Consider the following 529,960-nt stretch of genomic DNA (forward strand, 5'->3'; position numbering starts at 1 on the left):
GTGACAAACGATCTATCATGCCTCCTAACTATTCCAGTGCATTGTGACTGAGATTGTCAGATCTGCCCTACAGCACGGCAGATCTGAAGCTGTGATGTACGACCTGCGGGGACGCGCATCGGCGTCGTGATCGTGAGTGGACACTCACGATTTGGGCATATTTTACACAATTGTTGCAATCGGACAAATCGTGTAAAATATCACTAAGTGTGTAGGCACCTTTAGTGTATGTGATGAGTTTTCAAGTCCAGCTGTAGGAAAGGAATGATGCAATGTGATTCTCAATGAAGTAGCATCATATTGAATGCCACCCTGTAGTAAGTTAACTCCTACTGTGTTCTCAGTATGTCCACACATGAAGAAATCAGGTTGAGGGATTTGGTCAACTTAAATCTAATTGGAATGACTAAACCATATTAGTTGGGATACCTAATAACCAGAACTGGGCATTCTGTCTTCCAATGGTTTTGACCTATTATAACGTACTGTGATATGATCGGGGTAGATGGACACCTCCTTACACACAGCAGCCAGGAAACAACACTCCAGTCATGGGTTTTCGTGCAAGCTGCTCGGCACCAGTATTTATTGTGCAACACCAACAATCAAATAAACAAAACATAAATAAACCTTAGCCCGTCTGGGCTCTAACTAGACAGTAGGTTCCCTCTCTAACAGAACACTAACATAAGTTCACGTCCACAGTACCTTCAGGTTTGTAGCAAACAGTGTCTCAGAGCAAGCTGACCTGCAGGCGTGCTTTCCCAGGTGTGAGGCACTCAACCACAACTAAACCTAGCTTATCACAACTATTTCCAGGTGCAAGCCCTAATGAGCCTGCTATCAGGCTGAAAGGCCCAACACCCGGAGTGGCCTCTGGATGGAGCCCCCCCTCTCCTCACATCCACACCCCCAGGACCCATTCCGGCTTTTCACCGAAGCCGACAATTCTAGTCTGTTTTCCAAACAGACTTCTCCTGGGGGTTAAAACACATAGGACAGGAACCTAGGACACACATAGAAGCCATTCCACACTTCTTCAGTGCTTCTATCACATATCTCCCCCTTTGTTTCGACCTGTGGGGTGGAGCAACTGCAGCCCCCAAACAATGGACACATGACAAAGCATCTGCATGAACTTAAAGGTTTGTAATGCCAAGAACCACCTCGTTATTCTCGCATTGCTGTCTTTGTTTTCTGACATCCACTTCAAAGGGGCATGGTCAGTGATCAACCTGAACTTCCTTCTCACCAAGTAATACCTGAGAGTTTCTAATGCCCACTTTATGGCCAATGCTTCTTTCTCGACCGTAGCATAGTTTCTCTCATGTACATTTAATTAAAGTCGGGTGTTCTTCACCCTCTTTGCTTTGGGACAGGATTGCTCCTATGCCTACATCTCATGCATCTGTTTGTACAACAGACTCTCTGTCAAAATCAGCAGTCATCAGAACTGGTTGGGTACATAAAGCTATTTTTAACTCCTGGAAAGCCTTCTCTGCTTCAGGACTCCATTCCACCATGACTTTCTGTTTGCCTTTGGTAAGATCAGTCAGTGGGACTGCAATGGCAAAATTGGGTATAAACCTCCTATAATACCCAGTAATCCCTAAGAAGACTCTCACCTGCTTTTTATTCAGGGTTCGTGGCCAGTTTTGTATTGCCTCAATCTTATTGAGCTGTGGCTTTATCAAACCTCTGCCAATGGTGTATCCAAGATACTTTACTTCTTCCATCCCTAGACAACACTTTTTTGGGTTGGCTGTCAAACCTGCCTTATAGATGGAGTCCAACACTGCTTGTACTCTGGGCAAGTGAGACTGCCAATCAGGACTATGAATGACCACATCATCCAAATAAGCAGCAGCATACTGTCTGTGGGGCCTTAGAATCATATGCTTCATTCTTTGAAAGGTAGCAGGTGCCTCGTGTAGCCCAAAGGGCAACATCTTGTATTGAAACAACCCCTCTGGTGCATAAAAAGCTGTCTTTTCTTTGGTGTTCTCAGTTAATGGCACTTGCCAATACCCTTTGGTTAAGTCAAGAGTGGTTAAATATCTGGCTGTTCCCAGTCTTTCAATTAGTTCATCCACCCTAGGCATTGAGAAGGCATCAACTTTGACACACTGTTCAATTTCCGGAAGTCATTGCAGAATCGCACACTCCTGTCGGGCTTTGGAATAAGCACAATGGGACTTGCCCACTCATTATGCGATACCTCAATTACACCCAACTCTAACATTTGTTTAATTTCTTTCAACACTGTTTCTGTTTGGGCTTCTGGTAACCTATAGGATTTTAGGTTAACCTTAACCCCTGGGTCAGTGACTATGTCATGTTTAATAACCGTGGTTTTCCCTGGTATGGCAGAAAACAGCACCCTATTTCTGATCATAAATTCCTTAACTTCCTGCTGTTGACTTGCTGACAGGGTTTTTGCCACTGTCGCTTTGGGAACAATGGGCCCTGGGCTTACCGGAGGGGCTCGGACGGCTGACAGTTCTGCTCTATCCTTCCAGGGTTTTATAAGATTTACATGGTATATCTGTTCTGGCTTTCTTTTCCCCGGCTGGTAAGCTTTATAATTGACCGGCCCCACTTTTTCTAAGATTTCAAAGGGTCCTTGCCATTTAGCCAAAAGTTTTCTTTCTATTATGGGAACCAAACCAAGACTCTGTCCCCAGGAGCAAAGTTGCGTAACCAAGCATTGCGGTTGTATACCCTCTGTTGTGCCTGTTCCAAGTGCTCTCTTACTATCGGCACCACCGCAGCAATTCTTTCTTGCATTTGGGAAACATGCTCAATAACTGTTTTATACAGACTAGACTGCCCCTCCCATGTCTCTTTGGCAATGTCTAGTAACCCCCTTGGGTGTCTCCCATATAACAAATTGAAAGGTGAAAACCCGGTGGAGGATTGAGGTACCTCTCTTATGGCCAACAACAAATAAGGCAACAAGTAATCCCAATCTCTACCATCCTTGTCGACCACTTAGCATATGTTTTAACGTCTTGTTAAACCTCTCCACCAACCCATCGGTTTGGGGGTGATAGACCGAAGTTCTTAACTGTTCGATTTTGAACAGGTGGCACAACTCTTTCATGACTTTGACATAAATGGGGTACCTTGGTCAGTCAGTATTTCCCTAGGTATTTCCAACCTGCTAAAGACATGGACTAGCTCTTTAGCAATGGTCTTGGTTGACGTATTGCGCAACGGTATCGCTTCCGGGTATCTGGTAGCATAATCCATCATCACCAGAATATATTGATGGCCCCGGGCAGACTTCATTAAGGGTCCAACCAAATTCAGTGTTATTCTTTCAAATGGTACCTCAATAATGGGTAATGGGACTAGTGGGCTTTTAAAATGTGGCCTTGGAGCATGATACTAACATTCAGGGCAGGATGCACAATAGTCAGATACCTCTTTATGGACCCCGGGCCAGAAAAACCTCTGCAAAATTCGCTCAGTGGTTTTCTCTACCCCTATATCACCATGGGCCAGATCTAACACTGTTCTTCTGTATTCTTTGGGAACTATTAATTGTTCCACAATATCTTCCCCTTTCTTAGTCACCTGATACAAAAAATCCCGACATACTGCTATGTGAGGATATGACAAAGGACTATCGGGGTCTATGGCTTTACCATCGATCACTTTGACATTCTCCCTGGCTTTTACCAGAGTAGGGTCATTTAACTGCTCCACGGCAAAGACCTCTCTTCTGACCACTAAATCAGGCAGACAATCAACTGGCTCAATAACACTTCCCACCTCAGTGGGAGGCACATCACTTGGCGAGCCACCATCACGCTCCGCATTCTCTAGTTCACCAATCATACTAGAAAAAGGGAACATCTCTGACTCTGAAGAAACTTCCTCTGCTACTACGCCAGTAGCCTTCTCAAACGAGTCAGGGTAATTTACCTCTGTGCAAAATCGGCTTTCCCACAACTTTCAGAAGTGAGCAAAGTCTCTCCCCAGTATTGCATCATACATTAAGCCATGTACCAAACCCACAGAGACTATCGCGGAACCACATGGTGTCTCGATGTTCACTTCTGCAGTAATATAATACCAAGTATCCCCATGTATGCAGGTCACACCAACAGTTTTCCCCTTATGCTTCAAGGGGTTCACCAGCTCAGCTTTCATAAGTGTCACCAGGCTACCAGAAGCTAACAGAGCCTCTACTTGGTTGCCTTCTTCAGTGAGTACACACATGTGCTTGTCAGTCTCAGCCTGCTGGTCAGCAGTATAGGCTGGCTGTGCAAAGAAAGACCCCCTGCGGTGGACATGAACAGTATCACATTGCATAGGTTCAGAGGTAAGTGAACAATTAGCTGCAATATGGTCGAAGCCACCACAACGGAAACACTTCATCATATTATTATCTAGTCTCTTACGGGGTAGGAACCTTCCTGGCCTGTCTCCAGGTTCCATACCCTCAGTCTTAGGTACATTCCAACACCCAGCACCCTTCTCCCCTGGAACAGGCCTACCAGTGTTGTTGGGAGTTCGCAGACGCGCCATCAGGGCTCGGTGGGGCAGACTCAACAGCTCCTCGGCCACCACATACCTCCCCACTACTTCAACTAACTGGTCTGCTGACTTAGGGTCTGCATGGCTCACCCACTTGCGCAGAGATGCAGGTAGCGATTGCAGATGCCTTTCCATCATGACTCTTTCGACGATCTGTAGTCCTATCAGTGTCTCAGGCTGTAGCCATTTTGTGGTTAGATGGACGAGGTCTTGCATCTGTGAGCGTGGAGGCTTTTCCATTTGGAATTCCCAGCGGTGGACTCGTTGGGCACAAACAAACAAGGTGACCCCCAAGCGAGTTGGGATCTCCCGTTTTAGCTTTTCATAGTCCTTTGCATCAGCTAGGCACAAATCATAGTAGGCCTTTTGTGGTTCTCCAGACAGGAAGGGTGCCACAAGACTTGCCCACTGTTGCTTGGGCCAACTCTCCCTTTTTGCGGTTCTCCCAAATGCCGTGAGATACGCCTCCACATCATCACTTGGGGTCATCTTCTGTAAAATATGACTGGCGCGTATTGAGCAAGTGTGGGTTGGAGGGTCAGTGGATGCATCTCCAGACCGGGCTACCAAGTATTGTACTACCTCTTTTAAGGCCTGGCGGGTTTCCCCTATAGTGACTTGTTGTTGCCTCTGGGCTGTCTCCAAGGCCAAGTTTGTTCATTTCCTGCTGAGCTGCCGTAGCTTGGAGCAAGGCCTTAACAATGTCCTCTATGTTATCTTTAGGTGCAGGTTGGAAGCTGAATCTGGCTTCTCTAAGCATCTGCTGACGCCACCTTCATGGATTTCACAGAACACGAGTTGATATCCAACACAACAAATTGGAGTCTGTCACTTTAAATTTCAAATGTAGAACTTTTCCTCTTGCTGCAATTTCTGGTGTGCATGCCCGCATTCTCCACCAATTGTGATATGATCGGGGTAGGAGGGTCCCTCTCCTGGGGTAGATGGACATCTCCTTACACACAGCAGCCAGGAAACAACACTCAAGTCGTGGGTTGTCATGCAAGCTGGTCGGCACCAGTTTTTATTGTGCAACGCCAACAATCAATTAAACAAAACATAAAATAAACCCTAGCCCATCTGGGCTCTAACTAGACAGTAGGTTCCCTCACTAATAGAACACTAAAATAAGTTCACGTCCACAGTACCTTCAGGTTTATAGCAACCATTTCTCAGAGCAAGCTGACCTGCGGGCCTGCTCTCCCAGGTGTGAGACACTCAGCCACAACTAAACCTAGCTTATCACAGCCATTTCCAGGTGCAAGCCCTAATGAGCCTGTGGATGGAGCCCCCCTCTCCTCACATCCACACCCCCAGGACCCATTCCGGCTTTTCACCAAAGCCGACATTTCTAGTCTGTTTTCCAAACAGACTTCTCCTGGGGGTTAAAACACATAGGACAGGAACCTGGGACACACATAGAAGCCATTCCACACTTCTCCAGTGCTTCTATCATAGTACACAGTGTATTATGAAATAAAAATGAATCTTTTTTTTTTAGATCACTTAGCTGGCACTCTATAGTATGTAAGGCATCTCAATTCAGCCATCATAACCACATCCACCCCTATTATTGGGAGTTTAAGCTCGTCTTTATTATAGTCAACTGTATCTATCACCTTATGACCAGCAATATGCCAGCAAGCCTATGGCAAATACAGTGCAAGTTGAGTCTCCCATATCAAAATATTCAGATTTACGGAATATTACAAAATACAGATTTTTTTGAGCGTGACTGAGATAGCGACACCTTTGATTTCTGATGGTTCAATGTATACAAACTTTGTTTAATGCACAAAATTATTACAAATATTATATAGCATTATCTTCAGGCTGTGTGTATAAGGCGTATATGAAACAGAAATGCATTCTGTGTTTAGACTTGTGTCCCATCCCCGAGATATCTCATGGTATGTACTTATTCCAAAATATGTAAATATATGGAAAACTCAGATATCCAAAATACTTCTGGTCCCAAGCATTTTGGATATGGGAGACTCAACTTGTATAAAAGTATGGCCAGATACAAGTACAAATGTATTTGTGTAATGACCCTCACTGTCCTTTAATACAGTGGCAAGAAACTTGAAAAAAGTTCCAACATATGAAGATCTTTATATTCAGACATGTACAGTATGACATTGTAATTTGTTTGATACAGAACAGGAGGCTCACAGACCTGGCACATGTAAAAACAATTTCCAATAACAATTTGCTTTTGGGCTGGTAAACTGGAAAGTAACCAATGGACTGACGGTGGGAAATCAGTTTGGCAAGATTTGTGCAGTGACCTTGCATGTTACAAATACACAGACATTGCGTGAAGTAGCAACAATAAACATTCAAACATCTCATGTAATTCATTACAAAATCACAATCCTGGATTGTGTGAGCTGTGTGAAGTACATTTGTGATAGCAGTGATAAGATTTCATCCTATACTTGCCAACTCCCCCAGAATGTTCGACAGACTCACAACTTTTTGTTGGGAGTCCCACAGACTTCCGGAAGTAATTTGGCACCTTTCTGCATCCAGCCCACTTAATCGCATAATAGGCTGGAAAGAGGGTCTGGTGATTCTCAATGAATTGCGTCATCATTACTCTGCCCTGTGTGATGCAGCAATTTGCAGCACTGATTCATAGGTGAAGGGGCCAAATATAGCAATCTGGCTCCCTGCCAGTGGCCACCTTCATCAACTTTCTGGGAAATTTCAGTGTGGGGAGTCTAAAAGTATTGGCAAGTATGCCTACCAAGAACAGAGTGTCAAGCTCTGTAGCTAGTGGCCATAAGAGAGGCATTACTTTTCTCTTAGGCCTAAATGTTACAGCCTAGGATTGAGGGCATCAGCGCAATTTTGCAATGTAGTCAGTAGACTTAAAGCAGCAATTAGTTTTAAGGCAAAACCTGATACGTTTTGACTAAAAAATAATTCCTGATTTAAATCTAGTAGCAATATTGTGGAAAAATGGGCTGGTGCTTGATGTGATAAAGAATTAATTACATTTTAAATATGACGTGCATTAGTCTTGCTGGCAACAATTTTTTATTTTTTTTATTTAAAAAAACATTTTTATTGAATGAAGCCTGACAAATGCGGAATAAACTTAGCATATCAAAGTGACATAAAAACATACATATAAACAAGCAAAAGAATCAAGCAGAGGAATGATTCTTTTATCTTCTAGATTGAGGCGGTTAATAACAATAACAGCAAATTACTATTGTTGATAACCTTAAACCTTAGTAGTAGCAAATACTAGTCTAGATGGGTGTGTGTGTGGGGTTTACCCCCCAAAAAACCAAAAACCTAAACAAATAATTTTTGATATATTAATATATTTATTTATATGGTCTCTTTTTGTGTTTGCAAAGTCTGCAGTGTGGTGTGGTATTTTAGCATGTGCCAAACCAAGCATGCATACAGTACAGGCTAAAGCCTTGCAGGTTTGTCCTTGCTGAATGTATCTTCTAAAAGCTAAACAATTGCTCACCATTCCAACACATACAATTAACTTCTTAACATGGAGTGTACTTAGACATTGTATAATTCCATCAAACAATGCACAGACAGGCACTGCAACAAGCACATGTAAATCATGCCTTTTCTATGAAAAAATCTGTATTTTTCAAACTGCACTGTACAAACCCTCTTCTATGTAAAACAACAACCAATATCAGGTATACATAACTCACCATGCCTGCGCACATATATATCTGCTTTAAAGCACGGCCGCAACTAGGGGGGGGACTAAGGGGGCATGTGACCCGGGTGCCGGACTTGAGGGGGTGCCGGTGAGAGGCTGCCGGAAGGTTAGGTTGCTGCTCTTGGGGTTTGGAGCCGCATCCCGGCCTTGAGAGGCACAGAGACACCGTTAGTCTAAAGTGGTGCCGGTCGCAAGCCAATCAGTGCTCACGGACCAGCAACCAATCAGCAGAGGCTGCCAGTTCGTGAGCTCCAATTGGTTCGCGAGCGGCGCCACATTACAATGACGGCAGTACTGACAGTTCCCCAGCATGTGGCAGCCCCGTCCCACGCCACCCCGAGCTCACCCACCGCACGACCCTGGCAGGTAAGAGAAGGCTTAATGTAAAAGAGGCCTCACTGTGGCATAATGTGTACGGAGCCTTACTGTGGCATAATGTATATGGGGCATTACTGTGGCATAATGTATAAGGGGCATTACTGTGGCTTAATGAATAAGAGGCATTACTGTGGCATGATGTGTTGTAAAGGGCATTACTGTGGCATGATGTGTTGTAAAGGGCATTACTGTGGCAGAATGTGTTGTAAGAGGCATTACTGTGTTGCATAATGTGTTGTAAGGGACATTACTGTATCATAATGTGTTATAAGGGACATTACTGTGTGGCATAATGTGTTGTAAGGGATATTACTGTATCATAATGTGTTATAAGGGACATTACTGTGTGGCATAATGTGTTGTAAGGGGTATTACTGTGGTATAATGTGTTATAAGGGACATTACTGTGTTGCATAATGAGTTGTAAGGGGTATTACTGTGGCATAATGTGTTATAAGGGTAATTATTGTGTGGCATAATGTGTTATAAGGGTCATTACTGTGTCACAAAACCACACACCCTTTTCGACCTCTATGTTGTATTTTTTTGGGGGCGCCATATTATGGCCTTGCCCTGGGTGACAAAAATCTTAGTTTCGACCCTGTATAAAGGGTAAATGACTGAGAAAAAAACTTTTTCTTTAGGACCTTCATTTCACTATAAACAAACCTTTTGCAACATTCTTAATTTCAGGAAGGGCTTTCCTGATGTCCTACACTATGTCCTGACATTTGTATATTAAAATGAATAATAATAGAAAGTTTTCACCAACTTTGGAGGTTACAGCAAAAAAATAGGCACATTATACAATTTCTTTCACACATTTTGCAATTGAATAAGCTTTTTGAAACATCCACGGGTTCTTGATCTGTAAAGAGTCACATGCAGAACTCACTCCAAATTGAATTACCCCACTGATTCTTAGGGGCATATTTCTGAACAAAATATTACGGATGCCCTGGATGTATCTATGGGGAGAGTAATGCAGAAGATATTGGAGATAGCTGCTGCTATTCCACATTTTGACTGTAAAAGCAGCCCACGTGTCTCTTCATCTGCAAATTAATAAGCAAATTTACTAAGTGAAGCTAATGCCAGCTACACTCCACAATATTTTCATTACAGATCTCTTCACTTCTATGTTCTAACACAACGCAGGGATGGGCTCCTATAGGAAGCTCCTGTCCCTGCATGTGTTTTTTTGTATAGAATTGGTGTGTCCATAATTTCTTATTGCTGTGATATGCAGTGAAAATAAATTATAATGAATAAATATGCCCCTTAATACCAAGCAGTGTTGCAGGTCACATAGTAATATTAGACATCAATAGAATAGACATATATGCAACTGTAGAAAAGTAAAACATGACATTATTTATTACTCATATATGCTATCATTTAAAATGCAGAAAATAACATCCAATATGCTCCAACTCAGCAGGTGAATCAGGACAGGTTACATGCAGGGCACACTATGGGGATAGTGGACTTTACATCTGCCCAGTATGAAATGATCCTATTGAATGTTAAATAATCATCTTTATTAATATTGACATAAACACAATACAGGAAAGATCAGACAATGAGAACTGCATTAAGCAAAAAAAAGAAAAAGGAAGTAGTGCTGGAAACAGGTTAGTATTAAAAGTAGGAATAAGTATTTTATCAAATGCATTTTCCAGTCTGAGACTGACCCTGAAAAGCAGGAAAACTTAGGAACTATGGGCCTGATGTAGCATGGATCATGATTGCAACCGCATATGTAGATCGGTCGATGGTTGCGTACTGCGCATGCACCGCAGTGCACGTGTGACGCGATCGCACTGTAATTACGGATGCAGACAGATATCCATAGAGAGAGTGACAGGCCGAGAACATTTGGGGGTGGTGATGGGGAAGTGGTTACAGAAATGCAGGTGTGCCTGTCTGTTTGAATGCCGTTGCATGGGGGTGCATATATTAGACACTGCGATTGCATGCGCAGCTTGAGTACTCACTGCGTGCGACAAGACTTGCAATTTCTGAGACAGGTCAGACCTGCTGGTATTGTGCATGACGTTGCGATGTGCTCCGATGTTACCAATGTATACGCAGGACTGCGAGGTATTACGGATGTGAGAAGGCAGTAGTGAGCGTCTCTATGCTGGCTGAGCTGTGGCAGACATTAGCATATTTTCACACCTTCATTGTGTGCTATTACACATCTGCGATCCATGCTGAATCAGGCCCTATGCACTGAGCTAAACACAAATGAACATTTTCATAAAAGTTCCCCTTGAATTATCAAAAAAGCCACAGAAGAGGGAACCTTCACAAGAGGATTAACAATGAACAGTTACTTCTGAATGCCAATGGATTGGAAGATAAAAAGGTTTCCTTCTAGAGATTGATGATCTGAGGATTTTTTTCAACGCTTCAGCCTGAGGGTTGCATGTTAAATAAAACCAAGCGGATTACATGCTCCAAGCTCCTGGCTCCATGGTCTCTTTCTGTCTGATGAAGCTGCTGTCTTTGGTCCTGAAAGTGTTTGAAGTTTGTGAATCTGTAATGAGAAGATTCCAGAGTGACAGTGAGCTCATGGTGTAAGCCCACTAGCCAAACACTAATTAAACAGGATGTATTTAATGTGCTTTTTCTATCCTACTGCAGCAGGTGAAGGATGAAGTACTGAGGTTCTGATTATGAAGTCTTATTTATTCTCCTATTTTACAGCAGAGGCATAGGAATACATTCTGCTTTAACACAGTTTTTACTGTATTTCTATTTGCGGCAGATTTTTCCATCTTCTCACCTTCTCCTTAATGACTGACGAGTTGAAATGAAATGTGCACCAGCGCTTATAGACAAATATTGGAGATTTGTACAACACTGGTATGATAATGAAGGGTCAAGACACATTCAAAATACATATAACAATTTAATAATAAAATATTAAATGTAATATAATGGATGCCAAAATTGTAAAAAATGACATATGGTATTGTTGCCCTGATATAAATAAATAAATAAACCTCTTTGGATACATTCAATAATAGTTTGAGTGGGCATAGTGTATACAGTCTTAGAAGAATAGATTTGTCTCTATGGAACCACAAGTCCCAGAAGTTGTATAATCAGACCAGCTGAATGGGATGCTTGTTTTTATTTATCAGATGCTCCTGCTGTTAGGGATTATTTGCGGGATTTACTAATGTGAAAATTGCGATAATGCAGTTTTTGAGTATTTTACTGCATATCTCAGATGTACTAAGCACGGAACGAGATATATGTATGTATCCAATGAGAGGCAGGATGTACCGCATTGCGGATGTGATGCTTAGTACATCCCGCCCTATATCTCCTTTGCAGCTCAGCACGGCGGCGTCTCTTTCCCGAACAGACGTTTGGTGATAGTGGTGCCATATATAGCTGGATTTATCTGGCTGCACATCTGCTATTATCCAGCAACTCTGGATTCATAGTTAGCCAATAGCAAGCACAGTGGGGCTACAGGTGCCCAGGTTCCTCCATCTACACCCCCTGTAAAGCACATATACTGAATAAAATATGCACTTTTTGTGTGGGTTGTAGACTTTTTAAAGAGCAGTTTATTACTGTTTAATATGCTACTGTAACATATAAAACATAAGTGATGATGATGTCACTACTCACCATTAATAAACTTCTTTTATTTTACATATATTCCCTTTATATAATTGTATATTATAATGTGAATAATGTATTCACCACTGTAATATATTTGCAGTTTGTAGTTCCATGTATCAGTCTTCGGATTTACAAAACTGCAAGGTAAATCTAATAATAATAATAATAATAATAATAATAATAATAATACAAGGTTCTGACCGCAGTCTCTTTGTGCTTTGTTGTCTATAAGAGAGGAAAAATAAATTCAAGTGGAAAAAAGTTACATTCCTTAAAATGATTAGACCCCTTCACCTAGAGGTTTATTTATTATTAAATATTTGCAGCATATTCCCTAAAAAAAACCACCCATTTTCAGGGTGCACCAACAAACATTTCGTATCCAGCAGATGTATTATGGAGCACTTGCAGCAGATATCTACGATTTAGCAAGCACCGGAATATTTGTAAATATTTTTGGCCCAGTCATTCACACACATTTACTGCCCACATAATTAATATTTATTGCCCCTTAACTAAATGGGAGACAATGTATTATACAGATACTTGTTTTTAGTTATTTACATTTGCTATAATAAACTGTATATACAATAGAAAACAATCTAATTGTATTTAGTAGGTTTAACTTCAATATATCTATGAGTAATGAGGGCGGAATGAGGCTAATAAAATCTAACATTAGTAGAATTGGAAGATTGGAAGATGTACTGCAACAAAATGCTGTAACGGCACACAATTCACAGACATAACCAGCACAACAATAGGTTTTGGCCACTGTAGATGAAAATTAAAATATTTGGTAACAGAACATCATCATATTTGCTCACAAGTGCTATTTTTAAAGCTCATGTGATGCGACCCTGAAATGTTTGATAATTCAACAACCATAGTGCTTTTCATACATTTTCCGATTTGGACCGGGATGCACTATGGTAATAAATGCTGTCAAACCTTCGAAAATGCAGTTTTTGGAGGTTTGATCACAATTCCTGTATACACTATGCTTGGTTCCGACTGGAGTTGTTTAACCCTCCCTAGATCCTCCGCGGTTCACTCATGTGCTGGCTGACAGCGTCATAAACTCACAGTCATAAAGTTTGCAGTCCCCACACTGCAAAGGACAGTTCTTTTCGGGAGAGCTGTCCTTTGCTTAAATCATCATGCATATGCCACTAATAAATACTGCTATACATGCGGTCATTGGTGGGATTCATCACATCCAAAATGTGATGCTTGATGCAACCCGCCCTTTATAATACACTCACTGTACCTTTATCTATACTGAGATTCTACTTTATACATTAAGCTGCATAAATCCTTATACATTTTAAGGAGTAGCCCCAGAGTTGACCCCTATACCATACTGAACACTAGCTCTGAAGTAATGTGTACACTTTCAACAAATGCAAATAATTCCTTCTATCCTCAGATACTCACTGGAACTGATATTGCGGTCAGTGGAGTCCATATCAGCTCGTGTGGGGGATGTTTTTGATAAGGGCAGACTTATTAGTCGCAATTATATCTTGGACGATGTCACGACCAGAGTTGTTGTAACTGGTGGTTCGCGGTCTCTGTCTGTGCGGGTGCTTTGGTGCAGTCCTACCGGTGGGGGTGCTGGTGTGTGGAGGTTGGTGTGAGGTGTGCGTGGTTGTTCCAAGGGTACAGCCCATCTGGTGACAGGTGAGACTGTCAGCGCTGCCGTGCTGGGGACTGCTGGGCACCGCCGTCTTGGTTTTGGGCATGTGACCTGAATGGGCCAATCAGGTTGGAGCTTCTGCATTTGACTCTCAGTAGCCTATCATGCACTTTCCCATGGTACTTAAGAGTGTTTAGCACTACCTCTAGCTGCCAGTGCAACGTGTACACAGCACAAAGCTGTGTGAGAGTTCTCTGTGCTCCTTAGCTCAGTGTGATTATTGCAGTCCCAGCAGTGCTCCGTTTCCTGCCCTGTCTCCACCTCAGGCTGTTCCCGGATACCCGCATCTACCCTGCTATATCCCGTTACTAACCCCACAGTTTGTGATCCCTCCAGCTCTCCGGACTCAGAGCCCACTCCAGTACTTCAGACCTCTGTTCCTCAGTCACACCTCCATTGGACTTTGTTTTCTTTGCCTGACACCTGTTTCCAGCTTCATTAATTGGACTTTGTTTTCTCTGCCTAACATCTGTTTCCAGCTTCATTAATTGCACTTTGTTTACCTGCCAGTCATTTCTTATTCAGCCACACATCACTTGGACTTGATAATTTTCTGCCAGTTTATATATTTATCACCATTTCATGAATCATAATGCTCCTATTAAATCTGCTGCATTTCAGTACTGCAAACCTGTTCCAGTTTTCTCTCCTGCATCCACCCGGGTTCAAAAAATCCAAACCTGACAGACATTAGTTTAGGCTTTGGCTATCCTTGATACATATTTACTTGATAACAATCTAAATTAAATCTTTGAAAGAATAACACAAATGAATAATGACTTTCCATTGTCCTCGTTTAATTATTATTAATTAATGCGTGGAGTGTTTGTTTCTCTACCATACAGATAACTTGTTGATCAATATATGGCCAAAGAAATGTACATTATAGTGAGAGATACCCAGAACTTTTACAGTATTAAATTTATATAACACACAAGACAGAGACATGAAGTAAGGGAAGAAGAGAAGCTGAACAAGAGCAAGATGGAAGACTGAAAATATACAGTAGTAGTATAGATTGAACACTTGTGAGAAGGGCCCTCACACCTCTAGTGAAGCAAGTCAAAGAATAAAAATCTAGCACCAAGCTTCTATATAGGGGCTGGCCAGGGTGCTGAAACAGCAAGAGAGCATTTTAAACTGAGGCTTGGAATGAAGCAAGTCACCCAAAAACTGTTGTGCTGTGTGAGTGACCAAATGCAGCTGCTGCAGCAGGGTCAAGGGCTGCACTCTGAGACAGTGAGAGCCAATCAGAGATTGTAGCAATGTGGCCTAGAGAAGGGAGTCAGGGACTGAGCAGGGTCACATCTGAGGTAGATAGAGAATGAGAGATAGCCTTCAACAAACCCATGAAGATGCCCTGGTGCAGACACTGTAGCGAGGAAGGAGCCAGGGGAGGCATAGCTATGATTTTCCATTTGATGGTGTAAACATTGGGCCACCACCATCAAATGGTAAAAACACTACCATCAGAACAAAAAACATTGATGGTTAGTAATCATCGGATTCCGATGTTCATCCCTACATTGAACCTGCAGGAAGACTCCAGCCACTACTCCTCCATGAAGTGCTCCCTCTCCAGTGTGATGTTCCAGCTCAGCTATATGCCCTCGGTGAACAGAGGCACCTCCCATGGAAGTCAGCGCTGTTCTCGGACAGGGGCACCATGGCGAGGAAGCTTAACAGGAAGCCCAGGAAATACAGTGTACATTGGGCCTGATTCAGACCCGCTCGCGAGTGCTGAGCTCTCGCAAGCGGGTTGTCAAAGCTGGTTTAGTGGCTGAGACAGAATCAGTGTAAAATTAGCTTGGAGCGACGCCATCTTGCGAATGGCAACCAGACTCCATCTTAAAAATAAGAATCTGCAAGACGCCATTTTGTGACTGATCTCCCAGCGCCATTTTAAGGTACAACTCACGAGCTAAGTTCAGATGGCAATGTTTTTGGTACTGGGGACAACCTTGCATAGAAAAAATACCAAAACAACTAGAAATACAGCTTCCTGAGAAAAGTAATTAGAAAAGACAATACACCAGGAACTGTGGGTGTTTTTGCATGTAAATGGAGAGACCCCACATCTGGACAGGTGTAGCTGTGGCAATTGTAATATGGCCCAGACACTTGAATTTGACTGAATGAACAATGGTAAGAAATCTGCATGAAAAGAACTGTTTAAACTAGGGGTGTGCACCGGCCACTTTTCGTGTTTTGTGTTTTGGTTTTGGATCTGGATCTTTCTTCGTGTTTTGGATCTGGATTGGTTTTGCCAAAACCACCCTTGCGTGTTTTGGGTTCTGGGTTTTGTGTTTTGGATCTGTATTTTTTTGAAAAAAAGCATAAAAACAGCTAAAATCACAGAATTTGTAGGTTTTTCTGCTCCTATGCTATTATTAACCTCAATAACCTTAATTTCCACTCATTTCCAGTCTATTCTGAATACCTCACACCTCACAATAGTGTTTTTATGTCCAAAAGGTTGCACCGAGGTAGCTGGATGACTATGCTAAGCGACACAAGTGGGCGGCACAAACACGTGACCCATCTAGGCGTGAAACTGCAGTGGCAGACAGGATGGCAGTTTGAAAAACTAGGCCCCAAACTGTACATAATGCAAAGAAAAAAAAGAGGTGCAAGATGGAATTGTCCTTGGGCCCTCCCACCCACCCTTATGTTGTATAAACAGGACATGCACACTTTAACAAACCAATCATTTCAGCGCCAGGGTCTGCCACACAACTGTGGCTGAAATGATTGGTTCGTTTGGGCCCCCACAAAACAAGCTGGCAATTTATCTGTCCCTGCACAAACTGGCTCTACGGAGGCAAGATGTCATCCTCATCCTCCTCATCCACCGATTCCTCACCCTCTTCAGTGTGTACATCCTCATCCTCACAGAGTATTAATTCGTCCCTGCTGGAAACACAGGTCCCTCTGTACGTTCTGGAGGCTGGTCTCCCTGGAAGAGTTGATAATTCATTTTATGAACATCATCTTCTCCACATTTTGTGGAAGCAACCTCCTACGCCTTTCGCTGACAAGGTTCCCGGCTGCACTAAACACTCTTTCGGAGTACACACTGGAGGGGGGGCAACTCAGGTAAAATAGAGCCAGTTTGTACAGGGACCTCCAAATTGCTTCTTTTTCCTGCCAGTACAGGTACGGACTGTCTGACATGCCTACTTGGATGCTGTCACCGATGTAATCCTTTAACAGACAGACGCACGCTTGTCGCTGCTGCTTTGAGGATTCAAGTGCGGCTACAGCCCACACAATTCACAAAGACAGAAAAAAAAAAGAATATTTTTATTGTTTGTGGAGCACACTTTGAGGGTTACACCACCCTTTAACAGACAGACGCACGCTTGTCGCTGCTGCTTTGAGGATGCAAGTGCGGCTACAGCCCACACAATTCACAAAGACAGAAAAAAGAAGAAGAATATTTTAATTGTTTGTGTAGAACACTTTGAGGTGTCACCACCCTTTAACAGACAGACGCACGCTTGTCGCTGCTGCTTTAAGGATGCAGGTGCGGCTACAGCCCACACATTTCACAAAGACCAAAAAAAAAAGAACAATATTTTAATTGTTTGTGTAGAACACTTTGAGGTGTCACCACCCTTTAACAGACAGACGCACGCTTGTCGCTGCTGCTTTAAGGATGCAGGTGCGGCTACAGCCCACACAATTCACATAGACAGAAAAAAAAAGTACAATATTTTAATTGTTTGTGTAGCACACTTTGAGGGTGTCACCACCCTTTAACAGACAGACGCACGCTTGTCGCTGCTGCTTTGAGGATGCAAGTGTGGCTACATCGCACACAAGTCACAAACACATTAAAAAAATAGTTTTTTATTTTTTGGAACACTTTGAGAGTTACACCACCCTTTAACAGACAGACGCACGCTTGTCGCTGCTGCTTTAAGGATGCAGGTGCGGCTACAGCCCACACATTTCACAAAGACCGAAAAAAAAAGAACAATATTTTAATTGTTTGTGTAGAACACTTTGAGGGTGTCACCACCCTTTAACAGACAGACGCACGCTTGTCGCTGCTGCTTTAAGGATGCAGGTGCGGCTACAGCCCACACAATTCACATAGACAGAAAAAAGAAGAATATTTTTATTGTTTGTGTAGCACACTTTGAGGGTGTCACCACCCTTTAACAGACAGACGCACGCTTGTCGCTGCTGCTTTAAGGATGCAGGTGCGGCTACATCGCACACAAGTCACAAACACATTAAAAAAATAGTTTTTTATTTTTTGGAGCACTTTGAGAGTTACACCACCCTTTAACAGACAGACGCACGCTTGTCGCTGCTGCTTTAAGGATGCAGGTGCGGCTACAGCCCACACATTTCACAAAGACCAAAAAAAAAAGAACAATATTTTAATTGTTTGTGTAGCACACTTTGAGGGTGTCACCACCCTTTAACAGACAGACGCACGCTTGTCGCTGCTGCTTTAAGGATGCAGGTGCGGCTACAGCCCACACATTTCACAAAGACCAAAAAAAAAAGAACAATATTTTAATTGTTTGTGTAGCACACTTTGAGGGTGTCACCACTCTTTAACAGACAGAGGCACGCTTGTCGCTGCTGCTTTAAGGATGCAGGTGCGGCTACAGCCCACACAATTCACAAAGACAGAAAAAAAAAGAACAATATTTTAATTGTTTGTGTAGCACACTTTGAGGGTGTCACCACCCTTTAACAGACAGACGCACGCTTGTCGCTGCTGCTTTAAGGATGCAGGTGCGGCTACAGCCCACACATTTCACAAAGACCAAAAAAAAAAGAACAATATTTTAATTGTTTGTGTAGCACACTTTGAGGGTGTCACCACCCTTTAACAGACAGACGCACGCTTGTCGCTGCTGCTTTAAGGATGCAGGTGCGGCTACAGCCCACACAATTCACAAAGACAGAAAAAAAAAGAACAATATTTTAATTGTTTGTGTAGCACACTTTGAGGGTGTCACCACCCTTTAACAGACAGACGCACGCTTGTCGCTGCTGCTTTAAGGATGCAGGTGCGGCTACAGCCCACACAATTCACAAAGACAGAAAAAAAAAGAACAATATTTTAATTGTTTGTGTAGCACACTTTGAGGGTGTCACCACCCTTTAACAGACAGACGCACGCTTGTCGCTGCTGCTTTGAGGATGCAGGTGGAATCTAGACGGGATTTGGAACCGAGGACACACTACCTCCATCAATTGTCTAAATCCCACTGCACTAATGTCGGATACCGGACGCACGTCTAACACCAACATAGCAGTCAAGGCCTCAGTTATACGTTTTGCTTCAGGATGACTGCTGTCGTACTTCATCCTCATCGCTAGGGACTGTTGGAGGGTCAATTGTTTAGTAAAAGTAGTGATGTTCCTACTTCCTCTCTGGGATGATGAACAACTCCCAGCAGCAGCAACAGCACTAGGAGGAAGTGGTTCTTGATCTTTCCCTATTTTATTTTTATCGGAGAAAGTTTGGTCCTCCATTTATGTTATATTGATATATATACGTGCGGCTAAAGCGCACACAAACACAGAAAATATTATTTTATTTTTGCTGGAGAGTAGTGCACTTTGTGGGTTACACCACCCTTTAAGAAATGAGCCAGCCGGCTCTTTACTTATGGGACACAGGCGCACGCTTGGCGCTGCTCCTTTGTTGATGCACGTGCAGCCACAGTGCACACAATTCACAAACACAGAAAATAATTTTTTTTTTGGTTTGGACTGGAGTGTACTTTCGGGGGTACAGCACCCTTAACGGTCAAGCCAGCCGGCCCTTTACTTATGACACAGGCGCACGCTTGGCACTACTTTGTTGATGCACGTGCGGCTACTGCGCACACAATTCACAAACACAGAAAATAATTTTTTTTTTGGTTTGGACTGGAGTGTACTTTCGGGGGTTACAGCACCCTTAACAGTCAAGCCAGCCGGCCCTTTACTTATGACACAGGCGCACGCTTGGCACTACTTTGTTGATGCACGTGCGGCTACTGCGCACACAATTCACAAACACAGAAAATAATTATTTTTTTGGTTTGGACTGGAGTGTACTTTCGGGGGTTACAGCACCCTTAACGGTCAAGCCAGCCGGCCCTTTACTTATGACACAGGCGCACGCTTGGCACTACTTTGTTGATGCACGTGCGGCTACTGCACACACAATTCACAAACACAGAAAATAATTTTTTTTTTGGTTTGGACTGGAGTGTACTTTCGGGGGTTACAGCACCCTTAACGGTCAAGCCAGCCGGCCCTTTACTTATGACACAGGCGCACGCTTGGCACTACTTTGTTGATGCACGTGCGGCTACTGCGCACACAATTCACAAACACAGAAAATAATTTTTTTTTGGTTTGGACTGGAGTGTACTTTCGGGGGTTACAGCACCCTTAACGGTCAAGCCAGCCGGCCCTTTACTTATGACACAGGCGCACGCTTGGCACTACTTTGTTGATGCACGTGCGGCTACTGCGCACACAATTCACAAACACAGAAAATAATTTTTTTTTTGGTTTGGACTGGAGTGTACTTTCGGGGGTTACAGCACCCTTAACGGTCAAGCCAGCCGGCCCTTTACTTATGACACAGGCGCACGCTTGGCACTACTTTGTTGATGCACGTGCGGCTACTGCGCACACAATTCACAAACACAGAAAATAATTTTTTTTTTGGTTTGGACTGGAGTGTACTTTCGGGGGTTACAGCACCCTTAACGGTCAAGCCAGCCGGCCCTTTACTTATGACACAGGCGCACGCTTGGCACTACTTTGTTGATGCACGTGCGGCTACTGCGCACACAATTCACAAACACAGAAAATTATTTTTTTTTTGGTTTGGACTGGAGTGTACTTTCGGGGGTTACAGCACCCTTAACGGTCAAGCCAGCCGGCCCTTTACTTATGACACAGGCGCACGCTTGGCACTACTTTGTTGATGCACGTGCGGCTACTGCGCACACAATTCACAAACACAGAAAATAATTTTTTTTTTGGTTTGGACTGGAGTGTACTTTCGGGGGTTACAGCACCCTTAACGGTCAAGCCAGCCGGCCCTTTACTTATGACACAGGCGCACGCTTGGCACTACTTTGTTGATGCACGTGCGGCTACTGCGCACACAATTCACAAACACAGAAAATAATTTTTTTTTTGGTTTGGACTGGAGTGTACTTTCGGGGGTTACAGCACCCTTAACGGTCAAGCCAGCCGGCCCTTTACTTATGACACAGGCGCACGCTTGGCACTACTTTGTTGATGCACGTGCGGCTACTGCGCACACAATTCACAAACACAGAAAATATATTATTTTTTTAGCACTTGGGGGGAGCACCCCTGATGGACAGAGCACCCCCTGGACAACACTGCAGCACTCCTTTAGGACTGGGACACTGCACAGGACTTTGGAGTGGACACAGCCCCTATGGAGAACTGACTGCACAACACAGTCCAGCCAGCCCCTATGGACTTTGAAGTAGTGGACACAGCCCCTATTAACAACAGCAGCACAGCACAACACAGCCAGCCCCTATGGACTTTGAAGTAGTGGACAACAGCAGCACTACACTACACTACACTACACAGCCCTAACTCCCACCCTCCCTCTTCACTGTCCACAGCCGAGTGAGAAAATGGCGCCGACGTGGGTACCTTATATAGGATCCAAAACCCGCGAGACTTGGAAGGCGGGATGATGACGTTTTGCCTCGATTTCAGATCCGAGTCAGGCGGGAAAAGTCGAGCCTGATTCGGATCGGACTCGGATCGGGGGGGCTCGGGGGGGTTCGGATTTCAGAAATCCGAACCCGCTCACCCCTAGTTTAAACTCACTGTCAGACAATATGGCCCAGCATTCGGCTGGGGGTCTCCACCCTGTTTGAGAGTGAATCTCATTACTAATAACACATTGCATTGCAGTTTAAAAATGTTAGTAAGGAATGATATATATATATATATGTATATATATATATATATATATATATATATATATATATAAAATCCATCATAAATAGACTCCCATGCATAAACACCGCACATTAAGCACAGTTGCGCTGTTAACATAACGCACATTAGCAAATGCATAAGATCCTGTATGAAAACGCTGTTTATTAGCTTAGTGCGCACGCATCTGCCCCAAGTTAACTAGCGTCTTTTCTCAAACCCCGAATACTTACACACTGCACATTCACATAAAAGGTTCCATAGCTTCAAAGTATAAGAGTCAAGTTTTATCCATTTATTACTAATGCTGTGAAATAAAGGCTATTTGGTATCTAAGGTTTAATACGTGATAAGTAAGCCGTGTTTGGTATTGTACTGATCTGCACTTTCTCAACATCTTCCTGGTATCATCGGTGTGAAGATCGCAACATGCATTCCCAACTTATGGAGCGAAGAAAGTTAAAGCACCAAAATGTACTTTGTAAAACCTACAGCCTAGATTTGCATGCTGGTCTGTGTCCATTTGAATCAACTTGTTATATGCCTTGTAACAGAAGCACCGTGATGGGGAACCAATGGGATCACAACAAACCTCTCTATTGTGTAGCCTATTTCTGTGGGGGTATAAATATGTGTGTTCTGACCCCAGTCTTCATGATGATGCTGTTGATGGAGGTTTCTTGCTGATGCCGGAATCTGGTCACTGAGCGCGTGCGTATGTATAACTGTATCTTGGGTCTGTATAATTTCTTTGCGCTAAATTGTACTTAGATCACAACGTGTAACTATCTGTACTTTGCTTGAATAATACTTTGTGCTTTGGAAACATGTTCAAGGTCTGAAGTCTTTATTTTACTGTATTACTGCGTACACAAATAGCGTCAATTTTAGAAGGTATAGACAGGTTTTTAGAAGGTATAGGCAGGAGCGTATAGAGGTTTAAATTCAGTATCCTTAGGGTCGATGTTGGCCCAGTGCGCATGCGCACGACGGAGGCGGCTCCGTCATTCGCATGCGCGAGACCCGGATAGCGACGGGCAAGCCGTCGCTCCGGGTCTCGCTACAAAAGGGGCGTGCTGTCGATGTTGAGTGACATCACGCCCCCTTTGGCCGTCACAAGTGATGGGCATCACAAGTGATGTCAGTGGGTGGACTTCTTGCTCTGTAAGAGCAAGAAGTCCACTGGGACTTGTGGCAACGAGACCCTACCACAAGGGTCTCGTCGCAAGTCCAATGGTCACGATTGTCTTGACCGTCGTAACCATCATCCTGCCCTTCTGCTCCACAGGAGGTTTCTATCCTCCCTGAGCTCCCCTTAGGACATCTGCATTACGGTTTGACAGATGTACCGCTCCAGTCAAACTCCCCACCTGCCACTGTCCTCGCTCTAAAAATACAATAGGCGGGCACTGATTCAGAGCGAGCGCTCTGAAAGAGCGTCCGGCTCTGAATCAGGCCCATTGTGCAAAGGGGACATTGCTCATTGCCATGTTCAGGAGGAAATATGCACAGGTGACCCAGTTCCGGGGATATGCTGCTGATAATTACAGTAGTAATAACAGTTGTTGTCAGGGCCCTCATACCTCTCTGTTTGTTAACACCCTGACTGATTAGGGAATCATATCAATTATTACCCACAATGCACTTTTTAAAAACCAGATTGAAAGTTAATGATTCCATATTGTCAATGAAGGACTATAATCATTTTTTTTTTATCAGGCTCATCATGAGGTGTCTTTTGTCTATACAGAGTGACCTAGCCAAACATTCTGTACTGAATCTGAGATAGGTATAAATATGCAAACCCAATTACTTTACTACGTAAAGCCAAACAAGTTTATAGTCTGGGACAAGGAAGGACTGGCCTGAGATAAAGAAAAAGAAATGTTCATTAAGATATCCTGGCTATGCTTCAATCTCATTCCTCAGTTACAATGAACAAACAAAAAATACTCTTTCATAAAATACATTTTCAAACAATAATTAAAAAATTATACATCTACAAATATATAGCGGTAAAAATCTTTTAATACAATAACTGATGCCAAGCACTGACTATGTTTTAGACAAGCACAGTAGGTTTATATTATGTCACATAATATGTAGATAGCAAGCCGAGGTAGGAACCCTGGGCCTGATTCATAGGATGCTAAAAGCATCGGTACTGCGTCTTTGGATGCAGCAACAATGCTAAAATATGCTAATGCTGCAAGAGGCGCCTCCTGACAGCATCGCAGATCCGAGCGCTGCGTCTGAAGAAACAGCATCAGATCACCAATGTGTCCATCAGCCACCTTGGTAAACCAAAGCTTACTCATCCTGGCCGTGGAACTTTAGACTTATTTAAAAGGGAAGAATACATTTATTGTGTATTGTATGTAAATTCAGATAGTAAAGTGAAAAAAAACCATATATGTAGGTAACAACGTACAGACTTTTAAAACATATGCAATAAAATAATGGACAAATAGATCCCCCTGGCTCATAACATATGTGGCTGATGGTGGGAGCAAACAAAGTTAGATCAGCCAAATGTCCGGAATTTTGGGCCAGTTTGGTATCACACCGCACAGCTTAGCCTTGCTGAGGGTTCAAAGAGAGGGAATGTTCAATCCAAGTCCAAGTTCATTCAGCATGGCGTCCACACAATGCGTTTTGGATTGGAAAATATCTTTATTCAAGTTTGATCTAAAATACTGTGTGTGATTATATTGAAATTATTTTACATCATTCATGAGCAGAGCGCCAATATCTATTCACTTACTTTACTATTTCTGTGTATAGTTACACAGTTAGCAATATCTCAGATAATATCTCAGTTACATAGTTAGCAATATCTCAGATAATAGGAATATTTATTTGTTACAATTTTATCTCTCTCCCAGCTTTGATACATAGGCCCCCAAGAACATGCAAACTCACATATTTTTAGACTAAAAAATCTCTCACGATTTAAACTCTCATCCAGATGTTTTTCCATTTTGAAGATAAAACTCGACCAATGTGAGAGTTTACTGCTAAATTCTCACATTTTCTAAACTATCACCCTATTACATTTGGCTCCAGGTCTTGATTTACCCCACTTAAAAGAACTATGGGCCTGATTCAGCAGCAACTGCGCACAATCGTCCGATTGTTGCATCCTGCGCATGCAAATGCATCGCAGTGCATGTATGCATCGCCGAGTGATTGACAGGAAGCACCATTTGGGGGTGTTACCGGGGGGGGTGTGGCCGGCGAAACGCAGGCGTGTCAGTGTGTTTGAACTAGGGGTGAGCGGGTTCGGATTTCTGAAATCCGAACCCCCCCGAGCCCCCCCGATCCGAGGCCGATCCGAGTCAGGCTCGACTTTTCCCGCCTGACTCGGATCTGAAATCGAGGCAAAACGTCATCATCCCGCCTTCCGAGTCTCGCGGGTTTTGTATCCCATATAAGGTACCCGCGTCGGCGCCATTTTCTCACTCGGCTGTGGACAGTGAAGAGGGAGGGTGGGAGTTAGGGCTGGCTGGGCTGTGTAGTGTAGTGTAGTGCAGAGTAGTGTTGTGCTGTGCTGTGCTGCGCTGTGCTGCTGTTGTCCACTACTTCAAAGTCCATAGGGGCTGGCTGTGTTGTTCTGTGCTGCTGTTGTTAATAGGGGCTGTGTCCACTACTTCAAAGTCCATAGGGGCTGGCTGGACTGTGTTGTGCAGTCAGTTCTCCATAGGGGCTGTGTCCACTCCAAAGTCCTGTGCAGTGTCCCAGTCCTAAAGGGGTGCTGTAGTGTTGTCCAGGGGGTGCTCTGTCCATCAGGGGTGCTCCCCCCAAGTGCTAAAAAAATAATATTTTTTGTGTGTTTGTGAATTGTGTGCGCAGTAGCCGCACGTGCATCAACAAAGTAGTGCCAAGTGTGCGCCTGTGTCATAAGTAAAGGGCCAGCTGGCTTGACCGTTAAAGGGTGCTGTAACCCCCAAAGTACACTCCAGTCCAAACCAAAAAAAAAAATGTTTTCTGTGTTTGTGAATTGTGTGCGCAGTAGCCGCACGTGCATCAACAAAGTAGTGCCAAGCGTGCGCCTGTGTCATAAGTAAAGGGCCGGCTGGCTTGACCGTTAAAGGGTGCTGTAACCCCCAAAGTACACTCCAAACCAAAAAAAAAATATTTTCTGTGTTTGTGAATTGTGTGCGCAGTAGCCGCACGTGCATCAACAAAGTAGTGCCAAGCGTGCGCCTGTGTCATAAGTAAAGGGCCGACTGGCTTGACCGTTAAAGGGTGCTGTAACCCCCAAAGTACACTCCAGTCCAAACCAAAAAAAAAATTATTTTCTGTGTTTGTGAATTGTGTGCGCAGTAGCCGCACGTGCATCAACAAAGTAGTGCCAAGCGTGCGCCTGTGTCATAAGTAAAGGGCCGGCTGGCTTGACCGTTAAAGGGTGCTGTAACCCCCAAAGTACACTCCAAACAAAAAAATATATATTTTCTGTGTTTGTGACTTGTGTGCACTGTGGCTGCACGTGCATCAACAAAGGAGCAGCGCCAAGCGTGCGCCTGTGTCCCATAAGTAAAGAGCTGGCTGGCTCATTTCTTAAAGGGTGGTGTAACCCACAAAGTGCACTACTCTCCAGCAAAAATAAAAAAATATTTTCTGTGTTTGTGTGCGCTTTAGCCGCACGTATATATCAATATAACATAAATGGAGGACCAAACTTTCTCCGATAAAAATAAAATAGGGAAAGATCAAGAACCACTTCCTCCTAGTGCTATTGCTGCTGCTGGGAGTTGTTCATCATCCCAGAGAGGAAGTAGGAACATCACTACTTTTACTAAACAATTGACCCTCCAACAGTCCCTAGCGATGAGGGTGAAGTACGACAGCAGTCATCCTGAAGCAAACGTATAACTGAGGCCTTGACTGCTATGTTGGTGTTAGACGTGCGTCCGGTATCCGCCATTAGTGCAGTGGGATTTAGACAATTGATGGAGGTAGTGTGTCCCCAGTTCCAAATCCCGTCTAGATTCCACCTGCATCCTCAAAGCAGCAGCAACAAGCGTGCGTCTGTCTGTTAAAGGGTGGTGACACCCTCAAAGTGTGCTACACAAACAATAAAAATATTGTTCTTTTTTTTTCGGTCTTTGTGAAATGTGTGGGCTGTAGCCGCACCTGCATCCTTAAAGCAGCAGCGACAAGCGTGCGTCTGTCTGTTAAAGGGTGGTGACACCCTCAAAGTGTGCTACACAAACAATTAAAATATTGTTCTTTTTTTTTCGGTCTTTGTGAATTGTGTGGGCTGTAGCCGCACTTGCATCCTCAAAGCAGCAGCGACAAGCGTGCGTCTGTCTGTTAAAGGGTGGTGTAACTCTCAAAGTGTTCCAAAAAATAAAAAACTATTTCTTTAATGTGTTTGTGACTTGTGTGCGATGTAGCCGCACTTGCATCCTCAAAGCAGCAGCGACAAGCGTGCCTCTGTCTCTTAAAGGGTGGTGACACCCTCAAAGTGTGCTACACAAACAATAAAAATATTCTTCTTCTTTTTTCTGTCTTTGTGAATTGTGTGGGCTGTAGCCGCACCTGCATCCTTAAAGCAGCAGCAACAAGCGTGCGTCTGTCTGTTAAAGGGTGGTGACACCCTCAAAGTGTGCTACACAAACAATAAAAATATTCTTCTTCTTTTTTCTGTCTTTGTGAATTGTGTGGGCTGTAGCCGCACTTGCATCCTCAAAGCAGCAGCGACAAGCGTGCGTCTGTCTGTTAAAGGGTGGTGTAACCCTCAAAGTGTGCTACACAAACAATAAAAATATTCTTTTTTTTTTTTCTGTCTTTGTGAATTGTGTGGGCTGTAGCCGCACTTGCATCCTCAAAGCAGCAGCGACAAGCGTGCGTCTGTCTGTTAAAGGATTACATCGGTGACAGCATCCAAGTAGGCATGTCAGACAGTCCGTACCTGTACTGGCAGGAAAAAGAAGCAATTTGGAGGTCCCTGTACAAACTGGCTCTATTTTACCTGAGTTGCCCCCCCTCCAGTGTGTACTCCGAAAGAGTGTTTAGTGCAGCCGGGAACCTTGTCAGCGAAAGGCGTAGGAGGTTGCTTCCACAAAATGTGGAGAAGATGATGTTCATAAAATGAATTATCAACTCTTCCAGGGAGACCAGCCTCCAGAAAGTACAGAGGGACCTGTGGTGGTGGATTCCAGTGGGGACGAGTACACAACACTGAAGAGGGTGAGGAATCGGTGGATGAGGAGGATGAGGATGACATCTTGCCTCCGTAGAGCCAGTTTGTGCAGGGACAGATTAATTGCCAGCTTGTTTTGTGGGGGCCCAAACGAACCAATAATTTCAGCCACAGTTGTGTGGCAGACCCTGGCGCTGAAATGATTGGTTTGTTAAAGTGTGCATGTCCTGTTTATACAACATAAGGGTGGGAGGGCCCAAGGACAATTCCATCTTGCACCTCTTTTTTTTCTTTGCATTATGTACAGTTTGGGGCCTAGTTTTTCAAACTGCCATCCTGTCTGCCACTGCAGTTTCACGCCTAGATGGGTCACGTGTTTGTGCCGCCCACTCGTGTCGCTTAGCATAGTCATCCAGCTACCTCGGTGCAACCTTTTGGACATAAAAACACTATTGTGAGGTGTGAGGTGTTCAGAATAGACTGGAAATGAGTGTAAATTAAGGTTATTGAGGTTAATAATAGCATAGGAGCAGAAAAACCTACAAATTCTGTGATTTTAGCTGTTTTTATGCTTTTTTTCAAAAAAATACAGATCCAAAACACAAAACCCAGAACCCAAAACACGGAAGGGTGGTTTTGGCAAAACCAATCCAGATCCAAAACACGAAGAAAGATCCAGATCCAAAACCAAAACACAAAACACGAAAAGTGGCCGGTGCACACCCCTAGTTTGAACGCCATTACAGGGGCAAGCATAAATTAGCCACTGCAATGCCATATGCAGCTTGGGCTTTCACTGCGTGCGATGACATTTGCTATTGCTGAGTAAGGTCAGAGCTTGTGCAAGAGTGCGTGAGGCTGCGATTGTACTCAATGTTACCGTAAGTTTTGCTAAGTATTACGGATGTGTGTAAGGTAAGGTGGATGTCTTTATGTTAGGCTGCGTATGGCATAGCGGTCGCAGACATTAGCGTATCTTCGCTGTGAGACTGCGTGCGCAATCGCTATTGCGATCGCAGTCGCCATCCGTACTCAATCAGGCCCTATACACCTTGTGGGAAAACTCACAACACTATCACAACATATTGTAGCAGTAGACTATCTGTTCTGCACGCCTATAATGGCAGGCTGGCATCCAGACTTGTACACTATTTGACAGGTTAATATCTCAAACGGTTTGAAGTAGATTCCACCAAATGGCCCAAAATATGAATTTGTAATGTAATCTAGACATATTGGGCCAAATGTAATAGGTAGTCTGTTTTAATAACAGTACAAACTCGCACTTTCTCGCACTTTTAGAAAGTGCGAGTTTGTACTGAAACTCGCAAATTCAATAGCCTGCGAACTTTTCAGCTCGAGGCTACTGCATTTGCGAGTTTAGGTGAATTGTATCAGTGATGTAACCACAAGATTAACCTCAATTAATCTTGCGGCTACGATGTAGCGGTTCCCACAATAGATGTCTATGGGGATTTCTCACCATAGACGTCTATGGAACACACAGGCTGGCCGCATTCAGCTAATTAGGGAGCTGCTCCGACGGAGATGCTCCCTGATTGGCTGGCGGCCCCTTCACTGACGGGGCACATGTGTGCCCCGGTCATTTACGCGGAGCAAAGGTATGTGTACACACATACCTTTGCTCAGTCCGTATGGTTCATTTTTTTTAGTTTTTTTATTTTAACCCCTGGATTGCCTGCTTGGACAAGTGGACGTGATCTACGCATAGGAGAGGTGAGTATGGATTTTTTTTTCAGGTACACCCCTATGGATTACTTCGGATACTAGGTGAATATGTGTGAGTGTGAGTGTGCATGAATGTTTTATTAAAATTATACTTTCACGATGTATGTTTGTTTATTTACGTATTTCTTTAGTTGTGGAACTACAAGTGCCAGCGGGCCCGTAATGCCCCGCATGCTGGTATTTGTGGTTCTCCAAATACCAGCATGCAGGGGAGGCTTGCTGGTACTTGTGGTTCTACAAATAAAGACAATATTGAAAACTTAATTTTACACTTTACACTATCAACCCGGCACCCACCGCCCTAGGGTGCCGGGGATAGCCCCGGGCTATCAGTCTAGGCCTGGGGTGCCCTGGAGAGGGGTACCCCTTTATTGGGGGGGTACCCAACTCCCAAGGGATCCCCGGCCTGGACTGACTAGCGGTCAGGGGTAATGCTTTGACCGGGGAAACCGGTGAAAGGTTTTCCCTGGCTGTGGCATTATCCCCCCGCTAGACAGAGTTCGGTGCTGGTTCTGGAATTTTCAGGGGACCCCTACTCGTTTTGTCCCCTGATTTTCCAGAACCAGGACCAGCTCAACAAAGCACTGTGCTGGTTCTTATTATACAGGGGCCCCCTACGCATTTTGGCCCCTGTATTTTTAGAACCAGAACAGGCTTTATAAAGCCCGGGGCTGGTTATGCTTTTGGGGAGGGGGTGCACGTTTTTTTTTATTTAAAAACATTTAACATAAGTACACACAGAAACATGTACATATCTCATGGATATGTGCATGTTTCTGTGTTAATCTGACCTGCTCAGGATGTACTCGCTAGTCTGAAGCAGGTCTATTATTTGGGGACTTTTGGTAAACTTTTTTTTGCGAGTCTGAAACAGACACTCTATTATATTGGACGAGTTGATTGTTTTCAATGTGAAAACATCTGGATGCGAGTTTGAGAATGGAGAGTTTTAGTAACTCTGAAAAATGCGAGTTTTAGTGAACAGACAGCCTATTACATTGGAGAGTTGTGAAAAATTGCGAGTTTAGCACCAAACTCGCAATTTACCAAAACAGACTACCTATTACATTTGGCCCATTGTATGTACTATTATCAAAAGTAACTTGTACTGTACAATGTGTGACTTGTAGGTTGTTTGCAATTATTATAAATGTTGCAAAATAAAATGAATTAAAAAATAATCTATTCAAGTCAAACTTGTTTTTCAGGTACATTTGGTGGGATAAGTAGACACACCTCCACCCTCATATGTGGAAGAGCCACAGGGGACGGAGATTTATTTAACATGTGCGTGAGAGAAAAATACATCTCTGGGATGTATAGAGAAATGGGACTCTCCCTGCAGCTATTTATAAAAATTAAAAGCAAGTTATGTTCAAGATGAGACTACACCGCTTGCTTTGATTTAAGAGTAGTATTTATTCTAAAAATTGCTGGTTACTCACAGACCTCATGGATAGTGACAATCACATCTAATGATAAGGGTCTGATTCCTGTTAGGGCCTAATCTGTGTGGAGGTTGTATGTTCTCCTCGTGGTTATGAGAGTTTCCTCCAGGTGCTCTGGTTTGCTCCCACAGTCCAAAATAGAAACATACTGGTAGGTTAATTGGGTTCTGACAAAATGGACCCATAGGTTCTGTGTGTTCTCTGTGTGATCATAAACTGAGAATGTAATCTTCACTGGGACAGATGTGAATGATTGCATATTCTCTGTACATCACTGCATTAAACTGTATGATTGGAGCATGCTTGCCGACATTCCGGCTGTACCCTCCGGGAGGGGGCAGCCCGAATGCATAGCGGCAGGGGCATGGCCTGTTATAAGGGGCATGGTCATAGGCGGCGTGGTCGAGGATATTACCCAGCAATAGGGGTACACAATGCTGATTCAGTGTGAATCGTGTAATCACTCCTCCCCCTCCTGCTACAGGGGTATGAGTGTGGGGGGGGCAAGGGGTGCGCGGGTAGGTGTCTGCCGGTAGACTTGTCTGCTTTTTCGGGTGAGTAGGCAAGTATGGATTGGAGCCAACTATTAAAAATTACTAGTGTTGTTCTCTCGACCGCTATCCCCATATGATATAAAAGTGCCATGCATAGACACAGTGGCAGAACCAACAGGTTGTGGGCTCGGGTGCTAGCAAGTAGTGACCCCCCTCCCTTAATCGCTGCCAAGTTCACTCTTCGTAAGTGTCTTTGTTGCCACCATCCAAATGTGAATGAACAAAGCTGCTGTGGCAAATATTTTACCATACAGATGTACAAAGCCTTGGAGAGAGATAAGGTGGAGATAAAGTACTGTGTTTGAAAATGACAGGAGTGATTGGTTGGTACTTTATCTCTCCACTTTATCACTCTCCAAGCTTTGATAAATCACCCCCTTAATATCTCACTCGGGGCTCTATTTACTACAATCCGCATTGGTAATGCAGATTGTAGTGTGATATTACCGAGTGAATTCGCATTGCAAATTCAGGCAATATCACAGGGATTTACTACAAATCCCTTGCAGGGACAGAGCTTGCGATAAAGCTCTGTCCCTGCTAATCCCCTTCGGAGCCTTATCACGGTATTTTCGCAAAAAATACCGTGATTAAGTGCCCGTGCATGCGCCGACCGTTCGCCGCAGCTACCCCCCCTCCGGCACTAAGCCCCACCCCCGGCACTAAGCCCCGCCCCCATGATCGTGGACCCCCCGCGATGGTGATCGACAGCTCGCACTGTTTTGTAGGTGGGGTGGGGACGTGGCTGGCCAAACGGAGACGTTTCCGAAGGAACACCTGCCGTTTGGGGGTGGCCCCACTGACATCACGAGTGATGTCAGTGGTGAGCTTCCGGCTCTAAAAGAGATGAAAGCTCACTGGGGCTTGCGGCTAATGAGACCCTACCACAAGGGTCTCGTCGCAAGCCCCGATGGTCGCGATGGTCTTGACCATCGTGACCATCAACTTGGCCGCTCACTAAAGCTGTGGGTGGTCACTCACAGCTTAGCGAACGGCCAGGAGGCCGGCTCTTTACAGGGAACTGGCCGCCCTCATTCAGAGCGAGCGCTCGCATTTTGCAAGTGGCTCTGAATGAGGTCCAGAGTTTGTTCAGGCTTTTACTGCTCACTGACTGGCTTATGGCATAGCTCATTGAGCTGCGCTGTGAAGAGTCTAACAGCAATTGAGGATCACGCTGGTAATCCTCCCTTGATCCCGCTCTGGCTGCAGAGACAGGCCTTTTGGGTCTCATGGACCACGGTTTGTGACAGCACAATTATTGGGGGACCACATCCCCAGAAATCTGGCTACTATGATTGTCCTTATATGAACAAATTATAGCTTAAATCAGGGCCGGACTGCCCATCTGGTTGTTCTGGCAAATGTCAGAGGGGCCGCTGGCCAGATGTCCCGGTGCCTCCTTTGGCACTGATTCAGTGACCTGCATGCAGCTGCAGCAGCCTTGAGAAACGGTGAAAATATCATTTTTAATCAGGCACCGGTCGCGAGCCAATGGGAACTCGCGGATTAGCAACCGGCGCCAGATTAAAAATGATGGCGGCTCAAGACCAATTCAACAAGGGAGGTGAGAGACTGCAAGAGGGACACCGGGTGGGGGTTGCATAATGTGTAAGGGGCAATACTGTGGGGCAAAATGTGTAATAAGGGAGATTACTGTGGAGCATAATGTGTTATAAGAGGCATTACTGTGTGGCATAATGTGTAAGGGGCAAAACTGTGTGGCATAATGTGTAAGGGGCAAAACTGTGTGGCATAATGTGTAAGGGGCATAACTGTGGGGCATAATGTGTTATAAAGGGCATTACTGTGGGAGCATAATGTGTAAGAGGCATTACTGTGTGTAGCATTATTTGTAGGGGGCAAAGCTGTGGGGCATAATGTGTTATAAGGGGCATAATGTTTAAGGGGCACTATTACTGCATGGCATAATGTGTTATAAGGGGGACTACTACTGTGTGGCATAATGTTTATAAGGAGTACAGCTGTGTAGCATAACGTGAATAGGCAGTGTGGCATAATGTGAATTGGCTCTGTGCTGTAATGTGAATAAGGAGCACTACTGTGTGACGTAATGTGAATAAGGGACACTACTGTGCGGTGTAATGTGACTAAGGGGCACAACTGTGCGGTGTAATGTGACTATGGGGCACTACTATGTGACATCATCTGAACTGAAGGTACTATTGTGTGGCCCCTTCCCAGCGAGACCACACCTGTTTTTTTTTTGCGCGCACTATCTCTTCTGCATTTGTTGATGGTTGCACCAATGCTCTGTATGCACATAGGGCACCAAAATGTGTAGTTATGGCTCTGCTTTGGTGTGCACAGATGTGTCATCCTCTGTGTTCAGATGCTGACGCAAGGTGGGCCTGTGTCCTTTAAATGCCAGGGCCTATTTTTAGTCCCAGACTGGCCCTGGCTTAAGCACATCATATTATGTGATGACCACTATACCATACTGATCAAATGCAACAAAATTCTACTCCGCAGCAAATAATACAATTCCTACCCCTTACCTAACCTGGGCTAGATTAGTGTTACAGGTGTGTTAACTTTTATTTCTTCATTCAGCACAGGTAACTGCAATTGGAAAATATGTAGGAAATGTGTAGCAAGTAACAATGGCCCTCATTCAGAGCCGCTCGCAATTAACGCTCGCTCGTTTATAAAAAGGGGGTGGCTATTCAAATGAACCGTTCGCTCTTTGCGGTCTGTTGCCGCCTCCATGTCTGAACGAGCGAGCAAAACATACGCTCGTTTATTTGATAAAAACGCCCCCTGGCCGCTCGCATCATACGTCATGTCCGCTATTTATTAGATTAATCGAGTACATCGAACAGCGTATGAACTGCTCGCTATTCTTGTGGTTGGTTTTTTCAACCACAATATTGCGAGCAGTTCTGACTATAAAATAACCCAGTGACGTGGTGAATGACGCTGCTGTATTAATTATGCACACCCATAAAACGCCCGCTTTGACCTTTAAGCACGCCTGCGTTCTGATCTCCACTCCCCCTTTTCAAGCACCTTCCCCTGTTACCACCCACATACGCCTCATTCTGTCACTCAAATTAGCAGGCACTCGCTATATAGCGAACAAACGATTTTCGGCCGCACTGACTGGTTCGCGCATGCGTACTAAAAACCGTACGCATGCGCGGATGTGCAAATATCGCTCGGAACAAGCGTACTGCCGCTTACGAGCAGCTCTGAATGAGGGCCAATGACTTACATGGCTGAGATTAAAACGCAAAGTAATCAAAATGAACTGAGCTATTGTTTTCATTGAATAAAGATTGTCACACATGCTGCAGTTCATCTGTGCAGCATAACTGCAGAATGTCTGCATCTCTAGCTACTCACGCATGGTGTCTGGTTTTAAAGTGACTTCATTGAATGTGTCACTCAGACACAGAAAACTAATGCACTGTAGGCTGAAGCCACTTTCAGCTCCTAGCACGCACCATAGTTACTGCTATAGTGTAACCCATTGTGTTCTAAGTGATATGGGAACCTCACTGCTGTGTGACTTGATGCATGAAGGTATACAGGGCCTGAATCAGCAAGGAACACAGTTGCTAATACGCACGCAATTGGTCGATTAATTTGCACTGTGGAAAGGCAGGCAGGCCTCCCGGAAGCCGCCGACCCCTCCGACCCCCCCCTTCCTCGCGATAACTTGAGAAACCCCCGCAGCGGAAAGGGGGGGACGGTGACGCGATTCAGCATTTTCGCCCCGCCCTCTGCTTCACAATGCCTGTAATATCAGCATTGTGTAGAGGGGACAGTGCCAAATTGATGCAATTGGTGACCCCGACCCTGCTCCGCCCACAAATGACAGTAAGCTGTCCGGCCATGCCCCCTTGCGCCAGCCACGCCCCCCTGCCATGCCGATCTGGCTGCTCCCTCCCGAAAGGGGCAACCATGGAGTAAGGGGAAGTGGGTGTCCTTATGTCAGGCTGCGTACGCAATGTGAATGCACACATTTAAGTAGCACCACTGATATTAGCAACTGCGTTGTGTGCGTATAAGCAGAATTGCGTTCCGTAGTGAATCAGGCCCACAGAAAAGAGTCATGCAAGAAGAGTGAAATCAGGTAAACATTATTAGAGCTATATATTTGCAAATAAATCAAAATAAATAAGAAATGATACACAGATGTACATTTATTCCATAATTTTCCCTAACATTTCTAAGAGGCAAGTAAGCATTATTCTTGCTTTCAGTGAAGGATGCTTCTAATGACAGCATCCACTATAAATCCTGCCACCCACTTCCTCTTGTATATTGCACTCCTTGTACCTGGAGGGCCTAATGGTATACTCTACAGATGATTAATACCTGAGATGACAAACTGCTGTCACTGAAGGATTAAATTAGCCTATTTTTCATGAAACATTCCTTGGCATTATATACTTGGATTTTTATCATTGTTACAAGCTTTCCTAGTTCTTTTTAAAAGTATAGTTGTAGTTATATTGCTCTTCTAATCTTTGCATATTGTTATGTTTGACTACATTGTGATGGGATGTTGACATAAAAGTACTCAGGTGTGCTGTAAAAAGTGGCTCTACTAGAGAGGTTTAGGTGTGAATATTTTTGCAGAAGTTCAGAAGTTTCATGCTACATACTTCCCGAGCCTGTAAATCCTCATAATGACAATGCTTTTGTTACAGAGACAGCTGATGATCGGAGACTTGGATGGGATGATTGACAAGTCGCAGCACATCATTTACTGGCCTCCATGGCAACCGCCAGAAACAGTTTCTTGGCCTGAAAGCATGAAACTCCTGGCTATGGTTTCAGTAGACACGCAGTCTAGTAACTAGCTTGAGCGAACCAAGTCAATGCACCACTAGTACTAATGTTACTAATGTTACATACAATGTATAGATTTAGCCAGACTTACAGATACATATATAAACCCGAGTATTCATGTGGGCACAGGGGTTAAAGTGCCCAGGAATGGGGCGGAATTGCATTCCATCACTTCTATTTGGAGAAGGAACCAGTTCCACCTCCTTCGACCCACCTCAGCCCTGTGCCACAGGGAGGCTCCATTTGCTGGGCACCTGCTGAGATTTTGTTAGCAGTGGGAGCTCGGCTTCACTATAGGGGGCATAACTTCTGGGGGCACTACTACTGGGGGCACTACTAGAGGGGGCACTACTAGAGGGGGCATTATTATTGGTGGCACTACTACAGGGGACATTACTTCTACAGGAGGTATTACTACAGGGGGCACCACTCCTGGGTGCACTGAATAAGGGACACCACTACTGGGGGCACTGCATAAGGGGCACTTCCACTACTAAGGGCACTGCATAAGGGGTACCACTACTGGGGACACTGCATAAGGGGCACCACTACAACGGGCATTGCATAAGGGGCACTACTGCTGTGGGCATTATGTATAATGGGGACTACTACTGTGGGTATTATGTGTGTTAGGGGCACTACTACTGTGGGCACTGTGTACAGTATAAAGGGCACAAATGTGGGCATTGTGTAAAAAGGGCACTGCTGTGTGTCATACATGAATAAGGGACACTACTATGTGGTGTAATATGAATCAGGGGTGAATCAAGACTGTGCTACTGTGAGTTGTAATTTTAGTTGGGAAAACTATTGTGTGACCACGCCTCTTTCTTTCTTTCTTTTGAGACCACATCCCTTCTTCCGGCTCCCACTGTTCCTTATATTAAAAAAGTGCAGGGGGGGGGTAGGAGTGTTGCACCACTTCAATAGAACCACTTTAAGCACTGTGTGGGCATTATACAAAGGTGCAGCAGTATACAGTGCTGGAAATTTGGTGTGTTTTGATCAGGGATGTGCATGAAAAGGTGGACGGGGAGGCAGTGCCATACACATTTTACTCCAGAGTTTTGACTTTGAAAATTATTAGAATAATACAAAGAAGATATTTATAATATTTTCTTTACATTTTTCTTATAATTTATATATTCAAAACTCTGGAGTATACCTAAGTATGACAGGAAAGGCTCTGCCTCACATGACCACACATCACTGGCCTATAGCCATGTATCATATATTTATGTGTAAGGTTCCACACAGTTCTGTGACACCAGGCAGCAGGTATAACAATTTATACTGAAAACAAATCATACTTAAAAAGATAAATAGTACATATGAAGGTGATGTAGAACGGCAGACATGAGTAAAAGGGGAGAGGGGTTCCTGCTTGTGAGCACTTACAGTTTGGAGAGGGAATTTCATTGTTCTATTTGAAAGCACCAAATTGTGTGTTGTATCAATAACTTGCAGATAATTAATTTTAGTAAGAAAACAAAAAGACATTGAACTAATGTTTTCGGAAAGTCAAAATAGGGCAGATATCTAATATTGGTCACAGTCCCTCTATTTCCAACAGTATTCTGGTGCTTGGTAATGGCAGCTAATGACATCTTCAGATAGAGTTAGCATGCCTTATGATACAAAGAAGGTAGCAATCCTTGCTTTGGAATCGGTATTAAATACAGATGGATGGGATGCCGGCTGTCAGTACACTGACAGCGGCATCCCGATGGTTAAAATCCTGACAGGGGAACATTAAGTAATGTTCCCCTGTCCTATTTAACCCCTAACCCCCTTTCCTGCTCCCTTATACTAACCCTATGTGCCTAACCATAACCCCCCGGTGGTGCCCGAACCTATCACCCCCTGCCCGTAGCCTAATTTACTAAAGGTAAATACGCAAACTGCATAGTATGTAAAACAAACAAATATGATTAAATATACAGTATTGTGGCATCTGATGTGGCTGTGTAAATGCCACTGGTGATCACCTTAATAAGTAAAGAAACTATATTTTCACAGAGTAAAATAAAATGGCATGAGGCTAGAGCATTAGTCAGTGGCATGACTACAATTGATGCAGATGGGAAGGGGGACCTTCTGACGTACACCCTGCATCCAGAACAGACACTTAGCAGGATATTAGAATGCTGTCGGTGCTATCTCCAGTGGTGTCTTCAGAAGTATGACCAGAGCTGTGGAGTGCCTGGCCAGGCCCGGGTAATTACAAGGGGGTATGGCCTAATGCAAATTACACACCAGCCTCCTTATTTGCTATCATGTCTCTGGCATATGCGCTACAACCTCTAAAGACGTGTGCTGACATGGGTAAGAAGGTGTACGCAAAACTCTGTACATGTAATTTGGATATTTATTAATAAATATAATACAGAATTATTGATGTAACATATATTGGAGTTTAAACATTAAACAAATTAAAAACATTTTTTAAAGATGCTACTATAAAAATTAGGGGTGAGCGGGTTCGGATTTCTGAAATCCGAACCCCCCCGAGCCCCCCCGATCCGAGTCCGATCCGAGTCAGGCTCGACTTTTCCCGCCTGACTCGGATTCTGAAATCGAGGCAAAACGTCATCTTCCCGCCTTCCGAGTCTCGCGGGTTTTGGATCCTATATAAGGTACCCACGTCGGCGCCATTTTCTCACTCGGCTGTGGACAGTGAAGAGGGAGGGTGGGAGTTAGGGCTGTGTAGTGTAGTGTAGTGTAGTGCTGCTGTTGTCCACTACTTCAAAGTCCATAGGGGCTGGCTGTGTTGTGCTGTGCTGCTGTTGTTAATAGGGGCTGTGTCCACTACTTCAAAGTCCATAGGGGCTGGCTGGACTGTGTTGTGCAGTCAGTTCTCCATAGGGGCTGTGTCCACTCCAAAGTCCTGTGCAGTGTCCCAGTCCTAAAGAGGTGCTGTAGTGTTGTCCAGGGGGTGCTCTGTCCATCAGGGGTGCTCCCCCCAAGTGCTAAAAATATAATATATTTTCTGTGTTTGTGAATTGTGTGCGCAGTAGCCGCACGTGCATCAACAAAGTAGTGCCAAGCGTGCGCCTGTGTCATAAGTAAAGGGCCGGCTGGCTTGACCGTTAAAGGGTGCTGTAACCCCCGAAAGTACACTCCAGTCCAAACCCAAAAAAAATTATTTTCTGTGTTTGTGAATTGTGTGCGCAGTAGCCGCACGTGCATCAACAAAGTAGTGCCAAGCGTGCGCCTGTGTCATAAGTAAAGGGCCGGCTGGCTTGACCGTTAAGGGTGCTGTAACCCCCGAAAGTACACTCCAGTCCAAACCAAAAAAAAAATTATTTTCTGTGTTTGTGAATTGTGTGCGCAGTAGCCGCACGTGCATCAACAAAGTAGTGCCAAGCGTGCGCCTGTGTCATAAGTAAAGGGCCGGCTGGCTTGACCGTTAAGGGTGCTGTAACCCCCGAAAGTACACTCCAGTCCAAACCAAAAAAAAAATTATTTTCTGTGTTTGTGAATTGTGTGCGCAGTAGCCGCACGTGCATCAACACAGTAGTGCCAAGCGTGCGCCTGTGTCATAAGTAAAGGGCCGGCTGGCTTGACCGTTAAGGGTGCTGTAACCCCCGAAAGTACACTCCAGTCCAAACCAAAAAAAAAATTATTTTCTGTGTTTGTGAATTGTGTGCGCAGTAGCCGCACGTGCATCAACAAAGTAGTGCCATGCGTGCGCCTGTGTCATAAGTAAAGGGCCGGCTGGCTTGACCGTTAAAGGGTGCTGTAACCCCCGAAAGTACACTCCAGTCCAAACCAAAAAAAAATTATTTTCTGTGTTTGTGAATTGTGTGCGCAGTAGCCGCACGTGCATCAACAAAGTAGTGCCAAGCGTGCGCCTGTGTCATAAGTAAAGGGCCGGCTGGCTTGACCGTTAAGGGTGCTGTAACCCCCGAAAGTACACTCCAGTCCAAACCAAAAAAAAAAATATTTTCTGTGTTTGTGAATTGTGTGCGCAGTAGCCGCACGTGCATCAACAAAGTAGTGCCAAGCGTGCGCCTGTGTCATAAGTAAAGGGCCGGCTGGCTTGACCGTTAAGGGTGCTGTAACCCCCGAAAGTACACTCCAGTCCAAACCAAAAAAAAATTATTTTCTGTGTTTGTGAATTGTGTGCGCAGTAGCCGCACGTGCATCAACAAAGTAGTGCCAAGCGTGCGCCTGTGTCATAAGTAAAGGGCCGGCTGGCTTGACCGTTAAGGGTGCTGTAACCCCCGAAAGTACACTCCAGTCCAAACCAAAAAAAAAATAATTTTCTGTGTTTGTGAATTGTGTGCGCAGTAGCCGCACGTGCATCAACAAAGTAGTGCCAAGCGTGCGCCTGTGTCATAAGTAAAGGGCCGGCTGGCTTGACCGTTAAGGGTGCTGTAACCCCCGAAAGTACACTCCAGTCCAAACCAAAAAAAAAATTATTTTCTGTGTTTGTGAATTGTGTGCGCAGTAGCCGCACGTGCATCAACAAAGTAGTGCCAAGCGTGCGCCTGTGTCATAAGTAAAGGGCCGGCTGGCTTGACCGTTAAAGGGTGCTGTAACCCCCGAAAGTACACTCCAGTCCAAACCAAAAAAAAATTATTTTCTGTGTTTGTGAATTGTGTGCGCAGTAGCCGCACGTGCATCAACAAAGTAGTGCCAAGCGTGCGCCTGTGTCATAAGTAAAGGGCCGGCTGGCTTGACCGTTAAGGGTGCTGTAACCCCCGAAAGTACACTCCAGTCCAAACCAAAAAAAAAATTATTTTCTGTGTTTGTGAATTGTGTGCGCAGTAGCCGCACGTGCATCAACAAAGTAGTGCCAAGCGTGCGCCTGTGTCATAAGTAAAGGGCCGGCTGGCTTGACCGTTAAAGGGTGCTGTAACCCCCAAAGTACACTCCAGTCCAAACCAAAAAAAAAATTATTTTCTGTGTTTGTGAATTGTGTGCGCAGTAGCCGCACGTGCATCAACAAAGTAGTGCCAAGCGTGCGCCTGTGTCATAAGTAAAGGGCCGGCTGGCTTGACCGTTAAAAGGTGCTGTAACCCCCGAAAGTACACTCCAGTCCAAACCAAAAAAAAATTATTTTCTGTGTTTGTGAATTGTGTGCGCAGTAGCCGCACGTGCATCAACAAAGTAGTGCCAAGCGTGCGCCTGTGTCATAAGTAAAGGGCCGGCTGGCTTGACCGTTAAGGGTGCTGTAACCCCCGAAAGTACACTCCAGTCCAAACCAAAAAAAAAATTATTTTCTGTGTTTGTGAATTGTGTGCGCAGTAGCCGCACGTGCATCAACAAAGTAGTGCCAAGCGTGCGCCTGTGTCATAAGTAAAGGGCCGGCTGGCTTGACCGTTAAAGGGTGCTGTAACCCCCGAAAGTACACTCCAGTCCAAACCAAAAAAAAATTATTTTCTGTGTTTGTGAATTGTGTGCGCAGTAGCCGCACGTGCATCAACAAAGTAGTGCCAAGCGTGCGCCTGTGTCATAAGTAAAGGGCCGGCTGGCTTGACCGTTAAAGGGTGCTGTAACCCACAAAGTACACTCCAGTCCAAACCCAAAAAAAAATTATTTTCTGTGTTTAGCCGCACGTATATATCAAATCGATATAACATAAATGGAGGACCAAACTTTCTCCGATAAAAATAAAATAGAGAAAGATCAAGAACCACTTCCTCCTAGTGCTGAAGCTGCTGCCACTAGTCATGACATAGACGATAACATGCCATCAACGTCGTCTGCCAAGGCCGATGCCCAATGTCATAGTAGAGGGCACATACAATCCCAAATGGCAAAGTTCAGGAAAATGACCTTGAAAAAGACATTTAAATCAGCTGAAGAGAAACGTAAACTTGCCAATATGCCATTTACGACACGGAGTGGCAAGGAACGGCTAAGGTCGATCCCTAGTATGTTCATGACTAGTGGTTCAGCTTCACATGACGATGGAAGCCCTCCTCCCACTAAAAAAATCAAAAGAGTTAAGCTGGCAAAAGCACAGCGAAGAACTGTGCTTTCTAAGAAGATATCACAAATCCCCAAGGAGAGTCCAAGTGTGGTGGTGGTTGCGATGCCTGACCTTCCCAGCACTGGACGGGAAGAGGTGGCTCTTTCCACCATTTGCACGCCCCCTGCAAGTGCTGAAAGGAGCACCCACAGTCCACTTGCTGATATGCAAATTGAAGATGTCACTGTTGAAGTACAACAGGATGAGGATACTGGTGTAGCTGGCGCTGAGGAGGAAGTTGGCGAGGAGGATTCTGATGGTGATGTGGTTTGCTTAAATCAGGCTCCGGGGGAGACAGTTGTTGTCCGTGGGATGAAAAAGCCCATCACGGTCATGCCTGGGCAGAAGACCAAACATTCCACCTCTTTGGTCTGGCAATATTTCTATCCAAATCCGGACAACAACTGTCTTGCCATATGTACCATATGTAAAGGTGAAATAAGTAGGGGTAGGGACGTCAACCACCTAGGAACATCCTCCCTTATACGGCACCTGCAGCGCGTTCATAAAAAGTTACTGTCAAGTTCAGAAACTTTGGCTAAGACCGTAAGCAGTCCAGGGACACCTAAATCCCGTTGTCCTGTTGTATCCAAGCGCCTGCAAACCACACCGTCAACTCCCTCCTCGTCAATTTCCTCCTTAGTTAGGATCGGAAGTAGTCCTGCAGGCCATGTCACTGGCATGACTGACTCTCCTATCCGGGATTCCTCCGGAGGATCCTGCATTGCTACGCCTACTGCTGCCGCTGCTGCTGTTGCTGCTGCTGGGAGTCGTTCATCATCCCAGAGAGGAAGTAGGAACACCACTACTTTTACTAAACAATTGACCCTCCAACAGTCCTTAGCGAGGAGGATGAAGTACGACAGCAGTCATCCTGAAGCAAAACGTATAACTGAGGCCTTGACTGCTATGTTGGTGTTAGACGTGCGTCCGGTATCCGCCATTAGTGCAGTGGGATTTAGACAATTGATGGAGGTAGTGTGTCCCCGGTTCCAAATCCCGTCTAGATTCCACTTCACTAGGCAGGCGATACCGAGACTGTACAGAAACGTCAGAAAAAGTGTCCTCAGTGTCCTGAAAAATGCCGTTGTACACAATGTCCACTTAACCACGGACATGTGGACAAGTGGAACAGGGCAGACTAAGGACTATATGACTGTGACAGCCCACTGGGTAGATGTATCACCTTACGCAGCAACAGCAGCAGCGTCACCAGTAGCAGCATCTCAGAAATGCCAGCTCGTTACAAGGCAGGCTACGCTGTGTATCACCGGTTTCAGTAAGAGGCACACCGCCGACAACCTCTTAGAGAAACTGAGGGAAATCATCGCCCAGTGGCTTACCCCACTTAGACTCTCCTGGGGATTTGTGATATCTGACAACGCCACCAATATTGTGCGGGCATTACATCTGGGCAAATTCCAGCACGTCCCATGTTTTGCTCACACAATAAACTTGGTGGTGCAGAATTTTCTGAAAAGCGACAGGGGCGTGCAGGAGACGCTTTGGGTGGCCCGAAAAATTTCTGGCCACTTTCGCCATTCAGCGACTGCGTGCCGAAGACTGGAGCGCCAGCAAACACTCTTGAACCTGCCCCGCCATCACCTGAAGCAAGAGGTTGTGACGCGGTGGAACTCAACCCTCTATATGCTTCAGAGGATGGAGGAGCAGCAAAAGGCCATACAAGCCTATACATCCACCTATGACATAGGCAAAGGAGGGGGTATGCACCTGACTTAAGCGCAGTGGAGAATGATTTCCGTGTTGTGCAAGGTTCTCCAGCCCTTCGAACTTGCCACACGTGAAGTCAGTTCAGACACTGCCAGCTTGAGTCAGGTCATTCCCCTCATCAGGCTTTTGCAGAAGCAGCTGGAGAAAGTGAAGGAGGAGCTAAGACGGAGCGATTCCGCTCGGCATGTGGGACTTGTGGATGAAGCCCTTTATTCGCTTTGCCAGGATTCCAGGGTGGTCAATCTGTTGAAATCAGACCACTACGTTTTGGCCACCGTGCTCGATCCTAGGTTTAAAGCCTATGTGGTGTCTCTCTTTCCGGCCGACACAAGCCTGCAGAGGTGCAAAGACCTGCTGGTGAACACACTGTCAGCTGAAGCGGAACGTGACACGTCAACGGCTCCTTCTTCATTTTCTCCTGCAACTGGGGCTGCCAGGAAAAAACTTAGGTATCCTAAGCAACCCGCTGGCGGTGATGCAGGGCAGGCAGGACCAAGTTTGGACATCTGGTCCGGACTGAAGGACCTGGCAACAATTTCTGACATGTCTACTGTCACTGCATATGATACTGTCACCATTGACAGAATGGTGGAGGATTACATCGGTGACAGCATCCAAGTAGGCATGGCAGACAGTCCATACCTGTACTGGCAGGAAAAAGAGGCAATTTGGAGGCCCCTGTACAAACTGGCTCTATTTTACCTGAGTTGCCCCCCCTCCAGTGTGTACTCCGAAAGAGTGTTTAGTGCAGCCGGGAACCTTGTCAGCGAAAGGCGTAGGAGGTTGCTTCCACAGAATGTGGAGAAGATGATGTTCATCAAAATGAATTATCAGCTCTTCCAGGGAGACCAGCCTCCAGAAGGTACAGAGGGACCTGTGGTGGTGGATTCAAGTGGGGACGAGTTAATACTTTGTGAGGATGAGGATGTACACACTGAAGAGGGTGAGGAATCGGTGGATGAGGAGGATGAGGATGACATCTTGCCTCCATAGAGCCAGTTTGTGCAGGGACACATTAATTGCCAGCTTGTTTTGTGGGGGCCCAAACGAACCAATCATTTCAGCCACAGTTGTGTGGCAGACCCTGGCGCTGAAATGATTGGTTTGTTAAAGTGTGCATGTCCTGTTTATACAACATAAGGGTGGGTGGGAGGGCCCAAGGACAATTCCATCTTGCACCTCTTTTTTTTCTTTGCATTATGTACAGTTTGGGGCCTAGTTTTTCAAACTGCCATCCTGTCTGCCACTGCAGTTTCACGCCTAGATGGGTCACGTGTTTGTGCCGCCCACTCGTGTCGCTTAGCATAGTCATCCAGCTACCTCGGTGCAACGTTTTGGACATAAAAACACTATTGTGAGGTGTGAGGTGTTCAGAATAGACTGGAAATGAGTGTAAATTAAGGTTATTGAGGTTAATAATAGCATAGGAGCAGAAAAACCTACAAATTCTGTGATTTTAGCTGTTTTTATGCTTTTTTTCAAAAAAATACAGATCCAAAACACAAAACCCAGAACCCAAAACACGGAAGGGTGGTTTTGGCAAAACCAATCCAGATCCAAAACACGAAGAAAGATCCAGATCCAAAACCAAAACACAAAACACGAAAAGTGGCCGGTGCACACCCCTAATAAAAATATAGTCTTGTGTTCTTGACGTTTAATTATGATGTACTGTCCTATAAACAGCATTTACAGAAAAAACTTTGGTTTTCATTCTTTTTTGCTTCCTCTATCTTCTATTGATGTAGAAAGGTAGAAAGGGAGGAATGTAATAAGGTGCAAAGTTGCATCAGTACTTACCGAATGCCGTTTCAGCCGCCACATTTCCCATAGAAATGCATTGGCTGAATGTTCACTGGCTAAGAGAGATGAGCCCCCGCCTCTCAGCCAATGAGTTACCCCATAGTCTTTAATGGTGGGAATCGCAAGGTTACTAATGTGTATTCCCACCATTAAAGTCTATGCGGGAACCGCTCAATTGTTCCTTTTCCCCATACTCACACATGAACGTCCAGCCAATGCATTACTATGGGAAATGCAGCAGACCAAAAGCAAGGGAAGGGTGAAGATGTTTTTTATTTTACAGGTACCGATCGTAAATTCTACTTGACATAGGGACAGAACGGTGCTACAGACAAGGTGAGTATGTAATGTGAGTGCAGGTGAGTGTGAGTGAATGAGTGAGTGTATGTATGTGTAAAAAAAAATATACAATATATGGTGTCTTGTCATTTTTAAAACTTTTTACCAGTGGGCCCTTAATGTAGCCCATTACCAGGTGCCATCCGTGTCCCCCCTGGTCGCAGCTTGCATCCCTGAGGGTTGGACTTGCCCATCTGTGTCTAGGCCTGGCAGTCTCTCCGGCGGATTCCGTGGTTGCTATGCATGGATTCTGCCATCTTGGATTTAATTCACATGACTGCATTCACCAACTGGGTTCCCACTGTGACGCTCACATGACCTGCCTGGCCAACAGGTGCAAGAAGAGCCCTACTTAAACGCTGTCTGGTGATATGCTCATTGCAAGAACAACACTTCCCACTTAGAGTTCAGTACCCTGATTCCTGGCTTTGGTTGCTTCAGCTCTCCAGCCTTTTTGTATTACCAAGTGCATTACGTATCTGATTCAGGGCCTGATTCATTACCGTTTAGAATCGGCCAATTGCTGCGCACGCATATGCATCGCAGTGCGAGTGCGCGAACCGGTCACTGAGATGGGGACTGTGATCGCAGTGACTACGCAGACCTATCGCAGAGTGATTGACAGGAAGTACCATTTGAGAGGGTGGTCGGGGAAACGCAGGCCAGTGTGTTTGAACGCCGTTGCAGGGGCATGCATAAATTATCCACTATGATGCCTTACACAGCTTTAGTACACATAGCATACAATGAAGTTAGCAATCTCTGAGTATGGTGAGAGAATGTGCAAGTGCGCATGAGGCTGCGATGGTAGTCGATGTTACCGACGGTTTTGCAGTCTTGCTAGGATTACGGATGTGTGTAAGGTAAAGTGGGCATCCTTATGTTGTGCTGCAGCGGCATAGCAATCGCAGTGGATTAGCATACTATCGCAGTTGAACTGCGTGTGTAATCGCTATTGCAATCACAGTTGCGATCCGTAATGAATCAGCCCCTCAGTCCCTAGCTAATTGTATTACCAAGTGCTTTCTGCATCCGACTCTGGGCCTGATTCAGAGCCGGACGCTCTGACCAGAGCGCTCGCTCTGAATCAGGGCTCTCCTACCTAAACTTGGAGCGGCCTCCTGGCCGCTCGCATAGCTGTGGGTGACCACCCACAGCATATGTGAGCGGCCAAAAAGATGGTCGCGATGGTCAAGACCATCGGGCTTGCGACGAGACCCTGCGGTAGGGTCTCGGTGTCCGCAAGCCCTGGAGTGATTTTGGCTCTATCAGAGCCAAAAACACTTTTTGCAACGCCGTATGCTGCCGAGGGGGGGGGGGGGGGGCGCAGTGGGCCCCCTCAGCCCGGCTCATAATCAGTGGGGGCGCGATCAGCTTGTGCCTCTGAAAGTGTACTAGAGATGCCGGGCTGTTAATTTCACCACACAGAAATTAGTTTAAAACACATGCAAAGTTACGGATGAAGCACAACCGAACTTGGCATGAGAAAAAAAGGCGCCCGCTGCATCGTAACATCCATATACAGATTCAGACTCAGTCGTACACAGACATTTAAAAGTTGCATATCAAATTAATTAGTGCTGTCTTGCAAAGCGGTTTTGTGGCATCCGATTGTCTAACTTATTTAGACCAGTGCTCGAAGTGTGCCGGTATGCAACGGTATGACATACCGGCACTTCAAGCAATAAACTTTTTTTTTCCTAGGTGGAAGGACAGAGGGCAGAGCGGTCCAAGCTACATGCTCGGCCCGCTACTGTCAGTGATTTACGCTGCCCACAAGCTGTCAGTCACTGTCTGGAGCACAGCCCCTAAAGCCAGCCACATTGAGTGTTTATGCGGCTGGCTCAGTGCGCCGCTGCTCGCCTTCCCCCGCCGATGGTGCAATCTCCAGCATGATTGTACCTCCAAACCTCCGCGTGTCAGTTGCCTGTCCTGAAGGTCTCTGCAGCATCCATTACATGCTGCATAGACATTGTTCCTCTGCTGCCGCCATCCATCCCCCGCCTGTGCCACTGCCGTTTAAATGTGTGTACCCAGAGCCGTATCCTGCCCCCGCCGGAAGGTCTCTATCATCCCAGCATTGTGCCTCCAAAACCCCGCCTGCATGAGCCGTGTGCCTGTCCGCCGCACACCCCCTGTCGGGCAAGGCTGCCATCGGGGGGTTCCGCAGCACATCACTAATCCCACCTCTGAACTGTTTGTAGCACCTGGAGTAGCGTTCTCCAACCCCTCACTCATAGCAGGGGGGCTTCTTCATTTAAGAGTAAGGCAATCCCAGCTGACTGTCAGCTCCTCTGATTCTCCGCCCCCAACTCTGCTCCACCCAGATATTCCTCCTCCCAGCTGCTAGTTCTGCTTCAGTTCATTCATTGTACCTCCATTGCTGCTCTGCCATACTGCTGCTGTGCTGCCAGAGTAATGGCATGCATGCACAATTTCCCAAGGGTGCCTCTACCTCTGTGCTTTTCTCCCCAAACCTCTACAATTGTGCCACTACCTAGCTCCCCACTGACTCTCACTCCAAAAGTCTGCTTCTGACCCCCCCTTCTAAAGTTGTGCCTCTGACCCTCCCCTCCAAAGTTGTGCTCTGACCCTCCCCTCCAAAGTTGTGCCTCTGACCCTCCTCTCCAATGGTGTGCCTCTGGCTTCCACTACCCAAAGGTGCCTCTACCCCCCTTCCCCAAGTGTGCCTCCAGCCACTCCCTCCCCATGTGTACCTACCTCTAACCCTCCTTACCTTCCCATCTCTGAACATGTCCAAACACTGCTCCCCCCTCCCAGATCTGTTGGGCCGGTGATGTCCGCACTGTAGATCCATGTCTTCAGACACAACCAATGGGTCTGAGAAGGCAGGAGTGGGTGTCTTTTTACATAAGACACCATCTGCAGCATTAGCAGATTTCCTGCGTCTGAAGTCACAGGAACGATCGACACTGTGTCTGAATTAGCCAGTGTGTGTTGGGAGCTTCATAGCATTTGCTTGATCTGGGAGCCAGGGCTCCATTCTGCATCCACCAGGTCAGAGTTTCGGGGAGATGTGGGGGAAGCCCTGGTGACGGGTACTGTCTCGAAGGTCTTTGCAGCATCCATTACACGTGCAGAGAAATTGTGCCTCAGCCACCGCCCATCCCCCGCAGGGTACAGTGAAAGGGATCACAGCCCGACAGTCCCTCATACTGGCCTCTGTGATGAGGGTGACTGTACAGCTGACTAAGGGAGCCCTTGAGCTTGTTTCTAGTGCTGGCGCCTCTTAATTACTGGGGCCCTCCCTAGTACAACAGTTGGTGCCACTGGCTCCTGCACTTCTCCCTGCTTCCTTCCTCACTCCTCTGGATAGAACCCTCTCCGCTTCACCTAGTTGGAGTCAGACAGCCTCCTCCTCAGCTGTTAAAGCAGCAACCGGTGAGTAATACCAACTTCCAGTTATTTTTCTCTAGTGTGTACTCTTCCACAACTTGTCTACTCCACCTCCCCAGTGCGCCACACTACCCCAGTACGCCTCACTACCCCTTTGCACCTCACCACCCCTGTGTACCTCACAACATTTTCCTATCGGTGCCAATGTGTTTGTGTGTTTTTTTTCATACAATGCGTATATGTGTGTTTTTTTCCTGTGGCCTACGTTTATCAGTGCTATTTGGGGCTATTCAACTTAACGTCATGTTGAAGGGGTTCCCAGAGCTACTCAATTGACCCAGCTGCTAGTCCAATTAAAGAATGTATGCTTGCACCATCCTGAGAATGTGAGCAGAAGTCCAACTAAAGTACCGGCCGTGATGCCAACAGCATTGCAACTGGGACTTTTTTATGTGGAAAATGCTGGTTAGTGTGCCTAAACACCTGGCTTAAGGCGAGCTAACCAGCATTGTCCGGGGCGCGGGGGAAACAATTGAATAACTCCAGGAACTCCCTGTGCTATTCATGTTTAATTGTGTGTGTGTTTTTTTTCATGCAAAGCCTATGTGCAGCCACACCCCTCATTACATGTAGCTATGCCCCTTGTGATGCACAGCCATGCCCATTTTTTGCGTGCACCTTCAGTGCGCACTCAGTGTCCATACCCCCACTTCAAATTTCCCACTTCGACCACTCTTTTAGACTAAGACGCACATTTGAGAAAAAAAGACACTTGGCGCAAGACAAGTCACACAGGACCTGGCGACCGAGAAGGGCTGCCGCAATAGTGTATGAGGTTGCATCTGGTACTTTCTATGAATAGAAGCATATGCTCTTTCATCTTGAATCTGAAGCAGCATTGTGTGAGTGACAGGCTTGCTTCAGCTGTTTGCAATTCATGGCGAGAAATTGATCAAACACATTAATTATCAATAATGTTGCTCTGCAATGCAAATACTATATGAGCAGGAATAGTGACTTCTACCTTAATGCTCAATATATGGTGGTTTAAATTTTAGGTTTACTTTTTCTTTAAGACCATCGCATACAGGCTAAAGCTGGGTACACACTAAACGATGTGTGTACCTAGCGACGGATGACCTCCCCCCTCCGATGGGCCGACATATCGGGCGGCAGTACACATTAGACGATCTGGTGCCCGACCGCCCGATATGTCGGCTCCTGCTGCATCCCACTCCATGGGGTCGTCGGTCACATCGTCAGATTGAACTACATGTAGGGCCGACCTGATGATGCGGCTGACGACCCCAAGGGAGCGTGCACAGTGGGTACACACTGCACAATTTGAACGATTTGTTGTTCCGATCCGTCGGAAATTGTCAAATCGTCCAAAATATCGCTGTGTACCTAGCTTTAGACACACAGGGCTTGATTCTGACTCTGTAATAAAAAAGCAATTCCAGACACCCACTGTGAGTGGAACACAAATGTGAACATTATTCGTACCCATCTACCATCCCTCTCCTACATTTGCTAGAGCAGCAGTTATCATTATCATCGGCTCTTATACCTACCCCAAGGCTCAGCCAGGGGCGTATCTATAATGGGCGCATTAATGGTCCAGGGGGGGCCCCGCACCGCACACCATGCACCCATAATATACTTACCTCTTCGGAGTCCCACGTCGACGCGGGAGTCCGGCGCTGTAAAAACATCTGAAAAATGGATGCGGCGACCATTTTCACGCTGTTTGCGCTTGCGCAGTACAGGCAAAATGGTCACCGTGGCCATTTTCCCGGTGGCCTACGCATGCGCTATAGACTCTGGGCACACTCTAGTGCCCAAAGTGAATAACTCTGGCGCTGGCCGCGCACAGCTCAGAGCGCTGCCGCCTGCCGAACGGAGAGGAGGGTGCCCGTGACGGAGACTGCACACGGGCCCCCTCCTCACTAGAAATGCCCATGGGCTCAGCATAGTAAGTAACTTTGGCTACTCAAACAAAAAGATCCATTCAGGAGCAGCTGAGATACTTATAACTAAATCGTGCCTATGTTTGCAAACATATGTATATAGTAGGGGTGTGCACCGGCCACTTTTCGTGTTTTGTGTTTTGGTTTTGGATCTGGATCTTTCTTCGTGTTTTGGATCTGGATTGGTTTTGCCAAAACCACCCTTCCGTGTTTTGGGTTCTGGGTTTTGTGTTTTGGATCTGTATTTTTTTTTAAAAAAGCATAAAAACAGCTAAAATCACAGAATTTGTAGGTTTTTCTGCTCCTATGCTATTATTAACCTCAATAACCTTAATTTCCACTCATTTCCAGTCTATTCTGAACACCTCACACCTCACAATAGTGTTTTTATGTCCAAAACGTTGCACCGAGGTAGCTGGATGACTATGCTAAGCGACACGAGTGGGCGGCACAAACACGTGACCCATCTAGGCGTGAAACTGCAGTGGCAGACAGGATGGCAGTTTGAAAAACTAGGCCCCAAACTGTACATAATGCAAAGAAAAAAAAGAGGTGCAAGATGGAATTGTCCTTGGGCCCTCCCACCCACCCTTATGTTGTATAAACAGGACATGCACACTTTAACAAACCAATCATTTCAGCGCCAGGGTCTGCCACACAACTGTGGCTGAAATGATTGGTTCGTTTGGGCCCCCACAAAACAAGCTGGCAATTAATGTGTCCCTGCACAAACTGGCTCTATGGAGGCAAGATGTCATCCTCATCCTCCTCATCCACCGATTCCTCACCCTCTTCAGTGTGTACATCCTCATCCTCACAAAGTATTAACTCGTCCCCACTTGAATCCACCACCACAGGTCCCTCTGTACCTTCTGGAGGCTGGTCTCCCTGGAAGAGCTGATAATTCATTTTGATGAACATCATCTTCTCCACATTCTGTGGAAGCAACCTCCTACGCCTTTCGCTGACAAGGTTCCCGGCTGCACTAAACACTCTTTCGGAGTACACACTGGAGGGGGGGCAACTCAGGTAAAATAGAGCCAGTTTGTACAGGGGCCTCCAAATTGCCTCTTTTTCCTGCCAGTACAGGTATGGACTGTCTGCCATGCCTACTTGGATGCTGTCACCGATGTAATCCTCCACCATTCTGTCAATGGTGACAGTATCATATGCAGTGACAGTAGACATGTCAGAAATTGTTGCCAGGTCCTTCAGTCCGGACCAGATGTCCAAACTTGGTCCTGCCTGCCCTGCATCACCGCCAGCGGGTTGCTTAGGATACCTAAGTTTTTTCCTGGCAGCCCCAGTTGCAGGAGAAAATGAAGAAGGAGCCGTTGACGTGTCACGTTCCGCTTCAGCTGACAGTGTGTTCACCAGCAGGTCTTTGCACCTCTGCAGGCTTGTGTCGGCCGGAAAGAGAGACACCACATAGGCTTTAAACCTAGGATCGAGCACGGTGGCCAAAACGTAGTGGTCTGATTTCAACAGATTGACCACCCTGGAATCCTGGCAAAGCGAATGAAGGGCTTCATCCACAAGTCCCACATGCCAAGCGGAATCGCTCCGTCTTAGCTCCTCCTTCACTTTCTCCAGCTGCTTCTGCAAAAGCCTGATGAGGGGAATGACCTGACTCAAGCTGGCAGTGTCTGAACTGACTTCACGTGTGGCAAGTTCGAAGGGCTGGAGAACCTTGCACAACACGGAAATCATTCTCCACTGCGCTTGAGTCAGGTGCATACCCCCTCCTTTGCCTATGTCATAGGTGGATGTATAGGCTTGTATGGCCTTTTGCTGCTACTCCATCCTCTGAAGCATATAGAGGGTTGAGTTCCACCGCGTCACAACCTCTTGCTTCAGGTGATGGCAGGGCAGGTTCAAGAGTGTTTGCTGGCGCTCCAGTCTTCGGCACGCAGTCGCTGAATGGCGAAAGTGGCCAGAAATTTTTCGGGCCACCCAAAGCGTCTCCTGCACGCCCCTGTCGCTTTTCAGAAAATTCTGCACCACCAAGTTTATTGTGTGAGCAAAACATGGGACGTGCTGGAATTTGCCCAGATGTAATGCCCGCACAATATTGGTGGCGTTGTCAGATATCACAAATCCCCAGGAGAGTCTAAGTGGGGTAAGCCACTGGGCGATGATTTCCCTCAGTTTCTCTAAGAGGTTGTCGGCGGTGTGCCTCTTACTGAAACCGGTGATACACAGCGTAGCCTGCCTTGTAACGAGCTGGCATTTCTGAGATGCTGCTACTGGTGACGCTGCTGCTGTTGCTGCGTAAGGTGATACATCTACCCAGTGGGCTGTCACAGTCATATAGTCCTTAGTCTGCCCTGTTCCACTTGTCCACATGTCCGTGGTTAAGTGGACATTGTGTACAACGGCATTTTTCAGGACACTGAGGACACTTTTTCTGACGTTTCTGTACAGTCTCGGTATCGCCTGCCTAGTGAAGTGGAATCTAGACGGGATTTGGAACCGGGGACACACTACCTCCATCAATTGTCTAAATCCCACTGCACTAATGGCGGATACCGGACGCACGTCTAACACCAACATAGCAGTCAAGGCCTCAGTTATACGTTTTGCTTCAGGATGACTGCTGTCGTACTTCATCCTCCTCGCTAAGGACTGTTGGAGGGTCAATTGTTTAGTAAAAGTAGTGGTGTTCCTACTTCCTCTCTGGGATGATGAACGACTCCCAGCAGCAGCAACAGCAGCAGCGGCAGCAGTAGGCGTAGCAATGCAGGACCCTCCAGAGGAATCCCGGATAGGAGAGTCAGTCATGCCAGTGACATGGCCTGCAGGACTACTTCCGATCCTGACTAAGGAGGAAATTGACGAGGAGGGAGTTGACGGCGTGGTTTGCAGGCGCTTGGATACAACAGGACAACGGGATTTAGGTGTCCCTGGACTGCTTACGGTCTTAGCCAAAGTTTCTGAACTTGACAGTAACTTTTTATGAACGCGCTGCAGGTGCCGTATAAGGGAGGATGTTCCTAGGTGGTTGACGTCCCTACCCCTACTTATTTCACCTTTACATATGGTACATATGGCAAGACAGTTGTTGTCCGGATTTGGATAGAAATATTGCCAGACCAAAGAGGTGGAATGTTTGGTCTTCTGCCCAGGCATGACCGTGATGGGCTTTTTCATCCCACGGACAACAACTGTCTCCCCCGGAGCCTGATTTAAACAAACCACATCACCATCAGAATCCTCCTCGCCAACTTCCTCCTCAGCGCCAGCTACACCAGTATCCTCATCCTGTTGTACTTCAACAGTGACATCTTCAATTTGCATATCAGCAAGTGGACTGTGGGTGCTCCTTTCAGCACTTGCAGGGGGCGTGCAAATGGTGGAAAGAGCCACCTCTTCCCGTCCAGTGCTGGGAAGGTCAGGCATCGCAACCACCACCACACTTGGACTCTCCTTGGGGATTTGTGATATCTTCTTAGAAAGCACAGTTCTTCGCTGTGCTTTTGCCAGCTTAACTCTTTTGATTTTTTTAGTGGGAGGAGGGCTTCCATCGTCATGTGAAGCTGAACCACTAGTCATGAACATACTAGGGATCGACCTTAGCCGTTCCTTGCCACTCCGTGTCGTAAATGGCATATTGGCAAGTTTACGTTTCTCTTCAGCTGATTTAAATGTCTTTTTCAAGGTCATTTTCCTGAACTTTGCCATTTGGGATTGTATGTGCCCTCTACTATGACATTGGGCATCGGCCTTGGCAGACGACGTTGATGGCATGTTATCGTCTATGTCATGACTAGTGGCAGCAGCTTCAGCACTAGGAGGAAGTGGTTCTTGATCTTTCTCTATTTTATTTTTATCGGAGAAAGTTTGGTCCTCCATTTATGTTATATCGATTTGATATATACGTGCGGCTAAACACAGAAAATAATTTTTTTTTTGGTTTGGACTGGAGTGTACTTTGTGGGTTACAGCACCCTTTAACGGTCAAGCCAGCCGGCCCTTTACTTATGACACAGGCGCACGCTTGGCACTACTTTGTTGATGCACGTGCGGCTACTGCGCACACAATTCACAAACACAGAAAATAATTTTTTTTTGGTTTGGACTGGAGTGTACTTTCGGGGGTTACAGCACCCTTTAACGGTCAAGCCAGCCAGCCCTTTACTTATGACACAGGCGCACGCTTGGCACTACTTTGTTGATGCACGTGCGGCTACTGCGCACACAATTCACAAACACAGAAAATAATTTTTTTTTTGGTTTGGACTGGAGTGTACTTTCGGGGGTTACAGCACCCTTAACGGTCAAGCCAGCCGGCCCTTTACTTATGACACAGGCGCACGCTTGGCACTACTTTGTTGATGCACGTGCGGCTACTGCGCACACAATTCACAAACACAGAAAATAATTTTTTTTTTGGTTTGGACTGGAGTGTACTTTCGGGGGTTACAGCACCCTTAACGGTCAAGCCAGCCGGCCCTTTACTTATGACACAGGCGCACGCTTGGCACTACTTTGTTGATGCACGTGCGGCTACTGCGCATACAATTCACAAACACAGAAAATAATTTTTTTTTTGGTTTGGACTGGAGTGTACTTTTGGGGGTTACAGCACCCTTAACGGTCAAGCCAGCCGGCCCTTTACTTATGACACAGGCGCACGCTTGGCACTACTTTGTTGATGCACGTGCGGCTACTGCGCACACAATTCACAAACACAGAAAATAATTTTTTTTTTGGTTTGGACTGGAGTGTACTTTCGGGGGTTACAGCACCCTTAACGGTCAAGCCAGCCGGCCCTTTACTTATGACACAGGCGCACGCTTGGCACTACTTTGTTGATGCACGTGCGGCTACTGCGCACACAATTCACAAACACAGAAAATAATTTTTTTTTTGGTTTGGACTGGAGTGTACTTTCGGGGGTTACAGCACCCTTAACGGTCAAGCCAGCCGGCCCTTTACTTATGACACAGGCGCACGCTTGGCACTACTTTGTTGATGCACGTGCGGCTACTGCGCACACAATTCACAAACACAGAAAATAATTTTTTTTTTGGTTTGGACTGGAGTGTACTTTCGGGGGTTACAGCACCCTTAACGGTCAAGCCAGCCGGCCCTTTACTTATGACACAGGCGCACGCTTGGCACTACTTTGTTGATGCACGTGCGGCTACTGCGCACACAATTCACAAACACAGAAAATATATTATTTTTTTAGCACTTGGGGGGAGCACCCCTGATGGACAGAGCACCCCCTGGACAACACTGCAGCACTCCTTTAGGACTGGGACACTGCACAGGACTTTGGAGTGGACACAGCCCCTATGGAGAACTGACTGCACAACACAGTCCAGCCAGCCCCTATGGACTTTGAAGTAGTGGACACAGCCCCTATTAACAACAGCAGCACAGCACAACACAGCCAGCCCCTATGGACTTTGAAGTAGTGGACAACAGCAGCACTACACTACACTACACTACACAGCCCTAACTCCCACCCTCCCTCTTCACTGTCCACAGCCGAGTGAGAAAATGGCGCCGACGTGGGTACCTTATATAGGATCCAAAACCCGCGAGACTCGGAAGGCGGGATGATGACGTTTTGCCTCGATTTCAGATCCGAGTCAGGCGGGAAAAGTCGAGCCTGATTCGGATCGGACTCGGATCGGGGGGGCTCGGGGGGGTTCGGATTTCAGAAATCCGAACCCGCTCACCCCTAGTATATAGGGGTGTAGTAAATATTACCGCCGGCCGCACAGCGGAAGGCCGGCAGAGGTGAAGATCCCTATCGCTAATTAGGTAAGTATAACTAACCTTATTTTCCCCCCTAACCCTAACCCTCCCTTCGGGGTGCCTAACCCCAACCTCCTGTCACGACAAGGGTTTCTCGGCATGGTGGTCGGCGGGTGTTACCTGTGCGGATGTTATGGCGGGGGGCGTCTGGTGGTGGTGCTGGTACCTGGCGGGGAGCATTGGCTGTGCTCAGTCCTGTGTGGGCATCTTGTCACTCTGTGCTGGGTAGGCCTGGCGGTGTTTCCATTCCACTCCGGCATGGGTGCCGCCATCTTGCTTTCGGCCATATGACCTAGTTCCCCAATCCTGGCGTGTCACATGCTCACTCTCTGACCACTCACGGCTGGGCGCTGGGTATAAAAGGGAGTTCAGAGCTCCCTTGCATTGCCAGTGCAACGTGTTTCTCAGCGCAAGCTGAGAGAGAGTTCCTGAGCTTGTCCGTCTGCCTGTTGGATCTCTGCCCAAGCCTGCTTCACCTAACCTGCTTCTTACCCTGCTGGACTTCCACTGCCTTCTACCACTGCCTCCTCCTTTGCTTGAGTACCTGTGTCAGCTGTTACCCTGCACCTTGCCTCCACTTGCACCTTCCTCTGGACATTATTTCTTCAGCCACAATTCATCTCAGCCTCTCAAGACCTGGATTACTGGACTGCCTTCTGTTTCACTACCTGGACTTTTTCCCATTGCCTCACTACAGTTCCCAAGTGCACTTTAGTGCTATACCCATTGTGACCATCGCCATGGGTTACGGCGATTCATCAAAAGCCCGTGTCATGACTTTACTTAGTTTGGGTGCTCTGGATAAAGTGTGTGTATTATTATAATTCCCCTACAGGATATATTTCAGAAATGGCTGTACAGTATGTCAATATTGGATTGCATTAGCAAAACAGAGCAAATGGCCACGTGATAAATAGCATTTGAAGACAAGCTTCATGGACATAACGCCTGCTCTCAATCCAGGTGGCCCTGCTCGAATACAGCAAGAGGGTCATTTGTAGCACCATACATTAGCAGGCTTCCTACAATAAAATACCTTCAAAGCCAAGAGTGTTCGCTGAGGTTTGGGTCCTGTAGTTGTGCTAATTTGCATCTACACAGGCCCTGGGAGAGCAAAGATCAGTATTTTGGAGCCTGAAAAGGGTGGGGGCTCCTGGGGCATGAGCCCCAGTCATGGAACTATAATGCTCAGCAGTACAGACTGCTACGTGTTCACTTCTAGGGATAGCTGAGAGCGAAGAAGTGCTCCCCATGTCGGTCTATGGTGGTCTCCCTCCACCCAGGTTCTCTAAGACTTCAGCGTAAGATACCTTAGGATTCTGACTTTCTAACCTTTACTTATCTGTAATCAATCTGTGCATTTATTATTATTACTATATGTATGGCTTGTTATTTATTTTTCTTGTACTTTAACCCTGGAGATATTTCTCAATAAATACTAAAACTGTGGGTTGATTCAGAGCCGAACGCTCTGACCAGAGTGCTCGCTCTGAATCAGTGCCCTCCTTCCTGAAAATGGAGTGGCCTCCTGGCTTGCGATGAGACCCTGCGGTAGGGTCTCGTTGCCGCAAGCCCAGGAGTGATTTTGGCTCTATCAGAGCCAAAATCACTCCCACTGACATCATTACTGATGTCAGTGGGGCCGGCTTCAGACGGTAGGCGTTCCCATGGGAACGCCTCTGTCTGGCAGCCACGCCCCCAGCACGCCCACCAAAGGGGGCGTGCTGTCACTCACCATCGACAGCACGCCCCCTTTGGTGCGAGACCCCGAGCGACGTATTCCTCGTCGCTCGCCGGGTCTCGCGCATGCGCACGACGGAGCTCCCTCCGTCGTGCGCATGCGCATTCACACAACATCGACCCGCTTGCAAGCGTCCTTTGCTCGCGAGCGGGTCTGAATGACCCCCTTTATCAGCGTTATCTCTGTGCTCTAATGAATTCACGTGCCTGTAGAGGCCGATGCTATATTTGTGTAATCACTGTGAGTTTAAGTGAGATTTATGTGTCTGGCGAACATAAGAGCTCTATTTTAATACTCTTCATGGTGGCAGCTTAAGTAAAACCCACGTCACAACCACCCAGCTACGTCAGGTTGGCGTATCGGAGCGCAAGCTGGGCACGGTGTCGTGACAAACTGGTGGCAAGTGGTGGGATTTGATATTTTTGTTTTTATCATAAGAGCTTAAGTGAATTAGCGTTGTGTGCTTCTCAGAAAGTCAGTACCCTAATTCGCCAGAGAGTACGCTCAGGGTTAAAATTTTAAAAGACATACTGTGCACAGTTGATCTCTGTTTCCTCCCTCTCTCTTGTTTTTCTTTTTCTATCTTTTTCTTTGGCAAAAAGTTTGAGGTCCAGAATGACCATGGAGTACCAGCAGTTAAAAGGGATGAACTGGCGGTCCTGTGAATGCAGAGGAACATTGCCTGGACTGGCCAGAGCAGAGATCGACTGGTCCAAGTACTCAAGGAGGCTGATCAGAACCTTGCTGCTGAAAGGAGCCAGCCAATGGACAACCCTGCTACAGAAGCTCAGTCTGTCCTAGACCTTACCACAGATGCCCAGCGGGTATCGGAGACCTCTGCTGGGTCAAGTGAGTCTGTCCTAGAGAGTTTCCTTCAAACTGCTATAAGGCATATGAAGGACGTGGACCAGGCGACAGCCATGCAGTTGGTGTAGCAGTACCAAGTGACGGCAGACAGGGAAGCTGCAGCTGCAGAGCACCAGGTCGAACGCGTGTTCCAGCTGAAGCTGGCCAGACTCCGTAGCCAGAACACCACCTGTGACCCGGGTAGGAAAAAGCCCCGGCACGACCAATTCCCTGTGTTGGAGAAGACGGTGACCTCTATACATTCCTGAGGGGATTTGAAAGGACTTGCCGACATTTTGCACTGGAACCCAGTGAATGGGCCAGCTATTTAACACCGGGACTGAGAGGGAAAGCGCTGGAGGCATTTGCTGACCTTCCTCCAGAGCTGGATGGCGATTACCACGCCATTAAGGAGGCGCTGCTAAAGCGATTCAACCTCACCCCAGAAACTTATCATCAGAAATTCAGAGACTCAAAGCGCAGTCCCTCCGACACACATATATGGGACTGTTAGCGCACTTGTCAACCACGATGCATCAGTGTATTGACGTATTGAAAGTGACAGACTTTGATAATCTGAAAGATCTCATCCTGCAGGAGCCGTTCCTCACACTGTGCCCCGCGGAGGTGAAAGAATGGGTCATGGACCGGGACCCTAAGTCATCGCAAGAAGCTGCCTACCTGGCTGATAAGTACATCGCGACCAGGGCTCCAGCAGCAAAGAAGTCATTTGGGATGTCTGGGCAGTCGGCCTCGAAGGAAAGGAGTCCTGGAGGGCTCCCCATATTTGCCCATTCAACAAAACCAGCTGTGGCTGCACCGTTTGGGGGGTGGTGGGCAAACCTGTTTTGGGCGATGCCCGCAGGTGTTTTACTTGCAACCGGATGGGGCACATCAGTGCCAATTGTCCCTCCAAGAAGCAATCAACATCCCTTCCTGTGGGAAGCCCAGCAGGGAAGTCTGTGCCAACTGTCCTGTATGCTGGGGGACTCCAGGAGCGACCACGGGACAATCTGCAACCAGTACAAGTCTGTGACAAGGTAACCATTGGCATGCATGATTCCGGGGCTGATGTGACTCTGCTACACCCAGATTTGGTGCGCCCCAAGAACATTTTACCGGGGAGAACAATGGTGGTACAGGGGGTGGGCAGACTACACTCTGCGGTACCCCTAGCCAGGGTTTATTTAGACTGAGGGCAGGTCGTGGAATCCGTGATGTTGGGGTACTTGCGGACCTGCCTGCCACGGTCTTGTTGGGAACAGATTTGGGGAAGATGTCTGCTACATATGTGACTGAACAAAATGTGGCCCCTGATGTAAACTTGCCTGTCAATAATTTTTCTCCCCAGCTAACACCAATACCGATATGTACTAAAGTGTTAATATGTTCTGAGGATACTGATGATACTGCAGGGAATAACGCTTTTTAACTTCACAGGACAGAGACTGAAATGTGTGATTCTGCATGCTCTAGCATAGAACCGAGTACTGTACAGTTAGCTAATAATTTTACGATTGTTGCCGCAGTGACTATGCGCAGAGCTGCACAAAGGGAAGAGTGTTTGTTAGCCCCTGCAGATGCAGAGTCAACAGCACTGAAAGGGTGTGTTTCTTTAACCCCCGCAGGGGTGGAGGACAGTTCACTGGATGGCAATCCCCCTTCCCCCCCTCCCTTCTCTACTGTGAGAGCAGAGGAGGGGGGGGGCATCCTCACAGTCCACTGCCCTACACTGACCAGACTCTGTTTAAAGTATGTCTAAACACAGACCCAACACTGGAGTCAATAAGGGTTCAGGCTAATCAGATGTGTACAGAAGGGGACTCAAATCGGATATTTGGGGAAAATGGGTTTTTGTATAGGGAGTACAATGTCAGCACTGAGCATTTCAATGTAATTATTGAAAAGCAATTGATTGTGCCAGAGTCGTACAGGGACGGGTTATTGAAGGTGGCTCACGAAATTCCCCTGGCAGGACATTTGGGTGTGTCCAGAACCAAGACCCAGCTAAGACACAATTTTTATTGGCCTGGCATGATGACAGACATAGCTAACTACTGTCGTTCATGTCATGCATGCCAGGTGGTAGGAAAGTCGGGTGATGTAAAAAGGGCACCCTTAATACCCTTGCCAGTTGTCTCAGAACCCTTTGAGCAGGTTGCTGTAGACATTGTGGCGCCCCTAGCTATTCCCAGTAGCTCTGGGAAGGAATATATTTTTACGGTGGTAGATTATGCCACACGGTATCCAGAAGCAGTGGCTCTGTCATCCATCCGGGCAGATAAGGTTGGTGATGCCCTTATTGCCATATTTTCCAGGGCGGGGTTCCCAAAAGAGATGTTAACGGACCAAGGTACCCAGTTCATGTCAAACCTTATGCAGAGCCTCTGTAAAAAGATGTATGTGGATCACCTCATTATGATGCCATACCACCCGCAAACGAACGGACTGGTGGAGAGACTAAATGGTACCCTAAAACAAATGTTGCGGACCTTTGTGGAGTCCCAGGGAAGAGACTGGGAGAGGTTCCTGCCGCACCTCCTCTTTGCATACCGCGAGGTGCCGCAGGAATTCACCGGATTTTCATCCTTTGAACTCATATATGGTCGCCATGTGCGTGGCCCTTTAGATCTGATCAGGGAAGAATGGGAGGGCAAGATGGTCACTTCTGAGCAGTCAGTGGTACACTATGTGGTACAGTTCAGGGAGAAGCTGCAATCCCTGCTGGGGATGGTGCAGGATAACCTGAAAGCTGCGCAGGCGAAACAGAAGAGGTGGTACGATCGGCATGCGAGACAGCACATACTTGAGGTAGGGCAGAAGGTTCTGGTCCTAAACCCGCTGCGGAAGAACAAGTTGCAGGCTGCCTGGCAAGGCCCCTACTCCATAATACAGCGCATCAATGATGTAGATTGTGTAGTAGCGCAGGAGGCAGGCCGTAAAGGACAGAAAATATACCACATTAACATGCTGAAGGCGTTTCATGACAGGGAAGCATGTGTTGCAGTTATGTGTAGCTTGCAGTTGCTGCCCAGGAAGGAGGGTCTCTGACAGACACTTGCCAAGGTGAGACGCTGTCTGCAGAACAGCTAGGTCAGCTAGCTGACACACTACACCCGTATCAGGCACATTTTACAGGGAAGCCTGGCAAGACACACCTAGTGACGCAACATGTTAACACTGGCACCCAAACCCCATTGCGACAGGCAGCCTACCGCACCTCCCCAGAAGTGTTAGCGTCAATGAAAAGGGAGATTGATGAAATGCTGCAGCTAGGGGTGATTCAGAGGTCTAATAGTTCGTGGGCGGCCCCTGTGGTCCTGGTTCCCAAGAAATGTGGAGGCACCCAATTTTGTGTTGATTACAGGATTACAGGAGGCTGAATGAGGCCACAGTGTTCGATGCATACCCCATGCCTAGGATAGATGACTTGCTGGATCAGCTGGCCCAGGCGCGCTACATCACTATCATTGATCTTAGCCGAGGGTACTGGCAGATTCCATTGTCTCCCAAAGCCCTTGAGAGGTCTGCATTTATCACCCCATTGGCTGTTCGAGTTCCTTGTAATGCCCTTTGGGATGAAAAATGCCCCTGCGTCCTTCCAGCGTCAATGACCTGCTGGCAGGCCAGGAGGGCCATGCAGTAGCGTACCTAGATGACATTGCTGTGTTCAGCCAGACCTGGGAGGAACACCTGGGACACCTTGATAGTGTGTTGCGCATGATCACTGAAGCAGGTCTGACTATCAATCCAGAGAAATGCCAGCTTGGCATGAGTGAGGTGCAGTACCTGGGACACTATGTAGGGGGAGGTATTCTGTGCCCAGAATCGAGCAAAGTGGAAGCTATCACAGCATGGCCTACCCCTCGGGACAAGAAGCAGGTCAGGTCATTCTTGGGGACTGCGGAGTAATACCGTAAATTCGTACCCAATTATGGTGCCCTTGACAAGCCCCTAACCGACCTGACCCAAAAGAAGCGTTCGAATCTGGTTGCATGGACGGCAGACTGTGAGCAGGCCTTCCGAGCCCTGAAGTCTGCCCTGGCTCAGTCTCCTGTGCTGCAGGCCCCGGATTTTAAGCGCAGGTTTATTGTGCAGACTGATGCCTCTAACTACGGCCTGGGAGCTGTCCTCAGTCAAGTAGATGGGCAGGGAAACGAGCACCCAGACCTCTACCTAAGTAGGAAACTGTTCCCCTGTGAGGTGGCATATGCCACGATTGAAAAAGAATGCTTAGCTATTGTGTGGGCATTGCAAAAGCTGCAGCCGTACCTCTATGGGAGGGACTTCACGGTAATCACTGACCATAACCCACTCAGCTGGTTGAATACAGTTTCCGGGAGTAGCGGCAAATTGCTGCGATGGAGTCTCACTCTGCAGCAATACACCTTTACCATCCAACACAAAAAAGGGGCAGAGCACGGGAATGCAGATGGACTCTCCCGGCAAGGCGACAAGGTCGACGCCGTGGCACAGGGAGGTAGGTGATGGATGATCGCCATCTCCTTGCACCATTTTTAGGAGGGAGGTGTGACAATCGCCATGGGTTACGGCGCTACATCAAAAACCCGTGTCATGACTTTACATAGTTTGGGTGCTCTGGATAAAGTGTGTGTATTATTATAATTCCCCTACAGGATATATTTCAGAAATGGCTGTACAGTATGTCAAAATTGGATTGCATTAGCTAAACAGAGCAAATGGCCACGTGATAACTAGCCTTTGAAGACAAGCTTCATGGACATAACGTCTGCTCTCACTCCAGGTGGCCCTGCTCGAATACAGCAAGAGGGTCGTTTGTAGCACCTTACATTAGCAGGCTTCCTACAATAAAATACCTTCAAAGCCAAGAGTGTTAGCTGAGGTTTGGGTCCTGTAGTTGTGCTAATTTGCATCTACACAGGCCCTGGGAGAACAAAGATCAGTATTTTGGAGCCTGAAAAGGGTGGGGGCTCCTGGGGCATGAGCCCCAGTCATGGAACTATAATGCTCAGCAGTACAGACTGCTACGTGTTCACTTCTAGGGATAGCTGAGAGCGAAGAAGTGCTCCCCATGTCGGTCTATGGTGGTCTCCCTCCACCCAGGTTCTCTAAGACTTCAGCGTAAGATACCTTAGGATTCTGACTTTCTAACCTTTACTTATCTGTAATCAATCTGTGCATTTATTATTATTACTATATGTATGTCTTGTTTATTTACCTATTTTTCTTGTACTTTAACCCTGGAGATATTTCTCAATAAATACTAAAACTTTATCAGCGTTATCTCTGTGCTCTAATGAATTCACGTGCCTGTAGAGGCCGATGCTATATTTGTGTAATCACTGTGAGTTTAAGTGAGATTTATGTGTCTGGTGAACATAAGAGCACTATTTTAATACTCTTCGTGGTGGCAGCTTAAGTAAAATGCACATCACAACCACCCAGCTACGTCAGGTTGGCATATCGGAGCGCAAGCTGGGCACGGTGTCGTGACACCTGGACTTTCTGTTTTACCACATTCATGTCTGTTAAACCACTCATTAAAAACCCCATGTTTATTTTTAAATCTGCTTCAGTGTCTGCTCCTATTACCACCCCGGGCCCACAACAAAACCAGAACCTCACAATTTGCACTGGCCCAATGGACTCGGCCACTGGTCAGGAGTCTGGAGCAGATTTATTCCAGTGCATCGCAGGCCGTTTGGAAAACCTGGAAGCTATGCAGCACCAAATGGTCCAGTTCCTGCAAGAAATGACTAAACGACAGGATAACATGACATGCAAACCTCTTTGCCCTCTCCTACCAACTTTGTGTCATCATTCAGGAGGATTTTCGATGAGCCTGGGTGTACCGTATCGGCTTCATCCAGTATTATGACACTGAAACAAGGAACCCGTCCTGTCAGCCAGTATGCTGTACAGTTTCAGTTTTTATCATCAGAGCTCAAGTGGAATGCGGAAGCCCTCACCTCAGCTTTTTGGCATGGGCTTTCTGATCGACTGAAAGATGATCTGGTCACCCATGAACTACCCACTAATCTGGACGATATGATTTCTCTCTGTAACAAGATCGATGTACACTTTAGAGAATGTCCAGCTGAAAAGCATAGAACTGATCAGCAAAGGTCATTTACCCCTCCCTCTACTACCCGTCCATCACCTCCTTCTACAGATGAAGAGCCTATGCAGGTGAATCATACCCATTTCTCCAAAGAGGAATGCCAGAAGAGAATATTTAAAAACCTCTGCCTATACTGTGGAAACGCGGGTCACCTGGTGGCCTCCTGTTCCCGTAAATCGGGAAACGCCCGTTCCTAACTGACCCTGGGTACATCTAGTTAGGAGTAATGAGTCCATCCCCAACCTGTAAAGATTTCATATTAAACCTAGCCTTAGATTTGAAGTTGAAACATGTCATTGTTCCTGCATTATTAGATTCTGGAGCAGCTGGAAATTTCATGACTTCCAGTTTAGTTGACAAACTACAGATTCCTTGTACTCTCCTCGACCACTCAATTTCCTTGACCGCTGTAGATGGACGGCCTCTGACTAATGGAATCATCACCAAGGAAACCCAGAAAGTATTGGTCCGCATAGGAGCACTGCATTCCGAGTCTCTGAGATTCATAGTGATTCCTGAAGCCTCCCAAGACGTCATTTTAGGGCTACCCTGGTTACGCCAGCACAATCCCAGGATAGATTGGTGCTCAATGCAAGTCCTTTCATGGGGAGCTGTCAGAAATCCTGTCTTCCTTGTGTAAGGAAAACAGTCTCATTAAAATCATCAGCAATTCCCAAGGCGTATCAAATGTTTACCGATGTTTTTTCTGAACAACAGGCAAATATCTTACCTCCTCACAGAGAATGGGATTGCCCAATCGATTTATTGCCGGACAAGATGCCTCCTCGTGGTCGCACCTATCCTCTGTCCTTGCCCGAGACCAAAACTATGTCTGAATACATCCAGGAGAATTTGGAGAAGGGGTTCATTCGTCCTTCCACCTCTCCTGCCGGAGCAGGGTTCTTTTTTGTTGCTAAGAAGGATGCTGGCCTGAGACCATGTATAGACTATCGGGGTCTTAATGATATAATGGTCAAGAATCGATATCCACTTCCCTTAATCACAGAGTTGCTCGACATAGTCAAAGGATCCATTATATTCTCAAAATTAGATTTGCGAGGGGCCTATAATCTCATTTGTATCCGTGCAGGCGATGAATGGAAAACTGCTTTTAATACCAGGGATGGTCATTTTGAATACCTTGTGATGCCCTTCGGATTATGTAATGCCCCTGCTGTCTTTCAAGGCTTTGTAAATGAAATTTTTCGAGATCTACTATATGTTTCAGTAGTTGTCTATTTGGACGATATATTGATTTTCTCGTCTTCTCCTGAGGATCATTATAAACACGTGAAGGAAGTGTTAGCGTGACTAAGGGAAAATCACCTTTACTGCAAACTGGAAAAATGTGTTTTTAATGTACCCAGTGTGCCATTCCTTGGCTATGTCATCTCAGGCTCCAGTTTAGAAATGGACCCCAAGAAGGTTCAGGCAATCCTGGATTGGTCCCGAAATCAGACCTTGAAAGCCATTCAGAGATTGCTCGGATTTGCCAATTACTACAGACATTTTATCAAAGGATTTTCCTCTTTGTTGGCTCCCATCACGGCCCTGACTCGTAAAGGTGCTAATCCTGCTCTATGGTCACATGAAGCAGAGACAGCCTTCCAGCTTTTAAAGCAGGCATTTATTACAGCTCCTGTTTTAAGATAACCAGACCTGGATAGACCATTCTTGTTGGAGGTTGGCGCATCATCAGAGGCAGCGGGGGCCGTCCTATCCCAGCGCTACGAAGACAACCAAGTCCACTCCTGTGGATTCTTTTCCAAGAAATTTTCTCCTGCAGAGAAGAACTATGCCATAGGAGAACAAGAGCTCTTGGCAGTAAAATTGGCACTGAAGGAATGGAGATACCTGCTAGAAGGGGCTAAGTTTCCCTTTACTGTCTTTACTGACCATAGAAACCTCCACTTCCTCAAGAATATCCAGTGCATAAGTCCTCGTCTGGCCCGGTGGGCAATATTCTTTGTTCGCTTCCAGTTTACTCTGACCTTCCATTCTGGAGCTCTTAATCAAAAAGCAGATGCTTTATCAAGATCCCTCTCCTGTAATAATAATTCTGAAATTCTACGTAGCACTCCTGTGCTGGAGTCAAGGGTGTTTGCCACCATACAATTGCAACCACCTACTGGGAAAACCTTTGTGGCCCCGGAGTTAAGGAAGCAGCTTCTCACCTGGGCACACTCCTCCACACTGCTCACGCTTCACAGACCAACTCTGGAGCTCTTGAAGAGAACCTATTGGTGGCCATCGATGAAAGCTGATGTATTGGAGTTCATCTCATCATGTACCTCATGTGCCCAGCACAAATCCTCACACCAAGCCCCAGCTGGTGAGTTGTTACTTCTGCCTATTCCATTGCACCTGTGGATGCATCTCTCTATGGACTTTATGACTGATTGCCAAGTTCCCAGGGATATACTACCATCTGGGTCGTGGTAGACTGATTTTCGAAAATGGTCCATTATGTCCCCCTAAAGAAACTTCCTTCTGCTTCGGATTTGGCTCATCTATTCATCCAAAAACAGAAATAGTCTCTGATCGTGGAGCTCAGTTCGTGGCAAGGTTCTGGAGAGCTTTGTGTTCCATTCTACAAGTTAAATTGAATTTCTCCACAGCTTACCACCTGCAAAGTAATGGATCTACAGAAATGGTTAATCAAGATCTTGAGACCTTCCTAAGGATCTTCATGTCATCCTCTCAAGACAATTGGTCGGAATTATTGCCCTGGGCTGAATTTGCAGACAATGCCTCATATCATTCCTCCACAAACCAAACCCCATTCCAGATTGTATACGGTCTCCATCCCCGAGTCCCTGAGTTCCAAAGCCTACCTGTTTTTTATATTCCAGCCGTGGATGATACTGTATGGAGGTTTGCGTCAAATTGGGCTCAGGTACATGCTGATTTAGAGAAGGCGTCCTCTCGTTACAAATTTCAGGCAGACAAGAAATGGAGAAAGGTGCCCTGTATGCAAGTTGGAGATTAGGTGTGGTTGTCTACCCAGAACCTATGGCTCAGAGTACACTCAATGAAATTTGCTCCACGTTTCATCAGACCCTTCTCTATTATTGAAATAATCAATCCTGTGGCGTATCGCCTTCAGCTGCCTTCATATTTGAAAGTCCCAAATTCTTTCCATATTTCCCTACTCAAACCCCTGATCCTGAACAAGTTCCGTAAGATTCTCCCTGTTCCTCCTCGTGTCCAGACTGAAAGAGGCGTGGAATTTGAGGTCTCCCAGGTCCTGGATTCCCGTGTCCGTAGGGGTCATTTGCAATACCTCCTGGATTGGAGGGGTTAAGGCCCTGAAGAGCGCTGCTGGACAGATGCCCGAGACATCCATGCTCCTGCACTCGTCAGGAAGTTCCATACTGTTCATCCTAAAAAGCCTGGTGAGTGTCCTGAGGCCACCCATGAAGGTGGGGGTACTGTTACGACCAGGGTTTTTCGGCATGGTGGTCAGCGGGTGTTACCTGTGCGGATGTTATGGCGGGGGGCGTCTGGTGGTGGTGCTGGTACCTGGCGGGGAGCATTGGCTGTGCTCAGTCCTGTGTGGGCATCTTGTCACTCTGTGCTGGGTAGGCCTGGCGGTGTTTCCATTCCACTCCGGCATGGGTGCCGCCATCTTGCTTTCGGCCATATGACCTAGTTCCCCAATCCTGGCGTGTCACATGCTCACTCTCTGACCACTCACGGCTGGGCGCTGGGTATAAAAGGGAGTTCAGAGCTCCCTTGCATTGCCAGTGCAACGTGTTTCTCAGCGCAAGCTGAAAGAGAGAGTTCCTGAGCTTGTCCGTCTGCCTGTTGGATCTCTGCCTAAACCTGCTTTGCCTAACCTGCTCCTTACCCTGCTGGACTTCCACTGCCTTCTCCCACTGCCTCATCCTTTGCCTTCCCCATTGCCTAAGTATCTGTGTCAGCTGTTACCCTGCACCTTGCCTCCACTTGCACCTTCCTCTGGACATTATGTCTTCAGCCACAATTCATTTTAGCCTCACAAGACCTGGATTACTGGACTGCCTTCTGTTTCACTACCTGGACTTTTTCCCATTGCCTCACTACAGTTCCCAAGTGCACTTTAGTGCTATAACCGGACTTTCTGTTTTACCACATTCTTGTCTGTTAAGCCACTCATTAAAAACCCCACGTTTATTTTTAAATCTGCTTTAGTGTCTGCTCCTATTACCACCATGGGCCCACAACAAAACCAGAACCTCACACCTCCCCCCCAAGTGCCTAACCCTAACCCCCTTCTAAGTGCCTAAACCTAACCCCCCCCTTCCCCACAGCCTAACCCTCAGTCTCCCGGGGGGGGGGTGCCTAACCCTAACCCCCCCCTTTCCCTAGCCTAAACCTTACCCTCCCAGGGGGGGTGCCTAACCCTAAGTCCCCCCAGGGGCCCTAAAACATAACCCTCCCCCCCCCCGCAGCTGTCTGCGCCCGGCTTACCTTCGTTCGGTATGCCGGGCGTCAGGCTGTCGGCGTAGCTCTAATGACAGGCGTCGGGATTTCGACGCCTGTCATTAGTACCTTGCCGGGATTTGACAGTCGGGAAGCCGACGGTCGGTATTTAGACTGTCGGCTTCCTGACTACATCCCGTATATAGTAAGCAATGAGTGAGCGGTTTGCTAAAAAAACAACAACAACAAAAATGCTAGATGTGGCTGCATTGGGAGGTATGTGCAACTCAACATCAAGCCCTGTTCCTTTAGCTGCAGGTATTGAAAACTTCTTACAGAAATAAAAATGTGGTATTTTGCAATAGGTTGCAGCAAAGGGGCTTCTTTATCATCGAGGCCGTATGGTCCCCAATGATTAAGATATGGTCTCGCTGCGAGTATCCAACTCGCAGCGGGTGAAACTTGACACCAGAGCAATTCAACATTGCTCCAGTGCGAAAAGCAGCTGCCCCCTCGGTTAGTATCACAGCTACAGAAGTAGCTGCGTTACTTACCACCTCCCTGTCGGCCTGGCTACGCATCCCGCTCGGATCCCTTTTCGCATCCCCGGAACTCTTTCCCATAGGAAGTAGCGGGCTATGAGAGCAAGTGCCGTCTGAAGATGGGGCTTGTTCTCGGAAGCAATCTCCGAAAACTACTGGACCCCTGATGTGAATGGCCGGGTACCCTAAATATGCAGAAACTAGCGTTTCTGCATGGTTACCTGGCAATTTATCATTTGATATACAGACCCCAAAATCTGTCTACTAAATCACATTGGAGATATTTATGAAAACTTGTTCAAAGAAAAGGTGGTGTAGCCATAGCAGTAATAGCAGTAATAAATACACCTATGCACCAACTAGGAGATCTGGAAAACATGCACTGTTAGGGGTACACTGCTATAGACCATCTATAGGTATAATTATTAATACTGGATAATAATACACTATCCAGTGCATAACGAGACCAATATGTACATACAGTCAGGTGCATAAATATTGGGACATTGACAGAGTTTTCATATTTTGGCCTCTATTCACCACCACAATGGCTTTGAAATGAAACAAAGAAGATGTGCTTTAACTGCAGACTTTCAGATTTAATTTGAGGGTAATTACATCCAAATCAGGTGAACGGTGTAGGAATTACAACGGTTTCTATATGTGCCTCCCACTTTTTAAGGGGCCAAAAGTAATGGGACTATCAACTCAAAAGCTATTTCATGGACAGGTGTGGGCTATTCCCTCGTTATTTCATTATCAATTAAGCAGGTAAAAGGTCTGGAGTTGATTCTAGGTGTGACATTTGCATTTGGAATCAGTTGCTGTCAACTCTCAATATGAGATCCAAAGAGCTGTCACTATCAGTGAAGCAAGCCATCATTAGGCTAAAAAATCAAAACAAACCCATCAGAGAGATAGCAAAAATATTAGATGTGGCCAAATCAACTGTTTGGAACATTCTTAAAATGAAAGAATGCACCAGAGAGCTCAGCAATACCAAAAGACCCGGAAGACATGGAAAACAACTGTGGTGGATGACAGAAGAATTATTTCCCTGGTGAAGAAAAACCCCTTCACAACAGTTGGCCAAATCAAGAACACTCTCCAGGAGGTAGGTGTATATGTGTCAAAGTCAACAATCAAGAGAAGACTTCACAAGAGTGAATATAGAAGGTTCACCACAAGATGTAAACCATTGGTGAGCCACAAAAACAGGAAGACCAGATTAGAGTTTGCCAAACAACATCTAAAAAAGCCACTACAGTTCTGGAACAACATGCTATGGACAGATGAGACAAAGATCAACTTGTACCAGAGTGATGGAAAGAGAAGAGTATGGAGAAGGAAAGGAACTGCTCATGATCCAAAACATACCACCTCATCAGTGAAGCATGGTGGTGGTAGTGTCATGGCGTGGGCATGTATGGCTGCCAATGGAACTGGTTCCCTTGTATTTATTGATGATGTGACTGTTGACAAAAGCAGCAGAATGAATTCTGAAGTGTTTTGGGCAATATTATATGCTCATATTCAGTCAAATGCATCAGAACTCATTGGACGGCGCTTCACAGTGCAGATGGACTATGACCCGAAGCATACTGCAAAAGCAACCAAAGAGTTTTTTAAGGCTAAAAAGTGGTATGTTATGCAATGGCCAAGTCAATCCCCTGACCTGAATCCGATTGAGCATGCATTTCACTTGATGAAGACAAAACTGAAGGGAAAATGCCCCAAGAACAAGCAGGAACTGAAGACATTTGCAGTAGAGGCCTGGCAGAGCATCACCAGGGATGAAACCCAGCGTCTGGTGATGTCTATGCGTTCCAGACTTCAGGCTGTAATTGCCTGCAAAGAATTTGCAACAAAGTATTAAAAAGTGAAAGTTAGATTTAGGATTGTTTAGTTTGTCCCATTACTTTTGGCCCCTTAAAAAGTGGGAGGCACATATAGAAACAGTTGTAATTCCTACACCGTTCACCTGATTTGGATGTAATTACCCTCAAATTAAATCTGAAAGTCTGCAGTTAAAGCACATCTTGTTTATTTCATTTCAAAGACATTGTGGTGGTGAATAGAGGACAAAATATGAAAATTCTGTCAATGTCCCAATATTTATGCACCTGACTGTATATGTCCAGGGCAGTGCTATGTTATTCTGCTGCTCCCACAGAATCCTGTACTTGCTCCCATACTCTAAAATGGATGGCCCTACTGCCGCATTTAATATGGCTCTTAATGGCTTATTGTGATAGCTGGTCCTGTATGCTGGAATTATGACACACAATATACTTTGTATGACGCAAAGACGGATAAGTGCTAATTTTGCCCTCTTCATGGACTGGCCACACTAACTCTAGAATCAAGCATATGGAAACCCCCCTGAAAGAAATCTTGCGTTTGCCACGGCAGGGTGCCACGTGAGAAAGGTTTTTATTTTTTATTGTATAAGCTACTGGTATAGGAAGAAAAAAGCTTTTACTGTATAGATTTTTCAGGACAAGTTAAACTTTGTGTTTGTGACTCACTTTAACTGTTTCAGGATCTTAACTCTTTAGTGTTATGGCAACAGTCAGACAGAAGACAACTGATAAATAGTTTACAAAAGCTGTGTTGTGTCCAGCATGGTATTGTTATCACACCTTTGCACAGGAGCGCTCTGATCTCCAATCTGTGTGCTGAAAGAGTGTGATTTCCCAGCTGTTTATCTAGCGTCCCTCTTCGCATGCAAGGAGCTGTGAATGACAGAAAGCTGCTTTACAGGGTGTAGTTTCCCTAAACCTTGCTCCACCCTCTTTTCTGGTTGCAGATTTTGTGATATCCACACACTCGCACGCTATGCCTGTCACACACACAAACACACATGCAGATGAACACAGACCTGCAAAGTGTTGGAGGTCACACGCGTGCTACATAGAAGTACTAGCAGCACGCTAAGGGTGTGAAGTGAGAAAATAATCTGGTTCACAGTTTTAACTCTTATGTATGTCAATTATTCATAAATACACATGGGGACTAATTGTAGAATATGTGTCTCTAAAGTTGTTATAGAATTATAAGTTCCATCATATCCTATCAATATGCCATGAGTGTCTATGTCTGCTCTAGAACATAATAGTAGATCTAGGGCAGTGTTGGCTAACCTTGACACTCCAGCTGTTATGGAACTACATAACCCAGCATGCACTGCTACAGTTTTGCTATTAGGGCATGCTAAAACTGTGGCAGGGCATGCTGGGATATATAGTTCCACAACAGCTGGAGTGTCAAGGTTAGCCAACACTGATCTAGGGGGAGGGTATTATTGCTGAAAATGCTCCGCAGATGACCAATGGCACCCGGAAAAATACGTTGGGCTGATCAGCCATAACATGAAACCACTGACAGGTGAAGTGAATAACATTGATTATCTGGTTACAATAGAACCTATCAAGGGGTTGGAATATATTAGGCAGCAAGTGAACAGTCAAATCTTGAAGTTGACGTGTTGGAAGTAGGAAAAATGGGCAAGGGTAAGGATCTGAGCGACTTTGACAAGGTCCAAATTGTGATGGCTAGGTCAGTGGTTCTCAAACTCGGTCCTCAGGACCCCACACAGGTCACATTTTCCAGGTCACCCAGCAGGTGCACAGGTGTATTCATTACTCACATTTTAAAAGATCAACAAGTGGAGCTAATTATTTCACTTGGGATTCTGTGAGGAGACCTGGGAAACATGCACTGTTTGGGGTCCTGAGGACCGAGTTTGAGAACCTGTGGGCTAGGTGATTGGGTCAGAGCATCTCTAAAACTGCAGGTCTGTGGGGCATTCCCAGCATGCAGTGGTGATTACCTATAAAAGTGATCCAAGGAAGGACAACAGGTGAACCGGGCAACGGGGTCATGGCCCCAAAAGGCTCAATGATGTGCGTGAGGAGCGAAGGATAGCTGGTCTGGTCCAATCCCACTATTGTAGGCATAGCACAAATTGCTGAAAAGATGGCTATTATATAAAGGTGTCAGATCAAACCATGCATCGCAGCTTGCTGCGTTTGGGGCTACATAGCCTTAGACTAGTCAGACTTCTCATGCTGACCCCTGTCCACAGCTGAAAGAGCCTACAATGTACATATGAGCATCAGAACTGGAGCATGGAACAATGGAAGAAAATGGCCTGGTCTGATGAATCAAGTTTTCTTTTACATCATTTTGACGGCCGGGTGCGTGTACGTCATTTACCTGGGGAAGAGATAGCACCAGGATGCACTATTGGAAGGATGGTTGAATTGAAGGGGGTTTGCCATGGTAACTGAGAAGGTACTATATACAGCTGCGTACCTCTCAACATGACCCTCTCCAGGAGGGACACAATGCTCTAGTCCTGGACTTCCCTGGTAAGTTATGATTGGTGGAGGCTCCAGAGGTGGGGATGCTGCACAGTCCAAAATTCAAATAGGGGAGTCACACCAACCAGTGAGTCCTAGCCAGTGATGTTTGGCAGTGTTTGAAATGACAGTTGGTGTGGCTCCTCTGTTTGAATTTTGAACTGCACTGCAGCCCCACCTCTTACCAGGGAAGTCGAGGACCAGAGCATTGTGTCCCTCCTGGAGAGGGTCATGTTGGGAGGTATGCAGCTGTGAGGCAAGCAGGGGGACAGTTGATCTGAGGTAATTAACTGGACAGGGAGAGACCTGCTGGCTGCCCTACATATGATGGGGGGAAAGGGAGAGCAGTGCTGAGGTAATGGCCTGAGTGAGGGGACAGGCTCCATCACTAGTGACACCCGCAGATGTCACATAGACAGGGACAAAGCACTATAGAGAGATAGCCCAATAGCACCATTACAGTGACAAAAGTTTTGCCAGAAAATAGAGAAATATCACCATAGACAATGACTTTTTCATATACTGTATAAGCACCAGTAAACCTTCACTTCGTAGGAGGTCAAATAACAGCTACTCTAAAATTCAGACTGTTTGGCAGAAATCCAGATAAGATTTATTTATAATGTATTGGCTGAAGTAATCACCACACAATAAACCCAGCCTGCATTAACTATACCTACTAAGTTCTGACAGTAAAGGCCCCCATACACGGTGCGATTCAAAGTTGGTAAGATGTGTTGTACGATTGCCCTTGAAATTCTTCCCTTGAAATTCTTCAAACGATATGGTCAAATGGTGTATGATTGATCGTTACGATCATAGGATAAGATGCAGAGAAGTGTATCACATTGTACTCAAAAGATCGTAGATCTTTCTGCAAAACCATCTGATATGCGATCCAACCAGACGACGGCGGGGACGCGCATAGGGGTCGCAGAACACACAAAAAACACCTATTTTCATACGATTGGTCTGTCCAACCCATCGAAACTGTCCATATCGGGTAAAAAAATCACACCGTGTATGGGCACCTTGAGTTAGCCACTTAAGTCTGCTGTGTAATCTGTATACAACTTCAAAACTATGAATATACTGTATGTATCATCTACATCTGAGGAGCAGTCACTAGCCTTGGAAGCATCTATTTGTAAAAGAGATATAAAATATTAACAATATTAAGTTTCATATACAGTATATGCATGTGAGGATTCGGGGTTCTCTCAATCACCCAGACACCGAGCAGATGAAACCAAAGTGATGGTTTATTTTTCCACAGCACACAGAAATAGATAATATGTCAGGACAAGCAGTAAATCCAGTGAACGGGCAATAAACAGGTAGCAGTCCAGACAGAGGCAGTCCCAGTAGAGTATAATGATCCAGAACAATTCCACAAAATAGCTAGAGACCCTCAGTCCCCACAGTAGAAACTATCACTGATCACACAGCAGTGAATAGCGTATGTCCACTCAATCGCTTCCAGGACCCCACACGTAGAAACTATCAGAGATCACACAGCAGTGATAGTCCCTGGGTCCAAACAATTGATTCCAGGATCCCATACAGTAGAAGCTAATCACAGAACACACAGCAATGAATAGCGTATAGGTCCTTGCAGAATTTCCAAAGTATAAATCCACAGAACTGGTGATGCGTTCCACTAGTACCATGGCAGAGCGAGGCCTCTTAGCCAAAGTCAGCGACTAACATGTGGAGTTGCCTTCAGTGACCTGTTTTAAAATCTTCCAATTTCCCACGATATTGTGACCTCCCAGGGGGGGTTGCATCGTTTCCTGATTGGTGCGAGTCCCTTATGCTGTCACTTTCTCCTACCTCCTCTGGGTATTACTTCCCTGACGAACACCTGCTGGGATGGTTCCGTTCAGTCTACCAGGTTCACGTGAAGCACAAAACAGGCAAATGGAAGGAGGAGTAAATCCTGAGCGTCCCCTGGGGAGGTGGGAATTAACTTAGAGGGTCTTTTGTTTTGGGAGGTGTCACCTTGCTCTAACACAGACATATGGACCAGGCTAACATCAAGGCTTATCCAGTATTAAACATTTCAATAACTTACATTATTACAGTACATAATAGACATGCTAATGAAAATGTGTGTCCTGAGAATGATCACACATACACTAGGAGACGGGAAGTTGAACACAAAAGGACTAAAAAGTAAATTGATCTCTGCAAGGACTGAGATGCTGCCAGTACATTTGTAACACACATCTCATGTCCTCACATTCCTCTCCCACTTTTTAGGCCTTGTTCCCTGGGAGGATCCAGAACCACTACTGACTGGGCGAGGTGGGGTGCAGGGTAAAGCATCTTGTGGGTGAGTGTGCCACCAGTGTCCCACAGAGTAATGTAACATAAGACCCAGGATGTAAGAAGCAGCCTAGTTAGACAATCCGCAAGTACAAAATTACAATATAACATGTCCCCTTTTTCCACCAGAGGATTTAGCAATTCCCCCAAGTCAGACGTTCGGTGTTCCCCCTTCACATTATCACACCCCTTTCCCCAAATCATACTAATCGGGCATCCTAACACCCTCACTTCTGGAACACAGGGGCAGTGGGTACCTTCCCCCTCACCACCTTGTACAAGTAACGGTTGCCCAGGGGCAGGCAAATATTGGGTCTCTTTACATGGCACTTCTGTGGCAGTGTCCATTCCTTCCTCCCCCAAACACCAACTGGGGGGCTGACAACTTTCAGTGCAACATGTGGGCTCCTCACGGCTAGGCCCCAGGATGAACCTTGTATATGGAACAATGCAGTTAGTGGCTGCAGGGGAGCCACCAGGACAGGCTGGTCCTGTCCCAGCCCTCCCCCCTCAAAAGCCAGAGTCTCACCTGGAACTTCTTCTGGACTGTCCTCCTCCTTGGTAACTCCCTCTTCTAGCCCGGTCGGCTGGATAACTGGTTGGGTACCACACCAGGTTTTAACCGCTGAACACTCCAAAATTATCTCCACAAATGCCTCGTGTTCTGTGAGATGCAGGGGGCCGGGTGGTGCAGTGCCTTCTCCCTGGGGTGGGAGAAGGGGTTGCAAGCGCTGTCTCCTGACATCCACCTGGTCTGTATTTGCTGGAATCTTACTAAGGGCAGGCAAATCCCCTGGCACATAGTTACAGTCCACACCACTGTCCGAGTTATTACAGGGTGATAACAAATCCTCTTCTGATTTATGATCTGATGTTAGGTTAACAGTCTTTGCTACCCATGTTCCATTTAAATCACAGGGTACGTACCAACATTTTGCCTGCAATTCCTCAGTTTCCAAATAGGGGATTGGGTACAATCCTTCATATCCTTCAGGGGGAGTTAGGATAGCAGGACATACACAGGGCATTTTCTCCTCAGCCTCCCCCGATGAAATAAAAGAGTCTGCCATTGCCAGTTCATCATGATGGACCTCTCCCAGCTGAGTATGCTGAACCGCCTGGACCACGATGCCATCTGCGACTGGTATGCTTGTGGTTGGGAAGTGAGATGATACTCCCCCAACCTTGGTGATCTCCTCTCGGACACCGTCCTCATAGATCCCCTGGCAGCTGGTTAATAGGTCTCCATCTTCCACCTCAGCAAAAGGGAAGGTGTAGTGTGACTCCTCCTGGGGTGCCTGTATTATGGGCACTGCTTCCTTCACTTGGGCGCTAGCCTCTCCCAGTATAGTACACTGGGCAGCTGTGTCCTTTGGGAGTGGGAGAAGCTGTTGCAGGCGGTGCCTTTCTGCATTCACCCTGCAACACTGGTCCCGCCAGCCTGGGGTATCCAGGAGACCACGATCTGAGGCCACTTCTTCTGCCACAACAAAGCACGACTCCAGACACTCCAGCTGTTCCCCCACACTCATCCGTGGGCCGAGATGGAGGATAAATGTCCGATAATCAGTGAACGCTTTGGTGGGGTCCCTCTCGTCCTGGAGTATACACTGAAGGATTTCCCTGCGCGTGCCGAATTGGCCAGGGATGCCCTGCAGCTGGCATTCTGCTACCAACTCCTCCATGCTCATTTCGTCCAGAGGGCTTAGGGGCCCCCCTGACAATGACCCCGCTCCACTGGTAACAGGTAATTTTGGGGCAACCCCCTCGGTTGTCTGGCCGGGTTGCAGTAGTTCTATTTCGGATCTTTCCTCTGGGTCTGTCCAGGAGGACCACTTATCCTGCACCTGCCCTTCTGTCTTTGTACAGTGGCTTCCTTGTATCATTTGGGCCATTGTAGCCTTCACTTCCTCTGCGAATTCTTCAAACTCTGGTTCATCCAGCATCTTCCATGTGACTGCTTCACTTCTGCAGTGCATGAAAGTATCTCCCAGATAACACAATTTGTCTGTTAAGCTGGATACTCTCCACCCGCTAATCATCCTCCGAGCATCATTCCAGTATGCCCATATGTACTGCATCCTTATAATAAATAATATATCCGGCTTCCTAGCCTGCTGACATACCGACGTACCTCCATCCACGAGCTTCACTGCCCTGGGAGACTTGAGGCACTGACTTTCTTTCCTTAGCACCATTTTACCTTTTACAGGACTGACGACCACTCAGTTGGCCTGATCCTCTCTTCTCTATTGTGAGTGACTTCACGCTTTCACTGCTCCTTGATTGATGTCTGAATGATCCCACTGTCGCTGCCGCCAAATGTGAGGATACGGGGTTCTCTCAATCACCCAGACACCGAGCAGATGAAACCAACGTGATGGTTTATTTTTCCACAGCACACAGAAATAGATAATATGTCAGGACAAGCAGTAAATCCAGTGAACGGGCAATAAACAGGTAGCAGTCCAGACAGAGGCAGTCCCAGTAGAGTATAATGATCCAGAACAATTCCACAAAATAGCTAGAGACCCTCAGTCCCCACAGTAGAAACTATCACTGATCACACAGCAGTGAATAGCGTATGTCCACTCAATCGCTTCCAGGACCCCACACGTAGAAACTATCAGAGATCACACAGCAGTGATAGTCCCTGGGTCCAAACAATTGATTCCAGGATCCCATACAGTAGAAGCTAATCACAGAACACACAGCAATGAATAGCGTATAGGTCCTTGCAGAATTTCCAAAGTATAAATCCACAGAACTGGTGATGCGTTCCACTAGTACCATGGCAGAGCGAGGCCTCTTAGCCAAAGTCAGCGACTAACATGTGGAGTTGCCTTCAGTGACCTGTTTTAAAATCTTCCAATTTCCCACGATATTGTGACCTCCCAGGGGGGGTTGCACCGTTTCCTGATTGGTGCGAGTCCCTTATGCTGTCACTTTCTCCTACCTCCTTTGGGTATTACTTCCCTGACGAACACCTGCTGGGATGGTTCCGTTCAGTCTACCAGGTTCACGTGAAGCACAAAACAGGCAAATGGAAGGAGGAGTAAATCCTGAGCATCCCCTGGGGAGGTGGGAATTAACTTAGTGGGTTTTTTGTTTTGGGAGGTGTCACCTTGCTCTAACACAGACATATGGACCAGGCTAACATCAAGGCTTATCCAGTACTAAACATTTCAATAACTTACATTATTACAGTACATAATAGACATGCTAATGAAAATGTGTGTCCTGAGAATGATCACACATACACTAGGAGACGGGAAGTTGAACACAAAAGGACTAAAAAGTAAATTGATCTCTGCAAGGACTGAGATGCTGCCAGTACATTTGTAACACACATCTCATGTCCTCACATTGCATATATAATTACAAAGAAGCAGTATACTAAGGGCAGCTATTTAAAACTGTAGAAGACAGCAGTGTACCATTGGCATCATAGAATTGGATCATCCTTTAATGTAATATCTGCAGTGGACGTCAGGACCCAGTGATAGTATGTACACCGCCTTATACATATCCCATAACAATTGTTGTAATGTTTATATGACTGTTGTCTGTTACAAGTTATGCTCACAGAGGAAAAGTGAAGGATACTGTTCTCGGGTAATACGTTTGAGATGGGCCTTAGTGTATTAACACTGGTGGAGATCACCAGCAAAGGGGGAGTGAAAGTTAGATGTTGCGTGTTGAATACTAAGGGCCATATTCAATTAGGTGCGAAAAGTCGCGTTTAGCAAAAAGAGTTCGTGGGTGCAAACTTTTCGCACATTAGTGCGTATGGTGTTATTAAATTCCCAATGTGTTTGCATGAGCAAAAACTCCATAGACATAAACCAGCGAAAAGTTTTACCCATCTCAGAGCAGGTGATAAAATGTGCTAAATCCCTATTTTTGTCAAACAATGTGGGGACTTGGTTTAGAACTAGGGGTGAGCGGGTTCGGATTTCTGAAATCCGAACCCCCCCGAGCCCCCCCGATCCGAGTCCGATCCGAATCAGGCTCGACTTTTCCCGCCTGACTCGGATCTGAAATCGAGGCAAAACGTCATCATCCCGCCTTCCGAGTCTCGCGGGTTTTGGATCCTATATAAGGTACCCGCGTCGGCGCCATTTTCTCACTCGGCTGTGGACAGTGAAGAGGGAGGGTGGGAGTTAGGGCTGTGTAGTGTAGTGTAGTGTAGTGCTGCTGTTGTCCACTACTTCAAAGTCCATAGGGGCTGGCTGTGTTGTGCTGTGCTGCTGTTGTTAATAGGGGCTGTGTCCACTACTTCAAAGTCCATAGGGGCTGGCTGGACTGTGTTGTGCAGTCAGTTCTCCATAGGGGCTGTGTCCACTCCAAAGTCCTGTGCAGTGTCCCAGTCCTAAAGGGGTGCTGTAGTGTTGTCCAGGGGGTGCTCTGTCCATCAGGGGTGCTCCCCCCAAGTGCTAAAAAAATAATATATTTTCTGTGTTTGTGAATTGTGTGTGCAGTAGCCGCACGTGCATCAACAAAGTAGTGCCAAGCGTGCGCCTGTGTCATAAGTAAAGGGCCGGCTGGCTTGACCGTTAAGGGTGCTGTAACCCCCGAAAGTACACTCCAGTCCAAACCAAAAAAAAAATTATTTTCTGTGTTTGTGAATTGTGTGCGCAGTAGCCGCACGTGCATCAACAAAGTAGTGCCAAGCGTGCGCCTGTGTCATAAGTAAAGGGCCGGCTGGCTTGACCGTTAAGGGTGCTGTAACCCCCGAAAGTACACTCCAGTCCAAACCAAAAAAAAAATTATTTTCTGTGTTTGTGAATTGTGTGCGCAGTAGCCGCACGTGCATCAACAAAGTAGTGCCAAGCGTGCGCCTGTGTCATAAGTAAAGGGCCGGCTGGCTTGACCGTTAAGGGTGCTGTAACCCCCGAAAGTACACTCCAGTCCAAACCAATAAAAAAATTATTTTCTGTGTTTGTGAATTGTGTGCGCAGTAGCCGCACGTGCATCAACAAAGTAGTGCCAAGCGTGCGCCTGTGTCATAAGTAAAGGGCCGGCTGGCTTGACCGTTAAAGGGTGCTGTAACCCCCAAAGTACACTCCAGTCCAAACCAAAAAAAAAATTATTTTCTGTGTTTGTGAATTGTGTGCACAGTAGCCGCACGTGCATCAACAAAGTAGTGCCAAGCGTGCGCCTGTGTCATAAGTAAAGGGCCGGCTGGCTTGACCGTTAAGGGTGCTGTAACCCCCGAAAGTACACTCCAGTCCAAACCCAAAAAAAAATTATTTTCTGTGTTTGTGAATTGTGTGCGCAGTAGCCGCACGTGCATCAACAAAGTAGTGCCAAGCGTGCGCCTGTGTCATAAGTAAAGGGCCGGCTGGCTTGACCGTTAAGGGTGCTGTAACCCCCGAAAGTACACTCCAGTTCAAACCAAAAAAAAAATTATTTTCTGTGTTTGTGAATTGTGTGCGCAGTAGCCGCACGTGCATCAACAAAGTAGTGCCAAGCGTGCGCCTGTGTCATAAGTAAAGGGCCGGCTGGCTTGACCGTTAAGGGTGCTGTAACCCCCGAAAGTACACTCCAGTCCAAACCAAAAAAAAAATTATTTTCTGTGTTTGTGAATTGTGTGCGCAGTAGCCGCACGTGCATCAACAAAGTAGTGCCAAGCGTGCGCCTGTGTCATAAGTAAAGGGCCGGCTGGCTTGACCGTTAAAGGGTGCTGTAACCCCCAAAGTACACTCCAGTCCAGACCAAAAAAAAAATTATTTTCTGTGTTTGTGAATTGTGTGCGCAGTAGCCGCACGTGCATCAACAAAGTAGTGCCAAGCGTGTGCCTGTGTCATAAGTAAAGGGCCGGCTGGCTTGACCGTTAAAGGGTGCTGTAACCCCCAAAGTACACTCCAGTCCAAACCAAAAAAAAAATTATTTTCTGTGTTTGTGAATTGTGTGCGCAGTAGCCGCACGTGCATCAACAAAGTAGTGCCAAGTGTGCGCCTGTGTCATAAGTAAAGGGCCGGCTGGCTTGACCGTTAAAGGGTGCTGTAACCCCCAAAGTACACTCCAGTCCAAACCAAAAAAAAAATTATTTTCTGTGTTTGTGAATTGTGTGCGCAGTAGCCGCACGTGCATCAACAAAGTAGTGCCAAGCGTGCGCCTGTGTCATAAGTAAAGGGCCGGCTGGCTTGACCGTTAAGGGTGCTGTAACCCCCGAAAGTACACTCCAAACCAAAAAAATATATATTTTCTGTGTTTGTGACTTGTGTGCACTGTGGCTGCACGTGCATCAACAAAGGAGCAGCGCCAAGCGTGCGCCTGTGTCCCATAAGTAAAGAGCCGGCTGGCTCATTTCTTAAAGGGTGGTGTAACCCACAAAGTGCACTACTCTCCAGCAAAAATAAAAAAATATTTTCTGTGTTTGTGTGCGCTTTAGCCGCACGTATATATATCAATATAACATAAATGGAGGACCAAACTTTCTCCGATAAAAATAAAATAGGGAAAGATCAAGAACCACTTCCTCCTAGTGCTGTTGCTGCTGCTGGGAGTTGTTCATCATCCCAGAGAGGAAGTAGGAACATCACTACTTTTACTAAACAATTGACCCTCCAACAGTCCCTAGCGATGAGGATGAAGTACGACAGCAGTCATCCTGAAGCAAAACGTATAACTGAGGCCTTGACTGCTATGTTGGTGTTAGACGTGCGTCCGGTATCCGACATTAGTGCAGTGGGATTTAGACAATTGATGGAGGTAGTGTGTCCTCGGTTCCAAATCCCGTCTAGATTCCACCTGCATCCTCAAAGCAGCAGCGACAAGCGTGCGTCTGTCTGTTAAAGGGTGGTGACACCCTCAAAGTGTGCTACACAAACAATTAAAATATTGTTCTTTTTTTTTCTGTCTTTGTGACTTGTGTGCGATGTAGCCGCACTTGCATCCTCAAAGCAGCAGCGACAAGCGTGCGTCTGTCTGTTAAAGGGTGGTGACACCCTCAAAGTGTGCTACACAAACAATAAAAATATTCTTCTTTTTTCTGTCTTTGTGAATTGTGTGGGCTGTAGCCGCACCTGCATCCTTAAAGCAGCAGCGACAAGCGTGCGTCTGTCTGTTAAAGGGTGGTGACACCCTCAAAGTGTGCTACACAAACAATTAAAATATTGTTCTTTTTTTTTCGGTCTTTGTGAAATGTGTGGGCTGTAGCCGCACCTGCATCCTTAAAGCAGCAGCGACAAGCGTGCGTCTGTCTGTTAAAGGGTGGTGACACCCTCAAAGTGTGCTACACAAACAATAAAAATATTCTTCTTCTTTTTTCTGTCTTTGTGAATTGTGTGGGCTGTAGCCGCACTTGCATCCTCAAAGCAGCAGCGACAAGCGTGCGTCTGTCTGTTAAAGGGTGGTGTAACCCTCAAAGTGTGCTCCACAAACAATAAAAATATTCTTTTTTTTTTTCTGTCTTTGTGAATTGTGTGGGCTGTAGCCGCACTTGAATCCTCAAAGCAGCAGCGACAAGCGTGCGTCTGTCTGTTAAAGGATTACATCGGTGACAGCATCCAAGTAGGCATGTCAGACAGTCCGTACCTGTACTGGCAGGAAAAAAAAGCAATTTGGAGGTTCCTGTACAAACTGGCTCTATTTTACCTGAGTTGCCCCCCCTCCAGTGTGTACTCCGAAAGAGTGTTTAGTGCAGCCGGGAACCTTGTCAGCGAAAGGCGTAGGAGGTTGCTTCCACAAAATGTGGAGAAGATGATGTTCATAAAATGAATTATCAACTCTTCCAGGGAGACCAGCCTCCAGAACGTACAGAGGGACCTGTGGTTCCAGCAGGGACGAATTAATACTCTGTGAGGATGAGGATGTACACACTGAAGAGGGTGAGGAATCGGTGGATGAGGAGGATGAGGATGACATCTTGCCTCCGTAGAGCCAGTTTGTGCAGGGACAGATAAATTGCCAGCTTGTTTTGTGGGGGCCCAAACGAACCAATCATTTCAGCCACAGTTGTGTGGCAGACCCTGGCGCTGAAATGATTGGTTTGTTAAAGTGTGCATGTCCTGTTTATACAACATAAGGGTGGGTGGGAGGGCCCAAGGACAATTCCATCTTGCACTTCTTTTTTTTCTTTGCATTATGTACAGTTTGGGGCCTAGTTTTTCAATGCCATCCTGTCTGCCACTGCAGTTTCACACCTAGATGGGTCACGTGTTTGTGCCGCCCACTCGTGTCGCTTAGCATAGTCATCCAGCTACCTCGGTGCAACCTTTTGGACATAAAAACACTATTGTGAGGTGTGAGGTATTCAGAATAGACTGGAAATGAGTGGAAATTAAGGTTATTGAGGTTAATAATAGCATAGGAGCAGAAAAACCTACAAATTCTGTGATTTTAGCTGTTTTTATGCTTTTTTAAAAAAAAATACAGATCCAAAACACAAAACCCAGAACCCAAAACACGGAAGGGTGGTTTTGGCAAAACCAATCCAGATCCAAAACACGAAGAAAGATCCAGATCCAAAACCAAAACACAAAACACGAAAAGTGGCCGGTGCACACCCCTATTTAGAACCCTTTGGACACCACCCCTAAGGACTAATTAGGCAAAAATAATTTTTACATCTGCTTAATTCCCCCTAATAATGACGTCATTTTTGAGGTGAAATTTAAAGTGTTGTAAAATGGGTATAAAGTACTGGGTCAGGTATTTTGGGGTACTGTATGGATGGAAGAGTTGTTCTTAGGATTGGAGGTGGCTGCAGTAGGTGTATTTTTAAAAAAATGTGAAACTGCACTTTCTAAAAAAATATACTAGCACCCATTTTAATGTACCCCCAAGTTAACTACAGCAATTATTTTCTCCAAAATATATTGCTTTTTATCATTTTTCAACACTTATCCAAATATGCATATAACAGTCATTTGACACAATTTAAGAACCCAAAATACTTTTATTAGGGCTATTAATACACTTCTATATTGATTTCCAGTGTCATTTAGGCTTTTTATGGGGTACAGACTGATTTCCCAAAATGTGCTGTACTTTTCGCTAGTTTCGCCATGCGTTTTCGCGTGTTTTGTAATTGGATAGGGAAAAAAACGGGAGCACACATTGCGAAAATAAGCAAAAAGATTGCAAAAAACACTGGCGAATAGGGCGAAAACTTCTCCGGCAATAATTTTCGTTTTATTGCGGCTAATTGAATACCGCCCTTAATTGGGACATCATTCACATTTTTAAGTTAATGGGATAATGGGTTTAAATAAGGTAAAAGTAATATCCGGAGGTTATAGATTTACTAGCATAGTATATTTAACACAGGGTTTTAGTTGTGATCCAGAAGATATCCAGATATAGACCTTCTTGGTTATTAAGGTATTAAGTTGTTAATCGAGTAAGTAGTTTGTGGATTAAATACTGAATTTTGCAACAAATGTCATAATGTCATATGTAAAAACTTACAGATTATACCGTTGTCGTAAAGCAAAGTTATGTTGTTAAGTTTAAAGCACTCGAAAGCTAGCATAAGCGTGAGAGGAGATAAGCACACTGTTTTTTTATTGTAGCAGTACTGGTTAGAACTGGCTTTTGGTTGCAATCACGTTATTGGTATTTGTATTGGTTCAATCAAAGTTGACAGCCTATCCGGGACCTGAGTAGGCGGATTCTTTTTAAGGCTATTAAGGCAGTGGGAGGAGTTAGCTTCCTCTTTTCCAGTTGTGATCCCACCCACCCACCCAGCATTTTTCAATCGGCTTGGGCCGATGTTATTCGTTGGAATGTTATTTCTCTGTTTTGCTTCCAACAGGTGAGGCGCATTTGGTGGAAAGCAGTGCTCCTCGGCGGCTCAATTTAGTGCAGCTGAACTTGGCTAGCATCCCCCCTTTGAGAGAGGCGAGTCGGTCGCTGCCTTAGGGGAGGACCAGGTCTCCAACTTATGGAGGGATCAGCACTGTGCTAGATTAAGGGGAGATGATACTACCTGATATAGCTTGCACTTGGGGGTGAAATCTCCACCCCCATCTTAGTAATACATTCCGCTTATGGGCTGTAGCCGAGTTAGCACTGCTTTTTCGCCACCATGCTCGAATCAATTACAGATCAATTACAATCCAATTAAATAAATTTGGCTGCAACCTCTTTTTTGCAAATCTATTCAGTTGTCAGTGTCGTTATTTTAGATCGGTTAAGTTTAAGTTAAGTATGGTGAAAATAATCAAACTATGGGTGACTTACCAGTAAACTGATCTTGAGAAAGAGTTTCAGAAAACTAAAAGAAAACCTTTTGTGTAAGATGTGTTGGTTATTCTAATGATTGTGTATTGTATTCTTGAATATTAATGCATGCTTAATATATCACTAATGGTAGCAAAGTATTAATTAAGGCTTCCCCAAGCAAGCCTTAGTTATTCCTCAAGAGAATTGTAGCTTGGGTAGAGGCACTAACTATTGTGTGATAAATGGTGCTCCAGCCAATCAGCTCCCAACTGTCACTTTTCAAACAGATGACAGGATTGGCTGGAGCACTATTATCATCAATTTTAAAACTCATAGCTTATGATAAAACTTGTTGATAAATGGACCCCACAGTGTCTGTGGCTGTCAATTCATTGCTAAGGTCTCACATATTAGACACCAAAAAGCCTAATAAAAGGTTGGTGTCTATCTCATCCTCAATTTCTTCATCTGATGAAATAATACCAAATAAAACATATTCTGTCAGTAGTGATAACTGTTTCTCTACTTCAGATTCTGAGGCAAATTCTGATGTAAAACAGTCTTTATTTTATTCAAGAGAGATTTCCACTCAGAAATTGAAGGCAAATGTGAATCCAGAAAGGATATGAAAAATATTTCCTCACAGAGATGCCATGTATGGTATTGCCCATAGCAGGCAAACAACTAGTGCCCATAGCAGACACACTGGCCTTGCCAATAGCTATGAAACCTAAGGAACCACTGCCTCATCCAAATGGGGTGAGTATAATGACTTCCAAATGGTCAGGGTGGATTTAGCTGGGAAAATTCCCCATCTAAACTATATTCCTTATTTAGTTCGATTATAATGCTGATGTACATACAATTGTTTGATTAGCATTTAGCTCCACTTTCGTTAAAGGAAATGAGTGGGTTCAATAATAAACTGCAGTCATTGCTGATTCCATCTTGCATGGGCTTTCGTCCTGGACACCCATTCTTTCTTGCTAGTGGCTCCCTAAGTGAAGTGGCTTAGGGTTCAGAGATGTGTCTTAAAAATTATTGAAAATCACACTGTAGGACCTTGCAAAGGTCAACAGGAAGCTCATAGCCTCATCCATGTTCTCCTGTGCAATCTCAAGGACTATTAAGATCACAAATTTTAAAGTGTTAGGTCTCTTCTGACAGAGCCAGTGCATGAGGAGATATCAAATTAGGTAACATTAACTTAGCCTCATCCAAGACCTCCACAACTTTGCAGGTGTCCCTAAATTAATTTAGTGCATGTGGATGGCAACATTACTAATTTGATAACTGACATGGACTTAGCTTCACCCAAATAGCCTTAATGTGTCCTTTAGCCCTCACACCAGAACAATACTCTGTATGCATCCCTTCTCAATTTAGCCTTTCAATTATTGGTTTATGAATATGAATTGGGTTTAGCCTCACCTACAATACAATTTTATGGATCAGCATCATCTTTCATTGATCAGCAAGATCTTTGATTTTCTCTAAATTAACAGAGAATAAATGATACCTGTGTCTACTTCTAGGTATTATACTTTTTAGACATCTTCTTACTAGATACTCTAGAACTTGGGGCATAGACCCATTCTTGGCCTTTGTCTCTGCTTTTGAGTTCTGATATCTTTCTTACTTCTAGAAAGCATGCAGAATAGTTAGTGCTAGCCTTTACTGCTAATCTGGCACTTACTGTTCCCATGAAAGGAAACATCTCTCAGCTATTTATAACTTTTAGGAAACTACTCTGGTCGGCCGGTGCCTCCAATATTAGAGGTTGGATATATATGCGGCCAGGAAGAATTCAGGAATCAATATTAGTCAATTTACGGGGCTCACCTTACTGCAAACTTTATTTGTTCTAGAGAATAAGATTGCCACCTAGCAACAGCTCTAACCCTATATCCAGGGACTGGCTGGCAACTTTCAATCTGGGGGGCAAACACAAGCAAGTGGCCCTGGCGCATTGCAATTCAAAAAATGGGGGTGACAAAAACCCTGTAGGTGTGGTTTATCTAATGTGGGTGTGGCTTAAATAGGCAATATTATACTGTTCTGTCAAAAATAATACCTACGATTCTCATCTGACAAAGCAGAGACTATTGTGGTGACCACTACTAAAAACAGAGCATTCCTTGAACTGTATACAATACAGAAAGGATTCTAGTTACTGATATATAGCACAGCGAGCAACGAAAACACCCAAATAAAATACAGGCACCATTCTAGTGATCAACATACAGAGGAGAGGATTGGAATTTAGAGTGTCCCTGTAAAATATTCTGAAAGCACCTGTGTAAACCTCCACACTAAGGGGCCTATTCATCAACATTAAAATAACGTTTTTAAGGACATTTTCCTTAAATAACGTTATTTTGGTATTCATGAACAGACTTAGCACAGGAGATATCACAGATATCTCCTTGCTAAGTTCCCCTGCGTTCATTTCCACACTCCCCATACATTAGTATGGGGATGTGAAAATTGTGGTATTCATCAAATTCCGAAAATTATGAATTTTCGGAATTTGATGCAGTTACTATTCGCCACTGTGAGGTGGCGAATAGCAGAATCGACTTACCTGTATCCGTGTGTGCAGGTCCCCCGACGAGTCCCTCCGGCGCTCTGCTCCGTCCTCAGGCTCCGGAGGCTGGTCAGACATGTGTGCTCCCCAGCAGAGCACAAGAAAGTTTTGAAAAAAAAAATATATATTTTTTTCTTTCTAATCTGTCATGTGGTCTGCTGGGAAACCACATGACAGACCAGCAGGACGGAGCCGGAGGCTGCTGCGCGGACAGGTAAGTCGGGGGGGGAGGTGAGCGGAGGGGGGAGGGGGGTGGGGGGGTACACAAACTTAACGCATCTGTAGGCAGTGCTGCGCATGCGCTGGTTTTACAGATGTAACAGCACATGCGCAGCACTGTTTCCAGATGCGATAAGGTAGTGTAGGCAGGGAAAAGTATCTATTTCCCGAAAAGCTGTCATCGCAAAAATGACAGCTTTTCGGAATAGATACTTATGGAGAGGTGGAATGATGAATTCCACCTATAATTAGGTAGAACATGCGAGTTCTAAACCTAATTATCTGTAGAGAATTTTTAGGTTTAATGAATAGGCTCCTATGGCATATATGTATCAAAAAATATTTGCTGGATATCCTTTTCGGGGGGCTACCTTCAAATATTAAGTACCATCTAGATGTATGTACGGGGGACAGCATCACAGATATGTGTGGAGATCCCCCTTTTCTAATGCACAACTAGCTCCCATTGGTTTCTATGGGGGCTGATAAAATGCTGACGTTACCAAACTCCAGAAGGCAAAGCATTCCAGAGATTGACCACAGTAGCTAATGCCACATTCAGATATCGTAATCCATTGTAGCCTATGGGCTACACTTTGAAAAACTTACCTGGAGAGAGATCCATAGGATCCCTCACTGACAATGGCCGCATGCGCAGTCTGATGTAGCACCACCGGGTCCCAAATCTAGAAGTGAAGTGATCGCATTAGCAATCACTTTAGTTTTACATTTCACAGGGATGAGCTCCTTTCGGAACCCCCGTCCTCACGCGGGTATATTAGTACATCCTGGCGGAACTTAATTTCTTATTGCCGCGAATAGCAATAAGAAATTATAGTTATCAGATCTTATCTGGTACATTGCATCTGCTGACATTGCAGGGTTCTCCTTGCACCCCATAGAGGTGTGAGAGAAAACTTGCCATGTTGGTACTACCATAACTAGCTGATGTGCCCAGCTGGGCACAGCATACTGCACAGAATTTAATTCCCCCTCTGACTTTTGCTGGAGAGTAAGCAAAATATAGATCCAGCAAAAAAGTCTTCATTTAATTAATGGTCTATGGCACAAAAGGTCAATATATTACTCACTATACAAATGACTGAAAATTGCTTTGAAGTCAAAATGTGACAAAGGCCACTGAGCCTGATTCAGAGTTGTACGCAGTGTACACAGCAACTGTATATTTGGACACAGCTGCTGTGTGTACATATGCTAATACTGCAGGTGGTGTCTTGTGTAAATAGGCGCCTCCTGCAAGCTTCTGTGATCCGCTGCGGTGTCTGAGGATGCAGCAGAGGATCATCTGCAAAAACATCTGCCATCTGAGTAAATCGCAAGTTATGCAGGATGGCCGGTGTTTTCACTCAGTCAGGGCCAGGAAATCTGAGTCGGAAGATGCAGACCCTGTCCTTGGCAAACCTACAAAATGGGGATGACATAACCATTTTGTAAATCGTTCACTGTTGCCGTCCCTGTCCTATCCCCAAACGACTGCTGCGGCTTGGGGGCACTGCGATCGATCTGCACAATAGTACCTGCACAGTACTGATCATGCGCATGCACAGATCTCTCACCATCGATGTTGCACGGAAACCATTGGGTTTGAGTACAACACTGAATCAGGCCCACAATCAGATGCATTCAAGATTCCTTTCAAGTTATCACTAGTACCACCATCAACCTTTATCATTGCCACCACTCTTAGTTACCCATGTCCACCCTCAACTCTAAACTCTGATAATCATGGACAGTGGACCTCATTCAGACCAGGTCGCAAGCACTGAGCGCTCGCAACCGGGTCGATGTTTAGGCCCTGCATATGCGCAGCGCCGCACTGCGCGTGCGCAAGCCCCGGAGTGAGAGAGAATTTCTCTCGCTCCGGAGCTCACTACAAAAGGGGCGGCTGTCGATGTTGATCGACAGCTCTCCCCGTTTTGTAGGCGTGGCGGGGGGGTGGTTTCACAAACGGAGGCGTTCCTTAAGGAACGCCTGCAGTTTTGTGGGCGGCCACACTGACATCAGCAGTGATGTCAGTGGGGAGCTTCCTGCTCGATCAGAGCAGGGAGCTCCCTGGGGCTTGCGGTTGCTGAGACCCAACCTTAGGGTCTCATCACAAGCCCCGATGGTCGCGATGGTCTTGACCATCGCGACCATCAACCTGGTCGGTTGCTAAAGCTGTGGGTGTTAACCCACAGCTTATCTAGTGACCAGGAGGCCGCACTTGAAAAGTCACATAAGGGGGTTGATACATCCAGCCAATTTTAATATACATATAGGCTGAAAATGCTCGTTCCTTTATTGAGGAATGCTATATGAATTAAATATGGTAATACATATTAGTACTATAGTTAATATATTTATCCCTATAAACAAAAAGATTCTGGGTAATCAAATAAAAAAATTTTTGGCTAGGAGGGTTTTTTAACCCAGGCTGTTTGGTGAGCCAGACAGGAGCGCTGCCATTGAGCTACAGCGCAACTGATTATAATGGAGCGGGATGCTTTATTAATATCTATTAATATCTTTGTTGTATTCTTTTACATCAGATTATGTGACCCATGGAATTTTTTCATCCAAATATACTCTGGCTGTGTAGATATTGCCATACAGTCACATAATGAGGTTGATACATCCTGCCTATTCTATTATACATATAGGCTGGTAATGTTTTTTCTATCACTCAGAAAAACTGTATGAATTAAATATGGTAATATATATTAGCACTATATTTAATATATTTATCCCTATTAATAATAAACATTTTCCGGGGAATTCAAGAAATTGTTGGCTGGGTAGGATTCAAACTTGGGCCCATGGGCACCGAGAGGGGGGGGAGCGGGTACAGTTTACCCGGGCCCGGGCTTGCTAGAGGGTCCGGCGCTGCCCCCCCCCCCACAGCAGCTCAGCACACAGCTTGTGCTGGGCTGCTGTGTGAGACTGCTCGCAGCTGCTGCAGCAGCCGGAGCAGTCTCCTATGGCTGTGGGGGGGAGCGATCACACTGATCGCTCTCCCCCCCCCCTGCTTAGCGCCGGGCAAAAGTGATAATTTTGTAATTTTTTTTAAGGGGGGGCGTGGCCGCGCCTCCCATGATTAGGCCATGCCCCCTCCATTGCCCGGGCCCGGCTCTCAACGGCCCTGCCTGGGCTGTGTGGTGTGCCAGATGGGAGCGCTACCACTGAGCTATAGCTCAATACATACTAAGACTACTCAGTTGGGTATATTTGTAATTTAGCTTTGAACACTCCTGGACAATGCTAACACAATTTTATATAGATGTTATTATTTTAAGGTATTTTGTAAGTGTGTATTTTAAAACGTATATGGTTTTGTTGTTTGATTTTATTTTTGATTACTGCAATATTTAGGGATATCACACACAGGTGATAAATGTGAAATTCATTAAACATAATTGGACCTTTCTGGAGTTGGGTGATTATTTCCTCTGACGAAACCTCCGTATTATCTATCCTGTGGAGAGCTGCTCTGAGTTACACTACTATCCTCCGGAGAGCTGCCCTGCCTGAGTTATATCACCTGTATGGGGAACAGGGACCAAGTGCGGCAGTCAGCTGTGGGAGATAGCCGACAGCCAGGAACGCTGCATCATTTACGTGTTCTGTTCCTCTGCCTGATTGAGGCTCCGACGACCTTTGTATTCAAGGTACTCACTTTTAAACATCACAACCAAAAGTCTCCCTATAAGACTGTCAATAGAGAATAGCTTCTAAACGAGAAGTGTGCACACTATACAAGACTTTATTCAATCACGTGACAGCAGGGGAATACTATCTTGGCTTAATATCCAATTTGGAAGCCATCCTGAATACAGTACATTATTGCCTCAATATATGTACATGGTGATCCTTTCCTAACCAACAATCAGGATCTTTGGTATAGGAGCTCTATTGTTCTTTAACAATTTTTTCTATTGTGACTGACCTTATTTATAGGAGGTTCAAAGTCCATTACTCGTGAGCAGTGGCGTAACTGGGGTATTTGGAGCCATAGGCAAATGTAAAAATGGAGCCCTCCCCCCCTCTACTATGTGCTGCGAAAAATGGCCATGGTCACTTAAAAATGGGGCGTGTCAATATGACACGCCCCTTTATCATCACTCTGAACATTCCTTTTCATATGCACCTTAACCCCAGTAGTTCCCCTTATACAGTACCCCCAGTATGCAATGCCCCCAGTAGTGGTCTCCCTTATACAGCCCCTCATTAGTTCCCCTTATTCAGTGCCCCCAGTAGTGGTCCCTCTTATGCAGGCCCCCAGCAGTGATCCCCCCTATCCAGTGCCCCCTCTAGTGGTCAAACGTATTTAGTGCCCCCAGTGGTGGTCCCCTAGTAGTAAGCCCCTTATATAGTGCCCCCAGTAGTAGTTCCCCCCCCCAGTAGTAGTACTCAGTATAGGTTCCCCCTACTGATGCAGTGCCCCCAGTAGTAGCCCTCCCCAGTAATGGTGCCCCCAGTAGTAGTAGCTCCCCCCAGTAATGGTGTCCCCACTAGTAGTAGCTCCCCCCAGTAATGGTATCCCCAGTTGTAGTAGCCCCCCCAGTAATGGTGCCCCCAGTAGTAGTAGCTCCCCCCCAGTAATGGTGCCCCCAGTAGTAGTAGCTCCCCCCCAGTAATGGTGTCTCCAGTAGTAGTAGCTCCCCCCAGTAATGGTGTCCCCAGTAGTAGTAGCTCCCCTCAGTAATGGTGTCCCCAGTAGTAGTAGCTCCACTGCAGTAATGGTGTTCCCAGTAGTAGTAGCTCCCGCCCCGTAGTGCAGACACACAAGTTACAAAAAAAATAAAAAATACACTTACCTGAATCCACGATCCAGCTCCGGTCACTGCTACCGCCACATGTCAGTCCTCCCAGGCTGGCGTGCTCAGCATTATGGGAGAGACATCATGACATCTCTCCCATTACCCACTGCATGAGCCGGAAGGTGAAGCTCATGAGTGAGCTCCAGCCCGGCTCTTGCAGTGGGCTCTGCAGCAGTCAATGAGAGTCTGTCTGACTCTCATTGGCTGCTGATTCACACACACATCGCTGCCGCTCGGCAGTGATGTGTGTGCAGTAGCAGCCAATAAGAGTCATCTGACTCTCATTGGCTGCTGGTTAACACACACATTGCTGCCGCGCTGGTGGCGATGTGTGTGTCAGCACAGCCTGAGCCCGCCTCCCACCCTCTTCATGGTGCTATTGGGTAAGCGCTCAGGGGGAGGGAAGGTGCTCGGCTGTGCAGCACAGGACCGGCGCTGGGAAGCCTAGCGCTGGTCCTGTGTAAATGTGTAGCGCTGACCGCACACACTGCGGTCGGCGCTACACTGCCTAACTAGGGCGGGCCAGACCGTGGCCGGCGGCACCCCCCCCGCGCATGCCGCCGGTCCTACGGCGCCCAGGGCACATGCCCTGCTCGACCCCGCTTAGTTACGCCACTGATCATGAGAAGATATCCAGTTCCTCACCACATGGATTAAGCCATTTTTATGTATGGACACCTACTGCAGAAGGAGAAGAGTCCAACACTAAAGAGATCTAAAATATCCATTTGTGGTTAATAGGTTCTGTATGGATAGATACCATCGATAGCCTGTCTTGTTCTTATCTATTATATATTTTATAATTTATTGTATTGTATTATATTGTGAATTTTTTCAACAAGTGTGATAGCTTATGGAATAAATCTATATTTTTATTTAGTGCTCTTTGTATATCAGTTGATTTTTATACCGCGTTAAAAAAAAAAAACCATTTATATTGATCTATTAACTTGATTTCAATTCTTGAGTAATGACTACACCTGTGCACCTGCTAGGTGACCTGCAAAACGTGAACTGTGTGGGGTCCTGAGGACCGAGTTTGAGAACCACTGGTCTATTTAATAAATAAGACCCACATTCATGAGTTCAGTAAGATCCACCAAGCACTTTGTGGGGGTTTCAAGCTGCCTAGAGCCTTCAGCGTTCACATCACGCGATCCACCGGATAAGTGGTTGAAGGTGAGGAGGTTCAGGGATAATTGGCTTATGTGCAGGATGAGCAAGGGGAGGATCATATCTGATGAATGGATAGGCAGGTTGTAATGCAGAACAGCGTATTTGGGAGACTATTACAGAGAAAAATTGCAGGAGAGATAGGTTTACACAAGGAGCAAAACCAGAAGTGGATTTTATGTAAACTTTTGCAATACAACAAAACTACAAAGAAACCACACATTTACCAAAGGATGAAACCTTAAAAAGACTGGATGATGAAATACGACAGCTTCAACTGACCCATAACCTAGTAGGTGAGGCAGTGTGTGAAAACTCAGGCCTTGGTATCAAATAGTAAATCTGATGAGGCATCCTTTAAAACAGACTTGAGTGCAACTCTGCATCAGCCCAACAGTACTATCATTTAATCTAAACATCAACCACTACACACCAAATAGACCCAACTGCCTCACAAATTCCATCAAGATCCATTGGAAGAAACATTGCCCCAATGCCAACTATAAATGTATCTCTTCATCTTACAAAACTAGTATTTTATTTGCCAAGCAAACTTATTTCACATCACTAATATTCACCCAGTGTTTTAATCCCCAACAACACTTTGCCATCTGTCTCTTTTTTTCCACATAAATGAATGCTACCTCATCATTAATAGCTTATCCTCTTCTGTCCTCCAATAGTCACCTCCTCCCCTCATTCTCCCAAGCCCACTGCTTAGTGTCACCCTGCCACTCTCGTGCTGGAAACTTGAGGATCCCATACAGTACTACCTGATGCATGGGTGCAGAGTCTATAATGTAACTGGTTTTTACCAGGGATCTAAGAACTCTCCTGTCTAGTTTCAAAGAAAACTCTCTACTTCCATCTGGTCATCACCAGAGGGAGCCCAGTTCCGAAGTAGCAGAGGCTGGAGCAGTGAAGCCCAATGGGAAAAACCCCATTGGACCCACTAATCTGGCAGAGGGACTTGGAGCCTGAAGACAGTGCCCCTCATCGAGAGGATGCCTTGACCTGTGGCATCAGTGTGCCTTCACTTTCTCCAGGACCAGATCAAAGGTGTGACACACCATTGACACCGCCATCTGCTTTAAATTTCTCATGTTCAGTCTCCTCCTACATCTATTGCCTCCATCTAAAAAGTGTTGCGGCGGCATCCTGAACCGCCAAAATCCTGAACGCCCATGTCTGGGTAAGTATACTTATGTCCCCGGGAAAGGGGCGTTAGGTTTAGGCACCCCGGGGGGACTTTAGGGTTAGGCACCCCCCTGTGGAGGTTAGGTACCACTAAGGGAGGTGCTTACCTTCACTCCTCTTGATCTCCTATCAGGCTTCCGTGGTCGGGATTTGAATCAGCGGCTAAAGAGACGCCGGTATTTCGATACTATTCCTAGCTACGGGTGTGTTTTTTCTTACTGTTGAGTCAGTCACACCAATTAGCCCCTTTCAGTGTGCCATAGCCCACGTGACTCTGCTTCACCGGCGTCTTTTTCGCTCAAAATGTACGTCTTATCCACATAAACATTATTAGGAGTGACAAAATGACATTGCTAACTTATACTGATCAAATTGACGAGTGACATTTGTACATCTATGTGTGACCGAGTCTGAATCTGTGTAAAAAGGGCTCTAATATAAACAGCCACGGCTTTTCCTCATGCCAAGTTCCGTTGTGCTTCAGTTGTGACTTTGTACGTGTGTAAAACCAAGCATAGCACTGTGTGTGTTTCTTCGCTGCATCTGTACCGCAAATAGATGCAACATTTTAAGAAACATTTAGTGAGCTACTCCTCTCACAACATCTCAGTAACGCCAAGTGTCTTGCACAATGTGGTGTACAGACAACATCTGTATGTCCCCAATATTTTTTATTCCAGTAGAACTTGCTACGTCTCAGGCAGGCAGAAAGTCACTGGCATTATCTTCTTCATTCCAGCTGCCAGTTGCTAGACAACCTGAAACCTGCTGTCCATCTTCTAGGTGTTATGGCTCACCCAGAATCCGCATGAACTTTTAGAATATACACATTGGTCTTCACCTATAACAACTGCCATTCCTTTAGAGATTTATGCTCTCACTGGTGCTAGGATTTCACCAGGACTTAAACTCAGGATAGTAGGAGCTTATGTGGAGTACCAGGTGGCTACAGAGAGTGAGGCTGGAGTGATAACAGGAGGGAGGATACCAGAAGCAGGATAAAGTCCAGGAGGGGCGTGCAATGGAGTGTAAGGACCTGGTGCTGCAGGAACTGAATAGGACAATAATGGTAAAAGAGGATACAGTGATAGACTCAATGTGGAATGTACCCAGGGATGCAGCGAACCAGCAGACATGAATATACACGAGCACAGCAGGGTTGGTCAGCTTACTTGCAGGATAAAGACACTATTATCCATCAGGGAGGCTAAGCCCTCCCTGCCTTTTACCAGGAACAGGAGCCAATCAGATTGTCTCAACTGGAACAAACCTCCCTGAGTAAGCAATACTACGTGATTAGCTGCACGTAGTGAAGCAACCCAGGAAGGCGTCCCAGCTGCTTAGTAACAGCTGGTACCATCAGCCATTGCAGCGGCTGCAGAGACCCGGTGGCCAGAAGTTTGAGCCATTGCGCTGCGACTCATAACACAGGGTGGTCACATTCCTACAATTTCTTTGCTCGGGGGCTCACTCGAGAGCCATCTGTTTTGCCAAATTTCAGCTCTGGGTGCATGGAGGACCGGGGTCCATAAGACAAGGATATGGTGCAGGGATACAATACTGCCATTTAGTTTAGTTTCAGACAACTTGGGGCCTGATGCTGTCCGCTCGCAAGTGGGTCGATGTTATGCATTGAGCATGCGCACGACGGAGGGAGCTCCGTCGTGCGCATGCGCCAGACGCGACGAGCGAAGGAAAGTCCTTCGCTCGTTGTGTCCGATCAAAGGGGGCGTGCTGTCAATGTTGATTGACAGCACGCCCCCTTTGGTGGGCGTGCCGGGGGCGTGCCTCCCTGACGGCCCACTGTTTTAATCCCCAACAACACTTTGCCATCTGTCTCTTTTTTTCCACATAAATGAATGCTACCTCATCATTAATAGCTTATCCTCTTCTGTCCTCCAATAGTCACTAGTGATGTCAGTGGGAGTGATTTTGGCTCTGATAGAGCCAAAATCACTCCGGAGCTTGCGGTTGAAAACCTCAACCGCAGGCTCCGGCTCGCAATTTCGATGGTCGCGATGGTCTCGACCATCGCGGCCATCACAAAGCACGCTCGTATAGCCTGTGGGTGGTGACCCACAGCTATACGAGCGTCCAGGAGGACGCTCCATGAAAATGGAGCCCGGCCCTCATTCAGAGCGTGCGCTCTGCTCAGAGCGTACGGCTCTGAATGAGGGCCTTGCTTAGCTAATCAGAATTATTTACACATTGACCACATCCAGGAGAATAATATGAGCAGAGGTGCTTGGGTGAGTACTCACAATTGTCTATGGTATGGTCCGTACACACGGGACGAAAAGACAATGATCAGATATGTCTGATCGTCCTGCATGTGCTGGATGTTCGATATCGAACATCCAGCAACATGCACCAACCCCCAAACGACGTAACGACCCGTGATCAACGATCGCAGGTCCCTATAGTAAACAGGCTAACCTGGTCGATATCAAACAGGTTGGCCTGCATGCACAGGCGATGGTCGATATCGATATCTGTGCCCGCGCTTCAACCATCATTTGGTCATTGGAGGGGTTAAAAAAGGATAATATAAACGATCAAACGATAAATTATATCGTCCTTTCTAACTGTACTGGTGTGTATGCACCAGTAAAGTTAGAAAGGACGCAAGCCCATTTAAAGAGTGTATCGGCCAAAGATGCACACTTGTCTGGACTATGTAGAGTCACTTGCAATTCAATCACATATACACTTACCTTACGACAGAAGATGCAGAAGAGGGGTGTGACAGGCAGGGGCAGCCGGCCTCCTACCCTTCTCTGTGCTGACAGAAAGATAGTGGTACTGTTGGGCAAGTACGGCCACCCTTGAACCAATGGGCCAGTGTGCACCACACACCCTACACATTTGCCACTGGAGATGAGACATTTTTCCCACATATGGCAAGTTCACACAAAGGAAGGCTATGCAGATTTGGATGTAAGCAGGGGTTAAAGTGAGCCGGAACGTGGAAGAACTGTGTTCCGTCACTTCTATTTGGAGATGGAGCCAGTTCCGCCTCCTCCAACCCACCTTAGACTGGCGCCACAGGGAGGCTCCATTTGCTGGGTGCCCGCTGAGATTTTGTTACCAGCAGGCGCATTACACAGGGTGCACTACCAGTACTGGGGGCATTACACAGGTGGCATTACTACTGGGGGCATTATACAGGGAGCACTACTACTGGGGGGCATTACTACAGGGGGCATTACTAGTGGGGGAATTACACAGGAGGCATTACTACTACTGGGGGGCATTACTACTACTGGGGGGCATTACTACAGAGAGCATTACTAGTGGGGGAATTACTCAGGAGGCATTACTACTACTGGGGGGCATTACTACAGGGGGCATTACTAGTGGGGGAATTACACAGGAGGCATTACTACTACTGGGGGCATTACTATTGGGGGCATTACTACAAGGGGCACCACTACTGTGGGCTCTGCATAAAAGGCACCACTACTGGAGGAACTGAATAAGGGGCACTGCATAAGGGGCACCACTACTGGGGGGCAATGCATAAGGGACACCACTATTGGGGGCACAGAATAAGGGGCACTATCACTGTGGGCACTGCATAAGGGGCACTACTACTGAGGCCACTGCAAAAGGGGCACTAACACTACTGGGGGCACTGCATAATGGGCACCACTACTGGGGGCACTGCATCAGGGGCACCACTACAATGGGCATTGCATTTGCATAAGGGGCACTACTGCTGTGGGCATTGTGTGTAAGGGGCACTACTACTGTGGGCATTGTGTAAAAAGGGCACTGCTGTGTGTTATACATGAATAAGGGACACTACTATGAGGTGTAATGTGAATTGGGTGAATCAAGATTGTGCTACTTTGTGGTGTAATTTGAATTGGGAATACTATGGTGTGACTACGCCCATTTTGTGTGACCACGCCCTCTTGAGATCACGCCCCATTTTTGCCGCACACCTATGGCGTCCACTGTAATTTATTTAGCAGGCGGAGGGTGAGTTCCTCTACTTCTCTAGGACCACTTTAAGCACTGGATGTAAGCAATAATACGACATTTTGTAGGTGGAAATTTTGCATCTAATATCGGGTAGGTGCAATTACTCATTAATAATTATGGCTTGTAGAAAACCAGTAGTATATACTACACACTCAGATGCAGGAGCTTCTCAGCATGTGTACAGGCAGTGGCGTCCCTCCCGCTGTGTCACCCGGTGTGGAGATGGATGCTGTGCACACAGCGAAGCCGCACGCCACCGAAAAGGGGGTGTGGCCTCATGCACAAGGGTGTGGCCTTGCAGGAAGGGGGTGTGGCCTCACCTCCAAACCCTTATTATACAGTGCAGCACTCGGCTCCTGTCACTGAGGGGGAGTCTGCACCTTGGTGTCACCCCTCGGCAGGTGACACCCTGGTGCGGTCCGCACCCCCCTTGTGCCGCCACTGTGTACAGATCTACATATTGTTTATTACCAGTTATTTATATAGCGCATACATATTCCACAGCGCTTTACAGAGTATATTTCACCATTCATATCAGTCTCAATCTGTTACTTTTACAGTTGACTATTATAATTAGAAAATTTTAGTCTATCACCATCATTATTAACCCCTACCTGTAATTGCTTGTTCTACTTCTTGGAGAGGCATATGTCCTACAATTATTTTGAATAATAATACCTGTATATTTACCCACTGTTTATTTATTCCTTTAGCCATCATTTAGTATGTGAAGGTTTACCACGTTCACTCCCCTCACAACCACAACTATGCACGCTAACCTCCTGAAATTCCCTAATCAACTTGTCTATCTGCAAGGACACTCAGTAGTTCATTAACTTATTAACTAAACAAGTGTTCTGTCCTAGTCCTGCACACACGCACAGAGCTAAAAGGGGATGCCTCTAGCAACTGGTGAACTACAGGAGGGTAAAATATTTATTAGGGAAAATATTTAATCTTGCTATTGCATGTACTGCAAAAACAGGAGTAACAGATTATGTATGTTTCTGTGCATATATTCAGGACACAATGAGCCTCACCTGCATATGTGCCAATATGCAGAGACAAAGGGGGTGATTTAGAGTTGCATGGCGCATTTGCATGGCATTACACATGCGCTTTGAGAGATAGAGCAGAGGCGTTCACTTCTATTTGAGATGCCTCTCCATTTTGGGTTACACATATGTAATAAGTAAAAAACAAATAAAAAGTCTTTGAAACATAAATAAGATAAATGATATTGAAGTGCCACGTTTCCTTCCCATCACAAAATTTATTGATAGCATTATGCGGGAAACCTTTCAAAGACAGAAATTTCTGCAAAAACTCGGTATATCCAGAAAATATGAAAGGATGATCACAGCAGATACTGGCGATATCTGATCGTAAAACAGCCCCCATAGCAAATTACGAAGTACGAGCACAAGCATGGTCTGATAACTGCTCATGCACGGTAAGAATGCCAGATTCGAACCTATAGAAGCCTGTGTCCATGCATGTGTTTTTTTGTATTTATACTCTGCCCATATAACTAATTTCGTATTGCAGCAAATGTATAATTATGGAGGCTAAATTGTGATCATTAAAAATTTTGCCCTATGAGCACCTATGCATACAGGGGCTGATGTACAGCCATGGCCAAACGTTTTGAGAAATTCACAAGTATTGGTTATCACAAAGTCTGCAGCTTCAGTTTTTATGATGGCAATTTGCATATACTCCAGAATGTCATGAAGAGTGATCAGATGAATTGCAATTAATTATAAATTCCCTATTTGCCATGACAATGAACTTAGGAGCTCATTCAGACCTGCTCGCAAGTTGCGGCCGCTCGCTGGCAAAAAGGGGCCGAATATTTAAATGAAGTCATCACTTTGCGTCGCGTAAGGACGCCCACTATGTTTTAGCGAGCTATGGCAAAGTGCGCTCGCAAGTGTACAAAGATGCACCCTTGCCACTCGCAACACACTTCATCTCCGGGAAATGTAGGATTAATCAGGACCATCGAGAGCCATCGGAGCTGCGAGCAGCCCTTGAGGTTGCCTTTACCTGCCGCAAGTACAGCGATCGGTGCGGCCTGAAATACATGCAGGTGACGTGAACAATGACGCTACTTTGCTAATAATGCACGCCCTTTAAACGACATTTTGGCGGCCTGACATGCCTGTGTCCGCAACACCACTTCCCCGTTTACAAGCACCTTCCCCAGTTACCACCCACAAACAGCACTATCTGTCACTCAAAGTAGCGACCTGATAGTGGCTTACGAGCAACCAAAAACAGATCGCAAAGGCTGGCTTGCACACGCACACTGCGAATTATACGCATGCGCAGACGAGCGAAAATCGCTCAGAGCGAGCGCAACTTAGCGACCGTGTCTGAATCAGGTCCTTAATCCCCAAAACAACATTTAAACTGCATTGCAGCCCTGCCACAAAAGGACCAGCTGACATCATGTTAGTGATTCTCTCATTAACACAGGTGAGAGTATTGACAAGGACAAGGCTGGAGATCACTGTCATGCTGATTGAGTTAGAATAACAGACTGGAGGCTTTAAAAGGAGGGTGGAGCCTGAAATCATTGTTCTTCTTCCTCTGTTAACCATGGTTACCTGCAAGGAAACACGTGCAGTCATAATTGCTTTGCACAAAAAGGGCTTCACAGGCAAGGATATTGCTGCTAGTAAGATTGCACCTAAATCAACCATTTATCGGATCATCAAGAACTTCAAGGAGAGAGGTTCAATAGTTGTGAAGAAGGCTTCAGGGCGCCCAAGAATGTCCAGCAAGCACCAGGACCGTCTCCTAAAGTTGATTCAGCTGCAGGATCGGGGCAACCACCAGTGCAGAGCTTGCTCAGGAATGGCAGCAGGCAGGTGTGAGTGCATCTTCACGCACAGTGAGGCGAAGACTTTTGGAGGATGGCCTGGTGTGAAGAAGGGCAGCAAAGAAGCCACTTCTCTCCAGGAAAAACATCAGGGACAGACTGATATTCTGCAAAAGGTACAGGGATTGGACTGCTGAGAACTGGGGTAAAGTTATTTTCTCTGATGAATCCCCTTTCAGATTATTTGAGGCATCTGGAAAAACGTTTTCCGGAGAAAGAAAGGTGAGAGCTACCATCAGTCCTGTGTCATGCCAACAGTAAAGCATCCGGAGACCATTCATGTGTGGGGTTGCTTCTCAGCCAAGGGTGTGGGGTCGCTCACAATTTTGCCTAAGAACGCAGTCATGAATAAAGAATGGCACCAAAACATCCTCCAAGAGCAACTTCTCCCTACCATCCAAGAACACTTTGGTGATGAACAATGCCTTTTCCAGCATGATGGAGCACCTTGCCCTAAGGCAAAAGTGATAACTAAGTGGCTCGGGGAACAAAACATCAAAATTTTGGATCCATGGCCAGGAAACTCCCCAGACCTTAATCCCATTGAGAACTTGTGGTCAATCCTCAAGAGGCGGGTGGACAAACAAAAACCCACAAATTTTGACAAACGCCAAGCATTTATTAGGCAAGAATGGGTGGCCATCAGCTAGTATGTGGCCCAGAAGTTGATTGACAGCATGTCAGGGCGATTTGCAGAGGTCATGAAAAAGAAGGGTCAGAACTGCAAATATTGACTCTTTGCATAAACTTAATGTAATTGTCAATAAAAGCCTTTGACAATTATGAAGTGCTTGTAATTTTACTTCAGTATACCATAGTAACATCTGACAAAAAGGTCTAAAAACACTGAAGCAGAAAACTTTGTGAAAACCAATTCTTGTGTCATTCTAAAAACTTTTGGCCAGTCAAGATGAATATTCTCCCTAAATGGCTCTACCTTTTCCAAACCCTCGCGTTAGCAGTTCCCCTTACTTTCCTTCGCAATATTCAGAAATGTATCAACCGGTTTATTTGGAATGGCAAACCCCCTCGGTTATCTTCGACTATTCTAAAAAAGCCTATTTCCAAGGGGGGTAGAGGACTCCCTACCTAGCCTCACATTTTTCTCAAATTGTTTCCTCCTACTCCCCCCATGGAGTGACCTCCTGGCTTGACATTGTATCCAATTATATCAACTCACCAGACCTATCCTCCCTGTGGGGCCTACAGAAGAAAATTCGCTCCTCCCTCCAACCTTCCACCAACAATTAAATTCCTTTTATGGATATGGGCTTTATACTGATTTAAATTTGCTATCACCACCCCTATATCTCCTCTTACACCCATATGGCATAACCCTAATTTTCCCCCAGGTTTGCATGTGGCCCACATGAAGTCGTGGATACAGGCATCCTTTAAATTTCCTGCTGATTTTAGTTCAGGCTTTGGCTTTCCCTCTCCGACCTACAATTATAATGTCCAGCCCAACCCCTAAATCCCTTTGAATATTTCCAAATACAGCACTTTTAGGTTCCCTACCACAGGCCCTGCTTCTTCGTGACCTCACCCCCTTTGAACGGCTCTGTAAACATTGCCCCATGTCTAAGGGAATGATCTCTCAAATTTACAATATCCTCGTCGATACTGTTCTCCCCACTAACAATCCCCATGAATCCTCCTGGGAAGTAGACCTTGGCCCCCCACCTGATGACAACATGAGACTAGCGATTGCTAAAACCTCTATCTCTACTTGCCTTAAAGAAACTTCTTATAAATTATACTACTTCTGGTATTATACCCCAGTATGGCTCTCCCATATGTATCCCTCTGCTTCACCCCTCTGTTGGAGAAATTGTGGCCTTCGGGGTACCCTAGCCCATATCTGGTGGACCTGCCCAGTCCTCGAACCCCTTTGGACCTCGGTCCATACTCTTCTGAATAATATATTTGAGAACCCGATTACGAAGGATCCATGGACCTTCCTTTTAAGTTTCCTACCTCCTGATTTTAATAAACGCTCTGTTAAATTGTTATCTCATATCTTAGTTGCTGCCAGCAGTTTGATTGCTTGCAACTGGAAGAACCCTCTTTCATCATCCCTCTCTGCCCTAAAGTTGCAAATCAGGCATATAGTGGAGATGGAAAATATCACCTACTATCTTCATGATAGAGGTCATATGTTCTCTCAAGTGTGGGCTCCATGGCTCTTATATGATGGCACTGCTCCACCTTTGATCTGCACACTTGCTACCCATGTACTGTATGATTCATGCACATTGGATGGCTCTGCTCCCTCTGCTCTGACCTCTAAGTGGCAAACTCCTCTAACTAGCTGAATACTTTTCTTGTTCTTCGAGCGGCACCTTCTTCTTCTAATGCTTTCTGTCCAATATCTGGAATTCTTTACAATACCCTATTTCTCTTGGTAGTCCTGTTTCCCAACTCTACCTCCCCCCCCAATGCTTCCCCCCCCCCTCCCCTTCTACCAACCCCCTTATATGTTTTGGTTTATTGCCGGGCGATGGTTTCTTCCTCTGCCGATGTTTGCAGTCAATTAACAGAGTAACAGGTGTTACTCATTGCATTGTTTAATAGCAAAGTGGTTGCGTAAATTAGCATGTTTTTTTTGTTTTGTTTTACCGATTTTTGTTTGTTAATTGGATATTAAATAAGATACCAAACACAAAGAAATTGAAATTCCCAAACAATATTTCCTATATTTTTAAATTTCACAAATACATGTTTTTTCTTTTTGTGGTTTTTAAAGTGATAGTGCTTTTTTGGTTGTGGAACTGCACATCCCAGCATGCCATTCAAGAGTAAATACATTTCTTTTTTTGCACTACTGTTGCAGGCCAGGGCCGGATTTGTTCTACCATACTATTTTTATCAAAATATTTTATGTTTGAAGAAGGTACAAAAAACATTCTATCAATGTAGATGAATTTTGGTTTTTATTTACATTTTTTTAATTTTTCAAAATACCAAAACCATAATATTTAGCATTTTTGTTTTTTAAAAATGCATCATTGTATAAATTTTTGGTAAACATCAAATAAAAACAAACAATTTAATTCATTAAATATACATGAATTTCTGGATGAATTTGGTTTTGGATTACCAACAGAAAATGAAGATGTGGACACACTTGCAGATGTGGGTGAGGAAAGTGTGCCTGTGTCGCCACCAGATGATCCTCCTCCACCTCCAACAAACACATCACCTCAAAACGTGGCAGGTCCATCACATGGAACGATACAAAATCAAGATATTCCTTGTGGGCCTTCTAGGGGCACTAACCAGATTACATTTTAGGACATACATTTTGAAAGTTCTGGGTGAAATAAATTAAAGATTATCAATCGGATTTCTTCTTCTTTGCAGCCGACTCTGGTAAGCTAAATTTACGGATCCGGGTGGACCGTCGTTGACCCTGCTGGGTGCTCGGTCCAGCCACACAGGGCACTGGTCCACCTCACCTTCTATTGGGCCAGTCAGATGTTCTTTGATCTCCCTGACATCTTGGCTTATGGACCTTAGATAGAAGGTTTGCTCCAACATGCTGGCCTGGACAGCCTCCATGGCTGCTGCTTGCCTTAACACTGCTACCCTAAGCCCATCCAGGACTTCGGTAAGGGTGGCAGTGGAGGATGGGGGAGGCACAATTGATGAAGGTTGTCCTGTCACCCCATCCATCTGAAGGCTTTCAGCCATGTTACTTCATATAAAATGGATGATAAACAAAAAATTTATATAAAGTAAATGAAAAAAAAACAGATACCGAGCCAGGTATATGCAAATAATTACCAGACTCAGCATGTGGGTCATCTTGTGGAGGCTCCTGATGGTCTACTTTTGCCTCCACCACTATCCTCCTATCTAAGGCCCCCAAATGTAGATGTTGGCTTTTGGTCAAAGCCAAGATGTCAGGGAGGGGACCCCCTGGGCCATTAAAGTGTTGGATCCGCAATTTCAGCTTCGTCTTGAGTCGATTGCAAAGGTCACTCCACCTTTTGATCAACTGGGCATCAATTAGTTTTATGCAAAAGCATTTTGGTATGAGTGATATAGATATATAGACCATTTTGCAAACATTTTTTAGTTTTACTACTTATTTGTTTGGTGAACTATAGAAAATGAAATTATATTTTCAACAGTAACCCAAAATACAAAATGTAAGGAAAATACTTACTTATTACGAAGAAAATAGGACTCAAAATGAGTGGAGTGCTTCCGATTGATGAACTTTGTAAATTTCATGCAGATTTTTGTCATTTCACGAAAAGGAATCTTATGTCCAAAAGTGAATCTGGTTAGTGCCACCTGGATGATTGTATCTGAAACCCAACAAGGTTTAACTTGACCTTGTATCGTTCCATATGATGGGCCAGCCACATTTGTAGGTGCTGGAGGAGGATTATCTGGTGTGGGATCAGGCACACTATTCTCAGCTTCATCTGGAAGTGTATCCACTACTTAAATTTCTGAAGCAACTCCAAAACCAAATTCGTCCAGAAATTCATGTATATCAATCATACAGTCCTCATTGGCCTCCTCAGAATCCATGATTGCAATTTTTTAAAAAGCTGGCGTTGCTATTTATAGCAATCTGCATACGCTCCTGCTACTGTGCGTCACTCCCACGCAGTGCACTACGCAATGCCAAAGCAACCGTCACACCCTTTAAAAGCGCATCTCACAATTCCGAACACTTTCACAAGGCGATGCGTAGTGTTGGGAGTGCCCTACTGGCTGCACAGGCATATCCTAGCTGTGGAATGAGGTGAGTCACTTCATGTATGATAGGTGTTGTGTTGTTATAAATGTATTAAATCAACAAATGTCCTGTGTTTATCCACCATTTTTGAATGGCCAACCAATCAGACTGCACCCTAGTTGATATAAAGTTTGAACACTGTAATATTTGTCATTGCCATCATGAGATCCTCCAGCTTTTGCAGGCGGGAGCTGTGCATACTGACGGAGATCATGGACCGACACCTGGGGCCCGTATTCCCGTATGTGCCTAACCGCATCAAGATGCGGACATATGCAGAGGTGCGAAGTAGGCTGCACCACCTTGGATTCCACCAGATGGTGGTCCAGCTGGAACAGAGGTGGTCCGATCTCCGGAGGTGGACCCCGGCAACCGCCAAAGTAAGTAATGAGTTGTATATGCATTGCGTGGTGTAAGCTTTGTGTTGTGTATGCCTTTCTGCGTGTGTGTGTGTGTTTAGAGTATATTTTCTGGTTTTGATGGCCTGTTTGTTAGCTTAATTTTAAGGTCTGCAGACTTTTTTTTTTTTTGGGAAAATGGCTGCCAGCAAGTTATAAGCCCTAATTTCAATACTGTGTTTGAAAAATAAGCACAACTATTGTAGTCATTAGGTGTGTGTGTGAGTTTGTGTGTGTGAGTGGGTTTATTTGAAAATCAACATGGTTTCTGACATATGTGTTTAAATGTGGAAGATGGCTATCAATTTGAGTGTCAGGCTACATTTTATGCAGTGTCTCTGTATTATTGTCACATGGGTGACACAAGTGTCTTTATGTAATCCATTTTTTATTAGTGTTTTTTTTTTTAAACTTGTTCATGCCTTTGCTCTGCTAAACCAGGGAGATCTGGATATGATGTTTTTTGTACATTGCAATTTTTTTAACATTATACAAAATATATTTTTTAATTCATAGGATTACGTCAAAGAAGACATATGGCTAGACAAGCCGAAGCCCCACCAACCCCTGAAGATGCCTCCCCACCCACTCCTCCCCACCCATCCCTGAACCTGCCTCCCCCACCCACTCCTCCCCACCCATCCCAGAAGATGCCTCCCCCACCCACTCCTACTCGCCTATTGATACCTAATTAAAACCTCTTTGCAATTCTGCCTATAACCTCTATGGAATCCTGCCTATAACCTCTAAACCATAGATGATGCCAATTAGTGTTATGAACAGCCGCACACAGCAATAAATATTTTGAGACCTTAACTGTGGTTCCGAAGCACAAAAGTTATTATTTAGCATAAAAAAAGGTACTTTACGCTCTATGATCTAGACAATTGAGTGCAAAGGTTACAATCAATATGGTACAGTCGATATACATATGCCAGCGCACCGGTCCCAGTTACAGCCATCAATCCAGAAGCCTGCGGTCATCCTTGAAGAAGACGAATGGCTCCTAACTGGGGTCGGGACGAGGCTATATACCTTACAGATCAGGATAACAACAATGTAGACAGACAAACATAATTCCATTGGTTCTTGCTCGTGGGTGATTTTCTTATTGGGCAGTTCTAGGGGTATGTCCAATCTTCTCCAGATTGCATTGTCTTTCTTTAATTGATTTAAACTAACCACAGGCTCAGCATTCAGAGTTTTATATTTCAACCAATAATTCACTATGGTCCATAACTCCCGAACGCATGATCCGATTCCCTTGCCGATATAACCGGAGATCTGCAAATAAACAGCGGATCAGAATTGCGCCAAACATGGTCTGCTTATCATGTACTAAACCATAGATATCATATAACATGCCCTTCACAACATTGCTTATATAAATAAAACCTTGAATATTAAAATAAAATACTGCGGAACCTTTTAATGTAATTGTGTGTATGTTTATGATTATATGTAAGTATGCATTGTGTGTCTGAGCACAAAAAGGTGCGCTGTGTGTATGTTTGTATCTGGAATAGCAACTATATATATATATATATATATATATATATATATATATTAGGGGTGAGCGGGTTCGGATTTCTGAAATCCGAACCCCCCGATCCGAGGCCGATCCGAGTCAGGCTCGACTTTTCCCGCCTGACTCGGATCTGAAATCGAGGCAAAACGTCATCATCCCGCCTTCCGGATCTCACGGGTTTTGGATCCTATATAAGGTACCCGCGTTGGCGCCATTTTCTCACTCGGCTGTGGACAGTGAAGAGGGAGGGTGGGAGTTAGGGCTGGCTGGGCTGTGTAGTGTAGTGTAGTGCAGAGTAGTGTTGTGCTGCGCTGTGCTGCTGTTGTCCATAGGGGCTGTGTCCACTACTTTAAAGTCCATAGGGGCTGGCTGGACTGTGTTGTGCAGTCAGTTGTCCATAGGGGCTGTGTCCACTCCAAAGTCCTGTGCAGTGTGCCAGTCCTAAAGGGGTGCTGTAGTGTTGTCCAGGGGGTGCTCTGTCCGTCAGGGGTGCTCCCCCCAAGTGCTAAAAAAATTTTTTTTTTTCTGTGTTTGTGAATTGTGTGCGCAGTAGCCACACGTGCATCAACAAAGTAGTGCCAAGCGTGCGCCTGTGTCATAAGTAAAGGGCCGGCTGGCTTGACCGTTAAAGGGTGCTGTAACCCCCAAAGTACACTCCAAACCAAATAAAAAAGTATTTTCTGTGTTTGTGAATTGTGTGCGCAGTAGCCACACGTGCATCAATAAAGGAGCAGCGCCAACCGTGCGCCTGTGTCCCATAAGTAAAGAGCCGGCTGGCTCATTTCTTAAAGGGTGGTGTAACCCACAAAGTGAACTACTCTCCAGCAAAAATAAAAAAATATTTTCTGTGTTTGTGTGCGCCTTAGCCGCACGTATATATCAAATTGATATAACATAAATGGAGGACCAAACTTTCTCCGATAAAAATAAAATAGAGAAAGATCAAGAACCACTTCCTCCTAGTGCTGAAGCTGCTGCCACTAGTCATGACATAGACGATAACATGCCATCAACGTCGTCTGCCAAGGCCGATGCCCAATGTCATAGTATAGGGCACATACAATCCCAAATGGCAAAGTTCAGGAAAATGACCTTGAAAAAAACATTTAAATCATCTGAAGAGAAACGTAAACTTGCCAATATGCCATTTACGACACGGAGTGGCAAGGAATGGCTAAGGTCTTTCCCTATGTTCATGACTAGTGGTTCAGCTTCACATGACGATGGAAGCCCTCCTCCCCCTAAAAAAATCAAAAGAGTTAAGCTGGCAAAAGCACAGCGAAGAACTGTGCGTTCTAAGAAGATATCACAAATCCCCAAGGAGAGTCCAACTGTGGTGGTGGTTGCGATGCCTGACCTTCCCAACACTGGACGGGAAGAGGTGGCTCTTTTCACCATTTGCACGCCCCCTGCAAGTGCTGAAAGGAGCACCCACAGTCCACTTGCTGATATGCAAATTGAAGATGTCACTGTTGAAGTACAACAGAATGAGGATACTGGTGTAGCTGGCGCTGAGGAGGAAGTTGGCGAGGAGGATTCTGATGGTGATGTGGTTTGTTTAAATCAGGCTCCGGGGGAGACAGTTGTTGTCCGTGGGATGAAAAAGCCCATCACGGTCATGCCTGGGCAGAAGACCAAACATTCCACCTCTTTGGTCTGGCAATATTTCTATCCAAAACCGGACAACAACTGTCTTGCCATATGTATCCAAGCGCCTGCAAACCACACCGTCAACTCCCTCCTCGTCAATTTCCTCCTTAGTCAGGATCGGAAGTAGTCATGCAGGCCATGTCACTGGCATGACTGAAACTCCTATCCGGGATTCCTCCGGAGGATCCTGCATTGCTACGCCTCCTGCTGCCGCTGCTGCTATTGCTGCTGCTGGGAGTCGTTCATCATCCCAGAGAGGAAGTAGGAACACCACTACTTTTACTAAACAATTGACCCTCCAACAGTCCTTAGCGAGGAGGATGAAGTACGACAGCAGTCATCCTGAAGCAAAACGTATAACTGAGGCCTTGACTGCTATGTTGGTGTTATACGTGCGTCCGGTATCCGCCATTAGTGCAGTGGGATTTAGACAATTGATGGAGGTAGTGTGTCCCCGGTTCCAAATCCCGTCTAGATTCCACTTCACTAGGCAGGCGATACCGAGACTGTACAGAAACCGTCAGAAAAAGTGTCCTCAGTGTCCTGAAAAATGCGGTTGTACCCAATGTCCACTTAACCATGGACATGTGGACAAGTGGAACAGGGCAGACTAAGAACTATATGACTGTGACAGCCCACTGGGTAGATGTATCACCTTACGCAGCAACAGCAGCAGCGTCACCAGTAGCAGCATCTCAGAAATGCCAGCTCGTTCCAAGGCAGGCTACGCTGTGTATCACCGGTTTCAGTAAGAGGCACACCGCCGACAACCTCTTAGAGAAACTGAGGGAAATCATCGCCCAGTGGCTTACCCCACTTAGACTCTCCTGGGAATTTGTGATATCTGACAACGCCACCAATATTGTGCGGGCATTACATCTGGGCAAATTCCAGCACGTCCCATGTTTAGCTCACACAATAAACTTGGTGGTGCAGAATTTTCTGAAAAGCGACAGGGGCGTGCAGGATACGCTTTGGGTGGCCCGAAAAATTTCTGGCCACTTTCGCCATTCAGCGACTGCGTGCCGAAGACTGGAGCGCCAGCAAACACTCTTGAACCTGCCCCGCCATCACCTGAAGCAAGAGGTTGTGACGCGGTGGAACTCAACCCTCTATATGCTTCAGAGGATGGAGGAGCAGCAAAAGGCCATACAAGCCTATACATCCACCTATGACATAGGCACCTGACTCAAGCGCAGTGGAGAATGATTTCCGTGTTGTGCAAGGTTCTCCAGCCCTTCGAACTTGCCACACGTGAAGTCAGTTCAGACACTGCCAGCTTGAGTCAGGTCATTCCCCTCATCAGGCTTTTGCAGAAGCAGCTGGAGAAAGTGAAGGAGGAGCTAAGACGGAGCGATTCCGCTCGGCATGTGGGACTTGTGGATGAAGCCCTTCATTTGCTTTGCCAGGATTCCAGGGTGGTCAATCTGTTGAAATCAGACCACTACATTTTGGCCACCGTGCTCGATCCTAGGTTTAAAGCCTATGTGGTGTCTCTCTTTCCGGCCGACACAAGCCTGCAGAGGTGCAAAGACCTGCTGGTGAACACACTGTCAGCTGAAGCGGAACGTGACACGTCAACAGCTCCTTCTTCATTTTCTCCCGCAACTGGGGATGCCAGGAAAAACTTAGCTATCCTAAGCAACCCGCTGGCGGTGATGCAGGGCAGGCAGGACCAAGTTTGGACATCTGGTCTGGACTGAAGGACCTGGCAACAATTTCTGCTATGTCTACTGTCACTGCATATGATACTGTCACCATTGACAGAATGGTGGAGGATTACATCGGTGACAGCATCCAAGTAGGCATGTCAGACAGTCCATACCTGTACTGGCAGGAAAAAGAGGCAATTTGGAGGCCCCTGTACAAACTGGCTCTATTTTACCTGAGTTGCCCCCCCTCCAGTGTGTACTCCGAAAGAGTGTTTAGTGCAGCCGCGAACCTTGTCAGCGAAAGGCGTAGGAGGTTGTTTCCACAAAATGTGGAGAAGATGATGTTCATCAAAATGAATTATAAACTCTTCCAGGGAGACCAGCCTCCAGAACGTACAGAGGGACCTGTGGTGGTGGATTCCAGTGGGGACGAGTTAATACTCTGTGAGGATGAGGATGTACACAACACTGAAGAGGGTGAGGAATCGGTGGATGAGGAGGATGAGGATGACATCTTGCCTCCGTAGAGCCAGTTTGTGCAGGGACAGATTAATTGCCAGCTTGTTTTGTGGGGGCCCAAACGAACCAATCATTTCAGCCACAGTCGTGTGGCAGACTCTGGTGCTGAAATGATTGCTTTGTTAAAGTGTGCATGTCCTGTTTATACAACATAAGGGTGGGTGGGAGGGCCCAAGGACAATTCCATCTTGCACCTCTTTTTTTTCTTTGCATTATGTACAGTTTGGGGCCTAGTTTTTCAAACTGCCATCCTGTCTGCCACTGCAGTGTCACTCCTAGATGGGTCACGTGTTTGTGCCGCCCACTCGTGTCGCTTAGCATAGTCATCCAGCTACCTCGGCGCAACCTTTTGGACATAAAAACACTATTGTGAGGTGTGAGGTGTTCAGAATAGACTGGAAATTAGTGGAAATTAAGGTTATTGAGGTTAATAATAGCATAGGAGCAGAAAAACCAACACATTCTGTGATTTTAGCTGTTTTTATGCTTTTTTAAAAAAAAATACAGATCCAAAACACAAAACCCAGAACACAAAACATGGAAGGGTGGTTTTGGCAAAACCAATCCAGATCCAAAACACGAAGAAAGATCCAGATCCAAAACCAAAACACGAAAAGGGGCCGGTGCACACCCCTAATATATATATGCATGCATTGTGGGTACACATGCGATTGTCTATGTGCATGCATGTATTTATCATGAATTTAATATATATATATATATATATATATAGAGAGAGAGAGAGAGAGATACATATATATCTCTCTCTGCATTACTTGGTTTTGATATTACTGGGCTACAACAATGACAGGCAATGTGTTTACACATGTGATCAAACGAGGCTTGATGGGATCACACAGGTAAGGCTAATTTGTTTAAGCATCAGACTCAAAGACAATGGCTTACCCAGAATACAATTCCTTTCTCCTTAACCACATCACATTAGATACAAGTCCTACAATGGCTAACGATAGCTTAAATCCCTAACAATTGTTTTCAAATTCATTCTGTCTGAGTATATCAGTGTCTGTATTTTACTTAAATTTTCATAGGCATACTGTTCTGTGTGCAGAGCAAACGCTCACCATATCTTTTTGTCTTCTCTAATCACTTGTCACAGACAAATCCACAAAACCTGTCTCGTCATCACTGGATATTCAATGTAAGGTTTTTTTTCAGTTGTAGCTAAAATGGCGTTTTGCGACCAGTCGCAAAATGGCGTCCTGCAGATCTTGATTTTAAACAGATTCTGTCTCAGCCAATCATGCAGCTTCGACACGCCCACCCCAGAAGATGCCTCCCCCACCCACTCCTACTCGCCCACCCCTGAACCTGCCTCCCCCATCCACTCCTCCCCACCCACCGCAGAAGATGCCTCCCCCACCCACTCATACTCACCCACCCCAGTAGATGCCTCCCCCACCCACTCCTCAGGAAGTTCTATTTGGGCTGCTGCAACCCAAGAAGTGCTGGACCAAGGACCTGAAGGTACATACCCGTGTTTTCCCGATAATAAGACCTACCCTGAAAATAAGCCCTACCCTTACTTGTGAAGCCCGGTCTAAAATAAGCCCTACCCCGAAAATAAGACCTACCTTTTTTTCTTTTTGAGCTGGGAACGCTGCAGAGACCAGCGTTCCCAGTCATGCAGTGTGCGGGTGACGTCATGACGTCACCCGCGCGCTGAGGATCCTATGCGGCCGCGCCTGCTGGATAATATTAGATCCAGTCAGCGCGCAAGTGAAAGGGACATCCTGGACGGCGGTGACTCAGGTAAGTACCGTACTTGCACTGCAATAAGGGGGCCTGCATAAAGGACACTGCTACAGGGGGGGGCTGCATAAGGGGCACTGCTACACAAGGGAGGCTGCATAAGGGGCACTGCTACAGGGGGGGGCTGCATAAGGGGCACTGCTACACAAGGGAGGCTGCATAAGGGGCACTGCTACAGGGGGGGCCTGCATAAGGGGCACTGCTACAGGGGGGGGGCCTGCATAAGGGGCACTGCTACAGGGGGGCCTGCATAAGGGGCTGTCAATGTTAGTTAAAATAAGACCTACCCCGAAAATAAGCCCTATGGTGTTTTTTGGAGCCAAAAAAAAAATAAGACAGTATCTTATTATCGGGGAAACACGGTATGTCACAGATGCCATTATGAAATGTATATGTAATGTAGAAACCAGAAAAGAATGCAATGTGTAAGGAGCATTAACCTCAGTAGCCAATGTGAAACACTGTGCAGTACTATCTGGTGAAGGGATACACACCAATTATTCAGGGCTATGGTGGGTGGTTTTTATGCTAAACTCTTTCGCTTTAATAACAAATACTTATTCATTAATTTTTACTTTCCTTTACATTTCAGTTGAACAAGAGGAGCCACTGCGGGAGCTACCAAGGAGGGAGGTGGCCATAATATGTGGATGTGTCCTCCAAATTTATGAGGCCATTCGCAGGATACAGAATGCATTATAAAAATTATGTTGTTCCAAAAATAAAAATATAAATTGTTTGCCAAAAAAAGTGTGGTGTTTTTATGAAAAGGTCAAATATTCAAAAAGTAAGATCTTAATAAAGATTAACTATCGAAATCAATGTTTAGGTAGATATGTAAATTTTTAATGTGTACACATATATTTTCAAAAATATATATATATATTTTTTAATTTTATTTATTTTAAAAAACAAAAGATATGTATAGATATATATAGGTATAGATATATGTATATACATATATGTATATTTCCACATTTATATATATTTGTCTGGATATCTCTCTCTATATATATATATATATATTGAGAGCGACAATATATAATTTGCCTAACAAAGTTGGGGGAAGTCCAATTTGCTAACTCCAGCCTATATAAATTAGAAGAGAACAAAAAAAAAAAAAACAGGTGCGAATTTACGCTGATTGCAATCGCATCAGAAGCAGTTAAAGGGTCCATCGAAAGCGCAGATGAGAAAACATGACACTTCCAAGTAATCACGATGGCCGCGTAGGGTGACGGCTGCGTCCGTCAGACTACTACGACTGTAGTCGTCGCAGGTTCTGTTACGTGGTCCGGTAGGTGTGCTTTCATTGTGGTGGGTGTTTACCTGCTTGTGCTGTGCATTGTGAGCGACCGCTCGCTTTGCATTACCTCGCTCGCCGCAGATGCGAGCAATCGCGCCCTAGCGAGCGGGTCTGAATCAGGTCCTAAGTCATGATACATGATACAAAATGTGATTCAAAATGTGTTCTTCATTCAGGAATAGGTTATTTTCTGATTACTGTCATCTTGGAGGGGGCATAGAGGGTGCCAATTTCCTGCACCTACTCGCTTCCAGCAAGAAACTCAAATCTGTCATCTCCTCTCAGCAGAAGGGACAATGTGTGGGATCCCCCCTCAGAAATGGACACAATTACCCTATCCTGTTTTGTGCTGCTAATCCTTCTCAAAAACAGGGCACAGTATTAACTGTAGTAAGGGTATTTCATACAACCCTCATATAGAATAATGCATAAAAGCGATGCAAGCACCATTTCCTATACAAAATTAATAATATCATGGACAGTGGCGTAACTAGGGTTTTTGGAGCCCAGGGCAATATGGAAAATGCCGCTGACAAAATAATTAAAATTGACTCTGAAGGGGCACATCCACTAAACGATCTACTCCCTGTCCAATCTCTAAACGATTTTCCCTTGATTTTTTCCCTTGAAATTTTATCTTTCAGTCTGAACGATTTGCAAACTATCTTTAATAGATCAAGTGAAATTGACCTGCATGTTCAGTCGACTGACGAGACGATCAAACGACCAGCGGGAGCGCGCATTGTTGATCGTTAACGACCAAACACTGCACGATTTATAAATGATTTTTAAACAATTGAACGATAACGACATCGTTATCGTTCAATCGCCTGCTAAAATCGTGTAGTGGATGCCCCCCTAAAAGTTTAGCATAACGTAAAAAAAAAAACATCACCCAAGAAGCAAAGACACATAGGTATAACCTTTAACTGTTTTGAAAATTACTAAACAATGAAATCTTTATGACAAAGTAGTTTTAGGGAGGGTCCACTTCTAGAACAGATGATGACCGCTATGTGCGAGGGTCCGGAAGTAGTAAGAAACACCTTTATTCACAAAGCCTTTGCAACAAAGGTACAACTTTCCTGACAGGAAAAAGCACAACTTGTGCATCTGTGTGGAGTCTATCCTCAGGATATAAGAAGATGTTCGTGTTCTCAGACAGATCAAACCTCACTGCACGCAAACCTCCGGGGAGAAGAGCTTCAGGCCAAGTCAAGGCGAGTTGTGCCTGTCCCCTCTTTGTACCATTTCTCTTCCTCTAACTGTGCATGTAATTGAACTGTAAATCACTAAAGCACCCTGAGGCTTACACAATTTATATTACTGGCTGTTATCTGCACGCACAGCTCAGTGTCCCAGGTAAAACCACCTCTAAAGGCAAAAAGGATTAATATTACTTACACAGCTGCCCAAGTTAGAGGGAGGAGTGAGGATTTGGAGCTTAAAGAACACTCAACATTTGTTCACATTTATGAAAGAACGTGTATCTGTGTACATGTGTGTCTAAAGTAATATACTTATCAGTGTCAGCAGACTCAACAAACTACTTTGTAGTGTATCAGCTTGACAGGTGCTTGGAGGGAGAAAACTTTTACATATGTATATAAATATGGCGAGAGTTGCCAAACAGGCACATTAAATCAGCATTACTGGAGCTAAGAATTACTGCTTTCCAAAGGCAGCACCAGAAACACTACCACTAAAACCTATGATATTACAGTAAAAAGGCAGGGGTGCTGTACAATCACTATCAAATGTGGCTTCTGCCAGGTAACAGTTTCTCCATACCAATAAGTTGCTTATTTATTTATTTTTTAAATACAGTCAACATCCTTCTTCATCTGTCAGACACCTCCTACCTCCATCATATGTAACAGTACTTTGCCACCCACTTACTTGAAAAAGATAATGTAGAAAATTAGACAGTTTTTACATGCAACAATGAATGTCTGCCCAATCTACCATCCTCATATCCACTATCTGCCTAAGATTGGGTACACACCAGGCCAACTTGTTCGCCAAACTACGGATCCGCAGACCAAGCTGCCGACAGCCAATATACACTTACTATACACTTAATAAAAACTTATAAAATAATCTGCAGCTCGATATGTCTGGGCTTACATCCACTAGCGGCTCCAGGGGTGGGGCTGCAGCGCAGTCAAAAGTTCAAATAGGAGAGTCATACCAACTGCTACCCCAAACGCTGCCAAAACATACATGCCAACCCTCCTGGAATTTGCGGGAGGCTCATGATTTTTGGGGCAACCCCCTGAACCCCTGGAAAGGTAGGCACTTCTCCTGCAATTCTGCCCACTTCCTAGTGTAATGGGCAGAATGGGGAGAATTTCTGCGGCAATCGTGGGTCCCAGTGTAGGGAGCGTTGCCTAATGATGCGATGCTTCATGAATCGCGTCATTTAGCCCCGTCCCTATTTAAATTTACGCCAATCGCGTAAAAGTATTGCAAAGGGAGTGGGGCTTAATGGCGCAATCCTTCAGGCCCCATCCCATAACAATACACCTGCCTCTCCTCCCCGGGCTTCTCCCGGGGAGGAGGAAAAAAAGGTAGGCAAGTATGTGCCAAACATTGCCGGTCGGGACTCACTGACAGTTGGTGTGGCTCCCTTATTTGAATTTTGGACTTGCTGCAACCCCAGCTCTGGAGCCTCCACTGCTTACATCACAACTGGATGGGCATTTAAATCCTGCTGTTTGCACATGTGAGGCGGCCATACCCTCCGCCGGCTAATTATGCAGTGTGTAGCACACAGGCTACAGCGGCTAATGGCATCTTTGGATGGCATTAGCTGCGGGGGGGCCAATATCGGGAATGCATTGCATTCCGGATATAGGTAAATCTGGCAGCACCCTATCCCCCATAGAAACCTATTGGGGCTGCGGCTGCCAGCGGGAATGGAAGGATCGCAGCAGGTATCGGAGACCCGCTGCGGTCCCTCCTTTATACATATGTGTCCACATACATCTATCCTCCGTGCACTACAAGTCGCGCCACACAACGCGGGAGCTCCGTGTGACTTGGTAGAACTGAGCGTCTTTTCATACAACTTTTTACCTTCAAAAGCATCTTATTTGCACAGTGATGCAAAAAGATAGTACAAGCAGCTTCTGCTGATTAAAATGATATGCAGCATGCCTATGTTCTGTGTGTGACTGCGGGTGTATCTGCATGCGTAATGCTAAGTTACAGTGTTACAGCCGCTGACATTGTAACTTGGATTTCACATGCAGATACACTCGCAGTCACACACAGAACATAGAACATATCATTTTAATCATAATCAGCAGAAGCTGCTTGTACTATCTATTCGCATCACTGTGCAAATAAGACACATTTGAAGGTAAAAAGCCGCCCAAACGACGCTCGGCGCTACCAAATTACGCCACGGCATGACGCAACTAGAAGGGCTGTTTATCGCGCAAGGAGGGTAGATGTATGAGGACCCATCTGTATATCCAGGGCATTGAAACTATTTGCGGTTAACTCCCAAAAACAGGTCTTTTCGGGGACATAGCTGGAATTCTAGAATGATAAACGGGCCCACTAGTGTTTCTAACAGCAAACAATACTTACAATACCTGTCTCCTGCCTGTGCTCTTCTTCATGGCTCTTTTTCTCTTCGACAGCAGGGCACAGCCCCCTCATGTAATAAGTCAGCAACTGCCTTCTGGAGGTATGAGCATATCAGAGCATGGGGATTGGTCAAGGAGAGGCTTGGGCGGCATAGGCAAATGCTCCCTAGCCTACATCATGACCACAATAGAAATAGTAATATAGAATTTTACTAGTTCTTCTCAGAACCACAAATGAAATAATTAGCACCACCTGTGGATCTTTTGTGTCAGCCAGTAATAAATATTCATGTGCACCAACTAGGAGATCTGGAAAACATGCACTGTTAGGGGCGCACTGCTATAGACCATCAATAGGGTCATTTATTAATACCATATATGACGAGACCACTATGTACATATATGTCCAGGGCAGTGCTAGGTTCTTCTGCTGTTCCCCCAGACTCCTGGACTTGCTCCAATGCCTGGAATGGTGCCCACATGTGAAATAAAAGCAAACAGTCAGCTCAGACAGGATGGCCCTACTGCCGCATATAATGGCTTACTGTGATTGCTGGTCCTGTATATGTTGGAATTATGACACACAATACACTTTGTATGACGCATATTAAAGCTAGTTAAGTGATAATTATGACCTCCTCATGGACTGGCCACACTCACTCTAAAATCAAGCATTTGGAAACCCTCCTCAAGAAATCCTGCGTTTGCCACTGGGCGGGATCACAGATAGGAGTCAGTGAGCAGTGCTGCTGGGGCTGTGTGTGCCCGTGATTGATCCCTGGAATGTGAGACAGTGTGTAAATGGCCCCAGTTAGTATGAGGCCCGTGGTCAGTGTGACAGTGTGAGTGTGGCTCCTGATCAGTGTGAGTGGCCCCTGATCATTGTAAGTGTGTGAGTGGCCCCTGGTCAAGGTGACAGTGTGTGAGTGGAACCTGGTCAGTATTACAGCGTGTGAACGGCCTTAGGAGTGTTAGACAGTGTGCGAGTGTCCCTGTGCCGGTAGAGCTAGGATCACACTGTGAGCTCCGGAAAACATGACCCCCCCCCGTCCCGAGGCTGTGCACATCTCCCTGCCGGTGGACCTGGTGCTGGGGGCCACCACCTGCAGCCTGGTCTGTTTGCTGACGAACCCGCTGGAGGTGGTGAGGACGTGACTGCAACTGCAAGGGGAGCTCTGGATTCTGCTCCTTGTCTCTGGTAGCTGCAGGCTGTGCTGGCCATGGGGTAAGTGCGGGGGCTGCAGAAGGGTCTGGAGGCTGGGCTGATGTACCAGGAGGTTGGTGGTGAACAGTGTCCATACCTCCCAACATGACCCTCTCCAGGAGGGACACAATGCTCTGGTCCTGGACTTCCCTGGTAAGAGGTGGGGCTGCAGCGCAGTTCAAAAGTCAAATAGGGGAGCCACACCTACTGTCATTTCACAAACTGCCAAACAGCACTGGCTGGGACTCACTGGCAGTTGGTGTGACTCCCCTATTTGAATTTTGGACTGTGCTGCATCCCCACCTCTGGAGCCGCCACCAATCATAAATTACCAGGGAAGTCCAGGACCAGAGCATTGTGTCCCTCCTGGAGAAAGTCATGTTGGGAGGTATGAGTGTCTGCCAGGAGAGAGGGCAAGTAGGGGATAAGAAAGGAAGGGGTTCGCTAGGCTGAGCTGATCCATAAGTGACTGGCTGGTCCCGGCTCCGATCAGCGCTGACTGGGTCACGTACAGTATATAAAAAATGAAATAATAATTATTTCAGCGGCCCACAAATAGTCTGGTCACGATGAGGTCTGCGGTCAGTCCGCCTCTGTCCTGATCAGAGATGCAGCTAAATATATTGACATATTCATAAAATGTAATGATGTATTATTTTCATTGTGCAATTTAGAAAATTAGAGATAACATTTGATTTGTTTCCAAAGGTAACATCACTTGCTTGTACCATTTTTTTACTAATGTCACTTAGGGGTCTATTCAGTGGAGTAACTACCGTGGGTGCAGGGGGTGCGGCTGCTATGGGGCCCGGCCCAACCCGGGGCCCGGCCTTCCCCCTGCACCTACGGTGCCAGGCCGCTGTCCGCTGCCCTTCCCTCCGCACCCTCCTCACTCCCCTCTACTGCACTTACCTGCTCCGGGAGCTGCATGGAGGAGCACCGCTGATCGGCGCTCCACCTCCATTGGCGTAACTACGGAGGGTGCAAGGGGTGCGGTCGCACCCCTGCACCCTCCATTTGCCGGGCGCCCGCTGAGTGTGTTACCAGCGGGCGCCCGGCTCCTATCCTCCTGGCGGTAGCCGGAGGACGGAGCTCCCTCCGTCTTCCGGGTCCCGCAGTGCACTATGGGAGTGACGTAATGACGTCACTCCCATAGTGCCGAGGAGCGGACGCCGGGGATGGACGGCAGCAGCACTGGAGCGGGGATAAGGTAAGTGTTTGTTTTTTTTTTTTTTGTGTGTGTGCGCGCGCGGTGGGGGCCATCACTACTGGGGGCAACTACAGGGGCCTACTACCGGGGGCAACTACAGGGGCCTACTACTGGGGGCAACTACAGGGGCCTACTACTGGGGGCAACTACAGGGGCCTACTACTGGGGGCAACTACAAGGGCCTACTACTGGGGGTAACTACAGGGGCCTCACTACTGGGGGTAACTACAGGGGCCTACTAATGGGGGCAACTACAGGGGCTCACTACTGGGGGCAACTACAGGGGCTCACTACTGGGGGCAACTACAGTGTCCTCACTACTGGGGGCAACTACAGTGTCCTCACTACTGGGGGCAACTACAGTGTCCTCACTACTGGGGGCAGCTACAGTGTCCTCACTACTGGGGGTAACTACAGGGGCCTCACTACTGGGGGCAGCTACAGGGGCCTCACTACTGGGGGCAACTACAGGGGCCTCACTACTGGGGGCAACTACAGGGGCCTCACTACTGGGGGTAACTACAGGGGCCTCACTACTGGGGGCAACTACAAGGTTGCTCACTACTGGGGGCAACTACAAGGTTGCTCACTACTGGGGGCAACTACAGGGGCCTCACTACTGGGGGCAACTACAGGGGGCTCACTACTGGGGGCAACTACAAGGGGCCTCACTACTGGGGGAAACTACGGGGGGCTCACTACTGGATGTACTGCATAGGGGGACCATTACTGGGGAGCACTACATTAAATAAAAGGAATTGCATAAGGGGGCGGCGGCAGCTGGGGCTGGCATAGGTGCTGGGGGTGGTACATTTTAGTTTGGGGGGGCACCAACATTTATCTTGCCTCCGGGCACCTGGGATGAAGTTACGCCACTGGCGGGGGGGCCTCAGACCGGGGGGGGCAAGAGCGGGACGAGATTGGGGGCCGCGGGCTGAGAGGGGGGCCCATAAAATTTTTTGCTATGGGGCCCCTGTAGGTATAGTTACGCCCCTGGGTCTATTTATCAAGCATTGAAAAGTGTGGAGAAGGGGACCAGTGGAGAAGTTGCCCAAAGCAACCAATCAGCTTTCAAGTAGCATTTATCAAGTACAGTCTATAAAATAATAGGTAGGAGCTGATTGGTTGCTATGGGCAACTTAACCACTGGTCCAATTCTCCATGCTTTACTCTGCTTGATAAATAGACCCCTGAATGTCTACCAGGGGCGCCGAGAGGGGGGGCGAGCGGGTACAGATTACCGGGGCCCGGGCTTCCTGAGGGGCCCGGCGGGGGCCCGGGTCCGGCGCCGCTCCCCCTCCCTCACAGCTGCCCAGCACACAGCGTGTGCTGAGTTGCAGTGGAGACTGCTCGTGGCTGCTGAGCAGAAGCCACAGCAGTCTCCTATGCCTGTGGGGGGGAGCGATCACACTGATCGCGCCACCCCTGGCTTTAAGCAAGGCTGAGGGGGCCCAGAGCGCCACCCTCCCCAGCGCTGCAAATATATATTTTTGTTCACGAAGGGGGCATGGCCACGCCTCCCGCGATTAGGCCACGCCCCGTATTACCCGGGCCCGCCGCGGCTCTCAGCGGGCCTGATGTCTACCACTGAATTATTTGTCACCTATAGATATTGCTTATTTAACCAAATGAACTGTACAAGCTGAATACTATGGGATTCACAATGCAAAAATCAATTAAACTTCTTAAAGGGTTTGTATAAGTTAAGAATGTGAAAACTATTAAAAGTATATAACTTCATTCATAAAGCTATTTGTAGGGCATACATTTTTACCATGAATATCAAGTGTGTTTAAGCACGTTTCAGAACAGATTTAAAATGTGCATCACATGCTATTGAGCAATACTGCCATCTTCTGTATTACAGCCTTCATCACATGCAGTGTTAAAGTGACAGGTCAAGTCTTAATAAATGGATAAAGATTCTAACTTAACATTTGCTACACCAATACAGAATCTCAATAGATTAATTACTATATGTAGCCATATTAACGTATGGCTAGGTGATTGTTTAATGAATTAAAATACACACTCATTCATTAATAAGCAACTCCTGAAGTGTACAATTTGAAGCATTATATCTGGGGTTAATATATATGTAATACATGGTATGCTGAGGTAGTATTTGATGTGAAGGGTAAGATTAGCTGGATATATATAGGGGATAATAGGTATAGGGTTTAATGAGAAAGTATGTAATGTATGTGTTATACTGTATGCATTGTAAATAGGGGTGAGCGGGTTCGGATTTCTGAAATACGAACCCCCCCGAGCCCCCCCGATCCGAGGCCGATCCGAGTCAGGCTCGACTTTTCCCGCCTGAATCGTATCTGAAATCGAGGCAAAACGTCATCATCCCGCCTTCCGGGTCTCGCGGGTTTTGGATCCTTCATAAGGTACCCCCGTCGGCGCCATTTTCTCACTCGGCTGTGGACAGTGAAGAGGGAGGGTGGGAGTTAGGGCTGGCTGGGCTGTGTAGTGTAGTGCAGTGTAGTGTTGTGCTGTGCTGTGCTGTGCTGCGCTGTGCTGCTGTTGTCCATAGGGGCTGTGTCCACTCCACCAAAGTCCATAGGGGCTGGCTGGACTGTGTTGTGCAGTCAGTTGTCCATAGGGGCTGTGTCCACTCCAAAGTCCTGTGCAGTGTCCCAGTCCTAAAGGGGTGCTGTAGTGTTGTCCAGGGGGTGCTCTGTCCATTAGGGGTGCTCGCCCCAAGTGCAAAAAAAAAATATATTTTTTCTGTGTTTGTGAATTGTGTGCACAGTAGCCGCACGTGCATCAACAAAGTAGTGCCAAGCGTGCGCCTGTGTCATAAGTAAAGGGCCGGCTGGCTTGACCGTTAAAGGGTGCTGTAACCCCCAAAGTGCACTCCAAACAAAATAAAAAAATATTTTCTGTGTTTGTGAATTGTGTGCACTGTGGCTGCACGTGCATCAACAAAGGAGCAGCGCCAAGAGTGCGCCTGTGTCACATTAGTAAAGGGCTGGCTGGCTTGTCCGTTAAAGGGTGCTGTAACCCCCAAAGTACACTCCAAACAAAATAAAAAAATATTTTCTGTGTTTGAGAATTGTGTGCAATGTGGCTGCACGTGCATCAACAAAGGAGCAGCGCCAAGCGTGCGCCTGTGTCCCATTAGTAAAGGGCCAGCTGGCTTGTCCGTTAAAGGGTGCTGTAACCCCCAAAGTACACTCCAAACAAAATAAAAAAATATTTTCTGTGTTTGTGAATTGTGTGCACTGTGGCTGCACGTCCATCAACAATGGAGCAGCGCCAAGCGTGCGCCTGTGTCCCATTAGTAAAGGGCCAGCTGGCTTGTCCGTTAAAGGGTGCTGTAACCCCCAAAGTACACTCCAAACAAAATAAAAAAATATTTTCTGTGTTTGTGAATTGTGTGCACTGTGGCTGCACGTGCATCAACAAAGGAGCAGCGCCAAGAGTGCGCCTGTGTCCCATTAGTAAAGGGCCGGCTGGCTTGTCCGTTAAAGGGTGCTGTAACCCCCAAAGTACACTCCAAACAAAATAAAAAAATATTTTCTGTGTTTGTGAATTGTGTGCACTGTGGCTGCACGTGCATCAACAAAGGAGCAGCGCCAAGCGTGCGCCTGTGTCCCATAAGTAAAGGGCCGGCTGGCTTGTCCGTTAAAGGGTGCTGTAACCCCCAAAGTACACTCCAAACAAAATAAAAAAATATTTTCTGTGTTTGTGAATTGTGTGCACTGTGGCTGCACGTCCATCAACAATGGAGCAGCGCCAAGCGTGCGCCTGTGTCCCATTAGTAAAGGGCCGGCTGGCTTGTCCGTTAAAGGGTGCTGTAACCCCCAAAGTACACTCCAAACAAAATAAAAAAATATTTTCTGTGTTTGTGAATTGTGTGCACTGTGGCTGCACGTGCATCAACAAAGGAGCAGCGCCAAGCGTGCGCCTGTGTCCCATTAGTAAAGGGCCGGCTGGCTTGTCTGTTAAAGGGTGCTGTAACCCCCAAAGTACACTCCAAACAAAATAAAAAAATATTTTCTGTGTTTGTGAATTGTGTGCACTGTGGCTGCACGTGCATCAACAAAGGAGCAGCGCCAAGCGTGCGCCTGTGTCCCATAAGTAAAGAGCCGGCTGGCTCATTTCTTAAAGGGTGGTGTAACCCACAAAGTGCACTACTCTCCAGCAAAAATAAAAAAATATTTTCTGTGTTTGTGTACGCCTTAGCCGCGCGTATATATCAAATCAATATAACATAAATGGAGGACCAAACTTTCTCCGATAAAAATAAAATAGGGAAAGATCAAGAACCACTTCCTCCTAGTGTTGAAACTGCTGCCACTAGTCATGACATAGACGATAACATGCCGTCAACGTCGTCTGCCAAGGCCGATGCCCAATGTCATAGTAGAGGGCACATACAATCCCAAATGACAAAGTTCAGGAAAATGACCTTAAAAAAAAAACATTTAAATCATCTGAAGAGAAACGTAAACTTGCCAATATGCCATTTATGACACGGAGTGGCAAGGAACGGCTAAGGTCTTTCCCTATGTTCATGACTAGTGGTTCAGCTTCACATGACGATGGAAGCCCTCCTCCCGCTAAAAAAAATCAAACGAGTTAAGCTGGCAAAAGCACAGCGAAGAACTGTGCGTTCTAAGAAGATATCACAAATCCCCAAGGAGAGTCCAAGTGTGGTGGCGGTTGCGATGCCTGACCTTCCCAGCACTGGACAGGAAGAGGTGGCTCTTTCCACCATGTGCACGCCCACTGCAAGTGCTGAAAGGAGCAACCACAGTCCACTTGCTGACATGCAAATTGAAGATGTCACTGTTGAAGTACAACAGGATGAGGATACTGGTGTAGCTGGCGCTGAGGAGGAAGTTGGCGAGGAGGATTCTGATGGTGATGTGGTTTGTTTAAATCAGGCTCCGGGGGAGACAGTTGTTGTCCGTGGGATGAAAAAGCCCATCATGGTCATGCCTGGGCAGAAGACCAAACATTCCACCTCTTTGGTCTGGCAATATTTCTATCCAAATCCGGACAACAACTGTCTTGCCATATGTACCATATGTAAAGGTGAAATAAGTAGGGGTAGGGACGTTAACCACCTAGGAACATCCTCCCTTATACGGCACCTGCAGAGCGTTCATAAAAAGTTACTGTCAAGTTCAGAAACTTTGGCTAAGACAGTAAGCAGTCCAGGGACACCTAAATCCCGTTGTCCTGTTGTATCCAAGCGCCTGCAAACCACACCGTCAACTCCCTCCTCGTCAATTTCCTCCTTAGTCAGGAACGGAAGTAGTCCTGCAGGCCATGTCTCTGGCATGACTGACTCTCCTATCCGGGATTCCTCCATAGGATCCTGCATTGCTACGCCTACTGCTGCCGCTGCTGCTGTTGCTGCTGCTGGGAGTCGTTCATCATCCCAGAGAGGAAGTAGGAACACCCCTACTTTTACTAAACAATTGACCCTCCAACAGTCCTTAGCGAGGAGGATGACAGCAGTCATCCTGAGGCAATACGTATAACGGAGGCCTTGACTGCTATGTTGGTGTTAGACGTGCGTCCGGTATCCGCCATTAGTGCAGTGGGATTTAGACAATTGATGGAGGTAGTGTGTCCCCGGTTCCAAATCCCGTCTAGATTCCACTTCACTAGGCAGGCGATACCGAGACTGTACAGAAACATCAGAAAAAGTGTCCTCAGTGTCTTGAAAAATGCGGTTGTACCCAATGTCCACTTAACCACAGACATGTGGACAAGTGGAACAGGGCAGCGGTATCCCCTTATGCAGTGCCCTTTATATGGTGCCCCCAGTAGTAGTCCCCCCCTATGCAGTGCCCTTTTATATAGTGCCCCCAGCAGTAGTCCCCCCCATGCAGTTTTCCCAGTATTGGTCCCCTTATGCAGGCACCCTGTAGTGATCCCCCCTATCTAGTGCCCCCTGTAGTGGTCCCCGCAGTGCCCCTAGCAGTAAGCCCCTTATATAGTGCCCCCAGCAGTAGTCCCCCCACCTCCCATGCAGTGCCCCCAGTAGTGGTCCCCCTGATGCAGGCTCCCAGTAGTGACCCCCCTATCCAGTGGTCCCTGTAGTGGCCCTTCCTATTATTGCCCCCAGTAGTGGTCCCCCGAGTGCAGGGCCTCTAGTAATAGGCCCCTTTTAGAATGCCCCCAGTGGTAGTTCCCCCCCCCCAAGTAGTAGTCCCCAGTAGAGTAGCCCCCCCAGTATAGGTCCTCCCAATGGCGCCCCCAGTAGTAGCCACATCTCCCCCAGTAGAGGTCCCCCCAGTAGTAGCCACCCCCCTCCCCCGTTGTGCAGATAAGTTAAAAAAAATAATATATATATATAAAAATATACTTACCTGATTCCACGCTGCTCCTGCTCCTTTCCGCGATGCCGCTCCCGACCGCCAGTCCGCCCGGGCTGGCGCGCTCAGCATTATGGGACAGACGTCATGACGTCAGTCCCATTACCCACTGCAGGAGCCGGACGGAAGTCCGGCTCTTGCAGTGGGTGCTGCAGCAGTCAATGAGAGTCTATCTGACTCTCATTGGCTGCTGTTTAACACACGCATCGCCGCCAGCGCTGGCGGCGATGCGTGTGTTATGCACAGCCTGAGCCCGCCTCCTAGCGCTATTGGGCAAGCGCTCAGGGGGAGGGAATGGGCTCAGGCGTGCAGCACAGGACCGGCGCTGGAAGCCTAGCGCCGGTCCTGTGCAAATGTGTAGCGCTGATCGCACTCATTGCGGTTGGCGCTACACCGGCTAACTAGGGCGGGCGGCACGAAGGGCACGAACCCCGCTCGCCCTGCCCTAGTTACGCCACTGCGCAGGACTCACTGTGCTTCGGCGGGTTGCGGACAGCTTGACAGCGGAAGCGCATCAGTGGTGTGGGAGGTGCCCATTCTGGAAGATCCGGATCCTAGTCGTAGGCTGGCTGCCCTATGGGAAGGGAGAATAGGTGGAGATTTGCCTGACAGGCAGCTACAGAGGCAGGGGGCGTGGCCTTCATTTGGCTCCCCTGTGCACCGGCTAAACTGGTTAGCTGAGTCGCAGCTACAGGCAACTATAGCTCTAGCCCACCGATCTGCAGAGATGCAGCGCAGGATGATGTGAGTGAGTAGCTAAAGTAAAATACACTGCCCTGCAAGCAGCACTAATTAACAGCAGTACTCTACCAATTGCTCTGTAGTCAGAAATAAATATATATAGTATAGGAGCTGACAACCATACTGGGGACACTGGGCCTGATTCAGACCCGCTCGCGAGAGCTGAGCTAGGAGTTAGGTAAGTGTTTTTTTTTTCACTACTAGGGGCACTACAAGGGGGTGGCTACTACTGGGGGCACTGCATAGGGGGGAACCTCCGCTGGGGGCACAACAAGCGGGGGAACTACTACAAGGGGGGACTACTACCATGGCACTACAAGGTGGTGGCTACTACTGGGAGCACTGCATAGGGGGGGAACCTCCACTGGGGGCACAATGGGGGGACTACTACTAGGGGCACTACAAGGGGGGGATTACCACTGGGGGCACTACAAGGGGGAGGGCTACCACTGGGGGCACTGCATAGGGGGACCACTACTGGGGGCACTATATAAAGGGCAATACTGGGGGTACTGCATAGGGGGTAACTACAACTGGGGCCACTGTTTAAAGAGCACTGCATAAGGGGTACCACTATTGGGGGCACTGCATGGGGGGGACCACTACTGGGGGCACTATATAACGGGCACCACTACTGGGGGCACTGCATAGTGGGGAGTACTACTGGGGGCACTATATAAGGGGCTTACTACTGGGGGCACTGCACAGGGGGACCACTGCTGGTGGCACTGTAAAAGGGGCACTGCATAGGGGGGTGCCAAAAATATATACTCGCTTACCAAAAAATGTGGGCTAGGGCCGGCCCTGGCGCTGCCACCCGCCCACCCGCAAGTGTGTGCCAAGTGTGCTTCTGCGACCCAGTACAATTTTTAGCACTATGGGCAAACCCAACTTCATTCGCTGGAGCCGCGCACCGCGTTGCTGCCTGACAGCTGGGAGACTGGTAGAAGGAGCTGCCCAGCCACTGTCACTGTATTAGTCAGAGTATGCAGTCTGGGCAGAATCCTTATCTGCAGTGTCTTCCTGCAATTGGTCACAGTAGCGGATTTGGCAGGGGGAGGGGTGGGCACCACAGGACGGGGGAACATTGTTTTGGGACTTTTTGCAACTACTTGCAGCAGCGCTGCACACATTCTGCATGGATGTGCCTCCCATTGTGCTCTCCTCCAATCCTTTCCAAAGCATGTGGCTCCGCCTCCTCCACAAGCCTGTGATGTCCAAGCATTCTACTGCTCCTCCTTCCTCATGCAGGGATTGAAGGAAAAGGTGAGAATCTTCCTGTCCCTATTTTTATTCATTATTCTCCCCTTTCTGTTTCTGTCTGTCAGCCTCTCTGCCCTTTTCTCACCTATGCCAGTCTTCAGCCTCTCTTCCCTTCTTCTTTGTGCCAGTCCTTCTGCCTATCCTGTCAGCGCCAGCCTCTCTTCCCTTCCTCTGTGCCACCCTCTCTGTCCATATTCAGTCTACCTCCTTAGCTTCTTTTTGCGCCAACCTACCTGCCCATCCTCTGTGCCAGCAGTTCTGCCCATCCTCTGTCACACCAGCCTCTCTTCTCTTTCTCTGCACCACCTTCCTGCCCATCGTCTGTCTGTGCCACCTTCCTGCCCATCGTCTGTCGGTCAGCCTACCTTCCCATCCCCTGGCTGTGCCAGCCTCTCGCCCATCCTCTGCCTGTGCCAGCCTCTCTGCCCATCCTCTGCCTATGCCAACCTCTCTGCCCATCATCTGCCTGTCAGCCTCTCTGCCCATCCTCTACCTGTGTCAGCCTCTCTGCCCATCCTCTATCTGTGTCAGCCTCTCTGCCCATCATCTGCCTGCGCCAACCTCTCTGCCCATCATTTGCCTGTGTCAGCCTCTCTGTCCATCCTCTGCCTGCAACATCCCCTCTTCCCTTCTTCTTTGCTGGCCTTTATGCCCATCTGCTGTTTGTACCAGCCTCTTAACCTTTAATTTTTCCTCCCTGCTGTTGTGTGTTTGCCCCTTTTTTCTCCCCCTTTGTACATCTGTCATTCTGTCTCCATTTACTCATCTTATTATATTTGCCCTCCCCGCCAGCTTCTGCATTTGCACAATCACGTATTTTTACCCTTGTGCCCCTAACACTGTTCCTCTTACCCAACTCTTCTTTCACTTCTCCCCTCTTAAGTGTTGACACATCAGTCTGGAGACATCATGATGGCCAATCAGAAATGAAACGGATGGAGTGAGACACAACTGTGTGCAGGGCTGTAGCTAGGGTAGTGCGGCCGGTGCCATCGCACAGGGCACCACAGGGCAGGGGGCGCTGTTTGGGCCTGTCAAATTTCTGTTTATTTTCATTCTCACGTATAACTTCCTCTTATTTCATCCCCAGCATCTCCTGGACTCTCTTATCTCTTCCCTGGCTCTTCCCCATGATGTAATTCCCCTTTTTTGGGTGCATCATGTCCCTTTGAAAAATGAGGGGGGCGCCAATGCTCTTTTTGGCACAGGGCACCAAAAAGTCTAGTTACGGCTCTGACTGTGTGCCACACCATATAACTGAACATGAGGGTGGCAGGTAAGTACAAACCTGCCTTTAATATTTTTTTTTTCAAGCAACTGAATACTAAATTTTTTACACAAATGAGTCTGTTCATCAAACGTGAAACCTCATTTGCACAAACGTTAATGAGATTTTAGACACTGACTGTAAAATATAACATTTTTATTGCACACAGACATATGAGATTTGAACATTGGCTGACCTGATACCTAATTCAGCAATGTTTTCAGACCTGGGGGCATTATGTGCTATGAAGGAGGGAGAAAATACATATTTGGGATATTATTTTTAATTTGTCAAATTTGGAGTACGATTTTTAATGTAGAAGAGGAGACAGAATTTGGGTACATTTTATTTAATGGAAGTGATTTCGATCTGGGGTATTATTTTCAATGAGGTAGGTGTGTGTGTGTGTATATATATATAATATATATATATCTACATTGTGTCAGGCGGCACTCGGAGTCTTCAAAGTCAGTGAAAACAAATGTGCTTTATTTCAACGCTTCGAGGAGTGAATCCCCGTCCTCAGGATACACATGGGTGTAAGCAAACAAAGTGACATCTTAAATAGACTTACCTCCCTCAGTCCCCGCAATCGTCGCAGCCACCACCCCCAGGACTCCACATCCTCCACTTCCGGGAACGGCATCTCCGCAACCACCGGAAGTGATGTCACGGGGACCCAGCAGGGGTGAGCATGGGAACGCTATAAACAAATAAACAAGACAACGTGTTAAGGTGCATACACACTAGACGATATGCTCCCTGAGCGATATCGTCTAGTGTGTCCCCGGCAGGCTGTGCTCAATGTCGTTCATGACATTGAGCACAGCCGCTGAACGATATCATTAGCGATATCGTTCAGCACCGGGCTCTCTCACCCATTCCCTGACATGCAGCAACCTGACGAGGTCGTCAGGTTGGCCTGCATGTCAGCCCGATGAACGAGGATGACGAACGACCCGCGGGAACGCGCGTCGTCGTCATCGTTCATCTTTTTTGTGTTAAACATGGACGATAAAGTGGACGACTGAACGATAACGATATCGTTATCGTTCAGTCGTCCACTTTAATCGCCCAGTGTGTACGCACCATTACTCGATGTGTCACTCATCAAACGATCTCTGCCCAACAAATACAAATACAGGCAAATACACAAACCCACTGATATAACAATACATGAATAACACTATTCGTGCTCAAAATCCAGGGAATATGAACAAAGAATTATTCCACCAATACATTAATGACCTATGGGTTCCCCATCATAGCAAAGGTGACAGTGCCCTCTAGTGACCAATCTTTATAAAACATTTAAAAACATGAATATTTTAAGACACGCTGATAAAAATATCTGCATGAAAGTGAAAGAAATGTAAAAAAATTTAAAAAGTGTGGAGATTAACTCCACTCTAAAATCTCACCACTATAATAGACATACATAAGAGAAAACCTCTAGAAACAGCAAAATCCTGAACAGCTGTCAGTAAAAAGTAATAGACTTACTGATGCTCAATATTATCCGTATATGGGCCTGAACAAAGAGGTCTGAGCTGACCGACCTATTTTATCCTTTATAAAACCCCACCAATATGATGGGCTATACTTCTATACATGAATATAGAGCCTATGTTAGTCATACTATTTTAATAATTAATAGACTCCAAATCATAAAAGTGAGGCAATCAAGGATCTATGTTACAAAGATTTGATAATCCCAAACTGTCATTCAACTCTTTTAGGCACAGTGTATCCAGCCGGTGGATCCACCTCGATTCCAACTGTAATAATTTTTTGGACCTGTTACCTCCTCTCAATGACAGAGACACATGATCTACCATTATTTACCTTAAAGTGGCCATCCCATGATTAAGAAGGGCAAAATGTCTGGTCACCGATTGTTCACTATTCCCTGATACCAGTGCTGCCCGTATGGCACTATGTTAGGCCATCCGTTCCTTAAACTGACGCTCAGTTTTCCCAACATAGAAGAGACCACACGGGCACGTAAGCATATAGATAACAAACTTAGAAGTACATGTTAGGGGCAACCTAATGCTGATTTTTTTTACCAGAGTATGGATGTCTGATCTCTGCACCTTGAATAAGATAATTGCACGTCGTACAACCCAAACATCTGAAATTGCCATTTTTCCTAGTCAAAAAGTGTTATTGAATAGGGTTCTTAAAAGGCACTATATCGATCTTTACCGCCCTATCTCTGATACTCCTGCCTCTGGTGTAACTAGGCATAATTTTAGTATCCCGCAAAAGTGATAACTCTGCATCAGTCGATACTAGTGGCCACAGTTGTTTTGCCCTTTGATTGGTGAATTTACTCATAGTATTAAATTGATTAACCCATGGAATTCTTTTGTTCTTAACTTTTTGGGGAACCTTTTTCAGTAAATCTTCCCTATTTTGAGCAAGGGCTTTGTCTCTGGCTGACCTCAATTCTTTCAGAGGGTAATCTCTTACTAAAAAATTTTTAAGCATATCTTCCATCTGTTGTTCAGTTTCCTTGGGGTCGCTGGTGATCTGGCAAACCCTCAAGAATTGGGAATACGGGAGCCCTTTTCTCGTGGAGCAGGGATAGAAACTGTCATAGCGAAGCAAATTGTTTCTATCAGTGGGTTTGGAGAACAGGGAAGTTTTTACCTTGGAACCTTGAGTTTTAATACAAATGTCCAAAAAATGGATGCTGCTTTTATTTTATCCATCATAAGGGTGAGCTTAATGGGACTCAAAGATCTGTTTTGGTTTTCAACAATGCTCTCCAACTCTTGTTTAGTCCTACCCCAAAAAATTAACAAATCATCTATATATCTGTAGTATAGACTAATTTTACTGGATATTACTACTTTTTCAAAGAACACTGCCCTTTCAACATCCCACATAAAGGCATTCGCAAATGATGGAGCTACAGATGAGCCCATAGCGCAGCCCGTGACCTGGCAATTTTTTTTTCCATTGTACAGGAAAAAGTTGTGAGATAACGTAAACACCAATAGGGACATAAAAAAAATCTACATCTGGCACCTCATATACTGGGCTGCTTGAAATCAACTGTCTAACAGCCTGGAGTCCCGCCCCATGGGGTATATACGTGTACAGGCTGGTAACATCCAGGGTTGCCAACCATACTTCAGATTTACAGAAATCACTATCCAACAATTTCCTAATAGCATATTAGAATCCTTAAGGTGCGTAAACGTGTTCTGTATGCAAGGTTGCAACCATGTGTCAAAATATTGAGCTATAGGCTCACACAGAGACCTCCTGGCAGAGATGATGGGTCTCCCAGGGGGCCTCTGTGCATCCTTATGTATCTTTGGAATAACATAAACGATAGGAACCATTGGATGAGCAGTCACCAACCGGTTGTGCACTAATTCTGAAATAATACCATCAGATACCGCTTGCCGTAACAAAGAATCTAATTCAGATTTATAAACACCAGTAGGATCACTACCCAGAGGGCAATACATATCGGCATCACTTAATAATCGGTCACATTCATTCTGATAGTCAATCAAGTCCATGACCACTATCGCCCCGCCTTTAGCCGCGCAGCAGATAATAATGTCCTGCCTTTTAGAAAGAGATTGCAGGGCCGTCCTTTCCTCGTAACTTAAGTTGTTAACCATAGAAGGCTTCTGCTCATGTAAAGATGCTTCCAGCATCCGATGGAAAGTTTTATATATATGTGTGTGGAGATTGAGTACGATTTTTAATAAAGTAGGTTGGAGTCAGCAAAATCTGGGGTCTAATTTAAAAAAGGGGGGGCAGATGTGGCATCTGATTTTTAATTAGCAAGAAGAGATAGGGCTTTGCTTTGTCAGATAGGACTGGTAGGTTATGTATTTGTTTAACATTGACATAAGACATGTCAATGTTATTTAAACCACACCCACATTAGATACACCACTCCTCCGAGAAATGTATTATGCCCATTAGCGTATGTAGAGACGCCCACTAGCGCACGTCATCTCCAGGAAGTGTATTAAAACATTGGTGCATCGAGGACCATCGGAAGAGCTTTCAGCGCTTGTGGTTGCCTTACCTTACCGCAAGCACTGCAAGAATTTCAGTGTAAAAAAAAGGCTGGTGACATGTACTATGACGCTGTCTGTTAATTATGCACGCCTTAGAAACGGCGTTGCAACACACAGGCACGTCTGCATTCGCACCTCCACTCCCCCGTTATTAGTGTCCTGCCCCTGTTACCACCCACAAACGGCCTCTCCTGTCACTCATTACACTGGGCTGTCTTTGCTTGGCGAGTGAGCGGATTCCAATCGCACTGAGTAGTTCACGCACGTGCAGAACAAAGTGTGCATATGCGCGGTCACTAAACATCGGCCACATACGAGTGAGCGGCCGCTTGCAAACGGCTCTGAATGAGCTCCTGAGACTAGTAAAGGAAAGCAGCATCTAGTAACAGAAAACACATACACTTTTACAGTATTATCACTCACAACATCTCAGTCAGGGATTCTGTCGAAGAGATAAAGGGATGCTTTTTCCCACTGAATCATATTAATAAAACAGGGAAATGTAAAAATTATTACATGTTGGTGCCCTGTCTGTCAGCATATATCTCTACTCATTAACTATCCTCGTTATTTAAGAGTTGAAAATTAAGCTGGGTACACACTGGCCGATATATATCGGCCATTCAATTGATCAGCCAATATATTTTGTGTGCATCGGGCATTGTGTACAGACGATATGCCTGTGAACAATGGGGGTCATTCAGACTAGGGGTGAGCGGGTTCGGATTTCTGAAATCCGAACCCCCCCGAGCCCCCCCGATCCGAGGCAGATCCGAGTCAGGCTCGACTTTTTCCCGCCTGACTCGGATCAGAAATCAAGGCAAAACGTCATCATCCCGCCTTCCGAGTCTCGCGGGTTTTGGATCCTATATAAGGTACCTGCGTCGGCGCCATTTTCTCACTCGGCTGTGGACAGTGAAGAGGGAGGGTGGGAGTTAGGGCTGGCTGGGCTGTGTAGTGTAGTGTAGTGCAGAGTAGTGTTGTGCTGTGCTGCGCTGTGCTGCTGTTGTCCACTACTTCAAAGTCCATAGGGGCTGGCTGTGTTGTGCTGCTGTTGTTAATAGGGGCTGTGTCCACTACTTCAAAGTCCATAGGGGCTGGCTGGACTGTGTTGTGCAGTCAGTTCTCCATAGGGGCTGTGTCCACTCCAAAGTCCTGTGCAGTGTCCCAGTCCTAAAGGGGTGCTGTAGTGTTGTCCAGGGGGTGCTCTGTCCATCAGGGGTGCTCCCCCCAAGTGCTAAAAAAATAATATTTTTTGTGTGTTTGTGAATTGTGTGCACAGTAGCCGCACGTGCATCAACAAAGTAGTGCCAAGCGTGCGCCTGTGTCATAAGTAAAGGGCCGGCTGGCTTGACCGTTAAAGGGTGCTGTAACCCCCAAAGTACACTCCAGTCCAAACCAAAAAAAAAATTATTTTCTGTGTTTGTGAATTGTGTGCGCAGTAGCCGCACGTGCATCAACAAAGTAGTGCCAAGCGTGCGCCTGTGTCATAAGTAAAGGGCCGGCTGGCTTGACCATTAAAGGGTGCTGTAACCCCCAAAGTACACTCCAGTCCAAACAAAAAAAAAAATTATTTTCTGTGTTTGTGAATTGTGTGCGCAGTAGCCGCACGTGCATCAACAAAGTAGTGCCAAGCGTGCGCCTGTGTCATAAGTAAAGGGCCGGCTGGCTTGACCGTTAAAGGGTGCTGTAACCCCCAAAGTACACTCCAGTCCAAACCAAAAAAAAAATTATTTTCTGTGTTTGTGAATTGTGTGCGCAGTAGCCGCACATGCATCAACAAAGTAGTGCCAAGCGTGCGCCTGTGTCATAAGTAAAGGGACGGCTGGCTTGACCATTAAAGGGTGCTGTAACCCCCAAAGTACACTCCAGTCCAAACCAAAAAAAAAATTATTTTCTGTGTTTGTGAATTGTGTGCGCAGTAGCCGCACGTGCATCAACAAAGTAGTGCCAAGCGTGCGCCTGTGTCATAAGTAAAGGGCCGGCTGGCTTGACCGTTAAAGGGTGCTGTAACCCCCAAAATACACTCCAGTCCAAACCAAAAAAAAAATGATTTTCTGTGTTTGTGAACTGTGTGCGCAGTAGCCGCACGTGCATCAACAAAGTAGTGCCAAGCGTGCGCCTGTGTCATAAGTAAAGGGCCGGCTGGCTTGACCGTTAAAGGGTGCTGTAACCCCCAAAGTACACTCCAGTCCAAACCAAAAAAAAAATTATTTTCTGTGTTTGTGAATTGTGTGCGCAGTAGCCGCACATGCATCAACAAAGTAGTGCCAAGCGTGCGCCTGTGTCATAAGTAAAGGGACGGCTGGCTTGACCATTAAAGGGTGCTGTAACCCCCAAAGTACACTCCAGTCCAAACCAAAAAAAAAATTATTTTCTGTGTTTGTGAATTGTGTGCGCAGTAGCCGCACGTGCATCAACAAAGTAGTGCCAAGCGTGCGCCTGTGTCATAAGTAAAGGGCCGGCTGGCTTGACCGTTAAAGGGTGCTGTAACCCCCAAAATACACTCCAGTCCAAACCAAAAAAAAAATGATTTTCTGTGTTTGTGAACTGTGTGCGCAGTAGCCGCACGTGCATCAACAAAGTAGTGCCAAGCGTGCGCCTGTGTCATAAGTAAAGGGCCGGCTGGCTTGACCGTTAAAGGGTGCTGTAACCCCCAATGTACACTCCAGTCCAAACCAAAAAAAAAAAGTATTTTCTGTGTTTGTGACTTGTGTGCACTGTGGCTGCACGTGCATCAACAAAGGAGCAGCGCCAAGCGTGCGCCTGTGTCCCATAAGTAAAGAGCCGGCTGGCTCATTTCTTAAAGGGTGGTGTAACCCACAAAGAGCACTACTCTCCAGCAAAAATAAAAAAATATTTTCTGTGTTTGTGTGCGCTTTAGCCGCACGTATATATCAATATAACATACATGGAGGACCAAACTTTCTCCAATAACAATAAAATAGGGAAAGATCAAGAACCACTTCCTCCTAGTGCTGATGCTGCTGCTGGGAGTTGTTCATCATCCCAGAGAGGAAGTAGGAACATCACTACTTTTACTAAACAATTGACCCTCCAACAGTCCCTAGCGATGAGGATGAAGTACGACAGCAGTCATCCTGAAGCAAAACGTATAACTGAGGCCTTGACTGCTATGTTGGTGTTAGACGTGCGTCCGGTATCCGCCATTAGTGCAGTGGGATTTAGACAATTGATGGAGGTAGTGTGTCCCCGGTTCCAAATCCCGTCTAGATTCCACCTGCATCCTCAAAGCAGCAGCGACAAGCGTGCGTCTGTCTGTTAAAGGATGGTGTAACCCTCAAAGTGCGCTCCACAAACAATAAAAATATTCTTCTTCTTTATTCTGTCTTTGTGAAATGTGTGGGCTGTAGCTGCACCTGCATCCTTAAAGCAGCAGCGACAAGCGTGCGTCTGTCTGTTAAAGGGTGGTGACACCCTCAAAGTGTGCTACACAAACAATAAAAATATTGTTCTTTTTTTTTCTGTCTTTGTGAAATGTGTGGGCTGTAGCCGCACCTGCATCCTTAAAGCAGCAGCGACAAGCGTGCGTCTGTCTGTTAAAGGGTGGTGTAACTCTCAAAGTGCTCCAAAAAATAAAAAACAATTTTTTTAATGTGTTTGTGACTTGTGTGCGATGTAGCCGCACTTGCATCCTCAAAGCAGCAGCGACAAGCGTGCGTCTGTCTGTTAAAGGGTGGTGACACCCTCAAAGTGTGCTACACAAACAATAAAAATATTCTTCTTTTTTTTTCTGTCTTTGTGAATTGTGTGGGCTGTAGCTGCACTTGCATCCTTAAAGCAGCAGCGACAAGCGTGCGTCTGTCTGTTAAAGGGTGGTGACACCCTCAAAGTGTGCTACACAAACAATAAAAATATTCTTCTTTTTTCTGTCTTTGTGAATTGTGTGGGCTGTAGCCGCACTTGCATCCTCAAAGCAGCAGCGACAAGCGTGCGTCTGTCTGTTAAAGGATTACATCGGTGACAGCATCCAAGTAGGCATGTCAGACAGTCCGTACCTGTACTGGCAGGAAAAAGAAGCAATTTGGAGGTCCCTGTACAAACTGGCTCTATTTTACCTGAGTTGCCCCCCCTCCAGTGTGTACTCCGAAAGAGTGTTTAGTGCAGCCGGGGACCTTGTCAGCGAAAGGCGTAGGAGGTTGCTTCCACAAAATGTGGAGAAGATGATGTTCATAAAATGAATTATCAACTCTTCCAAGGAGACCAGCCTCCAGAAAGTACAGAGGGACCTGTGGTTGGGGATTCCAGCGGGGACGAATTAATACTCTGTGAGGATGAGGATGTACACAACACTGAAGAGGGTGAGGAATCGGTGGATGAGGAGGATGAGGACGACATCTTGCCTCCGTAGAGCCAGTTTGTGCAGGGACAGATTAATTGCCAGCTTGTTTTGTGGGGGCCCAAACGAACCAATCATTTCAGCCACAGTCGTGTGGCAGACCCTGGCACTGAAATGTTTGGTTTGTTAAAGTGTGCATGTCCTTGTTATACAACATAAGGGTGGGTGGGAGGGCCCAAGGACAATTCCATCTTGCACCTCTTTTTTTTCTTTGCATTATGTATAGTTTGGGGCCTAGTTTTTCAAACTGCCATCCTGTCTGCCACTGCAGTGTCACTCCTAGATGGACCACGTGTTTGTGCCGCCCACTCGTGTCGCTTAGCATAGTCATCCAGCTACCTCGGTGCAACCTTTTGGACATAAAAACACTATTGTGAGGTGTGAGGTGTTCAGAATAGACTGGAAATGAGTGGAAATTAAGGTTATTGAGGTTAATAATAGCATAGGAGCAGAAAAACCCACAAATTCAGTGATTTTAGCTGTTTTTATGCTTTTTTTCAAAAAAATACAGATCCAAAACACAAAACCCAGAACCCAAAACACGGAAGGGTGGTTTTGGCAAAACCAATCCAGATCCAAAACACGAAGAAAGATCCAGATTGGGGGCGTGCCTGCCAGACGGAGGCGTTCCCATGGGAATGCCTACCGTCTGAAGCCGGCCCCACTGACATCACTAGTGATGTCAGTGGGAGTGATTTTGGCTCTGATAGAGCCAAAATCACTCCTGGCCTTGCGGCTGGGAAACCCGACCGCAGGGTTTCCCTCGCAAGTCCGATGGTCGCGATGGTCAAGACCATTGCGACCATCTTTTTGCACGCTCGTATATGCTGTGGGTGGTGACCCACAGCTATACGAGCGTCCAGGAGGACGCTCCATATTAATGGAGGAGGGCCCTGATTCAGAGCGAGCGCTCTTGTCAGAGCCTCCGGCTCTGAATCAGGGCCAATGTCATTCACAAACATATTGCGTCGGCTGTGCAGCACAGCCGATGGCAGATACACAGCACAATCTATAAATTGTGCTGTGTGTACGAGTGGTCAGCCGACCACCTATACACTCTCTGCAGAGGCGTCCAGTGACTGACAGCTCAACTGGCCAGGCACAATGAAATACCTTCCCAGTTGTGATGTCAGTCACTACACATTGTGCCGATGATAGGTAAGTGTGTATGCACTTACCAATCGTCAGATAGGGTGGCTGATTGGCCGGAGGGCCATTCCGTCGTCTTATGGTGCAAACACACTGGGCAATCAGGAAAGACTGTATGATTACGACATCCCTGATCACCTGTAGTGTCTGCACTGAACAAACAGTCGTTCAGTGCAGGCACAGTCCATCATTCCTGAACATGTCAATCTGTCGTTATCGGCAGATTGGCCTGCATGTTCAGGCGATGGACAATGTCAAAAACGACCAGCGGGAGCGCGCATCGCTGGTCGTTCCAACATAAAAGTGCACGATTTGTGCACGATTACTGAGCGATTGCACGATTACGATGTCGTAATCGTGCAATTGCTCAGTCATATCGCCCAGTGTGTATGCACCATTATACTCGCTATCACTGAGTGCACGGATTTCATCTTGAATCGGTAAAATGCTATGTGAAAATTCAACGACTTCAGATTCCGACTTGGGCGGACAGAGCTGTCCGGCTTCGGAACCACAAAAAGATTTGAATAGAATCCCTCCTTGCAGTGGTGATGTGGAACCGGCACCAGAACTTCTGAATCCAGGAGCTTGGCGATAACCTGCTGAAAATATTAAATGGATGAAACGCAAATCTATCTGGTAACCCTGGGAGACCAGGTTTTGAACCCAGGCATCGGAGCAGGTCTGAAACCATACATCCTTGAAAAGAGAAAGACGAGCCCTAACCGTGGGGGCCCGCAGGTGGGCAGGCAGTGTCGAAGCCGGATAGTTAGTTGAGACCTAAATTGTAAAATTAATATCTGAAGACGCCATGTTTGCGTTGCGTTGCCATCTGGCGTAGTCGGTATAATATCATTATGCACGGTGCTATTTTAGCGTTGTGTACATCTGCCGTGTTACTGCACACTGTTAAAAATATATATAATAAATGCGCACGGATACAAATATATAAATATATTTTTAAAGACTTCATATATTCAGTGATGACAGATGAGTCTTGTGGACATGTTTGTTTCAAATAATTAAGAATACACAAAGATACTGTGAGTGTTTGCTCCGCATACAGATACAGTGTGACTGTGACAATTGAAGTATAACACAAACACTTATATGCTCAGGAGTGTTCTGAATGTGGATTTGGAAACAATGGCCCTCATTCAGAGCCGTACGCTCTGAGCAGAGCGCACGCTCTGCATGAGGGCCGGGCTCCATTTTCATGGAGCGTCCTCCTGGACGCTCGTATAGCTGTGGGTCACCACCCACAGGCTATACGAGCGTGCATTTTGATGGCCGCGATGGTCGTGACCATCGCGACCATCGAAATTGCGAGCCGGAGCCTGCGGTTGAGGTTTTCAACCGCAAGCTCCGGAGTGATTTTGGCTCTATCAGAGCCAAAATCACTCCCACTGACATCACTAGTGATGTCAGTGGGCCGGCTTCTGACGGGAGGCGTTCCCGTGGGAACGCCCCCGTCAGGGAGGCACGCCCCCGGCACGCCCACCAAAGGGGGCGTGCTGTCAATCAACATTGACAGCACGCCCCCTTTGATCGGACACAACGAGCGAAGGAAAGTCCTTCGCTCGTCGTGTCTGGCGCATGCGCACAACGGAGCTCCCTCCGTCGTGCGCATGCTCAGTGCAGACCATCGACCCACTTGCGAGCGGACAGCCGCTCGCGAGTGGGTCTGAATCAGGCCCAATGGTCAGACGTTTAGCTATCGTTAACATTTGTAGACCTTGTGTCCAATGCTGATGTGGTTAAGTAGAATTAGCAGTTGTATTCTGTATAAACATAGGAAAGCCATTTGTTAAAATTATCAGACTGTTTGCTAAAGCTTGCTCCATCTATGAACAGGACAAACTCCATTGTCTGTCATTTTTTAGCTCAGACAGAAGTAATATTGATAGTAGCCAGTGACTGTTTGAAGCTGTATATATATATATATATATATATATATATATATATATATATAATATATATATGTATATATACACTTAAACAATCGCATGTGTGTCCACAATGCGTGCACACATATGTACAGTTGCTATTGTAAATAGAAACACATACAGCGCACCTTTTTACACTGCATGTAGACACACAACGCATACTTACATAGAACCATAAATATACACGCACTCATATGGTTTATATTTAAGTTATTAATTATGATGTAAAATGTATGTATTTGATATTAATGGTATACAACATGATAGACATGGCATGTTTGGTACTAAACTGACACACTGTTTATTTCCAGATATCTGAATCTATCAGCAAGGGAGTCGCATCTTGCGTTCGATGGTTATGGAATATAGGAAATTATTGGTTAGAATGTATACACTGTAATGTAGTGTCTCGATCTAGTTTAAATCAATTAAAGAAAGACAATGTAATCTGGAGAATTGGGACATACCCCTAGTGAACTGTCCTATGAACTACAGCATACTACAAAGACCAAGAACAAGAACCAATGGAATTATGTTTGTCTGTCTACAATGTTGTTATCATGATCTGTTAGGGTATATAGCCTGTGTCCCAGTCCCAGTTAGTAGCCATTTTCATGGATGACCACAGACCTCAGAATTGATAACTGTAACTGGGACCGGTGCGCTTGCGTATGAATCGACTGTACCTTATGTAATCCTTTGCGCTCATTGTTTAGATCAAAGCGCGTAATACTCTTTTATTGTAATAATAACTTTTTGTGCTTTGGAACCACACTCAAAGTCTGGAAAGCAATTATTTCTTGTGATGCAATGCTAATTAGTGATATTTGGGTATAAAGGTTATTAGGTATTCATAGTTGGGGGCTCATAGAGTGAGGTCACGCTACCACAATTCACACGGTAATACACATTTATCGGTCTCTCACCAAAGGGTGGAAACGCCATACGCAGGAAAGAACGCACTGCCTTCGAAAACCTGCTACCACTTGATTCTGAGAGACCGCTATCCGTTATTGTGTGAGTTAAAGGAGCACTGACTAGGACCTAGGGACAAGGAAGGAAGAGTTGTTTTCTTTCATTGTTAAAATTTTGTGTTAGATGGTAATTCGCACAATAGCATACGCATATTTCCTGTATTGCTGCCACATGTTCAAACGGTCATTGTATGCATAGCGTGATTGCTTGTTAAAACCTCTGAATTATACTGCTATATTAAGGGAAAAGGTTTTATTTGTTTTCTGCGCAGAAAAGGTGTATGTAATTGAAACGTGTGATTGTAAAGCGGATGCTACTGTCTGGTTAAGCCTAAGTGTAAAGTGGAGGCTACTGTCTGTTAAGCCTAATTGAAACTCGGTAGGTGCCTGACAGGGCCGTACAAACTACTGGACCAGTGTACAAAGCAGGTACATTGTGGTTATCGAGAAACTAAGGGGTTTCTTGGTCCGGCACCCATTAATCGCAAAGTCCATTGATCAGTTAGGTTCTTTGGGCAATGCGATCGAACCACATAGTTATATAAACTGTGATTGTGAAGTGGGTTGTTATGGAAGTGAAACTGCTGGCAAGGTTAGGAGTTATTGGTACTCCTAGATGCTACCAGCTGGGAGTAAACTCAAAGTAGGAAGTGAGTGGTGAAGCTTGGAGTTAAATTCATCACAAGTAAAATAATTCACTAGGCGGTTATTTAACTCCTCGTTTATGCACACGGACCATATTGCCTAGCGGGAAAGTGGTGCACAGCGGGAAGAAGCAAGCAGCTGAAGCTTGGTTTGAATTTGCCACAGGTAGAATAATTTACAATAGGTGGTTATTCTGCTCCTCGTTGTGCAAGCCGACTGTAACGCCCGGCGGGCCGACTGTGCATAACGGGAATGTAGCTCTCTGAAAATCATTCTCCAATCAAAACTCTCTAGAAATTGCTGAGCGTTTTCTCAGATGGGTGCGAGGCAATCTCTAGTAATGGTTGATGATGTGCTGCTGATAGAAGGGCCACTTGGGTCGGCCAGGTATGTTATGTTTAAAAAGTATGGTACGTACGCTACAGCGTACTGTGACATATAGGTCAAGATGACCAAGAAATGTAGAACACCATTTCCTAAGATTGGTAGCTTTGATTTGGAGGTTCTGAATAATGTTAGAGAGAGTATATGTTTAGTGAAATCTCTTAAGAAAAGGATAAAGTTTAATGATTGCTTGAAGTTGTGGCAGCATGAGGGGAACATGTGGCTTAGCGGTGTGCACGTGGCACAAACTAGCATGACGCAAGGGAGCACACACACAACACTAAACAGCATTGTGTGTATGCCGCAAAGTAGCGCGCATGCACAGCAAAGTAGCATTGCGGAAGGTATTGTTAGTAGCGCACGCGCACCACCACCGCCCTGTGCGGATGGTGGTGAAGGTACAGTCGATCTCAAAAATCATAAAAATTTAACAAGTAACTTGTACCCTCTACTAAGCAACTATAAAGAACATGTTTTTGATGCAGATGATGAACCTGTTGTAATGTCAGCTCTTTCCCATGTTGCCCAAATGTTAAATGCACGATCACAACAAGCACAGGTAGCTGCCTTGCTAGTAGCAGAAATGGAGGTAGACCCACCAGTGCAGGAAGTATTAACACCCGCTGTAACAGTAGCGGAGGTTGTTAATACCATACGTAGTAGTAGGCTGAACCCTCAACCAGGTAATCAGGCCAAAGGTAGCAGTGTGACAGGCATCCATCCCGTCCGGACAATAACTGTTCCCAATGGGAATCCGGATGCACATGGTGTAGTGGTCACAAGGAATGTAGCGATGCATTGTCCATGGACAAGAGTAGAACTACATTCCATAATGACAGATTTCCCTGACCCTAGGAAAAAAAACTAGCAAAGTGCCAGAGATTTGTAAAAGATTTAGGTAATGCTCATGAGCCAACCAACAAAGATTGGTGAGTGGTATTACGGGCCTGTCTTCCACACAATACCAACGTGAAAAAGTTTATCACGCGCTGTGTATTGGATGGAGATAGTCCCATAACTGATGAAGGTAATCAGGACAACATAGCCTGCATTGTCACCCAGTTGGCCGCATATTTCCCAGTAGTAGTTAACTGGAGTAAGATTTTTACAATTAAGCAGAAAGAGAGTGAGTCTGCAGCAGATTATTTCACCAGAGCGCTGCAGACTATTACACAATACACAGGTATAGAGGATATAAAAGACAACACACACCACAGGGAAATGACAATCATGGTGCTTATGGATGGTCTTAAAGACACTCTAAAGGCCAGGGTTCAGACCTCACTTCCTGGTTGAAGGGGAGTTACGGTAGACACACTCAGGGAATCTGCAATTGAACATGATATAAACATCCTGAGGAAGAGAGAAATGCAGAGCGAGAAACTAATGGCTGTTAGTATTCAAGCATGGAAGAAATGCAAATACCACCGCAGCACTCTTATCACACACAGCCACAATACGCTCACCCCATACAACCTCCAAACCCTTATCCCCATACACAACCACAATCTTTCCACACTCCCCAACCCTCACAACAACAACCTTTCAATACACGTCAACCATGAAGGTGTTATAGATGTAACAAGGAGGGGCACATAAGTAGGTTTTGTAAAGCTAGACAGTGGGAACCACCAAACCAGGGAACACCGAGATACCCACAGAAGGGACACTCACCACAGTCAGGACAATTCCACCCATCACCTGCTCACATCGTAGCAGTGAATGCTTTGCTGGAAGAAAATAGTCAACTCTAGGGGTCAGGTCACACCTGTAGTCTACAGCCAGTCAGATTAACTTGGGATACTAGGGAAGAACCTGTAATGATAGTTGATGTAGCTGGTGCCAAACATTCTTTTCTTGTAGACACGGGCGACCAGATCAGTTTTAAATTCTTCATCCTGCCTTCACATACAGGGGGGGTACAATACACATGGACACGATTTCCCCAGGGTTTCACAGACAGCCCCAGTATCTTCTCCCAGGCCTTACATGACTGTTTACAATCTTTTCAACCTGTCAATGGATCTGTTCTAATACAATATGTGGACGATTTGTTGTTGTGCTCTGATTCGTTTATGTCATGGAATATGTGTGCTCTATATAAATAATTGGTAATAATAATAATGTTTAAATGATACTAAACTTTTATTGCTTCATCTCTCGCAAACAGGGCACAAGGTTGCAAAGGACAAATTACAGCCATGCCAGATCAGGGTTAAATACTTGGGACACTGCCTAACCAAGGGGCTATGTCATCTGATCCATGACCGAATAGCGATTCAAATGCCTAAAGCAGTGGCCTTCATTAAGTGTAAAGCCCATACATGCGAGGATGATCTGGTGTCACTGGGAAATAATAGAGCAGATGAAGCTGCCAAATGGGCAGCAGGGTTGAAAATGAATATACCAATTGATCAGATGATGATGCTTTCATACTATTGATATGCAGAAGTTACTTGAGATGCGAAATTTGTGTTCCATTCAGGAAAAGGCAGTCTGGAGATCCAAGGGTTGTGGACAGGAGTCCTCTTGACTCTGGAGAGATGGACAAGGTAAGCAGGTGGCACTCAAGGCATACTACTCAAGCTTGGCTGAGGCAGCGCATGGTCTGACTCACCTGGGAAAGCAAGGTATGTGCAAATTGGTCAGGGCGTATTGGTGTGCACTGGGTTTCTCTTCCCAAGCTGAAAAGAGGGCAATGTCCTGTTTGACATGCTTGAGGAAGAACGTTGGAAAAACAATACCAACCGAGCCATCCCACATCCCTCCAACAGACGGACCTTTTCAGGTAATACAAATTGATTTAATCCAATTACCTCCCTGCAGGAATCACAAGTATGTATTAGTTTGTACAGATGTATTTTCTAATTGGGTAGAGGCATATCCAGCTGCCACTAATACTGCTGTGTTCACTGCAAAAAAAGATTGTACAGGAGTTTGTATGCAGATACGGTATCCCTAGAATGATTGAAAGTGATAGGGGTACTCATTTTACAGGTGATATCTTCCAGATTATGTGTAAATTGATGGGTATTAATAGTAAACTTCACACCCCCTACCGACAACCAGGCCAGTGCCAAGGTGGAGAGGGTAAATGGTACTATTAAGAATAAATTGACTAAGATCATGGCAGAAACTGGACTGGGATGGCCAGAAGCCTTCCTGCTAGTCCTTCATAGCATCAGGACAACTCCTAGACCCCCTCTCAATCTGTCCCCCTTTGAAGTACTGTTTGGTAGACAACCTCATTTGATTATAAGTCTGCTGGAAGATTTGAAGAGTAACAAAGAAGTAATTGTAAAGTATCTTATAACAATGAGTAAACAGTTGAAGCAGCAGCAACAGAAATTTAAATTGTTGTCACCTGATATGCCTGAAACAAACTGTCATGATGTTGAACCTGGAGAATTTGTTATGATCAGAAATTTCTTATGTTCAGGTTGTCTGACAGATTGGTGGGAAGGCCCGTATCAAGTGCTGATGAGTACAACTTCCTTGAAAGTAGCAGAGAGAGATACCTGGGTCCATTCCACTCACTGCAAAAAGGTCAACAAACCGGTGGAGATACGAGGCGGAGTCGAGACAGATAATGTAGACCTGTCAATTGCGAGCTTGTTCCAGGAGAGTTAAAAGTTGCAGTGAGACACCTGAGCTAAAAAGAAATTTGTAGATCACTGTTCCAGCAATGGAGTGGTGTGTTGGGGTTATGTCTGTGTCTTCTTCCAGAGTTTTTATCATCCTAGTTTGTTTTGGGATTTCTGGTTTCTGTGATGGAGGACAGATGACAGAGAGAGAAGCTGATTGTGATATCGATGGGTGGAGTGGAGTCGGAAAAAGGAGTGCTAAACCAATCGGGGGAGTATCTGACCAAACTCAGTACAGTAATTGATAAGAGATCTGTTATTTTGGAAACTCGGAGACAGTGTGAAGGTTTATCGTCTGAGGAATATTGTATTTGTGAGTTTTGTGGGTGCCTAACCAACGAGAAATGCATCCAATGGTGCCAACCTAAGTATAACCAGTATTGGGGTGGGTATCCTTTAGAGGATTATCATACCATGGTGGGCAAAGTTTTAAACCAAACTGACTTTTGGGTGTGCTCTCACATGCCTCAGGGACAGCATAATGTAGGGTTAGTGCCATTCCCATTGAATGTCTCTGAGGTTTTAGAATTGCAAAGAGGGGATGCACTGGATGTAAAATTTCTTCTGTCCAAACCACCCCATTTTAAGCTCCACCAGTACCAAGTAGTAGGATCACTTTTATGTTTGAACATCACCAACTCCAACAAACCAGGAATTTGGGAGGTGACTGGGAATAACCAGACGATGACCTCCTTACTAAGAGCTGATAATGAACCTATCAATTTTTAACTTTTACACTCCATTAGACTAGGTGGGAGACACTTCCAGTATAGATATACACTTAGTTCCACCAAGGTAATGGTTGGCATAGTACCAGAAGGGTACTGTGCCAGGGTTATACAACCTGAAATGTGTGTTAGTCAGATGGCAGAACCTGATATAGGATCATTTGCTAGGGAAATGTGTTTGATGATTATGATGTATTCTATCCCTTACGTTCTCCTCAATGATGTGTATTTCATATGTGGTAGGAAAAGCGTATAAGTGGCTCTCTCTGAGTTCAGAAGGTTTATGTTACCTGGGAATGGTACTCCCAGAAGTTATGACCCTTACACATGGTGAAATGCTTGGTATTCATAAAAACACACCATCACCATATCTTCACACACAGTATGAACACAGAGACAAAAGAAATATGATACCTGGTGATGTACATACAGCCACACAGTTGATTAGCGAAACAACTGGCTTTCAAGTTTTAGTAGCATTGGATCCCACCAGGATCGCTCGGGGTACTTTAAATTTTAGATAGATCCAAGATCTAAATTAATAGATAATATCACCAAGATGTATGATGACATATTCAGATACACAGGTAAAGAGTTACAGGATTACAAGAAAGCACTGGTGCAACATAGACTAGTGTTAAATTATTTAACAGCTGTCACTGGAGGGTACTGTGTGACCTTAGCCACCCAATTTGGTGTAAAGTATTGCACGTACATCACAAATAATACTGGGGACCCCAAGGAGGTGATAGACTGGAAGATGGATGAAATTCTGCAGCTGAAATGGAAATTTCAGAAGAACCATAATGCTTCAGTGGCTGAAGTAGAGGAAAAGGTAGAAGAGTGGTTCTCGTGGTTGAACCCTGTAAAATGGTTCTCTGGTCTCAGAGAGTGGGTCCAGGAAATGGTTGCTAGTATAGGTAAACCTGATCCTCATATTGGTTGTCATCTTAGTAATTGGCTTATATGTCAGATGTGTTCCTGCTGTGTTGAAGTGTGGAAAATATAATGCTAGAGTAAACCGAGAGAATGAAATTATGATGGTGCTTAGTAGTAATAACATGAATACTAAGGTAAATGAAGAACTGCATTACAATCCTGAACTAGAATGTTCCATCAGATGATGTATAGATTTAGCCATGCAAAAAATGTATTATTAAATGTTTTTTTTTAAACATCCTAAATAATGTAAGTCCCTATCCGCGGTGTGCGTATAAGGGTAGTTTTATGTCCCTCCCAGAGACACATTATTCATGGTTTAATGACCACCTTGTGCCATCCCATAACATAACTTTAAATAATGGCCCTCATTCAGAGCCGCTCGTTAGCGGCAGTACGCTCGTTCCGAGCGATGTTTGCACATCTGCGCATGCGTACGGTTTTTAGTACGCATGCGCGAACCAGTCAGTGCGGCCAAAAATCGTTTGTACGCTATATAGCGAGTGCCTGCTATTTTGAGTGACAGAATGAGGCGTATGTGGGTGGTAACAGGGGAAGGTGCTTGAAAATGGGGAGTGGAGATCCGAACACAGGCGTGCTTAAAGGTCAAAACGGGCGTATTATGGGTGTGCATAATTAATACAGCAGCGTCATTGACCACGTCACTGGGTTATTTTATAGCCAGAACTGCTCGCAAATTTGTGGTAGCAAACACCAGCCACAAGAATAGCGAGCAGTTCATACGCTGGTCGATGTACTCGATTAATCTAATAAATAGCGGACATGGCGTATGGTGCGAGCGGCCAGGGGGCGTTTTTAACAAATAAACGAGCGTATGTTTTGCTCGCTCGTTCAGACTTAGAGGTGTGAACAGACTGCAATTTGCGAACGGATCATTTGAATAGCCACCCCTTGTTTTTGAACGAACGACCGCAAATAGCGAGCGGCTCTGAATGAGGGCCAATATTTCTTAGTGTATAACTGAATAAACTTTAAGACCAGAGTGTGATAGCGTATTGTTTGCTATCAAAGGGTAGACGGTCCAAGCCGGATGGTTGGCTGAGACCTATATTGTAAAATTAATATCTTAAGACGCCACATTTGCGTTGTCTGCACTACGCCATCTGGCGTAGTCGGTATAATATCATTGTGCATGGCGCTATTTTAGCGTTGTGTACTGCCGTGTTACTGCACACTGTTAGAAATATATATAATAAATGCGCACGGATACAAATATATAAATATATTTTTAAAGACTTCATATATTCAGTGATGACAGATGAGTCTTGTGGACATGTTTGTGACAAATAATTAAGAATACACAAAGATACTGTGAGTGTTTGCTCCGCATACAGATACAGTGTGTCTGTAACAATTGAAGTATAACACAGACACTGATATGCTCAGAAGGAGTGTTCTGAATGTGGATTTGGAAACAATGGTCAGACATTTAGTTATCGTTTTGTAGGCCTTGTGTCCAATGCTGATGTGGTTAAGTAGAACTAACAGTTGTATTCTGGATAAACATAGGAAAGCCTTTTGTTAAAATTATCAGACTGTTTGCCAAAGCTTGCTCCATCTATGAACAGGACAAACTTCATTGTCTGTCATTTTTTAGCTCATACAGAAGTAATATTGATAGTAGCCAGTGATTGTTTGAAGCTGTATATATTGTGATAGGATCACTGGTAAAGTGGTCTGTGGCAGGTACATTTGTCCCAGATTCCTGTCTTATGTGTTCTAAACCCCCAGGAGAAAGTCTGCAGTGTAGCAGGCTTGAGTCTCGGCTTTTTGAAAAGCCGGTTTGGGACCTGGGGGTTGTGGGTGAGAGGAGAGGGAGGGCTCCACCCACGGCCACTCCAGGTTTTGGTTCTCGCAGCCTGGTAACAGGCTTGTTAGGGTTTCCACCTGAGAGTGGCCAATATAAGCATAGTGTGTTTAGGGCTGAGTGTCTCACCTGGGAGAGCAGACAGGGAGTTTGCTCAGAGACACTTGAAAACCTATCCGTGAGTGTTGTGCCGTGCCTTTGTTGCTGGTGAGGGCATTAGGCCCTGCCAGGTTCTGGTAGTGAGGGAACCACTTGTGAAGTTAGAGCCCCGACAGGGCTAGGATTTATGTTTATGTTTTCTTTATGTTGTTACTGATGTTGTACAATAAAGACTGGCGCCGACCAGCTTGTACTCGAATCCAGACTGGCGTACTGTTTCCCCGCTGCTGTGTGTGTAAGGAAGGAGACTTCTACCTAGGAGAGGGACCCCTAATCTGACTGTGTCACAATATATATATATATATATATATATATATTAGGGGTGAGCGGGTTCGGATTTAGGAAATCCGAACACCCCCGAGCCCACCCGATCCGAGTCAGGCTCGACTTTTCCCGCCTGACTCGGATCTGAAATCGAGGCAAAACGTCATCATCCCACCTTCCGAGTCTCGCGGGTTTTGGATCCTATATAAGGTACCCGCGTCGGCGCCATTTTCTCACTCGGCTGTGGACAGTGAAGAGGGAGGGTGGGAGTTAGGGCTGGCTGGGCTGTGTAGTGTAGTGTAGTGCTGCTGTTGTCCACTACTTCAAAGTCCTTAGGGGCTGGCTGTGTTGTGCTGCTGTTGTTAATAGGGGCTGTGTCCACTACTTCAAAGTCCATAGGGGCTGGCTGGACTGTGTTGTGCAGTCAGTTCTCCATAGGGGCTGTGTCCACTCCAAAGTCCTGTGCAGTGTCCCAGTCCTAAAGGGGTGCTGTAGTGTTGTCCAGGGGGTGCTCTGTCCATCAGGGGTGCTCCCCCCAAGTGCTAAAAAAATAATATATTTTCTGTGTTTGTGAATTGTGTGCGCAGTAGCCGCACGTGCATCAACAAAGTAGTGCCAAGCGTGCACCTGTGTCATAAGTAAAGGGCCGGCTGGCTTGACCGTTAAAGGGTGCTGTAACCCCCAAAGTACACTCCAGTCCAAACCAAAAAAAAAATTATTTTCTGTGTTTGTGAATTGTGTGCGCAGTAGCCGCACGTGCATCAACAAAGTAGTGCCAAGCGTGCGCCTGTGTCATAAGTAAAGGGCCGGCTGGCTTGACCGTTAAAGGGTGCTGTAACCCCCAAAGTACACTCCAGTCCAAACCAAAAAAAAAATTATTTTCTGTGTTTGTGAATTGTGTGCGCAGTAGCCGCACGTGCATCAACAAAGTAGTGCCAAGTGTGCGCCTGTGTCATAAGTAAAGGGCCGGCTGGCTTGACCGTTAAAGGGTGCTGTAACCCCCAAAGTACATTCCAGTCCAAACCAAAAAAAAAATAATTTTCTGTGTTTGTGAATTGTGTGCGCAGTAGCCGCACGTGCATCAACAAAGTAGTGCCAAGCGTGCGCCTGTGTCATAAGTAAAGGGCCGGCTGGCTTGACCGTTAAAGGGTGCTGTAACCCCCAAAGTACACTCCAGTCCAAACCAAAAAAAAAATTATTTTCTGTGTTTGTGAATTGTGTGCGCAGTAGCCGCACGTGCATCAACAAAGTAGTGCCAAGCGTGCGCCTGTGTCATAAGTAAAGGGCCGGCTGGCTTGACCGTTAAAGGGTGCTGTAACCCCCAAAGTACACTCCAGTCCAAACCAAAAAAATATATATTTTCTGTGTTTGTGAATTGTGTGCGCAGTAGCCGCACATGCATCAACAAACTAGTGCCAAGCGTGCGCCTGTGTCATAAGTAAAGGGCCGGCTGGCTTGACCGTTAAAGGGTGCTGTAACCCCCAAAGTACACTCCAGTCCAAACCCAAAAAATAATTATTTTCTGTGTTTGTGACTTGTGTGCACTGTGGCTGCACGTGCATCAACAAAGGAGCAGCGCCAAGCGTGCGCCTGTGTCCCATAAGTAAAGAGCCGGCTGGCTCATTTCTTAAAGGGTGGTGTAACCCACAAAGTGCACTACTCTCCAGCAAAAATAAAAAAATATTTTCTGTGTTTGTGTGCGCTTTAGCCGCACGTATATATCAATATAACATAAATGGAGGACCAAACTTTCTCCGATAAATATAAAATAGGGAAAGATCAAGAACCACTTCCTCCTAGTGCTGTTGCTGCTGCTGGGAGTTGTTCATCATCCCAGAGAGGAAGTAGGAACATCACTACTTTTACTAAACAATTGACCCTCCAACAGTCCCTAGCGATGAGGATGAAGTACGACAGCAGTCATCCTGAAGCAAAACGTATAACTGAGGCCTTGACTGCTATGTTGGTGTTAGACGTGCGTCCGGTATCCGCCATTAGTGCAGTGGGATTTAGACAATTGATGGAGGTAATGTGTCCCCGGTTCCAAATCCCGTCTAGATTCCACCAGCATCCTCAAAGCAGCAGCGACAAGCGTGCGTCTGTCTGTTAAAGGGTGGTGACACCCTCAAAGTGTGCTACACAAACAATAAAAATATTCTTCTTCTTTTTTCTGTCTTTGTGAATTGTGTGGGCTGTAGCCGCACTTGCATCCTCAAAGCAGCAGCAACAAGCGTGCGTCTGTCTGTTAAAGGATTACATCGGTGACAGCATCCAAGTAGGCATGTCAGACAGTCCGTACATGTACTGGCAGGAAAAAGAAGCAATTTGGAGGTCCCTGTACAAACTGGCTCTATTTTACCTGAGTTGCCCCCTCTCCAGTGTGTACTCCGAAAGAGTGTTTAGTGCAGCCGGGAACCTTGTCAGCGAAAGGCGTAGGAGGTTGCTTCCATAAAATGTGGAGAAGATGATGTTCATAAAATGAATTATCAACTCTTCCAGGGAGACCAGCCTCCAGAACGTACAGAGGGACCTGTGGTTGTGGATTCCAGCGGGGACGAATTAATACTCTGTGAGGATGAGGATGTACACAACACTGAAGAGGGTGAGGAATCGGTGGATGAGGAGGATGAGGATGACATCTTGCCTCCGTAGAGCCAGTTTGTGCAGGGACAGATTAATTGCCAGCTTGTTTTGTGGGGGCCCAAACGAACCAATCATTTCAGCCACAGTCGTGTGGCAGACCCTGGCGCTGAAATGTTTGGTTTGTTAAAGTGTGCATGTCCTGTTTATACAACATAAGGGTGGGTGGGAGGGCCCAAGGACAATTCCATCTTGCACTTCTTTTTTCTTTGCATTATGTATAGTTTGGGGCCTAGTTTTTCAAACTGCCATCCTGTCTGCCACTGCAGTGTCACTCCTAGATGGACCACGTGTTTGTGCCGCCCACTCGTATCTCTTAGCATAGTCATCCAGCTACCTCGGTGCAACCTTTTGGACATAAAAACACTATTGTGAGGTGTGAGGTGTTCAGAATAGACTGGAAATGAGTGGAAATTAAGGTTATTGAGGTTAATAATAGCATAGGAGCAGTAAAACCCACAAATTCTGTGAATTTAGCTGTTTTTATGCTTTTTTTCAAAAAAATACAGATCCAAAACACAAAACCCAGAACCCAAAACACGGAAGGGTGGTTTTGGCAAAACCAATCCAGATCCAAAACACGAAGAAAGATCCAGATCCAAAACACGAAAAGTGGCCGGTGCACACCCCTAATATATATATATATTAACGATACTGGATCAGAACCTCTATACACTCCTTCCTATACCTTCTAATATCCTGCCTATACCTTCTAATATCCTGCCTATACCTTCTAAGGATGACGCTAATTTGCGTACGCAGTCATACAGTAAATAAAGACTTAAGACCTGGAATCTGTGGTTCCAAAGCACAAGTATTATTCAAGTAAAAGTACAGTCACTTACAAGCTATTGATCCAGACACAATTCGACACAAAGGAATTATACAGACCCAAGTACAGTATACATACGCAGCGCTTCCGGACCAGATGTTAGGCATCAGCAAGAAACCCCTCGTCTATCAGCATTAAGCACAAAGACTAAGAACCCAGCGTTTGAGCACACATATTTATACCCCCAGGGATAGACAAAACAATAGAGATGTTTGTTGCTGATGCCATTGGTTCCCAAGGGGGATACATCTGTTACAGAGCGTTTAACAGGCTGATTCAAATAGACCCAACCTAGCCTCCAACAACTGGGGGTCTCTGGATTCCCGCCACATGCAACATCCTAACAGTTGTTCATATCATATACATTTTGTTGCTTGAATTCTCTATGGTCCATAAGTTGAGAATGCATGATGCGATCTCCACACCGATAATACCGGAATTCTGTTGAAAGAGTATGCATCAGTACAAAACCAAACACGGCTTACTTAGCATGTATAAAACCTTAGTTACCAAATAATCTTTATTTCACAGCATTTATACTAAGTGAACAAACTTAAATCCTATACCTTAAAGCTTATGGAACCTTGTATGTGAATATGTTATGTGTGAGTATACGGGGTTTGATATAAAGACGCTAGTTAACTGGGGACAGATGCGTGCGCATTTAGCTACTAAACAGCGTTTTCATATAGGATCTTATGCATTCGCTAATATGCGACTAGTTAACATCGCAATTGAGCATATTACTGTGTATATGAGAAATGATGAAAGATGCAATCGCATGGTGCTAATAGTAATATCGCCATATGTACTTAATTGTGAGTTTATCCAAAATGGCGCTTGGGTGGCCATTCGCAAAATGGCATCTTGCGATTTCATTTCCAAGATGGCGTCTTGCGGCCAGTCGCAAGATGGCATTGCCGCGATTAAATTTAAACTGATCTTGTCTCAGCCAATTATCCAGCTTCGACAATATATATATATATATATATATATATATACACACTTAAACGATCGCATGTGTATCCAAAATGCGTGCACACATATATACAGTTGCTATTGTAACTAGAAACACATACAGCGCACCTTTTTACTCTGCATGTAGACACACAACGCATACTTACATATAACCATAAATATACACGCACTCATAAAAGGTTCCTGCACATTATGGTTTATATTAAAGTTATTAATTATGATGCAAAATTTATATATTTGATATTAATGGTATACAACATGATAGACATGGCATGTTTGTTACTAAACTGACACTGTTTATTTCCAGAATCTATCAGCAAGGGAGTCTCATCTTGCGTTCGATGGTTATGGAATATAGGAAATTATTGGTTAGAATGTATACACTGTAATGTAGTGTCTCTATTTAGTTTAAAACAATTAAAGAAAGACAATGTAATCTGGAGAATTGGGACATACTCCTAGTGAACTGTCCTATGAACTACAGTGTACTACAAAGGCCAAGAGCAACAACCAATGGAATTATGTTTATCTGTCTACATTGTTGCTATCATGATCTGTTAGGGTACATAGCCTGTGTCCCGGTCCCAGTTAGTAGCCATTCTCATGGATGACCACAGACCTCAGGATTGATGACTGTAACTGGCACCAGTGTGCTTGCGTATGTATCGACTGTACCTTATGTATTTAATAATCCTTTGCGCTCATTGTTTAGATCAAAGCGCATAATACTCTTATTGTAATAATAAATTTTTGTGCTTTGGAACCACACTCAAAGTCTGGAAAGCAATTATTTCTTGTGCAACTTGCAACGCTAATTAGCGATATTTGGGTATAAAGGTTATTAGGTATTCATAACAGCCCGTCATGCCACTGGTTTGTCAGCAGGCTTAGGGTACTGGCGGCGAGAGGGAGCGGCAGTACTCCCTCTGCCTTTTGCTTCTCTAGAAGTGGAGGAGGAGCCTCTTGAGCAACCTTGAAATCTAGTGGGGACATGAAAGGAATGAAAGGAAGATCCTGAAAAAGACCTCCATGGCATAGGAGCTGAAAACGAGGAAGAAAGCAGAAAAGTGGACTTGCCGCCCGTGGTCTGAGAGATTTATCCGGCCAATTCAGGACCAAAGAGAATATCGCCGAAGAATGGTAACGCCTCCATCGCTGAACAAAATTAATATATATATATATTTTTTTTTTGCAGACACTGCTTGGGCTGGCTGTAGGGGGAGCTGCAGCTCGCAAGCCCCTCCCAGTCAGTTCCCATAGGCAGGGGCACCTGTGATCAGATGACAGCGCCTGCCGCCGGGATACTGACCGCAACTGTCAAGCGCTGTGGAGTCCCGGCCGTAGCCGCAAGTCGTAGGTGCCACCCGGGCCGATATAATATTTCTTGTAAAAACAATGCTGCTATGTCTATGTGGGGAAGACAAGACGGGAAGGGAGGGGGGGCAGGTATCTTTTGGATGGGCTGCAGCGGGCTGGGCGATTAATATTTATTAAATTATGCTACATGTGACTGCTGTATGTATATGCGGCGGGAGGGGGGGCTGCGTGGTACTATGCGGGTGGCGGATGCAGAGCAGGGGATAATATGGGTTGAATTATGCTATTAGACTGCTCTATGTATTTGCGGTGGGGGGGTGAAGGGGGGAGGATAATATTTATTACATTATGCCAAAACGGTGTCTGCTGAGTGTTTTTCCTCTGGCGTGGTGGTGGGAGGATAATATTTATTATGCAAACATAAAATATGTCAAAATGACATATCAAAGGGGGCGCTTGCAAATTAACAAGCTATAAACTAGCACTTGGCTAATTAAAATAAAACTTTTAAACCTGCACTGTATCTACACCCCCCAAGTGAATAGGAGCCAAGTTACTGGAGGAAGCAGCATTCCTGCTATCACCGCTGCCCGGAGACTACCAACTGCAGTTAGAGTGAGTCAATTAAGGAGCGTGACACTTTACCCGCTATCAGGCAACCACAGCTTACACAAGGTAAAGACCGGACCAGCAATACTCCAGTCAATTACTGGGAGGAAGCTGGGGATCTACACCGGGATATCTAAATTCCTTTACTGTTGATGATATTGCTAATATCAAAATATTGATATTTAACGGGACTTCAATCCTCTAGACAATTATAAGCTCCTTTACATATCCACTTGCACATGGGTGATTACCTCTAAGATTTTCATATATAATTGACATTTTCATTAATCCTAAACATTTGTCGATATTTATCTTATTCACAGTGGAATTAATGTCATTTAAACCTTTTTAATGCTCTTTTTAATTAGCCAAGTGCTAGTTTAGTTTAGTGCTAGTTTATTGGTTTTATGGTTATTAATAAACAACCTTTGAATTTATATGTGCTCTTGATTTGATTTTGATTTGCAAGCGCCCCCTTTGATATGTCATTTTGACATATATTATGTTTGTTTAGCTGTTCCAATTGTAACTTCAGATACAATACTGGGAGGTTGCTTTATTTAATATAGTCTGTATCATTCTTGATTGCTCCTAGTATAATTTGTTACAACTGTTAATATTTATTATGCCAGGTGGGGGGCAGGGGTGGTGTTGGGAGGATAATATTATATTAAAACACTTGAAGTACACAATAAAGTGTATGTTACAGGCTTATTTTGGTTAAACGTTTTGACATTGGGTCTGTAACCAATTATTTGGAAACCCCCCTTTCAAAATTCTGTTTGCCACGGGAACCTACCACCTGAACCAAACTTTCCATAGATCTGTAAAGGCTTGAGCCCAGGCCAGCTCAGCTATCATCCTAAAACCGGGGTCAGGGAACTTTTTTACCTTTTACCCCAAAACATATTTAGATACGACGACGTTACCCCCTTGAATTGAAGGGAAGGAAATCATATAATGCCCCTGTAGTAGTGCCCCCATAGTTATACCCCTGTAGTAGTGCCCCCATAGTTATGCCCTTGTAGTAGTGCCCCCATATAGTGCCCCTGTAGTAGAGCCCCCATATAATGCCCCTGTAGCAGTGCCCCCATATAGTGCCCCTGTAGTAGAGCCCCCATATAATGCCCCTGTAGCAGTGCCCCCATATAATACCCCTGTAGCAGTGCTCCCATATAATGCCCCTTTAGTAGTGCCCCCATATAGTGCCCCTGTAGTGCTGCTTGTACAAAGAAAAAAAAACACTTACCTTAATCCCCGCTCCTGCATCCGCTGCCATTGTCAGCCCGGCTGCTCCTCGGAACTATGGGAGAGACGTCATGACGTCTCTCCCATAGTGCGCATGGGGAGAGCCAGAAGCTGGAGTTCAGAATAAAACTCCAGCCTCCAGCTAACGCGGCGCTGCATGGAAGGAGCGGGGCGCCCACTGGTAATAACATCTCAGCGGGCGTCTGGCTTAGTCTCCCTGCAGCGCCGGGCTGGAGGTCACTGGCGCCACACCGGACACCAGTGACATCCATTCCTGGGGGTAATGGACTGACAGTTGGGCATGCAATGATTAATATGCATGCCCGGCTGTCCGTCCATTACCCCCAGGAATTTCATTTTTACCCCACTTGGGGTAATTTACCCCTGTTCCCCGACCAGTGTCCTAGAAGCTTCCCTCTTCCTGCGTGACTCTGCTAATTCCACAGAAAGATCTGACATGCCACCAGTCAGAGCCGAGATCCACGGAGCAGAGGGATCCTGGACTGGGGTATCCCCCACAGGAGCAGGTTCCGAGTCACAAGAATTATATAGCAGAGCCCCCTCCGAGTGAGCCTGAGTGAATTTAGGAGATGCACTTCTTACAGCCATAAAGCTTCTGTGAAGCCTTAAGCTGGCCACACATCTAAAGATTATCTGTCCAACCAGCCAACTAGTAAATTGGTTGAAATGAAAATCTGGTAAGGAATACAATCAGCAACTTGCTCCCACACGCTGAAAGATAGACCAAAACTGTTGTATAAACAAATAGTTTAAATCAAACATTTAACAAACTTCCCTGACGACCATTTTCATCTGTTTTCTGGCATTTAGGAGTAAATTTCTGATCATCATTTACTCCCATTCCTTACCAGATTTTCATTCCAACCAATCAACAAGTTGGCTGGTTGGATGTAAGTTGTTCTAGTGTGTGGCCAGCTTTAGAGTCTGCTCCATTGTCTCTCATACCGAACCCACACAGAGGAGACAAAGCAAAAAACAGCAAGGCTACCACTCACCCCAGGCACACAGTGACAGTGGGAGAGACAATGAATAGAGAGAGACAAAGCAGAGGGAGGAGTGTCACACAATACCCCTCAATAGGGCACCCTAAAACAACCAGCCCCTTGTAAGCTCCACTGGGGCAGGGACTGAAGTGAATGGACAAATACTCTCTGTAAAGCGTTGCGGAATATGTGTGTACTACAGTATATAAATAACTTGTAACAAATAATAAATAAATAACTCACTGGCGCAGGAGGGACAGTATGCAGTAGACTGCTGCTAGCTGAATCTGTGCTGGTGATGCCGTTGTTGCTCTGTCAGAAATGCAGGACAAGGTGTCTGCAAGCAGCACTGAGCTCCTGCTGCCTGAGCACCTGTGCTGTATGGTGCCTCTGCTGAGCAAGAAATATGTTGGGAAGTTGGAAGAAACGCGCTCTCAGCAGTCGCCTCCCAGACTGGGGAAGAAGCTCCGTCCCAGACTGGCACCCAGCCAGCACTATGAATCCGCCCCATGCCTTGTATACATAGGCTGTGCCCCCCACTGTCAGCATACGTCCTGACTCGCCGCTTACTAGCCTTTCCCATGCTAGTGGGGAAGGCTGGACCACTTACCACTGGCTTGCCGCCGGAGTGCGGCGGTCAGTGAGAAGCCGAACCCAGTGGCAAGCAGCTGCAGCGGGTCCCCTCTGAACACATCTCTTTTGTGCTGTGGTCAGGTACCTGGACGCAACTACAAGAAGTGGCGGCGGGTCCCCTCCGGCTGTCAATACTCAAAGGAAAAAAATAGTTAAAAAATATAGTACTGAGAGATGCCCAGGGAACCGGCTCCCTTGAGGTACTTTCCTAAAAACTGGGGATGGTAGGGGCATAGATAGGGAGGAGCCAGTGAAACATGTTAAATTCTTAAGTGTCGGCTCCACTCAATTCAACACCCATCTATATCCCACAGTCTTGATTCCAGTGTCCCCCGTAGATGAAGGAGAAAAAATATTAGTAAAGCTGGTACAGCTTTATTTATTGTAAGAAAGCAGATGGAATAATTAACTGTCGTCAAGCCACAGGTTGCCCAAGTAGTATTGAAACAACCTATGGTTCTCTAGCTGTTGTGGAATTACAAATCCCAGCAAACACTTGGAGTTCCACAAGTTATAAACTGTTCTATACTATGCTGCCTGGTTTCCCCCTATAATTTGGGGGAGATCCAGTTAGCTACAGATTATGTCACACTGGGCCTGATTCAGAGATGTGCAATAATACAATCACAGCTGCGATTTCGCTCAGAATGCAGCTGCAAAAATATAACGATTCCAAAGAGCACCCAAGCATAAGGACGCCCACTTCTGACTTCTCACATGCGTACACCGTCGCTTACCTGCGTAAATATCTGTCACATCGACGTATATCCAGCAGCCATCTTGCCCTTGCAGAAGGTCTCACTTGCCGCAGATTTGGCAACTCTACTGCCACGCAGAGCCGTGTAGGAGATTGCAAGGGCTAATTTATGCACACTCATGTAACAGTGTTCAGACGGTCAGACACGCCTGTGTTTTTATGACCATTCCCCATTACCACCTATAAACGCTGACAGCCTGTCACTCACTTTGCGATGGATTCCTCTGTGCATCCGTAATCACAGTGCGATTGCTGTGCACATGCAGTGCGGCTTATACCCTTGCGCAATGTACATACAATCACTCGATCTGCGTATGTAATCGCCATTGCGTTCATGTCTGAATCAGGCCAACTTGTCAGTTCTCCTGAGTAAAGTGCCAAAAGCTATTCAAATAGAGACCCGCAAACGGCCCAGAGGCAACTGTTAGCATTCATTTCTGCTTAAAGGTCTCCACAAATGTATGTATGCCAATGCACAAACGTAGTCATTATATTACACATATGCTATCTTACAAAGGGCCTTATTCAGAATTTTACATAAGCAAAAGTTGCTGCTTATTTTGGGGGGGGGGGGGGGGAGGGATGTAACGCTTGTTTTTTTTAGTGTGCATCTTTTCAAAATGAGTGTCTTTTTTCACTCAAAGTTGGACTCGCAATTCCCTATGACAAGGGGCCGGGACCATGGTAGGAGAGGGTGCGATGCAACTTAAAACAGAAAGGGATTAGTGTTTACTGCACCCTAGAAAGCTGAAGAGATGGGACTGCATCTGCTGGAGGAACCTGGCTTGCGGTTACTGAAACTCTGGTGCAAGTTGGAAAATGATGATGATGGCCACAGGCTGTGTCTGATTGGAGGAAAGCATCTATAACACACACATTAATGCAAACACAGTCAAACTGCTGCAACTGTTTTTTTTTTTTTTTATAAAAGTAAATTACACTGCACTAAACACTTGTTTACAAAAATAAAAGTATGTTTCATACTCTGGAAGGGAGAAGGCTGTCCATATGTTTATAAATGTAATTACAAAAAAAAGTAGTGTACATTTATTGTAAATTGCAATTATTTTAGTATCTTTGTACTCACAATGGAGCCACACCTCCTGTCATATTCCTGACGCATCTAATCCTGTTACATGCACGGGAGGGAGCTGCACTTGTTACCTTGCTCATGAACCCAACTCAGTGTAGGTTACAAAAATGCTTCTCTTTTCCCCAGGTGTATTTTGCGATTAGATTAGCATCCAACTCTCAATAAGACCCAAAGTTTCCATATGCTAACTCACAGCATACCACAATAGTCCACACCATCCTCATATATAGCAGTTTTATTCTACATAGTCCTCATATATATTGCTGACCTATACCACATAATTCTATAGCATGCTGTCCTTATATATATCACCTAGTCCTATGCCACATTTTCCTCATATATTCCACATAGTCCTGTATCACGTTTGTGTGTATATATATATATATATATATATATATATATATATATATACATACATACATACATACACACACACAAACAGGTTGAGTCTCCCATATCCGAATATTCCAAAATACAGAATATTTCTAACATGACTGAGAAAGTTAAACCTTTGCTTTCTGATGGTTCAATGTACACAAACTTTGTTTACAGCACAAAATTATTAATATACAGTATAAAATTACATTCCGGCTGTGAGTATAAGGTGTATATGGAACATAAATGAATTTCATGTATGTACTAGGGGTGTGCACCGGCCACTTTTCGTGTTTTGTGTTTTGGTTTTGGATCTGGATCTTTCTTCGTGTTTTGGATCTGGATTGGTTTTGCCAAAACCACCCTTCCATGTTTTGGGTTCTGGGTTTTGGATCTGTATTTTTTTGAAAAAAAGCATAAAAACAGCTAAAATCACAGAATTTGTAGGTTTTTCTGCTCCTATGCTATTATTAACCTCAATAACCTTAATTTCCACTCATTTCCAGTCTATTCTGAACACCTCACAATAGTGTTTTTATGTCCAAAAGGTTGCACCGAGGTAGCTGGATGACTATGCTAAGCGACACGAGTGGGCGGCACAAACACGTGACCCATCTAGGCGTGAAACTGCAGTGGCAGACAGGATGGCAGTTTGCATTATGTACAGTTTGAGGCCTAGTTTTTCAAAGAAAAAAAAGAGGTGCAAGATGGAATTGTCCTTGGGCCCTCCCACCCACCCTTATGTTGTATAAACAGGACATGCACACTTTAACAAACCAATCATTTCAGCGCCAGGGTCTGCCACACAACTGTGGCTGAAATGATTGGTTCGTTTGGGCCCCCACAAAACAAGCTGGCAATTAATCTGTCCCTGCACAAACTGGCTCTACGGAGGCAAGATGTCATCCTCATCCTCCTCATCCACCGATTCCTCACCCTCTTCAGTGTGTACATCCTCATCCTCACAGAGTATTAATTCGTCCCCGCTGGAACCACAGGTCCCTCTGTACGTTCTAGAGGCTGGTCTCCCTGGAAGAGTTGATAATTCATTTTATGAACATCATCTTCTCCACATTTTGTGGAAGCAACCTCCTACGCCTTTCGCTGACAAGGTTCCCGGCTGCACTAAACACTCTTTCGGAGTACACACTGGAGGGGGGGCAACTCAGGTAAAATAGAGCCAGTTTGTACAGGGACCTCCAAATTGCTTCTTTTTCCTGCCAGTACAGGTACGGACTGGCTGACATGCCTACTTGGATGCTGTCACCGATGTAATCCTTTAACAGACAGACGCACGCTTGTCACTGCTGCTTTGAGGATGCAAGTGCGGCTACAGCCCACACAATTCACAAAGACAGAAAAAAAAAGAAGAATATTTTTATTGTTTGTGGAGCGCACTTTGAGGGTTACACCACCCTTTAACAGACAGACGCACGCTTGTCGCTGCTGCTTTGAGGATGCAAGTGCGGCTACAGCCCACACAATTCACAAAGACAGAAAAAAGAAGAAGAATATTTTTATTGTTTGTGTAGCACACTTTGAGGGTGTCACAACCCTTTAACAGACAGACGCACGCTTGTCGCTGCTGCTTTGAGGATGCAAGTGCAGCTACAGCCCACACAATTCACAAAGACAGAAAAAAGAAGAATATTTTTACTGTTTGTGTAGTACACTTTGAGGGTGTCACCACCCTTTAACAGACAGACGCACGCTTGTCGCTGCTGCTTTGAGGATGCAAGTGCGGCTACAGCCCACACAATTCACAAAGACAGAAAAAAGAAGAATATTTTTATTGTTTGTGTAGCACACTTTGAGGGTGTCACCACCCTTTAACAGACAGACGCACGCTTGTCGCTGCTGCTTTGAGGATGCAAGTGCGGCTACATCGCACACAAGTCACAAACACATTAAAAAAATAGTTTTTTATTTTTTGGAGCACTTTGAGGGTGTCATCACCCTTTAACAGACAGACGCACGCTTGTCGCTGCTGCTTTAAGGATGCAGGTGCGGCTACAGCCCACACATTTCACAAAGACCGAAAAAAAAGAACAATATTTTTATTGTTTGTGTAGCAAACTTTGAGGGTGTCACCACCCTTTAACAGACAGACGCACGCTTGTCGCTGCTGCTTTAAGGATGCAGGTGCGGCTACAGCCCACACATTTCACAAAGACCGAAAAAAAAGAACATTTTTATTGTTTGTGTAGCAAACTTTGAGGGTGTCACCACCCTTTAACAGACAGATGCACGCTTGTCGCTGCTGCTTTAAGGATGCAGGTGCGGCTACAGCCCACACATTTCACAAAGACCGGAAAAAAAAGAACAATATTTTTATTGTTTGTGTAGCACACTTTGAGGGTGTCACCACCCTTTAACAGACAGATGCACGCTTGTCGCTGCTGCTTTGAGGATGCAGGTGGAATCTAGACGGGATTTGGAACCGGGGACACACTACCTCTATCAATTGTCTAAATCCCACTGCACTAATGGCGGATACCGGACGCACGTCTAACACCAACATAGCAGTCAAGGCCTCAGTTATACATTTTGCTTCAGGATGACTGCTGTCGTACTTCATCCTCATCGCTAGGGACTGTTGGAGGGTCAATTGTTTAGTAAAAGTAGTGATGTTCCTACTTCCTCTCTGGGATGATGAACAACTCCCAGCAGCAGCAATAGCACTAGGAGGAAGTGGTTCTTGATCTTTCCCTATTTTATTTTTATCGGAGAAAGTTTGGTCCTCCATTTATGTTATATTGATATATACGTGCGGCTAAAGCGCACACAAACACAGAAAATATTTTTTTATTTTTGCTGGAGAGTAGTGCACTTTGTGGGTTACACCACCCTTTAAGAAATGAGCCAGCCGGCTCTTTACTTATGGGACACAGGCGCATGCTTGGCACTACTTTGTTGATGCACGTGCGGCTACTGCGCACACAATTCACAAACACAGAAAATATTTTTTTTTTGGTTTGGAGTGTACTTTGGGGGTTACAGCACCCTTTAACGGTCAAGCCAGCCGGCCCTTTACTTATGACACAGGCGCACGCTTGGCGCTTTGTTGATGCACGTGCGGCTACTGCGCACACAATTCACAAACACAGAAAATAATATTTTTTTTGGTTTGGACTGGAGTGTACTTTGGGGGTTACAGCACCCTTTAACAGTCAAGCCAGCCGGCCCTTTACTTATGACACAGGCGCACGCTTGGCACTACTTTGTTGATGCACGTGCGACTACTGCGCACACAATTCACAAACACAGAAAATAATATTTTTTTTGGTTTGGAGTGTAGTGTACTTTGGGGGTTACAGCACCCTTTAACGGTCAAGCCAGCTGGCCCTTTACTTATGACACAGGCGCACGCTTGGCACTACTTTGTTGATGCACGTGCGGCTACTGCGCACACAATTCACAAACACACAAAAAATATTATTTTTTTAGCACTTGGGGGGAGCACCCCTGATGGACAGAGCACCCCCTGGACAACACTACAGCACCCCTTTAGGACTGGGACACTGCACAGGACTTTGGAGTGGACACAGCCCCTATGGAGAACTGATTGCACAACACAGTCCAGCCAGCCCCTATGGACTTTGAAGTAGTGGACACAGCCCCTATTAACAACAGCAGCACAGCACAACACAGCCCCTATGGACTTTGAAGTAGTGGACAACAGCAGCACAGCGCAGCACAGCACAGCACAACACTACTCTGCACTACACTACACTACACAGCCCAGCCAGCCCTAACTCCCACCCTCCCTCTTCACTGTCCACAGCCGAGTGAGAAAATGGCGCCGCCACGGGTACCTTATATAGGATCCAAAACCCGCGAGACTCGGAAGGCGGGATGATGACGTTTTGCCTCGATTTCAGAACCGAGTCAGGAGGGAAAAGTCGAGCCTGACTCGGATCGGCCTCGGATCGGGAGGGCTCGGGGGGGCTCACCCCTAGTATGTACACAAACTCTTTTTGATGCACAAAATTATTAAAAATATTGTATAAAACTACCTGCAGGCTGTGTATATATGGTGTATATAAAACACAAATGCATTCTGTGTATAGATTTGGGTCCCATTCCCAAGATATTGCATTATGGTATGCAAGTATTCCAAAATACGGAATATTCCAATATCCAAAATACCCCTGGTCCCAAGCATTTTGGATATGGGAGACTCAACCTGTATATATATATATATATATATATATATATATATATAGTTTTTATTTATTTTATTTTGATATATATATATATATATATATACACACATACATACTATGAATACCTAATGATCTTTATACCCAAATGTCGCTATTTCGCATTGTAAGTCGCACAACAAATAATTGCTTTCCAGACTTTGATTGTGGTTCCAAAGCACAAAAAGATATTATTCACATAAAAGCATATAGTTACACGTCTTGATCTATAGTACAATTAGTGCAAAGGTTATACAATCACAAGGTACAGTCGATACATATGCAGGCACTCTGGATCCAGATTTTCCAGCATCAAAGGTGAAGCCTCCGTCAAAAGAAAGAATAAGCTAACTGACTACTGGAAATAGAGCGTCTGTATATATACCCTTACAAAGAGTGGCAATACAATGGAAACGAGTTGGCATAATCCCATTGGTTCTTCTTCTTGGTTCTTCTGTTACGAAGTAGTTCATAGGTCAATTTGTACGGTAATGGTTCAGCCCTCCAACGGCTCTTTGTGTGTGTTTTCCCGCCGAAGAACAAGTCTAAACTGGCTAGTAAACAATACATTACAGAGTACATTTCAATACCTAACTCTCTATAATTCATAATTTGCAGACGCATGTTGCAATCTCCTTGCTGATGGAACTGGAGATCAGCAAATAAACAGTGGTTTAGAATAGCACCAAACACGGTCTGCTTATCATGTACTAAACCCTCGATATCAAATACCTGCATTTCACAACATAATTGATAACAAGTAAAACCTCTAATATTAACCTTACTGCTAGGGAACCTTTCTGTGTAAGTATGCAATATGTCGGTGTGGGGATATTAAGAAAAGACGCTAGTATGCGTTGTGCGTCTACGTGTTTGTGGAGTACACCATGGTACGTGCTTTGCTGGGTTGTTCATTTTACATGTAGTAATAAATGTACGTATTTGTATAATGAGGACTTTTAACCTAGGTCAGTGGCAGACGCACAACGCTAATAATCATAACAGCGCTGTACATGGACACTATGTGGGATTCGCAAAATGGCGTTGTGCTACCATTCATAAAATGGCGTTGTGCCGATATTAATTTCTACAATTTAGGTCTCAGCCAATCATCCGGCTTCGACAATACATACATACATGCATACATACATACATAAGAAGCAAGTCTGGCACTCGATCAGTTCTCAGAATAGCTACTGGTGAGACTCAGAGACTGTGAGAGACTTTCATGCAGATTAGCTGCTTCTGTAGAGAGGGTTCAAGAAGTGAGCTAGTGCCCTAAACAAGGGCTAGGTTTGTCTATTATTTTCTGTTTCCTGATTTCACATGCTGGAAGTAAAGCATCATTTATGTTTGTTTAACTGGAATGCTACGTGTGGACTCTAATTCTGCACCTAAAACACTGCACCACTGACCCCAGTCTACCAAGCTAATTAACCCCAAGTATCACAATATATATATATAAATATATACAGTGACTCATAGGAAGTATGTGTGTGGGGGACTATCCCATTGTGTCCCATTGACACTGGAGTGAGGGTGGGGCTCTGTCACTGAGATCTATTACACTAGAGGTGTGGTGGGTGATAATGCTAGTATTCCTTTTCCACTGGGGGGGCTATATCTGATGGGAGTGGGGGTTATTTTACAATGGGGGCTTATGGACACCCCATAGGTATGTTATTTTTATTAAATATATTTTTAAAATACATTCCAAACGTTTTAAATAAAAAAAATTAAAATTTCTAACCTTTTTAATTTTGGAAAACAATAAGTCAGTTAAGTGGTTAAGCACACGTACAGAGAGCCTGCTTCATTGTGATCGCATCTGCTATTACGCACGCAGCCCCGCTGTGAAAATATGCTAATTAATGCTATGGCAATGCCATCACACTGCCAGCATAGAGATGCCCACTACCGCTATCTCACATCCGTAATACCTTGCAGTCCTGCATCTACATCGGTAACATTGAGTAACATCCGTCCCTCACGCAGAATTACAGCAGGTCTGACCTTTCTCAAATTGCTAACCTTGTTGTATGCAGTGAGTACTCAAGCTGCATATGCCATCACAGTGAATAATATCTGCACGCCCATGCAACAGTGTTCAGCCAGGCACGCCTGCATTTCGCCGCCCCCCACCACCGTCACCACCCCCAAACACTCACTGCCTATCAATCACTTTGCGATGACTCTCCGTGGTCTGCGTGATCACAGTGATGCACACGCACTGGGATGCATACACATGTGCAGTACACAACAATCGGTCATCTGCATACGCTTTAGCAGTTGCGATCCATGCTGCTCAGGCCCAGAGTTTGCTAATGCATATGGATTAATCCGTACTTCAACTGCCCCCTCCATCAGTGAAATGGCCATATCTGGGAGGTGACTTTGCAAACGCACTGATCTGTTCTGTTTAGTAGTAGTGTCATCATGGTAGTTGCATGGATTTTCTGCATACTCAGAGAGTCCTGTGCATCATGCAGAGTTTTCAAAAATTCCATAGGGTCTGGTTTACTGTATTTAAGACTTGCACACCAGAAAAAAAACATTTTGGTGTAGAAACACTTCACCCATTTGAAGTTATGTAATGTCTTGGGCGTCACACAGAGAATCACCCTACAGGGCATTCTATAAAACAAAAAATGCTAAAGGATTGGAGGGGAGGGGGGGAACGTTAATAAGGTCTTCCAGACACGACCACAGGAAAGTATAAAAAATATTACATATGCTTTTAAATAGGTATTATTTACCAAATTAGTTTAAAACATTTATAATTTCTAAGATTTAAGTGGCTTAAAGGAGAGTCTAGTATCTCTGGTATTTCAAACATTTCTAAAATAGTATCAACACTATAACAATCAAGCAACACAAAAAGACAGTTTTTATTGAATAAAAGAAATAAGTTGCAACATAAGAGAAAAGGGGGAAAGGAAGGAACAGAAAAAAGGGGGAAAGAATGGGAGAGAACAGTACCTACTGTGACAAAAACACTGGAAAGGTTGTCATGGGGAGATATATATGCCCCAGGTTTTTAGCTTTTGTCTGATAAACAGAAGAAGATTAGTAGCCTTGTTTGCCAGACCACCTTTGAGAGACTGATAAAGAGTGTGTGAGTTTATGTAGTGAGTCTTTCACTGCCTGGGGAATGGGTCATAGGCCTGTTGGAAGACATTGTGATTACTGAATATAAGTGCTGTGCTAAACACTTCTGTTTTGTGAGAGGGACATTGGTTCCCTCCACTGAGAGAGGGAATCATTTTGTTTAGTCAGAGCAGGACAGAACAGTATTTACTTTTATGGGAGGAATTCAATTAGCCGTGGGGTTTAATGGTGGAACACCCACAGAAAATATGACAGATATCACCTCTAGGGAACTAAGCCAGCAGAATTTCAAGTGGGCAGGCCAAATAACATGTAATTTGGCCGGGGTGTAGTATAACTTCTGAAGTTATTTACTAAATGATTATAACACTTAGATAACTGATGGGCTGTTATGTGAAGGGATTCCCACTGCTGGGGAGTGAAAATGGTTTCAAGATCATCTCCCATAAAGTTTGAGGTTTGGTCTCATTAATAGCACTATCTCCAAAACCAAATGTGCCCCCTAGAGTAACCTTGGTATATCTTAGAAAGAAATTCAGGAGCAGTAGCAAACTATCAATCGTTCTGCAAAAATATCGGTATTGTGTCCGTCTCTGAATTAGGGCCTAAGGCCACACACCCACTGGCATGAAAATACATGATTTTACTAGCATTTGCATTGCAGAGCTACTTTTCCAACACTCTACTCCATTAATAACAACAACATGTTAACATGAATGCATTTGACCTGTGGTATAACTGGTGTTTAACACAATGCCACTGGGTAATGATGCCACAGAGGGAGGCAGTTCATTTACAGGCGTACTGACGCTGGAAGCCCTACTCTGTACTAAAGATAGGTGTCTAAATACCGACGCCTATCTTTAGCCAGACGCCAAAATCCTGATGCCGGCATCCTTAACGAAGGTAAGTGTGAACTGTTAGTTGCAGGTGGGGGGGGTTGTTTTAAGATCCCCAGGGGGACTTAGGGTTAGGAACCCATCGGGGAGGGTTAGGCGCCACTGGGAGGTTAGGGTTAGGCACCACAAAGGGAGGGTTAGGTGGGGGGGTGAGGGGAGGGTTAGGGTATTTATCAGCCCAGTCTGGATCCTGACAGTTCGGGCTTCTCCTTTTTGGAGCGGCCTCCTGGACGCTCGCATAGCTGTGGGTGACCTGCCGTTTGTGGGCGACCCTACTGACATCACTCGTGATGTCAGTAGGTGGACTTCCTGCTCTATTAGAGCAGGAAGTACAGTGGGGCTTGCGACAACGAGACCCTACCACAAAGGTCTCGTCGCAAGCCCGATGGTCACGATGGTCTTGACCGTCGCGACCATCACCTGGCCGCTCGCATAAGCTGTGGGTGGTAACCCACAGCTATGCGAGCGGCCAGTAGGCCACAACAAAAAAAACAAGCGGCGGCCCTGATTCAGAGCGAGCGGCTCTGAATCAGGCCCTGAGTTCACATATTAAAACCAGCTGTATATAAAAATGTAATCACTTATATTTTTCATATTTTATTTTAGTGACTTCTGGCTGAGCTGTAATTTCATGACAGAAGATAAGAGGCCATATCTATCTGAGATACATGTTTAAAATGAAACAAATAAGTGAATGGATGGAAGGATGACAAAAGGTAACTTACTTAGGGCCTGATTGTGCAGCTTGCGAAAATATGCTAATACTTGCCAAAGCACAGCCAGCATAAAGATGTCCACTGCTGCTTTCTCATTTCCGTTCAACCTCGCTCGTCTGCATAAACATCGGTACCATCGACGCACATCACCCAGTCATGCAGCATTTACAACAGGTCTGACCAGCCACAGAAACTGGAAGTCTCATCGCATGCAGAGAGCACTCATGCTGCGTATGCAATCGCAGTGGCTAATGTATACACGCCCATGAAATGGTGTTCAAATGGACAGGCACATCTGTGTTTTTCTGACCACCCCCAAACACTGCCCCCCCCCGTCATCACCCCCAAAGCCTGTCACTAACTTTGCGATGAATCTCTTTGTGTGTCCGTAATCGCAAATCGATCGCTGCGCTTGCGCTGTGTGGCTTGTATGCATGCGCAATGGCAAACAAGCGCTCAAATGCGTCCATAATCGCTATTGCATACGCTGCTGAATCAGTAGCAGTAATAAGTAGCACAGAATGTTACAACTTGATTTTTATAAAAAAATAGCCATCTCTCAACACAATGAAGAAAGTAGTCTTTTGCTTTCTTGAACACAAAGTAATTCTGTGAGCAACCAGGAACAATGACATAGCCTTTACCGTCGCAAGAGAGAATAAAGTACCCTATATTGAAACGCTCCTCCACGGATTAAATGTCAGCCAGTATATTCGCCCTCATGACACCCCAATGTGGGGGAGCTGTGAAGCACAAACTGTTAGCCCTCAGATAGGGTATCTTTCCTCATTTTCTCCTCCTAGCACTATCTCTAGTACGCATCTATTCTTCTCCATTCTTCTCTCTGGTGACTCTGATCCTGTTTTTGTTCACCCAATTAGTGGGTACAGGCTCATTGGGCCTGAATCAGCAGAGGACGCATTTGCTTTAACAGCAAACATGGTAGCAGCTGCGATAATACTAATATGGTAATGCAGCAGGATCTGAGTTGCGTTATACAACGGAACATCGGATCATCTGTGTGCCGCAGCAGATACACAAAAGAGGCCAGGAAATCTCTGCCAGCCAACGGAGATCCTGGTCTTGTCACTCAACTCCTAACGGCGGCAATGCACCTCCGTTTTGGGAAGCAGAGGCCATCGCCACTTCCTCCCTGCCCAGAAATGGCAGCAGACTGTCAATCACTGACAGTCTGCTGCTGAACTCCGTGCAACATCGCAGACCTGTACTGCACATGCGCAGTACGGATCCGGCACATAAGCAGATTCCAGAGTCCCGACCGTCTGGATTCTGCATAACTCGACAATCAACCCCACCCCACAAGCTTGTTGCCTTGGTGTCATCCTTGACACTGAACTGTCCTTTGTTCCCCACATTCAATCTGCTTCAAAATCCTGTTACATGCATCTAAAAAACATAGCCAAAATTCGACCATATCTTGCACAAGATACTGCAAAAGCTCTAATCCATGCACTCATTATGTCCCGCATAGACTATTGCAATAGTCTCCTTACTGGTCTTCCCAAAAACAGACTCTTGCCACTACAATCCATTATGAATGCAGCTGTGAGGCTGATCTTTCTTGCGAAACGTTCATTGTCTGCTGATCTACTCTGTCAGTCCCTCCATTGGCTACCGGTCTTCTACTGTATTCAATATAAAATACTTACACTTACACATAACACTGCTAACCAAACCACACCAACAAACTTCACTCATCTCAAAATATCTCCCAACCCGACCTCTCCACTCAGCGCAAGATCTGCGTCTCTCATCCCCATGCATTACTTGCTCCCATTCACGGTTACAGAACTTTTTCGGGCTGTACCCATCCTGTAGAATGCCCTCCCTCGCACAATAAGACTTTCTCACCTCTTCAGACAAGCTTATCAGACTCCAGAATCTCCCACATAACCTTCATAGCTTTCATATCTAATTACATCATCTACATGAGGTGCGAGGTAAAATCAAACAGCGGGGACTCGCGCGCGGGGTCTCAGGGACACCTGCGCATGGAATCCCCGCTAAATGAATCCCGTCCAGCGCGCCAATTAGCCACGGCTATGTCGCCAGATACATGAAGCAGGCAGCATAAGCTGTTCAAATGCATTCCGTATGAATAGCCGGCTGCCGCATGACCGGCGGTTCAATTCTCGGCTGCAGCAGCCCAACAAAACAGCAGGACCCGGCAGCGGGACCCTGACAGCGCTGGAAATCCCGATCGTCCCTAAGGTAAGTACTTACTAACCTAACCCCCTAACCATCCTTAGGGGTGCCTAACCCTAACCTCCCCCCCAAGTGCCTAACCCTAATCCCTCCTCTAAGTGCCTAACCCTAACACCCCCCTTCCCCGCTGCCTAAACCTAAGTCCCCCGGGGGGTGCCTAACCCTAAGTCCCCCCGGGGGTGCCTAACCCTCCCGGGGGGTGCCTAGCCCTTAATCCCCCCCGGGTGCCCTAAACCTAACCCTCCCCCCTACGGCTGTCCGCTCGCGGCGCCCGACATCCCTTTGATCGGGATTTCCCAGGCGCCTGTCTCCCAGCGCCGGGAAAAAGACAGGCGTCTAGACTTTAGACGCAGGTCATTTATCCCTAGGCGGGATAGTGGATTCGGGAAGCCAGCAGTCGGGATTGCGGCTGCCGGCTTCCTAAACTTATCCCGTTCAAATGTATCTTTAGTGAGAAGAGATTACTGGTTTGTTTTAAATTAAATATAAACCAAGTATACTATTAGCAGGCCCACAAGGTATGAGAACAGCCTTCTGGGACTACTCCTGTTAGTTCCCAAGTGGTGACAAATATAGGAAACATTGATGTTGAGCCAATAGTAGAAAAGCCGATAGTGAATGATATGAGTTGCTCCTAGAGAGGTATGTAGTGATGGCACAGATTGATCTAAGCTCATCATTCTTGAAGTGTAGATTTGATACACTTAAAGAATGATGAGCTTAGATCATATTGGGGTAGATGTACTAAGCCTTGGAGTAATAAAGTGGAGGGAGATAAAGTACCAGCCAATAAGCTCCTAACTGCCATTTTTCAAACACAGGGCCTGATTCAGCAAGGATCGCAGGTGCTAATATGCACGCAATCGGCTGATTATTTCGCACTGCGCATGCGTACACATCGCAGTGCGCGAACCAGACGCTGCAAACGGGACCCATCGCAGAGTGATTGACAGGATGTTTGTGGGTGGTGACAAGGGGGGTGGTAAGGCGAACGCAAGCATGCCAGTGCGTTTCAACAGCGTTGCAGGGGTGTGCATAAATTAGCCACTGCGATACCAGACGCGGCCTGAGGCCTCATAGCGTGTGCTGAAGTTAGCAGTTCCTGAGTGAGGTCTAACCTGCCTTAACTGTGCATATGGGTCCGATGTTACTCGATGTTACCGATTATTTCAATATGTTGCCAAAGTATATGGGGAAGGGGAAGTGAGCGCCCTTATGTTAGGCCGCGATCGCAATGCGAATGCAAACGTTTACATATCACCGCTGATATTAGCAACTGCGGTGCGTGCGTTCTAGCAGAATAGCAATCCTTGCTGAATCAGACTCGCAGTTAGGAGTTGAGAAATAAATAAAAAAAGGTTCTTTTGTCAAACAGTAAATGTTCAAAAATGTTCTACACCTCAGGTGTCAGAAATGGATGAGGGAGTGATATTAGTCCCAACCCAGGACAGCTGTAGATCTTGAGACCCGCCGCACATGTTTCTATGACGCCGGTCACGTGATCTAACACGCTTACCTCTCTGTGGTACAACCCCACATAGTCCCTCAGCGACGTCATCACGTCTAGCCGCGCGCACTTCCACAGCGCCAACCGCACGGCAAAGCACTCACACTTCACCTCCTAAAACTACAAGTACCATGGGACTTCTTCATGGAGTCAGAAACATCACATCGCTGAGGGACTATGTGGGGTTGTACCACAGAGAGGTAAGCGTGTTAGATCACGTGACCGGCGTCATAGAAACATGCGCGGCGGGTCTTTATGATGTCATCTATCATGTCATGTGGTTCTACCCGCCATATATATGTAAGCTTACATGTAAGCACTATTTGGTCTCATCACGGTGTTGGTGCATCTATATGGATATTTTGGATACTTTCTCAAGATCTACAGCTGTCCTGGGTTGGGACTAATATCACTCCCTCATCCATTTCTGACACCTGAGGTGTAGAACATTTTTGAACATTTACTGTTTGACAAAAGAACATTTTTTTCTTTATTTCTCTGTGTTTTTACATATGGACTCATTGAGATACGTTTGGAATCTGTGGAAAAGGTTCATTATCCAGAACATCTCATTAGCGCGGATTTGTAAGGTCACTTTTTATGTTATATGTTTGTATTTGTAAGTTGGTGACTTATATATTAAACTTTTCTGCTGCTGCATGAGGCAGCGCCCAATGTTGTGAAACTCTTTTTCTATATTCACTTGTGGATTCAGCATTTCTACTATAGGCTTAACATCGTTTACTATATTTGACACCACTTATGAACTTTGTATCACATTCAGCCAAATTGGATACTGTTTTCACTTTCATCTAATTGCTTCAGAGACCTGTAGAGTATAACAGCCGTTATATTATTGACATATGAATAGTGGTTTATTATAATTTTATGAGCACACACAATTAACTTTGTATCTATTTACACATTGAAGTTATTTCAATGTTCTCTTAATATGTGTTGTGTCCCACTCCTGGGAGTTATTTTTATAGGAATCCCGATGCCGGCATCCCGACAGGTTTAGAATGTCGACAGCTAGTGTTAAGTACCATAACCCTACCCCTCCCCCCCACCGCAGCCAATCCCTAACCCTCCCCCTAGTGCCTAACCCTTCCCAACACTTACCGTCGGAATGTCAGCGGTTGGGATGCAAGCGCCGGCATTCTGAGCGCCAGCATCCCAATCACTGGGAACATAGCTACATCCCATTTATATACTGTTATAGCAAATGCATTTTAATTCATAAATTCAGTCTCTTTTTCTGAATCCTAGTGATTTATTTGAACGATAACAATATCTTTGAACGATAGATATATCATTGAAATCGTCCAGTGTGTATGCACTTACCGACGAAAGATGTGCGCTTCCGTGGGTCGTTAACGATATCCCCAATCGTCTGTACATGCTGTCCAGTTTGGGGATATTGTTAGCGATGCCATGCTGCCGAATGCAGCATGGCCCCGCTCCCCCACACTCGCCGTCATTCCCGGCATCGGCAGTGTGTATGCACTTGCTGAAGCTGGCACCCCGAACTATTATTTGGGCTCCTTTTACTAGTAGCCTATGCATCTGGTTTACTTCCCCCACACCTGACACATGTTTAGACACCATTTGCAGCTATTTTATATGCAACAAATGCATTTGCTATTAGGCATGAATTAATCTACAAAAATCTCTCTAATACAAGAGAAACAACTCCATATCTCATGTACGCAAATAATAAAAATGGTTTTAATGGCCACAAAAGCATAATCTGCCTGAGTGATGATGAGCACCCCAATCAATCAGTGCCATTGTAGCATACGCATCCAGCCAATCACAAGTATTTTGCTAGTGCTGGGGACCATCATCATCCACCCCAAAAAGATATTTGTTCTGATTTGAGGATAACTGGGAGATATGTCACATTGTGTAATGCCCGATCAATGAAGTGCTAACCAGGTGATTCTGTCCCAAACTTTGGTGGGAATGGGGTTGAGTCCAGGGGAATTTACTAAGATTCGAGTTTGTTTTTTTTAAAACTCTATGTGCATTGCTGAAACTCGAGTGATTTTCCCGTTTTTAAACTCTCAAATTTACTAAGAAGTGAGATTAGCTGAAAGTGATTTGGCCGATGGTGAAGCAGATCGAGATTTCTCCCCCCGAGTTGCAAGTTTTGAAGGAGATTACTCACCTGAGATTGCAGTGTCTTCTCTCTGCCTAACGCTCCTGAATAAGCAGTTTGCACATAGTAAGATATGTGAAGGCTGCTTGTGTATTGTACCTGTAAAAAACGGGTTAAATGTTTTTTTTTTAAAAAGACGTAGGGCCCTCCCCCTTCCCCCCCCCCCCCGCAAAGCATAACCAGCCCCGGACTACTCAGCCAGTCCTGGTTCCGAAAATTAAGGTGAACAAAATGAGTAGGGTTCCCCCGTAATTTAGGAACCAGCACTTGGCTGCAGGGCGCTGATTGGCTAGCGGCCTGTGTGAAATACAGATGATAGTGATCTGTCATTTCATGAGGTGCAAGCATATGTCACAACACCTGTCTGCCTTGGATCGGGACACTCGGTTTATTTTGCCAAGTACGTGGATGCTATGGAGAGCAGCGCAAGGACAGAAGTGAGTATGGGATCTTTTTTATAGGTACACCCATGGATTCTACGGGAGAAGTGGACATGGACATCTGGCAGCAGGTAAGTATGTGGAGTGTGCTATAAGAGATAGCACACCCCACATACTAATTAGTTAAACAATGTCTAGATAGACACCAGATGTTAGACAGGGAAAAAAGTTAGACACAAACAAAAGTCAGACACATTAAAGTTCGACAGGTACAAAAGGTCGACAGGGTCAAAAGTTCGACACGAAAATGGTCGACACAAAAATGGTCGACAATTACTTTTTTTTTTTTTTTTTAGCCCTAATCTTAACCTTAACCCTCCCCTTGGTGCCTAACCCTCCCTCCTGGTGCCTAACCATCTGGGTGAGTGCCTATCCCTAACCGTGGGAGTAAGTGCCTAACCCAAAACCTCCAGTAAGTGCCTAACCCTAATCCTAAAAAAAAATAAAAAATGTGTCGACCATTTTTGTGTCGATCTTTTTAATGTCGAACTTTTGACCCTGTCGATCATTTGTACCTGTCGAACTTTTTACATGTCTAACTTTAGTGTGTCTGACTTTTGTCCTTGTCTAACTATTAACTGTCTAACATCTGGTGTCTATCTAGACATTATCTAACTAAGGCCCTCATTCAGAGCCGTACGCTCTGAGCAGAGCGCACGCTCTGAATGAGGGCCGTCCTCCATAACTATGGAGCATCCTCCTGGACGCTCGTGTAGCTGTGGGTCACCACCCACAGCCTATACGAGCGTGCAGTTTGATGGCCGCGATGGTCTTGACCATCGCGACCATCGAAACTGCGAGCCGGAGCCTGCGGTTGAGGTTTTCAACCGCAAGGCCCGGAGTGACTTTGGCTCTATCAGAGCCAAAATCACTCCCACTGACATCACTAGTGATGTCAGTGGGCCGGCTTCTGACGGTAGGCGTTCCCTTAGGAACGCCCCCGTCAGGGAGGCACGCCCACCAAAGGGGGCGTGCTGTCAATCAACATCGACAGCACGCCCCCTTTGATCAGACAAAACGAGCGAAGGAAAGTCCTTCGCTCGTCGCGTCTTGCGCATGCGCACGACGGAGCACCCTCCGTCGTGCGCATGCTCAGTGCAGAACATCGACCCACTTGCGAGTGGATAGCCGCTCGTGAGTGGGTCTGAATCAGGCCCTAAATACTGTCTGTCTATAGTCTGGTACCCAGTATGTGAGTGAGGTAGGTGAATGTAATAAAGTTGTACTTTAGATCAGGGATGGGGAACCTCCTGCTCGGGGGCCGTATAAGGCCGCCGAATCATTTGGTCTGGCCCTCTGAGCTTTATTCTACTAGCCTCATCTGGCTAGCAATGTATCTAGAATGACACCCTGCAGCCAGAATATATGCAGCAGTACCGCCTGTAGCTCCCTTATGATGCTTCAGCTGATCAGACCGCTGCCCTTACAGCTCCGTGGAGCATCCTCAGGATGCTCCTGGCATTGCTGTAATCACCAGAAATTGTGGCCCCGCCCCATGTGACATCACTCGGAGGGGCGTGGCCTGCACCGGGCCCGTAAATTTTGTTCTATATATCAAAATGGCCCTTGGCAGAAAAAATGTTCCCCACCCCTGCTTTAGATGGTGTGTGCGTACTGTGTTTTTTTAACTATTTATTTTACAGTGGAGGTACGGGTGCCGGCCGTCTGCTGGCACTTGTAGTTCCTTAAGTGCCCAATGGCAGGCATGCTGGCACCTGTAGTTCTACTGTAAAATACAATAGTTTTGAACTATTTGCCCCATTATTACTGCCGTACCCACCGCTCCAGGGGTGTGGAGAAGAGCCCAGGGCTTCAGCCTAAGCCTGGGGTTTCAGGAGAGGGGGTCCCCACCTCCCCTGAGATCCTCGGCTTGGGCTGATCGGCTTGGGGTGTTAATGCTATGGCCCTGGAGACCCGGTGATAGGGTCTCCTGGCTGTGGCATTACACCCCGGTCGGTTTGGGTCCTGTGCTAGTTTTAAATATAGGGGGACCCCTATGCATTTTTTTTACCCCCTATATTTAAAACCAGCACTGGCCCTGCAGCCAGCTGCTGGTTCCTAAATTACGGGGGAACCCTACTCGTTTTCTTCCCCGTAATTTTAGGAACTAGCTGAGCAGTCCGGGGCTGGTTATGCTTTTGGGGAAGGGTGGACTCTGCGTCATTTAAAAAAATAAATAGCTATGCTATACATGCAGAAACATACACAGATCACACTGATCTGTGTATGTTTTTGCCAAACTCGCAACTCAGGAGGTGGAGTGTTTGAAACTTCAATGTATCAGCACATTTGCTCCAATCTCACCCAAGATTGTAATCTCGATTCTTGTTAAATTCCCAAGCTGCGTCTTTTTCATGAAATGTACTTCTGAATTTGCCCGCTGGAGAGTTGTTTTGAGTTTGCGATCTCACTCGAGTTTTACGAGTTAGAAGAGAGAAATCTCTCCCAAACGCACCCGAGTTTGTCTTTAGTAAATTTGCCAGATGAAAAACATGCCTAAACTCACCTGAGATTGTCATCTTGACCAAACTCGAATCTTAGTAAATTTACCCTCACGTGTGAAAACATTGTATTGCAGCCCGTTACTAACATGAAGACGGTGTTATAGTCGGAAACATACAGTGGTTCAGTTCCCATTCTACAGACAAGTTTCACTTTAGTTTGTACTTATATTCTTAGGCCCCTGTTTAAAAAGAATATTAATCATAATCCCCATTTATTTTAACAAAAACACCCGTGTTTATTTTACATGCAGGGAAACACGTATTCCAGACGATATGATAGAACGAAACAAGACATGCCAATCACAAATCACACCTACATCATACATACATGCGTATAATAACGCCGATGGTTGTTGTCATATCCTGTAGAAAGCGTCGCCAGAGAATCACGTCTGTTATCCAGCCAGCCGCACCGACCCCGTCTTCTGCCAGCCACAAGATGGCGGCGGGGGAGGCGGAGGAGTGGTCACGCCCTGTGCCCGGGCTCTGGTCGCGCAGGCGCGCTGCTGCAGTCGAACCTGGCTGTTTCCTCTGTCAGGGCCGCGTCTGAGGGAGACGAGTGAGGGGAGGCCGCCCCTGATTCTCCGAGCCCGCACCGAGTTTCTGTCCAAGCCGTTCCTGGGAGCCAGAGCCTGGCGCTGGCACGTTCCCTGCATCCCATCTGCTGACAGCCCCCGATCCCCAGCCTCCATTAACCCCTGCCTGTCCACATCCTGATTTTTTGTGTAGTGCATCATTATTTCCCCGTTACCCCCCATCTTTACCGGTGTGCCTCAACCTGCTGCACATTCCCGAATCCCGACCCTTTACTTATTGTCCTGCTCCTATCTGCCTGCATGCTGCAGGGGTTCCTGGTGTCAGCAGCCCACCCTGCTCTCTCTCACCCCATCTCTGCTGCCTGTCTCCACCTCTCACTCATCTCTGTTTGTCCCACCACCCCATTCCTCCCCAGCGCCTCATCCTATCTCCATGGAAGACCCTGGACATCTCCACCTCCAGGTGAGATTGTGTTTGTGTCCTCCTATCAAGTACCGTCTTGTATGAGACCAAGTGTATACATGCAGCAATAATATATATATATATATATATATATATATATATATATATATATATATATATATATATACACACACACACACACACACTGCTTATGTGGTACACCTTCTCTCACTGTCACACACAGATTGGTTTGCTGCATCTTGTGCAAAATCTCATTAATTTAACAGGGCTTTAGTTTATTGTAATGAATCAGAATAAGGCCTGTTTATTAAACCTTCTAGTCCCATGAGTTACTCAATGCGATGATATGTACATGTTCCCTAAAACACAAAGACCCTTGGCTTATTTTAATAGAAACAACGGTCTGAGTCTTCAGAATCCATATATATATTGGTAAATGAGTCAGTCTTGGTCGCTTACTGTTGTGTATGCTAATAAAAAAGGATGATCCAGGTTTATTCACTTTTTTGATTTATATCTTCGATTTGGCAGTGCCACATCAAAACATAATTTAAGAGCGTGAATCTGTCAAAGGATATTATTCCGTACTTGATAGCTCTGACACAGACCTTGATGTTTTTTTGTTTATATTCATTAATTGTTATCTAAGTCGCTTATTTGTCAAAGATTCTGAGTGGGCGAGAGTACAAATCTTAGAACGTGAGACAGATTTAGGGCAGATAAGGGGACACTACCTATATCAGCTGTACATCACAGTGCAAATAATGCTGCCCCTTATCTTTGTGCTAAATGCAAAAGTAGGAGGTGTTTTCTCTGCAAGCAAAAATATATTGTATTTGCTGTCCTTGCATTGTGGCATGGTATTGTCCAGGTACAAATTTGCTCTTAATTCCCAAGTTTATCCTAAATGATTACCGTTGATGATTATTTTCTTATCAACACAGTTTATAGGGTGTTTCTAAGGTTTACTTTCCTGAAAATAGATTTGCAGTTTCCATATTAAGCCACCTTTTTATGTTTTTTTTTTAATTTAGCAATTATTTAAAATGTAATACTTTTTATATATAAATCACATTCATATGTTTATAAATAATTCAAGTTCTTACCTGGACCATCAATATATATAGATAAGGGTAGGATTTTTTTTTAATTTGCTCTGGTAAGGACATTAGATTTCCTGTCAATTAATGTGGGTACACACCAGGCAGATCTCTCTGCTGACCCACCGTCATGCCGACAGCGGCCAACCGGGTAAGCTATACACACCGATCAGTTCCTCGATGTGTCGGCACTGACATCACAACTGGGCGAGCATTTGAATTTGCCCGCCTAGCTGAGATTTTAATCACTGGCGGTCCCTGCAGCATGTGTACGGGCGGTCGGCTGACCACCTGTACACACAGCAAGGCACGCTAATATATCTGCAGACATATCGACCATCTGCTGAGCTGCAGAGCAGATGCGATATGTCTTATTTTGTTAAGACATATCGGGCGTACACAACCACCTACCCGCTCTCTTTATATCGGCTTTTCTGTGAACGATGTTGTGCACAGACATATTGCATCTGCTCTGCAGTACAGCAGATGGCCGATATATCTTGCGGCAGGGACTGCCGGTGACTGACAGCTCAACTGGGTGGGCACATTTAAATACCCGCCCAGTTGTGATGTCAAGGTACACACATCGAGTGACCGATCGGTAAGTCTTTATAGCTTACCTGATCGGCTGCTGTGTCGGTGGTTCTGCCCCCTTGGCAGATGCGTTGGCACAGTGTGTTCTCCGCTTTAGTCTACTGAGGTCTCATTCATGGATGGTTACAGAGCTGTACATATGTTGTGGATGTTACTGTCGGTACTTATGGTACTGCATTGATCCTAAATACAGCAAGCTACACTTGTTTGATTTGAAGTTTGAGGGCACAGCCAAGAGTCCTGACAGTGCTGTCATCATAGTGTTGAAAAGATCACTATTTTGAGGGCTGCTACCTCTGCTTTCATCTCCTGAAATAAGGCGAACAAAGGATCATCCTTCAGGCATCTATAAGCATCTGCGAGTATGTACATTAAAATTGCTGAGACCAAGGTGAGTCTATAGTACTGTATATAGACTTGTCAATTGCACATAGTGGAGACTTCCAATTTATGGGCTGATCTAATTATGGGGACTGTAACCTGACAATTCACTAGAAATAAGTACTTCATGAATATTAGGCAGCGCCTCAATGATGTCACTGGTTCTAAGCAAAGGGTTCATACACACTGATTAGTTTACATGTTCCAGGTATGTTGTGGCAATATTTTACAATGATGAATATAGGAGAATTTCTGTAAATAATTGTATTTATAGAAATTCTCCTATATTCATCATTGTAAAATATTGCATTACTCTTGGAGTCTAACCTACCTCCATTGTACTACATAAAGTAATGAAATACAGTATACCACCTGTGTAAAATGACTGGTTTAGCATCAACTGTTATAAGGTGCGTACACACGGGACAATTTTCTCCCCGAACGAAATCGTCCCGTGTGTCCTTGGCAGGGGTGTGCTCAGTGTTGTTAACGACCCCGAGCACAAACACTGAACAAAACCAAGAACGATTTAGTTTAGTGCCGGGCTCCCTCCCTCATCGCCGAACATCGATGAATGATAACTACCAACTACAAACGGGAGCGCGCATTGGTAGTTATCGTTCATCGTTTTGGGGCTGAAACTGGACGATTCTTTTGGACAACTGAACGATAACGACATCGTTATCGTTCAGTCGTCCAAAAAAATCGACCCGTGTGTACGCACCTAATAGAGTATTAGTCTTTGAAGCTCATAGTTGGTCACATGCAAACCCTGCAATGTGAGCTAAACCTACAGGTTGTTGTGGTTGCCTGCCATCTTGGCAATATTATTATTAGCTTATTCCCAGTGTGACCGTGCCTACACAATAACTGAGTAGGTCAGGAATTTAACATTGCAAATTTACAGTGTTAGGAGTCTACTTATTGAAGGAGTGCTGTGCAAGTGATGTGTCTATACATGAATGTAGCTTATGTCTATGAGAGGGGATCATGTTACTGTGTCAGTGTCCATACCAAAGACACACCCTGGGATGTACTGTAACACCATGTGCATACCACTGGCAGTTGTGCTATTTCTCTCATCAAATTTTACCTATTTGAGAAAATGATTGTTAGGTTTTTGGTGCCATGTACACCCATTTTGTTGCAATATGCCTTGTAGAAATTCTAGCTCTGTAGCATACAGCAGTGGCACATATTTACTTACACAGCAACTTCTGTAGCCCTGCATTTCTTTTCTGTCTCTACATGACTACAATATAATGTTATAGCAGGAGAAATGGGGAAGGTCTGTTGTCAGTGTGTGCACTCCCAGGGCATGTGTATTGCACTAACTTGCTGGTAGTTTTTGAAATTCCAGCTGTCCGGCCTGGTGGTGGCTAGAAGGATGGACTGTCATCATTGTTGAGTTATTTTTGCTTCAGACTTACTTTTGGTAGATCTATTAATATTCAGACCAAATATGGTATGCATAATTATACAGGGATTATTTTCCTTTAGTCTCACTATTTTTGTTTTTTGCTTTACTGCATAGTGTCTTGTGCCCTTACCATGGTATGGTTTCACTGCATTATGCCTAGGATAAAGAGCACAGTGCACTGAATACAATGCTCTCTTATGTGTGAGCAGACTTTCTGTATGATGTTCCCACACACACAGCATTGGCCAGTGAATTTGGTCAGTCTGATCTAACTGATAGAGTGGATTGCTACAAACCATCTATTGTACATAGCCAAACTGAGAAAAGTGTACCCTTAGGTGATAGAACAGTCAAAGATTTGCTCTTGCTATCTCACTAAAATAGAAACAAAAGCTTTGACCGTTTATATTAACATGTACAATGTCTAAAGTATTTTTCTTTCTCTTCCTGTTAGCCGTAATCTCCATGTTATTCTCACTAGAACATGATAAATTGCTGGCCGTCATACTTCCTTGCATTAAAATAATGTGGTTTACTATCATTATCGCCAGTTCACAGAATGTAAACCCATTTTATCAAGATGGAACATGGCCATTAGCGTTTAGAAGCACGTTTGATTTTAGTTGCTTTTCATCTTAATTTTTTTTAATACTACACTCATCTGAGTTAGGGGTATACATTGTTACCATGCTCTCTTGAGGTCAGCAAGAATTTACATTGCACATGAGCTTAGCTAGAGATGGATAAAAACTTCATGTTAAAAAGTACTGAGTGGTGATGAAAATGCATATTTGCCTCATAGAAAATGTTTACCGAATGCACTTGCAAGTACATTGTATTTGACTTTGGGGTAATTCAATTGAGTGCAATGTAGAATAGCACCGAGAATGAGTGCCTGGAACTATTAATTTGTCTGCTCTGTAAACCCGCTGCTAGAGGATTTTTTGCTCACACCCTCCTGAGGTGCGAAATCCGAAATAAATGAATGCTGCAATGCTAGTTGCATGCTTACCGTGTGCACTAACAGCATCGCGCCTGCACTTAGGTTGGAAAATGCAGTTTACTTCGGCTGAACCCCTGACATTAGGGACCTGATTCAGACCCGGTCGCTAAGGTGCTCTCGCTCGCTGTGAACGATTATCGCCCATCTGCGTATGCGTATAATTCGCAGTGCGCGTGCGCAAGCCAGTCTTTGCGATCTGATTTTGGTTGCTCATAAGCCACTATCAGGTCGCTGCTTTGAGTGACATTGTGCCGTTTGTGGGTGGTAACAGGGGAAGGTGCTTGTAAATGGGGGAGTGGTGGTGCGAACGCAGGCATGTCAGGCCGCCAAAACGCCGTTCTAAGGGTGTGCATAATTAGCAAAGTAGCGTCATTGTATACGTCACCTGCATGTATTTCAGCCCACATTGATCGCTGTGCTTGTGGCGGGGAAAGTCAACCTCAAGTGTTGCGAGCTGCTTCGATGACTCTCGATGTTACCGATTAATTCTTCAATGCCCAGAGATGACGTGTGTTGCGAGTGGAAAGGGGACGTCTTTATACACTAGCGAGCGCACATTGTCGTTGCTCTCTAAGACATAGAGGGCGTCCTTACGCGACACAGTACGAGCACTTCATTTAAATATCCGGCCCCTTTTTGCCAGCGAGCAGCCGCATCTTGCGAGTGGGTCTGAATGAGATCCTAGGTGTGGTAAACTGCATCCCCCGCCTTAAATGCCGGGGTGGACAGTTCAATAGCTTTGGGCATTCATTCACTGCGCTATTCAACATCACATTTAATTGAATTCCCACCTTTTAGCAGGGCACTGCGCCTTGCCTGAGTTAAAGGGGCAAAATGCGCCTTTCCCTTTTAGCAGGCCCCGCTAAAGCTTCCTGCTCTGTGCCGTCCCCACACGCAGGCCATGGTGTCCCGTGGGTGGGAAAAACTGCGGTTTCTGTGAGCCGCCGGGTGTATAGATGGCATGCGCACAGCATTTATTCACAGTGAGGGTAGAGCTTGGGGGAAGCCCAGCACCTCCGTAAGTGCTGGGCACGCTCCTAAGAGTGACTAATTGGAGATGTCACGAGGACACGCGCTCTCCCTTGGTAGGCCATGCCTTTTTTAGGGTACACGAACACGCAGTAAATTCCAGCACAGACCTCAGTGGCCCTGCCCTGCTGCCAGTCTAGCAGGATCACTAGATATATCTGTACGTCTGGCTGTGTATGAGTGACCCGCTGACCGCCCGTACACTGGCTGCCGACACTGACATTGCAACTGGGCATGCATATTTAAATGCCAAACATATTGAGCGGCCAATTGGTAAGTGTGTGTAGCTTACTAGTGTTCACTTTAGGTCTTGCACCGGACCTAGAAAGGGCACTGAAGCACGTGCCCCGAAGGCATGCGCAACTGAAAGGGGTGTGTCCACGAGAAAAGGGGCATGTCCTTAAGACGCGTCCCCTTTCCATCACTCTTGGAGGCTTGCCGGGCTGCCCCCAGAAAGCTCTACCCCATTTCTGTGAATAGATGCATCAAATCACCAGTGGTGATCGCTGCACTGCTATTTTTCCCACCCCGTGGGTGGGGACAGCACTCAGAATGTTTTAGCGGGGCGCTGCCAGAAGGAAGGGTGAATTCTGCCTTTTTGAAATCTGGCAGGGCGCGGCGCCCCACTAAAACATCCTAGCGGGAACGTTAGCTTGCCTAACCGGACAGTCTGCCACTGGCTCGGGTAAGTGTGTACCCAGCTATTAGTATTAAACCAACTACTTCAAATCTAGTTCTTAAAACACACGTTATTGAAAAAAAAAATACTTATTTTGAAATCTACAGAATATAGATAGATTTTTATGTCCAAAATGTTTACTTTAATAGATGCCAAGATGCGTGGTAATTGAAAGTCAAGCAAAAACATTCTTCCATATTTAGGTCAATTTGTCTGGTTTGCGCACTATTCTTTTTAATGTAATTTAACATTTGAATATATCAAATTACAATCCATTTCACAGCCCACATATATGCAACAAAACAAGGCTATCTCTGTATATAATAAAATATATAATATGGATTTTTTTTTTTTTTCAATGATTCTAAAACATAAATCTGAGATTGTTTCTTTAATGAGGGAAGAGCATGAGACAGAATATTTTACTTAACTGTACTTTGGATGACAGGAACATTATTGAAGGTGGATTGTTCATGGAGATGCGAATAATGGTATTATTTATTAAATGACTGTAAACCATAGTAGCTGCCACATTTTCAAATGTGAATGCTTTCTGCCTGACAGAGGGCCTGATTCAGACCCGGTCGCAAGCGCCGAGCAGTCGCAACCGGGTCGATGGTGGCCCACAGCGCACGACGGAGGCAGCTCCGTCGTGCGCATGCGCGAGACCCGGCTATCGACGGGCAATCCGTTGCTCCGGGTCTCGCACCAAAGGGGGCGAGCTGTCGATGTTGAGTGACAGCTCACTCTGAATCAGGCCCAGAGTACCAAATAAGTCTGCTCAAACACCTTGTGAAGTTAATGACACAATGTTCTACTCCTTCTGCACATTTTACTTGTTCCACACGTTAGTTTTACCGGGAAATAAATGAATAAGCAATTGTAAAGGACAGAAGAGTTTGTAAGAGGAAGTAAAAATAAATTGCCTTATTTTGTGAACTTGGCAGAATCTGAACTACAAACAGGAACAAGCTAATGAGATTTGCAGGCTATATATTACACATTTCCACCATCTTGTGTATTTATTTATAACATCTTTTGCCAGGAAAAAATACATTGTTACCTCTTGCTTTCAAATATGTCCTAGTATATATAGCACATAGAGGGGAAGTCAATTAGGTGCGAATTTGGTCCTACGAGGCAAATTCACATTGCGAACTAAATTTGCATTTCAATTCTAAACTCTCATTTCTTTTCTAAATTTTCCTCTTTTTGATCACACCCCCCTGAGCAGGTGAAAAGATAGAGAAAATCCTTACTCTAAGGTAAAAATGTCTGGACTCGCTTCAGAAACCCCCTAATGACTAGGTATTTGGTATTTTTCAGTTAGCTTAATTATCCCAAAATAAGTTGTTGTTTTTTTTTTTTAGCTAAATAATGCACCCCAAATTTTATGAAAAGTATTTATTTCAAGGAAAAACAATTGTTTAATAATTATTTATTTTTTATTCATTTTTAAAGTCGTTTCAAATTACCCCAAAAGCATCTTTTATTTTTATATATTTTTTTGCATTTTCCGTTTAATGTCGTAATTAAACGAAGTTCTACAGCTTTTTACATTTTTTTTATTTATATTTTTAAATGCACAAATCAGCATTTTGACACCTCCTACTTAGTCTTCTATATAATTCTGCTAATGAAGATTTCACTTTTTTGGGGGTCCAGGAAGGTCTTCCCGCTTTTTCATACTATTTTCCTTGTTCGCTTTTTAACAAAATTCGCACACTCCCACTGTGAGTAGTGCGAGTTTGCATTTCTAATTGAGTTGTGCGTATCCCAGATGTGCGCATGAAGGCAAAGTGTGCAAGTTATTTATTTTTGCAAACTCGCAACTAATACCCCTTTCACATCGCTAATGGCAGGTCTCACCCGGGATTTGTGCATGTGTTGATCCCGGGTGCGACCCGCCTAAGACCCCTTTCAGACTGGTGGCCCGACCCGGCATTTGTGCCTGTTCGATAACGTCAACGCCGTCGCTGCTGAGCCAGTGCTTCGAGATGAGATCATCTCCAAGCGACCAGGTCTCCCTATACAGTGAACGGGACCCGGATCGCCTCGACCCGGGTTACCCGTTCACACCGCACTGTGAGCCAGGTTGAACTCATGTTACACCCTGCTTGCTACCCGAGTTGAAATGCCGGGTTGCTCGACCTGGGTTATTTCAACTGGCCCCTTTTCACACTGCACAGCAACCGGGGTTATTTTATGGCAGTGTCAAAGGGGTATAATTGAATTCCCCCCCATAGAGAAACAAATGTTAAAATCACCCTAGTATTTGCTGGCTATTTTTCAGGGCAGTGGTGGTGTATGATGCTATATTTTGGTCTTAACTGTGATCTTTGCTGCTAGGTGATTGCAATTTTCATTTGCATTGAACCCCCCTGGCTAGCTAAGAATGACACCCAGCTTTATAAAAAAAAATTCGGGGGAGAACACTAATTAAAGAATTGATGCTTTGAAGAATTTCAAGTGTCACACTAAATAGACAAATGTAGTTCGATGCTTGATATATACGGGCTGGGTACGTGATACAGACGGTCAGAATACAGACAGTGGCATCCTGACAGTCAGAATCACAGCAGATTTATTTAAGTATTGTAACCCTAACCCTCCCGTCCCGCACCCTAACGCTAAACCTACCCTTAGTGCCTAACCCTAAGTCTCCTCCTGACTCTAATACTTACCTCCTTACCAATCTGTCGTGATTCTTAAGGTGCATATCCACTACACGATATAAATGAATGATAACGACATCGTTATCGTTCATCGTCCACAATATCTTGCAGTGTGTATGCCGTCAATGACCAGCGTTCATCGCCAGAACCTGCTGTCCAACCTGATGATATTGTCAGGTTGTACAGGTTCGGGGATGAGGGAGGTTGCCCACACTGAACGATATATCGTTCAGTGTGGGCTCAATATCCACTGCACAATATAATGAATGATAATGATGTCGTAATCGTTCCTTAATTGTGTAGTGGATATGCACCTTAACAGTCAGAATGCTGCTGTCGATATTGAGACCGTCGGCAACTTGACTGTCAGGATGCCGACTACATCCCATACATACAACTAAATAATGACAAGAACTGTATGTTTACAAGCACTTTGCATTGTGAAAATACAATGAATACATGTATTATTACAGAAAGAGAAAAGATATGTCCAGTGAATAGACAATAGAAGATCTTGATCCAAGGCATGAGAATAATAAACATGAGCTGAAAAGCCGCAAAGTACAATAAAATTCATTTAATGAATGTCTGTTTTTCATATTTGATAGAGAAAGGGAAGACTAGCAGATGTGACCTGGTTGTTCCCAGCTCTAATACGATCAGGGTTGAAAAATAAGTTTAAAAAAAAACCCAACAAAAAAATGTTTTTTTTTGGTTTAAACCAGTTTCTTTTGCATTAATGTTGCAAATGGAAAAAAAATGAATCCTGCTTGTTATATTAATACTGTGAAACATTGCTATGTATTACAAACCTCGATCCATCACATTTTAATGCTTGCTAATTTTGACAATCCAAAGTTATTAGGGTTTGATACGATTTATTTGACAGCTTTCCATAAAACCAATTTTAGACTAAACATAATCAGAACATGCAAAAGCACTTTTCAGAGAAACACACACAAACACAAAAAAGGAGTTAAGTAAATGTCACTGGCATTAAGCATTTCGAATAAAAACACTAGTTTAGAGACCTTTTCAGTTCCCAGTCTGTTTCGAATGAACTAAACCGAAAGAAGAAAAAGTTCTTTCTACACTAGCTGAAGATGCTTGAGCAGTCAGAAGTTGTTTAATAGTGGGAAATACATTAGGGTTAACTTTTTTCAATTGTGCTTTTTTTTGCTTGTCCACCATTCATAAGATGACACTTGTGACACCACAGAGACTAAGGGGTATATTTACTAAAGTGAGTTTTTAGAAGTGGAGATGTTGCCCACAGCAACCAATCAGATTCTACTTTAACATTAAACTAGTACCTTCTAGAAGATAATAGCTAGAATCTGGTTGCTATGGGCAACATATCCACTTTAAAAAAAAAAATAAAAAAATCTTACTTTAGTAAATATACCCCTAAAGGTGTGTAAACATGCAGCGATATTTTGGACGACTTAACGATATCGTTCAGTTTCAGCCCCAAAACGATGAACGATAATTACTAATACGCGCTACCGTTTATAGTTGGTAGTTATCGTTCCTCGCCCAAACCTCTTGTCCAACCTGACGTCAGGTTGAACATGTTCGGGGATGAGGGACGGAGCCCAGCACTGAACTAAAGCGTTCTTGATTTCATTCAGTGTTTGTGCTCAGTGTCGTTAAAATCACTGAGCACACCCCTGCCGGGGACACACGGGACAATGTCGCTCATGGAGCGAATCGTCCCGTGTGTATGCGCCAAGTTTTTCTTTCTACCACTCATCTCAATAGGACTGAAGGTTTTGAAATGAAATACAAAGGTAACCATGGAGATTAAACTATGAGGTATTGCCTATTTTTTGTGTTGGTGTTTACGCTTTAAGATTGAGAATGTTAGCTGTGGTTTTTTTTCTTCCAGCCCTATGGGATTGATTGGGGAGAAGTCTTAGCATATATATCTGCAGATCGAGTGATCTGCAGATATATCTGTAATGATGGTCGTTCATATACATTGTACAACTATCATCTTCCAGGCAGCCGTGGTCCTGCTGGCCAGGTGGTGGGTCCGCCCCCCTTCCCGCGGCTGCCGCTGCATGTGTATGGGCGATCGTACACACTTACCGATGGACAGATATATCTGCAGACATCTGTCCATCGGCTGTGCAGCACAGCCGACGCGATATGTCGGTGAACGACGTCGTTCAGACATATCGCTAGTATACACTGCTGATGGGCACCAGATATATTGGCCGATCAGTTTATTGCCCAATATATCTGTCAGTGTGTACCCAGCTTTAACATGATGCACGGCAGATTTAGCACCTCTCTTATCTGGTTCACCCTCCCTATATCTTTATGGTGTGTGATTTACTGCATTGGTTTAGCTTACTCATATAAAGACCACAAGCAACAAGAATGTGGAATAATACCAGAAACGGCGTTGTGCCTGTAGTCACAGCATAATAAAAAATCCAGTGTGGTTTTTTTTTTGGGAGAAAAAAAAACCCCCATTTGGTTTAAACTGAGGTGGTTTGAGCCAACCCTGAATATGATGAATAAATAATAAAAGATGGTATCTCTATCCATAGCATATTCATATCCTGGCAGTTCACTTCATTCATACCCTGTTGCTAGCCAGTGCATGCATTAGAGTTTATTGCAAACCTGCTTATGTACAGGAGTGAGGTATTTGCCATTGAGGCTGGAAAATAAGTAAGTACTGTAGTTGGAGCAGTGAGTGCAGGCATGAAGTCAGTATGACCACAGGGAGTATAGGCATGTAGTGAATGACTTGGGGAACTTAAAGGGCATATACATTTTTGTCTGTCTTTACCCACCACATGAAAGAATCGGGGGGAAAAAGGTTCCTCCTAAAAAGAAAAAAAAGAAAAATCCAAAAGTGGACTTGTCCATTAATGGCAGGAGTAGCAGACTCTTATTGGAGCTAGTAGGTCAGACCGCTAAGCAGAGGCGGAAGTTGTTATGTGGAGGAATGAGAGTGAGGCAGCTGTGTAAGGACCTGCTATGAGTATAATGGCAGTGCTCATAGAGCGCACACGGAAACACAAACTGAGTGATTGAGGGAACTTGGGGAACATGATAGGAGACTTGTGACACAAGGGGGGTGATCATGTCTGTCCATTAATGTATTGTATGTTTTTGGGGTGGCTGTACATGTAATGTGTGTTACAATGTGCTGTGCATGTGAGTTTTTGGAAAGGTATATTTTTAACAGAAGTGTGACCATGGGAAAAAGCTGTCTATAATGTCATTTGTATAAAATGTTACGTTAGTAATATGATGGAATGGCCACATCATTTGGGTAATTTATTTTTGTACAAATGTAGCTACCGAACTTCCCCCTCTGCACCTTCAAAGTCAACTTTAAACTATGCAAAACTTTGGTGAAAGTCTCCTTGTGCACCAACCACCTGGGGATCTATTATGTTTATTCAACATTAAAATATCTGCAGTCCCTCAATGCTGTCATTATGTTATAATGACGGTGCTGTTTATACTGTCCGCTACAAGAAACATGTTACATTTGGTCATACTGAATATGAAAGAAGACCACAGTGTGTTGTGTACCATAGCAGCCAATTAGAAATGAAATCTTTTGTAATACGGGTTTAGAAAATGAACTTTTCATAATTTGCTGTAGGATACAGCACATTTGTAAACAGTTGTTGTTAAATAAGTAAACTAGTGGTGGAAAAAAAAAATATAAGTGTACCAGTTGTACAGGACTTTTTAGGACAATATTACCACATGCTTTTGTGGAAGGTTCTAGAGCTGTTTGATATATATATATTTTTTTATCCCTTGTTCGCATAACGTTTGTATAGCTTATTGAATTCTTTAATTAAAAAACAAAAAGGTAATACTAATTATCGCAGTTGTAAGACACGCAATAAGATGCACTGGCTTTATACCTGTAGTCCAGTGTCCAGAAAGCATCCAAACAAGGCATTTAAAAGATTGCAGAGCCTTGCATGTGTAATGTGAGCATATGTGGGCGGCATCCATAGCTTGCATTCTTCCAGATTCTTCATTACTCATTTATTTTAGTATGGAGATATATACTGAATTTTTTTTTTATTATGTATGAATCTCAATTCCTAAAAATCACAGATCTGTTGGAAATTCAAATCCCTCCATCTGTTTTATAGTTAGAATTGTTATATATTATAGAGTACTTTTTTTCCTTAATAAATCCACTATATTTCCTCCTTCTAAAACCTAAAAGGACAAATGTTCTTCTGCTCTCTCCTCCACTTTCAGTATTCTGTGACCTTGGATTGTGTAAATGACATGCAACATATTTATTTTCTTACTGTGTAAATGAAAGCTGTATCCATTACATTTCCTACTTGATGGGCACTTCCATTAGGAGCCTGCTCAGGGACTGAAGGGTGTAAAGCAACTATTATTGGTGTAACATTTTTGAATACACGCAATATGCCGTAGAAATGTTGCACAAACAGAAAAATACACTGCGTTAATGTGCTCCTTGCTTTGCCCAACAACAATGCTTCTTCCACAGCTTGTCTGTCTCATCCACCTTTTGCACCTTCTCTGGTGTGACTTACTGAGTACTTGTAGTGCTGCCCAGTGGTGCTGAGTATTATGTGACGCCAGGTTTTATTTGCTCATCATGTGACTACACTAAATGTAGGCACACATTTGACCATCGGCTGCTCTCTCCCCTACCCCGGACAAAATCTTCCCCACCACAAATACTGCAAAAGATCACATTTGTCATGGACAGGGGAATCCTCATGGAGACACATTGCTGGCCAATGGGCCTGATTCAGACCCGGTCGCAAGCGCTGAGCGCTCGCAACCGGGTCGATGGTGGACCAGAGCACATTCGCACGACGGAGCCGGCTACTTCGTGCGCATGCTCGAGACCCAGATAGTGACGGGCACTCCGTCGCTCCGAGTCTCTCGATGTTGAGTGACAGCTCGCCCCCTCTGGTGGGCGGGCCGGGGGGGTGGCTGCCCAAACAGAGGCATTCCCATGAGAACGCCTGTCGTTTGGGGGCGGCCCCACTGACATCACAGCTTCCGACTCTGTTAGAGCCGAAAGCTCTCTGGTGCTTGCGGCTGCGAGACCCTACCACAAGGGTCTCGTCGCAAGCCCAATGGTCACAATGGTCTTGACCATCGCGACCATCATCATGGCCGCTCGCTGCAGCTATGCGAGCTGCCAGGAACTCCGTTCTAAAAAAAAAAAAAAAAAAAGCCCGGCCCTGATTCAGAGCGAGCGCTCTGTCAGAGCGACCGGGTCTGAATCAGGGCCAATGTGTGGTCATTTATCCAAAATTAGCACTGTGTTTAAAAGTTGCATAAAGAGTAGTCTCCTTTCCCCTGTAGACAAACATGCTGCTTTTTGTGAGTACAGGTGTGCTTTACTTTTTTGCAAAACGTTTACAATGCTACAAAATCCGCACAGTGAAGCAAGTGGAGGGCTGTATAGATGACTTATTAATCAAGGTGAATAATCAATCTTCAGTCAATGGGGAATTTACAATGTTTGCGTCGGAGGCTTTAGCTACTAGGCACCCGACAGAGCAATTGAATAGTTGCTCCACTCGGGCGTGATAGCTGCAGATGCCGGCATTTCTGCTTGCACTCTCCTGATGACTCTTTGGGTGCGACTTGTGCAATAAGACATCGGCGCCCAAAAACCGTTGTATATCTCACCCTGATCTCTTTAGACGGGGGATGAGGTGTGATAAAACAATTGAATCGCCCCCAATAAAGTAGACACTTGACTATCTAGTTTGTTTTATATGCATTATTATTTAGACTATGCCTACATCAAAATAATACCAATGTTTCAAATGACAGTCAAAGTTGTATGAGATAGACATGTTGTACAATATAATTACTGTAGCTGTTAGACAGCACTCAGTTATTTCTTCTGATTTTCTTGTGCTAGTGTTGATGCACTCTTTTGATGTCCTTTGTCTAGTCCACAATGTCACTGTGCCATGAATCAGTTTGGTTTGCATATGTGATGTCATTTAGAGAAGGACCATGATGTAGCATGAGTTATGGTGCGTACACACGTAGCGATTTAAAAGGATAACAATACTGGATCAGAACCTCTATACACACCTTCCTATTCCTTCTAATATCCTACCTGTACCTTCTAATATCCTGCCTATACCTTCTAAGGATGACGATAATTTGCGTACGCAGCCATACAGTAAATTAAGACTTAAGACTTGGAATCTGCGGTTCCAACGCACAAGTATTATTCAAGTAAAAGTACAGTCAGTTACACGCAATTGATCCAGACACAATTTAGGCGCAAAGGAATTATACAGACCCAAGTACAGTATACATACGCAGCGCTTCCGGTACCAGGTGTTAGGCATCAGCAAGAAACCCCTCGTCTATCAGCATTCAGCACGAAGACTACAAACCCAGTGTTGGAGCACACATATTTATACCCCCCAGGAATAGACGTTTGCAATAGAGACGTTTGTTGCTGATGCTATTGGTTCCCACGGGGGATCCATCTGTTACGGAGCATTTAACAGGCTGGTTCAAATAGACTCACCCAGCCTCTAACAACTGGGGGTCTCTGCCCTCCCGCCCCCTGCAACATCATAACAGTTAATACATTTTGTTGCTTGAAGTCTCTGCGGTCCATAACTCGAGAATGCATGATGCGATCTCCCCACCGATATCACCGGAATACTGTGGACAGAGTACGCATCAGTACAAAACCAAACACTGCTTTCTTAGCATGTATAAAACCTTAGTTATCAAATATCCTTATTTCACAGCATTTATACTAACTGAACCAACTTAAATCTTATACCTTAAAGCTAATGGAACCTTATAAGTGAATATGTAATGTGTGAGTGTACGGGGTTTGATATGAAGACGCTAGTTATCTGGGGACAGATGCGTGCGCATTTAGCTACTAAACGGTGTTTTCATTCGGGGTCTTGTGCATTCGCAAATATGCGACTAGTTAACAGCGCTATTATGCATATTATTGTGTATATGAGAAATGATGGAAGATACAATCGCATGGTGCTAATAGTATTATCGCCACATGTACTAAAGTGAGTTTATCCAAAATGGCGCTTACGTGGCCATTCGCAAAATGGCGTCTTGCGATCTCATTTCCAAGATGACGTCTTGCGGCCAGTCGCAAGATGGCGTCGCTGCGATTCAATTTTAAACTGAACTTGTCTCAGCCAATTACTCAGCTTCGACAAGGACGATTTGAAAGATATCAATATCGTGATCTTTCAAATCGTTCTTTTAATTGGTCCCTACAAACTTACCTTCGACCAGTGATGCGGGGCCACGTATGGACGATAGCGATATCGGCCATGCATGCCAGTCAACTTGCTCGATTTTGAGTATGTTACTATAGGGACCTGCGATCGATCGCGGATTACTATAGTCGGCGGTAAGTTGGTGCAGTGCTGGATGATCGATATTGATCATCCAGCATACCAGGGAAGGTGCATAGCGATCTGCCAGCGATATCGTATCGGTGGCAGATCGCTACTTGTATACGCACCATTAATGAATAGAAATTGATGGCTTTTATTTTATTTGTCATTCAATATGTGCACACGATTCAAAATAAGCTACTTGTGACTGCACTGAAACAGGTTGTCTGCTCATCCTCCTCCTGCATCTTACCTGACGTGTCCAAGGACCCCAATATGCTGGTGAGGAATCGGGCATCAGGTGCACGCATTTTAATGTCTCATTCTTGTGTAAACCTTGTTAGTCTTAATCCGCTGTCCTGCTCTACCATCGTTTGTGATATAGTACATTCACAAATACACACTCCTACCGACAATTATCTTGTATTTTGAACATCAGTGTAAAGTTGTACGGTCAAAAGAGCCTGTAATCTTTAGGAATCACCAACAGAACACCTGTGTACCTTTTTATGTTAATTGTCGTGGCTGTATATTTGGGAATTACACAACTTGTGTAGTGTATTGCATTGTGGTCAGATCAGTAGTGTAGCCTACTGAGAACAGAGCAAGGCCCTGATTCAGACCCGCTCGCTGCCGGAGGCAGCTCGCAGGTCTGATGGGCGTTTTATTTGGGGTCCGGCCTCCTGGCCACTCGCTAAGCTGTGTGTGACCACCCACAGCTTTTGCGAGCGGCCAGGTGATGGTCGCGATTATGGCGACCATCGGGCTTGCAACAAGACCCTTGTGGTAGGGTCTCATCTGCCGCAAGCCCCAGTGAGCTTCCTGCTCAAATAGAGCAGGAAACTCACTACTGACATCATGAGTGATGTCGGTATGGCCACCCACAAACAGCAGGCGTTCCTTCAGGAACGCCTCCATTTGTCCAGCCACCCCCCCCCCTCCCCGCCTACAAAATGTCGCGAGCTGTCGATCAACATCGACAGCTGCCCCGTTTGTAGCAAGCCCCGGAGCGAGCGAATTGCTTCGGGGCTCACACACATGCCATACGTGCGCACTGCCCGGCCATCGACCCGCTTGCGAGCGGGTGTTAATCAGGCCCCAAATCCCAAGCCTGCTTTGTCCAGGGTTCATATGCTACTGACATTGCACTTCTAATAATAATAAGCAACAGATCACTACTTCATAATTTCATCCCAATAGAAACACTAGTAATTGCATAACTCTAGACTAGAGGTATACAATTACTATTGTTTTTTTGGGATGAAATTGTGAAGTAGTGATCTGTTGCTTATTATTATTAGTGCAATGTCAGTGTCACTGTATGTCACGAGGCTCAATCATATCATCTTCTAAATTTTTATCTGTCTGGTCCATGTGTGCTCCATAAAATACTAGTCCTCAAAGCAGCAATATCTTGATCACTGTGAGGACCTGCTACGTTTGTACTCAAGGTACTAAACACTAGTTCTACCAAAACCTTTCATTTTCTTTCTGCTCGCGATCAGCCGATGTGTACGATTTATGTACGATTTCCCATGAAACTCTCCCCGGCAACTCTGCACACGATATGCACACAATTTGGTGTCCAATCTTCATACGATCTCTCCTGCATCCAGACTTTCACAGTGTATTGTATCCTAGATTGTCAGATCTGCCCTACAGCACGGCAGATCTGACGATGCGATGTGCGACCAGCGGGGACGCGCATTGCATCTTGATCGTGAGTGGGGACTCACGATTTCTGCATATTTTACACGATCTGTCGTTCCAATGCTTCGGAATCAGCCAGATCGGGTAAAATCGCTATGTGTGTGGGCACCTTCAGCCTGTTCAATGACACTGGTAATGCCAAAGAGTCTGGTTATGTCCACATTACTCTGCCCTTGTCTTATCTGACACTCAGATACATGGTTTCTATGTACAAACAGAACACTTACATGTCTAACCATGCAGTTTTGTAAGCTGTAGCCATCTTCTCCAATGTTTATAATTCTAATGGTGCATACACACGGTCAGATTTTCTGTCAGATCTGAACGATAACTAATTTAAAAAATCTCCCTTCTGTTACAGGCGTTGTTAATAGTCGTCTTCCTCAAAAGTCATCCATCCAGATGTATCCGTTTATATAGAAATAAATGATATGAGGAGGAAAAATGTGTAGTATCTTCTAATAAATCATAAATTATTAATGATATATTGAAATTGGTGCCCAAACGTTATTTGTATGAGTATATCCTTAGAGTGTAATAACTTGTTTCAGTACATAAACCAACACATAGATTACTAGCGTATTAATATGTACCCTATAAAAGTTTCTGTTCATACAAGTTCACTAGAAGGCGTACCTCCCTTCTATGGGTGAGGTGTAATATAACGTACTTATAGGTTTTGTATTTAACCAGATGTCAAAGAACACGCACATAACTTACACGTGTACGATGTTATAAGAAACCTATAAGGGTATCTTTAATCTCCATAACTCTCATACTTCAATAATATTCCATATGGATGCGTACCCATACTCACGATTAGTGGTGCATGAAAGTTCTTATCAAGGTATCTTTTTAATTCTCCATACAGAGTCTCCAAACAAATCTCAAGTAAAATATGTGGATTTTTTATTCAAAAGTAAACACAGCAAAAAAATTGAAGCTATTTAAAAATCGTCAATATAGTCTTTTAAACAAAGGGGTACCAATTCCCCTGAAAAAATTATTTTCTTTTTCCAGCACAGTGCAATAGGATAGGTGCTTACAAAGATGTTTCTGAGATATGTGCAAAAAAAGTTTGTGATAGCGCAGGTGCCGGCTCCAGTACAATCACAGCGATGGTATAAAAAATATATACAGGAACAAAAAGCACATACCTCTTACTCAGTGTCACTGCAAATAAGAAGGGAGATAGTCCGCACAAGTAATGTAATGTTAAATTGTTTGGTTATAATAGAATAGAATTAGAAAATACCAACATAATAGTCTATCACATCAAATAAATTCTGGATGACATTGGGTTGGTGGTGCACCCCAAATTTGTGCAAAACACATATGACAAAGTTTGGGTGGAGAACGAAAACTTAGAAAAAAGACAAATATGTCTGACTGGGCGCACTCTTAAAACAGTATATATAAAGAGAAATAGAAAAATAGGAATTAATTAAAACTTAACTTTTAATGAAAATCAATTACGAAGGCAAAATCTCTTCACCGTATTAGATCACACTTATTTATGGGCCTACGTATAGATACAATGATCAATATATGTAGATGTTGAGTCAAGGTGATACATACACAATAATTGTTGTGTTTCCTGCGAGGAAAGTCTAGGCACAGAAAGCATGGGGTGATATACAATATATGAGATATGTCTATTATAATTAGTCCATGCTAAAAGGCATAATGCAGGAAAGGATGGCGAAAATAAATGTTTAAGTGAAAGGATCTCTAAAGTCCTGTTTTGTGATTGAAGTCCACAATGGACACAGGAACACCACACATAACACACATCAAATATGACTGACAAAAAATAATAAATAATGAATCAATTCTATACGAATGATATGTACAGTGTCAGTCAATATGATCGCTACTGACACTAGTTATCGTTGATTGGTGAAGTCTGCAATGGACACGGAGACACCATACACAAAAAGCATCAAACATAAAATGAATCAATGCAGTGCGTTTGATATATATGAAGTCAAACGGTAGGATCGCCACCGATACCACTCACTGTTAAATTCTCCCAATATTAATAGTTATTATTAACACAGATAATTGTAAAACTATTAATTAACAAGGTACAAGACCAGGCTAGACCTCAAAACAAAGGGGTCTAAAACATGGGTGTATAGGAATAATGTTGGGAGTCACATGAGTGGAGAGAAACAGTAAAGTCTGAGGTGAGAGAAACGCTCTAAGTCTCTTCTGCTGTTCCCAGTCAATCAAACTGGAAATGAGAGAGTGACAATGGCGTACCCTCAGATGAAACAACAGAAAGGCACTTCTGCTTTCTGAGGTGTAGCTGTGTCTGAGCCCTGATACCGCTGGGCATTGCAGGGGGAGTCACTTGCTAAGAACTCAGATGAGAGAGCGCATCTGAGCGATAGTGAAAATACCTGTGTCAGAGGTGATTTGGCTGAAGTGTGGTGTGTGTGAGATCCAGGAGCTGAATGCTGTCACCGCAGGACGCGCGTTTCGCCGGGAGGGCTTGATCACCTGGTCATGTCGTGTCACTGCACCTATCCTTAGTGCCTCCAGGACCAACGCGTTTCGGGATCAAAATTCCCTTTATCAAGGTTTGGAGGTGCTGCTCCAGGTGTCCCTTTATATAGTGATCGTCTGTAGTAAAATTATTAATAATTTACTACAGACGAGGCGAGGTTCAGGAAGAGGTTCAGTTTCCGGATGAAGCGGAACCTATATCACAGGGCGTAGATGCATTAATCACTTCAGTACGCCAGGCTTTACACACAGAGGACTCAGAGGTGTCTTCTAAACCGACTATTTTTGGTAAGAGATTTAGACAGGCTGTCACTTTCCCAGCTTCGGAGGAATTGGATGATATCCTAACCTCAGCGTGGAAACACCCTGATAAGAGGTTTCAAATCTCTAAGAAAATGTTATCCTATTATCCATTTCCACCAGATAGTAGAAAATTATGTGAAACTCCCCCAGCTGTAGATCCCTCAGTATCCCGTCTTTCTAAAAAGACTGTGCTTCCCGTTCCGGGAGCTGTTTCTTTAAAGGAGTCCTCCGACAGAAAGCTGGAAAACACGCTAAAATCCATTTATACAGTGGGAGGAGTGTCACAGCGTCCAGCACTGGTTAGCTGTTGGGTTAATAAAGCTGTCGAAGCCTGGGCTACTCAGCTTGCAGAAGGTCTCAGGTCAGGATTGCAGACTGAAGATCTCATTCAGCTGGCTGAGCAGATCGCAGAATCGGCCGCTTTCCTTGGGGAAGCTTCTAAGGACATGTGTGGCCTTTCGGCTAGATCTTCGGCTTTAGCTATATCAGCCAGAAGAGCCCTTTGGCTGCGTCAATGGCACGCAGATGCAGAGTCCAAGAGAGCTGTAGAAGCTCTTCCTTTTACCAGAGAATTTCTTTTCGGGGTGGAGTTGGATAAGTGGATCTCACAGGCTACCGGGGGGAAATCCACTTACCTACCATCTGCGGCTCCCCCTCCTAGGCAACCTTCTGCAGGTCCTTCCTTTCGTCCCCCCGGCAGGTTTAGTGGATGCTCCAGGGTAGCTCCGACTTTCTCCCGAGGGTCCAGAGGCCGTGGTAGAACTGCGACATCAGCTTCATCCGGGTCCCAGCAGGACAAGACAACAGCAAAGCCCTCCGCATGACTCGCTCATTTCTCAGTTGGGAGATCTGAGGGTGAGAGCTCATCTTTTACACTTCAGGGAAGTGTGGATCAAGTCTTGCCAGGACGCCTGGGTCAGGGACATCATTACACACGGTCTGAAGTTGGACTTCAGAATAGATCCACCTTCTCGTTTTTTCAGAACCGGTTTACCACTGGCATCAGAAAAGAGGGAGGTTACTCTAGAAGCAATACAGAAGCTGCTGTTGTCCCAGGTGGTAGTGGAAGTTCCGACCCATCAGAGAGGTCAGGGTTTTTATTCCAGCTTGTTTGTGGTGCCCAAGCCGGACGGCTCTATGAGTCTCAATCTCAGGGATCTTAAACCCTTATCTTCGAACCTTCAGGTTCAAGATGGAGTCTCTTCACTCTGTTATAGCAGGACTCGAGAAAGACCAGTTTCTTGTGTCCCTAGACATAAAGGATGCCTACCTCCACTTCCCTATTTGGCCTCCTCATCAAGCATTTCTTCGATTTGCGGTCCTAGACTCGCATTGGCAATTTTAGGCCCTACCTTTCGGTCTTTCATCGGCACCAAGGGTGTTCACAAAGGTCATGGCTGTCATGATGGCTCTACTGCGATATCAGGGGGTAGTCATTGTTCCATATTTAGACGACCTACTGATCAAGGCTCCGTCAGTAGTTCGATTGTTAATAGACATTCAGTTAACCCAGAACCTTCTTTTGCAACACGGGTGGATCTTAAATTTCAAAAAATCCTCCTTGACTCCGACACAACGTCTGCTGTTCCTGGGCATGATATTGGACACGGCGGAACAGAAGGTTTTTCTGCCTCAGGACAAGGTCTCCTCCATTCAAAGCATGGTGCGTCTGATTTTGCGGCATCGCAGAGTATCAGTACATCTCTGTATCCGCCTGCTGGGAAAGATGGTGGCGACCTTCGAGGCGATTCAATATGCACGATTTCATGCCCGCCCCTTTCAGTTGGACCTTCTTTCTCAGTGGTCAGGATCCCACCTATTTCTCCACCAGCGAGTCCTCTTGTCTCCCCAGACGAGAACATCTCTAATTTGGTGGTTGAATCCCTCGCACTTGCTGGCAGGACCACGGTTCGCAGTATGGGATTGGATTCTCCTCACCACAGACGCAAGCCTAAGAGGGTGGGGAGCAGTGACCCGGGGAAGACATTTTCAGGGGCACTGGACTCAAAGGGAGGCAGGTCTACCCATAAATATTCTAGAGTTGAGAGCAATATTTTATGCTCTCCACCTGGCGCTGCCTCTGTTGCAGGGTCAGGCAGTCCGAGTACAGTCGGACAATGCCACAGCGGTTGCCTATATCAACAGACAGGGCGGCACCAAGAGCAAAGCCGCCATGAAGGAAGTAGGCAGAATCCTGCGTTGGGCAGAAAAATTCGCAGTGGCAATCTCTGCCATCTTCATTCCAGGTGTGGAAAACTGGGAGGCCGATTATCTCAGTCGGCAAGATATTCATCCAGGGGAATGGTCGCTCAATCCTCAGGTATTTCACCAACTAACTCTCTGGTGGGGTCGGCCACAGGCCGATCTCGTGGTATCGAGGTTGAACCACAAATTACCAATTTACTGTTCCCGGACCAGGGACCCACAGGCAGCAGCAGCGGATGCCCTGACAACACAGTGGAGGTTCCACTACGTATACTTATTCCCTCCTTTCCCGCTAATTCCTCACTTACTTCAGAGAATCAAACGCGAGAATGTCAGAGTGCTGTTCATAGCACCGGATTGGCCCAGAAGAGCGTGGTACTCGCAGATAAGGAATCTGTTGGTGGACGAGCCGTGGCCGCTTCCTCTTCAAGACCACCTCCTGCTTCAGGGGCCGTTTATTTATCAAGACTTAAGGCGGCTTCGTTTGACGGCATGGCTACTGAAAGGGCCGTTCTTAGACAGAAGGGAATCCCGTCACGTGTAATTCCTACCATGATTAGGGCTCGTAAGGAGGTTACGTCTCAGCATTACTATCGCATATGGAAAGCTTATATCACTTGGTGTGAAAGACGCAATTCACCTCCATCAGTTTTTAAGGTATCACGTCTACTTCTGTTCCTTCAGGCTGGCTTAACGGCAGGCCTTCATCTGGGTTCCTTTAAAGGTACAAATATCCGCGTTATTCATTTTCTTCCAGAGGAAATTGGCCTTATTACCGGATGTCCAGACTTTTCTACAGGGAGTAGTCAGGCTTCAGCCTCCTTTTGTGTCTCCTACAGCACCATGGGACTTAGATTTGGTATTGGCTTTTCTCCAGTCTGAAACTTTTGAGCCGCTTCAGAGGGTGGAGTTGAAGTACTTAACTTGGAAGGTGGTTCTCCTTCTGGCACTCGCCTCAGCGAGGCGGGTCTCTGAACAGGGGGCCTTATCATGCCGTCCTCCTTATCTCATTTTCCATGAAGATAGGGCTGAATTACGCACACACAAATCCTTTCTTCCAAAAGTATTCTCTGCTTTTCATATAAATCAACCAGTTGTGGTCCCTGTGTTTAAGGATGACTCTCCAGCTTCTAGATCCTTAGATGTGGTCAGAGCGCTCCGGATTTATGTCGACAGGACTGCTTCGCTCCGTAAATCGGATGTTTTGTTTGTTTGTTTTGATTTGGCCCGACCAGGTTGGCCGGCTTCAAAACAGACTATTTCCAGATGGATTCGTCTGACTATTAAGCAGGCTTATGTGGGGGCTTCCAGGCAACCACCGGTTTCTATTACAGCGCATTCTACGCACTCGATAGGTCCTTCATGGGCGGCTGCTCGTGGGGTTTCTTTAAACCAGCTTTGTCGAGCAGCCACTTGGTCCGGCAAGCACACGTTTCTTAGATTCTACCGTTTTGATACTTTTGCGGCCTCTGCTTCTGAGTTTGGCCGTGCAATTTTGCAGGGTTCTCAGCGCTTTCCCACCCGGGATGTGAGCTCTGGGACATTGTACTGAGGCTCCAGTGTCCCCCAGTGGATGAAGGAGAAAATAGGATTTTGGTACTTACCGATAAATCCCTTTCTCCGATTCCACAGGGGACACTGGACGCCCACCCTGCGCTGCTCTACCTGCATTTGTTACTTTTTCCACATTCAGACGGTTGTTTGTTACTGTTGTCTGATTGGAATGTTAGTTTGTTTTTTTCTTAACCTTCTTTATATATGAATGTTGTGGCTTCTCTGTTTCCTTCTCCTTACTTTCCAGCTCCTCTCGGGCACAGTTGTTTAGACTGACCTGGGGGGGGGGGGTATAGAGGGGGAGGAGCTAGCTACCATTCAAGTTTTTTTTATTAAAGGTGCCAGCTCCCGGCTAACCCACTTCTATACCCCATTGTACTGAGGCTCCAGTGTCCCCTGTGGAATCGGAGAAAGGGATTTATCGGTAAGTACCAAAATCCTATTTTAGGGGTGCAGGTTTAAAAAAATAGCCTGCAGCCCTGGGAGTGTCCTCTAAAAGTAATCTGTGTCAAAAAAAATAAAAATAAAAAATTCTCAGGACACCCAAAAAAATGTACTTTCATTTTGGGGGCAAAAAATAATATATTGGGGAACAAAGTTTTAAACTAGCGAAATTGATTCAGTGGGGGTTCCAAGTATGCGGCAGGTTTTTTCTAGAATGCTGGTGGTAGCGGCAGGTGGATTTTTGAAGAATTTAAAAAAAAAATTACTTTAGGGACTTAAAAATATGTTTGCACCCATTTCCGTGAACCCAAAATTTGATGGGCATAGTTATTTTTACCAAAAATAAAGATAAATGCTAGTCTCCACTACTTCTTCACAGGCGCATTTATGCACCTGCCGCGGCTATTTAAAAACCTGACTTACCTTCAGCAGGCCAAATCGGGGGTACCCATAGTGATCCCCCCCCCATGTCAGACCATCTTTAGAGGGGTGCCAGAATAATTTCCCGAAAATTCACAGGACTTTTCCATACTTACCTTTCTGCCGGGTCCCGTTTTTGCCGGATCCTAATTGAATACGGGGATACACGGGCACGCGCCCGATACTTTATCCCTGCAAAAAACGCCGATGAGGGCTTAAAGTCCGACCTCTGACTTTTCGCCCCATATTGAATATATCCCTAAGCATCTTGCTAAACTAATTCATCTTTTCATTCAGCGGAGTCTATGCATCTGCTCTTGTATAATAATGGCTCTCACTGAGCCTTTTGGCGGCCACACAAAAACTATAGGCGGTGGTTTGCTCTGACGAGTGAATGCTTAGCATCTTGCACTGGTTGTAGTTAACTGGTCGACAGTCAAACTGTCGACAGCAGAATGTTGCCGGCAGATTGCTGACATGATAAAAAATACTTTAAATAACCTTACTACTGCGTTGGCATTTTGTGCACAACATTTTGACTATCTGCAACATAACTGTCGACCACATTTACCAATCGCTTGTACACCTATGGATTGTAAGCTTGCGAGCAGAGCCTTCCTACCTATATATCTGTCTGTTATTACCCAGTTTTGTTCTATTAATGCTTACAATTGTAAAGCGCAACGGAATATGCTGCGCTATATAAGAAACTGTTAATAAATAATAAAAAAATAAAATGTGTTATAGCGGCACGTTAAGTGCCACTTTATCGCTTCCTGCTTCGCCTCTTTACCGAGGCGAAGCAGGGAGCACTAACGATGAGATGTATGAACATCTCATCGGCCGGAGCGGGGGAGTGTTAACTCCGCCTTCCGGCGATCACCGCTAGAAACCACAACGCATCAGCCCTGATAACGCTTCGGAGCTTCATACATCTCCCCCCATTGTCTTTTGGTGGTTTTAGTTGTGTTTATGGCTAGAATGCAGTTAGAACTGATATTCTAATTGGGATCCTTGATAACACATTCTCAGGGACATGCTGCAATGTAGGTCCGTTCAGTGCTACATTTTGTAATAAGTATTTTTATGGTAACCGTAATAACTACAGTATATATGGAGCTAAAATATGGAGGCCAAGTGCATGTATTTATTAGTGTATTTCAGTCCTAATTAAACTGTAAAACCATCAAAATAGTGACCCTTTGTAGGATTTATCATTAACTGTATGGAAGCATTAAAGTGCTGATAGCAATGGCATCCAACTTCATTGTATTTTTTTTTTTTTTTTTATAGGTTTTTATTCATTGAACATGGGAAGGTGATAGAGCTATAAAATATTTGCTTACATATATATCCCAATGAACTCTGCTTGTTTGGGTTTACAATCAGAAATCTGTGGACAGATTGTTCTGTATTGATGAGAAAGTTTGATGGAGCCACTGCACACATAGGGTCTCATTCAGACCCGGTCGCAAGCGCTGAGCTCTCGCAACCGGGACGATGTTAAGGCCCTGCGCACGCACAGCGGCCGCACTGCGCGTGCGCATGCCCCGGAGCGAGAGAGAAATTCTCTCGCTCCGGAGCTCACTACAAAAGGGGCGGCTGTTGATGTTGATCGACAGCTCGCCCCGTTTTGTTGGGCGTGGGGTGGCTACACAGACGGAGGCGTTCCTGACGGAACGCCTGCCGTTTCGTGGGCGGCCGCACTGACATCAGCAGTGATGTCAGTGGGGAGCTTCCTGCTCGATCAGAGCAGGAAGCTTCCTGGGACTTGTGGTTGCCGAGACCAACCTTAGGGTCTCGTCGCAAGCCCCGATGGTCGAGATGGTTTTGACCTTCGCGACCATCACCCTGGTCGGTCGCTGAAGCTGTGGGTGGTAACCTACAACTTGGCTAGCGACCAGGAGGCCGCACTAAAAAAAACAAGTGGCCGCCCTCATTCAGAACGAGCGCTCGCTTCTTCCGACCGCATCTGAATGAGGGCCATAGTGAGGTCAGTGCTGCTGGCCAGGCTGATGCATCACCTGTTGTGTGCACTGTCTTCTGTCTCAGATGTGTGCTTATAACTCCATCACAGGGTGACAAATGAAACGGAGAAGTTTGTAGTTTTATTATGTCTAGGTGATTGTAAAAACCTTTTTAGGTGATGATCAATATAAAATTACTATTAACAGTGAGGCCTTATTTGGCCTCATGAGTCTCAGAACCCCCATTGTATCTTCAGACGCTGCATTATTTTTAGAACTTAATTTTTAACTTAGGCAAATTACCTCTGCAACAGTAGAAGCAGTTCCTCTTTTTGTAAAAATTGCATTTAGGGGTTCTTATCACCCAGCACTACTTCCTCATCTGCCTAAACTCCTTCTGCTTGGTAGTGAGAAGTGCCAGAGTATACATCCTGTGGCAGCTGTCCATTATCCCTCTTGTGAGGGGTGTAGTCTTTCTGATATTCAGGTGCGTCAGAACCAGCTTTTGAACCTAGCCCGCAACCATTAGAAAATACATGAACGTGCACCTTCCTTTTTTGTTATGTCACATGATGCAAATAACATGAGATCACTCATGAAATGGAATGGGTCAGGCAATATTTCAGGCATCCTGTTTGTCAGTACTTAGTAACATGTCCTTTGGCACCACTTTAAATTGTTGCCTTTGAGAAAACTTAGGCTGGGGTACACACTACACCTGGGGTGTCAAATATTCGGGGCTCCAGCTGCAGTGGAACTACACGTCCCAGCCTTCATTGCCACAATTTTGCTATTAGAGCATGCTACAACTGTGGCAGGGCATGCTGGGATATGTAGTACCACAGCAGCTGGAGGGCCGTATGTTTGACACCCCTGCACTACACGATATGTGAACCCTACAACGCCACAATGCATTGTGCTGTGCATACACACGCCACGATACATTGCACTGTCTGTACACACTGCACGATGCAGCGGACAATGGTGCGGTGTCGTTCCATGCTGCACATAGCAGCATGGCGTCATTCATCTCATCGCCTCGTCTGCTGCGATCGGGCATAGTCACTTTGCTATCCACACGATATATATCGTTCCGATCAGCGTCAGAATGAGATATCGTGTGAGGGATCACATTGTGTATATCCAGCTTTAGAGTTTTTCTTTTGGTTTAAAAATATTTCCCCACACTTCCTTGCAGACGTATGATAATGTCTCCCTATATGTGCTGTATGTTCAGATCTCCCCACAGATTTTCAGGAAAAATATTAAAAACCGGACACTGCGCAGGCCAATCCAAAACTTTTAATATTTAATTCCTGTGAGCAGTATATTTTGGATCTTCATCTTGTTGAAATATCCAACTTCATTTCAGCTTCAATTTCTTATGGTGTACACACGGGACGATTAAAATGTACGATATGAACGATAACGATATCGATCATAGAGTTATCAATCATATCGTGCATTTTTTGGTCCCTTCCAACCCACCAACGACCTGCAATGCGCGGGCACGTATGGATGATGGATGATAACGATATAGTCCATTGCCCATGCATGCAGGCCAACCTTGTTGATATCGATCAGGTTACTATAGGGACCCGCGATTCGTTGGCCATCATTGATGGTATGCTGTATGATCGATATCGATCATCCAGCACTCCGGGAAGGTGCAGGATGATCAGTCAGCGATATCATTATCGCTAACTGTTCGTATCTTGTGTACGCACCATATATTGACCGTGCAACATTACCTTCTAGGATTTGTTCATACTTGGCTCAAGCAAACCTTCCTTCTCATGTGTGTAATATTCCCAGAGCCGCTGGCTGCAGCACAAACCTAAAATTTAACAGTTTGCCACCGCCCCATGCTTCACGGATGGCAATTTCTTCTTTCTTCAAATGCTTCACTATTTTTCTCCAAATATCTTTCTTTGGACGGAATTCGTTTGTTGTCTCGCGCCTGATCTCCAGTCTAAAGTGACAGGAGATCACAGGGCGAGGTTCAATTGATTAGAATATTGCGCCCAATGAGGTCAGGTTTAGTCGCATAAAACAGCTACACCCAACCAAAGTGCTGGGCGCGATCGCGAAATGTGCCGTTTGGGCGCCCAAACGGGTCACTTATCCCACATTTCAGCTTGCACCCCCCGGGGGGGTGTGAGCTGAAATGCCGACGCCGTCAGCTGATTGTGCCCAACAGGAGCAACAATTGAATAGCTCCGTCGGGCGCATAGGTGGCTGGAAACAATTGAATTCCGCCCTTTGTTCCCAAAATTGTGTTTGCATACTACACAGGTTCTCAAACTTTGTCCTCAGGACCCCAAACAGTTAATGTTTTCCAGGTCTCCTCACAGAATCACAAGTTAAATAATTAGTTCCGTCTGTGGATTTTTTGAAATGTCTCTGAGTAATGAATACACCTGTGAACTGTGTGGGGGTCCTGAGGACCGAGTTTGACAACCACTGGCATACTAAATAGGTTTCCCTCTGACAACTCTTTTGTGCTCATGAGTATTGTAATCATTGCTGCATTGTGGACCACTACACTGGTGTCATCTAAACGTCTTTGCATGTGCTTTGCATATTGGAATACAAGTAATTGCATCATAGGTTTGACATATCATTCAAGATCTTCCTTTCTGCTGATGTCTGACTGGAAACTCCAAGCTGGAAGAGTGTGTTTAATAGTGTGCTTGTATGCATGTACAGTGCATCCGTAAAGTATTCACAACGCTTCACTTTTTCCACATTTTGTTATTTTACAGCCTTATTCCAAAATGGAATAAATCCATTTTTGTCGTCAAAATTCTACACACAATACCCCATAATGACGTGTAAAATTTTTTTTTTTTTTTAATTTTTTCTAATTTAATAAAAAAAAAAAAACAATTAGAAATCACATGTATATAAGTATTCACGGCCTTTGCCATGAAGCTCAAAATTGAGCTCAGGTGTGCATCCTGTTTCCACTGATCATCCTTGAGATGTTCCTACAGCTTATTTGGAGTCCACCTGTGGTAATTTCAGTTGTTTGGACATGACTTTGAAAGCCATACACCTCTCTATATAAGGTCCCACACTTGACAGTGCATGTCAGAGCACAAATCAAGCATGAAGTCCAAGGAATTGTCTGTAGACCTTCGAGACAGGATTGTCTTGAGGCACAAATCTGTGGAAGGGTACAGAAAAATATCTGTTGCTTTGAAGATCCCAATGAGCACAGTGGCCTCCATCATCCGTAAATGGAAGAAGTTCGGAACCACCAGGACTCTTCCTAGAGTTGGCCGGCCATCTAAACTGAGAAATCTGGAGAGAAGGGCCCTAGTCAGGGCGGTGACCAAGAACCCGATGGGCACTCTGTCAGAGCTAAAGCATTCCTCTGTGGAGAGAGGAGAATCTTCGAGACGGACAATCATGTCTGCAGCAATCCACCGATCAGGCCTGTATATTAGAGTGGCCAGACGGAAGCCACTCCTTAGTAAAAAGCACATGGCAGCCTTCTTGGAGTTTGCCAAAATGCACCTGAAGGACTCTCTGGTCTGATGAGACAAAGATTGAACTCTTTGGCTTGAATGCCAGGCGTTATGTTTGGAGCAAACCAGGCACCGCTCATCACCAGGCCAATACCATCCCTACAGCGAAGCATGGTGGTGGCAGCATCATGCTGTGGGGATGTTTTTCAGCGGCAGGAACTGGGAGACTAGTCAGGATAGAGGGAAAGATGAATGCAGCAATGTACAGAGACATCCTGGATGAAAACCTGCTCCAGCGCGCTCTTGACTTCAGACTTGGGCGACGGTTGTGTGCTTAGGGTCGTTGTCCTGCTGAAAGATGAACCAAGATATCAAAGGAGTGGCTTTAGGACAACTCTGTGAATGTCCTTGAGTGGCCCAGCCAGAGCCCAGACTTGAATCCAATTGAACATCTCTGGGCAGTGCACTGACTCTTCCCATCCAACCAGATGGAGCTTGAGAGTTGCTGCAAATAGGAATGGGCGAAACTGCCCAAAGATAGGTGTGCCAAGCTTGTGGCATCATATTCAAAAAGACTTGGGGCTGTAATTGCTGCCAAAGGTGCATCAACAAAGTATTGAGCAAAGGCTGTGAATGCTTATGTACATGTTATTTCTTAGTTTTTTTTTTTTTATTAAATTTGCAAAAATCTAAAGAAAAACTTTTTACACGTTGTCATTATGGGGTATTGTGTGTAGAATTTTGAGGACAAAAATGAATTTATAAAATTTTGGAAAAAGTGAAGTGTTGTGAATACTTTCCGGATGCACTGTATATAAGTTGAGTCATCATCTTATGCTGCATATCCACTAAACAATATAAATGAATGATAATGACATCGTTATCGTTCGCAATATCGTGCAGTAGCTATGCCGTCAATGACCAGTGATGCGCGCTCCCACTGGTCGTTTATGCCGTCGCTCATCGCCCAAACTTGCTGTCCAACCTGATACGTCAGGTTGTGTAAGTTCGGGGATGAGGGAGGGTGCTGCCACTGAACGATATATATTATTCAGTGTGGGATCAATATCCACTGCATAATATAATGAACGATAACAATGTCGTTATCGTTCAATCGTTCCTTAGTAATGTAGTGGATATACGACTTTAGAAGTGCCCTTAATTAAGATTAGGCACAGCACCCTGAGGGATAGAAGGGCCTGAGCATTTATTCAACCCTGGCTTTGTCAGTACCTGACTCCTTTTCACTGTATATATCTGGAGGGGTGCTTAAACTTTGGCAACTTGCCACATTTACTGTTCTATTTAGTCAAACTGTTACAGCAAATAAATAGTAATGTGTCATGTTTGTTCCATGCAAAGGGTGTGTATTTTATTGTCACTTAAATTCAGTAAAATATGTAACTGAACAACTTTTGCACACCACTTCTATATATACTGTATGAGTCTGTGGTGTCTGCTCAATAGTAGTAGTGTAAGCAGCTGATTAGTTGGAGCACCACTGCAGCCTATTAGGGGTATTCAATATGGGTGCGATAACATCTACGAGGGGTATTCAATATGAAAGGTTAACTTCCCTGGCGAAGTTAACGTTTCATATCGGAGTTTTTTTCTGCATAAAGGTATGGTGCGCGCTCCCGCTTATCCCCGTATTCAAAATAAAATTAACGAAAACCGGAAACTCCGAAGTTGGATTTGCGTAAAGTTACAAATTTTTCCTTAAAATAATTGTAAGACCCCCCTAAAGTTGTAAAAACATGGGGGAACACTATGGGTACCCCCGTTTTAGCCTTTAATTGAACGTCGGGGATTTAAATAGCCGCAGCAGGTGTTTTTTTTACGACATTGAAGAAGTGATGCAGAAGAGCACTTAGGTAATTTTTTTCGTTTTTTTAAGTGGTCCCATCAAATTTGGGGTACATGAAAATGGGTACTAGCATATTTTGGTGTCCCTAAAGTAATTTTTTTTAAATTCGGCATTTGTGCACCTGCCGCTATAATTCTATTCTAGAAAACACCTGCCGCATACATGCAGAATAGCCCTGAACCTATTTCCTATTGTTTAACAAGTTTTTCCCTTTTTTTTTTTTTTTGCACCCCAATTTTTAAATTAATTTTTTGGGGTGTCCCTATTTTTTTTTTTTTTTACTTTTTTTGACAGTTCTTTTTTAAATGTCAATCTCAGGGGTGCAGGCTATTTTTTTTTAAGCCTGCACCCCTAAACCCCAATTCTGCACTTTTTTTGACACCTATTCAATGGTGAAAACTTATCCCCGTTTTTTTATCAGACTTTTCAAAACTGCGATAAGTCTTTGAAATTGAATACGGTGTAAGACTAAAACAAGTGATATTAACGCAAAAACGATAAAAAGTGCGATATTAACGCAAAAAACGATGTTATCGCACCCATATTGAATACCCCTATATATGTATGTATGTATGCATTGTGTGTATCTCCCAATTTTGCAATATCGGTCAGTCCTTCAATTGTAACAAGATGCCCAGTCCCTGCTGAGGAAATGCATCTCCACAACATGCTGCCATGCTGCCCCATACTTACCTGTTGGCATGGTGTTTGCTGGGGAAAGTAGCAGGAATTAGGAGGGAGAGAAGAACTTCTGTCAGGTGTTTTTTTACACTAATAAAAAATGACACTAATAATAACTTGTGCGAGTGCCACCTGTTTGTACTTCTCTATAGGCTGAGACTAAAGGCCCCCATACATCAGAGAATGATTGCAGCGATCGTGCCATTTGCAATCGATTGTGTATAAAAATCTTTCCCTTTTTCAATCGATTGCACGATTGCTGCAATCAATCTCTGATGTATGGGGGCCTTTATGTAGTACAAAACTAGTATCTGCAATAAATTACAATTGGCAATATGTATTAGCTGGTCATACATTACATATATAATAAAGGTTTCCACAATCTGAGAAATGTATCTAATGGATCATTACATATATTTTATGATGCCAATCTCTGCTTCCAGCTATCACAATGTTTTTCCAGAGTCTCCAGGTCACAAACACATGTGAAATGATTACTTTCTCTTTCATCCACTAGGGGACACTGGAGGTGCTTACGCTGGGGTATAGAGGCGTGGATAGCTGGAGCCAGCACTTTAAATAATTTAGATGTGTGAAGCTCCTCCCCCTCTATGCCCCATCAGCCCTCAGTTTAGAAAATGTGCCTCATGGAGCTGGTCACATTATGCTGTGCTCCAGCAAGACACTTATTTTATTTTATTTATTTATGCATCTTTTACACTCCTATAGGTACCCTTCGCCACCTATCTAAAAGGTGGGGTCCGGGTACCTGGCGCCCTGGTGTTTTAGCAACACCAGGAAGGAGTGCGCAGGGCTCATTACAAGAGCTCCTGACAGCTCCTTATCGCCACAGCAAGTCTTCACACAGAAGAAGAGAAGACTGTGCTGCATGCCGAGAGAGAGAGACCTCTGGGGACACACAGTGAGTAACAAGCTGCGCATTCCCCTGGCTCCTGCCCACGTGGCTCCCGTCCTGCTGTGTCAGGGAAGCTGTGTGTACTCAGTGCACGCGGCTCCCTGCTTCTCCCAGCTGACCAGCGCTAGCACAGGCTGCGCTGTGTGGTTTATCATAGTGCTGTAGAAACAGTGCTACACCCGGCTCCCTGCTTCTCCCCGCTGACCAGCGCTAGCACATGCTGCGCTGTCAGCGCTACACCCGGCTCCCTGCATCTCCCCGCTGACCAGCGCTAGCACATGCTGCGCTGTCAGCGCTACATCTCCCCGCTGACCAGCGCTAGCACATGCTGCGCTGTCTTGTTTCTCATAGCGCTGTTAAAACAGCGCTACACCCGGCTCCCTGCTTCTCCCCTCTCCCCGCTGATACACGCGGAGGGGGAGGTAATGGCCACATAGCTGCCATAATCGGAGCCCTTAGGGCATGTAGAAGGGGGGGCGGAGCCTAAGCAGCGCGGGCTCTATTCCCTCTCTCTCTCCACCAACGCGGCAAGCAGCTGTAGATAACAGCGTGGCTGCCGTTTTTGTCTATTTAACTGTTACGTGCCTGCATCTCTCCCTTGCACAGGAAGAGTGCTGCAGACATACAGAAGGCTGGATTCTCTGGCTCCCCTTTCCTGGCTACAGAGTTAAGCACAGAAGGCTCTGGTACAGAGGCTGTGCATAATACACTGGGGGTGCAGGGAATCTGATCCGTGGGAAGGGAGTGGGGTGTATCTCCTCCTCTGTGTCCCAAGCCAGCCTTCTGTTTTTCATTACTTCTGTTTGTACTCTGTCCCTCTGTGTGTGGTGACTGTGTGTATCCATGTCAAACAGAACAAAGGCATCTCAAAAGGGTGTTTTCTGTTTAAGGTGTAACATGCTGGGTCCACGTTATGTGATGCTTGTATAGCAATTGATCCACCTATGGCTAATACTGCCTCACCTGCGCCTACATGGGCCGCTGACATGGTAGGAGTAATGACGGATTTAACGTCTGTGTTAGCTGAGGCACAGAAGTCTCAGCTTCCCTGGGTTGCTGGGCTAACCAAGTCTCTAGACACCCTGGTACAGGTAATGGGTACAGCTGTGTCCGCACCCTCCACTACCTTACAAGGGGAATTGGAGGAAGCGTTACAGGACGAGACCCCTCTAGAGTTAGAGTCCACCTCTCCCGGGGGGGAATCTCTATTTTTGGCAGTCAGAAAAATCCTTAACATACCGGAGGATGGAATTCCTGCATCCCAGGAGTGTGAATTATTTTGTGAAAGCTTCAACAGCAGCTATCAGTGGCCTGGAAACAACTGGATAAACGGTTCCAATTTCCACGCCGATTTCAGTCTAGCTACCCTTTTTCATCATCCATGAGGGAAAAGTGGAAAACACCCTCTCCAGTAGATGCGTCTGTCTTCCGTCTCTCTAAGCTCCCAGTACCGGGAGCTACAGTACTAAAGGATCCTTCGGATCGTAAATTGGAGACAACGCTAAGATCTATTTATACCGCAGCGGGTGCCTAACTTAGGCCCACCCTTGTTACTGCTTGGGGAACACAGCCGTGAGTCTGCAGTTTACCTGGGAGAAGCGTCAAATGATATCAGTCAGCTTAGTGCTCGCATATATGCTTCTGGTATTTCGGGCCGCAGAGCCCTCTGGTTACGCGCCAGGCATGCGGACGCAGAATCCAAGCGGGCGGTGGAGAGTTTACCATTCAATGGCGAAATGCTGTTTGGCCTGGAATTAGACAAATGAATATTCCAGGCCACGGGGGGGTAAGTCTTCCTTTCTCCCATTAACTGCACTGGCTCCCAGAAGAGCTTACGCTGGACCTTCGTTTCGTTCCTTTCGTGCGCCAAATTCCTTTCATGGTAGAGCCAGTGGTGCTCCCTCACATGCAAGGTAGAGGTCGCCCACACACGGTTGCACGTAGAAAGGAGCCTAGACCAACTGAGAAATAGGTGGCATGACGGTGTTCACTCCCACCTGGGACCACCTACAGTGGGAGCCCGCCTGCAAGGATTTCAACAGGTTTGGAACCAGACCTCTCCAGAACCGTGGATCCGCAGACTAATTTCCCTGGGGTGCCTTTTAGACTTCGAGGTCCCCCCTCCACCTCGGTTCTTTACTACAAGTCTGCCAATACCTGCAGACAAGGCCATGGTTCTACAGGAGGCTATCCGGGCTCTAGTAATATCATCTGTGCTAGTTCCGGTTCCAGAACATCAACGAGGTATGGGGTTTTGCTCAAATCTATTTGTAGTACCCAAACAGGATGGATCGGTGAGGCCCTTCAACCTCACATCATTGAACCGGTATCTGACGATGTATCAGTTCAAAATGGAGTCTCGGCTGTCCGTTATTGCGAGCTTGGAACCAGGAGAGTTCCTATTATCCATGGATATCAAGGATGCCTATCTCCATGTTCCCGTCTGGGAACCACACCAAGCCTTTTCTGCGTTTCGCCATATTGAAAGATCATTATCAGTTTCGGGCATTGCCGTTCGGGTTATCCTCAGCTCCCCGTATCTTCACTAAACTCATGTCAGTCATGATTACTCGCCTTCGGTCATAGGGAGTGAACCTAGTCCCTTATTTGGACGACCTGCTTCTGAAGGCGCAATCGGTATCTCTTCTAACAAGTCATGCCTTGCTGACATATCAGACTCTAATCCAACACGGTTGGATAATCAACTTCAAGAAATCAAATCTCAATCACTCCCAGAAGCTCCTGGTTCTGGGCATGATCTTAGATACGGCATCACAGAGGATCTTTCTTCCAATAGACACAGCCCGGGATATCCGGTTGTTAGTTTGGCTGGTACTCAGACCAAAGAAGGTCTATACTTTGTCTGCGTCTCCTGGGGAAGATGGTAGCTGCTTTCAAGGCACTACAGTTCGGGCTGTTCCACTCAAGGGTGTTTCAGCTGGACCTACTATCATCTCATCTGCTTCTACATCGACTGATCCGTCTGAGCCCAGTTACCAGAGTGGTCCTTCTCTGGACACGTTCCAACAATCTTTTAGCGGGCCGAATTTTCGGAGTGTGGGGCTGGATCATCGTAACAACGGATGCCAGCCTTCGAGGATGGGGGAGCAGTAGTCCTCGATTATCATTTTCAGGGTCGATGGTCCCCTCTAGAACAAAAGTGGCCAATAAATGTGTTGGAACTCAGAGCGATTACATTGCTCTGATAAAAGTAACAGAGTTTCTAAGGACTCGTCTGGTAAGAGTTCAGTCCGTCAACGCGATGGTCGTCGCATACATCAACAACTGGGAAGCGGATTACCTAAGCCGCCAGGATATCCATCCCGGGGAATGGAGCTTCATCCAGACGTATTCAAAGCGCTGATACGTCGATGGGGATGTCCTCAGCTGGACCTCATGGCATCACGATTGAATCGTCAGCTCCAGGTATACGTGTCCAGAACTTGAGATCCGCAGGCAGAGGCAGTAGATGCTCTGACAGTTCCGTGGATCTACGACTTCGTTTACCTTTTTCCTCCAATTCCACTTCTTCCTCGACTGCTAAGAAGGATAAAACACGAGTCAGTCTGTCATTCTCGTGGCTCCAAACTGGCGCCAAGGAGGGACTCGGAGTCGCATGGCCATGCGAGAAGTAACTTAAATCCTCCGGTGGGCCGAGTGCCAGTCAGTAATCCTGTCGGCGGTATTCATCCCTGGTGTGGATCTCGGAGAAGTTGGTTCTCTGACCTTCGGTCCCTATTGGCAGACGATTCAGGGCCCTTTCCTCTGCGCCCGGATCTGCTACAGAAGGGTCTTTTCATACATTCCAACCTAGCGCAACTGCGTTTAACGGGGTGGCTCTTGAACCCGATATCCTAAGACGCAGAGGAATCCCAGACTCTGTTATTCCCACCATGCTACGCGCCAGTAAACCATTTTCGGCTGCGCATTATCATCGCACCTGGCGTTCTTATGTCTCATGGTGTACCAGTCGGGATCTTCCCTCTAGGACTTTTCGCTTGTCCCGGTTTCTGTTTTCTTCAGACTGGTCTGGATTCTGGCCTTCGTCTTGGAACTTTAAAGGTGCAGGTTTCTGCCCTTTCCATTTTCTTTCAACGGAGATTGGCTCTCATTCCTGAGGTGCAGACGTTTCTTCAGGGGGTCTTGCGTGTGCAACCTCCTTTTGTACCTCCGATAGCGCCCTGTGACTTGAATTTGGTGTTTCTGTTTCTTCAGTCGCCCATATTTGAACCTTTGGAAGAGGTTCATATTAGGTACTTGTCTTGGAAGACGGTCCTCCTCCTGGCTCTAGCATTGGCTCGTATAGTTTCAGAATTCAGTGCTCTGTCCTATAAGCCACCTTACCTTGTGTGCTTCCCTCCGTAGTCTGAGTCGTTTTTTTGTACTCTATTATGCGGTTCGGAGGGGTTGGCCAGCGTCTAAGCAGACTTTGGCACGTTGGATCCGGTTGACTATTCAGCAGGCTTATGTTAGTGCTGACCGCCGGCCTCCTTCATCCATTTCTGCTCATTCCACACGTTCTGTGGCTGCGTCAGGACGGCCAGTAGGGGAGCCTCCACGTCACAATTGTACCGTGCGGCCACTTGGTTTTCAGTTCACTCGTTTGTCAAGTTTTACAAATTTGATACGCTATTTCGGCATCCCATTTTGGCCGCCTAGTTCTGCAGGTGCCGCAGAGCGCTCCCGCCCGTGGGGAAAACTTTGGGACCTCCACAGCATAAGCACCTCCAGTGTCCCCTAGTGGATGAAAGAGAAAATGGGATTTTGGTACCTACCGGTAAATCCTTTTCTCTGATTCCACAGGGGACACTGGACGCCCACCTCAGCGCTCTTCGCCTGCCTGTTCGGTTTGTTCCGTATGTTGTGTGTTTTGATTATTGTGTGTTCTTCTCTCCCTTTCACTCCGCTTGTTCTCCATCTCCTCTCGGTCTTCATTTTCTAAACTGAGGGCTGATGAGGCATAGAGGGGGAGGAGCTTCACACATCTAAATTATTTAAAGTGCCAGCTCCAGCTATCCACGCCTCTATACCCCAGCGTAAGCACCTCCAGTGTCCCCTGTGGAATCAGAGAAAAGGATTTACCGGTAGGTACCAAAATCCCATTTTTACAGTATGAAATTGAATAATGTTAGTCAAAAGCATTCAGGACAATAGAGTTCATACTAAGCAGCATGATGCAGCCTAGTCTTGCATGAATGTGATTTTGTGTAGATTTCCTATATCACTACAACTAAAAGACATGTTTGTGATCCCCTCTCACTGACAGCGCACAGCGTACTCTGGAATGAACAGAGCTCTAGAACACAGGATGCTGAGCAGACAGTGTCATAGGACAGATAGACAACTGCTTTTCCCTCACTGAGCTGTGACAATGACATGCTGTGTTCTGTAGTCTCAACCAGAAAGCTGGCGGACTAAGTGCATGTATTGTGACTAATAATTCATGCATGACACTGCCCAACTCATCTCTTTCAAGCATCAATTTGAGTGCTGCATGAATTTTGCTAATCTTCAATATATATCCATTTGTTCATTATTTTCTTAGCCTCAGGTTTATTTTGTACTATGCGGTGTAACATAGTTTTTGCTGGGACAACTTCATTCTCAAGCTTTGCATGTATACACAGTAAGTCTGCATATGTCTTAGTGGTCTAGAGCACAGGTTCTCAAACTCTGTTCTCAGGACCCCAAACAGTGCATGTTTTTCAGGTCTCCTCACAGAATCACAAGTGTAATAATTAGCTCCACCTGTGGATCTTTTAAAATGTCAGTAATGTACACCTGTGCACCTGCTGGGTGACCTGGAAAAAGTGAACTGTGTGGGGTCCTAAGGACTGAGTTTGAGAACCACTGGTCTAGAGACAGGGAGGCTTTATGGTTTGTGCTTGAAAAAATCTGTTAATGTGTATGACTGTTATGTTGTTTTGCTACAGCCATGGGTCTGAACTAGTGAACACTGGTGTTTCTCTTTCATCCACTAGGGGACACTGGAGGTGCTTACGCTGGGGTATAGAGGCGTGGATAGCTGGAGCTGGCACTTTAAAATTTAGAAGTGTGAAGCTCATCCCCCTCTATGCCCCACCAGCCTCAGTTTAGAAAATGTGCCGTCGGAGCTGGTCACAATCTGTTGTGCTCCAGCAGGTCACATAATTATTTATTTCTTTTAATCTAAACACTATTATTTATTTTTTGTTTATTATTTTAAAACATCTTTTACATTATTTTTCAAGTACCCTTCGCCACCTCTCTAAAGGTGGGGTCCGGGTTACTGGCACCCTGTTAACCTCCTGGGTTACAGGAAGGAGTGTGCAGGGTGCTCAACTCAGGCCCACACTTGTTACCGCTTGGGTTAACAAGGCTGTGGTTTCCTGGGCCGATCAATTGCTCTGGAATTACCTGAGTCCAATCCTGTAATCAGAGTTACGTCTACTAGCAGAACACATCCGTGAACCTGCAGTTTACAGTGGAGAAGCTTCAAAGGATATCAGTCAGATTAGTGCTCGCGTATCTGCTTTGGCGATTTCGGCCCATAGAGCCCTCTGGCTACGCGCTTGGCAAGCGGACGCAGAATCCAAGCATGCGGTGGAAAGTCTACCATTCACTGGCGACATGCTGTTCGGGCCGGAATTAGACAAATGGATATCCCAAGCCACAGGGGGTAAGTCTTCCTACCTCCCGTCAGCTGCACCGGCTCCCTGAAGAATTTACACGGGACCTTCGTTTAATTCCGTTCGGGCGCCACATTCCTTTCGTGGTAGGACCAGAGTTGTGCCCACGCAACCAAGAGGTGGCAGAGGTAGAGGTCGTCCACACACGGGTTGCTCGTAGACCAGAGCCTAAACCAGCTGAGAAACAAGTGGCATGACGGTCTTCCGTCCCACCTGGGACCATCTGCAGTGGGAGGCCGCCTGCAAAGATTTCAACAAGTTTGGAACCAGACTTCTACAGAACCATGGATCCGAAGACTAATTACCCTGGGGTACCGAATAGATTTCGAGACCTCCCCTCCACCTCGGTTCTTCACTACAAGTCTGCCAATACAGGCCGAAAGAGCCAAGGTTCTACAGGAGGCTATCCAGTCTCTAGTAGTATCTTCTGTGATAGTTCCAGTTCCGGAACTTCAACGAGGTATGGGATTTTACTCAAACCTGTTTGTAGTACCCAAGCCGGATGGCTCGGTCAGGCCCATCTTAAACCTGAAGTCTTTGAACCGGTATCTGAAGATGTATCGTTTCAAGATGGAGTCTCTAAAGTCAGTAATAGGGAGCTTGGAACCAGGGGAGTTCCTATTATCCCTGGATATCAAGGACGCATATCTCCATGTTCCCATTTGGGAACCACATCAGGCTTTTCTGCGTTTCCCCATTTTGAAGGATCATTATCAATTTTGGGCATTGCCGTTGGGGTTATCCTCTGCTCCCCGCATCTTCACCAAACTCATGTCAGTCATGATCGCTCTCCTTCGGTCATCAGGAGTGAACATAATACCTTATTTGGACGATCTGTTACTCAAGGCTCCATCGGTGCCTCTTCTATCAGATCATGCCTTTCTAATCCAACATGGTTGGATAATCAACTTCAAGAAGTCAAATCTCAATCCGTCCCAGAAACTTTTATTTCTGGGCATGATATTGCATACGAAATCTCAGAGGACTTTTCTTCCAACAGACAAGGCCAAGGATATCCGAGTGTTAGTTCAGCTGGTCCTCAAAACAAAGACTGTCAATGCTTCTTTGCGTCTCTTGGGGAAAATGGTAGCTGCTTTCGAGGCACTACAGTTCGGCCGGTTCCACTCCAGGGTGTTCCAGCTGGACCTGTTAGAACAGGGGTCAGGGTCTCATCTGTTCCTACATCGACAGATCCGTCTGAACCCGGTTACCTGGCCTCGGAGAAGTTGGTTCTCGGACCTTCGGTCCCTATTATCAGACGATCCGTGGCCCCTTCCTCTGCGCCCGGATCTTCTACTGCAGGGCCCTTTCATACACCCCAACTTAGCGCAGCTACGTTTAACGGGGTGGCTCTTGAAACCGATATCCTAAGATGTAGAGGTATCCCAGACGCGGTTATTCCCACCATGCTACGCGCCAGGAAGCCCGTTTCGGCTGCGCATTATCGCATCTGGCGTGCTTATTTCTCATGGTGTTCTAGTCGGGATCTTCCGTCTAGGACCTTTTGCTTATCCCGGTTTCTGCTTTTCCTTCAGACGGGTCTGGATTCTGGCCTTCGTCTGGGAACCTTAAAGGTGAAGGTTTCTGCCCTTTCCATCTTCTTTCAAAGGAAATTGGACCTCATTCCTGAGGTGCAGACGTTTCTTCAAGGGGTCTTGCACATGCAACCTCCTTTTGTACATCAAATTGATATATGGGATCTTAATCTAGTTCTTCTGTTCCTTCAGTCGCCCATGTTTGAACCTTTGGAGGAGGTTGGATCTTAAGTACCTATCTTGGAAGACGGTAATCCTCCTGGCTCTCGCTTCGGCTCGTAGGGTTTCGGAATTGGGGGCTCTTTCCTATAAACCTCCTTACCTAGTGTTTCATGCGGATAGAGCGGAACTCCGGACGATAGCCGCCTTCCTTCCTAAGGTCGTGTCGGCTTTCCATATCAATCAGCCTATTGTGGTACCATCGTTGGTGGAGGACTCTGGTTCTTCTACCTTGGATGTGGTTAGGGCTCTCCGCATCTATGTTGACAGTACTGATTCCCTTCGTAAGTCGGAGTCGCTTTTTGTCCTCTATGATGCGGTTCGGAGGGGTTGGCCAGCGTCTAAGCAGACTTTAGCACGTTGGATCCGGCTGACTATTCATCAAGCTTATGTTAGTGCTAACAGTCAGCCTCCTTCGTCAATTTCGGCTCATTCCACACGTTCTGTGGGTGCGTCCTGGGCGGCCGGTAGATGAGCATCTACGTCACAATTGTGTCGTGCGGCCACTTGATCTTCAGTTCACACGTTTGTCAAGTTTTACAAATTTAATACGTTTGCCTCTTCGGCGTCCCGTTTTGGCTGCCTTGTTCCGCAGGCGCCACAGAGCACTCCCGCCCGTGGGGATTACTTTGGGACGTCCCCAGCGTAAGCACCTCCAGTGTCCCCTAGTGGATGAAAGAGAAAATGGGATTTTGGTACCTACCGGTAAATCCTTTTCTCTGATTCCACAGGGGACACTGGACGCCCACCTCAGCGCTCTTCGCCTGCCTGTTCGGTTTGTTCCGTATGTTGTATGTTTTGATTATTGTGCGTTCTTCTCTCCCTTTTACTCCGCTTGTTCTCCATCTCCTCTCGGTCTTCATTTTCTAAACTGAGGGCTGATGGGGCATAGAGGGGGAGGAGCTTCACACTTCTAGATTATTTTAAAGTGCCAGCTCCAGTTATCCACGCCTCTATACCCCCAGCGTAAGCACCTGCAGTGTCTCCTGTGGAATCAGAGAAAAGGATTTACCGGTAGGTACCAAAATCCCATTTTTTTTTTTTGCTTTTTCGCAGGGACATCGGTTGCGTTAAAATGCTGTTCTCAGCTGTCCAAAAAGACTGTCTTGCACTGCGCAAGCCCCATACCCTACACAGCATATAAATATATATATATTTATGTACTGTATAGATAATAAATAAAAAAAATAAAAATAAAAAATAAAAAAATATATATATTTTTATATTATATTTTCATTATTTTGGAAGCCATGTATTACTTGCTGTGGTCAAAGCTATAGTTTCCACATAATTTAAGTAGAATTTTGCTTGCTGAATAGACACTATAATCTCTCTCACTAGACCCTATTCAGGTGCAAACAAACAAGTTTTGCAATACAACACTGTATCAGTGCTTTGATTAAAAAGAGGCACCAATACCTGACTTATGTGGCGTAGTGTTTAGTTTTATCACTCTGGATAACAAAACTGCTATTGGAATGGTGTGACTCTCCTAGAATGTCTCGAAGTCTTGGAAATTTTCAGGAGTCCTCCCAGACTGCCGGAAGAGTAGGCCACATACCCAGATCTCACTTCCCTTTTTCTGCGAATTGGGTGAGGCAGTAATGCAATCTACAAATCACTGTCACAACCCCACCCTCTCTGCACAATGATACATTACCAAAGCCCCTGCCGATTGCACAGTAGCAAGCATGCCCATTATTGCGTTCACCTTCCCTGCACTTTTCTTTTTTGTCTTTCACAGCGACGCGGCATGTGTGACCTATGATGTCATGTTGCCGTTGCATCTCCATAGGTCAGGACATAGGTCATGGCCCGGGCCTCTTCTGCGCAATCCATAAGACCACAGCGCTGCGCGGGCCTGAAATTTTAAGATAGACTGGCGGTGGCAGATACACACTGGCTGGCACATCTCTGACCTGAGAACTTACTGTGCTGCGGCACAGCGGTTGAAAAACGCTGCTCTATACAATAGCTGAACTACCATGCTGGTGGTGATTAAACAAGCGAAACACATAGGGGGAATTCAATTAGCCCTGATAATTTTTCAGGGGTGAAAAACTGGACTTTTCCCCATTTTGTTTTTTAAGCTTCGGGCAGTTCAGTTAGAGCCTGTTTTTTTGCGCCCGAAAAATTATTTGTTTTAGGGCAAATACACACAGAATCCGTGATAAGTTTACGGACTTGTGTTTTCACTGGTGGCTTCCCGAGACAGGCTAATTATCAGGGAGGTTTTTCCAGAGCCTGCTGAGGCCCCGAAAAATTTTTTTTAGTATGCCTTGAGGACTGTGGTTGGAAACCCTTGGTCTAAATTATCAAACAAAAAAGGCATATTTCCTGGGGAAAATATTATAGATATTCTTTAAAGGTGAAGTCATCCTTGAAAACGGCTGATTCCACTAGTCGTATAAATGAAAATGGCGAACATATACTTTATCTTGGTTTTGGAAGCTTTGAGAATGTTCTCAACAGGATGCGGTCAATATCCCGGCACATGGAACTCTGACGCTTAGAATACTGGCGCCGGCATCCTGACCACCGGTATCCCAAAGGTATGTGGGGGGGGTTATGCACTAGACATGGAGGGTTAGGCACTACAGGGGGGTGGAGCTTAGAATCAGGGTGCCGGTGGGGGAGGGGTAGGAGAATGGATAGGATACCTACCGACAGGTGTCTGTATCCTAACCCTATCGGGATGCGGGCCTTGGGATTTTGACCACCGATATCCTGAGTGCCGGGATCCTGTACCCATCCCCTCTAACCCTAGTCAATAGATTAAGTGCACAACAAATTAATAATTTTTTCTTCTTTGTCTTTGGTCTTTATCTCTCATTTTTGCTTGTATACCCTGTTTTGAAGTGGGCAGAGATAGAACCAGCAGCCAGTCAGATTACTGGAGTGTTATTTTGGAGGCAGTGACCTATCCACTTGTGTTGTGGTGTATATACACATGGAGCTGCATCAGTCACTGTCATGTGAGGAGGGGAATGGAGGAAAGTTGGAAGTTAGTGGGAGGAGCAGGATCCCCAATAATATAGATTTGTGATGCGAGGCGTCTGACACACCAACTTTCCCGTATCTGTTTGCCAAACACATAAAACAAAGGCCCTCATTCAGAGCCGGACGCTCTGAGCAGAGCGCTCGCTCTGAATGAGGGCCGTCCTCCATAAAAATGGAGCGTCCTCCTGGACGCTCGTATAGCTGTGGGTCACCACCAACAGCACATACGAGCGTGCAGGATGAAGGTCGCGATGGTCTTGACCATCGCCTTTGCGACCAGAAGCCTGTAGTCGGGGTTTTCGACCACAAGCCCTGGAGTGATTTTGGCTCTATCAGAGCCCAAATCACTCCCACTGACATCACTAGTGATGTCAGTGGGGCCGGCTTCTGACGGTAGGCGTTCCCTTGGGAACGCCTCCGTCTGGCTGGCACGCCCACCAAAGGGGGCGTGCTGTCAATCAACATCGACAGCACGCCCCCTTTGATCAGACACAACGAGCGAAGGAAAGTCCTTCGCTCGTCGCATCTGGCGCATGCGCACGACGGAGCTCCCTCCGTCGTGCGCATGCGCAGTGCACACCATCGACCCACTTGCGAGCGGACAGCCGCTTGCGAGTGGGTCTGAATGAGGCCCAAAGTTCATACATTTGATCCAGCTTGCTGTTTACAGTCTTCACTTTACTCTTGCATCTCCAGTGTTGGTGGGTAGGGCTAGACCAACCTGTACACAATCTGATCATAAGAACACTCACTGTAGCACAGCTCAAATGATCAGCTTATCTTATTTGCAGTCTTTTAGCCCTTGCTATGCACAATTTGCAGTTGGTAATCAGTAGGGAGGAGAGTAAATACTACATTTATCATTACTTTTTATCAAAGCTGCAGTGTGAAATCAAGATAAGACTAACAATGCATTTTTCTTCTACATATATGTTCCTTGTATTTTTAGAAAGTGAAAGTGTTGTATTTGGTAATTACCATATGGAAACTAGTGGTTCTGTCCGAACTCGTGCGTCCAGTTACTTTAGGGCCTGATTCAGAGATGGACAGAATTGCACAGCTGCACGCAAGCGGCTGTGCAATTCCGTCCATTTAAAATGCACATGCAGAAGGAGGTGTCAGACACCACCTTGCTGCATCTGCGTGGTCGCAGCCTGGGGTCACCATCGGAACAACCTTTGGTCACGATTGTTGTCCCTTTGGCCAGGCTGTGGTAGCTGAAGCTTACTGCAGCCTGACCGGGTCCTGGCAGCTTGCGAGGCCAGGAAGTCTGCATGCACACACGCCCCCGTTCTCAGGAATGCTGCCAGGGAATGCCCCGCTCCGCCTCCCAAACGGCACAGCCTGTCAATCAGGTTGCAGCTGGCAGACACTGGCGAGCGAATTCGCAGACGTAGGGCTGCACATGTGCAGTACATCTCCTGCGCATGCACAGTCCTCCCACCATCGGATATGTACATCGCTGATAAGGCCCTTAGAGCAGAGGAACATGTAGAGGAGGGTCTTGTATTTTGTGCACATATTTCTGTGTCTTTGCTCCTTTGTATAAAATGGGTAAGGCTTGGGAGCAAACTCATGGGAATGCAGTTAGACCAGGCTAGTTCACACCTCATTTCCTCTGAGCATCTAAACTTTCTTAGAGCCTCAGAACTGTACTGAAACATTTCCCTGGTGGCCTTTTCATACTTTTACATGGTTTCAAGAATTTGTGTGTAACCTGTCTTTTTTGCATAGAAGGGACATACTAATTCATATGAATGTATTGAGCATGCATTATTATATTTCTGTATCAGAATGGCAATAGTTTTGTAGCTACAGTTCCAAGTGAATAAAGAAAGTACAGTCATTTTCTGGTACTTGCCTTAGCAAATTGTGAGACAGGAAGCGAACTGGGTTAAGGGGAAGCATTGTTTGTTTCCCTCTTGTTCAGTGTTACTGGTCTCCTACCCAGCCATGAATGACACCACCATGGAGAGAGTATTTTACAGCTATCAATCACAGCTAAACAGTTCAAAATCCATTACAGATGTGTCCTCCTACACTATTTTTTGTGCCACGTGGCGTAAGACTCAAGGTGCACTAACTCTCCACCGCCAGCAATGATTCCTGTGCTTGAGTACTCTTCTTGAATTTTGCATCTTAATTCGCTTATAGTATGTTAAGTAGCTAATACTATAATAAGTATTTAGGATTAATATTTTTGTCTCAGGGATTGGTATAAAGTAGCAGATTAACGGGCGTATTCAATTAGGTGGGAAAAGTCGCATTTGTCGATGTGAACTTTGTGCGCATATGTGCGTATCGCGCTGTCCAATTGCCGGAGTGTTTGCATGTGCGAAAAACTCCATAGGCAGAAACCGGCGAAATGTTTTCAGCATCTGAGCAGGTGATAAACCCCCCCCCCCCCCCCTATTGACTAAGCAAAAAATAATTAGCTTAATTCCCCCTAATGTCATTTTGGGGTGAAAATGTAAAAAGTGTTGGAAAATGAGTATAAAGTACTGGGTCTGTTATTTTGGGGTGCTGTATGGTTGGGACAGGTGTTCTCAGGATTCTTGGCAGGTGTATTTTTTTTTTTTTAAAACTGCACTTTATAGACACAAAAATATACTAGCACCCATTTTAATGTACCCCCAAATTAACTACAGCAATTATTTTTTCCAAAAGAAATTGCTTTATATAATTTTTTCACACTTATGCAAATATACATATAACAGCCATTTGACTCAATTTAAGAACCCAAAATACTTTTAGTGGGGTTATAAATACACTTCTATATTGATTTCCAGTGTCAGGCTTTTTATGGGGTACAGACTAATTTCCCCAAAATGTGCTGTACTTTTCGCTAGTTTCGCCATGCATAATTATCGCACAATGCGTTTTTGTGTGTTTTGCAATTGGATAGGGTGAAAATCGGGAGCGCGCATTGAGAAAGTACGCAAAAAAATTGCATCAAAACTGAATGAGATCAGACACCAAATGCGGCTTTAAAGCATAGTTTTATCCAAACCTTACCTTTTTGTATCAGGTGGATGCAGAGTGTTAACATTTTTACTTACCTGCTGTGCTTAGTTTGCTGGATGCGCCAGCATTGTCAATGGATTAAACAATACCACCCATACTCCACTTTATACTTCTCACTCACCCTGTTTAAAACAAGCTGAGGACCATTAACTTCCTATTAATTTTAAAATAAGCCCAGCGGGCAATGTCCTTTCCGTAATGCTACGTTTATAGGAAAAGACATAGAGCTGTATGAAGCTGTGAAGAAGTTGCCAATAGCAACCAATTCGATTTGTGGTTGCATTTATCAAGTGCGGCTTGAGAGTTGTAGACTCGTCGGTGACCATGTGTATACTATGATGAGTGTGTTACAGGTATATAAAAATTCAGTTTTTATTCTATTTGTACTATTTTGTGGAGTTGTTTATTTCTTGCTGGCTAGTCTTTCCTTAAATTCATACTGTGTTTTTAAAACAAATGGAGCATAGAGTCCATTAATTCTCGGACATCACCATTATTTATCTATGAATTACCCCAAAGACACCATGGCAAGACTTAGAAGCTGCAGTTTTAGCTTGGTCATTGCTCCTTTACATAAAGAATGCAGAATGAAAGCTGTACTCACCTGTACTGTACTTTTTACATTACACCAGTGGTTCCCATACTGTGCACCGTGGCACCCTAGGGTGCCTTGGAACACTTGCAGGGATGCCTGAAGTTAGTGGTCTAGCACCAAATCAAATTATATATGGTTAATGTCATGTAAATTTGGACAAACAGAAGCGCAAACCTGTCCACCACCACATAACAACATAAAGATGACAGGTAAGCACAATTTTCTTCACTTTATTAAATTTTTTCAGACTTTCTCAATAACAAACTTTTGGCTTAGGGGTGCCCTGAAAACAGTGCTGATACTCTAGGGTGCCATGATTTAAAAAAGTTTGGGAACCACTGCATTACACAATAAGGACACTAGATTATTTTACGACAGACTTTTTTTTAGACATTAACTTATTAGTATAATGTCGTATAATTTTATAACAAAATCGAATACTGTTAGAAATATATTCAGTATTGGAACAGGAATATATACATAGAGTCCCCAAATTATTCCGACCATCAAGCTTTAATTCTTCTAGGCATGGATTCTACGAACTGTCGGTATGTTTTGTGGGCAATATTAGCTCAAATGCAATTTAATGACCTCTTCATAACGTTGCCGCCACCAGCTTGTAGAATCATGACAATGCAAGAATGTTCCATGCTTTTGTGTGGTCGTCTCCATATCCTCAACTTCCATCTGAATGGTGTGATTGAAAATGTCAGAGGCTGTCAGATCGCGTGGTGTACCCATTATTTAATGGGTGGCACAGTTCATTAGACTCTGCATAGCCACGGGAACAGTCAGGATACTTGGGGCTGGAAAGCCGTAGGACTTGTTTCCTACTTAAGGCCACCTCTCCGCCCCAAGCCCTACTTTGCAAGTCCTTTCTGCTTACATCTTTCTGAGGTTTCAGCAGAAATCTGTGTAGAGAGGTAACCTGCAATTCGCTTTCTCTGCCACAGGAACACACCACAGCCAGTTTAATCAGAAAACAATGAAGCTGGCAGGATGTCTTTGGACCGTGGGAGGAAACCAGAATACCTGGAAGTAAACCAACATTGGGATAACATACAAATGCCGCTTACATTTCCCTGTGGGTTGTGCAGACTGAGTAGCACAGTCATGCTGGGAATGTACTTTCATGGGTCTCCCCAGTCAGCTGCTATTGAAACCAGATTATTCTGGATCTAATGCCGTGTTGACCAGATATGTTTGTCAGGATAACAAAAATATTTAACCCCAGCAAGCAGATCTATGGATTGCATGCGTATACACTATTAGACCCACTTGGGGGCAAGAGCTCAAAGCATCAACTAATTAGCCATAATGCAGCTTGCTACTTAAATGGCATAAAAAATCTGTAATAGTATCAGCTGCATCTCAATCAATAATATCTAAGAAAATATATTACTTAGATATATATTATCCACAGTTTTGATAAGCATCTAAATCCCACAGTGATTTTCAAGAGTTCTGCAGTAATTCATGTTTTTTCCAAAAAGTTCTCAGAAAGAGGGTAAGCGTGCTTCATGCACACGGCTGACCTTCCTCTGTTGCTGTCTTAGCGCACAAAGCTTTTGATTGTTATGGCTGCCTACTTATAATGGGTATTTTATGCCATTAGTGGGTGAATGATTCAGTAATCCGATTGGAAACGTGGATATTTGTAATATTTAAATGAAAATTATTATACTTACTTCCTCTTTCCCTGTGTCTTTTCTGTTCTATATGCATAAGTAGAGAACAGAAAAGATTCCCTGCACTATATAGGGTAGGGACCTACCTTGTCACATGACCCATCGATGCATCATCTGATGCTGTATGCTGAGGACAGACTGTCAAACTTGGGTTCACCAATATGCTGCCTTCGGGAGCAGAACTGGTTATGGATCTTATTTGTTCAAATAGTGTGCCTAAACGGGAGACACGAGCTTTACGCACACGCGTGCACTGCGTCATACAGGAAGCTGTAGTTCCTCTACAGTCTCTTCTAGAAGTAGAATGAGACAAACGGCAGAAAGACACCCATTTGAGCGAAGCCAGTAAGATAGGTGTGTTCTCAATGAGCATTGAATCTGGAAAGTTAATTTAGTGACAAGTGTATTTATTGCATGTCATCAAGCTAAAATAAAATAAATTCATCTACAGCTATCGTTCCAAATATCATTCATTTTTCTTACAGAAGGGACTTGGTAAATTGCTTGCCGTCTCCGCACTTAAGGTACAAGTGTCAGCATTAAGAAATTTCTTGAGGACTATAATGGTTTCAGAAGAATTGATCATTCCTTTTTTCCAAGCAGTGAAGAGAATTCTCTACCAGGTCTTTTTTCGCCCATTGATATCTTCTCTTTCTTGTGTTTTTTTTCTTTTCTGCATATACCTAATTTAGATAGGAGCTAACCCATTATATAGGTTGCCATGGATTATTTAGAAGACTAGGAATTCTCATGTAACATAATTTGCTGTTATGTGCTGAAGAAGCTTGTGTTGACCTATTTACTATTTCTAAGTAAACCTGACTTCTGGCAAGGCAAATCTACTTTAGTCAGGTATGTTTTTGGTGTTTTCTTGCCAGATATTGACTAGCCATTTTAGTAAAATCAGTTTTGATGCAGTAAGTGGAGATGGAAGCACTAGGTGCCGGTATCTCAGTGCATGTGTGTTAGATAATTACTTGTCTGATCATGCTTGAGTGTATTTACATGTTGGAATATGTTGTCCGTGCAATGCAGGGCAACATTCTTTTATTTTACTACATATTATTTAAAAATAAATGTACTGCTTTGTGTTTCGATAATTTTATTACAGCGGCCAAAATATGTTTGATTTTGCTGATACTGTACATTACATTATAATAATTCTGCAGATCATTGGGTATTGTCGCTGTGGTTTTTTAATTAAATGCAGCATAGGAAGATTCTTAACTGTTTTTTAATAAGATGCTGGCCTTGTATCTACAGTATTTAGATTAAACTGTGCTTACAGTAAATAGTACGGTTTCCTTTTGGAAATACATATGTCTTGCTGAAAGCTCTGAGACTTAGGAGCTGTTTATGAATTCTTCCTAATGATGTATAGTTACTATGCGCTTCTGTCTTTTTAATAGATTCCTGCTAAAAATAATTTAGTGTATACAAGGTCTGCTCATGCAACTCTTATGGTATGTGCACACTGTACGATCAGTCAGTGATAACGATATCGCTGACTGATCGTCCTGCACCTTCCCGGTGTGCTGCATGATCGTTATCTTTCATCCAGCAAACCGCCAACCCACCAACAACAGGCCAACAACCAACGATCGCTGGTCCCTATGTAACCTAGTCGATATCGACCAGGTTGGCCTGCATGCATGGGCGATGGTCGGTTATCGACCATACGTGCCTGCGCATCACTGGTCGTTGGGCACCAAAAAAATAATGATCTGAACGATAACTATATGGTCGATATCGTGCATTTTTAACGAGTGTACGCACCATAAGAATTGTGAACAAACTGCTGTATAGTGTCTTTGCAGAAAAACTGCATAGAGTAGTTCAAATAAAACTGTAGTGTAGGATCCCATAGGGTGGGTTCACACTTTCTTATTATTATGCTTTATTTATATGGCACCACAAGTGGTCCGCAGCACCTTACACAGTACATAAATAAGTGAGCTAGAAACCAGTGACTTACAGTACAATACAATATAGGACAAGGACATGGTTTGTACACATTGTTGCATTCGCTATCATAACACTCAAAATAAGCAGTAGGGAGTCGGTATTCAAGTATTAGATGCTCTTGCGGGGTGTAAGGGGTAGAAGAAAGTATAGAAGACCCTGCTCGTGAGAGCTTACATTCTAAAGGGGAGGGGCAGACAAGCAAATGTGACTCAGATGGGGTAAACTGGGAGGAAAGAGCCTGAAGTATTGTAGTGGGTTAGGATGAGAGCTGATGATGGAGAGGTGGGTATTGAGAGCCCTTTTGAAGATTTTTGGCGAGTCTGAGAGGGAGAGAGTTCCAAAGGTAGGGACTTAAACACTTGCACAATATCTGCCCGATTTGGCAGATTTGGGCAAATCAGAACAACAAATTGGGCATATTGTGCATTGTTTATGTCCGACTGCGCACTCCCGCGGGTCGCATGCTATATTGTGTGATTGGCCATGCTGCCCGGCTAGTCACAGGATATTGCATGCAAGGCTGTACAGTGACCCTGATGCAGCTTGGATTGCACGGCTGCGTTCACACGCACCCGCTAGCTGCGAAAATATGCTAACGAATGCAATCGCAGCACTATACTAAGACTCCCATCACTGTATAAAGCCGCCCACTTCCCATCCACAAGTCAGTGCAAACATTGAGTAACATCAGAAGCATTCACACAGATGTGGTTGACCTGACCCTACCTCACAAACTGCTAAACTTCCTGTCGCCATCTAGACCACTGCCAGCATATGCAATCGCAGGGGCTTAATTATGCACGCCCCTGTAACAGCGTTCAAACGCACAGACACCACTGCGTTCCTTCGACCACCCTCAAACGGTCAATTCATGTCAATCACTATGCGATTGGACTGCGTGCTAGCTGTGATCGCTTCCCGATCACAGCGGCCGGTTCACACACGCGCACTGCAATGCATACGCAGAGCACAAACATTGACTGGCTGCGTGCGAACGCAGCCGTGCAATCCAAGCTGAATCGGGCCCTGCGATCGGTCCTTTGTTCATTAAATCTTTAAAGTGTGTAGCGGGACGAAGGGAAATCGCCCTCTACATCGGCACGATTGCCGGTCGTACAAGTGTGTAGCCGGCCTTAGTTTACATGTACTACTTGCTAAAGATGACCTATGCCTATTATTGTACTTATGCAGAGAACCATAAAGTGGTGTTTGCACATACACACTGTAATTGCACTGTGCAGTAGGCATGCTGAATGGCTGTTTCTCTGAGCAGATCAGCCAATACTGAGCCATCGCTCGGGCGCTGAAACCAAACTGGATCACAATTTAGGTGTGTTTATATTTCTGGGTGGAGAAATGACACTGCACTGTAATGAGACTCATCTTTCAACCACTTCTTCCGACATCCAAAATTAATTACAATCATTATGTTAAATGATCATTTACCAACCGACACATGGTAGAGAAATTGCCTAATTCACCTACTGATAATACTGATGCATGTTTTACTATACTAAGAGTAAATGAGATCTCTGGGGTTTCTATATAGTCCTGAGTCTAATTTGTCATTCTAATTATTATAACATTAAAAAAACAAACAAAAAAAATACAGTAGTAGATAGCTGGCAACAATGCATGTTTTGTCATTGGAAAACATATTAATGCCACAAATAGCTTCTGTAAACTGTTAATACATTTTGAGTTTTGTGTTCATTACCCAATTACTTCTGATAAATGCTGTTCCCCGACATACCTGAAAAAACAGGGCTATATAAATCGGTGATGGGCACTAGGCCTTCACTTGCAGCCCCCAGCTCCTTCCTGCTTTGTTGTTATGTTTGTGTGTTATAGCTTGTAATGCTTGTTTACAAGCCCCACTGATATGCTATTAGATGTCTTTCATTGATTAAATGTTTTGGTGTAACTCACTACTGAACTTACTAGTAATGTGCGGCCCTTTTGTAGGTGAAAGGGACGCACAATGTGTATTGGGTTGCCTATCACTGTTTTAAATGCTGTTGCAAGTCTATTGTTTATTCAAACTTAAACATTTCTGAAATCACATATATATATATATATATATATATATACAATTACAAACATCAAAGTGAACTACCATCCAATTCTGATGATTGGACCTTACAAATTTCTCCATATTTCAGTGTCATACAAGGGCCCAGATGTATCAACAAGTGATTCTTATCACTCATTACTAATCTTAAATGATGCTCCAGTCAATCAGCTCCTGTCATTTTAAATTGATAAATCTGGGCCAAGGTTTCTTATATTCCCTCCATCAGTGTCTCCGTTTATTATTTTATAAAAGAACATACAAGGAGATGGAGATGTGAAAACATGAAGATAAAAGGAAAAGCAGGGAGCAGGCTTAGAAGGCTTATGACCTTTTCCCACTGTAGCTCTGGACAGAAATATACTCCAACCATGGAACCCTGATGTTTCAGAAATCTTAGCATTTGTCCAGGCAGTAACAATTTGACAAATTCTAGCCAAGACTCAGTCATGTTGCAAAACATAAGTGAACAACCAAGACCGTTAGATATATGTTATCTTTAATGCATCCTCACAAACCAGTTACAGAAAGGGCCTGTGGGAAAATTCTGACACTGTTTGCATCCCTGTATCCTGATTCCAAAGTTTGTTGGGAATTTGGCTCAGTTTGGACTCAAAGTGGATCCCTGTACAGAATGTCTGCTCAATACCTGGCATCACTTAGCACTCCTGCTAAATCTTGGTGACTAATTTGGCATTAACGGTCACTATCCTTTGTGAAAAAGCAGGATCAAACTATGAACAACAGTCATTGGTGGCTCCCAAGCCAGTGGTGAAATAAGAGAACACAAAGGCACAGCCAATGATATCACAGCGCATTCTTGTGTAACATTTTCAGATGTGTACTACTACTTTTTATATTTGATTTTTTTGCTAAATACTTGTACAATTACACATAAGACATGACAGTATTGTTTGTAACTCAGTGATATGCTATATTTTTGAACTGGTCACTTCCATGTCACAATAGCACATTTTTCCGTACTTATACTTTAATGCTAAAGGTCCCCATACACTGTGTGATATGCACCTTGCGATGCGACGGCCGATGCGATGGCCAACATATCGGGCGGTCCCCACACACTGATTGATCGGGTGGCCAACCACCCGATATGCTGGCATCCCCTTCCCCCACCCTCGTAGCGCTGCATGGGATCGTACATCGCTTCCCCAGATAACTGAGCATGCAGAAAGATCTGGAGGAGCGATGTACGATCCCACGGGAGCGCCCACTGGCTGATGATATACCCACACACGGAACGATATAGCAGCGATATCGTTCCAATCCGTCGGATCGGCTGCTATATTGCACAGTGTAGCCTTAAGTCAACCATAAAATGTCCTGTTGTTGTTGCTATTATCCTTTATTTATATGGCATCACAAGGATTCCACAGCAACTAATAAAATACATAAACAGTTCAGCAGAACAAGAGAACAGTGACTTACAATACAAGACAATGCAGGACAAATACATGGCATGTAAACATTGCTGCATCAGTGGGCATAACAACACTCAAATAAGTAGCAGGATGGCTGAAGTTAAGGGTAAGGTGCCGTTGTAAGGAGTAGATAGTAAAGTAAGGGAAGGAAAAGCACGTTGGGAAGATTGACCTTCTCGTGAAAGCTTACATTCTAAAGGGGAGTGAAGATTCTTGAAAGCCTGTTTGAAATTGTGTAGAGAGCTGGGGAGTCTGGCAGGGAGAGGTATAATATTTCAGAGGTAGGGAGCAGCTCGGGCAAAGTCTTGGAGGCATTCATGGGAGGAAGTAATCAGTTGGCAGGAGAGGCAACATTCATTTGCAGAGCGAAGAGGGTGGGCATTAGTATTAGTGTGAAGGGAGATGAGGTCAGAGATGTAAACAGGAGAGGAATGGGTGAGGGCTTTGTGAGTGTGAGAACCTATAATTGGGTTCTGAAGGGGAAGGAGTGGCAGTGTAGGGCTTGTAGGAGAGGGGAAGCAGATGTAGCACATTTGGAGAGAGAGCTGAGCCGGGCAGCAGCATTGAGGACAGATTGGAATAGAGAGAGATGGGAATCAGGGAGGCCACATTAGAGGAGGTTACAGTAATCCAATCTGGAGATGACCAGTGAGTGGATGAGGGCCTAAGTAGCACCCAGGGGAGGGAGGGTCTGATCCTGGAAATATATTTGAGATGGGAATGGCAGGACTGCGAAAGGTACTGAATATGTAGTTTGAAGGAGAGGAAGAAGTCAAGGATAACTCCAAGACTGCGCACTTGGGGGCTAGTGGAGATAGTTGTACTGTCAATAGATAATGAAATTGTGGGATGTGAGGTAATGTAGAGGGTGGGAAGACTATCGGCTCAGTCTTATAGGGGTATTCAATATGAAACGTAAACTTCGCCGTCTATGCGTGTCGAAGTTTTCGCCGCACATCAGAGCTTTTGCCGGTGAAAAAGTATCGCGCGCACCCCCGATTATACCCGTATTCAATATGAAATCGTCGAAAAACGGTACCCGGCGAATGTGAAATCAGCTAAAACTTTGCTGATTTTTGGGGAAATTACCCTAACATCCCCAAAAAGATGCTCTGACATGGGGGATCACTCTGGATACCCCCGATTAGCCCTTTCTGAAGGTTTTGGGGTCTTTAAACGGGGTCAATAGGTGCTATTTTGGGGATTTGGGAAGGTCGTGAAGAATAGTATTTAGAAGGTTTTTTTGCTGAAAATAAGTAGTCCCAGCAAATTTTGGTTACTTGAAAATGGGGGTGAGCATATTTAAAAGTTGCTAAAGTGAAGATTTAAAAAAACTTGAAAAATCCACCTGCCGCAAACACCTGCAATGAAAAAAACACCTGGGGCATACTTGGGGACCCCCCTTAGATTGTAGTTCTCTAGTTTTTAACTTTGTACCCCCAAATTTTTTTTCTCGCCCCCAAAATGTAAGTGCTTTTTTTGGGGTGTTCTGAGGTATTTTTTTTTTTACATTTTTTTTACACATTTTACCTTTGGGGGACTGTCTGAAGGTTGCAGGGTGGTTTCCGAAATGTTGCACCCCAAAACCCCAATTCTGCACTTTTTTCAGCCACCCATTCCTTGGTGATACTTTTTTGCAGGGTCGAATGCAATATATTTTTCACACCGGCGAAAAGTTTTCAAATTGAATACGGTGTAAAAGTAAAAGCGGTAAAAATGACGTCGTCCAAGAGAAAACATCGCTGAAACTGCGTTTTCGCTCCATATTGAATACCCCTATTAGACATGTCAAGTTTAAGAAAGCACTGGGACATCCAGGAAGAGATAGCAGAAAGACAGTTGGGAGATACAAGTGAGGAGAGAGGTCAGGGGAGGAAAGGTAAATCTGAGTATCATCAGCATGGAAATGATATTGGAGGCCAAGAGGCAGATTTATTAATAATGATCACATTTGCAATGCTATCTGGGCACAGTATTTGCGCCCATGATCGCATTGCAGGATGCGATCATAGCACCCAAATGTACTAAAGGGCACCCACAGGGACAGGGGCTCCGAAAGGAGCCCATCCCTGCAATGTCCTGGGAGTGAAGTGACCGTGTTAGCTTTCTCTTCACTCCTGTGCTGGGATTCCTGCGCATGTAGGTCTACAGACCACACATGCACGGTGGCCATTGCAGGTGGAGGGTTCCTATGGAACCCTCTACAAGCTAGTTATGCGATTTGTAGTCCATATGCTACAGCAGCATACACCATCTTCAGATGGCGTAAGCTGCAGGGACCAAGTTCCTGAATACTTAGCATTCTGGAGATTTGTAAATATCTCAGATATCTGCTGCGGTCCCACCATTATACATCTGGGGTATACGTAAATATTTTGCAGGTTTTTTGTTATTAGCAGGAGAGAGAAAATAGGGGAGAGAAGTGAGTCGAGCAGGGAGGATAAGAAAACTGTATCGATAGCCTCAATGTTACATTTAGAGTAGGAAAATGTGAGAGGGAAAGGTTAAAAGAGATAAGGTGATGGTCATAGAGAGGGAATGGGGAATTGGTGACATCAGAGATATCATAACTGTGAGTGAATACCAGATCAAGTGAGTGCCCACTCACAAGGGAGGGTGAGTTGGTCCATTGGGAGAGACCAAACGATGTTAGGGTAAGGAGTTTAGAGCCAGAAGATTCTGTGAGGATATCGATATGGCTATTGAAGTCACCTAAATAATGGAGGGAAGATCAAATGTAGAGAATGTAACGGATGGTTCAGAGGGAATGAGTTGATAGGAGTACCCAGAAGATAGAGGGGACCCCAACCATGGTGACCACCGGACCAGGGGATGTGAGAAAATGTGAGGTGGAGGGAGAAGGAGAGAGCAGCGGGAGAAGTGGTGCCAGAGGGGGAATCCAGGTTTCAGTAATGGCTAGGTGATTTAAGTTGGAGATGAAAAGGTCATGGGTGGGGACCAGTTTTTTACTGACAGATGGGCATTCCAGAGGGCACAAGAGAGACGGACAGACAATTTAGGAGATATACGAATGAGACTATGAGGTAGCTCTAGCGTGGGAGGTATGGCATACAGAGGAGAGTATGGCCTACAGATGAGAGAGAGGGGGGAGGATAGAGGTGGGAGCATCGGGCAGAATAAAGTATTAGATAGACACTGAGTGATGGGGGGTGTTGAACACATGGCCGTGGTGTGGATGAGGTAAATAGGGGAGGAAAACTGGAAGAAGGAATAGAGACTGTGCAGTAGATTTGCAGAAATGCAGGTGAAGGTACAGTGTTGGTAAATAGAGGATGTGAGGAGAAGTGGGGACGATGACACAATTATGCTTCAGACAGGTCCTAAAGCCAAGCTGTCAACAACCTTCTAAGGCTTTTTCATGACCACCTGTGATTTTTTTTTTTTCTAAAATGTTTCACGGAGCTATTCATTTGTCTCTCCGATCAGGCAGAGTGCTACGTGTTGCAGCATTTTGAGGTGGCGAGCAGAAATTCACAAAAAAATCATCTGTTTGGGTGCGCTACATTGTACTTTAGACTGGTTTAGCCACTTTACGTGCATTTGGGCGTGACAAGCGTGGCAGTAGCGCTTGATCAGAGCAAAAATTGAATAGCTCCATTGGGTGCCCAAAAAACAATTGAATTCCCCCCTACATTTCTGAATCAGATTCTTCATCTCCCGATTCGTTTTCTCTTTCTGTATTTGTATTCTTCAATGACAAACAAAATAGGTAATTACTTATCTGCTTGTGGTTAGACAGATAGGAGTCTAACCACAAGCAGATAAGTAATTATATCGTGTTGTGCTTGTATCGTGAGTCAGTAATTCATGGGAAGGACATCAAGCATTTTTGAAGTAACCCCCCCCCCCATAAACCCTTCTGATATTATTAGTTTGTATAGCGGTCATGTTATATTTCAAGTATTGATTTCTCAGTGTTGTGATTGCGTTCCTACCATCAAAAGTCTTTGGAAGCCGAACCTCATCACAACATGTTCATTTAGCTTGGGAGGTTACTGTGAACTCAGGAGCCATGAAACTGCTTCTGCTTAGACAGCTGTAGGAATTTAAAGAATGGGGAACATCCGCCCCTACCAACTGACCCTTTCAGCATTTTGTAGCGCATGCTTGAGAATGCAAAAGTTGTATTGATAACAAATAATTAACATGTGTTTTTGTTTTGTGGCTATTGTGGATTCCATTTTTCATTGAATTTTCAGTGCAGAAGATTCTCTGTGTCTCTCTCTCTCTCTGTCTCCTCCTCCCCCCCCTCCCACTGAACAGGCAGAGTTATCAATATTGTGCAAGTTGGCCTGCATGTACGGACGATCTTAGTTCTCGTTCATTCGTGAAACGCATCGTTGGTCGTTAACATAAAAATTAACGATAAATCGTTGTACGCTATCGTTATCGTTCATAGATATCGTACCGTGTGTACGCACCATTACTCTGCTCCTCAACTCTATGGGGGGAATTCAAGAGTATTGCTCGCCGGCAGCTACTAGATGGCACCCAACGAAGCAATTTGATCGCTGGTCCATTCGGCCACGCACAGCCGCCGGCGCTAACATTTCTACTCGCAGCTCCCCGAGCTGGCAGGCAGAAATTACCGAAAAGTGACCCATTTCAGCTCCGTTCAGGCATGCATGGACAGGTCTATTAGGTGGACAGCACTATGCAAGGAGGCAGCACTATGCAAGGGACAGCACCATACAGGGGAAAGCCCTATACAAGGAGGCAACACTATACAGAGGACAGGTCTATTAGGTGTAATAAGGCAGTAGTGTGCGTTGTCGCACGTTTTATTAATGTAGTAGTTTAATAGCTGCCTGGAGATAGCCGCACTGAATAGATCACTGTTTTTATTTTTATTAAATAAATGGTTTAAGCTATAGATAACAAATACTTAAAAAAAAAAAAAAAAGTTATAGGCTACTGCCCTTATTTTAAAGAATAAAGGTGCATACATACACAACGATTTTTTAAACAATTTAACTATAACGACGTCGTTTATCGTTCAAAAAATTGTTCCGTGTAAAACGATAAATGATTGATTATCGTTCATGCGCGTTCACGTTTGCCGATTGTAGTTCAGTCAGACTGGCCAACTGAACGATTTTCAATAGAAGTTGCAACATTTTTCCTTCAACACACAGAAAATCGTTTATTATGTAAAGTAAAACCAACTACTTTGTAAAACGATTTCCATTCACTTTTCCAAGGGAAAAACTCAACGAAAATCGTTCATTACTCACATCGTTGTGTGTATGCACCTTTATATGTTCTTTTTGGTGATTGTAGCACTATTAGAGAGCCAGAACACGATTTGGAGAAAATTGTGCACACTACAAAATGCCTAGTTTTAAAAATATTATTTCTACTTCAGGGTCCATAGGGTATCCACAGGATACCTTGGGGTATAGGTGTGACGTCAGTCGCAGGGCACCAAAGAGTTAAGCTTTCAGCCTCCCAGGATGCACTAGGTCCCCCTCCTATACCCCGCCCCCGGGCCAAGGCACCTCAGTTTAGTTTGGTGCCCGGCCGGAGTCGGGTGCACCTGTTGGAGTGGGGGCTAGAAGAGCCCCTGAAGCTTATTCTTCATGCAGCTGTGGCTGCACATCTGGATGTACAGCATGGACAGTCAGTCCTGACGTCCATGCTGTCTTCCCTACACCCCGCCGGTACCAGAACGCCGGTACTGATCCGGGGATGCTGGTGGGCGTCTGGGGTCACAGCTAGCGGTGACCCCAGATGCTCCGGACCATGGCCGGATTCAAGGGGGACAGAGGTAAGCAGCGGGGTCCCGCGGTGGGTCCCCGCTGATCACATGGTCCTAAGTCCCCAGGCAGGGGGCTCCCTGGGGACTGGCTGCAGCGTGGAGCCAGGCGACCAACCTGCGCTTCCACTACCCCCTGGGACAGCGGACCGCAGCAGAGCGGTAGCGCTGCGGCGTCCCAGGGGTTAAATGCATGCCAGGGGAGCGCGCCTTCCCTGTCTCACAGCCGGCGCCTCCCCCGCTGCACACAGCCCTCTCTGCATGCTGCCGACTGGTCCTGTGGCAGCGCTCCTCCCCAGGCCAGCCTCCTCTCTGCTCCTCGGCGGCCATCTTCTCCAGAACGCATGGTGAACGCTGCTGGAAGCGCTGGACGGAAGCATCGTGGTCTGGGTCCCCCCGCATACCTCTCCTCCGCTGTGGTCAGGTCTGTGTATGCAGCGCTGTGTCCTACCAGGCCCTGTGTCTGTGTAGTTGAGTGATCAGCGCTGTTAGTGCAGGAATTGTTATTTTTCTGCATTGTATGTGACTGTGCTAGCGCTGCTGCCTGTAATCTTTTCTTCTCTAAACTGTCAGCTTTATTACTGTCCCTGTTCTTTCTGCTAAAGCCCTTGCGGTGCGGTGCTGCAGGGTGGTCTCTCGCCTATTTAATACTTAATTGGTGAGAGAGGTCACATACGTGGTGCCATCATGTCTGAAAGTGATTTTCCCCTCCGGCTACAGTGTACCACGTGCAAAGTACCGTTAGCGGAGGGGGAGGGTAGCGCGGAGGGCCTTTGCCGGCAGTGTTTGTCCATGGCGCGGCCTATTACGGTTACAGCACCGGTACAGGAGCCGCCCTGGGCTTGTTTCGCTCAGGCGTTAACAGCTTTAGTGGGCCAGTTAGCTCCGCAGCCCGCGTTTACTCCGATGGGTTTGTCCCAGCAGTCTGTGGTGTCGTCACCCATGCAGGGGTTCCCACGACAATTGGTGGTACCCCACAGTCTCCCTATTTCCCCGCTCCCGGGTTCTCAGGAGCCAGCGTGGGTTAACTCCCTGACGAGTTCTGTACAGCACTTGTCGGATGTGTTGCAAGGGGAGTCTGTGATGCGGTCTCATAAAAGGCCGGTGGCGTCTCTGTCCGCTCCTTATGAGGATGACGAAGGGACGTCTGATGATGGGGAGATTCTAGATCCTTACGATCAGGAACCTCTCCATACTAAGGACGCTGATGCTAAGTCCAAAGTATATATTCCTGGACTTATTCGGGCGGTCCGCACAGCCTTGGTGATTGAGGACGAAGTTCCCCCAGCGGCTAAATCTAAGTATGCCTTTTTCAAAGATGTGAAGGGCGATGCCACAGTCTTTCCTCTTTCGGGTCAGTTGGTGGACCATTTAGAGGAGGCGTGGAAACAACCTGGCAAAAGATACCAGCCGCAGAGACGCCTGGCGGTGGCTTATCCGTTCGCGGATAATTATTTTGCGAAGTGGGAATCCCCTCCACAGGTGGATTCTCACGTGACCCGTCTTGTCCGTAGTGCCACATTGCCGATGCCATCCATGTCCTCCCTTAAGGATGCTACGGACCGCAAGGTAGAAATCTGCCTGAAGTCCGCTTATTCCCTTGCTGGGGGGGCAGCACGGCCGGCTATGGCCATTTGCTGGGTTGCCAGAGCGATGGAGCGCTGGGCGGATTCATTAGAGGCTTCTTTTGAATCCGACTGTCCGGCCGATCAGGCGGAGTTGATTGGCAATCTCCGTGATTCGGCCACCTACATCAACGAGGCGGCTCTAGACATTAGTACTCTGGTGTCTAGAATTTCTTCAGCAGCGGTAGCTGCTCGTCGCACCTTGTGGCTGCGATCCTGGAAGGCGGACGCAGATTCCAAGAAAGGTCTGGAAGCGTTGCCGTTTACCGGAGAAGTTCTCTTCGGTCCGGATCTGGATAAGATTGTGGCCACGCTGGCGGCAGCCAAATCTGCCTGTCTCCCGTCGGCCGCTGCTCCTTCTGGTTCGGGACCATCGTCCTTTCGGTCATCTAGGGCCCAGGGCAGGCCCAAACCACAGTCGTTTCCTCGACAGGCTGGCCCTAAGAAATCGGTCAAGCCCCGGAAGCAGGCATGGAGTACCAGACGTCCGGCCCCCAAGCCAGATGGCAAGCCTGCGGCCTGACGGTCCGGGCCTCCCTTTGGGGGATCCCAGGGTGGGAGGCCGCCTGCTACAGTTCGCCCAGTGTTGGTCGACCACTACGACAGACACTTGGGTTCTGGAGGTGGTTTCCCACGGATACGCCCTCTCCTTCCGGCACAGACCCCCGGCTCGCTTCTTCACCACGGGTCTCCCATCAGACCGGAACAAGGCTACGGAGCTGCGGAAGGTATTGCACACTATGCTCCAGGCTGGAGTTATAGTGGCGGTTCCATTCTCCCAGAGGGGCCAGGGTTTCTATTCAAATCTATTTTTGGTACAGAAACCCAATGGGTCATATCGTCCGATTCTCAACCTCAAAGCACTCAACAAGTCTTTGCGGGTCCCGAAGTTTCGGATGGAGACCCTACGGTCCATCATTCTGGCGCTGGAACCTGGGGACTACTTGGTGTCATTGGACATACAGGACGCTTACCTGCATGTCCCTATTCTTTGGCGCCATCAACAGTTCCTCAGGTTTGCAATCAGCAGCGACCACTTCCAGTTTCGGGCGTTACCTTTTGGCCTGGCAACAGCACCACGTGTTTTCACCAAGGTGATGGCGGTCATGGCGGCTTCTCTGCGGCTGCAGGGAGTCCGCATGTTGCCGTATTTGGACGACCTGTTATTGGTGGCAGGATCTCCAGAGCTCCTGTTACGCCACTTGGACCTGACCATTGCACTGCTGCAACGGCACGGCTGGCTAATCAACTGGCAGAAGTCCACTCTAATCCCGTCTCGGAGGATTCTGCATCTTGGAGCCTTATTGGACTCGGGACAGCAAAGGATCTTCGTGACGGAGGACAAGATCTCTGCTTTACAGTCAAGGGTGCGCAGTTGTCTGCACAGCCGCCGGGTGTCCTTACACTCGGCGATGAGGTTACTGGGCTCCATGGTGTCGGTGTTCGACATGGTGGAATACGCCCAGTTTCACTCCAGACCTCTGCAGCACCTGATCCTGTCCAAGTGGAACGGGCTGACTCAGTCTCTGAAGTCCCAGACGATTGTGCTCACCCAGGAGGTTCGCCTGTCCCTTACGTGGTGGTTACAGACGACCCACCTCAACAAGGGACGTCCGTTCTGGGTTCCAAATTGGGTCCTGTTGACAACGGACGCCAGTCTTCGGGGCTGGGGAGCAGTTTCGGGTCCACACTTGTTCCAGGGCAGGTGGACGCCGACAGAAGCGGAGCTTCCAATAAATATCTTGGAACTCCGTGCGGTCTTCAATGCTCTCCAGCAGGCACAGCGGTTTCTCCAGGGTCGCCCGGTGCAGGTCCAGTCGGACAACGCTACCACCGTGGCCTACATAAACAGGCAAGGAGGAACTCGCAGTCGGGCGGCTCTCGTAGAGGTCTCTCGGATCCTGGTTTGGGCGGAGCGCAATCTTCCGGCCATATCAGCGGTCTTCATCCCGGGAGTGCTCAATTGGGAGGCGGACTTTCTAAGTCGCCAGGACGTTCATCCGGGGGAATGGTCCCTGCACCCGGACGTTTTTCAACTACTGGTGGACAGGTGGGGTCTTCCAGAAATCGACCTCATGGCGTCCCGGCACAACAACAAGTTGCCGGTGTATGGGTCTCGCACAAGAGACGAAGGGGCGTCTCTGGTGGATGCTCTGTCCGTCCGGTGGACGTTCCGGTTCGCATACCTGTTCCCTCCGGTCTCCCTTCTTCCACGGGTAATCCGGAAATTCAAACAGGAAGGAGGGACGCTCCTGTTGATAGCTCCCGCGTGGCCCAGACGGCACTGGTTCTCAGACCTTCAGGGTCTGTCCGTGGACATTCCTCTGCGGTTGCCGCTACGACCGGACCTTCTGTCTCAGGGTCCTTGCCTTCACCCGGACCTGACTCGGCTGTCTTTGACGGCGTGGCTGTTGAGACGGCCATGCTGAGGTCCCGGGGGTTTTCCAGCTCTGTGGTGCGTACCATGTTACGAGCTCGGAAACCGTCTTCCGCGAGGATATACCATCGCGTGTGGCATACGTTCTTCCAGTGGTGTCGACCGAGAGGTTATGCACCGCGGGAGTTTCGTCTGTCTCGGATTCTCGCCTTCCTGCAAGCGGGACTAGATCATGGGCTTCGCCTTGCTTCTTTGAAGGTACAGGTTTCGGCCCTATCTGTCTGGTTTCACCGTAGGATTGCTACAATCCCGGATGTGCGCACCTTTATGCAGGGTGTTCTCCGCATTCAGCCGCCCTTTGTTCCACCTGTGGCGCCTTGGGATTTGGCTGTGGTCCTGAGGGCTCTCCAAGGACCGCCGTTTGAACCACTGGGCTCAGTGGATCTTAAATGGCTAACAGCTAAGACTGTTTTCCTTCTGGCCATTGCTTCGGCCAGACGTGTTTCTGAGTTAGGGGCTCTTTCTTGTAGACCCCCTTTCTTGGTTTTTTATGGGAACAGGGCAGTGCTCCGCACTCGGCCCGAGTTTCTTCCCAAAGTTATTTCCCAGTTTCATATTAACGAGGAAATAGTTGTTCCGGCCTTTAACTCACCGGGTCTTTCCGTGGGTGAGGCCTCTTTGGATGTTGTGCGGGCCTTAAGGACTTATGTTGACCGCACTTCTTCGTTTAGGAAGTCGGACGCTTTGTTTGTCCTCTTTGGCTTCCGTAAAAAGGGTTGGCCTGCTTCAAAGCAAACTTTGGCAGCCTGGATCCGTATGGCTATTTCTGAAGCCTTCTCTGAAGGCTCATTCCACTAGGTCTGTGGGTCCTTCGTGGGCAGCTCGACGTGGTGCCTCGGCAGTTCAGATCTGCAAGGCTGCTACGTGGTCTTCTGTCCATACCTTCGTGAGGTATTACAGGTTTGACACCTTCGCCTCTCAGGATGCTTCCTTCGGGCGGCGGATTCTCCTTTCTGCACAGGAGCGTCCCCACCCTTAAAGGATACTGCTTTGGGACATCCCCAAGGTATCCTGTGGATACCCTATGGACCCTGAAGTAGAAAATATGAGATATGGTAAGAACTTACCCTTGTTATCTCTATTTCTACGAAGTCCATAGGGTTCCACAGGACTCCCGCCCTGTCGCACCTGTGCTGCAGATGGGCTTTGCTCTGGTCACCGGTTTTCCGTCTCCCTCTGGTGAGAATGTGATTCTTGTATGTGTCCAGATCTTTGTTCTCTCTCTTCCTTCTCCTCCTCCGGCCTATGGCTTGGTAACTAACTGAGGTGCCTTGGCCCGGGGGCGGGGTATAGGAGGGGGACCTAGTGCATCCTGGGAGGCTGAAAGCTTAACTCTTTGGTGCCCTGCGACTGACGTCACACCTATACCCCAAGGTATCCTGTGGAACCCTATGGACTTCGTAGAAATAGAGATAACAAGGGTAAGTTCTTACCATATCTCATATTTTCTGTATTCTATGGCTGAAGTATTCTAATATAGCATATTGGTTTTTAACCTGGTACTCTGTACACGTAAAGTGTCAATTAAATGTGGAAATAATTGGTATGACTACAATAGTGCTAGAAAGAGCTGGTGGTGATTAATGGTTTTATTGTATTCTCAATAACCTGTCCCACCACATCCCAAACTATGTAGGGGGTTTTCCAACTTGAAATGGTCACAGTCTAGTACACTAATATGTATATGTGTGTGTGTGTATATATGTATAGATATAGATATATATATATATTTATATAGCAAAGGATAAAAGGTCTTTTCACATTTCACTGTAGTCTGTCCTATTTTCTTGTTTCCCCGCCCTCCATCTCACGTTTCCCGCTATATCCATCTGTGCCTCATGTTTCTTTTATTATAAATTTCTCTACCATTCTACTTGATTCTTTTATTAAGTATATATTTATATGGCTCTTATTTTCTCTCATTATCTCTCTCTCTCTCTTATATTCCAGCTTCTGCAGAATTCACATATTTACCTAAAATAGCAGCAAACAGCTGGGACTCTTAAATATTCCTCTTTGTCCCTTTAAATGTTTGACGAGCCTGCATAATTATCTCGTCTCCCTTTTGCAGCTGAGCTTGTGTTGCGTGTTTGTCCTCCACATAAAGTATTCACTGGGGACACTCCCTACTCTGTATCAGCCTCTTTTATTAATAACATCAAGACAGATTATGTTCCAAATCCATTCCTCTTTGTGGAGCATCGGCTACAGTATATTTTTTCTGGGTTGACCAAGTGCTTTTTAGTAGTTGAAGTCAACATTCGACATAAGTAAATATAATATTTATGCTGACATTTAAATTTAAACGCACATTGAAATAACTTTACCACCTCTCCTCTTAATCTATGTCTAAGAAAAGATTGAGAATATAACAACATATTGCTCTTTGCATATCATATAGCACTGCGCTAGACTTGATAGGAAATTGCAGCAGCCAGTTATATTATGTGCTACTTATTTATTATTTAAATTATTTTAATGGTTTGAAGATGAGAAAATCTCCCAAAGGATCACACAACTATTTATGCATTTTCACCTTAATTCTTCTTTTCAGTGTTTTTAGGGCTGCTTATGGCCCTCTTCTTCATAGTTTGCAAAGATCAGCCTGTGCTATAAATTTTTTATTAAATGTGCCCCCAACACACATTTAAACTGTTCTACATCACATGCATTGGCACATCTTGCATTATTAAACAGTAGACTTAGATGCTGTGATGTTTTCTTGTGGTTTTATGTAAATCATAATTGAACATGTTGTTGTAAATTACTAATGCAGCTAATAAAAATATACATTTACCCTATATTGAAGTCTACATAGTGATAATATGGGATTATCGCACACAGCCTGCAAGTTTGTCCAATACATTTTTGATCATACATTGATAACCTGAGCTCCTTTTATCTCGGTCCCTGTGAAAAATGAACTAAGCAATATTTTGTAAATGCTGTTACATGTAGTTTTATCTAGAACCCACAGTACCAGGGTGTATATATTTTTATTTTGAAAGCAACTAAAATGTTATCTGAAGGAACACATTTTAGGCCACATCATTGTAGTGGTCACAACAAGAATTCCATGCCATATATTTAGGTTTTGTTATTTAAGATTGTGGCGAGCATTTATACGGTGTCTTTGACTAGGTGTGAGCAGTGACATAACCAGGTTTTGAAGTAAAGTGGAGCAAAGTTGGATGGTGTGGCTACATAAAGGGTCATTTGGACACCATCACAGTAAGTGTGGCCACCCCCCTCCAGAGCAATAAAAAATGTACCAAACTTAATGGATGCACCTCCCGCAGCTACGTGCAGTAGATTATATCCCAAGTACCATGCAGATCAGGACGAACAGCTGTACTCCTTTGCAGAAACTAGGCATCTACTCAACGCGATACTCCTAACTTGTTTACCTGCCGTCCTTAGGTTAGGTTATTTGGTGGTGGACACAGCTGCACTTCCATTTGTCCTGTTGCTTCTGATTGGCAGCCACCAGAATTGATTTGCCTGTTATATTGAGTAGATGTGGAGACAGACAGGTGCACATAAGGGTTGGAGATGGAGATACTAATACAAAGTTTGTGACTGGCACAGAGAGGGAGAACAGACAGGAGATGGAGGGAGGAATGATCAGTGGTGGGCTGGAGAGGGGGACCCACTACCCTACTTACATTGAAGTTTTGCAGTGATCCCGACACTCTTGTGGAGGAAGCCAACAAGAATGGAAGGAAGGTTGAGGAGGGGGCGAGCATACTAAGCAGTGCATCCTGTATAAATGGCCGCACAATACCTTATGTGCTACGGACAGTGGTTGGCCAAGCCTTCAAAGATAGAGGTCCAAATAACGTCATTTTTGCGATGCCTGGAATTTGTAAACACTGTTAGGGGGAGCAGTCTCGGCTCCTGATTTCTCCTTGACTGTGCCACTGGGTGTAAGCACCTTTGTGTACAATTTCCATTTTGTGCACTTCCCGTGTGTCCTCAATGCTGAAGTGGGAGAAAATAGAGAAACCTTTAGTATTCAGATAATCTGATTGGTAACGGCAGTATTTCAGAAGAATGCTGAGCTTTTTGGAAGGAAGTGACCATGGCCCTGATTCAGTTCCGAACGGTATTGCATAGCCGCAAGGAAACAAAGCTGGCAGTCTCGCTAAGCTTCAGATTACTTAGGCTGGCAGCCCCCCTTCAAAGAGCTTGGGGTATCAGGGAGCGAGATCGCAGGACCCATTCTGCACAAGCGCCGAACGGATCCTGCACATGCACAGTTTTCCGATAATCGGAAAACTGCGTCAAACCCTACAGTAGTGTCTGTATTTGAATCATGCCCCTTGTCCACTCATTTCCCTATTGCTGAAGACTGATTGTGACAAAACTAGTGTTGTCATGTGTGGAGGGGAATGGAGGATAATGGATGGATAGCTAGAATAAGATTTGATAGATGGAGTAAGGTCACCAAGCAGTACAGAGTAGTGTTGTGGGACTATTTTGGGTAATGTGCTCAAATATAACATGAAAAATGCTATGTGGTGGAAATATAAGTGCCCTCACTGAGGTGAGTTAATGTTCCTGTGTTCTGTAAAGGGACAGTATACTGAAACCTTACCACTAAATGAAGATAGTCCTTTAGTAATACATTTTCATGTTTGTAAGGAATTTATGCAAATATAAATTCAGGCGCACAATTAATAATCAGTCATTTTTAACACTCTATGATCACTTGTAAAAAAAAAAGCAGCTGCCAATTAAAGCACTGTTTTGCTTAAACCACTTTAAAAAATATATATTTCTCAGTGCGCTTAATTATAATACTTATTTTAAGACTTAATAATATCACATAGTAACTATTTGTAAGGGAAATGCAAGAAACATTTATATTTCTATTAATAAAGTTCTGAAAAGTGCAAAAAACTTTCAAATGTATGGTCTTGTCTTTTATTGTATGTTTATTAACGTTTCATGGTGCTTTGATGTTTTCTCCAAGAGGGGTGTGGTACATCATCATTCTGCACATCATATTGCACTGAGGAAGGGTCCACTGTTCTGCCCTGAAGCATTTGCTCTCTTCTATGATGTTTACCTAATTAGCTAGTTGCATTAAAAAGCACAAATGAGCTACTGTTTAAGAAAAATTCAATTTGTTGGCGTGTAGGCTTGTTCTTTATTCTATTTGATTATTTGATGCTTAACCACTTAACTGGCTAATATTTTTCCAAAAACTGCTAAAATTGTCGTTTTTTTTGATCGGTACAGGTTCACCATAATCTAAGTCTTCATGGAACAATCAATACAAATATAAAAAAAAATTTCCCCAAAAAGAATCGGTGGCTTTCCATCGATGGTCACCAACGATGCCACCATTGATGGTTCAAAAAACCATCTATGGTGAACCATCGATAGTTTTCACCACTCTATGGCCACCGCTGGTGGGTGTACGGTGGATCACAGACCAATTAAAAGTGTGTTGCGGGTCACCAGGGTGGGGCTAAGCTCTGTGTCAGTAAAAGAGAGAAAAAATACCATCGAGTTCCACTTTGCCATCGATGGAAGAGAAATATTGTGTCTCTGCCATCGATGGCAAGCCATCGGTAGTAAATCATCGTTTGTTATGAATTGATGGTCATCCCTACCGAAGCATGTGCTGATCACTGCATCAGCCAGCCCGGCTGCACCCCACATCGCTGCTCCCAATCACAGTGATGCACACTATGCATAACCCAGGCGGCTGCAGAGAAGAACAACCGGCAGGTATATACAAGAGCAGTGCGGTTCCTTCAATCCAATACCTCGGCAGCTGCCAAGAAGAGCAGCCACCAGGCACAGTGACATGGGCAGAGTGGCTCCTTCAATCCAATTTCCCGGCGGCTGCAGAGAAGACCAGCCGCCGGGCACAGTGACAGCAGTGCGTCTCCTTCAGTTCATTACACCGGCGGCTGCAGAGAAAAGCAGCCGACGGTTATGTACAGGAGCAGTGACGCTCCTTCAATCCAATAGGCTCATCATCGTACACAGGAGCAGAGTGGCTCCTTCCAATATAATACCCCAGCGGCTGCTCCTCTCAGCCACCGGGTGGGGGGTGTCGCTGGGCCGGTTATCACTGTGATCATTGATCGGCACATCCTGGGATAGGAGGCGTGGGTAAAGAGGGGGCCGGAAGGTGCCTCCTGAAACTGGCGGATGATGTAAGATTTTCTTCCAGCACCGCCCACAGGGCGTTTCTGACTGGTTGCATCTGATGCTACCATATCGGAAAGCCCACCCTGGCTTGGTCGCATCTGATGCGACCAAGCCATGGGTGGGCTTGGTGCAAATCCTTTATTCCAGCCCATTTGCAGTTACTGGTACAAAACAGAAACATCTTCGCTAGAAAAGGATTTAATATCCCAGCTAACTAAACAGCAAGGTCCTTGATCCAGAGTTGAACATACACTCCACAAAGAAGTGTATCATGTGTTTTTTTTTTTTCTCCCTTATGTCTGAAGAGACACAACTGTGTAGTAGCGGATTATAAGGGCCTGTCAGTGGAACTGCAGCCTATGCAAACCTGGATGTAAGCATAAATACTCCTGCTTGGAGGTGTATTTATTTCACCCTATATAGTGTACTGATGATGACTAATAGCAAATCAAGCATACTCATAGAGACAGGCGCACCACATGATGTGTACAACTGCATACAGACTGATGATATATGGACTTATTTCTCTGGACACAGGGCCTGATTCAGCAAGGATTACAGTTGCTAATACGTACACAGCCGGCCGATCGCAGTGCGCGTGCACGAACGAACTATTACGATCACAGAGGCCATGCAGACCCCTCACAGAGTGATTGACAGGAAGCACTGTTTGTGGGTGATGACGAGGGGTGGTCGGGGAAACACAGGCATACCAGTGCATTCGCTCGCTGTTGCAGGGGCATGCATAAATTATCCACTGTAATGCCATACGGAGTGTGAGGTCTCATAGCGTGCGTAGAAGTTAGAGATTTCTGTGTAAGGTCAGGGCTTGTGCAAGTGTGCATGAGACTGCGATGGTACTGTACCGATAGTTTTGCTATTCTGCTAAACCTTACAGATGTGTGTCAGGTAAAGTGGGTGTCCTCATGTTATGCTGAGTTTGCATTGCATTCAGCATGCTCTCGCAGTTGAACTGTGTGCGTAGGCAATATTGCGATCCGTAGTGAGTTAGGCCCACAGTGCGGGAATGCGTATGCCTCATTTATGTCCAAGTCTGCATCAGGTCCCAAGTGTATTGACAAGCTAAAGATGCAAGGAAAAACCTGTACCTGAGCGCATATATATATATATATATATATATATATATATATATATATATATTTGTACCTCCATGACACGTAAGAAGGTTTTCGTGTGTACGATGTGCTCTCTATCCAGAGTACATTTATACCTAGCCACTACTTTGCATTTAAATGTTTTAAAAATACCCATTTTTCTGTTCTATAAATACATTTATTTTGTGTTGTGTTTAACAGGCTGAAGTACTAGGCTACTTAAATTTGACTGGGGTACTTCTTGGGGGTATACACATAGGGGCTGATACAGTGTTGTATGCAAGTCCATTTGGTGGAAGGGTTTTGCTATTTTTAACACTGCTCCACAGCTGATCGCACACATCTAAAGGCCCCCATACATCAGCAATTGATTGCAGCAATCGTGCAGTTTGCAATCGATTGTGTATAAAAATCTTAACCTTTTTCAATCGATTGTGGCAACTCTGAAATTGATAGGGAAAGATTTTTATACACAATCGATTGCAGATTGCACAATTGCTGCAATCAGTTGCAGCTGTATGGGGGCTTCAAGAGTAATTAGAGATCTTGTGCAACTCTGAGATTATTATCATCCTTTATATGGCACCACAAGGGTTCCGCAGCCCCTTACAAAGTACATAAACGAATGAGCAAACAAGAAAACAGCTAAATACAGTACAATACAATGCAGAACAAGGACATGGTTTATAAACATTGCTGCATTAGCGATTATAACACTCGGCAGGGCCTCAGCAAACAAGTGTTAGGTGCCCTAGTGGGGAGTTTGGAGTAGCTCATCGTATGAGTGAGGGAAGGAGAAACACAAGAGGGCTCTGCTTGTGAGAGCTTGCATTCTAAAGGGGGGGAGCTGCAGAATGGGTCTTACTGGGTGGTCATGGGGCGTTGCCACTTAAGGTGCATTTGCCTAATTGCGGGCTATGCTGAGCTTCGCCTACTCAGAGGTCTCTATGATTTCAGATTGATCTCTTGCACAGATAATAATACTGTAGCTATTTGAATAGACTCTCATCGGCTGCTATAACAAACATACAGCCGCCGCTGGCTCGCGGTCTGCACTACAGGGCCCGGGGGTTGCTGGAAATCTGGTCGCCAGGCAACCAAATCTGGTCGCTATGGCAACCTGGCCCCCGGGTTTTGTCGAGCCCTGTACTAAAGGATTTGGGACTCTAAATATATTATAAGTCATAGAAGCCAAATGGATTCTGTCATTTTTTTCTTCTTTTTTTTTTATAAGTAAACAAAAGTACCCAATATGGGTTGCAGCACCATGTTTTCACAGCTAACTGTACATTAGCTTTTACAGATTCCCCCGCAGTGTGTTTGTGTAGAACCTGTCATCCTAAAGTAAATGGTTATCCCTATCTTTGGGAGAATCTAAAATTGTTCATATATTTCTATTATAATTTTCTAGTATAAGTAAACCAAAAACATGAGTAAATATGTTTTATATAGGAAGTAACACAGATTGGTTAGTGTGGTGATGTGGGAGCTGTCTTCTCAAATGTTAATGACAAGTCGTAGATCTACCTGATTACTGGTATTTTATACCGGTGAGCCTGTTTATATTTAGGCGTACAATACTACTAAATCAAACGGCCATGTTGCTGGGTGCCTACAAACTTTCCACTGTGCATCACAAACCCACTTCCTGTTCTGTGGCTGTAATTTATAGCTCAGTAGTCTAAAAAAACTTTTGTTGATAGTAGAATATACATGAGCAACCCTCTCACCCTGTGCTGTTTTCTCTCTTATTCACTCAGTGTCGACTTATTATGAAACAGTTGAATATTTATAAACTCAAAAGAGCTTTCCAAATTCCAGAAGCATTTTGTATACTGCTGGATATTTAGTATCTCCTATATAATGAACACGTTTGAGGTAATTGTGTTTCTTCGTCACAACTTCATGGCAGCCATTACCCTGGGATTATATCCCATTTCCCCAGTATAGGCAGGACCACATAGTGTATATATCCTTGCTCCTCCTTGTCTTTTTTTCCTGTCTCCTAGTCAGGCAGAGTAGGGAAGTTTTATTTTTTTTTCTGTTCTTAAAGGCTTACCTCATTCTAAAGTCCCAGCGTATGCGCCTCTGTGGACGGGATGGAGCCCTGGGAGGAGGCAAGTGCGCAGCTAGATTTGCCTGACGTCAACAGGTGGTTGAGCTGGCGGTCTGGCAATTCTGCAATTTGCAATCGATTGTATATAAAAATCGGCAATGTATGGGCTTCACAGATCGCAGGTTGCAACCAAAAGTGATTGGAATTGTTAAATCAGATTGTCCAACATGTTGGATTTCACAGATGGATTGGGGCTGTAGATTGCTAGTGTATGGAGATGATCAGCAGATTTGCAGACCGTTACTAGTAAAATGATGGGTCTTTCAAGGTTGGCAGATCTGTGTTTGCTGCAATTGATTTGCAAACCACTGAAAAAGATCTGTAATTGTATGGGCGCAGATCGCTAGATTGGGAAATCCTAACATCTGGCAACAAATCTTCAAATTGTTCAAAGGTTACACTGCATCCTGCACTCCTGAGAAAGTATCACAAACCACTCGTATATTAGAATGATGCTTTTTCTTGCATTATTTCTTCCTAGCTTCCACAGCTGAAGGCACACTGTAAAATTGACAATCGTATTTCATTACTAAATATCCTCACAACAGCTCCTTCACCGTGACTCTGGTCAGATGCTGCATAGCTGACCAGGATCACAGTGCAGTAGATGGGAGACTAGCTGACCGGAGCCCCAGAGGGCAACAGCGGAGCACCGATCACCGAGGTAAGGGTAAGTGAGTGGGTGGTGGGGTTGGTGAGTCGGAGTTGCATGCACGGACACCTTCTTGCTGTATTTTTTGCAAAAAATACAGTGAGAAGACTGTGGATGGGATTCGCAGGGACAGCACTTTATCGCAAGCTCTGTCCCTGCAGGGGATTTTTGATAAATCCCTGTGATATTTCCTAAATTTGCAATGCGATTTTAGGTGAAAATATCACACTACATCCGCATTTTAAATGCTGATTGTAGTAAATAGGACCCTTACTGTCTAAGGAGGAATTTATGGAATTACAACGAACTAGGGTCCTGATTCAGACTTGGGAATAGAGTGATATCTCTCTCAACTGATCATCTTGGTGAAACCATGCTGTACTGCAGTTGGGGCAGATTTAAAATGTGCGGAGAGATTTAGATTTGGGAGGAGTGTTTCCAAACTGACATCTAAATTGTAGAGTAATAATAAAGCTGTGTAGTATTTGTGCGCTACATACAAAAGCAGCCAGTATTTACCCCACATGTAAAAATATGTATGTATTTTGCATTGCAATATGGTTTGTTCAGGTTCACAGTTGAGAGAGCGATATCTCACTCTGTTCCCATAGGTCACAGACTAGCCTGGATTATGATTATGGGGCTATGGGCCTGATTCAGCAAGGAACGCATAGGAGAGAATGCATGCACTTGGATGATGTTTTTTGCTCTGCGTATTCATATGCATCACAGTGCACGATCCGGACAGTGCGATAGAGGATGCGTATGCAGGGAGTCCGCAGCCCCACGGCACAAGTGATTGACAGGAAGTGCCGTTTGTGGGTGATGACGGGGGAGTGGTTGGGCAAACGTTTCAGGGGCATGCATAATTAAACCCTTGCGGCGACGGACGTCTAGTTGCACACAGGAAACGGCACAAATCCTGTGTGAGGTCAGGTAAACCACTATTATGCTAATGTTTTCAATGTTTCTGCTGTCTTACCAGGTATTAGAGGACGCATGTTAAGGGAAGTGGGTGGTATTATGTAGTGCTAGGCGTCTGCTTATTTTTTCGTGCGTATGCATTCATTAGCATATTCTCGCAGCGGACGGGTGCGTGTGTCTGCATCCATGAATTCCTTGCTGAATCAGGCCGCATGTCACCAGAGATTGTACCTGAAGATGATTTGGATAATTCTTCTAGTACAGAGTCGGGAGAGATCTTAGAGGATGCTAGAATGTTGCAGAGTTTCCTTATAATTCATAGATTTATAGATCTGTTTCAACATGCTATCCACAATCTCCAAATTAAACAGTCTAGTGATCAAGATTTGCTGTTTGAAAATAGGTCCAAAAGGTTTAGAGTTTTTCCAGTGCATAAGGTGATGAAGGAAATCATGTGTAAGGAATGGCAGAACTTGGATAAGCGACTGGGTAATTTGAAAAGAATTGGTCTTATGTATCCGATCAATGATGAGCAGTTTCTCAGATGGTGTAATGTTCCTAGAATAGATGCTGCAGTAGCGGAAATAACATAGAGAACAACTATCCTTTAGAAGATGGTGCTGTACTAAAAGATGCTATGGATAAGAAAATAGAAAGTTCTCTAAAATAAAAAAGTTGCATATTTCTTTGTGTCTTTTAAATCTGGTGTTTCTGTGGCTTCAGTTTCACAGGCCTTGAGGCAGTGGGATTCCTTTAGGCAGTCAGATTTGGAGGAGAAAATCTTGAGGCAATATTTACAGAGGAGCCTAGGAATAATCCAGAAGGCTATAGAGTATTTGTGTGAAGCGTCTCTTGATGTACTGGAATTTTCAACCAAAACCATGGCTGCAGGTGTTATGGCAAGTAGAGCATTATGGTTGCGATTGTGGACAGCGGATACGCATTCAAAGAATGGACTGGTTTTGTTGCCATATGATGGTTCTCTGTTGTTTGGTAATAAGCTGGAAGCAATAATTCAGAGATTGACCGGTGGTAAATCTGTAAAGTTACCTCAAGATTAATGAAGCAGGTACCCTGGGCCATCTTCTCAACAACAGTTTAGAGAAGCTAAAAGTTATTGGCCAGGACGTCAATATGGTGGAAGGTATTCCACGGGGATAACCCGACAGTCCTTTTGCCAGTCCTATAGGAGAGGCAATCAGAAGTTATGACTACTGCAAGCCAGCCCCTCACATCTGTGTTGGTAGGGGGCAGACTTCTAAGATTTGCTGGACGATGGAAACATTTTGTTCAAGACAAATGGGTACTGGATGTAGTATCACAGGGATAACAGGATTTAAACAGATTCCAAGAATAAACAAATTTGTGGAATAGGAAGTTCCGGCTATGGCTTTGGAAGTCACAGCTTTAGGAAAAAAAATAAAAAAATAATCTCAGGAGCAGTAGAGGTTGTCCCATCCATACAGGTGAGAAAGGGGTTTTACTCCCACCTATTTCTGGTAGAAAAGTACACAGGGGGGGTTCAGAACGATTCTGGATCTCTGAGAATTAAACAAGTTCTTGAATGTTAAAGAAGTTTCATATAGAAACATTGAAAACTATTTTGGCAGGAATAAAAAGAGTAGATTTCCTGGTCTCGATAGATCTGAAGGATGCGTATTATCACGTTCCAGTCAACAAGAAATACAGAAGGTATCTGAGATTCTGTGTCAAAGGAAGACCTTTCCAATTTACATGTCTGCTGTTTGGCCTGCTAACTTTTCCAAGGACATTTACGAATGTTCTTGTACCTCTTATAGCCCATCTGAGAAAACGAGGAATAGCAATCTGGCCATATTTGGACGATCTACTACTTTCAGGGAAATCGGAAGAAATGGTGAAACAAGCTTTGGACGAAACAATAGAAAAGTTGGTTAAAACCAGCACAAAACATACAATTCTCGGGCGTGCAAATATATACTCATCAATACACGTTACACTTTCAGAAGAAAGAAGCAGGAAAATCCGCGAGTTGGCAGCATTGGAGAGAGGATGTGATAAAATTTTTCTACGTTTGGCGCTTTCGGCTTCTTGATCTAATAGTTATAGTCCCATGGACAAGGTGGAGAATGAGGAAATTACAATGGAATGTTCTGAAACACAGCAGGAAGGGGCTCCCTTTGTACTGCTGAATAAAATTGGAACAAGCAACAAAGGAGTCTCTATCCTGGTGGACGAGCACAAATTGATCGACCAGGAAACATCACTGCCAGAGCCTCAATTTCTAGTGCTAACCATGGACGCAAGCTTAACAGGCTGGGGTGCGCCTTTGCTGCAACAAGGATATTGGACCCCTCAGGAAAGGATAGCCTCTTCAAACCAACAAGAGATGAAAGCAGTTTGGAAGGCAATTGGGTGCTTTCAGAATCAGCTAGAAGGAAAGCATCCAAGAATATTCTTAGACAACATAGCAGTGGTGGCCTATTTGAATTGCCAAGACTGCACAAGAAGTCGTACTCTAATGGTGGAGGTGTCAAAGATCATGGAGTGGGCGGAACAACACATAAAATCCTTATCGACTCTGCATGTGCCAGGGAAAAATGACATCCTAGGAGATTTCCTAAGCAGAAACCAGGTCCTTCCAGGGGAATGGGAGCTGGGTGCGCAAATCTTTCAAGCCATAACAAAAACATTTGGTAACTCAGAAATAAACTTGATGGCTACACATCAGAACATGAAGATACTGTGTTTTTTTCCTCAGGTACCATCTACCACAAACAAGTGATGTAGACACGTTCTCTCTAATTTGGAGGTTCAAGCTGGGGTATGTTTTTCAATGATTGCTCACGCATTAAAAATGATGAGAGAGGAAAGAGTGAGTGATAATCTTCCTTATTGGCCAAACAGGGCTTGGTTCTTGACAGTAGCGAGAATGGCAGTCAAGGAGCCATGGACCTTACCAATCAACCCAGAATTATTGCGCCAAGGTCCATTGTTCCATCCGGATCCGCAAAGTCTGCATTTGACGGCATGGAAATGGAAGGAAAACGACTGAAAGGATTATCCAATCAAGTCGTTCAGCTTCTTATGCAAGCTAGGAAAAAGGTGTCTTCTCAGATATATTATAAAGTTTGGAAGACTTTTATTTCATAGGCAGATCCTAAATCTGATATTATGACGGCCACTACACAATAGGTTCTGCCATTCTTGCATGACTGTTTTGTAAAAGGTCTGGCTGTATCTACTATAAATGTGCAAATAGCAGCCTTAGATGTCTTACTAGGTAGAAGGTGGTCCGAAGAAGATCTGGTAAAGAAATTCTGCCAAGCTATGAAGAGAATACGGCCACATGTAAGATCAGTAGTAGCCCCATGGAATCTGAACTTTATTCTAAATGCATTGATGTTACCTCCATTTGAACCATTGCAGGAGATTCTTGTGAAATTATTGAATTGGAAGGTTGTATTTCTAACTGCTATCACCTCAGCTAGGAGAGTAAGTGAATTGCAGGTGTTATGGCTGAAGAGCCTTCTCTAAATATATTGCCAGACAAAGTTGTTCTAAGAACGAATCCAACTTTTCTACCGAAGGTAGTGTAAACCTTTCATTTAAATCAAGAAATAATTTTGCTGGCTTTCTCTCCTCAACCTAAAGATGAGTGTAGAAAAGTTGTATAAACTGGACTTTGTTAGAGCAATAACTCTCTATTTAGACAGCGTGAAGGAGCTCCAGAAAACAAAGCACATGTTTGTTCTGCTATTGGGTGCAAGAAAGTGTTGTGCTCCATCAAAACAGACTATCGCAAGGTGGATTAGAGAGGTGAACGCGTTTGTGTATAAGAAAGACTGTCGTAAAACTCCAGAAAATCTTAAAGCACACTAGACCAGGGCGGTATCAACTTCATGGGCCAAGAAGGAGCAGGCGTTAGTGAAAGACATTTGTGCGGCAGTCACTTGGTCATCGATACATAAAATTTCAAGCCATTATACGTTGGATATAGCGGACACCCACTTTGGAAGTAATGTCCTCCAAGGGCAGTCTTATGAATAAATTCAATATTTAAGCATGGATATGCTAGTTGGCTAATTATTTGCCCTCCTTATATTTTGCTTTGGTAGATCCCAGCATAGTGGCTGCTATGAAGTTGCGATGAAGAAAACAGCAAATTATATTTACCGATAATTTAATTTCTTGAAGAATACATCATGGCAGCCTATAGTTACCCTCCCTTATGGTGTTTTTTCCCATGACCAGATATAGGAGACACTCAAAATACAAGGAGGAAAGGGAGGAGCAAGGATATATACACTAGCTGGGCGGTCCTTGGCAAAACAACTTCCTGTCTATCCTTGGGAATGGGATATAATCCCAGAGTAATGGCTGCCATGAAGTAGTCTCAAAGAAATGGAAATATCGAAGTATAATTAGCTGTTTTTACCATATTAACAATCCTCAAATTATAATTTCTTCCCCTATATACAGGAATATTGGTCCATTGGGGCCAAGTTTTTCAAAAAGGATGGTAAGAAGATCACTCTATGGGCTAGAAATCCATATTACACTTTCATATTCCTAGTCGTCTTTGGTTTTGTTTTATTCTTTCTTGTTACAGTATATCTTCATGGTAATGACTACAATAATCATGTTTGTATCTGCATATTTAAATTTATTTTTCGGTAACATCTTTTTTTGCGTGTGCGCACACTATTTACGCAGTGGCAACCCCATGCCACAATTTTTTTTTTATTTTTTTTTTGGTTGTCTAGAGGGTAGAGTACTCTGTAGGGAATTTGGCATCTCTTTACAGGTCTTGGATTGGGCAGTCATTTGGTACAAAAGTAATATGTAGCCTGATATAAATGCAAAAAAGTTACTTAAGCTGGGTACAACTGAGACGATGTTACAATTTGGCAGGTGATGACAAAATCTAAGCACTATAAAGTTTAAAGCCCAGAGAATAAAAATGGATAATAAAAACTTTTTTCAATGAACAGAATTTCAGTTTGACCTACAGTATATTAATAATGAGGGTTGTTTACAGAAACAAATACATGAAGCCTGCTATTGTTCCTTGGAATTATAGACATTGGCAACTATGGAACATAGGAGTATATTTACTAAAGATCGATTTAAAATCAATGAAAATCGATCAACATCAATGTTTTGTTTCTGGGGCTAAATCACATATTTACTGACCTTTTTTTTTTTTTTTTTTAAGTATTAGTAATTGTGTGGTTTAGCCCCAGAAACACAGCACTGATGTTGATCGATATTCATTTATTTTAAATCGACCTTTAGTAAATGTACCCCATAGTGTGAAGGAAGTTTAGTTTTTTAGCATTGTACTAGTCTTGAGATCCATTAAATATACTGGGGTCATTTGGTCACTTGTCTATATGGCCAAATTGCACAGAACTGACCGTTTTAGAGCAGTGGTTCCCAAACTGGGTGCATCAGGGCACTTGCAGGGGTGCCTTGGGTTGGTGGTCCAGTACCAAATAAAATGATTTTTAGTCAGTGTGATAGGCAAAACCAGGGCTAATGGCTTCCAATCAAAAAATGTGTGGACAAAAAGAAGCGCAGCCCTGTCAACCACCACATAACTGAACCTAAGGGTGACAAATAAGCACAATTTACTTCATTTCATTTTTCGATGAATTTCTGAATAAGAAACTTTGGACTCAAGGGTGCCGTAGATATAATGCTGATACTCTAGGGTGCTGTGATTTGAAAAAGTTTGGGAACCACTGGTTTAGAGTGACCATATTATGAAGGTTAGTGATGTCTAAATGCAACTACTACAATTCACTGACTACTGCATACAACTTTTGCAAGTCAGTGACCACTTCCTGTATTTTCAGCTAAACCTTATAGGGCCATATTAACAATGGGTTGGATGAGACTACTGCACCAGGCCTCCACATAAAATAGGCCCATCATCATGACAGCCACCTAGCTGGCCACATGGTTGGCCATAAATCATAATTATTAAAATTTATATTTGTATTTTTCTTACAAAAATGATGCAATTTTACTACTTTTATGTGTTTAGGGAGACATTATCCCTGATGGTGTAGAGGTGTACGAGATAACATGGCACTGGTCACACCCAAATGGGACAGGTCACAACTCCTCCACTTCTCACAATGCTCCCTTGATCGTTTTCAGCCATAGGCCCATGTGGCCCTTTATCCGGCCCTGTTGATAAATATCTGGGTTTATATAAGGCAGAGACCATGTTTTATTGTTTCTATTGTGGATCACTCCACAGTCCATATTTTCAGGTTCTTCTTATTTGAGCTTGGCTGCGTCAGGTAAATTAATGATCTTACAGTGAATGCACAGAAGAGATAACAAAGTAATGAGGTGTTTGTGTAGTTTTAAGATGCAAGCAGATGATGGGACGTACTATAGTAAGTTATATTTTTCTGTAGTATTGTGTTTGTATAATTAATCCCTACTTTTTTACACACATTTTCATATGTCATTTAAATCAGATTTTCCATAAATTATATTTAAAGAACTTTGTTATGTTATCTCTCTTGTAGATCTGATGGTACCCTGCAGATTAGCATCTCTCTGAGACTGTTTCCCAGAACTCACTCCCAAAATGTCTGTGGTGCAGGTGAGTATGCAGAATATAATCTCATATACAAATGTTTGCGCTGTTATTCACACTGCCAGATAACTTTTCTATTGGTATGTACTACCATGTGATCTATGACAGTGTCTCCAAAGGGTATGCTGTGTTAGTCCTATATTTTCTTTTGTCTTAATGCTTTACCCTGCGTTTTTTATTATTATTCAAGGTATACCATATTCCATTCTGCGCATTATAGTAGCCTATAAGCAACTAAGCACTTTCATAGAAGTACTAAAATTAAAGGGTACTTGTGTTTTTTTTGTGTGTTTGTCATTTCAACTCTCATTTTTGGCCTTTGTATCTCCTGTTCTTCCCTTTATTTGGCCTGCTTTGGTCTTCATTGGAGCTATTAAATGTCTACTAGGTATAATTCCCTTGTTCATTTTACCTTCTAAGGTGACCATTTTTCATTGTGGTTTTGTCTTGACTAAATTCTTTCTAAAAGCTTCTAGTAGGTACAGTAGGGTAGAAGAAATTATGCAGCTTACATGAGCAAGTCAGGCACGTTTAGGAGTCTGCAGGACCTATAATGGAACTTGAACCTTTTTGCCACAAAATACTCTCAATGTTTTTAGTCTCCAGTAGATGTTCTTTAGTGACATTGGCTACCAGATATAGGAAACACTCAAAAGACAAGGACACATCGACATATTGGGCACATCGTTCAGTGTGTACCTGCTATGTCGCTGACGATGCAGGTCCGACTGGCGAGATCATCAGCAGGATTCATCCTGCCGAATGCAGCATGGCCCCAGTTGTCACTCTGCCGCTGCTGGCATCGGCAAGTGTGCATGCACTTGCCGATGCCAGCACCACCGCCGGATGATGACGCTCACGATATCACGCTGGGTACACATCATTTGGTGTGTACTCAGCTTGGTTTTTATGGTACCATTCACCCTGGAAATGTTACCATGTTTTTGTGCTTTTGAATGATTGTCGCTATGTTTAGAAAGCTGTGTTTTATGATCGTTTGTATCCACAAATCTGCCAAGGTGAAAGCTGTGGGTGTAAAAAGATGTGCCCCTAGGGTTCTGTGTAAAAGTGTTGGGAGGTTAGTATGACACATACTGAATATTAAACTCTTGTTTTCTTTCTTGTCTTAATCTCTGCTATGTCATAGACCCCCTGGCCAGCTGGTACGGAATGTGTCGCTAACTACGACTTCCAGGTCAGAGCAGACCAAGACCTTCCATTTAGTAAAGGAGAAGTCCTGACCATTGTGGCCGTTACGAAGGTAAGTGACCGTAGTGGAGCAATCATTTTTTTTGCCATCTAATGTTTATTCAAAAAGAATGGATACAAAATATACTGAGAAGTAAAAATGTAAATTTCATTTGAGATAGGGTTCCTTATTAATAAGCACACTTTCTAATGCGCTATGTAGAACTCACTTCCTCATCTTTCTTGCTATAAACTGCATGCCCTAACTTTAACAGTTCTTAAGGCCTTAAATGTAAGGTGAAACATAAAGTTTGTTAATTTGAAAAATATAAAATTTGGTTTGGGGTCTACAATTATATCACTGGGGGTATACACTAACCAAAAATGTACAAAGGCCATGGCTGCAGTTCAACTATTAGCATCATAATGACCATGTAGATCATGGTCATACAGTCCCTTGTGGGCTTGTTACCGTTAAGTAAAAATTAAGGGTGGGGTCAAAGCTGACATGTGCATTGCACAGGTTATGGTGGTGATGTTATATAATAGTGACCATTTCTCATGCAGGATCCTAACTGGTACAAAGCAAAGAATAATGCTGGACAAGTTGGGTTCATACCAGCCAACTATGTGCAGAAGAGAGAAGGGGTAAAATCTGGGACCAAGCTCAGCCTGATGCCGTAAGTACATTGCAAATGCTGGGGTATTTGCTGGTGATTTGCTGTTATAGTACCATACACATGCATGGATAGAAGTATTTCCCACTTGAACCCTTCTAGAATAAGGAAGTTGAGTAATGAGAATGGAGACTGCGCTCCTAGTCCTGCAAACCCCTTTAGTTACAGGCACACGTCCCTGAAGCATGAACATGCTGTGCAATTATTGTGTTTCAGCATCTGTCTTATGGATTCTTCCTGAACATTTTACAATCCTGTTTTTTGTTTTAGTCTCAACCTACTCTTCTGTATTCATCCCCCCCCCCCCCCCTTCTCTTGTCATCATTGTGGTAGGGTTTTCCCAATTCTTTATCTTTTATATCTGTAATTTCTCCTGTTCTTTGCCCTTCATTTACATACATATTTCAGTAATATTTGCCCAAGTTACTTCCTTGTGCAGAACCCTGTTTATTAGCTACACCCAACTCTATTAGCTGCAGTAAGCACAGCGACCGCCTGTGCCTAGAACATAGCTGCAGGGTGGCAGGTGACAGTGTGCTCTATTTTTGTTACGGCAACTGGGAAATCAGTGAGGCTACAGAGAGCCTACACTGCTCACATAGTCTATTGCAAACTACCTTCACATACAATTTCTATGACATTGTGCTGGATTCCTGCCCCATGTACGCAGCATTTCCACAGCAGACACTGCAGAGAACATATTGTCTTGTATGATAGTTGAGCTGATGGTTCTGCGAGATGTTTGTCATTTCTGAGCCAAGTAGCTTGCTAACTAGAAGTAAAATGCAAGTAGCTTTTTTTTTTTTTTTGTAAACATAGAATTTATTGAAAGGTCAATGTAATAAAAATAATGACTTAGAGACACAACTGAACAATTAAAAATAGAACAAAGTTCATAGTGAACAAAATACGGATTACAGTACAGTAACCAATTTTTACGGATAGAATGGGGGAATAAAAGGGTAAAAAAAAAAAAGCTCAAAGAAAAAACGGTGTGGCAGACCGTAGAGAAAGGACAAAGAGAGAAAAAAAACAGACGTAAAGGAGCAGGAGGTGGAAACTGTTCAAAAGGATAAACAAGTTATTAACCCAACTCAAATGGGGAGGGAGCTCTTTGTGAAACAAGTCAGGGACCCCAGATCTTGTCAAAGGATTTGGAGGAATTAATAAGGATACTAGTCATATATTCCATACGAAGGGTTTACCAGATCCTAGAAATTGAGTTAATCGAGGGGAAAGCAAACTTTTTCCAATCAGCAGCTATCTGACAAGTAGTCGCCAAAACTATGTGGCGTAACAGTTTGTATTGGTGTTAGTAGCAGTCAGGAGATTTAAAGGAAGAAGGAAATACTTGGGCTTGCACTGGATGGGAATCTGTAGGATGTGGGATATAAGATATTTACAACTTCTCGCCAGAGATTAACATTTTTTGGATACAACCACCAGATGTGGAGAAAAGTACCTGTAGAGGAACATCCCATCCAACAACGGTCCAGTGTATCTGGAAACATTTTATTGAGGCGGGATGGGACATAATACCCATCTGTACAACAGTTTATAATTATTTTATTTCAACACAAATCGAGCTGGAGGTAGCATTCTCCCTGATCTGTGACCAGTCATCCTCGTCTAGAGCGCCACCCAAGTCTGTCTCCCAAGCAAGTTCGTGGGGCTCACGCAACGGGGGTGATTCCCCAGACAATAATGAATATAAACCGGAAATTAAACAGTCTAGGACCGTCTAATGCAAAGATGTTCAAAATTTGTAAGGGGTCTAGAAGATAGTCACTGTTTAACCTCAGAGTGGAAATGTCGAAGCTGAAGGAACTGATAAAAATTCCTAGAGGGTATGGCCAGCTGAGATTGGAGGTCTGAGAAAGGAGGATAGTCATCATCGTGAACAATATCATTTAAATATCTGACGCCACCCTCCTTCCAATAATTTAATCAATTTCTGGGCATTCCTGAAGAAAAGTCAGGATTATGAAAGATTGGAATAATTGGGTAAGGGCATGGGGTAAGCCAAAATTTTCGATTGGTCCTGTCCCAGACAGTCAGGGAGTGAGCTATAACTGGATGAGAGGAAATCATTCTAGGGCGTTTTGGCCTGGGGAGCCAAAGGAGGAACAAGACAGTAGACAGCCCCAAACTTTTTGCGCACCGGGATTGCACCATAAAATACATTGAGCAAGTTGCGCTGCCATATAATATTTTTGAAAGTTTGGAATGCCAAGTTCCCCTTTGCGTGAAGGGCGTTGCAGAGTCTTTAGACGAACACGAGGGCACCTACCTGCCCAAATAATACAGGAGGTGTGTTACTGTAAAAATGTAAATGCATATGAAGGAACAAAATTTGGTAGGGTTTGAAATGGGTAAAGGAGCCGAGGGAGAACGTCAATTTTAACTGCGTTCACGCTACCTATCCAAGAGATAAAATGATGGACCAGGAGTCTAAGCCAGATTTAACTTTAGAGAGAATGCAGGGATAAGTAGCCTGAAAAAGTTGACAAAAACACCAAGGTATTTTATTTTCTGCACACAAAAGGGAGAAGAATCTTCCTGCACTAGATAGTATTATTTTATAGTGTTAGTAAGTAGGAGATTTTTACCCAATGTATATCAAGTTAAGAGTAATTAACACACTAAATGTGGTGGTGCTATCAACTGATTAAATACATATATTCCCAAAAAAAGGAGAGGAAAAGAAAACCGTTACATTGCCGCACTCTATCTCCAAAAAATTTATGATGCATAAAATCTTAATTTATTAGATATACTTTAAAAATTATACTTTCAACAACAATAAAGTTTCATGTATAAATAGTACTTTATCAAAAAGAACACATAATTGCAAGCAAGCAAAATATAAGATAAAAATAGAAAGATAGCGTTTGTAGAAATGAAATAAAGTAATTAAACTGCTGAGCACTGCTGTCACATATTTATATCCTTAAATATATTTATCTAAGTGTCAATATTCACATATGAATAAATGGATACGATCCTGTGATATCAAATAGAGGTTCCACCATCATAGTAGGTATATGTACTTATCAGGTCACTAATGTAGAGATATAAATGTCACAGAAATATAGTAGAATGAATGCTTCCTATAAATATAAAGATTGAGTAGTAATTAATTTAAGTACAATTAGAATAGATGTATAAAATTCTCCATATGCTTAGAAAAAAATCCTTGATCTTAGTCATGTACTGGCTTCACAAAGAGTGAAATTTCTTATAATACTGACTCATATAGAAATGATCCTTTTTATAGTCGATACATAATACATTCAAATTGTTCTAATTATATCATTTAGTGTCAGTGTGTTTATCCATATTAAATAATGTAACAATTTTCTTCTTAGTATCGGATTAGAGGAATCCTGTTTTGGTGATGTTAATTATAGATCATGTATTTACTAATTCAGACAAACATATGCAGACGCATGTATTCAGTAGCACATGAACACAGTCATTCCGATTTCATTAGACTGTGTCCTGGCTTATACCAGACCTCTGTATAGTATATGATAGCTTATTTATATAGTCGCACTCATCTATGCAGACGCGTGTGCTCAGTAGCATATGAACACAGTCATACCGATTTGCTTAGACTGTGTCCTAGCTTATACCAAACTTCTGTATAGTATACAATAGCTTATTTCACTCATTCGACAAAAAAGTATTCCTTGTTAACCTTCAAATTGATGAAAGGCAAAGTAAAATCACGAAGAGATTATATCTGTTATTTATTGCTTTCTAGTACTCCGACAATAACGTGTGCGTTCTGATTATAGCACAGTATTTGTCATCTGTACCAAACAATTGTAAGTTTAACAAGGTTAGTTTGTGGAGTGCGCACACACCGCTATTATGCACTGCTAATTTATAGCATTGCCCTACTCATAAATAGAGGCTGGCAGGTTTAATGAGATCAGTGTACACAAGGCAAGTACAATCAGTTAATTTGTATTATGACATTCCTCGTATGAACAAGAATGCTCATAAGTTAACACAGTTGTTCGGAAAGACATACATATTCTCTCATATGTGACACACACTGATAACTTTAATACGATCAGCGAGCAGGGTAAGTTGATTGATATCAAAGCACTCCTAGAGAGGGCACGTTGATTTAACCCCAATAGCCGATAGGTAAATATAGTTACATTTACTACCCACAGTGATTTAAGAGCACATACATTCAGCCACTCTTTATGTTTTAAAATAAAAGGAGGAAGTCTAACATCATAAGACTACTATTCTATTCATAAAACCATTTAGGATAACATGAAAGGACAGCAGTGCATCATTTTATTTTCTGCGTGTGTATGTCTCTTCCAAAGAAGACTTAACTAAGTTGGGGATATAAAAGTCTAGAACCTCTGTTTTAGAAGTATTAATCTTATATCCAAAGTACTGAGAATATAAGTCCATTTTAGCAAAAGGGGACTGGAGTGGATTAGTCAGTGAAATGAGGACATCATCCGCATACAATGCGATTTTATGTTCGGAAGAGCCAACTTTTATGCCAGTAATGTTATTACTACGAATCCTCACTGCCAGGGGTTCCAAGAGCAAGACAAATATTAAGGGGGAAAGGGGACAGCCTTGCCTTGTGCCATTGGCAATAACGAACGGTGAAGAAGTGATTTGGTTAACCGTGGCCGATTGTGTGTGATATAACACCATTACACCGTCTAGAAACTTACCAGAAAAGCCCGTAGCTCGAAGCGCTTCAAATGCAAAAGACCAGGAAATACAGTCAAAAGCTTTTTCTGCATCAGGGTCCAGAATGAGCAAGAGAAGTTTCTGTACTTGTATGGATTGGACCAAGTCTATAACTCTTCTAGTGTTGTCTGGAGCATGCCTACCTGGAATAAATCCCAGTTGATCTGGGTGAACCAAGTGAGGATTGGGCAAAATTTTGGCATACATTTTTTGATCAACATTTAACAATGATATTGGTCTATAATTAGCGCATTGGGTGGCGTCTTTATCAGGCTTCGGGATCACCACAATATTAGCCAAAGTCCAGTCTGGGGCAAAAGAGGGCACCCTGCAATATTGTATTAAAATGGTGAGCTGGGATTCTGACAGTTGGGGTAGGGAGTGCCCAACAAATATGAATATAAACCCTCTGACTCCATAGGGTGAGATGGAAGGGACTGGGAAAGATTAATTATGGAACTATAGAATTCTTTAAATTCATCTGCCATTAATTTGGGGTCATACGTGATAGAACCTGATTTCTGAGAATACAAAATGCCTAGGGCCCATTTTCGCCTAAGTTTGTTCGCAGACATAGAATACATTTATCAGTTTTATCATAAAAGCGTTGGTGGAGCTTTTTAAGGGAGACTGCAGCCCTGCGAGAGAGAAAAGTATTCAATTGATGAAGTTCTCAATCTGAGAGAGAAGGGAGGAAGATGGGGTTAATTTATGCATAGTAAGTAGAGATGATAATTGTGATTCCAGAGAGTATTTCTTGCGCCGATTTCTTGGCAGCGGAAGTGACACTAATGCGGAAGCCCTTAATGGTAGCCTTATGGGCCTCCCATATGATACTAGCAGAGATGTCAGGAGAGGCATTATCAGCAAAATAATGAAGAAAAGTGGACTGAATGTTAGAAAAAGTGGGGATGTAATAAGAGGGAATCCTCTAATCGCCATTTACGCTTCCCACACGTGGTACAAATCCAAAAGGACATACACACCTGCACGGTCTGTCCAGGACAACGGGGTAATGCCTGCATCAGTGACAAAATGCAAGTAACTTTATATGCACTGTTTCCAAATAACATTGTGGAATATATGTGAGATGTATGTGAGTGTTAGGGAAGCTTATTCAGATGTATGAGAGAATGATTTCACTGTGGGTAGAACCTTACTGATGGGACTTTTAAAGTTCCTGATCTCACTAAAAACAGAATAGCTCTCCTTATTACCTCATATGATAATTATTATGATTACTCCTCAGTAATAGATCCTGGCTGTGACCAAACCCAACATATTTGGGTTTTTTGTAGATTTTTTTGTAATGGTTTGTTAAAACTGAAAAATGATTGCTCTGACTGATTGCTCTGACATAATATGCATATCTGTGCAGATATAGAATGTAGACAATTAAAGGATAGTGGGATTTTTTAAAAAAATTCCAAATTAAGATAACTAAATGATAACTGACAGTATGCCAAATGTACACAATAGGAAATATACAAAATCAAAGATTCAACTGCCCAGCATAGGTAATCATATTGTGTGCTGAAGTAAATAACTTATATTGCCACATCATAGCAGGAAATACTTTTCTGCTGCTTGCCATAGTTGCCAACACTGTTTAAATGAGGAAAAACAATTATTTATTAAATGTTATTTATTTGGCACTTACATATTATGCAGCATTGTACTGAGAATATGTAATCATTCAGACTATTACCTGCCTTACTAGAGCTTACAATCTATAGGCCTAATTCAGAGATGTACACAAACTCGATGGTTTACCTACTTCTCCGATGGTTGTTGATCTGCACATGCGCAGGTTCAGTACTGCGCATGTGCAGATCTGTGTCTGAAACGACGGTCACCGTGCCCCCTACACTGCAGCATGATTTACATGCTGCAACTGTGTGGGCAGCGACAGCCAGTGCTCAGAAAACGGGGCCGTGCCGGCCCTGTTTTCTGGGCATGCTGAAGTCAGTGGCTGCATTCTTGGATGCAGCTTCACTGACCTCAGTATTGTGAATTCCCCGTCATCCTGAGTAACCTGAGAGTTACTCAGATGTCCGATGATCACGCAGATGATCCGATGCTACATTTTCGTATGCTGTAGGTGATCAGAGAAGCCAGCAGGAGGTGTGTTTTTACACAAAATTCCTCCTGTGGCATTAGCATATTGTAGCACAGCCACTGCATACAAAGTTGTAGCTACTGCGTCCATCTCTAAATCAGGCCCTATATTCCCTACCATCTGCCCACACAGTACTGGGCGCTCAAACTTTCTAAACTTGTAAATCATTCTTTTTTTTTCTGTCTTTCTTTCTTTCTGTCTCTAGTATAAAATCTGATCTCATTGTGAAAGATTGTTGTACAAGCACATTTGGTGTTACAGTTGATAATTCTTGCTCCAAATATATCTGTGATTTTTGTGTGTTTAGGCTTGAATCTCTTTTCTTCGTCTGTACTCAGAGGAGCTACATGCATTTTTATTTTCAAAATATGTACATTGATATAACCAATTAGTGTGGGCTTATTATGCTACATGGAACAGTGATTATCTGTATAATTATCAAGAAAATGTGTGTGTCTGTCCTTTATGCGTGGCTAGAGTTTTGGACCTAGCTCCACCAAATTTGGCATGGTGGTGTAATTTAACCAGGATTAGGTTTTTGGCTATGTTTGAACTTCGTCAGTGCCATAGAGATCTACATGGGGCCCACCCATTAGGCCGTGGAGTCTCTGATTTGAATTTTGGTTTACGCAAGTTCGCTCAGGATGTCCTCCAGTGCCTAAAACTGCACTGATCTGCAGGCACAGGCTGATATGTACCAGTGGGGGGCAGGCAGAGCTCCAAGGGAAGAGCAGTGAGTCGGAGGATCAACTGTCACACTGCACCTGTACTGACAGTTACTAATTTCCTACAAGCACTTTTTCAAATGCCATGCTCTCCAATGTTAGTCAGCAATGTAAAAAATAAAGGCTGCAGATGTACTTTAAGGTCCATTTTCAACCCGGGCTACGCGAGGTATCCCAGCTAGTTTTAAATATGTGGCAATAAAATGATGCAATATTTTAGAGTTTAATGAATCCCTTGCCAGCAGTGTGTACTACTAATATTGTTATACAGTATTCAGTTTGGGTGTTTTTTATTTATACGTCTCTTTTCATCCTCTTGTAGATGGTTTCATGGCAAGATTACAAGAGAACAGGCTGAGAGACTCCTATACCCTCCAGAGACAGGCCTATTTCTTGTTCGGGAGAGCACAAACTACCCAGGGGATTACACACTGTGTGTGAGCTGTGAGAGTAAAGTGGAGCATTACCGCATTATTTATAAATCTGGGAAGCTGACCATCGATGAAGAGGCATACTTCGATAACCTCATGCAGCTGGTGGAAGTAAGGGGCATTATGTCTGGCGAAGCATAAGCAGTAGCCACTTTTTATTCAATATGAATGCTATAACTCATTGTATAGTTATTTAGGAAGAAATTTACAAATTACCATAATAGGATACATGTGATAGGCTGTACTTGATTACATTACTAGTGATTATCCTGACTAATATAATATAATAGAGAAACTGAGAGTTTAAAGGTATTGAAAATGAATGTTGAGTAGCTGTATAATGAATCTCGGAAGGCAGGCCTATGTGACTGCTGGTTTGGGGAAATGTTGAAGCTTAGTCTTATTTAATTTATACTAGACATAAGTTGTTTTTTTTTTATGCTGTGCGTTATATCTTTTTAGCCTAGTATAATGCTCATTCAGTTAATCTCCCTCTTGGTAACTTATGCTTCTAGTTTTAGAGGGGAATTTTAATGTATGTATTGCTCATTAACCCACACACCCCCAATGGTCGATAATGTAATAGGTTAGTGCACAGGTTCTCAAACTCAGTCCTCAGGACCCCAAACAGTGCATGTTTTCCAAGTCTCCTCACAGAAATCACAGGTGGAATAATTAGCTGCTCCTGTGGATCTTTAAAAATGTGTCAGTGAGTAATGAGTACATCTGTGCACCTGCTGGGTGACCTGGAAAACATGACCTGTGTGGGCTCCTGAGGACCGAGTTTGAGAACCCCTGGGTTAGTGAACGGAGTGTGAATATTGTAGGAGAATGTTAGTTACTGTATGCAATCATTCACCATATGCCCATATAGAAGACATTTAATACATTTTTGATACTTTTAAGTATCTGTAGAGGGCCTAGAACACATCCTATACTGGATAAAACGGAAGACAGAAGGTATAGATTGCAAATTGCACGAATCAATGACTGTGGATAGAACAGTTATTGGTCAGGCACAAATGGGCCAAATCACTTCGAGTTGGCTGAAAATTGCTTAAAAGGGGTTAAAAACCTGAGACTGCGATTGTTTGCTATTCAATTAGAAATCCGCAGTTAGGCTGCCCTAATCAGGACTTTAGACGGGTTTAGCCGTTTTTACATGGCTAAACCCGGTCTAATAGGGCGCGAAGATGGCGATAATTAATGGGTGCCCAGAACAAATTGAATCGCCCCCATTGAATCAACAGTAAATTAAGTAGAGACATCCTCATTTAGTCTAAATTGGAGCGGATCAGATAATGACAGTTTGTGGATAAATTGTGCACCTTCTCCATCTGTAGCGAACTCATGCCATGGCCACCACTTCAGTTGAGAGGAGACCTGAAATGAATAAGGCACAAAACCAGTCTCCATCTCTAAGTGGGCTTAACTTAAGCAATGGAGGGGGGTGAGACTGCTTCCAGTTCTGGGCAAGGGCTGCCTGCTCTGCTTGGCATATATAACCCATCTCTGGGACGCTGGGATAGAGGCAGGGTACAAATGGAGAAGAGCCATGTCAGGAGAGAGGGAACACACAAGTCCTAACACTTCATGAATCGAAGAAAATACCTCCTCCCAAAAATGTTTTAGTACAGAGCATGTCCAAAAAATATGGTAAATATGACCAGCCTCACAATTTCACCAACAGAAGTTTGATTGCATCGGCCAAATGTAGACGGTCAGGGGTAAGATGCAGTTTATACAACAGCTTAATATGCATTTCTGAATGATTCAGACATTTGGACATGATAGGATGTACTGTAAACCAATTCCCACTGAGCATTAGGGATAGAGTGACCCAAAATCATGTTCCCAGTGAATCTGAGATGGCGATTTAACAAACTGCATCTACTGAAGGTGGAATTTATACCAGTAGGAAAGGTCACCCCGACCCCTACTTGAAGTAAGACAGGACATCATTTTTAAAAGAAGCAAAAATCAGCCATGTGTGACATCATTTACCTGCCTCCAATGCTTTGCTTATTGCCGCTAGCAGGCTTCTACACTGTCCTGCTATCTTATTTGACACTTTTTGGGGAGAATTCCGAATGATTTTCTCCTTCATGTCCTTCACATACGTCGCACACTGCAGAAGTAACGCTTGACATTCCTTGAATTGCAATGGAATCTGGAGTGCGCTTTATGACCATATCCCACATAATGCGCGTAATGTTTACCCACAAAATAATTGAATCCCGAAAAGTTTTGGTAAATGTTGCTACTTACTATTACAAAAAATCTACACTAAGATTTTAGCGCATTGTTTCACACTATGGTTCTCGAAGGAAGGTAAACAAGCACCCATAATGTTATGTTAATCAGTTAATACTGTCTGAAGACAATATGGGGTAATGTCTCTCTCACAATAATGTGAGGCTCAGTATCCCTGTAGAAATGCACAACCTACTCCTTTTTGCTATAGTTCTGCAAACTGCTCATATAACCATGTAATTAGATGAGTAAACCCTCACCCAGCTTCCTGTGCCAGGAACTTAGGCTGAGATGACAGCACACAGCTAGTTTCTCTGTGCACGGAGACACCTGTATATGATCAGAATGAGCTAGTGCAATCCAATAGGAGAATAAGACTAGTAAAACAGTATGGAAAGTTGAAAAGTGTGAGAGAGCTCCAGCTCATAGTCCAAAAGAAAACAAGGGATGATATGCAAGAAGCAATAGGCCTGCTATGTGTATACTCCATAAATAATTGTTATACACTATGCATTCATCTTTCATGTTACCTCCTTCCAGTTACATAAGTAAAACCAGATGCAGTGACTATTGCTGTTATGCAGGCCGGCAACAGAAATCTTGGGGCCCGGTACGCCGATTTATCTGGGGGCCCCACCTTCTCACCACCACGCCCGATCCTACACATCCCTCCCCCTGCATGTGTGATATGTGAAGCGAGAGAATGTTAAATGAAAGATATGCCAGCCTTTAAATAAAGTACAAATACACTATGACTTACCACACTGTCTCTCTGTCACTGATGATGCAGGCTATAGGTCTTGTCTGACGTTTCTTGCATGGGAGGGATGGTGTCTGCAGCCAGCCATCCTCAGTACTCAAATTCAGCCTCTCATTACTATCCTTAGCCCAGAAGCCCCCATCACCTTCCTCAATCCTAAGCATCCATCATTTTCCCCTGCCCCAGCCCTGTTTCCTCTACATCTACGGAAGGGGATCTAGCTGTTACCGATTCCAATACGAGAACTGTGTTTTACACCACTAATTACTTTACCTTACACTGAAGAAGATCATTGTATTTGCCTTCCAGCCTTCTCCCTGTTCCTTTGCTAAAACCATTAGTTATATTTTCTCAGTTTATATCTGGATAGTAAAGTCACCCATTAGACAGACCACTTTTTTCTTTGCTGCTTTTCCAATTTGTGATAATTGAACTTCAGTACAGTAGTCTCTATGGATTATAACAAACCCCAATAATTGCTGTAGTGGTTTATATGACATCTACCCATAAGGGCTATACATTGTCATAAGTTTCATAGATTTCTTCCTACGACAGGTCTCAGTTTTTACATACACATAACCCCCCTCCCCTTTTACTGTCATCATTCTATTTCCTTTCACATTTGCTGTCTTGTCAAGGCTTATAAGCCAATTATCATATGTACACCCATTCTACCATACAGTAGTTCAATCTTCCAACATATAGTACTTCGTTTTGGCTGTTTGAAATGCTTCCTTGTATTTGTAATTTTTTAATGCCACTTTTCCCTCTACCTCCCCTATACACCGCAGCGGCGCAGCTTGCCTGACGTGTGGCGATGTGACCTATGACGTCACGTCGCCGCGTTATTTAAAGGTCAGGCTTGGGCTGCAGCTGAGCCACCTGGAAGAGCCCAGCGCTGCCCTGGCCAGACTCGGAGCTGGGGCTAAGTGGCGGCTATGGGTCCCGGCGGCCACGGCCCGCTGGCTGTAACAGTCCGCAGTCCCATTTTGTGCCTGTCCAGTCCTCCAGGCCCCTCTGGACCTCGGAGCCTTGTACGGGTGTCCCCTTAGTCCCCCCCTGTTGCTGGGCCTGGGTAGAGGTATACTGATGATCATACAATTCTGCTTTCACTGCTGTATAGCCTTTCTGGGGAATGGCACAACCTTTAAATAAAAATAAATCCACTTCCTCTGTTCTATGGAACTGCTAATGAAGATAAGGGCTTAAAGGGACATAATCATGAAAAATAATTTGTTTGCTTTAATGTAATATCCCTGTGGTCTCATGGAGCTATGCTACCGGATACTTGCTTTATAATTTGATTAGTAAGACTATAAAGCACCTCATGTTTAGTGTAGTGACCATATAAATTGCCACTCTTTTGCAGTACAGTACAATGTGTCTAATCATTACAACTCTGAGAGAAGCAACCATAATAAATAAAAATGGCAGCAACTTAAACATAAATAAAAATGAAACATTGTACAAAATTTTTAATTATATGCTTAGATTATGTTTAAGCAGAATTGTAAATTGTACACTTATTCTGAGTGTCCCCTTTATTAGTGGCAGTGGTGTACTATCTTGTATGTTATTCTGCCCCTAGTGGATAGATTGCAGAATTACTGTACACATTGAATTGTGCTTCCCCTCTTCCAGCACTATACTAATGATGCTGATGGTCTCTGCACCAATCTGATGAAACCCAAACTGATGGAAGGAACAGTGGCTGCTCAGGATGAATTCTCTCGGAGTAAGTGTTTTGTCCCCTCATTTTCTTTGTGTCATTCTTTTACTTCTTCAGGGTCCATAGGGCGGGCACCAGCAGAGCTTGGCTAGCGGCGATGCTTAGACCCGGGACTGCAGCCGGAAGCACGGGGACGCAGGTAAGATGGTTCCCCGCTCGCAGGGAACCATGTGGCAGTGCGTACCTCCGGCAGTTGGAGACCTTCCGGAGGTTGCTGTAGTGGGGCGACTGCTGTGTTCGCTCCCCCACTAGACCACTGGGGCAAGTCAGTCTGGCATCGCAGGCGGTGGCCATGTTATAAGGCCAGCGCACCCGTGGGGGTTAGTACAGCATAGGGGATACAGCTGAGGTTTTCCCGCGTCTGGGTTGCTCCTCCTACCCTCCTCTGTATACGAGGCGCCCAGTGACCACTATTGTTGTGCTGATGCTGCTGGTCTCAGGAGGTTTTGGGTCTAGTCTCCCTGTATACCTCGCCCCAGAGGCCAGGTTATACAGCTCTCAAAATCCTACCAAGCCTTGTGTTTTGAGTAGTTGATTCAGGGCCCATTGTAAGTATATTGTATATGCATTGTATGTGATTTTGGTAGCTCTGCTGTGTTGTTACTGCCTTTATTTTCTGTACTGTCAGGTATAACTTTCACTGCTATTTCTCCTCAACCCTTTTTTACAGGGGTGTGGTGTATATTTATTTTCAAATTGTACTTCACATTTGTTGCTTGTGAAGGCAGTCACATTTGCACTTATTTATAATGACTAAAAATAAGGGTAAACAGGAAGCTGAGGCTCCGGTGTTGGTTTCATGTAAAAGCTGTTTGGCTGGCTTGTCCCCTCAGGACCTTATAACAAATAGCACACAAACTATCCTGTATAAAGAACCACCTCACCAGTCCAGTCTACTAGCCCCTGTACAGAAGCCATCTCGGGTGTTCTCCTTGTCTCAGGTTATGACGCAGCTAGCGGACCATTTGGCTGCTCCCACGCTGCCTCCCATAATGGTATACCCACAGCAGTTCCAGTCTGCTATGTTTGCCCCCCCCCCATACATCCTTCCTGGATGGATATTTACGCCCACTCAAGTCAGGGTACGGCTCAGTCAGCTGCTGCTTTTCAACAAATGTTGCAGGCGGACAAGACCGGTAGCCATTAAAGCGCCTACACGGGCGATATCATTTGGTTCGTTTGCCCAGCATGTAGATTCATACTCTTCATCGGAGGAGCCGGATGATGCGCAAGGTTCTTCTCCAGGGTCTATCTCAGGAGAGGAGGACCATCCTTCTACAGTGGATGTTCCCTTCTTTGGTGGGGGCGGTCAAATCAATCCTAAATATAGAGGATGATGAGCCAGCTCCTAGACCTAAGGCTCCAGTGTATAAACACCAGAGGGTGGTAAAAGCTGAGTTTCCTAAGTCTGAGCAGCTCACTGAACTTATGGGAGAAGCATGGAATACTTCGGATAAACTGTTCCATGTTACAAAAAGGTTAGCATCTTTGTATCCTTTCCCAGCTACTGAATGTACTAAGTGGGAAGTCCCTCCTACTGTGGATGCTCATGTGACACATTTAGTCAGGAGTGCTATGTTGCCTATACCATCAGCCTCTTCCCTCAAAGATCCTACAGATATATGTCTTAAATCAGTGTTTTCATTGTCTGGACCTGTTACTCGGCTGTCTATGGCTGCGGCCTGTGTAGCGAAGACTGTTGAAGAATGGTCAGGGTACCAAATGCTACCAGAGAACAGCTGACCTATATCTCCCACATACGGGAAGCAACCTCCTATTTGGGAGAAGCTGCAATAGATACTGGACTCCTGGCTTCTAAAGCATCGGCAGCTTCGGTTGTTGCTCGTAGAGCCCTTTGGTTAAGGTCCTGGAAAGCAGATGTGGGATTCAAGATGGCTCTGGAATCCTTACCTTTTTATGGAAGCATACATTTTGGTGCAGACTTGGATAAGATAGTGGCTACTATGGCAGCCTCAAAATCTGCTGGTCTGCCGTCAACAGCTACATCAAAGTCTAGGCAGTCCTCTTTTCGGTCCTTTCTACCTCAGGGAAGAGCAAAAGGACAGCCTTCCTCCAGACCGTATAATTCTCGCAGGACCACCAAGCAGCAAACTAAGAGGTTCTGGCCGGTCAAACCTCCAGCTTCCAAGGCGAACAACAAACCCTCCGCCTGATGGGGCTGGCCTCCTCCTGGGGGATCTCAGGGTGCGAGGCCGACCTCTCCAATCTGCGGACTACTGGCATCAAACAACAACAGACGCCTGGATCCGAGAAGTGGTCTCTCAGGGGTATGCCCTTAACTTCTGGAGGTATTCTCCCCAGAAGTTTTGTTGTACAACTACCCCATCCAATTCTATCAAGGCCTTGGCCCTCCAGGAGGTTTATTTACTCCCTGCTGCGGGCAGGGATGATAATCCCGGTTCCTGTGGCTCAACAAGGAAAGGGTTATTATTCCAATCTGTTTTTTGTTCAGAAAACTAATGGGGCTCATCGCCCTATTATTAATCTGAAAACCCTCAACAAGTTTATCTATGTACCCTAGTTCCGTATGGAGACTCTTCAGTCAATTATTTTGGCGATGGAACCTGGGGATTTTATGGCTTCCCTGTACATTCAGGATGCGTATTTCCACTTTCCTATTACGCCATCCCACCAACATTTTCTACGGTTTGCTGTCCTGCAAAAACAGTACCAATTTCAGGCACTGCCCTTTGGTCTATCAACAGCTCCTAGGGTTTTCACCAAAATAATTGCGGTTATGACGGCCTACCTCCGGTGTCAGGGAGTCAGACTACTGCCATACTTGGACGACCTCCTGATATTGACACAGTCTCCAGCTGTTTTACAACGCCATCTCCAACTGACCATTACATGCCTACAGATGCACAGCTGGATCATCAATTGGAAGAAATCCTCCCTTTCTCCAATACAGCGGATGATACATCTGGGGGCACTTCCAGATTTTCCGGCACAAAGGGTGTTTCGCCCAGGGGACAAGATTTTGTCCCTATTATTGCGAGTGCGCAAGTTGCTCCGCAAGCGAAGGTTATCCTTTCTATCAGTAATGCAGGTCCTGGGGTCAATGGTATCCACCTTCGACATGGTGGAATATGCTCTGTTCCACTCAAGGCCTCTGCAACAGTTGATTCTCTCCCAGTGAAATGGGCAGTATCATCTAATACGGTCCCAGAGGATCCTTCTCACTCCGGAGGTTCGGCGCTCTCTCTCGCGGTGGCTACAAAAGGCTCATCTGGACAAGGGTCGCCCATTCTTAATTCCAAATTGGCTGCTCCTCAACACGGATGCCAGTGGAAGATGAACAAATCAGGAAAGTCACCTGCCCATAAACATCCTGGAGCTTCCTGCAGTATACAAATTGCTCATCCTGGCACAGGACATTCTCCAAGGCAGGCCGGTCCACATCCAGTCCGACAACGCACCACAGTAGCCTATCTCAATCATCAGAGAGGCACGTGAAGTCAGGCAGCCATGAGGGAAGTGGCAAACATTCTGATCTGGGCAGAACGTCATCTTCCAGGCTATATTCATCCCGGTACTCCTCAACTGGGAAGCGGACTTCCTAAGTCATCGGGACATACACGCCGGAGAGTGGGCTCTCCACCCAGGGGTTTTTCAACTCCTGGAGAACAAATGGGGCCTACCAGACATGGACTTCATGGCCTCACGTCACAACCACAAGGTCCCCAGGTACGGGTCAGATCCCTAAGCCACCTTTGTGGACTTGCTGGCAGTGAGGTGGGACTTCAAGCTGGTGTACCTCTTTCCTCCGATTTCCCTCCAAGGGTCCTCAGGAAATTCAAGCAGGAAGGCGGCACAGTAATACTAGTAGCTCCTGCTTTGCCCAGGCACTATTGGTTCACCGTCATATGGAATCTATCCATAGACACTCAGTTTCTTCTTCCTCTATGGCCGTGTCTGTTAGCGCAGGGTCCTGCCTACATCTGGACTTACCTCATCTGTCTTTGATGGCGTGGCTCTTGAGTCTTCTATTTTAAGAGCCAAAGGTTTCTCCAGCTCTGTGAGCCAGACCAGGCTTAGGGCATGAAAGCCTTCCTCTGCCAGCATCTATTACAGAGTTTTGCCCTCCTTTGGTCAATGGTGTTCCCACAGAAAGTATGAGCCTAAGGTTTTTAGGGTTGCCTGGGTACTTGCTTTTCTCCAGGCTGGGTTAGACCTTGGTCTTCGTCTGGCAAACCTGAGAGCACAGGTTTCTGCGCTGTCAGTTTGGTTCCTGCAAAGGATCGCTTCTCTGCCGGATGTTTAGAAGTTTTTCTTCAGGGTGTTCTCCGAGTTTAACCACCTTTTGTCCCACTGGTGGCACCGTGTGATTTGTCTTTGGTTCTCAAGGGGCTACAGGCTCCCCCATTTGAACCTCTGAACTCAGTAGATTTGAAGTGGTTGACAGCCAAGACACTTTTTCTCCTAGCTATCCTCTCTGCCCGCAGAATCTCTGATTTGGCAGCGTTCTCTTTTCGCTCCCCCTTTTTTGATTTTTCACCAGGACAGAGCTGTCCTCTGTACACGGGCGGGTTACATTCCTAAGGTAGTGTCTCATTTTCATGTGAATGAAGATTGTGGTTCCAGCTTTCCTGTCTTCAGACCTTTCTGTAGGTGAAGCCTCCCTGGAATGTGGTTCATGCTTTCTGTATCTATGTGGATCATAGAAACTCTTTTAGAAAATCAGACGCTCTTTTTGTGTTGTTTTGTTTTCACATGAGGCTGGCCAGCTAACTAACAAACTCTGGCTCGATGGCTGCGCATGACTATCTCTCAGCTCGCACGCAGGCTGATCTCCCTGTTCCAAACAGGGTGACAACACATTCTACGCGGTCTGTGGGACCATCCTGAGCATTTAGTCATGGTGCCTCTGCTGAACAATTGTGTAAGGCGGCCACGTGGTCTTCTGTCCACACCTTTCTTAGGTTCTACGCCTTTGACACTTTTGCCTCTCAGGATGCTTCTTTTGGGCGGCGGATTCTCCTTTCTGCTCAGGAGCGTCCCCACCATTAGGGGAACTGCTTTAGGACATCCCCTTGGTATCCCTGTGGACTCCCTATGGACCCTGAAGAAGAAAATAAGTTATGGTAGACTTACCTTTGTTAATTATTTTTCTTGGAAGTCCATAGGGTCCACAGGGCACCCACCCTGACGCACCTGGCTGCATTGGGTAATTTTTCTTTCAGTCACGGATTCCCTCATCTTTTGTGAGTGTTTCTGGTGTACATTGTACTTCCTTCTATTTCCTTGGGCTTGTTTACAAAACTGCCTGTGGCCAGGGGCGGGGTATATGTGCAGGAGGACCTGAGGCATCCTGGGAGCTGAAAGCTTAACTGTTTCGGTGCCTGGATCACTCCAACCACATTTCTCCATGGTATCCCAGTGGACACTATGGACTTTGAAGAAAAAGAGTTAACAAAGGTAAGTCTACCATAACTTATTTTTCTGATTTACCTCAGTATATAAGAAGCATACAACAGCTGTAGGAAGCTACTGACTAGTACACCTTCCATAGGAAGCAGTCTGCTCTGTATAATAATATATATATATATATATATATATATTATAATATGATCCGGCACTCCACATTAATACAATAACACCTGCCCTGGTGCCATCCTAGATGTTCCCGTGGGAACAACCAAATATGTACACAGAAATTGAGGTGGCACTCACGGGTCTTGTAAGTGTAGATTCAGTCTCTGACGACTTTCTGTCTTGTTCGGCGTTTCAGTCGGAGTAACTTGATAAAAGTCATTACGACTGAAACGTTGAAACAAGACAGACAAAGTCGTCAGACTGATTGTTCACTTACAAGACCCGTGAGTGCCGCCTCAATTTCTGTGATAGATAGATAGATAGATAGATAGATAGATAGATATATGTATTTAATAAAAAATGTTTTATAGTCTTTATGCTGTTTATAACTTTTTTTGCGCTTTATAGGATTTCACAAATTCATGTCCTTTTATTCTCCATAGTTCTGTCAGTGCCTGCTCATTGCCTTGTACATGTCGTCTGTTTTTAGTGTTTGTTTTTTTCCACTAAATTTCCTTTCTTGTCTTTTCATTCTAGCATGCTATCCTGTAGTATTCAGTTTCTAAAATGTTTCCTGCTCAGTGCACCTCTTTTGTCAGGTGATTCTCGTTTTAATAGCTGTATTATATATGTCTTAAGCTGAGTACACACGATGCGATTGTGTACCTAGCCAACGGGACGACTCGATGAAACGATATATCGCACTGTCCGTACACACTGCACAATTTGGTGTACGACAGCGCAATGTGTCATTCCGTGCTTCATTTAGCAGCATGGCATTGTTCAGCAGCACAGCACAGGCACGCGTGATTGGGTGTCCACACTATGCAATCTGCACGATATATCTTTCCGATCCGCGGTGTAACAATATATCGTAAGACTGATTATATAGTGTGTACCCACCTTTACTTTAACCATCTCTTGATCAATTTTGCATTCACACTCTGATTTATTTCCAGGTGGCTGGGCTCTGAAGATGAGGGACCTGAGACTTTTGCAGATTATAGGAAAAGGAGAATTTGGAGGTACTCAAAAGGGAAATGTTGACTTTGAATTTTATTAAAAAATGAGTTATGTGGAGAATCCTGATTTTGGGCGAGCTACCTTTGGTCTGTGAAGTAAAAACAGGAATTCCCGCCTAACTGTACTGTTATCTCCAATTCTGATCGGTTCTCTCCTAAATGCAGAATGTTATGTTATTAGTTGGCGGACTTTAAGTCATGGGGCTGGATACAAGGAGTACTTCAGTCTATTAAGTACAACTCAAAAATCATAACATGTATTTAATATAGTGACAGTCTTTTAGGAGTTTCAGATGTTTGTGGAAAGTTGGGTTAATGCTAAACTTTTTATTTTACATTTATGGTTCACAGGAGAGAACTTACATATTGACGTTTAGCAGACTTTTAATTAACAACAACATTTTGCAAATCTTTTTCTGTCTTCATGTGTAAATAGTTAATGTTAAGCTCCAAATGAATCTGTCATTCCCTGTTATATTCACTACTCTGCTTTACACTGCTCTGGGTAGCAGTTACATTACAGCAATACCTATACAGCAAAGCTTCTTTGTCAAGCTTGTTCCTGAAAGCACATGTATATCAGTGGCTCCAAGCACACACACAGATTGGCTGAAGCATCTCTGCAGTAACCATTGCATACAGATTTATATGGTGTGACCAGGGGCGTTTTAAGACGAGAAGGGGCCCGTGTACAGTCTCCATGCAGGCCGACTCCTCTCCAGCAAAGCGGTAGATTCTGGCTTTGTGCCAGGGTCTATTGCGCATGCACAAGTCTCCGAGAACGTGGCGCCCACGTCTTATTCCCGGGGGCATCTCTACTGCACATGCACAAAGCAACAGGAAAATGACCGCCGCACCATTTTCCTGGGGCTTAAAGTCTGCAAAACTGGCCTATACGGGACTCCAGAGAGAGAAGTGTAATAATTATATGGGTGTGTGGTGTGTGCCCTCCTGGACCCATGAGCCTCTGTGCACCGCACACCCTGCACCCATTATAGATGCTCCAATGGGTGTGACAACACTTTAATAATAATTCACTAATGCATATTAACAAAAGAACAATATGTTACCTTCATCAATAATATGTAGTGCCAATTCTACTCAGGAATAACAAATCTAACCTACAGTAGGTCTAAGTTGTAGATAAATGGTTTTACCAGAACTGCTAAATCTAAAAATATCTGTATAAATACAACATTTAGATTGAACTGTAGTATGTCATATTATTGCAGACCTAAGGGGAGATTTATCAAAGCTTGGAGAGAGAGAGAAAGTGGAGAGAGGTAAAGTACTAACCAATTAGTTCCTAAATGTCATTTTAGCCTGTAAAGTGACAGAAGCTGATTGATTGGTACTGTATCTCTTTCCACTTTATCTCTCTCCAAGCTTTAATAAATATCCCCCATAGTCGTCCTCTTAATATGAAATAGTGGACATGATTATAATGCAGTACTGTATATTTTAGTTACCTGCAAGTAAATTGTTGAAACATAGAGCATACATAATACAAATAGTGTAAAAATGAAATCTGTAATGAAGAGCAAGCAAGTGTGTGCACATGTTCATATATACAGGAGTAAAACCCATGCATAGCATTACATCTAGAAGAAAAGAAGCAGTGCTGTGCATTGGTCCATGCCCTAAGGAAGTATACAGGGAAAGAGTAGTGGTACTGTGCAGATATCTACACAATAACAGGTATAAATATTAAATACACATGTTAACTGAGGAGCATAAAATACTTATACAATTCTGACCTTGTTGTACCTACTTTTATTTGTTATTTAACCCTTTATAAGACTCCGCACACCGATCTATTTGACCCATTAACACCCTGAAATACCAGTTATCCGCTTATTCCTTGGTGCACCATATAAAAGCAGATCAGTTATCAGCCACATTTATATATTAGGGACATTTTTTTCTTCTTTAATTTAATCAATTTCACGCAGCTGCCTTAATAGTCTTTTGCGATCAATTTTTTTTTTTAATATTTGTCACAGTTTATCAGAAAACAAATGGATCTCTTGAGTCATTGTTGGAAAGTTAAAGGGTTAAATATGCCAGTACTTGTGTAGATTTTGTAATCTAAATTTAAATGTTATGCAAATCTTTTAAATTATTATTGTGGAACTATTTATAGGCTTTGGAAACCTAACATGCATGGTGATAATGAAGCAAATACAATACTTAGATACAGAGAGAATGAGAGGTGAAAAAATGAAATGAATGATCCAAAGGTTTGGATTAATTCTGTAGACTCTTGTATATCCTGCGACTATGGAAGTGCTTGCTTTTAGCCTATAATTCCCCTATGAGCATCCATATTTCATCACTAATTTTGTTTTTGATTTGTGTTACTCATAATTTCATTAATGTTCTATGTTCTTACAGATGTCATGTTGGGTGAATATAGGGGATCTAAGGTAGCTGTGAAGTGTATTAAGAATGATGCTACGGCACAAGCCTTTGTTGCAGAAGCCTTAGTGATGACGTGAGTATAGAGGTCTTTTTTTTTTATGGGGGAAAGTTTTTGTAGATGAAACATCCATAACATATACATTTCACGTTCTTGTAATACAAAGATATATCAGGACATGTACCTGTCACCTCCTAATAGTGATGTCCAGGCACACACAGCTCAGCTTCCTAATTATAAGATACCAGGACACATCCTTACACCTTCTCCTAATACATAACACGTAACCCTTCCACCTAATAGATATTGGGTAAAAGTACCACTCTACAGAGCATTTACTACTCAAATCATCTTAATACTAAGACATTAAGACTCTAACTCCTGACCCTTTTCAAGCACACGGCATAATACATCATTATCACTACTTCCTAATACACACACACTGAAGCATGTGCCAATTTCATAATGACATGGCATTTGTATGGCTGAGTTGGTCTTCTATAGTGAACTGTCTGATTTTTAAGGCTAGGTGCTATGTTTGGCTCAAACCTAGCACTGCAGATTGTCCCAAGATGTATAAAAGCTTGGATGGAGAGATATAAAGTACCAACCAATCAGCTCCTAACTGTCATTTTTAAAACACAGCCTGTAGAATGACAGTTATGTGCTGATGGGTTAATTTCTTATTCCTCCATAGGGGGACACAGGCTTTACGCTGGGTATAGGTTGGTGGATTGGAGTGTGGGCACCACATGGTTAAACTTGTTGAGCACAGCACAGACTTCCCCTTCCCCTATACCCCGCCTCCAGCCACAGGCACCTCAGTTTAGTGTTGGTCCCTGCAGAGGGCACACTATAGAAGCTGTGCTGCAGCTTCACTGGATAACTTGTTTGCTTTATTTTTACTACTTTTATTCTTTAAATAGAGTAAGCAGCGCCAAGCTTCCTATAGGACGCCTGCGGTGCTGCTCCATCACCACAATGCTGCAGCGCTGGCGAATGGGTCAGTGCCCTCGGCAGCTGCTCTGGATACAGCATTCGCAGTCGGCACAGAGGGGGACAAGTTAAGGCAACTGCCGGCCGGTATGGGAGACACCGACGGTGTTGGGGGGGGGGGGGGGGGCGCCGGCCCCTGGTCTTCTCCGCATCCCCACTAGGCCACCAGGGCACTTTTAAGCAGCGGGGCACCGTCGTAGCTGGCGGCCATTGCCCTGGGGGTCCATGTCAGAAAGGGGAGGTAGGCTCTCCCCGTTGGCTCCTCCCCCACCCCTCTGCGCTTTCCCTCATTAGAGGCACTCTGTCCCAGGGTCACTCCTCTTCCTCTATCCCCTCCTCAAAGATGCCGGGCAGCCATTTGAGTGTCTGCTGGTGCAGCTTGTCTGTGGAGAATGCAGGCTCCTGTCTCCCCGTGTTCCTCGCCCCTATGGTCCGGTTATACATTTTGGCTCCTTTCCCCCCTCTTGGGGTGGTTTGTTGAGCATTTATTGCCTTACATTTTGCCTTATTATTGCATTGAATGTGTCTGTGTGTTTGACTATTTATTGTACTTTGCTATAGTCTCAGTCTCTGCATAGCCCCACTTATATATCTATTTGTGGTGCATTTCCTTTCATTGCTTTACCCTGTGTGGCACGTCACAGCCTCTAGCTCTGGTGTGTGGAGTCCTCCTGGATTGCTATATTATGTCTTCCAGGGGTAAAGTTCCCAAGGAGGTGGGTGCTTCGGTACTGGGTAATTGCAGGGCTTGTACTGCTGTGTTCTCTTCACAGGTTCCAGATCACGATGCTCTGTGCTTGCTGTTTTACAACCCCACAGCAGGTGGGTCCTTCAGCTTCACCTGCTACCCAAGAACCTGCTTTGATTGACTCGCTATCCCAGGTAATGTTAAAGGTAGTGGATAGGCTTTCAGCCCCTGGGCCCACTTCCTCGGCCGCTGTCCCTTCAAGTGTGGCTCCCAATGTGCTGTCATCCCCTTTGCTGCCTTCTGCTGTTAGATTCTCATTGGATGCAGTCTTTTGCACAGTCTGTTCAGGGTTTAGCGCAAGTGTCAGAATCTTTCAAACAGATGCTGGACAGGATGTCCTTCTAAGCGTAGACCCTCTAAAAGGGACCGCTCTACACCCCTGCCTGATATTGAGTCTGACCCTGAAGTTTCTTCAGATCATGAAGAACATGTATCTGTAGCTTCCGAAGATGCCCAGTCTCAGGTAGATGTAGTTTCTTTGATAAAAGCCAGTTTTGCTTATAAAGGATGTGGATCCGGCTCTTATGTCCAATGCTCCAGTATTCAAAGTCAGGAGAAGGCAGTTGCAGAATATCCTTCTTTTGCACAGCTTGAGGACCTTTTGGCGGAGGCCTGGTCCCACCCTAATAGGTGCTTCCTTGTTTCTAAGCATATAACTTCCTTTTTTTCTTTTGCCTGCTGCAGATCAAGCCAAATAGGAGTCTCCTCCACCGGTTAATGCGCACGTTGCCCGCCTGGTAAAAAATTTAACCTTTCCTCTTCCTAGCACTGCATCCCTTAAGGATCCGATGGATAGGAAGCTACAGACTTTCCTGAAGTCTATTTCTTCTAATGCAGGTGCGGGAGCTCGCCTGGCCCTCGCATCAAACTGGGCTGCTAAGGCATTGGTCGCTGGGCTGACAACCTGGAAGATGGCCTTACCTCAGGTACCCACAGGAATGAGCTTTTGTCTCTGGTGGAGCATATCTGCGAGGGGGCTTCTTATCTTGGGGAAGCGGCTATAGACACTGGTATTCTAACAAGGTCTTGGCTTCTTCAGTCTCTGCTAGAAGAGCCCTCTGGCTTCGTTCCTGGCGGGCGGATTCCGGCTCTCCCCTTCTCGGGGGATGTTCTCTTGGATCGGAACTGGATAGAATAGTGTCTGCTTTGATGGCATCTAATACGGCCGGTCTTCCTTCCTGAGCAGCTCCTACAGTAGGTCGCGTTCTTCTCATTTTCGCTCCTTTTGTCCGCAGGGTAAGGCCAAGGGCTTGTTGTTCTCTAGGTCTCAGTTCCTCTACTAGGGCCTCTAAGCCAGCAGGAAAGCAAGCCTGGTCTACCAGACGCCCGGCTGCTAAGCCAGCCGACAAGCCTGCAGCATGACGGGGCGGGCCTCCACCTGGGGGTCACCAGCGTGGGAGGCCGGCTTCTTCTTTTTTCCGAAATCTGGAAGGCAACCACAGAGGATGCCTAGGTAAGAGGGGTGGTCTCCCAGGGGTACGCGTTGACCTTTCGGGAGCATCCTCATAGCCAGTTTTTTTCCACAGGTCTTACTTTGGATCGGGAAAAAGCAGAAGCTTTAAGAGAGTCCATTCGCTCTCTTCTGGCCTCCAGGGTCATTGTTCCAGTTTGCATGTCTCAGCGGGGCACAGGCTTCTATACCAATCTGTTTATGGTCCGGAAGTCGAATGGGTCTTTTCGATCGATTCTCAACCTGAACCTCAACGGGTAGATGAGAATTCCCAAGTTCCGAATGGAATCGCTTCGCTCCATTATTCTAGCCATGGAGCCTGGGGACTTCATGGCCACCTTAGACATCCAGGATGCCTATTTGCATGTTCCCATTAGTCTCAGTCACCAGCGGTTCCTCAGATTTGCGGTCCAGGAGGGTCATTTCCAGTTTCGTGCTTTGACTTCTGGGATTTTCACAGCTGCTCGGATCTTCACAAAGATCATGGCAGTCATGTTGGCTCATCTTCGGAGCAAGGGAATCTGAATTTTTCCCTATCTGGACGACTTGCTTCTCCTGGCCCAGTCCCCGGAAATACTCAGGGAGCAGGTCCGGGTCACAGTGGATCTTCTCCAGGCTCACGGATTTGTCAATTAGAAGAGATCCTTTCTGACTCCCTCTCAGAAAATGGTGCATTTGGGGGCCTTACTGGACTCCAGGCTCAGCGAGTTTCCTCCAGGCAGACAAGGTTCAGGACTTACAGTCCAAGATTTGCTTGTTTCTGCATCACTGCCGGGTGTCCATTCACCCTTGCATGCAGATTCTGGGCTCTCTGGTCTCCACCTTCGACATGGTGGAGTATGCCCAGTTTCATTCCCGACCTCTCCAGTTGGAGACTCTAGCCCAGTGGGACAAATCCCATCTACGTCTCAGGTCTCAGACAATTGCTCTCTCTCAGGAGGTACGCCACTCCCTCTAGTAGCTCCAGGAGTCCCATCTGACCAGGGGTCGTCCCTTTTGGGTTCAGGACTGGATCCTCCTTACCACCGACGCAAGTCTTCGGGGGTGGGGGGCGGTGTCCAGTCAGCAGATTTTCCGGGGACAGTGGTCAGCTTGTGAGATCTGATTGCCGATCAACATTCTGGAACTCGGAGTGGTTTATAGGGCCCTGTATCGGGCTCTATCTCTGCTTCAGGGTCGCTCTGTCCAGGAACAGTCCGACATCGCGACGGCTGTCGCCAACATAAATCATCAGGGCGGTACTCAGTCGTACAGCCATGAGTGAAGTCAACCACATTCTTCTTTGGGCAGAGAGGCTTTATCTGTCCCTGTCTGCGGTTTACATTTCTGGAGTACAAAATTGGGAAGCGGACTTAATAAGCCGCCAGGACGTTCATTCGGACGAAGGCGCCCTACATCCAGACGTCTTTAAACTCTTGGTTGTTCGCTGGGGATTGCCGGACATCGACATGGTGTCTAAACACAATCACCAGGTCCCGAGGTACTGCTCTAATACCAGAGATCCAGGGGCCTTTCTGGTAGATGCTCTGGCGGTTTAGTGGACCTTTTTTCTCCTGTACAGCTTTCCCCCAATCTCTCGAATTTCGCTGGTCCTCCACAAGTTGAAGTTGGAGGGCGGCACAGTGATCATAGTGGCTTCTGATTGGCCATGGAGGGCGTGGTACACGGATCTACAGGACCTTTCCAACGACATTCCACTGTGCCTTCCACTGCTAACATCTTCTGTCTCGGGGCCCGTGCTTTCATGCAGATCTGGCCCGTCTCGCTTTGACAGGGTAGCTCTGGAAACATCTGTCTTAAGAGCTAAGGGGTTCTCCAGGTCAGTCATTGACACTATGCTCAATGCCCTTAAGCCGTCTTCAGCTAGGATTTACAATCGAGTTTGGAGGACTTACTTTGACTGGTGTTCGGCTAGGAATGTTAACCCCAGGTCATTCCAACTCTCTCGAGTCCTCTCAGACGGGGCTGGATTTGAGCCTCCGTCTTGCTTGACTAAAGGTGCATGTTTCAGCTCTTTCTGTCCTCTTTCAGAGACAGATTGCACTGTTGCCTGATGTTCAGACTTATTTCCGGGTGTCGTCCACGTACAACCTCCATTTGTACCATCGGTGGCTCCTTGGAATATTTCCCTGGTTCTTAGGGCCCTTCAGTCTTCGCCTTTAGATCCCTTGCATACTGTAGACCTTTGTTGGCTTACCTGGAAGACTGTCTTCCGCTTTGCCATAGCCTCTGACGGACTGGTGTCGGACTTGAGCGCATTATCTTGTTGCTCTCCATTTCTAATCTTTCACCAGGACAGGGCTTTCCTTTGAACATGAGTAGGTTACCGTCCTAATGTTGTTTCTAGGTTCCACATCCATCAAGAGATTGTGGTTCTGGATTCCTCACCGGAGGAGGCATCTTTTGGATGATGTGAGAGTTGTCCAGATTTACGTGGACAGGACAAAGTACTTGCATAGGACAGATTTTCTTTGTCCTGTATGATTTTCACAAACGGGGCTGGCTGGCTTCTAAGCAGTTGCTGGCCAGATGGATCCGTTTGACTATCCGCCAGGCTACTGCGGTGGATATTCCAGCACCAGCCGTGGTGAGGGCTCATTCAACCCGGTCGGTGGGAACTTCGAGGGCAGTGCTTCTGCGGAGTAGCTGTGTAAAGCGGTCTTGTGGTCCTCTGCCAATACGTTTCTAAAGTTATATTCTTTTGACATCTTCGCCTCCCCTGATGCGACTTTTGGGCGAAGAGTTCTCAGCGCAGCCCAGGAGTGTCCCCTCCCTTAGGGGAATAGCTTTGGGACATCCCAGCGTAAAGCCTGTGTCCCCTATGGAGGAAGAAGAAAAGGATATTTATGTGCTTATCTGTTAAATCTTTTTCTTCAATTCCATAGGCGACACAGGGTGCCCACCCTGACGCACCTGACCTGCCGAGGCTTTGCTTTGCTTCCGGTTCTCCTGTTCATATTTCTTGTGAGTATGGACCTGAGTGTGTGCCGGTCTTCCTTCTCCTCCTTCTCGCCCCTGGCTTTAGGCTTGTTAACTAAACTGAGGTGCCTGTGGCTGGGGGCGGGATACAGTGGGCGGGGCAGTCTGGGCTCTGCTCAACAAGTTTAACTGTGTGGTGCCCAGACTCTAACCCCCTAACCTATACCCAGCGTAAAGCCTGTGTCCCCTATGGAGTCGAAGAAAAGGATTTAACAGGTAAGCACATAAATCTCCTTATTTTATCGCTGTACACTTTATCGCTCTCCAAGCTTTTATACATCTACCCTAATGTCCCTACAGTGAACTATGGTAGTGGTCTTCACATTGTTTACATTTTAATTGCACCACCTTAATTAATCTGTGCATATCTGTTGGTTCTGTTAGCCTTACGTGCTAAAGTTAAAACATACATACATTTTGTATTTTCAGGCAATTGCGACACAATAATCTGGTTCAGTTACTGGGAGTGATTGTTGAAGATAAGAGCAGCCTCTTTATCGTCACAGAGTTCATGGCAAAGGTGACTATAACTCACCCTGCTCTAATCATGATCACTTGAGATGAAATGGAACATACCATCAATTATTATTCTTCTCCTATTATGTCAGCATGTATTCAAGCACTCCATTCAATAGTATAATATACCTGTCTTAATTTTAAAAGAAAATCTTTGTATACTACAAGATCATAACAGTAATCTGATTCATAAACATTTTATCATTCTCGCTTCCCAGGGCAGCTTAGTGGACTACCTAAGGTCTAGAGGAAGATCAGTGCTGGGAGGTGAATGTTTATTAAAGTTCTCCGTGTAAGTATCCCAAACAGAATTAATTACTATTCGCTTGTAAAGTTGATATGAATAGGAATTATATTGTTCAGTCTAAAGCTGGGTACACACTGACAGATACACTGGCCGATCAATTAATCGGCCAATGTATCTGCTTCCCGTTGGGCAGTGTGTACCCGCGATATGTCTGTGAACATACGGGCGGTCGGCAGACCGCACGTACACACACACAGCAGCAGCCGCGAGTAGGTGAGGTGGGACACCCCCCTGGTCGGCAGGACCTGCGGGCAGGTACAGATGATGGTGGCTCAGTGTGTACGAACAACCATCATCTGCAGATGCTTGGATTTGCAAAGCCACAGGTGAGAGTCTCATTACATCTCCTGGCGGCAGCGGCATTTGCATATTTCCGCATAACAGCTGCGTACAGAGAAGCAACTGCAATGCCATTAGTGTACTTCTCTGAATCAGGCCCATAATTGGTTATCAGGCTATCGTATTCATTGTAGACCATCTTCTCTTTCCCAGAGATGTTTCACAAGGTATGGAGTATTTAGAAGCCAATAATTTTGTGCACAGAGATTTAGCAGCGCGCAATGTGTTAGTCTCCGAGGAGAACATTGCCAAGGTCAGTGACTTTGGACTCACCAAGGAAGCCTCTGCAACACAAGACACCAGCAAACTTCCTGTCAAGTGGACAGCACCAGAGGCATTGCGGGAGAAGGCAAGTGTGAAAAGTTCATTATTGTGTTTGAGCATTGATATGTCACACAGACATGCATGGAATGTGTATCTTGCTATAGTTGCTACGGGTATCTCTGTTAATGAAGAGGTAGATGCCAGGAGTTGTATGTTGACAGACTGGGATAATGTTGAAATATAGTTTGCTATGAGGGGGTATCACAAAGTTTCAATTATCCCCATGAACAGAATGAGAGAGAAAGTTAAATGTTGTATGTGTCTTCTCCTCGTAGCCACGCTGCAGAGCCAAAGATTTATGCCAGCGAATCTTGACCTTCTGCAATTCATCATTATAGAAGTCCTGCGATTGCCTTGAGAACCATTGTTCCACTTCCAGAATGACATTATTTGTGTTGTCAAATCGCCTACCCCGAAGTGGCTTCTTCATCTTGCTGATCATACCATGGTGTTTTTCTTTCATGACATCTCGCAGTTTCTGCTGAAGGGTGCAGTAATAAGTGCTGGTGATGGTCTGACCCTTCGGAAAGTCATTGGTTAGGATTATGCCACAACAGTCCCAAAAATCTGACAGCATGAACTTCCATGCAGATTTCTGCACCTTGGCTATTTTGGGAGGGGGTGAGAAGGAGTGTTTGCACTCCTTGCTCATTTCTTTGGTCTCTGAATCGTACAGGTAGACACAGCATTCATCCAATATCATGAGACGTGCAAAGAAATTGTCTTCATCCTGCTCCAACAGAGACAACATCCCAGTTGTGAGGTATAAAACAGTGTCATATGATGGATTATCCTCACCATAAACAGTCACCATTTCATCATGTATTTGGCAGGCGCCATTACCCTTCAAATGGGGAACGTAATAACACTGCGGACTTCAATTTTGTCCATCATGCAGGTTACTGAGTTCTACCAGCTCTAAAAACTAAACAAGTTGACATAAGTAGCTGTAATTTACAGCATCATGCACATAATGATCAATGATTATGTTGATTAAATTACATCCACATATCTCAAAACCTCATGGTGATAATGAAAGCTTTGATACCCCCTCATATGTTTTAGGCATGATGTTCCAGATTACAAGATTATTTTTTATTTATTTTTTTTAAATAACTGACTGGACCAGAATTTGTATATAGAAGACATAATAATTCTGTAGTGTTGTGCTATAGAGGAAAGTTGGCCCTTCAAGTTATGCATTACACTGAAAAATTTAATTTAACAAAATGGAATGCAAAGATAACTTTGTTTAAATGAAAAACTTTAATATACCAAAAAATATATAAATAATAAAATGTTCTATTATAATACACTACAAGTTGCCCATGCAGACCATCCACACTCCAGTGGTATTAATAAACCATAATTATATATATATATATATATATATATATTTATTTATTTATTATCAAACAATAGAACTAGAAATTATTTGAGTCTCCTGTGCTCCCGGACTGAAGCCTAGTTCACACTCTGGAGCACCACACCATCAAAAATACAGAAATAGAAATAGGAGTGATTCCAAAGGCGCTGTCCTTTTGTGGGGATCCCGTCTAGATGTAGCTCGAATTACACCAACCCCATAAAGAAAGAGACTATTAGTGACACATAGTCTGTAGTATATCATGAATAGGTGGAAACAATCCTGTCTGCTCACCTAAACACAGAGGGATACGTTCCTTGAAAGGTATCTTTTAATATCAATATGGATGGCTGCCCTATTAGGACCACGCTCACCTGAATAGAAATATAGGCGTTCCTCAAAAGGTATCTTTGGACTTCAGTACAGGAAATTCACCATACGAATAGATATTCTCCATGTATTTTATTCCAAAAGACAAGTTTTAAAAGGATTTACAAGTAATCCAAAAAACAGCAGATAGGTATTACTCCAAACAACAGTACACTATATGGAGGTATGTTCTCAGTCACAAATATTGCATCTCACCCGGAATAAGTAGCAAAAAACGACTGGTTCAAAAGTATAAAAAGCAATCTCCAGATCTTGCAGTGTCCCCCCTTTCTAGCACCAACGCGTTTCAGACCTCTTGAGTCCTTCCTCAGGATTTAAGGGGTACACTCCATGAATTGATATTTATACCCTATCCATACCAAAAGGGTGGGATTAGGTATAAAGCACATAGTAAAATGTGGAAAAGCATGCATCTTATAAAACATAGCTCTTAGTAATAAGAAGCTATAAGCAGACTATTTATAAATAATCATCAATACCTGCCGGTGTTACACTCATAAGTAGTCACCTTATAAAAAAATAAAAAAACAACACACAATACATAATAATATTTACACATCCGTGTTCCAGTCCAGATTTAATAAATACCACACATAGTGGTTAGGATTCCTCCCATCGTAATTAGCGCTGCATACTAAGTGGCTCGCGGCAATCTCCCATCACATGTGCCGCTGGAACGCACATCGTACATCATGTGACATCCGTTTCCGGCTCTGATGCGGTGCCAGTATTTGTTGGACCTCTAGTGATCCTCGGCGGCCATTTTGGGTAAGTTCATTTCATTAATTCATGATCGGCATCTAGCGGTTTGGTAGCGGCCATTTTGGGTATGTCTGTTACCATATGTTATAACCGCTCAGTCCCAAGTGGTGATGAGTGCATAAAAAGATAAAATAATCAATCAGTAAGTGGAATCCATAAATAAAATACAAAATAAATTAAAATGGACAATAAATATGATAAAAATCGTAATAAATGAATAAAAATCATAGAAACCACTTGGTTTCAAAATCGGCATTGAGGCCTCTAGGTACCAATGTTTTAAGTGTATATATCATTTGCATCTCAACTTTAGCCAACCTAATGTCCCTATCATTCATCCTCCAGTTGGGTTTAATTAATTTAATACCACAAAAAGAGACTAACTCAGTTAATTTACATGCATGTTTATTTTTAAAATGAAGGGAGACATTATGTGTTTCTAATCCCTTTTTGATATTCCTCACATGCTCCGCAAGTCTCTCCGTTATTGTTCTAGTGGTTTTACCCACATATTGACTCCCGCAAGAGCATTCTAAAAGATATATTATTATTAGATGCATGCTTTTCCACATTTTACTATGTGCTTTATACCTAATCCCACCCTTTTGGTATGGATAGGGTATAAATATCAATTCATGGAGTGTACCCCTTACATCCTGAGGAAGGACCCAAGAGGTCTGAAACGCGTTGGTGCTAGAAAGGGGGGACACTGCAAGATCTGGAGATTGCTTTTTATACTTTTGAACCAGTCGTTTTTTGCTACTTATTCCGGGTGAGATGCAATATTTGTGACTGAGAACATACCTCCATATAGTGTACTGTTGTTTGGAGTAATACCTATCTGCTGTTTTTTGGATTACTTGTAAATCCTTTTAAAACTTGTCTTTTGGAATAAAATACATGGAGAATATCTATTCGTATGGTGAATTTCCTGTACTGAAGTCCAAAGATACCTTTTGAGGAACGCCTATATTTCTATTCAGGTGAGCGTGGTCCTAATAGGGCAGCCATCCATCCATATTGATATTAAAAGATACCTTTCAAGGAACGTATCCCTCTGTGTTTAGGTGAGCAGACAGGATTGTTTCCACCTATTCATGATATACTACAGACTATGTGTCACTAATAGTCTTTCTTTATGGGGTTGGTGTAATTCGAGCTACATCTAGACGGGATCCCCACAAAAGGACAGCGCCTTTGGAATCACTCCTATTTCTATTTCTATATATATATATAATATGCAGAGCCACTGGAATACTTTCTGTGCCATGGTAAATTTAATATGGTAGAGCATTTGTTCCTATGGCAGATGTACAATCCAGATTATGATTATATTAGAACATTATGGGCACTTGCAATTCCAATGTTGGCCTGTAACACTAGCTTCAAACAGTATACGCAATAGTTGCTCTAAGCTTGTTGGGGCTGTCTCCTTGTCCTTATTAAATCTGGGTTTGGTTGCAGCTGATGATAAAACTGGTGATATTTCAAAACAGAAGTCCAGTAGCTACTAATACACTTCCAACTTCTCAATATTTGAAGAAAAGTACTCCTACCACAATATAATTACAGGGCACCATGTACCGTTTCAAAATAAGATGTCATAACTGACTCGCAATGCTGTACAATGCAATACTGTACACATTCATGTCTTATGCCGAATATCCACTACAAGATTAAATTAATGACATTGTAATCATTCATTATATTGTGCAGTGGACATTGAGCCCACACTGAACGATATATCTTTCAGTGCCGGCACCCTCTCTCATCCCTGAACCTGCACAACCTGACTATATCGTCAGGTTGGACAGCAGGTTGGGGCGATAAGCGACAGCGTCAACGACCAGTGGGAGCGCGCATCGCTGGTCGTTGACGGCATATCCACTGCACGGTATTGCAGACGATTTAACAATGTTGTTATCGTTCAATCGTTCATTTTATCATGTAGGATACGCGGCTTTAGATGACCATCCAAAAGCTTACTCACATTACTGCACTGAAAGCGTAAGGCTAAGTCTTTTCCCTACTTAACTTGCCACTTAAACTTCTAGCATATTATCAGTTAAAGTGAACCGGTCAACTACATGCTGGGGCACCCATTATGTGTATTGAACCAATTTGCAGTGTTATTTCACTAGGAGCTACTGACCTTTTATTAATTTTACCATTACCTAGTCACTTCATAGACTGCATTCACATGATTTTTAGTTCAGCCCATAAAACGATGTACATGTGATCCACTTTATTGTGCATAGCAGAAGGAATCGGCCCTGAATTTATTTGCACATCCATCTTAAGACGTTTTTTGCATGGTTTTAAGAAGCTCTGATCAAAAGTGTCTAAATGTTTGAAAATGTATTTAATTGTACAAATTTAAAAATGGCAGAATAATAGCACAACAGTTTGATTTAGCTCGCAGTGCATTTACCATTAACAATACTTATGAGAGCGCATGCTGCAAGAAGAAATCACTGGAAAGAGAAAAAAGAGACGGTTGTGTTGTGTTAGTAATACATTCTTACAGACCAGCTTGTTATCTGCAAAGAACGACTGGAATAAAGTTGAATACCTGTAGTTCAGTTTTCAGAACATTCCTGCAGAAATAGAATGAAGCTGTTATTTTTCTAGCAAATTTCTCAGTGGTTGCTATGGGCAACAGCAGCAGTAGAACAGGTTTCATATCTGGTTGGGATGGTTGTAGTCAGACAGATACAAAAACTGTTATCCACTCTTTTCCACGTGTTGATGGTCCTTAATTCATGATATATGAATGAGTCTAGAGTTCTCAGCTGACAATTCATATTTGTCCATTTTAGATCTCTCTCATACCCTGCCACATATTCCACCCCTGTCTTTACCTTCCCTCTTTTCCCCTATTTGTTATTGCCTTGGTTTCTTTATACCGCAATATGTTTAGATTCTGTTGTGCAAAACGTTGATTGGACATCTAATGCCCTTTACTTATCTTTCTTTATTTACTCTGGATGTTCTCATGATATGTTGATATTGAGAATGTACTGTATGTTGTCTATACATTCCTGTGTATTGCATCTCTTTTTCAATAAAAACAATTAACACGAAAAAAGAACAAGTTTCATAAATGCCCCCAATCTATTTTGAAGTGTTAGTTTTCTGCTTTTCCGTTAATTTCTATGTAAATACAGCTAAGAACCTTGATGATTAAAGCATTAATTGCTCTAATAACATTTATTTTCCAGCTTTTTTCAACAAAGTCTGACGTGTGGAGTTTCGGAATTCTGCTATGGGAAATATACTCTTTTGGACGAGTGCCTTATCCACGCATTGTAAGTATATTGGTTACAGGAAGAGCTATTTAGCCAATATGTAAATTGATGAGGGTTTGGTATAAAAGATCTACAGTGTCTAGATAGACACTCAATAGGTCGACACCAGATGGTCGACTGGGACAAATAGTTGACATATTTGTTTGGTCTTCTTTTTTTTTTTTTGTAACTTAAGTTTAATCCTAACCCTCTCCCTGGTGCCTAACCCTAACCGTCCCCACCAGCAGCCTAACCCTAAACATGGTGAAAAAACATGTTGATTATTTGTGAAATGGACGGGTTCACCTTTTGACATATTGCCTTTCAAGCTATTAAGTCCCTATCTAGTAACGCTCTATCTTTTTATCCGGATACTAATTGATGATTACCATACCCAGGATTTTGGCTTCTGTCTATAATTACCATTGATGCAGATATGGGAAATGTAAATATGTATAGGAGATACATAGTGAACATAAGGGGATAGGTAACCATAGGTGGTGCTAAGCACTAAATTCAAACATGGATTTATATGTTGTGCTCTGTACACAGATTCAGTCATACACCGATATACAAGTGTCAGTACAGTCGTGAATATTTTTGTGACAGCGTAGGAGGATACATAGCTTATAGCAGTCATTCATATAATTTAACTGTGCACATGCTGATTGATTGTTACTGTATGTAAGTTTACTTGTATAAAATGTGTTGTTTCATTTTGATGTGAAATAAATACTGAAGTGAGACCACCATGAAAGTACTAAATGTGTAAGTATGTACTGCCTTGTGTCATTTTGGTCTTTGCTGACTGAGATGTATTTAAACAAGTATCAAGCTCAGAAGGAAGGAACAGTGTGAGAGAATATGAATATTTTAATCTTAAATGCCCCTGTAAATCAAGAGGGAACAAATGTCCATGATTTTGGTTGTGGTACAATATGAAACTGGTAAAAAGGTTCTTGTCTGCTATCATACATTTGTAACTGCTAACAGGTTAGGTCCTTTGGTAATGAGTTATGTGTAAAGCAATTGGTATTTTATGCTATTGTGTTAACTGTGAGCCACTGTCCTCCTGCATTCCAACTTAATATGGGATGTAGTCTGGAAGCCGTCGGTCTAAATGCCGACCGCCGGTTTCCATACTCTCTAATCCCGGCGTGGTACTAATGACAGGCGTTGAAAATTCGACGCCTGTCTTTAACCATACGCCGGAAGACCGACGCCCGGCATACAGAACGAAGGTAAGCCAGGCACGGAGGGGTGCGGGGGGAGGGGAGATAGTTAGGTTTAGGGCTCCCAGGGGGGACTTGGGGTTAGACACCCCCCCGGGAGGGTTAGGTTTAAGCTAGGGGAAGGGGGGGAGTTAGGGTTAGGCACCCCCCGGGGGACTTGGGTTTAGGCAGCCCCTGGGGGACTTAGGTTTAGGAAGGGGGGGTTAGGTTTAGGCACTTGGGGGGGAGGTTAGGGTTAGGCACCCCTATGGGAGGGTTAGGGGGTAGAATTAGGTTAGCGATACTTACCTTAGGGACGATCTGAATCTTCACCCTTGCCGGGCTGTCGGGATTTTAACAGTCGGCTATGCGGCCGGCGGTAATGCCTACTACACCCCTTAATATACCGCTCTTAATGTATGCCTTCCACACATATTTTGGATATCAAAAAAGGGGATTCCTGTCAGTTCATTAACAACGATTGTAACTTTATTTTAATGACTATTACTGCTCAATAGTGTATGTAGAAGTTACCTATTAATAAGGCTTATTGTAGTAATTTGTTTTCTAGGCCCTAAAAGATGTTGTACCTCGTGTGGAGAGAGGATACAAGATGGATTCACCGGATGGTTGCTCACCTGTAGTGTATGAGGTGATGAAGCAGTGTTGGAATCTGGACCCCAACCAGCGACCATCCTTTAGGAAACTACGGGAACAGCTAGAGCATATCAAAGCCAATGAGTTGTTCCAGTGAAGCAGGGACACAGTAAGGAGGCCGTCTGTCTTAACAGAGCCAGAGACAGTGACTCAACCATATCAGATGTGTGGGTATGGACACAAACAGGACTTTTGTGTATACAATAAATACATATTTGGGCTCTCCAAACTCCCCTGCCTTGCACTACCTACCAACCTTGTGCCCAGAAACAGATGACAGAGCCCTGTTGGTCTGTAGAAGGATGCTGAAGGTTCTCTTAAATGGTTTTGTTTTCACATCTCATGAACACTCCTGCACCTTGTGAGCCATGAGTGGAAATCATGAGGCACTTGGGCAAACTTCAGAGGCTTGGTGACCTGGAAGAGAGGATTACATTGCCAACCTCCAGGAGAAATGGAGACCAAATCATAAATCATTCTAAAGCTCTTTTTGTTTTTATTGAGAGGTTACACGGACAAATGATCTGAGAGCAGGGAAATCATTGCTCTATACAATCAGCAATGGGTACTTTTGAAATAATTTGAATCAATAATGCAAATAATGATGCATGTTTCCAACCAGGGACTTCTCTTCTGATTCTTCTCTGCCTTATTTAATAGGTAAATCTAAACAGAATAAACTGACACCCTGAGCTAAAAAGAGACCTTTGCTGGAAAGAAACTACAGGAGGTGTCACCGTTCATGATAGCTTCTCTCTGTCTCCTGTATTCACAAATCTTGCAGCAGTGTGTCCTAACCTACATGTAATCTCTCCCAAATTTGGAATGTACCAACCCCGTTTAAATATTCTGTATTGTAATTCTTTGGGACATCACCTCTACCTACCAACTGTGATAAACCTGTACAACATGTATTGGGTGCTGACATTTCGCTAGGAAGAGTAAACCATTTTATTCTTAACATTTCAGATGAGGCTGGTGTTAGCACTTGCTCACCAAGTCACCTGCAACAGTTTTAGGGTTCAGGGAACCTATTCACTGCCGAGACAGGTAACAACACATTTCTCTGCACCTTCCAGATAGAAAATGGCCTGTGCTATTTTCCTCTGCCCTCAGACAGCTGAGTCTTTCCCTAGTCTTTCTATTGATCCATCCTCTAATGATGGTGGGATCATTGTCAAAGCAGGAATTTTGCAGCAAAATTATTGGCAGGCTCCAATAATTTGTTTGGGGGTCACAGTCCAGCATCACTTTATAGAAAGTGAATCGAGTTACAATCATATTGTCACTTTAAACACGTGAATAGTCTTTTAAGAAAAAAAAAAAACTTGTTTCATTTCCTAATTCATCATGCAATCCCATTACTCCAAACTTGCTTTGAAATGTTTTGTTTAGGCACCGCATACTGTACACAAGTATTTAAAATCCATTATCCATTTTTTTAACCTATATGATTGTAATGGGAGAATTGGCTGTGCCTATCTGAACTCAGATGTAATATTCAGCTAATGTAACATTGCAGTATTTCACAATTAAACATTAAACAAATCATGAAGAACTACAGAGCAGCTAGGCTGCCACTGCAGCTTTCCATGGAGCCATACCAACGCCTGTGTAGGGTTTGCAATAACCATTGCCCATGGTTGTTATCTAGCTCCTCCATGTCCAGTCAGTTTTGTGACCTATATGGTCATTAGAATTTTTAGGCTTGCTCAGGGAAGATGTATAAAATCCAAAAGCTGCAGTTGGTTATTGGAGGTAATGGCAGCACAGCAGACTTCTTTCAGAACCTGATATCGCCCCCTCCCCATGTTCTCGTGTTTGTTATTTTGTTTGGAAAACTTGTCTGTTTGACTCATGGCAACCGTTTTGCTAACTATGAGCCTTTGATATGGCATCTTAATTATTTGAAGGTTTTGACCCAATCAGAACATTAATTCCTCCTATTTAATTGTAATGTAACTCCAGGTTTAAATGAACAAATACACGATTAAAGTAGACTTGTTCACACCCATTATGAATAACAGCAGGATGGTATTTTCAGTACCCTAGGCTACCTCTCTGGGTAACCCAAACTACAAAGAACACATCCCATGCTTGTACCAATGTGTCCCTTAACCAATGCTTTATTTTGTAATTTTGATATATTTGATGTGCTCTTGATTTTCACGTCCAGAAAATGGTGGTATATTCTAATAATTCTTAGAGATTGGCAGGCAAGGGGATTTTGTGGAAGCAATAGGAGCATCATTTTGGAAAGGGGGGGGGTCCTCTTAACTTGACAGCTGTCAATATCAGTCTGGTTTGTGTGCTTGTGTTTTGTTTATAATTTGCCATTTTTGTGGGGGAAGTATAGGAGGACCCATTTTGTTTAAAAAAATGTTTTATTTACCTTGTTTTTGTTACAAATCACAAAGATTATCTGTCTGCCGTTACAGTTAGAGGAGGTGTTTTACTGAAGTACGAATCTTATTTTTATTGTATACGAAAACAAAAATGGTATCAGGGAGGATGGTTGGAATAAATATACAATCATGCTGGAAAGGAGGGCTGTCTCGGATTTAATCTTGTGGAAATTGTGTGCATGCCGTCTTGTCTTAATTTCCAAAGGCCTTTCCTTTCTTCATTCCTGTCCAGTGCTTTAAACACTTGTATATGCTGCATTTGGTGGGATTAAAATGTAATAAACCATTCCATATGGGAGTAATTCATTGTCTGTTTACTTGATCACATAGTATGTTGGGTGTGCCCATTTTGGAGTATCTTAATTAATATAAATTATATTTGTGCAGCCGTTCACTTGTTGTAGAAACACAAAGATTAAGGCCCGTATTCAATTTGGAGTGAAAGCAAGAATCGGCGAAAAATTTTCGCCGATGACGTAATTTCACCAGGCGGAAAAGTATCGCCGTATTCAATTTGAAAGACTTTCCCCCTATGCGGAAAGTCAATGCAATGTAATGAGCGAAAAAGTTTCGCCTATGAATAGCAGGCGGAAAAAAGTGCGGAATTGGGGTTTTGGGGTGCAACGTTGCGGGAACCCCCGTGCAGCCTTCAGACAGTCCCCCAAAGGTAAACTGCGTCAAAAAAAAAAAAAACCACTTAACACCCCCAAAAAATCACTTTCATTTTGGGGGCGAAAAAGAAAAATTGGGGGGGTGCGACAAAGTTAAAAACTAGCGAACTAGACTCTAGGTGGGTCCCCAAGTATGCCCCATATGTTTTTTTTTTTTTCATTGCAGGTGCTTGCGGCAGGTGGATTTTTCACGATTTTTTAAACTTAACTTTAGCAACTTTAAAATATGCTGGCCCCCATTTTCAAGTACCCCAAATTTGCTGGGATGTTATTTTCTGCAAAAAAACCTCCTGAATACTATTCTTCATCGGGGGTAACCATAGCTAACCCCATGTCAGAGCATCTTTTGGGAGGTGTCAGGCTGATTTCCCCAAATCTGACAGGACTTTCCGCTTGTTTCAGTTTCGCCCTCTCCCGTTTTCGCGTACTTTCAAATTGAATACAGGGATACGCGGGCACGCGCGCGATACTTTTCCACATGCATAACTGGTGAAGTAGGCGGAAAGTCCGGGAGTCGAAAAAGTATTGCGGGTGCGAATCAAATTGAATATGGCTCTAAGACTGATAACCTGACAATTAGGGCTTTCTCTTGCTTGCTTTAACATTGTAAAAATGTATCAATAACATAACCAAGCTTGTGCTTTCATCACTAGTAGAAAATAATTAAAAAAACACAACGTTCATAACTACCCAAGCACATCTTAAGTGTGTAATGCAGCAGACGATAAGGCCCTGGTGGTGTAGTGAGGACGCGGACCAACCCGGGCCCTGACTGCAGCGGCTTCTTGTGCGATTCTGACACTGGAAGCAAGGACCACTACACGTGATTCCCCATAAGCGAGGATCCGCCTTACCTGACATCTCTGTGCGTCCGGTTGCAGTCTGGGTCACAGCACTGCTGCCAGCAAGCTCAGCCGCGACCCGCCGGAATCACCAGCCCAGTTACTGGTGTTGCAGCCCAGCGAAGTTTGAATTAAGACGCATGTACTGCGCCTCCATCTGACGCGCAGTACTGCCAACCCAAAAGCATAAGAATAAAATAAAAGTTTAGGACTGCCTGAGAGGGCCCCTGTTACAAAGGTGTGTCTTGCCGCACCAAATTAGCAACTAAACTGAAGGCCTATGGCTAGGGGCGGGGTATATATGGAGGAGGACATGAGGCATCCTGGGAGCTGAAGCTTTAAATGTTTGGTGCCTGGATCTCTCCAACCATAGGATCCTGAAGAAGAATTGGATTCCCAAATATTATATTGAGAATTTTATGGAATAAATCTTTCTTTGTGCTGCATTGAAAGGCAATGGTTTTCAACACCCATCATACTCATCTTGGCTCTTTCAGCCACTGTGCTACAGTATAACACTTTATGCATATACTGTTCTTGTTAAATACACTCGGTGAATATGACGTATATGTGAATTTTACTTGTTGCTCTTATGTAAACCTAGAATTCAAAGGCAAGTTTTCTTTGTCCCTTCATACTGATCAGTAAGGTTTATTGGTTAGCATAAGCACTTCAGACCCCTTCATCAGGCATGTTACTACACATAACTGTCCAGATACAAGTTATTTCAAGGTTTTGTTTTTTTTAACAGAGAATAAGTATTTTATACTGCAGAACCCAAGCCCGGTGGATGAAATACTAATGCCGTCAGAGGAGATCCCTACCGATCTCCCCTCCCCCCTAACCCTAAACTCCCCCCCGCCCCCTAGTGCCTAAGCCTAACCTCTCCCCAGGGGTGCCTAATCCTAACCTCCCCCTAGAAGTGCCTGACGCTGACCTCTCCTTCCCCTAGCCTAACCCTTCTGGGGAGTGCCTAACCTCCCCCCAGAGGTGCCTGACGCTGACCTTTCCTTCCCCTAGCCTAACCCTTCTGGGGAGTGCCTAACCTCCCCCCTAGAAGTGCCTGACACTAACCCCCCCTTCCCCTAGCCTAACCCTTTCGGGGGCTGCCTAACCATAAGTTCCCCCCAGGAGTCCCTAAACCTCGTGAATGAGAACATTCGTTGATAAGTGAGGCCCATTGTTAGATCCGGAATGGTTAATCAAGGAAAGAAAATAAAATAAATTATAGACAAATATACTGGAAGTGGGAAGTATAGAAATTATTTCAACAGTTTTAACCACAGTTGATTGGAAAACATGTCAGAATATTCTTAGACAACAGGACAGTGGTGGCAATTCTAAATAATCAAGGGAGTACTAGAAGCAAAGAAGTCATGAAGGAAGTGACAGAAATGTTAACTTGGGCAGAAAAAAGACAGTAGTAGTAGATTATCTTTGCAGAAGGCAAGTCTAAGGGAAATGTATCTAAATCAGTAAGTCTTCCAGCTACTGATAATAAGATTGGCCTTACGCAAGTGGACATTGGTGCAACAGGTCAAAATTCCAAGATTTTTCTCTCCCCACAGAAGCACTGGGCTTTCTGCAGCTTATTTCCTCCTCTCTCACGTGTTGACTAAAAATCAAGAAAGACGAAGGAGAACTGATACTACATTATTTTTGCTAAGATGTCCGTGGTTTCCAGTTGCCTAGGAGATTCCCCAAGAAGAACCACGTCTGGCACCTCTTTGTATAGATTTATTGCTCCGTGGTCTGGTCTTTACCCAAATATAGAGCAACTATATGTGTTGGCATGAAAACTGACCTGGAACTGATCAGAGACCAAGGTGTATCAGATCCCATAACTAGTGCTCTCATGCAAGCAAGGAAAAAAAACTTGCTGGTTTATTGCAGTGTTTGGAAGAAGTTTATGAATTAATCCAACTGAAGCTATAATTCCACACAGCCTTCATTATCTGCAGGGTGAATGCCATATGGGTCTTGCTTTATTCACAGTAACTTAGCCAAATCTCTCCAGCGCCTAAATCTCACCTGTGACCCAAAAAATCCTGCTGCAGTTCTATAAAGGAGAAAATTACTAACAATATAGAAAACTGCGCTGGATATAAAATCAGCCACAAATTGAAGCAGTCTGTGTAGTTTATTACTTACAGCATTAATAACGTACTAAAAAAAGATACAATAACTTTAATCAATCATCATGTATCCAAAAAAATCACTGAAAAAGATACATAAAATAGACAAACTTCATACCTTATATATTTTTTCACTGTAAATAGTCAATGCGTCCACCTAGGAGGCATAACAAAGTAGAATAAATCTGGGCAAATGCCTCACATGAGAGGAAATAGTTTTCCAGAGTGTCAATTCAAACTTGAGTATCCATGTACAATGTCATAGTTTTACCTTCCTTTTGTTTGCACTGCAGGTTATCATGAGCCACCTTAATAGAGTCACATCAGAGCTGTGAGCCAGAGTGGTAATCCAGTGTTTTTATTACAACCTGTGATGGCTATCAGTTTTTTGTCCGCTTTGATTCTCGGTCTCCTTGCGGCTTACTGCTGCCACTGGGTCCCGCTGGCTCTAGTGATAAGGTGGCTGCGGAGGGCTGTTTGTAAGGTACCGCTGTGGTCCTCAATTAGCTGCGGTGTAACAGGAGCCGACAATTAGTTTAGTAAGGCTGCGTCCTTGGTGTTTACAAGTCACTCTCGCTAATGGTGGTAATAAGCTTCCTCCACTCAGTCGGACAAATGATGAGAGAGAGAGATTATTAAACAATCAGCTCCTGTCATTTTTCAAACACAGCCTATAAAATGTAAGTTAGAAGCTGATTGGTGATTTACAGTATGTCTCACAATTTACCTTTCATCAAGCTTTGATACATAGGCCCCAAAATCATAAATTTTTAGGGCAGCAACGCGTTTCGTCCAAATCTTTGGACTGTTTCAAGCTTATCCACACTCAAGATCAGGTATTAGTGTTGAGTGTTTTCCCGGGGTTTCAAAATAAAGGAATATTTTTTTCCAAGCAGTTAAAAGTAAAAATTCTCCTGTTAAGTATTTAAGGCAGTCTTAATAAAAAAAAGAGTTCTGATCAGGTGCTGTTTATGTTCAAAATAAGAGGAAAATATGTCTCTTACTGTCCCAATATATGTATGACCAGATATTGTTCTTGTATTTTATTACCTTGTTGTAGATTTTCAGTTTATGGTTACTTTCTTCCTCCTTTTTTCCTTTCAGGGATCATAGCCTTACTTTCCCTGAATAGGATTCCTCATAAAGAAAGGGAGAAAGGAATATATAGTGTGACTCCGGTTGATGTATAAAATAAAACAATGCTTTTATTGAACTCACATGACATCAGTTGGTTTAAAACATATAACATCGCCAGGCTGACGTAATATAAAGGGATTCCAATGGACACTGGTGCCAGAAGGTAAAGATGTTAAGTGGCGAACAGATGGGGGTCCCGGACACCAACCCACTGATGCAACCGTCCTTCAATCCACAGGTCCACGTCCCACAGCACTCTCACCCTCAACGCGTTTCGGACTTAGTTGTCCTTCCTCAGAAGCGTGGTGAGAGGAATGACTTGCCCCAAGTCAATACCCACATCAATCCCCAAAACTCCTCCCACTTCCTGACGTAAATTCCCTCTCTTTAGATGACCACCATTCTTATAAAATGTCCATATGACAAAAATCATCTCCGAATCCAGAAGTAGTCACTGTTTGGTGTCATCACTATAAACATCCAGGATACGTGGTCTCCATGTGTTCCTCCGACCGGAAGTTTGTCACGGCTTCCCATTACTCACCGCCGTGTCATCACGTGTTTGTGGCCCAGATCTCCATGCGTCCCTCCGACCGGAAGTCATCACCACTTCTCATTGCTTCTGGCCGTGACATTGCCACGTTCTTCCGGTGACGCCGGCCACATGGAAGTACAGTTTTGGAGTCTCTGTCAGTCTGGAATGGATGTGTTTATCCAAAATCCAGAAGTGGATTACTCCGTATTGTCAAGTCCCAATAAATACAAAGTGCAGAGCATGAAAAATATAAAAGATATTAACTTAGAAACATGAAAGGTATTAAAATCACAAAAATAATTCATATGGGGGTATAGAATAAACCTAATAATATAGCTCATAAAAATATAAATATATGAAAGTATCAAAGTAAATATTATAAAAATCATTTTAATTCGAATTCTCCATTTAACCCAAAGGGAACTAGAGTTTTTAGTTTGTGGATCCATATCATCTCAGACCTGGCCAATCTCACGTCCAAGTCTTTTGATCTCCAAGATGGATTAATTTGTTGGATCCCACAGAAAGATTTAATATAACAAGGATTGGATTCATGGTGTGATTTGAAGTGCGCGGAAACCGTATGTTTCCCAAAACCTTTTTTAATATTGTAGATATGTTCTGCTAATCTAATTTTTAGGTTCTGGCTAGTTTTGCCTACATATGTTAGACCACATACGCATTCCAGAATATAAATGAAATTTTTCGAGTTACAAGTAATTAACTCTTTTATATTATAATTAACGTCCTTAATCTTAAACTCCTTTAGTTTTATTGGACCTTTTACTGTTCTACACATCTTACACATACCACATCTATGATAGCCTATACTTCTACTACTTGTTCGTTTGTTCATATCTAATGAACTTATTAGTTTGTCTTTTAATGATGGGGCTTTCTTATATATAAAAACAGGTTTGTTCGGTATCTTGTTTCCTATAACAGGGTCCTGTTTTAATATTCTCCAGTTTTTCCTAAATACTGCTTCAATTTCTCTGTTGTGAATTGAAGCTACTTGGGAAGGCCCATTAAAATTTGTTATTGTCCGTTTTTTTCTCAATCTTTTTTGCTAAAAGATGAGTACGATTGATTTTATAAATTTTATCATGAGCTTCCTTCAGACAGCACTCAGTATAGCCTTTCTCTCGAAAGCATTCTGTCGTTTGATTTATCTGTACCTCATACTTCCGATTCTGTGCAGTTACGTTTAGTTCGTAGAAACTGACTGAATGGAATTCCCTCCAGCCAGTTCTCATGATGTCGGCTATCTCATACTATATAGCTATTAGTGTCTGTATTTTTTCTGTGAGTTTTAGTATGTAATAATCCATTTTTCACATAAATATTCAAATCTAAAAACTAGGGGTGAGCGGGTTCGGATTTCTGAAATCTGAGCCCCCCGATCCGAGTCCGATCCGAGTCAGGCTCGACTTTTCCCACCTGACTCGGATCTGAAATCGAGGCAAAACGTCATCATCCCGCCTTCCGGGTCTCGCGGGTTTTGGATCCTATATAAGGTACCCGCGTCGGCGCCATTTTCTCACTCGGCTGTGGACAGTGAAGAGGGAGGGTGGGAGTTAGGGCTGGCTGGGCTGTGTAGTGTTGTGCTGTGCTGCTGTTGTCCATAGGGGCTGTGTCCACTCCTTCAAAGTCCATAGGGGCTGGCTGGACTGTGTTGTGCAGTCAGTTGTCCATAGGGGCTGTGTCCACTCCAAAGTCCTGTGCAGTGTCCCAGTCCTAAAGGGGTGCTGTAGTGTTGTCCAGGGGGTGCTCCCCCCAAGTGGCAAAAAAAAATAAAAATATTTTTTCTGTGTTTGTGAATTGTGTGCACTGTGGCTGCACGTGCATCAACAAAGGAGCAGCGCCAAGCATAAGTAAAGGGCCGGCTGGCTTGTCCGTTAAAGGGTGCTGTAACCCCCAAAGTACACTCCAAACAAAATAAAAAAATATTTTCTGTGTTTGTGAATTGTGTGCACTGTGGCTGCACATGCATCAACAAAGCAGCGCCAAGCGTGCGCCTGTGTCCCATAAGTAAAGGGCCGGCTGGCTCATTTCTTAAAGCGTGGTGTAACCCACAAAGTGCACTAGTCTCCAACAAAAATAAAAAATTATTTTCTGTGTTTGTGTGCGCCTTAGCCGCACGTATATATCAATATAACTTAAATGGAGGACCAAACTTTCTCCGATAAAAATAAAATATGGAAAGATCAAGAACCACTTCCTCCTAGTGCTGAAGCTGCTGCCACTAGTCATGACATAGACGATAACATGCCATCAACGTCGTCTGCCAAGGCCGATGCCCAATGTCATAGTAGAGGGCACATACAATCCAAAATGACAAAGTTCAGGAAAATGACCTTGAAAAAAACATTCAAATCATTTGAAGAGAGACATAAACTTGCCAATATGCCATTTACGACACGGAGTGGCAAGGAATGGCTAAGGTCTTTCCCTATGTTCATGACTAGTGGTTCAGCTTCACATGACGATGGAAGCCCTCCTCCCATTAAAAAAATCAAACAAGTTAAGCTGGCAAAAGCACAGCGAAGAACTGTGCATTCTAAGGATATATCACAAATCCCCAAGGAGAGTCCAAGTGTGGTGGCGGTTGCTATGCCTGACCTTCCCAGCACTGGACGGGAAGAGGTGGCTTTTTCCATCATTTGCACACCCCCTGCAAGTGCTGAAAGGAGCACCCACAGTCCACTTGCTGATATGCAAATTGAAGATGTCACTGTTGAAGTACAACAGGGTGAGGATACTGGTGTAGCTGGCGCTGAGGAGGAAGTTGGCGAGGAGGATTCTGATGGTGATGTGGTTTGTTTAAATCAGGCTCCGGGGGAGACAGTTGTTGTCCGTGGGATGAAAAAGCCCATCACGGTCATGCCTGGGCAGAAGACCAAACATTCCACCTCTTTGGTCTGGCAATATTTCTATGCAAATCCGGACAACAACTGTCTTGCCATATGTACCATATGTAAAGGTGAAATAAGTAGGGGTAGGGACGTTAACCACCTAGGAACATCCTCCCTTATACGGCACCTGCAGCGCGTTCATAAAAAGTTACTGTCAAGTTCAGAAACTTTGGCTAAGACCGTAAGCAGTCCAGGGACACCTAAATCCCGTTGTCCTGTTGTATCCAAGCGCCTGCAAACCACACCGTCAACTCCCTCCTCGTCAATTTCCTCCTTAGTCAGGATCGGAAGTAGTCCTGCAGGCCATGTCTCTGGCATGACTGACTCTCCTATCCGGGATTCCTCCGGAGGATCCTGCATTGCTACGCCTACTGCTGCCGCTGTTGCTGCTGCTGGGAGTCGTTCATCATCCCAGAGAGGAAGTAGGAACACCACTACTTTTACTAAACAATTGACCCTCCAACAGTCCTTAGCGAGGAGGATGAAGTACGACAGCAGTCATCCTGAAGCAAAACGTATAACTGAGGCCTTGACTGCTATGTTGGTGTTAGACGTGCGTCCGGTATCTGCCATTAGTGCAGTGGGATTTAGACAATTGATGGAGGTAGTGTGTCCCCGGTTCCAAATCCCATCTAGATTCCACTTCACTAGGCAGGCGATACCGAGACTGTACAGAAACGTCAGAAAAAGCGTCCTCAGTGTCCTGAAAAATGCGGTTGTACCCAATGTCCACTTAACCACAGACATGTGGACAAGTGGAACAGGGCAGACTAAGGACTATATGACTGTGACAGCCCACTGGGTAGATGTATCACTTTACGCAGCAACAACAGCAGCGTCACCAGTAGCAGCATCTCAGAAACGCCAGCTCGTTCCAATGCAGGCTACGCTGTGTATCACCGGTTTCAGTAAGAGGCACACCGCTGACAACTTCTTAGAGAAAGTGAGGGAAATCATCGCCCAGTGGCTTACCCCACTTAGACTCTCCTGGGGATTTGTGATATCTGACAACGCCACCAATATAGTGCGGGCATTACATCTGGGCAAATTCCAGCACGTCCCATGTTTTGCTCACACAATAAACTTGGTGGTGCAGAATTTTCTGAAAAGCGACAGGGGCGTGCAGGAGACGCTTTGGGTGGCCCGAAAAATTTCTGGCCACTTTCGCCATTCAGCGACTGCGTGCCGAAGACTGGAGCGCCAGCAAACACTCTTGAACCTGCCCCGCCATCACCTGAAGCAAGAGGCTGTGACGCGGTGGAACTCAACCCTCTATATGCTTCAGAGGATGGAGGAGCAGCAAAAGGCCATTCAAGCCTATACATCCACCTATGACATAGGCAAAGGAGGGGGTATGCACCTGACTCAAGCGCAGTGGAGAATGATTTCTGTGTTGTGCAAGGTTCTTCAACCCTTCGAACTTGCCACACGTGAAGTCAGTTCAGACACTGCCAGCTTGAGTCAGGTCATTCCCCTCATCAGGCTTTTGCAGAAGCAGCTGGAGAAAGTGAAGGAGGAGCTAAGACGGAGCGATTCCGCTCGGCATGTGGGACTTGTGGATGAAGCCCTTCATTCGCTTTGCCAGGATTCCAGGGTGGTCAATCTGTTGAAATCAGACCACTAAATTTTGGCCACCGTGCTCGATCCTAGGTTTAAAGCCTATGTGGTGTGTCTCTTTCCGGCCGACACAAGCCTGCAGAGGTGCAAAGACCTGCTGGTGAAAACACTGTCAGCTGAAGCGGAACGTGACACGTCAACAGCTCCTTCTTCATTTTCTCCCGCAACTGGGGCTGCCAGGAAAAAACTTAGGTATCCGAAGCAACCCGCTGGCGGTGATGCAGGGCAGGCAGGACCAAGTTTGGACATCTGGTCCGGACTGAAGGACCTGGCAACAATTTCTGATATGTCTACTGTCAGTGCATATGATACTGTCACCATTGACAGAATGGTGGAGGATTACATCGGTGACAGCATCCAAGTAGGCATGTCAGACAGTCCGTACCTGTACTGGCAGGAAAAAGAGGCAATTTGGAGGCCCCTGTACAAACTGGCTCTATTTTACCTGAGTTGCCCCCCCTCCAGTGTGTACTCCGAAAGAGTGTTTAGTGCAGCCGGGAACCTTGTCAGCGAAAGGCGTAGGAGGCTGCTTCCACAAAATGTGGAGAAGATGATGTTCATAAAAATGAATTACCAACTCTTCCAGGGAGACCAGCCTCCAGAATGTACAGAGGGACCTGTGGTGGTGGATTCCAGCGGGGACGAGTTAATAGTCTGTGAGGATGAGGATGTAGACAACACTGAAGAGGGTGAGGACGACATCTTGCCTCCGTAGAGCCAGTTTGTGCAGGGACAGATTAATTGCCAGTTTGTTTTATGGGGGCCCAAACGAACCAATCATTTCAGCCACAGTCGTGTGGCAGACCCTGGCACTGAAATGATTGCTTTGTTAAAGTGTGCATGTCCTGTTTATACAACATAAGGGTGGGTGGGAGGGCCCAAGGACAATTCCATCTTGCACCTCTTTTTTTTCTTTGCATTATGTACTGTTTGGGGCCTAGTTTTTCAAACTGCCATCCTGTCTGCCACTGCAGTGCCACTCCTAGATGGACCACTTGTTTGTGCCGCCCACTCGTATCTCTTAGCATAGTCATCCAGCTACCTCGATGCAACCTTTTGGACATAAAAACACTATTGTGAGGTGTGAGGTGTTCAGAATAGACTGGAAATGAGTGGAAATTAAGGTTATTGAGGTTAATAATAGCATAGGAGCAGAAAAGCTCACAAATTCTGTGATTTTAGCTGTTTTTATGCTTTTTTTAAAAAAATACATATCCAAAACACAAAACCCAGAACCCAAAACAGAAGGGTGGTTTTGGCAAAACCTATCCAGATCCAAAACACGAAGAAAGATCCAGATCCAAAACACGAAAAGTGGCCGGTGCACACCCCTACTAAAAACACAATTTCCACTTGACTCATGGAGAAGGTGAGTTTAATATTAAAATCATTTTGATTCAATGACTGACAAAATAAAATGAACTCTTTAGTTCCCTTCCAGAAAAATAAAATAGATAAAACGTTGCCAGGACACTAGGTTTGCCCCCAGCTGATTGGTCCGCCAAATTCCTTGGTCCTCCCAAAAGGCCATAAAAAGATTGGCATAGCTGGGGGCAAACCTAATGCCCATGGCAGTCCCAACCTGCTGAATATAGTAAAAATCTGTTGAAGTAAAAATAATTGTTCATTAGATTAAAACTGGTACTTTCTAAAATTAAAATTGTTTCCATCGATGATAGATCCGATTGATCCAAAAAATAGGACACAGCTTGTAAACCTTTCTTTCTCTATTATTGTATATAAGGTTGAGACGTCTGCACTAATCATCCAGTAGTGATCTTCCCATTCCATATCTTTTAATTTATTTTACACATCACATGTATCTCTGAGGTATGCTTTTGTCTTTTTTTACCAATGGCTGTAAAAACGAATCTATCACAGCAGAGAGATTGGAAATGATGCGGTTTGTACCCGAGATAATCGGCCATCCTGGTGGATGACGAGGGTTTTTATGTATTTTTGGCAGAGTATAAATGGTTGGAACTGAGGAATATTTCAAATTAATAAATTCATGTTCAGAGTTCATTATTATACCATTTTCGAATGCTGTATTGGTAAGTAGCAACAAGTCCTTTGTTATTCTCTGTGTTGGATCACTTTTAAGTTTCTTATAAGTATTTCCTTTTTCTAATTGTCCATTGTGTTTTTAGATTTGAATATTTATGTGAAAAATGGGTTATTACATACTAAAACTCACAGAAAAAAGAGAGACACTAATAGCTATATAGTAAGAGATAGCCAACATCATGAGAACTGGCTGGAGGGAATTCCATTCAGTCAGTTTCTACGAACTGCACAGAACCAGAAGTATATGAGGTACAGATAAATCAAACGACAGAACGCTTTTGAGAGAGAGTCTATACTGAGTGCTGTCTGAAGGAAGCTCATGATAAAATTGATAAAATCAATTGTACTGATCTTTTAGCAAAAAAGAAAGGAAATAAATACAAGAACAATGTCTGGTCATATATATATTGGGACAGTAAGAGACATCTTTTCCTCTTATTTTGAACATAAATAGCGCCTGATCAGAACTCTCTTTTTATTAAGACTATTTTAAAGGATTTATAAGGATTCTTTTGAGTTTCATCGGCTGCAGTATTTGCTCTTTTTGGTAACCTGTTGAATTTATTCTTATAAAGGCACTTAAATTTAAGTTCTTCTTAGATGACATTACAAGGAGTTTCCTAGTGGCAATTATCTCTGACAGAAGAGTTGGAGAGTTACAGGCAATACAGACATTCCTCACTAAGGGGTCTATTTACTAAGCAGTGTTAGGAGACAGAGTGAAAAGTGATAAGGTGCCAGCCAATCGGCTCCCAAACTGTTAATTTTCAAACAGCCTGTGAGATGGCAGTTAGGAGCTGATTGGCTGGCACCTTATCACTTTTCACTCTGTCTCCTAACACTGCTTAGTAAATAGATCCCTTAACAACCTACTCGTTTAACAACTGTTCGGACTTACGACCAGCACTCTGACCAGCTGGAACCCATAGTACAGTGACTAAAATGTTATTCTGAATGTTTTTTTTTTTTTTTTATAACTTTAATTGTACTGTACAGTATGTAAGAGTTATGCAAAGTAAAACAGTTGCAGTGTCAAGTTTAAGTTTCTATAGACCTTTTCTTTATTCGGAATAAATAAAAATGATTACCTGTATTAAGTATATATGGCTCCTCGTTTAGTGACCAATTCGTTTAACGACCTAGTCGTAGGAACGAAACTCAGTCTTTAAGTGAGGAATGTCTGTATTTAAGCACCTTTTAAACTGCCATTTTTTTCCATTAAAACAGCACAGAAATTATAATTTTTTAAAATTAAGTTTAAAAAGTATTTTTAAAAATATATTTTTCAATATTTTTTTTTTTAAAAGATACCTAGGGAATGTTTTGCATCCCCCTAGTGGTAATTGGTCCCTGTGGCAGATCCCCCAATCTCACCATCAAGGATAGTGGGTGTCCCCTCCTCTCACTTTTATTTTAGGTGCATGCACTCCAACGTGCTATTTGCATGGAATTCTAAGGCGCGACTCCTGCCATGATGTTGGTGGTCACAGCTGCATCACTTTTGGGGGGTGTGGGAGTCAAAGTAGATCTGTTCTGCACATGTGATGCGACTTTGCTAGATGAAGCAATTCTGGCTGCGACCACAAGTAGTTAAAGCGGTCCTGAGAGCTAATCCTGCTTTCCTACCACAAGTTTTGCCAATATTCCATATAAACCTAGAGATTGCTACCCTACTTTTATTATCAAGCATTGAATGAAAAAGAATAAAAAGGCACGCTGGATCTTGTAAACTATCTCTACGTATTTATCCATGAAAAAAGGACTTGGAATACAAAAGAGCAGTTTGTGATTCCATTTGGAGCAAGGAAGGCATGTTCCTTTCAAACTGTCACACAGGCATACAAAATAAAGTGCCAGAATATTAAGGCTGGGTACACACGTGAAGATTTTCTGTCCAACCATCTAACTAGTTGATTGGTAGGAATGAAAATCTGGTAACGTATGGGAGTAAGTGATGATCAGCAATTTGCTCCCAAATGCCAGAAAACAAATGAAAATGGTCGTCAGACAAGTTTGTTAAATGTTTGATCTAAACAATTTGTTCAAACAACAGCTTTTGTCTATTTTCCGGTGTTTTGGAGCAAATTGCTGATTGTCATTTCATCGCTTATCAGATGGTTGGACTGAAAATCTTTATGTGTATGCAGCTTAAGAGTTCATCCTACTTGAGTTATGACAACTTTTTGAGCAAAGAGGGCTCATGCCTCCATGACAGATTTGCAAGACAAAGGACTGACTATTATCAGTGAGTTTCATGTATTATTCCCTGTTGATTGTCAATTAGTTTCAGAAAAACTGAGTTACCTGTCTAGTAATGTGTAGCAACATGATGAGACATGGACTTTTGAAGATCTTTTACTGTATAGATAGTGTACACCATGGTCCACAGTTCCCTAATATTCACCAGTGGTGGAATTCTGCCATTGATTGCATGTTGAACTGCATTTCACATGGTCCGCCAGCCATAATCTGGCGCCATCAGACCTGTTAGGTGGTGCATTGTCGTTCTGAAAGAGCTTGCTCCCATCTGAGTGAATGCATGATATGAACGTATATAAATGATCTGCAAGGATGGTTATATAGCGCATGCCAGTTAGTTATATCTGCAGATGTATCAGGAGTCCTTATGGGAGAGAGCTGAAAACACCCCACACCAACAGAGCTTCATCTATCTTGAATGTCCCTTGTTGACCTGCTGGGTCCATAGCCTCATGGGTTTTTATCCACACACATAATTATCTGCCCAAAGCTTTTGGAACTTCGCTCCATCGGGGGCAAGCTACACACTTTCAGTCATCTTGCGTCCTGTGGCAGTGGTCAGGTGCTCAGGTGATGCACAGCGCCTTTTGTCATGGGATCAGCAATGGGACTCAAGTGGGCTGTCTGCTCATGTACCACGTAGAAAAAGGGAACTTTGCACTGTTCGAAACGCTGGCTTTACTTGTGACCTTAGCATTACATTTTGTGGTGATCTGCGGCAATGTCGCATGCTAGTCAGGTGTTATAATCAGGCCAGGCGACGGGGGGATAAAGGGGATACATCGGGCCCTAAGGGTCAGAGGGGCCTCAAGGATCAGGGACAGAAAAAAACAGGGCCGCAGCACCTATTAATACTTTTTAATCTGCTGTGTTGCTGTAGACCGGAATCTTTTTTCCCAGTTGAAGTTATTTATTCTGCCATATGCAAAACAAAGCGCAAATTCCATCATTTCTATAATAAAATGAATACTGCATATACATTAGAAAATGTTAAGGCTTCTATACATTTAATCAAATTATTTCAATATTGGTCTATGGATTTCTTGTTGCTATGTTGTGCAGTGATTTAATAGAGAACAAACAATTTACCTGAACTATACTTTGTGTTTATTTATTTGAACTATGTTCTTATTAATTTGTGATCAATATAGTCAATTTTCTAATGTGCTGAGCAAACTTTGCATTGTAGACTCTTTATTTTGCAGATACACTTTCTGAAAGACTGTTATAGAGTCAGCTTGCGAACATGTGGGAATGTGTGGGAACATTCAGCTGTTGCACTTCAGCTTATTGATCGATTTGGTAATTCACCAATCAGCAGGTGCCGTGTCTACTCCAAGTTGTACACTCCCCCTCGTGCCCCACTGTCTCTAGTGTAGTAGTTCTCTCTTAATTATCCACTGATCATCCTCACTGACATGCAGATGTCTTTCCCGAGCTGGGTACTGCTCCTATCACTCCTTATTCCCTGTGTTCTTGCTCAGGATCTTCCGGCTCACCGTAGGTTCGAGTACAAGTACAGCTTTAAGGGGCCACATGTCACCCTTCGTGATGGAATGTTACCCTTCTGGGAAATATATGGAGGTATTGCTATTTTAGAGTGTTTACAATTCAGAAGTGTTCTTATTTGCATGGGCTGTTAATTAATATTTGAAAATATAATTATAATCTTTATAGTGTATACAAATGAATTATATATGGATATCAACCAGGAGGGGCCAAGTGCTATATTGGCCTGGTCATCCCTAGATGTGGGACAGCCCTAGGATGACAATGGGTTCCAAAAACAGCATGCGGTTTGTGTTTAAATACATGTGACATAAGAGTTTTGTAACTGCTGCACATCACCGATGTTTAGACTTTGGCCATCCAAAGTGCAGGATAGCGTATCTTGGGGTCTGATGAAACACAATTATGATAATTCGAATACTTAAATAATTAAAATCTATCTAAGAATAAATCAATCTAGTTGAATAAAAACATTAGGGACCTGATTTTAAGTCTGACACTATGCCGATAAGATATTCACACAAATAGCTGATGTTTTTAAACTGTGCAAGCATCTAAGTTGCTAAAAAGTCGCACATCGTATGTATCCCACTGTGTGTATGCACAAAGGTGCAGTAGTGATTAATACTCACAGTCTCGCAAGGGTATTAAGAGTTAGTGGGAGGTGGCTATTCAGACGCACATAGATGTACTGTCCTAGGGGCATGGTATGGGAGTATACCAGAAGTGATTGCAAACTCAGGGGGAGATGTATAAAGCGGCATCCATGCACGTTATGTGCACTGATACTGCTTCTTCCCCATGTATGATAGGGGGGCTGGGCGGTAAATGACAGGGGCGCTACAAGATAGCAGCGCCGATAGCCTAGGCTATGTATGAACGGTCAGTTCTGCCCGCTGCAGCTGTCGCTATCGACAACTGCAGCCTGGCGATGCCCTATCCCCACAGCAGGGACAGCGCTATCCCTGCTGCCGGGGGCTGCCGGCTCCAGGGCTGTACATGGGATCTCGCGATACTTGCAAGATCCCATACATGCTCAGTGGAGCCGGCCGGGACTGAGACACAACACATCAGGACTAGGCTGATGCGCTGTGTACTCAGGCAAGGATCGCTGGAAGGGGGGTTATCACTTCCCCGTTCCGGCCAATGAGATGTTTATACATCTCATTGTTAGTGCTTCCTACTTCGCCTCGGTAAAGAGGCAAAGCAGGAAGAGTTATAGCGGCACGTTAAGTGCCGCTATAATACATCTCCCCCTCAGACTCTAAATCACTTGTATCGGAGGCCATAGGTTTACGTTTCTATGGTGCATCCGATGGTAGCGTCTAAAGATTGCACCAAGTGGGAATGTTGCATGTAAAGACCATTAAAGTGGACGTCCCATCCCTTGCACAGTCAGACGCACGCTTGTACATCAAGGAAAGGGCTGATACTAGCATTAGCATAAAGGCGCAGATGTGACAATGGCAAAGGATGCTAAAGAGGTTGCAGCAGTGTGCAATGTAGAATCTGTTCCTAAAGCACATTTAATTGTAGCAAAAATTTTTACAATTTTTAAAAAAATGTCATATATGTAATTTTTTAATTTCAGCAAATTATGGGCTTGATATAACAAGCAACTCTGCACCTTGGTAAAACCATGCTGCACTGCAGGTGGGGCAGATTTAAAATGAGCAGAAAGACATGTGGGAGGTGTGTATCCAAACTGAAATCTAAATTGCAGTGCAAAAATAAATTGTGCAGTATTTGTGGGCGACATGCAAAAGCAGCCAGTATTTACCAGGAGCATATTAAGATGAGGGGGCCCCTTCCTCTTTCTCTGGCGGCTGTGGTGCACTGACAGGTTCAGTAGACTCCGGGCACAAGTCTGTGCCTGGAGTCTAGTGCGCATATGGGCCCTGATTCAGAGTTGGACGCTCTGACAGAGCGCTCGCTCTGAATCAGGGCGTCTTTTTTTTTTTTATATGGAGCGGCCTCCTGGCCACTCACATTGCTGTGGGTTGCCACCCACAGCTAATGCGAGCGGCCAGGATGATGGTTGCGACGAGACCCTTGTGGTATGATCTTGTGGTCGCAAGCCCCAGAGAGCTTTCGGCTCAGACAGAGCCGAAAGCTCTCTCACTGACATCACTTGTGATGTCAGTGGGGACGCCCCCAAACGGTAGGTGTTCCCATGGGAACGCCTCCGTCGGGGCAGCCACCCCCCCGACCCACCCACCAAAGGGGGTGTGCTGTCACTCAACATCGACAGCATGCCCCCTTTGGCGCGTGACCCAGAGCGACGGATTGCCCGTCGCTATCCGGGTCTCGTGCATGCGCACGACGGAGCCGGCTCCATCGTGCGGATGCGGTCTGGGCCACCATCGACCCGGTTAAGAGCGCTCAGCGCTTGCGACCGGGTCTGAATCAGGCCCATGGTGCGGCCATTTTCCAGGCGTTTTGTGTAGCGCCTCTCCAGCCGAATGGGACTTCGGAGAGGTAAGTATTAGAAAGTATGGGTGCATGATGTACGGTGTGGGCCCACAGTGGCCTGTGTGCGCCGCACACCCTGCACCCATTATAGATACGACCAGGGCCGTTTCTAGATATGGTGGAGCTAAGGGCAAAAGTTCACAGTTGCGCACCGCCCAAACCCCCGTGGAAAATAAAAAAATTTATAGACCCCACTCTGCATGCTTCTAAAAAGGGGCATGGCCGATCAGGGAGGTGGCGTGTCCTGGTGGAACACCCCCAATTCATCACACATTGGGGCATGCCCCGCACTTCCGGAGGTGCTGGGCTTCCCCCAAGCTCTCCCCTCATAATGAATAATTGCCATACGCAGTAATGTGCCTTACACAGTAATGCCCTTTATAACACATTATGCCACACACAGTAATGCCTTGTATAACACATTATGCCACATAAAGTAATGCCCTGTATAATACTTTATGCCACACGCAGTATTGCCCTGTATAATACATTGTCAGACACAGCAATGCCCTGTATAATACATTATGCCACACACAGTAATACCCTTTAGAACACATTATGCCACACACAGTAATGCCCTGTATAATACATTGTGCCACACACAGTAATGTCCTTTATAATACATTATCCCCAATTCAAATTACACCACACAGTAGTCCCTTATTCACATTATGACACACAGTAGTACCCCTTTTACACAATGCCCATAGTAGTGCCTCGTATACAATGCTCACAGCAGTGGGGCCCCTTAAACAATGCCCCAGGTAGTAATGCCCCCATTAGTGCCTCCAGTGGTAATGCCCCCCTATAGTAGTTCCCCAAAGTAGTAATGCCCCTATAGTAGTGCCCCCAGTGGTAATGCCCCCTATAGTAGTGCCCACAGTAGTAATGCACCCAATGGAAATGCCCCCTATAGTAGTGCCCCCATTGCTTCTGCCCCCTATAGTGCCCACAGTAGTAATGCCCCCATTAATAATACCCCCTATAGTAGTGCCCCCTATAGTAGTGCCTACAGTAGTAATGCCCCCATTGGTAATGCTCCCAGTGGTAATGCCCCCTATAGTAGTGCCCCAAGTGGTAATGCCCCCTATAGTAGTTCCCCCAGTAGTAATGCCCCCTATAGCAGCACCCCCAATAGTACTGCTTCTGAAAAAAAAATACACTTAAATATACAAACCCAATACATACCTTTAGCCCCACTCCTGCGTCCGCTGCCTTCCGGTCCGACCGCTCCTCGGATCTATGGGAGAGATATCATGATGTCTCTCCCATAGTGCTCTATGCGGGAGCCGGAGCTCAGGAGTGTGCTCCAGCTTTCGGCTGCTGTTTTGGGGAAAGAGCCGGGTGCCCGCTGGTAATAAATCTCAGCAGACACTCGACAAATGGAGCCTGCCTGCGGCGCCTGGTGGGCGGGGGGTACGGGGACCGTCCCAGCTTTTTTTTTCTGGGGACTCAGCGGCGCTCTCTACCGGCTAGTGCTCCAGGCGACAGCCCTGTTAGCCCGTCCCTAGAACCGTCCCTGGATACGCCCCTGGTATTTACCCCACATGCAAATATTTTTTTATGTATTTGCACCCCTTGCATTGCAACATGGTTTGTTCAAGTTACTTGCTATATCTTACTCTATTCCAGGGCTATTTTTCTGTGAGTGGAGCTATAGGAAAACAATTCTATATATACACACATTTATAGTATTTAGAAAAGATGGCACTCAAAAACTCAAAAGGGCCTATAAAATATAACTTATCTTATGGAAATTACATTTTGGCCCAGGACATTATGTCATAGTTAATAAGAGGTTCAGGAACTGAGGGCCTGATTCAGACCCGATCGCAAACGCTGAGCGCTCGCAACCTGGTCGACGGTGGCCCAGAGCGCATGCGCACGACGGAGCCGGCTCCGTCGTGCGCATGCGCGAGATCCGGATAGCGACGGGCAATCCATCTCTCTGGGTCTCGTACCAAAGGGGGTGTGCTGTCAATGTTGAGTGACAGCACGCCCCCTTTGGTGGGTGGGCCGGGGGAGTGGCTGCCCAAACGGAGGTGTTTCCATGTGAACGCCTCCATTTGGGGGCGGCCCCACTGACATCACGAGTGATGTCAGTGGGAGAGATTTTGCCTCGGTTAGAGCCGAAATCTCTCTGGGGCTTGCGGCAACGAGACCCTACCACAAGGGTCTCGGCGCAAGCCCGATGGTCTTGACCATCGCGAACATCTTCCTGGCCGCTCGCTATAGCTGTGGGTGGTCACCCACAGCTATGCGAGCAGCCAGGAGGCCGTTCTAAAAAAAAAAAAAAAAGACCGGCCCTGATTCAGAGCGAGCGCCCTGTCAGAGCATCTGGCTCTGAATCAGGGCCTGAGTTCCTGCTTGTTTCTGCTGACAAATAACACTACTCTAGTCCCAAATCTGTATCAGGCCCTATGTTGTAATTATCATACTGTACTGTTTTATGACCCTTTATTCTGTCACCCTACTTTGGAAGTTTTCATCTTTTCTAGGGTGCCCTTGCTACACATACAGTGTACTGCTTCAGAAAGCTGGACAATTTGCTACACTGTTCCAAGTTTGTGTTTAATCACTTGGCTTGACAGCTCATTAGCAATTTTCCATACTATTGCACATACCTGTATATGACATTAAGAACCTGTATCATTTTAATGTAATCTGCCCTATCCCAGATGTAAAATATCGAAATAATACTGGAATACTTTATATAAATGAAGGATATTTACTAATTATAAATAAACATATAAGCTATACACATACCAAATCCTGCTTAGCCTTTTGCTAGTGTCAAAGTGTTAATATTACCAGGTTGACTGCCCAAACATAAGTTAAAAAAAGAAAAGACTGAAGTCACAGGTGCTTGGTAGGACACAATTCGTAAAAACTGTTTCACACTGCTGTTAAGATGGTTGCTGACCAAAAGAGAAATTTCATACAAATAGAAATTTTATCAGCACTGCGACACAGTGCATAATAATCTAATTTTCAAAAGATGTATATGGAGAGATGAAAATTCAAATAAAAAATGTTTACATTTATTTAAATAGTAAAATAATCAGTGCCCATAAATATATAGGACATCAGCAGTACAAATATCTCATGTATAAATAAAAAAGCAACATAAGCATTATAAAATGGATAATAATTCAAACAATGAATGGACAAGTCTGTCTGATATTTAAAGATAGTGTATCTAAGCATATGATCAGACATTAAAGCAATGGTCAACTCTGTGTTTTTCAATTGTTGCAATAAATCATGTTGAAACACTTTCTATTTTAGAGGCATATATCAAAACTTGATGTGAGATGTATATCACCAACCAATCAGCTTCTAACTTAAGGTGCCTATCCACTAGCAGACATGAAACCACTGCACAATTACGACATTGTTATCGTGCAGTCGTTTTCATGTCTGCTCATAGCCTGCCCTGAACGAGCAGTTGTTCAGTACAGGCTCATCCATCATCTGCAAACATGATGGTCATCAGGTTGACCAGCATGTTTGCACGATGATAGATGTCTAAATGACCAGCAGGCATGCCATCGCTGATCGTTTTAGACATATTTGCAAACAATTTATGAACAATATCGTTATCGTTCAATCTTTCATTTAGATCATCTATTGGATAGGGGCCTTTACATTCTGCAGGCTTTGTTTAAGAAATGATAGTTTGGAGCTGATTGGTAATATATATTTCACAATTTTATCTCACATCAAGCTCTGATACATATGCCCCTAAATCTCAAATTACAACAATTAGATGGAATAAACTGACCCGTAGCACAATGATACTGAAGTTACCAAACCCTACAATCTCATAAATCCTTGTTTAATGTCTCTTTTGTATAAGTATAGAGTCCGGTCCACAAACAAAAATCCACAGGTAAGCTGGAAAAGGAAAGAAAGTTCCCAATCAATTTCTTTATTAATGATATCTGTTGAGGTGGTGCCTGAAAGCCGTGTCTGGCTGTTAGTTAGCAAATCTCAATGCCCAACTGTGCAGGTGACCAGCAGCTTGTCGAATTCCGCAGCAGGTTCACCACCGAGCTGGCAACCTCCCCACAGTCCCACCGGCGGCCACTACTCACAGAAGCAAAGTACGGGACTCACCAAATCTGCACAGCGACTGGTCCCTAGCTAAAGAGACATTTAAACAAGGATTTATGAGATTGTGGGGTTTGGAAACTATCCTAAAACAAATCAGAATCATTGTGCTACAAGTCAGTTTAATCCATCTAATTGTGGTGATTTGAGACTATAATAGAAACAGTGTTTCAACATGATTTATTGCAACAATTGAAAAACACAGAGTTGACAACTGTTTTAATGTCTGATCATATGCTGAGATGCACTATCTATAAATATCAGACGGACTTGTCCAGTCATTGTTAGAATTATTATCCATTTTATAATGCTTATGTCGCTTTTGTATTTATACATGGGATATTTTTACTGCTGATGTCCTATATATTTATGGGCACTGAATATTTTACTATTTAAATAAATATAAACATTTTTTATTTAAATTTTCATCTCTCCATATACTGTACATCTTTTGAAAATTAGATTATTATGCACAGAATCCAAACATAAGTTAAACTACTGTTTGTATTGTGTGCTTATATTTGCTAGTGTATGTTGCGTGGTGTGATGCAGTTGGGTCTTGAGTACACAGTTGGGGCCTAATGATGAAAAGAGCCTGTCCCCGCCTCCAAATCAGTCAGCTGCATCTCCTCTGCGGGCTTCTCCCCGAGAAGAAAATGCAAAAGTAAGCGGTTACAGACCCTCCAACGTGACCCGTTCCATTAGGTACAAAATACTCTGCTCCTGGACTTCCCACCTACTTGATGATTGCAGCCACCTGTTCTGAAACACCCTTCTCATCAATTACCTAGTTCACCACAGGTGACTGCAATCATTAATTAGTTGGGAAGTCCAGGAGCAGAGTGTTTTTGTACCTTATGGAACGGGTGATGTTAGAGGGTAGGCAGCTATGGTCTATCATAAACAGTCTGTTGACATGTCATTTGAGGGGAGGAAACCAGAGTGGGGGCAGGGCATTTAGGAGCCTTTCTGCTCACTTCATTGTGTGTTGTGTGATCGTTGTTGCCATGGTGGTCCGTGACATTGTGGACAGTCTGGGGACCCAGGTCAAGGCCAAGGGTTAATTGTGACTTGCCATAGGTGTTTGCTGAGTTAGGTTTCACAAACCAGTTAAATAGATTTGGATGATGAGGACAATTCAAATTCTTTATAAAGAATTGATACCTGATGTAGTGTTAAACCTTTAATAGAAAAATGAACCCCTCCTCTGACTACTGTTTGTGTCTTACATTTCTTATAAGCAAAACTTTCCTTCCAATCTGTGTTTTTTTTCCTTGATCTATATTCTGAAAGAAGCCTGTGTGTGTTGTGTCCTGTCTGCTACTGATGGTAAAAGCACATTACCCTTCCCTAAAAAAAAGTTTCCTCTACTTTGCTGTTGTGGTTCTTTCTCCGCCCTGAATAACACTAGTTATTTTTGGATACACAGAACATGTGGATTGTATATTTTGGTCATATGATTTATAAACGCTGACCTGTATAAACACACTGTATATTGCTGCAGATTGGGCAGAGACTCTCCTCCCTTTTTATGATAAATTTAGATTAATGATGAGCCCTAATTGGATTACTTGATGGTACCGAATCTAGTTCACATCTATTAAATATAGTTATTGTAAGTAATCTGTGACTACTATTTCTAATAAAGATGGCTTTGATACATCAATTGATAAGAATTGTTTTTAAGCTATATAGCTGGATCTTTAATGTATTTAGTGTATTATATATTGTGGCAAATGTTGAGTTTTGTCATTTTAATAATATAATGTAATATAAACAGCAATAGGAGATGACGGACAATATGTACTGCTTGCCTCTTGGCCACCAGACACATCTATATGGCATGTAGTCACCATCCCAGCGGTCGGGATGCCGTCACTCAGAATACCGGCGCAGGAATTCCGACAGCAGTCGGAAACCCGGCTCCAGCATCCAGACCACCGGCATCCTGACTATAAGTATTAAGGTTATGGGGAGGGTTCGGGTTAGGCTGCTGGGTGGGTGGGGGAGGTGTAGGATCAGGCTGCAGGAGGGCAGAGTTTTGGGTTAGGGTGCGAGAAAGGTGAGTTAGGGGCTAGGGTTAGGCTACTTACGTTCAGACGTTGGGATTTTGACTGTCGGGATGCCCGCTGTCTGTATTATAAATGCCGACATCCCGACCGCCAGACTCCAGAAAGCAGTCAGAATCCTCTCTCCAGAATCCCAGCTCCAGAATCCCGACTCCCGGCATCCTGACGGTAAGTATTAGGGGTAGTGTGACTGTCTGGCCAGATCAGAAACATTCAGATTGTGCCATCGTGGGTGATTGCCCCTCTATGGGCCATTTCAGCAATTTCCTTAAAATGAGGGTCCTGTAACAAACTATGAGCCTGATTTAACTGCAACAGCGTATGCAGATCAGTCAGTGGTGCGTACTGAGCATGCTTATGCGTTGCAGTGCGCCTGCGTCGGTTAGCATTGTGATCACTCAATCAGTGGGTGGGAGCGAAGGTGATCTGTATTTGGTTACAACATTGATCAATAGCCATCAGTGATACATTGTGTCTGAGCTTTAACAACTGCATTTTTTCAGCCATAGTTTTTGCACTGTATACAGTCCAAAGTATATCCCATGTGTGATGATATATTTGTTTTAACTGCAGTTCATTAATTTATATGTTTAATAAATTTATATGTTATATTAATATTTGATAGCTTTGTGATTTATGTATTGACACCAGCGCAGACACCTTCTTTCTATTTTGTGCATATATTAGCCACTGGGACGGTATATGCAGCTTGAGTACTCACTGCCAACAACGAGGTTAGCAATTTCTGAGTAAGGTCAGACCTGCTGTAATCCTACGTGAGGGGCCGATGTTACCGATGTATACGCAGGACTGCAATGTATTACGGATGTGAGATAGCGGTAGTGGGCGACTCTATGCTGGCTGTACGACGGCTTTGCGATTGCATTCATTAGCATATTTTCACAGAAAACCTGCATGCATAATCGCAGCCGCGATCACAATAGCGATCCGGAGTGAATCAGGCCCTATATTCACTACTTAATGCTATTGAATGACACATTGCATAAAAATCCTCTCTTTTTGCTATTTACCCTTTTTAATTTCCCACATCTGTGTTCAAAGCAGAGTATATGTTTGATTAAGTACATGATAATTGTGTTGTTATAGGTGCAATTCCTACTCCAGATGGGATCCGACTGGTTCCATCCTTGAAAAATCATAATGGAGCATTATGGTCCAATTACAATGCTTCTTTTTCTCACTGGGAGGTGGAGCTGTCCATTAGAATTGCAGGACATGCCCGCCAGGGGGCTGAAGGACTGGTAAGATGCAGATTTTTATTGTTTAATATGTATTAGTTGTATGTTAAGAGTTTGGGCCATATTGATTTTTAGTATTTTTTTTTTTCTTCAGAAGAATAAAACTGGTTGAAAAACACAAGGATACCAATCATGTGGGCAATATTGTTGAAAAATATTATTTTTTAGGAAGCGTTGTAGAAGCTTGGAAGAAATCTGCAGTAGATGTAACTGAAGATACAGTACCACAAGTAGATGAAATAGATGAGTTATTAGCAATCATCAGCCTTCTAATAACCGGCTTATTTCAATCATTACAATTTTTTTATTTTATTTTAAACGTTCCTCTGTAATTAGTGGCTAACAAGTTAAATGTGTTCCTCAATAGTTTTTCTTTGGCTCTATACTCACAAATGTTTTCAAAAGGCTCTTTGATTTGTTGTAGAGGGGGTGAACAATGTTATCTCAACCCTTACTGAATTTTAGACCTGTGATTAATCAGCCATTGCTCATTGCAATCTGCCCAGTGTGGAATGTCTGTCCCACATCATTCGTCATGGTCTTTAATCAATGTATGGGACAGCCTGTAGGCAGCAATGCTTCAACAGACTTTTAGTTTTGATTTCCTGCTTAAAATCACACTTTTACAAAACTTACAATGAGACCATATAACATAGGGCCAGTGTCAGGGGAGGCAAACTGGGCAATTGCCCAGGGCTCTGAGTCAAAGGGGCACCCAATCTGCTTCCTCCTGCAGGGTTCCTGAACAACTAAAAGAAGTTTTATCACTGTAAAGCTGCTCAGGTTCTTGGTCTACAGAGGACTATGAATGGCTGAGAGAGGTCAAATCATTTAGGGAATAGGCAGCAAGCTGTTGCTGTGAGTGGTACTTGGTGACAGGAAATAACTGTCCATATTATACTTGACAGCAGATATGGCTCTGAATTTCTCTTGTCCTAAACTTAACATTCACTGTGTGACTGAATTGACCTGAGCTCAATTAATTGGCACAATATCACTTCATTAACTGAACCCCAGGTTGATGTCTCTATGAATAGATATCACAAATATTAAGGTATATTTCATAAATGGTGCTGTGCGTGTTAAAGATGTGGGCATGGTTTCAAACAAAATGGGTGCAGAATGGGAAAAACATTTTACACATATTGCAGATTACTGGCAAATGGCAGGATGTTGTGAAATGTAAAAATATTGCCTGAAAATATACGGCCTATTACCATACATTTCTCAGAAATCATTGTTATTGAGGTCTCATTTCAAAATCTTATAACAGTAAGCTGCTATCGGTGCTACCTTTATTTCAGGTATCACTCCTTTACATTTGTAATCTTTTTTTCAGTGGTTTGTGTCAGTATATAAATGCACGTAGGCTATAATGCGCCTAGATGACTCAAGAGGCTTCTCATTGTAGGTATTAGAAAATACTCTATAACCGCTACCTTTGTCAATATAAAACCTGCCCATTTTTCTACATCTCCATATTATGAATTTAATTAGAATATTTTGTTCTGCAAAATGAAGTCTTCATTTCATCCATGTGCAGAATCTCACACATTACCGCGGCCACATTGCATTGTATATGGAAAACCCCGATCCACCCATGTCCCACTGTATATGTCCTACTGTATATGTATTCATCTCAAGAGCAACACCATCTTGTCTCCCTTAATTTGGGTATGGATGCAGAAACAAGTGGAACTGTTAAACCAAAAATTAGGCTATAGGGGTTCATGCAGAGTTGTGCGTATGCCTATATGTTTACACAAATTTGTACTGCACAGAAAAGTGTGTGCCTACTTTCAAATTCAGATTTGATTTTTGTGCCTCCTAATGCTTGGTAAGCAGTCATTTGGGAGAGACAGTGCATCCGAATGCAGACTAAGTACAGTAATGGCTTTTTTGGGTAATTGCAAATTGAGGCAGGCGTGCAGAGACACATATATACGCCTGTCACTACCCATATCACTTGCGGGTGTCTAAAGCCTGGTTCAAATTCAGGATGATGATGATAGTTGCTAGCACTAACTAGTGCTTTTGATTGGCTGATTGTATACTCACCTATGAAGCTGATAGGTGTTTTCTTTATTGATTGACTGTTCCCCAGTGTTATATACACAATCTGTTGCCAGGGATTTAAGAGTTGATTTTGATTAATTTGTGCTCCTGATCATGAATATGCCATGCTTATTTTTCAATTGGCTCTAGTTTTTGAGATATGCATATGTCTTTAATATTTATAAAAATTAAATTCAACAATGTCAAAAATAGTTAAGATATTTTTTTTCTTATTCTTATTAAATTTGATATGTAAAATGTTATAAAAAGACACAGGATAATTACATACATAAGTGTTAGGAAGCTATGAGAACCATTTTTTTGTAGGATTTTCTTTTGTATTCTTGTTGCGGGCCGTCCCTCTGCAGACTCCAACAGTAATTCTTCCATTACCTGAATATCTTGGTGGAACCGTTCACCCTGTTCTTCGCTTAAATCTCCAAGGGGTCTATTTACAAAGCCTTGGATGGAGATAAAGTCGACAGAGATAAGATACCATGAAAAACAAACAAATAGATCCTGCACCGGAATACGGTAAACAATTCACAGACCAACAATTAACATACAATCAATCAATAATAGAATAATCCACTATGTTGGTGGTGCTCCCTGGGAAAAGTATAAATCATACTCTAATACACAGAAAACCTCTAGACTGAGGCTAAACAAGAAATTCCCTCCTTGGGGCACACTTATAAGACATAAATTATGAAATGGTAATATTATTAAAACTTAACCTTTAATATAGTTTTGTAAATAAAATATATAGGGTATATTAGAGACTTAAATTGTTGACCATATGTATCAGTCTCCCCTAATTTAATATGATATAAAATAGTATGCTCAGTCAGGCGAAAAAATATATAGAGGTATATTAGAGACTTAAATTATTAATCATATATGTCAGTCTCCCCTAATTTAATGTGATATTAAATAATATGCTCAATCAGGCGAAAAAATATATTCTTATAAACAGCACACTATAGATAGAAATATCTGGGGATTCAATCCTCCCTTACTGAGTGCTATGGCAGCACACTTCTGCAATAATTAGTATTGGTGGACATGGGCTACATAAAATTTAGAAAAATGATTTACCATATTAAATTGAGGTTAAGCCCATAATATCCACCTAGGTATATTAATTTAAATATTACACTTAGCCCGTTAGACTGCAGTATATATGAATAACCGCGTGCAGTCTTAGTACCCAGGGTATCTCAATAATTAATATATATATAGGGCATATATATAGGGCCAAGTGCAATTAATTATTTGACTATTGAGAATTAATTATTGAGATACCCTGGGTACTATTTTATTTACAAAACTATATTAAAGGTAAAATTTTAATAATATTACCATTTCATAACTTATGTCTTATAAGTGTACCCCAAGGAGGGAATTTCTTGTTTAGCCTCAGTCTAGAGGTTTTCTGTGTATTAGAGATAAGATACCAGCCAATCAGCTCCTAACTGACATGTCACAGGCTGTGTTTGAAAAATGACAGTTAGGAGCTGATTGGCTGAAACCTTATCTCCGTTCACTTTGTCTCTCAAAGACTTAGTAAATAGACCCCCTAGATTGGACGGGAAGTGATCTAAATGGCTGTACAAAAAATGTGCTCTAATACTCATGTTGGCACCTACTTTCTCAAAACATTTTAGCATGTTGTGGACTAATTCATGATAGTTGTCTGACTTGTAATTGCCTGAAAAATTTTGAATGATAGATACATAACTCAGCCATGCTTCAGATTCGGTTTCAGTCATAGATGTGGTAAAATTTGGATCCTTCACCAGTTTCCGTATCTGTGGGCCGTTAAAAAATCCTGCCTTTAATTTTTCAATACTAAGAGATGGAAATGTTCTACAACTATATGTGAAACAATCGCCTGACTTGTCCAATGCTTTTACAAATTGTTTCATTAAAACCAGTTTGATATGGAGAGGTGGCAGTATGATTTTTTTTCTTGTCAAATAAGGGCTTATGAATGATGTTGGCTTCTCCTACAGTTATAACTTCTCTTGGAGGCCAAACTGTTTGCTGCCAGTGCTTTTGTTTTGCACGACTATCCCATAAGCATGTGTGGCAAGGATACTACATATATCCACTTTGCTGCCCAAGAAAAAAGTTTACCATGTTTAAACAGACACAAACAGACCACTGATGCTGAGAATAAACAATTTTTTTAAGCCTAACTTGATATTTTCATACCGTTCTTTAAGTTTTGATGAATGACCGATAGGAATTGACGCAAATGTATTCCCATTGTGCAGTAATACGCATTTTAAACTCCTTTTAGAACTATCCAAAAAGAGCCGCCAGTCTTCTGCTCGAGAAGTTCCAGAATATTGTTGCAATACACAAGATTGTTATCTTGGCAAAAGAACGGAAGTATGGCTTGCTCTCTATTTCAATACGACGTTATAGTAACATCCGGTTCAAGACAGTGCTTTTCTTGAAGTCTGGATGCTAAAAGATCAGTTCCTTTTTTTGATAAATTCAAGTCACAAATTAAATTGTTTAGTTATTTTTGAGAAAATTTGTTTGGAGTAGAGGAACTTTCTTCAAACTCCCTTTCATCTGTGTTGTCACTTGCACTGGATGAAATTAACATTTCCACATCATCACATTCAACTTCGCACAAAGAACTGAATGATGGTACAGGTAAATCTTCACTATGTGGTATCGGTTGTTTTGCATAATTCACACTTGGGTATTCCCATTTGCGTTTCTTAAATTGATTCATACCCATCACATTTACAGTACAAAAATAGCAGTCACTCAAGTGATCTTTTGGCTCACACCACATCATAGGTATGCCGAAATGAAGTCCTTTTCGATCACCTTTAGTCCAATTGCGGAGTGATTCCACGCAGGTTTTACAAACTTTGTGAGGCACCCAAATCTTGTCTTGCTGGCTGATGTGCCAAAATAAGCATGATACGCTTGTTTTACGAATACAGATATATATATTTTTTCTTTTGCAACACTATATTTGCCACAAATATAACAAAAAGCATCAGGGTTGTTAGTACACCGTCTCCGAGAAGAACTCCTTTTTACAGTGAAAACATTTTGTTTCACACATTCAGTGCTAACTCCCAACAAAACCCAAGGACGTACTGACAAAACAAGCCCAAACTGCGGGAAATTGGTTGTAATGGGACAGAGAGAGGGCCGAACAAAGCAACAGGAGGTGTGCTAACTGCGTCACTCGATCCTCTCCGTTGCTCCTCTCTGTATGCTGGGAGGAGGCGTGGCTGTGGTCTGAAGATATCCCAGCAGGGATTATGTGTTATGTGTCTCAAATGTGACCACCAGCTACGTTATCACAAATAAAACAAATTCTTGTTATTGTTGAAAGAGGGTAGTTGTTAAAAAAAAAAAACTAAGTTGATTATTTTAAGTAAAGCAGGCCTAGACTAGTAAGGTACTTCAAATGGAGAAAATAATTGAATTTTATAATTTTTCATTAATTTGAAAACTGGAGCCAGATCAGCTAAAGCGAAGATCTAATGTGAAAATAGGACCTGCGAGTACTCTCAAACCAATCTTAAATCCTCCCCAGTGTAATTTATTATCATGTGTTCGTATTTTAGAATTTTTCTCTACTTTCCTTCAACACAAACAGGAAGATTATATCTGCTGCATTATAGAAAATTTAAAAAAAAAAAAAAAAAAGATTATTTGACTCAAACCTAGACGAGAGCTAGATCCTTCTGCTGCTCTCCTAGACTTGGTCGGTCCAACGGGCTGGCCCTATGGCCACATCTAGCAGCCTACAGTGATCCTTCATATGTCCTTCAAAGTCTACACTGCACTGTTTGAGGCGGACTATAGCATGTTAAGTGCTAATTATACCCTCTTAATGGGCTGCCCACACACTCTTGAAAACCAAGCATTTGGAAACCTCCTCTGGAAATCCTGCATTTGTGTATAATGGGTGTAAGTATGCCTGATGTAAACAGGATTTTGGTGCCGACCTGAATGCATCTTGAGATGCGCCCAGCACAGCATATGGGCGCACCATCATGCCTAAATGAAGGAAGAAACAGCTTTTTTATTGCAACCCTACTTATTTACGGTATAAGCACAAATGTTACAGATGTAGGATTAATTTCCCTGATACAGTATGATTTGAATTGTGGTGTATGTTTCAGGCCCTGTGGTACACAAGGGAACCAGGAGGCTTGGGCACAGTGTATGGCTCAGCAGATCGCTGGGACGGAGTGGCGATCATTTTTGATACCTTTGATCATGATAATCAGGTAAAACCATTTCTTTCACATCTTCAGTCATGATTTTAAGGTATGTTAATGACATACAGATATATCCACATACAGTATTGCCGCAGTCGGCCAAAGAGCCCATCTCAGGTGCCAGGTCCGTTTCGACTCGACTTGGATGGAGCGACTGTTTCGCTCGAATGTGCGTCTAAGTTGCAATGTGATGTGACAAAGCCACTTTATGAGTCTGCACAGATTCAATTGATATGCAACACTTGTATATCTGTGTCGCAACTAGGAGGGGGGCTAAGGGGGCACGTGACCCGGTTGCCGGACTTGAGGGGGTGCCAGGGAGAGGCTGCCGGGAAGCTAGGTTGCTGCTCTTGTGGATTTGGAGCCGCATCCCAGCCTTGATAGGCACAGAGACACTGTCAGTCTAATGTGGTGCCGGTCGCAAGCCAATCAGTGCTTGCGGACCGGTAGCCAATCAGCAGAGGCTGTCGGTCCATGAGCTCCAATTGGTCCGAGAGCTGCGTCACATTACAATGACAGCAGTACTGACGGTTCCCTAGCGCGTGGCAGCCCGTCCTGCACCACCCCAAGCTCACCCACCGCACGGTCCTGGCAGGTAAGAGAAGGGAGATGGGCCTTACTGTGGCTTAATGTAAAAGAGGCCTTACTGTGGCATAATGTAACAGAGGCTTTACTGTGGCATAATGTGTATGGGGCCTTACTGTGGCATAATGTAAAAGGGGTCTTACTGTGGCATAATGTATATGGGACATTACTGTGGCATAAATGTATAAGGGGCATTAATGTGGCATAATGTATAAGGGGCATAACTGTGGCTTAATGAATAAGGAGCATTATTGTGGCTTAATGTATAAGGGTCATTAATGTGTGGCATAATGTGTTATAAAGGGCATTACTGTGTCACAAAACCAAAAACCCTCTTCATCCTCTATGTTGTTTTTTTTTTTGGGGGGGGGCGCCAAATTATGGCCTTGCCCCGGTGACAAAAATCCTAGTTTCGGCCCTGATCTATATATCCATAAATCACAACATTCAGGCGGTGGGGAGGAGGACACTCTGCGCACACTCGAAAAGGGGTCAAGGCCACACTGTATGGGGGGCATGGCTTTGTGGTACGTGAGCCGTGCAGCATGCTTCCCTTTTTCATCATGCTGGGAACATGCCCAGTGCTGGCCCTGTAACTGGTCCAGATATCATGAATGACTATGGGCTTTATTTATTAACAAAATTTTTACTAATATAAAGTGAAAAAGGCTGTTTTCACACCCATTTCAAATTATTTTAGTTTAACATAAATTTACTAAAGGGCAATTGGAGTAGAATTCATAAAATTCTACTCCAAACAATAATTATCACACAGTTTTAGTAATCAGATCACATTTCCCATAATTGTAATGAGAGATGTGATCTGGCCAAAATTACTAAAAATATATTGTGAAAAAATACTGTGGGAAGCCCTGTGATAATAACGCCAACCTGGAGACTGCGTTATCCATGGTTCCCCGACTCCTGCTCTGCTCTAAAGGCTATTTTACAATTACCGGTTTTCACCGGACAGAAAAAAACCTCCATAGCCGGACATTTTTTTTTCCGGCAATCACTGCATTTCAAATGCAGCGGATTTAAGCCGTTTTTAATGCTGTGGTTTGTTTACTAAAGTAGAAGGCATGCACAGCATCAGATGGAGTTGTGGGCGGATACAAGGTAAAAAAAAATCCGGGGTGCTTTACTGACTTGCAATGACGGCACAGACACGGCACGGCAGCCGCCCTTGTCAGTGAATATTCCCGGCTGTATCACGGCTACCGTGCTGTGTCTGTGCAGTGTGAAAGGACCCATCTGTTTTCATGCATTATTAAAAATGCTACTTGGCAAAAAAGTGCTTGGTGTGAATGAAATAGCCCTAACAGGCAGAGCAGAGCCAGGAGCCGGGCCCCAGTGACCTGCTGTGTGGTCTAAATAAACCACAAGCTGAAAAAACAAACATGTATGTTGAGCCGGTCGGCGCATGCATGGTCACCTTCGCACTGTATTTTTTCCAGAAACTACAGTGATAAGGCTGTGGATGTGATTCGCAGGGACAAAGCTTTATCACAAGCTCTGTCCCTGATAAATCCCTGTGATATTACCTAAATTCGCAATGTGAATTAAGGAGAAAATATCGCACTACAATCTGCATTTCAAATGCGGATTGTAGTAAATAGAGCCCTATATCCTCTATTAGTAACATGGCCCCTTATTTGTCAATACTCATCTACCCAACTGGCTAGTAAGCGTCTATGGCCAAGTTGGAAAGTGATCCTGCCATTTGGTGCTTGGGCCAGAATTAAAGTTACAGCTTCTGTTTGCCTACTAGGTTCATTTGTTAATTAGTTCTGCTTCAAAACACAGCTATTATTGCTATCTTTCCTGCTGTTATGGGTCTGTTGAAAGTACAGTAATTCAGTGTCCTGTAGTAAACAAATAAGAATATTTTAATATTTTCCTTCCTCCAGGGCAACAATCCAGCTATAGTCATTGTAGGAAACAATGGCAAACTTGAATATGACCACTTACGGTATGTACAGTACAGCTCTTATGCACTGGTTATTTTTTGTGTTTATTTTCTGCTCTTGGTAAATAGATATAGTTAGATGTCTAAAAATACTCTGCTCCAAACTTAGTCTATGCTTTTTATTATTGACGGCATGATTGAGAAGTATTTTATGATCAGCTTATATATACAGTCTCTGGCATTCAAATTTGGAATATAAATGAAACTAAATGGGAAATGAGTGGGGAAAAACACAATTACCGCAGCTAGCTGTAGTCAGTGCTGCGCATACACTGCTTTTACGGATGTAACGGCACATGCGCAGCACTGACTACAGCTGTAGTAAGTTAGAGTAGAGAGTTTCTATGACAGCTTTTCAGAATAGATAGTTATGGAGAGGAGGAATAATGAATTCCTTCGGTAATTAGGTAGAACTCCATGCGAGTTCTAAAGCTAATTACCTCCATCAAATTTTTAGTAATGATGAATAGGCCCCTTAATTACTAGTGTCTCTCTGTACAAACTGAGTACTGTAAGTCTCATCTAAAGATGCTCATTAAAAAGTCATGTAGTTGGAGATACAGATGACACAAATATGTGCTTATATATTGGATATTGTTACCCTCATCAGTGGATCTTTCTTAAGGTGATTATGGTGCTATTTTATGCTGGAGGTTTATCATTAGTAACCCACTTTATGAGACTGGGTAATAATTACCGCATCCATGCTCCGTCTTGTCCCAAAGGCTGTTAGTGCTGTACGAGCCTCTGGTGACCTGATGAGATGTCCTGATCTCAGGCTCTGGTGTTCAGCGTATTGCTGAGCGGCATATAGTAGTCAAATAAGGAGATGGTGTATCATATGCTCCGGAATCCAGTTTATCTCCGGAACGCCCAGTGCTGTATGTAGTGGCCAGAAATGGTCGGCCACGGCTGACTGAGCTATAAAGGCAACGCTGATGCTGTCAATTCTCGGCCCCTGAATTTGAGGCCAGTTATGGTGCTGTCAAAACCCAATAAGTTGGTGAGTGATTACTCACGATGCAGCGTGTGCTACCAGGTCCAGTTGCTTAGCACCGTTAAAACATCCAATCTCTCGGCAAAAGCTGGATCCAGTCAGTTGATGTTTAATCCACTGAGGAGAATCGGGGCTGGATTAAGGTTTGTGGGGGACCTGGGGCAACTAAATTGTGGAGGCCCCCACCAAGCCGACACGGAGCCTACCCCCCTTCCCCCTCCACACGAAGCCTACCCCTACCCCTCCTGATTACTTACCTTCTGGCTCTGTGTTGTGAATGCAGCAGAACAGTCTGCGCTGATGCTTAGAGCGAAGAGCGGCTCCTGAAGTCCGACATCAGTGATCGGTGTCACGGACATGTGTCGCGTGATGCTGATGAGGGGACTCTGGACCCGCTCTGTGTTCTATGCAGCAGCACTGACTGTGCTGTTGCATTCAGAACACAGAACAGCAGCAGCTCAGCCCCCATCTGGGAACAGATGCCACTGGGCAGGATTTTCTGAGGAGGTTTTCCACGTGTGTGTGTGTGTGTGTGTGTGTGTGTGTGTGTGTGTGTGTGTGTGTGTGTGTGTGTGTGTGTGTGTGTGTGTGTGTGTGTGTGTGTGTGTGTGTTACACGTGTCTGTTACACGTGTCTGTTAAACATGCACCCAGACATATATATGCAGCAAACGTATATATAACATACACACACAACATGCACATATACATATATACACATTAACACATACATAGACATATATACACACACTGACACATACAGTATTCACATACTGTTTATACAATAACACATACATACACATATATACACATACACACAAACGCATACATACACCTATAAAAACAGTACACTAACACTTACATTTTATGCAACTGCTGTTCCCTTCATTAGGCTCCGCCCCCTCGCACCGTAATGTCGCAAATTGCGGGTCATATGGGGCGGGACTTGCCATATTGGCCCCGCCCCCACTTCAGCCACGATAGCAGGGGAAATTGCTCCGTCAGTGTGCTCCAATGGTGGGAGGCCCCGGGACAACCGCCCCTGTCGCCCCCCCCTTAATCCGGCCCTGAGGGGAATGTTAAATAAATATCCTGAAGTAGTCCAAAAAAGTTCAACGCATTTCTCTGCTGTTAAGTACCTTGGTCAGGAACAATTTTACATAAGTGACTAAGGGACTGACGTAAGTGCAATGCTGAAAGCAGATTCCTGCATGATCACACGCAGCCCTTTCTATGCCTCTGCCTGATTGACAGGCAGAGACATTTAAGGGGTGGTGCAGGGGCAGGGACTGCTGTAGTCAGGGCTGCCATCAGAAATTATGGGGCCCGGGACTACCAAAATAGGCAGGGCCCCCCCCCTCCCCACAACCCCAGACACTTAACTAAGTTACCACACTCTTCTTATTATTAAGTTCTAGCTGCTCCCCAGTCCTCACATGCTGCGGCTCCTCGGGGAGATGCAGTGGCTGGCAGGAGAGATAGGTGACTGGTAGATATAGTGTGAGATGGAGAGGTAGTGGGTGACAGGAGAGGGAGAGGGTGAAGGGGATAGGCAGTTGGTGATGCCAGGGAGAAAATGACAGAGAGAGGCAGTGGGTGATGCCAGGGACAAGGTGACAGGGAAAGGCAGTGGGTGACGCCAGGGATAGTGTCAGGGAGAGGTAGTGGGTGACGCTGGGGATAGGGTGACAGTCAGTGGGTGACAGGGAGAGGCAATGGGTGACGCAAGGTAGAGGGAGAAAAGGAAAGGCAGTGGGTGATGCCAGGTAAAGGGTGAAAGGCAGTGGGTGACAGGTAGAGAATAATGGGGAGAGGCAGTGGGTGAGATATAGGGGGGCACTGGGCTGGATGGAAAGAGGGCAGTGAGATGGTGGTGGGAGGGGGGAACACTAGGCTGGAGAAGGTGGCGGGACACTGACTAGACTGGCTGGGGTTCTTGCTGAGGGGGAGTTAGATGGAGGCAGTGGGCTGGTTGGGCAGGGAAGGGGGTAGACACTGGGATGGGGGAGTCAGTGAGATGGTGGGGGACACTGGGCTGAATGGGGGTGCACTGGACAGGATGAGAAGGGGGATCACTGTGACTGGACTGTTTGCATAGTACCTGAGACAAATAGAATTGCGCATGGTACATGTGCTGGGGTTTTGGAATTGCAGAGAGAGAACAGAGCAATGATCTGCACAACAAAACGTGTAATCTGTAGAATTGCTTTTCCACATCTTTTGTTTTGCAGAGCTATGTACTATGTGCAATTCTAATATATCTGGCACAGGCACAGCATGTGCATATGAAATAAAAAATACACCTGACCTTACCTGTATGGTGGTTTCTCTATGATGGGGAACCTCTGAAGAAATTGATCCTCCCTGGGCAGATGGTGTCTTCAGTCGGTATTCACTATTCATGTAGGAAATCCCATTGTCCGGAAAATGCCTGTTTGTGTAGGAATATAACTAATGTCATTATCATACAACAAAGGTTCAACCAGATTCGTCACCTGTGTCTCCTCCGGCCTGCTGCCCATGTGTCACTCCAGCTCCATGTCCTATCTATCCCCTTGTCTTTCCAGCTACATACCCCATGTTATCTCCAGCATCCTGCTCCCTGTGTCACCTCCAGATCCCTGCAACATTCCAGGTTCCTGTCCCGTCTCCCCTCCAGATCCCTATGTCATTCAAGCCTCTCTGCCCTGTCATCTCCAGATCCCTGCGCCATTCCAGCTTTCTGCCCACTTTCCTCCCCGTCTTTCAAGCCACCTACCCCCTTGTCTTTCAAGCCTCCTGTCCCCTTTCCACCCCCATTTTTCCAGCCTTCTGCCCCCTTTCCACCCCCATTTTTCCAGCCTTCTGCCCCCTTTCCATCCTTCTGCCCCCTTTCCACCCCCGGTTTTCCAGCCTTCTGTCCCCTTTCCAGCCTTCTGTCCCCTTTCCAGCCTTCTGCCCCCTTTCCACCCCCGTTTGTCCAGCCTGCTGCCCCCTTTCCAGCCTTCTGCCCCCTTTCCACCCCCATTTTCCCAGCCTTTTGCCCCTTTTCCACCCCCGTTTTTCCAGCCTTCTGCCCCCTTTCCACGCCCATTTTTCCAGCCTGCGGCCCCCTGTCCACCCCCGTTATTCCATCCTTCTGCCCCCTTTCCACCCCCTTTTTCCCAGCCTTCTGCCCCCATTCCAGCCTTCTGCCCCCTTTCCACCCAGTTTTCCAGCCTTCTGCCCCCTTTCCAGCCTTCTGTCCCCTTTCCAGTCTTCTGCCCCCTTTCCACGCCCGTTTTTCCAGCCTCCGGCCCCCTGTCCACCACCTTTTTTCCAGCCTTCTGCCCCCTTTCCACCCCCTGTTTTCCAGCCTTCTGCCCCCTTTCCAGCCTTCTGTTCCCTTTCCAGCCTTCAGCCTCCTTTCCACCCCCGTTTGTCCAGCCTTCTGTCCCCTTTCCAGCCTTCTGTTGTTCCCTTTCCAGCCTTCTGCCCACTTTCCACCTCCGTTTTTCCAGCCTCCGGCCCCCTGTCCACCACCGTTTTTCCATCCTTCTGCCCCCTTTCCACCCACTTTTTTCCAGCCTTCTGTCCCCTTTTCAGCCTTCTGCCCCTTTTCCACCCCCCTGTTTTTCAGCCTTCTGCCCCCTTTCCAGCCTTCTGTCAACTTTCCAGCCTTCTTCCCCCTTTCCACCCCCGTTTTTCTAGCCTCCTGCCCCCTTTCCACCCCCTTGTCTTCCCAGCCTATGTCCCTTTTCTTATCCTTTACATGATCCTCCATTAGCTGGTCCGGGTCTCAGTCCCACGTGGCCAGCGGCTCCTCTCTTCAGCAGGGAGCGCAACTTGACGTCACAAGGTCAGCATCGCGCTCCCAGCAGTCCTTCAGGTAGGAGGAACTGTGTCACAGCAGGAACTGCCGCTGCGCTGCCGAGCAAGACCATATAACTCGGTGGCGCAGCGGCAGTTCCTCTCTGACACAGTTAATAATAGTGATGGATGTATGGAGTGGGAGAGCTGCCGGCAGTACTAGGAGTGCCGCGGGCAGGGTCCCCAAAGTGTCCGTCTGCTGCCATGGCTTGTGCAGCAGCAGGGCTTAGCAGCAGGCGGGCCCCCAGAGTGTCTGGCCGTGGCTGTTAGGGTGCAGAGCAGGAGTACTTTCCTGGGCTTGGGCTGCAGTGGACGGGCGGGTCCCCCGAGTGTCCGGGCCCGGGACTCCAGTCCCGGCAGTCCCCCCCTGATGGCGGCCCTGGCCGTAGTTCCTGGAAACAAGGCTTGTCCCGACCCATTTTCCGGGAGTGGCAAGGTCCACGGATGCAGTTTCCTGGCCTCACAGGCCAGCCAGCCTGAGAAAGCTGAGGCTTACTCATCTGGCCGGTGGCTCGGCGCCATCCACCATCGCAGCCAACCTGTGACCTCAGTCGCTTTGTGGTTATGGAGCTGGCTACTAGTTCCATAGCTGGAACAATAGCATTACCTATTTAATTGTGCTTATACTATAAAAATGTCCTGTATTCCTTCTTTATGTGACCTGCTGCTTTATATTTTACTTCCATCATTTTTTTTTAGTGATGGTTCAAGTCAAGCCCTAGGTACTTGTGTGGAACATTTCCGGAACACAATGCGACCATTCAGGGCAAAGATTTCATTTTATAAAAGAACTCTACGGGTAAGTGGCACAAGCAAGTGAAACTGGCAGCGATTTGCAGCTATAGACTGTTATATGTTTAGTAAAAGCTGATGTACATCAGAAAACACCTTGGTTTTAAATTGATGCACCTAAATGGTCTATACTATCCTATTATATATTAAATATTTATTGATTTTTACCTTTTATCTATTTGAGCGCTGTTATCTTGTTGTTTGATTTTTTTTCTATTTGAGGACTGACTATCCTCCTCTTTACATCTGCTTTTTATTACTAAACGGATTAATATACTCCTGGTAGCGCTCTATTATTATTACTGTGTTTTATTTTGGGCAAATTTAAATGCCCATCGAGTTGTAATGTCAGCCCAGACACATCGAGTGGCCGATTGGTAAGTGTGTATAGTTCACCAATCAGCCTCTCTGACTGTGGATTGGTCTGCTGACCGATTTGTCATCAAAAGTGTGTACCTGGCATAACAGTGCTCTCTCTCCATCCCTTTATCTCATTAGTCATCTTGCTCTACAAAACGAAATCTCGTATCTGCACTGTTCCCGAAAGATGTGGCACATCAACGTGCCAACAGCTCATATTAGTTATGTCCAGCGGCATCTCCAGAGGTGAGGCTGCAGTGCAGTCCAAAATTTCAATAGGAGAGCTACACCAACTGCCAGTGAGTCTTATCCAACAATGATTGGCAGTGTTTGGGGTGGCAGTTGGTGTGGCTCCCCTATTTTAATTTTGGACTGCGCTACAGCCACACCTCTGGAGCCGACACTTGTTGTGTCTATCGATATCTAAATGTTTGTTTACACAGTACAGAGGTGCACACACAGTATGTTACATACAAACAGCTGAGGTAATCATATCATTAAATTAAGTGTATCACTTGGCATCACACAGATTTTATACACAAGCTATAAAATCATAGTTTGGCTATAAAATCTGCGTGATACCTGGCAGAGCCGTAACTAGACTTTTTGGCGCCCTGTGCCAGAGACAGGAAATGGCGCCTCCACCACCCCCCCATTTTTTAAATTGGACAATAAGATAGTGTGCCTGAAAAAGGGCCATGGTCTCATGGGAAAGGGCCAGGGAAGAGATAGGGGAGGCCCAGAGATGCTGGGGATAAATGATGAGGAAGCTACAAGTGACAATGATAATAAACAGGTGAATTGACACGCACAAAGAGCGCCCCCTGCCCTGTGCCATGACACAGGTCGCACCACCCTAGTTAGGGCCCTGACACCTGGTGGCAAAGGTATCTGAGTCAGTGTAGGGACTGTCCAGAAGGGAAGACTTTGATGTAGTTGGCCGGCTTGAAAATTATTGCAATGTTTTAGAACAAACATTCCCTGAATTTAAATGAAATACAGTTATACAGTTAGAAGTAGAACTAGCATGGAGATTGGAGTGCAGAACATGTATGATTTTTTTTTATTTAAATGGTGTGGTCACATACCTCTGATACAACGGATAGTTGAGTGCTGGTGGGGTTTGGTACATGGTGTGGTTGAGTACAGTACACGGTGGGGTTTGGCGATGGTCTTGCACCTGGACCTACGTTCTCTATCTATATTGTACACGTTATTATTTGTAATGTTTACTCCTTGATACTTTTTTGTTGTAACAGGATTGCACTACACTATGTCTGTGGCTTTTATCCTTTTCATTCAGAGTTTAATATGAATTAAAGAAGATTAACCTCATTTGGAGTTCCTGTTATGTTGGCGATCAATAAATTTTGGTTCAGAAAAGCTCATTATTATTTGTCACAGGGTCAACTCACATATATTTTCAAGATCTATTCATAGTATTGTATTCAATTGTGTTGTACTATGAGGAGCCTTTGTATCTTTTTGTATTTCAGATATGTTTATGATATCAATGTGATCTATACAAGGGCCAACTGCTTCAAATTAAAGAAGACTCACTAGGCACTTAAAGCATCACAAACAATACATTGTTATCACTATAGGTTGAACTGATTTTTGTGAAATATATATTGTGCTCACTGCATACATGCTTACTCTCCCGATTTGTCCGGGAGCCTCCCTAAATTGGGTGCCGCCCCCGGAAAAGTAGGCAAGCCTCCCGGCCCCTCCAGTCCCCCCCACAATGCAGCCACAAACACCTGTAGTGGGGGGGGCTGATGACGCAATTTGTGCTTAGTCATGTCATCATGACCCCGCCCCCTGCTTCACAATGCCGGAAATCTTGGCATTGTGTAGCGAGGACAGGGCCAAAATGACGCGATCGCATTGGCCACGTCCCCAGCTCCGCCCGTAAATGTCATGTAGTATCCTAGCCACGCCCCTCTATTCCGGTCCTGCCCCACTGCTAAGCCAGCCTTGCTGCTCCCTTCCGGAGGGGGCAGCCAGGATGTCGGCAAGTATGGCTCACTGTTAGTTACAAAAGGAAACTTATCCCCCGCTCCCCTAAACACCGGAATGCATGGGGCAGCACAGACTGTGTAATGGTTAGCGTTACTGCCTCACAGCCCTAAGGTCATGGGTTCGATTCCCACTACGGCCCTAACTGTGCGGAGTTTGTATATTCTCCCTGTGCTTGCGTGGGTTTCCTCCGGGTACTCTGGTTTCCCCCCACACTCCAAAAATATACTGGTAGGTTAATTGGCTCCCCACAAAAAATTGACCATAGTGTGTATGTGCGTGTGCATGTCATAGGGAATATAGATTGTAAGCTCCACTGGGGCAGGGACAGATATGAATGGTAAGATATTCTCTGTAAAAGCTCTGCGGAATATGTGTGCGCTATATAAATAACTGGTAATAAATAAATAGGCAATTTTGGCAGCGGCACTACATGAAACTGACACAAGAGCTGCTTATAGAAAAAGACATTTGAAGGTAACAGCATTTTCTGCAGGATTACAATTGATAACACATACAATTCACCTTACATCTGTAGTGTTCATTCTAGCACCCTGCACCTGTCACAACCCCTGCAGTTACTCTTTCCTTGGGTGTCACTCTCTGCTAAGGTGCTTCTAGCATACTCTGGTCTGTATCTCAGCAGTACCAGAGCAGAGTGCAACACCCCAGGCAGGAAAGAGTAACTGCACGGCTTGTGACAGGTACAGGGTGCTAGAATAAGCACTATATCTGCTAATACCCGGACCATATGAAAGATTGTCTGTTCGCACTAGTTGCAGTTGCGCTGCTGCTGCCTTCTAGCTATGTCACAAAGGACAGGCATGTCACAATGACACCATAATGTGTAAACAATATAGTTTATGTTAGGAACATCCAACTACCTAATAATATCAAAATAAATAGTAATAACAATTGCGCAATGAACCAGTAATCTGCAGCAATTAGAACCATACAAGAGTGAACATCAATACTCCTACATTCATAAAAATTTAAAATAAAATGGATACAATTGCGCTGATGACTGGAAAGATGTAAACAATTTTATTAAATTCACAATATAACATGAAATAAAGTGTCACAGTGCATCATTTCATGTAAATAAATATAAAGTGCAAAAAGTTGGAGATTAATCCAATATTCCTAATATTATATCATGAGGGAATGATGTCATGAAAAATATGATGAAATCATCCAATTGTCATATATTACAGGATGAAGAAAAAGACATACCATATGGGAATGATGGTGTGTGAGAAAATGGGTGTTGAAGGCATCCAATTAGGCCATTCATCAACACACCATCAAACTTAGCCCAACAATGAGTCCTTTTAAAGTCCAGGTACCACAGCAAGGCATGAAGCATTTTTCATGACATCTTTCCCTCATGATATAATATTAGGAATATTGGATTAATCTCCAACTTTTTGCACTTTATATTTATTTACATGAAATGATGCACTGTGACACTTTATTTCATGTTATATTGTGAATTTAATAAAATTGTTTACATCTTTCCAGTCATCAGCGCAATTGTATCCATTTTATTTTTAATTTTTACCTAATAATATCTCCAAGCTTAGATAATGGACAATACTACTTATAACATGTTTCAATTATTAACAGGTACAAATAAACTTGGCCTCTCTATGGGCCCGGAAGTGATTCGCCCCCCAGTACCCAGGCCCGCACAATGTCTTGGTGACCCTTGACGTAACTACTAATGTACACTGTTGGCATAAATATGCACCTTGTGTTGGGGAGTAGCGCGGAGAGTGCACTATTAAAGACACATTGCCATTGCCATTCTTGAAAGGACTTTAATTTTTGCGCTTCAGGACAGGTCTCATCCTATATTTTGAATAGAAGCTTGTTTTACAGCCCAGTGTTGCAGCATTTTGTCTGCAAAGTGTTTTTCCAGGTGCTCACCCAGGACAGTGCATTGAAATGTCTTTTGTTAAATGTTGCTGGGTAAGCACATACACACAACACAAGACAGTACTGATGTTCCCTCACTCACTGGACAATAGAAAAGTTTTTTTTTTTTTTTTTAAATGTGGTTCTATCTTATTTGTTGGAGCCTTGATGAGACATTCTCACTTTTGCACAGTTATTGTCTCTGGAATATATCAGCCTCTCCGGATACACAGGTGAGCATCTAGGTTGTGGAGGGCAGACTGGCACTTAGAGGGGCAGATTAATGTAAGCATGAAAGATGCTAGGACATGTTTGTTGGCTTCCCTGCATTAACTGCCTATGGAGGTGTGGACAGAATCTGCCTACTGTAACTGGCAGATAAATGTACAACACAAGCTGCCAACAGCAGCTCCCATTATATTAAATCTGCCCCGAATGTGTGATTTGGATGCATCACTGAAAAACCAAAGCTGCAGTAAACATATAGCAGCAAATTACTAATCAATTTCTGAGCAAATTTTGCAACAACATCCAATGTTAAATAATAAAGTAGCCAAACTGAAGGCACAACCTCCAATTTTTCTAATTGGGCTACATTGAAAGTGGCTACAATAATTGCCTGGCTAGAACTAAAAAAACCGTAATACTATTACTTGGTTTGCTATATATTTATCTGTGCATAGTCATTTATTTTTATGTGCATTTGTGTTTGAAAGTCAGCTAAGTGATGCATTATTATTTATTTATTTATTACCAGTTATTTATATAGCGCACACATATTCCGCAGCGCTTTACAGAGAATATTTGGCCATTCACATCAGTCCCTGCCCCAGTGGAGTTTACAATCTATATTCCCTATCACATGCACACACACATACACACTAGGGTTAATTTGTGTTGGGAGCCAATTAACCTACCAGTATATTTTTGGAGTGTGGGAGGAAACCGGAGTACCCGGAGGAAACCCACGCAAGCACAGGGAGAATATACAAACTCCGCACAGGTAGGGCCGAACCCACGACCTCAGTGCTCTGAGGCAGTAACGCTAACCATTACACCGTCTGTGCTGCTGATGTAAACCAAACACATGAAAATATGCATATTTTGTGTCTTCATAAATATTAAGTGTCCCTCTAAAGAGTCTAAAGTAAAGCCACTTGAATATTGGGATGGATGCAAGTCCTGTTAGTCTGCTATCGTCCCTCAAGCTTCTCTCTGCCCTGGCCTTTATGTAGTTTCTCCCTCCAACCTTCCAGCCAAGCTTTTAAATAGGACTGTTTGTCCTCTATATATTTATTCAAAACCCATGGTTGTCTGCCACCAAATAATCATTAGCTATGAAGAATCCGGTATCAGTCTTCTATTGTTTACCTTTGATTTATATTAACCACTTAACTGATGTGCTCAGTTTTGATACGAAAGCAGCCAGCTATACTTCAGCTGTCAAGGTGCAACCGCACCATCCGGCTGTATTTTTGAAGAGAAAATTTGTTCTACACATGTGCAGAATGGATCTCTTCTGACTACCTGGACTTTCCTGCGGACCAGGCAATTTCTGACCGGTTTTGATGGTAAAAATTGTCAGTTAAGTGGAACGTTGTGGACCCGTGTGCAGTCATAAGTGTTTATAAGTTTCTATTTCATTTGTAGTGCAAAGACTTATTGGGAAGCAAACTATACAGCACCGGTCTGTGCAGCAGCCTAAAAGAACACAACTGTTATCTGGATTCATATCATACTGCTTGGCTCAATTACTATTCATCATGTAATTATTCTTGGCTATAAATCATAGATTATCAGCAACACTTGGCTAGGGGTAAATACTGTACATTGAGTGACCTTTCCCTGCCACCTAGTGGTAATTTAGTAAAATAGTTAAATTGCATCTTATTTGTAACGTTATAAATTCTGTACTGTACTTAGGGGCAAATTTTTTACAAATTGCTATCTGCACTAAATATTAAGGTTCCTTATCGCCACATATTGGAGCAATATGGATTCTTTTTTTCAACTTAAATGTATCAATTTAAACTGCTGGGACTCAGGCAACAGTAAGAACCAATCCCGGCGATCAGTAAGATTCAATGAGCTCGCATATGTGAACAAATGACTTCCACCTATGGACCCCCTTGCAGCTACTGAGCATGAGCGGCTTTCCAGCTACTGCGTGAGTTGGTGGCCAGAAAGCAGGAGATATCCCTGACAACGCCTGCTCTCTGTATTGTTACATTTACAGGATACTTAATTCTGCCCTTAAACATTCTGAAGCAGCAGTCTCCAAAAATATTTTTGGGAGAATTGATTAATAAATAGGCTCCTTAAGCTTGAATAAAATGTTATTTATCCCTTTAAATTTGATAATTATTTTTAATGTTATATTTACATAATAGTTACATCAGTACTAGAATAAATAATAGTTAATATCTTGTTAAATATTTGCTTCAAGACAAACAGGTAATTTTCTAATGTATATTCACATGGCAACTTTATCTAGAGAGAATGGATGAAACTACTCACTCCCTGTACTCCAATCTAATTTCCCAGTCTCCCAGTTGAATTTATTAGAGACTAGTCATGATGTAGATTTTGGCGTCAATCCGAAATGACCCAATCCATTTATTTTATAGTATTTCTTCATGTTATAATAGCATTCAGCAAAGGAACATATTTCTTCTGGCAGAGTAGACAACCCTCCTGGGTCCTGCCCAACTTCTCCAGTGAAGTATGTGGGGGTTGTAATGACACAACTCACTGTACATTGCATCATCATGGCCCCGTCCACTCATCTTAATGCCATCATTCGCAGCATTGGGCATGGAGACGGCAGCAATGATGTAATTCACGGCGCCACGTCCCTGCTCCTCCTTCATGGACATAACCCCCTCAGAGTACAAATTGAAAAAGTAGGTACAATACGTATGCATATAGGTAGGTTTTGCTTGTCCTATAGAGCACGGCTGTATAGCTTAATGGTCTCCATTTTCTGCAGTTTGTAAGCGATTTGGGAACATAATGATATCAGTCTAATTACTGTACAATACAAACATCTTAATGATAGTCTGTGGCATGGAGAAAACGTACGCTGAAGTATATACAGTCCCTTAGGGGGAAACATCTATTTAGAAGTTGTTTCATTGCCAAACCAGAAAAAATATAAATTGCGTAGGTTTCTTATATTCAAATGTAGCTCGTTCACACGAGAGTTTATATTTGCTCTATTTTTTTTCTACAAAAGAGGCAAAATATTATTATATTATATTTGTTTTAATTCATTGACACAAGAATAAGATGCAATACTGACAAACCAAAGGGGACCAAAATCTGTGTCCTGCTGGAGGAGGTGTCTTGTCTAGTAAATGTCTCTCTTCCCTTCTCAGGTCTCAGTGTCCACCGGGTTCTCACCTAGTGCCAGTACCAATGCCTACACACTCTGTGCAGAGGTTCCCAACATGGTTATCCCGACCACTGGATACTTTGGAATCTCTGCAGCCACATCCGCTTTGGCAGGTAATTTCCCAAAATTTCTATATATTATCAATCTAATGAGTGTGTTTGAATCAGGACCTATAAGTAAAACAGTTTCTCAGTTACAAGACAAACATAAAAAATATTGATTTAATTATGAATCAGAAAGCAAAAGGCACAATCAGGCTCCAAGTCTGGCTTTAGCTTTCTACTTGGTCTGTCAAATGACATGAAGAAAATATATATATATATATATATATATATATATATATATATATATATATATTGTGACACAGTCAGGTTAGGGAGTCCCTCTCCTGGGTAGAGGACTCCTTCCTTACACACACAGCAGCTGGGAAACAGTACGCCAGACTGGATTCGAGTACAAGCTGGTCGGCGCCAGTCTTTATTGTGCAATCTCAGAAATAACATAAAGGAAACAAAACATAACTCCTAGCCCTGTCGGGGCACTAACTTCACAGGTGGTTCCTGCACTACCAGAACCTGGCAGGGCCTAATGCCCTCACCAGCAACAAAGGTACAGCACAACACTCACAGATAGGTTTTTCCAGTGTCTCTGAGCAAACTCCCTGTCTGCTCTCCCAGGTGAGACACTCAGCCCTAAACACACTAGGCTTATATTGGCCACTCTCAGGTGGAAACCCTAACAAGCCTGTTACCAGGCTGCGAGAACCAAAACCTGGAGTGGCCGTGGGTGGAGCCCTCCCTCTCCTCTCACCCACAACCCCCAGGTCCCAAACCGGCTTTTCAAAAAGCCGAGACTCAAGCCTGCTACACTACAGACTTTCTCCTGGGGGTTTAGAACACATAAGACATGAATCTGGGACAAATGTACCTGCCACAGACCACTTTACCAGTGATCCTATCACATATCCCCCCCCTTTGTTTCGACCTGTGGGCCGGAACAACTGAAGCCCCCAAACAATGAACGCGTGACAACGCGTCTGCATTGGCCAGCTGGCTTCCTGGCCTGTGTTCCACTGCAAATTTAAAAGTTTGTAACGCCAAGAACCATCTCGTAATTCTCGCATTACTGTCCTTATTTTCGGACATCCACTTCAAAGGGGCATGGTCAGTGATCAATTTGAACTTTCTTCCAACCAAGTAGTACCTGAGAGCCTCTAATGCCCACTTTATGGCCAACGCCTCCTTCTCCACTGTGGCATAGTTTCTCTCATGTACATTCAACTTTCTACTTAGATAGAAAATAGGGTGTTCCTCACCCTCCTTGTTCTGGGACAGGACCGCTCCTATACCTACTTCTGATGCATCGGTTTGTACTATGAATTCCCTTTCAAAATTAGGAGTCATCAGGACTGGTTGGGAACACAACGCTACTTTCAACTCCTGAAAAGCTTTCTCTGCCTCAGGACTCCATTCTACCATGACTTTTTGTTTGCCTTTGGTCAGGTCAGTCGTTGGGACTGCCACGGTGGCAAAGTTGGGTATAAACCTCCTGTAGTACCCCGTAATTCCCAAGAAGACTCTCACCTGCTTCTTATTCAGAGGCCGTGGCCAGTTTTGTATGGCATCAACCTTATTGAGCTGAGGCTTTATCAGGCCTCTGCCAATGGTGTATCCCAGATATTTTACTTCCTCCATGCCTAGACAACACTTTTTTGGGTTGGCTGTCAAACCTACCTTATAGATGGAGTCCAACACTGCTTGTACTCTGGGTAAGTGAGACTGCCAATCAGGACTATGAATGACCACGTCATCCAGATAAGCAGCCGCATACCGTCTATGGGGCCTTAGAATCCTGTCCATCATTCTTTGGAAGGTAGCAGGTGCCCCATGTAGCCCGAAGGGCAACATCTTGTAATGAAACAAGCCCTCTGGCGCTGAAAAAGCTGTCTTTTGTTTGGCGCTCTCGGTTAACGGTACTTGCCAATACCCTTTGGTTAGGTCAAGAGTGGTTAAATTCCTTGCCATCCCTAGTCTCTCAATCAGTTCATCCACTCTTGGCATCGGGTAGGCATCGAATTTTGAAACACTGTTCAACTTTCGGAAGTCATTGCAGAAACGCACACTCCCGTCGGGCTTTGGAATCAACACAATGGGACTTGACCATTCACTATGTGATTCTTCAATAACCCCTAACTCTAGCATATTTTTAATTTCTTTCGACACCGATTCTCTTTGTGCTTCTGGTAACCTATAGGGCTTTAGATTAACTTTGACCCCTGGGTCAGTGATTATGTCATGTTTAATGACCGAGGTTTTCCCAGGTACGTCAGAGAACAGCACCCTATTTCTGATCAGAAACTCCTTGACCTCTTGTTGTTGAATTGCCGACAGGGTTTTTGCCACTTTCACTTCGGGAACTAAGGGCCCTGGATTTACTGGAGGGGCTCGGACGGCCGACAGTACCGTTCTATCTTTCCAGGGCTTTAACAGATTTATATGGTATATCTGTTCCGGCTTTCTTTTCCCCGGCTGGTAAACTTTGTAATTGACCTGTCCCACTCTTTCTAAGATTTCAGAGGGCCCTTGCCATTTAGCCAAAAGTTTATTTTCCACAGTGGGAACCAACACTAACACTCTGTCCCCAGGAGCAAAGCTGCGTAACCGGGCATTGCGGTTGTATACTCTCTGCTGTGGAGCCTGTTCCAGGTGCTCTCTCACTATTGGCACTACCGCAGCAATTCTCTCCTGCATTTGAGAAACATACTCAATCACCGTTTTGTAAGGACTAGACTGCCCCTCCCATGTCTCTTTGGCAATGTCTAGTAACCCCCTTGGGTGTCTCCCATACAACAAGTCGAAGGGTGAAAACCCGGTGGAGGACTGGGGAACTTCTCTTATGGCCAACAATAAATACGGCAATAAGTAATCCCAATCCCTACCATCCTTGTCGACCACTTTCCTAAGCATGTGTTTTAACGTCTTGTTAAACCTTTCAACCAGCCCATCGGTTTGGGGGTGATAAACCGAAGTTCTTAACTGTTCAATTTTGAACAGGCGGCATAACTCTTTCATGACTTTTGACATAAACGGTGTACCCTGGTCAGTTAGTATCTCCTTGGGTATACCCAGCCTGCTAAAGACATGAACTAGCTCTCTAGCAATGGTCTTGGTTGACGTATTGCGCAACGGGATCGCTTCCGGGTACCTGGTAGCGTAATCAATGATGACCAGAATATACTGGTGTCCCCTGGCCGACTTCATTAAGGGTCCAACCAAATCCATCACTATTCTTTCAAACGGCACCTCTATAATAGGCAATGGAACTAGTGGACCCTTAAAATGTGGCCTGGGAGCATGATACTGACACTCAGGGCAGGATGCGCAAAAGTCAGACACCTCTTTATGAAGCCCGGGCCAGAAAAACCTCTGCATTATTCGCTCAGTGGTTTTCTCTACCCCTAGATGGCCTGCCATTATATGACCATGGGCCAGATCCAACACTGTTCTTCTGTAGGCTTTGGGAACTATTAGTTGTTCCACAATATCTTCCCCCTTCTTAGTCACCTGATATAACAAATCCTGACACATTGCCATGTGGGGATAGGACAAAGGACTATCAGGGTCTACGGGTCATTCAACTGCTCCACGGCAAAGACCTCTCCTCTGACCTCTAAATCAGGCAGACGATCACCTGGCCCAACAACACTTCCCACCTCAATGGGAGGCACATCAGTTGGCGGGCCACCGTCACGCTCCGCATTCTCTAGTTCGCCAATCATAGTAGAAAAAGGGAATAACTCTGACTCAGAAGAAACTCCCTCCTCCACTACATCGACAACCTTCTCAAATGGATCGGGGTTGTTCACTTCTCTAACAAAACGGTTTTCCCACAACTTCCAGAAGTGAGCAAAGTCTCTCCCTAATATTGCATCATACATCAGACCATGCACCAAACTCACAGAAACTATAGCAGAGCCACTTGGTGTCTCGATGTTCACCTCGGAAGTAACATAATATCGAGTATCCCCATGTATGCAGGTCACACCAACAGTTTTCCCCTTACGCCTCAAGGGGTTCACCAGCTCAGCTTTTATAAGTGTCACCAAGCTACCAGAGTCTAACAGTGCCTCTACTCGGTTGCCATCTACAGTGAGTACACACATGTGCTTATCAGTCTCAGCCTGCCGGTCAGCCGTACAGGCTGTCTGTGCAAAGAAAGACCCCCCTGCGGTAGACATGAGCAGTATCACATTGCATAGGTTCAGTTGTAAGTGCACAATTAGCGGCAATATGGGCGAAGCTACCACATCGGAAACATTGAGTCATATTAATGTCTAGTCGTTTACGGGGCAAGAACCTTCCTGGCCTGGCAGGCCTGTCTCCAGGTTCTACACCCTCAGTCTTAGGTACATTCCACCGCCCAGCACCCTTCTCCCCTGGAACAGTCTTACCAGTGTCTGTGGGAGTTCACCGGTGCGCCATCGGGGCTCGGTGGGGCATACTCATCAGCTCCTCAGCCGCCACGTACCTCTCCACCAGCTCGACCAACTGGTCCGCGGACTTAGGGACTGCATGGCTCACCCACTTGCGCAGAGTCGCAGGTAACGATCGCAGGTACCGCTCCATCACGACCCTTTCCACGATCTGTGGTCCCATCAGCGTCTCAGGCTGTAGCCATTTTGAGGACAGATGGACGAGGTCATGCATCTGTGAACGTGGAGGCTTGTCCATATGGAACTCCCAGTGGTGGACCCGTTGGGCACGAACAAAGGAGGTGACTCCCAAGCGAGTTAGGATCTCCTGTTTTAGTTTTTTATAGTCCTTGGCATCAGCCAGGCATAATTCGAAATGTGCTTTTTGTGGCTCCCCAGACAAAAAAGGTGCCACCAGACTTGTCCACTGCTCCTTGGGCCAACTCTCCCTTTCGGCCGTTCATTCAAATGCGGCGAGATAGGCCTCCACATTATCGCCCGAAGTCATCTTTTGGAGGAAGTGACTGGCTCGTACGGAGTGAGTGGTGGTGGGAGGACCAGTATTAACATCTCTGGGCCGGGCGACCAGGTGCTGTACCACCTCTTTTATGGCCTGGCTGTTTTCCGCTAAGGCCTGGCGGTTTTCCGCCAAGGCCTGGCGGGTTTCCTCGATGGCGACCTGTTGTTGCCTGGCGGATTCCTGCTGAAGTTTGTTAGTCTCCTGCTGAGCCCTGGTAGCTTCCTGCTGAGCTGCTGTAGCTTGGAGCAAGGCCTTAATAATTTCCTCCATTTTGTCCTGGGGTGTAGATCGGAAGCTGAACCTTGCCTCTCTGAGCATTGGATGATGCCTCCTCTATGGGACTCCAAGGACACAGTGTTATTTCCACACTCACAAATTGGGTGTCTGTCCCTTTAATTTTTAAATGGAAAGTTTTCCTCTCGCTGCAACTTCAGTGTGTGTGGATGCCCGCATTCTTCACCATATTGTGACACAGTCAGGTTAAAGGGTCCCTCTCCTGGGTAGAGGACTCCTTCCTTACACATACAGCAGCTGGGAAACAGTACGCCAGACTGGATTCGAGTACAAGTTGGTCGGCGCCAGTCTTTATTGTGCAATCTCAGAAATAACATAAAGGAAACAAAACATAACTCCTAGCCCTGTCAGGGCACTAACTTCACAGGTGGTTCCCGCACTACCAGAACCTGGCAGGGCCTAATGCCCTCACCAGCAACAAAGGTACAGCACAACACTCACAGATAGGTTTTTCCAGTGTCTCTGAGCAAACTCCCTGTCTGCTCTCCCAGGTGAGACACTCAGCCCTAAACACACTAGGCTTATATTGGCCACTCTCAGGTGGAAACCCTAACAAGCCTGTTACCAGGCTGTGAGAACCAAAACCTGGAGTGGCCGTGGGTGGAGCCCTCCCTCTCCTCTCACCCACAACCCCCAGGTCCCAAACCGGCTTTTCAAAAAGCAGAGACTCAAGCCTGCTACACTACAGACTTTCTCCTGGGGGTTTAGAACACATAAGACATGAATCTGGGACAAATGTACCTGCCACAGACCACTTTACCAGTGATCCTATCACAATATATATATATATATATATATATATATATAGAACAAGGGTACTGTTAATAGCGCTACACCAAGAATTATCTGTGTTTAAGTCCTTTAAAATGAATTCTTCCAAAAATACACTCCCCGTGTGACAGGTGGCTGCCAATTTTCTCCTGAGAGACTGTTGTTGTATCGTCTCAAATAGTAGTTGAGTATTTAAAAAAGGAGGTGAGAAAAGGCGCTCTCTGGTGTAGTATTTTAGAAATATTTGAATTTTCAAGATAAGTATTTCAAGTACCTTCATCAATTAAAAAACAGGCACATCAGGGGTCTTAGTGTGGAACCTCCTCACACCTCCTCTCGCCCTGCCTGGATGCAGCAGCGGCAGCTCGAGAGGAGGTGTGAGGAGGTTCCACCATTGAATGTACGGGGAGGAGCGGAACCAAAGTGATTGTTTCAGAATTCTGAGGGCACACTTGATAAAGTTATCTGTCGATTCTGGGATTCTTTTTGAGAACGAGCACACGCTGGCTCCACACTAAGACCCCTGATGTGCCTGTTTTTTAATTGATGAAGGTACTTGAAATACTTAACTTGAAAATTCTAATATTTCTAAAATACTACACCAGAGAGCGCCTTTTCTCACCTCCTTTTATATATATATATATATATATATATATAAAATCCACCAACTTAGTCCGGCACTCCTTACAACCAATGTTATTTAGTGAAACGCTGCGGTGCACTCTTTAGGATAACCACTCATCCAAATAAGGAAAGCAAAATAAAGAGGGATACATACAGCCCCTCGTCCTGTATGTATCCCTGAGGACGAGGGGCTGTCTCTCGAAACGTTGGATTAAAGGTTTCATTTTTCGCAATTGAACAGTCTGCAGAGTGCCACTTTATTTTGCTTTTCTATATATATATATATATATATATATATATATTGACGATATTAAAATTGAACCTCTATACACCCCTGCCTATACCTTCTAAAATCCTTCCTATAAAACTCTAAGAATAATGCTAATTTGTGTACGCAATCATACAGTAAATAGAGACTCCAGACTTAGAACATGTGGTTCCAAAGCACAAAGTATTATTCAAGTAAAAGTACAGTCAGTTACACGCTATTGATCCAGACACAATTAGACGCAAAGGAAATATACAGACCCAAGCACAGTATACATACGCAGAGCTTCCGGACCCGGTGATAGGTCTCAGCAAGAGACCCCTCGTCATTCAACATTCAGCAAGAAGACACGAACCCAGCGTTTGAGCACACATTTTTATACCCCCCAGAATAGAATGGACAATAGAGGAGTTTGTTGCTGATGTCATTGGTTCCAGGGGAGAAGCATCTGTTACAGAGCTTTTAACAGGCTGGTTGAAATAGACTCTCCCTGCCTCTAACAGCTGAGGGTCTTCCCTTCTCACCCCCACTGCTGCATCCTAACAGTTGTTTCTAAAATATACATTTTGTTGCTTGTAGTCTCTGCGGTCCATAAGTTGCGAATGCATGATGCGATCTCCACACCGATAGTACCGGAATTCTGTTGAAAGAGTACGCATCAGTACGAACCCAAACACTGCTTTCTTATCATGTACAGAACCTAAGTTATCAAATATCTTTATTTCACAGCATTTAAACTAACTGAACCAACTTAAATCATATACTTTAAAACTTACTAAACCTTATGTGTGAATATGTAATGTATGAGTATTCGGGGTTTGATATAAGGATGCTAGCTAACTTGGGGCAGATGCGTGCGCATAAAGCTAATTATACAGCGGTTTCATACAAAGTCCTATGCATTCGCTAATATGCGACTAGTTAACAGCGCAATTGAGCGTATTAATGTGTGTATGAGAAATGATGAAAGATGCAATCGCATGTTGCTAATAGTAATATCGCCACATGTACTAAAGGGTAAGTTTATCTAAAATGGCGCTTAGGCGGCCATTCGCAAAATGGCATCTTGCGATCTCATTTCCAAAATGGAGTCTTGCGGCCAGTCACAAGATGGCATCGCTGCGATTTAATTTTAAACTGATCTGGTCTCAGCCAATTATCCAGCTTCGACAGTCCACCCTTTGATAGCAAACAACCTGCTATCACAATCTGTTGTTGGAACTTAGGCTTACATTTACATATTATTTTGTGTTATTATGGGATGGCACAAGGTGGTTCTTACTCCATCAATAATGTGTCTCTGAGTGGGGACATAAAACTACTATTATACGCACACCGCGGATCTTGGAAGATCATGTGAAAGGTGTGGGGATGCACCAGTCTTATAAAAGCAGTCTTGAAGGGGAATTGAGACTTGACATTACCTGAGGTGTTTTAAAAATAGCATTTCAATAATATTTTCTATGCATGTCTAAATATAATACATTAAATGATGGTACTTCCTAGCTCAGGGTTGTAATGCAGTTCTGTATTTACCTTGGTATTCATACTGGCTACCATCATCATTACATTCTTTCATTTCACTCTATTTTTACATTTTCCACACTTCAACACAATAGGAACACATCGGATGCATATGCCAATTATTATGATGACAATTAGTATAAGGATCAAGAATTTGCCTATGCTGGCGATCACTTCCTGGGCCCATTCTCCTAGACCTGAGAACCATTTCACTGGGTTCAGCCATGACACCCATCCTTCTATCTTTTCCCCTACTTCAGCCACTGAAGCGTTATGGTTCTTACGAAATTCCCACTTTAGCTGCAGAATCTCATCCATCTTCCAGTCTATCACCTCCTTAGGGTCGCTGGTATCATTGGTGAAATAAGTGCAACATTTTACTCGAAATTGGGTGGCTAACGCAATACCCTCCAGTAACAGCAGTTAAATAATTCAACACTAGCCTGTGTTGCACCAGTTCTTTCTTGTATGCTTGCAATTCTCTCCCTGTGTACCTGAATGTGTCATCGTACATCTCGGTGATATTATCTATCAATTTAGCAAGTTCCTGAATGTATCTAAAATTTAATGTACCCCAAGCAATTCTGGTGGGATCCAGTGCCACTAAAACTTGAAAGCCAGTTGTCTCACTAATTAACTGAGCGGCTTTATGCATATCACCAGGTATCATATTTCTCTTGCCTCTGTGTTCATATTGCGTGTGAAGATATGGTGATGGTGTGTTTTTATGTATACCAAGCATTTCAACATGTGTGAAGGTCATAACTTCTGGGACTACTCTTCCCAGGTAACACAAACCTTCGGAACTCGGGGAGAGCCACTTATACGCCTTTCTTCCACATATAAAATATACATTATCGGGAAGAACATAAGGAATGCTATGCATCATTATCATTAAACACATTTCCCTTGCAAACAATCCTATCTCAGGCTCTTCCATCTGATATATGCAAGTTTCTGGTTGTATTATTTTAGCACAATAACCATCTGGTACCTTACCAATAATTTCTTTGGTGGAACTCAATGTATACCGGTACCTAAAATGTTTCCCACTTGATGTAATTGAGCGTAACAGATCATGGTTTATGGACTCATTATCAGCTCTTTGTGAGAAGGTCATCGTCTGATTATTCCCCGTCACTTCCCAACCTCCGGGTTTATTGGGGTTGGTTATGTTTAAACACAAAGTGATCTATCTACTTGAAATTAATAGAGTTTGAAATGAGGTGGTTTGGATGAGAGAAATTTTCCATCCAAGGTTTTCCCTTTTTGCAATTCTAAAATTTCCGTGGTATTCAGCGGAAATGGCACCAACCCTATGTTATGCTGTCCCTGTGGCCCATGTGAACACACCCAGCAATCAGTTTGATTTAACACTTTGCCTACCATGCTATGATAATCCTCTAGAGGATACCCACCCCAGTACGAATTATATTTAGGTTGGCACCATTGGAAACAGTTCTCATCAACTAGGGACCCACAAAGCTCACAAATACAGGAATCTTCAGACGATAAACCTCCACACCTTCCCCGAGTATCTGGAATGACAGCTCTCTTAACAATAACAGTACTAAGATTGGTCAGACACTCCCCTGATTGGCATTGCACTCCTCCTGTCTCCACTCCATCAGCACTGCCATCAGCTCCCGTTTCCTCAATCGGTCCCCCATCACGGACACTTGATATCCCCGAACTGACCAGGATGGTGAACCCTCTAAAAGAGAATATGAAAATGAACACAGCAAGCCCGTCCATTTTAACAACAAGCCCTGCAAAATTTCTCTCAGTTCAAGTATCTCACTACAACCTTTTCAATCCTCCCGGAACAAGCTCGCGAGCGACAGGTCCACACTATCAGCCTTGTCTCCGACTTGTTTCTCCACCGGTTGCTTGACCTTTTTGCAGTGAGTGGAATGGACCCAGGTATCTCTCTCGGCCACCTTCAAAGATGTAGTACTCGTCAGCAACACCTGGTATGGACCTTCCCACCGATCAGTCAAACAACCTGAACGCAAGAAATTTCTGATCATAACATATTCTCCTGGTTCAACATCATAACAGTTAGTTTCAGGCATATCATTAGACAACAATTTCAGTTTCTGCTGCTGTTGCTTTAACTGCTTACTCATTGATATAAGATACTTTACAGTTATCTCGTTGTTACCCTTCAAGTATTCCTGAGGGCTTATAATCAAATGAGGTTGTCTACCGAACAGTATTTCAAATGGGGACAGATTTAGAGGGGGTCTAGGAGTGGTCCTTATTCTATGTAAGACCAAAGGTAACGCTTCTGGCCATCCTAGTCCAGTCTCTGCCATAATTTTACTTAATTTATTTTTAGTAGTCCCGTTCATCCTCTCTACCTTGGCACTGGCTTGCGGTCAGTAGGGGGTATGAATTCGGCTATTAATACCCATCAGCTTACACATATTTTGGAACACATCACCTGTGAAATGAGTACCCTTGTCACTCTCGATGATTTTAGGGATACCGTACCTGCATACAAATTCCTGGACTATTTTCTTGTCAGTAAACGCAGCAGTATTAGTGGCCGCAGGGTAGGCCTCAACCCAGTTAGAAAATACATCGGTGCACACTAATACATACTTAAGGTTCCTGCAGGGTGGTAATTGGATGAAATCAGTTTGTATCACCTGGAAAGGTCCATCAGTCGGTGGAATGTGGGACGGTTTGGTAGAGATCGCTTTCCCTATGTTCTTCCTTAAGCAGGTCAGACAGGACATTGCTATCTTTTCTGCTTGTGAAGAAAATCCTGGTGCACACCAGTATGCCCTCACCAACTTGCACATACCTTGTTTTCCTAGATGAGTCAGACCGTGTGCTGCCTCAGCCAGGCTGGGGTAATATGCCTTGGGGGCAACTGGTTTACCTTGTCCGTCCCTCCAGAGCCCGGAGGACTCTTGCCCACATCCCTTGGACTTCCACATGGATTTTTCCTGAATTGAACACAAATTTTGCATCTCAATTAATTTCAGCATGTCAATTGTTTGGAAAGACATAAGTTTTTCAGTTGGGGAAAACATTTTCAACCCTGCTGCCCATTTTGCAGCTTCATCTGCCCTGTTGTTGCCCAGTGACACCGGGTCATCCTCCCATGTATGGGCTTTACACTTAATTACTGCCACTGTTTTGGGCAGTTGGATTGCTTCTAAAAGGTGTTTTATGTGTCGGGAGTGTGCAACTGGTGTGCCTGCTGCTGTCATAAAATTTCTCAGACGCCATAGAGCCCCAAAATCATGCACCACCCCAACCGCATACCTTGAGTCAGTGTAAATGTTAGCAGATTTGCCTGCTGCCAGTTCACATGCTCTAGTTAGTGCTACTAACTCTGACACCTGGGCTGAGTGAGGAGGACCAAGAGGTTTAGCTTCTATGATGTCTGTGTCATCTACAACAGCATAACTTGTACATAATTCACCTGTGTCTGTTTGTCTATGACAACTCCCATCCGTATAAAAAGTCACATCCACATTCTCTAAAGGTGTGTCATGTATGTCAGGTCTAGCAGTAAAGGTCTGATTCAGATATGCCATACAATCGTGCTTATCATTATGTCCGCTGAACTCACCTCCCGCCAGCAACTCGTCTCCCTCCACCCTTTGTACATCATGTTGTACATATGGTAGATACGTTGCTGGATTCAGCGTGCTGCAACGTTTAACAGTGATATTTGCGGGTGCAATTAGGGCTAATTCCCATTTGGTAAACCTAGCTGAAGAGACATGTCTGGTTTGAGCTGAGTTCAACAGAGCAGATACAGCATGGGGAGTGTAGACAATCATATCATGGCACAATACTATGTCCTCACTTTTACTCACCAATAAAGCGGTAGCTGTTACACTTCTCAAACAAGTGGGGAGTGATCTTGCTACCGTGTCCAATTGGGCACTGTAGTATGCTACGGGCCTACTGGCATCACCATGTTTTTGTGTAAGGACACCTGCAGCACAACCATCGGCTTCCGTACAATACAAATCAAAAGGTTTTTCATAATCGGGTATTCCCAATGCAGGAGCTTTTGTCAGGCTATCCTTAAGATTAAGGAAAGCCTGCTCTGATTCCTCTGTGTGTATGACATGATCAGGCTTTGAGGAAGAGACTAGTTCCTGTAAAGGCAAGGCCAGAATAGAAAAACCTGGGATCCACATTCGGCAATATCCACACATTCCCAAGAAGGTACGAATTTGCTGTTGATTCTGCAGCAGTGTCATGTTCTGTATGGCCTGGATTCTATCATTTGTGTGATGTCTTAACCCCTGGGTTAGGCAGTGTCCCAAATATTTTACTCTGGATTGGCACGGTTGTAGCTTGTCCTTAGCCACCTGGTGTCCTGTATGCGAGAGATGAAGTAACAAAAGTTTAGTATAATTCAAACATGACATGAACAAGTCAGAACTGTCACGACCCTGTCTAGTTGTCACCTTTTTGCCTTGGGACTTACCCCTGTCAGCTCCCGCATGGATCTGTGTGTGTAATTTGCCTGGAGGATTTGCTCTGATTATTGCACCTGGCCTCTCCTCTGTCTGTGAGCACTGCTAGCCCTGACTGGAATCACAGGTGTGGTTCTGATTCTCAGAGCTGCAGAGATGAATACTCCCTCTGCATGTTGTGCCTTCCACCACTCAGAATGCTACTACCAGACCACCTGTCCGTATCCACCAATTGCTGCCAGACCCATGGTATATATATCCTCTCCTGATAGCATTCTGGGCCTGAACATCTCGTCTTCCCGTGGTGTATGGTTCATGCATTCAAGTCTGTCCCTGTAACCTGCTACAGCAATCCCTGGCGCTATCCAGAAAACCTGTTTGAGCTGTACCTGGCAATCCAGTAAATCTGCTGGCAGCAACCCCCGGTGCTTCCAGAAAACCTGTTACAGCCAAGCCTGGCAATCCAGTAAGCCTGCTGACAGCAACCTCTGGTGCATCCCGAAAACCTGCTACAGTAATACCTGGCATCCAGACGTCCTGTTACAGCAATACCTGGCCTGTGCTCTGCTGCTAGTCCTACTCCTGGTTGGTCCCTGGCACTCTGTAAACCTGCATCGTGTTACCCTGCCTTGCTTCCTGCTGTGGATCAACTCCTGCCCCTGTTACCTACCTATTCCCTCCCTGAGCCTGCAAATTCCCAAACCTACCCATTCCTTCCTGAAACCTGTTATTTCCAATTATCCTGTCCAGCCTGCAAATTCCCAAACCTACCCAATCCTTCCTGAAACCTGTTATTTCCAATTATCCTGTCCAGCCTGCACCTGAGTTCTAGCCTTTGTCATAGTAATTCCAGATTACCCTGTTTAGCCCTCGTCTCAGCATTACCTGACTTCCCTTCAGCCATTGTCACATTCCAGTTCTGAGTCAAGTTCCAAGCTCATCAGTTCAGTCCACGGTGTTCCAGTCCAGAGTCAAGTTCCAAGCTCATCAGTTCAGTCCACGTTGCTCCAGTCCAGAGTCAAGTTCCAAGCTCATCAGTTCAGTCCACGTTGTTCCAGTCCAGAGTCAAGTTCTTAGTTCATCAGTTCAATTCAACAAGTCTTCCTGCCGGTCCCAGTCCAGTCCCTCCAGTTCCTGTCATTTATCATCAAAGGCAGTTTTCACTGCTACCCAAGTCTTGTAAATAGAGCTATTTACATTATCTGTGATTCCAGTCATGCCGGCCTCCGTTGAAACCCGATCACCACCTGAGACAGGTAACTCGCAGACACCAATCATGACAAGAACATAGCAATAAATCATCCACATATTGAATTAGAACAGATCCATTGGCAGGTTGAGAAGATTGTAAACAGTCCTGCAATGCCTGGGAGAAGATACTGGGGCTGTCTATGAAACCTTGGGGTATTCGTGTCCATGTATATTGCACACCTCTGTATGTGAATGCGAATAGGTACTGACAGTCAGGGTGGAGAGGCACAGAGAAGAAAGCAGAACAGAGGTCAATGACAGTGAAATGGGTTGCATTTGGTGGGATCTGCATCAGGATGACAGCTGGATTTGGCACTACAGGGAATTGGCTCTCTACTACCTTATTAACACCTCTAAGGTCTTGCACCAGCCTATAACCCCTCCCACCACTCTTCTTTACTGGAAAGATGGGACTGTTGGCTACACTAGCTGTACGAACTAAAATTCCCTGTTGCAATAATCGCTCAATTATTGGAAATACCCCTAATTGTACCTCCTGTTTTAGTGGGTACTGGGGAATTTTTGGAGCTTGCCTACCGCTTTTTAAGTTTACCATTACAGGGCTTACATTTGCCATTAATACAGTGTCCTGTCCATCCTTAGTCCAAAGGTAATTTGGAATTTGGGACAACATTTCATCTACTTGTGATGGATTTTCTTTTAAAACTGTAGAGTGATACATTATCCTTTGAGGAGTGTCTAACATATCCCACACCTCGTATACCATTCTCTCTGGGATATCTAAATATACACCATCAGGGGTGCAATATATAACACATCCCATTTTACATAACAAGTCTCTTCCCAGTAGGTTAGTAGGAGTCGCAGCAGCCAGAAGGAAAGAATGTCTGGTATGCAACAGCTCAATAGTAACCTCTGTGGACTTTGTTAAAGGATAACGTTCCACTTTACCTGTTACACCCATTGTTGGTACTGTCTCGTTGGTCACCTGTAAATTAATGGGAGATTTCATCACTGACCTGGTCGCCCCTGTGTCTACAAGAAAAGGATATTCAGTACCAGCTACATCAACCATCATGACCGGTTCTTCCCTAGTACTTCCTGTTAACCTGACTATCTGTAGACTACAGGTATGACCTGACCCCTAGCGTTGGCTACCATTCTCCAATAAAGCATTTACGGCCACAATTGTAGCTGGTGCCTGTTGAACATTTGCTGGTCATTGTGCATATCGCTTATGGGGATATCCAGATCTCCCCTGATTTGGGATTCCTGCTCTTTTTACTGTACAATTTCTACTTAAGTGTCCTGTTTGTTTACAATTGAAACATGTCCGTGATTCAGGTGACAACATGTGTTGTGGTGAAGTTTGAGCAGAGGGTAAAGGTGGTGGATATGGGTAAGGATAGGGAGGGTAAGGGTATTGAGGGGGATATGAGTATGGGACCTGTGGTTGTATTGGGTTAGTGGAGTAGAGCTGTGTTTGTTGTTGTGTGAGGTTAGTGAGGGCAGTTGTAAGTGTGTGTGCAGGTGCGAGTGTTTCTGTCGACTGTGATGTTACCGTCATTCCTTCCAGAGCTTGTATACTGACAGCCATTAGTTTTTCGCTCTGGATCTCCCTCTTTTTTGAGATGTTTTTGTCATGTTCTATGGCAGACTCTATGAGGTTATCTATTGTAAGTCCCCTCCAGCCAGGCTGTGAGGTCTGAACCCGAGTCTTTAAATTCTCTTTCAGACCGTCCATTAGTACCGTGACTATCATTCCCCTGTGGTGAGTGCTATCTTTAATATCTTCTATCCCAGTGTACTGGGTGATAGCCTGCAGAGCCCTGTCGCAATAGTCTTCTGCAGTTTCACTCTCCTTTTGTTTGATAGTGAAAATTTTGTTCCAGTTAACTACTACTGGAAAATATATACCCAATTGAGTCACAATGCGGGAAATGTCACCTTTGTTTACTTGGTATGTTAAGGGAACGTCACCATCCAATACACAATCCGTGATAAATTTTGTCACGTCGGTATTGCGTGGCAGACAGGCCCTTAACACCACACGCCAATCTTTATTAGTTGGCTCATGAGAACTACCCAAATTCCTCAAAAATCTTTGACATTTGGCTAGTTCCCTTTTGGGATCGGGGAAATCATTTATGATGGAATTTAGTTCCGCTCTTGTCCAAGGACAATGCATTACTACTTCCCTCGTGGGCACTACACCGTTCGCATCTGCATTTCCGTTCGGAACAGTTATCGTCTGAATGGGATGCAGACCGGTAGCGTTGCAACCTCTGACCTGGTTACCTGACTGGGGGTTTAATCTGCTGCTGCTACGTATGGTATTAACAACTTCCTCTATGGGTGCAGAGTGAGTTAACACTTCCATTGCTGTTACCGATGGAGATGGAGGCACCACTCGTGATTGTGGTGATGCAGCATCCATCATCTGCGCAGCATGGGAAATGGCAGACATTACAATAGGCTCATCATCTACATCATAAACATTTTATTTATGGTTACCTAAGAGTGGGTACAAATCACTTGCTAAATTTTTATGGGTATTTTTGGTAACTGTACTTGCACCTCCATCCACATAAGGTGGGGGAGGTGAGCGTGAACTGCTGGCAATACTCTCCACAACACTACCTTGCTGCACATGCGCTCCAATTTGTGGCTCGCCCGTATTGCAATTTAGCGTCGCGGATGTATTTTCTTCCAATGCGCTCGCAACGCTAGTTTGCGTCGCTTGCACATTTTTAAGCCACGCATCCCCCTCATGCTGCCACAATTTTTAACAATCAAAATATTTGACATTTTTCTCCCAGGAGCGCATCAGACTGATGTGATCCCGGACGTTATCTAATACATCCTTTTCAAAACTACCAATTCTGGGAAACGGTCTAACACTCTTCATCGTCATTTTAAACCATACATCACAATACTTTATTGCATAAGTACCGTACTTAGTATGCGTAATACGACGGGCCAATCCGATCGGCGCATCCATTAGCAGCACATCATTGTCTAACATTTCCACTGTTTGCATGGCTCCCATTCTGAGACAAAATCCTATGCTTTTCAATACAGATTTAAACTGGTGAAAGACCATCAAGATACTTTCACTTACCTGTGGACGATTTAAATCGGCGGCGCCCACACACCTGGATAAGATTTGAAAAAGGCAACTTCCACACCCGGATAAGATTTAGTAAGGCAACTTCCACACCTATAGGAGTTTATATGTCGGCCGCTCCTACGCACCTCTCTACAACAAAGACAACATGTACACCTGCTACTGTGTATAGAACGGTAAAGCTACTTACCGAGCGGCTAGACTAACCCTTGCACCTAGCCCTTAAGGATCACACGATATCCTTAACTTTATCCAACAAATATTCACTGTTACACACTTTTTTCCTGCACAGAAAAATGCACGTTAACCCAGATATTGATAACAATTGAAAAAGGTAAACCTCGACGGCTTTGTTTAAACACGTGGCAGCAGAACCGGAAGTGCATATACGCTATTGTGTGACCAGCCGCATACACAATAATAGGTCCAGCAGGGGTGACGTGCAAGGTCACTGAACCGCACGGGAAGGAGCCCCCTAAAAGGGTCCACCTACCTCCCCAGTCTCATCACCACTCATCACTGAACCCCACCCACCTGCCCGGGATCTTAACAGAGCAGCATTGTGACTACTCAATAAAAGATTTTGCCCAAAATTACTGTGTCTCGCTGGCCTCATTTTGATCCTATTCCATTCCCCTTTTCACATTACTCCAAACTACACTCCATACCCAATCACACCCTCCTCACTCCCAAAACATCACCACCACCAGAAGAAACATTCTAATTAACACCACTCACAAACACACACAAGTCATCACCATTACTAGCAGGAAGAGCGCACCTTACCCCCCCTACCCCATACACTATAATGCGACTACCACACAACCGTATAATGACTTTTAACTGCGTACGCAAAAAAATGCATTTTAGCCGCGTACTCAATACTGCGGCACCCCTCTAAACGTTAGGTTCTATCAACATAGGAAAACAAACTTTTTCCTTTCTTGTCCCTAGATTCTAGTCAGCTTCCTTGGCTCACATGAAAACAGATAGCGATCTTTCAGCACAAAGCGGTTACAGGAAAACCCTGTATGTGGCCACTCCACTCTTTGCTGAGATATCGCTAGACGTATGTGCCGTGTGAGTAGGTAAGTGACTTCACTCGATGAGCCCCCATCTGACGATATTAAAATTAAACCTTTATATACCCCTGCCTATACATTCTAAAATCCTTCCTATAAACCTCTAAGAATAACGCTAATTTGTGTACGCAATCATACAGTAAATAGAGACTCCAGACTTAGAACATGTGGTTCCAAAGCACAAAGTATTATTCAAGTAAAAGTACAGTCAGTTACACGCTATTGATCCAGACACAATTAGATGCAAAGGAAATATACAGACTCAAGCACAGTATACATACGCAGAGCTTCCGGACCTGGTGATAGGTATCAGCAAGAGACCCCTTGTCATTCAACATTCAGCAAGAAGACAAGAACCCAGTGTTTGAGCACACATTTTATACCCCCCCAGAATAGAACGGACAATAGAGGAGTTTGTTGCTGATGTCATTGGTTCCCAGGGGAGAAGCATCTGTTACAGAGCTTTTAACAGGCTGGTTCAAATAGACTCTCCCTGCCTCTAACAGCTGGGGGTCTTCCCTTCCGACCCCCATTGCTGCATCCTAACAGTTGTTTCTAAAATATACATTTTGTTGCTTGTAGTCTCTGCGGTCCATAAGTTGCGAATGCATGATGCGGTCTCCACACCGATAGTACCGGAATTCTGTTGAAAGAGTACGCATCAGTACGAACCCAAACACTGCTTTCTTATCATGTACAGAACCTAAGTTATCAAATATCTTTATTTCACAGCATTTAAACTAACTGAACCAACTTAAATCATATACTTTAAAACTTACTAAACCTTATGTGTGAATATGTAATGTATGAGTATTCGGGGTTTGATATAAGGACGCTAGCTAACTTGGGGCAGATGCGTGCGCATAAAGCTAATTATACAGCGGTTTTATACAAAGTCCTATGCATTCGCTAATATGCGACTAGTTAACAGCGCAATTGAGCGTATTAATGTGTGTATGAGAAATGATGAAAGATGCAATCGCATGCTGCTAATAGTAATATCGCCACATGTACTAAAGGGTAAGTTTATCTAAAATGGCGCTTAGGCGGCCATTCGCAAAATGGCGTCTTGCGATCTCATTTCCAAAATGGAGTCTTGTGGTCAGTCGCAAGATGGCGTCGCTGTGATTTAATTTTAAACTGATCTGGTCTCAGCCAATTATCCAGCTTCGACAGTATATATATATATATATATATATATATATATGTACATACACACACTGTAAATAATATGGCATTTCAGCCACAATATATAAAGTTTAAAGTCTGACCGATTATATCAGTCCTCCCTTCCCACATAACAAATGGCACATCCCGTAGTTCTTTTCTAAAGTGAGGCTGAAATAGAACAAAAAAGTTAAGTATCACCTTCAAGAATGTCCGTCCTGAACCTTAACATGGCCAAGAAGGAACATATTGTTTTTCCCCTTTGCAGATTCCCTCCAACCATAGATGTATTTATAATGGGTGCAGGGTGTGCGCTGCACCTAGGTCCGGGGGGGGGGGGCTGCACCGTACACCCTGCACCCATAGTATACTTTCCTTGTGCCGGCAAGTGAAAGCAAAGACACTGACACTGAGCCAGAGCCTTTCCTCTCTTGTGCACATGCACCATCTTCCCTACCATGTATCTTTCCCATTAAAGGTATTCAGTATGCGGCCCTCCAGCAGCTATGGAACTGCACACTCAGTATTCCCTTTCACAGTTTTGCTCTTAGGGCATGCTAAACCTGTGGCAAGGCATGCTGAAGTGTGTAGTTCCCCTGATGTATGGTCTAAGGCATGACCCCCCTCCCTCTTGTTCTTCCTTAACACACTCCATGTGACCAATGCTCCACTCTCTTGTCTCCTCCTTTCAGCGACTTTGCTCACCCATATACATAGGGGACAGGATAAGTGGCAGATTTTACCTAGGGGCCGCAGCCCCCCCCCCTTCCCGCCCCCATTAAGATCCCTCACCTCAGTGAGCCAGTTGCAGTCTGGCTACACCGTGACTGCCAGTTGCTTCCCATTGGAAGCACTACCTGCCAGTCACACACAGCACAGGCAGCCCCAGTGGGAGGTGTTTTCTCCCACTGGGACTGCCAGCTTGGGCTGCGATTAGCAGAGAGCAGCTTCCAGTGGAAGCTGCTGCTCTGCCTTTCGGGCAGCCCTACACGTCTTCTAGGGGCTGCAGCCGATGCAGTCCTAAGTAGCAGGTGTTATGCACAGCACCACCGCCGCTTGTGCGCATGTGCTGGTCCCGGCCGGCCAGACCAGCAGTAGGGGGGGCATGCTGTCACTCACCATTGACAGCACGTCCCCTTTGTAGCGAGACCCATAGCGACGGCTTGCCCATCGCTATCCGGGTCTCGCGCATGCGCACGATGGAGCAGCCTCCGTCATGCGCATTTGCACTGGGCCAACATCGACCCGCTTGCGAGCGCTCGCGAGCGGGTCTGAATTAGGCCCACAGTGTTCAGATTCCCTAGGACACTGCCTTCCCTATGTGTCTATTTATCACCTGGATGCTCCAGGTCCCGCCATTATAAAACATATTTCAAGTATCACTGAACTGCACAGCAATTACCCCGGGTTGTACTAGTACTCTAGGTTGAGAACTACTGTTTTAAATGATCTAGTGGCATCTATATATCCGATGCCAGTAAAAAAATACTAAAAAAAAACAACCCTATTTTTATAAGAAAAAATGTTGCTGTTCTAGAATTTTTATCTCCCCTTGGTTCTCATGGAAATTTTATACACTTGTGCGGTAACCTTGATCTGTGGCTAGATGGCACCATTTCTCCTGAAACTAATACATATATTAGACTGGATAGTGTTCCTTTGGATTAGTTTCGCCAACCATTGTAAATTTTATTTATATTTTTTACTACTGACATTTGCACTTATGTATTATTATCTTTTTTTTCCCCAAAAACATATCTAAAATGGAAAATAATAGAATGTAATCAAGAATTGTAAAAATGCAGATTACAGGCTCTACACAACCACTGTTGCTTTGGTCCTATGTGTATTAGGGCAGGGTTAGGAGAGAGACAGATTTGTACTCCCCTTATTTTTTTAACTTACTGGTAGATTTCTACCTAATTTTTAAGGACTACCAATAAATTCCCAGACAATTATTAACCCTTTATAGAATTTTAATAGCAAAATATAAACCTCAATAAAGTTTATTAAAGTTTTAAAGAATTTACAATATTGTCTATAAAAAAATATTAATAATACTTCGCAAAAACTTGACGATGATGTATGGTAAACATATTGTTGCGGCCGGGGCTGCTGGCTCAATTATTTTTTAGTTAACCAGGCATAAAGATCTCACGGAACCATCCTGGGGCAAATAGATAATTTAATTCTTATCCATTCAGTCCTACAAACGTGTGATTTATTTTATTTCTTTCTTTTCACTTATTTAAAAGTGGCCAGGCAAATACATGGGTCCACATGAAAAGGTTCAGTTTTCTTGTGGTTACAAAGACTGAAGATTTATTGTAAAGATATTGATGTGGTCAGAATACAGAAATTTGGTCCTTTAGTTTTGTTTTTATACTGATTCGAGGATAAAGAAGTTTAGACAGCAAATGTAAAGCTTTCCCTGCAACCATCTAACTTGGACCAGTAGTATATAGGTCTTAGAACAAAGATTTGCAATATTCATTAGTGCCATTTTGTATATTTTTGTTGTTTGTGTTGTCTGGTTTAGAGACTAGTGTAATCCACATTTATATTATATTCTTCTATTTTACAGATGACCATGATGTCCTCTCTTTCATGGTGTACAGTCTAAGCACAACTTGGGAAGAGGTAACCTTGTTTATGCTCTTATCAACAGTTACACTTATTCTGTATATCCCCCAAACCCCTCTACCTGGACATTCATGGACTATTAATAATCCCTGATGCCACCAAACATTGGGCTGCAGACACTTCCATGATAGATCAGTACGTGTACAGTAGTGGGTACTTTCTTATTAACTAGTAACCAGGCATAGTTATACCATGTCACCTTGAATGTGCTCATTGTATTTAGAATAGACAGCTTGCAATATCTTCATAACTTATTTGACAAGTACAGAAAACTCATTACAATAATATAGTTGTTACTTTTTTAACTTAAAGACTGACCAGCCTCAAACACTGCGGCTCCCCTGACACGCAGATTGCACTCATGCTGTGAAGGAAATCACAATGGCTAATTTATGCATGCCCATGAAACAGAGTTTACCCGATCACAACACACCTGCAATTTGCCTAGCCACCTCCCATTACATTCCCCATACACTGACTACCTATCACTCACTTTGCAAGTGAATCCACTGTGCCGGAGTGACTGCAATACGATTGTTGCAGCATTCGCGCAATGGCAAACACATTCGCTCAGTCTGTGTAAATATTGGATTTGCATAAATCTCAGCATCAGGCACAGTGAAACTTAGCACTGCCGAGTCTGTCTGTAGTAGTTATAGTGTAACTTTAGCGATCTAATAGCTTCCTCAAAGACTGGTTTCTTGAGCATAGGAATAATAAAGGAACACTTTATTTACAAAAGAAAGTATAATGCTTAGTTGCATTTTCAAACTAAAAACGTGCACAGAATTACATGTGGCTTATTCTAGGCCGGGGAGGGGGCACGGTAAGAAAATGCAAGTACAGGCTTCAACTCTGCATTGATCACCCTGGTCTGACCCAGAACAATTCCATAGCTTTAATCACATATTCCACCACCCCATAGATGACGTCATGACCAAGAGTCTGATGACTGGCTGGCTTGTTAATTAACCCAGGAACATGTTAGTTCCACTCAAGTAACTTTTAACCAAAGTACAAATAACTGGACATAGGGCCTGATTCAGAGCTGAACGCTCTGACCAGAGCGCTCGCTCTGAATCAGGGCCCTCCTACCTGTTTTAGGAGCCTCCTCCTGGACGCCCGCATAGCTGTGGGTGACCACCCACAGCTTATGCGAGCGTCCATGATGATGGTCGCGATGGTCTTGACCATCGCGACCATCGGGCTTGCGACGGAGAACCTGCGGTAGGGTCTCGCTGCCGCAAGCCCTGGAGTGATTTTGGCTCTATCACTCCCAAAATCACTCCCACTGACATCACTAGTGATGTCAGTGGGGCCGGCTTCAGACGGTGGCGTTCCCATGGGAACGCCTCCGTCTGGCAGGCACGCCCCCGGCATGCCCACCAAAGGGGGCGTGCTGTCAATCAACATCGACAGCACGCCCCCTTTGGTGCAAGACCTGGAGCGACAGCTCGGCTGTCGCAGTCCGGGTCTCGCGCATGCGCACGACGGAGCTCCCTCCGTCGTGCGCATGCGCAGTGGGGCAACATCGACCCGTTTGCGAGCGTCCTTAGCTCGCGAACGGGTCTGAATGACCCCCATAGTTTCCCCTGAGTTATAGCTACAGCGAAAACATAGTATGTTTCCAAAAATCTCTATTATTTAAGCTGTAATATGAGTGCAAACATGATGTGTGATTGGTAAGATACCTAATTTCTCCCAAACCATACATCCTAGTGACTCCCAACTCACATCAGAGCAATGTGTTGAGGGCCTGATTCTGAGATTTATGCGAATGCAATCACAACTACAATCTCTTACAGATTGTAGTTGCTAAAATATGCTAGCCTATCCTTCCATAGCTTAGCCAAGCATAGGGATGCCCACTGCTACCTTCTCATAGCTGTCCGATGATGTACATGATTGTAAACATCGGTAACGTCGATGCAGATTGGGCAGTCACACAGCATGTAAATTATGTCTGACCTGCCTCAAACACTGCGTCTCTACTGACACACATAGGGCTCTCATGCTGTGAAGGAAATCGCAATGGCTAATTTATGCACGCCCATGAGACGGAGTTTAAACGGTCCCAACACACCTGCATTTGCCTAGCAACCTCCTGTAACCTTCCCCATACACTGACTAACTGTCACTCACTTTGCAAGTGAATGCTCTGTGCAGGCGTGACTGCAATACAATTGTTGCAGCATTCGCGCAATAGCAAAAAATCGCTCATTCTGAGTAAATATCGGCATTGTTTAAATCTTGGAATCAGGCCCATACTTCAGATTTTGGGAACTCCTAGTTATTATTGAAATATAAATTTTATGTCAAAACAGATAAAATATTGTTTTTGCATTTGTACCTGTTTGAAGACTGAATACACCTTTTGGTTAGATGGCTCTTTTTTTTACCCCCTGCTGTGTTCCGAAAGAGCATCCTGATGTCATCTATATATACGAGTACAAACTTAGTCAACATTGCCTTTTGTCTATCTCCTGTCAGGTAATTGCCTTTTCCTGCTCACAGGATATCATAAGGGAGTTTAACAAAAACTACACAAGGCCACCTCAGGCTTCCTCAGTGTAATTAAAAATCCTAAATTAACAGTATATCAAAAGAACATAGCAAAGGGCATTCAGATTACCAGCCCTCAATGACCTAACATTTACAAAAAAAAAACAGTTCCTATATACAGTTATCAGTTGAGCATAGTTGAATTATTATGAATTAAATATTGGAAGATTTCCTTCTCTCTACAAAACCATGACTGTCACAGGTCATAATTATGGTAGTTAATATATATATAGGGATGTAGTCAGCATCCCGGAGTGCGGGATGCCGACGGTATAAATACCGGCGCCGGAATCCCGTCAGCATTGGGATCCCGGTGCCAGAATCCTGACCACCGTCATCCCGAAGGTAAGTATTGGGGGATAGGGGGAGGGTTAGGTTTAGGCACCAAGGAGGGGGAGGTTAGGGTTAGGCACTCAGGGGGGCGGTTAGGGTAAGGCACTAAGGGGGGAGGGTTAGGTTTAGGCACCGAGGAGGGGGAGGTTAGGGTTAGGCACTAAGGGGGACGGTTAGGGTAAGGCACTAAGGGGGAAGGGTTAGGGTTAGGCACTGGGGAGGAGGAGGTTAGGGTTAGGCACTAAGGGGGGAGGTTAGGATAAGGCACTAAGGGGGGAGGGTTAGGCACTGGGGAAGGGGAGATTGGGTAAGGCACTAACGGGGAAGGGCTAGGGTTAGGCACTGGGGAGGAGGAGGTTAGGGTTAGGCACTAAGGGGGGAGGGTTAGGCACTGGGGAGGGGGAGGTTAGGGTTAGGCATTAAGGAGGGAGGTTACGGTAAGGCACTAAGGGGGAAGGGTTAGGGTTAGGCACCGGGGAGGAGGAGGTTAGGGTTAGGCACTAAGGAGGGAGGTTACGGTAAGGCACTAAGGGGGAAGGGTTAGGGTTAGGCACCGGGGAGGAGGAGGTTAGGGTTAGGCACTAAGGGGGCGGTTAGGGTAAGGCACTAAGGGGGGAGGGTTAGGCACTGGGGAGGAGGAGGTTAGGCACTAAGGGGGAGGTTAGGGTAAGGCACTAAGGGGGCGGGTAGGGTAAGGCACTAAGGGGGGAGGGTTAGGCACCAGGGAGGAGGAGGTTAGGGTAAGGCACTAAGGGGGGAGGGTTAGGCAACATGGAGGGGGAGGTTAGGGTTAGACACTGAGGGGGGAGGTAAGGGTAAGGCACTAAGGAGGGAGGGTTAGGGTAAGGTATCTATCTATCTAGAGTCCACAAGCTTGTCACTTCTATCCTCAGGAGACCAGTCTGCTCTTCAACGTTTCTGTTTTAACACCCGACGATAGTGTTAAAACTGAAACAGACCGGTCTCTTGACCTTTATTTCATATACACTATGGGAGTATATGAAATAAAGCAGCTAAACCTGTCTAATGTCCTGGTGAGGGCGCCCAAACCACCACTTGGGCGTCCAAATGACAGACATTTCGCACATAGCTGATCACCACCTCAGGAGGCTGTGAGTAGAAATGTCATCGCTGGTGGCTTTCATGCCTGAATGGAGCAACATTTGAATTACCTACTTTTCTCTGCCTCTTATTTATTTTGTAGGTTACTTATTTATATTACATTATGTTATCATATTATACTGAATACTGATGTCTATCTCTGTGGTTTGAACATGTGGAACAAACTACTCTTGTCATAGTTTAGCTGGTTATTGTCAAATCAAAAAATGTGGAAATATTGATCATCCTGATATTTCAATTCAGGGGCGTATCTATAATGGATGCAGGTTGTGCGGTGCACACGGGCCCATGGGTCCAGGGGGACCCACACCGCACACCCTGCATCCATATAGTTTTATACTTACCCATCCGTAGTCACCAGAGTGCTGCTCTGCAGCACCGGGCCGGCGCTGCAGAACAGCAAAAATCACTGGGAAAATGTCGGCGGCCATTTTCTTTGTGATTCGCGTATGCGCGATACTGCTGTCCCCGGGAAAATGGCGCGGGTGCCATTTTCTCAGAGACCCGCACATGCGCAGTAGATTCTGGCACTAAGCCAGAATCTACTGCACCACCGTGACTCTGTGGCACCGCACAAGAAAACGTGCCTGTTTCAATTGTAATGTTTTGCGTATTTGGTCTATGTACTGTACCATCAATGTAATTTTGATCTTAGTCTCCAGGAGCACAGGTCCCAACTGATGAAAAGGAAATGTTTGAGAAAGAGTATGAAGAGTTTCAAAGAGAACTGGAAAAGAACATGGAGGATTTCCAGAAGAATAATCTCGCACAAGGTTCAATCCATTCTCCTGCTATCCCATGTTAATGCTTTACACGTGTTCTGTCTGCTTGCTTTTCACATAGGAAAGGGCGTAGAAGTTTTATATGTAGTGTCACAGATACAGTATAGCTCACTTGTGTATATATACCAGTGGCGTCACATAGAGCATCAAAAGCTGCACTACCACCTAGGGCAAGGTTTAACTCCCATGCCGCTACCCTGGCCATGGTTCTTCCAGTACTGAATGGGAAGTTGATTGGTTTGGACAAGAGGAAAAAGTACAAAACACAATCAAGAAATGTTTGGTTTTGGAGAATGCACAAAGGGAAAACACACAAGTCAGACTCTGCAAGCGGGATTATGTACAAGTCTGCATCAGTTCCTACTGTATGTGTGTTGGTCACTTGGGCTGTATGGGATGCTGTGCAATATATAACAAATTGTAGAGGGAAATACATGCTTCCAGTCTTACATGTATGGGAGATAAACTGTAGTCAACTCTAACAGGAAACAAAAAAGTTGAGTGCTGCAGCATCAGCAGATGTACGCGATACACTATAATTATATACAAACTGAACATCTTATTACCTGAGAAAGACATGACCACCTATATACTGGGTGACATAGACCGAGCCACTGACATTTTTCTATAATTGAATAGAATGTGATCAAGTACCTATATTTTCTTTAATACTTTTTATTTCCATTACATCCATTTGTTTTACAAAGATCTCTGTTTTATGTCCCTCATTCCTGGTCAGATGAAGATGAGTTTGAGTCAGACAATCAGAGAGAGCTGGAAATGGTACTGTTTGGACAGACCAGATTACTGGAGGAGATGAGAGTGTTGAAACATAGACTAACTATGACCGTTGAGGAACAGAAAAGGCAGCAAGACATTTTAAGTCGCTCTGGAGTCAACGAGACCACAACTGTGAACAAGGAACATGTGAGTGTTCAGAGTTTGGTAGTTTTGTTTTAGAACTTTTCTGTATAGTACATAAATAAATGTTGGCTTATTAGAAATACATAATGTGTATAGCTTATGAAGTATACAGAAGGCTGGAAAGGAAAACTCTTTGCTACTATTTCCGGCTTGTAAGCTTCCCCCCCTCCCTTACATTCACTTCATTCATTTATTACTTAGACTGCTGTGGTCTTAAACCGCTTATGATTTCAAGGATTAAAAGCTTAGTTTTTTTTCTGTTGTTTCCTGTTTTTATTTCTCAGCGCTGATAAAAATGTTTTTGTAGTGCAACAATTCCCAAGCACCTGTCACAGAAGTTTAAAATAAATAATTATTACTCCTGATCAAATTCATACAAAAACAGGAATAACTGTGGAAATTAGGGACAGCTGATAATAACTATGCAAATCTGGTTTGTACTAATAGCTGGTTTTTCAACAGAGACATTCACATTTTTGCAGTTTTAGTCGTAGAAATGCCTTGGCATGAAGTACACGATGTCCATTCAAGATGTTCACATGGACTAATAGTCTGTTCAATAAATTGTCCTTTGTTGTTTCCATTTGCTTGTTATGTACAGTTATTCAGTTGGAAAAATAGTGAATACATTAACCTTCAGTCTGTGAAAACAGTGTACTTGTTAGATTACTCATGATGTTCATTTATGTGATTGTTAAATTAACACAGACTACCACAATTCCCAGACTGGAGAGATATGGGGGCATATTTAGTTGTCTGACGTATTAGGGCCCCATTAGTTGTGTGCAGCTTGTTTAGAAAAACTCAGCAGAGGCCTGGAGAGAGTGGAATGGATTTACCTGGTCACCTTCTCTCCTGGCCCTGTAGTAGTCCCTCCCCCCAAAGTGATAATAGTGTTGCCACTGATTCCAAGCAAGTTTAAGCAGAACCTGACTCTGTTTTGTTTTATTTTCTTATTGTATTTGTATTACATAATAGTGGTTGAATATATATAAAAAATATTCTTGTTCTACAGCTAATTATACAGTTGGCTTGTAGAGCTCACTATTTAATAGAGTTGCGTGTTTGCTTTCTCGGCACAGACAAACACAAAAGAATAGGCGCTCTGGAGAGATCTGGGAAAGGACAATGTAATAAGCAGCTCACCACTAAGGGGATAGGCAGGCCCCAAAAGACTGAAAAATGGTTTTGTGGGAGCACTAATTGGTATGTATATTGAAATGAACCAAATGATGTGAAAATGTAAATAAATAGGGGTCACACTTAATGATGCGATAACATGAGAATAAACATATAAAATAAAAACAAATATATCTAGAAACCAGCATAAAAGAGGTTACCATACATCAATGCAGGTGTTATATAAATAAAAAAATAACATATAAAACTTTACAAAATCAGCATAAGATAAATGTAAACAGTCGTGGGTGAATTGCAATCTGCAAAACAAATGTCCAAAAAGTATGGATAAGTGATACACCTGTTGGTGGGTAATGTATTGGATATCTCAAATAGATCTGCTCTCAGATGTTCTGAGATGTTCAGCAGATGATAGTCTTATGTGGAAATGTCTCTTAAAAAAACAGGGAAATGGAAAAACTGTAGAGATAGTATCAATAATTCCAATAGTGAGTAGACAAAATAAATAATTCTGCCAGCACAGTGATATGAAATCTAGAGTCTTACCCACTATTTGAACTGTGCGCCGCACAGCACCCGCACTGCACAGTCCAAATAGTGGGTAAGACTCTGGATTTCATATCACTGTGTTGGCAGAATTAATACCCACGACTGTTTACATTTATCTCATGCTGATTTTGTAAAGTTTTATATGTTATGTTTTTATTTATATAACACCTGCATTGATGTATGGTAACCTCTTTTATGCTGGTTTCTAGATATATTTGTTTTTATTTTATATGTTTATTCTCATGTTATCGCATCATTAAATGTGACCCCTATTTATTTACATTTTCACATAATTTGGTTCATTTCAATATACATACCAATTAGCGTTCCCACAAAACCATTTCTTGGCACAGAATCCGCTTATCTCCTCCAAGTTATTCTGTCACTCTAACAATATAATAGCTTGGTGGAGTGACCGCAAAGGATTAGAATGGCATTGCTGTGGGTATATGATGCAATGGGATATGTAGCCAGGTCTAGAAATCTGCAAAAATGTAATGAGAGCAGGAAAGAGGTATCAGCCTATAGACTGTATAGACAGATCATACTTGTATGATATGTAAAAATTAAATAATGAACCCACTGGTTACAATGGGTTTGGTATGGGTTCCCAGCGGTTGGGATGCCGCCGGTCAGAATACTGACAGCGGCATCCCGACAGACAGAATCCCGACACCCGTAGTTAAGTATACTACTACTAACCATAACCCCTACCCCCCCTCCCCGATGCCTAAACCTAACCCCCCCAGTGCCTGAACCCAACCTCCCCGCACCCTACACCAAACCCTCCCCACTTAGTGCCTAACCCTAACCCTTCCACTAGTGCCTAACACTAAACGTAACCCTCCCCTAACCCCACGATACTTACCTTCGGGATGCAAGCGGTCAGGATAACGGAGTCGGGATCCCGACGCTGTTGAGATTCCGGCGCCAGTATTTAGACCATCGGCATCCCACACACCGGGATGTTGACTACATCCCGGTTACAAAGATAACGCTGGCAGCATACAGTATACACCTCCCTGTGTTAGGCATAATTAAGCATAGACAATTGCTGAGCTTTATGTCCTTTTAATTTTAAAGTATTATATGTATGTGTTTCAGCACAGAAGACATTTGTTGCCTATTACTTGGGCTTGCAGCCCAAGCCAGGACTGGTGGAGTATAGAACAACCCCAACTGTTTCTTAAGCTTTGCATCAAGGGCCACTTAAGTCAAAAATTATAAAAATATTCTTCTTCCCTCATTGCAGAACACTGAGGCGCCATCATACGGTAAATGACAAAAGAATTTGGAGAAAATGTATTTTGAATATTTATTAGAATGCTGATTTATGGTGGCACATAGGAAATATCATACCACCTAGGTATCCAGGTTTCTCCCTCTAACAATAGGGGCATTTATGTTGATCATATCTTTTATCATGTGCTGTATAATTCTTATACTGATTTACAGGCGCACAGTACCCTAGAAACTGTGATGAACGGGATGCCAGATCTTCTCGCCAAGACGAAGGACCTCAAGTGAGTACAGTGATATATTTTCTGAATGACAGCAGTTTCAGTGGAGAACTTTATATAACCCTATGGATCCTGAATGCTGATGGTATGAGTTTAGCACAGCAAGTGGCTTCACTGATAGTTCCTGGCAACACTGAAAAATAGGAAAAAGGTGGGTGGGATGGGAGCGATTAGGGGGCTGAGAATCATTTGTTGCTCCCGTATGCTGAAAAACAGCAAAAAAAACCCTGGACTTTCCAACTAGTTGGGAAAATTCCCAACTTATTGTTCTAGTGTCGTGGGGGAGTTTCCAACTTTCCCCCCAACTGAATAATAACTAGGTGGATGCTGGGCGGCAGGGTCCACCTACATTTGTCACAGTCACCTCTTATGACAGCCTCTCTGAAAGCCCCTCATGCCTTAGCAGCTGCGCCATGCTAGGACCTGTAGTTTACCTCCTGCCCAACCTGGACATCTTCCAATGTGAAAAGCGCTCTCTGGGAGGGGAGCTAGGATGAAGCCTGCCTGGGGGATCGGCTGAACGGAATCCTGCTGCAGCTCCTCTCCTGTCTTTAAGGCTGATCTTCAGTGTGTGTTTTAAAATCACTGCCAATCCCTATGCAATTATGCATTTATTCCCATACATGCTTAAACTCTTTTTATCATAACGTATATATGGGCCAATAATCGTAGTGTATTTCTTATTTTCCCATTGCCAACTATATATATAATTAGGCAATTAATATTTCTCCTCACATTTATGTTCTTCTATAGCCCAAATAGTTCTATTCATTAGTTTCATTATTCCTTACATTTTTCTGATTTAGAAACCATTGCAAAAATAGTTCTCTTAGTAGTCTGGTTTCCTTCTTAAAAGTAACAGGAAAAAGCTGTATTAAGCTGAGTACACAATGGAGTGATGTCGTTTCCGATTTGGCTGATGTTGAACGACAAATCGTGCGTATTGTGCACGCTCCCATGGTTACATGCGACGCCATCAGTTTTGATGTACTGCACATTAAGCCTGACGATATTGCATGCAGTATCATGAATGTTAATGAAGGATGGAACGAGTGATCATTCCGTCGTTCAGTACATTGTTCAGAAGTGTACCGTGGCTACGATATGTCCAGGTACACATCATCCCAGTGTGTAACTAGTATTACACTCCGAGTGCTTTCAGTGAAAGTAAGAACTTCATATAAATCGGAAAACAGGGGCATGTCGCCCGTGTTTTCCAGTAGTGACGAGGCCAGGGTCTGCAGCGGTAGATGCAGATTACTGGCCTTGCAAGCTGCCAGAAGCCAGCCAAGCTGAGTAAGTCTTAGCTTATGCAGCCTGGCCAGAGGACCAACCTTCGCGACCGTAATCCGTGGTAGCGTCTATAGACACTGCACTCGGATCGCAGACGGAGCAAAGGGATTTCTATTTCATACAGACACCTCCTGCTGCATTTGTATTTGAGTTGGATAGTGTTGCACAGCCATGTCCTTGCGGCTGTGCAATACCGTCCATCTCTGAACCAGGCCCTATGACCACAATGGATAGTAGCGATTTGAGCACTTTATCACATCTCATAGACACAGCTGTTCTGCTAAAAGAGAACCGATCATTATGTTTCAGATGACGGGCTTAATATTGCATAAATACAGAAGATTGGCCCCACTGGGCATCTCACTGCAGAGCTTTCTGTTAACCAGTGCCGGCATCTGTGTCCCACTATCACGTATCCTGATCTATAAACAAATCTCAGCCCCCCCCACATGTACATGATTAATAATGAATTGATAGGCTGAAAATTGGTCCTGGCCACAAACAAACTGTACAGTGTGTCAGCAAATGGTATAATTTGTTTTAAACTCTGTCCTCAAGTCACCCTTTTTAACAAATAAATATTTATTTATTTAAAACATGCAGAAGTAGGCAGACACTGTCCACCTACTTCTGTGACATCAGAGAAGTTGGCTGGTCTGATGAAAAAGTTGGTTAAAGCTGGGTACACACGTAAAGATTTTCTGTCCAACCATCCAACTAGTTGGTTGGAATGAAAATCTGGTAATGTATGGGAGTAACTGATGATCAGCAATTTGCTCCCAAACGCCGGAAAAGGGACAAAAACTAAAACAAATTGTTTAGATCAAACATTTAACAAACTTGTCTGACGACCATTTTCATCTGTTTTCTAGCATTTAGGAGCAAATTGCTGATCATCAGTTACTCCCATACTTTACCAGATTTTCATTCCATCCAATCAGCTAGTTGGATGGTTGGACAGAAAATCTTTACGTGTGTATGCAGCTTTAAGTGTGTGGGGCAGTATTGTAGTTGGACAGACAAATTAAACAGAGTTGGTAATTTGGATGGTTGAAGGTAAATTGGACTGATTTATGGCCAGCATAACTCTGAGCAGACCTACCATTGATGCTGTGGGGGTAAATATATAACACCTGTTTGCAGTGATCCATGTGGAAACTAAGGTGGAGTTTGCCCTATGACCTACCCAGGGTGCATCTGGGTTGCTTTCTATGGAAGAATGAGAAGTTCACATTAAACTGATATCAGTCTGACCACTAGGTGGAGCTTACACAGAATACATGCCTATAACAATGATGCTGAAGGCTGAAGGTATGTACAGTGTAGGCTGTGCCCTGGAGATGCTGCCTAATGAGACTTTGATGCATCACCAGATCCGCCTCTTAGGAGAAGTGTCTTTTGTGGGCACCAGAGGCCTGGTATAAAGATATGTGGTGCTGGTGATGATGACCCCTGCATCACGATCTAGCTGCATCTGATAGGCTACTTGCAAATTGACTCCATCAGCTGGGTAGATCATTCATTTGCACTGCAGCTATATTATATCAAGTTGCATCCCTCTGTTGAATTTCTTTCCTTTATTCTTCAGGGTCCATAGGGTCCACAGAATCTACCTTGGGGTATGTAGTGGAAATGATCCATTGCACCAAACAACTTCTAGATTTGCAGCTCCCAGCATGCATCAGTACTCCTCCTCCCTATATACCCCTGCTCCCAGCCACAGGCATTCAGTTTTTTTGTTTGGTGCGCGGAAAGTATCCAGATGCACCTGTTATACAGCGGTACTGCCTAGGCAGTCAGGCTTTTTTCTTTTATGATTTACTTCGTTTCTGAACTACCGAGTTTAGCAGTACCAGGTGCCTTTAAACACGCAGGTACTGCGACTCCTACTACCTCCGCCGGGGCCGAAAACACCAGTACCATTATGTGTCCTGAGGTTCTCGGCGGGCCTCAGCGTGGCTGAGGTCCGGACTGCAGGTCTGGCACGGAGATGACAGGTAAGTGCACGGCAGTCCTAGCATCCGGTGTAGGAGATGCATCGGGTGCAGCTACGGGTGAAGGCCTCCTGTGACGTGTCCTCATTAAGGCAGCCGGGTCCTTATCGTCTGTTGCTGAGGACGGGTAGTAGACGCACTAGAGTGCACTTGTAAGCGTCTACTACTATGAGGCCAGCGTACCCATGCCGTCAAAATCGCAGCTTATGGGAGATAAGGCGCTCCCTGGCTGCTCCTCCCCCAACCCAGATGCAACTTCCGGTACGAGTTCAGCGTCTGGTTTGCTATATTTGACCATCTCATCGTGAGACACTCGCAGATCGCATTTGTGTGTGTACTGCTGTAGCTGTTGGTCTCAGAGGTTAGTCGGTCTCCCCGTATACCTCTCCTTTGGGTCTGGTATATAGCACTCTATATCCTACCATTAACCCTCAGTCGCTGGCTAGTTGATTCAGAGTACCATTTGCAATAGCAATTGTGCGTATTTATGAATTGTATGTGACTTTAATGCTAGCTGCTGTATTGTACTGCCTTTTTGTTTCCAAACTGTCAGTTCTATCTATCACTGTTTCTCCTCATCCCTCTGAAAGGTGTGGGGGGTTTCATTGATAGGGGGTCACATTGCATTTATACTGTACACCTTATACATTTGTCATGTCTAAAGGTGTAGTTGAGAAGGATGATATGCCAGTACTTAAATCATGTGTGTCTTGTTTGGCAGGCCTATCTGAGCAGGATGTTAACCTGGATGGATTGTGTAGCTTCTGTTGTAAACAGCTACCTGTTCAAGCCAGTACATCCTGAGCTCCAGCGCTAGAACCACCCGGGTGGCATCAGGTTATGTCGGACTTAGTGGACAAAGTCGCAGAAGTGCGGGCTTTGGCTGCGGTATTTCCCCATGCTATGGGGTATTCACAGCAGTTGCATCCTTCTATGTATATGCCCCCCATGAATTCCTGTTGGGTTAATTCTACTGCTCACTCTAGTCAGAGTATGCCGTTGTCCATAGCGCCTCAGCAGCCAGATAGACAAGTGGCGGCAAAGCAGGGGCATAAGAGAGATTCCTATCAGTTGCCTTACGATGACCCGGATGACTCTTCAGACTCTGATACTCAGAGTTCTGGGTCTTACTCAGTAGAAGACCATCAGTCTCTGGTGGATGTCTCCTCTCTGGTGAGAGCTGTTAGATCTGTCCTCAGTATAGAGGAAGAAGAGGCCCCGCCGACAGCCAAGGCGGTCTTTAGGCGCTACGTTACCTATTCCTGCAGCATCCTCTTTAAAAGAGATTACAGTTAAGAAACTTGACACTTTGAAATCAAACTTTTCATTATCTGGAGCTATTACCAGACCAGTTATGGCTGTAGCCTGGGTAGCGAAAGCTATGGAAGAATGGACGACATCTGTGGAAAGTACTATGCCTAAGGCTACCAGAGAACAGCAGTCTTTTCTCTATCAGATGCGAGAAGCAGCTGTGTATATGGGGGAAGCGGTCATTGACACAGGTATTTTAGCTTCTAGGGTCTTGGCGACTTCAGTTGCAGCTCGAAGATCCCTTGGGCTAAAAACCTGGAAGGCGGATGCACGATCCAAGAAGACTCTTGAATCTTTGCCTTTTGTGGGGAAGGTACTGTTTGGACCAGAGCTGGATGACATAATGACTTCTCTGGCAACACTGAAGTCAACTGAATTGACTAATAAATTTAGGCAGTCGGCATCTCGGTCCTTTCGCCCACAGAGTAGGGTGAGGGGTCAGTCTTCCTCTAGACCGAGTCATGCCCGCAAGACACATCAGCCCAAGAAATCTTGGTCAGGCAAACGTCCTGCCTCCAAGCCAGATAGTAAGTCTGATGGGGCGGGCCTCCCCCTGTGGGGTCTCAGATTTGGAGGCCAACTTTTACAGATCTCCCAGGCCTGGTATCTGACAACTACTGATGCCTGGGCTCGAGAGCTGGTCTCTCAGGGTTATGTTATCACATTCCTGAGGCATCCCCCTCAAAGGTTTGTGGATACAAACCTCCCTTTAGACCCGGTCAGGGCTTCGGCCTACCGGGAGTCTATTGGGGCCCTCCTGAAGTCAGGAGTTATAGTCCCCGTTCCTGTGATGCAACAGGGAAAGGGTTATTATTCTAATTTGTTTTTGATTCATAAACCAAATTGGTCACATCGCCCTATCCTGAATCTGAAGTCTCTCAACAGGTTCATCCATGTGCCAAAATTCTGTATGGAAACCCTATGGTCAATTATGCTGGCGATGGAGCCTGGGGATTTTCATGGTCTCTCTGGACATACAGAATGCATATCTGCATGTTCCAATTGTACAATCCCACCAAAGATTTCTAAGATTGGTGGTAGATCAGCAACATTACCGATTTCAGGCTCTACCATTTGGGCTGGCCACAGCTCCTTGGGTAGTTACCAAGATAATGGCAGTCATGACAGCTCATCTCAGATGACAAGGAATCAGGATACTGCCATATCTGGACTATCTCAGGAGATAGAAACATAGAATTTGACGGCAGATAAGAACCACTTGGCCCATCTAGTCTGCCCCATTTTGAAACATATTGTTACCTCAACCCTTATTGATCCTTACTTCTTCTGAAGGATATCCTTATGTCTATCCCATGCATGTTTAAATTGCTCTACTGTCTTAGCCTCTACCACCTCTGATGGGAGGCTATTCCACTTGTCCACTACCCTTTCTGTGAAGTAATTTTTCCTCAAATTTCCCCTGAACCTACCACCCCCCAGTTTCAGAACATATCCTCTTGTTCTAATACTTCTTTCTTTGAAGAATGTCTCCTTCCTTTACCTTGTTAAAACCCTTTATATATTTGAACGTTTCTATCATATTCCCCCTTTCCCTTCTCTGCTCCAAACTATAGACTTTCCTGGTACGTTTGGTGGTGTAGACCTTGCACCATATTAGTTGCCCTTCTTTGTACAGTCTCTAATGTATTAATATCATTCTGGAGATATGGCCTCCAGAACTGAACACAGTATACGAGATGAGGACGTACCAATGACCTATACAGTGCTATTATCACTTCTTTCTTTCTGCTACTGATTCCTCTCCCTATGCAACCAAGCATCTGACTTGCCTTCCTCATTGCTTTGTTACAATGTTTGCTTGTCTTTAAGTCACCTGAAATAGTGACTCCTAGATCCCTTTCCTCTTCAGTAGTTTCCAGTATAGTGCCATTAATACTATATTTAGCCTCTGGATTTTTGAGACCCAAGTGCATGATCTTGCATTTTTTGGCATTAAACTGTAGTTGCCACGTTCTTGACCATTCCTCTAGTCTATCTAGATCATCAATTATTTGTTTTACCCCTCCTGGTCTGGCTACCCTGTTGCATACCTTTGTGTCATCTGCAAAAAGGCATAGTTTCCCTTCAATACCATTTGCAATGTCACAAATAAAGATATTAAAAAGCACTGGTCCAAGTACAGATCCCTGAGATACTCCACTGGTAACATTTCCCTCTTGAGACTGCACTCCGTTTACTACAACTCTCTATTTCCTATCCTGTAGCCATGATCTTATCCATTCAACTATCTTTCTATCCAATCCCATGCTTTTCAGTTTACTTAACAGTCTGCGATGTGGAACAGTGTCAAAAACCTTACTAAAGTCTAGATAAGCTATATCTATGGCCCCCCCTTTATCTATTTCCTTAGTCACCCAGTCAATAAAGTCAATAAGATTTGTTTGACATGATCTCCCCCCAGTAAATCCATGCTGTTTGGGATCCTGCAAATTGCTGGATTTGAGATAATCCACGACTCTTTCTTTTAAGAGTGTTTCCATCAATTTCCCTCCTACTGATATAAGGCTCACTGGTCGGTAGTTGCTTGCCTCTTATTTTCTTCCACTTTTGTGCAGTGGGACAACGTTTGCTTTTTTCCAGTCCTCAGGAATTACTCCAGTAGCTAGTGACTGGTTGAATAATTCTGTTAATGGTGTTACCAGCACCCCTTTAAGCTCTTTTAGTATCCTTGGATGTATCCCATCTGGCCCCAATGATTTATCCACTTTCAGTTTTGAGAGTTCTGTTAGGATCTTCTCCTCTGTAAATGTACTTGTTCCTACCTAATTTTTCTGATTACACCTGCAACTTAACTGTGGCCCTTTTCCCTCTCTCTCAGTAGTGAATACTGAACAAAAATAATTATTAAGATGATCAGCTATTACATTGTCTCCCTCAACAAGACTACCTCTTTCTGTCTTTAGTCTTTTTATTCCACCTTTTGTTTATCTCCTTTCGCTTATATACGTAAAAAAAAAGTTTTGCCCCCTTTACCCACTGACTGTGCCATCTTGTCCTCAGCTTTTGCCTTTGCACATCTGATTACTTTGTTAGCCTCCTTCTGCTTTACAAGATACTCCTCTTTGTCTTCATTATTTTGCTTCTGCTTGTATTTCCTAAAGGCCATCTTTTTTGCTTTCACAATTCTTGCTACCTCTTTCCCAAACCACACTGGCTTCCTTTTCCTTGTGGTTTTCCTAACCCTTTTGATACAAAGGTCTGTTACCTTTTAATATTGCACTTTTTACATTTTCCCACCACTCCTGCACTCCTTTCAGGTTCCTCCACTCTGCCAAAGATTTTCTTACACATCTTCCCATCCCTGCAAAATCAGCCTTCCTAAAATCTAACACCTTTGTTTTTGTATGGGGTGAGTCAGTATCTGTCTTTATACTGAACCATACTTATTGCTGATCACTGGATCCCAGGTATTCACCCACTTTTACATAGATATCCTGTCTCCATTTGTAAGTATTAAGTCTAATATTGCGTCTTTCCGAGTGGGCTCCCTCACCAATTGCTGGACGGAGGATCCCTGCAATGAATTCAGGATGTGCATACTTCTAGTGGAACTTGCCACAGACACCTCCCAGTTTATATCTGGTAGATTGAAATCTCCCATGATTATAACCTATCCTTTTAATGCCATTTTAGTGATGCCCAAGGTAGATTTTGTGGACCCTATGGACCCTGAAGAAGAAAATCTAAGTTATGGTATAACATACCTTAGATATCTCTCTTTCTTCAAGGTCCATAGGGTCCACAGAGCACCCTCCCTGACATACATGGCCTCAGTTGGGATCTGTTCTTTTGTTTTTTTCATATCACTGATTCCCTCTTCGTATGTTGAATGTTTCTTGTGTACGATGTACTTCCTTCTCCACTTTCCGTCTCTTGCCGTTAGGCTTGTTTACAAACTGAATGCCTGTGGCTGGGGGTGGGGTATATAGGGAGAAAGACCGATACGTGCTGGGAGCTGCACTGCAAAGCTCAAAGCTGTTTGGTGCAATGGATCGTTTCCACTACATACCCCAAGGTAGATCCTGTGGACCCTATGGAACTTGAAGAAAAAGAGTTATCTAAGGTATGTTATACCATAACTCTGATTTTTCCATTTGGACTACTGCAGGAAAGAAGGATCCAAATGGATTTATAAAGTGGTTATCATTGAGGGGTGTTTTGTATTTAATTTTATATGGAAAATGCAACTTTCTCATTTACTAATAATACTGTCACTATTCTTAAATATATGACACCATTATATTATGTTGTGTACGAATAGGCTAATGCGATTGTTTTTTATATTGGATGTATCTTGAGATGCATGTAACTCACCATACAAACATAAGCCCACATTAATTGTGGCAGACTTTTCACACGTATGTACTTGGGAACAAAATTTATTAAACCTATCTGAGGCACAATGTGTGCTATATTTAGTGTAGAATATATAATTTCTTCTTTGGGGTCCATAGGGATCCACAGGGATACCATAGGGTATATTATGGTTGGGAGACCAGGCACCAAAACGTTAAAGCTTCTGCTCCCAGAATGCCCCGGGTCCTTCCCCATATATACCCCGCCCCTAGCCATAGGACTACAGTTGTTTGTTTGGTGCTGTAGGATCAAGATACACCTTTGTAACAGGGGGACAGCTCAGAGCAGTCCTAAGCTTTTATTTTATGTTTTCTGAGTTGGCAGCACCAAGCATCTGAATTAAGACACACGTACTGCGACTCCATCTACCTTCGCCGGGCCGCAACATCCGTAATGGTGCTGGGGATTTCGGAGAGTCGCGGCTGAGCTTAGTTAGCAGCAATGCTGCGACCTGGACTGCACTGGATCCTTGGAGATGTCAGGTAAGGCGGTTCATCGCTTACGAGGAATCGCGCATGGCAGTCGTTGCTTTTGGTGTCAGATACGCACCAGAAGCCACTGCTGTCAGGGCCCGGGATTGTCCTCGCTACACCAGCCGGGGCCTTATTCTCTGACGCCAGGGATCGGCAGCAGACGCTATCTGCTACCATGAGGCCTGCGTACCTGGCTGGTTAACGCAGCTTAGGGGAGGTAGGCGCTCCCCCCGGCAGCTCCTCTCCCGACTCAGACGTAGTCCCTACGAAGGGTTTTCGCACTTCTGGGTTGCTCCACCTACCCTCCACGTGTATATGGCACGGTCTAAGCTCAGTGTGCCCTATAGCTGTTGGTCTCAGGAGGGTCTGGGTGAGTCTCCCTGTATACCTCTCCCTTGGTTAAGGTATACGGTGCTCTATGTCCTACCATTCCTTTGTATTGCTGTAGTTGATTTAGAGCCGATTTGTAATTATATTACATATGCATTGTATGTGACTGTTTGCTAGCTGCTGTATTAACACTGTCTTTAATTTCTGTCTGTCAATTATAACTATCACTGTTTCTCTCCATCATTTTGGGGTGGGGGTCTCTTTCTGAGTACTTCACATTCATTAAGATATTTGTGAAGGTGGTCACATTGCATTGTTACCTTTATACGTATATATGCTAAGCATAAAGGGAAACGGGTTCAGGCAAGTTTTGTTTATGAATGTCAGTTATAACTAGGGGTGAGCGGGTTCGGATTTCTGAAATCCGAACCCCCCCGAGCCCCCTCGATCCGAGGCAGATCCGAGTCAGGCTCGACTTTTCCCGCCTGACTCGGATCTGAAATCGAGGCAAAACGTCATCATCCCGCCTTCCGAGTCTCGCGTGTTTTGGATCCTATATAAGGTACCCGCGTCAGCGCCATTTTCTCACTCGGCTGTGGACAGTGAAGAGGGAGGGTGGGAGTTAGGGCTGGCTGGGCTGTGTAGTGTAGTGTAGTGTAGTGCAGAGTAGTGTTGTGCTGTGCTGTTCTGCTGTTGTCCACTACTTCAAAGTCCATAGGGGCTGGCTGTGTTGTGCTGTGCTGCTGTTGTTAATAGGGGCTGTGTCCACTACTTCAAAGTCCATAGGGGCTGGCTGGACTGTGTTGTGCAGTCAGTTCTCCATAGGGGCTGTGTCCACTCCAAAGTCCTGTGCAGTGTCCCAGTCCTAAAGGGGTGCTGTAGTGTTGTCCAGGGGGTGCTCTGTCCATCAGGGGTGCTCCCCCCAAGTGCTAAAAAAATAATATTTTTTCTGTGTTTGTGAATTGTGTGCGCAGTAGCCGCACGTGCATCAACAAAGTAGTGCCAAGCGTGCGCCTGTGTCATAAGTAAAGGGCCGGCTGGCTTGACCGTTAAAGGGTGCTGTAACCCCCAAAGTACACTCCAGTCCAAACCAAAAAAAAATTATTTTCTGTGTTTGTGAATTGTGTGCGCAGTAGCCGCACGTGCATCAACAAAGTAGTGCCAAGCGTGCGCCTGTGTCATAAGTAAAGGGCCGGCTGGCTTGACCGTTAAAGGGTGCTGTAACCCCCAAAGTACACTCCAGTCCAAACCCAAAAAAATAATATTTTCTGTGTTTGTGACTTGTGTGCACTGTGGCTGCACGTGCATCAACAAAGGAGCAGCGCCAAGCGTGCGCCTGTGTCCCATAAGTAAAGAGCCGGCTGGCTCATTTCTTAAAGGGTGGTGTAACCCACAAAGTGCACTACTCTCCAGCAAAAATAAAAAAATATTTTCTGCGTTTGTGTGCGCTTTAGCCGCACGTATATATCAATATAACATAAATGGAGGACCAAACTTTCTCCGATAAAAATAAAATAGGGAAAGATCAAGAACCACTTCCTCCTAGTGCTTTTGCTGCTGCTGGGAGTTGTTCATCATCCCAAAGAGGAAGTAGGAACATCACTACTTTTACTAAACAATTGACCCTCCAACAGTCCCTAGCGATGAGGATGAAGTACGACAGCAGTCATCCTGAAGCAAAACGTATAACTGAGGCCTTGACTGCTATGTTGGTGTTAGACGTGCGTCTGGTATCCGCCATTAGTGCAGTGGGATTTAGACAATTGATGGAGGTAGTGTGTCCCCGGTTCCAAATCCCGTCTAGATTCCACCTGCATCCTCAAAGCAGCAGCGACAAGCGTGCGTCTGTCTGTTAAAGGATGGTGTAACCCTCAAAGTGCGCTCCACAAACAATAAAAATATTCTTCTTCTTTTTTCTGTCTTTGTGAATTGTGTGGGCTGTAGCCGCACTTGCATCCTCAAAGCAGCAGCGACAAGCGTGCGTCTGTCTGTTAAAGGGTGGTGTAACCCTCAAAGTGCGCTCCACAAACAATAAAAATATTCTTCTTTTTTTTTCTGTCTTTGTGAAATGTGTGGGCTGTAGCCGCACCTGCATCCTTAAAGCAGCAGCGACAAGGGTGCGTCTGTCTGTTAAAGGGTGGTGACACCCTCAAAGTGTGCTACACAAACAATAAAAATATTGTTCTTTTTTTTTCTGTCTTTGTGAAATGTGTGGGCTGTAGCCGCACCTGCATCCTTAAAGCAGCAGCGACAAGCGTGCGTCTGTCTGTTAAAGGGTGGTGACACCCTCAATGTGTGCTACACAAACAATAAAAATATTGTTCTTTTTTTTCAGTCTTTGTGAATTGTGTGGGCTGTAGCCGCACTTGCATCCTCAAAGCAGCAGCGACAAGTGTGCGTCTGTCTGTTAAAGGGTGGTGTAACTCTCAAAGTGCGCTCCACAAACAATAAAAATATTCTTCTTCTTTTTTCTGTCTTTGTGAATTGTGTGGGCTGTAGCCGCACTTGCATCCTCAAAGCAGCAGCGACAAGCGTGCGTCTGTCTGTTAAAGGGTGGTGTAACCCTCAAAGTGCGCTCCACAAACAATAAAAATATTCTTCTTCTTTTTTCTGTCTTTGTGAATTGTGTGGGCTGTAGCCGCACTTGCATCCTCAAAGCAGCAGCGACAAGCGTGCGTCTGTCTGTTAAAGGGTGGTGTAACCCTCAAAGTGCGCTCCACAAACAATAAAAATATTCTTCTTTTTTTTTCTGTCTTTGTGAATTGTGTGGGCTGTAGCCGCACTTGCATCCTCAAAGCAGCAGCGACAAGCATGCGTCTGTCTGTTAAAGGGTGGTGTAACCCTCAAAGTGCTCCAAAAATAAAAAACTATTTTTTTAATGTGTTTGTGACTTGTGTGCGATGTAGCCGCACGTGCATCAACATAGTAGCAGCGCCAAGCGTGCACCTGTGTCATAAGTCAAGGGCTGGTTTGGACATCTGGTCCGGACTGAAGGACGTGCTAACAATTTCTGACAAGTCTACTGTCACTGCATATGATACTGTCCTCAAAGCAGCAGCGACAAGCGTGCGTCTGTCTGTTAAAGGGTGGTGTAACTCTCAAAGTGCTCCAAAAAATAAAAAACTCTTTTTTTAATGTGTTTGTGACTTGTGTGCGATGTAGCCGCACTTGCATCCTCAAAGCAGCAGCGACAAGCGTGTGTCTGTCTGTTAAAGGGTGGTGACACCCTCAAAGTGTGCTACACAAACAATAAAAATATTGTTCTTTTTTTTTCTGTCTTTGTGAATTGTGTGGGCTGTAGCTGCACTTGCATTCTCAAAGCAGCAGCGACAAGCGTGTGTCTGTCTGTTAAAGGGTGGTGACACCCTCAAAGTGTGCTACACAAACAATAAAAATATTCTTCTTCTTTTTTCTGTCTTTGTGAATTGTGTGGGCTGTAGCCGCACTTGCATCCTCAAAGCAGCAGCGACAAGCGTGCGTCTGTCTGTTAAAGGATTACATCGGTGACAGCATCCAAGTAGGCATGTCAGACAGTCCGTACCTGTACTGGCAGGAAAAAGAAGCAATTTGGAGGTCCCTGTACAAACTGGCTCTATTTTACCTGAGTTGCCCCCCCTCCAGTGTGTACTCCGAAAGAGTGTTTAGTGCAGCCGGGAACCTTGTCAGCGAAAGGCGTAGGAGGTTGCTTCCACAAAATGTGGAGAAGATGATGTTCATAAAATGAATTATCAACTCTTCCAGGGAGACCAGCCTCCAGAACGTACAGAGGGACCTGTGGTTGTGGATTCCAGCAGGGACGAATTAATACTCTGTGAGGATGAGGATGTACACAACACTGAAGAGGGTGAGGAATTGGTGGATGAGGAGGATGAGGACGACATCTTGCCTCCGTAGAGCCAGTTTGTGCAGGGACAGATTAATTGCCAGCTTGTTTTGTGGGGGCCCAAACGAACCAATCATTTCAGCCACAGTCGTGTGGCAGACCCTGGCGCTGAAATGTTTGGTTTGTTAAAGTGTGCATGTCCTGTTTATACAACATAAGGGTGGGTGGGAGGGCCCAAGGACAATTCCATCTTGCACCTCTTTTTTTTCTTTGCATTATGTATAGTTTGGGGCCTAGTTTTTCAAACTGCCATCCTGTCTGCCACTGCAGTGCCACTCCTAGATGGACCACGTGTTTGTGCCGCCCACTCGTATCTCTTAGCATAGTCATCCAGCTACCTCGGGCAACCTTTTGGACATAAAAACACTATTGTGAGGTGTGAGGTGTGAGGTGTTCAGAATAGACTGGAAATGAGTGGAAATTAAGGTTATTGAGGTTAATAATAGCAGAGGAGCAGAAAAACCCACAAATTCTGTGATTTTAGCTGTTTTTATGCTTTTTTTCAAAAAAATACAGATCCAAGACACAAAACCCAGAACCCAAAACACGGAAGGGTGGTTTTGGCAAAACCAATCCAGATCCAAAACACGAAGAAAGATCCAGATCCAAAACCAAAACACAAAACACGAAAAGTGGCCGGTGCACACCCCTAGTTATAACTATCACTGCTATTGCTCCATTTGACCCTCAACAACTGTAGGGGTCAAATTGTACTTCACATTTACTTGTGAAGACAGAGCTTCCCATCCCCCTCTTCTAATTAATTGGAGATGCTCAGCTGCAATTGATCATGGAAATATTTGCTTAGAGGAGATTTGGTCTCGCTCTCTGAGTATACCTTTCTCCTAGGACCAAGGTATATAGCACTGGAATCCTACCAACTTTTTTGCTTGTATAAGCTGATTCAGTGCCGATTTGTAAGTATATTTGTATGCATTGCACTTATATCCTACCAATGTGATTGCAATTTAGTGCCCATTTGCAAATATATTTATATGCATGTATATCCTACCAAACTTATGTGTTTAGGTAGTTGATTTTAATGCCCTTTTGCAAATATATTCTATGCATTTCATGTGACTTATGCTAACTCTGCTGTAAAAAAAAAAAAAAAAGTTTTTGTTTTCTTTTGTTTTTTTCCTAAACTCCAACTACCTGGTGTACAGGGATTAGAGAGTACTTCACATTTATTTTTATCAGTGAAAAGGGTCACATTGCATTGTGTTAACTCTACACTGGTTGTAGGTTACTTGCAAGTATTTCCCATGTCTCAGGACAATAGTAAACAGGAGACTGTTGTCCCTGTGCTGGTTTAATGTAAATCCTGTGCAGTTGGCCTCTCAGGATTTAATACAGGATGGACTGTGTGTTGATTGTTATACACCACAACAGTCCACCTCGCCAGCACCTGTTAAGGGGTCACCTTGAATGACCTCCTGGTCTCAGGTTATGATGGTAGTTAGTGGACCGCTTATCAGCCCCCACATTGCCTCCCACTTTGGATTACCCACAATAATTACAGCCTATGTTTCCTCTTCCCATACACCTTCCTGGATGGAGGGTTATGTCCACTCAGTCCAGAATCTGGCTTTGAGCATCTATCTACAGATGTTACAGGCGAATAAGGCATCAGCCGTATAAGCATATAGATGGATTGCACATCCTCTCAGTCCACCCTGCTTTCAGATTCTGATATATCATCTGAGGAGGCAGAGGATACACAGGTGTCTCCCTCTGGGAGAGGAGGAGCGTCATTCATCAGTGGATGTTTCTCTCTAGCAGGGGCAGTTAATTCAATCCTCATTATAGAAGATGAAGTACCATCTCCTAAAGCCTAATAAACCTGGTGTTCAGACACCAGAAGGTGATTTTATCTGGATTTCTCAATCTGAACAGCTCACTTAGCTTATGGGGGAAGCATGGAACCTTCCAGGTAAACTGTTCCAGATTCCAAAAAGACTAGTGTCTTTTTACCCTCTCGCACAGGGAGAGTGCATTTGGTGGGAAATCCCCCTACTAGGGATTTTTACGTGATACCTTCCTAAAGGGTTAATCCCCAGGAGGTTATTTGCACAACTCCCCCATCAGATCCTATCAAGGCTATTCATGCCCTGCTAAATTCAGGGTTGATAATCCTGCATTCCTTTAGCTAAAAAGGAAGGAGTTATTAATCAGATTTGTATTTTATTCAGAAGCTGAATGGGTTCATCGCTCTATTCTGAATCTGAAATCCCTACAGGTTCATCCATGTGCCCAAGTTCTGAATGGAGACCCTACGGTCAATTATGCTGGCAATGGAACCTGGGGATTTCATGGTTCCCTGGACATACAGGATGCATATCTGCATGTGCCTATTGCACTATTCCACCAAGGGTTTCTGAGTTTTGCTGTTCGTCAGCAACATTACCATTGCCTTTTGGTCTGTCCACAGCTCCTCAGGTGTTTACCAAGAAAATGGTGGGCATGACTGCTCATCTCAGAAGAAGTCAGGATACTGCCATACTTGGACGACCTCCTGATATTGGCAGTCTATGGAGGTTTACAACATCATCTCCAGCTGACCACTGCCTGTCTACAGGAGTAGGGCTGGATAATCAATTGGAAAAAGTCTTCCCTTTCTCCAACACAGCAGATGGTACATCTGGGGGTGCTACTGGATTCCCTGGCACAAAGGATCTTTCTACCAGTGGACAAGTTTTCGGCTCTACAATTGCAGGTGCACAAACTGCTCTGCAATCAGAGGGTATCCATTCACTCAGCAATGCGGGTACTGGGGTCCGTGGTATCCACCTTCAACATGGTGGAATATGCCCATTTCCATTCCAGGCCTCTACAAAAATTGATTCTGTCCAGGTGGAATGGACAGCCTCATCCTATAAGGTCTCAGAGGATCCTTCTCACTCCAGAAGTTCGTCACTCCCTCCTGTGGTAGCTGAGAAAGGATCATCTAAACAAAGGGTGCTCATTTTGGATTCCAAATTGGGTGCTTCTCACCACGGACGCCAGCCTTCGTGGATGTGTGGCGGTGAAAGGTCACACCTTCCAGGGAAGTTGGACAAATCAAGAAAGTCATCTTCCAATAAACATTCTGGAACTGCGAGCAGTATACAGAGCACTGATCATGGCAGAGGACCTGCTCCAGGGCAGGCCGGTCCAAATCCAGTCCGTCAATGCGACTACAGTGGCCTACCTCAATCATCAGGGAGGCACAAGAAGTTATGCAGCCACGAAAGAAGTGACAAAGGTTCTGATTTGGGCAGAATGTCATCTTCTGGCCATCTCGGCAATATTCATACCAGGAGTGCTAAATTGGGAAGCAGAACATACATGCCGGAGAGTAGTCTCTCCATCCGGGAGTGTTTCAGCTCCTGGTAAACAAATGGGGTCTACCGGAGATAGATCTCATGGCATCATGCCACAACCACAAGGTCCCCAAGTACGGGTCCAGGTCCAGAGAAACATCAGCAGCATTCATGGATGCACTGGCAGTAAGATGGGACTTCAAGCTGGCGTATCTATTTGCTCCAATTTCTCTACTCCCAAGAGTTCTCAGAAAATTCAAGCAGGAAGGTGGAACAGTAATACTAGTGGCTCCGGCTTAGCCCAGACGTCATTGATTCACCGACATACAGAATCTGTCCATAGACAGTCCTTATCCTCTTCCTCTATGGCAGGATCTGCTAATGCAGGGTTCTTGCCAACATCCGGGCTTACCTCGTCTGGCTCTTGAATCTTCCATCCTAAGAGTAATAGGTTTTTCTAGTTCTGTAATTCAAACGATGCTTAAGGCACGGGAGCCTGCCTCTGCCCGCATCTATTACAGAGTTTGGTATTCCTTTGGTCAATGGTGTTCCCATAGCAAATTTGATCCTAAGATATTCAGGATTTCCAGGGTACTGGCTTTTCAGGCGGGATTAGACAAAGGTCTACGCTGGGGCGTCTCAGGAGAGGAGGGGGCCCGTGTGCACTCCCCATACAGGGCCCCCTTCTCTCTGTCTGGTGGCCAGCAGCCGACTGACGTGGCTAGCCAGCCACCGGAACCTTAGTAGACTCCAGGCACTAGAGTGTGCGCGTAGTCTACTGCGCATGCGCAAAACACCAGAAACTGGCTACGGCGGCCATTTTCCTGGGTTTTGTGCATACACAGTAGACTACGGGCACACTCTAGTGCCCGGAGTCTACTGCGCATGCGCAGAACAATATGAGTGCACACACTGCACCCATATTATTTAAAACTTACCTGTCCGTAGTCCCACGGCGGGTGTCTGGGCTGCACAGAACACCGGGAAAATGGCTGCAACGGCCATTTTCCAGTTTTCTGTGCAGCCCAGACACCCGCCGTAGTCCCACGGCGGGTAAGTTTTAAATAATATGGGTGCAGTGTGTGCGGTGCGGGGCCCCCTTGGACCCGGGGGCCTGTGAGCCCCGCACACACTGCACCCATTATAGGTACGCCACTGGGTCTGCGCCTGGCTACTTTGAGATTGCAGGTTTCTGCACTGTCAGTCTGGTTTCAGAAGAAGATTGCCTCATTACCAGATGTTAGGATTTTTTTCCAAGGACTTTTGCAAATTCAGCCTAATTTTTGTTCCACCGGTAGCTCCGTGGGATTTGTCTTTGGTTCTTAAGGGACTACAAACTTCCCCATTTGAACCTTTGGACTCTGTGGATTTGAAGTGGGTAACAGCAGAGACACTTTTTCTTCTTGCTATTTCTTCTGCTCCAGAGTCTCTGATTTGGCAGCGCTCTCTTGTCGCTCCCCATTTTAGATTTTTCACCAGGATAAAGCTGTTCTTCGTACAAGGGAGGGTTACCTTCCTAAGGTAGTGTCCCGTTTTCATGTGAATGAAGAAATTGTTGTTCCAGCTTTTCAGGCTCCAGACCTTTCTGTAGGTGAATCCTCCCTGGATGTAGTTCGTGCTCTCTATCTGTGTGGAGCGTACAAACCCTGGGCCTGATTCAGACCCGGACGCTATTTGTGGACCGTCGTTCCAAAAAAGGGGCTGGCTATTTAAATTGAGCGCTCACTCTTTGCGGTTTGTTGACGCCTCTATGTCTGAGCGAGCGAATGAAAAATGCGCTCGCTATTTTGTAAAGACGCCCCTTTGCCGTTCGCATCACACGTCATCTCCGGTATTAGATTAATCGGGAACATCGAAAGGCATCTGAACTGCTCGCAGTGCTTGTGGTAGGTTTTTCTTACCGCAATCACTGCGAGCAGTTCAGGCTAAAAGACAACCAAGTGACGTGATCGATGACGCTCCTTTACTAATTATGCACTCCCATTAAACGCCCTTTTCACCATTTGGCACGCCTGCGTTCGGATCTCCACTCCCCCGTTTTCAAGCACCTTCCCCTGTTACCACCCACAAACGGTACATTCTGTCAATCAAATTAGCAGCCCCTCGCTGTTTTGCGAGCGCACAATTTCTGACCGCAATGACTGGTTTGCGCGTGCGCATTACGACCCATACGCATGCGCAGTTGTGCGAACATCGCTCAGAGCGAACGAGCGGCCGTTTACGAGCGGCTCTGAATCAGTCCCCCTGTTAGAAAATCAGATGCTCTTTTTGTATTGAAAGTCGAGAGAAACCAGCACTAAATGATGTTGTTGTTAATTGGACAGTTAAATCAAAGCTCAGAAACGGATGTAAAGATCACTTAGAACACATTTAATACATTACATATATAAAATCCTGTAAAAATATATAAAGCAATAATGGTCTGTAAAATCACAGTCAATATGGTGCTACCCATAGAATGTTGGTGTAAGAATTCCGCTGCTAGAGGGACTCATAAATCTATGGTATGCATTAGATAGACACTATCTGTGTGAACCAAAGAGTACTTCCATAGGGATTGGCACAGCAAATATTTACCAAGTGGGATGTTCATATGTCACAGTCAGGGCTGCCATCAGAAATTGTGGGGCCTGGTACTGACAAAATAGGCAGGGCCCCCCGGGGTATAGGGCAGACTTGGGTGGAGCTGTGGAGCTACTTCGGCGGTGGAGCATCAATTGGTGCATAAACCAGAGATGCTAGACATGGTGGGGGGGGGGGTAAAGGGCAGGGAAGGATGGACATTACTGGGGAACACAGGGCAGGGAAGGATGGACATTACTGGGGAACACAGGGCAGGGAAGGATGGACATTACTGGGGAACACAGGGCAGGGAAGGCTGGACAAGTGGGGGCACTGGGCTGGCAAGAGTGAACTGGAGCAGGGAAGACAGGCTAGCTGGCTGGACTAGGAGAGGGTAGGGGCACAGGGAAGGCTGGCTGGATTGAGGGAGGGGAGGGAAGGTAGGCTGGCTAAACTAGAGGGCTGGCTGGACTGGGGTGCAGTGGGCAGGGAAGGAAGGCTGGCTGGACTAGGGAGGACTTAGGGACGGCTGGCTAGACAGGGGGAGGGGCAGAGAAAGTAGGCAGGCTGGCTGGAATGGGGGTTGGGCAGGGAAGGCAGGCTGGCTGGACTGGGGATGGGGGAGCTGACAGGGAAGGCTGGCTGGCTGGAATGGGGGGTGCAAGGAAGTCTGGCTAGACTGGGGGGACAGTGCAGAGAAGGCAGGATGGCTGGCTGGAATAGGGGGCAGTGCAGGGAAGGCAGAATGGCTGGCTGGACTAGGGGGGCAATGCAGGTAAGGCTGGCTGGACTCGCGGGGGGCACAAGGCAGGAACAACCTACCTGTTCTTTTCATGGCACTTCCTGTCCTGAGAGAGATGGACGAAGAATGCACTGGGTGGCAGACAGGCAGAGAGACCATCAGTGTACCACTGCAGCATGTGAGCTATGGAGCTGGCCGTGAGCCAATCATAGCTCGGAGAACGGCAGCCAATCAGAGCAGCCGCTTCTTATTGCCTTCCGTTCCGCGAGCTGTAATTGGAGCTGGCCGCGAGCCAATCACAGCTCGCGGAACAGCAGCCAATCAGGAGAGGCTGCTCTGATTGCTTGCCTGAGCTATGATTGGCTCACGGCTAGCTCCAGTGTTTACGTGACACTCTGCCACAGCGCTGATGACTTTCCTTGCCGCTGCCACCCGGGCCCCCTCTCTCTCCGGACCCAGGACTGGAGGCCCGGCAGTCCCTCCCTGATGGTGGCCCTGGTCACAGTCCTGTTAGTGAGGATCACAGATGGATTGACTGGATATGTAGTCCACTTGTAGCTGTATCCTGAGTGGAGTCGGTGTATAGGTCCCAAACAGCAATATCATGTGTCCAAAAAGCCCATTAAACGTAATGTAGGTGAGAGTCACCCCAAATCTGTGCAGCGGTATCCGGGAAGGCTTAACGCGTTTTGCTGGTTAATAAGTGTCCAGCAGCTGTGTGAACCAAAGTAGTCTTTGGTCCACACAGCTAGTGTCTATCTAATGCAGTGTTGGCTAACCTTGACACTCCAGCTGTTATGTAACTACATAATCCAGCATGCACTGCTACAGTTTTGCTATTAGGGCATGCTAAAACTGTGGCAGGGCATGCTGGGATATATAGTTCCACAACAGCTGGAGTGTCAAGGTTAGCCAACACTGATCTAATGCAAACCATGGATTTATGAGTCCCCCTAGCAGCGAAATTCTTATACCAACATTCTATGGGTAGCACCATATTGACTGATTTTATAGACCATTATTGCTTTGTATATTTTTACAAGATTTTATATGATATGTATTAAATGTGTTCTAAGTGATTTTTACATCCGTTTCTGAGCTGTCCAATTAATAACAACATAATTTAGCGCTGGTTTCTAACCACTTTCATATTATATATTTTTGGGGGCTGACAAACCCCTAACCGGCTGCATAATTGACTGCGCATTGGATTTCTCTTGTTTAGCTACTTTTGTATTATATGGTTTTCACAAACGAGGATGCCCAGCTAATAAGCAGACTATGGCGAGGTGGCTACGGATGACTATTTCTATGGCTGATCTTCCTGTCCCTGACAGCACATTCTACCCTGTCTGTAGGACCATTGTGGGCATTTAATCATGGTGCCTATGCTGAACAATTGTGCAAGGCAGCCATGTGGTCTTCTGTCCACACTTTTCTTAGGTTTTGTCCCTTTGATACTTTTGCCTCTCAGGATGCTTCCTTTGGGCAACGATTTCTCCTTTCTGCTCAGGAGTGTCTCCTACCCTAGGGGAACTGCTTTAGGACATCCCCATGGTATCCCTGTTGATCCCTATGGACCCCGAAGAAGAAAATTAGAGTTATGGTACAATAACCTAGATAACTCCTTTTCTTCGAGGTCCATAGGGTCCTCAGGGCACCCACCCTGACGCACCTGGCTTCATTGGCTTATATTCTTTCGGTCACAGATTCCCTCCTCTTATGTAAGAGTGTTTCTGGTGTACGATTGTTCTTCCTTCTCCTCCCTTGAGGTTTGTTAACTAAACTGAAGTCCTATGGCTGGGAGCAGAAGCTTTAACTGTTTGGTGCCTGGTCTTCCAATCATAAAGAAAAGGAGTTATCTAGGTAAGTCTACCATAACCCTAATTATTTTGAGGAAAGCTACAGCAGATCATCCCAGTCAAAATCCTACACTTGAAGAGACACAGTGCATCCGGAAAGTATTCACAACGCTTCACTTTTTCCACATTTTGTTATGTTACAGCCTAATTCCAAAATGGAATAAATTAAATTCTACACACAATAACCCATAATGACAACGTGTAAATTTTTTTTTAGATTTTTGCAAATTTAATTTACAAAAAAAACCTAAGAAATCACATGTACATAAGTATTCACAACCTTTGCTCAATACTTTGCTGATGCACCTTTGGCAGCAATTACAGCCTCAAGTCTTTTTGAATATGATGCCACAAGCTTGGCACACCTATCTTTGGGCAGTTTCGCCAATTCCTCTTTGCAGCACCTCTCAAGCTCCATCAGGTTGGATGGGAAGTGTTGGTGCACACCCATTTTCAGATCTCTACAGAGATGTTCAATTGGATTCAAGTCTGGGCTCTGGCAGGGCCACTCAAGGACATTCACAGAGTTGTTCTGAAGCCACTCATTGATATCTTGGTTGTGTGCTTAGGGTCATTGTCCTGCTAAAAGATGAACCGTCGCTCCAGTCTGAGGTCAAGACCGCTCTGGAGCAGGTTTTTATCCAGGATGTCTCTGTACATTGCTGCATTCATCTTTCCCTCTAACCTGACTAGTCTCCCAGTTCCTGCCGCTGAAAAACATCCCCACAGCATAATGCTGCCACCACCATGCTTCACTGTAGGGATGGTATTGGCCTGGGGATGAGCGGTGCCTGATTTCCTCCAACCATAACGCCTGGCATTCACACCAAAGAGTTCAATTATTTGTCTGTCATGGTCTGAGAGTCCTTCAGGTGCATTTTGGCAAACTCCAGGCGGGCTGCCATATGCTTTTTGCTAAGGAGTGGCTTCCATCTGGCCACTCTACCATACAGGCCTGATTGGTGGATTGCTGCAGAGATGGTTGTCCTTCTGGAAGGTTCTCATCTCTCCACAGAGGAATGCTGTAGCTCTGACAGAGTAACCATTGGGTACTTGGTTTCCTCCCTTGCTAGGGCCCTTCTCCCCCGATCGCTCAATTTAGACGGCCGGCCAAGTCTAGTCCTGGTGGTTCCGAACTTCTTCCATTTACGGATGATGGAGGCCACTGTGCTCATTGGGACCTTCAAAGCAGCAGATATTTTTCTGTACCCTTCCCCAGATTTGTGCCTCGAGACAATCCTGTCTCGGAGGTTTACAGACAATTCATGGGACGTCATGCTTGGTTTGTGCTCTGACATGCACTGTCAAGTATGGGACCTTATATATTATAGACAGGTGTATGCCTTTCAAAATTATGTCCAATCAACTGAATTTACCACAGGTGGACTCCAATTAAGCTATAGGAACATCTCAAGGATGATCAGTGGAAACAGGATGCACCTGAGCTCAATTTTGAGCTTCATGGCAAAGGCTGTGAATACTTATGTTCATGTGATTTCCTAGTGTTTTTTTTTTTTATTACATTTGCAAAAATCTAAAAAAAACTTTTTACATGTTGTCATTAAGGGGTTTTGTGTGTAGAATTTTGAGGACAAAAATGAATTTATTCCATTTTGGAATAAAGCTGTAACATAACAAAATGTGGAAAAAGTGAAGTGTATACAACCATTGGTTGGAGTGGTTAATAGAGGAGAAACAATGATAAATACAAAAAAATAAGCAGATGTAGAAATATGAAAAATATAAAATTACGGCATTGTTCAATTTCCATTATACCTTGGGCTTTGAACTGAAGCCTGTGCCCTTGTTGTAAGTGCTGTCCAACTGCATCTGTACTGTGTGCTGGATGCAATTCTGTTCAATAATGGAATTTATTATGGTAATGTCCCCTGGTAAATTATGTTGGGGGTAATATGTTATGGTCCATTTAAAACAAACAAACAGACACACACACACGCACAATCACAAACACACTTTCTCCATGTATCTGGGCACTATTTGACCTAAATGCCTCAGTGCCACTTAGCTGTGTGCAGTCAGATCTATAACTTATTTTCTAGTGCTCTTTCTTGCTAATGAGTCTACATGTCAGGGCTTGGGGGAGCATCAAAGTTTAATTTGCCAATGACATTCAGTGTTGACCTTGTAGAACATTAGAATAAATGCTTTATTGCGCATTTTCCCTTTCATTGCTACAAGCAACCCTACTTATCCACAGTTTGTTAATATGGATTTTCCCCTAAGCACACCACTGAGACCTATCATAGCACATTCCCTTGTTGTGCTGCCACTACTCCCTCCACCTGTAACCCACAGGCAGATTTTATAAATAAAACTAAAGAACCCATTTACTAACTATATTTATTTTATAGATAAATATAGACACTATCTGTTTGTCATACATACTGTATATATACCGTACATACCAGATGCAACAATATTCAAGTGTTTCTGTTATAATGTATGAACAATTTCTGATCCAATATCGCATCAACAACAACAAACTTTATATTGCCTACATATTATAAAGGCACCCCTTGCTCCTACAGTATTCACTATAATTGGGAAGGGCATTCTTTATGTAGCATTCCTTAACATTCCATCAAGGGCACCGTATTAGTTTAGAGGGCTATAGGCATGAGTAGTGCTTGCTGCCCTTCCCTCACCATATGGGACAAGGGCCCTCATTCAGAGCCGTACGCTCTGAGCAGAGCGCACGCTCTGAATGAGGGCCGGGCTCCATTTTCATGGAGCGTCCTCCCGGACGCTCGTATAGCTGTGGGTCACCACCCACAGGCTATACGAGCGTGCTTTGTGATGGCCGAAATTGCGAGCCGGAGCCTGCGGTTGAGGTTTTCAACCGCAAGCTCCGGAGTGATTTTGGCTCTATCAGAGCCAAAATCACTCCCACTGACATCACTAGTGATGTCAGTGGGCCGGCTTCTGACGGGAGGCGTTCCCGTGGGAACGCCCCCGTCAGGGAGGCACGCCCCCGGCACGCCCACCAAAGGGGGCGTGCTGTCAATCAACATTGACAGCACGCCCCCTTTGATCGGACACAACGAGTGAAGGACTTTCCTTCACTCGTCGCGTCTGACGCATGCGCACGACGGAGCTCCCTCCGTCGTGCGCATGCTCAGTGCATAACATCGACCCACTTGCGAGCGGACAGCCGCTCGCGAGTGGGTCTGAATCAGGCCCAAGGTTAGAATTGTAATGGGAACATATGCTCCCTCACCATTCTGCCTCTTCACTTGTACCCCAATCTCCACCCCACACAAACCTACCTGCTGCAGTGTCCAATAGAGGAAGACTGTGGCTTTCACAGCAGCTCCAACCTATGCTGCTCCAACATACAGAGCATCAGTGACTTCCAGTAATGATGTTGGGGTGATTCAGAGTTGTACGCAAGATCTGCGTATGATCTGTATTGCACATGTGCAGATCTCCTTCTGCAAGATTGCTCTCTCGCAGTACCAAGACGCCGCAGCCTAATTGACAGGTTGTGGCTCTTTGGGGGCGGCGTCAGGTAGTGTACCAGAAAATGGAGTATATTGGACTCATTTTCTGGGCGTGCTGAAGCCAGTGGCTGCATCCTTGTGAATACAGCTTCTCTGGCTTCAGCTGTACCGCCTATCCTGAGTAACCTGAGGGTTGCTCAGAGAACCGATGGTCACTCATATGATCCGATGCTGCGTCTTAGGACACAGCAGCGAATCACAGAAGACAGCAAGTTGCATCTTTTTATACGACACCTCCTGTGACATTAGAGTAATATTGATGCAGTGACGATGCGATTAGCGTACAACCCTGAATCAGGCACCTTACCAGTGATCTGCACAGACTACCCACAGCATGGAGCCACTATCATAAGATTCTGCTGTGTAGTGCAATGCAGCACTCTGACTCCTCCTACATACACAATTTGGGAAAACAGCATATGGTGGAATATACCAGACTGCCCCAAAAATTGGCACTATACCATCAAAATAGAAGACCATTGGCTGTGCTGCTTATTTTTATTTGTTCCTGCAGTTATGACCACCTCCTGCCGCCAGTGACTTAGGGTCTAGAGCAGCGGTTCCCAAACTTTTGCAAATCACGGCGCCCTAGAGAATCCGCATTTTTTCCACAGCACCCCTGGGGCCAAAGTTTTCTTATTGCGAAATTTAGCAAAATTAAATGAAGTAAATTGTGCTTATATGTCACCCTTAGGTTCAGTTATATGGTGGCCAACAGGGCTGCGCTGGCAGTCATTAGCACTGGTTTTGCCCATCACACTGACTAAAAATAATTTTATTTGGTACTGGAGCATCAACCTGTGGCACCCTAGGTTCCATGCACCCAGTTTGGGAACCACTGGTCTAGAGATAAAGTACCAACTTTATCTTCATCCACTGTATCTTTCTCCAATTTGTCGAAGTTGAATAATTGAGTGAGACAAGTTCAGTTTAAAATTTAATCGCAGCGACGCCATCTTGCGAATGGCCGCAAGACTCCATTTTGGAAATGAGATCGCAAGACACCATTTTGTGTGGTCAGCATTAATTCAAGTTATAACCCAGGAGCTAAGAACAGATGGCAATGTTTTTGTTAACCTACCAAGGGCAACGGGAAAAAACAGCTTTCTAAGTAGAAGTAAATAAGAAGAGACAATGGGTATTTTTACATACAAATTGGGAATCCCTGGATGCAGATAAAGTATAGTTGTGGCAATTGTAATATAATATCTACACAATTGGATTTGCCTGAATCCTAGACAGGATGTCTCCAAATCCCATAGTTTGAGGTGATAATACATTTGCATTTCACACAAGAGTCTGTGAGAATAAAAGAGGTTTTGTTTTCCTTTGAACACAGCAGGTGGGGGCCTGCTGACAGAGGGCATGTAGAATTACAACCCTCAGCCATCCACACTGCTGGATGTTCACTTCGTGTATGAGAGTTTATGCACTTAAATCTCACCCATTAATAACTAGCGTCCTTATACCAAACCCCGAATACCCACACACTACATATTCGCACATAAGGTTCCATAAGCATCAAAATGTATGATTCAAGAAGGTTCAGTTAGTTTAAATGCTAAGAAATAAAGATATTTGTTAACTAAGGAATTATACAAGATAAACATGTCATTCTTGGAGTTGTTCTGATGCATACTCTTTCCACAGTTTTCCGGTGCTATCGGTGAGGAGATCGCATTATGCATTCTAGAGTTATGGACCGCAGAACCTACAAGCAACCAAAATGTATATTTTAGATTCAACTGTTAGGATGCTAAAGGAGGCGTTACCAGAAAGACTCCGGCTGTTAGAGGCAGGGAAAGTCTATTTGAAACAAACCTGTTAAATGTGTCGTTACATATGCTTCTCCTCTGGGAACCAATGAGATCAGCAGGAAGTTCTCCCTTTGTCCTGTTTCAGTCTGGGGGGGAATAAATACACGTGTCCAAACACTGGTTTGCCAGTTCATGCTGAATTTTGGGTGAACTGAGGATATCTAATCAGAAGTCTATCTCTGGGTCCGGAGGCGCACCGTATGTATAACCGTACTTGGTCTATATTATTTCCTTTTTACGCCTAAATTATGTATTTATAGATTGCGTGTAACTGACTGTACTTTTACCTGAATAATACTTGTGCGTTGGAAACACAGATTCCACTCCTGTCTTTATTTGCGGTTAAACTGCGTACGCAATTAGCGTTCTGTTTAGAGGTTTTAGGCAGGGTTTTGTCTTAGAGGTTCTAGGCAGGTGAATCTTAGAGGTTTATAGGAAGGAATGTATTAAAAGGTTTATTTACAAATTCAGCAGTGGGGGCTCATCGGTTTATCACACTATCTGATACACGATAACACTCCGTCAGTCCTCTCTCAGCAAAAGGGTGGAGGCGCCTTTTGAAAGATGCATTAGTCTTTCATTACCACAGTATGGCTGAGAGCGTACTGCCGGTTATTGTGTAGAGGAAGCGCTGATCAGAATCCAGGGACAAGAGAGAAAAAAAAAAAAGTTTTTTTTTTCTTTTCTCTGTTGATAGAACCTTACATTTAGAGGGGTGCCGCAGTATTGAGTATGCGGCTGAGATGCATTTTTGCGTACGCAGTTAAAAAGTCATTATATGCATGTGTGGTAGTCGCATAATTGTGTATGCGGCCGGTCGCACAATAAGCGTATACGCACTTCCGGTTCTGCTGCCACGTGTTTGAACAAAGCCATTAAGGTTTACATTTTTTTTCTATCTACCAATATCTGGGTTAAACGTTTATTTTCTGCGCAGAGAAAAAGTGTGTAACAGTGAGTATGTGTTGGACAGTTAAGGGTATCATATGATCCTTAAGGGCTAGGTGCAAGGGTTAGCCTAGCCGCTCGGTAAGCAGCTTACCGTTCAGTACACAGAGCAGGTGTATGGTTTGTTATTTTTGTTAGGGACCGGCTCTCAGTGTGACTGCAGTGTTCAATAAAATTTGAGCATTGTAGTTGAGCCGCACTAGGTGTGATTGTGAGCTGAGAGATAATAGGTGAGCGTGGCGCATCTAGAAATTTCGTCCGTAGGTGAGCGTGGCGCATCTAGAAATTTCGTCCGTAGGTGAGCGTGGCGCATCTAGAAATTTCGTCCGTAGGTGAGCATGGCGCATCTAGAAATTTCGTCCATAGGTAAGTGAAAGTATCTTGATTGTCTTTCACCAGTTTACATTTTTATTGAAAAGCGTAGGAGTTGTCTCAGAATGGGAGCCACGCAAACAGTAGAAATGTTAGGCAATGATGTGCTGCTAATGGAGGTGGATCAGCCCGTCATATTATGCATACTATATATGGTTTAATATGATGAGAAAGAGTGTTAGACCGTTTCCCAGAACTGGTAGTTTTGATAAAAATGTGTTAGATAATGTCCAGGATCACATCAGTATGGTGCGATCCCGAGAGAAAAAGATTAAGTATTTTGAATGTTTAAAAAATATGGCAGCATGAAGGGGATGCTTGGCTTAAAAATGTGCAAACGACGCAAACTAGCGTTGCGAACGCATTGCCAGAAAATACATCCACGATGCTGAGATGCAATGCGGGCGAGCCGCAAATTGGCGCGCACGTGCGGCAAAGTAGCGTCGTGGAGAGTTTTGCCAGCAGTTCACGCTCACCTCCCCCACCTTATGTGGATGGAGGTGCAAGTACGGTTACCAAAAATACCAATACAAATGTAACAAGCAACTTGTACCCTCTCTTAAGCAACCATAAAGAAAGTGTTTATGATATGGATGATGAGCCTATTGTAATATCTGCCATTTCCCATGCTGTGCAAATGATAGATGCTGCATCACCACAATCACGGGTGGTGCCGCCATCTCCATCGGTAACAGCAAGGGAAGTGTTAACACACACTGCACCCATAGAGGAAGTTGTTAATACCATACGTAGCAGCAGCAGATTAAACCCCCAGCCAGGTAACCAGGTCAGAGATGGCAACGATGCCGGTCTGCATCCCATTCGGATAATAACTGTTCCAAATGGAAATGCGGATGCAAACGGTGTAGTGCCCACTAGGGAAGTAGTAATGCATTGTCCATGGACAAGAGCAGAACTAAATTCCATCATAAATGATTTCCCCAATCCCAAAAAGGAACTAGCCAAATGTCAAAGATTTTTGAGAAATTTGGGTAGTTCTCATGAGCCCACTATTAAAGATTGGCGTGTAGTGTTAAGGGCCTGCCTGCCACACAATACCGACGTGACAAAATTTATCACGGACTGTGTATTGGATGGAGACGTTCCCTTAACAGACCAAGTAAACCAAGGTAACATTTCCCGCATTGTGACTCAATTGGGTGTATATTTTCCAGTAGTAGTTAACTGGAACAAAATCTTCACAATTAAGCAAAAGGAGAATGAAACTGCAGAAGACTATTGCGACCGGGCTCTGCAGGCTATCACCCAGTACACTGGGATAGAAGATATTAAAGATAGCACTCACCACAGGGGAATGATAGTCACGGTACTCATGGACGGTCTGAAAGACGATTTAAATATTCGGGTTCAGACCTCACAACCTGGCTGGAGGGGACTTACAATAGATAACCTCATAGAGTCTGCCATAGAACATGATAAAAACATCTCCAAAAAGAGAGAGACCCAGAGCGAAAAACTAATGGCTGTCAGTATACAAGCTCTGAAAGGAATGACAATAACATCACAGCCAACCGACACACCTGCACCCACACACACACCTGCACCTGAACAATTACACGTCCTCACCAATCCCACACCACAGCAAACACATCTTTACCCCACATATCATACACAACCACAGGTCCCATACTCATATCCCCCGCAATATTCTTACCCTCCCTATCCTTACCCATACCCACCACCTTTCCCTCTTGCTCAAACCCCACAACAATCTTTTCATCCACCCTGTTCAAAATTATGTTTTAACTGTCACCAAGTGGGACACATAAGTAAGTACTGCAAAGCGAAGAACACCACACAGGAACACGAGTTTCCCATGAGTTCATAGGTAACCCCAGTATCTTCTCCCAGGCCTTATATGACTGTTTATAATTTTTTCAACCTATCAATGGATCTGTTCTAATGTAAAATGTGGATGATTTATTGTTGTATTTTGGGTCATGTTTAAATGATATTAAACTGTTGTGCTTTATCTCCCACTCATAGGACACAAGGTTGCTAAGGATAAACGGCAGCCATGCCAGGCTGAGGTCGACTACTCGGAAAACTATCCAACCCAGCGGCACAGGCATTATTTAGAGCAGTAGCTATTAATAACAAGATTTAATTGCAAGAACCTGTATGCAGATACTATATCCCTAGAATTCTTAAAAGTGATAGGGGGACTTATTTTACAGGTGACGTTTTCAAGAACATGCGTAAGATGATGGGTAACAACACTAAGATTATCCCAGACTGTCTTTTCCTTTATTTGCCCCCCTTTGAGATACTGTCCAAACAGGCAGCCTCATGTGAAAAATTGATAATGAGGTTACTGTGCAGGGTCTCACGAAGATGAATGAGAATAACCAAAATTGGAAGTGTTATTAACTAACATGTCTAATGCAACCTGTCATGATGTCAAATCTGGAAGAATTTGTTATTATCCAATTTTTTTTTAGCTCAGGTTGTTTGATCGGTGGAAAGGTCCGTATCTTACGATACAACATCCTCAAAGGGTGGCCAGGGAAGATACGTGGGTCCATTGCGCTCACTATAGGGAGGTTAACCAACCGGTGGAGATACAAGGCAGAGACAAGGCCGATAACGTGGACCTGTCGATTGCGAGCTTGTGCCGGAAGGATTAAAAAGGTGACGGTGAGATATCTGAGCTAAAGAAATGTGTAGATCAGTGCTTCAAGCAATGGAGTGGTCTGCTGTGGTCATCCTAGTTCTTTTTTTTTTTCCAGAGTTTTATTTTTTTGTCATGATGATCTGTTTGGGGATGCTCGGTGTCTGTGATGGGGGACCGATAAAGGAGATGTGAGCTGATGGCGGAGCTGATGGAGTGGAGTCAGGAGGAGGAGTGCTATACCAAATCAGGGGAGTGCCGGTCCAATTTCAGTACAGTAAATTGTTGTGAAAATGTGAATAACAATAATAAGGAAGAACTGTAATTCAAGCCTGAGTTTGAGTGGTCGTGTATGGATATAACGTTTATGTTGTTTTAAGTCATCTTAGGTAATGCAGTCCCAACCCCTTCCAAGGCTCTCCTTATAGGATAGGTGCATCCCCACATCTTTCCCATGATCCCTTAAGGATCCGCGGTGTGCGTATAAGGGCAGTTTTATGTCCCTCCCGGAGACGCATTATCTGAATGGTTCAAATGACCATACTGTGTCATACCATAATAACATTGAACGGTATATTCTCATGCATGGCTAAACAGATTCAAATAGCAGATTGTGATAGCATGTTGTTTGCTATCAAAGGTTGGACTGTCGAAGTTGAATAATTGAGTGAGACAAGTTCAGTTTAAAATTTAATCGCAGCGACGCCATCTTGCGAATGGCCGCAAGACTCCATTTTGGAAATGAGATCGCAAGACACCATTTTGTGTGGTCAGCATTATTTCAAGTTATAACCCAGGAGCTAAGAACAGATGGCAATGTTTTTGTTAACCTACCAAGGGCAACGGGAAAAACCAGCTTTCTAAGTAGAAGTAAATAAGAAGAGACAATGGGTATTTTTACATACAAATTGGGAATCCCTGGATGCAGATAATAAAGTATAGTTGTGGCAATTGTAATATAATATCTACACAATTGGATTTGCCTGAATCCTAGACAGGATGTCTCCAAATCCCATAGTTTGAGGTGATAATACATTTGCACATTTGCATTTCACACAAGAGTCTGTGAGAATAAAAGAGGTTTTGTTTTCCTTTGAACACAGCAGGTGGGGGCCTGCTGACAGAGGGCATGTACAATTACAACCCTCAGCCTTCCACACTGCTGGATGTTCACTTCGTGTATGAGAGATTATGCACTTAAATCTCACCCATTAATAACTAGCGTCCTTATACCAAACCCCGAATACCCACACACTACATATTCGCACATAAGGTTCCATAAGCATCAAAATGTATGATTCAAGAAGGTTCAGTTAGTTTAAATGCTAAGAAATAAAGATATTTGTTAACTAAGGAATTATACAAGATAAACATGTCATTCTTGGAGTTGTTCTGATGCATACTCTTTCCACAGTTTTCCGGTGCTATCGGTGAGGAGATCGCATTATGCATTCTCGAGTTATGGACCGCAGAACCTACAAGCAACCAAAATGTATATTTTAGATTCAACTGTTAGGATGCTAAAGGAGGCGTTACCAGAAAGACTCCGGCTGTTAGAGGCAGGGAAAGTCTATTTGAAACAAACCTGTTAAATGTGTCGTTACATATGCTTCTCCTCTGGGAACCAATGAGATCAGCAGGAAGTTCTCCCTTTGTCCTGTTTCAGTCTGGGGGGGAATAAATACACGTGTCCAAACACTGGTTTGCCAGTTCATGCTGAATTTTGGGTGAACTGAGGATATCTAGTCAGAAGTCTATCTCTGGGTCCGGAGGCGCAGCGTATGTATAACCGTACTTGGTCTGTATTATTTCCTTTTTACGCCTAAATTATGTATGTATAGATTGCGTGTAACTGACTGTACTTTTACCTGAATAATACTTGTGCGTTGGAAACACAGATTCCACTCCTGTCTTTATTTGCGGTTAAACTGCGTACGCAATTAGCGTTCTGTTTAGAGGTTTTAGGCAGGGTTTTGTCTTAGAGGTTCTAGGCAGGTGAATCTTAGAGGTTTATAGGAAGGAATGTATTAAAAGGTTTATTTACAAATTCAGCAGTGGGGGCTCATCGGTTTATCACACTATCTGATACACGATAACACTCCGTCAGTCCTCTCTCAGCAAAAGGGTGGAGGCGCCTTTTGAAAGATGCATTAGTCTTTCATTACCACAGTATGGCTGAGAGCGTACTGCCGGTTATTGTGTAGAGGAAGCGCTGATCAGAATCCAGGGACAAGAGAGAAAAAAAAAAAAGTTTTTTTTTTCTTTTCTCTGTTGATAGAACCTTACATTTAGAGGGGTGCCGCAGTATTGAGTATGCGGCTGAGATGCATTTTTGCGTACGCAGTTAAAAAGTCATTATATGCATGTGTGGTAGTCGCATAATTGTGTATGCGGCCGGTCGCACAATAAGCGTATACGCACTTCCGGTTCTGCTGCCACGTGTTTGAACAAAGCCATTAAGGTTTAAATTTTTTTTCTATCTACCAATATCTGGGTTAAACGTTTATTTTCTGCGCAGAGAAAAAGTGTGTAACAGTGAGTATGTGTTGGACAGTTAAGGGTATCATATGATCCTTAAGGGCTAGGTGCAAGGGTTAGCCTAGCCGCTCGGTAAGCAGCTTACCGTTCAGTACACAGAGCAGGTGTATGGTTTGTTATTTTTGTTAGGGACCGGCTCTCAGTGTGACTGCAGTGTTCAATAAAATTTGAGCATTGTAGTTGAGCCGCACTAGGTGTGATTGTGAGCTGAGAGATAATAGGTGAGCGTTGGAAACACAGATTCCACTCCTGTCTTTATTTGCGGTTAAACTGCGTACGCAATTAGCGTTCTGTTTACAGGTTTTAGGCAGGGTTTTGTCTTAGAGGTTCTAGGCAGGTGAATCTTAGAGGTTTATAGGAAGGAATGTATTAAAAGGTTTATTTACATAGACCCCTTATGCTTTTATTGGGTCTATGTACTAAGCCATGGGGGAGAGAGAAAGTGGACGGAGGTAAAGTACCCACCAATCAGCTCCTAACTGTAATTTTTCAGCACAGCCTGTAAAGTGACAGAAGCTGATTGGCTGGTACTTTCGTAGGCAACATTTAATGTGATTGCTGGCCAGCCACCAGGAAGTACGCCAATTCCAGGTCAGGTTCCCTTTAGGACAGGGCTGTCCTGATAATCCCAAAACCACAGCCCTACTCATCCCCATCCCAGCACAACTTTGGGTGAATCATATGCAAGAGACTGTTTTTACAATATATTTTGGTAGTTGAATATAATATAATTCTCCTGTTGTTTTGTTGGGTAAGGGAGTGAAATTATGTAACACACAGAAATCTAGACAAGTTCAAATTATATATTTTTTTTCTAATGGCACCATTATTGCTTTATGTGAAATGTATTGAAGCAGGGACTGACTAGGGATATTCTTATGGGCCCCAAGATGGCTGATTGTCATGCTTGCAACATTATGAGAGGAGGAAGGTGCACTATTTAATCTGCATACACACGTAAAGATTTTCTGTCCAACCATCCAACTAGTTGATTGGTTGGAATGAAAATCTGCACCTTTAGACATACTTTTGCCTTCACTAGGTAGGAAGCATAACACAAGGGATGATCCATTTAAGTTGTATGGGCCTGATTCAGAGTTATACGCAAACTTGATGGTTTACTCACAGCTCCGATGTTTGGCAATCTGTAGTGCTCATATGCAGATCTGTGTCTGCAACCACGGTTGCAGTGCCCCCTAAGCCACAGCATGATTGACATGGCCAGTACTACAGAAAACGATGGTGTGTCGTCTCCATTTTCTGGCCGTGCTGAGGCCAGTTCTTCACTGGCCCCAGAAGCGTGAAATACACATCCATCCTGAGTAACCTGAGGCTTACTTATATGACCGTTGTTTACGCAGATGATCCAATGCTGCCTCTTCGGACACAGCAGCAGATCACAAAAGTCTGCAGATTGCGTCTTTCTACTACAAACACCTCCTGCTGTTTTTACAATATTTTGCTGCCGTGTGAATTGCGTACAACTCTGAATCAGGCCCTATGTGCGGGAGATGTTCTCCATGATGTGCCCATGATGTGCCATTGTAACTGTGCTCTTCCCTGTCCATAAAGTGCCCTGCTTTCACCATTTTAGTTAGCAGCCCCATAGGGATATGATATACAGCTGATGTGCGCACTGCATCGCCCTTACTATAATTGAATCAAACACACATAATGCTCATAGAAGCTCTTGGATGTGAGTGATTGGGTCTGCCATAGACAAAAATTGTGTCTGCTTATTCAACAACATGTTTCTTTGATTTAAAGGCTAATTGCCTATTTGTAGCATTAGGGTATATATGTTTCCATCAGTATGGTATTTTGTCTTTGATGTGCTCTGTTTATGTACTAGTATATGTAAAGCACTCCTTTCTGCAACTAATATTACTATGAACATTAAGGATTATTGTTATTGGAGCTTCTGGATTTTTTCAGGCACATTTTATACCAGTGTCTAGGCTAATTGGCTAGGTTAAGTGTAGGCTAATTGGCTTTAAGTAAATTGGCCTTCCTGTGTGGGTTTGTGTGCCTGTAGTATGGAATGGAAATTAGCATGTAAGCTCCTTTGGCGAAGAGACTAATTTGACTGACTGAACATATTTTGTACAGTGCTACAGAATATGTTGGTGCCATATAAGCAAAGATGAGTGATAATAATAATAATAATAATAACAATAATGCACTCATTGTTATTCACAGAAAGGACATATTAAAAATAGCCAAAGACCTGTCTTCATCCAAGGAGGGAACCAATGCCTCACCTACTACAAGCAGCGCTGGTGAAGTCAAGGAAGATTTCAATAAGATTAAGAAAAGCCTTCAGAGTCTGGTCAAAAGTTCGGTGAGAATGAAAAAGCGAAATAGGCAGCACTGACAAAATCACTGTAGTGTAGAGACCATTCACTGAAAAGTGCTAGGCTGCCTCTCACCCTCCTGTCCCTCACAGTCACCTTCTCATTGCTGCATGCATAGGTGACAGGTGCATGCGGAACTCACTCTCATACTATGCAGAGCAGCTGTGAATGGATCATACCTCCCAACTGCTGGCAGATTGGGACTGTCCCACAGAGATTGGGACACTTGGGAGCTATGCCTTCTATCTGTGTCATTCAGCTGCCCCATACTATCTCTATGCCACTAACTGTAATGATAACAAGTGAAAGTTTTCATTTATTTAGGCTGTTTTTTACCTTTGATTTCATGTAAAAACAAGACATTGCCTGTATTTTGTAGCATTCTCTATATCATACACCTTGAAGCTATTCAATTTATTTTAAACTATAACCTCCTGTATGCCACACTTTACAGGCAGGGAGCTGTAGTTCATCAGCAGATGTAGAACCAAATGGAATAATGTGATTGCAATATAGAGAACCTTACCTTATGATGAGTGGCAGTGGACAATATTTCTCTTCTTACACCTAGACAGAAGGAATGGTGTGCTCACAACACCCATTTATAAAGACAGGTCCCAGTATGTTAGCTCTATGGTTAGCAGTGTATCATGCTTTATTCCAGGCTAGCACACAGACATCGCCATGTCCCTCAAGCCTTGATCATTCTTCCTGCTTGTCCAGTGGAATTTTCCTGACATTCCTGCTTCTCCAGAGTGTGTGCACAGTGGCTTACATGTTATTCAGGTGAGTGCTTTCACTAATAAATGTCTTCTGTATCAGCTTTGGCGTTTGTTCCACTAGGCTTCATTCCAGAGCACAAATTGACTAGTACATTAATCATGATTTTGTGTAGCAATTAAATAATTTGAATTCTTTTTGAAGAGCATGACTACTGAGTTGGTTAAAGGTAAAGATAATGCACTTTGAGGGGTATTTATTTCTGTACTGGTCAGCGCACAGTCATTTCAACTTCACAAAAGGATCTAAAGTTTGCACCAACTCAAAGATGATCGAGATCGTGTCCTGTCCTATTCTTATACTGTAGATCATGGGTCTTCACCCCCGTTCCCTGTGGCCCGCCGATGGTTAGTGTAGTGCGGTCCGCACTACACAGAAACAAACACACCACCGCCGCCGGCAGTGTGTTTTGTCAGCAATTGAGGGCCAGACAGACTCTCACTGGCTGCTGTGCCCACTGCACGAGCCTACTGGAGCTCACTCATGAGCTCCGCCTTCTAGCTCCACAGTAGTAGTTCCCTCTATGCAGTAGTCCCCCCTATGGGGACTACTCATGAAGTCTCTCCCATAGTGCACAGCGGGCCGGGAGGACGCCAGATGGAGGAGTGGACAATGGCTGGCGCGGGGATTCAGGTAACTGGTGGTGTTGGTTTTTTTTTAGTATCTTTGTACAATATATATAGGGGGAACCACTACTGAGGGCACTGCATAGGGAGGACTACTACTGGGGGCACTGCATAGGGGGGACTACTACTTGGGGCACTGTATAAGGGGCACTGCATAGAGGGAACTACTACTGGGGGCACTGTGTAAGGGGCACTGTATATGGGGGACCACTACTGGGGACATTATAAAAGGGGCACTTCATAGGGGGGACTACTACGGGGGGGGACTATATAAGGGGCACTACTGGGGTCACTGCATGGGGAGACTACTACTGGGGGCATTGCATAATGGGGACTACTACTGAGGGCACTGCATGGGGAGACCACTACTAGGGACACTTTATCAGGGACACTGCATGGGAGACCACTACTGGGAGCACTGTATAAGGGGCCCTACTGGGGGCACTGCAGAGGGGGGCAGTTATGGGACATAATTGAATGAGGATGGGGGCAACTATCTGACATAACTAATGGAGTAGGAGCAGGGGCGTATCTACCCATTGGTTAGGATGGCACTCGCCAGGGGCGCCGACCAAGGGGGGGGGCACCGTCCGGCAGTGCCACCAGCAGCCAAGGGGTGGACTACCCCCTCTAATCCCCCAGCCTCACAAGTGTAGGGCAGACCGCAGTGAGAGTGGTCTGCCCTACACAGTTTACAAACACACAGCCACCAGTGGCGGCTCTGTGTTTGTAATAGCAGCCAGCCAATGAGAGTCAGAAAGACTCTCATTGGCTGCTGCGTCGTCCACGGAGGGAGCCGGCTAGAGCTCACTCATGAGCTCCGTTTTCCGGCTCCCCCCCACAGCGTGTGATGGGAGAGACGTCATGACGTCTCTCCCTTAGTGTAGGAGAAGAGGGGGCCGGGACTTGGAGCGGACAGCGGCAGTCGCGCCAGGAGCGGGGATCAGGTAAGTTGTATTTTTTTTCTTCTGCATGTGTGTATAAGCATGGCACAGCACAGGGGGGACACTGTATAGGGGGTGGCCACTACTGGGGGCACTTTATGGGGGGGTGCCCACTACTGCGGGCACTGTATAGGGGGGGCCGCTACTGGGGGCACTTTAGGGGGGTGGCCGCTACTGGAGGCACTGTATAGGGAGGACTACCACTGGAGGCACTGTATAGGGGGGACTACTACTGGGAGCAATGCAGCATAGGGGGGAATACTATTGAGGGCACTGCATAGGTGGGCGCCAGTCTATTACATTGCCAGGGGCGCTTGGATCGCTAGATACACCCCTGAGTAGGAGGGACAGTTATGGGGCATAATTATAATTGTGGGAGGAGGGGTGCCATTCTGGGACCTAATTAAAATTGTAGGAGGGGCAGTTATGTGACATAATTGTGTAAGGAGGGGGCAGGGTTTAAATACCGCAGTATAGCTTAGTGGCCCTCAGGCTTCATTTCATTTTTTAATGTGGCCCACACTGTCTGCACATTCCATTTGCACTATGGTAAAGGAAGGCACACTTTGGACAAAATGAAAAATACACACACAAAAAAGTGCAACATGTAATAAAGTCTTGATGTTCCCCTATTATCAGGCATAAATTAGGCTAAACCATGCTGTATTTTAGGAGGAAATAAGAGGTTTAATTTAATGAAAGGTTTTAAAGTAGAAGAAGATTGGCTTTTGATGTGACATAAAATTTTTTGCTTAGTGTGTTTCTTATAATTTGTCCACATGTCCACAAACCTTTAGTTGGCAAAGGCGTCTGGGAATATGACCTCTTGACGTTTCTCTTTACAATGTTTCACATTTTGAAATGTAATGTGCAATATGTTGTGAGAAAAGTGATTTGACTCCTGTATCTGTACTTATCTTGTTTATTGTTATAATAGAAAGATGTTAAAAAATAAATAAAAAATGTGCACCCCTGTTTTACATTTACCATTTTATACCAATAACAAGGCAGGGGAGGCGGAGCTGGGGAGCTAGTTAGACGTACCTCTGGTACCTGAAGTACCTCTGGTATCCTTCTGCGCATACGTGGAATGTTGCGCGCACCCCAGGAGACACTGGGAGGGACCCAATCCATATGCTTCTATTGGGCAATGCCATCTGAAGATGGCATTGTCCACCGGGTCAAAGCTCTGTAATGTATTGCATTCTGGAGCTTTGTACATAAAAAAAATACATCAGTTTTCGTAATGGCGCCCCTGTCATTTACCACCCAAACCCCGATCATACATCGAGGAGAAGCGGTAACAGCGCACATAACGTGCGCTGATACCGCTTCTGAGCTTCATATATCTCCCCTAATGCCCCCAATTCACATCATTACATAATCACAATGCCCCCAGTTCACATTATGCCACAGTCCTCTCCATTCACTTTATGCCATAGTACTCTGTTCACATTATGTCACAGTTCTGCCTGTTATCATTATACATTCCCACTGCTATTCCACCCCCTCCTTGCCCGCCCCTTTGATCTCAAATCTTGGAACCTGCAGGTTACAGCAAGATCTTTAAAGGAACATCTGTTACACCATGGCCATACCACATGTGCTGCCTGGGAAGTTATTGCTCTCTACCACTTGGCTACTCCCGTCTGCAATGATAATGGAACCTGTCACAGTGTCACTTGTTGGTGCTCTGTATGGAATCGGCCATGCGGCCGGAGGTTCAAATCCCGGCAGCGGCAGCCCGAAAGAGGAGAAAATCCCGATCGTCCCCAGGTAAGTATAAACTAACATAATTTTACCCCCAAATCCTAACCCTCCTTTAGGGTGTCTAACCCTAACCTCCCCCCCTGTGCCTAACCCTAATCCCCCCTCTAAGTGCCTAAACCTAACCTCCCCTTCCTCGCCGCCTAAACCTAAGTCCCCTGAGGGGGTGCCTAACCCTAACCTCCCCCCGGGGGCGCCTAACCCTCCCTCCTCCTAGCCTAACCCTAACCTCCGGGGGGGGTGCCTAACCCTAAGTCCCCCCCGGGAACCCTAAACCTAACCCTCCTTTACCCCTCTTCCCCCCCCCCCCCCCCGCGGGTGTCCGCGCCCGGCATCCCTTCGATCGGGATGCCGTGCGCTGGTCTCCCTGCATCGGTAAAATCACAGGTGTCTAGATTTAAGCCAAGGAAAAGACAGGGAGCGCTAGTATGTAATGCACTGGTGAACTTAATAATTATATGGATTAGCCTATCCTTCAGGTGAGCTGCTGCCTGTTTGCAGACTTACATTATTTGGTGCTCCCCTTATTGTGTTTTTCTTTTGTACTTCTAGATTTAAGCGCCTGTCATTTAACCCTCACTGGGATTAAGTAGTATAGAAGCCGGCGGTCGGCATTCTGTCCACCGGCTTCATAAACTTATACCCTCTGTATGGGGTCCCACAGCAAGGCAGAATGCAACTCCCCATAACACTTCTCTCCTGCTCACTCCCAGGGAGACTGCTGCCGCTTAGCAGTAGCGGTCTCTGTTCTCTCCATGCCAGATGTTCGGTTGCACTGCTATGTAGCGACCAACGGTAGTGGGCAGGAGAGAAATTTCAGGTGGGGGGGATTGGGGATCACACTGATCACCACCCTTTGTATCCACCACAGACCCCCCAGTGTGTAAAGACCCCTGAGCAACTGCTCTGTCCATTCTGTTGTTATTCCAGCACTGGACAGAGGCCTACTGCAAGTACAACTATGGCCAGTTTTGCTTGTGGTTAAGCAGGTACAAAGCTAAAGTTATGGTTTCCTTGACAGAGTTTAATAGCTGTGTTTTTTTATTTATTTTGAGATTGTAGTTACCTACATGTTTTATAGAGAAGCCCCTTATAAGCAAAGGTGCAAATTGAGATTCAATTGTGTGTTTTGTACATTCCCCTTTCTGTGTCAGTTAATTGTGTTTGTAATGTAATTTCTAGATTTTGCTGAAGCTTTTTTTTAAACTGCTGAAAATAAACGCTACAATGATTTCAGAAAGAACAGACGGTAAAACAGAATGATCTCAACATACAAATCTGTATTTTAATTATGTGATGTCAAAGCTTAGCCAAACAAATGTTCATGGTCTTAACATCTCCCTCAAACATATATGCTATGCTGTACCCATGGCCGGTAATAGGGTGTTCAGTTCCCCCCTGCAAACTTTAAATTTGTGCCCTCCTACAAATATGACCTCTTGACGTGTCTCTTTACAATTTTTCACATTTTGAAATGCAATGTGCAATATGTTGTGAAAAAAGAAATTTGACTCCTGTATCTGTACTCACCTTGTTTATTGCTCCAATAGAAAGATGTTCAAAAATAAATAAAAAATTTGCACCAACCCTGTTTTACTTTTACCATTAACAAGGCAAGGGAGGCTGGGCTGGAGAGCTAGTTAGACGAATTTGCTCCTCCCGCTCAGGGGTGGGCAATGCCACATGCCGGGCAAGTAAATCAGGTCCTGAAATGGTCGGCCGTAAAAATCAGGCTGCCAGCGGATTGGCGAACTGGCCAACGGGTGGTCCGGTCCAACCCCGAACAACCCCTTAGTTTCACCTATGCCTGCCCATGACACTGCTGCGTTGGCTGCCTCAGCTTGCCTGACATACAGTTAGACAGATGCAGCGAGTGCAGGTAAACGGGTGCTCAGAAAGCAAGCAGCGGGTATTATTATTATTATCCTTTATTTATATGGCGCCACAAGGGCTCCGCAGCACCTTACACAGTACATAAACAAGCACACAAGAAAACAGATATTAACAGTACAAACAATGCAGGACAGATACATGATTAATATGTACATTGCTGCATAACACTTAGATAAGCAGCATGGTGTCAGCAACCAAGGGTGGGGTACTGTTGTATATTAAAGTATAATTAAGTGAAGGAGAAGCACATGAGGGAAGAGGGCCCTGCTCGTGAGAGCTTACATTCTAAGGGGAGGGGGCAGACAAACAGGGGTGACACTGATGGGCTGGATACAAGGGTGACAGTAATATAACATTTATGGAAAGGTTAGTTTAAACTTAAGAGGAAAAGACAATGAGTTAGGGTGGGTGCTTCTCCAGCCCAGTGCCCCACTGCAATGCTTACCCCGCAGACTGCATCTCGCCAACCCTGGCTATACCCAGAAAGTTTTATTTTACTGCAGTCTCTTAAAGAGCGAAGAAATAATAAACCCTTTGAGAACTGGGTTCAGTTTTTTGACAGTGTATTTTCAGTGAATAAGACCGTGCCAGTTCTATGTCCAAACCTAAATAGTTAGATGGGTGAATACTTTACTCCATATAATAAATGAGCTGTAAATAAGAATGTCTATCCACTGTTTTATGGTTCATACTGTACTCTACTTAAACCCACAATATGGCAATAATGTCATGCAATAAAATCCTGGCGTTATAGATCTCCAAACATAGAAAATGTTAGAATGCTTGTCCCTGAGCTTTGGTCTCCGATAACAGACAATGTTGGTATTCAGATAGAAGAGCTTACGTCACAGAAACAGGCACAAATATATATCACTATAAAATGAAGATAAAGATAACACATAAAAGTAAAATAAATAGTAAAATGTCTAGCTTCATTTGTGATGGCAGCTACAATATTTGATTTTTACACTGTGGCAATAAGAGATTTATTAGCAGAGATAAATAGGCCTCACAGTATTACACAGAGTTCCCCTTGCTGCCCAATTATCATCTCCTCCCTGTCACCTTATAGACCAAGTGGCTCTTCTCACTCTGTAGACTGCAGCACTTCTACCCCTTGTATGTCACATGATGCCTGCAGAGCTGCACAAGCCTGTTTAGCCCTGCCCTCCATCTCTCTATTGGCTGGGTCAGCACTGACTGTATTATTGATCCAGATCATGAAGCCCCTGATAATTTATAGTGCAGTCTAGTCGGCAGAGTAATTAGTGGCTGGGTCAGCTGACCCAAATAGCCTCTGATAGGATGGTCCTAGAGGAAAACATTAGCAGAAATCAGGACAGTTGGAGGTACTCTATGGGAAGACATTCATCACATAATTTGTGCTTCTGCTTCTCCCTCCAGCACACACAAGATAGTGCATGTCCTAAAGCTTATATTAAAATAAATACAATACTTTTCTGTACAGAGGAGTGAGAGTTTCTGAGCAATGGGAAACCCCCTGATAAATCCACCCCTGGGTTCGCTTTTGTCAGGATAGTCCTAATTTTTCCATCCAAAATCCTCAACTGACCCTGCTTATTTCCCCAGAGTTTTGAGGTTTTATCCTATTTGGTTCTTAATGGGAACTATGGACTGGGGGCCTGATTCAGAGCCGGACACTCTGAACGAGCGCCCGCTCTGAATCAGGGCGTTTTTTTTTCTTGTGCGTCCTCCTGGACGCTCGCATAGCTGTGGGTTGCCACCCACAGCTTATGTGAGCGTCCATGATGATGGTCGCGATGGTCAAGACCATCGCGACCATCGGGCTTGCAACAAGACCCTGCGGTAGGGTCTCGCTGCCGCAAGCCCTGGAGTGATTTTGGCTCTATCAGAGCCAAAATCACTCCCACTGACATCACTAGTTATGTCAGTGGGGCCGGACCTAGACGGTAGGTGTTCCCATGGGAACGCCTCCGTCTGGGCAGCCACGCCCCAGCACGCCCACCAAAGGGGGCATGCTGTCACTCACCATCAACAGCACACCCGCTTTGGTACGAGACCCCAAGCGACGGCTTCCCCATCACTCGCCGGATCCCACGCATGCGCACGACGGAGCAGCCTCCGTCGTGCGCGTATGCGCATTTGGGTACCATCGACCCGCTTGCGAGCGTCATGCGCTCGCGGGCGGGTCTGAATGAGACCCTGGATTTTATGACCTGAAAAAACGTCAGGTCACACGGCGTCCCATTATTTTTTCATTCAAAATGGTAGACGTATAATCATGCAATGGCATTAACCTATGTATAAGAGCAGTTGCTTCTATCAACCCATCAGTATGACGGATCCCAGTTGTTCTCCTTGAAATGAGTGCACAGTACAGGCTCATAGTGAGCAGTTTTACTAAAGAAGTCATCTCTGAATCGCCGAAATTTACAAGAGGGCCTGGAACATTGGCCCCATAATCTCCCTTGCTAATCTGGCTAAGTAAAGAAGTACATAAAGTATACATTCTAACATCAGGATTTCAGCCAATGCTCCACTTTATCATGCTGCTTAAGCCATAATGATCACAGCTGGCTATTTGTAATACCATGTGCCCCTATATTTCTGGTAACAACGGTGCTATTCTATACTATTCTCTATACTATGCTGTGATATTGCACGGGAAGGAATATGTTAGCCAGAATATTCCTGGTAGAGCCCTGTCAGTAACATACACCTTTAAGGATCCCTAAAACAATCTGTACGAAGTGATAAGTGAGCGACTGCTTAGCATAGACACCTGCCAGAACTGTCATTAATATATTCTGGTTGCAGATGGTGTTTTATTTAGGGGTTCCATCTGGAGTAAAGAAAATTTCCTGCTTGCTCACTCCCTCCCCTCCCTCCCATCTATCCCTCCCTCCCTCCCATCTATCCCTCCCTCCCATCTATCCCTCCCTCCCATCTATCCCATTCTTGTTTGAGATTCCATATTAACCACTTCATAATGTAGACTACACAGTATAAAGTGTGCTTGGAATGCCTGCTAATTTCTAAGGGGAGATTTAAAAAAAGCTTCCATTCATTTTGTGTCTATTTTCTGTGTGTACATCATTCTTTTGGGAAACATTGCAACATTTATTATGTAATGCTCATGCATCAATCTAAAAGAGAGGTCACAATACAAAACTTGAGCTCCAAGCCTTTCTTAAACAATGCAATATTGTGTTTTTATAGCCTACCACCAGGGCCGACGCTTCCACTAGGCAAGCTTACCATTTGCCAGGTGCTCGCTGAGATTGTGTTACCAGCGGGCGCCCGGCTCCGTCTCTCCCCCTCCCCACACCACCGCAGCCCAGCCCGGCGGCAGCGGCAGCCAGAGAATGGAGCTCGCTCCTCGTCTTCCGGGTCCCGCAGTGCACTGTGGTAGTGACATCATGACATCACTCCCATAGTTCCGAGGAGCGAGCGCCGGGGATGGACAGCAGCAGGCACTGGAGCGGGGTTTAAGGTAAGTATTGGTTTTTTTTTTAATGTGTGTATGTGTGTGCGCGGGGGGGGGCTTACTACTGGGGGCACTACAGGGAGGGGGGGCATGCAGAAGTTTTGCCTAGGGTGCCTAGAAATCTAGCACTGGCCCTGCCTACCACCCTACAAAAGATTGTTATATCTGCAGATGATGGTCATGCATACACACTGAATGACCATCAACTGTCTTTTTCGCCGTGGGTCCGCTGGCTGGGGGGCGTGTCCCAGCGACCTCTGCTGCATGTGTATGGGTGGTCGGCAGACCGCCCGTACACACAGCACGATGGACAGATATATCTTCAGATAGATCTGTCCACTGGCTGTGCAGCACAGTCGACACAATATGTCTGTGAACGACGTCGTTCACAGACATATTGTGGGTACACAGTGGCCGACGGATACCCGATATATTGCCCAATCAATTGATTGCCCAATATATCTGCCAGTGTGTACCCAGCATTTCAGATAGATTCCAAATGTGCTCAGATATATAATCCAGTAGAGTCATACTGTATATTACCTATTACTGGTGTATTTATTTCAAGCGTTAAAGGAATCAATGTGTTTTATATTTAGCAGCAGTGGATAAGATGTTTCACTTACATTAAATCAGTGGTTACAAATGCAATTGTTGCTTAATTTGCCTGAAGATTGTATCTGTAAGTGAGAGTCTCACATGACTGGAGTGGGAACCACTCTTTTTAAATATTCTGAACGACGTCATCTGCTTGTAAGATGTGCCCAAAGTTATCTACATACACACTGATGATGTTGGCCAACTTGGTTGATTTATGTGGACTAAATTAAGCCAACATCAAGTAACTTATTAAACAGAATGTACATCCTGTTAGCTAGAGCATGTACAGTATGCTGCCATTGACTTGAATAGATTCAGAACAGACATATCTGCTGATCATGGCGGCCTGATTCCTGAACAGAAAGCTATGGGACCTAATCTATCACACATCAGGTTTTCTAATTTTGTATAAACAAATGTATTTTAGGGATGAGCGGTTCAGCTTTGGCTCAGATCTTCCCACCAAGTTTGGAAAAAGTTCATCTTTCGGCACAGATGTCTGTGAAAGATTACGTTTTGCCTTGTTCTGAGATCTGAACTTGGCGGGCAGATCTCAGCCAAAACCTCATCTATAATTTATTTAGGAGATTTTTTTTTTTTTTGTCTGATGTTTCATGACATGCAATGACGCAAGTTTATTATATATTTAAATCAATGATTACAGTCAAATACACAATATTATGAACTATTGACAATGATAGTATGGATAATAGCCAGACAAGACCACAGCAAAAAAACAAGACTAACTATGAATGGTTTATTATCACCCCTGCGGATTGAGTAATTTTCACTGGCACATATTATATTTAATCACTGAAGGTGATGATTAAGGTGGGGATAAATACTGTAGGAAATAGATTGGTGAGAAAATATCAGCTTAGCAGGAGCTAAGAATTCTAGGTGTCAGTAAGTACGTGTAATAGCTAGAGTGTAAAAATAAATGTCACATCCCAGTGATGGGGGTCTGAAATATGGACCTGGAATTAATAAGCAGGTGTGGATCGCTCTCCATGCATTATAGAGATATATAAAGGTTAAGTGACAGAAGCATTTTTTTTTTAGTAAGTAGCAGAGTTACTGTTAAAATGACAAGCTAGGATGAGAGGAATTGCTTGACACATATAATACATTCATGGAACTGCCTATGATAATATGTGACAGATGGTCTTGGAATAACAAGTCGATTAGACACAAGACTTTCTGAATGCAAGGAAAATTTAAATCACAAATGTGATTTGATATTTTAGACCAAAGATTAACAAACTGTTTCAGCCTTAACAAACTTTTCATCAAATTAGGGGCAGGTAAATGTTTTTCTTGCTTTTCCCATGCAGCTATTAAAGGTGCCGTCCCCTGCAGGTATGACGTGTATTCCTCTCTTACCTGTAAGAAGACGTGTTGCTGAAAAATGTTGTTTAGGGATTTGCTGAACTATAGGCATAACAGTCCATGCAACACAGGGGGCTTCATCTCCAAGGCAGAAATGTGCCATAAAGTACAGATTTAATATGGGTTTTGAATTCATATTAATATATCCAGGCAGCATTTTTGCCAAAAATACTGAGGGTAACATGACTGTACATATAATGTAGACTAATGTGCACTTGGTGAATATGACCTTATGATAATGTGTATAGTGCGCCTTGTCATAGGGACCCCAACATTTTAGTTACACCCCTTTTTTGATTCAGGCTGCTATTAATGATTGATGTCAGTGATTATCATGGAAATCAAGTTACATGATGTGTGATTCATTGAGCAGCGTGGCTATGGAACATTAATAGCATAAAGCCTCTGATCCCTGAGGAGCTAGGAGACTGCCTGGCCCAGAATAATAGATCAGGTTGCAGCCTGCTGTGAGTGACCAGCAACCAAATGCTTCCAGGAGGGAGAGAGCCATATTTATTATCTTTATTTTGCTGCAGCAGCTATAGCAATCTGTTCTGCAATGGAAACAGTGAGTTATAGGATGACCCGCTGAAAATAAGCTTCAGCTACATAGCCCATACTATACTTGCCTACTTTTGAATAATCATTTCAGTAGGGAGACTACTGTGTAAATCCGGGAGACTCCTAGACGTTCTGGGAGGGTAAAAATCGGGGGTGCCAAGCGCTCACAGTGGAATCTCTAACTTCTCTCTAAATTGGAAATAATGTGGCAGCAAGTTCCGGGAGGGTCGGCAGCTGTGACATGTTATAACACAGACATGTAGGATTGCTCCTTAACTAAAGTACACAAAATCATATATTAAAATTAGTAATATAAGGATGAGGAATAATAGAAAAACAAAAATGTCACCAGTTGTAGTATCTGCACCAGGGGACAACAGATCTCATTTCTCTTACATGTTCATTTAAACAGTGCTAGGGAGAAGGTAGGGGTCAAGGCTTCACTATATGTATGGATATGCATATGTCTGGCCTTCACCCACTAGGAACTGGTGTTTTTGTCTCAATGTATTTGTGCACCTCCCCTCCCATTACCCCCCCCCCCCACACACACACACACACACACATGCACACACTTTCTTTCCTCCCCCCTTCCCCTTTCTCTCCTCCCCTGCGCTGAGGCTTACGATCTTGTGCAGAGGGGGGGCTTGAGCCTGACTCTGAATGCTGTGGTTCTGCTCCTCCATGTCAGTAAAAGACTGGGGGTAGAATATCAATCCTAAAATGTTGGTAAAACTACAATACATATGGATGCCCATTTGCATTGATATATAATTGAGATATATGCTGCAGACCTACGGCACAGCAGTCCTTCTTAGATTTTATAGGGATACAATGTTACCACATGCAACAATCGTAGCATTCCGGACCTTGTGCCCAATAGGCAACGCCATCCACAGAGAATGACATCGCTATTGGAAAGCAAACTAATGGGAAAAGGGGTTAAGCTCCTAATTGATTAATTGATTTACTGTTTGTTATGTTTGTTTGCTGTAGTCTGTTGCATGTAATAAAAATTATAAACTTAGAACATAATAGTTTTTTTTAATCTCCTCATTAGAACCCAAAAACCTTCAGGTTCAAAGAAATTCTACTGAAGACAGAGAGGAAATGATTCACAATCTGGGCTTGTTTTCCATGCCCGAAGGGAAGAACTTGCTGGAATTGGAGCCTGAGACTAGATTAAATGGAGCAAACTATTATTTTCCAGGATTTATAGTGTACAATAGAGTAATAGAGAGAATAATGGAGTTACACCAAACATGTGATTAGATTTGGTGATCAAGAGTTCCACTATATAGAGTAACATGAAATAGATTTAGCCTAAGTTACCTGCTTTTATTGTGCAAGTGTAAATGAAATCATTTCAAGCAGCCTAAAATCTATAAAGACATTGTATAAAATGCCCTTGTTCCTTTTTCTCTATCATTAATGCCTTTGCATATTTGCTATGCATCCTGTTATTTATCAGCAATACATTTAATAAATGGCCTGAAGAGGCATTCTTGGATGACATTAAATATTTTATTTGAAAGTGTTTCTTTCACACCAAGCATTCTTTGATCCAGTTCCAATCATTCCAGGTGCAGTCATAACTCATAAATCAAAGTGTTAAAAATAAGGGGAGTGGGATGCAAATTCACTTGAAAGGATAACTGTTATGCTATTATTATGTGGAATAACAGTGTGCATATCACCCTAGAATCCTGCAGATAGCACAGTGGCTGCTCTGATCAGCTTAATGGTCTTAGAAGGTGTGCTGGTTTTATTTTTTTCACAGTTGATGTAAAATCATCCATTTCAGTGGATGTCGTTCAATACAAAGATCAATACTGTGTGCGAGGCTTATCCTGGCATGTGGGCCATATCCTAAATATTTCCCTCATATAATAGTTTTGACAGCTGATACCATATAATGATACATATAAGGCTATCTTAACTTTTTTAACTTGTAAATGATTTCAAATTATTATCATTAGTAGCAGCCGTGGTAGTAGTGGCTGACACTTTATTAGTATTTGTTTTTATTTTCACCAGACATCAAGAGCATTTAGCAACAGGGTTATGCCGCATTTACACTAGCGATTTAAATGAACGATTACGACATCATAATCGTTCAATTGCTCATCGATTGTACATTAATCGTGTACTATATTTTCGGAAATGACCAGCGATGCGCGCTCCCGCTGGTCGTTTACAACATCAATCATTGCCTGAACATGGCAGTCAATATGCCGATAACGACAGATTGGCCATGTTGGGGGATGAGGGAGGATGCCTGCACTGAATGACATATCGTTCAGTGTAGGCACTACAGGGGATGAGGAACGACTGTACGATTACAATGTTGCAATCGTACTGTCGTTCCACTATCTACTAGTGGATACGCACCTTTAGGTACAGACTAGTAGAAGAGATTCCATCAAATTTCAGTGATACTGACAGTGATGATGGTGAATGGCAGCCAGACTCGGAGGGAGAAGAGGCAGGGAGCTTTAGTAGCTGCAGTGAAAGTGGCAGTGAAACAAACAAACAAACAACAATGATGATGAAGTAGATGAGGTACCAAAAGGCAAACAAAAACACAGAAACACATTACATTGTGGAAAACCAAAGACAATGATTTTGAAGGAGTCTTGTGCACATTTCTAGGATAGCACAAAATGAATGGTGAGGGTACAGAACCCATACGCTCCTTGATGCACCTATTTCTATTATCTGATAGCATGATTGATGAAATTGTCTACAACACAAATTTGTATGCACTCTAGAAAGAGAAGGAATATCTGTTGCTGACAAGCCATGAATTGAATTGTTGTCTTGGGATAAATTTGTTAATGTCCAATCTCAAATATCCCATATCCAGAATGTACTGTATTCAAATGATAGGCTACATCTTGACCTGATTGCAAATGCAATGCCTGTAAACAGATTTGACGTTATTCTCTGGTACCTTCACTTAGGTGTATTTGTCAAGCAGGACAGCTATATAAATTTAGTCTCCCTAAAGAGATAAGCTGTTATCGATACCTAATTTAAACCTCTGTACGATCCTGCCTATACCTTCTAAAATCTTGCCTATACCTTCTAGAATTGTCGCAATTTAGCGTAATGAGTAATACAGTAAATAAATGCCTTCAGATTTTGAATGTGTTCCAAAGCACAAAAAGTTATTATTCAACATAAAAACAGATGGTTACACGCTGTGATCTAAAGACAATTAGCGCAAATAAATCATACAGACCCAAGAGTACATACGCACGCGCTCTGGGACCAGATACCGGCATCAGCAAGAAGACTCTCGACTGAGGTCAGAGAGCAAACATATATACCCTTGCAGGGATCGGGAATACAATAGATAAGATTGGCATGATTCCATTGGTGGTTCTTAAAGTTGTCTTGGTTACAGGATCATTTATTGGACAATTTCAAATGGATACAAACAGCCTCCAACCGCCCTTTGTATCCTTTTTCCCGCTGCATGAAAATCTAAGCTGATAACATTACACAGTACATTTTAATGTTTTAACTCTCTGTAGTCCATAGTTTGCAGACGCTGGTTCAGATCTTCTCACCGATGGTACCGGAAGTCTGTGGAGACACAGTGGGTCAGTACAACACCAGACATGATCTGCTTACCATGTACTAAACCTTAGTTGCAGAAAATGGTCATTTCTTTACACGCTGGCATTGTGAATGAATCATGTAATAATAACCCTTTTGCGCTATGGAAATATTGCTTTAAGTGTATGTATGCAAGGGAGAACAACCTTAAATAGCGTTGTGTGTCTGGGACTCTGTGGGGTACTTAGCGAGCAGCGCTATGCTGAAAAGGTATCTTTTAGTGTGTGGGGCTAAGTCAGTATTGGTTGTGTAGGGATTGTATAAAGTGTTCTAATGCGTTTTAGACGCACAGCACAGTTTAACTATATTACACTCTCTGCGCAATGAGATTTGTGTTAACCTCGCGGCTAGGTGTTTTACTTAAAGTGCATGGAGAACAGCGCTAACTCGCGCTGTGTAAGAGTTGCAGTGTGCTGGAATGTTATCCCTAGGTGTTTTGACTACTGACAGTATGATTTTGAGAAGGATTAATAAAAGTGTTCTCATGCTAATCATTAGCTATTTTGCGTTGTGCACTGTTTAACATTGCGTGTATGTGTTAATGTGAATGCAGGGAAAACACCACTAATTTGCTACTATTTTGCGCTGTTCATATTTAAGTCTGTGGTGATTTTAATGTGTTGGAAAGTCATTTTTATGTATGTTAAAGACTGTCGGTATGTGTTTGGGGAAGATTGTTAAAAAGCTGGCCGTGCTATTTATTAGCAATTTAGCATTATGTTTTGTGTACTATGTGGTTTTGACAAAATGGCGCTGTGTGATTTATTTTTAAGATGGAGTCTTGTCGCTATTCGCAAGATGGTGTCGCTCCGATTTAATTTTAAACTGATCCTGTCTCAGCCAATTATCCGACTTCGACACTGTACTTACAACTGACATTAAATAATCCCAGAGTAGCAAGTATATTCTTTTTAAATTGAATATCAAGATCAAATAATTGTAGATTCAATCCTTGTGTGTTCACAATCTTCATAGGCTATAATTTAGCCTCAACCCTCCCACATGTTAGTTTAATATTAAATAAACTTGCTTCCCCCAGACTTATGTGATAACACATGGACATGTTCATTATCATATCAATACTGCCTTGGGCAATACAATCATTATTATTTAATGTCAGCTGTAAATACAGCTTATCTCTTTAGGGAGACTAAATTTATATAGCTGTCCTGCTTGACAAATATGCCACAACTCAATAAATCACACAAACTTATCTGATTGAAAACACGCTATTGTTTTAATATAGGAAATAAAGTGCATAAACTAATGTGCTGGATTTAAAATAAATAGTGAAACCCATTGAAATCCAGGATTAGCTTCCTACACAGATCAGGAACTTTAGAAGGCAATATAAACCTGGTGCAACATTGTATATACCAACGTATAAATATAGGAAACAGTTGCAAATTTAAAAGGAAGTTAAAGCAATACAATGTAACTATTGAAAAGACATTAGGATCTACTGTAAAAACCTCAGTACATTGAGACTGATACAATTTTCTGGTTTCCACTTAAACAGTTTCCGGTATTAATCTATTTCACTTGTGTATTTTGTTTATTTTTGTGTTCGTTTAAAGATCTTATAATGAGTTTAATATGAGAAAATAAAAGTTAAGTGTTAAATTGATACGACCAGTGCACTGCCAGCCATACTCTGTGAGCCCACAACTCTCTAAACAGTGAGCCCTTCAGTAATAGAATTAGATATCAGCAGTGGTGTAACTAGGGCAGGGCGAGCAGGGTGCGTGCCCTGGGCGCCGAGGGACCAGCGGTGCGGGGGGGCGCCACCAGCCATGGTCTGGCCCGCCCCAGTTAGCAACCAGTGTAGCGCCGACCGCAGTGAGTGCGGTCAGCGCTACACATTTACACAGGACCGGCGCTAGGCTTCCAGCGCCGGTCCTGTGCTGCACACCTGAACCCGTTCCCTCCCCCTGAGCGCTTGCCCAATAGCGCCAGGAGGTGGGCTCAGGCTGTGCATAACACACGCATCGCTGCCAGCACTGGCGGCGATGCGTGTGTTAAACAGCAGCCAATGAGAGTCAGACAGACTCTCATTGACTGCTGCAGCACCCACTGCAAGAGCCAGACTTCCATCCGACTCCTGCAGTGGGTAATGGGACAGACGTCATGACATCATGACATCTCTCCCTCATTATGCTGAGCGCGCCAGCCCGGGAGGACTGGTGGGTGGTGGCGGGAGCGGTGTCGCAGTCCGGAGCAGCAGCGTGGATTCAGGTAAGTATGTTTTTATATATATATTTTTTTTAAAACCTGTCAGCACTACTGGGGGCACAACGGTGGAGGGGGGTGGCTACTACTGGGGTGACCTCTACTGGGGTAGGGGCACAATGAGGGGGGGGTGGCTACTACTGGGGGCACCATTATTGGGAGGACCTCTACTGGGGGGGGCTATTACTGGGGGCACCATTATTGGGAGGACCTCTACTGGGGGGGCTATTACAGAGGGCACTTAATTGGAGGGGGAACCTCTACTGGGGGGGGGCATTACTGGGGGCACCATTATTGGGAGGACCTCTACTGGGGGGGCTATTACAGAGGGCACTTAATCAGGAGGGGGAACCTCAACTGGGGACCACTACTTTGGGGGGACTACTACTGGGGGCATTATAAAAGGGGCCTACTACTAGGGGCACTGCACTGGGGGGACCACAACTGGGGGCAATAACAGGAAGGAACACTACAGGGATCACTGGATAGGGGGGGTCACTACTGGGAACCTACATCAGGGGGACCACTACTGGGGGCACTGCATGGGAGGGGGGGACTACTGCTGGGGGCACTATATAAGGGGCTTACTGCTAGGGGCACTGCGGGAACCACTACAGAGGACACTAGATAGGGGGGGGATCACTACTGGGTGCCTGCATAAGAGGGACCACTACTGTGAAAACTGCATGGGGGGGACTACTGCTGGGGGCACTATATAAAGGGCACTGCATGGGGGGGACTACTACTGGGGGCACTATATAAAGGGCACTGCATAAGGGGATACCACTACTGGGTGCACTGCAGTGTGGGGACTGCTACTGGGGGCACTGCATAAGGGGGAATACTGCATAGGGCACTGCATTTGGGGGGACTACTACTGGGGGCACTGAGTAAGGGGAACTAATTGGGGGCTGTATAAGGGGGACCACTACTGGGGATACTGTATAAAGGGCACTACTATGGGCCTGCATAAGAGGGACCACAACTGCATACTGGGGGTACTGTATAAGGGGTACTACTGGGGTTAAGGTGCATATGGATAGGAATGTTCAGCGTGAAAATAAAGGGGTGTGTCATGTTGACAGGCCCCATTTTTAAGTGACCACGCTCATTTTTTTTCCGCGCGCGCACATATCGGGCTCCAAATACCCTAGTATATCAGTTACAGAGTCACGCTTAGCCGTTGGACTGGGAAAGTGTTGCTGTGAGGCGGCTGCTGAGCATGGTCCCTCTCAGAGAGTTGCCACTGGGCGGCTTCTCAGTAAGAAGCTTCTCTGAATTCCTGCTGCTTGGGCCTGCAATTTGCTGATCCTGACCACTTTGCCCGATGTGTCCTCTACTAGATTGGTAGAGCATGCCTGAAAGTTACCCTGCTCCAGCAGGAACACCAACAGGGTGGCCACAGACGGCTCCTGATTAAGCATGCGCTGTAGTGCATATCTTCTGCTGGACCTTCGTAGAGAAAGGTCCACTGATGGCAGACTGGCGAGCCTAGAAGAATCCCCCGACTCCTGAACCAGCTCCACATTTGTCCTACCATGAAAGCTGGGAACAGAGAACAAAAAATCCAACAACTAACCTGAATATCTGGTTTTGCCTCTTTTTATCCCTACAGCCTCTGTACTTCTAGGTAAGACATTCCAGGGGAGGAGGGAAGAGTTAAAGGGGGTGATAACTAGCTGTGGGGGATGTTCTCTCCCCCTGTGTCCTTAAATCCACATATTCACAGTACAAGGAAGCAAGAGCACTGCTCCAATTAGAAACTTAGGTAATACCTGGTAACATTACAACATCATTACATATGCTATTACATTGGCCACACTGTACCCCATAGTCAGGAGCAGCTCAAGGGGCTGTCTACCAGAGCACGCACTAGGGGAGCTGTCTCCTGGAGGTCTCTCGAACCCCCAACCCTCGCTGCTCTGCCCCCACGTGTCCTGTGCTCAGCTGGGAAAGACCTCTGCCTGTAGCGCACTGGAAGCAATCAGAGAGGGGCTGCTGCTACTGATCGGGCATGTGTGTAGGGCCTGTCTCATGACACGTCCCTGCCGCAGACTGAGCTGTGGCAGCATTGTGGGTCCGAGCATGCTCTTGGTGTGTGGCTGTGCCGTATGCCCAGGAAGAAGAGCCAAAGAGGAGCAGGCAGCATGCATTAACCTGGTTTGAGCAGCAGGATGCCAAATTACCTGAAAGGTAGAGGAGCAGTCCGGCTGTCGATAAAGAAAGCAAATTGGAGGGGGCTGGGGAACAGGTTGGCTGTTGAGGTTACACAGGAGGCTGGAATGACAGGGGGTGGAAGGGACACAGCGGACTGGAGGCTGGAATGACAGGTGGTTGGAGGGGACACATGGGGTGGAGGCTAGAATAATGGTGTAGAGGAGACACAGGGGGCTGGAGACTGGGATGACCGTGGGCTGGTTTTGAACATGGGGCTGGATGGGACACAGGGAGCTGGATGTAATGAAAGGAAGCTGGAATGAAAGGGGGCTGGAGGCAACACAGGAAGCTGGAGGCTGGAATGACAAGGGGCTTGAGGGGACATGGGGCTGGAGGCTAGAATGACAGTGGGCTGGAGGGGACAAGGGGCTGGAATGATGAAACAATTCTATTGTTGCTCCGATAGGGTGTAAGCGCTATGGCTGCTCACATTTCTCCTCGCAGCCTCCTGAGGTGATGAGCAGAAATATGCAAAATGTTTGGATTTTGGACTCCCAAACATTAGTTTGGGTACCCTAAGCAGTACTTTAGATGGGTTTAGCCACTTTGCGTGGCTAAATCCGATGCTTTTGGGCACAACAAATGTGATAATGGCCACCCAAAAGAATAGTAATTCTCCGTTGGGCACCAATTAGCTATTGCTGCCCAAAAAACAATTGAATTGCTTCCAGGAGCATGAAGCTGGAGTGACATAACTGGAAGGAGGCTAGAGAGACACAGGGGGATGGAGGGGATGCAAAGAGCAGGAGGCTGGAATGACCTCGCCTCCAATAGGGCTGCTTCCATAAATTTCCCTGACTGGTTTTCCATCCTAAACCGCCCCTGCAAGGGGCATGAGGTTTGAGTGAATCAGGGGGCATGTGGCTGGAAAGACAAGGGGCTGGAGGAGACTCAGGAAGCAGGAGGATGGAGTGACACAGGGAGCAAGAGGCTGGAGTGACACAGCGGGAAGAAGGCTATAGAGACACAGGGGGCTGATGGGGACACAGGAAGCAGGAGGCTGCAAAGACAAGGGGCAGAAGGCTGGAGGTGATACAGGGTGCATGAGGCTTAAGTGACACAGGGAGCATGTGACTGGAAAGAGTATCAGGGGCAGAGGGCTTGAGAGACACAGGGGCCAGGAGGCTGGAGGGGACACAAGGAAATTTTTGTCCTGTGCTCTACTTGGTCTAGAACCAGCCCTTACTACAGTCTTTACTATAAGAGACAGCCAGGAAATTAATTGGTCATGCAGCTCTTTTCTCACTGCACTTATAAACTGAGAAGCAGAAAAACAAGCCGAACTACAGTGTTAGTAATGAACTGGGGTGCCCTCTGGTTGTCACAACCTTTGGGAGTGTTTAATTAATGAGGTTGGTTATCTTATATATTACAACACCATTAGCCCTTACAGTGCAGAATAGCCCATCCTTTAACATCAACCAAGAAACCTGCACCTTTCAGAGTAGAATGACCTCTGCAAATAAACCAAACTAAAATGATTCACTCCATATTGTAGTTTCATCCAGTTGGCAATTTTAATATTATTTGTTACAGTAATTTAACGGGGTGTTGTAAACTAACAGCATTAATATTCTCTTGGAATACTGTTTATGCCTTGTGATAATATGGAGAGACATGGCATTAGGAAAATGCTAATAAGACATAGTTTTTAAATGAAATTAAATCTTAGCCTTGGGTTGGATTACATATTTCATCATTGTGAAAGATTATTTTAAAAAAAGCTGGAGTATTTATTTGCCCTGAGGAGAAAAGGGTTATACTGTTAATACAATAGAAAGTGACAGTCATTAATGCTGATAACACTCAAGCACAACATACAGGAGAAATAATATTGTAGACAAAGGTCATGCTCTGAAAATGGGTATAATATGCAATTGCTGATAAAGTGTGTTCATTGACTTGGCACACATGCCCGAAGAAAGGCGATTAGTGTCTAAAGGGGCACATCCACTAAACCATCTACTCCCTGTCCAATCTCTAAACGATTTTCCCTTGTTTTTCTCCCTTGAAATTTTATCTTTCAGTCTGAACGATTTGCAAACTATCTTTAATAGATCAAGTGAAATTGACCTGCATGTTCGGTCGACTGACGAGACGATCAGACGACCAGCGGGAGCGCGCATCATTGATCGTTAATGACCAAAGACTGCACGATTTTTAAACGATTGAACAATAACAACATCGTTATCGTTCAATCGCCTGCTAAAATCGTGTAGTGGATGCCCCCCTTTACAGACAGATTTCCAGATAGATATTAGTATATATTTCATAGATATGAAATTGGTAGGGTATTTTTATTATTAATATTGTTTTTTTATAGAGCGCAACAATCTTAAGCAATGTTTTTGCAGAGAATATCTTAACTATAACATCAGTCCTGCCAACATTAAATCATAAATCGATCTACTTCTATTCCTAATGGTTGGCATGGTGTTCTTTTCTTTAAATATTTATCCTGTTTTTCTCACAAATTAGTCTTTCGTGGTTGAATTTCACCAAATATTTCCTTGTTATTTAAGCACCTTCTTGCATACATGGGGCAGAATCAATTATGGCCTATTGTTGTAGCTGGTTTTTGCTTGTACCTCCATAGACTGTCAGCAGAAATCAGCTATAAGACACATCCCGCGAAGCTGCTGTAAGCCGGTTGGGTGGCAGCTCATGGTTTATTGAGTCTGGCCTTTAGATATTGATCTTTGGATAAGGTCATAGGAAAGGTTTCCTTCTGACATCACTGAAAATGATCTGCAGAAGGGATAGCAGATACTGGAAGAGAAGTGGGTTATGCTTTGCTTATCTGATTAGTTTATAAGCAGTTCTGTCCAAATTTTTTCAGTTTTTTAAAACTTGCATTATTATTATTATCATTTATTTATATGGCGCCACAAATGTTCCGCAGCGTCTTACAAAGTACATAAACAAGTTGTAGACAAGTGACTTACAGAACAATACAATACAGGACCAGGACATGGATAATACATATTGCTACATTAGCGACCATAACACCCAGATAAGCAACAGAGCAAAGCAGCCAAGTGTTAGGTGCCCTAGTGGTGAGTAAGAAGTAGATGAAACTAAAGTATGGAGAAGCACAAGAAGGTAGAGGGCCCTGCTCGTGAGAGCTTCCATTCTCATTTTAACAAATCCCCTAAATTCTATTTTCCAATTATGTTTCTGGCAGTGGGAGCATTTACATTTTTCAAGCTTATCCCTGCACATTCATTTTGGGTGCACACATGCTGTTATATTGGGCCCATAGCTGTTTATAGTAAATACAACATTTTGAGAGAAATATATACTAAACATACTAAAAAAAAAGGTTTGGCAATTTGGAGCACCCTTAAATTCTAATATGTGATTAAAAGTTACATATATTAATTATAGTTTAAAATAAAACACTTAGGGCGGAATTCAATTGTTTTCAGCCGCCTTCGCGCCCGACGGAGCTATTCAATTGTTTCTCCTGTCGGGCGCGATCAGCTGCCAGCACTCCATTTCAGCTCACAGCCCCAGGGGGGTGCGAACTGAAATGGGCGAAAAGTGACCTGTTTGGGTGTCCAAATGGCACTTTTCGCGATCGCGCCCAGCACTTTGGTCGGGGGAAGCCGATTTACGCGGCTAAACCCGACCACTCTGGGCGTGATCAGTGCGAAAAGCAGTAGACTTTAGACTGGAGATCCGGACCACGAAAACAATTGAATACCGCCCTTATAGTCCCATCTATAACCTCAGCAAAATATTAAAAAATCTTGCAAATATGACATAAGTGCACATCATTATTTGGGTTTCTTCCTATAAACAATTTTGTCAGCTTTTTGGTAAAGTAATCTCTATTATATATGAAAATTTGGGATCAACAAACTATATTATTACGTTTCAGGAGTCACCAGAATATTATTCAAAAACCACAGCTACTTGTCAATAAAAATCATGACACTTTATTTGATGTAATTGCTCAAAAAAAATATCTCCATTTAATGTCTCTCATAAATCAACATAATCCAGAGGACCTGCTGCTCCCATCAATCTGGTGACATGTATGTTGACCATTGTTAATATTTGTAATAGTAAGCCTCCTTATTCTATAACTAATAAAATATCTAGTTTAATTATAAGTGTGGTGAGTTAAGCTCTAGTTGCTATTTCAATCATCATTTGCTTATGCTCCTATGTTACTGCCAGTTATTTCCATCTCGTATAAAATTTATCTTTGGTATGTTCCACACTACAGAATCTAGTGAAATTGTCATATATTCTATATGATTGTAAAACTTCCCACCACTGCGGATTGTGGGCCTGATTCAGAGCCGGACACTATTTGCGCTCGCTCGTTCAGAAAAAGGGGCCGGATATTTACATTGAGCGCTCGCTCTTTGCGGTCTGTTGACGCCTCTATGTGTGAGCGAGCGAACAAAACATGCGCTCGCTATTTTGTAAAGACGCCCCCTGGCCGCTCGCATCATACGTCATCTCCGCTATTTATTAGATTAATCGAGTACATCGAAAGGCGTCTGAACTGCTCGCAGTGCTTGTGGTAGGATTTTCCTACCGTAATCATGTGAACAGTTCAGGCTAAGAGACAACCAAGTGATGTGGCCGATGACGCTGCTTTGTTAATTATGCACACCCTTAAAACGACCGTTTTGACCGTTTGGCACGCCTGTGTTCGGATCTCCACTCCCCGTTTGCAAGCACCTTCCCCTGTTACCACCCACAAATGCCTCATCCTGTCACTCAAATTAGCAGGCACTCGCTATTTTGCGAGCGCTCGATTTCCGACCGCACTGACTGGTTGGCGCATGCGCATTACGACCCTTACGCATGCGCAGTTGTGCGAACATCGCTCAGAGCAAACGAGCGGCTGCTTACGAGCGGCTCTGAATCAGGCCCTGTGTCCTTATTCATACTCTCATCATTCACATCAGTGCTCCCATCTCATTTACTGTTGTTACATCACCTTGGGGGGAGATGTATCAAGCCTTGGAGAGTGATAAAGTGTGCCCGCTTACCCCCGTATTCAATTCAGAAGCTGCGGAATCGGAACCCGGCGGAAAGGTAAGTGGCGAAAAGTCTTGTCAATTTTTGGAAATTCATCCTGGCACCCCCCCTAAAGATGTCCTGACATGGGGGATCACTATGGGTACCCCCGATTTTGCCTGCTGAAAGTAATCAGGGTTATTTAATAGCCACGACAGGTGCATAAATGTGCCTGTGAAGAATAGCACTTAGCTCTTTTTTTTTGCTAAAAATAACTATGCCCATCAAATTCAGGGTGTAAGCATATTTTTAAGTCCCTAAAGTTATTTTTTGAAATTCTTAAAAAATACACCTGCCGCTACCAGCTGCATTCTTGAAAACATCTGCCGCATACTTGGGAGACCCCCCGAGATCGATTTGGCTAGTTTAGAAATTTGCCCCCCAATTTTTTTTATTTTTTTTTTACCCCAAAATTAAAGTACCTTTTTTGGGGTGTCCTGAGGACTTTTTACATTTTTTTTTGACACAGAATACTTTTAGGGGACTCTTCCAGGGGTGCAGGCTATTTTTTTTAAGCCTGCACTCCTAAACCCCAATTCTGCACTTTTTTTCGCCATGTATTACATGGATAAAAGTTATCCCAGTTTTTAACAAAGATTTTTCGCAGCGGTGAAAAGTCTTTGAAATTGAATAGACGGATAATTGAAACAGGTGAAAATGACGTAATTGGTGATAAATTATCACCCGTTTTTGCCTCAAATTGAATATGGCCAATAATAAGTTACCATTAATTTCAAGCTTATATATAGGGAGGGAGCCATTTGCCAGGGCCGGGGGAGGGGGGGGCGTTTGCCTTAATCTTACCTTGTGAAGGCAGGTCGGGCCCCTCCTCCTTGCTTCTGGTGCTCCGATTCTGTCCTCTTCTTATCGCGGCCACGCCTAGAATGCCATGCATGATGACATCACGCACTGTGAGTCGTCACACCCGGCAGTGGGCACCGGCATTCTGGGAGCGTGGGAGGGAACAACTACACATCATGGCACCGCCACAGTTTATTACGGTCTATAATGGTGGCACCATGAGGGGCATCAGCAGGGGAGCATTAAGAAGGATGGGGCCCGTGTGCAGTCTCCGTCCCGAGCCGCCTCCTCCCCTTCCGGCTGCTGGCAGCGCAATGAGCGCAGCAGACTTTGTGCTCAGTGCGCTGCCAGCTATGCCGGAGTCTGCTGTGCCATTTTCCCGGTGATCAACTCACTGCGCCTGCGCAAATCACTGGGAAAATGGCTGTGGTGGCCATTTTCCAGGCGATTTGTAGAGGGATGGTAATGCTGATGTGGGACTCTGGAGAGGCAAGTATTTAATATATGGGTGCAGGGTGTGCAGTGTGGGACCCCCTGGGTCCCCGGGCACCGCACACCCTGCACCCATTATAGATATGCCCCTGACCGTCAGATTAGACAGTGTTGGTGGGGTGATTGCGACCATGCCCTCAGGCCAATGCACCCAGGGCAATAGCCCTGCTTGCCCGCCCATAGCACCGCCACTGCTTCTAATCTGTTCTGTTATGAGAGGGCATGAGAAATTACCTATGTTGAAGCCGATTGTCTCCGTGTGGGTGTTGGTGTGGCAGAGGGTGTCCCTGTCAGATGTGATCTCCCCTGAAGCCGGGTCCCGTGTGCGCAGCTAGGGAACCCAGAAGTTGTGCGTAGTGAAGCACGTTTCACATGGGCTTGCTCACAGTACAGTCTGGCATGCCCTTCAAAAAAAAGGTATTCTGGGCTGTCATTGTCAATCATAATGAGGGTACTGTTACAACATTTAAAATGGATACATATTGATTCAAACCACTATTTCTTTGACCAGTATAATAGGATAGAAATAGATCATTTAATTGTCAATTAGGTGCACTAAACATATAATAGTAGTAGCTTAAACAAGCAGGATAATAATATTGGTGTCAGAACATGTTAGGTAGGAACATATTCAATCATGCTGCTGTCATTATTATTATATAAGCATAAAGTTTAAATCATTAGAGAGAGGGTGATGATATATGCTTTAATAAGCAGGATTGTTATATTAACTTTACAGGGTAATGATATATTACAAATTCCTAATTTCAGAAATAGTGGCAGTGTTTCCAAGTTTCTCTCTAAGGGGTCTATGTATCAAAGCTTTATGAGAGAGAAAATTGAGAGATATAAATCACCAACCAATCAGCTTCTAACCAGAGGCGTCACTAGGGTTGGTGTCATCCGGTGCTAGAACTCATGGTGACAACCCACACCCCCTCCACCAAAAAATTAAAATCTACATATCAGAAAAAAAACGCACACAAGCCTGGCTCAAATTTTCATTGGGTGCTGAACTCACATAAGGATACAATAGATATCTAAAGTGCATACAGTCAAATAAATACATATATAATTATAAATGAGCAATAGTTCTAAAAGATACATATTGCAACAATACATTGTCTAATGCATATCTAAAACACAATCGCAGGAATGTTATAACACGTGATAATTATCTCTATATTAGGAAGGATAATTAAATTATACTATAAACATCACCAAAGCAAGAGATGCATTATATCCCCTTATAGCCAATCACATAAATCACATGTAATACAACGTGCTATCAATAGTTCATATTATCATATGGTATAAAACCACAGTTTCCCCAGACAGCCTGCCCCCCTTCTGTATCCAGCCAACCCCCACTTCTGTGTCCCCAGACAGCCTGCTTCCCCTTGTGTCCCCAGCCAGCACCCACTTCTGTGTCCCCAGCCAGTCTGCCCCCCTTCTGTGTCCCCAGAAAGCATGCCCCCCTTCTGTCTCCCCAGAAAGTATGCCCCCTTCACAGCCTGCCCCCCCTTCTGTGTCCCCAGACAGCATGCCCCCCTTCTGTGTCCCCAGACAGCACCCACTTCTGTGTCCTCAGACAGCCTGTCCACTTCTGTGTCCTCAGACAGCATGCCCCCCTTGTGTCCCCAGACAGCACCCACTTCTGTGTCCTCAGACAGCCTGTCCACTTCTGTGTCCTCAGACAGCATGCCCCCCTTGTGTCCCCAGACAGCACCCACTTCTGTGTCCCCAGACAGCACCCACTTCTGTGTCCCCAGACAGCATGCCCCCCTTCTGTGTCCCCAGACAGCATGCCCCCCTTCTGTGTCCCCAGACAGCATGCCCCCCCTTCTTTGTCCCCAAGCAGTATGCTCCCCCACTCTTTGTCCCCTGATAGCAATACCCCACCTTCTTTGTCCCCAAACAGCATGCCCCCCTTCTTTGTCCCCAGACAGCATGCACCCCCCTCTGTGTCCCCTGACAGCCTGTCTCCCTTCTGGGTCCAGCCCAGCCCTCTCATACTTACCTTCTGGTTACGGTGCCTCTCATTCACCCTTCTAGCAGCAGCGGCGGCGAGTGGGTGAATGGATGACGGGCAGCGGGCTCCTCTATTCCAGCAGCGGCAGGTGGGGGAGTGTGAAGGCAGCTGGCTCCTCTATTCCAGCAGCGGCAGGCGGGGGAGTGTGAAGGCAGCGGGCTCCTCTATTTCAGCAGCGGTGGGGCAGTGACACCATGAAGTCACGCGCCACGCACTTTCTTTAAAAAAACAACAACTTTGAAGCGCGGTGACGGCGGCAGTGGCGGGTGGTGGCCGGAGAAGTGGGTGGATCCAGGAAAATAGTTCACTATGAGTATGTGGCCGCATAGGGAACGTGGCGGCAGGGGTGTGCGGGCATAAGCATTCTGCTTTTGGTGTCACCCCCTTGGAGGGTGACACCCAGTGCGGCCCGCACCCCACTTGTGATGCCACTGCTTCTAACTTACATTTTATAGGCTGTGTTTGAAAAATGACAGTTAGGAGCTGACTGGTTAATACTTTTTCTCTCACAATTTAATCTTTCATCAAGCTTTGATACATAGGCCCCTAACTCCGTTAAATTATAGATGATCTTGTGTCCATCAGTGAAATTGAGAAGACATAATTACTCTCAATAAAAATGAGAATATTATTGAAGAAAACACAGAAGAGAGTAGATGGCATTATAGTCATAGTAGACACTACTCAGAGCAGGGCAGCATATCTGACCTCAGTGGCGTCACAAGGGGGGTGCGGGCTGCAACCGGGTGTCACCCGGCGAGGGACGCTGGTATAGAGGAGCCTTGACGTTGGCCCGGCGCTTAATCATCTATTTACAAATGTATGCAACTAATACCTCTGAATTTCTATTATCATGTAGGATTCAAGTATTTTTGCCAATATTGCTGCGGTGTGCTGGAGGGAATGTCCCTTTTTTTTCTTTGGTTCAGTGTAAACCCCACCCTGTACATTACCTGGGCAATATCATTAAGATGATTTGAGCGACCACCATACTTTCTATTAGATGATTTACAATCATAATGGATAAGCAGTAGAATATCTTTGCAGTTTATCCATTATGTTTTTTTATGATATACAGTAGTTTCCCTAATCCTAACTGTGTATTTTATAACATGGTATCAGGGGCGTCTTAACAGAGGAGGCCCATGTGTATTCCCTGTGTGGGGCCCCCTCCGCTCCCCCCGGTGGCTGGCAGCCGACTCATGCGGCTGGCCAGCCACCGGAGCATTAGTAGACTCCAGGCACTAGAGTGTGCCCAACGTCTACTGCGCATGCGCATAACGCAGGAAACATGACCGCGGCGGCCATTTTCTGGCGTTCTGTAGACTCTGGGCACTAGAGTGTGCCCGGAGTCTACTGCGCATGCTTAGAACACCGGAAAAATGGCCGCGGCGGCCATTTTTCCGTGTTCTGAGCAGCGCCGACACCCGACGTGGGACCATGGACAGCTAAGTAAAAAAAATATGGGTGCAGAGTGTGCGGTTGGGTGCCCCCCTGGACCCGGGGGCCTGTGTGCCCCGTACACACTGCACCCATTATAGATACGCCACTGCATGGTATATTGACATTCACTAATAAATCAGTCAGTATGCTCCTTGCAGGGCCCATATAGATGCCTTATTTATTGATGTACACATTTGAGCTTCAAGTTTCTGTAGGAAAAAAACAAATGCAAATGCTGGTCTGCATCTGTTCACCATTATTCAAATATGATCCTAGTGTGTTGGGTTTAGATTAGATTACCCATCTCTCCACTAACCCACCTCTCTCATCACAAGTTTCAGATCTGATCAAATTTGCGATTGCAGTTTGGATTTTTTATGTTACACAAATGGTGGCCTTCTCTGCATGAGCCTCATAAAGTGCATTTGCAGGCATGATAGGGCCTACAGTATGTTCAGTCCAAATTTGAGAAGATGTGATGAGAATGTAACCACTGAGAAGCCAAACCGTTAAATAAGGTCAGGTGATTCATAAAATGTGTGTGAAACCTACTGTACGTACAGTCTTGTTGATTAGTAATATCTTGGCATGAGCTCCAACACCAAGTTATGTGCCTATACTATTATCTTACTTACCAACTTTGAAAGGCTGAACTCCTAAGAGAGTGAAGTCCAGGTGGGCAGGGTGGGGTTATGGTGCCACGAATCTCATCATTGTGGCCCTGCAAAAAATTTTTATGCTTCTTGGCATTATGTTGCTGGTTGCTGGGACATGGCGATTCCCCCCTGCTAACTTCACTTGAGAAGTGGCATGATGCGGGAGAGTTGCCCACTTTCCTGGCAGTGGCATAGCTAGGTTTTGAAGTGGGTGGTCGGAAAAGAGTAAAAATAGGTACCAACTATATTAGCAATATGTGCAGCCGAATAGCAAAACTCTTGCATGTACTCAAAAAACTGTGGCAATGCTGTGCAGTATGATGTGAGCAAAATCAGCTGGGTAGCCAATCTGAGAATGCAGGGCTCAAAATCCATTAGTTATGAACAGGGGGCCAGTAGGATGTTATCAGATGGCAGGATATCCCAGGCTCTCAAAGGGCCTGATTCAGAGCCGGGCTTTTTTTTCGGATCGGCCTCTTGGCTGCTCGCATAGCTGTGGGTGACCACCCACAGCTATTGTGAGCGGCCATGATGATGGTCACGGTGGTCAAAACCATCGTGACCATCGGGCTTGCGAAGAGACCGGAATCTCTCCACTGACATCACTCGTGATGTCAGTGGGGCCGCCCCCAAACGGCAGGCGTTCTCATGGGAACACCTCCGTTTGGGCAGCCACCCCCCCCGGCCCGCCCACCAAAGGGGGTGAGCTGTCACTCAACATCGACAGCTCGCCCCCTTTGGTGCGAGACCCGGAGCGACGGATTGCCCGATTGCTAGCCGGGTCTCGCGCATGCGCACGACGGAACCAGCTCTGTTGTGCGCATGTGCTGTGGGCCACCATCGACCTGGTTGCAAGCGCTCAGCGCTTGCGAACGGGTCTGAATCAGGCCCAAAGTTCCATATAGGCAGGAGCCGCTTCCATTGTCACAAGGACAGCTACATCCAGCTGAGACCCAGATAAGTGAAAAGCTGCTGTCCTCAAGGATGTTATTTTCTGAATAAAAAGTGCTCAAAGTCATATCATTAAAAGGTTGCCCAGTAGCCCAAGATGATATTAAGGGGAGCATTTGATCCCCCAATGGCTACGCTACTACAGGAAGTCCCTCATCACACATACACTCTATGTTTTGTCAAGTACATACTTTTGAAGCTAAATGGGAAAAGACAGGTGCACCTTACAGCTGTGCTCAGCATAACCACTTGAAATACCTCTATTATTTATAATTCACCATGAACCATAGGCACAGAAACATACACACATTGGGGCTGAATAACCTAGCTGTATATCTCCGAAGCATGGGAGGAAACCAGACTGAACATGGAGAATGTCATACTTGCTGACTTTGCTGCCCCCTCATCTGGGAGCAGACAGCCATGTCGGCAACAGGGGGGGCGTGGCGGCTGCAAAGGTGGGCTGTGAAGGGGGTGTGGTGGCACGGCCGCGTTATCGTGGACTTGCCCTCCTCTATACAGTGCAGAGAAAACAGACATTGCATAGTGGGGGCAGGGCTATGAAGATGCAATTCAGAGCGAATCACATCACCACTACCCCGCCCACCCCCAGACCTCCCACTTGTGCTCTGTAAGGAAGGAGTGCTGGAGACTTGCCCACTTTTCTAAGCAGCCAGGAGCTCCACATGATTTTGGAGCCTCCTGGCCATTCAGGGAGAGTAGACAAGTATGGATAATGTAGATGTATGCTATAATGTGGATGGAGGAAGTTGCATCATTGCCATCCACTTGTTATTCAGGAAGTGCCTCTGCGGCCATTGCTCACTATGTGTGCAGCTAGTAAAGACCCACTTCTGCAGCTCTAAAGCGTCCTGTGGTGATTTGCACACAGACCACTTTACAAAGAGAACATATTCACTCCACACAACTAGCACCCTAATCAAAATTCAAGCCAGGTCTACATTGTGGCAAGAGAGTAATGCCAACCACTGTGCCACAGTACTACCCTTTACCCATTACATAATAGTATTGGTTGATTTTTAGCTATAAAGACCTCATTTTATGAGTAAGCATGTCAAAGGTCAATTCTGACCTTGTAAATAGTATTTTGTTTTTCCACTATTAATTGGGGCAGAGTCCCATTTTTACCCCACAAGTGCCAGACCTACCTGTGACCTCCGATAAAAGAAATAAGTACCTTATGCTGTCTTCTATTTCTGACATTTTATAATTCTACATCTATAATACAAAGGTGCTGATTAATAAAAAGGACACTAATTATTGGAAAAAGGTAAAACACCATACCACTAGTACATAGCATGCTTCTTGTAAGATTATATGGCAAACATAATGAAATAATTCACAGAAAAAATATTTTTAATGTACGTATTCCCCATAAAATTTTCAAACAGTGATCAAGTCGGTTTGAATCATACTTGCCGACCTTTTGGCTGGCTCCTCCGGGAGGAGGCAGCCAGACGGGACTGCAGGGGACAAAGCTCGGTGGAGGTGGGTGGGCCTGGGGGCAGGGGTAGGCAGGGCTCGGCTGAGGAGGGCGGGTCTGGGGGCATGATGATGTAATTGAGATTGTGGAGTGAGAGGCGGAGCCATGATGGAGCAATTCAATGCCTGTGTCCTTCCCAATTCACTGGGGAACTGGGCGGCTGCAACTGGGTGGCCCCAGGCCCTGGGAGACTTTTCCACCTTTTTGGGTGGCCAGGAGCCTCTCGGCTATTCTGGGAGGGTAGGCATGTATGGTCTGTATGTATGGGGCAGTGATTCTGGTTGAAAGAAGCCTTTCCTGAATACAGTGGTATTAAGAAGTTTGTCCTGCAGTAAATACTACTTCAAAATATGGTTGTTCATTACCACCCACACTGTTAACAGCTGTAAATAAGTGCCCAGTTCCTGACCCTGGCCTTTCATTTACAGAAGTGGGCTGTCCTAACTCCTGTCCTATAAGTGTTCTTTCCCACTCTACTGTCTCATGGTCTCACTGTCTCTTCGGTGCATACACTGGTATTCTGCATTTGCAAGGTTCTGCTGGGTGTCTGGAACCGCCCCCTGTGATGATTCCGGTAGCGCAGCCAATAAGACAACAGCCAATGCAGTGCTCGCTACACAGACTGTCAGGTTTGATTGTGATGCCATGGTGCTTAATTTTCCAGTGACAGATCCATACTAGTTATAGGGGGCACAGACCATTCGTGACCCCCACCCAACCTGGATAGGCACATTGGCGGGCCTCTGGTGTCATCACAGCTGCTATGGCACAAAAAATGTCAATGAATGCACCACTGTGAGAACATAGGCACCAATTTTCAGCAGGTGCAGAGATTGTACCCCTTGCACCCTCCCTGGCTATGCCACTGTCTCCCAGGAACTGAGAGACTCTCCCCCCAAATTTCAGGCAAGTGGGAAAGTATTACTATTCACTAACACATTTGAGGTGTGCAAAACATTCATTCACGTACAGCCAAATAGTTGCATTCCTTGTGCATCCATATATTTTAGTTTGTGAATTACCCTTTTAGTAGCCTTTTATCAATTTAATAATGTTGCAGATTTAGCTGGTTTTCTGTCAATATAAATCCATTAAACCCTACTGGAATATTATAATATAACACTTCCCATGTGTTGCAAAACAGTGTTTTCACATGAGTCACAGGGAGATACGTATCAATAAAAAAAATATGCTTTAAAATTGAATTACAGCAAATTTTCACAATAAATAAGTATCGTCGTAATGTAAGAAAGTGTGTGACTGTACAGCCGTGGCCAAAAGTTTTGAGAATGACACAAGTATTGGTTTTCACAAAGTTTGCTGCTTCAGTGTTTTTAGACCTTTTTGTCAGATGTTACTATGGTATACTGAAGTAAAATTACAAGCATTTCATAAGTGTCAAAGGCTTTTATTGACAATCACATTAAGTTTATGCAAAGAGTCAATATTTGCAGTGTTGACCCTTCTTTTTCAAGACCTCTGCAATTCGCCCTGGCATGCTGTCAATCAAATTCTGGGCCACATACTAACTGATGGCCGCCCATTCTTGCCTAATCAATGCTTGGAGTTTGTCATAATTTGTGGGTTTTTGTTTGTCCACCTGTCTCTTGAGAATTGACCACAAGTTCTCAATGGGATTAAAGTCTGGGAAGCTTCCTGGCCATGGACCCAAAATTTCGATGTTTTGTTCATTGAGCCACTCAGTTATCACTTTTGCCTTATGGCAAGGTGCTCCATCATGCTGGAAAAGGCATTGTTCGTCACCAAACTGTTCTTGGATGGTTGGGAGAAGTTGCTCTTGGAGGATGTTTTGGTGCCATTCTTTATTCATGACTGTGTTCTTAGGCAAAATTGTGAGTGAGCCCAATCCCTTGGCTGAGAAGCAACCCCACATATGAATGGTCTGAGGATGCTTTACTGTTAGCATGATACAGGACTGATTATAGCACTCGCCTTTCCTTCTCCGGACAAGCGTTTTTCCAGATGCCCCAAACAATCTGAAAGGGGATTCATCAGAGAAAATAACTTTACCCCAGTCCTCAGCAGTCCAATCCCTGTACCTGTAGAATATCAGTCTGTCCCTGATGTTTTTCCTGGAGAGAAGAGGCTTCTTTGCTGCCCTTCTTGACACCAGGCCATCCTCCAAAAGTCTTTGCCTCACTGTGCTTGAAGATACACTCACACCTGCCTGCTGCCATTCCTGAGCAAGCTCTGCACTGGTGGTGCCCCGATTCCGCAGCTGAATCAACTTTATGCATATGTGTGTATGTATGTATGTGTGGGCTGCAGTTATCATTTATATTTTGAAATATTTGTGTTATTCAATGCTTATGATGTTGGCTTACATCATGTTTTTATTTTTAAACAATGCTTTTAGTTGAAAGTACCAATAAATCTAAAGGTTTAATTTTATTGACCATTTACATTTCTATTCCTGTGAATGGATTGGAGTCCCAGTGCATTGCTTTGCCCAGGGCTTACAATGCTGTTAAAATGGCCCTGGCTGGAGTCCCGCCCGGAGCACCCCTTGTACACTACAGACATGCAGTCTGCAGCGTATACAGCCCTCCGAGGCATCCTCAGTGCTGTTCTTATTGGAGCCGATGGTCCCGCCCCTTCCACGTGATGTCATGCTCTCAGGGGGTGTGGTGGGCACAGGGCTCTATTAATCCGTTACAATGCTGGTAATGGAGCTGTCCAGTTCAGTAGAGATTCTGGTTTGATATCCATTCCCTCATTACATCCTTAACTGGTGTTACAGTTCCTTTTTATTTCAAACTCTGAGGGAGTTTAACAAAGGCTCATAGAGCCGAAATGCGTAGGTGATGGCTGGTTCAACAGGAGGCCTGCACACTAGGCTGAGAGGATTGCAATTCACCATCTTTGCTGGCTGTTGAGGGAATTACCTAGGATAACTTCTACTTAATTGCTAAATGCAGCGCAATCTTTCTATTTATTACAAGCATCTCTGTGAGCACCTGAATGGCTAAAAAGCATCTTCTACACGCAAGAGTTCAAGTTTCCTTATCTATCCCACTTTGTACGTTACCCTTTTCCCATTGGGCGCTCTGTGATTTCTGTTACATTCTGATGTACCTTTCCTTATAGCAATAACACATCAAGTATGCTGTTTATGTAGTTTATTTCTTATTTGTAATACTTTCCTTATTAGACCTCATCTCCTCATTGCTGTTCTCAGGGCCGGTGCAAGGTTTCAGGGGGCCCTAGGCAAAGGTTCACAATGCTGCCCCTGTTTTCCCCCAAACCCTCTGCCCAGCTCACAGACAAATACACAGCGCCCTAATAATATTCACATGACCCGAATGAAAGGGATGATTCCCCCCGCAGTGCCCCCAGTAGTAAGGGCCCCTTAGTGCCCCCAGTTGTAATGCCCTTGTAGTGCCCCCAGTAGTAATGCTCCCTGCAGTGCCCTCAGTAGTAATGCCCCCAATAGTAATGCTCCCTGCAGTGCCCCCAGTAGTAATGCTCCATGCAGTGCCCCCAGTAGTAATGCTCCCTGCAGTGCCCCTAGTATTAAGGGCCCCTGTAGTGGTCCCAATAATGCCCCCAGTAGTAAGGCCCTTGGGGGCATCATATGGGGGCCTGTAGTAAGCCCCCCTGCGCATACACAAACAAAACAAAAACTTACCTTTAACCCCGCTCCAGTGCCTGCTGCTGTCCGTCCCCGGTGCCCGCTCCTCGGAACTATGCGGGACCCGGAGCTCTGGAGCCTGGGGGAGGGGGAAGATAAGGAGCCGGGTGCCCGCTGGTAACACAATCTCAGTGGGCGCCCAGCAAATGGAGGATGCAATCGGGCCCTATAGCAACCGCACCCCCTGCACTCTCCGTAGTTAGGCGGACTCAGAAGTGCCCGCTAGTGGCCGGTGCCCCTAGGTAGCTAGCTAAGTTTGTCTAGTGGTAGCGCCGGCCCTGGCTGTTCTTCTTCTCCTTCTCCCTATCTCCTACTTCCTGATCCCATGTCCTTCTGTGCTGCAGGATTCTTAAAGATACACTACCTTATCTAACTATTACTTGACAATGCACATAAACTATATATACAGATAATATACTACAGTTTCTATAACTATAGGTTGTGGTTCACCGGATTGGCTTCACAAATCTGATTGAGGGTGATCATATGTATCAAAGCTTGATGTGAGATAAAATTGTGAAATATATATCACCAACCAATCAGCTCCGTCGAAGCCGGATAATTGGCTGAGACAGGATCGGTGTAAAATTAGATCGGGCACGCCATTTTGTGAATGGCAATGAGACGTCATTTTGCGACTGGCCGCCCAGCGCCATTTTAGTGAAACTCGCCATTATAAGTACATACGGCGATGCTATTATTTAGCATCGTGCGATTCCCACGCAATAGGAAGAAGTTAAAGGTCCTCACCATACAAATACAGACAGTCATTAAAACATATAAAATGATTATCCCTGCAAAACACATACCATGGTGTACTCCACAAAACATAGTCGCACAGTGCTAACTAGCGTCTTTTCCCAATTTCCCAATACTTACACACTGCACACTTACATAAAAGGTTCCCTAGCATTCAAGTGTAATATTCAAGGTTTATTCAGTAATTATTAATGTTGTGAAATAAAGATTATTTGATAGCGAAGGTTTAGTACATGGTAAGCAGACAGTGTTTGGTGTTGTACTGATCCACTGTGTCTCAACAGATTTCCGGTATCATCGGTGAGAAGATCGGAACATACGTCTGCAAACTATGGACTATAGAGAGTTAAACCATTAAAATGTACTCTGTAATGTTATCAGCTTAGATTAGCATGCAGCGGGAAAAAGGACACAAAGGGTTGTTAGAGGCTGTTTGTATCCATTCGAATTGACTTATGAACTATCCTGTAACAGAAGCACCTTTAAGAAGAACCAATGGAATCATATCAAACTTGTCTATTGTATTGCCTATCCCTGTAAGAGTACTCTCTGACCCCAGTCTTGAGTCTTCTTGCTGTACTGTTGACGGAGGTTTCTAATGCTGATGCCGGTATCTGGGCCCAGAGTGCGTGCGTATATAACTGTACCTTGGGTCTGTATGATTTATTTGCGCTAATTGTCTTTAGATCACAGCATGTAACCATCTCTTTTTATATTGAATAATAACTTTTTGTGCTTTGGAACCACATTCAAAGTCTGAAAGCATTTATTTACTGTGCGACTCATTATGCTAAATAGCGACAATTTTAGAAGGTAAAGGCAGAATTTTAGAAGGTATAGACAGGATTGTATAGAGGTTTTAATACAGTATCCATAGTTGGGGCTCACAGTGTTAATCACGCTACTGATCATTTGGTAACTCTCGGTAGCGATCTCTCAGCAAAAGGGTGGAGGCGCCATAGCAGGAGAACGCATTGTGCCTTCGAAATCTGCTACCACTTTGTTGCTGAGAGTCCGCTACCTGTTATTGTGGCTTTAGGAGCGCTGATTGAGAATCCAGGGACGAGGGAGGAAAAAGTTTGTTTTCCTTCATCGATAGTTTTTTCGTGTTAAGAAGGGGAAGTCGCATTATTGTGTATGCGACCAGTCGCACTATAGCGTAAAAGTCGTCATACGTGTTGTGTAGTAGTCGCATTATTGTGTATATGACTAGTCGCACAATAGCGTATATGTACTTCCAGCATTGCTGCCACGTGTTTTGAACAAAGCCGTTGAGAGTGCATTGATAGACAGCATTGTTATAAGCATCTTGATCAGTGTTGCCAACGTGTATTTTTCTGCGCAGGAAAAGGGTGTGTAACAGTATTTGTTGGTAGGGACAACAGTTCCCTAGTTAAGGGTATCGTAGGACCCTTAAGGACTAGGCGCATGGGTCGACCTAGTAGCTCGATAGTAGATACCGTTCTAACACATAAGCAGGTGTAGTTGTTGTCTTTGTTGTAGGTTCGGCTCCCAGTGTGATTACAGTATTCAGTGATCAGCTAGGGTTATTTGAGCATTGTAATTGAACCACACAGTTTTGGCTAAATTGTGATTGTGCACTGGGTAGGAGGTGGATGAAATCACTGAAAAGGGTAGGTGTTATTGGAATGCCTACATCCTAGCAGTTGAAAGGTAGTCAAAAAGGGATTAGGTGCATGGAAGCAGCCTGGTTATTCTTCCATAGGTTTGTGGGCGCGTCCTGTTAAGACGTCCACAGGTAAGTGAAAGTATCTTGATTGTCTTTCACCAGTTTAAATCTCCATTGAAAAGCTTAGGGTTCTCCCAGAATGGGGGCCAAGCAAACGGTAGAGATGTTAGATGATGTGCTGCTGTTGGAAGCGCCGCTTGGATCGGCACGCCATATTATGCATACTAAGTACGTTGCTTATGCAATTAGGTACTGTGATGTATGGTTTAAAATGACGATGAAGAGTGTTAGACCATTTCCCAGAATTGGCAGTTTTGATAAGGAGGTATTGAACAATGTCCGAGATAGCATCTGTATGGTGCGCTCTCTAATGAAAAAGGTAAAATATAATGAGTGTTTAAAATTATTGCAGCGTGAGGGGGATGCGTGGCTTAAAGGTGTGCACACGACGCAAACTAGCATCACAAGCACGTTACCAGAGAGTACACAAGCAGCGCTAAACTGTGATGTGTTTGTGCCGCGATATGTGAGGCAAGGTAGCATTGCGGAAGGTATTGCCAGTGGTTCACGCACACCACCACCACCCTATGCAGATGAGGGTGCAGGTACAGTTGTTGAAAAAAACCCATAAAAATGTAACAAGTAACTTGTACCCTTTCGTAAGTAATCATAAAGAAAATGTTTATGATGCAGATGATGAGCCTATTGTTATGTCTGCCATTTCCCATGCTGTACACATGTTAGATGCTCCACCGCAACAAGCCCAAGTGGTGCCGCCATCTTCATCAGTGATAGTACAGGAAGTATTAACATCCACTACACCCGTAGAGGAATTTGTTAACCATATACGTAGCAGTAATAGACTAAATCCCCAGCCAGGTAACAAGGTCAAAAGTAGCAGTGCGGCCGGTCTGCATCCCATCCGGACAATAACCGTTCCAAATGGGAATGCGTGTGCAAACGGTGTAGTGCCCACAAGGGAGGTAACAATGCATTGTCCTTGGACAAGAGCGGAGCTAAGGACCTCATTCAGAGCCGGGCGCTATCAGTCGTTCGCTCGTACGCATTCGATTGTTTTAAACCACGCATGCGTCCGGTTCTCATTGCGCATGTGCGGCCGGATCATTGCGGTCATTTTTCATTCGCTCGTATACACAGTGAACAGGAAGTGACCTATGTCATTTGATTTGCAGAATGTTCCGTTTATGGGTGTTAATGGGGGTGGAGATGAGAAAACGCAGGCGTGGCAAGGAGATTTTTGGGCGTACATGTATTATCTTGTGCGAACGTCCAATGTGGATGCTATTTTGTACACGCCACTGTGTGATCCAATTTCCATTAAGACTGCTCGCTCAGCTTGTGGTCTGGTATAGTCTACCGCAATGACGATGGTCTCCTCGTACTTCCCCGGACTCATCGATGGTGTTGCGATTAATCAAGTGAGGCAACAAAAACAATTAACTTTTAATTGCTAAACAGCTTCTAAGGTGTTTCGCAAATTTTTAGTAGCTAAAAATCGAACGCAGGTGAACTACTCAGCTGCTAATTTCTGGGGCATACAATCAATTAGCTAACAAATGTTTGGGTTTTTTAAGTGCTTTTTACATATTTGTAAGTGTTTATTTTGTAGACAAACAATATTGTATGCATGTTTTTTGGACCAAGAAACCAATCGTCCTTTTTTTGGGGGATAATTGTTAATTAAAACTCATAAATTGATTTTAACCCTTATTTTTTAGGCAAAATATGAAATGTTTCTATTTCCGTTGTACTGTTTGTAAGTTTGTTAGAGGGTTTACCTTTTAACCAGTTTGTGAATAAATCAACAATAGATTTTTGCAATTTTGTTTCCAAAGTGTAATCATTTTTTTGTTATTTTTGTTTACATTTTTTTTTAAAGTAAACATTTTTTTTCATGGGACAAAATCTAAAAATCATTTTGCCCACACACCCACAAAATAAGTGGCATTTGAACAGAAATAAAACAAATAAAAACAATTCACAAGAAAGGAGAGGGAGGTTTTTGCTATGCAGGAATATGGGGCAAACACAGAGATGGATTGTGGGGAAATTAGCCAGTGCTGTCATCGCCTTTTAGGCCATTTGGCCGGGGGTTGGAGGGAGCCTGAACGGTTCCGGGAAGTCCTTCGGCTGGCCTGGCCAGAGGCAGATGTTGTGGCCTCTGGACTAGGCATAGGGCTAGGCACATTTGGAGGGATGGCTGTTGTGCCAGAGGTGGAGGGTCCTGATGTTCCGGCAGGAAGGGAGGCCGGCTCCAACATGTGCTGGCGAACGAGCTGCTCCAGGGCATTTGCTATTCGCACATTGGCCCCAGTATTTTCTTAGCAATGGTCACGTTGGCCGAGGCACTTTTCTCCAGGGCGTCCGCCACCCGTAGCAGATTGGCGTCCATCCTCAGCAGAATCTCGGTCTGCTGATCCGTTTTACCATTGATATCAGTGAGGAGGGCCACTGCCTGCGAGGGGGAATGCCATGGACTGTATGCCACAGGGTCCCCAGCCAGATCTACTGCTTCCTCCCCTGCAGAGCCAGAAGAAATTCTGAGGCCAAAGCTCACCTCTGGAGCAGACTCATCCGCCTGTTTCTCTGTGAGAAAAAAGAGAAAAGAGTAAAATTATAATCTAGATATTGTCAAAAACACATTTCTGAGTTGTTAACATTACAACATTTACCTGGGGCAACATGAGGAGCCGCAAAGTCTGGCATGTCGGTATCCATGTTCGACACGCCAAACACCTCCTCATCCTGCACACACCCCATGGCCAGCTCCTCCAAATCTGTGAGCTCAAGTGACACAGGGGTGGGACCCCCACCTGTCCCCCCTGCATGCCTAGCCCTATCAGCCAGTTTTTGTTTAAGCTGATATTTGAAGTCGCTCCATCTGTTGGTTTAAAATTTGGCATTATTCCTGCAGTATTTTGACCTGTAAACACTTTTTACTAAAATGTAGTTTTAACCACTGGCTTTTACCACTATGCACCCATATTCCTTGGTGCCTGTGCCAGGTTGTCATTGCACATTTGCACCAAAACCTCCATCTCCTTCCTTGTGAATTGTGGCTGCCTTTTTTTTGGCCCTAGTTTGCCTACTAGGGCCAGCAGCCTCTTCCATGGCATCCTCCACACCTTTTTTTTAAAATGTTAAAAAATATTTTCAGTAAAATGTTTTAAAATGTAATGTTAAACATACGCATTTTCCCATCAAAAATAAAACACTTACATGGTGCCTGTTGGCTAGTACTTTGCTGCTCTGTACTCATTGTTTTTTGTCAATGTAGCAGACTGATTTTGGCCTTCAGTGACGTTTTTATACATGCGTCAGCATTATTCGGCAGCATCATTCCTTGTGCGCTCCTACTGTCCGTCCTTAATTTGAGCTGGAAAATAAAGCCTATTTATGGCTTGGTGTGACTCGAGTCGAGGTGGCATGTTATGATTGTTGGAGGTTTTGCGTTGGAGTGGATTGTTGGCTTATTGAGTAGAAGGAGGACTGTTTTGGTGCAAGATTTTTTTTTTTTCTAACTTCTTTCATTTCCGTTCGCTTTTTTTTTATTGTTTGGCTATTTTTTTGTTGAATTTTTGAGTAAGTATTTAAAAAAAACACCGTAAAAAATAATAGTAAATAGTTTACAAATGTTTTTATTTTTTTGTTTTACAGTTATTTTGGCAGTGACCCAGTGATGTTCTTGAACTTTGGGATATTTGTCTGTTTTTGGTAAGTGTTTTTGGTTTCATGAATTTACAAATTCGATGTGTTGGTTTTAGCATATGTTTCGCTAAGTAATGTTTTTTTTCTGTGAACAATCATATCTTACCACTAAATGTAGAGTACTATTTAGCGAACTAATGTGTCCTTATTTAAATGTAAAAGTAGCGTACTATTTAGCGAACTAATGTGTCCTTATTTAACTGTAAAAGTAGCGTACTATTTAGCGAACTAATGTTTTAGTGGTTTTAAATGTAAAAGTAGCGTACTATTTAGCGAACTAATGTGTCCTTATTTAACTGTAAAAGTAGCGTACTATTTAGCGAACTAATGTTTTAGTGGTTTTAACTGTAAAAGTAGCGTATTATTTAGCGAACTAATGTGTCCTTATTTAACTGTAAAAGTAGAGTACTATTTAGCGAACTAATGTTTTAGTGGTTTTAACTGTAAAAGTAGCGTATTATTTAGCGAACTAAGGTGTCCTTATTTAACTGTAAAAGTAGCGTACTATTTAGTGAACTAATGTGTCCTTATTTAACTGTTAAAGTAGCGTACTATTTATCGAACTAATGTTTTAGTGGTTTTAACTGTAAAAGTAGCGTATTATTTAGCTAACTAATTTGTCCTTATTTAACTGTAAAAGTAGCATATTATTTAGCGAACTAATATGTCCTTATTTAAATGTAAAAGTAGCGTACTATTTAGCGAACTAATGTTTTAGTGGTTTTAACTGTAAAAGTAGCGTATTATTTAGCGAACTAATGTTTTAGTGGTTTTAACTGTAAAAGTAGCGTATTATTTAGTGAACTAATGTTTTAGTGGTTTTAACTGTAAAAGTAGCGTACTATTTAGCGAACTAATGTTTTAGTGGTTTTAACTGTAAAAGTAGCATATTATTTAGCGGACTAATGTTTTTTTTTATTTTAAATGTCAAATTAACGTGCTATTTTGTGTACTAATGTGTTTTCAATTTTCTGTGTAAAATCATGTCTTACCATTAAATGTAGCGTACTATTTTGAGAACTAATGTGTTTTCAATCATAGTTTTTTAAATTAATCTCTTAAAAATTTTCTAATATTGAAATGTAGGTTGTTTTGCACATGACACGTCCCAGGCCTATAAGCATCTTTGGTTTGCTTGGAAAAGATAAGTATATTTTTCTTAACACATTTGTCTAAACCAATAACTACCTTGCTTAACATTTCAGGTTGATGTTGGTCGTATTATATTGGCTATGGTTCCAGAACCCGACCAACCTCAACTTCGTCCCAGGCGTAGGCCTCGTAGGCGTGCAAGGCCCCAGATATATAGAACATGTGTCACCCTTTTTGGAATGCCAGATGATGAGGTGTTAAGGCACTACCGTCTTCCGCCACAACTCATCATAGGCACTCTCTCATTAATAGAGAGTGATCTTGAACGGCAAATTGACAGTCCTACAGCAATACCGCCACTTACGCAATTAATGTTGGTGTTACATTTTTGTGCCTCAGGATCCTTTCAAACCACTGTGGGAATAGTCGCTGGAATATCCCAATCCTCCTTTTCAAGGATCCTGAGGGCAGTGATGGAGGCCCTTTTTAAACACCTCCATCATTTTATTCAAATGCCATTGGATATGGGTTCGTTTAATGTGGCGAAGGCTAATTTTTACCAAATAGCTGGCTTCCCACACATCATAGGGGTTGTGGATGGTACTCACATACCACTTCAGCCTCCAGCAAGGCTGGAGGCTATATTTAGGAACCGAAAGCACTTTCACTCGATGAATGTAATGGTGGTATGTGATGCCTCCCTCCAGATCCTGTCCCTGAATGCCAAATTCCCCGGCAGTGCACATGATTCCTTCGTCATCCGGCAATCAGGGATTTGGCACAAATTAAACAACCTACAAGCTGGTGATGCGTGGCTTCTGGGTAAGTTGACACCTTCTGTTGAAACCAATGCAAAGCTTGTTACACAATGGTCCTGATGTTTTTTTATATATTTGCACAGGAGACAGTGGTTACCCTTGCACGCCCTGGCTGCTCACTCCTTATTTGGCTCCCACACCAGGGCCACAAAGTCAATATAATTCCACACTTACAGCCACCAGGCAGGTGGTGGAGCACTGTATCGGCCTTTTAAAAGGCCAATTCAGATGCCTCCACCGCTCTGGTGGCGACCTCATGTATTTGCCGGCTATGGTTTCGAAAATTGTGGTCCTGTGTGGGATATTTCACAACATTGCCATAAGGAGTGATGTCCCAATGCAGCCAGAGGATGCCTTGCCTGAGGACGGCCCCCCCGAGGTTGGTCGGAGGTCAGTATGTGGGGGGGGCCATATGCGATGAAGTTGTGGCCAGATTTTTTAGATAATTATTTCCTCATAATGTTTAAAAATGCCACAATGTAGACATGTAATATTTTAAAGTACACTTTTAACTGTTTTTTTTTTGTTTTGTTTTTAATCCCTAAAATGACCATAAAAATCCATGCCTACTACCTGATCAACACAAATGACTTTATGTGGACACATTGGATATAACTTCGGGAACAATGATTTCTTCTCCTCATTTGCGGATTCATGTTGGCATGCTACTTCTTCAAAGTTCCTGATTGTGTTTTTTGGGGGGCTTTGGTGTGTTTTTGACTTGTGTGTGTGCTTTGAATTTTTGAATTTATTGTGTGTATTCACTTGGTGTTTATTATTTGTGTGCATTAAAATGTAATTTTACGTTAAACAACCATTTCCATCGAAAATTACAACCAAGTGTAACCTGTTTCTAAAAATGCAAAGTTGCTTAGTGCCTAATACTGTAATTTCTTATTTGGAAAAGTTTAGTACCCTGCTTTGTTGCTAAAAACAAACACCAAAGGTATTGTGGTGAATCAGTATGTTTGCAATTGTAGGCCTAAGCAGGTAGCTTTAAATTTAACATTATCCACACCAAAAAATAATCACATTTTGAGGTTACTTCTCCAAACCTATTGGTATTGTTATGTGTTTAATGTGCAAGCTTACATACTTACTTGAGCTTTCAACAAACAAATTTACATTACTTTAAAAATCAGGGACAAATAGTAGACTTATGTAAGGTTCAACAATCTAAGATTTACACACAAGGAATGAGACTTAAATAAATCAAAATAAACTTTATTTTTAAACAAACTGTTTTTGGCCCCAAAAAAAAATTAGTGGAGCAGGCTCACCAAAATATGGTCCAAGGAGACCAGCATTGCTACGACATGGCCCCGTAGCTCCATTAAGCCCGCAGACAAGGCCTCATTCCGCCTCTGCTCCTCTGTGGGTAAAAAAAAATTTGTGGATTAGTAAAATGACACCTTCATTTATATTTGTAAAAAAATCTAACAATTCAGACTATCGTTAAAATAAACAAAATAAAAAGCCAAAACAGGCCCAAAACAAAAGGAATGCAAAACAAACAGATTCAAAACAAATAAGGGCCCAAAAACAAAACAAAAAAAAACTACAAAGGGGAAAAAATACAACATTTGTGGGTAGCGTTAACAAGAAAGACACAAGTGTGAGTGTTTGGACATGTGTCATATGTGTAAGGGTAAAACATTCTTGACATTGTTTCACAAAGATATATATCAAAAACATTGGAACTACTTTAATATTTTGAACTGCACAGGCAAAAGGACAACATCAACCCAAATGACAAAAACCATAAAAAAAACATAGTTTAAAATGTAAACATACCGGTCAAAATGGTGCCTGGCCCTGGGGCACCAAAATCCTCCTCTTCGGAGGTTGGCCAGTGGCTCTGGGAAGGAGGAGGTGTAATTTGGGAGGAAGTGGAGGGTGAGGAAAAGAGAGGGGGGGTTTGATGGGAGGGGGAAGTTGGAGGGATGGTAAGGTGAGGAGAGGGAGGGGACTGACAGGCGGCAAGGTCTGGGGTGGAGGGGGAATTTGGGGAAGAGTGGGCAGAGGATGTTTGGGTGGGAGTGGGGGATAGGGGTCGAGACACCCGTCTTCGACGTCTCATTCTCCACTCGGCCCCTAAATGATGGAGACCAACATATTTAATTACAATGCTTTTTTATTTATTTTTTATTTTAAAAACCTGCTAAAAAGAACAACACGCCTATACTGGGAACATGCACACGCAGGTAGGGCCCAAAAACACAAACAGGGCTATACTGGAAACATGCACATGCAGGTAGGGCCCAAAAACACAAACAGGGCTATACTGGAAACATGCACACGCAGGTAGGGCCCAAAAACACAAACAGGGCTATACTGGAAACATGTACACGCAGGTAGGGCCACAAAAAAAAAAATATATATATACAAACACATAAACACTTACTTTCCAGAATCTGGAGACGCAAATGTGCAAGCAGGCGTGGGGTTCGGCAGCGCAAATCCGACCACTTGCACTCAAGTTAGCCGATATTTCGGCGATAGCCGAGGGAGCGCAGGCGACGGCGCACCTCTGCGTACGCCATCCGCTTGCAGAGGTTTGTGATGGGGGGAGGCTGATAGGTGAATCTCTGGTCCATCACTTCTGTGAGGACCAGGAGCTCACACCTACAAAACGCTGAGGCTCTCATGATGGCAATGATTTTTTTTACACAAAACAGTTTTAATAAAGGCCCTAGAAAAATTTGATTGGCTAATGTACTTTGTAAATTAACAGGAACCATTCTATTGGTTATTGTATGAGTCATGTGACCTACAGCCTCACAAATATAATGTGAGTTATGATAGGCTTGATGCAGTGACATGCGTAAGCTAATTTAAATAAAAAAATTAAAGTACTAAAATATGCCTATAAAAAACAACGGAAAACAATCGTATCATTCCAAAAAACCTTTAATTTCGAAAAACAATACCATTGGTGAAACCGTACGTATTCTACGGTACAAATGACACACACTGACAAGAATAAAGTTTATTGACAATGAAAAAAAAACTGGATTGAAAACATGTGAAGAGCAATTAAGGTAATTAATATAGTGATTGCCATGAAACGATTAAAGTATGTTTGAAGAATGAAATAGCAAGCAATCGAAAACTGACTGGGCCACTTCCGGAATTGACTTGTGCGAGCGTTCCATGCAACCAAAGAGGAGATGGACATTCGCTATTTGAACGTTCGCTAGCTAGAGGAGGGGTTGGGAGACTATGGGGCGGAAAATTATCTACGAGTGAACTTACGAGCGAGCGCTCATTTCCGCTCGTACGGCGGACGAGCGAATGGCCACTTGCGTCCGGCTCTGAATCAGGCCCTAAATTCCATAATGAATGATTTCCCCGATCCTAAAAAGGAATTAGCCAAATGCCAAAGATTTTTTTTAAATTTGGGTAGTGCTCACGAGCCAACCAATAAAAATTGGAGAGTGGTGTTAAGGGCTTGTCTTCCATGCAATACCGACGTGACAAAGTTTATCACGGATTGTGTATTGGATGGAGATGTTCCCTTAACAGACGAAATTAACCAAGGTAACATTTCCCTCATTATAACTCAATTGGGTGTATATTTTCCAGTAGTAGTTAACTGGAGCAAAATTTTCACCATAAAACAAAAAGAGAGTGAATCTGCAGAGGATTATTGTAACCGAGCTCAGCAGGCTATCACCCAGTACACTGGGTTAGAGGATATTAAAGATAGCACTCATCACAGGGGAATGATCGTCACTGTACTTATGGATGGTCTAAAAGAGAACCTAAAGACCCGAGTTCAGACCTCACAACCTGGCTGGAGGGGAGTCACTGTAGACACCCTCATAGAATTCGCTATTGAACACGATAAGACCATCCTTAAAAAGAGAGAGACCCAGAGTGAGAAGCTAATGGCTGTTAGTATTCAAGCTCTAGAAGGAATGACTATAACATCACAGCCAACAGACACACATGCACCTGCACAGCTACATGTCCTCACCAATCCTGCACCACCTCAAACACAACCCTACCACACTTATCACACACAGCCACAAAACCCATACTATCCACAACCACCATATTTCCCTCAATATCCTTATCCACACCCACCATCTTTCCCATCGGCACAACCCACACAGCAATCCTTTCACCCACCCCACTCACGAAGGTCCTTTAACTGCAACCAAGTGGGACATGTAAGTAGGAACTGTAGGGTGAAGAAGGTAGGACTCCCTAACCAGGGAGTACCTGGATATCCCCATAAGGGATGTACACAGAGTACAGGAAACCCACAACAGTCATCAGCTCCAATTGTGGCAGTAAATGCTGTATTGGAGAGTGAGAGTCAATGCTAGGGGTCAGGTCTACAGATAGGTTAACGGGAGGTACTAGGGAAGAACCAGTAATGATGGTTGATGTAGCTGGTACTAAATATCCTTTTCTTGTAGACACAGGGGTGACCAGGTCAGTGATAAAATCTCCCGCTAACTTACAGGTAACCAGCGAGACGATACCAGCAATGGGTGTAACGGGTAAAGTGCAACATTATCCTTTAATAAAATCCACAGAGGTCACTATCGGGCCATTGCATACCAGGCATTCTTTCCTCCTGGCAGCAGCTGCTCCTACTAACCTACTGGAAAGGGATTTGTTATTTAAGATGGGATGTCTCATATATTGTACCCCTGATGGTATATTTCTAGATATCCCAGAGAGAGTTGCGCATGAGGTGAGGGATATGTTGGACACTCCCCAAAGGATAATGTATCACTCTACTGGTTTAAGTGAAAATCCATCTCAGGTAGATCAAATGTTATCCCAAATTCCAGATTCACTTTGGACCAAGGATGGACAGGACACTGGATTAATGGCAAACGTAAGTCCCGTAATGGTAAATCTAAAAAGTGGTAGGCAAGCTCCTAAAATTCCCCAGTACCCATTAAAACAGGAGGTAGAATTAGGGGTTTATCCCATAATTGAGCAATTGTTACAGCAGGGAATTTTAGTTCGTACAGCTAGTGTAGCCAACAGTCCCATCTTTCCTCTGAAGAAAAGTGGTGGGAGGGGTTATAGGCTGGTACAAGAGCTTAGAGGGGTTAATAAGAGTAGAGAGCCAAGTTCCCGTAGTGCCAAATCCAGCTGTCATTCTCATGCAGATCCCACCAAATGCAACCCATTTCACTGTCATTGACCTCTGTTCTGCTTTCTTCTCTGTACCTCTTCATCCCGACTGTCAATACCTATTCGCCTTCACATACAGGGGTGTACAACACACATGGACTCGATTGCCCCAGGGCTTCATAGACAGCCCCCGTATCTTCTCCCAGGCCTTACACGACTGTTTACAATCTTTTAAATTTGCCAATGGATCTGTTCTAATACAATATGTGGATGATTTATTGTTATGTTCTGATTCGTTTATGTCATGTTTAAATGATACTAAACTTTTGTTGCTTCATCTCTCGCAAAGAGGACACAAGGTTGCTAAGGACAAACTACAGCCATGCCAGTCCAGGGTTAAATATTTAGGACACTGCCTAACTCATGGGTTACGACATCTCACGAACAACAGAATCCAGACCATACAGAACATGACACTGCTGCAGAACCAACAGCAAATTCGTACCTTCTTGGGAATATGTGGATACTGCAGAATGTGGATCCCAGGTTTTCCATTTTAGCCTTGCCATTACAGGACTTAGTCTCTTCCTCAAAGCCCAATCGTGTCATACACACAGAGGAATCAGAGCAGGCTTTCCTTAATCTTAAGGATAGTCTGACAAGAGCACCTGCATTGGGAATACCTGATTATGAAAAACCTTTTGATTTGTATTGTTACGGAAGCTGATGGTTGTGCAGCAGGTGTCCTCACACAAAAACATGGTGATGCCAGTAGGCCCGTAGCATACTACAGTGCACAATTGGACACTGTGGCAAGATCACTCCCAACATGTTTAAGAAGTGAAGCAGCAACTGCTCTATTGGTCAGTAAGAGTGAGGATGTGGTACTAGGCCATGATATGATTGTCTATACTCCCCATGCTGTATCTGATTTGCTAAACTCTGCCCAAATCAGACATGTCTCCTCAGCTAGATTCACAAAATGGGAACTAGCCTTAATAGCACCTGCAAATATCACCATCAAAAGGTGCAGTACTTTAAATCCACCTACGTATTTACCATATGTACAACATGATTCACAAAGGGTGGAGAGAGGTGAGCCGCTGGCAACAGGTGAGTTGTGCAGGTATATTGATGCACATGATTGTATGGAATATCTGAATCAAACCGTTACTGCAAGACCTGACATACGGAATACACCTTTAGAAAATGTAGATGTGACATTTTACACAGATGGGAGTTGTCATAGACAAACTGACACTGGAGAGTTATGTACAGGTTATGCTGTGGTAAATGACGAGGACGTTACAGAAGCCGAACCTTTAGGCCCACCACACTCGGCCCAAGTGGCGGAACTGGTGGCACTAAAGAGAGCATGTGAATTAGCGGAAGGTAAATCTGCTAATATCTACACTGACTCTAGGTACGCCTTCGGGGTAGTACACGATTTCGGTGCCTTATGGTGTCTGAGAAAATGTATGACAGCAGCAGGCACACCAATTGCACACTCCAAACATATAAAAGGGCTACTAACAGCAATCCAATTGCCACAGGCAGTGGCAGTAAATAAGTGTAAAGCCCATACATGTGAGGATGATCTGGTGTCACTGGGCAACAACAGGGCAGACAAAGCTGCAAAATGGGCAGCAGGGTTAAAAATGAATGTACCAACTGAACAAATCATGACTTTTCAAACAAATGACATGCTGAAACTAATTGAGATGCAAAATTTGTGTTCTATCTAGGAAAAGTCAGTCTGGAGGTCCAAGGGATGTGGACAAGAGTCCTCTGGACTCTGGAGAGGCGGACAAGGTAAGCCAGTGGCTCCCAAGGCATGCAACCCAAGCCTGGCTAAGGCAGTGCACGGTCTGACTAATCTGGGAAAGCAAGGTATGTGTAAATTGGTGAGAGCATACTGGTGTGTACTGGGTTTTTCTTCTCAAGCGGAAAAGAGAGCGATGTCCTGTCTAATCTGCTTGAGGAAAAACACTGGGAAAATGATCCCTGCCAAACCATCCCACATTTCTCCGACTGACAGACCTTTCCAGGTAATACAAATTAATTTCATCCAATTACCACCCTGCAGGAATCTCAAGTATGTATTAGTGTGCACTGATGTGTTTTCCAATTGGGTTGAGGCCTACCCAGCTGCCACTAATACTGCTGCATTCACTGCCAAGAAAATTGTTCAGGAGTTTGTGTGCAGATACGGTATCCCTAAAATTATCGAGAGTGATAGGGGTATTCATTTCAAAGGTGATGTTTTTCAAAATATGTGTAAACTGATGGGTATTAATAGTCGACTTCATACCCCCTACCGACCGCAATCCAGTGCCAAGGTGGAGAGGATGAACGGTACTATTAAAAATAAATTAAGTAAGATCATGGCAGAGACTGGACTAGGATGGCCAGAAACATTACTGTTGGTTCTATATAGAATAAGAATCACTCCCAGACTCCCTCTAAATCTGTCCCCCTTTGAAATACTGTTTGGCAGACAACCTCATTTGATTATAAGTCCGCAGGAAGATTTGAAAGGTAACAACGAGGTAACTGTAAGGTATCTTATAACAATGAGTAAACAGTTGAAGCAGCAGCAGCAGAAATTGAAATTGTTGTCACCTGATATGCCAGAAACAAACTGTCATGATGTTGAACCTGGAGAATTTGTTATGATCAGAAATTTCTTGCGTTTAGGCTGTTTGACTGATCATTGGGAAGGTCCGTATCAGGTGTTGCTGACGAGTACCACATCTTTTCAAGAAAGAAGATAGAACACTGCACCAGTCATATCATCGATATGTGGAGTAAACCCCAAATGCTACTATTAATGAATCCATGTTATTTAGTACTGGGGGTGCTGCCGAATGACAACCAACAAGTAATTCATCAAATCAAAAAAAGAAAGAAAGTTGTCTTAAATGGCGCACTAGTATGAAAATAAAAATTAACGTTTAATGAATCTCATTAAAATATTGTAACATCAAATGCGAAATATTAAAACTTATTATACACACACATACACATTCAATAACTGTAGTACAAACAGATGAAATAACAGAAAGAAACAAAAAAGTGTGAAATAATTAAAATTCCACTAGACACTTGTTATATTCTAATGTATACTATATATATGTTCCGATGTACGGATTGGGTGGCAGCATAAATACGCTCACAATCTGGGAGGAATTTATATCCTATTATTGGATCACTAATCCAATCATATGGGAACATATGTCATTGGAAGTAGCCCTGTAAGGGATATCTAATTACGTTAGCCGTTATATAAGTTATAACGGATCCATGGTATATGATCCAATATTGGTTCCTCTACCAGTTTGTAAAGAATCAATAATTTAATAGTTTGTAAATGATGACATATGTTGTCATACGTTACTACGCATTTGAAATTCACAGATGTTAATCCATGTTAATATTGGCTTCATAAATTACCTATCATGAACACCGTATAATTCATTGTTCCAGCAATTCAAATTAATTTACAAGAATATATAATTAATTTGAATTGCTGGAACAATGAATGATACGGTGTTCATGATAGGTAATTTATGAAGCCAATATTAACATGGATTAACATCTGTGAATTTCAAATGCGTAGTAACGTATGACAACATATGTCATCATTTACAAACTATTAAATTATTGATTCTTTACAAACTGGTAGAGGAACCAATATTGGATCATATACCATGGATCCGTTATAACTTATATAACGGCTAACGTAATTAGATATCCCTTACAGGGCTACTTCCAATGACATATGTTCCCATATGATTGGATTAGTGATCCAATAATAGGATATAAATTCCTCCCAGATTGTGAGCGTATTTATGCTGCCACCCAATCCGTACATCGGAACATATATATAGTATACATTAGAATATAACAAGTGTCTAGTGGAATTTTAATTATTTCACACTTTTTTGTTTCTTTCTGTTATTTCATCTGTTTGTACTACAGTTATTGAATGTGTATGTGTGTGTATAATAAGTTTTAATATTTCGCTTTTGATGTTACAATATTTTAATGAGATTCATTAAACGTTAATTTTTATTTTCATACCAGTGCGCCATTTAAGACAACTTTCTTTCTTCTTTTTTTGATTTGATGGAGTACCACATCTTTGAAGGTGGCCGAGAGAGATACCTGGGTCCATTCCACTCACTGCAAGAAGGTCAACCAAACGGTGGAGATGAGGCTGATAACGTGGACCTGTCGATCGTGAGCTTGTTCCAGGAGGGTTAAAAGGTTGCAGTGAGATATCTGAGCTAAAGAAATGTGCAGGTCCTTGCTGCGGCAATGGACTGGTCTGCTGTGTTCATTTTTATATTCTCTTCCAGAGTTTCCATTATCCTGATTTGTTTGGGGATTTCTGGTTTCTGTGACGGGGACCGATAGAGGAGATGGGAGCTGATGGCAGTATTGATGGAGTTGAGTCGAAAGGAGGAGTGCTAAGCCAATCAGGGGAGTGTCTGACCAATCTTAGTACAGTAATTGTTAAGAGATCTGCTATTTCGGATACTCGGAGACAGTGTGAAGGTCTATTGTCTGAGGATTATTGTATGTGTGAGTTCTGTGGGTCCGTAGTCAGCGAGAGATGCATCCAACAGTGTCAACCTAACTATAACCAGTATTGGGGTGGGTATCCTTTAGGGGATTATCACACCATGGTGGCCTAAATTTTGAACCAAACCAACTGTTGGGTGTGCTCTCATGTGCCCCAAGGACAACATAATGTAGGATTAGTGCCATTCCAATTAAATATCTCTGAAATTTTTGAATTGCAAAAAGGGAAGACACTGGATGGAAAATGTCTTAATACCAAACAACCCCATTTTAAACTCCACCAGTACCAGGCAGATAAAACACTTATATGTTTAAACATCACCAACTCCAATGAACCAGGAAGTTGGGAAGTGACTGGGAATAACCAGACGATGACCTTCTCACAAAGGGCTGACCGTGAGCCTATGAATTATGAACTGTTACGCAAAATTAGGTCAGGTAGAAGACACATCCGGTATAAATATACACTGAATAACACAAAATAAATGATTGGTAGAATATCAGAAGGGTACTGTGCTAAGGTTATACAACCAGAAACATGTATTTGCCAGATGGGAGAACCTGATAAGATCATTTGTGAGGGAAATGTGTTTGATGATCATGATGCATACTATTCCTTATGTTCTCCCCGATGATGTATATTTTATATGTGGAAGGAAAGCGTATAAGTGGCTCTCTCCGAGTTCCGAAGGTTTATGTTACCTGGGAAGAGTAGTCCCAGAGGTTATGACCCTCACACATGGTGAAATGCTTGGTATTCATAAAAACACACCAATACCATATCTTCACACACAGTATGAACACAGAGACAAAGAAATATGATACCTGGTGACGTGCATAAAGCCACTCAGTTAATTAGTGAGACAACTGGCTTTCAAGTTTTGGTAGCACTGGATCCCACCAGGATCACTCAGGTTACACTAAATTTCAGATATATGCAAGACCTTGCTAAATTGATAAATAATATCACCGAGATTGAAGATGACACATTCGGGTATACAGGTAAGGAATTGCAAACATACAAGAAAGAACTGGTGCAGCATAGACTAGTGTTAAATTATTTAACAGCTGTCACCGGAGGGTATTGCGTAACTTTGGCCACCCAATTTGGAGTAAAGTGTTGCACTTACATTACAAATGATACCAGCGATCCCAAGGAGGTAATAGACCGGAAGATGGATGAAATTCTGCAGCTAAAATGGGAATTTTGAAAGAACCATAATGCTTCAGTGGCTGAAGTAGAGGAGAAGGTAGAGGAATGGGTTTCATGGTTGAACCCAGTGAAATGGTTCTCAAGTCTAGGAGAGTGGGTCCAGGAAATTATTGCGAGCATAGGTAAACTCCTGATCCTCATACTGGTTGTCATCATAGTAATTGGCTTATGTGTCAGGTATGTATGTGTCATTTCTACTGTGTTGAAATGTGGAAAATGTAAAGATAAGGTAAACCGGAAGAATGAAATTATGATGGTGGTCAGTAGTAACAATGCAAATACTGAGGTAAATGTAGAACTGCATTACAACCCTGAACTAGAAGGTACCGTCGTATAATGTATAAGATTTAGACATGCATAAAAATGTATTATTAAAATGTTATTTTAAAACATCTTAAATAATGTAAGTCCCTATTCCCCCTCAAGACTTCCTTTATAGGATTGGTGCATCCCCACATCTTTCCCATGATCTCCCAAGATCCGCGGTGTGTGTATAGGGGTAGTTTTATGTCACCTCCTAGAGACACATTATTGATGGATTAAGAACCACCTTGTGCCATCCCATAATATAACATTAAATAATATGTCATAATGTAAGCTTAAATTAATTTTAAAGTCAGAGTATGATAGCATGTTGTTTGCTATCAAAGGGTGGACTGTCGAAGCCGGATAATTGGCTGAGACAGGATCGGTGTAAAATTAGATCGGGGCGACGCCATTTTGCGAATGGCAATGAGACGCCATTTTGTGACTGGCCGCCCAGCGCCATTTTAGTGAAACTCGCCATTATAAGTACATACGGCGATGCTATTATTTAGCATTGTGCGATTCCCACGCAATAGGAAGAAGTTAAAGGTTCTCACCATACAAATACAGACAGTCATTAAAACATATAAAATGATTATCCCTGCAAAACACGTACCATGGTGTACTCCACAAAACACATAGTCGCTCAGCGCTAACTAGCATCTTTTCCCAATTTCCCAACACACACTGCACACTTACATAAAAGGTTCCCTAGCATTTAAGTGTAATATTCAAGGTTTATTCAGTAATTATTAATGTTGTGAAATAAAGATTATTTGATATCTAAGGTTTAGTACATGGTAAGCAGACAGTGTTTGGTGTTGTACTGATCCACTGTGTCTCAACAGATTTCCAGTATCATCGGTGAGAAGAGTGGAACATGCATCTGCAAACTATGGACTATAGAGAGTTAAACCATTAAAATGTACTCTGTAACGTTATCATCTTAGATTAGCATGCAGCGGGAAAAGGACACAAAGGGTTGTTAGAGGTTGTTTGTGTCCATTCGAATTGACCTATGAACTATCCTGTAACAGAAGCACCTTTAAGAAGAACCAATGGAATCATGCCAAACTTGTCTATTGTATTGCCTATCCCTGTAAGAGTATATATGTGCACTCTCTGAGCCCAGTCTTGAGTCTTCTTGCTGTGCTGTTGACGGAGGTTTCTAATGCTGATGCCGGTATCTGGGCCCAAAGTGCATGCATATATAACAACTGTACCTTGGGTCTGTATGATTTATTTGCGCTAATGGTCTTTAGATCACAGCGTGTAACCATCTGTTTTTATATTGAATAATAACATTTTGTGCTTTGGAACCACATTCAAAGTCTGAAAGCATTTATTTACTGTGCGACTCATTACGCTAAATAGCGACAATTTTAGAAGGTATAGGCAGGATTTTAGAAGGTATAGACAAGATTGCATAGAGGTTTTAATACAGTATCCATAGCTCCAAACTATCATTTCTTAAACACAGCCTGTAGGAGCATTACTACCGAGGACACAATTTTCTCTCACATCAAGCTTTGATACATATGCCCCCTAGTGTGTGCAATTCAATTTGACATTGTTACGCAATGTACTTTGTTTTTTCTTTTTATTTGTGAGCGCCATAGAAGATTTTGAACGGCATCTACAAAAAAGAAGGGGGAGTAAAAGGACGAAACAAATACTTTTTTTGTACAGTACTCTGCTATATTTTAGAACACTAGCATGCACGGTTATCTATATCTCCTTTTATATAAAGGTGTAATGTTTCTGTTATATCAGACATTTGCAATGTACATAACAGCTGAGAAAACTTTTCTCCATAACATTTTGCTAAATATATATCAGGGAGCACATACATAATATGTCACATACTGTAAGGCAGTTCACCAAACAGTTACATACGTATATTGTAGCCGTGTATTCATATCTCATGTTAACTGTGCTGGACTGTAATTCCTCTACCTGTAATTGTTTTATTCAGCTGTACATATATATAATGTGTCTCTATACTGCCCCATGTAATCCAATATTCATAATATATGTACAAGGCATTTAAGTTAATGCAGCAATTTCCACTCTAGAAATAGTCAGTCTGTTCAAAGATAATCACTCTATAGAAAATGTCAGTCAATTTGCTGGCTGACTCTTTGTTTTATGTTAGGGGATCGTTACAGCATATTACTGAAGCTTGATGAAGCGCCTGTCGCTATCATAGGCTCCCAGCTGTGGGAGTGCAGCTTGCCTGCCAGGCCTCGGGACAAACTGAAGTGTCTAGGACACAAATGCTGCTTTTTGGTGCATGAGAAGATCCTCTCACACTGCTGTTCCTGCTTTTTGCATATATATATAAAATAGTATCCTCCCAATAATATATGACCAATACACATGATCATAATATATGTCTGTTGTACTTCCCTTTTACAATATACAGAAATTAGGGGTCTATTTACTAAGCTTTGGATGGAGATTATATTCATCCAGTTTAAGTACCAACCAACCAGCTCCAAACTGTCATTTCTCAAACACATCCTGTTACATGGCAGTTAGGAGGTGATTGGCTAGTATCTCTGTTGACTTTATCTCCTCCAAGAAAGAAGAGAAGCAGTACAGTGAACTCTGTTATCATCAAAAATGGGATCATTTCCTGAGAGAAACATATTTAGGGATAACTGTGGAAAATAAAGAATAACTGTCACAGACCTGGTTTCAAGATGCTCCAATCTCTAACCGCTGTCCGAAACTTTGTCAAGTTCAGCACTCACATGTGTGAAGGGGGTCTGATACAGAGTAAATAAAAAAAAAGAACCAACTGATCTGTCTACAGAAATGATTGCACTCCCCAGTATCTCTCCCACTCACTATTAAGTTGTCTGACACCAGGGTCGGATTAAGGTCCTTGGGGGCCACTGGGCAACAAACATGTGAGGGCCCCTATAAATAAAAGCTATATATGTGTATATATATATATATATATATATATATATATATAAATAAATAAATATATATATGCTAAAAGTCCTCACCGACTGAAATGTCGAATCTACTACACTGTTGTGTCATTAGTCTTTTTTCAAAGGTCAAGTGAGTGCCGCCGTACCTTTTCCTATACACAAGGTTACCATACCTCGGAAGGCACATGGGCAAGTACCTGTTGTGAATTTGAGGAGTGCCAGCTTAATTTGACTATATATATATATATATATATATATATATATATCAGCATACAGCAGCATTCCATGCAAGAAATAATGAACCAGGCCCGTCCTTTCTTGCAAGGATTGCTGCCATATGCTGGTTTTGTATACATATGTATGCATATTAGGGGTGTGCACCGGCCACTTTTCGTGTTTTGGATCTGGATCTTTCTTTGTGTTTTGGATCTGGATTGGTTTTGCCAAAACCACCCTTCCGTGTTTTGGGTTCTGGGTTTTGTGTTTTGGATCTGTATTTTTTTGAAAAAAAGCATAAAAACAGCTAAAATCACAGAATTTGTGAGCTTTTCTGCTCCTATGCTATTATTAACCTCAATAACCTTAATTTCCACTCTTTTCCAGTCTATTCTGAACACCTCACACCTCACAATAGTGTTTTTATGTCCAAAAGGTTGCATCGAGGTAGCTGGATGACTATGCTAAGAGATACGAGTGGGCGGCACAAACAAGTGGTCCATCTAGGAGTGGCACTGCAGTGGCAGACAGGATGGCAGTTTGAAAAACTAGGCCCCAAACTATACATAATGCAAAGAAAAAAAAGAGGTGCAAGATGGAATTGTCCTTGGGCCCTCCCACCCACCCTTATGTTGTATAAACAGGACATGCACACTTTAACAAACCAAACATTTCAGCGCCAGGGTCTGCCACACGACTGTGGCTGAAATGATTGGTTCGTTTGGGCCCCCACAAAACAAGCTGGCAATTAATCTGTCCCTGCACAAACTGGCTCTACGGAGGCAAGATGTCGTCCTCATCCACCGATTCCTCACCCTCTTCAGTGTTGTGTACATCCTCATCCTCACAGAGTATTAATTCGTCCCCGCTGGAATCCACAACCACAGGTCCCTCTGTATGTTCTGGAGGCTGGTCTCCCTGGAAGAGTTGATAATTCATTTTATGAATATCATCTTCTCCACATTTTGTGGAAGCAACCTCCTACGCCTTTCGCTGACAAGGTTCCCGGCTGCACTAAACACTCTTTCGGAGTACACACTGGAGGGGGGGCAACTCAGGTAAAATAGAGCCAGTTTGTACAGGGACCTCCAAATTGCTTCTTTTTCCTGCCAGTACACTTACGGACTGTCTGACATGCCTACTTGGATGCTGTCACCGATGTAATCCTTTAACAGACAGATGCACGCTTGTCGCTGCTGCTTTGAGGATGCAAGTGCGGCTACAGCCCACACAATTCACAAAGACAGAAAAAAGAAGAAGAATATTTTTATTGTTTGTGTAGCACACTTTGAGGGTGTCACCACCCTTTAACAGACAGACACACGCTTGTCGCTGCTGCTTTGAGAATGCAAGTGCAGCTACAGCCCACACAATTCACAAAGACAGAAAAAAAAGAACAATATTTTTATTGTTTGTGTAGCACACTTTGAGGGTGTCACCACCCTTTAACAGACAGACGCACGCTTGTCGCTGCTGCTTTGAGGATGCAAGTGCGGCTACATCGCACACAAGTCACAAACACATTAAAAAAATAGTTTTTTATTTTTTGGAGCACTTTGAGAGTTACACAACCCTTTAACAGACAGACGCACGCTTGTCGCTGCTGCTTTGAGGATGCAAGTGCGGCTACAGCCCACACAATTCACAAAGACAGAAAAAAGAAAAAGAATATTTTTATTGTTTGTGTAGCACACTTTGAGGGTGTCACCACCCTTTAACAGACAGACACACGCTTGTCGCTGCTGCTTTGAGAATGCAAGTGCAGCTACAGCCCACACAATTCACAAAGACAGAAAAAAAAAGAACAATATTTTTATTGTTTGTGTAGCACACTTTGAGGGTGTCACCACCCTTTAACAGACAGACGCACGCTTGTCGCTGCTGCTTTGAGGATGCAAGTGCAGCTACAGCCCACACAATTCACAAAGACAGAAAAAAAAGAAGAATATTTTTATTGTTTGTGTAGCACACTTTGAGGGTGTCACCACCCTTTAACAGACAGACGCATGCTTGTCGCTGCTGCTTTGAGGATGCAGGTGGAATCTAGACGGGATTTGGAACCGGGGACACACTACCTCCATCAATTGTCTAAATCCCACTGCACTAATGGCGGATACCGGACGCACGTCTAACACCAACATAGCAATCAAGGCCTCAGTTATACGTTTTGCTTCAGGATGACTGCTGTCGTACTTCATCCTCATCGCTAGGGACTGTTGGAGGGTCAATTGTTTAGTAAAAGTAGTGATGTTCCTACTTCCTCTCTGGGATGATGAACAACTCCCAGCAGCAGTAACAGCACTAGGAGGAAGTGGTTCTTGATCTTTCCCTATTTTATTTTTATCGGAGAAAGTTTGGTCCTCCATTTATGTTATATTGATATATACGTGCGGCTAAAGCGCACACAAACACAGAAAATATTTTTTTATTTTTGCTGGATAGTAGTGCACTTTGTGGGTTACACCACCCTTTAAGAAATGAGCCAGCCGGCTCTTTACTTATGGGACACAGGCGCACGCTTGGCGCTGCTCCTTTGTTGATGCACGTGCAGCCACAGTGCACACAATTCACAAACACAGAAAGTAATTTATTTTTTTGGTTTGGACTGGAGTGTACTTTGGGGGTTACAGCACCCTTTAACGGTCAAGCCAGCCAACCCTTTACTTATGACACAGGCGCACGCTTCGCACTACTTTGTTGATGCACGTGCGGCTACTGCGCACACAATTCACAAACACAGAAAATATATATTTTTTTGGTTTGGACTGGAGTGTACTTTGGGGGTTACAGCACCCTTTAATGGTCAAGCCAGCCAGCCCTTTACTTATGACACAGGCGCACGCTTGGCACTACTTTGTTGTTGCACGTGCGGTTACTGCGCACACAATTCACAAACACAGAAATTATTTTTTTTTTGGTTTGGACTAGAGTGTACTTTGGGGGTTACAGCACCCTTTAACGGTCTAGCCAGCCGGCCCTTTACTTATGACACAGGCGCACGCTTGGCACTACTTTGTTGATGCACGTGCGGCTACTGCGCACACAATTCACAAACACAGAAAATTATTTTTTTTTTGGTTTGGACTGGAGTGTACTTTGGGGGTTACAGCACCCTTTAACGGTCAAGCCAGCCGGCCCTTTACTTATGACACAGGCGCACGCTTGGCACTACTTTGTTGATGCACGTGCGGCTACTGCGCACACAATTCACAAACACAGAAAATAATTTTTTTGGGGGTTTGGACTGGAGTGTACTTTGGGGGTTACAGCACCCTTTAACGGTCAAGCCAGCCGGCCCTTTACTTATGACACAGGCGCACGCTTGGCACTACTTTGTTGATGCACGTGCGGCTACTGCGCACACAATTCACAAACACAGAAAATTATTTTTTTTTTTATTTGGACTGGAGTGTACTTTGGGGGTTACAGCACCCTTTAACGGTCAAGCCAGCCGGCCCTTTACTTATGACACAGGCGCACGCTTGGCACTACTTTGTTGATGCACGTGCGGCTACTGCGCACACAATTCACAAACACAGAAAATACTTTTTTTTTTGGTTTGGACTGGAGTGTACTTTGGGGGTTACAGCACCCTTTAGCGGTCAAGCCAGCCGGCCCTTTACTTATGACACAGGCGCACGCTTGGCACTACTTTGTTGATGCACGTGCGGCTACTGCGCACACAATTCACAAACACACAAAAAATATTATTTTTTTAGCACTTGGGGGGAGCACCCCTGATGGACAGAGCACCCCCTGGACAACACTACAGCACCCCTTTAGGACTGGGACACTGCACAGGACTTTGGAGTGGACACAGCCCCTATGGAGAACTGACTGCACAACACAGTCCAGCCAGCCCCTATGGACTTTGAAGTAGTGGACACAGCCCCTATTAACAACAGCAGCACAGCACAACACAGCCAGCCCCTATGGACTTTGAAGTAGTGGACACAGCCCCTATTAACAACAGCAGCACAGCACAACACAGCCAGCCCCTATGGACTTTGAAGTAGTGGACAACAGCAGCACAGCGCAGCACAGCACAGCACAACACTACTCTGCACTACACTACACTACACTACACAGCCCAGCCAGCCCTAACTCCCACCCTCCCTCTTCACTGTCCACAGCCGAGTGAGAAAATGGCGCCGACGCAGGTACCTTATATAGGATCCAAAACCCGTGAGACTCGGAAGGCGGGATGATGATGTTTTGCCTCGATTTCAGATCCGAGTCAGGCGGGAAAAGTCGAGCCTGACTCGGATCGGCCTCGGATCGGGGAGGCTCGGGGGGGTTCGGATTTCAGAAATCCGAACCCGCTCACCCCTAATGCATATATATATATATACATATGTATGCATATATATATATATATATATATATATATATATATATATATAGTAATAGACCATATGACAGGCGCTGAACCCTCTAGGTAAGCACAAAAATCAAAAATATGAGTGTATAGACAGCTCGCCAGCAGAAATGTACATATATAGGCACTGGGGTCCATATAAGAACCGCTGCTTCCCTTCTGTAATGGAAATAATCCCGAATCCCTCAGGAAGAATGATCTACAAGAAAAAGCACAGAAAAGAGCACTCCATAGTGCATAAAACAGTTTATTTAAAACACACAGTACTGGTCATCAAGGAATGACAAACGGTAATGCTCATACCACAATGGATGACTCTGTGGACTGGTTACCACATGGTTAAGATTAAATCCTCATCCATGCAATACTCCAACCCAGGGGTGTATCTAGGGGTCCAAGCGCCCCTGGCAAACTAAGGGACTGGCATCCCCCTCCAATGACTGCTTCTACTATAAAAAAAAAAAAAAAAAAATAACACACACTGGGGGTAGTTTAATTCACACATATGAAGTAATAGGGAGAGTATAATTTGTATTTCTCTTTGTAATATATATATATATATATATATATATATATATATATATATATATATATTTTATAGAACATACTCCATTGCAAACCACTATATATAAATTTATTTATGCAAAAAAACACAGGAAAAGCTTAAAAACATTGAATCAAAAACAAACAAAATGCATTATGGGTAACATAATTTACATATATTCAAATTGGGCTATCTATACTGCACTACGCTTTTTAACAACTGATACCTACACTCCAACTTTAATTTACTGGGATGATATGATAGCTCTTTTATCTTTTCCCACATAAGAATGAAGACAGTCCATATGGTTCATGTCTTATTCCCAACACAGGATTAGCCACCACCTATAAAGATTGTCAAAACCGAATAATTGGGCAAGACAGAATCTGTTTGCCAATCAGGAAAACCTGCACGATGCCATCTTGTAAATGGCAGCAAGACTCCATTTTAGAAAAGAAAGCTTACACAAGCGCCATTTTGTCAAAAATACATAGTACACAATCCACAATGCAAAATTGATAAAAGTAGCAATTTTGCTACTCACAACGCAAAGTTGCTAAAAAGTAGCATGAACAGCTTTTTAACAATCTTCCCGTAACACCTACCGACGGTGTTTAGCAGACATAAAATAACTTTGCAACACATTAAAATCACCACAAACTTATATTTAAGCAGTAGCAAAATAGTGGTGTTTTCCCTGCACTTCATGTTAAACATAGGACAACGCAAAATAGCTATTTAGATGCACAGCCAGCTTTTTAGTGACCTTTCCCAAACCCATACTGGCATGCTCACACACATACACAGAAGCCTTTCCATCTTAGTGCTGGTCGCTAAGTGCCCCACAGACCCTCAAACACACAACACAATTTAGTGTCATTTCTCCCCGCATACACATTTAAAAGCCATGGTCCCACAGCGCGAAAGGAATGATTATTACTTGGTTTAATCGCAATGTCAGCATATAAAGAAATGAATGTTTTCTGTAACTATGGCTTAGTAAATGACAATTGGACCGTGTTTGGTGCCGTACTGATCTACTCTGTTCCCACAGTGTTCCGGTGGCATCGGTGAGAAGATCAGAACATGCGGCTATGAAATATGAATGTTAGAGAGAATAACTTCTTGAAATGTTGTATGCCATAGTTAGATTAGATTTATTATGCAGTGGGAAGGTGAACACAATCAGGCTGTTAGAGGCTAGGTTGAGTCTTTGCACTGACCTATGAATTGTACCGTAACGGAAGAAGCAAGAAGAGGAACCAATGAGAATCTGCCAACGTATTCTATTGTATTGCTTATCCCAGTACGGGTATATATGTGAGTGCTCTGAAACGAGATGCCAGTCTGCGGTGTTCCTGTTATGCTGTTCGACGGAGGTCTCATTATTGATGCCGGTATCTGGTCCCAGAGCGCACGCGTATGTATTGACCTAATGTTTGTACAATTTATTTTGCGCTCATTGTTAGATCATAGCGTGGTAACATCTGTACTTTTACCTGAATAATAATCATTAGTGCGTTGGACCGCTATTCAACTGTCTTAGAGTTTTATTAATGGTATAATTAAACACAGCACTAGTTAGCAACATCTTGTGGTCAGAGGTTCTAGGCAGGTGAATCTTAGAGGTTTATAGGCAGGAATGTACTAAAAGTTTATTTACAATTCAGCAAGATCATAGCCATTCCCACAAAATGAGGAAAATATAAATTTATTACACTTACACTGGGGGTAGTTCAATTTACATGCCTATAGAAATAGGGAGACAATATATATATTATATTACACATATATATATATATATATTTTTTTTTTTTTTAGTTATAACACTTACTACATGAAAAGCACTGTTTATTAATTTCTATATGTCAGCAACACAGGAAAAGAGGGCATCAATAACAAACAAAATGCATTGTGGGCAAGATAATTTGCATATATGCAAATTACCTTGCGAATAGAGCCTTGTGACTGATGTGGTGCTTGCACTCTTTTTCTGCACAGTTGACATATTGGAATTAGTGAGTGGTGATTGGTATGTGTAGGGTATTGTGGGGGAAGAAATATACTAGGGATAAAAAAAAAAAAAATTACTCTCCCTAATTTTAAATGTTTCTGATATAAAGGGACATATAAGAAGGCTAATACATAGTAACAATCAATGGAGAACACTGGTAAGAGCAGAGGAGACAGATGGAGACCACGGATCTTTGCTGCAGCTGACTGCGGGACATTGCTAAGAGCAGAGGAGACAGGAGATCATGTGCTAGTGATGTAGGGGCGGCACCCCTGGCAAGGGCTCCAACCGTCCTCAGTTAGGAGGTGATTGGCTAGTACTTTATCTCTGTTGACTGAGAGGGGTATTCAATATGAAACGTTAATTTCACTGTCGAAGTTAACGTTTCATATCGGAGTTTTTACCTGCGTTAAAGTATCGGGCGCGCTCCTGCTTATACCCGTATTCATTATAAAATTAACGAAAACGGGAAACTCCGAAGTTGGATTTGCGTAAAGTTACGAATTTTTCCTTAAAAAAAATTGAAAGACCCCCCTAAAGTAGTAAAAACATGGGGGGACACTATGGGTACCCCCGTTTTAGCCTTTAATTGAAAGTCGGGGATTTAAATAGCCGCAGCAGGTGTTTTTTTCCGACATTTAAGAAGTGATGCAGAAGAGAACTTAGGTTATTTTTTTCGTTTTTTTAAGTGGTCCCATCAAATTTGGGGTACATGAAAATGGGTACTAGCATATTTTGATGTCCCTAAAAAGTAATTTTTTAAAAATTCTGCATTTGTGCACCTGCCGCTATAATTCTATTCTGTAAAACATCTGCCGCATACTTGCAGAATAGCCCTGAACCTATTTCCCTATTATTAAACAATTTTTTCCCATTTTTTTTTTCACCCCAATTTTTAAGTTAGTTTTTTGGGGTGCCCCTATTTTTTTAAAAAACTTTTTTTGACACAGTTCTTTTTTAAATGTCATTCCCAGGTGTGCAGGCTATTTTTTTTTAAGCCTGCACCCCTAAACCCCAATTCTGCACTTTTTTTCGACACCTATTCAATGGTGAAAACTTACCTCCGTTTTTTATCAAAGACTTTTCAAAACTGCGATAAGTCTTTGAAATTGAATACGGTGTAAAACTAAAACCTGCGATAATGATGTCATACCTCCGATATTAACGCAAAAACGATGTTATCGCACCCATATTGAATACCCCTGTATATCTCCTCCAAGGCTTAGTAAATAGATCTTTAAGATACTGAGAATTATCACCCACCATACAAAATAAGAGAAGCAGTACAATGAACTCTGTTATCATCAAAAATGGGATCATATCCTGAGAGAAACATATTTAGGGATAACTGTGGAAAATAAATAATACCTGTCACTTTAAGGGCTAAATTCAAAACAGGTCATCGAATAATACGTCAACGTTTCGGTCCTAAAAGGACCTCCTCAGGACATTAATTTTCAGCAACGAGGTAATAGTAGACAAATGATACTATACAACATTATCACTTAGTAATCATAGTACGGCCTGTGTAAGTCCAGCAGGTGTTGCCACACACCCCACTCAAGCAACTAGTATACTTGAGTGGGTGTGTGGCAACACCCGCTGGATGTACACAGGACCGAAACGACGATGTATTATTGGATGACCTGTTTTGAATTTAGCCCTTAAAGTGATTATGACAATATGAAGCCCTAATAAAAAAAATTTTCAGAAAGTGACTCTGGAGAGTGCCCTTGGCTGAGGGGCACTATATATATATATATATTTTTTTTTTTTTTCCATAGACAAAAAACCTTTCGGTTTCACATGTCCCATTAAGGCTGCTTAGACATGATCTGAAAATTCACAAAACCTATTGATTTTCTGTCACTCAAACTTCAAAAAGCAATGAAATCATTAAGGCTGATATATCACACCCTGTGGTTAACGGCAGATTCAGCACTCTCACAGAATGAGATTGCTGTCACTCACAAAACGGTGGGGCTGCTAATTCACAGAATTGTGTGCTCATTGGAATTAGGGGTGAGCGGGTTCAGATTTCTGAAATCCGAACCCCCCCGAGCCCCCCCGATCCGAGTCCGATCCGAATCAGGCTCGACTTTTCCCGCCTGACTCGGATCTGAAATCGAGGCAAAACGTCATCATCCCGCCTTCCGAGTCTCGCGGGTTTTGGATCCTATATAAGGTACCCACGTCGGCGCCATTTTCTCACTCGGCTGTGGACAGTGAAGAGGGAGGGTGGGAGTTAGGGCTGTGTAGTGTAGTGTAGTGTAGTGTAGTGCTGCTGTTGTCCACTACTTCAAAGTCCATAGGGGCTGGCTGTGTTGTGCTGTGCTGCTGTTGTTAATAGGGGCTGTGTCCACTACTTCAAAGTCCATAGGGGCTGGCTGGACTGTGTTGTGCAGTCAGTTCTCCATAGGGGCTGTGTCCACTCCAAAGTCCTGTGCAGTGTCCCAGTCCTAAAGGAGTGCTGCAGTGTTGTCCAGGGGGTGCTCTGTCCATCAGGGGTGCTCCCCCCAAGTGCTAAAAAAATAATATATTTTCTGTGTTTGTGAATTGTGTGCGCAGTAGCCGCACGTGCATCAACAAAGTAGTGCCAAGCGTGCGCCTGTGTCATAAGTAAAGGGCCGGCTGGCTTGACCGTTAAAGGGTGCTGTAACCCCCGAAAGTACACTCCAGTCCAAACCAAAAAAAAATTATTTTCTGTGTTTGTGAATTGTGTGCGCGGTAGCCGCACGTGCATCAACAAAGTAGTGCCAAGCGTGCGCCTGTGTCATAAGTAAATGGCCGGCTGGCTTGACCGTTAAGGGTGCTGTAACCCCCGAAAGTACACTCCAGTCCAAACCAAAAAAAAAATTATTTTCTGTGTTTGTGAATTGTGTGCGCAGTAGCCGCACGTGCATCAACAAAGTAGTGCCAAGCGTGCGCCTGTGTCATAAGTAAAGGGCCGGCTGGCTTGACCGTTAAGGGTGCTGTAACCCCCGAAAGTACACTCCAGTCCAAACCAAAAAAAAAATGATTTTCTGTGTTTGTGAATTGTGTGCGCAGTAGCCGCACGTGCATCAACAAAGTAGTGCCAAGCGTGCGCCTGTGTCATAAGTAAAGGGCCGGCTGGCTTGACCGTTAAGGGTGCTGTAACCCCCGAAAGTACACTCCAGTCCAAACCAAAAAAAAAATTATTTTCTGTGTTTGTGAATTGTGTGCGCAGTAGCCGCACGTGCATCAACAAAGTAGTGCCAAGCGTGCGCCTGTGTCATAAGTAAAGGGCCGGCTGGCTTGACCGTTAAGGGTGCTGTAACCCCCGAAAGTACACTCCAGTCCAAACCAAAAAAAAAATTATTTTCTGTGTTTGTGAATTGTGTGCGCAGTAGCCGCACGTGCATCAACAAAGTAGTGCCAAGCGTGCGCCTGTGTCATAAGTAAAGGGCCGGCTGGCTTGACCGTTAAGGGTGCTGTAACCCCCGAAAGTACACTCCAGTCCAAACCAAAAAAAAAATTATTTTCTGTGTTTGTGAATTGTGTGCGCAGTAGCCGCACGTGCATCAACAAAGTAGTGCCAAGCGTGCGCCTGTGTCATAAGTAAAGGGCCGGCTGGCTTGACCGTTAAGGGTGCTGTAACCCCCGAAAGTACACTCCAGTCCAAACCAAAAAAAAAATTATTTTCTGTGTTTGTGAATTGTGTGCACTGTGGCTGCACGTGCATCAACAAAGGAGCAGCGCCAAGCGTGCGCCTGTGTCCCATAAGTAAAGAGCCGGCTGGCTCATTTCTTAAAGGGTGGTGTAACCCACAAAGTGCACTACTCTCCAGCAAAAATAAAATAATATTTTCTGTGTTTGTGTGCGCTTTAGCCGCACGTATATATATCAATATAACATAAATGGAGGACCAAACTTTCTCCGATAAAAATAAAATAGGGAAAGATCAAGAACCACTTCCTCCTAGTGCTGTTGCTGCTGCTGGGAGTTGTTCATCATCCCAGAGAGGAAGTAGGAACATCACTACTTTTACTAAACAATTGACCCTCCAACAGTCCCTAGCGATGAGGATGAAGTACGACAGCAGTCATCCTGAAGCAAAACGTATAACTGAGGCCTTGACTGCTATGTTGGTGTTAGACGTGCGTCCGGTATCCGACATTAGTGCAGTGGGATTTAGACAATTGATGGAGGTAGTGTGTCCTCGGTTCCAAATCCCGTCTAGATTCCACCTGCATCCTCAAAGCAGCAGCGACAAGCGTGCGTCTGTCTGTTAAAGGGTGGTGACACCCTCAAAGTGTGCTACACAAACAATTAAAATATTGTTCTTTTTTTTTCTGTCTTTGTGAATTGTGTGGGCTGTAGCCGCACCTGCATCCTTAAAGCAGCAGCGACAAGCGTGCGTCTGTCTGTTAAAGGGTGGTGACACCCTCAAAGTGTGCTACACAAACAATTAAAATATTGTTCTTTTTTTTTTGGTCTTTGTGAAATGTGTGGGCTGTAGCCGCACCTGCATCCTTAAAGCAGCAGCGACAAGCGTGCGTCTGTCTGTTAAAGGGTGGTGACACCCTCAAAGTGTGCTACACAAACAATTAAAATATTGTTCTTTTTTTTTCTGTCTTTGTGAATTGTGTGAGCTGTAGCCGCACCTGCATCCTTAAAGCAGCAGCGACAAGCGTGCGTCTGTCTGTTAAAGGGTGGTGACACCCTCAAAGTGTGCTACACAAACAATTAAAATATTGTTCTTTTTTTTTTGGTCTTTGTGAAATGTGTGGGCTGTAGCCGCACCTGCATCCTTAAAGCAGCAGCGACAAGCGTGCGTCTGTCTGTTAAAGGGTGGTGACACCCTCAAAGTGTTCTACACAAACAATTAAAATATTGTTCTTTTTTTTTCGGTCTTTGTGAAATGTGTGGGCTGTAGCCGCACCTGCATCCTTAAAGCAGCAGCGACAAGCGTGCGTCTGTCTGTTAAAGGGTGGTGACACCCTCAAAGTGTTCTACACAAACAATTAAAATATTGTTCTTTTTTTTTCGGTCTTTGTGAAATGTGTGGGCTGTAGCCGCACCTGCATCCTTAAAGCAGCAGCGACAAGCGTGCGTCTGTCTGTTAAAGGGTGGTGTAACTCTCAAAGTGCTCCAAAAAATAAAAAACTATTTTTTTAATGTGTTTGTGACTTGTGTGCGATGTAGCCGCACCTGCATCCTTAAAGCAGCAGCGACAAGCGTGCGTCTGTCTGTTAAAGGGTGGTGACACCCTCAAAGTGTGCTACACAAACAATTAAAATATTGTTCTTTTTTTTTCTGTCTATGTGAATTGTGTGGGCTGTAGCCGCACCTGCATCCTTAAAGCAGCAGCGACAAGCGTGCGTCTGTCTGTTAAAGGGTGGTGACACCTCAAAGTGTTCTACACAAACAATTAAAATATTGTTCTTTTTTTTTTGGTCTTTGTGAAATGTGTGGGCTGTAGCCGCACCTGCATCCTTAAAGCAGCAGCGACAAGCGTGCGTCTGTCTGTTAAAGGGTGGTGACACCCTCAAAGTGTGCTACACAAACGATTAAAATATTGTTCTTTTTTTTTCTGTCTATGTGAATTGTGTGGGCTGTAGCCGCACTTGAATCCTCAAAGCAGCAGCGACAAGCATGCGTCTGTCTGTTAAAGGATTACATCGGTGACAGCATCCAAGTAGGCATGTCAGACAGTCCGTACCTGTACTGGCAGGAAAAAGAAGCAATTTGGAGGTCCCTGTACAAACTGGCTCTATTTTACCTGAGTTGCCCCCCCTCCAGTGTGTACTCCGAAAGAGTGTTTAGTGCAGCCGGGAACCTTGTCAGCGAAAGGCGTAGGAGGTTGCTTCCACAAAATGTGGAGAAGATGATGTTCATAAAATGAATTATCAACTCTTCCAGGGAGACCAGCCTCCAGAACGTACAGAGGGACCTGTGGTTCCAGCAGGGACGAATTAATACTCTGTGAGGATGAGGATGTACACACTGAAGAGGGTGAGGAATCGGTGGATGAGGAGGATGAGGATGACATCTTGCCTCCGTAGAGCCAGTTTGTGCAGGGACAGATAAATTGCCAGCTTGTTTTGTGGGGGCCCAAACGAACCAATCATTTCAGCCACAGTTGTGTGGCAGACCCTGGCGCTGAAATGATTGGTTTGTTAAAGTGTGCATGTCCTGTTTATACAACATAAGGGTGGGTGGGAGGGCCCAAGGACAATTCCATCTTGCACCTCTTTTTTTTCTTTGCATTATGTACAGTTTGGGGCCTAGTTTTTCAATGCCATCCTGTCTGCCACTGCAGTTTCACGCCTAGATGGGTCACGTGTTTGTGCCGCCCACTTGTGTCGCTTAGCATAGTCATCCAGCTACCTCGGTGCAACCTTTTGGACATAAAAACACTATTGTGAGGTGTGAGGTATTCAGAATAGACTGGAAATGAGTGGAAATTAAGGTTATTGAGGTTAATAATAGCATAGGAGCAGAAAAACCTACAAATTCTGTGATTTTAGCTGTTTTTATGCTTTTTTCAAAAAAATACAGATCCAAAACACAAAACCCAGAACCCAAAACACGCAAGGGTGGTTTTGGCAAAACCAATCCAGATCCAAAACACGAAGAAAGATCCAGATCCAAAACCAAAACACAAAACACGAAAAGTGGCCGGTGCACACCCCTAATTGGAATACACACATGCAGTCTATGCAACTGAGGTCAAAGCAGAAAATAGAGCTGTGCAGATGGGATAAAAGTGGTGTGGATTGGGGGAGGAGACACAGCAGCATGGATAGGTGAGACACAAAGGCGTGTAGAGGAGTGAAGGTTAAGCAGTACAGAGGGGGGGTAGCCAAAGTAATGCAGATGGGTGGAAAACAGTGGTGCGGATGGGGGGAAACAGAGTGGCACAGTTTGGGGGGACAGCGACGTAGATGGGGGAAGAGAATGGCATGGATATAGGAAGACAGAGCAGTGCAGAAGGGCAAAGACAGATTGGTGCGGATAAGGGAATACAGACTAGCACAAATAGGAGAACACACAACAGTAGGGATTGGGGAAGACAGAATAGTGTGGATGGGTAGGAAGACAGAGTAGTGCAGGCGGGGGGAGGAGACAGAGTTCCACGGTTGTGCACTTTTTTCTGACATTCTCAATTAGGACAACTTTTCTGCTGTAGCCTATGGGGGAATTTTGGGAAGACAAAACTCAAATTAGGGGTGGAATCTAGATTTGGGGTTTGTTTTATTAGGTAGCTATTGTGCCAGGGTACGTGCTTTTGGGGTTCAGATGAATTAGAAAGTTACAGTTTTCAAACTATTACCTCAAGAATGCACCATTATAAAGATAGGACTTTTCAACTTCCAGCAGGTGTAGTCATAGTGGCTTCACTTGGGTGCAGCAAGATGGCCGTCGTTTGCGGGTGGTAGCGGGCAAAGCAGCGGTGGTGGGGACCTCAGCGGCGGCGGGTGGCGGGTCGCGGTTGTCGGCGTGGGAGGCGGGTGTCGGCGGGGGCGCGGGTGTTGGCGGCGGAGGGTCCGGCGGTGAGACCGTTGGCCACGGGCTTGGACCCAAGAGGATTCAGACTCCACCAGCCATTATGCCAAATATGGCAGCAGCGCCCATTTAAAAAATGGCACCTCTGCGTTATTTTTGAAATTGAAAGATGGCCGCTGCTAGCCAATCACGGCTCGCGGCGGCCATCTTTGAATTTTAAAATGGGCACCGCTGCCATACTTGGCAGAATGGCTGGCAGGGACTAGATCCTCTCGGATCCATGCCCGTCGCCGACACCGGATCAGCCGCCGGTTCCGCAGCTGCCGCCGCCAATGACGTCGCGAGCCATGATTGGCTTGCAGCGGCTATCTTTGATTTTCAAAGATGGCCGCTGCGAGCCAATCACAACTCGTGACATCATTGGAGGCGGCGGCACCTGCAGAGGACCATAGAAGCCTTAGGGAAGTGGCAGCCAGCCCCCAGGTGAAGACGCTGAGGCCCTGGCAGGTTGGCGCCCACCAGGGCGAAGACGCCGAAGCCCTGGCAGGTTGGTGCCCGCCAGGCGAAGACACCGAAGCCCTGGCGGGCACCTGCCGGGTGAAGACGCCGAAGCCCTGGCGGGTTGGCATTCGCATGCGAAGACACCGGAAGTCCTAGTGGACGGCGACCATACAAAAGAGCTGACACAGGCTGCCGCCCACTAGGTGAAGAGGCCAAAGCCCTGGTGGGTTGGTGCCCACCAGGCAAAAACGCCAAAGTCCTGGCAAGTTGCAGCCCGCCGGACAAAGACACCGGAAGTCCTAGTGGGTGGCGGCCATGCAAAAGAGCTGACACAGGCTGCCGCCCACTAGGTGAAGACACAGAAGCCCTGGTGGGTTGGCACCCGCCAGGCGAAGATGCCAGAAGTCCTAGTGGGCGGCAGCCACGAAGAAGAGCTATCACAGGCTGCCGCCCAATAGGTGATGACATCGAAGCCCTGGCCGCTGCGCAACAGGTGAAGGTCCCTGTAAATAAAAGATTTATAAGACTGTGTCTGTGTGGCTTATTTGAATATTTTTTTTGCAGGGGTACTATAGGTGCCAGCAGGCCCTTAATACCCCGCCTGCTGCTACTTGTGGTTCTCCAAGTACCAGCATGCGGGGGATGCCTGCTGGGACCTGTAGTACTATTGCAAAAGACAATATTTATATTTTCTTATGCACCACACTAGACATAATCAACCCGGCACCCACCGCCCAGTGGTGCCAAGGATAGCCCCAGGCTATCAGCCTGGGCCTGGGGTGCCCTGAGGAGGGGGGACCAATTTATTGGGGGGGTCCCCAACTTCCCAGGGATCCCCGGCCTGGGCTGACTAGCGGTCAGGGTGATGCTGCGGCTGGGGGGCCCGGTGAAAGGGCTCCCCTGGCTGTGGCATCACCCCCCCCGCTAGAAAGAGTCCGGTGCTGGTTTTGGGATATACAGGGGGATCCCTATGCATTTTTTCCCCCCTTTATTTCCAGAACCAGGACAGGTTCAGAGCCCTGTGCTGGTTGCACCAAATATGAGGGACCCCTACGTCATTTGTCCCCCATATTTTGGCAATCAGGACAGGTTCTTAAAGCCTGGTGCTTGTTGCGCTTAATACAGGGGACCCCTACATTGTTTGTCCCCTGTATTTAGCACAACCAGTACTGGGGCTCCAAAGCCCGGGGCTGGTTGTTTTCTGGGGGGGAGGCTACGCTTATTTTTTTTACACATTCAATTTTTAACATAAATATGTAGATCTCACTGCTGCATTCGTCCATCTGTGACTTACTGATTTTACTTTCCTCAGATGTATACTCACTACCAGTGAGCCCTCTATCGCCCACTGATGCCCCTTTTGCACTGCACCACTGCCACTGGTCTGCACCACTGCTGCTGCCGCTACCCACACGCCTACAGCCATCTCGCACTCTGCACCTCCCAAACCCATACCTCCCAACATTTAAATATGTTGAGGAGGTACAGGTCGCGCGCCCAAAAAGTGGGCATGGCTTGCTGTAAAAGGGGCGGATCCTTGCGGCTTCCCCTGATTTTGTCAGTTTGGGGGCGTGCCCAGCACTCCCGGGGACGCTGGGCAGCCTCCAGGCTCTCCCTACACAAAAGAACAGATGCGCACGGCATCATCTCTTCCTGCACACCCGCTGTTCTGCTATGCAGAGCAGCGGTTTGTGCTCCCCCCAACTTCCCCCCCACCACGGGACACTGTGGCCCGCAGGCAGGACAGTCCCAGAAAAACAGTTGGGAGGTATGCAAAACAACCTTCTGTGTGCGGTCCCCTCTTCCACCCTCTGTCGCCCACTGATGCCCCCTTTGCACTGCACCGTTGCCACTGCTCTCCACCACTGCTGCTGCCACTACCCCACATGCCTACAGCCGTCTCGCACTCTGCACCTCCCAAACCAACCTCCTGTGTGCTGTCCCCTCTTCCACCTGCATTAGAGTACCATTTTGTTGCCCTTCTCCCCTGCAAGTAGCCCGGTTTGCTCATCCAAACCCTGATAGTTAATACATTTTTAAAAAGCTATGAAATTCCATAGACAAAAAACCTTATGGTTTCACATGTCCCATTAAGGCTGCTTAGACATGATCTGAAAATTCACAAAACCTATTGATTTTCTGCCACTCAAACTTCAAAAAGAAATGAGATTACGATCATTACGGCTGACGCCTTAATGGACATGTTCCTTGCGCAATACAGATATGGTATGCCATCACACCCTGTGGTTAACTGCAGATTCAGCACTCTCACAGAATGAGATTGCTGTCACTCACAAAATGGTGGAGCTGCTAATTCACAGAATTGTGTGCTCTTTGGAATACACACATATAGTCTATGCAACTGAGGTCTGAGCAGTTATGTGGCTCCCACATCCCACTCAGTGCCCACAATCTTCCCATTTGATCACCAAAACAATCTTACTGGCTTCCAACATCCTTCTCACTGCATACATTTATCTAATTTAAGATACACCTTCAGCTGCCTTATTTTTAAAAATATACTCTGTCTAAGCATGTACACTTTTTTCCCCTATATGCCTCCATGCTGCTATATATTCCCCAATCCCTACTGCTGTGTGGTCTCCCAACTGTGATAGTCTGTGTTCCCTCATCCACACCAATGTTTTTCCCCAGCTGCACCGCTCTGCATCCGTACCTTCTCCACAGCCACGTTGCTGTCTTTCTCTCATCTGTGGCCCTCTTTCTTCCTCCATCTGCACTACTCTGGTCCCCCAACCATGCAACTCTGTCTCCCCCCACCACCCTGTCTTCCTCCCCATCCACACCAATCTGTCTTCCCCAATCCCTACTGCCATGTGGTCTCCGAAGTATGGTAGTCTGTGTTCTCTCATCCACACCAATCTGTCTTTCTCCATCTGCACCTCCCTGCATCCGAGCCACTCTGTTTCCTTCTGCACCACTGCCTTCCGCTAAGCCACTCCGCTGTCTTCCTTTCCTCTGTGGAACTCTTTCTTCCACCATCTGCACCACTCTGTCCCCCCCCAACCGTGCAACTCTGTCTCCTCCCCACACCCGCACTACTCAGTCTTCCTACCCATCCACACTAATCTGTCTTCCCCAATCCCTACTGTTGTGTGTTCTCCTATTTGTGCTAGTCTGTATTCCCTTATCCGCACCAATCTGTCTTTGCCCATCTGCACTGCTTTGTCTTCCCATGTCCATACCACTCTCTTCCCCCATCTACGTCGCTGTCCCCCCAAACCGTGCCACTCTGTTTCCCCCCATCCGCACCACTGTTTTCCACCCATCTGCATTACTTTGGCAACCCCCCTCCCTCTGTACTGCTTAACCTTCCCTCCTCTACACGCCTTTGTGTCTCATCTATCCACGTTGCTGTGTCTCCTCTCCCCATCCACATCACTTTTATCCCATCTGCACAGCTATTTTCTGCTTTGACCTCAGTTGCATAGACTGCATGTGTGTATTCCAATGAGCACACAATTCTGTGAATTAGCAGCTCCACCATTTTGTGAGTGACAGCAATCTCATTCTGTGAGAGTGCTGAATCTGCCATTAACCACAGCGTGTGATGGCATACCATATCTGTATTGTGCAAGGAACACGTCCATTAAGGAGTCTGCCTTAATGATCGTAATTTCATTGCTTTTTAAAGTTTGAGTGGCAGAAAATCAATAGGTTTTGTGAATTTTCAGATCAAGTCTAAGCAGCTTTAATGGGACATATGAAACCGTAAGGAATTTATATATATAAAGCCAAAGTTTGTTTCTTTGTTTGTTTTGTTGGCGAATATCTTCCACAGCTCTCAAGGTACAGCTGCCAAATCTTACATAGTTATTTAGTATAAAGAAAAGTAAGCTATTAGACCACATAGTGACACTGCGACAAAGCAACAAATCATATATAAAATTAATTGGTCTGTTTGTTTGTTTGTCTGTCTGTTCAGTTATGCATTTGGACACCCCTGCACCCACTGGGATGAAACCAAAGCGAGGTGGTCCAGTTGGATCCTGACCAGGTTTTAAGGGGGTTAGGGTCCTGGTCAGACCTCCCGTTGATGTACACTGAGCAGAACTTTGACCCGGGGTGCCTGTTCTCACTACTGGGGGCACTACTGGAGGCCTGCATAAGGGTGTTATCTCCTGTGGCACACGGGGGCACTGCATATGGGCACTACGACAGGGGGCTGCCCCAAATCTTTATTTTTACCTTACATTAATCCCATATGGACCCGCCTCCTCCCTGAAACACTTGAGGGGGGGCGGCGCCGTAGCACGCACGTTCTTCGGGCACCCTGGCTACACGCTACTCCTCTGCCAGGGCCGCCTGCATGCATTTGCCCCCCCAGGCTAAAAGTTGCCAGCCAGCCCCTGACTGTTTATTATGTTTATTATTATTATTGTTAGTTATTATGGTGAGTGCAGAGCCCCTGTGATTTCTATTTAAACAATGTGGTCACATACCATGTTGCACCCCAAATCTAGGAATGGCGAGTGCCGTGGATTAGTGCTTTTTGTTTATTATGATTAATTTTTATAATTAATCATTTTTGTGATCACATTTTCTCATGCACCCTTTTTAACTAGTTATCTAACTTGTGTCAGTCCTAGGTGATTTGCAACAGGTGTGCTTGGTAACTGTCTCACATTTAAAAGCAAAGTTGCTGTGAGCTTTAAACCTTGATAGCATACCCTGAGTTTAACACTAATGTGATGGCTATGTCCATGTTATAATTCTGAGCAACAGAGTAGGGATTTGCAGTAAAGTGTGGTCCCGTGAAGATGGGCTGCAAGCTTAAATGCATTGATCAATTCATGAACCAAAACCCCACTGTTTATTATGTTTATTACTATTATTGTTAGTTATTATGGTGAGTGCAGAGCCCCTGTGATATATATATATATATATATATATATATATATAGCCAAAGTTTGTTTCTTTGTTTGTTTGTTTGTTGGCGAATATCTTCCACAGCTCTCAAGGTACAGCTGCCAAATCTTACATAGTTATTTAGTATAAAGAAAAGTAAGCTATTAGACCACATAGTGACACTGCGACAAATCGTATATAAAATTCATTGGTCTGTTTGTTTGTTTGTTTGTCTGTCTGTTCGGTTATGCATTTAGACACCCCTGCACCCACTGGGATGAAACCAAAGCGAGGTGGTCCAGTTGGATCCTGACCAGGTTTTAAGGGGGTTAGGGTCCTGGTCAGACCTCCCGTTGATGTACACTGAGCAGAACTTTGACCCGGGGTGCCTGTTCTCAGCCTTCCACTGGATGGATTTGGATGAAAACTTCACAGAGTGGTAACATTGGATCCCAGAAGACATACTAGAGGATATGAGCCTTCCACTGTATGGATTTGGACGAAAACTTCACAGAGTGGTAACATTGGATCCCAGAAGACATGCTAGGGAGTATGAGCCTTACGCTGGATGGATTTGGACAACATCACATAATAAAACTTAATAACTTGAAGAATTAAACCTGGGAAATGCCAGGTACTTCAGCTATTAACATATAATTTTATTAGCACATAGCTTTCACATGCTTTTTTTACAGAATGGGATGCACCTCATGCCTCAGGAGCTGAATCTCCTGAGGCATGAGGTGCAACAAACTCATAGCAACAAAGTAACACAGCAATACCAAGGAAAAGAAAAAAATTTATATAGACAATCCCTGGGGCAATGACAGTTGTGTCACCGTGTGTTCACCCACTGCAGCGGGTACACACTACAGTGTAGATCAGCAATATCCTTCAGATGCAGAATTTACTGCTCGGAACTTACAGTATTGTCTCGCCACACATCAGTACACAATCCCCAGCCAGTTCTGTTGCCTTGATGCAGGTGTTATCTTTTATCCCTGGTTCAGTTCCCATGTTATGGGATCCAGGCTAAGAGGAGGGGATCTAGTCTTTTTAGATGCTCATGTCATTTGTAATTTACCTAGCACAGTCTATAACATGACAGGAAGCCGATCGGCTGCTTTGAACAACTTCTCTACTCTATCTCTCTCAAAGGCTTGATAAATCTCCCCTTCAGAGGGATGGGCTTTCAGTGATCGAGCCTGGTACCTCAAACCAACTCATCACCTGCAAAGTGCTCCTGTACCTCAAAGCGCAAATTAAGAAAATTTTGCTCCAATGCTGACTTCCTCCACTACAAATGTATCCTGTATTCTTACTCTACTTTCCTCTATGGGCAATGCAAGGGGTACAAATACATACTTTTTTTTTTTTTTTTGCATGCAGGGTAAATACTGGCTGCTTTTGCATGTAGCCCACAAATACTGCACAACTTTAATTTTACACTGCAATTTAGATTTTAGTTTTGGACACGTCCCTCCCAAATCTAAATCGCTCTGCACATTTAAATCTGCCCCTCCTGCAGTGCAGCATGGTCTCACTGAGATACACAGTTACTTGCTCTTTCTTACTCTATTTCCAAAGCTGAATCAGGCTCTATGTCGTCAAGCAAACCTATATGAAGCCCGTAATATCTACCAAGTTGAGCAGCTCCTATCATCTTTTTTCCACCATGAACTTGCTTTTCTGTTCACCCTCATCCTTCTACCTTCTTCCCTTACCTTATCGCTAATTTAAAGCCAATATCAACATCAAGAAACTTCCTCTCAATAAAGTGGTCACCACCTTCCCTTCACTCCTCTACCCTCCTTCATTTTGTTCTCTCTCATTCTTGAAGACAAGGTCTTCACACTCCCCTTTCTCTACAACCTGTTCCTTGATCCTGTGCCCTTCCAATTCGAACCCACTGTGTCAAGTAGGACTTTTATGAGTTAAAGAAATTCCAGTAACACAAGGAAATGAGACCACAACAAGCTAAGTAAATGATAAAACAGTTTATATGCTTAGCTTTGTAGAAGCATCATCAGTGGTTTAAATGATCAACAAGGATTCCCGACACCATAAACAGATTCTGATACTTCACAGTCTGTGGTATAGTTCCTGGTATTGCACATCTGAGGCTGCTGATGGAAGGTGTGATGCCCCATTTATACAGCAATATCATATTCGCATTACACCATAGAACTATATGCACATTCCTATTTACAGCTATATAATTTGTTTTGGTACAAATGAAATGATTGTCATTGGGCCCCACACCATACACAGAATCTGATACTTGACAGTCTTTCGTATAGTTCCTGACGCTATCCAATGATGGGCTCCTTGTTATACAGTAAAACACATATAAATGTTACACAATAGAACATACTGCACATGAAGCAAAAATTCTGGCTATTTATACAGCAAAATCATATACTGTAGACATTACATGGTTTCCTAAACCTGAATAGTGTATTCTGGCCCTGATTCAGACCCGGAGGCAGCTCGCAGGTCTGAAGGGCATTTTTTTTTTTGGGGGGGGGGGGGGGTCCGGCCTTCTGGCCGCTCGCTAAGCTGTGGGTGACCACCCACAGCTTTTGTGAGCGGCCAGGTGATGGTCGCGGCTAGATGATGGTCGCGACCATCGCGCTTGCGACGAGACCCTTGTAGTAGGTTCTCGTCTGCCGCAAGCCCCAGTGAGCTTCCGGCTCTAATAGAGCCGGAAGCTCACGAGCGATGTCAGTAGGGTGCCCACACATGGCAGGCATTCCTTCAGGAACGCCTCCGTTTGTCCAGCCACCCCCCCGCCCCGCCTACAAAACGGGGAAAGCTGTCGATCAACATCGACAGCCGCCCCGTTTGTAGCGAGCCCCAGAGCGAGTGAATCTCTCACTTGATGCAGGGCTCGCGCGTGCGCACTGCCTGGCCATCGACCCTCTTGCGAGCGGGTCTGAATCACTCCCTCTGTTTGTTATTTACTAACAGTGTATTGAAGAAACATTTTCTGATTTCTTTATTAGTTACAGTAGCAATGAAAATTGTGTCTTAGAAACATTCTTTTATCCTTATCCTACACAACCCCCAATGCTTCTCTGCATCTTTCTCACATCTTCATTCCATCCCTCTACACTGACACTTTTCCTTCCATCGTCACTCACCTTTCATAGCCTCAAAAAATAATCTATTGACCTTCCCTTTGCTTCCAAAATACTTGAGTAGCTTGTGCACAACCACCTAACTCAGGGCCTGATTCAGAGCCGCTCGTAAGCGGCCGCTCGTTCGCTATGAGCGATGTTCGCACAACTGCGCATGCATATGGGTCTTAATGCGCATGCGCAAACCAGTCATTGCGGTCGGAAATCGAGCGCTCGCAAAACAGCGAGGGGCTGCTAATGTGATTGACAGAATGTACCGTTTGTGGGTGGTAACAGGGGAAGGTGCTTGAAAACGGGGGAGTAGAGATCCGAACGCAGGCGTGCCTAACGGTAAAAAGGGCGTTTAATGGGAGTGCATAATTAGTAAAGGAGCGTCATCGACCACGTCACTTGGTTGTCTTTTAGCCTGAACTGCTCGCAGTGATAGTGGTAAGAAAAACCTACCACAAGCACTGCGAGCAGTTCAGATGCCTTTCGATGTATCCGATTAATCAAATGAATACCGGAGATGACGTGTGATGCGAACGGCAAAGGGGCGTCTTTACAAAATAGCAAGCGCATTTTTCGTTCGCTCGCTCAGACATAGAGGCATCAACAAACCGCAATGAGCTAGCGCTCAATTTAAGTAGCTGGCCCCTTTTTTGGAATGACCGTCCGCAAATAGCGTCCGGCTCTGAATCCGGCCCACACTCCCTCCTTGTCCCTCTACAATTGGTCTTCTGCTCTCTACACCTCGACTTTCTTACTAATATGTCCAATGTCTTACTAATGGCCTAGTCAAAAGGTCACCTTTCCATACTCATTTTCCTTGTCCTCTCTGCTGCTGTTGATAAAGTTGGCCACCTTCACCTCCTGCACACTATCACTTAGCAATACTTTTCACTCCTACCTTTCTAAATGCTTCTTTGGTGTCTCTGACACCATATTTCTGACTCATTCTCCCCTCCACTATCTCTCTTTGCCAGGGGAACCTCAATGCTCAATTCTAAGACCTCTGATTTTTTTCTCTTTATACTTTTTCACTATGGGAACTCATTTGCCTGTTTGGTCTCCACTCCATCTCTATGCAGACACCCAAATGTACCTCTTCTTCGATGTCATCTCCTTATTTTTAACTTTGCCACTCTGTGGACCTCATTCAGAGTCGGTCGTTGCGGCCGCACGGTCGTACGCCACCGATGTTTGCTAAACTGCACATGCGTAAAATTTGCAATGCGCGTGAGCAAACTAGCTATTACGATCAGAAATTGCTCTCTCCTTGAACAAAGCCAGGTCGTTAGTTTCAGTGACAGGATGAGGCGTTTGTGGGTGGTAACAGGGGAAGGTGCTTGTGAACGGGGGAGTGGAGATCCGAACGTAGGCGTGCCTGACTATGCAAACGGCGTTTTATGGGAGTGCATAATTAACTAAGTAGTGTTATGGTACATGTGACATGGGAGGTTTTTACACTGACTTGATCGTAGAGCTTAAGAGAGGGTATGGTCAACCTTAAGCTCTACGACCAGCTCCGATGGTTCCCGATGGTCTCGATTAATCCTTATATGCCGCATCCTCCCCTCGCTCGTCCAGCTAACGATCCCATCTTAACGACACATCTTACGAGCGCTTCATCCGACTCAAGGTACAGCAAACCACGGGCGGCGGACGTGCTTTTCCCATCTCAGGCTGGCAGGCTGCAGCTGTGTGTGATGATTGCTGGAGGCGGAACCCAGAGCCGTGAGGTGTCACTCACTACTCCGAGCTCCACAAAGGCCCATGGTGTAGCAGCCCTCCCGTGACTATTTACTTATAGTCCTGAATGATATTCTGCCCATGCACAGAAGCTCATTCTGATTGAGTGACGCCTCAGAGCCGGCCCAGCGCTAACCACTAGCCACTGTCCAGGTGCTCCACCCCCGCAAACTGCTGTCGGCTGTTCTGCTGCTGCCCGCTCACTGTTTGCTGCTGCCAGGCCCGATCAGAGCTGTCAGCTGAGCTCCAGTTGTGGATACTATGCAGCGGAGCTCAGCTGACCTGCTGCCAGCTGAGTCTCTGCCCAGCAGGCAGCAGGTGCCCCGGACCGGCCTGCACCAAACCTCTACCGGCCCTTGGCAGGCTTCGATGCCCCTAGGCATTTGCTTAGTTTGTCTATGCCTAGGGCCAGCTCTGCCGACGGTATTGGGGTTAGGGGTGGGATAGGGTTAGGCACTAGGGGGTGGGTAGGTTTAGGCTGTGGTGGGGTGGTTAGGTTTAGGCAGTGGGGAAGGAGGATTAGGGATAGGGTAAGGACATTTGCTCTCCCCTTTGTATCCTTGCTCTACCTGACCAGACTGTCAATATACAGCCTGAGATCCAGCCCCTCCCCCCCGAGTCACGACGCCCTCCTTTCTATTCTACCTCCTGTCTATTCTACATGCACATTCCTTTTCCTGCCCGAGACCCCACCCCCTAACCCCAGGTTCTTGCCCCATCCTCTCCAGTCTGTCACAGTCTCCTCTCCTTTCATGACCATAAAGCCCAGCAACAGTAAGGACTACACATCCTCTTCCATGACAGGTAAGTGCCAGTGTCATCTAAGGGGGTGGTATTCTGTATGCAATGGGGAGGGGTGTGTTGGGTTTTTTTTCTGGGAGGGGGTGGGGTGGTGTATTTAGTGTGTGTGTGTGTGTGTTGTGTATTCATTTTATGTGTGTGTGTGTGTGTGTGTGTGTGTCAGGGGTATGTTTATATATTCTGTGTTATGTTATATGTGGGTCACTGATGTTCCCGCTGACCATATCGTCCGTCGGACATGCATGCAGGTCCGATGGATGATGTCGCGTGGGAGCGCACATTGTCAGCGACATAACGTGTACACACTGGCTGATGTGGACAATATGTTGTCCCATCCGCCAGATCAGACAACATATCATCTAGTGTGTACTCGGCATAAGGGCCCCATTTATTAACAAAGCTAAACACCAGCAGCATTTTTTCGTTTAGTATGGCAATGATACAAATGAAAATGCCACTGGTGTTTATCAATACTTACCCCTCCAGTGAGGTACAGCGAAGTCCTCCTCGCCGGCCACGTTCTCCGCTCAGCTGCTGGCAGCCTAACACTGCCAGTGATGGGCTTCTGTGTAATTGGTATGCGCGACAGCCCATCTGTGCATGGCACTGATTCAGACGCATTCGCTAGCAAGCGTACGCTCATAGCTGGCGATGTTTTGCAATGTGCGCATGCATATGCATCGCAGTGCGCGAACTAATCCGAGCAATCAGGAAGCATACGCTCGCCCAGCATAGACAGCCCAGCTGAATGAGTGACAGGGGAAGCCATTTTGTGGGTGGTAACAGGGGCAGGCCACAAGAAACGGGGGAGTGGAGGTGCGAACGCAGGCGTGCCTGAGAATCTTAACGCCATTTCAGAGGCGTGCATAATTAACAGGCAGCGTCACAGGACACGTCACCTGGTTGAATTATACACTGAAGTGCGGGGTATAGTCAATCTCAAACGCTGCATTCGCTTCCGATGGTTGCATACACTTCCTGGAGATGACGTGCGCTGGTGGGCATCTGCATACACATGGTGATCCAACACCAAGAAATAGTGGGCATGCTTATGGCTTGCCGTGCGATCACCTGCCTTGCCGTCACTTAGCCGAATTTGCATACACTGGGAGCGAGCGTACCCCATCTAGCAAGCGGGTCTGAATCGAGCCCTTAACCTGGAGAGGAACTGGCAGTGCCTGGAAGGCTTCGCTGAAGCCTTAAAGGCAGTGCTGGATCCCCATTGCTGGCAATGGGGACCACATCGTCCTCGCCATCTACAGATGGCAAGAACGATGTTGTGACAAACAGCAGTAATCTTAGATTACCGCTATTTGTTGTATACAGAAAGTATGCCAAAACCCCTTTAGCGAGCGCTAAAGGGGTTATGCATCTTAGATAATGGGGCCCTAAGGAAGTCAGCTGAGGTCTCAGCTAGTAGAGGGTTGCTGTTGGATGACTGAGAGGTGCTGACTGTGCTAGAAAAGGGTGCATAGAGGCCAGCCTGGCCAGGGGTGCTGACTGTGCTGGATGACTGAGGGGTGCTGTACTGGGAAAAGGGAGCATAATTAATGAGGCCAGGGGTGCAGTGCTGAATGAGAGGTGCTGACTATGCTGGGATAGGGGTGCATAATTAATGAGGCCAGGGGTACTGTGCTGAATGAGGGGTGCTGACTGCTGGATAAGGGGTGCATAATGAGGCCAGGGGTGCATAATGAGGCCAGGGGTACTGTGCTGAATGAAGTCAGGGGTGCTGTACTGGATGAGGGGTGCTGTGCTGGGAAAGGGGTGCATAATGAGGCCAGGGGTACTATTCTGGATGTGGGGTGCTGGATGAGGTCAGGGGTGCTGTACTGGGGAAGTGGTATTGGATGAGGTCAGGGGTGCTGTGCTGAGAGGGGAAAGGGGTGCTGTTCTGTGAGGCGGGCAATAAAGGGGGCAGTATGTGGTGCTGTGAGGTGGGCAGCAACTGGATCAGTGTGTGTGTGCTGTATGTGTGTACATGGAGCTATATATGTATCTATTTGTCAAGAGAGATGGAGAGATGTAATAGATATGTTAAAATGGAGGCAAATTAATCACACTTATGTGTCCTCTGCCAGACTCCTAACGGAAGAAAGAGGAAGAAAGAAAAGGGAGCAGCACCTAAGAGGTAAGTGAAAACTAAGTATCATGCATGAAGAGGTGGGGGAGAGTGTCTGTAAAGTGTAGTGTGGTGGGATTATCTGCTAGGGGGCACCAGCCAAAATCTTGCCTAGGGCACCAATTTGGTTAAGGCTGGCTCTGGATAGTGCCATGAATAACTGTATGTATAATGGAATTATTAATAAGCAGAAGGTAGGACATGTTGCAACACACAACTGTCGACACTGACTTAGTGCTGCTGCTGTACAGAGTGTGTGGCTGCTAAGGACAGAACACTGAATGTTACGCTCCAGTGAGTAAGTTCACGCAGATGGGAATCTCCCGGCACACAATCTGAAAATAGCAGCTTGGTCCTGACAGACACTACGCCAAATTAGAGCAACCCTGCGGGAACTGCACTTACACAGAGTATACCCACATCTTCGTGTGTAACAAATGCAGTACACGCCACTTCATATGAATTTATTTAAATACTTTCTATACACATAATAATCATATAATGCCTGCACAGTAAATACAATGTAGACACAGAACAATATACTTTGGAAAATGGTAAGAGCTTATGGAGTTTTTGTTACTGTTATTCACCTATGTTGCTGACTATATTGCTACTTGGTATAATGTAGAACCATAAAATAGATAACAATATAATCATTATAAATGGAAATAAAACATTGCAGACAGGTGTTCCTGGTGTGAATAAAGCAACAGCTGTCTCCACAAACAGGCCCAGATTTACATTTCCTTGCTGTACTTACGTATCTGCCTTTATTGTGTCTCCTCTACAGTATCTCCAGGGGCAAACTGTAAAAAAATCTTTGTCCCGGGGTTATCAAAGGAGAACATTAACATTAATTGGCATGCTCATTTCCATTATGCTAATTTCCTTTACACCATTACAAGTCTGATATATATTATAGATGTATAGCTCCCATATGAACTTCATTATACAAGTCACATCCTCTTATGGAGGTAAATTATACATTTCTCATCCCTCTGTCTCAAATCCATACACACAGGGCCGGATTAACAATGGGGCGGGTGGAGCTCCAGCTCCAGGCCTCCCATTAAAAATAGGCCCACACAGGATTCACTGACTGCAGTCAGTGCCAGATTAATGTCCACATGGGCCTGGAGCTGAAAGTTATGATGGGCTTATTGTGTGCCACTGCAGGGGGTGTGACAAGTGCCGCAGTATTGTGACTGGTGATGTGGGGTCGTGATCAGTGCGGTGTAGGTGTGGTATACATAGGAGTGTGGCCTGTACTGTGGGTGTGTGTATTTCCAAGGAGGGCATAGCTGGCGCCTACCTTCAACCTTGTGCACGGCCGGCCCGAGCCTTATTTTTTTGGTAAGCAAAGATAGATGTCAGCGCCCCTTGTTAGACTTTGGGTCTCATTCAGACCCGCTCGCAAGCGGGTCAATGTAGAGGCCCTGCGCATGTGCAGTGGCCGCACCGCGCGTGTGCAAGCCCCGGAGCGAGAGAGAAATTCTCTCGCTCCTGGGCTTACTACAAAAGGGGCGGCTGTCGGTGGTGATCGACAGCTCACACCGTTTGTAGGCGGGGGGTGGCTTGCCAAACTGAGGCGTTCCCGACGGAACACCTGCCATTTGGGGGCGGCCCGACGGACATCACTCGTGATGTCAGTGGTGAGCTTCCGTCTCTAATAGAGCCAAAAGCTCACTGGGGCTTGCGGAAGACGAGACCCATCGCAAGCCCTGATGGTCGTGATGGTCTTTACCATCGCGACCATCAACCTGGCCGCTCACTAAAGCTGTTGGCGGTCACCCACAGCCTAGCGAGCGGACAGGAGGCCGGCCCGGAAAATAGATGCGGCCGCCCTCATTCAGAGCGAGCGCTCGCATTTTACGAGCGCCTCTGGAAGAGGTCCTTTGCGCATGCCAAAGTCACGAGCTGAAAAAAGAAAGGGGCGTGTTCTCGTGGGAAAAGTTGAAAACCAGTGATGGTGGAGTATAATCAGCTTGTCGGTGGAGTATAACCTTTTAAACCATATGGTAATCAGCCAACACTGAATTTTGGTACGAGTACATGGAATCTGTATGATATCCCGGCTGCTGCATGGACGGGAGTTCGAATTCCAGCAGCGGCAGCCCGACAAACCAGCAGAGCCCGGCAGCGGAAGCCCGACAGCGCTGGAAATCCTGATCGTCCTAAGGTAAGTATCTACTAACCTAACCCTCATTAGGGGTGCCTAACCCTAACCTCCCTCCCTGTGCCTAACCCTAATCCCCCCTTCCCCGCTGCCTATACCTAAGTCCCCCAGGGGGGTGCCTAACCCTAAGTCCCCCCCCGGGTGCCCTAAACCTAACCCTCACCCCCCCAGCGGCAGTCCACTCGCAGCGCCCGGCATCCCTTCTATTGGGATGCCGGGCGCCTGTCTCCCGGTGTTGGGGAAATGACAGGCGTTTAGATATAGATGCCCGGCATTTCACCCTCGCCGGGATATGACAGTCGGGAAGCCGGCTGCCGGTATTAAGGTAGCCGGCTTCCCGATTGTATACCGAGTACACCATACCTCAGACACATTGTTTTTAGATGTGTTTGTGAATTAAAACTTTTAAGCACTACGGAGCACCCCCTTTGTCTTTCTGTAATAGATATTTCACTCATGGGATTAGGGATTTTCAAGGAGAGCAGCGGTCTGGAATTTTTTGGGACACTGGTGCTATTATTAGGACACTGGATTATACATTGCCCTGCCACACAGTGTGGACGTATACACTGAGTGGTAATTACCCGCATGTATTATGTATTTATATAATGCACCCCCCATCCTCCTCCTTCCTCCCTCCCCCAAGGCTGCAACATTTGTGACAAGCATCCTGACAGGTGGGTAATCACTGCTCACCTTGACTTATAATAACCATGTGGGCATCCTAAGAGGAGTGTTTGCATGCAACTCCTCATCTCTCATCACTAGCACAGCACGGCACTGAAGCACAAGAAGGCAGCGAGCGGGTGTGCGGCACCGGGCATGACATAATCACGCCATGCTGCGCAACCAGAGAAGGGGGTGTTGCTGAGTTACATACAAGGCAGCCATAGTCCTTCTGGTCAGTAAATCTATTGTCGAGTCTGACCGGGCAGACATTAATTAGATGTAATCGCAGATCGTCAGATAGGCCCATCATAATCACGGATAGGCCCATCATAATCATTTCAGCTCCAGGCCCATGTGGACATTAATTTGGCACTGCATACACAGGGGCTGATTCAGAGATTTACGCTACTGCAATTGTGGCTGCGATTACGTATGGTTCGCAATAGCCAAAATATGCTGTTCCAAAGCTTATCTGAGCATAGGGACACCCACTGCTGCCTTCTCATATCTCTTTGAAGTCGCGCTCCGGCATAGACATCAGTAACATTGACGCAGATCGGGCAGCCATACAGCACATGTGGCAAGTCTGACCTGTCTCAAACACAGCTTCATTCCTGACATTCAGAGAGCTCTCATGCTGTGAAGGAGAATGCAATGGCTAATTTATGTACGCCCATGAAACGGTAATTAAATGGTCAGACACTCCTGCGTTTACCTAGCTAATCCCCCATTACCTCCTCCAGATGCTGATTACCTGTCACTCACTTTGCGATTGAATAATCTGCGCGAGCAGTCTCGCAAAACAATCACTGCGCATGCGCAGTACAGCTTCCAAGCATGTGCAATGGAAAACAATCTCCCGATCGGCGTAAATATCGGCTTTGTGTACATCTCTGAATCAGGCCCACAATGATTCCCCTTATACCATTCAAAGCACCTCCTTAAAGTTATACATTACACCATAATAAGTGCACCCAAAAAAGGGTCATGGCCTCACGGGGAAGGTCCAGGAAAGAGATAGTGGAGGCCAGGAGATGCTGGGGATAAAAGAAGAGGAAGCTACAAGTGAGAATGATAATAAATGTGAAAACTGACAGGCCCAAACAGCACCCCCTGCCCTGTGGTGCCCTGTGTCATGGCACAGGTTGCACTACCATAGTTACGGCACTGCACTACACACATGACAGTAAACCCATAATGTTCCTTTTTCAAAACCCATCCATTTTGCTATGTGCAATACCATGCTACAATATACCCTGCCACGCATTGCTCATTTGTTTTGCAGTTGGTCTGTACCACACACTAGTTCACTAACCAGTGGGCATGAAACATAGTACATGCTGGGGTCAGAATCTCTCATGTTGGCTACACACCGTAGCTCACAATATTCAAAGTAGCCCGTGCTGCGCTGTCTTTGACAAAATTACTTCTTCTAGCTGCTATCATATGTGCATCCAATGGTTGCGATGTGTTTTGTGTATCTCAATAAACACAATAACAGAGGATTTACAAAAGTCTGCGCACAGCAGCCAAAATAGGAGTCCCAATTCCATTTGGATATCACCGCATCCAAAAACAAAATACTCTACAAATACACAATGGAAAAGGGCGCTAGAAAGCAAATGTTATTAAATATACGTCCCTTAAAATTGTTGGTCTTCCTGTGTGTTCCTCTCCGATGACTGCACTGTCATTCTTTCTCTTTCCGAGATGCGCCATGTTTTAAGTTGAACTGCCATGTGTTTGTGCCGCCCACTTTTAAACCAGAAAAGAAAACAATGTTAATAGCCAAGGATTCCTCACAAGGGTTGACAAGAAGTCAAGAAAATTAATTGTCGCACTGCAGAGCTGGAAACTCCAAATCAGCCAATCTTACGCAAAAAAAAAATAATTTAGGAGGCTGACCCGTTGGCCATACTACCCATCCTTCTCCCTCATAAATTTGCTTCAGATTCCAAAAATTAAATAAAATTTACAAACCAATCAATCCTTTCTTTCCCTGCCTTCAACTACATATATACTCCATCTCCCTCAGGCATCTGATCTAGTTCTTGATTAATTAAATCATTCTTGGTTTCTAATATGGGGTTGTATAGTTTAGTAAACTGCCATCCTGTCTGTCACTGCAGTGCCACTCTGTTTCCTAGATGTGCCATGTTGGAAGTTGAACTGTCATGTGTTTGTGCCGCCCACTGCTGTCGCTTAGCTTAGTCAGCTAGCTAGCTCGGTGCAAGCTTTTGGCTTAAACTGCATGAAAACAATATTGTGAGCTGTGATGTGGTCAAAATTTACTGGAAATTAATGTTATTGAAGTTAGTAACACTGTAGGAACAAAAAAAGCCAAATTATGTGAGTTTAGCAGTTATAATTTTTTTTAAAAATGGCGGCCGCAATCTTCCCGGTGACTTGCACATGCATAGTAAAGATGTCCCCAGGAATAAGGTGCAGGCACAATTTTCCCAGAGACCTGCGCATGTGCTGTAGATTCTGGCACCTGCTCTGCCATAGAGGAGGTCCTCTCCTCTCTTAAAATGCCCCTGATCAAGGTAGTTACCATTGCTTGGTGACAGATTCTATGACACAATTTTCTTTTCAGCAGCTTGTCATAGTCACGTCAATGGAGTTTTGTTTATTCAGGACGGGACCCCTAGGAGCAGCCATAGGTGCTGGAGAGTTAAACATTAGGTTATGCTTCTCCTCATGCAGAGACTTATGCAGCAGGATACATGACAGACGATGGTTCCATGATACCCTGAGTTGGCAATAGTGTGTGAGAAATCTGGAACAGACTGTGAAGATACACTGGAGACAGGAGCCAGTAGCACAATTTGGATCAGGCTATGGAAATGTTGGAATTGGATGCTGTAACACAATGGAGATAGGCTGCAGGAGCTATTGGAACTGAATGCTATGCACAATGGATGCACATTGCAGTTGATGTTGGAACTGCGTGCTATGCACAATAGAAGCAGGCTGCAGGTGATGTTTGAACTGAGGGCCTGATTCAGAGCCGGACGCTATTTGCGCTCACTCGTTCAGAAAAAGGGTCCGGCTATTTAAATTGAGCGCTCGCTCTTTGCGGTCTGTTGACGCCTCTATGTCTGAGCGAGCGATCGAAACATGCACTCGCTACTTTGTAAAGACGCCCCTTTGCCGTTCGCATCACACGTCATCTCCGCTATTTACTAGATTAATCGAGTACATCGAATGGCGTCTGAACTGCTCGCAGTGCTTGTGGTTGGATTTTCCTACCGCAATCATGCGAACAGTTCAGGCTAAGAGACAACCAAGTGACGTGGCCGATGACGCTGCTTTGTTAATTATGCACACCCTTAAAACGCCCGTTTTGACCGTTTGGCAAGTCTGCGTTCGGATCACCACTCCCCGTTTTCAAGCACCTTCCCCTGTTACCACCCACAAACGCCTCATCCTGTCACTCAAATTAGCAGGCACTCGCTATTTTGCGAACACACGATTTCCGACCGCACTGACTGGTTGGCGCATGCGCATTACAACCCATACGCATGCACAGATGTGCGAACATCGCTCGGAGCGAACGAGCGGCCGCTTACGAGCGGCTCTGAATCAGACCCTGAGTGCTAAAGCAATACTGATTAGGTAGCTGAAACAGGTGTAGATTGCTGTTAGCATATACTCAAGCTGGTAATTGGAACTGATGTACAGTAGAATGCTTTTAGCAGTACTGGAAACTGATAACTGGAACAAGCGCAGGATGCTGTTAGCGATACTCAAGACCGATAACTGGAACATATGCAGGATGAAAATGGATCCAGAAGCCAGAGTACTGATCTCTAGGGAGAGAAGGTGTTCTGACAAAGAGTGATCAGCAGTTGCTGGTTTAAATTTGATGCTGTAAATGCAGATAGCTGGTTGGCAGAGCGGGTCATGTGATTACACCCATGATGGCGGTGCCCATGCTTTATAACAGCGGGAAACGCCCGGAGTGAAACGCCAACCGATCAAGCATCTGTGGGATGTACTGGAAAAACAAGTCTGAGCCATGGAGACTTAACCTTGCTGCTAACTATCTGCTGTTAACATCTTGGTGCCAGATACCACAGGACATCTTCAGAGGTCTTGTGGAGTTTACACCTCGATGGGTCAGAGCTGTTTTGGCGGCACAGGGGTTTCTACACTATATTAGACAGGTGGTTTTAGTGTTAAGTTCATTTGATGAAATACTCTCTTGAAATAAGGATGTAGGCACCTCTCCAAATTTAAAAGTGGCAGCCAATTTCCAGTTGTAATCCTGGTGTGTATGATCTGTGAGGTAGGAGCAATGCACCTACTTGATGCAGTATTTACATAATCAGTAATGGTAATATGCAAAAGTGCAATAAAAGTAAAGGTGTGCTTTTACCAGAGCTAAATTAAAACATGCTTATCTGTATGAATACCCTTTTATCGCTAGAGAGAAATAATCGCTGTCCAGACAATAATTGTGTTTCCAACGCACAAAAGTTCTTATTGTAATGAAAGAAAGTTACACGCTTTCATCTAGCACAATTAGCACAAAGGCAATAAAATACTAAATACGATACAGCCCAATACATACGCGTGCGCACTGGTCCCAGCAAACAGTCATCAGTCCAGAATCTGTGGTCATCCAAGAAAGAATGGCTGTCGACTAGGACCAGCATGCAAGCTATATACCCTCCCAGAACAAAGAAACTAGATAACGAATTTCCATTGGGTCTTGCTCGTGGACATTCTGGTATGATGCAGGTCATTGGACAGTTCATATAGGTTCATATAGCATCACATCGGATCTTGGAAGATCATGGGAAAGATGTGGGGATGCATCTAACCTATAAAGGAAGTCTTGAAGCTGATAGGGACTTACATTATTTAGGATGTTTTGAATAACATTTAATAATACATTTCATACATGGTTAAATCTGTACATCATCTAATGGTACACTCTAGTTCAGGATTGTAATGCAGTTCTTCATTTACCTCAGTATACATATTATTACTACTAACCACCATCATAATTTCATTCTCTCGGTTTACCTTAGCATTACATTTTCCACCAATTACTAAGATGACAACCAATATGAGGATCAGAAGTTTACCTACACTAGCAACCATTTCCTGGACCCACTCTCCTAGACCAGAGAACCATTTTACAGGGTTAAACCAAGAGAACTCTTCTACCTTTTCCTCTACTTCAGCCACTGAAGCATCATGGTTCTTCCGAAATTCCCATTTCAGCTGCAGAATTTCATCCATTTTCCGGTCTATCACCTCCTTGGGGTCACTAGTATTATTTGTGATGTACGTGCAACACTTTACACCAAATTGGGTGGCTAAGGTCACAGTACCCTCCAGTGACAGCTGTTAAATAATTTAATACTAATCTATGTTGCACAAGTTCTTTCTTGTAGGACTGTAACTCCTTACCTGTGTACCTAAACGTGTCATCATACATCTCGGTGATATCATCTATTAATTTAGCAAGGTCTTGGATGTATCTAAAATTTAAAGTACCCCAAGCGATCCTGGTGGGATCTAATGCTACCAAAATTTGGAAGTCAGTTGTTTCGCTAATCAACTGCGTGGCTGTATGCACATCACCAGGTATCATATTTCTTTGTCTCTGTGTTCATACTGTGTATGAAGGTATGGTGATGTTGTGTTTTTATGAATACCAAGCATTTCACCATGTGTAAGGGTCATAACCTCTGGGAGTACCCTTCCCAGGTAACATAAACCTTCTGAACTCGGAGAGAGCCACTTATACGCTTTCCTTCCACATATAAAATACACATCATCGGGGAGAACATAAGGAATAGAATGCATCATAATCATTAAACACATTTCCCTAGCAAATGATTCTCTCTCAGGTTCTCCCATCTGAATAAAACACATTTCTGGTTGTATAACCCTGGCACAGTACCCTTCTGGTACCCTACCAACCATTTCTTCGTTGTCACTACATGTATACTGATACCGGAAGTGTCTCCCACTTAATCTAATTGTGCGTAAAAGTAAAAAATGTATAGGTTCATTATCAGCTCTTAGTGAGAAGGTCATCGTCTGATTATTCCCAGCACCTCCCAAATTCCTGGTTTGTTGAAGTTGGTGATGTTCAAACACAAAAGTGATCAGCTACTTGGTACTGGTGGAGTTTAAAATGAGGTGATTTGGACATAAGAAATTTTCCATCCAGCATCTTCCCTTGTTGCAATTCTAAGACCTCAGAGACATTTAATGGAAATGGCACTAAACTTACGTTATGTTGTCCCTGAGGCACATGAGAGCACACCCAACAGTCAGTCTGGTTTAAAACTTTGCCCACCATGGTATGATAATCCTCTAAAGGATACCCACCCCAATTCTGGTTATACTTAGGTTGGCACCGTTGGGTGCATCTCTCATCAACTAGGGACCCACAAAACTCACAAATACAATATTCCTCAGACGATAAACCTTCCCACTGTCTCCGAGTTTCCAGGTTAACAGATCTCTTTGTTTGGTCAGATACCACCCTTGTAACTGATTTGCTCCTTCTTCCGACTCCACTCCATCGATATCATCAACGACCTCTCCCTCCATCATCTGCCCACCATTACAGAAACAGGACATCCCGAACCAAACAAGGATGATGAGAACTCTGGAAGAAAATAGGAACGCAACCACAGCCCGCCATTCCATTGCTGGAATAATGGGCTATAAATTTCCCTAGCTCGGGTATCTCACTGCAGTCTTTAACTCTCCCGGAACAAGCTCGCAATCGACAGGTCCACGTTTTCTGCCTCGACTTCGCCTTGTATCTCCACTGGATAGCTGACCTTTCTGCAGTGAGTGGAATGGACCCAGGTATCTCTCTGCCACTTTCAAGGATGTCATACTTGTCAGCAACACTTGACATGGACCTTCCCACCGATCTGCCAGACAACCTGAAAGTAAGAAATTTCTGATCATAAATTCTCCAGGTTCAACATCATGACAGTTTGTTTCTGGCATATCAGGTGACAACAATTTCAATTTCTGCTGCTGCTGCTTCAACTGTTTACTCATTGTTATAAGATACCTTACAGTAACCTCATTGTTACTCTTCAGATCTTCCTGTGGACTTATAATCAAATGGGGTTGTCTCCCAAACAGTATCTCAAAGGGGGACAGAGGGGGTCTAGGAGTTGTCCTGATGCTATGAAGGACTAGCGGTAAGGCTTCTGGCCATCCTAGTCCAGTTTCTGCCATGATCTTACTCAGTTTATTTTTAATAGTACCGTTCATCCTCTACACCTTGGTGCTGGCTTGCGGTCGGTAAGGGGTGTGAAGTCTACTATTAATACCCATCAACTTACACATGTTCTGGAAGGCATCTCCAGTGAAATGAGTACCCCTATCACTTTCTATGATTCTAGGGATACCGTACCGCATTCAAATTCCTGAACAATCTTTTTAGCAGTAAACACAGCAGTATTAGTGGCAGCTGGATATGCCTCTACCCAATTAGAAAACACTTCTGTACAAACTAATACATACTTAAGATTCCTGCAGGGTGGTAATTGGATGAAATCAATTTATATTACCTGAAAAGGCCCGTTTGTCGGAAGGATGTGAGATGACTTGGTTGGTATTGTTTTTCCAACATTCTTCCTCAAGCATATCAAGCAGGATATTGTCCTCTTTTTAGCTTGGGAAGAGAAACCTGCTGCACACCAATACGCCCTCAACCCAGGTGAGTCAGACCGTGCACTGCCTCAGCCAAGCTTGGGTAGTATGCCTTGGGTGTCACCGGCTTACCTTGTCCATCTCTCCAGAGTCCAGAGGACTCTTGCCCACAGCCCTTGGATCTCCAGACTGCCTTTTCCTGAATGGAACACAAATTTTGCATCTCAATTGTTTGAAACATCCTCATTTGATTAATTGGCATGTTCACACTTAAACCTGCTGCCCATTTTGCAGAGTTGTCTGCCCTGTTATTGCCCAGTGACACCGGATCGTCCTCACATGTATGGGCTTTACACTTAATGACGGCTACTGCCTTTGGTTTTTGAATTGCTATCAACAGTCCTTTTATGTGGTATGAGTGTGCTACTGGTGTGCCTGCTGCTGCCATAAAATTTCTCAGACGCCAAAGAGCTCCAAAATCATGCACAACCCCGAGGGCATACCTGGAGTCAGTGTAGATATTAGCTGACTTTCCATCTGCCAGTTCACACACTCTCCTTAATGCCACCAGTTCAGCCACTTGGGCCGAGTGAGGTGGACCAAGGGGTTCGGCTTCTATAATGTCCTCGTCATTTACAACAGCATAACCTGTACATAACTCTCCAGTGTCAGTTTGTCTATGACAACTCCCATCCGTGTAAAATGTTACATCTACATTTTCTAAAGGTGTATCACGTATGTCAGGTCTTGCAGTAAATGTCTGATTCAAATATTCCATACAATCATGTGCATCAATATATCTGCAGAACTCACCTTGCACCCTTTGTGCATCCTGAGGCACATATGGTAAATACGTTGCTGGGTTTAACGTACTGCACCGTTTAATGGTGATATTTGCAGGTGCTATTAGAGCTAGTTCCTAGCTGAGCTAGCTGAACCTAGCTGAGGAAACCTAGCTGAACCTAGCTGAGGAAACATGTCTGGTTTGGGCAGAATTCAGTAAAGCAGATACAGCATGGGATGTATAAACAATCATATCATGGCCTAATACTACATCCCCACTCTTACTGACCAATAGAGCAGTCGCTGCTACATTTCTTAAACACGTTGGGAGTGATCTTGCCACAGTGTCCAATTGTGCACTGTAGTATGCTACAGGTCTACTGGCATCACCATATTTTTGTGTGAAGACACCTGCTGCGCAACCATTAGCTTCCATACAGTATAAATCAAAAGGTTTTTCGTAATCTGGTATTCCCAATGCAGATGCTCTTGTCAGACTGTCCTTAAGGTTAAGGAAAGCCTGCTCTGTTTCCTCAGTGTGTGTGACACGGTCGGGTTTTGAGGAAGAAACTAAGTCCTGCAATGATAAAGCCAAAATAGAAAAACCTGGGATCCATGATCTGCAGTATCCACACATGCTCAAGAAGGTACAGATTTGCTGTTGGTTCTGCGGCAGTGTCATGGTCTGTATGGCCTGTATTCTGTCAGCAGTCAGATGTCGTAATCCCTGGGTTAGGCAGTGTTCCAAATATTTAACCCTGGTCTGGCATGGCTGTAATTTGTCCTTAGCAACCTTGTGTCCTGTTTGTGAGAGATGAAGCAACAGTAGTTTAGTATCATTTAAACATGACAAACGAATCAGAACACAAAAATAAATTGTCTACATATTGTATTAGAACAGATCCATTGGCAGGTTAAAAAGATTGTAAACAGTTGTGTAAGGCCTGGGAGAAGATACTGGGGCTGTCTATGAAGCCGTGGGGCAACTGTGTCAATGTGTATTGTACCCCCTTGTATGTGAAGGCAAATAAATACTGACAGTCAGGATGAAGAGGGACGGAGAAGAAGGCAGAACAGAAGGTCAATGACAGTAAAATGGGTTGCATTTGGTGGCATCTGCATGAGAATGACAGCTGGATTCGGCACTACAGGGAATTGGCTCTCAACTACCTCATTAATCCCTCTAAGGTCCTGTAATAGCCTATAACCCCTCCCACCACTCTTCTTCACCGGAAATTTGGGACTATTGGCTACACTAGCTGTACGGACTAAAATCCCCTGCTGGAGCAATCTCTTAATTATGGGATACACCCCTAACTCCACCTCTGGTTTTAAAGGGTACTGAGGAATTTTTGGAGCCTGTCTTCCCACCTTTAAGTTGATCATTCATTTGCCATTAATCCAGTGTCCTGTCCATCTTTGGTCCAAAGGGAACCCGGTATTTGAGATAACATCTCCTTTAACTGTGATGGACTTTACTCTAGAATGGTAGATGTGGAGTGTCCAATATATCCCTTACCTCGTGCACAACTCTCTCAGGGATATCTAAAAATATACAATCAGGGGTACAATAAATGACACATCCCATTTTACACAACAAATCCCTTCCCAGAAGATTATTAGTAGCTGCCGCTGCCAGGAGAAAGAAATGCCTGGTATGCAATGGCCCGATAGTAACCTCTGCAGATTTGGTTAAAGGATAATGCTGAACTTTACCTGTTACACCCATTGCTGGTACTGTCTTGCAGGTCACCTGTAAATTGGATGGAAATTTTAACACTGATCTGGTCGCCCCCGTGTCTACAAGAAAAGTATGTTTAATACCAGCTACATCAACCGTCATTACAGGTTCTTCCCTAGTACTCCCAGTTAACCTGACTGGCTGTAGACTACAGGTGTGACCTGATCCAGAGAGCAGATTGTCCTGCTCCAATAAAGCAGTTATTGCAACTATGTGAGCAGGTGATTGCTGAAAGTTTCCTGCATTCTGGGGATGGTTTGGAATTCCCTGGTTAAATGGTCCCTGTTTCTTCGCTTTACAGTCCTTGATTAAGTGTCCCCTATGGTTGCAGTTATAACACTTTCGTGGCGAGTATGGTTTGAAAGGTTGTTGTTGTGTGGATTGGGGAGTGTAGAAAGATGATGGCTGGGGCTGTGGATATGGGGGTTGTGGTATGTGGAATGTGTTCTGAGGCAAGGTATGTTGATATGTGTCTTGTTGCCGATTGTGATATGTGTGGTATGGCTGTGTAAATTGTGACTGCTCAGGATGATGTTTATGGAGAACTTGTAGCTGCGCAGGTGAGTAGGTGTCTGGTGGCTGTAGATGCATTGTTTCAAGAGCTGGAATTCGAACAGCCATTAGGTTCTCACTCTGTGTTTCATGCTTCCTGAGGGTGTTCTTGTCATGTTCGATAGCAGTTTCCCTGAGGGTGTCTACCGTAATTCCCCTCCACCCAGGATGTGAGGTCTGAACCCTGGTCTTTAGATTGTCTTTAAGACCATCCTTAAGTACCGTGATGACCATTTCCCTGTGGTGTGTGCTATCTTTTATGTCCTCTATCCTAGTGTACTGGGTAATAGTCTGCAGCGCTCTGGTGAAATAATATTCTGCAGACTCACTCTCCTTCTGTTTAATTGTAAAAATTTTACTCCAGTTAACTACCACTGGAAAATATATGGCCAATTGGGTGATTATGCGGGTTATGTTATCCTGATTTCTTTCGTCAGTTAAGGGACTATCTCCATCTAACACACAAGCCGTGACAAACATTTTCACATCAGTATTGTGTGGAAGACATGCCCGTAATACCACTCGCCAATCTTTGTTGGTTGGCTCGTGAGCATTACCTAAATCTTTTATAAATCTCTGGCACTTTGCTAACTCTTCTCTAGAGTTAGGGAAATCTGTCATTATGGAATGTAACCCCAGTCTCGTCCATGGACAATGCATTGCTACCTCCTTTGTAGGCACTACACCACGTGCGTCCGGATTCCCATTGGGAGCTGTTATTGTCTGGACTGGATGCATGCCTACCACACTGTTACCTTTGACCTTGGTACTTGGGGGGTTCAGTCTTTTACTGCTACGTATGATATTATTTACACCAGTTTCCACTACGATTTCTCCGGGTGGTAGCACTTCTGCTACTACCGTTGGTGAGGGCACTTCCTGTACCTGCTGTGAAGGAACATTTAACATTTGCACTGCATGAGAAATGGCTGACATTACAACAGGTTCATCATCTGTTTCATGAACATTTTCCTTATAATTACTCAGGAGCGAGTACAAGTTACTTGTTACATTTTTATCATTTTTGGTATGGGCTGTATCTCCACCTCCCACCGCAAAGGGCGGTGGAGGTGCGCCTGCGCTACTTCTGGCAATGCTGCCATGCCGTGCATACGCATTCCCTTGTGACGCGCACACAAAGCTATTGTACGTTGTGTGCACGCAATGCTATTTTTCGCCATGCGCACACCGCTATGCCAGATGTTTCCCTCATGCTTCCACAGTTTCAAGCAATCGTTATATTTTTCAGAGATTTCACCACACAGATGCTATCTCTAACATTGTTCAATATTTCCTCATCAAAACTGCCAATCTTCGGAAAAGGTTTTGCACACTTTCTCTTTATCTTAATCCATACACTACAGTGCGCAGTTGCATACGCTCCGTACTTAGTATGCATTATATGCCGTGCCGACCCTGTCAGCTCTTCCACAAGCAGCGCATCATCCAGCCTACCCAGCAACAGCCTGGCACCCATCTGGGAAAACAATAAGCACTTTTTGCTAGTATGTGGACCGGCGGACGAAATTTCATAAGCCGCGTCCGCCAACTTCACCTGCTGTGTACAACTAATCGTTACAGTTAACCTATGCAACAAGCAGCAGAATGCCGCCTATACAATATCCTGCCTTCAGGATAGGGAACACAAAGTACCTCCTAACCCACGGGAACACACAGTACCCTGTAAAAAAAGAAAATCCCTCTTTGAGTAACCCCAGGAAACACACAGTACTCCTAGGTCCAGGGAACACTCAGTAACCCCAGTAAATAGGGTACACACAGTACCCCTATTCTCACCATACATATACGTCTATCATGCACCTTTTCTGCACAGAAAAGAATTTTAACTTTTTCTCAGATATGGCAGTATGATTAAGAGACTTAAACAATGTAATCACGCTATCAATACAACAATGTAATCTTAACTCTTTTGTTTGAACACGTGGCAGCAATACCAGAAACACGTATACGCTATTGTGCGCCTAGTCGCATACACAATAATGCGACTGATGCACAAAACCACGGACATAAAAATGACGCTATTTTGCGACTAGTCGCATACACAATAATGCGACTAACACACAAAACACGGACAGACAATCCTTTCTCTCTTGTCCCCAGATTAGTAATCAGCGCCCCTTTAAGATCATACAATAAAGGACATCGATTCCACAACACTGAATGGTAGCTTATGGCGCCTTTCCACCCTTTGTTTTGGGCAATCGAGGTATGTTTGCTTATCGTGCGAATCAGGGTGGATTGATATCAACTACGAGCCCCCATTTATGAATACCCTTTTACTGTGTTAGAAATTTGGTTTACCAGCCAGACTACACTTTGAGTACTTACAAGTTTCCAGTTTTGTCCATTCACCACTCAATCCTTTTGAACGCTTATGCACTTATGACCCGGGTCACAGGGGTGTTATTTCAATTCTTTATTCCATGTTAAGGCCCCTATATTCGGCACGATATACATGCTGATCCGACGGATCGGCACGATATAGGTGCTATATCGTGCCGTGTATGGGCATGATATCGTACATGATATCGTGCTGCACGCTCCCGCGGGATCGTAAATCGCATCCCCAGGTCTTCCTGCATGGTCATCTGATCTGGGATGCGATGTACGATTCCATTCAGATGAAGGAGGGGGGAGCCGGCATATCGTGCGGTCTGCGGGCGCCGCATGTTTGCCAGTGGTGACAGCACGATCTGTCTGCTGGACGGATCAGCAGTCGCCGTACACGGTGCATCGCACCATGTATGGGCACCTTCAGCCACCACGGTCACTGATGAATTGGAACCAATTGAACTTGCCTAGCAGAAGGATCTAGGGATCTGTCTGGAGGATGGAATATGCAAATATGATCTGTTCTCAATGGTACTTGGTCCCTACAAAATAACTTTCAATATACCCATTGACATCTGACCTTTGTTGGCTACAATGTGGACACAAAGGTACCTTCTTACACATATGGTTGGAATGTTCGTACATCTCAGAATCCTAGGATATGGTCCTGACCTTGACAGGTAGAATGATCAATATTACACCACCTAAGGACCCACTACATGTCCTGCTTTGTAAACCACTGTGTGGGGTCTTTAAAATATGCAATACATTTTTTGTATACACATGTAACGCAGCTAAACTAATTATTGCCCTGAACTGGAAGCAGCCTGCCATGTCCTCTCTCCCTGCGTTAGCCAATAAAGTATATTACATTCCTTCCATCGATTACATATCAACTCTCCTTCATGACAGTAACAGTGTATTATGAGGTATGGGAGACCTGTTTTATCCAGTACAACAGACCCTTGCCTGGAACACTGAGATTTACTGTATCCAGGACAGACACTGCTATGCTACTGAAAGTTGAAGAGGTCCATGAAATGTCCTCTTTTACATATGTCACCTGAGACTCAGTGTTGCCTATAACTCACCCTTGCTCTGTAAATTGCATTTACGTCCTGCGAATTAGGTCCTTAATGCAGAAATAGGAGGCTCAAGTGACTAGCCTGCACTTAATGAGAAACACCCTTGATCTGCCATATTTCTCAAATCATTTGACACACGTCTTTAACCCTCTGAACACCACTATACTGGTAAACTAATCCATGTGATCCCTCAGAAATCTAGCACATGCACAAATGTATTCACATTAAATAATAGAAGGACATTTGCATTGTATTTTTCCACTGTTGTGTTTCATGAATTACCTTCTGGGACACTGCACCTATTTACTTATTTTCACTTATTATTATTAATATTAATTATT

At 44.6% G+C, this 529,960-nt stretch overlaps 2 protein-coding genes, 1 long non-coding RNA gene and 1 pseudogene across 3 annotated transcripts; 3 read left to right on the forward strand and 1 right to left on the reverse strand.

Annotated features, from left to right (window-relative positions):
* Nucleotides 1-10,321: 10,321 nt before the first annotated feature.
* On the reverse strand, nucleotides 10,322-185,000 carry LOC148540426 (uncharacterized). The gene is made up of 3 exons (XR_015869730.1): nucleotides 184,823-185,000; nucleotides 134,748-134,876; nucleotides 10,322-11,171 (listed from the first exon to the last, which is right to left on the reverse strand). It is a non-coding gene; the product is annotated as an uncharacterized LOC148540426 (long non-coding RNA).
* CSK (C-terminal Src kinase) lies at nucleotides 184,892-311,036 on the forward strand. The gene is made up of 13 exons (XM_088446177.1): nucleotides 184,892-185,493; nucleotides 269,325-269,401; nucleotides 270,543-270,656; nucleotides 271,151-271,263; nucleotides 279,161-279,380; nucleotides 283,924-284,017; nucleotides 290,527-290,592; nucleotides 292,984-293,083; nucleotides 299,611-299,701; nucleotides 299,916-299,989; nucleotides 300,497-300,692; nucleotides 306,407-306,493; nucleotides 308,255-311,036. The coding sequence occupies exons 2-13, from the start codon at nucleotides 269,387-269,389 to the stop codon at nucleotides 308,435-308,437; spliced, it is 1,353 nt and encodes a 450-aa protein (XP_088302303.1). The 5' UTR covers nucleotides 184,892-185,493; nucleotides 269,325-269,386; the 3' UTR covers nucleotides 308,438-311,036.
* Nucleotides 207,848-209,340, forward strand: LOC148540428 (uncharacterized; annotated as a pseudogene).
* A 15,296-nt stretch (nucleotides 311,037-326,332) lies between the features above and the next one.
* LMAN1L (lectin, mannose binding 1 like) lies at nucleotides 326,333-431,024 on the forward strand. Its single transcript, XM_088444645.1, has 13 exons — nucleotides 326,333-326,507; nucleotides 336,194-336,348; nucleotides 342,567-342,674; nucleotides 345,161-345,222; nucleotides 350,743-350,842; nucleotides 358,509-358,638; nucleotides 380,621-380,676; nucleotides 385,352-385,469; nucleotides 386,218-386,405; nucleotides 389,547-389,614; nucleotides 425,768-425,909; nucleotides 426,587-426,708; nucleotides 430,970-431,024. The coding sequence occupies exons 1-13, from the start codon at nucleotides 326,342-326,344 to the stop codon at nucleotides 431,022-431,024; spliced, it is 1,470 nt and encodes a 489-aa protein (XP_088300771.1). The 5' UTR covers nucleotides 326,333-326,341.
* The last annotated feature ends 98,936 nt before the right edge of the window (nucleotides 431,025-529,960 follow it).

The sequence above is a fragment of the Taudactylus pleione genome, unplaced genomic scaffold (genome assembly GCF_031769625.1).
Source record: "Taudactylus pleione unplaced genomic scaffold, aTauple2 ptg000019l, whole genome shotgun sequence".
NCBI lineage: Eukaryota > Metazoa > Chordata > Amphibia > Anura > Myobatrachidae > Taudactylus > Taudactylus pleione.

Bases quoted from the DNA above. Each gene is read 5' to 3' on its own strand.
- LMAN1L (XM_088444645.1), top strand. From the start codon at position 326,342: ATGCAGATGTCTTTCCCGAGCTGGGTACTGCTCCTATCACTCCTTATT. The intron at 386,406-389,546 runs GTGAGTGTTCAG...ACTGATTTACAG, and splicing joins CAACTGTGAACAAGGAACAT to GCGCACAGTACCCTAGAAAC. The intron at 389,615-425,767 runs GTGAGTACAGTG...TGTTATTCACAG, and splicing joins GCCAAGACGAAGGACCTCAA to AAAGGACATATTAAAAATAG.
- CSK (XM_088446177.1), top strand. The intron at 293,084-299,610 runs GTGAGTATAGAG...TTGTATTTTCAG, and splicing joins GCAGAAGCCTTAGTGATGAC to GCAATTGCGACACAATAATC. The intron at 306,494-308,254 runs GTAAGTATATTG...TTTGTTTTCTAG, and splicing joins GAGTGCCTTATCCACGCATT to GCCCTAAAAGATGTTGTACC.